Source organism: Ornithorhynchus anatinus, chromosome 5 (assembly GCF_004115215.2).
Source record: "Ornithorhynchus anatinus isolate Pmale09 chromosome 5, mOrnAna1.pri.v4, whole genome shotgun sequence".
Classification (NCBI taxonomy): domain Eukaryota; kingdom Metazoa; phylum Chordata; class Mammalia; order Monotremata; family Ornithorhynchidae; genus Ornithorhynchus; species Ornithorhynchus anatinus.
Genome location: NC_041732.1, coordinates 28738631 through 29304734, shown reverse-complemented (window position 1 = coordinate 29304734; position 566104 = coordinate 28738631). Strand labels below are relative to the sequence as shown.

The window sequence follows — 566104 nt, the reverse complement described above, 5'->3', positions numbered from 1 at the left end:
ACTGAGGCCCAGAGAAGTGAAGTGACTTGCCCAAAGTCACATAGCTGACAAGTGGTGGATTTGGGATTAATAATAATAATAATAATGTTGGTATTTGTTGAGCACTGTTCTAAGCGTTGGGGTAGATACAAGGTTGTCCCATGTGGGGTTCACGTCTTCATTCCCATTTGACAGATGAGGGAACTGAGGCACAAAGAAGTTGAGTGACTTGCCCAAAGATACACAGCTGAACAGCAGCAGAGCTGAGATTAGAAACCATGACCTCTGACTCCTAAGCCCAGGCTCTTTCCACTGAGACACACTGCTTCTCATGTATCTACCCCAGGGCTTATTACAGTGCTTGGCACATAGTAAACGTTTAACAAATACCATCATCATTATTCTTATTGGTGCAATCCTCTGCACACAGCACTCAATAAATACGAATGAATGAATGAATGAATGAATGAATGAATTATAATTAATTAATTAATTAATGTTGGTATTTGTTAAGCACTTACTATATGCCGAGCACTGTTCTAAGTGCTGGGGTAGATACAGGGGAATCAGGTTGTCCCACATGGGGCTCACAGTCTTAATCCCCATTTTACAGATGAGGTAACTGAGGCACTGAGAAGTTAAGTGACTTGCCCAAAGTCACACAGCTGACAAGTGGCCGAGCCGGCATTCGATCCCATGACCTCTGACTCCAAAGCCCGTGCTCTTTCCACTGAGCCAAGCTGCTTCTCTATATATCACTCTTCAGGCGAGGACCGTGGTCAGGGATGTGTCTACCATCTCTGTTTTGTTATAATAATAATTATTATGGCATTTGTTAAGCGCTTACTCTGTGCCAGGCACTGTACTAAGCGCTGGGGTGGATACAAGCAAATCGGATTGGACTCAATTCGTGTCTCACGTGGGGCTCACAGTCGTAATCACCATTTTACAGAAGAGGTAACTGAGGCACAGAGAAGTGAAGTGACTTGCGCAAGGTTATGCTGTAGACATGTGTTGTCATCTCTCAAACGCTTAGTACAGTGCTCTGGACAGTTGATGCTCAATAAATACCAATTCAATCGTGTTTATTGAGCGCTTACTGTGTGCAAAGGACTGTATTAATCACTTGGGAGAGTACAATATAACAATAGACACATTCCTGTCCACAGCAAGCTCACAGTCTAAAGGGGGAGACAGGCAATATAAATAAATAAATTTCAGGTATCACAGATATATACCACTGATTGATTGATTGATCGTAACTGTGCTAACCATTAAGTTACGAAGGTACTAGGAGGGTATCACCATTTCATTTCCGCAGAGAAAGCTCTTGCTATATTAGAAAATGAAAATCCATATTTATTATAGGATGCACTCCAACAAAATCAGAGAATAAATTCTTAGCCTCATAAGAAAGTAGAATTGCCATAATGGTCTCAAAGGCACGTTTTCTCTGGACATGATTTAAAACCATGTCGCTTTAATAAGGTGTTTTATAAAATAATGCCGAGAGAAGAGGGCAGGAAATATTTTAAGAGAAAGATGTGATAAACTGGCCAACATTTTTGAAAGGTAGCCCAAGCTAATATTAAGAAATATTAGGAAGACTTGCTATGAAGAGCTTAGAAAACGTCATGAAACTAGTTAAAGTAACAAGAGCCACAAAAATACAAATTGTCAATTCCATGGTGTTTCCGGTGACAGTGTACAGATCCAAAAACTGGAGAGTGAAAAACTGGGAGAGAATTGAACATCGATTCCTTTGAAATGTGCTGTAGGAGAAGGTTTTTGCAAATACCACGGACTGCCTGAAAAACGAACAAGTGGATTTTGGAGCAAATTGAGCCCAAGTGGTCTTTGGAAGGCCCAAATGGCTCATCTTGGATTAGCATATTTTGGACACATCACCAGGAGGCCTAATTCTCTGGAGAAGACTTTAATGCTAGGAAAAGTCCAGGGAAAAGGTGGAAGAGGCCCTCCAGCAGGTAGATGGATGGAGACCATAACAACGGTAACAGAAGGACCGTTAGGAAGGTTGCGGATTATGGGAGAGGACAGGACGTTCTGGAGAAAGTATATCCTTGGAGTCACTATGATTCAGAAACGACTCGACAGCACTTAATAGTAATAGTCTAAACTAACCTTTTTATTCTCTGAAGAATGTAAAAGATCCATTTTACAGACCCTGAAAACGTTTCATATTCCCATTCTCAGGGGCACACGTGGACCGGTTGTCAACCACAATTTATAGTATTATTATTATTGTTATATAGTATCAATAATGTAATAATGGTATTATTAAGCTATGCTTGTGAAGGTGTACAATCAGAATCAGAAAATCTCGCCTTAAATTCAAAAGATTTAGCTCGTGATTTGGGAGATTTTTGTCTTTTCCCTAGGCAGTGGAAACCTGTCACTTCCAGAGGCCTTGATGTGGGAAATCTTTGAAATACAAGCAAGTCCCTTTCAAAGCTCCCGCCTTCGATTCTCAGGGATTAAGTTATGCTTGTGAACAGGTACAATCAAAATCGGGAAAAATTCGCCCGAAATTTGAAAAATTTAGCTTATGACTTGGGAGACTTTCGTCTTCGCCCTAGGCAACGGCAGCCTGTCATTTCCAGAGGCCGCGATTTTGCTTTAAGGGGAATCTTTGGGAAAACAAACAACTCCCTTTCAAAGTTCCCGCCTTCGATTCTCAGGGATTGGATCGATTGGTATAACGGACGCCCCGGTTCCTTTTCTCTCCGCCTAATTGGTCGATCCGTTCATCAGTCACTTCTGTTGTGAGTTTTGTGGCTGCGGTACTAAGTTGGCCTTGCGAAAAAGATCGTTGGGCCGTCTGGTTCCGTGTGGCAAAAGTTATTTAAAGAAATGCAAACACGATGAAACAATGATTAAGATGACTCGAAAAACGGAAACTGCACTAGATTGAAGAGACTGCTTCCAAAGGAAAAAAGAGAAGCTACTCAGAACCTGTGTAAGTTGATAATGGGATTCAGTCGGAAGTCCACTGCTTTATTTCTGGATTTTTTTTTGGCCTCGTTTCCGATTCATTTCTAAACATAAACAAGTGTTTTTTATAAACACTGTAGCTTTTCCAAAGGTATTAGTTTCTTTTCTCTGCAGCCGGGGACTCATTAAGACTTTTGGGATTCCCTCTGAAACAAAGCTCAACTATCTTCAGTATTTGAGCAAAGTGAAATGAAGTGAAAAGGACAACAAAGACAAATTAATAATGATGAATAATATATTTCCTGACATTCGGTTTGGCTCAACCATAGTCTTCCACCTCTGAGTATTAACAATGAAAAGGGATATTTTTAGTATGGAGCATTAGTATCACATTCTAAGAATAATAAATGCCAAATATATTTGTCAAATACAGAAATGAAAAGTGTAATTCAGAAATTTGTATTAGTTTTATTACCTTTTCCATTACCAGTTTCTTCTGCTTTGCCTATTATATGTGCTTATTATGTGTGAGCGTACATGGTCATTTTAAAACTAGTTAATGTTGATGTTATGCAGAGCTCACTGTACTAAGTACTTGGTAGAGGTCAATAAAATGAGTTTATCTGTGTGTGTATGTATTTATGACCAGGTTTGGGTCGTAACATACCAGTTTTGAAAATGTACTGATTAGTGACCTATGAAAATCCAGGGAGAAATATTTTGTAGAACCCTCCCCCCCCAACAAAAAGTAAAACCAGCATATTAAGATAAAAACATGAATCAACCAATTAATGGTATTTATAGAGTGCTTACTATGTGCAGAGCGCTGTACTAAGCACTTGGGTGAGTACACTACAACAGAGTTCCTGCCCAAAGAAGCTTACAATCTAGACAGGGAAATAGACATAAATATAAGTAAATAATGTATAATATATAATTTAAGTGTATGTACCCAAATGTTATGGGATTGTTATTGGGGTGAATATCAACTGCCCAAAGATCACAGTTCTAGAAATTCGAAGAAAGGCTTAGCCAGTCTGAAGAGGTTGAAATATCACAGGACAGTGCCATCAGAGCACATATTTCTATATGTGCAGAAGTAACTTTTTCCTGTATGAAGCAGCATTAATTTGAAACAGTAGTTATTGCATAGGATCTATCTAACTCCCAGGGATATAATAAAATTTGAATGTGTTTTATCCACTTGTGTCACAAATGGACTAGGGATTGTGAATTCATATGATCTAGAAGCAGATTTGAGCAAACCATATAAACTATATATGACTGAAAATATATATCTTTACAACTGCACCTATAAACTTTCTTAAATTATTTTCTTTAAAAATCATATGTCATGTATATTGATAAATTTGCAATTCAAATACTTTTCTGTAAGGACAGGCTGTTTGAATTAGGTCAACTGTCTTTGTATTTCTATTAATTATACATTTTTTTAACTTTTTGTGCACTAGAAGGGGTGATGTCAGGTGATACTATTTATATTTAATATGTATTCATCTGTTCCATGTTCCATAGTTAGGTTGTTATGGTCCTGTGCAGCTCAAAAAGACCCATGACCCAATTACTAGGGTCTTTTTCTTTCCATTCTTAGTTTTCTCCTCTCCAATAACAGTAGAGTATAGGTTATCCCTTTTTGGGTGGCAAATTGTCAGGAATTCTAAAAATAAAACGAGAACTATATATTTCTAGGATCCCTTTGATAAAAAAGCCTTTATGCAAGAGGACCATTCTTAATTCCAGGTACTTTTCACTTCTTCAAACCCAGAATTTAGAAAATAAATATTGCTCTAACTTTCCACATTTCACCCATAAATTAGAAGTTGGTTCCCAGGGAGTTCTCTCTTTTTGACCTCTTGGGAGCAAGTTCACATGGAAATCCCTAACAAGCAGTTTAAATTAGATCAAAATTGCAAAAAAACTGTTCTCTCTAGGAAGACAGAAAACAGGTTGCTACTTTCTGCATGACTTGATGGTTTTATTTTAAAGCATGCATTAAAACAATTCCTTTTAATAATGATGGTATTTGTTACGCGCTTTCTATGTGTCAAGCACTGTTCTAAGTGCTGGGGGAGATGAAGCTAGTCAGGTTGGACACAGTTCATGATGCGGCTCACAGCATTAATTTCCATTTTAAAGATGAGGTAACAGAGGCACAAAGAAGTTCATTCATTAATTCATTCATTTAATCGTATTTATAAAGTGCTTACTTTGTGCAGAGCACTGTACTACGCACTTGGGAAAGTACAGTACAACAAAACATTGACAATCCCTGCCCACAACAATCTCACAGTTTAGAAGTGGGGAGACAGACATCAATAAAAATAAATAAAATTACAGATATATACATAAGTGCTGAGGGGCTGGGGCGGGGAGAGCTAAGGGAGCCAGTCAGGATGATGCAGAAGGGAGTGGGAGATGAGGAAGGGACTTGCCCAAGGTCACACTGCCAACAAGTGGCAAAGCCAGATTAGAATCCAAGTCCTTCTGACTCCCAACCTCATGCTCTAGCCACAAGAACACTAATACGTTATATCTGTGTGTTAATGGTGCAGATGAAAATGCAAAAGCCTCTAAATTACTTATGATTTAATGAGTTTGAATATTTTTCCATTGCACAATTAGAAGAGGATGCCTACAGGAGTATGCCAGAAACACAGGAAACTCAATCTTCCAGCCACCCAAATGATGCTGCTGCAAAAATTAGCACAAAGACTAGAAAGAAGCTCAAAAATGAAACACCTGAAAATTTATTTGTACAACCTCCTGAGCAGAAACTCCTGGAATGTGAAGAAAGAGCAAAGTTCTATTCCGATAGTCACCATGTAAGAATATTTGTGTTTTCAATGCTTAAATTCTTCTGAAACATCTGTTTTGATGACACATGTGGTATACACCCGGGTCTCATATAACTCAGGGGTTGCGTGCTCCATGTTAAGGAAAACTTACATTGTACTACCCCCTGTGCCCTACACTGCATGCATGGGCAAAAACCATTTAATAATAATAATTATTGTGGTACTTGTTAAGTGCTTACTATGTACCAGGCTCTGTACTAAGTGCAGGGATGGATACAAGCAAATTGGATTAGACACAGTCCCTGCCCACAGTGGGGTTGACAGTCTTAATCCCTGTTTTAGGATGAGGCAATTGAGACACAAAGAAGTGAAATGAATTGCCCAAGGCCACACAGCCCACAAATAGCAGAGCCGAAAATAGAACCCTGATCCTTTTGACTCCCAAGCCCGTGCTCTATCCACTAGGTTACGCTACTTCAAACCATTTCTTCCACCACTGCCGTGTACTCTATCCCAACAGGCTCCCATTTTAGGATGAATGTTCCTTAATTCCCTAATAATTTCTAGTCAAAATATGTTGTGAAGAATGTGCTCTGGCTGATGAGTCTATTCCATAAAGCCATATTATGTAAAGTCACATAGAAATTATATGAGCTGCTGCCCTCTGTCCATGGTACAGGGAAAAGCTGATGCCCCCCGCCCTTTACTCTGTGCCCTGGCATCCTCACCGCACTCCCTGGGCTACACATCCCAAGTCTGCCGTACCTTTTCTCCAGAGCCCAAGCCTCGTCCCCCTCTGGCTTTCTCACATCAGCCCCTCCTCCTCCTCTGATGCCTGTGGGGGGCTCTCCTACAGGCAGGGGGCTGGGTCAGAGTGGGAGGTGACCCCAGGGCTGGATCAGTGTCCTTCTTCATGGAGCTGGCTGAGGAGGATCACCAAATTAGTATTGGTTTGGGTCTCCGTGTCCTGAGCCCTGATAAACCCTTGACCCCTAGACTGTAAGCTTCTTGTGGACAGGGAACGAATCAACCAACTCTGTTGTATTGTACTCTGTACAATACTCTGTACTCTGTATTGTACAAGCTTAGTACAGTGTTTTGCACATAATAAGCACTTAATAAATATAATTGATTGATAGGAATGATTGTATAATTTTCATGGCCAGAAGTGCTGGTAGAGATAGCAACTTCTGAGTGGCCGCTTATATGGTGTCCAGCTTTTTATGATTTTTAAATACCACATTTAAAAAAAATCCTAGTATTAGGGCTCCAAGAATTGGTGTTTGTAGCATTTTTTGATTTGCAGGGAGCAAACAATTTTACCCTCTTTATAAAGCTAATCTTAGTTGTTCACAATTTTTCTTCCCTATTGTGGAGCACTTTTACCAATATAGCTTTCACACACTTGAAAGGTGAACGTTAACTCAAAATTCCCCATTCAAATGCACCTCAATCACAAGTGAATTTCAGGTAACTGAGTAATAAATTAATCTAAAAAGCCAAAAGAAGCACACTAATGGGGGAGAATCCTGGTCTTTCTTGAACTAGGCACATATATATGAAAGCAGACCGATTCTGGGACTAGCTTATATTTTTCTAATGATCATGAGTTGTATCTTTTCCCACCAGTATAAACAGGCCCTAGAAGAGCTTATACGTTGTGTAGCTTTGACAAGAATTTGTTACGGAGACTGTCACTGGAAACAGGCAGAAGCACATGTTAATCTGGCTCAAGGTTACCTCCAGCTGAAAGGTGAGCCAAACATCCATTTCAGGCTATATAGTTGTTTTCTTCTTTGTGAGTTGGATTATTTTAATTAACTTTTAGAGCCTGGGATTTTTAGTCAAATTCTTGTGTGTTCCCTCAACCAAATATTCAAATGGAGAGCCAGTGTAAAATTAATAAACAAACCAGTACTTGTTCAGTACTTTGAAGCCCTTATATAGTCTACTGTTGTCAGACAGTAGTATATTCTGAGCACCTGCCCTGTTCAGAGCATGGCTGATGCAGAGTTCTGAGCTGGTAGCTGGGATAAAACTGAGTGAAAGGAGAGATTAATCAAGGCCTCATATTCGGTGTCACCACATTCTGTCAGCGCCATCTTCACAACATTGCTAAAATCCACCCATCCCTCTCTATCCGAACTGCTACCATGTTGATCCAAACACTTATCCTGTCTTGTCTTGATGCCACATCCACCTCCTTGTTGACCTCCCTGCTTCCTGTCTCTCCCCACTCCAGTCCCTACTTCACTCCGCTGCATGGAATCATTTTTCTAAAAAAACTTCAGTCCATGTCTCCCCTCTCCTCAAGAACCTCCAGTGGTTGCCCATTCACCTCCATATCAAACAGAAATTCCTTACCATCGGATTTGGAATATCATCCCATTACCATTTGGATGACTTCCAAATCTAGCACTCTGGCCCTGACATGGAGTAGTGGATAGAGCATGGCCTGGGAGTCAGAAGGTTGTGGGTTCTAATCCCGGCTCCACTGCTTGTCTGTTGTGGGACCATGGGTAAGTCACTTCACTTCCCTGTGCGTTAGTTCCCTTATCTGTAAAATGGGGATTGAGACTTTGAGCCCCATGTGTGACAGGGATTGGGTCAACCCGATTTGCTTGTATCTACCCAGTTCTTAATACGGTGCCTGGCACACAGTAAGCACTTAATAAATATCACAATTATTATTATTATTACCAGATCTTTCATCTCTCCTCGTCTCAGGACATTTACACTTGGACATTTACTGGCACCTCAAACTCAACATAACTGAAACAGAACTCCTCATCTTTCCCCCTGCACTCACTCCTCCCCATAACTTTCCCACCTCAGTTAACACCACCACCATCCTCCCCTCCCCAGAAGCTCACAACTTTGGTGTCATCCTTGAATTATCACCATTGTTCAACTCTCACATTCAGTCTACTGCCGAATCCTGCTGATTTTTCCTGCATACTATCTACCAGACCTGTCCCTTCTTTGCCACCTAAATTGTGACCACCCTGGTACAAGTTCTGTCCTTGCCACAGTTGGACTATTCATTAACCTCACTGTTCTCCCAGCCTCCAGCCTCTCCTTACTCCAATTTATACTCCAAGATGCTTCATAAATCACCTTCCTACAGCAATCCTTGCCCTCCATCTCTTCTCTCCTCAAAACCCTCCACTGGCTTCTATATCAAAAGAAACTCCTCACAATCAACTTTCAAGACTCTCCAGCAGACCACAGGTCTCACTCTACAAGATTTTTGAGATCCACTTGTCCCTCTCCATCCCAGTGGCCACTACCCTGAACCAGACTGGATTATTACATCAGCCTCCTCTTGGATCTCCCTTCCTCCTGTCTCTCCCCACTTCAGTCTATTCTTCATTCTGCTGCTCGGATCATCTTCCTACAGAAACTCTCTGGGCATGTCACTCCCCTCCTCAAAAACCTCCAGTGGTTACCTATCAACCTCCGCATGAAACAAAAACTCCTCACTCTTAGCTTCAGTGCTCTCCATCACCTTGCCCCCTCCTACCTCACCTTCCTCCTCTCTTTCTATTGCCCACCCCCTACACTCCGCTTCTGCCGCTCACCTCCTCACTGTCCCCCTTTCACGCCTGTCCCACCGTCGACCCCTGGCCCATGTCCTACCGCTGTCCTGGAATGTGCTCTCTCATCACATCCCCCAAACTAACTCTCTTCCCCTCTTCAAAGCCCTACTGAGAGCTCACCTTCTCCAGGAGGCCTTCCCAGACTGAGCCCCCCTGTTCTCTCTATTCCCCCTCCCCCAACTACCCCTCGCCCTCTGCTCTTCCCCCTTCCCTTCCTCTCAGCACTGTTCTCATTTGTATATATTATTTATTACTGTATTTATTTTGTTGATAAGGTGTATATCTCCTTGATTCTATTTATCTTGATGATGTTGTTTTGTTTTTGTTTTGTTCTGTTTTGCTTTGCTGTCTGTCTCCCCCGTTTAGACTGTGAGCCCGTCATTGGGCAGGGATTGTCGCTATCTGTTGCCAAATTGTACATTCCAATCACTTAGTACAGTGCTCTGCACATAGTAAGCGCTCAATAAATACTATTGAATGAATGAATGAACCAGGCACTGTTCATATCCCCACAAAATCCATGAAGCCGTCTCACTGCCTCCAGCCTCTCCCCTCACCATCCATTCGACACACATTTCCTTTCTTCTGCAAAACCTTCAGTAGTTACCCATTTCTCTCCATATCAAGTAGAAACTCCTGATCATTGCATCAGCACTCTTCCTCTTACTTATTCAATGTCTTCTCTCATTATATGCCAGCTCTCTCTTCATCTCTCCCAAAGCTGACCTCATTATGCCCCATTCCCTGCTTTCCCACCTTTGACCCCTTCCTCTTGTGTTTCCTTCTTCTTGGAACACTTACCTCTTTTGAATCCACCCAACCATAGTTTCCCCATCATCAAAGCCCTTCTGAAATTTGCTCTCCCACATGAGACCTTTCTTGATTCATTTTTCTTCATCCCAGGCCTGATCCTTCCAACATGCATCCTCTTAAAATGCACCTCAGCACCTTGCATCACCCGTCCACTTAGGCACTTGTCAACCATCCACAGTACATTTACACACTCCACCATTTAAGAACTTACCTGTTCACATAACCATCTTTCCAGCCTCTTCTTCCTCATAACTGTAAATGATTTTGTATTTATAAGCTCTTGAAGGTGGGGGTCACATTTTCTGTGTCCTTTATGCTTTCCCAACCACATTTAAAATCCTCTGCATTAATTTCAGGAAGATTGACTCCGTTTCCTTTACTCTGTTTTCAGGACTGTCACTACAAGCAAAGCAACATGCAGAAAGAGCCAAGAAAATCCTCTTCACAGACTTAGTTATGCCTTCTCCTGAAGAAAATGTGGACATTCTCAAGTGCTTGGTTAACCTTTTCCATGTTCTGGGAAGAGCACTAATTTCACTTCAGAAGTATCCTTTTCTTTGACTTCTTTGTAAGCTCTAATCATAATTTATTTCCAGAATAGTGGTAGCCAAGTGAGTAGTTGAGAACTGAGGTATTACAAGTAGCGTGATATGAAGTCCAGAATGCTGGGAATGAGGGTGTCAGGAGAATGCAATGAATGAGATGGTATCCTGAACATGACTCAGATTGAAAGACGCCGAGCAAAATTTAACAAAAGCCGAGGGACTTTCTGCAGAACTGTTGCATTGTAAAAGTGTCCTGCAAGAGGAAGGGATGGAAATTCAAGCTAGAATCAAGTTGTCATTTGCACAGTAAGTCTACGATGTGGTTATATTCTTTCTGATGCATAATGCCCCTTAGCTTACAGCCATCCCTATGGTGGGCACCTTCTCTGTGATCATGGGTGAAAGCAAAAAAAAAAATTCCTTTTACTGGGAAAGCAAGTGGGTGTTGGGAAGTGTCGGGGGAGAGGGTGTGAGGACTTTAAAACTGTGGCAGTGAGTAACTGGGTGGACGTTACCTGCTGAGAGGATGGGGGAGGGTAGAGGGAGCTGCTCTAGTTCAAATTGCAACCCGGTGAGAATGACCAGAACCTGACAAATTCCGTGGCCCAGCCAAAAAAACATACAGACCAGTGGGAGTGAGGGCCGGCTTTTATTCATTCATTCAATCGCATTTATTGAGTGCTTATTGTGTGGAGAATACTGTACTAAGCACTTTGGAAAGTACTGTATAACAATGAACAGTGACATTCCGTGCCCATAACGAGCCTACAGTCTAGAGACAACGAACTTTCTGTCCGATCCTTTTCGGATTGGGCTTACTTTCCCCTTCCTCCACCCTGGAGTGGACCCCTTGATCCTACTCTGCCACCGGAACCATGCTGAGCTCTCCAGGTGGGCCAGGGCCAGGGCCAAAAGGGACCAAGTTCACTCCTATGCACCAGTGAGGAACAGCCCTGCCCCCACATCTCTGAGGAGCCTCCCATTCAGACCCCTGATCCAATATACCTGCATCTCCCTGAGCCTGCCTTTTTTATGCTATCTGTTAAACACTTGCTATGTGCCAGGCCCTGTACTAAGCGCTGGAGTAGATACAAGCTAATCAGGTTGGATGCAGTCCTTGTCCCACAAAGGGATCACAATTTTAAAACCCCATTTCACAGATGAGTAACTGAGGTGCTGAGAAGTGAAGTGACTTGTCCAAGGTCACACAGCACTCATGTGGCAGAGCTGGGAATAGAACCCTGGTCCTTCTGACTGCCAGACCTGTGCTCTCTCCACTAGGCCATGCTGCTTCAATGATCTGCAGCTGAAGGAGGCTCAGCACTGGAGAAATAAAAAAAATCCACTCTGAAATAATTCATACAGGAACACCTCAGGCAGTTATTTTTTTACTGGTGGGCCGTTCTGGGAGTTCTGGCTTACTTTCAGTTCTCTCCATAATGAATCCCCACTAAGCTTTTTAAACAGTGTACACCAGTTCTCCTGTCATCCCAGAGTTGCTTTATGCAGAATCCTGCAGTAGGAAAACTGCAACCTAATACTCACCTTGTCCAACACCTTGTTCATGTGTCCCACTCTTTCTTTCTGCTCCCCTGTTGGCTAGATCTAGTCCAGCTCACATTATGGGGTGATTGTTTCCAGATTCTGTCATCGCATTCTAGTCAAGACGTGGTATGTAAACATGCATTCTGGGAGAATTGAGTGTGCCTGTAGTGTAACGCCAACATCATCATACACACAACACACACATATATGCTAGAAGCAGTATGGTCTAGAGGAAAGAGCATGGGCTTGGGAGTCAGAGGACATGGGTTCTAATCCCAACTCTGCCAATTGCTTGCTATGTGACATTGAGTAAGTCACCTAACTTCTCTGTGCCTCAGTTCCCTCAACTGAAAAATGGGGATTCAATATCTGTTCTTCTTCCTACTTTGACTGTGATTCCCAAGTAAGACAGGGACTGGGTCCTACCTGATTGACCTGCATCTACCCCAGCACTTAGAACCAGGGTTTGACATATAGTAAGTGCTTAATAATGCCACACAAAAAGTTACATTTTCAGTTGTTCAGATTTACCTTCATGAGTGCTACAGGATCTTTAAAGATACTTCTGTCTTTCTTGTTTTTTTGTATTCTCCTTCCATCCTCAAAGGATAGGGTGGGAGAATGGTGAGCAGTATGGCCTATTGGATAGAGCTCGGGTTGGGAGTCAGAAGGACCTGGGTTCTAATCCCAGCTCCTCCACCTGTCTGCTTTGTGACCTTGGGCAAGTCACTTCACATCTCTAGGTCTCAGCTACCTCATCTCTACAGTGGGGATTAAGACTGTGAGCTCCACGTGGGACAGGGACTGTGTCCAACCCAATTAGCTTGTATCTACCCCAGCGCTTAATATAGTGCCTGGCATATAGTAAGTGCTTAACAAATACCAGAAAAAAAAGAGAATGACTGTGAACATAGATTGTAATCCACATCCTCAGCAATGAAGCAATACATGCATCTGTAGGGTCAATCCCAGAGTCAACTACTGAATACAACTCCTGTGCCCTTCACCATCACAATTAATTTAGAAACTAGTTCTCTCCCTGAATTGAGTTCATGATGACCCTTCTGAGATCGGTTTCAGAGTTTCATTTGCCATCAAAAATTACCCCATACTCGAACCAAAGTGTGGAATCGGTCCAATCATATCTACTTATCCCAAATTTGAGATCAATAAAAAACTTTGGCAATAATTTCTCCCCTTTCAGCTTCGTATACTGTGGTTTAAGGGGCAAGCACTGGATTTTGAATTGTGCCAGTAGAATATAAATGGACACTGTATTGTATCTTTAGGAAGATGAGTAATCCCATTTGGGGATTAATTCAGTTACATCTGTATTTAGAAACTACACAGTGAATCATCTCCTACTATTTTTATGTCCTCACCAACAATCCCGAAATCTGACAGCAGATGGGGCTGTAATGCCTCTCATCCAGTAAACTTGATTTTTTTATGTAATTTTCTAGAGAGTTCCTTAATTGTGGAGCTCCTGAATTTCCCTTGTGATTACATACAGTGGGATTTTTCTCACCAGAGCACATGAACAGCAGTTTTCCACGTCCCTTCTAGTCCCTGTTTTTCCATTTCTATCTCCCATTCTCTCATTTGGCTTCTTCCATTCCACGTGACCCCAGTGGGCAGCCATTCTATTACTTATTTCTTTTTGTCTGTATGCCTTTGATATTTGGCAACAAACATTATTGGGGTTGGAGAGGGGGGAAACGTAGGCAGAAAGTTATCCAGTGTTAATGACTACCTTCTGGTGTGATATGCTTACTGTGGGCTTACTATGTCCCAAGCTCTGGGGTAAATAATCAGCTGGGTGGGACACAGTATGTTATACTGTTATATAGAAGAAGCAGCGTGGCTCAGTGGAAAGAGCACGGGCTTGGGAGACAGAGGTCATGGGTTCAAATCCTGTTCCTCTGCTTGCCAGCTGTGTGACTTTGGGCAAGTCACTTAACTTCTCTGCACCTCAGTTACCTCATCTGTAAAATGGGGATTAAGACTCTGAGCCAACGTGGAACAACCTGATCACCTTGTATACTCCCGAGCAATTAGAACAGTGCTTTGCAAATAGTAAGCGCTTAACAAATGCCATTATTATTATTATTATTATTATACTGTTAGATGGCACTCTCTCAAGAGATTACGACAGTGCCCTGCACACAGTAAGCACTCAATAGGTACAAGGTAATCAGATCAAGTAAAGTCTCTGACCCAGATGGGGTTTACAATCTAAACAGGAGAGGAAAACAGGTATCAATGATAATAATGATAATAATAGTAATGTGTGGAATTTTCTAAGTGCTTACAATATACCAAGCATTACACTAAATGCTGTGGTAGATCAGCCTAGACACGATCCATTTTCTTTTATCTGCATTTAATTTACAGATGGGAAAAGTGAGGCATAGTATAGTCAAGTGATTTATCCAAGATCACACAGCAGGCAAATGCGGGGAGCTGGGGCTAGAACCCAAGACTCCTGCATTAGGCCATATTGCCTCTGCCACAGATTCTCTCTGCTTTTCCTTTCTGTTCGTTTTGGTTGACCATGATTTTTTAAGTTTATGAAATTGAATAAATGCTAAGAAAAGTGAAATTAAACCAATCCTAAATTTACTGCAAAATTTTTCTGCTCCTTGTACCAAGTTTTCTGTAGAGATCTACAGAATTTTCAGGGTAGGGGCAGGATCACTATCAACCACTAATGCTGCCATAGGCAATACAGTTTAGACAAATAAACATTTTCTTGCTCTTTTCTAAGAATATTAAACTTCAAATACTTTCAGTGGATACATTTTCTACATGTTAAAATCATTTTTCTCCCATTCAGAATCATAATGGAACCATTTCCTGTCTTTTTAGTCATCCAAGTGGCAATCATGTTTTATAGCACCACATTTGTGTCCTATATTTCAGTTTAGTATTTAAAGGCTGTAATAGATATCAATCTGAAATAGATATTAATCTATTTTTATTTGACTTCAGGATGATTTATTTCTTCAGCTCTCTGCTGTCCTGAAGTTCTTCCAGGACAGAAATCTGATAAATCTTTGCTCCAATACGGTTTGGTGTTTTTTTGGCGGGGGGGTGGGGGTGTTGTTTTTTTTTAGTGTGTCTCTGGCTAGCTCTAAATTGTGTTTTAGGGGTTCACCAAGTTTTGACCCCAGCTGTCAGATAGAGTACAGACTTCCCCAAAATAAGCATGGCTCAGTGGAAAGAAACCGGGCTTGGGAGTCAGAGGTCATGGGTTCGAATCCCAGGTCTGCCACTTGTCAGCTGTGTGACTCTGGGCAAGTCTCTTCACTTCTCTGTGCCTCAGTTACCTCATCTGTAAAATGGGGATTAACTGTGAGCCTCACGTGGGACAACCTGATTACCCTGTATCTCCCCCGGCGCTTAGAACAGTGCTCTGCACATAGTAAGTGCTTAACAAATACCAACATTATTATTACTATTATTAATAAAATAACTCCTCTACACCCTGCTACTCCATTCTTATTTCATGTGGCTTCCAAAAATGTTGGTATGGGACAGTCCTTTTACTCAGGTTCAAAGGAAAGGGGTGTTTTACTTTAGAGGGGCTTAAACATAACCCACATTTGTATAAAATTGTGCAGTATAGGTTTCCTTCACAATGCATGGGCTTTTCCTGTATGCATTCAGACTTGCATATTTTTTGATTCAGGAGGTTCAGAAGAGCTTAGTTCTTCTAGTTTTCCCCAAGGTATTGCCAAACTGCACATATTCATCACTCTGCTGCATTGCTTGAGATCCATGTCCCCTGAACTGTGACTAAATGGCAACTCTGCTGTGGCACTTTGAGGCCAAGACTGTCTTTCTTGAGTTCTCTTAAATCATAGCCAAGTGGACTCTTCACATATAGGGCTGGGCATATAAGGTATCTTAAGTTTTTCAGGATATTTTTATGTCAATAAATACTTTCTCTTAACTTAGGGCTTGCAAAATTTGGATGCTAGAGTGTGCTGCAAAGAATGTCTGTACTTCATCTTGCCTATCAATTAGTTTGTATTTGTCCAATAACTTTCTCAATTATCTAATCATAGTACAACTATGATCTAATTAAACTTGATAAAATCCCTGTAATGTAGGTTGATAGTTCTAAGAAGGAGGAGCTAGGAGAAATCTTGCTATTCTAATTTGAGAAAGAGTACAGCACATTTCATGATCTTATGGGGAACCATATCTCCGTAGGAGCAGAGCTATGGAAAATTCCTCTTCTGGAGCAAATTAGTACAGGCAAACCTAATGTTAGACACTTACTGAGAAAAAAACATGTCTTGGTGGAGAGAGCATGGGCCTGAGAGTCAGAGGATCTGAATTCTAATCCCAGCTCCACCATTTGTCTTCTGTGTGATCCTGGGCAAGTCACTTGAATTCTCTCTGCCTCAGTTACCTCATCTGTTAAATGGGGATTAGGTCTGTGGGACAGGGATTTTGTCCTACCCTATTATCTCTTTCCTACCTCAGGACTTAGTACAATGCCTGGCACATAGTAAGCACTTAAGAAACACCATAAAAATTAGTATTAGCTGATTCATTCTATGAAGAAAGGGTTAACACCCTTCTAGTCACATCCATTATCACCAGTTGTCCTTCCAAACCTACCCAGGGAACCTAAAAGTCAGCACATCACAGATATCTGATTAAGAGAGAGAAAACCTTTTTAAATTTTTTTTAAATCTCCTCAACATTGTTCCCATCATCCTACTGCTCTCCTGAAAGTCCTGAACGTCCAGTCCAGGAAAAGGTTTGCTGTAAAGTCCCCAGGACATCTTAACAGTTGATGTTAATTAGGCAGAGTTCTTGGATAAATCAGAAGGCACAAATGCAAAAATTTCATCTATACCATTTGAATCCAACATTTTTGAGTCTTGGTGTGTTGAATGGTGACAGAAATACTAGACTCACAACCTCCTAATTTTAGCCAACGAGCATGAAATATATCATTAAGTTGTGAATAGTATAAACTTTTTTTCAGCCTGCCATTAGAGGCTAGTGGACTTACTTAATGATGGGGTGAGAGGTATAAATCAACTAAATAGATTCATTGCCCAATGCTTTTAAATGCTACTCTCTCTATAAGTATGTAAGCTCGTTGTGGGCAGGGAATGTGTATGTTACATTGTTTGTTGTATTTTCTCAAGTTCTTAGTACAGTGCTCTGTGCACTGTAAGCTCTCGATATAATTTATTGATTGATTAAAACCTAGAAAGGGCTTTTATGTCATTGGTTCTTGTTAAGTTTCTGCTAAGAATCAATGCCTTGTCATGGCAGGAGTTTTTGTGTCTGCTGATGAAGCTTAGAGCTATGCTATATAGGGCTACCCATTATGGAAATGTCTAAGTGAAGCATCAAACAAATTAGTTTCACCTGTGCTGGGCAGCAGCAGCATGCGAAAGAGTCAGAGGCGGATGATCAAGTAATCAAAAGCATGGAAGAAGAGAATGGTAAACCACCTCTGTATCATCTTCACTAAGAAACTCTATGGTTACACATACCAGAACGACTTTGTGACAGAAAATGGGATGTTTTGAAGAGGCTGTGTCCATGGAGTTGCTATGGGTTGGAAACAACTCGATGACATTTGAAGAAGACTTGTTAAGTGCTTACTCTGTGCCAAGCACTTTACTAAAAGCTGGGGTAGATACAAGATAGGTTGGACATGGTTCCTGTACTATATGGGGCTCACAGCCTAAATAGAAGGGAGTAGGATTAAATCACCAATTTAAAAATAAAGTAACTAAAGCACAGAAAGTTTAAGTGACTTGCCCATGGTCTCACAGCAGACAAGTGGCAAAGCTGGGATTAGAAGATTCCTAGGCCCAAGCACTTTCCACTGGTCCATGCTGCTTCCCAATCTAGTCCATTTCATTTTCATTCTTAATACTGTTTTGTCTTACTGTTCACTTTGTTTATATAATTCTGGCAGCGACAGCAAGATGGTGTTGGTTGCATAAGCCTGAATGTTTCACTTGCCCTTTCTAGCAAGCAACTTTAATTCCAGGACCTAGTTACAACGTGACAGCAGTGACTTGCAAAGGGCAGGTGGTAGTCAACTTTTCATTCTTCTTTGTGTATAAATGGTGAAACTGCAGTTACATTTCTGTGGCTTTTTTATTTGTGTGGTGCTACATAAACTATATTTTAGGCCAAGAAATGAAAGTACTTGTTTTTATTTACCTACTTAACAGGAATGACCTAAAATTTAAATGACAAAATATCTAAAAGCATTTCAGAAATATAAAGCTTTTGAAATTGAAAAAGATGAACTGGGAAACTATTTGGGATGTAAATAATAGTGTAATTATGTAGGATCAATAACAGACCCTGTTGTCCTACAGCACGAGGGTTGCATTCTTGTAAAACCCTGTGTTAAGGGCAACCTGCATTTTAGGTGTTACCCACATACGAGCCTGCACACCTATACAAATACGCCTGACTGTTTTTTCTGAGACCATGCTGTGCTGTATCCAAAGTGGGCTCATTTTAGGAGAGGAGAATTCCCTAATTCCCTTACAGTGTTTTAGTCAAAACCAAAAGTGAAAACATGCATTATGACAGAACTGAGTGTGATACCATCCCCTCTAGATGGTAAACTCATTGTGGGCAGAGACCAGGACTACCAACTCTGTTACCCTGTACTCTCCCAAGTACTTAGTTCAGTGCTCTGCACACAGTAATTGCTCAATAAATATGATTGGCTATTTTTCAAATATTCTAATTTAGTCATTACTACACTCAATTTGTACCTAGTGCCTAACTTAACTATTTTGAGGTTAAACTAAAGCGAAAATCTTTATTTTGCATTTAGTAGTAGGCTCCATTATTATGTTGATTTTATTCTGCTGAGACCCAGAGACTTTAAAATAGCAGGAAAAAGGAATTGATCAATCAGTGGTATTTACTGAGTGCTTACTGTGTGCAGACCACGGTACTAAGTGCTTGGAGAGTACAATATAACAGTTGGTAGGCACATTCCTTCCCCATGATGAGCTTAAAGTCTAGAAATTAGAAACAAAATGCAGATTTCCTAAGATGGAGTGTTTATTTCTCCATCTCTTTTGGAAGAATAAAACTCTCTTTCCATCTCTGTTTCATCATGTTGAAGTAAATGCCATATCAGAGAAAACTAAGCTGCCAAACCTAAGTAACATCTGATAATGAAAGGCATGATTCCTTAGTGGTGTATATTTTTAGGTTATGTTCTTTGCTAATGTACCAAATTGCTGGTGTAGCAAGGTATTACAAGAGGAAATATTTGTTTCACCTAAGTACAATTCTTCCACATTATCATATTTTGGCTTTTGTAAAAGTTTCATATTGCACTATCCCTTTAAAAAGTAGCCTAGTTTCTTGACCTCGGAGAAACAATCTAATAAGGGAGATGGGCAAAAATTAAAAAAAAAATAGTGGAAGTGGAAGAAAGATCAAGAGCATAACAGGAAGTAGTCAAATGAATAAGTTTATATACATGTTTATTATTGCTGAACATGGGTAAAAATACATAAGTGTTTAGGGTGTTGATTGGGTTGACACTACTTAGAGTGTAACAGATTAATCCGGGAAGGCATCCTGGAGGAGATGACAGTTTTTGGGTGTGTTTTTTTTTAAGGATGACTGTGAAGGTAGGAAGAGCTGTGGTCTGGCAGATTTGAAGAGGTAGGGGGAACAGGCAGAAGAGTCCTTGCTGTCCTCCCTGCCTCCTTTCTGACCTCCCTGCCCACTGTCTCTCCCCTCTCTCATCCATGCTCCATTCTGCTGCATGGATCATTTTTCTAAAAACTGCTCAATCCATGTCTCCTTTCTCCTCAGAAACCTCCAATCTTTCCCCATCCAACTCTCCATCAATCAATCATATTTAGTGAGTACTTATTGTGTGAAGAGCACTGTACCAAGCACTGTACCAATCCAGTAGAGTTGGTAGATGCATTCCCTGCCCACAGTGAGCTTACAGTTTAGCAGAAATTCCACATTATCAGATTTATAGCACTCAGTCAGCTCCCCATCCTCCTATCCTACCTCACTGTTCTTCTGCAATAACCCATCCTCTAACACCAATCTTCTCAATGTACCTTGATTTCATCTTTCTTGCTGCCGATCCCTTGCCCATGTCTTCCCTTTGAACTCTGTCTCCCCGTCCTGTCGAACAGACCACCTCTCTTCCCATCTTTAAAGCCATCCTAATATCCAGTCTGCTCCAAAAGGCCTTCTCCTTCTAACCAATCAGTCCATTGATCATATTTAATGAACGCTTACTGTGAGGAGGGAGTTAAACATCTGGAACAACTGGTGAGGGGAGTGAGCAAGGGAGTCGATAAGGATGGGGAAAAATTGTTGACTAGCAGAGGAGAGAGCTGAGTTAAAACGTGCAAGGATGACTTTGAGGTGGACAAGTTCTGCCTGATAACTGGATTTCCGTCAATGGCACCCATGGCTCATGTACAGGAGCGAAGGAAGTGGACTGTGGAGATGATCCAGGGCAGTGGGTTAGTGGTACGAAATTAAAGAAGGGAGAGGGGAGGGAGGGAGTTGAGTTCAGCAGAGAGGGTGGTGTTGAGGATGTCAATTTCATCATCAAGAGAAGGTAGTTTGGGTATGGAGACTAAATGGGGCATGATGACTGGAGAAAATTGGATGGGGTCAAAAGATCAGAGGTTTCTGTGGGGGAACAGGACAAATTTGTGGGGAGAGGTGTATAGGAGAGGGCGCAGTTGAGGAAGCTGTGGTCAGATAGAGAGATTTCACAGTTGTTGAGGGGAAAGATTTTACAGTGACTAGAGATGATGAGATTGAGTCTGTGTCCAGATTGGTGAGTGGGTGAGGTGGGGTGGATCAGAGGAATTGAGGAGTGATAGAAAGCAGGGAGCAGAAGGGTTGTAAGGAACATCTTTGTGGCTATTGAAGTTCCCAAGGATCAGTGAAAGAGAGAAGAAATGTGAGAAAGGGATCAAAATGGTTCAAAAAGTTGGAGATGGGTCTTGGGAGGCGGTAGATGGTTATAACTGGTAATTGGAGTAGGTGGTAGATGCTATGGGCTTCAAAGGGAGGGGAAGCGAGGGATGGGGGAGGTGGAATGGTGCAAAAGCAGCACTGGGGAGAGGGAAAGAAGCTGACTCCTCCCCATTTCCCATGGAGTCTGGTGGAATGGGTGAAGATAAAGTTCCCTGTAGGAAGAACAGCAGGCGAGACAGTCTCATCTGGGGAGAACCAAGTTTCAGTGATGGTGAGGAGGTGCAATGTGTCATGAACAGGTCAAGGATGAAGGGATGCTTTCCCATAATGGAGCGGGGGTTTCACAGGCTGCACATGGCTGATGCTGTGGGGGGATATCAGGGGAGGGGATGCCATCTTAGTCCTTCCTTCTAGTAGTAGTAATAGTATTTATGAAGTGCCCGTTGTGTGCAGTGCACTATACTAAGTGCTGGGACAGAGTGCACAAGTAGGAATTAAACATGGGCCCTTTCCCTCAGAGGGCTAACAGTCGAAGAGATTCTGGTTGCTTATGAACTCAGGTCTGTTCTCCTTAGACACTGTGATAATCTCCCCTCCCCCAGGCCCTTCTGTAATTTATTTTACCATCTGTCTCCCCGTTTCATCTATTAGCTCCTTGTGGGCAGGGATCCTCTAGGCCTAGTGGGTAGAGCACCAGTCTGGGAGTCAGAAGGTCATGGGTTCTAATCCCAGCTCCGCCACTCGTCTGCTGTGTGACCTTGGGCAACTCACTTCACTTCTCTGTTCCTCAGTTACCTCATCAGTAAAATGGGGATTGAGACTGTGAGCCCCAAGAGGGATAGGGACTATGTCCCACCAATTTGCTCCTGTCTCCCAGCGCTCAGTACATTGTCTGGCAAATAATGAGTACTTAACAAATAGCATAATTATTATTATTGTTACACTTTGGTATTATACTTTCCTGAGCGCTTAGTTCAGTGCTCTGCATATAGGAAACATTCAATAAATACAATTTATTAGAAGACTGATGGGTAGAATCAAGAGTGCAGCACAGTAAGAAGATTAACTTGGGAGGAGCAAAAATCACCATGGTCACCAACAGCTCATAACCAAGTCCATTCTGTGGCCCAAACCATCTTAAAATGTTGACCTTCACACACTTCCTCAGAAACTTCCAATGACTACCAGTTTTCACCTATTGACTCTAAGCTCCTTGAGGGAAGGGATCACATCTACCAACTCTGTTACATTGTACTTTACCAAGTACTTAGTACAATGCTCTGCACAGAGTAAGCGCTCAATAAATACCATTGATTAATTGATCCACATCAAGCAGAAATTCCTTTCCATCGAATTAAAGGCTCTCCACAACTTTCCCTATCTTACTGCAAGCTCTCTTCATCCTTCACTCCTCTCAAGCGTGCCCTCTAATACACATCATCCACATTCAGCCCCTTGTACTTACTATTTCTTCTTCCTAAAACTCCCTCCCACTTTTCATTCAGTGATATTTATTGAGTGCTTATTGTGTCCAGAGCACTGTACTGAGCGCTTGGAAAGTACAATTCGGCAACAGATAGAAACAATCCCTACCCAACAATGGCCTCACAGTCTAGAAGGGGGAGACAGACAACAAAACAAAACAAGTAAATAAGCATCACTACCATCAAAATAGATAAATAAAACCATAGATAATGCACATCATTAATAAAATAAGTAGAGTAATAAATAGGTACAAATATATACAGGTGCTGTGGGGAGGGGAAAGGGGTAGAGGGAGTAGGGGCAATGGGGAGGGGAGGAGGAGTAGAGGGAAAGGCTCAGTCTGTGAAGACCTCTTGGAGGAGGTGAGCGCTCAGTAGAGCTCTCACTTCAAGTTCACCAGACCATAGATCTCTCCATTTTCAAAGATCTCATAAGAGTCCACCTCCTTCAGAAGCCTTCACTAGATAATTTCCACTGCCCCAAATTGTAGCATCCAACAGCTACCTACAACTGGGAAAGTAGTGTAGTGTAGTAGATAGTGGAAGTCAGAAAGTAATGGGTTCTAATTCTGGCTCCACCACTTATCTGATGTGTAGCCTTGGGCAAGTCATCTCACTATTCTGTGCCTCAGCTATCTCATTTGTAAAATGAGGATTAAGACTGTGAGCCCCATGCAGGACAGGGACTGTGTCCAATCTGATTTGCTTGTATCTACCTCAGTGCTTAGTAAAGTGCCTGGCATATAGCAAGCACTTAACAGATACCATTATTATTATTATTACTATTATTATTAATGATAACTGTATTTGCACATTATCCTCAGCATTTACATATCTCCAACCACTTTGCATTCACAATTATGCATCTACTCCCACTCTCAGCACTTCTAGGAATGTGCATCCCCTTCTATTTTGGAGTAGGGATTGAGGTAGTAAGGTAATGTCTCCCATCCCTGAGGACTGAAAGATTACATGGTATAAAAAATGTTATTATTAACTATAAAAGCTCCTGAATTTTCTTCTCAGTCCATGTTTATCCCACTATGCAAAATTTATAAAAGGGAAGTTTTTTTCTATCTACACATTATCTGAGGTGATTTAAAGGGTAGTTTTTAACATATAATTGTTTAATGTATCTTTTAAAAAATTTAGATCCAAGTTTAGAGAAGCAGCATTGCCTAGTGGATAAGCCTGGGCCTGTGAGTCAGAAGGACCTGGGTTCTAATCCTGGCTCTGCCACTTTTCTGTTGTGTGACCATGGACAAGTCACTTCACTGGACCTCAGTTACCTCATCTGTAAAATGAAAATTGAAACTGTGAGCCCCATGTGGGATAGGACTCTGTCCAACCTGATTATCCGTATCTACCCCAGCACTTAAAACAGTACTTGATGCAAAGTAAGTTCTTAACAAATACCATTGTTGTTATTATTATTATTATTAACATTAATATCATTATTATTATTGTTAACAATAATAATAAATTAACAATGTATGTTTATTTGAAATCAGTTTGAATTAATAGAAATGAGAAGCAGCATGGAATAGTGGATAGAGTCAAAGGGAGTCAAAAGGTCATGGGTTCTAATCCTGATGCTGCCACTTGCCTGCTGTGTGACCTTGACCAGGTCACTTCAATTCTCTGTGCCTCAGTTACCTCATCTGTAAAATGGGGGTTAAGACTGTGAGCCACATGTAGGACAGGGACTGTGTCCAACCCAATTTGCTTGTATCTACTTCAGCACTTAGTACAGTGGCTGGCATATAGTAAACACTTAACAAATACCATAATTATTATTATTACTATTATTATTAAATAGCATACTAGAAATCTCTCACACTAAAAAATGTGGTTTAATAGAGTTGCTGAATTGTATTATTGGTGGAATACCATTGCAAAACCTAAAAATTAGATAAAAGCATTAGCATAAAATTTGGGCCAGTGCTTTAAGAACTGTTAAATTCACTTTTTTACCCTCTTCTGCATAAAAAACAGCACTTATGAGTGACTTTTATGTTGTGACTGAGGAAAATAGCAAAGAAATAAAAGCAATTGTCTATGTTTTCAGTAAATTTACAATCCCATATGGAAAACACCTTAATTAAGAATGGGATACTTGAGGGAATAATCAGACTCAGATAATACATGAATGAAGGGGTGATTGTTGGGATGGCATGACTGGACAGGTAATGGATTGATCCAGGAATTTTTCTGGAGGACGTACGTTGTAAGCAGGTTCTGAAAGGAGGGTTTTGTTTGGTCAAGCTGAGAAGGAAACTGAAGGAACTCGAATATTGGAGAATGGAGTGGCTTCTAAATAAGGATGAACTAAAAAGATTTGCACTCTTCACTGTGGAAAGGTGAAGGTGAAGAGAAGACAACTGATATAATTGGAAGTCTACACCTAAAGGGTATGGACAAAATAAACAGAATTGTTGTTCTCCAGAACTGACAACATCAGTACTAAGGGACCACAACTGAAGCTTGAGAGTGATAGGTTCAAGTAAAAAAAAAAAAAAAAAGGAATCACTCTACACAGCTGATCTTAAGCAGAAGGAATTTGTTAACACAGGAATTTGTGAAGGTTGGAAATATCAAAAGATCCAAGAAAACTTATGATAAAATTATTTTGCGAAGCTACATAAAAGGTTACTGAAGAGAAAAGTTAAACTTGCAAATAGGAAAAGTTAGGAATATTTAAAAAGTACATCCTGAATCCTGCAGTTAGATTGTTAAGGAAGTCAAGGATGACCCCAAGTGTCTCTGACACATCTGTCAGAGACTGAATACTGCGGTGGATGGACCAGTGGTTTAGCTCAGTGAAAGATTTCTTAAGTTCTTACAGTCATCATCCACATGACTGAGCCCTTAGTAGACAGGTTATACTAGTCATTTGGTCCCTGACGCCCCTTTCCCACAGGAGCAGAGCAAACCCCATTGTTCTCCTGTTAGTCCACCATGACTGTTGAAAATGAAAAAGAGAGCAAGCACTCCCCAGTTGGTTTGGGGATGAGGTAACTGGGTACTTCTGTACCCAATAAAACTCAAGGTTAATGAGAGACTTTTTACTATCTCATGGCTGGTTTTTTGTCTTTTAGGTTTTTTTCTGGTATTTGTTAAGTACTTCCTATGTATCAAACACTCTTCTAAGCACTGGGGTAGGTTACACATTAATTAGGTAACACAATCTTCGTTCCACATGGGCCTCACAGTCTAAGTTGGAGGGAAAACAGGTATTTAAACCCCATTTTACAGTTGAGGAAACTGAGGCACAGAGAAGTTAAGTGACTTGCCTGAGGTCATGCAGCAAGCGATTGCAGAGCTGGGGTTAGAAACCAGCTCCTCTGACTCCTAGGCACATGCTCTTTCCACTTGGCCATGCTGCTCTTAAATACCTTAATCGTTTAGCTGGTGATCTGTTGCTACAGTGGTTTGATTGATTAAACACATGTATTGAACTATATTTTCAGGAAATAAAAGGTGAACTCTAGTCGAAAACATAAAATATTGTTCTAAACATACTGTTACTGGATATAATATTAGTGTTTAGACTGTGAGCCCATTGTTGGGCAGGGATTGTCTCTATCTGTTGCCTAATTGTATATTGCAAGTGCTTAGTACAGTGCTCTGCACATAGTAAGCGCTCAATAATTACGATTGAATGAATGACTGAATGATAATCATACTTTAAGAATAAAGTAGAAGAAAATAGCACCACGAATAAATGAGTGAAGGTGTTGGTCAGATACCCACAATTGGTTCTTTTTACTTCATTACCCATTGTCCTCAGGAATTCTAAGACCGCATGGAGCATTCATTCTTTAAAGTACATTTTTTTTGTAGTCACCAATGACTTCAAATAGTGTGCTTTTGAGAATGCTTTAAGAAGAGTACTAATCTGTGACAAATGTTAGTCCAGAACTTTTGTTGTTTTATATTTCAAGTGGTGTTAGAAACTTCATTGGATCCAAGTCTACAAGAGAAGAATTTTTGAGTAACAAAACAGTGTATGGGCTTATGGTAATGAATTTAAAGAAAATTTTTTCCAGTTTTATTGTTCATTTAGCGGTTTATTGGCTATGATTTTTCAAATCCCTGTGGAATTTTTCAGATGAGATCATACTCATGTTTAGTATGTTTCATCCTTCTTCTGTGACTTTTAAAGGAAGCCTAGGAACAAAGGAACTATTCATTTAAGGAGTTACTCCCTTGGCAGAATCTGCATTCCTTATGGACACAGGAAAAGAAGAAAATGAATAGTTTTTTCCTTTACTCAACTATTTAGAAAATTGTCTTAATTCCCTTTTTTTAGTGGTATTTGTTAAGTGCTAGTGCTTACTATGTGCCAGGCACTGTACTAAACACTGGTGTAGGAACAAGATAATCAGGTTGGACACCATGACTATTACCCATGGGGGGCTATTGATGCCTGTCTTCTTGTTTTGTTTTGTTTTCTGTCTCCCCCTTCTAGATTGAGCCGTTGTTGGGTAGGGATTGACTCTATCTGTTGCTGAATTGTACCTTCCAAGCGCTTAGTACAGTGCTCTGCAAAGAGTAAGCACTCAATAAATATGAATGAATGAATGGTTCACGGTATTATAAACCTATTTTACAGATGAGGTAACTGAAACACAGAGAAGTTAAGTGACTTACCCAAGGTTACACAACATATAGATGGTGGAGCTAGGATTAGAACCCAGCTCCTCTGACACCCAGGCCCATGGTCTTTCCACTGGCCCACGCTGCTCCTCATAGCCTCTGGTTAGGATTTGTTCATTGTGGGTAGGGAATGTGTCTGTTATATTGTTATATTGTACTCTCCCAAGCACTTAGTATAGTGCTCTACACATAGTAAGTGCTCAATGAATACAACTGATTGACTGACTGAAGCTATTAGAAAGCTAGGTCACAGCAAAGGCAGTGTGTTATAGAAACCCTTCAGACAAATTTGGTTGATAGGTGGTAAGAAAATTGCAGGGAAGGAAAAGGCAAGGAAAACAACAATCAGTCAATCAGTCATTCATATTTATTGAACAATTTACTGTGTGCTGTGCTAAGCTCTTGGGAGAGTACAATATAACAGAGTTGGTAGACATGTTCTATGCCTACAATAGCCCAGAATGCAAAAGGGGCCTTCTGCCTGCCATCTTAGATGTTATCCATCTCCCCTACCAATAGTGGAAGACTTTCAATCCCTTCTGGGAAGAGCTGAGTTTTCATCAGAGATGACTCTGGGTCAAACATTTTTCTGCACTGCTTTGACTGCTACTGGTGGCTAATTTTCCTCCCCTTGATTTCAATCAATCAATCAATGGCCATGATCGAAGGCTTACTGTGTGCAGTGCATTGTTCTAAGTACAATCTAATAGAGTTGGTAGACATGAGCCTTACCCAGAAGGATTGTTAGATTATGAGCCCCACAAAGGACAGAATTGTGTCTTATTCCTAACTGTGTATTCTAGTGCTTCGTACAGTACAACCAGTACAACTTAGTATAACCCAGCCCGCACACTTCACTCCCCTCATGCTGACTTTCTCATTGTATCTCGAGCTCATCAGTCTTGCCTCCAACCTCTCTCCTACGTCCTGTCTCTGGCCTGGAACACCCTCCCTTCTCTTTACTCTCCACTCCTTCAAAGTCTTATTGAAGGCACATTTCCTTCAAGAGGGCTTCCCTGACTAAGCCCTCTTTTCCTTTTCTTCCACTCCCTTCTGTGTCGCCCTGACGTGCACCCTTTATTCATCCCCGTGCCTAGCCCCACAGCACCTATGTACATATCTGCAGTTTATTTACTTATATTAATATCTGTCTCTCCCTCTACATTTTAAGCTCATTGTGTTCAGGGAATGTGCCTGTTATATTGTTATATTGTATTTTACCAAGTATTTAATACAGTGTTTTGCACACAGTAAGCGCCCAATTGATTGACTACAAATTTATGATTAATCAGCATCTTTTTTAAATCTTAGTTTTGAAAAACCGTATCTGTAAGAAGTGACATATTATTTTGGTTTATAGGTTATACCAAATTCAGAAGAAATTTGGAGATGCCCTAACCTACTACCAAGAGGCCCTGAAATACACTGAGAGCAGTAGAGGTGTAAAATGTCGGGAATGTATCCCAATATTTAGGGAGATGGCAGGTGCAGAACAAGCCCAAGGACATCATGACTCAGCCATCGATCACCTTTTAGAGGTAAACAATATTAAAGAATGGTATAATGCTAAGTATGCAAGTTACTAGAAGTTATCTGAAGAGATGCAAATGGGTCCATTTAAGCATATGCAATTGCAACTTGATTGCAGAGCCAAAATGGGGCATATATTTAACTTGCCCTGAGATTAAATGGCACATAGTAGAGGAGGTACCGCTGACTGCTGAAACAGCAAAGAGTCAGGTTCAGGGTACTGTGACAGCAAAAGATTAGTGTCTGAAGAAGGAAGTTAGTTAAAGGTAAAACAAGATGACAGATTTGCTAGAAGAGACAGCAAAAGGGGCAGGAGAAGCACTAACTAATTTTAGTGCTTCCTATCACTCAGTACATAATAATAACAACAGAATTAATCCTCATCATTAAAATGTGGATTAAACCCTACTCCCTCCTACTTGGACTGTAAGCCCCATGTGGAACAGGGCCTGTGTCTGGCCTGATTATCTTGCATCTCCCCCAGTACTTAGTACAGTGCTTGGCACATTATAAGTGCTTAACAAATACCAGAATTATTATTAGCATTACACCAGTTTGGGGACTGTTTTAATGCTCCAGAATGATCAATCCAGATTTATGACATCCTCATTTGATGCTTTAGAATATATGTGGTATTTGTTTAGTTCTTATTATGTGCCAAGCATTGTACTAAGTGCTGGGGTAGATACAAGATAATCAAGTCCCATATGGAGCTCACAATCTTAATAGGAGGGAGAACAAGAATTGAGTCCCCCTTCTGTAGATGAGGGAACTAAGGTTCAGAGAAGTTAAGTGACTTACCCTAAGTCACACAGCAGGTCCATGGCAAAGATGGAATTAGAACCCAGGTCCTCTGATTTCCAGGCCCATGCTCTTTCTACTAGGCCACTCTGTTTCCTAGAATGGAAAATCATTTTTCCCAGCAAATCTTACTCAGACATTATTCATCATACATTTAAATACTCCCATTAACTCTAAACACCCACTCAGTATTACATATCCATTCACTCCACATCCACTAACTCTCATGCAAGTTACTTTTGTCATTTGCTCCTTTGCCTTTCAAACTCAGCAACAGGTTGGTCACGGAATGATCTGAGCATGCTTGAATCCAATTTGGCATGATCAATCAATCAATAAATGGAATATATTGAGTACTTATTGTGTGCAGCACTAAGTGCATTAAGTGCATGGGAAAGTACAACAGAATTAGCAGAATTAGCAGACATGTTCCTTGACCACATCAAGTTACAGTCTAGAGGGGGAGACAAAAATTTGATTTAAATAAATTATGGACTCCTACATAAGTGCTATGGGACTGAGGGTGGGGTGAATAAAGGGTGCAAATCCAAGTCCAGTGTGGTCTGATGGAAAGAACATGGACCTGGGAGTTAGAAGGACCAGGGTTCCAATTCCACTTCTGCCACTTTTCTGCTGTGTGACTTTGGGCACTTCTCTGGGCCTCAGTTACCTCATCAGTAAAATGGGAATTAAGACTGTGGGCCCCATATGGGACATGGGCTTTGTTCAACCTGATTAGCTATATCCACCCAGTGCTTAGTACAGTGCCTGGCACACAGTAAGCACTTAACAGATACTATTAAAAACTACAAGGGCAGCGCACAAGGAAGTGGGAAAAGAGACAAGAAGAGGTTAGTCAGGGAAGACATCTTGGAGGAGATGGGCTTTAATAAAGCTTTGAAGGTGGGGAGAGTGATCGACTGTTGGCTATAAAGAGGCCAGAAGTAGGGCGTGGATGAGGGATTGGCAGTGAGAAGATGAGTAGGTGGGTGTTAGAGGAGCAGAGTGTGCAGACTAGGTCATAGTAAGGACTCAGAGAGGTGAAATAGGAGGAGACAAGGTGATTGAGAGCTTTAAAGTCAATATAAGGCATTTCTGTTTGATGCAGAAGTGGATGGGCAGTGATTGGAGGTTTCTGAGGAGAAGGAAAACATGGTCCAAACATTTTTGTAGAAAAATGATCCAGATGGCAGAATTAAGTATGGACTGGAGGGGAGAGACAGGAGGCAGGGAGGTCAGCAAGAGGTTGATGCAGTAATCTAGACTGAGTAGGATAAATGCTTGGATGGACATGGTAACAGTTAGGATGGAGAGGAAAGGGTGGATTTTGGTGATATTGTAAAGGTTGAACCAACAGGATTTGGTGATAGATTCATTATGTGGGTTGAATAAGAGAGATGAATCAAGGATTATGCCAAGGTTAGGGGTTTGTGAGACTGGGAGAATGATGGTGGTGCTCTCTGCAGTGATGGAAAAGTCGAGGGTTTGTGTGTTTGGGCACAAGATGAGTTGTCTGGGTACAAGGAACTCTCAGCTAACAGTTAAGTCCATTAACTTCTGTTCATTTATTTAATGAGAAAACTCTCTGTGAGCTTGTAATGTTTCACCATCAGGCCTTTTAAAAAGAATCATTGTAACAAAAGTGAAACTGGAAATATATATCAATTCAAACTGGCAATCTCTGCTGTGTGACAGAGAGGTCTCTCAGAGGCCTCCTCACCCACGGACTCTGGTGCTGCCTGATCGCCTAGCAGTCAATTCATAGGTTACAATGAGGCAAGCTAGGCTGAGGTCAACTATTCCTCTTTTTTACATTAGAGGGCCCACCTTCATATGAATAAGGCCTAAATCCTCTCTCTGCCTCCAGATTTTACCTGTACTGGTTGAGGAAGAGAGAGAGATAGAGGTGTGTGTGAGAGAGAGTGATTTGACCTATCCAGCTGAGATTATTCCTTGCATCTATAGCCAAAGCAAGGGGGGAGAGCAGAAAAGTTGGAAGTGTCTTCCTTGTTTCTTTTTTTTTTCTCTTCCACATCTATATTTTTCTACTGGCTTGATTCAGAAAAGAGGAGTTTGGAGAGGATGAGATCACCAAGTCTCTTATTCTCCAGCTAAACAAATACACCCTCATCAAAAGAATCCTTTTCTTGTTTATTTCTTCTTTCTTGCCCTTCTTTTTAATAATAATGTTGGTATTTGTTAAGCGCTTACTATGTGCCGAGCACTGTTCTAAGCGCTGGGGTAGACAGAGGGGAATCAGGTCGTCCCACGTGGGGCTCACAGTCTTCATCCCCATTTTACAGATGAGGGAACTGAGGCACAGAGAAGTTAAGTGACTTGCCCACAGTCACACAGCCGACAAGTGGCAGAGCTGGGATTCGAACTCATGAGCCCTGACTCCAAAGCCCATGCTCTTTCCACTGAGCCACGCTGCTTCTCACAGCCACGCTGCTTCTCACCTTTTAAGCCTATATCCCTTCATTATTCATTGCCTAAAGTTATTCCATGTGTGAATCACCTCACAAGAAAATACGGCAAGCCAGGAACTGGATACCAGAATACTCTGAGCAGCATGTGGGATAGGGACTGTGTCCACTGTCCAACCTGATTAGCTTGAATCTACCCCAGCACCTCGTACAGTGCCTGGCACCTAGTAAGCATTTACAAGTGCCATTAAAAAAATGCTGATAAGGTTTATGTGGGCGTTGGCCTCATGTGAGAACATTATACTAAAGGAGGAAAATGAAGGATTAACATATTTGGGCTGAATATATCCCAAATAGGGGAATGTGGGCTGATATTCTTCTGTGCTGACCACATACCCTGGTGACCCCAGCACACAGTTTACTTAACACTTTGATTTGTGGCCTTACTCAAAAAGGATTTATCAATCCTGCAGACAGTGAATGACAGGAAGAGATGTTTAACAATTGATAAGCCTTAGAGGCCCAGCTGCCCATGTATGCTGGACAGTTAAATGGTATATAAGACCAACTGTGGAAAGCTCTGGGAAATTGAACCTCAGCCTTGGTTCATGCTGAATCTGACACCAAACAACCAGTGTGAGAGAGAAAGTCCATTTGAGAATTTGGGGCTCCCTCAAGACCGAAGGACACTGTTATAAGTATTATTCCTCCTTTATATCTATTTCTTTATGACATATTCTCCTAACTATGTGTATACAGATTGACTGCAGTTATCCTCACGAATCCCTCTTGCTTCCCTGTAGCAGTACTAATATAAAGTTAAAGGCTTGTTTAACTGTATTGCATCTTCATCTCACATATACAGTACTAAAGAATCCAAGTAACCCAGGGTCTTGCGACCCCTATTTCAAGACAGAAACCATCAGTCCACTGTCATCATGAAACTGTTGAATGGACTGTTAGATAATCCTCAGTGAATTCCCAGCATGGGTTTGTGAGTCAGTTGCCCAAACACATTAGATCTGAAACTTGTTATGACAGAATTTGCCATTTTTCTTCTATTCAAATGACAGTCACAATAAAGTAGTTAAATTATTAATGTGTTTTTAGGGTATGATTAATACTTGATTCATTTAAATGCTTTTTCAATACTTACTACATGAACAACGTATCTGTTTCAGTTCATTTTCTAGTTACTAACTAAAAAAATCACTTTCAATTTGATAAGGACAAGTAAACCCATCCCTTTCACCAATTTTAAGAAGCTATTTTATGTCTTATTTTTTCCATGGCAGGAAGCACCTCAACTTATGGCAAAATGAGTATCTAGATACTTTGTAATATATCGATATCAGCAGTATATTGAACACCTTCTAAGGATAGAGGCTTTACTAGGTGTTTGACAACATAAATTAAAAGGTACAATTCCTGTTCTCAATGAGTTTATAGCCTAATTTATAAGTTACAAGGTGACAAGCTGAGGCCCACTACTCGACTGCTAATCATTACACTGTTCCTTCAAGTAACTTGTTACCAATGTTGAAGTGAGGAAATTTGAGCTGAGTGCTCCATTGGTACGATCAATAATAGCATTTGTTGATGTTCTTATTTTCCAGGAAGTAAGTTTGGCAATTGAAGCGACTCCTTGTCCACAATGGTGATTTCCAACCCTCGGACTCAGTAGGCAGTCATAAATGGGGTGCAGTAAGATTAATTGCCAACAAGTGGGCCTCATGGTTAAATGAAAGAAATAGGCTTACCTCGAGGTTGGATGGGCCTCCGGTATGTGGTAGGAGGAAGGCAGCAGCGGGCTACTGGAACAAGGAGGAGCCAGTGCCAGAGCCTGTTTTAGCTTCCCACCTTTATGCACCTGCTGACTTTCACATTCACACCTTATTTTTAAATGGTATTTGTTAAGTGCTTACTATTTGCCAGGCACTGTACTGAGCACTGGCGTAGATACAAGTTAATCAGGTTGGACACGGTCCTTGTCCCACATGGGGTTTACAGTTTTAATCCTAGTTTTACAGATGTGATAACAGGCACAGATAAATTAAGTGACTTGCTCAAGGTCACACAGCAGACAAGTGGCAGATCTGGGATTAGAACTCAGGTCCTTTTGACTTCTGGGCCTGTGCTTTATCCACTAGGCAAGACTGCTTCTCAAAAAAGAAATAAATAAATAAGATATCTGTTAAGTAATTACAGGCACTGTACACTCAATGTCAGGCACTGAACTAAGCACGGGGGTGGATACACTCAAATTGGGGTGAACACAGTCCCTGTCCCCTGTGGGGCTCACAGTCTCAATCCCCATTTTACATTTTACAGATGAGATAATTTAAGCACAGATAAGCAAATGACATGCCCAAGGTCACACAACTGACAAGTGGTGGAGCTGGGATTAGAACCTATGACCTTCTAACTCTCAGGCCTGTATTCTATCCACTATGCCATGCTGCTTCTCAGGTCTTCCTTCTGCGGTTAGGACCTCAGTGGCTTCAGGCATTTGTGCCTCATTGGTCTCCCATTGATTCCTCAAATATTCTACACACCAGCCTATCATCCTATATCTCCAGTCTTGGGAGGTGAAAAATTCTGGGCTTTCCTTAGGCTAGAGTTCATGGCTGGGAGGGTCTCTAAGGTCAAAGAAGAAATGACCGAGACACCAACTCCCTGATGAGTCTATCAACTCCATTATGTTGTATTTTTCCAAGTGCTCAGCACAGTGCTCTGCATACAGTAGGTGCTCAATAAATATGATTGATTGATTGACTCTCAGCTGTCAGGTGACAGACTTCCTCCCAGTTTTCAGGACTGACTTGTAAGGCCTTCCAAAGGAGCTAGCAGAGGCTTTTCTGGGTTTTTGTCTAGTTTTGGGGTCTTCACAAGGTCCATCTTTGGTCCATCTTCCCCTTTCCTGGTGAGATCATGGTCAGCGCACATGCACACAACTACTAACATATCCATCTTTCATGGAGACAGTCTAGAACAACATTCATAAATAATGTATTAATAATAATAATAATTAGCATGTACTATGTGCTAGACACTGTACTAAGCACTTAGGTGGGTACAAGCAAATTGGGTTGGACACAGTCCCTGTCCCACGTGGGGCTCACAGTCCTGATCCCCATTTTACAGATGAGGTAATTGAGGCAGAAAGAACCCATAACCTTCTGACTCCCAGGCCCGTGCTCTATTCACTATACCATGGTACTTCTCAGTAAAATATTTCTGGTTAATAGTCACATGGTATCTTTCTTTTACAGTAGTACAAATATAAAGCCCAATTCTTTTGGATGTTATGCTGGAATGGATAATTGCAACCCGTGTTCTACAGTTCTTCTAGGTTCGTGCTGCACAGTAAACTTCGTGGCTCACTGGAAAGAGCACGGGCTTTGGAGTCAGAGGTCATGGGTTCAAACCCCGGCTCTGCCATTTGCCAGCTGTGTGACTTTGGGCAAGTCACTTAACTTCTCGGTGCCTCAGTTCCCTCATCTGTAAAATGGGGATTAAGACTGTGAGCCCCACGTGGGACAACCTGATTCCCCTGTGTCTACCCCAGCGCTTAGAACAGTGCTCGGCACATAGTAAGCGCTTAACAAATACCAACATTATTATTATTATTATTAAACTTTTGGCTAGGGATAAAAGGTATTTGAAAAACTTCTCTCCCCCCCCCCCGTAGAAGGGTGTCTTGGGCTTAAAATTTACATTTAGTTCATTATTTCTTCACTATGATCTTCTTGAAGTTCTATTATTTATCTTTCCTATTTTATTGATGGAGAAATTGAAGCCCAGAAAGTTAGCCAGAGCCCCACCACTCTGTAGAAATACAGAAATACTTGGAGGCGGAATCCCCAGATTTGAAAGCTACCTTTTAAATGTGGCTCAGCGTATAACCCTCATAATCAGCAGGTATCCTGCAATTGTAAATGTTAGGTTCTTATCCATAGAACTGTATTCTTTAGTAGTTTTCCTAAAATTATGTCTTTCACATATCTAGTTTGTGGCATCTTGGAATAACCTTTTCAGTATTTCAATTGGTAGCACCAAGAATAGGCTTGACATTGTCAGTTTTGTTATAACTGAAGCAAGATACAACACATTAGATCTGTAGGGAAAAGCCTAAGGAATGCCTACACATGTTAGGCAAGCATTAACTGAGAAAATGAATATTTTTTTGAACCATTTACCCTGAATCCTCTTCAGATTCCTCTTCAGAATCCACCCTGGGAACACTGTTTACCTGATTAATTTATCTGTTGTAGGTGTGTCATCTGGGTTCTGTATAGGAAATATTTTCTTTCTGTTTTTTGAAGCTCCCTTCAAAATGCTAATCAGTCTATTGAGTGAATACCAGGTTCAGAGGCACAGAACTAAGAATGTAGTGCCTTATTTATCCAAAACCTGAAACCAAGTAGGACATTATGATTTCTTTCTTTTTCGAAAGGGAAAATTGGGCAATACATCTATTTTAGATTGTATCTCTTCCGGAGATAGGAAGTTGCCTTCACGTCCCCAAAGAGAAGCTATAATTGAGATCTGGAAAGCTGCCTCCAAGGTCGTCTGTCATATTCTTAAAGGGAACTTGCTTTTGTTTCAGCCCTTTCCTCCTGACCTGCTTTTAAAATGTTCTTCTGCTGCTTTCCTCTTTGGGCTTTCATCAAATCATCTAGGGTTCTGTTTTCAGCTTCCTTTCATTGCTCAGTTAAGCACCAGGCATCTTCATGCCCTGAGGTTCATGTTACATTATAGAAGGCCCCTCCTCAGGGAGAGAGAAAGAGACTGTGAAGCATTGACCTTGGGTAGCCAGATGCCCTTGCTATGCACAGTTTAGCTTGCTCATGGTTGATTACAAAAGTGTCCAAGTAAACTTTAACAAGGCTCTGTTAACAGTGAATACTACCTTATTTAGAGAAGCAGCATGGCTCAGTGGAAAGAGTATGGGCTTGGGAGTCAGAGGTCAGGGGTTTGAATTCCGGCTCTGCCACTTGTCAGCTGTGTGACCATGGGCAAGTCACTTAACTTCTCTGTGCCTCAGTTACCTCATCTGTAAAATGGGGATTAAGACTGTGAGCTTCACGTGGAACAACCTGATTACCCCGTATCTATCCCAGTGCTTAGAACAGTGTTCTGCACATAGTAAGCACTTAACAAATACCACCATTATTATTGTTACAACAGTCATGGATTGAGTTTTATAGGACCCAGGGCCCATAATGACATGTATAATAATTCCCAGAGAAGAAAAAACTTGTGCCTTCAAATTTTGTGAATTAAAACCTTTTATCTGTCATAGCTGTGGGGCTTGTAAGTATTTACAGATACTGCGGACAAGAGTGAATGAATATTATCCTCTCTTGTATCCAGAGGAAGAAAGTCTACACCATAGAGTGAAATACAGTGTTTCCTCCTGAAAGTGAAATAGAGCTATCCTTCTAGGCAGAACTTTCATGATTTCAACTTTACTAGCACACAAAATTTAGCATTGAACATTTAGTATTTTGAACCAAAAAAATTGTGACAAGTAGGGACTCTAACAAGATAGCCCTCTCTCTATCCCTCTATCCTGTGTGTAAATATTTTTTTGTCTTCCATATTAGAGTGTAAATTCCTTGTGGGAAGGGAATGTGGCCCTTCTTTATTTTGTACTTCCCAAGTGTCTAGTACAGTGCACTTATCAAGTGGGTGTTCAGTATATTACTACTACTGCTACTAAGACTACCATTCATTCATTCACTCATTCAATAGTATTTATTGAGCGCTTACTATGTGCAGAGCACTGTACTAAAAGCTTGGAATGTACATTTCAGCAACAGATAGAGACAATCCCTGCCCAGTGACGGACTCACAGTCTAAATGGGGGAGATAGACAGCAAAGCAAAACAGAACAAAACAAAAACAAGACAACATCATCGAGATAAATAGAATCAAGGAGATATACACCTTATCAACAAAATAAATAGGGTAATAAGTAATATATACAAATGAGAACAGTGCTGAGGGGAGGGGAAGGGGGAAGAGCAAAGGGTGGGAAGGGGGGAGGGAGAGCAGAGGGAAAGAGGGGCTCAGTCTGGGAAGGCCTCTTGGAGGAGGTGAGCTCTCAGTAGGGCTTTGAAGAGGGGAAGAGAGTTAGTTTGGTGGATGTGAGGAGGGAGGGCATTCCAGGACAGTGGGAGAACATGGACCAGGGGTCGACGGTGGGATAGGCATGAATGGGGGACCGTGAGGAGGTGAGCGGCAGAAGCGGAGTGTACGGGGTGGGCAGTAGAAAGAGAGAAGGGAGGTGAGGTAGGAGGGGACAAGGTGATGGAGAGCTTTGAAACTCAGAGTGAAGAGTTTTTTTTTCGTGCGGAGGTTGATAGGCAACCACTGTAGGTTTTTGAGGAGGGGAGTGACATGCCCAGAGCGCTTTTGTAGGAAGATGATCCGAGCAGTGGAATGAAGAATAGACTGGAGTGGGAAGAGACAGGAGGAAGGGAGATCTGAGAGAAGGCTGATACAATAATCCAATCAGGATATTGTGAGAGATTGTACCAGCACAATAGCCTTTGGATGGAGAGGAAAGGGCGGTTCTTGGCGATATTGTGAAGGTACCACAACTACTCCTACTGTTTGAAGGCTCCAGGGGCCAAGGATTATAGCTCTGTGACAGTAGGGCTACTGGGGTTATGCAGTGGCTTAGTAGAGAAGCAGCATGGCTTAATGGAAAGAGCACGGGCTTGAGAGTCAGAGGTTGTGGGTTCCAATCCCGGCTCTGCCACTTGTCAGCTTTGTGACCTTGGATGTGAGGAGGGAGGGCATTCCAGGACAGCGGGAGGACGTGGGCCAGGGGTCGACGGCGGGATAGGCGTGAATGGGGGACGGTGAGGAGGATTCACTTCACTTCTCTGTGCCTCAGTTACCTCATCTGTAAAATGGGGATTACAACTGTGAGCCCCACGTGGAACAACCTGATCACCTTGTATCCCCCCCAATGTTTAGAACAGTGCTTTGCACATAGTAAGCATTTAACAAATACCATCATTATTATTATTATATATGCAGTAGAACTTCTGTCCCTGAGCTGTAATCTTTGGCCCTTGGAGATCCCAGACAGTAATAGCAATAGTAATAGTAGTAACAGTAGGTGTTATTAGTAGTAATAGCAGTATAAGAATAGCTCCAGTAGCTTCCCCAAGAACCCTAAGAGCGTGTCTACCTGATTGACAGATAGCATATGTGTTTTTTCCCCACACTTAGTCCTGTGTCTCCTTCCTGTCTCCCAGCCAACTTTGGCCAGGGTGGGTGGAGTACAGATAGGCTGACAGAACCTCCAGCCCAGCAAAGAACTACCGTGAATAGGGTAAGTCTAACCTTTTTCATGATGGAAGGGTGGGCTTTGAGGAGGACAAGGGGTAAGTCATTCCAGACACTGAATCTTGAATGTATGAGCCAGGACCTGCTAATGATAACCTAACACCCATGATTAGGTTTGTTCCATGCAGATTCATACCTAAAAGGGAATTTTCCTTTAAAAGATTCCTTAAATAATACTTAGCACCAGAGAGTTCCAGCTATTAGCTAATGATTAGGAAGAGCCTGGAAGTACAATTATCCTTGTGATCACATTCTGAACAGAATCACTCAGTAACTTTTACTGCACAATTGGTAGAGTCAAAGTAGAGGAAGAAAAGTGATATCAGTGACAGTTGACCACCAGCTATCCCTACATTAACTGTTCTGAGACCTCCAATTTACACTTCTGAAAAGCAAATAATTGTGAGACCCTGATTTTATGGTCCGTAGTCTTAATGAAAATCAAGAACAAGCCACTTTCTTCTCTTCTACTCCCCACATAAAGTTTTTGTTTTCCTTGAGCTTGCTTCAGGACATTTGTGTTGTGGTACAGTAAATGTACTTCCCCATCAAATTCTGTTTCCAGAGCAGCTCACCTGACACATGCATGTGCACCTGACACATGCACATCACAGAAATGACAGCCTCTCAGAGTTACTCTCCCCACTCCCAAATCTAGATTCACAGAGCTGACTCCGAAGCCAGTGGGGAAACATGCATGATAAAATAAAAACACTTTGGGGAATTTTTGACAAAAAGCATTAAAGCAAATCCCCTGACCACTGGCTGCCTAATGAGCCAGATGTAATTTAATTACATTATGTTTGAACCGAAGAACAACTCCAGTGAAGGGATACATCTGTATTATGCAGAAATCGTACAAACTGACATATACACTGTGCAGATTGAGGTAGTAGGCTCTCGTAGCTTGTTTCTCATTGAAAGGAAAGAGATCAGAGTTAAATATTTTGTAAATTATCTTTTCTAAAAGTTTCTCTTGGTAAATTAAACATTAAATTTGATGTTTGATAAATGTTTAAGTTCTTAAAACTGGTTTTTCACTAAAAAAATTGACAATGGCAATTATTGACAGTGCCTTTAATATGATTAAGCTGCCCTAAACCATACATTTTTTAAAAAAATTTGTTGCAGCTGCTGTTGCCATTATTCTACTTCGAGCATTGCCTTATTTAAAATTTTCAGAATACAGTAGCAGAGTCTTCTATTATTCTACTCCTTGTAGACTGTGTATTATACAAGGATGACTAAACATGGATAACTGCATATGATGGTTACTGTTTTCCCTAAACAATTCAAGTACCAGAAAAGATCCATCTTGGCAGTATTTATTTACCCTAGTTCTTTGGAGGGGAAAAATCCCATCACACCAGTAACCAAGAACAATAATTACTACTATCCAACTTACTGCATAGTTCATCTTGGATGATAATTTTCATCCTATTCTCAGTGTAATTTTGATTTCAATCAATCAATAGTTTTGAGCACTTATTGTGTGCAGAGCACTTTACTAAGTACTTCAAAGAGAATGAGAACTTCAGAGAAGCAGCATGGCCTGGTGGATAGAGCATCAGCCTGGAAGTCAGAGGACCTGGGTTCTAATCCCAGATCTGCCACTTGTCTGCTTTATGACCTTGGGGAAGTTACTTCACTTCTCTGTCCTTCTGTTCCCTTGTTGTAAAATAGGGATTCAATACCTGTTCCCCCTCCTACCAGACAGGGATTGTGTGTGAACTAATGATCTTATATCTTCTCCAGTGCTTAGAACAGTGCCTGACACATAGTAAGCCTTTAAAAATGCCATTATTATCATTACTACAACACAATAGAGTGGGTAGATATGATTCCTACCCTCGAGGAACTTACAGTGATACAGGCATTAAAATAAATTATAGGCCAGAAAAAGCAGCAGAGTATAAAGGATGTGTGTGCATAAGTGCTGTGGGGTTGGGAGTGGAGTGTCAAAGCGCATAGAGGGTAAAGACTCAAAGTACATAGGTAACACAGAAGGAGGGAGAATAGGGTGTGGTGAGGGAAGAACCCAAGTCCTTTGACTCCCAAGCCTGTCCTCTTTCCACTAGGCTGTGCTGCTTTCCTTGATCTCTGGCTCCTCATTATTACCTATAGGGCCATCCTTGATCCATAATTCTATAATGATCCCAAAGTTCCAGAAATCAGAATAGACTTCTGATCACCATATGCTTCTTTCTGGGGCTGTGATATTTTTCTGGAGAGTAGAAATGGAGAGGAAGGGAGGGAGGCTTCTTGAAGGAGATGGGGAGAGTGGTAGTCTGATGGATATAAAAGGAGAATTCCAGGAAAGAGTGAGAACATGAGCAAGGGTCTCATGGCAAATGAGGAGAGTTGGAGGCACAGTAAATAGGTTCTTTTTAGAGGAGTTCAGTCTGAATTGTAATGGGAAAGCATGAGGTTAAGTAGGAGGGGAAGAGCAGGTCGTGTTATAGCCGATGGTGAGGAGTTTCTGTTTAATGCTGAGGTGGTTGGGCAGCCATTGGAGGTTTTTGAGGAATGGGGAGATATGGCCTGAACATTTTGTTAAAAAAATGATCTGGGCAGCAGAGCAAAGTGTGGACTCGAGTGGGGAGAGAGTAAGCAGGGAAGTCAGCAAGGAGACTGATGAAGTAGTCAAGGTTGGATAGGATAAGTGCTTCAACCAGTCTTTCAGGTAGTTGGTTAGGGAGGGAGGGGCAGCTATTTAGCAAGTGAGTCTCTCCTAGATGTATCTTACATTCACATGACACTCTGACAGGCATTGTGGAAATAAACAAGCCAGGAAATTGGCTGTAAAGGGAAGAAGACATTTTTGCTGATGGCTTCTGGGAAGAGAGTGTGGAAGGACTTGTCTTCTCAAGAAAGGCATGTATGGGAAGGAAGATGAAGGAAATAGTAGGTCCTCTCCTTTATTATTATTATTATTATTATCAGTCCTCATAATAAGGAATTAGGAATTATTAGTCTTCTCCCTTCCCTTGGAAAAATCAGTGGGGTTGATTTGGGGTTTTAAGGTATAAAATGAGATCTATCTGATGACCAGCATGTTCTTCCCCATTCCTACTCTCCAGAAAAAGATCACAGCCCCAAAAAGAAGCACATGGGGGTCAGAAGTCAATTCTGATCTCTGGAACTTTGGGATCATTGTAGAATTATGGATCAAGGGTGGCTCTGTAGGTAATAATGAGGAGCCAGAGAACAAGGTGAAGCAGCGTAGCCTAGTGGAAAGAGCACAGGTTTGGGAGTCAAAGGACTTAGGTTCTAATCCTAGCTTTTCCACTTGTCTGCTGTGTGACTTTGGTCAAGTCACTCCTTCTTTGTGCCTTAGTTACCTCATCTGGAAGAGGGGGATTAAGACTGTGAGCCCCATGTGGAATGTGGACTGTGTCCAACCTGATGAGCATGTGTCTATCCCAAGTGCTTAGTACAGTGCCTGGCATAGTAAGTGCTTAACAAATACCATTAAAAATAAAACAAATAAAAAAAAGTTTTCCTTCCCAATACTCCTGAAGTTATTTTTACTGTGGTAAATTTTGTTTGCAATTACCAGTTGAAAATTTTTAGTGTTGTCATTTTTATTTGAATTAGCCATATTTTTCCCTGGGTTTGTGCTCTCTGTCCCCTTTTCCACCCTTTAGATTATGAAGTCAGTGTGGACCATAGTCTTTGTCAGAATCATTGTCCTTCTATTTTTTGTACCATTTAATGTAATGCTTCATATTCTATGTCCTTAATGAATGCTTTAATTTGTAGGTGAGCCCACAAATTAAGTTAGTTTATGCAAACTCTCCAGTTAATGATTTCAGTGATTTCAAGTATATGTAATGTACTTGTCAGTTTCTTTAGTGGGTATAGTATACTGGCTTAGTATTTTTCAATACTGAATTACCGGGCACTGGTTTTAGGGAGAAAAAAGCCAAAGAGAAGACCCAGCCACTTGTAAAATTACAATGGCCTGAGAAGCTACTGAGGTCTCACTTGAAACAGACTTCTCCACAGCCACAGATGGCATTTACCACCCTTGCCAACCAACTGTGGCCATATGAAGGACAGAGCAAGAGACAAGAAAAGCAAAACAGAAACAAGTGAATGTTCTGCTAACTGTAGGATTTCCTCCCCTTTCTAAATCCTTTTCCTTCATGTTTGCACCTGTAATCCCTTCGTAACACATAAAGTATATTTTGAAGGCCTAAACTGAAGTCCTTCATAATCTGCAAGCAACACAATTTTGAGCTTTCAGTTAAAAAGGATGTGGGGCAGCAGTTCCATTATTGTTAGAGGCCCCTATTCAGAAAGGCATCTCTCGCGTCAGTTGGACAAGAGGTGAGGAAAAGTGTGAAGGAGACTTGCTTTTCAGATCCACTCACATTCATTGATAAAATCATTTGCTATTATGAAGGACAAATCTCTATATGAATATATACATTATTGTCAATATTCATGAATGTGTTTTTCATTCATCTAAAATAAATGATTAATATGACAGAAGTGAGTTAACTCGAACTTGAACAACATTCTGTTGGCAGCAGGCTCAATATTGTCTAATGTATATGCTATATATTATCACTATAAAGTCTCTCAGTGGGATTTATGGTATGCTTTCTGTGTATAGAGCATCATAATGAGTGATTGGGAGAACAGAATTGGTAGACGTGTTCCCTGCTCACAATGAGCACTTACAGACTAGAGGGGTAGACAGACATTACAATAATTAATAAATTTTGGCTATGTGCATAAGTGCTGTGGGTGGGGTGAATATCAAGTGCTTAAAGGGTACAGAGCCAAGTACATAGATGACGGAGTCAGGGAAAAGAGGGCTTAATCGGGGAAGGCCTCGGAGGAAATGAGGCTGTAATAAGGCTTTGAAGGTGGAGAGAGTGGTGGTCTGACATATATGGAGAGGGAGGGAGTTCCAGGCCAGAGGGAGGATGTGGAAAAGGAGTTGGCAGCAAGATAGATGAGATTGAGGCACAGTCAGCAAATTGGTGACAGAGTAGTGATGTGTACAGGCTGAACTATAATGGATCAGTGAGGTAAGGAAGGAGGGGGCAAGTTGAAGGCAGGAGGAAATGCAAGAATGCAGAGAAGGAGAGAAGTTAGAACTGAAGAAGTAAATTTTGGAATCATCTGTGTAAAGATGGTAGTTGAAGTCATGGAAAGGAGTTCCCCAAAGAAGTAGGGGTAGTTGGAGAATAGAAGTGGACCCAGAACTGAGCCTTGAGGGACCACCCCACACTGTTACAGGGTGGGAGGCAGAGAAAGAGCCCATAATAGGAACTGAGAAGGAGCAGCAGTTATAGAGATGAGAAGAACGAAGAGAGGATAGTGTCAGGGTTGGATAATGATTCCAGAAAGGGGTGATCCACAGTGTCAAAGACAGATGAGAGGTCTAGGAGGATTAGTATGGAGTAGAGGATTTGGCAAGAAGAAGGTCATTGGTGAGTGAAAGGGATGGAGACCAGACTGGGGGGTTAAAGGAGAGAAAATGAAAGAAAATAACTTAAACTTCTGAATCGTTTAAGTTAACAGTGTCATGTTTCCTTAATACTTATCTAGCTCTAAGGTCCTCTTCCTAATAAGTCATTTCTTCCAGCTTTCTAGAAAGCTCTCTGACTTTTCTCTGCAAGAACTGCTAGCTGGGTGCCACTTCAGCGAAGTTATGTCATGTCAACATCATTTTTTTCTCTCTTCATCCCTACAGGCACATTTCATTGCTCGGACTCAGAGTCCATCAGCAGAGGCTGCAGACTCAGCCCACTCAATTGCACAAGCTGCTGTCGCATCTCCGAGACCAGAGCACAATGGTGAGATCCTTAAAGGCATAGTCATACTTCTGTCAATTGCAAATGTGTGCACGCATAAATATATTTCTGCAAAATCAGTAATTTTGATAGTTATTTTTCATGTGCTGCAGTTGAAACGTAAAACTGATCTTAGCCAAGTGCAGAATCCTGAAGCCCTCTTCGTTTGTTTAGTTTTGCATATTTGGCTCATGTCACTGTGTTCTTTCCAACGCTTTCTCAGAGCCTTTGATTTATATTCTTAAGGAGCCTCTTTCGTCTTAATTCTTTTCCTTTTTTAAGCAGGACATTATCCACCAGAAGCATTATGAGGCAGCTCTTAGAGTCACAGGGAAATTGCTTAATCAGAGTTGTACTGAAAGGAGAATTTGCTATTCCTCCCTAAGGAGATTTTAAAATTTAAAAGTTCATTGCAAGGTCATTAATGCAGAAATATATATCATGAAGAGTATGACTGTCTTTCTATCATCATCAACAACATACCTTGTTTTTCCCTGAAATAGTTCTTAAGGATTAATATTTTTCTGAAAAAATAAACAATATTGGCAATCTGGAACCAATCAAGGAGACCAGTGATGAACCAAATTATTTTTCATGGTTTTCTGGGGCCTCTGCCATCCCTTCCCTTGAATCTTTCCTTATCTCTTTCCATCCATCGTACAGTCACCCAAAGTCCTTTCCTCTGAGCTCTCTAAATCGGTTTCTTTCAGAGCATTAATATATTAAAAATAAGACAAAACTGATTAAAATGATGAAGCATTTGTGCAGAACAGAGAGGAATACATTAGATTGAAAAGATTTTGGTGCCCTTGGGAGGCCAGGTGGTAGAGTCTTCCTCAGGCCAGATTAGACCAACACAAAACCATGTTCAAAAGGTCCTCTAACTGGGTAGGGAAACAGGTCTGGTGGCTGGGATGTCATTAGGCCAAAAAGTGCCATGGACCTCCTTTATAGACACCATAGTTTGGGGCAGTAAATAAAGAAGGCCCCATATTGATGACCATTTAGGGCTCATGTAGGGACGTGGAGGTCAGAGGCATGCCCTGTTCACTACAGAGGCCAACCCTGTAAAGTCACCCAATCAATCAATCAATAATATTTATTGAGTGCAGAGCACTGTACTAAGTCCTTGGGAGGGTACTAATGAGGAGGAGATATGGTCTGTACCTTCAAGGAGTTTAAAATCTAGGTAGGGGACTGTCAGATGCCTCCTATTCACAGATAGCTGGAAGAGAAGAAAAACAATCCTCCAGCTGTTCATAGAAGAATGGAAGAATAAGTGAATAGTAAATAAGGCATGTGTATAAGTGCTAAGGGTTGATAAATAAACCAGAATGCTAGGGGCAGTTGTTGGATTGATAAATCTTGGATAGTTGGAGTTTCAGCGAGGAAAGTCTCCTGAAGATGTGAGATTTCAAGGCGGCTTTGAAGATGAGAATATTTGTAGCCTGAGGATTTGAAGGGGCGGGGGCAGCTCCAGTCTGGAAGAAGGATACAAGCAAGGAGTCCGAGACAGGTGAGTTGAGAGGGAGGCACAGTGAGCAGATTAGTTTGGGAGAAAACTCTCATGCCCTCCGAGAATCGAGCTCAGGACCTTCAGGTTTTGAGACTGAAGTACTGCCTATTGTACTACAAGGGCTGGGAAATCCCTTCCAGAGCTGGAATCTGTGCACAGTGTAGCTGTCTCTAATAGAGTAAAGTAAGATTGGTGAGGATAAAACTCTTTTCCTTCCTCAGAGAATTTCAGCATCTGAGAAACCACTGGTCATTTCCAAAATCTTCCCCTGGCACCCAGCTATTGAGACTACTGCACTCGTATTAAGAGATTGCTATAGATTTCAGCTTGAATTCCCTCCTACAGAACAAAACAGGATATATCTCAGAGTAAAACTGGACCACAAAGCCATCTTCCTTTAACCTTAGTCAATTCCACTATGAGTTAACGTCTCAAGAAAAAATGAGTCTGCTTCAAATGTACGTGCTTTTCAGTAACAGATCTTTAGTGAGATAATCACTCATTTTCCATGAGCCGCCTACTAAGTGCCTTTTGAAAGAAAAAAATACCAGAATTTTCAGGCTGTATGCCCAGTTCAATTCCTTTTTACCAAGGCTGATCCGGCATTCCTTATACAGACAAAACTGCTTATAAAAGTCACAAAGCATTTTGATTGCATAAGGTCTGTGCAACAAGCCCAAATCTGGCTTGCAGAACGATATTAACCTGCACCTGACTGACTTTTACCAGAGCAACTATTGTCAGACATTATATTAACATATTTTCCAAAGTATTCAGGACATTTGTCTTGTGTTTATAACTCTGCTCAGGAGGGATTTTAAAATAAAATAGCTTTTAAGGCAAGCATACTCCAGTGTAAACCTTCAAAAGGACAGAGCAAACCAGTACAGCTCTCAGTCGACCTTGTTTGGAAGTGTTTCCCTGGGTGCTTCCAGCCTGAAGAGCATTGGACTGGCTGCAAGTAAGAGCAGGCCTTGAGGTTCTCCGATGTAAATCCTTCAGGATTTTCTTATGGTAGGATTCTCCCTCTAGAAATAATGAATAACTTTCAGACCCGAGAATTCCAAGCTGAGAACCTGAACAGAGGACTCAATACAGTACTAGTAGCACTCCAGTCACATTTTCCTGGGGCAGAAGCAGCATGTCATAGTGGATAGAGCAGGAGCCTGAGAGTCAGAAGGTCATGGGTTCTAATCTCTGGTCTGCCATTTGTCTACTGTGTGACTTTGGGCAAGTCATTTCAATCCTTTGTGCCTCAGTTTCCATATCTGTAAAATGTGGGATTGAGACTGTGAATCCTATGTGGGACTGTGTCCAGTCCAATTTGATTGTATCCACCCTAGTGCTTAGTACAGTGCCTGGCAGACAGGAAGCACTAAACAAATATCATAATTGACTGTTAGCCAGGGGTGCAGCACTTAGCTAGTTTCATGTGTGGTCTTTGTCTGTGTTAAACAACTACAGTTAAAGCCAGGTGGAACCCAGGCTCCTGGTTAAAATGAATGATAGTCAAGCAGTCAATTTATCCATTGTATTTATTAAACACTATGTGCAGAGCATTGTACTACATACTTGGGATTGTATAATACAACAGAATTAGCAGACCTGGATCCCTGCCCATAACAAGCTTACAGTCCAGGAGGGGAAACAGACATTAATATGAATAAGTGATTTATAATGTATAATTTTAATATATGTACATAAGTGCTGTGGGCTATGGGGTGGGGTGAATATCAGATGCCCAAAGATCACAGATAAATAAATGAAATGTTGGTATTTGTTAAGCACTTACTATGTGCAGAGCACTGTTCTAAGCGCTGGGGTAAACACAGGGGAATCAGGTGGTCCCACGTGGGGCTCAGTCTTAATCCCCATTTTACAGATGAGGGAACTGAGGCGCAGAGAAGTGAAGTGACTTGCCCACAGTCACACAGCTGCCAAGTGGCAGAGCTGGGATTCGAACTCAGGAGCCCTGACTCCAAAGCCCGTGCTCTTTCCACTGCGCCACACTGCTTCTCTTGCACAGATCCAAGTGTATAGATGACTCAGAAGGGAGGGTGAGCTGAAGGGGGAAAAGAGACCTTTATCAGGGAAGGCCTCTTGGAGGAGGTGTGACCTTAATAATGCTTTGAATGCCAGGCTAGGGAGAGGATGTGGAAAAGGGGTCAGTGGAGAGACAGCCTAGATTGGGGCCCAATAAGCAAGCTGGATTTAGAGGAGCGAAGTGAGGTGAGGTAGGATGGGGTGAGCTTTAAAGCCAATGGTAAGGAGATTCTGTTCGATGTGGAGCGGGCTGGGCAACCATTATAGATTCTTGAGGAGTGGAGAGACTGGACTGCACATTTTTGTTGAAAAATGATTCATGCAGCAGACTGAGTACAGACTGGAGTGGGGAGAGACAGGAGGCTGGGAGGTCAGCGAGGAGGCAGATGCAGTAGCCAAAATGGGATAAGTGCTTGGATCAGTGTGATAATAGTTTGGATGGAGAGAAAAAGTCCAATTTTAGCAATGTTGTGAAGATAGAAGATAAGCAAAATTATGTTATTGCCCAACATTCCTTAACATTTGTATGTTGCTACAAAGGAACCACCTCTCAGGGTCGCACCTGGAGAGTTTCCAGGACTCTATCAGTCTTGACTATGGGAGGGAGAGTCAAGCAGAGGCATATCCATTCCATTCCTAGTTTAGACAGTGATTAGCGAGTGGCAGGCAATCTGCTACAATTCAAAACTCACCTGTGCTGGACAGCAGTGGCATGTGAGAGAGTCGAGGGAGGAGACTCAGGTTTACTGCGTGGAAGGAGGCAATGGTAAACCGCTTCCGTATTTTTACCAAAAAAACTCTATGGATACACTACCAGCATGATTGCAGATGGATGTGGGGTGTTCTTGGAGAGATGTTTTCCATGGCATCACTATGGGTCGCACCCGACTCGACAGCATAAGACAACCACAACAACAACAGAATGCCAATAAATTCTCACTCAATAAAGTAATGCCTTAGATGAAATTACATTGAATCCTAGCTCCCTGTGAACTAAAACTAGGACACTGTTCTTGATCCCCCAATTTCAATTTGCTGATGATACTGCAGTGGTTGCTGGCTTAGAAGCAAACCTCTTTGATTAATCACTGACATTTTCAGCAAGGCCTAAGTAAAAAGAGGATTATTCTCTAATGAAAAAAATCATCCACCAGAGAGCTGTTACTGATGAAAAAAATATTCACTGGTGTAAGTAAAGGCTTCCAAGACTTAAAGACAAGGAAGATCACACCTTAGACAATGGATCTACTAGATTATGGATTGATATAGTCATCTTCACATTGCTTTATAGACCTGAAAAATAGGCAGCATATAGATGACACCTTTAGGTAAAGGGAAAATATTTTCTGCCCTGCTTTTGGAAGATCTTCTGAGTTCCTTAAGAAAACATGTGACTAACTAAAGCAATCTCTTTCTCAGGAAAGCTCTACACATATCAAGGCATTTATTGTCAAATACCAGTTTTGCTAGACTGGACAGGTTAATGGCATGTCTGAGCCAGTCTGCAAAGCACAGTGGTATATTTCTAATTAAGACAGAGACGCACCTAAAAGGGTAGAGAAAATGTTCTCCTTTAATTTTAAACATACAATATAAGTAGTGTTCTGGGCAAATTATGACCCAGGTTCACTTCATTTGTAAGCAGTATGTTGTGCATAGAGCCTCACTCTGTCAAGGGGAGAAAGACAGGAGAAAAAGCAGTGGAATAAGTGAATTGAGAAACCTGACCCACTCTTCCCTCACAGAAATGTTTGCCTGAATACCAGCAAACCTTGCCAGTCCATTTACATAGAAAACTAACCCTCAAGGAAATAAAAATAAATTCTCATTTGTGACAGATTGCTAACACTACACCCAATATTTAATACCATCCATTACTACGATATAGCACAAACAGGACCATTTCTTTGATCACACATGTTTCATATCAGAAATAAGATGCAAGCTAATCCACTAGACCACATCAAAAATACACATTGAAACTTCTATCAATCAATCGTATTCATTGAGAGTTTACTATGTGTAGAGCACTGTACTAAGTCAGTCAGTCAGTAGTATTTATTGCACGCTTACTCTTTGCAGGGAACTGTACTAAATGCTTTCTGCCTTGATTACTCTACCAGCCTCCTTGCTGACCTCTGTGCCTCCTTTCCCTCTCCACTCCCTCCTTTCCCTCTCCACTCCAGTCCATACTTCACTCTGCTATCTGGATCATTTTTCTACAAAAATGTTTAGGCCATGTTTCCCCATTTCTCAAACAACTCCAGTGGTTGCCCATCCACCTTTGCATCAAACGGAAACTCCTAATCGTTGGCTTCAAAGCACACAGTCACCTCGCCCACACCTACCTCACCTCACTACTCTCCTACTACAACCCAGCCCACACACTTTGCTCCTCTAATGCTAACCACACTGTACTTCGATCTTGTCTATTTCACCACCAACCTCTTGCCCACATCCTGCCTCTGGTCTGGAATGCCCTCCCTCCTCATATCTGACAAATAGTTACTCTCCTCTGCTTCAAAGCCTTATTGATGACCTATAATCTCCTTCAAGACCCCTTCTCTGACTAAACCCTCCTTTCCTCTTGTCCCACTCCCTTCTTCATCTCCCTGACTTGCTCCCTTTAGTCATTCCTTCTCCCAGTGCCACAGCACTTATATACATATCTGTAATTTATTTATGTTTATGAACATTTGTCTCCCCTCTAGATTGCAAGCTCGTTTGGGCAGGGAATATGTCTGTTTATTTTTACATTGTACTCTCCCATGCACTTAGTACAGTGCTTTGCACATAGTAAGCACTCAATAAATACAGTTGATTGACTGACAGAGACTCTGAGACATAGGAGATGAGATATTCCCTGCCCACAATGAGCTTTACAGTCTAGAGGGGAGACAGACATTAATATAAATTACAGATATGTACACAAGTGCTGTGGGGCTGGGAGGAAGGATGAATAAAAGAAACAAGTCAGGGCTCTGAAGAAGGGTGTGGAAGAAGGGGAAAAGAGGGCTTAAACAAGGAAGACCACTTGGAGGAGATGTGCCTTCAGTAAGACTTTGAGGGGTGGAGAGTAACTGTCCGTCGAATATGAATAGGGAAGATGTTCCAGGTCAGAGTCAGTTCATGGGTAAAAGGTCGGTGGCGAGATAGGTGAGATCAAGGTACAGTGAAAAGTTAGCATTAGAGGAGTGAAGTATGGGAGCTTGGTTGTAGTAGGGGAGTAGTGAGGTGAAGTAGGAGGGGCAAGATGATTGATTGAGTGCTTTAAAGCCAATGGTGAGGAGTTTCTGTTTGACACGGAGGTGGATTGACAACCACTGGAAGTTCTTGAAGAGTGGGAAAACATGACCTGAACATTTTTTTTTGAATAGTGATCTGGGCAGCAGAGTGAAGTATCAAGTGGGATGGGAAGAGACAGGAGGCAGTGAGGTCAACAAGGAGGCTGATACAATAATCAAGGTGGAATAGGATGCGTGCTTGGATTAATGTGGCAGCAGTTTGCATGGAGAGGAAAGGGCAGATATTAGCAATGTTGTGAAGGTCACACAGATAGGATTTAGGAATGGATTGGGTATGTGGGTTAAATGAGAGGAGGCAAGGATAATGCCAAGATTAAGGGCTTGTGAGACAGAAAGGATGGTGGTGTTCTCTACAGTGATGGGAGAGTCAAGAGGTGGACAGGGTTTGGGTGGGAAGATAAGGTATTCTGTTTTGGACAGATTAGGTTTGAGGCGATGCCTGGACATTCAAGTAGAGATGTCTTTAAGGAAGGAGGAAATGCGAGACTGCAGAGAGGGAGAAAAATCAGGGCTGGAGCTGTAGATTTGGGAAATATCCACATAGAGGTGGTAGTTGAAGCTGTCTGAGTGAATGAATTCTCCAGGAGAGTGGGTATAGATGGAAAATAAAAGGGGATCCAGAACTGAACCTTGAGGGACACACAAAGTTAGAGAGTGGGAGCAGAGGAGGAGCCCATGAAAGAGACTGAGAATGAGCAGTTAGAGTGCTTGGGAGAGTGCTTAGAAGTGTACGATATAACAGAGTTGGTAGACACATTATTAATTACATTCCCTGCCCACATCTCTAGGAGGCTATTTAAATATGTTACTTAGTAATGGCAGCCTTTATCAATAGCAAGAAATGGAGGGGGTAGGGAGGGTGGAATGGATAGAATTATATAAATGTACACAAAAGATCCTAACATCTGAGCTTTTAGAGTAAGTTTGCAAATGAGCTAGAAAATATGCTGAAATGGTAGATTACTTGAACATTTTGCATTCATAGGAAGCCCGAAAATGTAAATACTGCTAAGGAAGATTCTGGTAATTTTACCTAAAATGTTAGTGACTCTACTTTGGAAATCAAGAACTACTGTGAAGATGTAAAGAATAAATCCCTTTCATCCTGATATTTTTGAGGTGGCAGATTTGGCTCAAATTAAGGTAGCAAGAGGATTTTGCCTTGTGATTTCTCCACATTTGGAATGCCATAAAAATGTATCATCTCAAAATAAAGTAAAAATAAAATGTCATTGCTCATGTCTACATAAGACACACCTTGGCTCCATGTTGGAAAATAAACCATGAATTGTCCCCATTTATTTAAGCAGTAATATGACCTGATTCAGCCAGCAAACTAGAGAGAACTTAGTATTTTTGTCACAGATCAACCATGCAGGTCTAAACACTTGAGGTTAGCTCTAACCAAGCCAGGTGAGATTGGCATGGGGTTGTTTCTTTGCAACTGTTAATTGGCCTGTGACTGTTTTATAACTTATATTTGTTGCTAGGGAGTATTACACAGCCTAAACCTTATTAGAGATTTGGCCACTGTTTTGGTGTTCACCATAGTTTTTTTTGTCCCCTCCTAGTATACTCCCTTACTTGCTAATCTTCAGTACTAGAGTAGTCAAATCTATCTTAGCCAGTGGTTTTGATTCATATCACCTTTCTCTTTTTAACTCTGTAACCACTCCTGGCCACCTTCCTTGCTAAGTCAATCATTTTCCCTTCAGCTTCAAGATCCCCTATCAAGCCATTTTTTATATCGTAGCCCCATTCTTGTTCATTCTTTACAAACACTTTTTTAAAATATGGTATTTGTAAAGCACTTACTATGTGCCAGGAACTGTATATTAGGCAATATGGAAAATGGAAGCTAATCAGGATGGACACAGCCCATGTCCCACTTGGGGCTCATAATTTAAATCTCCATTTTACAGATAAATAGGCACAGAGAAGTTAAATGACTTGCCCAAGGTCATACAGCAGACAAGCACTTAACAAATACCATCATTATTATTATTGTTACTATTATTATTATTTTATTAAGTGGCAGAGCTGGAAAAGTTTTCCCAATTATCTCCACTCTCTTCCTTTTCTCCCAATTCCATCGGTACTTTACTGAATCTATTCCAATTAGCTGTCTGTTAGTCAAACAGGACTGGAACAAAATATAATAATAATAATAATAATGGTGGTATTTGTTAAGCGCTTACTATGTGCTGAGCACTGTTCTAAGCGCTGGGGTAGACATAGGGGAATCAGGTTGTCCCACGTGGGGCTCACAGTCTTAATCCCCATTTTACAGATGAGGGAACTGAGGCACAGAGAAGTTAAGTGACTTGCCCACAGTCACACAGCCGACAAGTGGCAGAGCTGGGATTCGAACTCATGAGCCCTGACTCCAAAGCCCATGCTCTTTCCACTGAGCCACGCTGCTTCTCGTGGCTATATATATAGGTAAATATAGGTAAATATATATATAGGTAAATATAAATATAGGTAAATATATAGGTAAAATCGTGGCTAAATATATAGGTAAAATGGAATGGGAAGAGGTTAAGTTATATTTTCTTCTTGAATTTCCATTACTGCTTACCAACAGTGTTTCCCCAATCAATCACTGGTATTTATTGAGCCCTTAATATGTGAAGAACACTGTACTAAGCACTGGACTGGTACTCTCCTACTCTTTTTCAAATACCTCTTGAAAGCCTATTTTCTCCTCAAAATCTTTTTTATTAATTATAAGAGAGCCTCAGTGGACTTCAATATTCAGGGGCCAAGATCAGTACACCTCCTATAAATCTGCCGACAACATACATTTCATTCTTTTAAGGTATCTAAATGCTAAGTAGTTTTGTATTTTGTATTATGTCTCTCTCTACAATTGGACCTAGTTCTATCCCGCCAGATTTCCATGAGTTTCTTGATTGAACACCTCTCTGTTTAAATCCTTTTATCCTTATTTTTTTGGATGCTTTTACATGTAATACAGGGTGCAGATCATATACGATAGAAAGAGCTGGATGTACCATAAGATTACAAAGGGTAATTGTTAAATTTTACCGAGTGGGTGCTTTATTAATTAAAACTCTTCTTGATGTTCTCTCCCTTCCTGCCTTAGGACTTGATAGAAAGGACACTTTAGTACTGGGCCATATTTTAGTTAAAAATATATTGACCAACCATTTTCCAATTGTGATATCACTTGATTTGTGAATGAAATATTATTTTTCTTTGCCTAAGTCCATGTACACCAGAGACCATTAGCACCAGTAAAGGGTAAGAAACATGCAGTGACCTGAAACTGTCTTCAGAGATATGTCTGAATATGATGATATTGTTACCCTGTAGCAACAGCTATTTCTGCATTATAATTAAAAAGATATCCTGTAGTTAAATTGCTCTTGTCTTGTTTACTCTCTTACACCTGCCAGTTAAAAACATTTCTAAAAATCAAACCATGGGCAGATAAATGGCTTCATGAAGGATATTAAATAGCTGGAACTCCTAGGGCTTAAGGGTCAGGTGTGTGGATTTATTAAGAGTTCTCTTGTTTAGATTGTGACCTAATCTTCTTTGGAGGGCTTGGTGTCAGGTTGCTGATGACTCAAGAGCAGCTTTTAAAGTTAAAAATATCATGTGGACCCTATGTGTAACAAGTACAATATTGTTGATCACTTGTGAACTACAGCAGCTTTCAAGAGGAAGTAACAGTCACAGATAGTTATGGATCTTGTATCCCATTTCCTAACTTGTGGAATGCTGCTGGACATCCAATGTTCAATTATGATATGTATGTAACAAGGTCACTGGACTGTATCAGAGGTAAATCTATCTTGTAGAGCCTTGTGTAGGCCCAGAATATAGAGTATGTTTGCAGCAGCCAGTCAAAGAGTTTTGTCAACAACAAATTGATAGTGGGAGAAATTACAGAAGAATTATAAGACAACATCCCAGCGCTCAAACAGCTTAGAGTCTAGTGGAGGAGACAAACATGCCATGTGAAATTTAAACATGAACTTAAAAATATAAACACGGGTGCTGAAAGGATATTAGTTAATGGAATGACCAGGGTAGCAGAAAAGTTGAAATTTTCACATATAGGTAGGTTTGGAGTAGGTTTCAAAAGACAGAACAGATGTAGTTTGGGAAAGCAGAATGGCCGGAGCATGAGTGATGAATGGTTTGATTGATAGTTCAGGAAGTAGAAGAGTAAAAGGGTGGGCTAAAATGGTTATTTTAAGTAGGGAGATTGTTATATTAATCAGAATGGCAATAAGGCATAGGGTAACACAGGTAGATAGGCCACTGATATCCTTTGTAGCCACTGGATAGACTTATCTGAAATCACACGCATTACATAGCATAACATAATGATGACATACAATGATGACGTAATAATGACATAACATAATGATATGCCAGTCCATCTGAGGCCAACCAAAATGAGGTATGTGTTCAGAGGAACCTCTCTTTCTCTCTGTGCACACACTGCTTCCAGAAATGTTGTGTTCCATTCTCACAGATGAAAATTTTGAACACAGGAGCCACTTGTGAACTGCAGGATTTAGCAGAAGAGGAAGTAGAGGCTGGGGGCTTAAAATAAAAATACTAGCCATAAAGGTGCCCAGTGCTGTATCCATACCAGACAGGGAAGAAGGCCGCTGAAAAAAGCTGTCAGATATAAAGCTAAGTGACTGGTCTCCTTCATTACAGGAAAAGAGGTCAGCCAGTGGTGAACCAATTTGAACTCCATGGTCAGGAGTTTCACTCCAGTGAAGTTGAGGATTGAGAGCCACTGTAGACTTCTGAGAAAGGACCGATGTAATCAATCAATCAATCATATTTATTGAACACTTACAGTGGAGAAGAGGCCATTGGAGAGCAAACAGTTGAAATTGGCAGTCAGAAAGGGAAGCAGGGAGGAGGCAAGTGTTTTGATAAGGTACAAATGGACGGAATGGGGTGCGCAGGTGGAGGAGGTGGATTTTGAGAGAAGGCAGGAGATCTCTTGAGATACTCCTGGGAAGGATGGGAGAGTTGAAGAAGGTACAGGAGGAGGTATGGACTGGAGAAGAGAAAGTTAAATTTTAGGGAAATCATGCCTGATCTAATCCAACTAGCATTTAAGAAAAAGATGAGTTATGGAAGGTCAAGGCTAGAGATATAGATTTGAGGAAAGTATATAAGTAGTTGAGATACCCAAAGTGAGTATAAAGGAAGAAGAGTAAAACCTGTAGGACTGAGCTTTGAAGGAGCCTACAGTTAAGTGGTAAAGAGAGAAAGTTTAGACAGGAAACAAAAAAGAAGAGAAAAGTGATGGAGATGGGATGATTCCTGGAGGAGGAAATAGATTCAAGAGGAGGTTTTATGTTTTGGTTTGGGGTTTGCCTGGTTTGTTTTTTTTCAGGACAAAGGAAACATGCATATTTGAAGGACAGAGTTAAGGAGGATATTCTGGGAGAACCCATTGCAAGCACAGTAGCTCTGGTGCCACCTCGTAGTCACACAAATACACTCTTTTTACATTTAGTGGTTATCTGAGGCACCAGCAGCTTATAAAGTCAATCATGAAAGTGTGAAATATCACACATATATAGTGGGGTTACATAAGTTACATACAATGGGGATTCAGTAACTGTTCTCCATCTTACTTAGACTGTGAGCTCCATGTGGAATAATGATAATAACAATAGTAATAATAATGACACTTGTTAAGTGCTTACTATGTGCCAAGCACTGTTCAAAGCACTGGGGTAGATACAAGTTAATCAGGTTAGACACAGTCCCTGTCCCATATGGGGCTTACACTCTTAATCCCCATTTTACAGATGAGGTAACTGAGGCCCAGAGAAGTTAAGTGACGTGCCCAAGGTCACACAGCAGACAAGTGGCAGAACTGGGAGTAGCAACTGTGTTCAACCCGATTAACTTTTATCAACCCCAGTGCTTAGAGCAGTGTTTGACACAGAGTAAGCACTTAAGTACCATAATAATAATAATATAGAGTTACATATATAATAACCCCTGTAGACTCAGGCCTAATATGTTATAGCCCCCCTACATCTCTGTATCAAAGAGAAAGTGTGGAGAGAGAGGGCAGATTACAGGCTGTCAAGAAGATCTGATTATAGATTTGATGCCCACCCAGCTCATCTCCTTACTTCTTCTGGAAGAAGAATTCAGGAATTTTTCCTGGAATTCAGGAATTTTCCCTGGAATTCAGGAATTCAGGTTGGACTGGCTGAGTTTGCCCTGTATCACCCAGGACCAGTAGAAAGGAGAATTGTTACTCTTGGTACCATTACAAGAACCTATTTTCAATCGATTAGGGTTGGACCTAGTTTGGACCAGTGAAGGATTCTGGCTCATTCAGAGATCTAATTCTTGTTATCCTCTGGGATTTAAATGGACAACACTATGGTTCCACATTGACTTGTATTACTAAGGAGTGTACAGATGAATTCCATTTTAGTAACAACTTTAGAATATTCCATTATTTAACTCTTTTTATATAACATTTGGAGAATTAGCTAAAGGTACCAAAATAACACAACATTTACTACCAAATACAAAAAAAAAAGCACTTGAGTTGATATCAAAGTTTAAAAACTTGTAGGTGCTTTGCCTCTGAAAAAATATGCCAAATTGAGCAATATCATTGAAAAGTACCAACTGGTTTGTTTTGAAATCTAGCTACTAAAGGGATCTGTGCCATTTCAGCCCAAAGTGCTTTTTGTGGCTACATTACAAACTTTTACTATATAGAATGTGGAATGGGGCAGTTGAGGTATAGTACCACCTAGGATAAAGTCTCAGTGTACCCAGTACAAAAAAATACCTTTTTTTAAATCCGAGCATTATTTTTAAGCCTTCATCTAAGCAAAATCCAAAAGGCCCATCAGATTCCTCTGGGCATTCCAGCCCAGGTCAAAAGAACAACAATAACAAAAAACCCCACATAGGAAGGATTCCAGAGATGGGCTCTTATAGGAGTAAGTGACTGAGCAAGTGACTACCCCATGAAATACACCAGTGATCTCAGAGATGTGTACAATCTTTTTCTAACAGCTAAGGGAAAAGCCAGAGATGAATAAGGAAAGAAGAAAGCTGACTACTTCTGAGAAACCCTGTGAGGAAAGTCAGAACAGTTGCCCTTGTCATGTAGATGAAAGACACCATCAGTCTCTCTAGTTTTCCAGTCTGTTTCTCCTCACGAGTATGTTTACTCATTTAAAGTTTGGTTGCTAATCAGTGATGAGAAAAAAACATTCTCTCTGTAGTGTTGTTTATGTAATACATTTCTTTAGATGTAGCAGAACAGTATTTTCAAGAGAGCTTGATGATTCTTAAGAAAGCCGGAGAGGAAAATGCCAAATTCCTTACAGTTCAAGATGATTTTTGCCAGTTTCTTCTAACCACTGGACAGCATGAGGTAAGAGCTTTTTGGAAGATCCAGGATGCATTCATTAGGTTTCAGAACCCAGACTAAAACCACTATGGTCTTTGTTGGTTCTCAGCTTGATATCCAAATAATCATTTGGAAACTAGGAGAGCTACATGTAACAACTCAAATGTAATTTAAGGTCTGTGATCCTGACAACAATCCCAAAGTGCTTATACAATTTTGGAAATTCAGTAGGCTTAGAGGCTCAATGGCCTAATGGAAAAAGTATGGAATTGGCAGTCAGGAGGCTGATTTCTGCCTCCATCTCATTTGTGACCCTGAGCTAGTCACTTCCCTCTCTGTGTCGCGGTTTACATCTTAACTTCTGAGCCTCATGTGGGACACGGATTGTATCTTGTATCTACCTCAGTGCTTAGCTCAGTGCTTGACACGAAGTACCTCAGAAGTGCCACAAGTATTTATTGTAATTATCAAATGGAATCACGGGCTATATCTCAGTGCAGACCTGTCTCTGATGGAACGTGTTATTCAGCAGAACTGCTGCCCAACTGGGAGTCAAAAATCAGTAAAGTGAAATTTGATAGCAAGGACCTTACCAGAGTAGGGGGAGGAATGTCACCTTCTTCCCAGATGGGGCTGTGTCAGTGGACTACAGACTTTAGGAATCTGGACTGAAGAGCCTGGAAGAAGCTGGGCTCAATCTGTCAGTCCCAGAAAACAAATATGTGGGATTGTGTCTCCCAGCACAAAGCCAGGTCCAGTCAAGAGCCCCCACTCCATCTCTTGCTACCAGCCATGGCTTAGTGGAAAGAGCACGGGCCTGGGAGCCAGAAGATATGGGTTCTAATCCTGGCTCTGCCATATGTCTGCTATGTGACCTTGGACAAGTTACTTCACTTCTCTGTGCCTCAGTTACCTCATCTGTAAAATGGGGATTAAGACTGTGAGCCAAATGTGGTAGAGGGACTGTGTCCAACCGAATTATCTGCATCTACCCCAGTGCCTGGCACATAGTAAGCACTTAAGTACCACAATTATTATTATTATTATTACCTGTGTTCCTGTGTACCCTACCTTTTCTAGCAAAACTTTTAGAAAGTGACAGGAAGCAGCACTGTGGAGTGAGGGAAAAGGGGAAGAAGAAAGGGACAGAAAAGAAAATAGAGAGAGAACACTACTCCCTGATAGGCCCCTATTCCCCAGTGATGCTAATTAAGGGAGGAAGTAAGAGAAGACAGAGAACTGCCTCGGTCGGGCACATGAAGTGAAGGGACTGGAGTCCATTGAGGCAGTCCCATCAGCTTTAATGGCAGGACCACACCGGATTAGGCCAAGCAGAATATCACTATCACTAGACTTGGAATGCTTGTTATGCACTTCCTAAATTGTTTCTTGTGAAAAATAACTCCTGAATAAGTCATAGATTCCAGGAAAGTAGTTAGTGGGAATTAGTTTTCCTTAATGTTATCCTAATGCCATAACCATATGGGAAACTTCTATGTGTGTGGGGAATATGATCCTTAACTAAAACGAATGAGTAATTTCACTGCTTACGAAGATTAACTAGTTGAGAGCTGAAAATGGCCTTTCCATTTTTCAAATGACTTGCTTTGGGGGCATGTTATTTCCTGTCTCAGATTTAACTGAGGATGGTTTGCCCAGATCATAAAGCACCTGGTTCAAAACCTCATTCTTCTTCTTTTGGAGTGAAAATAATGAAAGCTGGTTATATAACATTCTTAACCATTGATGTTATTCAGTCTCTCCACCACCCCGATTTGAAACTTTTCCAACATAATAGCCATTCATGACTATTACAGAGAGCAGCCTTAATATTGAAAGGATCACTGGATGCCAAAGTAGCCACTTTTGGAGATGTTAGTCCTGAAGTTGCAGAAACTTACTGGATCCTTGGAGGAACTGACCTGACACTAGGACATCAGCATGAGGCATACAAGGAACTTAAAAAGGTAACATATAATAATAACTGGGGCAAATGATTCCTTTACATCTTGTTGTAAAACATTTCATCATTGTCCTCTGCAGTATGCTTGGAAATATATGAGAAACCACATTGCCTAATGGAAAGAGCACAGGCCTGGGAAACAGACGACCTGGGCTCTAATCACAGCTCTGCCATTTGCTGCTGTATGACTTTGGGCAAGTGATTTAACTTCTTTGGGTCTCAGTTTCCTCATCTGTCAAATGGAGATTCAATACCTGTTCTCTCTCCCCTTAGACTGTTGGACAAGGACTGTGCCCTACCTGATGATTTTAATTATCCTTATTCCCACAGCATATAGTACAGTGCTTGGTAATAACAAGTAATGATAATTATGGTCTTTGTTGAGCACTTTCTAAGTGCCAAACATTGTACATTGTGCTGGAGGAATAAGGATAATTGAGATGATCAGATTGGACACAGTCCCTGCCTACAGGAGACTCACAGTCTAAGTAGGAAGGAGAAGGATTTAATTCCCACTTTACAGATGAGGAAACTAAGACCCAAAGAAGTTAAGTGACTTGTCAAGTTCACACAGCAGGCAACTGGCAGAGTTGCAATTAGAACCCAGATCCTCTGACTCCCAGGCCTATCCCCTTTCCACTAGGCCACACTGCTTCCCCATACATAATATATACTAAGCATGCTACATTTGTATATGTATATGTAAATACTCCAATTATTATTAGTATGCAGTGAAAGAAGACATGACCCCAGCTTTATAATAGTTAAGAAAAGCCCTGGAAAGGTTAATTTGGGAACTTGTTATCCTTTACAAGATGAAATAGCTCCAAGAGAAAGTAATTCTATTTTACAATTTTTTTAAGAATTAATTGTGAGCTGGTGAAACTTAGATTATCTAAAAAAGATGAGTGGTAAGCAGTACTCTCATTGTGTTCTTCGAATTATAGTGAAAGAACCACCTTTGCTCTGTAAGATAGTAATGAGATACCTGGCTCAGTAAGGTGTTAATGACCTCAGACCAGTCTTAGGACCAAGCTGCAAAGACATATACCTCTAGTGCTACCTGTAGTGGTGATTTTTTTCATTTGTGAAAGAACCACCTGAAACATAATTCAAGCATTTCTCTATGCCTCAGTTACCTTATCTAAAAAATGGGGATTAAGATTGTGAGCCCATTGTGGGACAGGGACTGTGAACAACCCAATTGCTTTTTATTCATTCATTCAGTCATATTTATTGAGCACTTACTGTGTGCAGAGCACTGTACTAAACACTTGGAAAGTACAGTTCGTCAACAGATAGAGACAATCCCTACCCAACAATGGGCTCACAGTCAAGAAGGGGGGACAGACAACAAAACAAAAAAAGTAAACAGGCATCAATACCATCAAAATAGAGTCGTAGATATATATATACATTATTAATAAAATAGAGTATATAAATATGTACAAATATACTCGAGTGCTGTGGGGAGGGGAAGGGAGTAGAGCAGAGGGAGGGAGTAGAGGCAATAGGGAGGGGAGGAGGAGCAGAGGGAAAGGGAGGGATCAACCTGGGAAGGTCTCCTGGAGCAGGTGAGCCCTCAGTAGGGCTTTGAAGAGGGGAAGAGAGTCAGTTTGGAGGATGAGAAGAGAAGGTTAGAGGTAGGACATGGGTCAGGGGTCAACGGCAGGACAGGCGATAACAAGGCACAGTGAGGAGGTTAGCGGCAGAGGAGTGGAGTGTATGGGGTGGGCTGTAGAGGGAGAGAAGGGAGGTGAGGTAGGAGGTGGCAAGGTGATGGAGAACTTTGAAGCAGTGCCTGGCCTATAGTATGTGCTTAACAAATACCACAGTTACTACTATTATTATTTTGTGATTAGAATCACTAAGAAGTGAGGCTACCCCTAGCCTGAAGCAAGGAAGCTGTCTTTGGAGTTTGGGGTTCACTGACTGCATTTCTTACAGATGTTTGAAAATGTCTAGTGCCAGAGGGGATAAAGGGCTTTCCAAAGAGATGTCACAACATCTGTCTCTTTCCTAGGAATTGCTCCCCTAACCTGGAAATTTCTCATTTTACAAAAACCCAAGGTGGGTTAATGACTTATCAGTGAACACTCAAGGCAGAGATGATGACGGAAAACCGTCTTCTGCTTCATCTACTGCCAAATAGGAGCAATTTGGAATGTCACATTATTCAGTTTCTCAAAGTAGCCACCATAGTGTTTTCAAAAAAGCAGAAGGACATAAAAGTCCACTTTAGCAACGTGGAATCCATGTAACAGTAACTTTTCAAAATGCAGCCTTCTTGTGCCAAATAGACTGAGACAGGGATTAAGGATTTGAAAAACAGAAAATCAAAACACAAGAAGGATTTAGATTACTAAATAGCATATGGTATTTTAAAATGTCACTAGTGGAAAAAAAATATGTGAAAGCTTTTTGTCTTTAGATGAAAATTTCAGGAAGGAGAGATCCACGTATTATTGCAGCACAGAGCTACAGCTTTTTCGCTAAGTAAAACTGCAGTCTTTTTATGTAGATCATCAGATCAAAAAGGAATCTATGAAGAAAATGATATTGGCAAGTGAATACATTTAGTACATGGATGTATTTCAAGATATTACAGTTTAAATCTAAAGAAATGTTTATGGTGTAGGCTTTGCTGTGTAAGGTTGGTCCAGGCAGTCTTCACAATAGTTTTGCAGTTAAATTCAGCATGCCATCTCACTCTGGGTATCTACTGCCCAGGGTTTTAATAAAAGCCGTAGAGGAAACAAGGAGTAAAGTGGTTGGCATGAGCAGAGGGCATACTGTTTAACACACATTCTTTCCCCTACCTGTGCTGGGCATTCTGCCAGCTAGATGAGCAAAACAGCTGAAGCAAAACACTGGAGGGGAGGAGGAGGATGCACAACAATGGTAATGCCCAAATACTGGTGTCATTCTTATGATTTCAAACAGGTTTCTTCTTTGGAATTGCTAGAACATAAGGTTTCTAAACCTCCAAATCATGTTCTAAATCATATCATATTTTACTCTTATCACATGGTTAAATTCATCTACAACTTCTCTGTTCTATTGCTTCTTCTAAAAATATGCAAAATAATATTTTATCCATAAATTTAGTCCTGAAAAAGTAGGAGCAAGTCAATTCTAGAAAAAGTGCTTTTCAGAAACAAAGCCAGGTATTATTATTTCTATGGAAAACCCTAATCATTAAGTGGTTTACACCTGTATGATGTTTATATGCTTGATGGATTTATGAGGCTACGTAAGATCATTTATTTTTTTAGTGCCTTCAACTTCAGACTCTACTCTATGGCTCTCGGGACAAAAGAACCACTGCCACAAAGGAGACAGTTGACTTGCTAGCAAAGTGAGTTTGAATGATCATTCATGCTGCTTAACCATTCTTTACCTGAATCTCATTTCAGGATTTCAAAAACTGCTGAGTAACTCTGAGGTTCTTTCAGATGAGCTAGTCTTCATAGGAACCTTGAGTTTACACAAGACCTATATAATGTATTTTTCTCCTTCAAATCTTTATCAGAAGAGGATTATCCTTACTGTTGATTGTTGATTGTTCCTTAGACCACACAATAGATTTTCTTCACACAGGAAAACAAGAGTTGGGGAAGAATGATGAAAGCACCTCCATTGACCTAAAAATTAGGTCCTAAAAAAATTAGGAAGATGAACTATTCCAATTCCACAGGGACACTTCCCTCTGTCACAGGGAAAAGTACCAGGACAGGAAAGGGGTTGACATGAAGGTAGCTCTAACAGCATTTGCTTTATCAGGACCTGTCCAGGAACTTCCATTCCTTTCAATTTTTCCCATTGCCAAGGATTGCTGATACTTATACTAAACAATATGTTTTTAGAATATGTCATATGAAAACTATATTCTTAAAATTCATTTTTAAAGTGATAAATCTTGCTGATCAGGCTTTTCTGTTTTGTAGAGTTCCTGAAATTGCAGCTAAACAATCCAGTAAAGAAAGACTGGCCAATAAAGCAAAGCCACCATTCTGTGCTATTATCCCACAACACACCCTACTTGGAGGGGCTAAGGTTAATGTATAAACTGAAACATCTCAGATATTCTACCAGATTTGAACATTCTGGCTTTTAAGTGTCCTTACCTAAGTATCATTTCAGTTGAAAGACTGACCAAGTGGCCCACTTCTAAGAAGGAATGGATACCACAACCACAATACTGTGCTGAATCCCAAAATGTACTGAGTTTTGAATGTTAATAAATGAAGCCATGTCATTCCACTTTAGCATATTTTAACCTTTCTTTTGACTTGCAGTGCTCTCAGAGAAATAAAGTATCAGTTGAATTACAGGGTTGAATTGACAGCTTGGAGGATAAATTCACTTGTTGCTATGAAGCCAACAAAGAGGAATGAATGATTGACACTGAAATTCTAATGCCCCCAGTTCTTCCACTTCACAGGGATTGCATTCATGCAAGACATAGTGGTGGTCATCTTTATCTAACACCCTTTCATGTGCACAACTCTTTCTCATGACACCACACTGCACTTAGTACAGACTCACATTTTTGAATAAACATCCCCTAATTCCCTAACAATGATCTAGCTAAAATAGTGAAAACATGTCTCAGTAAAATTTCAGATGATATGGCAATGTATTTTTAAGGTGGGCTTTGTGTGAATTGAGGCCACAGGAGTTGCAGCAAATGCCTGTTTTATGCTGGGTCACAAAAATCCAGCTTTCAAGTGACTGACACAAAGATGCGCTCAATAAGTTCAGAGGCCTTCCAAGGAATCCCAGGGTATCATCGTTCCAGGCCTCATGGGGTAGAGGTTCAGAGAACCACAGTCAATGCGTCCAGTTGTTAAAGCAACACATATAGCTGGACCCTTCTCTTCCTTTACCGAGGCCCAGATTCAATTCGGGAGAGTGACTGTGAGACTGCCCCAACCCTACTGGCCCAATGCAGCTGTGGACCTCAGCACCAATGAAGAATCCTACCCACTCAGAGAATCTTCACTGAGGAAGCTCTCTATAATTATTTATCTGTCCCTCCCAACCTGCAGAAGGGTACAAAGGCAAAACCTCCCAGGCCTCCTGGGGTTAATACTGCAGGGTGACTCCACTCTCATTCCCTTGAGCTGTGAGACCAGCGAGAATGCTGAGGTAGAAGAGCAGCCTCCATGGAGACGAAAAGCTATTTAGTTTTACAGATGAGCTGAAGTTTAGGTCTGTCAGATGACATGTGGACCCATCCCAAAATGACCCTGCTTTCCCTGGGTGCTATAGAAATCCCTAACCACCCAGGTTTCCGAGGTTGAGGAACTCCATATCCTCAACTAGCCTGGATCAGGTAAAATTTGCCTGGAAAATTTGTCCCCTGGAGGTTATGTGTTACGGCGAAGCATAAATTACTTTAGTGATCCATGATGTGGGAGGTGAGTGATTCAGAAACTCCAAATCAACATTTTAGGCATATGCATCTTAAATTTGCAAATGAAACATTAACAGATAATTTAGAAAGAGAATCTAGCACATTGAAGCATTCATCTTACCTCACTGGAAGCAATATTGTGAACAGAGGGAGAGTCCCACTCTTGAGGCAAATAGTCTAAGTATTCTTTCCTTTTATTTTCATTAAAGAAGCTGCATGGAGAGAGCACAGGCCTGGGTTCCTTCAGACCTGGGTTCTAATCACAGCTCTGCCACTTCTCTGTTGTGTGACCTTGAGCAAGTCTCTTCACTTCCCTGAGCCTCGGTTACCTCGAATGTAACATGGGGATTAAGATTACAAGCCCCATGTGGGACATTGTGTCCAACCTGATTAGCCTGTATCTAGCCCAGTGCTTAGTGCAGTGCTTGGCACACAGTAAGCACTTAAGTACCATTAAAAAAATCGTGGAACCCTGTTGTGCTATTTCTAGCCTGCAGAAGTGCGGTGGCAGCTCTGCTAACCCATAACTTCGATCTCACTGCTCCTTATTTTCACTGGTTACACTCCCTATCATGGGTGGAAGCGGGGCAGGTAAACAGCCAAGGGGGAAAGGGAGAAGGATTCATGGAGCTGTTCACAAAGGTGTGGTTATATTCTATAGTTTTCCAACTATAAACATTCTCATAATCCAAGATTTTGGAGAAGTTGTATACTCTGTAGACTTTCACATTTAGGAAACTGCAAAGGCAGAATACGTTTTACTACCAAGGTAATATGACATGAGCAATTTGCTTAAAGGAGGTAAGGAAGATGTATATGAAAACAAACCTAACAGATTGAATATTTAATTTTGTTCCAAAAGTTTTACAAAGAGAAATAAAAAAACACCCAAGTTGATTTTCATACTTTAATACTGGACAGTGGAAAAAAGTGCAAAAACAAAGCAAACACCAGCTGCATACTGCATCATAAAATGACAAAAATGTAACCTCCATGCAAATCTCCATTCACAAACTGTTTTTCCACATTTCTAGTTTTAAATCCTTCAGTAGTAAACTCCAATCTGTCATTCCCCCACTCCCACACAAAACATTCCTCTCCCACTTTAGTTATTTCAAACTCCATGAAATTTCTATTCTGCAGATCTGTAGAGGGGGATAACAATGCTTCCATTGCACTCATCATCTTACTAAATTCTTTCCAACAAAATGACATCCCCTGTCTACCTAATCAAATTTCATCTTGCATTAAAATGAGCAGTTAAACAATCTTTACTCAGAGTGTTCAAAAAATGCAGCCGTGTTTCCAATATTTCGATACCTCGGCAACTGACCCATTGCCAATCCTAGGAGCATTTAGTGGAGTCACAGCAAAAAGCTATAAAACTGCACACTAGTGATTTTATTTTTCCTATGGAACAGGAGTGTTTACTCAAATAAAAAAGCAAATTTGTACAATGTCATTAACCACATACTGCCCAGACATTGGACGTGGACAAGGATACCAAAATCCATTTGCTCGTACATCAGAAGAGGCATACCAGGTGAATAGATGGTTGGGTGACCAGCCATCTGTTCCACTGATCTCACTATCCATAGTAATGTGGATACATAATAAATCCCTGGGTGTTTAGAAATTTAGATTACCTCCAGTATGGGTGGCTCTCTCAATCTTCACTGGGGCTCAGGGGCCTCTTGGAAGATCTGGAACGCAGCATGTTGCTGGTATGGGTGGCATCTCAACTATAGTCCTGTCCTCATTCTAAGTTAAGACAGGCAAAGGCTGCTACCAACTGGCCATAAACAATCGAGGCAAATCGTCCCAATGACTCAGGCCAAAAGAAAAATAATCAGGTCTTCATTCAAGCTATCTAGATTATTATTATGGAATCTGTTGAGCACTTACTGTGTGACAGGCAGTCCTAAGCACTCATTTGGAGACATATATTCTCCCTCCTCAGACTAAGCCCCATGTGGTGGTGTATCTATACCAATGCTAGGAACAGTGCTTGACATATAATAACAAAATACCATAATTATTACTATTGTGCCTAAGCTATCTGCAAGATCACCTCAACTTTTCATTCAATTCTGGCAGTGGTCCAAAAATCAGAAGAGTGAACTGGGACCGGAAGACCATACCACCAGACATTCCTGATGACAGGAATCAAATTTTGGTAGAAAGCCCTGGAAAATGACAGTTTAATTTTTCTGTTTTGTAGAGTTGTTTTTGGAATATTTATATTTTGTTTTTGTGTTGTTTTCTTTTAATAAAGTTGCTGAAAAATACCCCACCAATGTTGGTTCCCATTCAGAAATTATTTATGAATTTGAAATTCATAAATCACTTTCTTCCTGGACCCTTTAGAAACTAATATCAAGAGAGTTAAACCAAGATTACCTAGTATTGTCTTTAAATCTAGCTTTCATGTTAATGAGATATGAATTTTGATTTTGAGATAGCAGCAGGACCCCGACAAACATGTGGTGCATGATGAGGGAAAGATATCCTGCTTCTGACTCCTCTCTTCCCCACACTAAATCACTCTCCTTCTCTGCCCCTTCTGCTCCTTCTCTGCCCCTTCTCTCAGGAGGGGATTAGGGAACAAGGTTCCAGATCCCCAAGGCATCTCAGCAATGTTAGAAAGGACGATGATATAAATATAGGATGTATTCTCCTTAATGTGCTCAGCATTTCTATTACCTGCCCTGCCTTCACTCTCTACTTAGTTTTAGAAGCTGAGAGAATTGTCAAGTGGCAAAGTTTTGAGAGCTACAGAAAGACCTCAGGGGCTCATACCGCCCATGACAGATGATGATGTTTATCACTTAAAGAACACCCAAAACACTGATTTTTCACTGTAATTATGGGTATTTGTTATGCCTCTTCTGGCCTTTTAAGGGCTTGTACGATGCCCTTCATTCTGATTTTGTTTGAAAAGCTATATATAGTCGCAGAATTTCAGGCTTTTCCAAATTCACTTCTAACATTCTTTGGAGTTCTTAACAGGTAGTTAACGGCATTAACTGAGATAAATTCGAAGCACTAAAGAATTTCCCTTACATGTTATTTACCCAAACACTGAACAATATCGAAAAATATGATAATCCTTAGTACATTATAAGCACATAAATAGCGATATGAAAATCTTTAAAAAGCTTTTTCTTAGGTAACAGCTTATGAAAAAATTCCTTTTTTCTTAGTGTCAATATATACTTCCTCTTACCCTCCCTGCCCTGATCAGGATTTATGCATTCCTACTGCTTTTTCCCTTTCCTGAAACCCTAATCTGATCTAAAGAAGGACTGTTGCTGGAGGGATGAGGAGCCTGAGGACTGTCCCCCACTAATAATTATTCATCTACTTGTTTAATATTATTTTGGACTGTTACATTACTATTATAATTATTTGTAATTATTGTTTTCTCTTACCTTTATTCCCTTAAGAGACTATCTTTTTGATCATCTTGTTCTCACCTCCATGCTTAATATACTGCTTGGCACAAAGTGCTCATTATCATAGTAGTAATAATAAAAATAAGTTTTAAAATGAGGTCTCTTCGTAGAATAGAGCTAAAGACGTTCTACAGGGATTCTACAGAAGCTTTCTGTAGCCTAATATAGAGAAATATAGTCCATGAGTCTTGCTGGGCTTTCCAAACACTTTTAGCAGAGTAATCTAAGAGTCATACGAACTCCAGGTGTCAAGACAGAAGAATCATGAACAGTGAAATTCTGGGTCACAGTCATTCCGAGGCAATGCTTATTACAGCCCAGTAAAAAGCCACAGGCATTGCTGAATGGCGAGCCGAAATGGGATATACCAAGCAGGGGTAAGAAAAAAAACAAAACATCTTTAAAACAGGAAAGCATCACTACCAAACAACTCAGAACTGCAGGAAAAAGATCAGCCTGGCATTTGGCAACTAGAATAAGTCTACTCTCCTCAAGAAGAAATGGGATTCCAAGAGATAAATTTAAAAACAATGAGCGTTGCAAATAGCAAACATATCACCATAGAAAAGGAAAAATCTTGGCATGCAAAGAGAAGAATGAGCTGTTGGTCATACATAGTATTTTTAGTCACACCTACACATGCAAATTTGGATCTCATTGCCGTTGGTATTATCTTCAAAATTGAGGGCCAATGCTGTGTCTCATTCAGTGTCTCTCTGTCTCTGTCCCTCCCAACTAGGCATTAGCTTATCTATAACAAAAATTTACAAATAAAAACTGAGGTTTATATTTTGTACCTATAGGCCACCACTCAGCAGCTAATCTTAAGAGTTTACTTGGAAATTATATATATGTTCAGGTGTAGCAAAACTACACACTCATTTGTTACAATGCTTAGAAAATGTCATTTAGGAAAAAATCCCCTATGGGATTCTGAAAGCGTAAGTATTCTTTGCTTAGCATAGAAATAATTCATTATTTGTTATCTCTCTCTGGAACAAAAGTTAGGCTGGTTAAGTGAGTGCATGTAACATTCTTCTTAATCATGCCCACACCATGATTAGTCAGTAAGGACTAATTTATTAGTACACTCAAGGGGTTAATACACCCCCCCCCACACACACAAGTAAATATGTTAAGAGGCAAAGTTTTTTAAAGTTTCATGGATTCTGAACAGGCAGAAAGATCTCAAGGTCTCATTCATTAGAAATGAAGACCAAAAATCCATAGGAAAAAAAGAGTTTTTATGATTTGACCTAAAATTGTGTCTACTTAATTTATATGCAACACTTAGAGCAATAGAAGTCAAGTTTAAAAATTACTTTTAATCACAATATCTAAGTGGCTCTTGCAAGGTCACAACATCCTGCAATTTCTTAAAACAGTAACATTTTAAAAAAATGTATTTAGCCAAATTTGTTGTGCCTTCAATTGTACTCTTCAAAAAAGAACAAATATTTTTTAGAGGGGTGACTGAATTGCAGGAGATCTTAGAATTATGCAATATATTAGAATGTAAACTTCTCATTCTTTATATAATTTCATATGTTCTTTTGGGATGAACTATTTACTTTTATTGCCCCCAAAACTACTAATTATATTATTTTCCCAAAATGGAAAAATCTTACTATTGTATGATTCAACTGTTCATCTTAAAAAAAAAACCAATTTGGATGACAGAGTGTTGACAAAGGCCTAATTAGAGCTCTTATTTGATTCCTTTAAATGAACAAGCCTCCTTTTTTAAAAAAATATACACTTAAATGAAACTTGTTATGCCAGATTTAAGCCAGAGGTATAAAATTCATATCACCTTTCCCATGACTCATCAGCTCAGCAATGTTATATTAGAGTCATAGGGACACTAGACTCAAAAGGTGATTTTTAGGGGATGAGACTATTATATAATGATATGAAATGAATGCATTTCATGTTAAAGTGCTAAGTAAAAAGTACTCAAGGCAATGAAAATGAACTACATTCCTACCTTTATAGTTTCTTATATCTCTGATGCAGTTATACAGTATGCCACAATAGTAAGACTGATTCTCTCATTTGCACATTTTCAATCCATTAATAGCTTATAAATATTACAATAGCCTATGTAATCAATCTGTTTACATAGACTGTTTTAAAGACACAAATCTATTTCAAGCCTGTTTTCAGGATACTAAACTTTCTCCTGAAAAATCTGAAATGTTAAGAGTTAATCTTTTATATGATAGTTATGAGTGTAAGAAACTTGAAAATAGCTTCAATATTCTTATATAATTTGGTTCTCCAATAATTTGGATGTGACTGTTTAACTTTAGTGTGTGTCACTTAATACTACCTCTTGCAAATGGAATTATTTTTAAATCTAACTATAGTTATTATGGATTATTTAAATTATTATAAAAGCTTTCAAAGTTAGTAAAAATTATGGCATTTGTAGGATCAGGAGGAAAACTGAGAAAAACCAGTTTCCAAACACTGACACCAACTTGAAGATGAGAGTCATTTGTTAAATTCCATTCACAAAATGAAGATCAAACTGTAAAAAAATCCCAAAGACTGAAGTAATCTAGTGCTTAAAGAGAGGGACCTGTGAAGTCCCTTCACTTTGCTGGAACTCTCCTTCTGAAGCAGCTTAAGCAAGAAAAAGAGAGGCTATAACAGTTTAGAACTAGCAATCATCTACCCAAATGATAAGAAGCAGAGTCATAATGACTGAAAAGCGGCTATGCAGGATGTGATTAAAATGTTGTCTTTTTTTCTTTTCAAAACCAACGTCCATCATTATCATCCTCCTCCTCCTCCTGTTCCTTGTCTAGGTAGAGGACAGCAATTTTCTTTTCATCCGAAATCACTGACCTTTGGTCTACCATTCTTTGCAGCTCCACGGTTTTTTCAAACGAAGACTTCTCCACAACACCTTCCCCTGAAGCCCATTTTTTTCCAATAGACTCGTTAAACCCCACACCTTCTTCTACTCCCGACTGACTTTCAATGCCTTTCCAATCATCCGATCCAATGAGCACATTCATTTCCTTCCTTTGAGGAAGGATGATGGTAGCTTCCTGCATACTTCTAGTAGTGGTGGATGGCATCTCCATGTCAGATACATCCATCTGAAAGGTAAATGAAGTTTCTTTGGACCCCAGTTTAATGTTCCTGATAGATCTGTGGCTATCTGTTACCCCTTCTGGCTCAGACACATCATCTGAGCCACCAGATGGAGAAGCCTTAGAAATAGGTCCACAGAAGACAATTTGTTCAGTGCTTCGGGTTTCTGTGGGGCTTAACTTAATGTGCCTGATGGATCTGCTACCATCTGTTGCTTCTCCTGTTTCTGGCATATCCCCTGCATGCCTCTTCCAAGTAGATTCAGAAATGGCCCCCTGGTAGACAATTTGCTCATTTGGGGTAAACGCTTTCTGATTAGGCCCGCCTCTCTGAATGCACCTATTTGTGTCTGATGAGCCCTCTGGTTGAAAAGTGTTTCCGGAGTCACTAAACTCCACATGATGAGAAACAGGCCCATGGAAAATGATTTGTTCAGTCTGAAATTCTCGAGACCCAACTTTGATGTGTCTGATTGCTGTATCGCTATTCAGTGACCCTTCTGTGGAAGAGGTGTTTCCTCTGACACTGAATTCCTTTACATTGGAAAGAGGGCCCCTGAAAATGACTTGCTCTGAATATGTTTCTTTAGGGTCTAGCTTAAAATATCTTCCGGAGGTCTGGGTGTTAACTGACCCTTCACCCTGAGAATAGTCTTCCTCTTGCCCAGACTCAGAAATGGACTCATGAACAATGATTTCTCTGTTGGCAGGAAGCTGTTTGGACCCCAGTGTGATGTGCCTTTTGGAACTCTCTCCCTGTCCCAGGTCTTCACTGCCACCCACTTCCTGGACTGCAGAAGCAGGCCCTCTGAAAATGATCTCTTTGGCCATTTGGCTTGTATTAGGACCCAGCTGAAAATGCCTCAGGGACCTTCCCATACTAACTGAGCCCTCTGTCTGACTGAGGCCTCCTCCTTCCCCACTTACCTCAGCCCCTCCATAGAGGATACGCTCTGGCCTCTGAATTTCAGTGGGGCCTATTTGTATGTGCTTGACAGACTGGTTTACATCTTCCAACACCTGGATTTGTTCAAAACCTCTTGGGCTGCTAACTTCCACCGTTGCAGAAACTGGACCCCGGCAGGCAACTTTTTCAGTGATGTAATGTTCTGCGCCACCATCTCCTTCCTCTCTAGAGGAGCTGAAAATTTCTCGGCTATCCCAGCGCCTGGGTTTACTACTAAAGCTGTAACTGTCATGACCATCTTGATGATCAAAGCTTTCAGATTCCCGGCTATGGTGTGCCCCAAAAGTATCTGTGGAGAGTAATGTTTTCTCTGATTCTCTTACTTCATCTTTCCTGAGCTGTTCAATATTGAGCTGGTCAGCATCCACGATTTGAGACAGATTTACTTCAGCTACAATTGTTACCGAACTGCCTTCGGTGGTTTGTTCAACCTTTTTGATGTCAACTGCAATGTCCCCTTGCCTCTCCTTGGTCAGGACAGACAGCTCCTCTCTTATGCTTTCTGGCAGGCTCCCTTCTAGCTTCTCTATTGCTTCCACCAACTGATGTTTGGGGTCTTTGCTGAGGAGTCCCTTTATTGATGTCTGGAACTCAGGGGATATTTTAATTTCCTTTTCAATGACAATGGACTCGGCCCGTACTGAATCACCTTTCAGGTCTTCCTCTTTTGAGTGATATGAGCCTATGCCTTCCTCTGACCTTGCATAGGTAATATCTGATGAGCTTATAATTTCCTCTCCAGGAAATCTGTCTTTCTTTCTCCTACTCTGTGCACTTTGGGAAAATTCATCTTGCCAAGAATATTTGATGGTTGACTCTTCTTCTATGTGAATCTGCCCATAAACTGAGCCTTCATCTCTCTCGCGAGTCAAAGGGTATTCTTCTGGAGTAGACACAAAATATCTCTGTTCACTCTCGGAGTCGCCTGGCTCAGTTACCTCTTCAACATGTGTTAGGTTCTGATGTTCCGGGGTAGTCTTTTTCAACTTACTAGCCCAAAAGATACCTGCTTCTTCATCACCTTCTTCAACGTCATAATGTCTTTCAATACCTGGAGAAAAATCATCCACTTCCTCTACTTCAAAGGGTGTTAAAAGCTCAGTCTTCTCATCAGAGACATATCCAAGGGGTTCCTCAACAATTTCAACATTAACTATTTTACCCCTCCCTTCTTTCCCTTTTAGGCCCAGACTCATTATCTCTTCTATCATTGTTTCTGTTGACTTCCCTTGAATATCAAGTTCCTTAATATCTTTGCTTAGAAGATGCTCTAGGCTGTCTTCATCGGAAACATCTATATCTTCAAGCACCTTAGATTCCACAATAATCTCAGTCTTTGCCTTGCCTTTACCAGGAAGCTCCTTCCTTTCCACATAAGTAACTTTTGTATCTGGAGATGTTCCTGCTGAAGTTGAGTCAGAAGGCTGTACAAACCTCTGAAGAACACTGGCAACAATATTTTCTGCTATGGTTTCTGTCACTGAGGAATCCATTTTGGAGGTGCTGGAGTCTCTGGTTTCCTCCTTGAATTCCAGATCTTTCTCACCAGCACTGGATTCAAAATAAGCTGAAATCTTGTTAGTGCCAAGATCATTGTACTTTCTTTGAGATGTTGGTGATTTTTGCAGTGATAACTCTGTTTCACTTTCTTCTGACACTTTTTCATGCATCTTCCCTTCAAAGCTTCTGGGTACTTCTATTTCTATGTTTTCTCCATATGTCCCACATTTCTCTTTAGTAGATTCACTTTCTTTACTCTTTTCTTTCCTCTGCATAGTTTCTCTTTCTCTTGTTTCTTTATCTAGTTTAGTCAATTCCTCCCATCTTAAGGTTCTCTCCTCTGAAGGCTTTTCTTTTGATGCAAATCTTTTCTCATCTTGGATTGCTTTATCTTTTATAGTTGTTTCTATTACGGGTTTTTTGTACTCTGTTGATGATTTATCATCAGTATTTTTTCCTAAAACAACACTTCTTTCGTCTCTGGCTTTATCTGCTTTTCTTATGTTTTCTTTCTTGGATGGAATGTCCTGGTCATATTTTTCTTCTAACAAAATCTTCCTTTCCATTTTAATTGACTTTGGCTCCTTTGGCTCCTCTTTTCCTGCCAAATGCATTTCATCAATGCATTTAAGATGTCGTTCAGAAGTTGGAAATTGAGTAGGAAGCATTTTTGAATGAGAATTATCAGAAACCTGAACCCTCGCATCATCTCTGGATTCTCGGTTTGCTTTGAGAGTTAACTCCCTGGCTAAATTTAAGCTCTCAATATTTGTACCGTCTGTCCTCTGTTGTTCAGAAAATGATCTGAGCTGAGATTCAGTTTTTTTCAGGAGATCATAGGTTGGAGAAAATGTTCTGAAAACTGTGTGATCTTCTGAAGTTGAACTTTCCTGTTTGATAGTGGCTGAAGAAGAACCTCCTGAATCAGGCAAATCTTTTCCTAAAACTCCTCTTGTTGATGTATTCTGTGGTCCAAAATATGCTGATTGAGCTGAATACAGCGCTGATCTATTTATATTTGCAGAAGGTATTTTCTGTCCTGGAAGTATGTTTCTTTCATTTTCTTTTTGTAATACCCACTTTGTGTAATCATAAGATCTGTTTCTGAAATCTGCAAAAATTTAACAGAGAATGCATTAAAATTACAAGTGTCCTTATTTTCTTTAAAAAGCCCACTAAAATATAAAAGGATTGTTCTATTATAAATAGAATATTAATGTTATTGAATATGATTGATTTATACAATTTTCACTGAATATTATGTTATTAACATGAGTGCTAAATGCAAAAATACTGGACTAAAAGGACCAAACAAAATATTTTGGGAAAACATTAATGAAAATAGCATACAACATGCAGGGAAGCTTGTGATGACAAGTCTAACAAGGATACAATAGATTATACAGCTATCAACTGATAAAAAGCATTTTAATGATAACATTTTATTTTGCTTGTTTATTCTGATTTTTATTTATCTGTAGAGAACAAATTAAATTCTTGAACTTTGGGTAAATTTTGAAGTCCCTAATTTTTCAAGGACACCAATTGTTGAGCAGTCTAAAAATTGCTGCAGGCATGTTCAATATTTGATCCTCCCTTAACAGAAATTTGGAACTCATTGCAATACTTACTGACTAATAATAATGAATGACAAAGTCTGAGTTCTAAAATACTACACTAGGCTCAGTGGTAAGAGCACGGGCTTTGGAGTCAGAGATCATGGGTTCAAATCCCGGCTCGGCCACTTGTCAGCTGTGTGACTTTGGGCAAGTCACTTAACTTCTCGGTGCCTCAGTTACCTCATCTGTAAAATGGGGATTAAGACTGTGAGCCCCACGTGGGACAACCTGATCCGCCTGTGTCTACCCCAGCGCTTAGAACAGTGCTCGGCACATAGTAAGCGCTTAACAAATACCAGCGTTAGATGCTCATTGGATCCTGAGTGTAATATACTAGCAAGACGTGGCATTGCCTAGTGGAAAGAGCTTGGATCCGGGAACCAGAAGACCTGGTTTCTAATCTCGAGTTCACTACTTCCCTACTCTGCGATCTTGGCCAAGTCACTTAACTTCTCTGTGCCTTAGTTTCCCCATCCATAAAGTAGGGACTGAATACTTGCTCTCATTTCTATTAGAGAGCCCTATGAGGGACACGGACTGTATCTGACCTGATTATCCTATATCTACACCAGCGCTTAGTATAGGGCTTGGCATATAGTAAGCATTTAACAAGTATCACAATTACTATGTTTCACAGTCTCAACCTTGGCCAATCACATTTTTTCTATTTTACCAGGAGATAATGCATCCCAAAACTATTTACCTTTCGAAAGACTATCTACTCTTGTATCTTTACCAGTAACAAATTTCTATGCATCAGAAATGTACTAATGAATAACCATTTCAACATTTGGCAAAGCCAGTACTGTAAAGAATCAGGCAAAGTGTAATAGCTGATAGTATTTATTGAACAGTCACTGTGTGCAGAGTACTGTACTACTTGGGAGAGTAGAATATAGCAGACACATTCTCTGCCCACAACAAGCATGCAGTCTATAGGAGGGAGGCAGATAATAATATAAATAAATTACATGAATGTGCATAAGTGCTATGGGGCTGAGGGAGGAGTAGATAAAGGGTGTAAATCCTAGTGCAAGGGTGATGCAGAGGGAGTGGGAGAGGAGGAAATGAGGCTTAGGCAGGGAAGTCCTCTTGGGATCGACTTTTAATAAGGCTTTGAAGGTGGGGAGAGTGATCATGTATCAGCTATGAAGAGGAAGTTCTTGGCCAGAGTCAGGAAGTAAATGACGGTTTGGCAACAAGATAGACAAAATTGAGGTACAGTGTTATTATATTTATTTTATACTTATATAATCCTTATATATATTGGTTATATTAGAGAAGCTGAATGTGCAGACTGGGTTGTAGGAGGAAATCAGGGAGGTACAGGAGGGGGGCAAGGTGATTGTGTGTTTTAAAGACATGGTAAGGAGCGTCTGTTTGATGTGGAGGTAACAACTGGCGGTTATTAATGACTGAACAGGTTTTGCAGAAAAATGATCCAGGCAGTGGATCCAGGTTAACCACTTAATCCATAACAGTAATATTGACCTATGATGAGCAGGTCTTAGGAAGTAAAAACCTAAATTAATTTATCTCTGAGTACCGGCATTAATTTATTTTCCTGAAGAAGGTACTTAAAAGGTTTCACGTACCACTTGGTTAACCATAAATGTACCAAACAGTAATTTCTTAGCAGCCTTTTATTAATCTTGATGCAGTGCAAGATTGGCCCCATTTTTAATAATTCCATGACCCCCCCCCCATTATCCTTTACCCACAATGCAGAGCAAATAGGGAGGGCAAGGGGTTCCCATAATCACCCAACCCAAAAGAACCATATTACCTTTTACCTAGAGGACAGCCTGAGAGTCAGAGATCCTGGGTTCTAAACCCGGCTCCTCCACTTGCCTACTGTGTGACCTTGGGCAAGTCACATCACTTCACATCTCTGTGCCTCAGTTTCTTAACTTGTAAAATGAGGATTAAATTGTACTCTCTCCTACTTAGATTGTGAGCTCCAAGTGGGACAGGGACTGTGTTTGACTTGATTATCTTGTATCTAACCCAGCGCTTAATACAGAGTAAGTGCTTAAAAAGTACCATTATTATTATTCAAAAGCCTATATTGAAATATTAAAATTGAAGAAATTTTGATACTATTTCAGTGATAGCCCAACTGCTTTCAAAGGGAACAGCTTTGTAGTCATAGCAAATAATTTATTTTAATAATACAGAATGTTCCCTCAAGGAAATATTACACTCATTAATTTGCTCTTCTAATCATTCTTTTAAAAGTTTTGCTATTAACTCTTCTAAACACTAGCTGAATGGGAGCTTTTTAAGCTTCCTGGGGGCTTCCTATTTCTTCATTCACAGTTTTCCATTTTAAAAAGTATTTAATGCAAAAAAACCCAAAAAACTTTCCATTAAGGCTGAAGTCTGTTTTATTTTTACATCCTTGGGGTTATTTGCCAAGAAGTGATAGGCAAGCGAGGGGAATTTAATCCGTATGCACCTAAGCATTTGTCAAGATCACATATAGAGGGCACTCATGCTTATATGTTCCTATTAACTTATGAGTATTTGGTAATAACGACTGTAGTTTGTGATGACAGTTTGTCTCTACAGAGCAAATCTCAGGTCTTATTCAGCCCAAATTTTATCACTCAAAAGAAATGCCTTCATACACCTAACAACAATATCTCTGAATTAGGACCTCGGATGAGTACATAATGGCTAATGCCATTTTTTTCCCTTTTTTTTTATTGTAGCAATTGAGATCAGGAGTGTCCTTCCTTTGAAAGACCTGTGGATGATTCAAGGGAAAAACAAGAGTAGGGACATTTGCCACAGAAACCCATCTTACAGTTTCTTCATGTTCTGATTCCAAGTCCAACGTCAGGCTTAGATCTAGACCTATTAAAGCCAGATACGCTGAAGGAATTCAATAGATATTGACGATGTTCTAAACACCAAAATCCCTACCTATCAACCCACTTCTTGTTCCTGGACTATCCAGATGAAGGTAAATGAATGTGGATGGCAGATCAACCCCTTATAAACAATTCAAGATTTAATTTCTAATGGCTAATACAACATGATCTTGTAATTTGGGATTTATTACATTGTATTAGTTGGGGGACACACACGCACACACACACACGCCCCTACCTCCCCCGCCACCCTCAAAATTAATTATTTTAAGACACTAGATGCATCAAATATAGTAACTTATTTTTACCACTGTGGGCAATATGAATAACTTATGGCAGACAACCATTTCACAGTAAGAAGCTCTAGTTTTCTTCAACTATCAAAGGTTGAAAACCATACCAATTTAAACAGGACTCTCATAGGATGCAGTCAAACTAATCAGAACTCACAGTAATGTGCTAATTAGAATAAATTGACCTGTCACACTTCTAGAAGGCTAATTTATTTCCATTGCCCAACCCATGTGATAAAACAATGTTAATACTGCATTTTAGGAACTATAGGTAAGATCTGACCATAATCCTCATTCAGAGGCCTCCCCCATTCACATAGACTATTATATTGGAAAGTGATTCTGATAGTTGATTGACTGCACTCAACTTTCTGTTTTCTCAAAAACCTGTCTAAAATAATGCCAACTGAAAATCATAAAGTATTACACAAAATTAATGGAAATAATAGCTGACTTTTAGGTTGTTTACCTTGGGGTACATTTTGAATGTGTTCGGTCCATATTAGTATCTCCGGGTTGCTCTCTCCTTCCAGTAAGGCTCTGTCACAAAAAGAAATGTGATTCATTAAAGACAGTCAGCAACACATGTATCTCTGACAAATTTATTATTCATTCACTACATATATGTATATCTAAAACGTGGCCAACTATCACACCCTGTAATGTTTTTCTACGACTAATACCTGAAGGAGTGAATTCAAAGGGCTGTATTTTAGAAAGGCTTTGTAATATGAAATATTAAGACTGATGGCAGTGGATGAACTACCTGTGAAAGTAAATTTTTAAGTCAAAACCTTATTTAAAAAGCAGCTGAGACCGAAATTAATTTTTAAAATCTTGGTTAACAGCAAGTTTCTTCTGTTAAAAGATATTGCTTTAAGATAGTACCAGAGGAAGGCAATTACTAGTACCACATACTTGTTCTGGGAGCCCATCCACCTCTTAGATTTCAGAACTACCCCCAAGAAATAGGTCTTGCATCCAATGTGACCTAGTGGACTTAGTGGAAAAAGAGGCAGGGTGGGGGGGAGAGCCTGGAAGTCAGATTTGGGTTATATTCCCAGCTGTGACACTTCTCTTCTGTGGGATCTTGGGCAAGTCACTTCACTTCTCTGTGCCTCAGTGACCTCATCTGTAAAATAGGGATTAAGAATGTGAGCCCAAGTGGGGTACAGACTGTGTCCACCCTGAATATCTTGCACTTACCCAGACATTTAATAAAGTGCCTTGCACAAAGTAAGCACTTAACCCATACCATTAAAAAAAAATCTATTTTGATTCAAAGAGTGACCTGTCAGTCACCCAGCCCTTGCTTCAAAAGGCTCACTGTTCATCTGAGTATTGTTTTAACCCTGGGATGAATCAACCTCAACCACAGCCCCCAAACTGAAAATTGGCTAGTCATTATGTACCCACATAAGGTGCTGATTAGACTGTAAAATCCTTGAGGGGCGTGACTGGACAATCTACTGTGTATATGTTCCCAAGCATCTAACCCAGCACTAATGCTCCTAATAGGTGCTCAATAAGGACTAATGATGGTCCACATTTTCTGATATTCCTATGGATTTTCAAAGTCAAATTCCTGGGACCATCACTAAACTTTTTCATAATTTTATAGCAAGACCTGTTTCCAGATATCCCTCTTTGTCCATTGTTTTCCAACTAACACAGTTCAACACGAAGGCCCAGATATCATGGAGAGGGTGACGATGATGGGGAGGAATTTACATATAAATAATTTCTTAGATGCCCCTCCTCTTCTCCACCCAAACAGCCACTACCCTGGTTCAAACTCTAGATGGTAAACTCCCTCTAGACTTCAAGCTTCTTGGGGTCAGGAAATGTGTCTACAAATTATGTTGGATTGTACTCTCCCAAGCACTTAGTAGAGTATTCTGCCCCAGTAAGTACTCAATAAATACCATTCATTGATTGATTGAAATAATTGACATATCATGCAATTAGGCTGCTTTCCCCAATTTCAGTCCATAACTCCAGTTTGTTATCAGGATTATCTCTTAATGTCACTCAGCACTACCTTGCCTCACCTCAGAATACTGCCCATCTCCCTCCACATTCAAGAAAAATTACTTATCAGATGAGAACAAGGTTCTCCACAGCCTTCTCATTTTACATATCGGCTCTTCCACAATTCCCCAGCTCATAACCATGGCTCTTTGAAAGCTCATCACAAACTGCACTCTGCTCTACTCCTGCCTGCCTACATTGGAGTTCTTGCTCATGCTGTTCATTTTTTTCTTGGGCTGGAACTCCCTCCCTGTTCAATCTGCAAGACTTCGGTTTTCCCCATCTTCAAAGACCTAAAATCCCTAAATGCCATCCTCCAACAAACCTCCCCATTTAATTCCCATCAACCCATGTTGTTTCAACCCAATAGCCATCTCCAGCACCCATGTACTTATACCCATCCTCAGTCCTTCTGTATTGTATATTCAACTGTACTCAATTATTCTGACTACTCTCTTTATGAATACCTTTTATGTCTACTTCTCCCTGCGAAAAGGGAATGTGTTTTTGTACTTACCCAGGCACACAGAACTGTGCATTACACTCAGCGGATGTTTAATTCCACTGTACTCTCCCAATCACTTAGTACAGTGCCCTGCACCCAGTAAGTGCTCAGTAAAACAGTGCTCCTCTACTCATGCACACCCCCTTCCTCATAGCAGCCATTAACCCAGTACTGGACAGATAAGCGGCATCCAGGGGAGAAAGGAATGGAAGTTTATATCCCTCCCCCATCCCTTCACTTCAGGTGTAGCTTAATCTGCTTCTAAGTTGTGAGCCCTCCTTCTGTAACAGCAGTAAAGATAAGGAAGACGAGATTCATTGTCTCAGCTGTTATCCAGTCAGCTCTGCTCTGAAAATTAATGTTCCCCTTCAGAGTGATCTAAACAACTCTCTTCTTAACCACATTTTCTTTCTTGAGAATATCAAATAATTCAAAAATCCCTCTCATGAAACTTGGTATATGGGCACTTAAAGGCAATAGCTTTTATTGAGTACTACTGTGTGCAGAGCACTATACATATGCATGAGGTCTATGGGAACTAAAATAGAAGTAAAAGACAACGTCTCTGCCCTAATGACAAAGAGAGACAGCTGTATATCATACATATAACAGGTCAGAGTAAGAACACAGATATAAATGATAAAAAATAAGGAATCAAGTAAATAAGATAGCTCTCTTTATGTGTGTGTGTATTTGTATAAACATATTCATACACAGAGCTTCCATACACACACACACACATACACACACGCACATATACATACACACACACACACACGAGAGTACTATGGTATCCGATAGGATTGCTTGACCATGAAGGTGGGAATTAATCAGGGAATGCCCCTGGGAAAAGGTGACTTTGGGAAAGAGCAGGTGAAAAGGAGAGAGTTAATTGCTTAACTGTTACAAACTGCTCTATTATGACTATAGGCTAATAATCCAAATATTTCTAGAGGAACAAATGAGCAAATGGGTTTTTAATGGATGAGGAGTTAAGCTAAGACTGAAATTCAGAGTAACAAACTATCAGTACTGTAGTGCAGCCTCCAATCCAAATGACTTTCTATTATTGCACCATCTCAAAGTTACACAGAAGCACATCCTCTTAATTCCCCTAGGCAACTGTGACATTCCTATTTCAGTCTTTCCCACCAAAGCATAAGCGCTTGTGGGAACAGAAGAATGTTAGGAAAAGAGAAACAGAAACTTCTCACGTAAGCAAAAGCACCTAATTCATGTCAAAAGGATGCTTTTTTAAGATCCTTTAGTATCTGACGCACAAAGTCATATGATAGATGTGACATTAGAGGCTGAAACAGTTAGGTGAGGGAAGGAGGGCAGTTGTAAATGAGAAAAGGGAGAGTTTGACTAAGGAAGTTGGCTGCCATGAAGACAACTGTTGTTCTGTTGCCTCAGCAACATATGAAGTCACTAAAAATAAGTTCCAAGAAATACACTGTACATGGCAAAGGGCAATAGGAACCAGAGCCAACTTGGATCTGAAAACATGACTACTGAAAATGAACTGAGATTGAAAATATAGGCGAAACCACATATTCTACGAATGAACAATGACTCAGTGTTTCTCTGAGATTTGGCACAGATTCTATTTCCATTGACTGAAATCTGACTACAATTACAAACTGATTCCAACCTTTTAGAAGATGGTGAACAAACACCAAGAGGAAGAAAACACCTTTTAGGAAGCCTGTTGAATATGCGTATTTTGTAAAGGTGCATCCTGAAAGGCATATCTAAAAAGCACGAGTGTAACAGCTGTCATACTACAAAAGTCTATCTGAACAACACGGCCTATGCCAAAATATGACTCATAACACAAAAACAAGGAGGTAGAGGAGTTGAAAAATACTCCTGCTCATTTTTATTCATTTTTTTTCCTACCAAAGCACTTCAGGATATATGCCACATTGGTAGTTCCAGAAACAATGGACATTGCTATACCCCTGAGATAATACCATTACAGGATGGGTTATAGATTTAATAAGAGGACAAGCTCTTTAACAATATATTACTTCTGTAGTGTGAGAGCTGCTCAAAATAGATACATGTGGGGCAGTAATGAGGACTTAATGTTACAGGTCAAGTTCTATTTCAGAGTCACTATGGGTCAGTTCATCAGGAAGGGTTAGGAGGTGCATTACAATTAGGTTAGTCAACAGTGGTACGGACAGAACGTCCCTGATTTACATGGTTCCACCATCATCCTTCTGGAGTGTTTGAGACTGGTCTGGAAGAGCTGTGTTTATTCCTCTAGGCTGGAAATTTAAGCCTTAGTCTTTACTCTAGAACTTAGCGAAAGGGATAGATGAAAACCAATAATAATAGGAGTAACACTTGAAATAAGGAACAATTCTGTTCAACTGTAAGAGTCTCAAGGACAGGGGTGCTGTTTAGTGTATTCTCCCAAGTGATTTGTACAGTGTGCCAAATAGAGTAAGTGCTCAGTACAATTGATTGATTTTGGGGAAATCTACCTTAGAGGGTAAAAAAACCTTCTAAATATAAACATACATAAAAACTCAAGGCCATAAGCCTTTTCATACCCATGTATGAAGTCTTCCTTGATTCATTCTCTCCAGTAAGAATTGGAGGTTAATACCAGGATCCTAGGCACATGTACATAAATCTTCTCTAGATTGGTTTTATGCAACTGAAAATAAATTACCCCTAGCAATTTTATTCAGTAGTTCATAATAGCCAATCTCAAATGGGAGAGCAACAAAAATCATTCTGTATCTTGAAGACAGTGAGTCAGAGGTCGTGAGTTCGAATCCCGGCTCTGCCACTTGTCAGCTGTGTGACTGTAGGCAAGTCACTTAACTTCTCTGTGCCTCAGTTACCCCATCTGTAAAATGGGGATTAACTGTAAGCCTCACGTGGGACAACCTGATTACCCTGTATCTACCCCAGCGCTTAGAACAGTACTTGGCACATAGTAAGCGCTTAACAAATACCAACATTATTATTAAATAATTGTTACCTATTTAATCAACTTATCAGTGGTACTTATGAAGCACTTGCTGTGTGCAGAGCACTACACTAAGTGCTTGGGAAAGTACAATAGAATATGTAGACTCAGTTTCTTCTTTCAAAGAGTTCAAAATCTAGTCAGAGTGGACATTACAATAAATTACAGGTCGGGACAGCTACGAAGATATGTACATAAGTGATGCGGGGGTGGGGAGTCAGCGAAGAACAAAAGTACTTAAGACTATTTCATTGCTGATTAGAACACTTAACTTACTCTATAATATCTTTGGAAAATATATATACATATATGTATTAGTAAGAGATGCAGAATGGCCTAGTGGAAAGGAGCATGGGGCTGAGAGTCAGAGGACCTGGGTTCTAATCCCTGTTCTGCCAAATGCTCTGTGACCTTGGGCAAGTCATTTTACTTATCTCTGCCTGTTTTTGCTCAACTATAAAATGGGGATTAAACATCTGTTCTCCCTCCTAAGTAAGAACTAGCCCCATGTGAGACAGGGACTGTGTCCAACCTGATTGTCCCTGTTTATTGTTATACTGCACTTTCCTAAGTTCTTAGTACAGTGCTCTTCACACAGTAAGCACTCAATAAATGATTGAATGAATTAGCTTGTACCAATCCCAGTGCTTAGAACAATGCTTGACACAATCATTCGTATTCACAGAGAGCTTACTGTGTGAAGAGCACTGTACAAAGAGCTTGGAAGAGTACAATATAATGGAATAGGTAGACATGTTCCTTGTCCATAACAAACTTACAGTCTATAATATCCACTTAAGTATAATAATAATAATAAATAAAATGATTTTAAGTATGAATTTTCAAGAAAAGAAATTGAATACCACTTCATTAAACCGACCCTAATAAAATGTCATCCTCTAGAGAAGAGGGATGGAAAGTGGCTAAGTAGTTACAGCCACCTCTAAACTGGAACGAGGAGAGGCATTTCCTAGAATCACAGACTTTTAGTGAACATGTCAAGAAATTACACCCAGGATACAGCAGCATCTTTGACAAGAAAATAAACAAACATTTACTACAGTGCTAATTCTCTTGAGTCACTATGTGTCTTGTCTTGTCACATGAGAACTGAGAATTCTTGCACCCCCCCAAAAGTGCAGGAGGTGAGCTAATGGTCCCACATCTGGCTTCAATAGAACTACATCACTGGCTCTTTTCTGGGCATGCAGAATCACAGACTGGCAATGGAAAACACATTTTGCTGAAGTTCAGGGACAAACAATTCTTCCTAACATAAGGGAATGGAGGATAGTAGGCTTAAATCAACAGCCTACTATTAAAATGTAGTCTGAGAAAAATCTCCATGTTTCTAGGATATCTAAGCCCAAAACATGACTGGGGGAGGGCTCTGAGTGGGCAGTGGGAAGCTCTTGAGAAGAAAAAATCTGGTGGACCAGGCAGATACTTGAAGGGGCAGGGAAAAGAACAACAAGCAGCATTTCTGCCCAGCCAGGAGGCTGCAAAATCCCCCAATTCAAAACAATTGGGAAATTTTTCTATCTTAAGCTTTAGTTAATTCAGAAAGACTAACGATGTGTATCTGATGAAATGTCCTCAGCTCAAGCATGAGGTAACTATGTCTTCTCTTTATTCCTGTTTATCTTCTCGGGAGATGGAAATCAGTTCCAAAATATATACCAGCAAGTACTGGAGATTCAAAGCAGAGACATTAGGAAGAGTAGAGATGAAAAACAACCCCAACGTGTCCTATTGCTGCTCTGGGTTGGCGTCAGACATTCGGCCATCCTGAGGAAGGGAAAATTTCACCACTCTCTCCTGACTCTAGGACCTTCGACAGTCCACTCGACCCCCCCTCACTTAGCACATTTTTTTCTGGGCTGAACTTTCACCTGCTGGTGCTAAGAGCTTTCTCCTCCCAGGGCCATGTTAACACCGATTGTGTTTCTGGCTCTGGCTGGGAAATTGCAGAATGTCACTGCTGCCATATCAGGGGCCCTGCCCGCTCTTGACATTGCATCACAGGTGTCTTGCCCCCTGCTGCCTTAGCCTGCTACCTCCTAAGGTGCCAGAACCTGAGGCTGTGACCTCACTCATGTACCATCAGAAGCTGCCCCTGCTAAAGCAGTGGTTGATGTTTTCTATTTTGAAGTGTTTTTTCCCACTCAACCTGTCATCAATGAAATGCATAGAGTAGCATTCTTTTCGTAATCATCAGCTCTTTGTTCTTGTGAGTTTTTTCCTCTTTCAACTTTTTTTCCTGATTTAACATTTTTCACGTTATTACTCCTCCTACGTTCAGTGCTTAAAACAACCGCTGACTAAATGAACTCATTTTTCTCAGAGTTAAACTAAGCTAGGCTTTTGGAGCTTTAGATCATTTTCCTCATAAATCAGTTTTTTCCCAGGATTGCCTTCAATTTTTCTACATCTAGAAGCCTGACTACTGAAAACTTCTAAGCTGCGTGGCTTAGTGGATAGAGCACGGGCCTGGGAGTCAGAAGGAGCTGGGTTCTAATCCCAGCTCTGCCACATGTTTGCTGTGACCTCGGGCAAGTAGCACCACTTATAGGGTCCTCAGTTACCTCATCTGTAAAATGGGGACTAATAGTGAGAGCCTCATGGGGGACAGGGATTGTGGCCAACCAGATTAATTTGCATCTACCCCAGCACTTAGAACAGGGCTTGGCACAAGTACCATAAAAATGTTAATATTCATCCTCAGTTTAAACAACTAGGTACATAATTTGCTATATGTACATATTTCGGGAACATCTCTGGTGGGTAAGGGGGAAAAAATTTCACGAGTAATTTGTCATTCTATCGTGTGATGCAATGTTTACAAGAAACACATTATCCCATTACAGCACCCCAAGAGAAGAGAGCTCAATGAAGGCAGGGCAGGCTTAGATTAATTTTCAGGAAAGCTTCATCTGCCCACATGGTCACTGGAATTTGGAAGACACTGTCCAGAAAGGGAATGAAAGGAGCATCAAGAGGTCCAGAAGAAATGAACAATTATAACTGGGGGGAAAAACATACTTGATCATTGAGTTCAACTACTGGGAGCTAATGTATGATGGGCAAAGGAAATATTCATTCATTCATTCAATAGTATTTATTGAGCGCTTACTATGTGCCGAGCACTGTACTAAGCGCTTGGAATGAACAAGTCGGCAAAAGATAGAGACGGTCCCTGCTGTTTGATGGGCTTACAGTCTAATCGGGGGAGAAAGACAGACAAGAACAATGGCAATCAATAGAGTCAAGGGGAAGAACATCTCGTAAAAACAATGGCAACTAAATAGAATCAAGGCCCAATTGCGGCTGAAAAAAAGAGTACAGTTTTATTGAACAAATGCAGCAAAATATTCCTTGTATCCAAACAAACCTACAGAAAACCTAGTGGGTGAGTAAGTAGTTCACCCTTGGATAGGAGGGTGGCAAAAAGGAGAATTTTTAAGGTAAAAATTATTTTTCTTTCTGAACATGTAAGGGCTAAAATAGAACCTTTCCCATTCTCTCTAAATTTTCAGGGTTGGTGCTACAAAAAGTATGAGAGGCGAACTTAAATCAAGCCACAGACTCTTCTGGGGGAAAGAGCACTCAGTAAACCAAAAAAAAAAGCTGACAAAAACACAACACAACACAACACAAAAGGAATACTGAATCTTCAATGATCACTGTCATAGTTTTCACATCTAATGCAGTTCAAACAGGGCCTTTCAGTAAAGAAAATTGAACCTATGTTCTGGGCTGAGTGAATGACTGATGACTTATAACAAGAATTTATTTGAAAGCAGAAATGGACTTCGTGCCTCAGAGCTGGGTTGCTCTTCTAGGTTCAAGTCCTCTCAGTGATCTTCAGAATATTAATACTTCCATACCGATAAATCAATCAACAGTATTTACGAGCACTTATGGTGTGCAGAGCACTATGCTAAACTCTCGGGAGAGAATACGACAAAGTCAGTAGACACATTCCCTGCTCACAGTGAGTTTACAGCGGGGAGGCTGAGGGACTCCTTCAGATCAACGGTTCTGGGAGGGGCAGGGCCCCGCAGTGAAAACAAGATCGTTAAAGGATGAGGATTGGAGTATGGCTAACGTCCTCACCAGTAATTGCCAAGGATTGGAAGAGTGACTCCAACAGGAAATGCAAGTCTGCCAGGACTCTCCGAGTTGGGGATTGCAAGAGATTCTTTCACATTCACTCACTCAGCAGGAGACAAAACCAAAGAAAAAACAGTAAACACTGGACTGGATCCAATTCCCCCCTCTTCTATGAGGGAAAAGCTGTGGCAGATTCAAAATCAGGACCGCTTGCCAGTGAGTCAGCCTAAGACTGCCTCCTGCAACTACTAACTGGCATGACTGGACTGTGATATTTTAATGTAATTTGTTTTCATTGTGATTTGCACTGTATTCTCTTGTTTGATGTTTCTGTCCTTATTCAATCATATTGAGGCACACTTTGGGCTAGGAAAGGACTGTGTCTTTATTGCTTATAATTGCCCCAGCATTTGCAGCAATCTTTTTTGCATATGAAAGACACCTCTAGAATAAAAACAATAATACTTCAATGATTCCCATTAAATCCACTATCTCTTTGTTTGCCCAAAATGTAAGTAACGTTTTTGTTCAACCTTTATTCATGTACTTACTTACACTTGGCTTCAACTTTATAATCTCTCAAAAAATTAGCCCTATTTCTGTTTAAACATTGCGTGGCACCTGGAACATGCAGCAAGGTGGTTAATAAAGGTCCATGACAATTTTAAAAGTACAAAGGAGGCTGGGAAGCTTGGTCTTAGAGAAGCAGGGTGCTTTAGTGGAAAGAGCACAGGCTTGGGAGTCAGAGGACGTGGGTTCTAATCCCGGCTCTGCCACTTGTCTGCTGTGTGACCTTGGACGAGTCACTTCACTTCCTCTGTGCCTCCGTTACCTCATCTGTAAAATGGGGATTCAAAGTTTGAGCCCCACGCGGGACAACCTGATGTATCTACCCCAGCACTTAGAACAATGCTTGGCACATAGTAAATGCTTAACAAATACCACAATTATTATTAAAGGGGAAAAAAAGGTCCATCACAGCAAGCAAGAGTAACTGAAAGCTGAGCAGCCAGTTGTTTCAATCATTCATTTCCCCAAAAGTACTGATGGCCTCATGATTTATTTATGAACATGAAAAGCAGAGCTATAATTGAATTATGAAAGATCATCAATAGAAAAGAAAAACAGTGGAAGAGAGGCATAAAGAGAGGCTATCATCTTAATACCTAAGTCACTTTCCAAGAACTCAGGCTGTTCAGAATATTGACTACCAATCTGTATCCCAAAGAGCAAATAGGATAAAATGAATGTAGTCCTTTCTGAAGTTAAACTCAGAATTGCCTAAAAACAGGATCGTGTAATAATTTGTCTAACTCATCGGCCTTGGTCACTTAGGTTTAGATCTTATCCACCAAAAATGTTAAAGTGGACATTTATAATGCACCAAATCTTACGGTTTCAGAAAGTGTATTTCTATGGAGGAAAACAAAATGTATTTTGATGGGAAAAAACTGCATCTTTGGCTGATTAATTTTTCAGCTTGTTATAAGCCAATCAACTCAGAATTTAAATTAGATGAAATATTTAGCTTTTCAACTCCCTCCTCTCTTTTGGGTCAAAACTGAACTAGCGATGAGGCCTTCAGGGTTCAGAGGGAGGCAAGCTGCCCCTGCAATTTCTCTTCCTCCTCCTAGTTTTCTCTGCTCTACATGGAATCCAGTAGTAATTCTATTCAGCCAGTACAACAGGCTGCAGGCTCTCCCAACTGAGAGAAATCATTACACTTAGTTTCCCTCTAAATGGGATTACATACTTGAACAAAGTCCACGTTAAGGAAAGCCCATTTCCCATTTGAGTTTGGTGTTCAAGAAAGCTACACTATTACACCAGTTAAGGCAAGTATATTTGCCTTATCTGGTGTAATAGCGTAGTTTTCTTGATTTCAAACTGAATTAGACAGAGGACAATCAAGGGATGGCTCACAGGCAAAGCAAAGAAGAATATTGAGTAATTATTCAGTGACGTTGAGAAATTCAGGCAGTCAATCTAAATTATTCAGGGTTTTTAAAGAAAACAGACAGGTTGAAACTCCATGGGACAAACAAACATCTCTTTGGAAAAATAATATGACAGAACCCACATGTTTCTTTTTGTCACTTACTGAAGTGGCCTCATATTTGGCTAAAGAAAGAAAAATTTGCTGCAGATCAGCACAGAAAGACCGAGAAGTGTTGCAGTTGCTTAAGCATGGGTTTGGGGAGATGAGATTATATCCTTGGAAGTGGATCCTGATTAGCCAGGGTGACTATCCAATTGTCAACTGCTTCACAGGAGTGGGGAATAGGCCTTTAGCTTCTATGTGTTAAACTATATATTTTGATTTGTGATTTACTTTCCTGGAAAAATGATACAGGAGAATTCATGGGCATATTTTAATCAACAACAAAATATCAGTTTTAGCCAACTGTCCTAGTCTCCCGGAATAACACCTGATCTCTCCCCATGTGAAGATACCACCAATCCAGCTGGACTCGGAGAGAGACAGAGGACTCCCGAATAACAGTGCCGTAAAGCTAGAAATACAGTTTTTTAACACACTGGGGATGGTGACACCAAGAATTTCCCAGGTAGGTTAGGAGACGGGACTAACTTTAGTTCTGCCTGCTCAGGGCGTTCTTGGCACGGAAGGTCAGGTTTGCTCTGTAAAGTTACGTGACAAAAAGGAAAAAATTCCCCTCAAAAACGGCCCATGCAGACTTGGCCATTGAGGAGTTTGCCCGACTCCAACTGGCAGTCTACTGCTCAAAATCACTTTGGCTACCCGGAAATGGTGTTGGGTTTCAAAGAGCTATCTCTGCCTTTCAAATAATTCTAAACAGCCTTTGAAACTGTAATAGTACTGCATTTTGAAATGGAAGTCTTGACTTACTTCACTATGTTGACTTCAGAGGGAGACGAACCGTGGCCTTGGAGAAAGAGCACGGGACTTGGGGTCAGGAGACAGACATACTGGTCCCGGCTCCATCGCTAGCCTACCACTTGAGACCTTGAGCCAGTAAGTTAACCTCTCTGAGCCTCAATTTCCTCACCTATGAAACAGACTGTGAGCACCACGTGGGACAGGGATGATGTCCAATCTCATAACCTTGTATTGATCCCAGGGCTCTATCACATAATAAGTCCCAAATAAATGCTGTAATTCAAGCAATGATTTAACTGGATCTGGCCAACAGTCTAGTATCAGTGGTCCAAAGTGGCCCCAGAGGATGCTTGGAGATGCGTTGCAAGTTGGTTGCCATGATTAAAACCACCTTTAAAATCATCTTTGTTCCACCTGAGATCTTCAAATTTTTCCTCTCATAACTCACGATGGACCTATTAATCTCTCAAATTTTATAAATTCTAAGGTAAAACTGGAAACATCTCATCCTTACCGGTATGTTGCAACTTCAAGGCTCAGGCCCATCTTCACCTGCACTAATTCTTGGTAGTCCTTCAGCCGATCTGTGATGGTCCTGGTCAAGGTCTCCTTTTCATCCTCCAGAAGGTCGATTACTTCCTAAATACAAACAATGCCCTTTAAGTAGGAAATTTGATTCCATGACGCATGTGCTGTAATTTCAAAATCAATACTCCCTAGAACAATCCAGGTTCACTGAAAAGGCACACAATGCAGGCATAGTTTTCAATGTGGCAGATCATCATTTTACTGGGCCAAAATAAAAATTGAAAACTAAACGCATTTCAATTGGCTTCATGATTGCATAGCTATGAAGTAAATGAATGCTTAGGAATCTGTGTCTTCCTAGTACTTGGACAAATATTGCTTTACATAACACCACCCTGAAATAAGTACAGGGTCAAGAAGTGAAGTATTGACTTACATATAAGGTGTTTGAGAGAGCGCTATTTAGCACTACCATTTTGCATTTGATTTCACTGTAGAAAAAAAAAATTTAGACCAAATCTCATTTCATCCATTCATTCAATAGTATTTATTGAGTGCTTACTATGTGCAGAGCATTGCACTAAGCGCTTGAAATGTACAATTCGGCAACAGATAGAGACCATCCCTGCCCAATGATGGGCTCATTTGATGGTCAGTATGCCATCCCACTGAATGATTACATGAATTTTTTAGTTTTAGTTTTAATCCCACTGAATGATTCCATCCCACTGAATGAGTACATGAACCTTTTCTGTTCACAACTTAATTGGTTGTAGAACTTTTCTGGTAAAGGATTTAAAAGGCTGAGAAGAAGACTGCGGTTCTAATTTAAAATGTAAATAAAGTAATTCATTCAATCGTACTTATTGAGCATTTTCTATGTGCAAAGAACTCTATCAAGCGCTTGGGAGAGTACACTAGAACAACAGACACGTTTCTGCCCATAACGAGCTCACAGTCTAGAGGGAGCAATGTCCTAAGAGCAACATAAAATTCCTAAGAACTGAATACACATTGAATTCTATGCCGAAAACTGTCTTGGGATTTCATTTTAAATATTTTTGGCAGATAAAAAATACGGTCTTAGAGAAGGTAGAGTATATTCAGGATTATTCCCATATCCTGAAACCTCATCTACGCCAAACTTTCTATTAGTACAAACCCGGGGCTATTGTTGATGCCACTTGGATGTAATGTAGCAATTAATTTTCTCTCTTTTAAGAAAGTAATTTTGCTTTCCTTGTTCTGTCAGTTGCTTCTACTAACCTGCGGTTCTGAGCGTCTACTAGTGTTGAAAGCTTCAGGTTTTCCCAAATAACCCAGAAGCTATTTCCTCCCCAGTCCTCAATTTTAGCACCAAGGAGGAAGGAACTTCAGATCTGACATCAGATTATGCTGTTAATAAAAAAACCTCTTTGAAGCGATAGGGTAGAGGCGTGCCTACCAAGCATACCACAATGCCCAAGGCCTGCAGAAATGGCTGACTTCCACTTGCTCAGAGGAAGGAAAAGCCTGTGGAATTGAAACTGACTTCAAAAAGCTAGTGGAGCCTTGGGCAATTTTCCAATCATCGCTTAAGAGGCCATTTTCAAATGCTCTCTTTAAGGACAATTATTGTGGACGGTGGCAGAAAATAATGGGGGAATAAAGACTTTTGACAACACTCTACTACTACTACTGCTACTAATATTAATAATAACAATAACGATGGTATTTGTTAAACGCTTATTACGTGCCAAGCCCCTCTCTAAGCCCTGAGGTAGAAACGAGGTAATCAGGTTGCCCCACGTGGGACTCAGGGCCTTAATCTCCATTTTACAGGTGAGGTAACTGAGGCACCGAGAGGTTAAGTGACTTGCCCAAGGTCACACTAAGACATCCAGGGGGATGATGATGCCCTCCCAGAGACCTAAATAGAACCATTATAACCGCCAGCCCCCCCCCCGCACCATCATTTTTAATGGAAGAAAAAGTTTCTGGCACATTGGAATCAGCTGATCCATTCCCCCCACCCCTGCAAAAACAGCTGTTACTCTGTTCCCAGGTGGAAGCACCCAAGGGCGAGCTCGTCGACTAAAAGTCTTTGTTCGTGGGGCGTATGGGCATGAGCGTATCTTCTCCAAAACTAAAAGGATTCACTTTGGTCCCAGTTATCCACAGTGGGGTCTCTGCTGGGAAATCCGACCGTGGGGCTAAAGGGTCCAGATTGCCCGTTATTGGGCAGGGACTGTCTCTATCTGTTACCGAATTGTACACTTCAAGCGCTTAGTACAGTGCTCTGCACATAGTAAGCGCTCAATAAATACTACTGAATGAATGAATGTGGTTATTTTAAGGCTAACAGAGCTGCCGCCTTCAGTAGCCCGGGACCCGGGCTCATCCGCAGATTCTCCCCCTTGTCAGCTCGTTGTGGGCAGGGGATGGGTCTGTTTTTTGTTGTCTCCTACTCTCCCGAGCGCTCAGTACAGTGCTCTACACACGGTAAGCGCTCTAGAAATACGACGGACTGACTCAAAGAGACGGCGTGGCTTGGTGGAAAAAGCCCGGGCTCGGGAGTCGGAGGAGGTGGGTTCTAATCCCGGCTCTGCCACTAGCCTGCTGTGTGACCCGGGGCAAGCTGCTTCACTTCTCTGTGCCTCAGAGATCCCTCACCTGTCAAATGAGGATTAAGACTGTGAGCCCCACGTGGGGCATCCTGATTACCTCGTTTCCACCCCAGCGCTTACAGCAGGCCTTGGCACATAATAAACGCTTCACAAATCCCATCACCATCATGATAACGATGATTACAGTAAACACTTAACCAACACCGTAATGTCCCGGTGCTCGCTGTGGGCAGGGATGGTCTCTCTTTTCTGCTGCCTTGTCCTCTCCCAAGCGCTTCGCCCAGTGCTCCGCACACAGTAGGCGCTCAATAAGTACGACCGAGTGAATGGCATCCAAGAAGAGGGCTCGGCACATAGTAAGCGCTTGATAAGTACCGTTATCATCATCCCTCCCTTGGGCAGGGACGCTCTCTTTTCCTTGCTGGCTTGTCCTCTCCCAAGCACTTCGCCCAGTGCTGTGCACACAGTAGGAGTTCAATAAGTAAGGCCGAGTGAGTGAATGGCATCCAAGAACAGTACTGAGCACATAGTAAGCGCTAAATACCGTTATTATTATCATCATCCCTCCCTTGGGCAGGGACGATTTCTCTTACTGCCTTGTCCTCTCCCAAGCGGTTTGCCCAGTGCATGGCACACAGTAGGCGCTCAGCCAGTAGGACCGAGTTAGTGAGCGAATGGCATCCCAAAAGAGTGCTTGGCACATAGTAAGCGCTAATTACCGTTATTATCATCATCCTCCGTCCTTTGGGCACCTAGTAAGCGCTTGACAAATACCATTATTATTATCATCATCATTAGCCCTCCCTCGGGCAGGGACGGTCTCTCTGTCTTGCTGCCTCGTCCTCTCCCAAGATGTTGGCCCAGTGCACCGCCCACATTGGGCGCTCAGTCAGTAGGACCGAGTGAGTGAATGGCACCCAAGAAGGGTGCTGGGCACATAGGAAGCGCTCAATACCGTTATCATTATCATCCTCCCTCCTTTGAGCACATGGTAAGTGCCTGACAAAAACCGTTATCATCATCCCTCCCTCAGGCAGGGACGGTCTCCCTGTCTTGCTGCCTCGTCCTCTCCCAACATCTTGGCCCAGTGGTCTGCACACAGTGGGCGCTCAGTCAGTAGGGCCGAGTGAGTGAATGGCACCCAAGAAGGGTGCTGGGCACATAGGAAGCGCTCAATACCGTTATCATTATCATCCTCCCTCCTTTGAGCACATGGTAAGTGCCTGACAAAAACCGTTATTATCATCCTCCCTCCCTCCCTCCCTCCCTCAGGCAGGGACGGTCTCCCTGTCTTGCTGCCTCGTCCTCTCCCAACATCTTGGCCCAGTGGTCTGCACACAGTGGGCGCTCAGTCAGTAGGGCCGAGTGAGTGAATGGCACCCCAGAAGGGTGCTGGGCACATAGGAAGCGCTCAATCCCGCTTCTTGTCATATCACCACCTCTCCTCTGGACCCAGAGCGCTGGGCCAACATTGTTCTTCGCCCCCCGCCGCCGCCCCCAGGCCTCCGTCCCCCGGGCCTCCCCCGCCGCGGCCGGGCGCACCTGGAGCTGTCCGATCTCCAGGCCGTAGCGGTCCCGCCTTTGGAGGAGCTGTTCTTCCAGCGCTTGGCGCAGCAGGTCGAGGTCCCGGGCCTGGCGCTGCAGCGCGTCGAGCTCCCGCAGGCTCCGCCGCTGCTCCTCCTCGGCCCGCAGCCGGCCTTCCCGCCCCAGCCGGGCGGCCTCCTCCAGCTCCCGCAGCCGCCCCCGGGACCTCCGGACGGTGTCCTCCCGAGCGCCGTGGGCCAGCAGGGCGCAGGCGGCCCGGAGCTCCCGCAGCGCGGGCGGGGGCGGCGGCCGGACGGGCCGGACGGGCCGGACGGGGCGGACGGCGAGGGGCCGGTCCCGCAGCTCCTCGAGCTCCCGCAGCCGGTCCCGGCGGCCGGCCAGCAGGAGCCTCCGGCCCTCCCGCAGCCGCCGGAGCCGCGCCTCCAGCTCCGGACGGGCGGCCCGCTCCTCCTGCAGGCGGACCAGCTGCTCGCCCAGCTGGGCGTCCAGGCGGCCCCGCGCCTCCCGCACCTCGTCGGCCCGCAGCCGCAGGTCCCGCAGCTCCCGTGCCAGGCCGGCCCGCCCGGCCTCCGCCCGCCGCTGCTCCCGGCCCAGGTGCTCCAGGCGCCGCCGCAGCTCGGACGCCTCCGCCTCCGCCTCCGCCTCCGCCGCCGCCTCGACGGCCGCCCGCTCCGCCTCCCGCCCGCGCCGGGCCGCCAGCTCCCCCGCCAGCTGCTCGTTCTCCGCCTCCAGCTGCCGCACGCGGCACACGTAGTCCTGCAGGCGCACGTTCAGCTCCTGCAGCTGGGACTTTTCGTCCCGCTGCGGACGACCCCAGCGCGGCATCGCGGCCCACGGACGGGACGGGACCGGACGGGACGGGACGGGACGGGATGGGACCGGAGGGACGGGACGGGACCGGAGGGACGGGCGGCTCCCGGCGCCTCGACGGTGGGAGCCCGGCCGCTCCTCCCGCTGACGGCGCCCCGGGGCGGGGAAGCCACGCCCCCCCCCCTCCGGACCAATGAGAGCGCGCCGCCGGCACCGGCCCTCCGCGCTCACACAGCGCCCTCTGCCGGACACCTCCCCCCCTCCGCGCTCACACAGCGCCCTCTGCCGGACACTTTCCCCCCTCCGCGCTCACACAGCGCCCTCTGCCGGACACCACCGCCCCTCCGCGCTCACACAGCGCCCTCTGCCGGACACCACCGCCCCTCCGCGCTCACACAGCGCCCTCTGCCAGACACCTTCCCCCCTCCGCGCTCACACAGCGCCCTCTGCCGGACACCACCGCCCCTCCGCGCTCACACAGCGCCCTCGGCCGGACACCTTCCCCCCTCTGCGCTCACACAGCGCCCTCTGACGGACACCTCCCCCCCTCCGCGCTCACACAGCGCCCTCGGCCGGACCCCTCTCTCCTCTCCGCGCTCCTACAACGCCCTCTGCCCGACGCCCCCCCTCCGCGTTCCTTAACGCCCTCTACCGGACACCCCTTCCGCGTTCATACAACGCCCTCTACCCGACCCCCCCCCCACGCTCTCCTACAACGCCCTCTGGCGGACCCCCGCGTTCCTACAACGCCCTCTACCCGACCCTCCCCACGCTCTCCTACAACGCACTCTGGCGGACCACCCCCCCGCGTTCCTACAACGCCCTCTACCCGAGCCCCCCCCACGCCCTCCTACAACGCCCTCTAGCGGACCCCCGCGTTCCTACAACGCCCTCTGGCAGACCCCCCCCGCGTCCTACAACGCCCTCTGCCCGACCCCCACCCGTGTTCCTACAACGCCCTCTACCCGACCCCCCCCCCGCTCTTTTACAACGCCTTCTGCCCAACGCCCCCGCGTTCCTACAACGCCCTCTACCCGACCCCCCCACCCATGCGCTCCTACAATGCCCTCTGGCGGATTCTTCCCCCCTCTACGTTCCTACAACGCCCTCTGCCCGCCCCCCCCTCCGGGTTCCTACAACGCCCTCTACCCGACCCCCCTCACGCCCTTCTACATCGCCCTCTACCCGACCCCCACGCTCTCCTACAACGCCCTCTGCCCGGCTCCCGCGTTCCTACAACACCCTCTGCCCGACCCCCCCCGCGCTCCTACAACGCCCTCCGGCGGACTCTTCCCCCCTCTGCATTCCTACATCGCCCTCTACCCGACCCTCACGCTCTCCTACAGCACCCTCTGGCGGACCCCCCCCACGCTCTCCTACAACGCCCTCTGGCGGACTCCCCCCCCCCGCGTTCCTACCACGCCCTCTACCCGACCCACCCTCTACCCGACCCACCCACGCGCTCCTACAACGCCCTCTGGTGGACTCTTCCCCCCACGTTCCTACAACGCCCTCTGCCCGCCCCCGTGTTCCTACAACGCCCTCTACCTGACCCCCCCCGCGCTCCTACAACACCCTCTGGCGGACTCTTCCCCCGTGTTCCTACAACGCCCTCTGCCCGCCCCCGTGTTCCTACAACGCCCTCTAACCGACTCCCGCTCTCCTACAACGCCCTCTGCCAGACCCCCCCCACGTTCTCCTACAACGCCCACTGCCCGACCCCCGCATTCCTACAACGCCCTCTGCCCGCCCCCTCTGTCTTCCTACAACGCCCTCTACCGACCCCCTCCCACTCTCCTACAACGCCTTCTGCCTGACCCCCCCCCGCGTTCCTACAACGCCCTCTACCCGACCCCCCACCCATGCGCTCCTACAACGCCCTCTGGCGGACTCTTCCCCCCCTACGTTCCTACAACGCCCTCTGCCCGCCCCCATGTTCCTACAACGCCCTCTACCCGGCCCCCCACCCACGCGCTCCTACAACTCCCTCTGCCCGCTCCCCGTGTTCCTACAACGCCCTCTACCCGACCCCCCCACGATCTCCTACAACGCCCTCTGTCCGACCCCCGCGTTCCTACAACGCCCTCTGCCCGACCCCCCGCGTTCCTACAACGCCCTCTACCCGACCCCCCCACCCATGCGCTCCTACAATGCCCTCTGGCGGATTCTTCCCCACTCTGTGTTCCTACAACGCCTTCTCCCCGACCCCCGCATTCCTACAACGCCCTCTACCCGACCCCCCACCATGCTCTCTTACAACGCCCTCTGCCAGACCCCCCCCACGCTCTCCTACAACGCCCTCTGGCGGACTCTTCCCCCCTCTGCGTTCCTACAACGCTCTCTGCCCAACGCCCCTCCATGTTCCTACAACGCCCTCTACCGGACCCTCCCCCGGCTCTCCTACAACGCCCTCTGCCAGAGCCCCCAACCCTCTCCTACAACGCCCTCTGGCGGACCCCCGCGTTCCTACAACGCCCTCTACCCGAGCCCCCCGCGTTGCTACAGCGCCCTATGCCCGCCCCCATGTTCCTACAACGCCCTCTACCCGGCCCCCCACCCACGCGCTCCTACAACGCCCTCTGGCGGACTCTTCCCCCCTCTGCGTTCCTACATCGCCCTCTACCTGACCCCTCACGCTCTCCTACAGCACCCTCTGGCGGACCCCCCCTACGCTCTCCTACAACGTCCTCTGGCGGACACCCCCCCCCCCCGCGTTCCTACCACGCCCTCTGCTCGCCCATCCCCGTGTTCCTACAACGCCCTCTACCCGACCCACCCACGCGCTCCTACAACGCCCTCTGGTGGACTCTTCCCCCCCTACGTTCCTACAGCGCCCTCTGCCCGCCCCCCCGTGTTCCTACAACGCCCTCTACCCGACCACCCTCCGCGCTCCTACAATGCCCTCTGGCGGACTCTTCCCCCCGTATTCCTACAACGCCCGCTGCCCACCCCCGTGTTCCTACAACGCCCTATAACTGACTCCTGCTCTCCTACAACGCCCTCTGCCAGACCCCCCCACCCACGCTCTCCTACAACGCCCTCTGCCCGGCTCCCGCGTTCCTACAACACCCTCTACCCGACCCCCCCCGCGCTCCTACAACGCCCTCCGGCGGACTCTTCCCCCCCTACATTCCTACATCGCCCTCTACCCGACCCTCACGCTCTCCTACAGCACCCTCTGGCGGACCCCCCCCACGCTCTCCTACAACGCCCTCTGGCGGACTCCCCCCCCCGCGTTCCTACCACGCCCTCTACCCGACCCACCCACGCGCTCCTACAACGTCCTCTGGCGGACTCTTCCCCCACGTTCCTACAACGCCCTCTGCCCGCCCCCGTGTTCCTACAACGCCCTCTACCTGACCCCCGCGCTCCTACAACGCCCTCTGGTGGACTCTTCCCCCACGTTCCTACAACGCCCTCTGCCCGCCCCCGTGTTCCTACAACGCCCTCTACCTGACCCCCCCCGCGCTCCTACAACACCCTCTGGCGGACTCTTCCCCCGTGTTCCTACAACGCCCTCTGCCCGCCCCCGTGTTCCTACAACGCCCTCTAACCGACTCCCGCTCTCCTAAAACGCCCTCTGCCAGACCCCCCCACGTTCTCCTACAACGCCCTCTGCCCGACCCCCGCATTCCTACAACGCCCTCTGCCCGCCCCCTCTGTCTTCCTACAACGCCCTCTACCGACCCCCTCCCACTCTCCTACAACGCCTTCTGCCTGACCCCCCCCGCGTTCCTACAACGCCCTCTACCCGACCCCCCACCCATGCGCTCCTACAACGCCCTCTGGCGGACTCTTCCCCCCCTACGTTCCTACAACGCCCTCTGCCCGCCCCCATGTTCCTACAACGCCCTCTACCCGGCCCCCCACCCACGCGCTCCTACAACTCCCTCTGCCCGCTCCCCGTGTTCCTACAACGCCCTCTACCCGACCCCCCACGATCTCCTACAACGCCCTCTGTCCGACCCCCGCGTTCCTACAACGCCCTCTGCCCGACCCCCCGCGTTCCTACAACGCCCTCTACCCGACCCCCCCACCCATGCGCTCCTACAATGCCCTCTGGCGGATTCTTCCCCACTCTGTGTTCCTACAACGCCTTCTCCCCGACCCCCGCATTCCTACAACGCCCTCTACCCGACCCCCCACCATGCTCTCTTACAACGCCCTCTGCCAGACCCCCCCCACGCTCTCCTACAACGCCCTCTGGCGGACTCTTCCCCCCTCTGCGTTCCTACAACGCTCTCTGCCCAACGCCCCTCCATGTTCCTACAACGCCCTCTACCGGACCCTCCCCCGGCTCTCCTACAACGCCCTCTGCCAGAGCCCCCAACCCTCTCCTACAACGCCCTCTGGCGGACCCCTGCGTTCCTACAACGCCCTCTACCCGACCCCCCCCACGCTCTCCTACAACGCCTACAGTCCGACCCCCGCGTTCCTATCAACGCCCTCTGCCCGACCCCCCCCGCGTTCCTACAACGCCCTCTACCCGACCCCCCCCACCCATGCGCTCCTACAATGCCCTCTGGCGAACTCTTCCCCCCTCTGTGTTCCTACAACGCCCTCTGCCCGCCCCCGTGTTCCTACAACGCCCTCTACCGACCCCCGCTCTCCTACAACGCCTTCTCCCCGACCCCCCGCATTCCTACAACGCCCTCTACCCGACCCCCCACCATGCTCTCTTACAACGCCCTCTGCCAGACCCCCCCCCACGCTCTCCTACAACGCCCTCTGGCGGACTCTTCCCCCCTCTGCGTTCCTACAACGCTCTCTGCCCAACGCCCCTCCGTGTTCCTACAACGCCCTCTACCGGACCCCCCCCCGGCTCTCCTACAACGCCCTCTGCCAGAGCCCCCAACCCTCTCCTACAACGCCCTCTGGCGGACCCCCGCGTTCCTACAACGCCCTCTACCCGAGCCCCCGCGTTGCTACAGCGCCCTATGCCCGCCCCCATGTTCCTACAACGCCCTCTACCCGGCCCCCCACCCACGCGCTCCTACAACGCCCTCTGGCGGACTCTTCCCCCCTCTGCGTTCCTACATCGCCCTCTACCTGACCCCTCACGCTCTCCTACAGCACCCTCTGGCGGACCCCCCCCACGCTCTCCTACAACGTCCTCTGGCGGACACCCCCCCCCCCCGCGTTCCTACCACGCCCTCTGCTCGCCCATCCCCGTGTTCCTACAACGCCCTCTACCCGACCCACCCACGCGCTCCTACAACGCCCTCTGGTGGACTCTTCCCCCCCTACGTTCCTACAGCGCCCTCTGCCCGCCCCCCCGTGTTCCTACAACGCCCTCTACCCGACCACCCTCCGCGCTCCTACAATGCCCTCTGGCGGACTCTTCCCCCCGTATTCCTACAACGCCCGCTGCCCACCCCCGTGTTCCTACAACGCCCTATAACTGACTCCTGCTCTCCTACAACGCCCTCTGCCAGACCCCCCCACCCACGCTCTCCTACAACGCCCTCTGCCCGGCTCCCGCGTTCCTACAACACCCTCTACCCGACCCCCCCCGCGCTCCTACAACGCCCTCCGGCGGACTCTTCCCCCCTCTGCATTCCTACATCGCCCTCTACCCGACCCTCACGCTCTCCTACAGCACCCTCTGGCGGACCCCCCCCACGCTCTCCTACAACGCCCTCTGGCGGACTCCCCCCCCCGCGTTCCTACCACGCCCTCTACCCGACCCACCCACGCGCTCCTACAACGTCCTCTGGCGGACTCTTCCCCCACGTTCCTACAACGCCCTCTGCCCGCCCCCGTGTTCCTACAACGCCCTCTACCTGACCCCCGCGCTCCTACAACGCCCTCTGGTGGACTCTTCCCCCACGTTCCTACAACGCCCTCTGCCCGCCCCCGTGTTCCTACAACGCCCTCTACCTGACCCCCCCGCGCTCCTACAACACCCTCTGGCGGACTCTTCCCCCGTGTTCCTACAACGCCCTCTGCCCGCCCCCGTGTTCCTACAACGCCCTCTAACCGACTCCCGCTCTCCTAAAACGCCCTCTGCCAGACCCCCCCCACGTTCTCCTACAACGCCCTCTGCCCGACCCCCGCATTCCTACAACGCCCTCTGCCCGCCCCCTCTGTCTTCCTACAACGCCCTCTACCGACCCCCTCCCACTCTCCTACAACGCCTTCTGCCTGACCCCCCCCGCGTTCCTACAACGCCCTCTACCCGACCCCCCACCCATGCGCTCCTACAACGCCCTCTGGCGGACTCTTCCCCCCCTACGTTCCTACAACGCCCTCTGCCCGCCCCCATGTTCCTACAACGCCCTCTACCCGGCCCCCCACCCACGCGCTCCTACAACTCCCTCTGCCCGCTCCCCGTGTTCCTACAACGCCCTCTACCCGACCCCCCCACGATCTCCTACAACGCCCTCTGTCCGACCCCCGCGTTCCTACAACGCCCTCTGCCCGACCCCCCGCGTTCCTACAACGCCCTCTACCCGACCCCCCCACCCATGCGCTCCTACAATGCCCTCTGGCGGATTCTTCCCCACTCTGTGTTCCTACAACGCCTTCTCCCCGACCCCCGCATTCCTACAACGCCCTCTACCCGACCCCCCACCATGCTCTCTTACAACGCCCTCTGCCAGACCCCCCCCCCGCTCTCCTACAACGCCCTCTGGCGGACTCTTCCCCCCTCTGCGTTCCTACAACGCTCTCTGCCCAACGCCCCTCCATGTTCCTACAACGCCCTCTACCGGACCCTCCCCCGGCTCTCCTACAACGCCCTCTGCCAGAGCCCCCAACCCTCTCCTACAACGCCCTCTGGCGGACCCCTGCGTTCCTACAACGCCCTCTACCCGACCCCCCCCACGCTCTCCTACAACGCCTACAGTCCGACCCCCGCGTTCCTATCAACGCCCTCTGCCCGACCCCCCCCGCGTTCCTACAACGCCCTCTACCCGACCCCCCCCCCACCCATGCGCTCCTACAATGCCCTCTGGCGAACTCTTCCCCCCTCTGTGTTCCTACAACGCCCTCTGCCCGCCCCCGTGTTCCTACAACGCCCTCTACCGACCCCCGCTCTCCTACAACGCCTTCTCCCCGACCCCCCGCATTCCTACAACGCCCTCTACCCGACCCCCCACCATGCTCTCTTACAACGCCCTCTGCCAGACCCCCCCCCACGCTCTCCTACAACGCCCTCTGGCGGACTCTTCCCCCCTCTGCGTTCCTACAACGCTCTCTGCCCAACGCCCCTCCGTGTTCCTACAACGCCCTCTACCGGACCCCCCCCCCGGCTCTCCTACAACGCCCTCTGCCAGAGCCCCCAACCCTCTCCTACAACGCCCTCTGGCGGACCCCCGCGTTCCTACAACGCCCTCTACCCGAGCCCCCGCGTTGCTACAGCGCCCTATGCCCGCCCCCATGTTCCTACAACGCCCTCTACCCGGCCCCCCACCCACGCGCTCCTACAACGCCCTCTGGCGGACTCTTCCCCCCTCTGCGTTCCTACATCGCCCTCTACCTGACCCCTCACGCTCTCCTACAGCACCCTCTGGCGGACCCCCCCCACGCTCTCCTACAACGTCCTCTGGCGGACACCCCCCCCCCGCGTTCCTACCACGCCCTCTGCTCGCCCATCCCCGTGTTCCTACAATGCCCTCTACCCGACCCACCCACGCGCTCCTACAACGCCCTCTGGTGGACTCTTCCCCCCCTACGTTCCTACAGCGCCCTCTGCCCGCCCCCCCGTGTTCCTACAACGCCCTCTACCCGACCACCCTCCGCGCTCCTACAATGCCCTCTGGCGGACTCTTTCCCCCGTATTCCTACAACGCCCTCTGCCCACCCCCGTGTTCCTACAACGCCCTATAACTGACTCCTGCTCTCCTACAACGCCCTCTGCCAGACCCCCCCACCCACGCTCTCCTACAACGCCCTCTGCCCGACCCCCGCATTCCTACAACGCCCTCTACCCGACCCCCCACCATGCTCTCCTACAATGCCCTCTGCCAGACCACCCCCCCGGTCCTACAACGCCCTCTGCCCGACCCCCCGCTCTCCTACAACGCCCTCTGGCGGACTCTTTGCCCCTCCACGTTCCTACAACGCCCTCTGCCCGCTCCCCGTGTTTCTACAACGCCCTCTGCCCGACCCCCCCACGCTCTCCTACAACGCCCTCTGGCGGACTCTTTGCCCCTCCACATTCCTACAACGCCCTCTGCCCGCTCCCCGTGTTTCTACAACGCCCTCTACCCGACCCCCCCACGCTCTCCTACAACGCCCTCTGTCCGACCCCCGCGTTCCTACAACGCCCTCTGCCCGCCCCTCTCTCTCTTCCTACAACGCCCTCTATCGACCCCCGCTCTCCTACAACGCCTTCTGCCTGACCCCCCGCGTTCCTACAACACCCTCTACCCGACCCTCCCCACGCTCTCCTACAATGCCCTCTGGCGGACCCCCCCCCCGCGTTCCTACAATGCCCTCTGCCCGACCCCCCCACGCTCTCCTACAACGCCCTCTGGCGGACTCTTTGCCCCTCCACGTTCCTACAACGCCCTCTGCCCGCTCCCCGTGTTTCTACAACGCCCTCTGCCCGACCCCCCCACGCTCTCCTACAACGCCCTCTGGCGGACTCTTTGCCCCTCCACATTCCTACAACGCCCTCTGCCCGCTCCCCGTGTTTCTACAACGCCCTCTACCCGACCCCCCCCACGCTCTCCTACAACGCCCTCTGTCCGACCCCCGCGTTCCTACAACGCCCTCTGCCCGCCCCTCTCTCTCTTCCTACAACGCCCTCTATCGACCCCCGCTCTCCTACAACGCCTTCTGCCTGACCCCCCGCGTTCCTACAACACCCTCTACCCGACCCTCCCCACGCTCTCCTACAATGCCCTCTGGCGGACCCCCCCCCGCGTTCCTACAACGCCCTCTGCCCGACCCCCCCCCCACGCTCTCCTACAACGCCCTCTGGCGGACTCTTTGCCCCTCCACGTTCCTACAACGCCCTCTGCCCGCCCCCGTGTTCCTACAACGCCCTCTACCCGACCCCCGCTCTCCTACAACGCCCTCTGCCAGATTCCCCCACCACGTTCTCCTACAACGCCCTCTGGCGGACTCCCGCGTTCCTATAACGCCCTCTACCCGGCCATCCCCCATTCCTACAACGCCCTCTGCCCAACCCCCCACGCTCTCCTACAACGCCCTCTGGCGGACTCTTTGCCCCTCCACGTTCCTACAACACCCTCTGCCCGCCCCCCTCTGTGTTCCTACAACGCCCTCTACCCGACCCCCCCACCCACGCGCTCCTACAACGCCCTCTGGCGGACTCTTCCCCCCTCTATGTTCCTACAACACCCTCTGCCCGCCCCCCTCTGTGTTCCTACAACGCCCTCTACCCGACCCCCGCTCTCCTACAATGCCCTCTGCCCGACCCCCCCACGCTCTCCTATAACGCCCTCTACCCGACCACCCCCCATTCCTACAACGCCCTCTGCCCGACCCCCCCACGCTCTCCTACAACGCCCTCTGGCGGACTCTTTGCCACTCCACGTTCCTACAACGCCCTCTGCCCGCCCCCGTGTTCCTACAACGCCCTCTACCCGACCCCCGCTCTCCTACAACGCCCTCTGCCAGATTCCCCCACCACGTTCTCCTACAACGCCCTCTGGCGGACTCCCGCGTTCCTATAACGCCCTCTACCCGACCATCCCCCATTCCTACAACGCCCTCTGCCCAACCCCCCACGCTCTCCTACAACGCCCTCTGGCGGACTCTTTGCCCCTCCACGTTCCTACAACACCCTCTGCCCGCCCCCCTCTGTGTTCCTACAACGCCCTCTACCCGACCCCCCCACCCACGCGCTCCTACAACGCCTACAGTCCGACCCCCGCGTTCCTACCACGCCCTCTGCCCGCCCCCCTCTTCCTACAACGCCCTCTACCGACCCCCACTCTCCTACAACGCCTTCTGCCCGACCCCCCCCCGCCTTCCTACAACGCCCTTTACTCAACCCCCGCGCTCCTACAACGCCCTCTGGTGGACTCTTCTCCCCTGCGTTCCTACATCGCCCTCTACCCGACCCCTCACGCTCTCCTACAGCACCCTCTGGCGGACCCCCCATGCTCTCCTACAACGCCCTCTGGCGGAACCCCCCTGTTCCTACCACGCCCTCTCCCCGCCCATCCCTGTGTTCCTACAACGCCCTCTACCCGACCCACCCACCCACGCGCTCCTACAACGCCCTCTGGTGGACTCTTCCCCCCCTACGTTCCTACAACGCCTTCTGCCCGCCCCCGTGTTCCTACAACGCCCTCTACCCGACCCCCCCACGCGCTCCTACAACGCCCTCTGGCGGACTCTTCCCCCCTCTGTGTTCCTACAACGCCCTCTGCCCGCCCCCCACGTGTGTTCCTACAGCGCCCTATAACCGACTCCCGCTCTCCTACAACGCCCTCTGCCCGACCCCCCCCACGCTTTCCTACAACGCCCTCTGCCCGACTCCCCGCATTCCTACAACGCCCTCTACCTGAGCCCCCCCGCGTTCCTACAAAGCCCTCTACCCGACCCCCCCACCATGCTCTCCTACAACGCCCTCTGCCCGACGCCTCCCCATGCTCTCCTACAACGCCCTCTGGCGGACTCTTTTCCCCCTCCACGTTCCTACAACGCCCTCTGCCCGCTCCCCGTGTTCCTACAACGCCCTCTACCCGACCCCCCACGCTCTCCTACAACGCCCTCTGTCCGACCCCCGCGTTCCTATAACGCCATCTGCCCGCCCCTCTCTCTCTTCCTACAACGCCCTCTACCGACCCCCGCTCTCCTACAACGCCTTCTGCCCGACCCCCACCCCCGCGTTCCTACCACGCCCTCTACCCGACCCCCGCACCATGCTCTCCTACAACGCCCTCTGCCAGACCCCCCCCACGCTCTCCTACAACGCCCTCTGGCAGACTCTTCCCCCCCTCTGCCTTCCTACAACGCCCTCTGCCCGCCCCCGTGTTCCTACAACGCCCTCTACCCGACCCCCGCTCTCCTACAACGCCCTCTGCCAGACCCCCACTCTCCTACAACACCCTCTAACCGACCCCCCCCCCCCGCGCTCCTACAACACCCTCTGGCGGACTCTTCCCCCCTCTGCGTTCCTACATCGCCCTGTGCCCGCCCCCCGTCTTCCTACAACGCCCTCTACCGACCCCCGCTCTCCTACAACGCCTTCTCCCCGACCCCCGCGTTCCTACAACGCCCTCTACCCGACCCCCCACCATGCTCTCCTACAACACCCTCTGCCCGACCCCCACCACGCTCTCCTACAACGCCCTCTGGCGGACTCTTTGCCCCTCCACGTTCCTACAACGCCCTCTGCCCGCCCCCGTGTTCCTACAACGTCCTCTACCCGACCCCCCCCACGCTCTCCTACAACACCTACAGTCCGACCCCCGCGTTCCTACCACGCCCTCTGCCCGCCCCCCCTCTCTTCCTACAACGCCCTCTACCGACCCCCGCTCTCCTACAACGCCTTCTGCCCGACCCCCCCGCGTTCCTACAACGCCCTCTACCCGACCCACCCCGCGCTCCTACAACGCCCTCTGGCGGACTCTTCCCCCCTCTGCGTTCCTACATCGACCTCTACCCGACCCCTCACGCTCTCCTACAGCACCCTCTGCCGGACCCCCCCATGCTCTCCTACAACGCCCTCTGGCGGACCCCCCCCGCGTTCCTACCACGCCCTCTGCCCGCCCATCCCCGTGTTCCTACAACGCCCTCTACCCAACCCCCCAGCCACGCGCTCCTACAACGCCCTCTGGTGGACTCTTCCCCCCACGTTCCTACAACGCCCTCTGCCCGCCCCCGTGTTCCTACAACGCCCTCTACCCGTTCCCCCGCGCGCTCCTACAACGCCCTCTGGCAGACTCTTCCCCCCTCTGTGTTCCTACAACGCCCTCTGCCCGCCCCCGTGTTCCTACAACGCCGTATAACCGACTCCCGCTCTCCTACAACGCCCTCTGCTCGACCCCCCACGCTCTCCTACAACGCCCTCTGCCCGACTCCCCGCATTCCTACAACGCCTTCTACCTGAGCCCCCGCGTTCCTACAACGCCCTCTACCCGACCCCCTCACCATGCTCTCCTACAATGCCCTCTGCCAGACCACCCCCCGTTCCTACAACGCCCTCTGCCTGACCCCCCCCACGCTCTCCTACAACGCCCTCTGGCGGACTCTTTGCCCCTCCACGTTCCTACAACGCCCTCTGCCCGCCCCCGTGTTCCTACAACGCCCTCTACCCGGCCCCCCACGCTCTCCTACAACGCCTTCTGCCCGACCCCCGCTCTCCTACAACGCCTTCTGCCCCACCCCCGCGTTCCTACAACGCCCTCTACCCGACCCCCCACCATGCTCTCCTACAACGCCCTCTGCCCGACCCCCCCCACTCTCTCCTACAACGCCCTCTGGCGGACTCTTACCCCCCGCCTTCCTACAACGCCCTCTGCCCGCCCCCCCCTCCGTGTTCCTACAACGCCCTCAACCCGACCCCCACTCTCCTACAATGCTCTCTGCCCGACCCCCCCCCCACGCTCCTACAACGCCCTCTGGCGGACTCTTCCCCCCTCTGCGTTCCTACAACGCTCTCTGCCCGACGCCCCTCCGTGTTCCTACAACACCCTCTACCGGACCCCCCGGCTCTCCTACAACACCCTCTACCCGACCCCCGCTCTCCTACAACGCCTTCTGCCCGACCCCCCGACCCCGCATTCCTACAAAGCCTTCTGCCCGACCCCCCCTGCGTTCCTACAAAGCCCTCTACCTGACCCCCCCACGCTCTCCTACAACGCCCTCTGCTGGTCCCCCACGTTCCTACAACGCCCTCTGTCTGACCCCCGCGTTCCTACAATGCCCTCTACCCAACCCTCCCCACCCACGCGCTCCTACAACGCCCTCTGGCGGACTCTTTCCCCCTCTACGTTCCTACAACGCCCTCTGCCCGCCCCCCTCCATGTTCCTACAACGCCCTCTCCCCGACCCCCCCACGCTCTCCTACAACGCCCTCTGGCGGAACCCCCTCCACTTTCCTACAACGCCCTCTCCCCGACGCCCCCCCCCACGCTCTCCTACAACGCCCTCTGTCCGACACCCCCACGTTCCTACATCGCTCTCTACCCGACCCCCCCTCCTACAACGCCTTCTGCCCGACCCCCCTGCATTCCTACAACGCCCTCTACCCAACCCCCCCACCCACGCGCTCCTACAATGCCCTCTGGCGGACTCTTCCCCCCTCTACGTTCCTACAACGCCCTCTGCCCGCCCCCCCCTCCGTGTTCCTACAACGCCCTCTCCCCGAGCCCCCCCACGCTCTCCTGCAACGCCCTCTGGCGGAACCCCCTCCACTTTCCTACAACGCCCTCTACCGGACACCCCCCCCGCGTTCCTACAACGCCCTCTACCGGCCCACCCCCCCCGCGTTCTTACAACACCCTCTACCCGAACCCCCCACTTTCTCCTACAACGCCCTCTGGCGGACTCTTTGCCCCTCCGCATTTCTACAAAGCCCTCTGCCCATCCCCACCTCCCGCGTTCCTACAACGCCCTCTCCCCGACCCCCCCCACGCTCTCCTACAAGGCCCTCTACCCGACCCCCCCCACGCTCTCCTACAACGCCCTCTGGCGGAACCCCCTCCATTTTCCTACAACGCCCTCTACCGGACACCCCCGCGTTCCTACAACGCCCTCTACCGGACCACCCCCCCGCGTTCCTACAACACCCTCTACCCGAACACCCCACTTTCTCCTACAACGCCCTCTGGCGGACTCTTTGCCCCTCCACATTTCTACAAAGCCCTCTGCCCATCCCTACCTCCCGCGTTCCTACAACGCCCTCTGCCCGACCCCCCCCCATGCTTCCTACAAGGCCCTCTACCCGACCCCCCCCCACGCTCTCCTACAACGCCCTCTGCCAGACCCCCCCCACCATGCTCTCCTACAACGCCCTCTGGTGGACTCTTCCCCCCTCTCCCTTCCTACAACGCCCTCTGCCCGCCCCCCCCCCGTGTTCCTCCAACGCCCTATCCCGGACCCCCGCTCTCCTACAACGCCCTCTACCCGACCCCCCCCACCGCGTTCCTACAACGCCCTCTACCCGACCCCCCACGCGCTCCTACAATACCCTCTGGCGGACCCGCCCTCCGCATTCCTCCAACGCCCTCTCCCCAACCCCCACTCTCCTACAACGCCCTCTGCCCGACCCCCTCCCGCGTTCCTACAACGCCCTGTACCCGACCCCCCCATGCTCTCCTACAACGCCCTCTGGCGGACTCTTTGCCCCTCCACGTTCCTACAACGCCCTCTGGCGGACTCTTTGCCCCTCCACGTTCCTACAACGCCCTCTGCCCATCCTCCCCCTCCCGCGTTCCTACAACGCCCTCTACCCGACCCCCCCCACGCTCTCCTACAACGCCCTCTGTCCGACCCCCGCGTTCCTACAACACCCTCTACCCGACCCCCGCTCTCCTACAACGCCTTCTGCCCGACTCCCCCGCGTTCCTACAACCCCCCCCAACTCTCCTACAACGTCTGGCGGGCCCCCGCGTTCCTACAACGCCCTCTGCCCGACCCCCGTGTTCCTACAACGCCCTCTACCCGACCCCCCCCCCCGCGCTCCTACAACGCCCTCTACCCGACCCCCCACCCACGTGCTCCTACAATGCCCTCTGGCGTATTCTTCCCCCCCTCTACGTTCCTACAACGCCCTCTGCCCGCCCCCATGTTCCTACAACGCCCTCTACCCGGCCCCCTCCACGCTCTCCTACAACGCCCTCTGGCGGACTCTTCCCATCTGCGTTCCTACAACGCCCTCTGCCCCCGACCTCCCCCACGCTCTCCTACAACGCCTTCTGCCCGACCCCCCGGCGTTCCTACAACGCCTTCTCCCCTACCTCCGACCACGCTCTCCTACAACGCCCTCTGGCGGACCCGTCCCCCCTCTGCCTTCCTAAAACGCCCTCTGCCCAGCCCCCTCCGTGTTCCTACAACGCCCCTACCCGACCCCCGCTCTCCTACAACGCCCTCTGCCCGACCCCCCGCTCTCCTACAACGCCCTCTACCTGACCCCCGCTCTCCTACAACGCCCTCTTGCGGACCCCCTGCGTTCCTACAGCGCCCTCTACCGACTCCCCCCACACTATCCTACAACGCTCTCTGGCCGACCCCCCGCGTTCCTACACACCCTCTGCCCGACCCCCGCGTTCCTACAACTCCCTCTACCCGACCCCCCATCACACTCTCCTACAACGCCCTCTGGCGGACTCTTCCCCACTCTGCATTGCTACTACGCCCTCTCCCCGAGCCCCCTGCTCTCCTACAACGCCCTCTGCCCGTCCCCCCCTCCGCGTTCCTACAATGCCCTCTACCAGACCCCCTCCCCGCCACGCTCTCCTGCAATACCCTCTGCCCCACCCCTCCCCCCTCCGCGCTCCTACACCGCCCTCTGGCGGACTCTTCCCCTCTCCACGCTCCTACAACACCCTCTCCCCGACCCCTCCCCGTCCGCGCTCCTACACCGCCCTCTGGCGGTCTCTTCCCCCCTCCCCGTTCCTACCCGACCCCCCCCCCCGCGTACCTACAACGCCCTCTGCCAGACCCCCCCCCCGCTCTCTTACAACGCACTCTACCGGAACCCCCCTCCGCGCTCCTATAACGCCCTCTGCCCGACCCCCTCCTCGTTCCTACAACGCCCTCTATCCGACCCCCCCCCACGCGCTCTCCTACAACGCCCTCTGCCCGACCCCTCCCGCGTTCCTACAACGCCCTTTGCCCGACCCCTCCCCCCTCCGCGCGCCTACAATGCCTCCTGCCAGACACCCCCCCCCCCCGGCTCTCCGTGCTCCTACAGCACCTTCTGCCGGACCCCTCCCCTCCACGCTTCTACAACGCCCTCAGCCGCCCCCACGCTCCTATAACGCGCTTTGCCAGATTCCCCCTCCCATCTCCAGCTGTGTGACTTTGGGCAAGTCACTTAACTTCTCTGTGCCTCAGTTCCCTCATCTGTAAAATGGGGATTAAGACTGTGAGCCCCACGTGGGACAACCTGATTCCCCTGTGTCTACCCCAGCGCTTAGAACAGTGCTCAGCACATAGTAAGCGCTTAACAAATACAACATTAACAAATACCAACATCTCCGCGTTCCTACAACAACGCCCTCTGCCCAACCCCCTCCACGCTCCTACAACGCCCTTTGCCCTCCCCCCTCCCCCCTCCGCACTCCTAAAACACCCTCCCTTCCCCACCTCTCATCACTGTGTTCATTTGTATATATTATTTATTACCCTATTTATTTTGTTAATGATGTGTATAGCTCCTTGATCCTATTTATCTTGATGTTGTTTTGTTTTGTTCTGTTTTGCTTTGCTGTCTGTCTCCCCCGTTTAGACTGTGAGCCTGTCATTGGGCAGGGATTGTCTCTCTCTGTTGCCGAATTGTACGTTCCAAACGCTTAGTACAGTGCTCTGCACATAGTAAGCGCTCAATAAATGCTATTGAATGAATGAATGAATCTGTATAAATTTGCTGCTGTATTGCAGTGTGGGAAGATCGTGGCACCCTTGATGGTCGACTCTAGATCTCTTCAGCCAGATATACCCCATGATAGAAGTTGAATAGTGTCATCTTCAAAGCTGAGGGATGATAAAAAAAAGCATATTCAAGAACAAGGATCTTGCCAGCAGTAGCTACTGGTGAGAAACCTTGATCATTTACAATTGCCTTTCTCATCTTTCCTTTTGAAAATGAGCACAAACTACTAGTAAAGTCCAGACTGAAGTCAGGTTTAGGTACAACACTTGCCCCTCCCTGTAGCACTGTGGGTACATTGTGGGGCATAGTCTGTCCTGAGAGTCCTGAGGCACTTTTTATGATGATGATGGTATTTCTTAAGTGCTTACTATGTGCCAAGCACTGTTCTAAGCACTGGGGGGGGGGATTCAAGGTGATCAGGTTGTCCCACATGGGGCTCCCAGTCTTAATTCCCATTTTACAGATGAGGTAACTGAGGCACAGAGAGGTTAAGTGACTTGCCCAAAGTCACACACCTGACCAGTAGCAGAGCTGGGATTCAAACCTCTGACTCCCAAGCCCGGGGTTCTTTCCACTAAGGCACGTTGCTATGGTATTTGTTACGTGCTTACTATATGCCAGCACTATATTAAGTGCTGGGGTAGATACAAGATAATCAGGTTGGACAGAGTCCATATCCCACATGGGGCTCATTCTGATCTCTATTCTGCAGATGAGGTGACTGAGATACAGAGAAGTTAATTGACTTGCCCAAGACCACACAGCAGACCAGTGGCAGAGCCGGGATTAGAACTCAGTTCTTTCTGACTTCCAGGCCCATGCTTTATCTACTAGACCACTCTGCTTCTCTGGCCATGATGTAGGGGCTCTTCTGCATATATACACCACTCAGCTCAGGGGTTAAGTTCTCTAATGAGAACGGGGCATCTACCCCCTAGCCGGAGCTGATGGGGAAATTGGGTCAAACAGTAGTCTGCCTGGCCCATTAGCACTGTCCCCACTGGGATGCTGCGCAGTGAAGCACCATGGCTTAGTGGAAAGAGTTTGGACCTGGCAGAGACCCAGAGAAGTGAAGTGACTTGCCCAGGTCACACAGCAGACAAATGGCAGAGCCGGGATTAGAACCCATGAACTTCTAACTCCCAGGCCCGGGTTCTATCCATTATGCCATGCTGCTCCTTCAAACTGTCATGTTGTTTTATCTGGTTAAAAGATAGAACAAAAGTAAATGCTAATTGTTCACTTTGGTGTGGCGAGGAATGTGATCATTTCAGTCATCCAAATCCCCCCCAAACAAGAAAGATTGTCAAATGATCTGGTGGATTGAAACGCTGTCATCTAAATTACAAACAGAAAATGTAATCAAATAAAGCAGAAGTCACTTTCCAGAGGATGAACCATTCTCTTCTTTTGGCTCCAAAGGATACAGAGGTCTCTTCCATGCTAAAGAATATTCTTACCCCACCTCAGACACGAACCTGGTTGAGCATAGGGCAGCTTCCGCAGAACTAGGAACTCCAGCTACCTCAAAGAGTGAGCATCGAGACTCCTAACAGAATCTTTGGAAGTCCATCTCAGCCACTGGTGGCTTCCATACTTACACTTGGACCATACCAAGGCTTCTGCCCGTACAGAAGACATTATCAAGTCCATACAGAGGCAAGGTAAAAGAAAGAGCAAGTCAGCCCACAGGATACGACTACGTGGCTCTGGGTCTTCTACCACCCATCTTTCCTCTCTTCAAAACTGGACTCCCTGCTTCCTTCTTCATGGAGACAAATTCAGTGAGATCCTAAAAATTGATGATAGAACAAGAGGCACCACATTATTACTTTATCAGGCCTTAATATTTTGTTTAGATCAGTTGTTGTCACAAATACAACTTCATCTTACTCTGGCATTTGATGTTTTCCAAGTGGAGTGGAAACAGGGATCTAGGATGATTTAAATTCTTAGCAGGCTGTAAGCTCATCTCTAGACTGTCAGCTCGTTATGGGTGAGGTGTGTGTCTGTTTATTGTTATAGCGTACTCTCACAAGCTCTCCTCTCAAGGTCACGTGTGGAACGTTTCCAGTACTCTACCAGTCTCGACTATGGGAGGGAGAGTCAAGAAGAGGCCTGTCCATTCCATTCTTAGCTTAGGCAGTGGGTAGGGAGTGAAAGATAATCTCCTACAAGTCAAAACTCACCTGTGCTGGTCAGCAGCAGCATGGGAAAGAGTTGAGGGACGGACACTCAAGTTGACTCAAGACTCAAGAGGCTATGGTAAACCACTTCCAAATTTTGACCAAGAAAACTCTATGGATACACTACCAGAATGATTGCAGATGGAGTTGGGGTGTTCTGGGGAAGTTGTGTCTATGGCTTCACTATATAGGAGATGACTCGATAGCATAAGACAAGACTCTCACAAGCACTTAGTACATTGCTATGCACACAGTAAATACGTTTGAATGAATGAATGATCTCGGCTGCCACCTTCCCATTTGGTTCAACAGGACGACAGAGCCGGCTAGTGTGGTGGGAGTGCGGAAGGTGAGAGATAGAGCTCGGTCCTGCTCTGAGAGAGGACCCACTTTCAAATGTGCAATCAAGAAGGACATCAGGAGAGAAAGCCACTCCTCTGGCTGGAAGGGCAACTCATCCATTGCTGGCCCGCCTTGGAACCTGGGCTCCACGGTTTGATGTCTCAGCCTGAAGCCTAAAGTCCCAGCAATAATCATAATAGTGCACCACTGTATGGGGCAGAGCAGAAGTTGGTGCAGAACCCCATGTTCTTGAAACTCGGACCACAGGCCCCACTCATTCTTGCTGCTCTCCTCACCCCCACTGTTCCTGCTGCTAGTCAGTTATGCTTACTATGTGCCCAACACTGTGCTAAGCACTAGAGTAGATTAGCATGGCAGAGGTTTGGATGAGGAGGAAAGGGGAAAATTTTAGAGACGTTGGGGAGTTAGAACCGTCGGGATTTTGTGACATTGAATGTGTGGGTTGAAATAGAGAGCTAAGGCAGGGATAATGCCACAGTCATGGCCTTGTGAGACAAGGAGGATAGTGGTGGTGTATATAATGATAAGAAAGTTTGGAGAAGGGCAGGGTTTGGGTGGGGAGTTCTGTTTTGCAAAGGATAAGTTTGAGGTGTTGGCAGGACATTCGAGTAGAGATGTCCTAAAGGCAGGAGGAAATACGAGACTGCAGAGGAGTGTCAGAGCTAGGGAGGTAGATTTGGAATCATCTGCATAAAATGATAGCTGAAGCCATGAGAGTGAATGAGTTCTCTCAAGGAGTTGGTGGAAATGGAAAATAACAGCGATCCCAGAACTGAACCTTGAGGGACCTTGAGCGGGTGGGAGGCTGAGGAGGAGCCAGTTAAAGAAACCAAGGAGGAGTGGTCAGAGAGGTAGGAGGAGAACCAGGAGAGGACAGTATCACTGAAGGCAAGGCAAGGTTAGATAAGATTTCCAGGAGAAGGGGATGGTCCACAGTGTTGAAGGCAGTTGAGAGGTCAAGGAAGATTTGAATGCAGTACAGGACACTTTATTCGGCAAGAAAGAGGTCTTTGGTGGTCTTAGAGAGGGCAATTTCTGTGCGGTAAAGGGGTCAGGTTACACAAATGTATCATTATTCGTTTACGAATGCATCTACCAGAATGACTCTATGACCAAAGATGGAACATTCTGAAGAGGGTGTGCCCATGCAGCTGGCTGCTATGGGTTCAGAAATGACTAGATGGCATTTGAAGAAGAAAGGGGTTAGGAGCCAGATTGCAGAGGGTCAAGGATTGAATCGGAGGTGAGAAAGTGGAGGCAGCAGGTCTAGACAACTTTCTCAAGTACTTATATCATTACTGATTGTATCAGCCTCCTCACTGACCTACCTAACTCCTGTCTCTCCCAACTGCAGTCCAAACTTCACTCTCCTGCCTAGACATTACAAAAACCCAAAACATTCAGTCCACCTCTCCCAACTCTTAAAAAAAAACAACTTCCAATCGTTACCCCTTCACCTCTGCACCAAACAGAAACTCCTTACCATTGACTTCAAAGCACTCACCAGCTCTCCCCTCCTACCTTGCCTTGTTGACTTCCTACCACAATGCAGCCCACATACTTTGCTCACTTTGCTAACACCTACTTACTATCCTTTGATTTCATCTATCCTGCTGACCTCATGCCCACATCCTCCTTCTGGTTTGGAACTCCCTACTTCTTCTTATCCAGACCACCGCTCTTCCCACCTTCAAAAAATCACATCTCTTCCAAAAAGCCTTCTTCAACTAAGCCCTCATTCCCCTACTCACCCTCCCTTCTGCATCACTTATGCACTTGGATCTGTATCCTTTAAGCATTTGATTTCCATCCCACCCTCAGCCTCACAGCACTTATGTACATATCCTTATATCCTGCCATTTCCCTATCTGTAATGTATTTCAATTTCTGTCTTCCCTTCTAGACTGTGCAGGGATCATGTATACCAACTCTACCATATTGACCTGTCCTAAGCACTTAGTACAATGGTCTGCCCACAGTAAGCAGTCAATAAATACCACTGATTCATTGTTAGGGTAGATTTAAGATAATCAGCTCATATTCAGACCCTGCTCCACATGGTGTTCACATTCTAGGAGGGAATAATAATAATTGTGGAATTTGTTCAGCGCTTACTATATGCCAGGCACCGTACTAAGCTCTGCGGTAGATACAAGATAATCAGGTTGGACACAGTTCCTGTCCCACGTAGGTTTCACTGTCTTAATCCCCATCTAACTGCTGGGGTAACTGAGGCACAGAGAAGTGAAGTGACTTGCCCAAGATCACACAGCATACAAGTGGCAGAGCCGGCATTAGAACCCAGGTCCTCTGATTCCCAAGCCTGTGCTCTTTCCACTAGGCCATGCCAGTGTCACCTCCAGCTTACAGATGAGGAAATGGAAGCATAGGGAGGTTAAGTGACTTCCCCAGAATCACTTGACTGGCCAGTCCCAGCTTTGCCAATCGAACCATGATCTCCTGATTCCTGGTCCATGCTGTCCCTCAATTGCCATCAATCCCTTTGGCAGGATCTTCCTTTTGCTTCGCATAATCAACTTCCTCTTTTAGCTCCTGGATACAATGGAAGCAGCAGAGGTGGCAGTGACCTAGAGCCAGGTATTTAGGAAAAAGAGTGCCCTGGATTTGTTAACAGAACAAAAAGTCTTCAGGCCAATCCGCCCCCGAAGATTCATTCATTCATTCAACCATATTCATTGAGCACTTACTGTGTGCAGAGCACTGAACTAAGCACTTGCGAGAGTTCAATACAACAGTAAACAGACACATTCCCTGCCCTTAACGAGTTTCCAGTACAGGGGAGGGGGAGACAGACATTAATATAAATAAATAAATTACGGCTATGTACAAAAGTGCTGTGAGGTTGGCGGGTGGGGAGAACAAAGGGAGCAAGGCAGGGAGATCCCGAAGGGAGTGGGAGAAGAGGAAAGGGGGGTATTCAGTCAGGGAAGGCCTCTTGGAGATGTGCCTTCACTATGGCTTTGAAGCTGGGGAAACTAATTGTCAGTTTTGAGGAGAGAGGCCGATCCAGGCCAGAGGCAGGATGTGGGCTACGGGTTGGCAACGAGAGAGATGAAATCAAGGCACAGTGAGAAGGTGAGCATTAGAAGCTCAAAGTGTGTGGGCTGGGTTGTAGCAGGAGAGTAGCAAGGTGAGGTAGGAGGGGGCAGGGTGATGGAGTGCCTTAAAGCCAATGATGAGAAGTCTGCATTTGATGTGGAGGTGGACGGACAACCACTGGAGTTTTTAGAGGAGTGGGATGACCTAAGCAGAGCTGGGACCAAAACATGTGGTTCCAATCCAGTTCAAGTGGGATGTCAAGTCAGTTCAAGTCAGAGCCTTGCATGAACCACATCTGGCTGACTGGTCCAATGAAGTCCAGCCTACAGAGCCCCGTTGGGCCCACACAGAGCTGGATTCATTTGGGCAGACAAGGTACCCTCACCCCAGTACCTCTAGCATGCTGTCTGTCCATTGCTGGCCCCAAAATGGACAGGAGTTAAAGGAAGGTAAACACCTGCTTAACTGGTCTTTGTTTTCATGCTGCACCCAACCAGTTTTTAATGAAAGGTAAAGTCTGAACCAGGGAAAAAATGGAAATACGTGCTCTGTATAGGTATTGTGGTCAATTATTACTACTGTTATTATCATTCATTCAATTATATTTATTGAGCATTTACTGCGTGCACTGCATTATTATGGCATTTGCTAAACACTTCTTATGTTTCAAGGATTGTTCTAAGTGCTGGGGTAGATACAAGTTATTCAGGATGGACTCAGTCCCTATCCCACATGGGGCTCATGATTTTAGGAGGAAGAGGAATACGTATTTAATCCCTAATTTACAGCTGAAGAAACTGAGGCACAGAGAAGTTAAGTTTATATATTTATAAATAATAAATTGGAGATGTGTATATATAAGTGGTGGGAGGCTGAGGGGTGGGGCGGGGTGAATAAAGGGAGCAAATCAGGGTGATGCAAAAGAAGGTCACCACAATAATTTGAAAGTACAATGAACCTTTAATATTAAGCTCTTATAATAACTTAAATTTTACATGGGAGAAAAACAAGGCTGAAGAAATGGCTTGAGTATTAACATGTACCACATTTTAGACAAATGGATGTTATTTCTAAAGGAAAACAAAGGACAGAGTTCTTTCTTTCAAATGGGCATATTCAATCAACCATATTCATTGAGCACTTACTGTTTGCAGAGCACTGTACTAAGCACTTGGGAGAGTACAATATAACAGGTGGTAGACACATTCCCACATTCCTGCCCACAGTTAGCGTACAGTCTAGTGGGGAAACTTAGTCTAATGAAATTTCGATTCCTTAGCTTTTTCTTTATTCATTCTTTCATTCAATCATATTTATTGAATGCTTACTGTGCACAAAGCACTGTACTAAGCACTTGTGAGAGTATAATATAACAACTTGCACTTTCCTGCCCACAACATACAATACTTCAGCCACAAGCTAGGTATTACAGGATGACTATAGAGGTTAGAAAAAACAAAACCATGGGCAAAAGAATAATATTGGAAAGGCAGTCACCTTATTGGACAGCTCTTTTGTCCTCCTTTTGTCTGACTTTAGTCCACAGACTACATCTAATCCCGGAGACTGCTGTTTGAGAGCTTCCCAGGGGAGAAGATTTGGACATGATGAACCCAGAATATTTCCTGGGAGGGAAGCTCCGAATAAAATTTCTTCTCCTCATGTCATCCTCTCTACTACCACCTCAGCACCTTAGCATGACTCCACCACTTCTGCACAATATCAGTCCACACACTCTACTACTTAAGCACTTACTCATGCACATACCTACCTTTCTATTCTCTTCTTCATTCTATCTGCAGTTCATTTTGCGTCTGTAACCCCCACAACATCATAAACTCCTCGAGGGTAGGGATCATGTCTTCTAATTCTTTAGTACTCTCTCAAGGGCTTAGTGTAGTGCTCAACACACAGCAAGTGATCAACACATCCTATTGCTTGATCGATTTGATTGTTTGATTAATACTGAGCCCTTAAAAGTTTGAAGCATCCCCCTTTCCATTTGGAATCATGTTGATGCACTGGTGTACCTTTCTTGGGGAAAAGACTGAGGCCAGTGCAGGAAAAAGGCTGGGAAATAAGGGATGAAAGGAAGCGAGTTGGATGCTAACAACACAAAGGAGAGAGAATCTGAAGAAAGTGGAGTTTGGAGGATGTGGAAAAACAATAGAAAAGATACAGGAATTTGAAGACTATGAAATCACCGAAGAGTAATATGTTATCTGTTAAGCACTTACTATGTATGGAACACTATTTTAAGCACTGGGGTAGATACAAGATAATCAGGTCAAACATAAACAGAGTCCCTGTCCCGCATGGGGCTCACAGTCTTAGAGAACAGGTATTGAGTTGGTACATTATGGAACTGGAAAACTTGTTATTCTGTGATGTTTTCAGCCTGTTCAACTTTCTGGGGAAACAATTTTCATTATGCTGACCACACACTGCGTAAAGAAGGGTTTTCCTTGGTGGGAAACCCCTCTCAGATCAAGTAGGCTCTAAGGCACCCTCTCCTACTTGCATGACTTCCCAAAAGAAACCTTGGGGCCACTGTCTGAGGACCAGAGAGGGTTCACCCAAACTCAATCCTCTCATCTGAGGGGGTGGGTGGCGAGGCAATTAATGGCTCTCTTTGGGCACTGCTGCCTGGTGCTGAACATTCCAGATGCTTGTATGCAGTCTGCCTTTCCCAGTATTAAGCTTTCAGCACCACTGGGGTTTTTCAGCTTTAAAATGCTGAAAAAGCAACTGAACGGGAGTTTTCTGCCAGATGGAGGAATGACAGATCAGCAGTCCAACAGTTAAACAGGAAATGAAGCAGGAAGGTAATGCTACACAATTAAATGTGGAGAGAGAAATTATGGGAACAGTGCTACGAGATACCACAGTCTATAATTACAATAACAAACTACATTTACAAACATCAGTGTAAATATTATGAGAGGCCAGTAGCAAATTGCAGGCTCATAAAATCAACAAGAATAGGGAGAGTACAAGATTGAATGGATGAGTTAATTAGAAGGACTTGGTGAAATGCAGAAACCTTTACAGATGAAGATCAGTGTGAAATTTAGCTAATGACTGTCTGATGAAAGAATAAAATTACTTCACAGAAGAACCCATTCAACCCAGTAAAGTAATATAGAGGAGTTAAAAGTAAATATGAATGTTACAGGAATAATACTCCAAAAAAAGAATAATCATGAAATTAGTATTTTCACAATTACACTGAGCTCTTTCCGATTAGTAGGGAAAATGAATTTGCCTGTTTGCCCTGCAAGATGTTTACAATCAATGATATTTAATGAGCTTTTACTACATACTAGGCGCTTGATCGATCATCTTATTTAGTATGCTCTTTCATAAATAAACCTGGTTAGAAGGATGCAATTTCTAGGTTGAAAGAGGGAGATTTGGCTGCGTGTAGATAAATAATTGAAAAGAAATATCAAGTACTATTTTCATTAAAAATTTTCCTCAACATTTGGCATCTGGAGGTATTTTTGCTAATGCTCTGCTGGCCTCTAGGTGGAGCATTTTACACACAATAGTTTTTCTGTAAGCTTTTTTACATAACTTTTTTGGCACCTAAACCACAGAGGCCTGCAGAAAATATGGTAAAACGGAACAGAACAGATGAATTAAAATCACCAAAGAACCCTTCCTACACACACTGGTTATCAACTCTAAGAATAAATTCTCACCATTTTTTAAACTGTTATAGGAAGAAGGAAAACATACTTCCTCAATTCCTTTCTGGGACAGTTTCTTTTCTTAGATTCAGATTACATCAAGATAATCTCCAAGGAAATGGCCACACCCTCTGTTGTTTCACCTACGGGGGAAAAATTGAATGAGAGAGAAAGATGGAGGGAATAGATCACTGAGGAACAAAAATTCCATCACTGAGATAGGTGGGACTGCTATGGTGTGGAGGATTGTGTGCAGTATTTATACCTCTGACTATTTTTAAACTCATGTTTTTCTGCTGTTAATCGTGAATGTGAAAAGGGAGGTCACAAGGAAAATCTGTTTAGTCAGGAGGATTGTTTTTGCAAGTGTGCAGTTTTCAAAAAAAACAAGAAACTCAGTACTTATACATTTTTTTTCTCTGAACCTAAAATAAAGGCTAATCTCCACATTTTTTGGCCAGGCACTGTTAAATTATAGGGCATGTTTAATAAGCCAAAGATCCATGCGTCACATTGGGGTAGATATGAGGTATTTCATTTGGACACTCATTAAGAACTAACTGCTGATTGCCCACAGATCATTTGATTCAAAATCACAGACACACAATTATAGACAAGTAAAATTAAAGAGTTAGAAAACCAATGCTCAAGATTTTCCTGTTTATCATTTAATGGATCAAATTATCCCATTTGAATTAAACAATTAAAGACACATTCAACCTGTTTCTTGATTATTTTCAAATTTTCCCTACCATGATCAATTTTACTCTAATTTCATTACGCTCATTATAAAGAAATGAATCAAGAATGGTTCTGTTCTAATGCTACTAAAAACTGGATCACAAATTCAAGCCAAGTTATCTCAGGAAGTGGAAACTGGAAAAAGGCCCACATCTACATCCCACATTGCACCACTGTTGTGTTCTTGGAAAATTCTGGGCTTTAGGAAAGCATATCTTATCAGAAAATAGAAGGTCTGGGGTTTTTTTTTTTGTGTGTGTGTTTTTCCATGGTTTTTGTTAAGCGATTACTATGTGCCAGGAATTGCACTAAACCCTGGGGTAGATGCAAGCTAATCAGGTTGGATTAACAATAAGGGGCTCACAATCTTAATCCCCATTTTACAGATGAGGTAACTGAAGCACAGAGAATTTAAGTGACTTACCCCAAATCACACAACAGATAAGCAGGGGAGCCCGGAATAGAACCCAATTCCTCTTGCTACCTGACTACCAGCAGAACATATTTGCTTCTCACATTCTCAATTCCAGCCTCCCACCTGAAAGTCAACAACTTAACCCAGACGTACCCTGGCTTAATTGCAATGCTCAACCCCAGGGTGTTGAGAATTGAGAATTGGGATAGGCCCGAGTGCTGCTTTTGGCTGACTTCATGTCTTTTAAAGATGTACTATAGGAGATTTTGAAGTAATTAGTGATGACATCACTCTGGTTCCCAATGTACCAATGTGTGTTCCTTATTGATTTAAAAAATTTTTATTTCAATGGATATTAATTAAATATCAGCTTTCTGGGGTATTGTTTTCTGTGTTCTGGCGAGAGGTTACAGAGGCTACATTCTTTAACACAACAAAATGGAAAAAACATCCCTAACCCTACTTACTCACTCTGAGTTATCAAGAGGAGGAGGGAAAGGAGTTACATGCAGCTACTGGACATAACATCAGTACTGGGAGTACTTATGCTGAGGTAAATTGGCAAATAGCGCACATTGTAGCCCAGGTGACCCATCACCTGGGGAACACCTGTGTAAATTAACCCTGGGATGTAGGGGAGGGCTTACAAATAGTTTCTGTGGTTGGCTCCCCTTTTATTTTCCTTCCTTCATTAAAAACATTTTAATTGTTGAGAAAGAATCTTCCCAGACATCTGTAATTCCATCAGAATAATAATTATGGTACTTGTTAAGAGCTTACTATGTGCTAAATGCTGGGCTAGGCACTGAGTTAGTCCAAGTTAATCAGGTTGGACACAATCCCCGTCCCACATTGGGCTCACACTCTTAGTCCTATTCTTAATCACACTCTTAATTTTTTACAGATGAGGTAATTGAGGCACAGAGAAGTTAAATGACTTGCCCAAGATCACACAGATGAGATGTTCATTCCCTTGATCCTATTTGTTGCTATTGTTCTTGTCTGTCTGTCTCCCCCGATTAGACTGTAAACCCGTCAAAGGGCAGGGACTGTCTCTATCTGTTACCGATTTGTACATTCCAAGTGCTTAGTACAGTGCTCTGCACATAGTAAGCGCTCAATAAGTACTATTGAATATTGAATGTGGCAGAGTTGGGATTAGAACCCAAGACCTTCTGACTCCCAGCCCCATAATCTATCCACTAGGCCATGCTGCAGCAGCATCTTCTCTAGTTAGAAAATAGAAAATAATAGTAATAATAATGGTATTTTTATGGTACTTGTTAAGTGCTTACTAGGTGCCAGGCATTATACTAAGTGCTGCGGTAGATACAAGCTAATCAGGTTGGGCGCAGTCTATGCTGTATAGTCTCAATCACCAATTTACAGATGAGGTAACTGAAATCCAGAGAAGTTAAATGACTTGCCCAAGGTCACACAGCAGACAAGTGGTGGAACCAGGATTAGAATCCATGAACGTCTGACTCCCAGGCCCGGGCCATGATATGTCTCAAAGTAATTGTTAAGCAGTTCATGGATTGTTAGCAATTACTCTGGACCCCGCACTCTGGGGAAGGGACATTATAATCAGATCAGATGTAGTCCTAATCCCATGAAGACCTCATGGTCTAAGAGGTCCCATTCTCCGCTCAGGTACAGTTGGCCAGAAAGTCTTCATTACACACATTCTAAAACAAAAACATGATCTTGTTTTGTTCAAGGATTCTAGGACATTTTAAATGATGAAATATGAAATTTCTGGCCAATGCTCCAGCTGCTACTATAGTGTCGCCGCTGCCAGAAGTGAGCTGAGGTCCAAACTGTGTTGGGGAAAACTCTGTCCCATCCGCCACTCCCAGGTGGAACCTGTTCTACTATGCCCAGCATTTGCTGTATTTTTCAGAGGGGAAAAAGTGAGTCCGGTGCAGGTGGGTCTGAGCTCCCTACTCCCATGCCACTCCACCCCTTGATCCCCAAAGATTTGGGATGAAAGTAATAATAATATTGGTATTTGTTAAGTGCTTATTATGTGTAGAGCACTGGATCCGGGGAGTATTCTCCAAGACCAGCTGTCATCCCAATCCCAGCCCCAGGTCCACTCTCTGGCCCTGGCTGAAAGGGGGCACTGAGCCTGGAATCTCCTGGTAGGAAGAGATTCCATTATGATCCTAATATTACCCCCAAATCAATTAGTTTTAAAAAGAAAGCCTTCAGTGTCAGCAGCAGAGGACAAGGCTAAAGAAATGTAAAAGCAATTGACATGAAACTCCTGGCAAATGCCTTGTGGAAGGTGATGGTGCTGCTGCCATTTTCTTTCACACCTGACAATCAGGATCCATCTGGGGGAACCAATCTGAAGAAGCAACCCATGAATTTCCCATAAAATAATGGCCTGAAAGTCATCACTTCTTATGGTGGGCCGTAACTTAACAAAGCACAAACTTCTCAAGTACCCCCATCCTTATTCTTTTTAAAAAATCATATTTGTTAATAATAATAATGATGATTTTTTTAGTGCTTACTATGTGCCATGCACCGTTCTAAGCACTGGGGGAGATACAAGGTAATCAGGTTATCCCACGTGGGGCTCACAGTCTTAATCCCTATTTTACAGATGAGGGAACTGAGACCCAAAGAAATTAAGTGATTTGCCCAAAGTCACATAGCTGACAAGTGGCAGAGCTGGGATTAGATCCCAAGACCAAATGACTCCCAAGCCCATGCTCTTTCCACTAAGCCACGCTGCTTCTCAAGCACACTATTAAGTGCTTGCTATGTGCCAGGCAATGTTCTAAGTATGGAGGTACAAATACAATAGTTCAAAATAAGAATAAAAATAATGATAATTAATAATTGTATTTATTGTTTGCTAGATGTCAAGCATATAGTCTAAGCACTGGGGTGGATATAAGGTAATCAGATTGGGCGCAATCCCCATCCCACAGGGGGCTCAAAGTCTAAATAGTGGGGAGAACAGGTACTGAATCCCATTTTGCAGATGAGGAAACTGAGGCCAGGGAAGTTAAATGACTTGCCCAAGGTCACCCAGAAGAACTGAAATTAGAACTCAGGAACTCTGACTCCCTGGCCCATACTCTTTCCACTAGACCATACTGCCTCTTTGTTGCTTCCAAAGGGAGTAATTCTTACACGCATGTGATGTGGATGGAATTGTGAGTTATGCATTGGCCTTATCAACAAACTTAGGTGGGCATTCATCAGATTTTTTTCCAGACAGTGCAGTTTTCAGCTCATCTTTCCCCTGTTAGGTACTAACATGGAACCAGATGCCTTTATGTCTAGTGTTTTTATTTTAAACCTCGAGCTTCCCTCCCTGTGGACTCCTGTCATTGTGTTTCAGTGTTCATGGCTCAGAAACAGTGTCTACGTTCCCAAGGACCTGGGAGGGGAATGAAATGGCTTTGGAGCAAGGGAGGAGGTCATTGTTATCCTGACAACAAGCTCTGCCAATTTCCCTCCCAAATCATTTTTTAAAATCCTTAAGACACTATTATGTTACTTAATCTATGTAATGCGGGTATATCTTATTCATTCATTCAATCATACATTCATTCAATCGTATTTATTGAGTGCTTACTGTGTGCAGAGCACTGTACTAAGCACTTGGGAGAGTACAGTATAACAATAAACAGACACATTCCCTGCCCACAAAGAGTTTATAGTCTCAGGGAGAGACAGACATTATTATAAATAAATTACTATATGTACATAAGCGCTTAGTTCAGTGTCAAGTGCTTAGTACAGTGCTCTGCACATAGTAAGCGCTCAGTAAATACGATTGAATAAATGAATGAAGTGCTTCAGGGCTGGGATGGAGGTGAATAAAGGGAGCAGATCACTGTATTAAGCACTGGGAAATAATACACTGGAAAGAATTACCTGGTCTGGGTCCTCACAATCTAAGAATTAGCAGGGGAAAGGGGAACTGGTGACAGACACATAAGGGAAGTTGAAACAACAAAAATGTAAAAGGCAAGAACAACGATAACTACAAAGAATAAAAGCCAAAGAAGACTAGGCAATGTGGCTAGAGGAGCAAAGCTCCTATCTCCTCCTGAAGTCCATCAATCACAGCCACAGGTCACTGAAGGAGTCAGGAATTCTCTAGGGCTATCAATGGTCACTCCAAGTACACATAAATTCTGATAAAAATTTCTCCAAAATAGCATGATTTTTGACACTGAAGGACAGCATATACACTATGTGCATAGCATTGTTCTTGGTGCTTCGGGAGCACACACACGAATTAGAAAACAAAATCTCTGTCCTAGAGCACTTGACATTTCAGTAGGTGGTGGACACAAATTGATGCGTGTACCATAATGAAGAGTGATAGGCTCTTTATAAGTAAAAGCCACACGGGACACATGGGAATATATCAGTAACATATTAAAAACATGGACATTGAAGCGACTGTGAGATAGCATGACAAGGAAGTAGGGGAATTAGAAATACTTCTGGAGAGAGTGACTTTCTAGGAGGATTTTGATGGAAGGGAGGGTCATGATTTAATCAAGCTAAGGAAATAAGGAATTCCAGAAAAGGAGAAGGGTTGGAGCAATGGGCAATGGGATGGAGGTGGGAGAGTTGATAAGGAGGGACAGAAGTCCCTGTTTTGCCAATGACTTGCTGTGTGACCTTGAGCAAGTCTCGTAACCTCTTTAACCTTGTTGGTTTCCCTTTCTATAAACTAGCCATGAGAATAATAATAGTACCTCCATAGTCATAGGCTAAAATCTAGCTTCCACCCCTTTTATTCTATGGAAACTGCCCTATCTAAGGCCATGCTTAACCTCCTTTTTGTCAAGTCCACAGCCTAATCCTCCTCAACTACCCAGCTGCTTTTAACACAGCGGACCACCCCTTTCTTCAGGAAACACTACCCAACCTTGGCTTCATCGATTCAGTCCTCTCCTGGTTCTCCCCCTCTCTGACAGCTCCTTATCAGCTTTTTTCACAGGTTCCTCCCCTGCTTCAACCCTCAAACTGTGGGGATGTTTCAATTAACCAATCAATCTTATTTATTGAGCTCTTACTGTGTGCAGAGCTCAGTACTAAGCTGTACTAAGCTCTTGGGAAGAATACAATAAAACAGTTGCTAGGAAACATTCCCTGCCTACAAGGAGCTTAAAAATCTAGCGGGGAGACAAACATTAAACTAAATTAAGGATATATACATAAGTGCTGTGGGGCTGACAGCAGTGAGATAGATGAGATCAAGGTACAGTGGGTAGGTTGGTATTAGAGGAATGAAGTGAGCATGCTGGGTTGTAGTAGGAAATCAGAGAGGGAAGGTAGGAGAGGGTAAGATGATTGAGTGCTTTAGAGCTAATAGTAACAAGTTTCTGTTTGATGCAGGGCTATAGGTTCTTGAGCAGTGGGGAAACATGGACTTACTTTTTTTAGAAAAATGATCTGGACAGCAGAGTGAAGACTGGACTGGAGTGGAAAAGTAAGAAGGCAGGGAGCTCAGCAAGAATGCTGATGCAGTCATCAGTAATTGAAGGTTCAGTTCTGGATCCCCTTCTATTGTTCATCTACACCCATTCCTTTGGAGAGCTCATTCATTCCCATGGCTTCACCTACCATCTCTATGCAGGTTACCCTAAATCTACCTCTCCAACTCTGACCGCTCCCCTTCTCTGCAGTCTTGCATTTCCTCCTGCCTTCAATACAACTCTACTTGGATGTTTCCTCTAGACTGTAAGCTCATTGTGGGCAGGGAATGTGTTAGTTTATTGCTGTACTGTATAATCCCAAGGGTTTAGTACTGTGCTCTACACAAAGTAAGTGCTCAATAAATACAATTGAATGAATGTCCCACCTACACCTCATACTCAACCTATCCAAAACATAACTTTTCACCTTTCCACCCAAACCCTGTCTTCCCTCACACTTTCCCATTACTGTAGACATATACTACCTTCCTCCCTGTCTCATAACCTTGCACTCTTCAGCATATCCCCTGCCATAATAATAGTAATTGTGGTATTTTTTAAGCACTTATTATGTGCTAGACACTGTTCTAAGTACTAGGGTAAATACAAGATAATTGGGTTGGCCACATAGGGCTCACAGTCTTAATCCCATTTTACAGATAAGGAAACTGAAGCACAGAGAAGTTAAGTGACATGCCCAAGGTCACACCCAGCGGACAAGTGGCATAGCCAGGACTAGAACCCAGGTCTTCCTGACTACCAGGCTTATGGTCTACACACCAGGCCATGCTGCTTCTCTGCCATTTTCCCTATCTGCAAATGTATTTTTATGTCTGTCTCCCCATCTAGACTGCAAAGTCCTTGTGGGCAGGTGTTGCCTTTACCAACTCTAAGCAGCATGGCTCAATGGAAAGAGCCCGGGCTTGGGAGTCAGAGGTCATGGGTTCGAATCCCAGGTCTGCCACTTGTCAGCTGTGTGACTGTGGGCAAGTCACTTAACTTCTCTGTGCCTCAGTTACCTCATCTGTAAAATGGGGATTAACTGTGAGCCTCACGTGGGACAACCTGATTACCCTGTATCTACCCCAGTGCTTAGAACAGTGCTTGGCACATAGTAAGCACTAAACAAATACCAACATTATTATTATTATTATGGTACTAGAGTTGTATTACTTCAGTGCTCTGCACACAGTAAGATCTTAATCAATACCATTGATTGATTGGTGCTTTGAAGACATATGAAAAAATAGTTGAGAAAGTATTTTAAACAGCAAGATGTTTTTAGCTAAAAATGGTAAGGCACCAAGAATCCTTTTAAGACAATCCTTCGATACCATGTGCACTAATGCCAGAAGGCATTTGCTTTCATTTTAAAAGATGGTACAGAGAACAATAATATTTGTTCAGCTTAACTTGGATAGTTTCATTCAGAGTGCTCTAGGTATGCAGTCAGCAGAAATACTTAGTAGACTGGCAAGGTTTTTCTCTTTCTACTTCAATAAAAATAGCAGTTGTCTTCAATGAACATCTGACATACAATGTTGTATGAATGGTTATTTCTCTGCTGTCCCACTCTAAATAAGTCCAGCTGTTAGATGGCTAAAAGCAGTATGATGTGCCTTTGAATGAAACCTTCTGGATGGACCCCTAAAACACTCAAGCACATAGTGGAATCTTGTGTGACTGCCAATAGAATTCGTGCTTTGATTCCTGATTTGTATGCTGTCTTTCCCTAGTCCTCTTTTCACCCACCACCATTACCAATGAGGAGGAAAATAGGACAGGATTTGAAACAAATGGAGAAACATCTGCTTAAAAGACAACTGTACTCAAAGACCTCAAAATATGGGTGTCTGTTGATTAATTATGGCATATATTAAGCATTTACTATTTACTAAGTCTTGGTTAGATACCAGGTTATCGGATCACACCCAATCATTGACCTACACAAGGTTCATAATCTATCCTATCTCCATTTTATAAATGAGGAAATTGAGTCTCAGGGCAGTTATGAGAGTTGTCCAAAGCCACGCAGCAAGCCAGTAGCAAAGCTGGAGCTATGAGCTTGGCTTACTGGCTCCCAGTTCCATTGCTCTTTCCTCCAGGACATGTGGCCTACTCCAGTTTACCTGACTTTCAGATAAGTTCATTCATTCATTCATTCATTCATTCAATAGTATTTATTGAGCGCTTACTATGTGCCGAGCACTGTACTAAGCGCTTGGAATAGACAAGTCGGCAACAGATAGAGACAGTCCCTGCCATTTGACGGGCTTACAGTCTAATCGGGGGAGACGGACAGATAAGTTGTCATAAGCCCACTGATGGGAAATTGAAAAGCAGTGTGGCCCAGTAGACAGAGCACAGGCCTGGGAGTCAGAAGGACCTGCGTTCTGATCCTGCCTCCATCACTAGTCTGCTGTGTGACCTTGAGAAAGTCACTTAAGTTCTTTGTTCCTCAGTGACCTCATCTGTAAAATGGGTATTAAGGCTGTGAGCCCTGCATAGGACATGGACTATGACCAACCTGATTAACTTGTATCTACTCCAGGGTTTAGTACAGTACCTGGGACTTAGACTGTGCTTCACAAATACAATAAAAAAATCTATAACCCAGTCCTGGGCCTAAATTGGGCAGGTCCCTTTAATTGATGGTTTTGAAGCAGCATGGCTTAGTGGAAAGAACATGGACAGCATGGGAGTCAAAGGAAATGGGTTCTAATCCCAGCTCTGCCGCTTTTCTGCTGTGTGACCTTGGGCAAGTCATTTCACTTCTCTGTACCTCAGTTACCTCATCTGTAAAATGGAGATTAAGACTGAGCCCCACGTGGTACAACTTGATTACCTTGCATCTACCCCAGTGCTTAGAACAGTGCTTGGCAAATAGTAAGTGCTAACAAATACCAGAATTATTATTATTATTTTGCTGGAAAATGGAATAATTCCCAGCAGGTTCTCCAATAGTGATCTCTGAGAATGAATGGTGGCTGTTATGAGGAATAATGAAAGAAAGAGGACCTCTCAGTTTAATATGCAGAAGTACAGATATGGTGAACAAGAAGAATTACCAGAGCAAATGACTGAGAAGCCAAAGTTGACCCATTATTCAGATAATTTCAGCAAAAGAGAAATCCGAATCCTCTGTGTGAACTTGTCAAAATTCATTAAATAATGCTGGAACTTATCCCTCATTTAGTCTCTGTAAGACCCATACCAAGAATTTGATCGATAGTATATTGTAGTCTCCCGAGCGCTTCATACAGTTCTCTGCATATCTCAGTAATTAACATTGATTGATTGACAGATACAATTGTCTGAAATAGTTTAATACCAGGGGCTGAAAGAAAAACAAAATTTAATTGGAATACTGTTGGGGGAAGATAGCAGCTGGGGAAGGGGAAGGTAGCGGGTCAGCCTGCTGCCAGGGGAAGGCTCTGGATTGTCCCCACAGTCTTCATTACCCAAAGTCTTCATTACTGGTCATCATTTACATGATGAGACTTCATCACCATTATCATCATTATAATAGTGGTATTTGTTAAGTGTTTACTGTGTGCCAAGCACTGTAATAATAATAATAATAATAATGTTGGTATTTGTTAAGCAGTTACTATGTTTCCAGGTACTGTACTGAGCCCTGGGATGGATACAAGCAAATCAGGCTGGACACAGTCCCTGCCCCATATGGGGCTCACATTCTCAATCCCCATTTTACAGATGAGGGAACTGAGGCACGGAGAAGTGAAGTGACTTGCCCAAGGTCACACAGATGACAGGTGACTGAGCTGGGATTAGAATTCATGATACTCTGACTCCCTGGCTCATGAGGTCTCCACTATGCCATACTGCTCTCCACTGTACTGAGCCCAGGGGTAGTTACAAGTTAAACAGGTCCCACATGGGGCTAATTGCCTAAGTAGGAAGTAGAATGGGTTTTCAGCAGCATTTTGCAGACGAGGGAACTGAGGCACAGAGAAGTTAAGCGACTTGTGCAAGGTCACACAACGGACAAGTGGCAGAGCCAGGATTAGAACACAGGCCCTCTGACTCCCGGGCCCATGCTCTGGCCGGAAAGTGCCCTTCACAATGTTTTGCACCCCTGCTTGGCTAATCATTGGTTGCATTCTGTCTCTGACTGTTTAATGATGAGAAAGTGCAACTGCCCCTGGGTGAGCCGTTGACACTACACTCAATTCTTCTATGTGGGTTCTTGGCCCTGAATTCTCAGGACCCAAGTTCATCTGCTGTTCCCAGTGGGAGACTCCCTTATCACTGTGCTTCTGTGCAGGCAATGAGCACTCAGTAAATATTTGTTGTTTGTAGTGAAAACAATTAATACAATTTGGATAGGATTTGAAAACAGAAAATCCAAGGCCAGGAAGAAACCTTAAAATGTTTCTTCCATCTCACTTCCTCCTAAAACCACTCAAAACTTGGAAGCAGCATGGTCTGATGAAAAGAGCTTGATCCTGGGAGGCAGGAGGCCTAGGTTCTAATTCCAGTTCCTCTACTTGCCTTAGGCAAATCATTTAGTGTCTCTGGGCCTCAGTTTCCTCATCTGTAAAACAGGATTATCACTCAATAAATTGTATTTATTCACACTTACTGGGCATAGAGCACTGTACTAAGCTCTTCGGAGAGTACAATTTAACAGAGTTGGTAGACACATTTCCTCCACACAAGGAGAGTACAGTTTAGATTAAATTCCTGTCTCCTTCCCTCCTAGACTCTGAGTCTCACAAGGGAAAGGGCTGTGTCCAACCTAATCATTTTGTACCTAACCCAGCAATTAATACAGTGCTCAGCAAATAGTAAGAAATCAACAAACACCACAATCATTATTACTGTTGTTATTGTTAGTATTATTATTATTAATACTCAATAATAATAATGGTATTTGTTAAGTGCTTACTATGTGTCAAGTACTGCTCTAGGTCCTGGGGTAGATTCAAGATAATCAGGTTGAATACAGTCCCTGTTCCACATGGGGCTCACAGTCTTAATCCCCCTTTTACAGATGAGTTAACTGAGACCCAGACACATTAAATGACTTGTCCAAGATCACACAGCAAACAAGTGGTGGAGCCAGAATTGGAATCTAGGTTTTTCTGACTCCCAAGGGTGTGCACTATCTACTAGTAAGCGCTTAACAAATACCATCGTTAAACCAAGCACTTATCCTATCCCACTTTCAATACTGTATCAGCTTCCTGTCTCTCCCCACTCTAATTCTTACTTCACTCTTTTGCCTGGATCATTTTTCTATAAAAACATTCATTCCATGTTTCCCCACTCCTCAAGAACTGCTAGTGGTTGCCCATCCACCTCCTCATCCAACAGTAACTCCTTACCATCTGCTCTGAAGCACTCAATCACCTTGCACCCTCTTACCCCACCTCGCTACTCTCCTACTACAACCCAGCCCATACACTCCGCTCCTCTAATGCCAACCCTACTCACTGTACCTCAATCTTGTCTATCTTGCTGCCGACCTCTTGCCCACATCCTGCCTCTGGCCTGGAACACCCTCCGTCTTCATACCTGACAGACATTTACTCTGCTCCCTGCAAAGCTTTATTAAAGGCACATCTGCTCCAACAGGCCTTCCCTGACTAAGCTCTCTTTTCCTTTTCTTCCACTCCCTTCTGCGTCACCCTGGCTTGCTCCCTTTATTCATCCCCCCTCCCAGCCCCATAGCATTTATGCACATATCTGTAACTCATTTATTTATATTAATGTCTGCCTCCCCCGCTAAACTTTCATTCGTTGTGGTTAGGGAATGTGCTTTTTGTATTGATATGTTGAACTCTCCCAAGCACTTAGTACAGCTGATTGATTGATCGATCATGCTTTCGTCTGTAAACTGTCTGTGTAGTAATTATCTAAATTTTCTTACATCTATCTGCTCCTGTTCTTTGTTTTAAGACTGAGTAGCCATAATAGCAGCATGTCTAACTCCTCTGTCTTTCTGTACCTTTTATTTTCAACAGCAAAAACAACTGTTGGGGGAATGTATATACAGAGACCATCTTTCTCTAGGATCTCTCCTTTCCACTCCAGAGGCCCAGGATCAGGGAGGGGAGATCCCCTTATTTGGTAGTGGAAAGAAAGGGGGAAGGTTATCCTCAGATGCCTGTGGCATTCCGTCATAACAACATGGAGGGAATTGTTTGTTGAAATAACCAAGTTAGCCGCAGTTCGCTTTTAGACCATTAGGTGGCAGTGCATATTAACAACGTGGGAAACAGCACCTGCTTGCTCCAGCAGAAGTGGTAAACACGTACTAAGAGTTAAAACATCTTAAGGATTGATTGAAAAAAAAATAACTAGGGCATAGTTCATTACATTTTTGGGGCCAAACTTTGGAAAAAAATTATAGGAACTTTTGACAGTTTTATTCAATAATCTGGTTTAATCTAAACATTAGTCATCAACCTGACTGAGATACAATGAGCGGATGAGGTTTTAAAGCGATTAAGATTTTTCCTGGATTCCAATTTGTTTTTGATTTTTTAATTTAAATTTGTAACGGAGTGACGTGGAACTAAGAGGCTAGGGAAGAAGAATGAGAATCTAGCAAGGCAGGGATCATGTCTACCAACTCTTTTGTAGTGAACTTTCCCCAGTGCTTAATACAGTGTTCTGCACCCTGTAAGCACTCAATAAATACCATTGATTGATTGAATGTTACTTTTGTGCTATTTTTCTTCTGCCTTTGGCTTCCTGGTGATCCAGGAATTCCTGGATACCACTTGAGTATCCATAATTTTAAAATGGCATCCTGAGTGAGGATTCTGAGGTATCAGTGTTTTAGCTCTTTGTGGGCAGGGAACATATCCACCAACTTTGTTATAGTATACTCTCCCAATATCTTAGTACAGTGCTCTCCACAAGGTAAGCACTCAATAAGTGTGATGAATTAATTATGTGTTTTCAATTTTCAGGGCAGAGTTAAAAAGCCACATTTTAAAAAGTCACAGAAGGAAAAACCTGGGTTCTAATCACAGTTTTTCCACTTATCTGCCGTGTGATGTTGAGCAAGTCACTTAACTACTCTGTGCTTCAGTTGCCTCATCTGAAAAATGGGAATTAAGACCAGATGCTTATTCTTCATGTTCCACAGTATCAGTTACAAGAAATAAATCCTTTGCTCTATCCAAAAGAGCATCTCCCTATTGTGACTTCTTCTAAGGTACCCGTTGTATTGTAAAATGTTCCAAGAATGCCTCTTGGCCAAAATACCATTACTAATATTATTTTCTATCTTCAGCATGTGTTTAAGGCAGCCCCTTTTGTTCAGTTATACAGCCCACACACTGATCTAAATTGTCCTCCACCCTACTCTTACTTTTCTATCTGCTTGCTGGGAGTGCACCAATAATTTTCACACATGAAGACATGTTCCATGTTTCTTCATCTGTAAAGAAATGAGTTTACCAAGCCACACAATTATTGCCAGTTCTTTAAAGAACAGTTACTGGATTGACAGTTTCATACTTACCTCGTGTATAATGATGTCAATCTGTTGAAAACCCCATCTTAATGAAAAAACAAAAAACAAAATAAGAATCATACCAAAAACACCATCTTTTTTTCAGAAATATTCTATAGGAGCATCAGAGGGAAAGTATTTTCTTTTCATCTTTTTGTTGCTATTTGTTTTAGGGATTCCAAGGATTTAATTTGCTAAAATATCTCAGTAAAAATATTTAAAGTAAGACTATCTTCCGGATCACTATTTTTAAGCCACTGCTTTCTCGGCTGCAGTTGATTCCACATTATAAATAATTTGATAATGCTTAACAAAATTCTAAACTAAATACCATTATAAAAGTTCTATTGATCCTATTCCATAGTAATGAATAGGTGTATAACAGAGAAGAGTCTAGAATTGGTATTGTAATATATGAAGGATGAAAGTAGCTATGATATAAGTGAAACCTTCAAATTAGAAATAGTAGTGAGTGATATTGACCCCTAAATAACTCAGGGTGGTGATCAGATGACGATGCTGATGTCTCCCAGAGAGAAAAATGGATGAATCTCAGACTTGAAATTTCATGATTAAGAGCCCGAGTGAATACATTATTGATAATAATTATGTTAACAATTAGCATCCTCATTAGCATGTGATATATCAGGATTCCTGATGGGATCACCAATTTTGTGTCTATGCCACCAGTAATGGTGGAGCCTCAAGCAGGGTTTCACTTACTTGCAAAGTCAGGACTATTCATTCATTCATTCATTCAGTAGTATTTACTGAGCGCTTACTATGTGCATAGCACTGTACTAAGCGCTTGGAATGTACAATTCGACTAGAAAATAGGTCTTCTGACTCCTAGGACTGTGCTCTTTTCACTGGATCACTGTAAGCTTAGTATGGGCAATGGATGTGTTTATTGTTATTTTGTATTCTCCTAAGTGCTTAATACAGTACTCTGCACACCGTAAGCACTCAAATACAATTGAATGAACTTGGGGTACAATACATTACCCTTAAATTAAGTACATTTTTTTAAAAATGGGGGAACAAGGTTTCCCCACCCCACACTTTCACTTAGTTATGGGTGTCCCATTTGGCTTTGGTCTGGGTCCCCTACTTCCATCATTCTATTACATACACTCTCCCCTGAGGAAACTCATAAACTCACGTGGCTTTGGCTCCCTCATTTGCAAAATCTACTTCACCACCTCCCAGATCTATTTCACCAGCCCAGACCTTTTCAGCTGCCTTCAGGACATCTCAATATGGGAAAAGAAAAAATCAACTCCACATCTTTTTTTCTAACTCTACTGCTCCTCCTGACTTTCTCACCATGGTCATCCATACCATGATCCTTCCCGTCACAGACGTGAGCAGGCTTGTTTCTTCTTTACCTCCTCTTTGTCTTTAATCTTCCACATTTAGTCTGACTAAATTCTGCTGGATTTCCCTTGCCAATATTTCCTGGATCTTCCCCTTTCCCCTCCACACAGATGGCCCCTGGACTGATTCAAGCTCACTTTATCTTTGGGCTGAAACTACCCCATCAGCCTCCTAATTGGTTTCCCTCCCTCCAGAGTCTCCTCATTCTAATGATCATGCTGATGGCATTTGTGAATGTTTAGTTGTGAAGTACTAAGCAATGGGGTAGGCAAAGCCCAATCATGTTTTCTAAAATATCACTCAGAATACCCCATCCTCATCACAAAAAGCTCCAAACAGTACACAGTTATCTCCAAACCATCAGGCAGAAACTCCTAATTATTAACTTAAAGCCCTTTCCTTCTATACCTATCCACTCCTTTCACCCTGGGCCAAAATCTTCACTCCTTCTAAGATAACGTTTTTAGTGTAACTCACTTTCAGCTCTCTCATCTCCAGTCAGGTTCTTCTCCCTTCCTGGAACTCCTGTCCTTTTCAAATCCTCCACACTTGCCTCACTCCCCATCTTCAAGTCCTCCAGTAAACACCTCCAGGAGTTCTCCCAGTATCCACCCTCAGCATATTTGCTTAGTCCCTCTGCCACCCCCGCTTTACCTCTCCGCAGCTAAACCCTCTTTTTCCCCTTTTCCCTCTGCTCCTCCACCTCTCCCTTCCCTTCCCCACAGCACTGTACTCGTCCGCTCAACTGTATATATTTCCATTGCCCTATTTATTTTGTTAATGAATTGTACATCACCTTGATTCTATTTAGTTGCCATTGTTTTTACGAGATGTTCTTCCCCTTGACTCTATTTATTGCCATTGTTCTTGTCTGTCCATCTCCCCCGATTAGACTGTAAGCTCATCAAACGGCAGGGACTGCCTCTATCTGTTGCCAACTTGTTCATCCTAAGCGCTTAGTACAGTGCTCTGCACATAGTAAGCGCTCAATAAATACTATTGAATGAATGAATGAATGAATGAGTATTGATTTGTTTATTTTCTCTCCAGACTGTAACTCGTTGTGGGCAGAGAACATATCTACCAACTCTGTTATATTGTATCAATCAATTGACTGTATTTATTGAGTGCTTACTGTGTGTATCGCACTGATTATGTATACTTGGGAGAGTACAATATAACAGGGTTGGTAGACAAATTACCTGCCCACAAAGAGTTTACAGTGTAGCAGGGGAGATAGACATAATATACACAAAAACACTGTGAGACTGAGGGAAGGGTGAATAAAGATTGCAAATCCAAAAGATGACGCAGAAGGGCACAGAATGAAATGAGTGTCTAGTCAGGAAAGGTTTCTTGGAGGAGATGTGCATTCAATAAGGTTTTGAAGGTGGGGAGAGTGATTGCCTGTCAGATATGAAGAGGGAGGAAGTTCCAGGATAGAGGCAGGATGCGGGCAAGAGGTCGGTGGGGAGATAGATGAGATTGAGGTACAGTGAGTGGGTTGGCATTAGAGGAGCAAAGTGTGCATAGCTGTAGTAGGAGAACAGCTAGGTGAGGTATGAAGGGACAAGTTCATTGAGTGCTTTAAAGCCGATGGTAAGGGGTTTCTGTTTGATGAGGAGGTAGATGGGCAACCACTAGGTTCTTGAGGAGTGGAGAAACATGGATTGAATGGTTTTGTACTCTTGTCTTGTGCTTTCCCAAGAGCTTAGTACAGTGCTTTGCATAAATGCTCAATAAATACAGTTGATTGATTTTCTCCCATGCTTTTTCAGTTATCAGTTGAATCTATATTTTTCTCTTCTTCTAACCTCATCTGTATATCATGCATATATTTATAATCTGTAGCTGCCTTTCTGCTTGACTAGACTGTAAACTTTAAGACATGAACCATGTCTTTTTTCACTTTTACTTGATTCCCCCTCAAAAAAAAACTCTGTACACTTTAGGCACTCAATAAATACTAACAAATACATAAATAAAAAACAATGACATGGTGCACTCCAGAGAGGAAAGGAAAGACTACACTGCTGCTGATACACTGAATAGAAAAATCTGTGGATGACCAAGCTGTTTAGAGATACATTAGTGCTACTGCAGTGTATTTCTCCCAATTCAGTATTTCACAAGAGTAGAAAAATACCACCACAATCCTTTCAGAGGTGTATTATACACCCAAAGTATTTCCATATTGAGTCTCTCTTGCCCTGACTTGCTCCCTTTATTCATCCCCTCTCCCAGCCCCACAGCACTTATGTACATATCTATAATTTATTTAATTATATTAATGTCTGTCTTCCCCTCTAGACTGTAAGCTCATTGGAGGCTGGGAATGTGTCTCTTTACTGTTTTGTTGTACTCTCCAAAGTGCTTAGTATGTTGCTCTGCACACAGTATGTGCTCAATAAGTATGACTGAATGAGTATTATTAATAGTTTAATTTCAGAATCATAATACATTCACGAATCTTTTGAACCAGGGACTGTGACAATGGTTTAGGTATAATCTACAAATCTTGTCGCAGTAAAAATAACATTCCTGTGTTAGACATCAACTGGATTTTCAGTGTCTACTTCAGATAGATTGTGAGATCCTCAAGGGACAGGACCACAACTAATTTTCACCTGTGAATTCTCTCCTAGGATTTAATGCAGTGTTCTGCACATGGTTATTAATAGTAGTAGTAATAGCACTAAGTACTTAAATACTCTTACCACCATTAATTTCATTTACTCTATTTTCTCAGCAATACGTCCAATCAATTCATTATTTCCACCAGCAAGTAACTTTGCTGATGATTTCAATATGATTTGCCTATCTTTTAAGAATATTCCTAAAATGCAATGCTATGATTATATGACAAAAACAGTGAAAAAATAGACAAAAATTCGTAATTTTTTGTGGCATAATGATTGTTGTGTACTATATGATTCTCTGAAATAGGAATTGTTAACTGTATATAAAAATCATGGTACTTGTTAAGTGCTTACCATGTGCCAAGCACTGTTCTAAATACTTGGATGGATACAAGTTAATCAGGTTGGACACAGTACCTGTCTCACATGGGGCTCACAGTCTCAATCCCCATTTTCCAGATGAGGGAACTGAGAACCAGAGAAGTAAAGTGACTTGCCCAAGGTCACTTGGAAGACAAATGGTGGAACCAGGATTAGAACCCATGACCTTCTGACTCACAGGCCCATGCTCTATACACTACGCCATGCCGCTTCTCAGTGTTTCTAATGTATAAAAAATAAGCAATTAATGCCGCATGAGAACATAGGTTACTAGCTCTTAAATACTTCCTTAGTTACTAGCAGTCTCATTCATCTATAATGAGCTTTTCTTTATGGTTTTAATTATCAGTGTTAGAATGAAAACCAGGCTGAGTGTTTCTGTATTTTTTAATACAGTCAGATCTTCCATAAAATGTGTTTTCACTATGAATTTTGGCTAGAATGTTATTAGGGAATTAAGGGATGATGATGGTGATGATAATGATGATGACAGGTCAGAACTAGAGAGATAGATTTAGGAGCCACCTGATTACCTGAGAAGCAGTATGGCCCAGTGGAAAAATCATAGGCCTGCGAGCCAGAGGACCTGGTTCTAATCTTAGCTCTGCCAAAGGCTTGTTGTGTGGACTGGGCAAATCACTTAACTTCTCTGTGCTCCCTCCTATTTAGACTGGGAGCCCCATGCAGCACAGGACTGTGTTCAACCTAATTAACTTGCATTTACCCCAGAACTTAGAACAGTGTTTGACACATAATAAATGCTTAACAAATACCATTAAAAAAATTACAGGTGGCCATTGAAACCATGTGAATGAATGATCTTCCAAAGAGAGATCCAGTGTTTGCCTATCAACCTTCGCATGAAACAGAAACTCCTCACTCTTGGCTTCAAAGCTCTCCATCACCTTGACCCCTCTTACCTCACCTCCCTTCTCTCTTGCTACTTCCCAACCACATACACTCCACTCTTCTGCCGCTCACCTCCTCACGGTGCCCTGTTAGCGCCTATCCCGCCATTGACCCCCCAGCCCACGTCCTCCCGCTGTCCTGGAATGCCCTCCCTCCTCCCCTCCGCCAAACTAACTCTCTTCTCCTCTTCAAAGCCCTACTGAGAGCATCCCATCCTGAGCCCCCTTTCCCTCTGCTCCCCCTCCCTTCCCCTTCCCCTCCCTCTGCTCTTCCCCCTTCCCCTACCCTCACACTGTGCTCATCTGAATATATTATTTATTACCCTATTTATTTTGTTAATGAGGTGTATATTCCCTTGATTCTATTTATCTTGATGATGTTGTCTTGTTTTGTTTTGCTTTGTTCTCTTTTGCTTTGCTGTCTGTCTCCCCCATTTAATAATAATAATAATAATGTTGGTATTTGTTAAGCGCTTACTATGTACAGAGCACTGTTCTAAGCACTGGGGTAGATACAGGGTAATCAGATTGTCCCACATGATGGTCACAGTCTTACTCCCCATTTTCCAGATGAGGTAACTATGGCACAGAGAATTTAAGTGACTTGCCCACAGTTTAGACTGTGAGCCCGTCACTGGGCAGGGATTGTCTCTAACTGTTGCTGCATTGTACATGCCAAGTGCTTAGTACAGTGCTCTGCATATAGTAAGTGCTTAATAAATACTAGTCAATGAATGAATAAGGTCACACGGCAATAAGTGGCGGAGTCAGAATTAGAACTCAAGTCTTCGGATTCTCAGAACTATGCTCTTTCCACTAGGCAACACTAATTCTCTACTGATAGATGGATTAGAAGAATTGTGAGCACTGCATATCAGTGTGTGTTTTCCAGGTGCCTTTTGCTATCAGGTGGACTTAACCACTACCAAAGCACCCCAGGTAGCAGTCAAACCTGAAACCCCAGCATACTCTTCTCTTTTATTCATTCATTCATTCATTCAATAGTATTTATTGAGCGCTTACTATGTGCAGAGCACTGTACTAAGCGCTTGGGATGAACAAGTCGGCAACAGATAGAGACAGTCCCTGCCGTTTGACGGGCTTACAGTCTAATCGGGGGAGACGGACAGACAAGAACAATGGCACTAAACAGCGTCAAGGGGAAGAACATCTCGTAAAAACCGATGGCAACTAAATAGAATCAAGGCGATGTACAATTCATTAACAAAATAAATAGGGTAACGAAAATATATACAGTTGAGCGGACGAGTACGGTGCTGTGGGGATGGGAAGGGAGAGGTGGAGGAGCAGAGGGAAAAGGGGAAAATGAGGCTTTAGCTGCGGAGAGGTAAAGGGGGGATGGCAGAGGGAGTAGAGGGGGAAGAGGAGCTCAGTCTGGGAAGGCCTCTTGGAGGAGGTGATTTTTAAGTAATCTCTTTTAGATTGTAAGATCACTGTGGGCAGGGAAAGTGTCTACCAACTCTGTTGAATTATACTCTCCCTAGTGCTTAGTACAATGCTCTCCACGCAGTAAGTGCTCAATAAATACCATTGATTGATTGATACTGCATTACCGATTTGACATGAGCGTGCAGAAAAGGAATGGAAAGGAAAAGAGCCTGTGAAAGTGTTAGCAAGGTTTTTTTGAACTCAAAGTCACCTTTAGCCTGATTTACAATATCCAGACAGTAGGCTCTCTAAATTAACAAATTTTTAGCAAATTAAGAGAGACTTTTTTTTATGTTTTCCCACAACAATCAAACACCGGCCTCTTGGAATTCAAAGTTTTATCTCTAGTCAGTGCAGCTGCCAGCAAATCCTTTTCAATGATTTGGCTAATTAAGCCATGGACATGATTATTAAGCAGATTGGCACTTGATTAGTATGGTGATATTCATTAAGCAAGAGGTAGCCCTGTGGAACACCTTTTGCTAAATTTGCATTGACACACTACATTTAGATAACGGAATTCCTGAAGGAAAATCCTGAAGAAAAAAGATATAATTTAATGGTCTTGAAATCATCTTCTTGTGTAATTATTTGGGTCTGCTGGTGGGATTAATTGTTCTAGGAGGGTTAACCAACCTTCTACTTTTGACATTATTCATTTGTAGGTCTGATATTACACAGATGATTCAATAAAGTAAAATATCTTCAGCCAGGCATGCAAAGATTTGACTCTAGACAAGTGTGCCTATTATCTCCCTCTTTATTTTTTTGCCTTTCCATTTCCAAATGTATTTTTTCTTTGAAGACATTTTTAAATTTACCTTCTCATTTTTAACCCGATTTTTCTTTTTTTCTTATTTCCCAAAGTTCTAGTAATTTCAAATTTATATCTTTGCTCTTTAGTACTGATCTTAGAAAGACCATGAGCTTTCCCTGTAGCATCTGTAGATTAACAAACTAGATCATATATAGTAATTGGTTTTCTCTTCTATTCCTTGAATCACTGTTGTAAATAATCATTTTACAATGATTTAATTCTAGACTACTTGTGGATATTAATTATATGCCAGATGCCAAATAAAGTAAAAGTTACATTGCAATGTGCTAAATGTATCTTCTACTTAGAATATCAAACCAATTTTGAATTAGGTGAAAATACCCTGGGGCAACTGATAATCTGTCCAGAGAAATTAGTTTCTCAATATATTAATCAATGGCTGTTATTTTACTTTTCCTCTCCTCCAACAGTTCAAATTTAGGTTACTATATCAGTCAAAATAACCGAGCTTTTTCGGAACAAGAACACACAATTACAAAATAAGAACAGTGACTACAAACTTTAGCACATAGCAGCAATACAGAAACTTTCTAAGTCAAATGCATTCTGTTTTCCTCTGTTTCACATTCAACAACACACAAATTACTTACCATTGTGGTAAAAACAACTCAGACTTCATTAACATTACCATGCTGATGCTGGTAAACAAGTTTATTTACACTTGAGCACAGCTGAAGAATAAAGTCATAGAGAAAAGTTCATGGTAGGTGGCCCTGTCTTTTTCATTAGGGATAGAGTTTACAAAATCACTAGCAACTCAGTTAGACAAACTGCTATTCAAGCAGACCCTGGGTTAATGAAAGTAGGGTGTGTGCTTGTTAAAAGAAGGACTACAGCACTTGTAATCATGAGTGGTCACATTTTTACCTAATGATAGATGTCTTTTGTGTTTACAACATTCTTTTTTTAACTCCTCGTTACCTTTCCTCTTGTGTATGCAATGAATGATGGAGCTTTACCAAGGGAAATTGAATATTTGGTTAAAAGTTAATTGTTTTTCTGGCTCTCTTTAAATCTAAAGCAGGGAGTTTCTAGCATAGACTAGTGTGGAACATCAGAACATGTTTTCCTTTTCCAAAGTAACAAATGTTTTGTTTTCTACCAGTTGTAAAATTCTTGAAACATTGGAATCTCAAACACAAGCCAATTGTCAAGATTAACATTCATTTGGAATAAGTTCCCATGGCTTGGTGTGTTTTCCCTCCCAACATCAGTGAGATCCTAGCTCTCCCCAACAATATTCAAAGTCCTCCTAAAATCCCACCTCCTGCAATGTGCTTTTCCTGGAAAGATTTCCCAGCATTCTAAACCATATCACCCCTACACCAACGCTAGAATTTTTGAAAATGTTTATATCATCTTTATCAATCATGTATATGTCTGCTCAATTATTTTGCTTTATATTTATTAATTGTAATTAGTGGTATCTGTTAGGCACCTACTATGTGCCGGCACAGTACTAAGCACTGAGGTAGATACAAGCTAATCAGGTTGGACATAGTCCATGTCACATGTGGGGCTCACAGCCATAATCCAATTTTACTGATGAGGTAACTGAGATATAGAGAAATTAAGTAACTTGCCCAAGGTCACACAGAAGACAAGTGGCAGAGCCAAGATTAGAACTCAGGTCCTTTGATTCCCAGGCCTGTACTCTTTCCCCTAAGCCACTCTGTGGATTTGAATGTGGAGGAAGTTCCATGTAGTGAGAAGGGTGGTCAGGGTTGGGACAGTTGAGTGAAAAGATATAGGAAGGAAGATAGTTTTGGAACAGGGAAAATTGTGAGCTAGAATGTAGGGAAAAAAGAGAAACAAAAAATAAGGAGGGAGGTGGGGTGGAGAGTATCCTCATTCAAGCATTCTCATTGACTGGGGAATCTGACAAATAAGAGGCTGCTATCTGGGGGATCCTGATTCTTTCAGAGCTCTCACATTCATTTTCAATTCCAATTTTTAGTCTCCAGATTATCCTCTACATGTGAACGTCAACAACAACAAAATTTGTGGAGGCTTTTTTTTAATAAGTAAAATGTCTCTTCCCGAAACTTTGATATTTTACCAAAGGAGAGCAGAAGCAAAAACATTTGCTATAGGAGCCTCTTGACCCCTCAATAAGTCAATCAATCAAGTAATCATATTTTTTGAGCACCTACTGTGTATTCTAAGCCCTCATGACAGTACAATACAAGAGAATAAGCAGATACGTCCCCTGCCCATAATGAGCTTACAGTCTTATTTACTGAAACTTAGTGCAGAGTACTGGACTAAGTGCTAGAGAAAGTAAAGTAGAGTTGGTAGAGATGATTTTTGTGCTCGAGGAGCTTATCAACATGACCATGTATGTTTGTGTATTTGTGTGTACATATGTGGGGAGAATGAGAGAGAAAAGGAGAAAGTTGTTATATTTTCAAAGACAATATTGACAGTGAGCTCCTATCCATGCTTTGAATGTGGGTGAAATGAGGGGTCAATACACCTCCGGACCTTGTTTACAAGCAAAGATAAATCCTTACTGTTATAACTGATTTGACCTACATAAGTCCTGGCTCCGGTTTTTGACACAGCCTCATTACATCACAATCTTCATCACTGCCTTAATTTAAGGATATCGATCATATTTATTGAGCACCTACTGGGTGTAGAGTATGTACTAAGCACTTGGGAGAGTACAATATAACAGAACTGGTAGAAACATTCCCTTCCCAGAAAGAGCTTAGAGCCTACAGTTCAGTCACCTGCTTCTCCCCAGCAGACTGGCCTATTTGCTCACTGCTACAGTGCACTGTTTGAGACTATGTTTTACTGCTTACCTGGCTAACAATCTGACTAGACTACAGAATTGGCCTAGGAAAGCAGTGGGATAAGAGGAAGTGGATGAGGAAGGGAGGCCCAAAATAATAATAATTATTATTATTACTGCACTAAGCACTGGAATAGATACAAGTTAATCAAGTTGGACACACTCTATGTCCCACATGGGGCTCGCAGTCAATCTCCATTTTACAGATTTGGTAATTGGGAAACAGAGTAGTTAACTCACTTGCCCAAGGTCACACAGCACACAAGTGATGGAGCCAGGATGAGAACCCAGGTCCTTCTGATCCCCAGGTGATTATTCGCTAAGCATGCTTCTTATGAAAACTTGTATCAGAAACAAATATATGCCTTGTGGTTAACTCAGTCACAGTGTTAGTCAGTGTTAGGCAGTCCATATAAATTGAAAAGGAAAAATAAGAGCCATGACATCACTGCATCAATATACTGGGGAAAACAGTACAGTATCTTTTTCACTTGTTTGCTCTGTGACCTTGGGCAAGTCACTTCACTTCTCTGTGCCTCAGTTACCTCATCTGTAAAATAGGGATTGAGGCTGTGAGCCCCATGTGGGACAGGGACTGTGTCCAACCCGATTTGCTTTTATCCACTGCAGCACATAACAAATACCACAATTAACATTATTAATATTATTATTAATAATAAATCATATTTTATTTCAAAACAAAATATTTTTGTGACCCTCATTTGTATAACTGTAACAAAGAAGCAGAGTGGCTTAGTGGATAGATCAGGGGCTTGGGAATCAGAAGGACCTGGATTCTAATACTGGGTCCATCACATGTCTGCTGTGTGACCTTGGACAAGTCACTTAACTTTTCTGTGCCTCAGATACTTCATCTGTAAAATAGGGATTAAGACAGTGAGTTCCATTTAGGACAGGGACTGCATCCAACGTGATTGACTTGTATCTACCCCACACTTAGAACAGTGCTTGGCACATAGTAAGCAGTTATCATGCATCATAATCATTATTATTAACAAAGTCATAAATATCTTGTTGATGACTGCAATACCAATTACTGTCTACACCCTGGGTTCTTTCTCTGAAGAGAAAAAAACAGCTGGAACATTTATACCTGGACACCAAGATAGATGTAGGAATTCAGATCTCTGAATTCTCATAAACATCACTTAGTCTTTTAAGGCTTCAAGTAGCTTGCCTTCACATGGATCCTGCACCTCCTGCTCTCTTCATAGGGCTGTTGCACAACTGAATCATCATCTGAAAAATCATCATGAATAAAACTTATTGAGTGTTTACTGCGTGCACAGCACTGTACTATGTGCTTGGGAGAATATAGTAAAGTGAATATGATCCCTGTCCTCAAGAAGCTAACAATCTAGAGGGAGAATCAAAAACGCGAGAAGAAAAAGTGTTAAATACAGCAAGCAACCCTGGAAACTGATATAAAGTAGTCAATCAACATAAGGTTCAATGCCATGTGGAATTAAATGATAGCCACGGTAAGGGTTACAGTACAGGCAGCAAGCACAGCATGGGTAAGATAAATCCAAAGTGATTCCAAAAACCCTTTTCCAAGCTTGCTGGATTTAGGGGAATAGTTTAAGGACTCTGCTTGGAGATCACTAATGAAGTGTGTTTCATGGCTGCAGAACAATCAGTGAAAAGACACAGATTTTCAGTGAAAAGACACCAAGGGATTCTATGTCTACCAAGGGCAGGAGACAAAATGGATACAGTTGCCCTCCTCTCCTCTCCCCCACCCTCAACAAAGATGGCTCAGCTACAGGCAAATTCCCAGGCAAAGAGGAGATCATCAGGAGAAGCTTTACATAGGGTCGTGTGTGACTCATTAGAGCTCTTTTGAGCTTCCAAGATGACTGAAATAATACGGGGATGATGTCCTGCCACTGGGTATGGCTAATGGAGATTTAAGAGACATTCACAGCCTCCACCCAGGCTATTCATCGTGGAGGGAATGGAAGGGTATGGATTGTAATCAATTCCAGCTGAAAGTGGAGCCAAAGATCTTACCTTCATGAGGCGAAAAGATTTCAGAGAATAGGAAGCAGTGTGAAACACTGCACTTTTCAAAAATGAATAATTCAGTGGCCATTCCAAGGTTGAAATATTTTCCTGTTTTCAGTAAGATGTGTGAAAGGGAAATGCATTTTAATGAAATGTTTTGGTTTACTTTTTCCGAAACACCCAGTTTAGGAGAATTCCCACGCCCCAAACAGATGTCAGCTGTTTCATTCTCTTGACTGTGAAAGACAAGAACAATGAGCATTGGCTGCACAGACTTCCCTTCTTCAACCCAACACACCGATTCATTTAGATGGTCCACTTCGAAAATGCAGATACCTTTGTGAGTACCAGCTCTTCTGAGCGTTGTGAAATCCAAAACAGTAAGGATTAATTTTGGGGTCTCCCTGTTGCCTCTCCAATCAACTAAGCATGTTTCCATACCTGGGAGAAGAACACCTGTTGCAGGTTCCTGAGGTCTTGTATATATCCTTGCCTAGAGTAGTACAACGTGTTCTTTGGCAGGCAGCCGGTAGCTAGTCTGGCTGCAGACTCACATAGAGAGCCTGGATTTAAGGGCTCTGGGTAGTGGTGGGAAATAATATCTGTGGCTCTTCTACAGAAAAAATAACCAGTCAGAGGGGTTATGTCAAACCAAACACTTAAAGGCATGATCTAATTCAAGAGGAATTACTCAGCACCCATTTCACAGATAAGAGTCATCTGATGGATTCTTCATATTGAATTGATTTCTGACTGCCTTTGAAGTCGTGTCAGGTCTTAAAACACGAAGCTGTAGGTGGAACAGGGTGTGGTTTCAGAAGCTCAGAGGCAGCCATCTGAGGCTACTGCGACCCTGTATACCCTAGTTCATGCCTCTATAGTTTTAGTTCCAGGCCAGAATCAAAGAGTGGAAAGACCAGTCTGACAATTCTTAGGTACCGTAGAGAGACTGTGATTTAGGGGCCCAATACAATGAGAGGTGAAATAACAGCAATGGCAATTAGTACTGGTTCTATTCATTAAGCACCTACAGTATACAGAGCACTCTGCTAAGCACTGGGGAAAACCACACAGATGAGAATTTGGTTTCTCCTCTTCTGAACTGTAAGTTCATTGTGGATAGGGAATGTGCCTGCCAACTCTCTGTTATACTGTACTCTTCCAAGCACTTAGTACAGTGCTCTGCTCACAGTAAGTGCTCAATAAATATGATTGATTGATGATTGAGGTATGGCCCCTGACCCTCAAGAGCCTCACAATCCCCAACCCCTGCCCCCAGACTGTAAGCCCCCTGTGGGCAGGCAATGTATCTGTTTATTGTTTGTATTGTAGTCTTCCAAGTGCTTAGTACAGTACTCTGCACACAATAAGTGCTCAATAAATGCGATTTGAATGAATGAATAAAAGAATAAGATGGGGTAGGTGAGCTACAACTATTTAAGGAGAGGTGAAATGACAAAAACAGAAAATAACCAAAATGGACAAGGACAAAATAATAATAACAATAATTATGGTAATTGTTAAGCATTTACAATATACCAGGCACTGTACTAAGCATTGGAGTAGATACAAGGTAATTGGGTTGAACACAGTCCCTGTCACACATAGAGTTCACAGTCTTAATCCCCATTTTACAGATGAGGTAACTCAACTGAGGCACAGAGAATTTAAGTGACTTGCCTAAGGTCACACAGTAGACAAGTGGTGGAGCCAGGATTAGAACCCAGGTCCTAAGTGGGAGCTACAGAAGTTTGAGGCTAAAGGACCAGTTTCACGGTCATCAATGTAAAAGGCAGGGGTGTTTAGGGTCCACCAACCACAGCCATAACCACTCCAACCCCAATGTTCAACTCAGCTCAGAATCCAGGCTCCTGCTCTGACCTCACCCAGGACAGAGGTGGAGAGAAAATGAGGGTGGGGAAGTAGGAGTGAGGCCCTTTATCACAGGGGAATAATGTCTGTAGGGTGTGGCCTAGTGGATAGAGTACAGGCCTGGGAGTCAGAAGCTCATGGGTTCTAATCCCAGTTCCACCATTTGTCTGCTGTGTGACCTTGGGCAAGTCACTTCACTTCTCTATGCTTCGATTACCTTATCTGTAAAATGGAGATTAAGACTGTGAACCCGATGTGGGGCAGGGACTGTGCCCAACCCAATTTGCTTGTATTTCCCCACCCCAGTTCTTAGTACAGTGCCTGGCACATAGTAAGTGCTTAACAAATACCACAGTTATTATCATTATTGTTATTATTATTATCCTGGCAGTGGGTTTTTTCCTCAAACAGTGGGGAAGTGACCAGGCATCATGTTGCCATTTAAGCTCCACAAGTCATGGTGTAGAGAACAGTGAATACCAATATAATAATCTTGATAAAAATTGTGCTATTTATTAAGTGCTTGTTTTCTGTCAAGTTATGTATGAGACATGGGAGTACATACAATACACACAGTCTAAAATATGACTGATGGTTTGGGGAGAGAAATAATCCAGTGTTTAGCAACATGTTCTCAGTTGTAAGAAGGAGCATTAGGGGTTTATGTCAGAAACTGGGTTTAGGTCCCTCACTCTGTGGGCAGGGAGTGTGTCTGTTATATTGTTGTGTTGTACTCTCCCAAGCGCTTAGTAAAGTGCCCTGCATGTAGAAACACTCAATAAATATGATTGGTTGATTGATCACCCATATGATGGAGCACTGAAAGATGGAAGTGTCCACTGAGTGAAGACAAGAAGGACTTTAGAGGTTATTTGACATGAAGGTAACTTTTCTTCCTGACCAGGATTACACTACCCCAGTCCACTTCCATCCATGCAATAAAAACTCATAGGAAAAAAGGGCAATGCAGAGAGTCCCAAAAATTGATTAACTTCCTGAGATCAAGCCACCCACTGTCTAATTCCACAAAAGGGGAATTCATATTATCAGAAACAGGAGAATGAAAGAAAATCCCATTTACTCAAATATTCCTTCAAATGGAAACAAAGACTGACACTGAAATAATGGGCCTTTATTTTTAAAATCTTATTTTCTAGACAATAACAGAGGACAACTACAGAGAAGCAGTGTGGCCTATTGAAAAGACCCCAGATCCGAAAGTCTGAGGACCTGGGTTCTAGTACCAGCTCTTCCACTTACCTGCTGTGTGACACTGGGCAAATCCCTTAACTTTTCTGTGTCTCAGTTTCCTCATCCAGGAAATGGAGATGAAATTCCTGTCCTCTCTTCTACTTAGATGGTGAACTCGATGAGAGACAGGTATTGTGTACGACCTAATTATCTTGCCTCTACCCTGGTGCCTAATAGAGTCCTTGGAACACAGTAAATACCTAACAAACACCACAATTATTATTATTTTGCTATAAAATCAGCACATGAATTTTCTTCAAAGCAATTTATTGCTAGATTGAATTTTCAGCAGCCTGCTGTTCACCTGGATCAAGTTAACCCATGAATGAAGGTCTGCCAACTAGAATTCTTCACTCAGGCATGCAAAATAGTTTTGTGACATTTGTAAAGAAAAAAACAGGTTTTATTTAAAGACAATCGGTAAACTCCTGAAGCTGAAGAAAACAAGTACCTCACTCATTCCCTCTTTTTTCCTTTAAATACCAACTGCCCCATCTAAATTACTTGTGCATTTTAGGACGGGAAGGCCTATGCAGCTTCTTTCTGAGATTAGAGAAGAGTTAATACACTTGGCTATTCTGTTAAAAAAAAACACCCTATGCTTAAGTGTCTCAAAATAGTTATCTTGTGAGAACTTTAATTTTCATTGACTCAGAATGATAATGAGTTATTATTATTTTTACCTCAGTATTATTAATTCTGTATTTGTTAAGCGCTTATTATGGGTCAAGCACTGTTCTAAGTACTGGGTTAGACATAAGTTAATCAGGTTGGCTCACAGTCTAAGTGGAGGGGAAGATGAACACTGAATCCCCATTTTACAGATGAGAAAACTGAGGACAGAGAAGTTAAGTGACTTGCCCAAGATCACACAGCAGGCAAGTGGAAGATTTGGGATTCAAATCCTGGTCCTCTGGCTCCCAGGCCTGTGATATTTCCACTAGGCCACGTAGCCTACAACAAATATCATCATCAGTGGTATTTATTGAGCATTTACTGTGTGCACAGCAGTGTATTAAGCACTTGGAAGAGTACAAAACGACAGCAGTCGTGTTCCCCGCCCATAGTGAGTTTATGCTTACTAAAGAATACATGTCCAATTCTAAACTGGGGGCAAGAGAGGGAGGAAGCTACATTCTGAATTACATTAATAACATCTGTACTCTCTGTTCTCTCTCCTTCCATTTTAAAGCACAAAGGAGTCAAAGTGTAAAAAATCTGAAAGTGACCTTGCCCGATGGGGACTTTTACAGCTAGCTTTAGTGACTCAGCAAAAACTCCAGTCCTAACTAAAATCAAAGGGTCAGGACACATTAGAGTTGACTGCTTTTCATCATTATTCACCTTGCTATTCGTCAGTGTCCTGCTGTTATTTTGTCTCCAATGTCATCTGGGGATGACTAATTGTTGATTTTGATTAGGAGTCCCCAGCATTACTGTAAATGAGATGTGTAAACTTAGTACGCAGTCATAGACATATCACATGGTCCCTTAGTAGAACTACTCACGCCCCCTGCGATATCGTCAATGATTCAGTGTATCATGTAATCTCACTTGAAGGGCATGAGTTATATAAACACCAGTCAGTTCACACTGTACTATCCTGGGAAAGCAAAATGTCTCCATACCAGACAAGTTCTCTTTTAGCTAACAGGCCCTACCGCATGACCTGTGGGGCCCCAAGAGAGAAGGGAGATTTTTCTCTGGGCCAAATAGCAGAGGGGAAATTTACTAATGCTTTCCTGAACCTAGAAACCAAAAGTCCCAAGAGATTGTTTCTAAAGAAGGCTGGCCCTGTGGCTACCATGGATACACACTGATCATATAGCCTGGTTTAGCTGGGACAGTCCCTACTCTTTATATACTGTTCCAGGACATGTTAGAAAAATACACTAATTAAATACACAACATAGCCTAGTGGAAAGAAAACAGGCCTGGGAGTCAAAGGACATGGGTTCTAATTCCAACTCTGCCACATGTCTGCTGTATGACCTTGGGCAAGTCACATAACTTCTCTGTGCCTCAATTACCTCATCTATAAAATGAGGATCAAGACTGTGAGCCCCATGTGGGACAGGGACAGTGTCCAATCTAATTACTTTATATCTACCCCAGGCCTTAGAACAGTGCTTGGCACTTAGTCAGTGGGTAACAAATATCACAATTATTATTATCTGAAAATGGAACTTGCCTGGCTAAACCCAGTGCACTTACTTCCCTCACTTCAAGAGGTTGGACTGCTACAACTGACCTGAAATGGGTTCAGTACTGGTTTTCCAACACTCTGAGACATATCATCAATCAGTGGGGACTGATAGTGAGTCCTATATGGGACTTGGACCATTTCCAATCTGATGAGCTTGTGTCTACCCCAGTGCTATAGTACTATGTGCCTGGCACATAGTAAGCACTTAACAAATACCATATTAAAAATATATGTACATATATATATACATATATTTATACAAGCTAACTGGAGAAGGTAAAGACAACCAAAATGATAAAGAGGATAAAATGAAAAGATTGGAGTACTGAAAAGAATAATCTGAAAAAACCTTGGGCAGACCCAGAGGAATGTTCTGAGTGTGTGGTCTCCCCCTCACAAGCAGGACTGGCACAATAGGGCCCAGGGAGCCAAAATGAAACCATGTGGAGTCAAGTCACGGGTCCATCCCGCCCCTGCCAGCCTTTGGTCTCTCTTTCCAGGCTTCAGGATGGGCAGGGGGTTCCCCTTCTGCTTTTCCTTTCTCTTTTTAGGTTAGGGTCATTACTGAGATCATGGGTAACTTCCCCAAGGGAGTGGGTGGTGATCCAGATAGAATAGAATAGTCTGTGGTCTTCCAATGCAGATGTACCATGGCTTTATGTAGGGTAAAACACAACCTTCTGTTGTCCATTTTTTGTTTCTGCCACACATACACAGTTAATGATGGCTCTGCATCTCTTTCCTATGTCCTGAGTCCTGGCTCCTAAAATACGACCATGTAGTTTAATTTAGATTACTTTTTCTTATATGCCATTTCTTTCCATTTGCTCAAACTGAAGTTCATCTATTTTCCAGCCAACTCAAATCAATTTCATGAATTCTTCCTGACAGTTTATCTTCATCTAACTGTTTCACACAGGAAAGAACTTAATGTCATCTTCAAACTTGGAGAGTTCTCTATTCACTTCCTCTTTCAGGCCATTCATAAAGAAGTTAAACAAATTTGGTCCTAGCACTGATCCCTGAGAGATTCCACTATTTACACTTCTCCCTCTTGAAAAGTAGTCATCGATCCTTGCCCTTTTTTCCCTAACTTTCAGCCAGTTTCCTATCTGTGGCAAAACAAAGAGAGATGAGCCTTTGAAACCCCAAGTCATTCACCCCAGACCCAGATATATCCTCTGTCTGAAGGGACTAAACCCTACCCACAGATTACTAAATTTCTCTAAATACACATGTGCTTTAACAGTGCTAATGATACATTAGCCAGCTAATCTTAAAGAGATCTGAAGTAGGTTCCTTTTTATTGCCATTTAAGCATTGTACTTATGGCTGAAAAGCATCAGTCCAGTGACTGGTAGGAAGATTTTTTTTAGTGTGTGGGATTGTATCCTTGGATATACGTCCCTCTTGATACTGATATCCATGTGATTGACAGCTGCTATTTGGGGGGGTTGGCAGTCCAGAGGTCCCAGTTTCAGATCACTTCCAGTCTTCCTGGGTTTTGTAAAGGCTTCCTCTAAACTATAAACTCACTGTAGGCAGGGAATGTGTCTACCAACTCTGTTCCAATGTTATATTGTGCTCACCAAAGTGCTTAGTACAATGCTCTGCACACAGTAAGTGCTTAATAAATATTATTGACTGATTGATTTGTGGACAACCTGGTGTTTTTGATGCAGTGGGGAAAAGAAGTAAGAGGGAAAGTTGATGGGACAAATCTGGTATGTCAGTCAAACAATTATTTGCGTCACTAATCTAGGATCGGCTGGGAGAGAGAACCAGGCTGGACTAGCCACCCAGGATACCTGGAAAATTGCAGTGGACCAGGGTCTGTGTGAGTTGTGACTGCCTGCAAGTTTTAATTATTTGGAGATCCGAAAAAGCAAAGGTCCATTGAGAGCCAGTGACTATAGTGGATGGAAAGGACTTTGCTCTTTAAATTCCCTCTCCCTCTGCTCCTCCTCCCCTCCCTTTCCCCTCCTCTCCTGCCCTCTGGTCTTCCCCCTTCCCCTCCCCTTAGCAGTGTGCATATTTGTATATATTATTTATTACCCTATTTATTTTGTTAATGATTTCTATGATTCTATTTATCTTGATAATGTTGTTTTGTTTTGCTCTGTTTCCTTTGCTGTCTGTCTCCCCTGTTTAGACTGTGAGCCTGTTATTGGGCAGGGATTCTCTCTATCTGTTGCCAAATTGTACATTCCAAGCACTTAGTACAGTGCTCTGCACATAGTAAGCGCTCAATAAATACTATTGAATGAATGAATGAGTGCATACCAAGATTTCCCAGGAAGGACTTCCAAGCCAATATGGCCCTGGGGGGAACTAGGTGTATATGGCTCAGAAACTGTTAATTATCATCACATAGAATGGCTCCTGCTAATATCAGACTGGAACCTAATATTAGGTTTTCTGTTTACGTATTTGAGCAAAAACATTTCTTCTGTAAAAATATTCTTCACACAATTATCATTATTATGATATTTATTGGGCACTTATATGCCTAACATTGTGTTTAGCCCTGGGGAGTATCAAGATACTCAGATGGGGCAGACATAAGCAATGCAGGCTTGCAGGCAAGAATTCTAACAGAGAAACTGGTTCCAAACCACAGTTACATTTTACATAATGGAAAGGCCAGACAGCCTCCTCCCTTGGGAACCGATCCAATGGACCTATGAGGGAAAATAGTCCATCTTGGTGCAGGGATGATCACTGAGCAAACTAATCATTCTTGTTCTTAACTTTGCTTTGCACTCTGAGGCCTATTGGAGAGATTATGCGCTGGTGAATCAGCAGACCAGGGTTCTCATCCTGGCTCTGACATGGCTGTATGACCATGGATGGGTCACTTGATTTCTCTGTGCCTCAGTTTCCTCATCTGTAAAATGGGGATTAAATGCCTGTTCTCTTTGTCCCATGATGATGAATCCTATGTGGGACAAAGATTTAGCCTAATCTCTCTCCTACTTAGTCTGAGAACCCCACATGGGTCAGGGATGGTGTGCGACCTGATCACGTTATATCCACCCCAACAGTTAGAACAGTATTGACACATAGTAAGCACTTAAGAAATACCATTAAAAAAGGGACACTTTGACCTTGTGAGTCACCTACTGCCCAACTCAATGAATGAATGTCAATAGACTGCTGGCTCTAGTAGACTGAAAATATTTGTTTTGTTGAAAGTGGAACAATTAAACAATTACATATTATTAGAAATAGTGGCATTTTTAAAGTGCTCTGTATCAACCACTGTACTAAACGCTGGGGTAGAAAAGCATTCAAAGCATTACTAAGGTAACATATCCCCCAAGGGGCCTTTCCTGATTAAGCCCTCTTTTCCTCAGCTCCTTTTTCCTTCCGGATTATCTATGAACTTCAATCTGTGACCTTTAGACATTTGATACTCACCCCACCCTTTATGTACATATCTTTAAATTATATATTGTAAATTATTTACTCACTGATTGCTTGATTCATTGATTGATTGCTTGAAAAGCTTGAAGTGTTGCTAGACTCACCTACATTTTAAAACTATTACAGTTGAGAAAGTTGGAAATCATAGTCTAAACATACCCCTGAAAAAGAATGAAAAGAAAATAATAAAAGTAATAATGATGGTATTTGTTAAGCACTTACTATGTGCCAAACACTGTTCTAAGAGCTGGGGTAGATATAAGGTAATCAGGTTGTCCAATGTGGAGTTCACAGTCTTAATCCCCTTTTTACAGATGAGGTAACTGAGGCACAGAGTACAATAATAATAATAATAATGAAGGTATTTGTTAAGCACTTACTATGTGCCAAGCACTGTACTAAGCTCTGGGAGACATACAAGATAATCAGATTGTCCCACGTGGGGCTCAAAGTCTTATTCCCCATTTTACAGTTGAGGGACCTGAGGCACAGAGAAGTTAAGTGTCTTGCCCAAAGTCACACAGCTGATAAGTGGCAGAGCCGGGATTAAGATCCATGACCTCTGACTCCCAAGCCCGTGCTCTTGCCACTAAATCACACTGCTGCTAAGTCAATGGGGATTTATGAAGACAAGGTTGAATGTGAAAGAATGCAGCATCCACTGGTTTCCTCAACCTCAGAAAAATCATTTTTTTTATGGTACATGTTAAGCACTTACTATATGCCAAGTACTGCATAAAGTGCTAGAGTAGATACAAGCTAATCTGGTTGGACATAGTCCCTGTCCTACACAGGAATCAAGGTTTTATTCCCTATTTTACAGATGAGGTAACTGAAGCACAGAGAAGTCCAGTGACTTGACCAAGGTGACACAGTAGACAAGTGATGGAGCTGGAATCAGAACCCAGGTCTTCTGATTTCCTGGCTTGGACTCTTTCCACTCCATAGTCCAGGTTGCTTCTTTATACATATAATCTTACATACAGACTATACTCTCAGACTTGAAAGACAGATTTACACAGGAGTAAGTGAATGCAACATTTCTATGCTGCTTTTCATGAGAGAACCCGAAACTACATTCACAGTACAAGTGAGCCAATGTTTAACCACGGAAGGGCAGCCATCTCAAGAGTAAGAGTCAGGCACAGATTCATGTCATAAGAGCTATAAGCTGCTGAGCACCATTTTTTGGAGTACATATGTATCTTGGGGAAATCTCACCTAAGTTTTCCACACTCTTCCTCACCAGGTAGGAAATAACTGAAAACAAATACTTCTTCCTATAATTATAATAAAGGTATTAATGCCCATTGCAACCGGATGTAAAACAAAATGCTTTCCTCTAGAGTGTAAACTCACTGTGGGCAGAGAATATGTCTTTTTATTGTTGTATTGCACTCTCCTGAGCCCTTAGTACAGTGCTCTGCACACAGTGAGCGCTCAATCAGTACGATTAAATGAATGAATGATGTTTTAAATGTGCCACCATATTGAAGTTCTTTTTTTAAGACACTACAGAATTCTTTCTACCATTCAAGCACATGTCCTGTTGGCAGATGGATATGCCTTTGCTACCTGGATGTCTGAGTAATGCTTCAGTCTCAGTGACAAAGGGCCAGAAAATATCCATACTGCATTTTCTCAGGCAAGAGTGTGCACTAGAGCAACAGACTTTCTCTCAAAGAAATTCACACTGGATGTAGTATCCCAATCAACAACGTCATCTTTGAACTGAAGGGCAAGTCTACTAGGGAGATTTCCTGGCTAGAATGACTAGGCTTTTTTGGGAAATACTCTAGCCTATTTCAGCCTCCAAAAGGAAGATAGGACATATTTAATTTGTGTCCATGCTTGCCGAGACTCAACCCCCAGATTCATCTCTCTCAGTATTACGTGCTCAATATCAGTATCACTGTTCTAAGCACTCAGGGTAGATACAAGGTAACCATTCATTGTCGTATTTATTGGGTGCTTACTGTGTGCATAGCACTGTACTAAGCACTTACTTTAACCTGCACTAATCAGGTTGAACATAGTCTCTATGGGGCTCACAGTCTAAGAAGGAGGGAAAACAGGTTTTGCAAACCCATATCATAGCTGAGGAAACTGAGGCACAGAGAAGTTAAGTGACCAACCCAAGGTCATACAGCAGGCAAGCAGTGAAGTCGGAATGAGAACCCAGGTCCTCTGACTCCCACTCCTGTGATTTTTCTATTAGACCACGCTGCTCCCACAACTTATCCATCCTGATGAGACTTAAATCTTCCTCTTTGAAAGCACTTAATGCAGAGAAGCATAGAAGTATCTGTGGTCTGATCCTAACCCTGATTTTTTTACTTTCTTCAGCTTGCTACATTCCCCAGAAGATTAAGTAATTTATACTGCACTCTCCCAAGTGCTTAGTACAGTGCACTGCACGTAGTAAGTGGTCAATTAATACCACTGATTGATCTCTTCTTCCCTTTTCACTGCTGATTTAGCACAATGGAGGAACAAAGGAAAGCAACCATTTTGCAACTACAGAACTGGAAGTCAAAGCTAATGAGTCATTACTGACCTCATCTTCAGATCCCAGCAAAGTGCTGTTAAGGGTTGAGTATATGAGTCCTCATTTACCAGCAGGATGTTGAAAACTTTACGAAGTACTCAGGCATAAAAGTGGGAACAACACGAAGAAGAGGAAAAGGGGGTTGAAAATCCAACACCACCATTTGCAAGATTTTCCATATGAGTCAAGGACATTTAAATAGAATCCTTGTGCTATCACCTTCTGTTCTAGAACCTCTCTTTATGAGTTTCTCTCAATGTCCTAACCCAGGTCATATGAAAACCTGGAACACTGATTGATTACGGAGGGGGACGGGAGAGAGGGAGAGGGAGGCTAGAAATCCTCAGGTTTAGTCACAAGCATGAGTTAAGGGAATTAACTCTTAATTAACAAGTGGAAATTAAGCCCGAGAGCACCATACTAACTGCTTAGGAGAGTACAATACAAGAGAATTAGCAGAGGCATTCCCTGCCCAAACGAGCTTAGAGAAGCAAGACAGAGTGGCTTCAGTTTTTCAGAAGCCCGGATGGGGGAGAATGATGATGGTTTGGTAGCCCCATGTGGACAGGGACTGCATCCAAACTGATTTCCTGTATCCACCCCAGCGCTTAGTACAGTGCCTGGCACATGGTAAGTGCTTAACAAATACCACAGTTATTATTAGTAGTAGTAGTAGTGGTGCCAGTGGCAGGAGCAGCAGCTCACTGAGCACAGCTGGAACATTCCCAGCTCCTACCACTCCCACAGAGGCCTCTCCATCCCCCTCTGCAGCTCTGCTCCCTGAGGAGCCAGGGTGCTTATGGCATTGGTTTTTCATCCTTCCCCCTCTCTCTATGTGGGGTGGTTGCAGTGGCCTGGACAGGAAGATTGTGACACAGTTACGGCAGTAGTCTCAGTGGCGGCTCGGTTACGGCAGCCCAGACTGGGGTCAACTCTGGGGTGAAACTGTGCTCCAGAAATTCCATCCCCCCTTGCCCCTGGCTTGCCCCGAGGGTCAGCTCTGGGGAAGAGGTCTCACAGCAGGACGAGCACCCTTTTGTCTGATCCCCACCTCTGCATACACGTGCAACCCCCGACTTCTCCATCCTCTATGCCCCCTTCACCAACATCACTCCCTACACTTGCAAGATCGGGTGACTTCATAATTTCAACTATGATGAGTATCAACTGAGACCCGTTAGAAATCACTTATTTTATCGGATCATCTTGAAGGGTTTCACCAGATTAAAAGGTCGCAGCACAAAAATACTCCAAACCACCGTGGAACCCGTTCTGGCAAGAGCTGTTCTTGGCCCAAGGAATTGTTACCCCTTAGCCCAGTTAAGTCCCTGAAATAAAGAGGTTTGTTGCAGTTTTTGGACACAGGATTGTGGGAGAGACCTTGTGTTCAGTCCCACTGCTCTAAGTGGAATTTGAAATCTTCACTTTGTCTATTTAACCTTTGTTCCCAAAATGCTTTCCCATCTTTTCCTTTTAATCTCTCTTTTTTGAACAAGCTACTAATGCAAGTAAATCATTTTGGCCTCACTTGGCCATATCAAAATTCTTAAGTGACCCTGGCAATTTCTTACCCAGAAATTTCCGTGTTTGCATGGAGGCCATACAGAGCTGCATTGGTTTAGAGACAGATTTAGACCTTGGTTCAGACAATAAAAAACAAAAAACAAAAAACCATAGACAGGATGCTTTGTTTCAAATGTATTCAATCATTGATTTATTTTCCCTATAAGTCAGTGTTTTAAAAATATGATATTTCCTCTAAGTGTTGTAATTGAACTAACATGAACTGGTTCTAGAAGTTTTCCTGGTCCCTTCTAACCAAGAAGTACCTAGAGTGGATTTGATCCCTGGGGATTGAGAGTATAAAATGAATTATGCAGCATAAATACATGGAAAAGAATAAACCTATAATCTTGAAAATCCATGCATATGGTCTATAGCTTTCCCACCAGTATGAGATCTATGTCCTGAAAAAAAGTTCATAAATTAAGGATCCAGTGAAAAATGAGAGATAATATTAGTTTAGAAAAAAAAGTTTATTCAAAATGATGTAGTATCTGATTAATTCTTAGAACTACAAAAAAATTTTCCTTTTCTTTGAAGTGACCTTCTCAGAAAATCTGTAAAAGCTACAGATAACCCTATTGCTGTTATGTGATGTTTTCTCATTTTTTCAGGAAATTTTTTACCTTAAAGAGCATCTGTGCTTTGAGACACAAGAATTTTCATTGTTGGTTGTCCAGATTCTGATTCTAAAGGGTATAGCAATTAGGACAGTCCCAGGTGCAAACCATAGCTTTTTAATTTTCCTCTTTGTTTATCTTGTGCATTTCAAAGTTGGTAGATTTCTGCTATTTGCCTCTCTTTTCAGATTCCAAATGTACCCCAGTTCGAAATGACCATACTATGTAAAATACAAAGATGTGTTCTGATTAATTGCTGCCATAGCCCGGGATCCCAAATCCCTTCTGTTGTTATGTCCAATCATGGCAGGGAAGTCAGTTCCCTCCCCTCCCCTTCCTCCCCTAGCCCTGCCTCCACTGCACCACTTCCCAATCTGTGACCTGTGCAGGGCGGATCCCTTGTTTCAGCAGGAGGGAGATAGCTCAGATGGAGTGGGAACTGAAGGGATAGACATACATTCCTGAGTCACCCTGACTCTGTGTTGTCTTCCTCTGAAGTGTAAGAAAAAACATTTAGCCCCTCCTCTACTTCCTATTCCTTAACTGCTTTCAGTGGGGTGAGAGTCTTTACTGTCTGTAAGCAGTTGGAAATGTACTTGGACTAAAGCGATGCCAGGTCACCATGGAAACAAAAGACGCAACTCTTTCACTATGTGGAGCTAACTGAGATTACTAAGAGGGAACGTGGCCCGGTCAACCTGAACTGTTGGATGAAGGAGGAGGGGACCCCAGAACTCAGATGTCAATCAATTAATCAATCAAACATATTTATCAAGCACTTACTGTGTTCTGAGCACCATTCTAAGCTCTAGGGAGATCTGTAGATATTTTTATATATATACAGATATGTAGGTAAGCATATAGCTGTAATTTATTTATTTATCTATTCATATTAATGTCTGACTCCCCCTCTAGACTGTGAGATCACTGTGGGCAGGGAATGAGTCTGTTTATTTTTGTATTTATTGTACTCTCCCAAGGCTTAGAACTGGCTCTGCACACATTAAGTGCTCAGTAAATATGATAGATTGACAGACAATATAACAGATATAGTTGGCATGTTCCCTGCCCACAATGACCCCTAATGTTTTCTGGCTTTCTTCCTATTAGAAATGGTTTGATCAGGAGTCACAAAAGTTGTGCTTTAAAAAAAAATACTAGATATATATAGAGAGAGAGAGAGTGGTAGGGGGCCTGGATAAAAGGTTGGAGAGGTCCATGTTCACGGTATACGACTATTAAGAAAGTCTTTAAGAATATAAAGGAGAAAAGATGAGGAGAGGTAGGCGCTAGGGAGTGATCTACAGAGTTCTTTTTAATTACTTGTAAGGACTCAGTTTTCACAGTCATCATGGAGAATCAGGGAGGACTAATGGATAGAATATGGATTTGGGAGTCAAAAGGACCATCACTTGTCTGCTGTGTTACTTGGGGAAGACTCTTCACATCTGTGAGCCTCAGTTACTTCATCTATAAAATGGGGATTAAGACAGTGAACCCCATGTGGGACAAGGACTGTGTACAACCTGGTTAACCTGTATCTATGCCAGTGCTTAGAACCGTGCCTGGCACACAGTAAGTGCTTAACAAATACTGTCAAAAAAGAAAAAATTCTGGATCAGGAAAAGGACACTAACAAAGTACATTTAGGTCTATGGGAAACCATATTCCCCAATACAATGGCCCAGTGTAACGGCTCACAATACAGCCACCCTACCACAACCTAGAGTAAGCCTATATATCAAACTCAAAGTCTATAGTCAATCAGTGGTATTGATTGAACACTTGATGTGTAAAGAGCACTGTATTAATCGCTTCAGAGAGTATTATACAATAATAGAATTTGTAGGCACAGTTCTTGCCCACAAGGAGCTTACTAACTAGAGGGGGAGACAGGCATTAAAATAAATTACAAAGGGAAAATGGCAGAGGATAAGCATATGTACCTATGTTCTGGGGGGCTTAAAGGGTAAAGACCCAATTGCATAGGCAATTTGAGAAGGGACGGTGAATAGGAGAAGTGAAAAGAAGGCCTTTTGGAGGAGAAATGATTTTAGTAGGGCATTGAAGATGGGTAGAATGGTGGCCTGCAGGACTTAAATGGGGAGAAAGTTCCAGGTCAGAACTTCTGCGGACAAACAGTAATAAGAAAATCAAAACAGTATACAGACAGGTAATAAACAACTTTTTGAAGTGTTACTGGAACTGTTTTGTGCAAAAAGAGAAGCAACTGGGGAAAGTAATTTTTTTCTAAGGTATTTTTTAAGTGCTAAGTGCTAGGGACTGTGCTAAGCACTACAGTAAATAGAAGCTAATTAGGTTGGACATAGTTCATTCTCCAAGTGGCATGGACCTTAATCCCCATTTTACAGATGAGGTAACTGAAGCACAGAGAAGTGAAGTGATTTGCCCAACGTCACACAACAGAGAAGTGGCAGATCAGGATTAAAACTTGGGTCCTTCTGACTCCCAAGCCCATGTTCTAGGCATTAGTTCACACTGCTTCTCTGGGCCATGCTGTTTTGTCTTTATATTATCTTAATATAATCTGTGGAAGTGTTAGTTGAGGGTTTGAGAGTAAAAGACAATTTTTGTTAAAATGATCAGAAAATGTGGGATTCTGAGTAAAGAAAACAGAGGAAATATTAAAAATAAGGAGAATTAATTTAAGCTTCAGGGGGTTTAGTGAAATTTGAACTCTGCTATAATAGAAGACTTTGGGGGTCCAAACATACCCACCACCATTAAGGGGGAGGCAAATGGTACACCATAGCCCTCTAATCTGAACAAGATGGGGAAAAGAATAAATAGAATCTACAATAAACATAATTACCTAACTAAACCAATGACTCATCCATCTCAGTGAACCAAAAAAACTATGGATCAGGCTAAGATTATGCCCCACCCAACTCACTAGAGGTTCATGTGCTGTATTCCATTTCAAAACACTGGTGTTTTATCATACTCTGGCCCAAATTTATTAATTTAATTTACAGATTAATAAAACAAATGGAACAGTGTGATCAAAAAACTGTAGTTGGAAACAAATCTTTGTGGAAAAATCAGGTGGACAACGGGCAGGGTGGACATATTGCATGCAGTTGGATAATCAAATTCACTGCTATTAGAGATCCAACTAAAACTGGGATTTCCACTTACACTGGGTTCCAGGTGTAATACCATACTGTCTTCAGCTATACCCCTTCAGGTAGGTAGCAGAAGAGCCCAGGAAAGCTTATATTCCTCATAGTAACAAGGGCAGAAGAGAAAGTTTCTCATATGTAGAAAATATGAGAGCTGAAAATTCCAAATGGCGCTCCATAAAGACCCAACCAACAAATGGAAATGTTATATAAAGTGGAAACTGAACCAACTTATTAAAAAGAAATTCAAGAAAATAGTGCTCAAAGAGCTAAAATCAGATCAGTAAAAGCAAAATATGTGAGAAAAGATTGAACAAGGAAAATATGTTTAGCCTTAGGTGGAAGATACATACAAAGAAAAGTATTGCCCCTTACTTGTTTGGAAGAGAAAGCTCTGAATAGAAGGGCAAAGGCTTTTTTTAAAATCTCTTCAAAAAAAAGATCAGCTATAATATGTCTCCTGAAACAGGAATCCTTGGAATGGAAGGGCAGAAAACCATACTAAAATAAGGACGATTTTTTTTTAATCATCATCTTCACAAATATGGCTATGAGCATCCTCATTGTGCAGAGCTCTGTCCTAGGTGCTGGGAAAATAGACATGGCTTCTTCTAGAGTAGTTCCCAATATAAGTAGAAGATAAGCCTCTAGAAAATAGATCAGCTTTCAGAAACAATGAAAAGCCTAAAATGAATAGTAGAATAAAAAGAAAAATTTGAACATTCTCCCTAATCAGGCTCAGGGTCTCAGAGATTTACACAGCCTAAAAAATTTCAAATTCAGTGTGAAGATATACTACCATTCAGCATGAACCAGGGGAATAAACAAAAAGGGTTTGAGGAACAGGTAAGTAGGTCCTTTCACTTGCCTGCTGCTCTTCTAAGCGGGTGCAGTTTACATGCTTTAAGCTTTGAGCAGGTAAGAAACCAACTGGAGTCTGAAGAAACCCAAAGCTATGCAGATCAGTCAGAATGGTCTATAACACCATGTTGGGCACTGGCCAACTGGGATTTTTCCAGTAACCAGTGGGCCAATACAACCCTGGGCCTGCTATTTTCAGGAATGAACTCTCTAATGACAGTTGGGCTCAAGGGGTTCTGAAATCCCGGAGTTTCTTATGTCTCATCTTTTAAATAATAGGTAAACTTTCAATCTGATTACCTTGTATCTACCCCAGTGCTTAGAATAGGCTTGGCACATAGTAAGAGCTTAACAAATATCATCATCATCATCATAGCCAGGACCACTTAAGACAGTAAGCAAGGTAAGATGTGACAAGCAGCATGATGTATTGGAAAATGCACAGGCCCGGGAGTCAGAGGACCAGGGTTCTAATCCTGGTTGCACCACTTGCCTCTTGTGTAACACTGGACAGGTCACTTAAACTTCTCTGTGCCTAGTTATCTCATCTGTAAAAGGAGGATAAAGACTATGAGCTCCACATGGGACATGCACTGTGCCCAACCTGATTAGCTTGTATCTACCCCAGGGCTTAATACAGTTTCTGGCACATAGTAAGGGCTCAACAGATACCATTTTTTTAAAAGCAAAGTTTCCTGCTCAACAGAACTGATTGTGTGGAATCTCCCCATGCTAGCATTGGGTGAATGTTAGGGTCTTGAAGATAAGCTTCCAAGTGGCTGGGTTGAGGGGTGGCGGCAATATAGCAGTGGAGAACTGCTTTTCTGCAAAATATTGAATGTCATGTCATTACATTTTTCTGCTTATGTGCACAGAGTAACATAGTGACCAACTTTCCCGATCTCAAGCCACTGAATGTTAGAAACTGACATTGCCCATAGCCTTGGGGGTCCAAGATTTGCATAGGGATCCTTTCTAATGGGTCTTTTTGCACAACTGATGCTCATCCCAAGAACACATGATCACCTTTTTTGCCAATGAATTCTGTTACCTGGGAAGTACACCCTTCAACAATGCACAGAGAGACAAAAAAGGAAAAATAAATGAAGAAATCTAGTAAGCAACTGAGATTAACAGATATGGATTGATAAAAATTAGACTGTAAGCTTCTTTAGTGCAGGGGAAACATGTCTTGTTTTTGTTGTACTCTCCCAAGCCTTGGTAAAGTTCCTTCACACTCATTCACTCATTCATTCAATCATATTTATTGAGTGCTTACTATTTGCAGAGCACTGTATTTAGTGCTTGGGAGAGTATAATATAACAATAAACAGGCACATTCCCTGCCCACAATGAGCTTATAGCCTAGAAGAAAAAAAGTCTTGCTCTCCCCATCAGAGAATCGAACCTTGATCTCCTGTGTGACTGTCGGGGACAATAGCCACTATACTAATGAGGAACAATCATATTTACTGAGTGCTTACTAGGCATAGAGTACTGAAATAAGTGCTTGGGAGAATACAAAATAACAGAGTTGGTACACTCATTCCCTGCCTACAACAAGCTCACACTGCATAGGAATTCAGTACTACTGATTAAGACAATAAGCTTCATATCAAACTAAAAAGTCTACAAAACTGTAGAGTTCCTTCTAAATCTATCCTTCTAAATGGCTATGAGACCTAGACCTATCTCAAAAGGCAGATCCAGCTTCACAAGTGACTTTCTCAGGAATTCATACAAGCCAATTCATTATCAAGTGACAAGAGAGTACCATCAATTATGAACTTCACTCCTTAAAATAAAGCTTTTGTGGATGGGGCCAGGTGTGGAGAATGGACGATGGTGAGACACCCAAGCAGTGGAGACTGATCTTTGAGACAAGTTGGGAGACTGTTCACTGGTAGCATGCTCAAGACTTCTCTTTAAAAATTTCCTCTAATTATCTTTCCTAGCCTACATATATGCTCTACTGTCCATTGATTTAACACCTATTGCATGAATGCAAGGCTGGTTACTGTCAGCTGCTATGGATCCCAGATGCAAAAATGCATGTGATATTGCATGTGTTATATTGGACACAAACTGTAGAAGTCTGTATGAAGCAAGCAGAGCTGAGACTGGAAGAAAACTTTAAAAACACGACTCGAAACCTCAAACGATGTGGCATTCCAATGAGTATTTGAAACATCATATAAAATATAATAACTGTGGTACTTGTTAGTACTTACTCTGTGCCAAGCACTGCAGTAATCGCTGGGAGAAATGCCCGCTTATGTGATCAGAACTCCCATAAGCAGAGACATCATGTGGAAAATTATCCCTAAATAATTTTTTTTATTATATCTATTAGGTGTTTACTATGTGCCAGGCACTGTACTAAGCACTGGAATAAATACAAGCTAATCAAGTTAGACACAGTCTATGTCCCACATGGGGCTCACAGCTTTTATTCCCATTTTACAGATGAGGTAATGGGGCACAGAGAAGCAAAGTAATTTACCCAAGGCCACACAGCAGACAAGTGCCTGAGCAGCGATTAAAAAGCAGGTCCTTCTGACTCCAAGACCCATGCTCTATCCACTAAGCAACCCTGCCTCCCCTAGGCCACACTGCTGATTCTCTGTGCCTGTGCCTCTATCATACCTGAATTCTCAAACCGGCCCTTAGAGGAAGATAAAACTGTAATCTAATCACCAGCTGATGAGAGCTTGAATCTGAGTGGTGACCACTCAGTTTGTCTGAGAAATATTGTGGAGGAAGATCCAGCAGAATTTTGTGACAAACTGAAAGAGAAGCTTTTTCAATCAGTCAATCAATCTTATTTATTGAGTACTTACTGTGTGCAGAGCACTGTACTAAGCACTTGGACAATACATTATGACAAGGTTGATAGACATGTTTCCTGCCCACAATGAGTTTATATATTAGAGACAAGATGGTGAGGCATTAAAGATGATGCACTGAAGATGATGCAGGCCTTTGGGACAAGGAGAGTGATTGCAAACATTTACGTCAATCTGGTCATATGATAAGTACCACAAGTCAACCCAGACATACTAGTTCACCCCAGAAATACTATTTCATGAACCTTCCATTGTTTTCTGAGAACCACTACCCTTTATTGGTAAGCACAGTCAATTTGGCTCAAAAGTGAAGGAAGCTGTGACACTTTCCATTTAAAGTTTAAGGATTCTTTCTGTAAGGCATATGCTTTTGATCTTATTTCTAAGAAGAGAATCACACCTCTTATCTTATCTAACGTTGTTCATAATAATTTCCCATCATGTCATAACCTCAACACAGCCTGATTTACTGATCTGGATTTTTCCTACATTTCAGGTAGAAATACTGCTCTTGTGTTATTAAAAAAAAAAACCCTTCCTGGTCCTGATCCTACAGTCCTTTTAAAGATACAATTAACACTTAGAATTAAAAATATAATCTCAGCAATAACAAGCATTTTTCACCTGCCCTATGATTTTCCCCTAATTCACCAAATTATGAACAACTTTTAACAATATGAGATGGTGGTTTCCCTTTCTAGAACAATTGACAATGTCAATATAAATAGATGATATATTTTTAAACCTAAAGCAGATTGTCATGGCAATAAATAATTGTATCATGCTGTTGTCGTGGCAACTTAAACTGGGTAATAGAGACAAGCTATAGGAAATTCCACTAAATTTAGCTGTGCAAAAAGTATTAAAATATTTAATGTTTTTGTGAATTTACTTTATTGTTCGTGAGAAAAAATCCTTAGTATTCAAGGACATGTTCAAATTGCATTTATATCCTTGAAATAAAATAGCATTACAATATAGTATAATAGTAATTAAATATATTTTAGTCAGTTTAAATTTGAAATTCTGATTCTCATTTCAGTTTAGTATTTCCTTCCATCAGAAGACTAATTTTTTTCACAATTGCTCATATATTTTATTATACATTTTGACAAAGTGAACAGATTAGGCATAGGCATGTTTTTAAAACCTAAAAGCAAATTATTCCAATTTGCAGAACAGTGTATCTCAAATCTTTTTCTGTTCAAGAGAAACAAATGACATAATGTTGAAGGTGTAACAACTTGCTACCATGCAGTTTTTCTAATGTAACCTAAGTGACAGATTCTGTTCTGAAGCTTTCATCATTTAAAAAGCATTTTTAAAGCGAGATAACCAATTCATCATTAAGAAATCCAAACCACCAAAGCAAACTATTATTATCCTCTGACATGGTAAAGTTTTTCCACTGACTCCAACAAATTGCTCTGCTAAAGAGAAATAAGTGACATTGCAAAGAAAATTATTTTTTAAAAGATCTATAATTACAGTGTCACTAGCTGAATCTGTAAATCCAAAATAATTGCACGATTTAGGTGAAGAGAACCATGTCTTATTACTGTAGCTAAGATACGGGAAAAGATACAAGGAAAAAACACTCGTTAGCTTCACTGGAAATAAAAATTTCTCTTTTTAATTCAGATGTTAGAGATTCTCCACTAAAATTTCTTTAATTAAATAATTCATCTTGATAAATTTGTTTGAGAAAATAGGTTTGTCGTGATGAGCATTTAAAATGTATAATGGCTGCTGGAAAACTGAAAAAAATTTCAAACTGAGGCCAAGCTCAATATTCAGTTGCCTCTGACATTTACATTATTTACTATAAAATTTTCAATCTTATGCATGGTTTTGCATTTACAAATTAGCAGCTCCATCCAAAAAGAACATTCCACCTTTTGAATCCTTTGAAATAAATGGAAAGGCAAGTGTTTCACATCTTTGTTGACTGGCAGATGTATACACGCAGCCACAAGAATTACACTGAGTCACTTGGTGGGAGAAAGAAAGTATAATTCCTAGGGTGTGGTTGCTGCTTTTTATGTTTCTTTTTAACTGTGGATATTATAATTTGGCAAAGGATTTGCCTTTCTTTTCTTTGAGGAGCAAAAAAAAAAGTCATGTGGCATCCTAGTACACGATTTCCTACATGCCAACATTCCAAACCATGAAGGCCTGTCCTGTAAACGAAATTTAAAGAAAGTTCCTATAACTGTAAACACCTGAAAAAAAAAACTGTAACTAACTATAAATGTCTTTCTTCATTTATTGCCATGCAATATTGAAATGTCAGTAATATATATAAATCATTTTGTATATTATCTATATACAAATATAAATCAGAATTACATTTTCATATATTGAAAATTACTGTAATCTTCCACAAGAGGAGCAAATTATATTTTATTTCATCACATTCTGAATTTCATTTTAAAACTAAGTCTGTGATAGGTGGAACCCAGACACATTGAGATTATGTGTTCATTTAGATTTAAAAGTACAGAGCCTGAAAGTGGCAGTTTGTGGTATATTGATGTTAAGCTATATTAATAATTACTTTGAGATACTGAGTTTAAATTAGGTTTTCAAAATGAAAAAAAATTGAAAATTTTTGGAGCTAAAACTTCTAGCACACATTTGGCCTCTGTGTTGGAATCTAAGCATAAATTTGCTGGGGCTACATGTTTGGACAAAATTTTAATTCACTCAACAGGTAAAAGTGCTTTCACAAAGAGTTGATAAAGGAACTGAAATTGCTTTTCCAAATCAGTTTATGTGAATACTTCCAAAATCGGGTGCTTCATCAAAACTTATCCAAAGGCAGTGAACTTTTGGAACCAGAAAAAATTGGATAGGAAATCTTAGTTAACACATTGAATTTGCATAGGGCTTTAATTTTTCAAAATATAAGATATTTTATTGTATCCTCAGAACTTTCCTGTGAGGGAGGGAGAGGTAGGTAGTATTAATGTCAGTTAAAGAAACTGGGACACAGAAAGATTAAGTGACTTGCTCAAGATTATAGAGCAGCTAAGTGGCTGAACTGGAATTAGAATTCAGGTCTCCACACCCTCAGTCCTGTGCTCTTTCCATTACACTGCATCCATCACAACACTGCATTCCATTACAACACAATACAGATTTTCTTATGTGCCTCTAGTTCTTCATGACTTTGGCTGTTATTCAATGGCTTTCAAACCATTCTCCCACAGTTGGGATACTTTTCAAACATGACCAATTTTACATTACCCATACCAGAAAGCAGATGTATTGCAAGATATGGAGATTAAAGTTTCTAATTTTCAGAAAGAAAGTATCTGTTTAGGGTGAAGAATCAAGTGGACTTACCTTTGAGTAACTGATACTTTGCCAGCTCTGAAAGTGGAAAAAAAGACAATAAATTTTCCTCGTGTTTTCTTTTATTTAATTATTTGAAATTCATAGGAATATGAAATCAGACTAATAGACAGGACCAAATAGAGAAAAAATATAAAAAACACTAATTCAGTGAAAATAGAAAATAGTGGAGAATCTTTTTTTTGACCAAGAAATGGCACATTTAAAGGCACTGCTATATTGATGAATGCTTAAAACTCTTGAAATTATGAATATTAAAGTTAAAATGGTCATTTTGAGGAAAAATAGGGCAAATAAATGCATTATTAAAAGAAGACAAAATGTATATAGTCACAAAAATACCAAGAAAATCCCCAATTACTGGAAGATTCTGATATTCTTTTCAGTAATATTAGTTGAAAACTTTCAATTACATCAATCATTTTCTTTAGTAGTACTCCATATTTGCATAGCCAATGTTTCTGTGGCAAAATAGGTAGGATTAGTAGAACAAAATGCCTGTTGTAATATATTTTTAAACTTTTTGGTGGTAAGTCAATATCTTGGTTAGAAATTAATTGTACTCAATTGCATTTCACAATCAAAAGGCAGGAAGAAAAACAAATCTTTCCATGTGACACTCCATTATCTCCATCATTTTCCTTCTACTCTGTCCATTCTCTCCTCTTACTATACCACAGTTCTTACTCTCCATTCTTCTCCAAACTCAACTCACCATGCTTCATTCTCTATTCAGTTTTCCCTTCACTCAATCAGTCAATTGGTAAATGATATTTATAAAGCACCTACTGAGTGTGAAGTGTTGCACTAAGGGTGTTGGAGAATGTCACATGTCCTGCTCCCAAGGAGTTCACGATCTGTATGGGAGTATAGGAAAAACTATGGATGGTTGTTCAGTTGAAGCAACTGGATTTCATTAATTACTTGGGGAAGGCTTCCTGAAGGGGGAAGGATTTTATGAGGGCTTTAAAAATTGGGGGAGCTGTAGTCTAACAGACCTGGAGGTGAGGGAATCTGCCAGACCTCAGCACACATCTTTGGAGTCCTTCTGAAATCCCACCTCCTTCAGGAGTCTTTCCCCAGTTACTTTCTTATTCCCAGATCACATCCTCTCAGCTATCATCTCAGAACTATTGCGCCACCTCAGCATTTAAGTACTCACAACCTTCCATAGCACTTCGGTATATATATCAATTAAATTACTATTTATGAATATCTTCCTCCCAACTGTAAATTATTTTGCGTCTTTCTTCCCCATTATATTGTAAGCTCCTTGATGAGAGGGATCTATCTTCTACCCTAATGAATTCTCCCAAGAGTTTAGTTTAGAGCTTAGCATGACATAAATATGATTAATTGAAAAACAAGTAAAAAATGGAATACTTCCCCTTTTTATGATGTTTGTTAAGCACTTGCTATGTGCTAGACACTGCATTAGCACTGAGGTAGATACAAGCTAATCAGATTGGACACAGTCCATGTCCCATATGAGCTAAACAGTCTTCATCCTCATTTTACAGATGAGGTAACTGAAGCACAGAGAAGTTAAGTGACTTGCCCAAGGTCACACAGCAGTCAAGTAGCAGAGCTGGGATTTGAAACCAGGTCTTTCTGACCCCCAAATCCGTGCTCTCTCTATTCACTAGGCTTTAGTCAAGGTGACTAAGCTGCTCTAATTTCTAACCAATATTCAAGTAAACATTTCCAAGAAGAGGATTCTTGGAAAAAGCCTTGGATACATTTAAACTAACTATTAAACTCTAAGAAATGCTGATATCTTTCTAAACCAGTTTAACTCCCACCTACAAAGATCAGGGTCAGAAGATCCTCTTCCCGTGGTAGGAGGCATAAAATTGTCTATTCACACCTACTGTTTCCTTTGAGGAAATCAAGATATGCAGCAACTTTAACTGCCACACATAATACCTTATTTTTTATTGTACTTGTTAAGTACTTACTATGTGCCAGGCTGTACTAAGAACTGGGGTAGATACAAGTCAATCAGGTTGAAAACAGTCCGGTCCCACATGGGGCTCAAGTCTTAATTCCCATTTTACAGTTGAGATGACTGAGGCACAGAGAATTAAAGGGACTTGTCCAACATCATACAACAGTGAGCAACTGCATAATTCCACTGCGTAATTTCTTTTGTTGGCCATTTGGACCACTTAAGGTCTATTTTAACCTAGAGAACTTTTTCCTTATTTGTTTATGGCCTTTAGTCTCAGCTTTCCTCCCACAGGTTTCCCCAAATGCACTACTCAACAAGAGAGGTTTTTCAGGCATTCGATTCACAGTTTCACAGAAGAGAGAATTTCAGTTCCAGTTTATCATACCAACTGGCTTTACTTATATTTTCCCTTTCCTTCTATTCAGTAGAATAGGACTAAGTTTGGATTTACCGATTTGTACATTCCAAGGACTTAGTACAATGTTCTGCACATAGTAAGTGCTCAATAAATACTATTGAATGAATGAATGAATGAATGGATAATCTTTTCACTTAGTTCCCCACAGATATTGTATTTGGCATATCATACATGGAGCACTGCTCTATTTATTGGTATGGTTACAATACAGTACAGGTATATCCCAGATTCTGAGTACCTCACAATACTCGTCTATTTTCTGATTTTCTCCAGGATTATTTAACTCCACCCCAAATTTTTTTCCAATTGCTACAAGTTATTATGGAATTTATTATTATGGTATTTGTTAAGCTCTTATTATGTGTCAAGCACTATTCTAAGAGCTGGTGTAGATGTGAGCTAAACAGGTTAGATAGAGTCCCTGTCCCACTTGGGGTTAACAGTTTAGGTAGGAGGAAGAACAAGCATTGACTTCCCATTTTACAGATGAGGAAACTGTGACAGCCAAAATTTAGTTGACTTCCTCAGGTCAGTCAGGCAGTCAATTGTATTTACTGAGCACTTACTGTATGCAGAGCACTGTACTAAGCAGTTGAGAGAATACAGTATAACAATAAACAGATATATTCCCTGCTCATATGAGTTTACAGTCTAGAGGGGGAGACAGACATTAATAGAAATAAATTACAGATATGTACATCTGGGAGAGGGGATGAATAAAGGGAGCAAGTCAGGATGGTGCAGGGAGATAAGAAGGGCTAAGTCAGAGAAGGTGTTTTGGAGGAAATGTGCCTTCAGTAAGGCTTTGAAATGGAGGGAGAATAATTGTGGTCATTCAGCAAACAGAATGAGATTAGAACCCAGGTCCCATGACTCCTAGTCCCATGGTCTTTCCGCTAGCCCACACAGTATTCTAGTGAGTCAACGTCCTCCTTGCTCCCTTGTCCCACTCCTACTCTGCCTTCATCTATTCCTGTCAATGCTAACTACTCTTTCCTTGTTTTGAACTGCAAGTGCGTGGTAAAATCTTTTGGTTATTTTGGTTTTGGTCTTGGTTGCTGTCACAGCAACAGCGACTACCCCTTGTAGACTGTGAGTTCGTTGTGGGGAGGGAATATGTCTGTTTGTTGTTGTATTGTATTCTCCTAAATTCTTAGTACAGTGATTTTCACACAGTAAACACTACTTCCTTCACTCTGACACTGCTATTACCAATTCACTGATTTGCAGCGCCCCTCCTGTGTCCATTTTCATTTTTTATATTTCCTTTTGTTGTCAATCTTTAAAAGTGATTTACATGTGCATCTGTTTGGAATGTTTTAAAAGTTCATTCCTTCTTGGAGGTGAACTAGATAGCTTCTCAAGTTTTCCTCCCAGCTCTTAGACTACGATCCTCAGGGCTCTAAAATGTAGGTGGGTTTTCTTTTGAAAGACAGAAAGATTTTTCTCTCCCATTACTAGGATGCATTTCCCAGTTCTACTTTCCACTCCAAGGCCTCCTCCAGAGAAAGGATATTGAGTTTGAATTCCCTGACATTTCCACATAGAGATTTTAGTGGATTGAGTGCTTGTTTAGTAATGGTTTACTGTTTTTTAAGAGCAAGCACTAAATGAAGGTCATTAATAAAATTTCATCAGAAGAAATTCAAAATAGAAGCCACTGAGAAATATAATTATTTTTCCCCATTTCTAAGGATAAATTCACATTTTAGATCACATTTATTAAATAATTTGCATGATCAAATTCACCAGGATAAAGTTAATTTAATTTGGAATTAGAAACTGATAAGCAAGAAAAAGAAATACAAAGAGCCAGGTTGATTTCTGAAAAATATGGCACCCAAGGAAAGTCAGATAATCGTTGGTATCAAATATAAAGTACTGGGAGTTTTAACTCTTTCCCAATAATGCATATTTTAACTTTTTCACAGTAACACTTATCTTTAATGATAAAAAATGACATTTATAAAGTGCTCACTGTGTGCCAAGTTCTGTGCTAAAAACAAGATAATCACATTGTATAGAGTTGCTGTCCCTCATGGGCTAACAATCTAACAGGGAAAGTCAAAAGACAAGCGTTCTAATCCCGGCTCCACCATTTATCTGCTGTGTGACCTTGGACAAATCACTTCACTTCTCTGTGCCTCAATTACTTCATCTATAAAATTGGGATTAAGACTGTGAGCCCCATCCAGGTGGTACAGGGAATGTGTACAACCTGGCTAGCTTGTATCTACCCCAACACTTATAGTACAGTGCCTGGCACAAAGTAAGTGCTTAACAAGTATCCTTTAAAAAGAGGAAACTGAGGCAAAGATGTTAACTGACTTGCCCAAGGTTACATGTTCTTACACATTATTCACGGGTTCTCTGATTTCCCAAACCAATGCTCTTCCCCCTAGACCTCACAGCCTTCCTCATTTTGGCAATGAGAAGGTTGTGAAAGTTCAAAGCAGAATGTAAAAGTAATGTTAATGTTTTGGGGGGTTTTCCCACATTATGAAGTAACAGGATCTTTTTTCTTCCACTCCTACAAATATCCATCACATATATTGAGGAGGAGGAAGAAAACAATTTATCACTGTGTAACAACTACAGAAAAAGACCTGATAGTATTACTTTTAGAATCTTGTATTGGTTTTCATAAATTATAGGAATATGCCAATGGAATGGAAAACTCTGTGGTTTTTCTGGGATTAGGAGCCAGGGCATTTGCCCCATTACCAAAGGTCAGATCTACATATGCCACTAATTGTCAGTTGTAACAGAAATTTGTTCTTCCTCCAGAGTATTTCAGGGACAAAAGTGAACTTTCTTTGAGATAGACAACACTATTCATGAAAAAAACAAATAAAATGGTGACTTGAATGGGTTAAAATATCTCCAAGATAACTATTCTGTTACCAGTCAAACAATCATATTTATTGAGTGCTTACTGTGTGCTGGGTACTGTACTAAGCTTTTGGCAGAGTACATACAACAATATAACAGACACATTCTCTGCCCACAATTAGCATATTTTTAAGAAGTCTAGAGAGGGAGACCGACATTAATATAAATGAATAAATTAGAGATATGTATATAAGTGCTATGGGGTGATGAATAAAGAGAGCAAAGCAAGGTGATGCAGAAGGGAGTGGGAAAAGAGCAAATGAGGATTTAGGGAAGGCCGCTTGGAGGAGATGTGCCTTCAAAAAGGCTTTGAGGTGGGGAGAGTAATTGTGTCAGAGAGGGAAAGGGAAGGTTCCAGGCCAGAGACATAAAGTGGGCCAAGAGATCAGTGGCGAGATAGACGAGATTGAAGTACAGTGAGTAGATTGGCATTAGAGGAGCAAAGTGTGCTGGCTGTGTTATAGAAGGAGAGTAGCAAGGTGAGGTAGGAGGGGGCAAGGTGATTGAGTGCTTAATTAGTATAATTTCCCAACTCTATAATCTAGTTAAATATGTTGCATTAAGTGAAATTAACATAACTATTATCATTTTAACATTTCCTGTGCAATGATCAATGAAAAGTATTTATTGAATGTCGACTGTGTACTTAGTGCTTGAGAGAGTTCACTGGAGTAAACAGACATATCTGTCCTCAAAGACAACCATATTTTAAAGAAATATTAGCTGATTGTTATCTTGGAGAATGTTTACACCTAAGCTTTCATGGAATAAATTAGAATCCATTCCAGAACCTCTGAAAAGTAATAGAATCCTCTTAAATGGCAGGGATAAACTTTTGCACTAAAACAAATTCCTTCACAATTTGGCCTTCCCAAAATCTTTATGACAGGACTGAGACTCCATTTTTTACAATAAAAAACTCCACACTCCAGCTATAATTATAAAAAACACTAAATTATTGTTTAATCTTTATTAAATAATGAATAATGAGTATAATATGATTATAAATCTTTGCAGAAGGCTGCATTAATAGGTTTGCTCTGATGATTGTGGTCATAATTTTTCATCTTTAGTAAAGAATTCATCTAAATTAGGTCAAATGCAACTTTTTATTTATTTATTAAAGCATTTACTGCCTAAGTCTAAGTACATTTAAACTACTCTCTCCATTTGGGTCTTCATCTTCCACCATAGAAATTCAACCACTTGCAGGAAAATTGCAAGATTCCAAAATTTCTAAATTTTAAGTGGTGGAGAAACTATAATTTCTACTTTATTTTGGCAACTCCTTACTGTCTCTTCCATAATAATAATAATAATAATAATAGTAAATGTGGTATTTGTTAAGCACTTACTATATGCCAGGCACTGTTTCAAGTAAACAATGGGGTGGGTACAAGCAAATTGGGTTGGACACAGTCCCTGCCCTATGTGGGGCTCACAGTCTCAATCCCCATTTTACAGATAAGGTAACTGAGGCACAGAGAAGTGAAGTGACTTGCCCAAGGTCACACAGCAGACAAGTAGAGGAGCTGGGATTAGAACCCATGACCTTTTGACTCCCAGGCCTGTGCTCTATCCACCATGTCAAGTTGCACATTTGGTCCCTCCTCCAAGCACTTGGTCCCACAACTCCAGGGAATTTATGACATATCCTTGTACTCTGCTGCTTCCCTCACCTTCTAGAAGCAGCATGGCCTCAGGGAAAAAACATTGGCCTGGGAGTCAGAAGTTCTGGGTTGTATTCCTGGCTCCACTACTCATCTACTGTTTGACTTTGGGCAAGTCACTTAACTTCTCTGTGCCTCAGTTTCCTTATCTGTAAATGATTGATCAACTGCAAAATGGGGATTAAATCCTATTCCTTCTTAGTCTGTGAGCCCCACGTGGGGCAGGCCCTGTAACCAACCTCATTATCTTGTGTCTACCCCAGTGCTTAATACTGTGCTTGCCATCTAATAAGTGCTAAGCTAATATTAAAATAATTAATATTTTAAATGTCTGTCTTTCCCATTACACTAACCTTTTTGAGGGCAAGGATTATGTCTGCCAACTGCCCTATACTCTCTCAACTTCTTAGTGCAATGCTTTGCACAAAGTAAATGCTTAATAATTACTATTTCTTAATCTTGCTATGATCATATTTATTGAGTGCCTACTTTGTGCAGAAATCTGTATTAAATGCATGGGAGAATACAGTATAACAGAGTTCACTGACACATTTCCTGCCCACAACGAGTTTATAGTCTAGCCATGCATTGGATTTTAAAAATTCAATTCCTCTGAATGTGATACAGTAATGCAGTAAGCACAGTGTTCAGGGCCCTCAGAGAATAGAATAGAGTTGGTAGATATGATTCTTGTCCTCAAGGAGTTTACAATCTATTGGAGGAAATAGACATTAAAATAAATTATAGGTAAGAAAAGCAACAGTGAAAAGGATATGTGCATAAATGTTATGAGGGTGGAGTGAATATCAAAAGTGCTTAGGGGATGCAGAAGGGAGGGAGAACAATGTGGGGAAATGAGAGGTAGTCAGGAAAGGTTTACTGTAGTAGATATGAGATGGAGAGAGTGGTGGCTCATAGACTATGAAGGGGAAGGGTATTACTGCAGTAAGGGTCAAAAGCAAGAGGGATGAAATCACGGCGGTGTAAATAAGTTGGTGTTAGAGGTGCAAAGTGTGTGGACTGGTTTGCAGTGGGAGAGGAGTCAGCATAGGTAAGACAGTGTGCTGATTGGGGGCCTTAAAGTTGATGGTGAAGAGTTTCTGATTGATATGGAGTTGGATAGGCAACCACTGAAGGTTTTTGAGGAGTGGAGTGATGTGCCCTGTGAAATGAGGACTAGTGAGAGAAGTTGGAGACCAGGAGATCAGAAAGGAGGCTGATGCAATACTCAAAGGTGAGATATGACGAGTGCTTCGACCAGTGTGGTAGCAGTTTGGATGCAGAGGAAAGGGGAGACTAAGAGAGTGTGTGAAGAAAAACTGGCAAGTTTTGGTGAAAGTGGGTTGACTGCTCGTCCTTCTAGACTGTAAGCTCACTGTGGGCAGGGTATGTGTCTGTTTAATGTTGTGTTGTATTCTCACGAGTGCTTAGTACAGTGCTCTGCACACAGAAAGTGCTCAATAAATACGATTGAATGAATGAATGAGTGAATGGAGAGAGATGAGTTAAAGGATATTACCAAGACTGAAGGCTTGTGAAACGGGGAGATTAATGGTGCTGTCAATAGTGAAGGAAAAGTCAGTTGGAGAGGAGGGTTTGGGTGATGATGATGATGATGGCAATAATATGTGGTAAGCTTCCTATGTGCCAAGCTCTGAATTAAGCCCTGGGGTAGCTGGCTCTGTTAATTGCCTGCTGTGTGATCTTGGACAAGTTACTTAACTTGTCTGTGCCTCAGCTTCCTCAGCTGTAGACTATAAATACCTGTTATTGCTACTAAGTAGACTGTGAGCCCGATGCTGGAAAGGGACTGTTGTCCAACCTAATTAACCTGTACCTACCCCAACACTTAGAACAATGTTTGACACATAGTAAGTGCTTAACAAACACTAGAAAAGAACAAACAACAAACATCAGAAGCCTGGGTCAAAGCACAAAGCTTGGAACATTAGGTTATTTACCTCCTTAAGGGTGGAGAATGTGCATTTTGCTTTTGTGTATTCACACAAATGCTTAGTATAATGCTCTGCACACAATAGATGCTCAGTAAATACTATTTTTTGAAGCTGTGTAGGTTGTATCCCTAGGTTGATTGTATCATAGGGTGGTTGTAATTTAGGGATAGGCATCAAATACCTGTTGTAACCTTCGTGGGGAGTTGTAACCTATGAAATTTCTGCATGACAGTCCCTTATCAGATGAACATGATATAAAAAAGATCTAAGGTCAGAAAAAATAGAAACAATAAAGAAAAGTATCAAAAATTCATTCAATAGTATTTTCAATAGTATTTATTGAGCACTTACTATGTGCAGAGCACTGCACTAAGCGTTTGGAATGTACAAATCGGCAACAGATAGGGACAGTCCCTGCCCATTGATGGGTGCATATCTTGTAAAATTAGAAAAATAGGTTGTGTTGCCTAAAATACGATAAAGCACCACATAGGGAATCAAGAGATCTAGGTCCCTCTATCAGTCAATCAATGGTGATTTGATTCATTCATTCAATAGTATTTATTGAGCGCTCACTATGTGCAGAGCACTGGACTAGGCGATTGGAATGTACAGTTTGGCAACAGATAGAGACTATCCCTGCCCAATGACAGACTCACAGTTTATTTAGCTCTTATTATGTGCAGAGCACTGTTCTAAGCACTTGGGAGAGTAAAATACAGCAGAATTAGCAGACATGGTCCCTGCCCATAATGAGCTTACAGTTTAGAGGGTGAACTTATAGTCTAGAGGAGCAAGGCTTTCAAAATGGGAAGACTCAACCATCTTCTTGAGCAGTTTTCCCAGCAATACCTACCAACCAAATTCACCATAAAAAAAGCAAGGCGCATTAACCACCAAAGCTGTACTGAATCATAATCACTTCAGCATTACGTAGGGTATATCACCAAATTGTTATAATGCCCATTAGACTGTAAGCTACCTGAAGGAATTCATTCATTCATTCATTGTTCAATCATATTTACTGAGCACTTACTCTGGGCAAAGCACTGAACTAAGCACTTGAAGACTTAAACTCGTTATGGGCAGGGAATGTGTCCACTCATTCTGTTGTATTGTTCTCTTCCAAGTGCTTATTGCAGTGTTCAGCACATAGTAAGCACTCAATACATACCACTGACTGATTGATTCTAGTCCCAGTTCTGCTTGTAGGTGGCTAACATGGGCAAAGACTACACACGCACTTTGCAATGTGCTGCACCAATGCCCGCCTAATCGCTCGTTGTATTCTGTGACCCGTGGGAGCAAAACTGGCAAGATGAGAGAGGGTAAGTGGTCTGTGCAAGTCACTAACACTAGAGCAATTCTTCTACACACACTCCCAGTACTGTCCTGTTCTTCCAGTGTTATAACTAAAGCACATAAAGGAAGCATATATTATAACTAAATGAGCTGTATCTTCTATACTCTTTGAACTTTGGGAGTGTTAATTAGAAACGTTTTACAAGGAATTGAAATAGCAGGGGTTTTGCAAATTGCTAAAGCATAAGGAAAAGCCCATCTATCTCCATATTCATTTGTTCATTCATTCAATCGTATTTATTGAGCGCTTACTAAGTACTTGGGAGGGTACATTGCAACAGTAGTTACATTCACTGTCCACAACAAGCTTAGAGTCTAAAGTGGGGAGTCAGATTTCAATACAAAGAAATAAAATAAAATTGCAGATATGTATATGTAAGTGCTGTGGGGCTGGGAGAGGGGAAGAGCAAAGGGAGCAAGTCAGGGCAATGCAGAAGGGAGAGAGAAATGAGGGAAAGTGGGACTTAGTCTGGGAAGCCCTCTTGGAGGAGATGTGCCTTTAATAAGGCCTTGAAAGCAGGTAGAGTATTTGTCTGTTGGAATTGAGGAGGGCAGGTGTTCCAAGCCAGAGGCAGGACATGGGGTAGGGGTCCATGTTGAGACAGGCAAGATACAGGCACAGTGAGCAGGTTAGCATTAGAGGAGTGAAGTGTGGGGGCTGGGTTTTAGGAGAGTAGAGAGGTGAGGTAAGAGGGAGCAAGGTGATTGAGTGCTTCAAAGCCAGTGGTGAGAAATTTTGTTTGATGTAGATGATGATGATGTGAATTACTGCATCAGCCTCCTTGCTGACCTCCCAGCCTCCTGTCTCTCCCCACTCCAGTCTATACTTCACTCTCCTGCCCAAATCATATTTCTACAAAAACATTCAGGGCATATCACTCCACTTCTCAAAAAAGCTCCAGTGGTTGTGTACCCACCTCCTCATCAAACAAAAATTCCTCACCGTTGGCTTTAAAGCATTCCACCAATTGCTCTCCTCACTATCAAAGCCTTATTGAATACGCATCTTCTCCAAGAAGCCTCCCCTAACTAAGCCCTACTCATCTCTTCTCCCACTCCCTTCTGCATTACCCTGACTTGCTTCCTTCCTTCATCTCCCCTTCCAGACCCACGGAACTTATGTACATATCTGTTATGCCTTTATTTATTTATTTATTTATTTATTTATTTATTTATTTATTTATTTATTTATTTATTTATTTATTTAATGTCTGACTCCCCCTCTAGACTGTGAGCTCATTGTGGGCAGGGAATGTGTCCGTTTATTGTTATAGTGTACTCTCCCAAATGCTTAGTATAGTGCATTGCACAGAGTAGGTGCTCAATAAATATAATTGAATGAATGAAGAATAAACTCTTCCCCTTTTTAAAATCTTAATTTATTTTTAAGTTAAATTTTAATTTTCTTTACGAGTTTTGATACCATGATGTTCAAGAAGTATGTTTCTTTTTTCTTGTTTATATTTTTTAAATGTATCAAATAATTGCATTTGTAAAAAAACTAATATAATAGCAAACACATTATCATAAAGTGAGATAGCAAGAGTCTAACAGCATAGATGGTGAAAAATTAGTTGTGATTAAGTGGTATAACACTGTGCCTATTTATAGTTCAAATTAGCCTGCAGGCATCGTAATTATGTTTTTCTCTTGCTGCTCTAGATGAATGGGAATTTTCAATCAAAGTACCAAATCTTTATATGGAAATCCACTCCAAGTTTTTATATTTACCATTTAGATGAACCATATGTCATGACTAAAGTATGTACCACTCTAAAAACTGGAATGGCATTCAATTTCTTTAGGGATCTGGACTTTTAGCAACTGCGTTCCTTGGTAAGAAGTACATGAGTACATATATACATAGTACAAAAAGACTCTGTAAAGCTGAATCCGATCAAGAGGTTGGTTTGAAATGGTAAATAAAATAAGTGGAACAGGCTGGCATTTGGATGACCCCACAAAATCTCCGACTGTTAGAACTGGCTATGCAGCTATGTTTACAAAGGCAGGATCACTAAAGACTTTTTTTAAATGACCGAAAATAAACCTAGATCAGTACTCATCTCAGGATAAGATGACTGTTTGAGGCACAGACATATTCAAGCTTCAGCAGAAACGATTTCCATGTCTTTAAAGCTGTTTTCAGATGTGGGTGGTCACTCCAAATGGAATGTGCGTATTCAGGCTCCTTCTCACTCTCAAGGGAGTAAAACGACATTGAAGTCTTCAAGTGATTTTTTTCAGACAAACTGATCCAGTCTGCCCGGGGCAAAGCAAACATCTATTTAAAATGAAAATTGCTAATCCATGTGTTGCTTAATGGCGGAAATATTTGCTGTCTTTTTGTTTCAATGCAACAAAAGGGGGATTTATGACAGTACTATGTACCATAGTTAGGAGAATCAGCTGAAAGCCACTTGAGAAAGCAAAAATAGCTTTTTACTATCAATCAATGGGGTTTATTGAGCCCTTATCATGTGCAAAGCCCTATACTAAGCTCTTGGGAGAGTACAGTATAACGGAGTTGGTAGACACATTACCTGCCCACATGGAACTTAGATGAGATTCAGTCCTCAAAGGTGGCTCAGGAATTTTCATTATTGACACCTGTTACTCAAGGATGCTATCAGATTGTCCAAATGCCACAAACAAAATAAGGGGGAAAAATGTATGGCCACTCTCGGAAGAAGGTGTTGTGAAGATCAAAAACATTTACTTTGTTCTTTCTATATATAGAATTTCCTCCTCAGGTAATTTTTGGATAGTCTCAATGCAACCTAAATAGGGTTGTTGAATTGTAGTAATTGTATCATTTCAAGTTAATCCCTATTGATGAATTGTTGAGGAAAGGTGGAAAAGAAGTTTTAGAAATAGAAAATGGAAATTGGAATGTATTAATTTCATTTGCATTTTAAATATCTTCCTTGGAGAACACCTTATTAGTCTTACCACATCATCTTTTCCTGTGGGGTCTATTTCTCTTCACACTTTATGTTTCCTTTTTCTCCTCCTACCTACTCCTTTCCTATATTTACCTTCCAAATTCCCAAGAAGTAGCTATGCTTTGGTGAAGAGAGAGCCCAAACAAAAAGCCAAAGCCATGATGCTCTCTAATTAGAGCCAGGCAGGAGAGTATGGCACTGAGAAAATAAAGGAACTTCCGCTTCTTAAGCCTCCCTTCCCCCTTAAAGGCCCCCAGTCTGATCCTGCTCTGGACTCTGGCCCCCTCAATCCAGGAAAATGACCACAAGTAGGTACAATCTGTCAATCAAGTGGGCCTGCTTACATCAAGGATCCTGGGATAGGGTTACCAATCCCATTTTAAAAAACCAACAACTTTCTTTTATGTACTTTGGGGAGTCCTTACAGGGCCGTGCAGATGCAAGTTGAAATATTTCCAGTGTAAAAGCCCTCTCAAAAATATGACTCCAAGGATATTTGCCTGCCACAGTTCAGACCATTAGTCTGACCAAGTAATTTCATCTTTTTGGCTCTCCCTCATCATGTACAGACTCGATCATTCAGGACAAAGAGTTCTGCTAAGGTCACTCTTCTCTCTATCCCTGAATTTCAGACCTGGTTATGGGGAAAATGGATTATGGAAAATTGAAATGGACCTAGCCATGTTTCCATTTCCCCTGCTCCCTTTCCCTTCTACATCACCCTTGCACTTGGATTTGTACACTTTATTCATCCTGTCTTCAGCCCCACAGCACTTAAATATATACCGGTAATTCATTTTAATGTCTGTCTCTCCATCTAGGGTGTAAGTTCCTTGTGGTCAGGGAACATGTCTACCAACTTTGCTATATTTTACTCTCCCAAGTGTTTAGTCCAGTGATCTGCGCACAGTAAGTGCTCAATATGATTGAATGATTGACTAAAAATTCTCAAGTAAAAATAAATATTTCCTTCCCATCTGATTCCACTCCCAGCTTGCCTGGACTCCAAGGGCTCAGCTGGAAGCTCACCAAGGTGGCATCAGAGAGACCAGACAAACTCTTGAGGTGTGAAAAAGGCTGAAATACAATCTATTAAAGTCCAGGGAAAATGTGGAAGAGGCAGACCAGCAACTAGATGGATAGAAACCATAGCAACGATAACATAAGAACTTATAGCAAGGTTATGGATTATGGCAGAAGATAGGACGCTCTGGAGAAAATATATCCATAGAATCACGTGAATTGGAAACGACTCAATGGCATTTGATAAAAATAACAGTCTGTTTTCTGACAGAGGTATTGAGACTGGCTAGGTGGCAAATGCCCTCAAAACTCATCTTTATTACCAGTTTAGATTAGGTTGGCATTAAAGGTGCCTTGCTCTACATATATATTCAACCCCGAAAGGATATTTATTGCCTGAAAAAAGTATCTTTATAAAGCTTGCTTACCCATGAAGACACACCATTGCAACATTTTCACTAGACAGTAGTTTGGAAGACACATGACCTAGTGGATAGAGCATGGACCTGGGAGTCAGAGGGACCTGGGTTCTAATCCTGACCCTACCATTTGTCTGTTGTGTGACCTTGGGCAAGTCACTTCACTTCCTCCATGCCTCAGTTACCTCATCTGAAAAATGGGGATTAAGATTGTGAACTCCAAGTGGGACAATATGTCCTACTTGATTAGTTTGAATCAACACCGGCACTCAGTACAGCACCCGACAGACACATAGCAAGCATTTAATAAATACTATAAAAAGAAGTCTGGTTTAATAAATTTATTCTTAATCCTTATGGTATGGCCCTTTTCAGCAGGAAGGGTTAAGTCCATTAGAGGTTCCAGTTCTCACCCGGAAACTAAGACACTGAATAGTGCCTGGACTTCTCAAATGGCACATTTTCTTACAAACATGAGGTAAGGATAGTTTACTGTATTTACCGAACAGCCTAGCCCAGGGCCTCCAGCAACACTTCAGACAAGATAACACAATTCCAAATACCTTTCAAGTCCCCGACTGGGAAACTTACCACTGAAGATGGTCCAAATATGCCTGTCCCAAGCCTGAATGCCCTCAAACAGGGGGCCCAGATCTTCATTCTATTCCCTCGTGGTATGCAGGGAATGTGTCAGTAAATGTTATTTCGTATTCTCCCAAGTGCTTAGTACAGTGCTCTCCACACAGTAAGTGCTCAATAAATATGATTGAATGAGTGAATGAATTCCCAGTCTCCACTAGGTCTCCCTCAGTTGGTACTATCCACCTCCATATGAAAGGAAAACTCCTCACCATTGGTTTTAGGTGAGCAATCCATCACCTCACCCCCTCCTTCCTCACCTTGCTTCTCTCCTTCTACAACCCAGTCCAAGATTTGCTCCTCTGCTGCTAACTTTCTCATTGTGCCTTGATTCTCACCTGACTCGCCTTGCCACTGACTCTTGGTCCACGTCCTATCTCTGGCCTGGAATGCGCTGCCCTTTCTCCTCAAATCCTCCAGGCAATTATTCTCCCTCCCTTCAAAGCCTTACTGAGGCACATCTCCTCCAAGAGGCCTTCCCTGACTAAGTCTCACTTTTCCTCATCTCCCACTCCTTTCTACATCACTCTGTCTTGCTCCCTTTGCTTTCCCCACCCCATGGCACTTAAGCATACATTTGAAGTTTTATTTATTCATATTGATGTCTATTTATATTGATGTCTGTCTCACCACCTCTAGATTGTGAACTCATTTTGGGCAGGGATTGTCACTCTTTATTGCTATATTATACTTTCCCAAGGGCTTAGTATAGTGCTCTGCACACAGTAAGCATTTAATAAATATAGTCAAATGAATGAATGAATGAATGACTTGTATTTGTTTGGAGATGAAGAGGTAAATCCTCTTTACTGGAAGACCATTCAAGATCATAAATTCAGGAACTCTCCAGATGGTGCTTATTCAGGGTTGCAGATGCCTGAACTTAGCATTGGTTCAACTAATGGTATTTATTGAGCCCTTATTGGGTGCAGAGCACTGGACTAAGTGGTTGGGAGAGCAAAATACAATAATGTAGGTGGACATGATCCCTACCCACAAGGAGCTTACAGACAGAAGAGGGGGCAGACAAGATAAAATACAGATGAATACTTATGCAAGTGCTGTGGGGCTGGGAGTAAGGTGAATATCAAAGTGCTTAAGGGGTACAGATCAAAATGCACAAGTTAGAAAAGAGGGCAAATAAAGGAAGTGGGAGTTTAGTGACGAAAGGTCTCTTGAAAGAGATATGATAAGAGTAAGGTTTTGAGTGTGGGGAGAGTGGTGATCTGTCAGATATGGGCCAGAGGGAGGATACAGGCAAGAGATAGTAGGGAGAAAGATGAGAGTGAAGTACAGTGAGTAGGTTGGTGTTGGAGCAAAGTGTGTGGATTGGGTTGTTGTAAGAGATCAGCAAGGTAAGGTAGGAGGGGAGAGCTGGTTGAGTGCCTTGAAGCTGATGGAGTTTCCGTTTGATCCAGAGAAAGATGGGCAACTATTAGAGGTTTTTGAGAGGAGTGAAAGAGGGGGGCTGAATTTTTTTTTTTTAGAAAAATGATCCGGGCAGCAGAGTAAAGTATAGTATGAATAAGGGAGAAAGAGACAGGAGGGAGGAAGGTCAGCAAGTAGCTTGATGCAGTAGTCAAGGTGGGATATGATATTACTTGGATCAGTATGGGAGCAGTTTGGGTGGTGAGGAAAGGGCAGATTCTAGAGATGTTTTGAAGGTAAAACCAACAGGATTTGGTGGCAGGATTTGGAGGACACGTTCTAAAGTATTAAGCCAGTTTTCTGTGTGTTGGTCCTTTTGTTCAATTAAACGGAGTGATATCCATATCACAAGTTTCCCATACACAACAGAAATTCAAATCTCTTTGGACTTCCTAGTGAGACTACTGCCCCTCCAATCAGTTCCCTCTATCCAATCCCAAATCTTATGCTGACATCCTTTCTCATCTTTAGTCTCTCTTTTCTTGAGTCCATCTTCTGGTCCAGGAGACCCACCTTGTTTGCCCCACTGACTCCCAACTTAATCCATTGTCCCCAACTCTGTTACAAAGAAACACTAATGAGTGGGTGAAATGCCAGTCGGTTGATATGTATGCAAATTAAATCAAGGTTCTGCAAATCCAAGGCACTTTGAGTCAAGGAAGCAATTATTCAATTCAGCAGTAGGAGTTAATATCTCACCCCTTCCCTATAAAAATCCCACCTATACATAATTCTACTATTCAATTCCACCTTCTGACTGGAAGCATTATTTCTTATCATTTAGATACAAAATGAGGAAAGTGTTTAATTTCCACACATTTTGTCAATCAGTTAAAGTGGCTCGATCAAGTAAAATGCTTCACAGTGGAATTTGTATGTTAGTGTGAAACCTCAGCAGGAGCACATATACTATGTTTCTGGGGTAGTCCCATGAAAAAAAGATATTTCAGCTGGGTCCCCAGCCATAAAGAATGCATTCCTCCAGAAGTCTCCACTGAGGAGGTTAGAGATAATTTTGGCACTACTTTCTCCACTTTTTCTCATACCTCCTTTCTTCTCTCTAATGAGAAACCGACAGGATACTGGATTCCTGTTTCATTTTTGCAAAGAAATCCTTGGAGTTTTCTGCAAGATGTGGGAGATAGAAATATTGCAGGGTTGATTCCAAGTGTTAATCAAGTGGGAAGAAGGTAGAAGTAGGACTGAGCCCAAAAATATTCTGTGCAGAAGGACAGAATAAGGACATTGTGGTGCACTGTCTTTGCACCACAGTGGAAAATTCTGAAAATTTCCAGTAGATTCTAGTCCTTTGCCCTTTCCTCTACCTTTCATAAAGAGAATATTGTTCCCTTTCAACCTTCAAGAAGAAAACTCTCAAGGGTCTACCTGGCTCTCAGGGAGCATTGGTGAGAACTCCTGGCCAGATGAACCCATGCTTTCAGAGTTAAGATTAATTCAGAAACTGGACTTCCTTTCCTTTTCTTATAAAAAAAATGTCCTATGGTTTTGAGCAATTCTATCTGGCCACAACTCAGCTTTTCAATCTCGCATGAGAAATGTATGAATCAAAACACTCATTTCCATTGCAGACTGGTGTGCCTGAATGACTCAGTTCAGTTCATGTCAGGGAAGGTTATGGAATTTCGCCTCACTAGGTTCTTACAAATTTGTGAAAGGTTCCTGGGATGAATTACAAATCTGAATTGCACATATGAATGGAATTAAGAGAGTGAAGCAAGTTCATATTGCATCAGAGGACCCTGTTGTGAAAACAATGACATAGGCCTCTTAGTTCAAGCCGCAGAACTTGTGCAGCCCAAGATTAATCTTGCAAACAGACTAACACTGTGCCATATATTTAAGGGGCTCTATAAAGTTCATTCAGTCATAATCATTTCGGGGATTAAAACACCGATTTCCTCATGAACCCTGAAATATATTTACCTCCTCCTGTGTGTCTCTACCATTTCAAAAGGAGGTTGCAATAGCCACAGCATGGCTTATTGGAAAGAGCACAGGCCTAGGAGTCAGAGGTCTTGAGTTCTAATCCTGACTCTGCCTCTTGTCTGCTGTGTGGCCTTGGGTATGTCCCAACTTCCTTGTGCCTCAGTCACCTCATCTGTAAAATAGGGATTCAATCTGTAATCCCCACAAAGGACATGGGTAGTGTCCAGCCTGATTAGATTGTGTCTACTTCAGCACTTAGTAGAGTGTCTGGCATAAAATAAGTGGTTAAGAAATACCATAAAAAAGGAATTTCTTTAACACCTAACTTGATTTTTATAGAAAACACCATTATTCACTGGAGCTCAAGAAATGGTGAACCACTTTACAATTCCTTGTGGTTAATCTATCAGCAGTATTTATTGAACACTTTCTCTGTGCAACATACTGTACTAAGTGCTTGAGAGAGTATGATACAGAAAAATTAGGAGATAGGTTCCCTGCCCACAACAAGTTTATGGTCCAGCGGGAAACACTCTGGGTTTCTCAACAAGAGTGGTGAGAGGCTATGTGGTATGCCTGAGCATAAATGGATACCTCCTCACTTGTGTCCAGCTCCTCCTCCACCTCCAACCCACAGTCAGGGCTCAAATGGGTTTCAGGAATGCCAGGAACTGCTACCAGAAATCCCATTGCATTTAGGGAAAAAATGGGAGACTAGATAAGCATTGGGCCAAATAGGTTCCACATTGTTATTTTTTTTTTTGCAATGGCATTTGTTAAGCTCTTACTATGTGCTAGGCACTGTACTAAGCACTGGGGTAGATAAAAGTTAATCAGGTTGGATACAGTCCCTGTTCCACACAGGACTCACAGTCTTAATTCACATTTTACAGATGAGGTAACTGAGGCACAGGGAAGTTAAGTGACTTGCCCGAGGTCACACAGCAAACAGTAGAGACAAGATTAAACCCAGGTCCTTCTGACTCCCAGGCCCATGCTCTATCCACTAGGCCATGCTACTTCCCTATCTGTCCCAGCCACACTGGCTGCTTTTGTGGCTGGTTGTCTCTGCCTTGAGGACTACATGGTCAAGTCTCCAAGAGCAAACCAATGTGAGATGGAGGAAAACACAGTAGTGGTGATGGAAGTAAGGCAGGGAAAGTGCCGCGGTCTGAGACTAACTTGCCCACAGCCTGCTCTTTCCTCATTCTGCTCTGGTCTGGCCCTGGTGTCCTGACCTTTTAGCCCTGGAAGGCAGGGCTGCAGAAGCAACCAGGGTGGCCAGGGAAATGGCAGCAGCAGGAAGAGGAGTGTCCCCAGTGGAGCCCATTGGACTTGGATAAGAAATAGAGAGGAGGTGAGGGTGGAAGGAGGGGACTAGGGAAGTTCAAGTGCCTAAAGACAGGAGAGGAAAACTACTATCTTGCCCCATCACTTACCTGCTGTGTGACCTGGGGCAAATCACTTAACTTCTCCTGTCTCAGTTCCCTAATCTGCAAAATGGGGATTCAATACCTATTAGTTAGACTGCAAACTCTATATGTAATCTAAATATCTTTATCTACCCTAATGCTTAGTACAGTGATTGGCACATGATAAGCACTCATCAAATATTATTATTATTATTATTATTGATTCATTCAATCATATTTTTTGAGCTCTTACCATGTGCAGAGCACTGTACTTAACTGCTTGGGAGAGTACAATATAACAATAAACAGTCACATTCCCTGCCCACAAATGTACAGTCGAGATAATTATTATCATCATTATCATTATTATTACATGCCACTGAAAACCTAGCAAGGGAAGAAAGGCCTGGGTTTATCTCAACCTATTAATCAATAAATCAGTGACATTTACTGAGTACTTACTGTGTACAGCGCACTGTACTAAATGCTTACAACAGTACAACAGAGTTGGTAGACAAGATCCCTCCCAGTTCACAAGGAGCATATACACTAAAGGACGAGGCAGACAATAAAACAAGTTACAGATATAGGAAAAGGCAGAATATAAGTATATATATTTAAATGCTTGGGCCTGGAGATGGGATGAATATCACAGTCCTTAAGGAGTATGGAACTAAGTGCTTGGGTTTCGAAGATTTGGTCTGTAAGATATGAAGGAAGTGAATTCCAGGCCAAAGAGAGAACAGAGATGATGGCTAGGCAGGGGACAGATGAGATCGAGGAACAATGATTAGGGTGGTGTTAGAGGAGTGGAATGTGTAAGGTTGGTTTGCAGTGGATCAGCGAGGTAAGGTAGGAAGGGAAAGCTGATTGAGTGCTTTAAAGCCAATGGCAAAGACTTACCATTTGATGCAGAGATGGAGGGGCACACATTAGAGGTTTTTGAGGAGTGGTGTTATTTGGACTGAACATATTTTTAGACAGTGATCCAAGCAGCTTGTAGGCAGAAAACATATCTTGCAAATTCTGTTGTACTGTACTCTCTCAAGCGCTTAGTACAGTGATCTGTGAGTCCGTTGTTGGGCAGGGATTGTCTCTATCTGTTGACAAATTATACATTCCAAGCAGTTAGTACAGTGCTCTGCACATAGTAAGCGCTTAATAAATACGATTGAATGAATGAATCTGCATATAGTAAGTGCTCAATAAGTACCACTGATTGATTGATTGATTGACTGAAATAAGAACTAGAGAGGGGAGAGACAGGAGCAGGGAGGCTGAGGAGCAAGGACCTTGATGCAATAGTCAAGCACTTAGAACAGTGTTTGCCACATAATAAACGCTTAACGAATACCATAAAAAAGCGCTTAGGTTAGTGTGGTAATAACAGTGGATGGGGCTTCTCACTGTGCCTCCACTGGGTCTATCTCGCCAACGACTCCTCGCCCAAATTCTGTTAAACCACCTCTATAATAATTGCAATAATTATGGTATATGTTAAGTGCTTACTATGTTCCAAGCATTGTACAAAGCACTTGGTGGATACAAGCATATTGGGCTGAACACAGTCCCTATCCCACATGGGGTTCCCAGTCTCAATCCCCATTTTACAGATCAGGTAACTGAGGCACAGAGAAGTGAAGTGACTTGCTCAAGGTCACACATGAGGCAAGTGACAGAGTGGGGATTAGAACCTATGATCTTCTGACTCTCAGGTTTGTACTCTATCCACAACACCATGCTGCTTCTAGACTGTAAGCTCACTGTGGGCAGGGAACGTGACTGCTAACTCTGTTGCATTGTACTCTCCCAAGCTCCTAGTACAGTGCTCTGCACACAATAACAGCTAAATAAATGCCAATAAAAAATAAAGCACACCCACTATCTCCACTATGGGCAAATAATTTACCTGCATGTCCTTAGACACCCTCCCCTTCCCTTCCAGAAAGGCAGGAACACTTTCATAAAACCCTGGATTTTTGATCAGTCTAATTTAGGAATGCAATGTTTACTTCAAAACAGGCAGAGGACTGGAAATAGGAGGCCTAAAATTTGTCTACCTCACTCATTCTAATCAGGATCTCCAAACAATGACAACTAATGGGCCTTAATCTTTTAATACCTAAATAAAATGAGCAGTGTTTACAGGCGGCACCAGTACTAAAAGGATTATTGGAAATGCACTGTTGTCTTCAACCACACCTAGATCAAATAACGTCAGAGACGACAAGGCAATACATGTATGTGAAGGATAAGTATGAGTATATGAATCTTGACCTATATATTTAGGAATGCTTTATAATCTAGTTATTTTATAATCTCCCTCCTCTAAAACTTTCACAAATTGCCCTCTCATCACCATATCAAGCAAAAACTTCTCAATATCTGCTTTAAGGCCCTCAGTCAGCTCTCTCCCTACTACCTATTCTCATTTCTCTGCCACTACAACTCAGCCCACACACTTTGCTCCTCTAGAACCAATTTACTCAGCGTGCTTCCATCTCATCTCTTTTTACCATCAACCCCTTGCTCATGTCCTCCATCCTTCCAGGAATCCCATCTCCCTTCAAATATAGCAGATGATCACTATCCCCATCTTCAAAGCCCTACTTAAAGCCTGCCCTGGCTAATCCCTCATCGCTCCATCCTATTTTCTCTCCTTACTGCATCCATTGTGCATTTAGTCCTACCCCCTAAGTATTAAAGTACTAACCTCAACCACAGTTTTATGTACATATCCTTATACTCAGTTGCTTCCCTGTAATTTGTTTTTATGTCTGTCTTTCCGACTAGACCGTAAACTCCTTGGTAAGGTCTTACCACAGGATTCTGCATACAGCAAGCCCTCAAACACTATTGATTGAGTAATTGATCTATCATTAACTTTAATGTAAAAAAGGAAACTGAAAATTGAAATAGGGGAGAAAGCCTGAATTACAATTCCACACAGTTAACAAGTGCTTTTTAAGCACACACAGAGTGCATAATGCTGTTCTGTACCTCAAGAGATGTCACTTCCTTAAATTGTTCCTTGCACCATTTGGCACGGTGAAATATTTCAGTGCTGTCCAGATGAGGGAGATACCCTGTCCAAATTTGGTGGGGAGGGGTTCTGGAAAACCCGTGGCCTCCAGGGCAGTTTTACTAGTTCAGAAAGAGGCTCTCAACCCTTCTGGGAGATATAATCCAACCTGGGCTCACTGCTGGATTATGTCTTTTCTTGAAGACAGGACGACAGCAATTTTCTAGGTGCTCCAACCTGTATCAGGGAATCTCATAGGGACATTTTTTTCAAGCAATATGGCCTACTGGAAAGAGCCAGGAGTCAGAGCAATTTTATTTAATGGTGTTCATTAAACACGTACTATTTGCCAGGGGTACTAAGCAAGTTTATCAGGTTGGAAAAGTCCTTGTCCCACATGGGGTTCACAGACTTAATTCCCATTTTACAGATGATGTAACTGAGGCCCAGAGAAGTTAATTATAATAATAATAATAATGGTACTTGATAAGTGCTTACTATGTGTAAAGCACTGTTCTAAGTGCTGGGGTAGATATAAGTAAACCAGGTTGGACACAATCCCTGTCCCACCTGGAGCTCACAACTTAATCCCCATTTTACAGGTGAGGTAACTGAGGCCCAGAGAAGTTAAGTGACCCAACATCACACAGCAGACAGGTGGTGGAGATGAAATTAGAACCTAAGTGTTTCTGAATCCTAGGACCATACTCTATCCACTAGGCTGCATGGACTCTAAACCCAGTGCTGTATGACCTCAGGTAAGCCACTTAACTTCTCTGTGTTTCAGTTTCTTTCTTTAGAAAATGGGCACTAAATACCTGCTCTCTCTCCTCATCTGGGACAGGGACTGTGTCCAACTTACTTTCTTTATCTTGTACCGACACCAGTATTTAGTACAGTGCTTGGTACAAAGTGAGCACTTAGGAGATACCACAATTTGGGCTCTTTAAAGTGAGAAGGACTGGACTATACCATAGTCAGAAGGAAGCCGTTAGACTTGTGCCTATCTAAATTCCCTGGGTGTCTCATTCATTGATTCATTCATTCAATCAAATTCATTGAGTGCTTACTTAGTGCAGAGCACTGTACCAAGCACTTGGGAGAATACAAAATAACAGTAAACAGACACATTCTCTGCCCACAGTGAGTTTCTAGTCTGGGGGGGAGGCAGATATTAATATAAATAAATTACAGATATTTTTATGGTATTTGTTAAATGCTTACTAAGTGTCAAACACTGTTCTAAGCACTGCGTAGGTACAGGTCAATTAAGTCGGACAGGGTCTCTGTGCCGCATGAGGCTTACAATCTAAGAGGAGAGGTATGTGTGGGAATGGGAGGGAGGATAAATAAAAGGAGCAAGTCAGAGCAACGGAGAAGGGATTGGGAGAAGAGGAAAGGAGGGCTTAATCAGGGAAAGCCTTTTGGAGGACATGTGTCTTCAATAAGGCTTTGAAGCGGGGAAGAGTAATTGTTGGATTTGAGCACTCCAGAAAGAGACCAGACAGGATGGATTTTCTTGGTCTGACCCAACCTGGTCCTGGTTCTCCAGTCCATGCACCTATCTAACATGGGAAGCATCATGGACTACTGGCAAGAGCACGGGTTTGGGAGTTAGAGGATGTGGGTTCAAATTCTGGCTCAGCCACTTCTCTGCTGTGTCACCTTGGGCACATCACTTAACTTCCTTGTGCCTCAGTTCCTTTATCTGTAAAATGGGGATTAAGACTGTGAGTCCAATGTGGGACAGGGACTGTTCCAACCTGATTACTTTGTATCTACCCCAGGTCTTAGAACAGAGATTGACTAACATATATCATCATTATTATATCATTATTAGCTCCAGTTCCATTCCCAACCCCTACTGTACCTGAGGACCCCTGCATCTGAGTCTGATCCCAATCTGGATGGGCCTTGGTAATATTTCCTTGAAGATGCTACCTCTCAACTGCAGGGGATTGGTGCATACGGCTCCCAGGTGCTCAAAGGGATGATTGTGCAGGTGTACACTCAGTGTGCATATGTGGGAATGCCCTAGCTGGCTCCCTACTAATCAGGCACTGAACTTTCCAGCAATATAGCAGCTTCAATTTCTGGGTGTTGGATGGCTGAGAACTTCTAGAGGCCCTCTGAAAGTGGAATGCTGTCAAGTCTACAGAAGTACATCTACCCACTGATAACCTGCAAACTGATAAATGAAACATTTCTATATTACATGAATTATTTTAAGATAATTCTGGGATCTGCAGAAGTGAGAAAAAAAATTTTTAAAAATTGAAAAAAAATTTCAGTATTTTGCAGACTTCCTTTGGGATTTTCCACACATGTATAACAGTTTGTTATGAAGAGTCAGGTTTCCTGAAAGAATCTTGCATTGTGTAACCCTGGGTGTATTCCACTGGTTCATTTATTACCAAGACTACAGTTCCATTTGCAGAATTTTCTTTGTGAGAGAGAGACATCTCATTTTTAACAAATGAAGGACAGATTGCATTTCTGATGTTTTCTTTTAAAATTATACTTGCAGTATAGATATATTAAATTTTAAAAATCATTTTTTTCATTGCAGTAGTAATATCATTAAAATTGAAGATATTATTTGGGCAAGACCTCTGTCTGGCCTGTGGGTGTATGTGTGCATGTGTATATGTGTTTGTGTATGAATATATATGCATAGGAAAAAAGTTTACAGAAATCAAATGAGTTCTGGTCTGTGGTCTTTGTTGTCTCTCCTCTCCCCAGATAGACTTCTCTGTGAAGAGGTAAAGAGGAAACCTCCAATTAAAGCTATCCTAGTTGTAGTGAAGAAAAGGTGCAGATGCATTTTTCAAAAATATTATGTTTTTATAGAAATTGAAAGAGGTTATTTTATGCAAAGGGTGGCTTTCACTTAAGAGAAGCAGCATGTCTAAATGAAAGGACACAGAACAGGGAATCACAGGACCTGGGTTTTAAGCCTGGCCCTGCCTTGTCTGTTGTCTGACCTTGGGCAACTCAACTAACTTCTCTGTGTCTCAATTTCCTGATCTGTAAAATGAATCCTATGCATTCATTCATTCGTTCAGCCGTATTCATTGAGCACTTAGTGTACAGAGCTATGTACTAAGTGCTTGGGAGAGTACGATACTGCAGTAATCAGTCACATTCCCTGCCCACAATGAGCTTACAGTCTAGAGAGGGGAAGGCGGACAACAATACAAATAAATAAAATTACAGATATGTACATAAGTGCTGTGGGTCTGGGAGAGGGGAAGAGCAAAAGGAGCAAGTCAGGGTGATGCAAAAAGGAGTGGGAGACGAAAAAAAGTGGGGCTTAGTCTGGGAAGGCCTCTTGGATGAGATGTGCCTTCAATAAGCCTTTGAAGGGAGAAGGGGGGAGTAATTTTCTGTCAGATTAGAGGAAGGAGGGCATTCCAGGTCAGAGGCAGGATGTGAGCCTGGTCAGTGGGGAGACAGGCTAGCTTGAGGCACTGTAAGAAGGTAAGCAGTAGAGGAGCGAAGTGTATGGGCTGGGTTGAAGAAGGAGAAAAACAAGGTGAGCTAGGGGGCAAGGTGGTGGAGTGCTTTAAAGCCATTGGTGAGGAGTTTTTGTTTGATGCAGAGGTGAATGGGCAGCCCCTGGAGTTTTTTGAGGAGTGGGTGACATGTCCTGAACATTTCTGTAGAAAAAAGATCTGGGCAGTAAAGTATGGACTGGAGTGGGGAGACATGTGAGACTGGGAAGTCAGCAAGGAGGCTGATGTAGTAATCCAGGTGGGTAAGAGTGAGTGATTGTAACCTACTTCCTCTTGGTTAGATTTTGAACCCCCCTGTAGGACAGAGACTATATCCAAAGTGATTATCTTGTAGCTACCCCAGTACTTAGTACAGGGATTGACATGTACCAAGTACTTAATAAAGACTCTTTTGGCATCAATTCATTTTTAATTTAAGTGCTTCCTATGTGGCAGGTGCTGTTCTAAACAGTGGGGTAGATACAAGCTAATCAACTTTGCATCCATTAATTCAGTTCTAGCCCTGAAATAGTTGGATGTTGGATAAGGTTGGATGCTAGTAAAAAGCAGCATGGCCTAATGGATAGAGCATGGGGCTAGGAGTCAGAAGAACCAGAATTCTCATCCCCATTCTGCCACTTGTCTGCTGTGTGACCTTGGACAAGTTGCTTCACTTCTCTAGGCCTCATCTGTAAAATGAGGATTAAGACTGTGAGCCCCATGTGGGACAGGGACTGTGTCTAACCAGATTGCCTTGTATCTACCCCAGTGTTTAGAATAGTGCCTGGCATGTAGTAAGTGCTTATGAAATATTTATCATTACTATTAATATTATTATTATTAATAATAATAAAACCATGGACAGACAACCTGCACTGAAGAATCCTTTACCTTTTCACAAGAAGTTTGAGTTTTATTTTATTTTTCCCCCAAGGGCCTAGAGAAAGCATTTATTTCCCCAGAAAAGCTTATCTGCTATGAGAAGATCTTGATGTTTCACAATTTACTAAGTGGCTTAGGGCTTTTATTTATTTTGGAGCCCACTGGAAGTAGTCCCAGAATCTCTGGTGATGGGAAAGGTAGCTATATCTGCCCTGGGCAAAAGGTATTTTGGCAGAATATTTTTCTAGTGGGAAACTTCTGTCTTACAAATCTCTAAGAGGCAAATCTCTTGTTCAGGATCAATAGAATACTTGCTGATACAGCAACAGGGGAAATGTTTCAGGAGTCATGGACCATGTATTGGGTCTACTCCATCCCCCTACTCACTCATAGCGCACCACACCAAGAACATCTAATCATCTAATCCCAGCTCTTCCACTTGTCTGCTGTGTGACCTTGGGCAAGTCACTTTACTTCTCTGTGCCTCAGTTAGCTCATCTGTAAAATAATACTAATGGTGGCATTTGTTAAGCACTTACTATGTGTCAAGCACAGTTCTAAGCTCTGGAGTAGATGCAAGATCACTGGGTTGGACAGAGTCCCTGTCCCACATGGGGCTCACAGTCTTAATCCCCATTTTACACATGAGGTAACTGAAGCACAAAGAAGTTAAGTTACTTGCCCAAGGTCATTCAGCAGACAAGTGGCGGAGCTGGGATTAGAATCCAGGTCCTTCTGACTCCCAGACTAGGCCAATATGCTTCCCATGTAGCTTCTCTGTAACTCAGTTACCTCAACAGTAAAATGGGGATTAAGATTGTGAGCCCCAAGTCAGAGATGGACTGAGTCCAACCTGCTCATCTTGTATTTACCCAAGCACTTAGCACAGTTCCTGTCATATAGTAACTGCTTAAAAGATACCAGAGTTTAGTACAGTGCCTGGCACATAGTAAGCACTTAACAAATATCATGATTATTATTAAATAACAACCTGGCAGCCTAAGAGATATGAATAGCAACACACTAGCACTACAATTCATTCCCTTGTACAGCTTCTTGTGTCCAAAGTCCTTTCAGATGGAGCAGACCTTGGCCATCTTTTATGATAGGAGGACCTTATCAATCAATCAGTCAACTAATCAAACAATAGTATTTATTCAGTGTCAACTGTGTGCAGAACATGGTACTAAGTGCTTGGGACACTACATTCAAATTAGTTTTCTCGATCCCTGCCCTCAGGGATCTTACAGTCCTAAAGGTGAGAGGGACACTAAAGTACATTTCAGAAGAACTAACAGAAGATATGGGATACGTGTATAAGGGATAGAAACGGTTGTGAATATCTGAGGGCTTAGGTGGTATGGAGGTGTTGAGGTGGCTTTGGAGGACTTACAGTGAGATTAGAAATTAAGAGGGGAAGGCCTCTTGGAGGAGATGTGATTTCAAAAGGGTTTTGAAAATAGAGAGAGGTGTAATAATAATAATATTTGTGGTAACTGTTAAGGGCTTACTATATGCCAGTACTATATGTACTAAGCACTGGGATAGATACGAGATAATCAGGTTGGACACAGTCCATGTTCCACCTGGGACTCACAGTCTTAATGCCCATTTTACAGATGAGGTAACTGAGGCCCAGAGAAGTTAAATGACTCGCCCAAGGTCACACAGCAGACAAGTAGTGGAGCTGGGATTAACACAGCCAGGCACTGAGTTAAATCCTGGGGCAGATACCACACCCTCAGATCAGATACAGACTCTTATCCATTTGGGGTTCACAGATTCAGGGAGAGGGAGAACTAGTCAGACAATCAATCAATTGCATTTATTGAGTGCTTATGGTGTGCAGAACATTGTATTAAGACCCTAGGATAGCACATTTGAGTTACTGAATGGGTATTCATTACTATTTTGCAGATGAGGAATCTGAGACAGAGAGAAGTTAATCGAGTTTCCCAAGATCACAATGTGACAAGAGATGGAGCTGGGATTAGAACCCACTCCTTACTCCCAATCAATTAGTCAATCAATCATAAATTATTGACTACTTACTGTGTACTCCCTCAGGGTCACACGTGGTGAGTTTTCAGTACTCTCCCACTCTCAACTATGGGAGGGACAGTCAAGTAAAGGCCTAACCATTCCATTCTTAGGTTGGGCAGTAGCTAGTGAGTGGAAGGCACTCTGCTACAAGCCAAAACTCACCTGTGCTGGGCAGCAGCAGCATGGAAGAGAGTCGAGGGTGGAGATTCAAGGTTACTGTGCAGAAAAGGAATGGTAAACCACTTCCACATTTTTACCAAGAAAGCTCTATGGACCTACTTCCAGAGCGATTGCAGATGGAGGTGGGGCATTCTGGGAGAAATGTGTCTATGGAGTCGCTATGGGTCGGAGATAACTCAACAGCGTAAGGCAAGACAAGACTTACTGTGTGCAGAGCACTATATTAAGTGTTTGGGAGAGTACAATACAACAAGAGTTTATAGACATGTTCCCTGCCCACAAGGAGCCTGCAGTCTAAAATGGGAGACAGATATTAAGATCCCTGAGGGCAGTGAAGGAGAAAACTAATTAAACTGTACTCTCCCAAGCCCTTGATATCATGTTCTACACAGTCAACACTCAGTATGTACATAAATGCTGTGGGTCCAAGGGCGGGGTGAATAAAAGCTACAAATCCAAATACAAGGGTGATGCAGTAAGTACAGGGAATAGGAAAAATGAGGACTTAGTCAGGGAAGACCTCTTGGAGGAGTCCTATGCTCTTTTCACAAGATCAGGGCCAGTGGGGGGAGGTGTTTTCAAGAGGGCATGAGCATGAGGTCAATGAAAGGAAAGATTATCTGGGGCACAGGGAGGAAGTTAGCAGGGCTCTTCATTCTTCACAACCTAGTACAAGTTGGGGTATAGTAGAAGAAGAAAAGGGATCTTTATGAGCAGGGAACATATTTGTTAATTTTCTTATATTGTACTCTCTCAAGCACTTAGAACAGTGATCTGTACATAGAAAGTGCTCAATAAATACCACTGATGGATCGACTAATTGATAGGAGGGCGAGAGCCAATTGAATGTCTTAAAGTCAATGTTCAGGAATTTCTACTTGAGGGGAATGGGCAACCATTGGGAGTTTTTGAGGACTGAGGAGACATGAAAAATGGCAACTTAGAAAAATGATCCAGGCAGTTGGCCTGGAGAGGGAGAGAATAGATGCAGGAAGATAAAGTAAGGAGAATGTAGTAAAGTAAATGTAATGTAATGTAATAATGTAATGTAATAATGTAATAAATGTAATAAATGTAATGTAATGTAAAGTAATGTAGTAAAGTAGTCAAGCCAGGTTGTGGCAAGTGCCAGGATCCATGTGGTGATCATTTGGATGCAGACTAAGTGGCAGTCACTGGAAATGAAGTGGAGGAAGCACTTGCACAGGATGTGGCACCAGACCGAATATGGGGTTTGACAGAGAGGTATGATTCTAGGACTTTGCCAAGGCTTGAGAGACCAGCAAGATACTGGTGATTTCAGTCATCATCACCAGGTATACTTTACCTAACCCAAAGGTTTTGACACAGTCACTTCTGCCTGATTAGTGGAGAGTTTTGTGTGCTTTTTCCATCCACTAGACAACTATCTCCATGCTGTTCTGGAGGGGGAAAGTGAGGAAGATTTCATGGCTGTTCCCAAAGTCCAAGGATGCTGGCAGAAGATCAGGAAACACAGGGAAGTACCTCCTCCACCCTTGGGCAGCATCTGTCAAACAGGCCAAATCCTGAGAAACTCAGAAGCACACGACAGGACATAGTTCTGCCAAAAATCCATGTTTTCAAAGTCTCGAACATTCAAGCAGAGGGCCTATATTCTAAGCCTAGCTCTGCCACATGTCTGCTTGTGTGATATTGAGCAAGACACTTCACTTCTCTGTGCCTCAGTTACCTCATCTGTAAAGTGGAGATTAAAACTGTGAGCCTTATGTGGGACATGCTCTGTGTCACACCAGATGATCTTGTAGCTACCCCAGTGCTTAATACAGTGCTTGGCACATAGTAAGTGCTTAACAAATGCTACTGAGTGCCTGGACATAGTAAGTGCTTAACAAGTACTATTAAGAAAAAATCTGAAATGATCCCAAACGTTACATAAATATGATGGTTTTCCCATTCTATTTTGCAATGAAGAGACAGCAAGACTTATTTACACTCATTGAGGGTTGGACTCTTTTTTGGAAATTAACATTGATTTTACCACACAGAGAAACAACCAGTAAATGCTTAGTGTCTGACAGCAATGAGAGATTAAATACTTAGGTTAGGAAAAGTTAAGTCTGGTGATATTTGTTTCTGCCAGCATCAAAGAGCAGTTCAGAGAATCCTAGACTGAGCCTTTGGGATCAACTCTATTGAGGAATCTTAACCACAACCCACTAGTCTCATAGACTTTTTTTTTAAATGGTATTTGATCAAGCAATGGTATTTATTGAACACTTAACTATGTGCACAGCACTCTACTAAACACTTGGGAGAATACAATGTAACAGAATTAGTGGACACATTCCTTGCCTATAACAAACTTGCAGTTTAGAACTTTTTACGCACCAGGCACTCTGCTTGTGTTAAGCACTGGGGTAGGTACAAGATAATCAGGGTTGGTCATAGTTCATGTCCCACATGGGGATCACAGTCTTAATCCCCATTTTACAGATGAGATAACTGAGGCACAGAGAATTTGGGTGACTTGCCCAAAGTCAAGTGTAGAGCCTGTATTAGAACTTTCACATTAGTACAATCACTCATTCTATCCCCACTGAATTACTGCATCAGCCTTCTTTCTGACCTCCCAACCTCCTGTCTCTCCCCTCTTCGGTCCATACTTCACTCTGCTGCCCAAATTATCTTTCTACAGAAACGTTCTGGGCATGTCACTGCCTTCCTCAAAAATCTCCAGTGGTTGCCTCTCAACCTCCTTATCAAACAAAAACTCCTCACTATTGGCTTCAAAGCTCTCCATCACCTTGCCCCGTCTTACCTCACCTCCCTTCTCTCCTCCTACATCCCAGCCCACACAATTCACTCCTCTGGTGCTAAACTTCTCACTGTGGCTCATTCTTGCCTGTCCCGCCGTGTCCTGGCCCACGTCCTACCTCTGGCTTGAAATGCTCTCCTTCCTCAAATCTGCCAATCAAACTTTCCCCCTTAAAAGCCCTACCGAGGGCTCACCTCCTCCAAGAGGCCTTCCCAGACTATAACTCCATTTTCCTCAGCTCCCCTTCCCCTCCGCGTCACCCCAACTCACTCCGTTTGCTGTATCCCCTTGTCCCTGCCTCACAGCACTTGTGTATACATATATACATATTTATAATTCTATTTATATTGATGCCTATTTACTTGTTTTGATATGTGTATATCTATAATTCCATTTATTTATATTGATGCCTGTTTACTTGCTTTGATGCATATATATCTATAATCCTATTTATTTATATTGTTGCCTGTTAACTTGTTTCGATGTCTGTCTTCCCTCTTCTAGCCTGTAAGCCTATTGTGGATAGGAATTGTCTCTCTTTATTGCTGAATTCTACTTTTCAAGTGCTTAGTACAGTGCTCTACATACAGTAAGTGCTCAGTAAATATGATTGAATGAATGAATGAATGAACTCAGATCCTTGGAGTCCCAGGCCCAGGCTCTTTCCTCTAGGCCATTCTGCTTCTTGGACCTATAGACTTGGATGTATAGCTCAGGCTTGTTTTTTTGTTTTGTTTTGGAAAATATTAATTTGTAGAATCTACATGTCATAGATGTTCACTATATTCACCAAGGTATATATCTGATGAAATAGGAGCTTATAATTTGTCTATGTCTGGGTGAATGTATGGAGAAGAGGATATGCTCCCTTACAGGGCACTGAGAGAATCTTACCTCAAAATAAACTGCATGATAAAAAATACGAAACAATGCAATTCACAATCAAAACAATAACAACCCAAGTATATCTATACAAAATGACTTTAGTTATAAATTGTTTTAAGATTAATGAAATGTGTTTGTGCCCAATACTACATTAAATGGATCTCCTAGAATGTAAAACATAATATAAAAATAAATCAACTCAGCTGAAGACTAATTGAGAATGCCATATATTTATGTACTGCAAGTGTTCACCAGTTGTATGCCTCTACTTTCTGAAGTTAATGCCGAATACCTTTAAAACAAAAATTAATTCTCCTTGGAAGTCTATTACTCTTCACTTTGAACTATAGGAAGAAAAGAAACAGAAGCTGTCACAGGAAATGTACTGACAATTTTAAAACCTTCAAAGAGAAAACTTTAGGTTTGAAGGAAGAAATCATCATGGTTGGAAAGAGAAAAGAATGCATTAATTTATTTTCAAAATAAAAACGTTGCTTAATTATTAACTGATGGAAAGGGAAAGGAAGGGGAAAGAAGAGAAGGAATAAAAGCCTTACTTCAAATCTCAGACTCTAATTCTTATACTCAATATGAAAAGCATGCTATTTTCAGGTAATCTATGCAATCACTGACCAGATTCTGGCAATAAGAAATACATACACTGTTTGGTTGACACAGCACCAAATGGTACGCTTCCCAAAAGAAATACATATAAGAACCCTGGAAATAGCTTATTTTCTTGTTATGCCACTAATAGCAATTTACTCTGTAAACCATCATCAGATTTGGTTGGGAAATGGATTTTAGGTTTCTAGGCCTGTTTTGATGTTTGAATCGAGTCACCAATATAATTTGAGTGGCTGAATAGGTGCTTATTTAATGTGCTTAGTGGATAAATGTATAATGTAGCTATATGAGAAAGATTTCAGAACTGTAGTTATATACCAGCCTACACTTGGTAACTTGTCTCAGGATCACACCTGGAGTTTCCTGCACTCAGCACTTAGAACAGTGCTTTGCACATAGTAGGCGCTTAGCAAATGCTATTATTATTATCATTCTCTACTTTGGGAGGGAGAGTAGTGCCTACTGAGTGGAAAGCAATCTGCTACATGTCAAAACTCACCTGTGCTGAGCAGCAGCGGCATGGGAGAGAGTCAAGGGCAGGGACTCACGTTGACTGTGCGGCAGGAGGCAGGGGTAAACCACTTCCTATTTTTACCAAGAAAACTCTATGGATCCATTACCAGAACGATTGCAGGTGGAAGTGGGGCTTTCTGGGAGAGATGTGTCTATAGAGTCACTATGAGTCGGAGACGACCCTATAGCATAAGACAAGACATCTGGGAAACCCTAAACATAACCCAAGATTTTCACTGGCAACATAGAATTTAATGCTATTATCTAATGCCACTACCTAGGCAGTACCTCAATAGATGAAAAGGCAGAAAACAGTAAAAAAGATCAGCATGGCTTTCCAGAGCGTGCAATACAGTTACAGTGGGGACATCAGACTTCATAAAAAGTTAAATGTCAAAAGGCTTTTATCCAAATTTATATTAGGGGTCCACAATTTATTTGTACAGAAAAGCCAAACAAAATGAAACCTTTGAGCTGTTGGCTTGCAAAGAGCCATTGTTTAAATGTTTAAACACACACTAATGTAACTTACTTCAGTGTGAAAATAATGGTTTGAAATGCCTCATCCCCAACCCAGAACAACATCCACTTGGTGGTGACTGAATCAAATTAATCCCCACCTACTTCCTTGGGGCTCATGGGATCACATGACAACGTGATTTCATCCTGCACATAACACAGTGTGATGCCATTAGTGTGCTATGTGTCTATTTCGTATCAGCAGCAGTTGCTTCCAATGGGGAAGGGGAAGAGATGGGAGGGAAGAGAAAGAGAAGGAAGGGGAGGGGAAGAGAGTGGAAGGGAAGGTAAAGGGATGGAAGAGAGTGAAGTAAGAGATGGGAGGGCAGGGCAGGAGGAAGGAAGGTAAAGGGAAGGGAGGAAGTGGAAGAGGAATACAAGTATGGGAGAAAGAAGGAGGGCACAGAAAGAAAAGGGCAGGGAGGTGAGGAAGAGGAGGAGATGTGGAAGAGGTAGGCAAGCCCTACAAGGGGTTAGTCAGTCTCTTTCTCCTTTCTTCTTCTCCCATTCCCTCCCTTCACCCAGGTACACAAGAGTCAGTGCTGTTGTGGCCCCTCCCTTGTCACCTGGACCCACCTATGGAGGGGGTGGTTAGGAGTCTCTCCCCTACCCTTCCCCACAGATGGTTTTTGGGCACAGGCAGGTGTGATGGAAAATTTGATTGTAACATAGGTAGGTTAGCTAAGCTTTTTGCTTCTGTAAAGACTGCCATACCATTATTGGGCAGAAAGCCTAATGCAAAGAGTTTATAAAGTCTTGTTCAAAAAATATCTTCTCCTTTCCTTAATACCAGTGTTTTGCTCTGCCATGGAGACAGTTGATTCTGTGAAGAGTGGTGATTATATGCATTACCCTAAAATGACCAGTCAGCATAGTTGAAGAATTTAAAGTGTCTTGTATATCCCTTCATTTTCCTGGAAGAACTGTAGCCTTAGGGATTGGTGAACAGGGACTCTAAATCAAGAAAAGAGAAAACACAATTACTTTATGGGAGAAATGTTTCCTGAGGTTAAAGTAAGTATTTGTGGTAATGCACTAATGTTAGCATCTATGCTATGTTTTAAGATGCTTTGAAGTTATCCAGACACATAGATGATTTATTTATAGACCCTAGGGTTGAAAAGAAGAAGTAGTTGGAAATGCTATGCCTGCTCAGACTTACTGTAACAGTGTTAATTGCACAGATCCAAGTAGTAACGGAAACAATATTTTGCAGCATTTTCCAAAATTGTTCCTGAAGAAGCATGATTCTTTGAATGGTACTTGAAAAACATTAAATATTTCTCCCTTCAAAGTTCAGAATTTTTTGGAACCTTTGTTTTAAGGCTTCACCTGAAATATATTTGACGGTAAGCTCATTGTGGGAAAGGAATGTGTATGCCAATTCTATTGTATTTTACTCTCCCAAGTTCTGAGTGCAGTGGCCTAGTGAATAAAGCATGGGCTTGGGAGCCAGAGGACCTGGGTTTAAATCCCATCTCAGCCACTAACCTGCTGTGACCTTGGGAACATCACTTAACTTCTCTATGCCTCAATTTTCTTATCTGTAAAATGGGCATTTAATACCTGTGCTCCCTTCTTCTTAGACTGTGAGAACCATGTGGGACCCAATGAACTTGTATTCATTCATTCACTCAATCGTATTTTTGAGCTCTTACTGTGTGGAGAGCAGTGTACTAAGCGCTTGGAAAGTACAATTCAGCAACAGATAGGGACAATTCCTACCCAAAAATGGGCTCACAGTCTAGAAGGAGAAGACAGACAACAAAACAAAACAAGTAGACACGCACCAATAGTATCTATCCCAGGACTTAGTGTTTGACATATAAGTGCTGAACAAATACCATTTAAAACAATAGTAAGCATTCAATAGATACCATTTATCATGATGCTATGCTTGTCAAACATTTGATCACCAAGGACACCAATTAGGGAAAACCTCCATGTGCTTTTTATAAGAAAGATATTGTCACCTGGCTATTCATACAGGAAAAAATCATTTGTAGTGTATCTGGGATTCAAAATTTGTGATACAGAAGAAGACAAGTCAGCATATTCTAGTTAGCCAAATTGTTTGTTTATGAGAAGACTTTTCTATGCCATCATTGTGGTGGGATTGATCTTTCAAGACAAATAGGAATCTTAGAAAATTAGGGTTCATATTTTTCCATGCTCATCGCAGTTTAGAAGTCTTGAGTTATGGAATTATGCAACTCTATCAGCTACTTCTGATGGTCAAAATGATGATTTTTTTGACAGACTGACACTTTTTGACATTATCTCTCCCATTTCTCCTTTCCCTAGAAAATGTAAATGCTAAAAATAAAGAAACATTTTGACATTCCTCTAGTCATATCAAATTGTTACCCCGAATGTGCTAATTTTTGTCACTTTTTCTTGATAGTTCAGTTCAGCAGTATTTTTAAGTAAAAGATCTTTTTTATCATACTTCATGAAGCAGTCGGAAGAAAAGTACTTGTATGGAAAAAAAGTGGGATTATTGCAATCACCTAAATAGGCTAAAAGAAATATATCAGCATTATGCTTCTTATAACAGTATTTATGTCCCAGAAAGCATTTGAATCTTTCTGTCAGCATGAATGCCCCTTTTGGTTCTTCCAGTGTTTTCATTCAGCAAAAACATACTTTTTGAGAATTCACTAAATGCTTTGGAGCATACAATAAAAGACACATGGGTCTTGCCCTCAAGTGCTTTGCAGTTTGTATATATATATAACATTGCAAGAATAAAAATGCAGTTTAGGTAGTGAAAACAAAAGCAAAATATGAGCAACTAAATGAGTAAATACATGGAATAAACAGATAATACAGAGTGCAATGTCTGGTTGATGAGATAATGCGATCTGGGAGGTGGGGGATTCATTGTCTAGAGCAGGTGAACTTTTAGGAAGGCTTTGAGAGACTAGGAGACTTATTATAGCATAGGCCTGGGAGTAAGGAGCACCTGGGTTATAATTCTGTTCCTGCTACTTGTCTGCTGTGTGACCCTGTGTAAGTCACTTCAGTTCCCTGTACCTCAGTTACCTCATCTGTAAAATGGGGATTAAGACTGTGAGCCCCATGTGGGACATAGATTGCGTCCAACCTGAATAGCTTGTATCTATCCCAGTACTTAGTACATGTCTGGCACATAATAAGTGCTTAACAAATGCCACAAAAAAAAGTGCATGGTTATCCACCAGCAGCTCCTACTTGACCCGGAGTCAGTTGCCAACATACTCTTTATTCTCACATGTTCTGCAGTTCTCAGGGATGAAGAGAGCTGGTAAATTGCTCATTGTACCTGCAGCTGCTAGGTAGAAGCCATCACAATAGCACCTGATAGAAACAGTTTGCTTGAAGCCAAGCTGGATCTGGCTTGGAAACTGTTTTTCCCACCTCTGTTCTAAAACAATGTGAATATTACAAAGGACATTTTTTCAAGACTTATGCTTCCTGATATTCTCTGAATTTCAGGTGTTGATCCATGATCAAGAATGTCTACTCTTTTCAGAGATGTTGTACCTCTGGCTAAAAGTCATGTGATAAGGGCTAATAAAGGGAAGGAAAATGACAAAGAAAAACTCATCATAGGTCATAAGACAATATTTAAAATGACTGTCAGAGTATGAAAGTGGTCCTGAATAGTGTTCCTTTTTAAATAGCATCACACTTCTGTATTTAGCTTTCGAATCATGCTGATTTTCACTATGAGGAATGAGACATCTTTAGAAAGGGAATTTTTTTTTCTACAGCTCTTTGCGGAGATGATACAGTCAAAGCACATCGGTTCCTCTCCTTCTAAATCAACTGCCTCTTCACTTGTCCATGTTCTAGTTAGCTCTTGACTAAATAAATCCAATGCTCTCCTTGCTGAACTCTCTCCTCATAACCCTTGTTCAGGGTGCCATGAATGTTTCAAGTAACATTCCATGTCCATCGCTTATCAATTACTTTCTCAAAACCTTCCAATGTTTTATCACTTATTATTACAAACAAAATAGCCTAACTTGTCCTAAAAAGACCTACATTAACCCTCCAGCAACCTTCAATTTCTCTCCACCTGTTCTCTTCTTCACCAACTGCAGTCAGTCTTCTTCACTGAGATGGCAAAAATCATCAGTGACCTCCTCATAGCACATCTAATAGACTACATTCTGTTCTCATCCTCCTAAACCGCTCGGGCACCTTCATTACTGTGGATCACTTTTACCCAAAAACGCTATTTGTTCTTGGCTGGCTGACAATAATCACTTGGTTCTCCTCCATCCCATCCTCTTGACCTCTCCTTCTCTGTCTCCTTTTCTGGCTCCTCTTCAACCTCTCATCCTCAAACCTTGGGCATCCTACAAGGCTCTGTTCTAGGTCCCTTGCTCTTATCCCGCTAACTCACTCTTATAGGAAACTCGTCCTCTCATATGACTTCAGCTACTATCTCTTTTTGGATGACTCACAAATCAACCTCTCTAGACTCTGATCTCTCCCCTGGTACTCAATCGCACAATTCCCTTCCTCTTTCTTAGGCTATGAGCTTGATGTGGGACAGGGACTGTAACCAACCTGATTAATTTGTATCTCCCCCAGTGCTTAGAACAGTGCTTGACACACGGTAAGTGCTTTAAAAATATAATAATAGTAATAATAATCATCTCCTCTTGACTCCAGGATGTTTCCATTTGGATGGTCAACAAATACCTCAAATTCAAACATGTTTACATCTGACCTTCTCATCTCCCCTCCTAATAATAATAATAATAATAACGATAGTATTTGTTAAGTGCTTACTCTGTGCCAAGCACTGTTCTAAGTGCTGGGGTAGATACAAGGTAATCAGGTTGTCCCACATGGGGCTCACAGTTTTATTCCCCAATTACAGAAGAAATCACTGAGGCACAGAGAAGTTAAGTGACTTGCCCAAGGTCTCAGAGCAGACAAGTGATAGAGTTAGTATTAAAACCCATGTCCTTCGATTCCCAAGCCCGTACTCTTGCCACCATGCCATGCTGCAATTAAGAAATGGGCAGTTCTTTTGAGCAGCAGCTTCATAAGGCCTTCTCACAGACTTCCCTGTCTCCACTCTCTCCCCTCTCCAGTCCAAACTGTTCTCTGCTGCCCAGATCTTTTTTTCTAAAAGAGATTCGGTCCATGTTTCCCCACTCCTCAAAAACTTTCAGTGGATGCCTGTCCACCTCTGCAAACAAAAAATTATTGGCTTTAACGGATTTAATCATTTTCTGCCCCTTATTTATCCTCTCCTTTCATACTATATTCTTACTCTCAGACTATGCTCATCACAAGCCAACCAACTCACTGTTCATCATTTCATTTCCCTCATTGCAAATGCTATTCCTCCTGCTTGAAACCCCTTCCTCCCTCACACCCAGCAGATTACTGCTTTCCCCAACTTATTTTGAAATCACATCTCCTCCAGGAAGCCATCCCTGATTTGTTTCTCATCACCTCATACTTTGTTTCCTCTTCTGCAACTTCAGTACCTAAGCACTTTGGTACCCATCCCTGCAGTAGGTCTTATGCAAATATTTTCAAACTCGTTTTTTTCCTTCTATCTGTATTTATTTCAGTGTCTGTCTCCCCCATGAGATTAAAAACCTTTAGAGGGCAGGGATTGTGTCTACATACTCTATCGTACTCTCCAAAGTGCTTAGTACAGTACTCTGCACAGAGTAAGCACTCAATAAACACTAATAATAATAATTGTGGTATTTGTTAAGCACTTACTATGTGCTGGGCACTATACTAAATGCTGGACTGGTTAATTACTTGCTGCCTTGTTTCCAAAAATCAACCTGAGACTCCTGCCGCCAATTGTGATGTAAACACTCACCCTGAAAATTAGACTCAGACTGTCACTGCCATTAAGCAACAGATGTAGACTGTTCAAGTATTTATTTCAAAATGCCATGCAGTTCTCATGTTGTATATATCGATATGAATCGTGGTGCTGCCAATGCCCTCTGCCACCACAAATTGAAGTCGATGGGGTACAAAAGGACACGGAGACATTCAACTACCGGTTCTTCTCATAGGATAACTCCAGTTGTACTCTCTCAAGCACTAGGTAGAGTGCTCTGCAAGGAGTAAGAGCTCACTAAATGACTGATTGACTGACAGAGGAAAGACAAGCTCCAGTCTACCTAGTCGTGCATAGGATCAACTATGGCTTTTTGTTGTTGTTGCTATTGTTTGATGCTTCTTTCTTGTTTGCCATCCACTTTTCCTTTGGGTTTTGCAATCACGTTGAATAAATCCCCTACCCTTACTAAATCATTCTGAGCATCATACCTAACTAAGGCTTATCAAATAGATGGCGGCAGTGGGATCTGCTACTGTTGAGATTTTGGAGTTTTTCTGCTGTAGCTTCACAGGTTGCCCCTGCGTTCCCTAGCAGCTATCAGACAAGTGCTGCTAGGCGCAGATGGAGCGGGCAAGGGGCCAGATCCTTCTCCATTCTATAGTAGTAGATGTTATTGTTGTAATAGTAATTCCATTTAATAAATCTTGGTATTTGTTAAGCGCTTACTATGTGCCAAGCACTGTTCTAAGCACTGAGGTAGATACAAAGTCATCAGGTTGTCCCACGTGGGGCTCACGGTCTTCACCCCCATTTTACAGATCAGGTAACTGAGGCACAGAGAAGTTAAGTGATTTCTCACAGTCACACAGCTGACATGCTTACTCTCTTTAGAGAACTGAATTAAGTGCAGCAAGCTCTTTGAGGATAGGGGTTGTATCTTCTAAATCTTCTCCACTTAGTACATTGCTCTGCAAACAGTAGGCACTCAGTAAATATGTTTGAGAAAATGTGGATGGTTCAGCGCAAATTAGCACTGCTACTGCTAAAATCCATGTGCATGTTTGGTTAGGGATAGGACTACTTTTCCCCTCTTAAGAACCAGCAGGGTTTGAGCAGGGCTCACAAACAAGTTTACTATCGGATTTTCATAGACAAAAAGTGAAAATGTGCAAGAATTTGGCCCTGAAACGCTCATGGATGCCGTCTATCATTAAAAAAGGAATTTTGCATTTTATTTAGTACTAAAAGAGAAAAGGAAATCTTTAAAGTTAGGATCGCCTATTCAAGTGTGATTTGACTATTGCAAATGTTTATAGGTTTAAATGGGTTTTGAATTATTAGCTTTTTATCTCTAAGATAGATATTTAAGGTTTATTTAATTTAAATTATTTGACGTCAGGGGATGTGTATATCCCCCCCATCTCCCAACCCTCCCCATTCATTTATGACTTTAGTAGTTTTTGTTTTCCTCTTATTCCATGCTGATTTTCATATCATTGTTACATTATCACCGAAATGTCATAATCATATGATACAGTACTGAGTGAGAGAAAAATTCAGGACATCTTTCAAAGTTTTAAATTGAATACCCAAATATATTCCAAACTGTGTTACTGTTGTTAAATTTCCACACCACTTGGAATCCTGTTGCTTTTATTTGGACATTCGTGCGTCCAAGACAATTCAGTTCAAAAGTTTGAGAAGCTATGATCAAACCTTAGTTTGATTATAATTTTCTTTAGTTACTTTAAGAATCATCTCTGAGTTAGTAATATCATTTTAGTTTTTTGCTAATGCTGAACTAAGAGTCTCATAAACTGTTTTCAATTTTTAATTCCCAATTTTTTTTTAGTATTTAAAGCACCTAATCTATTTTTAGAACCAAGATACCATTTTTTAAATCTACCTAGAAGTTAATATTGTTTCCTTAAATAACGTTAAAGATAACTTGTTAGTAATGGATTATTGATTGCTCTTGAGGAATGAAAAAAATGAATGTTTTAATAAAGTACTATTGTTTTCTCTTTGGTTTATAACGACTACAAAGGATCTAATTCAAATAAAACATTAAATCTGCCCAGATTATTCCACAGAAGTCCTCTTCACCATCAATTAAATAAGTAAATGGGGATTACAAAATCTTCAGAATCAAAGTGGTTGTCTTTTTTATGCCTGCTTTAAAGTGATAGCAATGCACGTCATGTCTTCTGTTGTACTTTCCCAAGTGCTTAGTAGAGTGCACTGCACCCAGTGGGCAGGTACTCCATAAATAACTTTACTACCACTATTATCTAACTAATACCATATAATATGGCAAAGTTAAGAATACAATTGTTCTCAAAACATAAAGATAAGCTAGTTGCTCAATCTAACAACAGGAACACTGGAATACAATTCAGGTGTTTAAAAAATAAATCATATTAAAAGGAGGTGGATTTAAAAATGGGATTTACACAGGGATAATGATATATGTGAATGTCTGCAAAGTACCTAGATGTTCATAGAATATATTTGTGTCCCTTGGTAGCTCATTCATTAATCAGTTATTGAGAGGCTGGTTTCCAATTGGTACATTTTTTGTAGTAAATTAAAGCTAAAAAATAATAGGAAAGGGATGTATGGAAATAAGAGTGTGGTCTTGGGCATTAATTTTACTTGTCTAGTTTACCTGATTGACAGCTGTAATCTGGGATTGCTGAGACCTTGCTTACTGGGGGGAATGGGGGAGGACCATCAATTGCCCCCCAACTACAAGATCTAAATTCAGCCTGGGAAAAGGGAATAGGGTCTTGAGGAGGAAAAACCTGAAATGCTTTCTCTCTCTCCCGCTATCAGATGGATAGGGACTATGTCCAACCTGATTATCTTGTATTTATTTCAGTGCTTAATACAGTGCTTGGCATATAGTAGATGCTTAACAAATATGATCATTCTTATTATTATTGGTTTCCTGGGGTGAGCTCTAGTGGTAACTCTGTGATATGTGGTTCAAAATATTGATCTTCTCTGCTTGAGTTCACATTAGATCTGACCGTACAATTAGGATTGTTACATGAGAGATTCAGGCCAAAAATGCATTTTTCTACCACCAACATTTTATTTGTTTTAAAATCAGACCACACTCCCCCCCCCCGGAAGAAAGAAAATTAATTAAAATTAGTAATAGTCAATATACATGGCTACTCATCCTGGGAAAGTGGGAGAGTTATTTGCAAGGCACCCCTATTAATTAGCACTTCCTCCTACCTCTTTCAAAGCTTATGTTAATGTTTTAATTTAGCTACCTCTTGTTATATTTCCACAGCAACAGAATGGGCAGAGAACAAAATCAAAAGTGGATTTTTTTTAATATGGAAATTTACCTATCCTTATTTTCAATATAAATTATTCATTTAAAATACTGAAATGCACTTACACTGGCACGAAATATAGAATTCAAAGAAGGTATTAGCTAGTCTCAGGATATATCGGATAAATGAGAGGAGACTACCAAACTGGATGGTCTTTTTAGTTCTCCTTGGAACCACAACAAATATTCACATTTCCCCTAAATATCTGACAGTAAAGGGGCTTTGGTAACTATATGCAAGTTTCAATCCTACAAGCTAGAATTTAAATGATGAAATTAAATTGAAATTTGAACTGAAATTTAACTTTGAGTATTGCTACATCACCATTTATATTGGACTGTTACTTCTCCTCTGGTTCTGTTTGTTTTACCAATTCTTACACCAGCGAAAGATATTTAATGAATTTAAGAAACTTGTTTATCCTTTTTAGAAGTTTTGAGTAAATAGAACTACTGCATAGAACAGTGAGAAGAATAAGTCCAATACGTTTTCTTCATATTTCAAAAAAACATGATCACCATCATTAATGTGCATTTACTGAATGCCCATGAAGTATTAAGAGTTATATAGAATGCAACAAAGAAATCAGTCACCATTCTCCGGAAAATAGGAAGCTAATTATTCTGAGGGCCCAAGGAAGTATACATGGTAATTTATAAGTAAAACCCCAAATCGAACCTAGGTTGAGAATGTAAAACAAAAAGTAAAAATATTCGGGAAAAACGATCTCACACCAATGTTGACTATTAACAGTATCATCTATTTCTCTATCCGTTAATAGTCCAACCTTATATCAGGACTTGTAATAATAGTAGTAGTTGCATTTGAGCATCCACTTGGTATAGTGCTCTGAACACGGTGCTTAGGAAGAATAGGATAAAGAAGTGATACGTTCTTTGCTCACAATGAGTTGATACTAATGACTCCTCTTAAATAATAGGTACTACATTTCACAGTTATTTAACGACAAATAGAGATAAAATAGAGCTACGTTTTGGAAATCTTTATAACATACTTCAAAATTTCGATTTTATTTTTACATTTTAATAAATTCCTGGGTCTCTTCTAATTATGCATTGTCTCGTATAAACCACAAAGCTGTTACTCTTGAATAAGGGCTGTGGTTTATTTAAATGAAAAATAATTTCAGCTATGCCACTACTGTATGAAAAAAATCCACAATTCACACCAGCTTTTCTTCCGTCCGCAAACCTACATCTAAACATCGACAATTTAAAAATTATTTCCAAAGGAAGTCATGTGTTTAATTTGAAAAACTAATTTGCAAATTAAACTTTCTTCTGCTGCAGATATGATTAAAGGATACACAAAGAGAACTACAGATTCAACGAGCAAATTGGGCCATGAAGCAAGATCTGAAAAAATTCTTTTAACATTTACACACAACACACACCCGTAATTTATATGAACCATTTGCATTTATATGAGATTTAGTGTCTTTAAGTTAGCAAACACTGGGAATCATTTCCAGGTTCAATTTTAAATAGATAGTTCTTCAAAAAGAAGAAAATGCAATGGCTGGAATTACTGCATCAATATTTTTACTCCCCTTGTCTTTTTATTTAATGAAAAAGGAAATTCTTGTGTGTTATATCAATCAGTGGTATTTATGGAGGACTAGGTATGTGCGAAGAATTGTCCTAAGTACTTGGAAGAGTACAACATAACAACAGAACAGACATATTCCCTGCCTACAACAAGCTGTATTTACACCTAAATGGGAAGAAATGCCCTCGACTTGAATTAATTTGATTTTACCATGCTCAATTCCTAATTTTGAAATATTAATCAATATTAAGTTCCTCTAAATTTGTTCCTATGTAAAGGGGAATTCTTATTAGGGGCGTGAAACTTGAGCATCATAAAATATCTCAATAAACATGCAGATTTTACATTTCCCGTATGTGAAAGTAGCTGATATAGTTTAACTTTATTTTTTTCCCCAAATTAAGGAAAAGACAATGGGGGATGGTGAAAACAAATGCGGAAAAAGTGTAAAGTGTAAACATACAAGACTCTGAAGCTCACAGATGAACATGAGGTTAATTGTCCCTTTGTGAGTAATAGAAAATAGGGAATGATGTGTTCTGCATCCCTTATTTAGCCAGTTCCTTTCTATCCATAGAAATCCCATTCCCAAGATGATTTAGCCCAGTTCCTTCCTATGCATAGAAACACCATTCCCAAGATTATTTAGCCCAGTTCCTTCCTATGTGTCGAAATCCCATTTCCAAGATTATTTAGCCCAGTTCCTTCCTATGCAAAGACATCCCATTCCCAAGATTATTTAGCCCAGTTCCTTCCTATGCAAAGACATCCCATTCCCAAGATGATTTAGCCCAGTTCCTTCCCATCCAAAGACATCCCATTCCCAAGATGATTTAGCCCAGTTCCTTCCCATCCAAAGACATCCCATTCCCAAGATGATTTAGCCCAGTTCCTTCCCATCCAAAGACATCCCATTCCCAAGATGATTTAGCCCAGTTCCTTCCTATGCATAGAAATCCCATTCCCAAGATTATTCAGCCCAGTTCCTTCTTATGCAAAGCCATCCCATTCCCAAGAAATGGTTTCAAGGTTAGGTCTGCCATTCCTGTTAGCTCCCCATCCTCTGACAGGCTTCACTGTGTCTGTAAATATTTTGGACTCAGACCGACGTAGGCAGAGGGAGAGCTGCAAAAAATGAAGATGATAAAGACTGAGGACCATCAAGGAATAGTAATAAAAGGATCAAGACCGAGGACAGGTGGAAGGAAGCCTCCCCCCCGCCGAGGACCGGCTATCCCCAAGGGGGATCGATCGGCCCCGCTATCAGTGTGCAAACAGATAAAAGAAAACCGATCGATAAAGCAGGCTGCTATCCTGCCCCAATACCACGGATCGTTCGTGCTTTTTAAGGCACCACCGTCTGCCCTCTCCGAGGCGACGGGAGCCAAAACAGAGACCGGGAATGATGATCCCCGGCGGAGGAGAGGCCTTGATTCCCCGGGCTCTTCCCAGAACACGACAGGGGCGTCCTAGGAAAGCTCGCTCTAAAGGAGGTGTGGGCTTGAAGCTGTAGGAGGAGAAAACGCGGCTTGCAGGGGACGGGTCCGCGCATTCTGCTGAGCCGAGCGCGTTGCTCCGCGCCTAGTCGGCGCTCAATAAATAGCCCCCTTTGCTGGATTCGCCTCTACGCTGCCCCCTCCGTGCAAAGCGCGTTAAACGAGGCGTGCGGGGGGGCGCCCTCTACCGGCCGACTGCGGAACGACTCACGCAGGAGGGCGGTGAGTGTGTGTGTGTGTGTGTGTGTGTGTGTGTGTTTGCGTCTCCTGCCGCTCTCCTCCCTCCTTTCTGGTCTCGGGCGGGCAAAAGAAAAAAATCGAAAAAAAATCAAACTAACTCCGCCGAGCTCCCCGTTTAACGCCCCTCCACCCCTCCCCCGTCCCGATCTCCCAAACCTTAGCTAGGTCGAGCTCCCTTCCCCGGCCAGTCCTGACCATGCCCATCCGTTGCTCCCCCCCTCCAAAATCAAAAAAGATCTAGAAGGGAAATTCCGAACGGAGCCAATCGTGGACCCCCTTCCAGGTGTGGGTTCCCCCGTGCCTGGAGTTTTTTCGTCCGCCGCGGGGGGAATAAAATGCGGCATGCCTTTTTTTTTTTTGGCAACAGCTGCAAACGACAACGAGGCTCTTTAAGAAAGGGGGCAAGGCGCTTTCCGCTTGTTGTTTTTTTTGCAGCCCGCCTCTCCCTTCCCCGTCCTCTCCCCGCGGGCGGGAACGAGATGGAGGGGAGGGGGGGGGGGACGACATTGTTTGAGCGGCGGGGGAGGGAGGAAGGGGAGGGTGAGCGCCAACGCTTTGCAGAGCCGAGGCTCAGGCTGGAACTCCGGTCCCGGGAATCCGCGTGCCGCCTTTTGGCGCGCGCCTGTCTGGGCCGGGGCGCGCGCGCGCGCTGCGGCGGGAGAGCGAGTGTGTGTGTGTGTGTGTGCATATGTATGTGTGTGTGTTTGTGTGCAGGGGAGCGCGTGCGCCAGGCCCCAGTGTGTAGCAGCAGCAGCACCAAAGTGAAGCTGAGGCTCTTGTTTACCAGCATTAACTCCACTGAGCAAAAAAAAAAAAAAAGGGGGGGGGAGGCAGAAGGAGCGCACCAGGAGAGCTGGAAAAAGAGGGGTGGGAAGGGGAGGAAATAGCAGCAAAGCTGCAGGCCCAAGGAGCCTCATCTGCCGCCGCAATTCAGCCCCCCATCCCGGCCCTCTTATCCCCCCCTCTTCCCTCCCCCTTCGAGGGGAATTACAAACCCTTGCAACACCTCTTCGGCTTTGACCTTCAGCAAACCGGATTCCCCCCCCCCCCCCCCGTTCCGGAGAGAGGAAGGGGGGGGAGGGAAAGGAAAAGGGGGTGGGAGGGGGGAGAAGCGGCGGGGTGTGTGTGTGTGTGTGCGCGCAAAAAAGGGAATTACAAACGTTTGCAAAGGGAAAACAGCCGCCGCGAGGGAGGATGCAACGCGGAGCTAGAGCGCAGCAGCAGCTTCGGCTTTGCTGCTGAGGCTTTGTGTGTGTCCTGGATTTTTTTGGGAAGGAGCCTGTAGCAGCAGCCCGGAGAGAGAGAGGAGAGAGAGGAGGAGGCGGAGGAGGAGGAGGAGGGAAAGGAGGAGGAGGAGGAGGGAGAAGCCTCTTCATTCATTTTTATTCCGCATTTTTACCCATTTCCAGCCTCCAGCAACCTGGACTTTGGGGGATATTTAAACTGCGTCGCATCTTTCCGACGTGGAGACTTCACAGCATTTTGGAACCTTTTTCCTCTGTTTTTGTTGGGGTTTTTTGGGGGGCTAGTAAAGACTGACTTGGGTTTTTTTTTTTCTTTCTTTGCAGTTTTTTTCCTCCAGCTGCCTTTCTGTGTGTTTGAAAATGGAGGTTGAAGATGCAGACTGCCAGCCTCAATGTGCTTCATGTTTGCTACTTCTGTGTCCATTGTATCGCTGCAGCCAGCGCTGAGAGAGGATTCTTTACCTTTCCTGGAGCAGACAGCACAAATACCTTTATTTTCGAAGCATCATAATAGTGTTGTTGGGGTTTTTTTTTTTTGTGTGTGTGTCAGCATCAACAGCAACGACAACAAACCGAGGGAAGGAATAAAATATTAACTAGGGTTCCCCCCCCCCTTTTGAATCCTAAGGATCTTTCATCCGGATTATTTTCTTCTCCCTGATTCTGGAGCGGGTGGGGGTGTGAGTTTTGGACTTTTTTTTTTTTAAGGAATTTCGTCTTAAGTAAAAGGAATGAAGTCTGGTGCCGGAAGAGGGTCCCTGACCTTACTTTGGGGGGTTCTTTTTGCCACACTTTGCCTTTGGCCAACAAATGGAGAAAGTGAGTATCTTTTTCATCAGTGCTTCGCAGGAAGGCGAATTGTGTTTTGCATTGCGGTAACTTTTAGTTTAAGGTGTTACTCCTCTCTTTTCTGTGATTAAATCTGCATCTTTAAGGCCAATTAAAATTTGGATTTCAAGGTTGATCTCTTTGGCTTCTCATTTGGCAGCGAAGGGTCTATGTTTGTGTATGTTTCAGGGTGGGAGGGGAGAGGTGGAAAAAAGCGGGGAGGAATGTGAGGTCTTGCTTTCTAATATGTCTGTATCCTTACCCTGAATTGGCTACACTTGTATTTTCCATTATTTTAAAAAAAAAATCCTTGCCCAGAATAGTTTATATTTGCAAAAACCGTCTCGAGGTTTTCCCAAGTCTAGTCCTCTTTCTCGGTAGACTCGAGACTGCAGACTCTGTAGTAAACAACAGTCAAAGGCCACTTTTCTTCTCCAGAAGTACCTGCTTACCCGGCGAAGAACAAACGCCTCCCCATTTGTTTGGGGCACTTGAAGCAGCCCGAGCTGAATGTTTTCAAAACAATTTGATAGAATCCTGTGTCTCCGGAACCACCTTGAAGCAGTTTGCTGAGCTGTTTGTTACGGTTGATTAGGTTTTACTGTGTTTGGGACCACTTTAGGAAGGAGAATGTATTTTCCTGGGTGCACTTTAGGCCCCTTGACAGGTTAAAGTCACCAAAGATGTTTTTTCCTACTTCCTCTAAAATGCATCTTTCCAATTTGCATAACTGCCTAGATCATCCAAATCGCAAAAAGTCGCGCCGTGGAGGCACGGGGTGAAGAAGGATGTCTGGAGGCAGGGGGCTAGCCTGCATGACCTTTGGAGGTCTCACCCCTGCAGCCCAATTGTTCGGGGAGCCGAATTAGTAATCGGTTTGAGTCGTTGACCCATCAGGCGCAGCTGCCCCGAATTGAGATTCCGCAGCTTGCGGACACGTTTCAAAACATCCTTTTCCTTTGTGCGTGGGGTAGGAGGAAGCTTTCTCCTTCGTGCATTGTGAAAACGTGGTTTCGCTTTATGTTTTGATCCCGCAGACAGGGTAAAATGTCTGCTGGATTTCTCTGGTTTGCACATCCCCCCCGCCCCCCAAATCCCGTGTTTATCTCTGCGGGATCGGCTTCTGTTTGTTCGTAGGTTGCAAAAGCTCCCGTTTGTTTATTTATTTTCCATCTCGAAGCTTGAATTATTTTCCTGCGTTGTTCCACACTCCCCCTTCCTCTTTCACTCTGCTCCTCCCCTCCTTCCCTTGAACCCCCGCCCCTTCTTTCTGTGCCTGAAGAAGTGGCGGGGCCCACCGAAACGTTGGAGAAAAGATTGTTATCAACGCCGGCTGAGAGAATCCTATTTCCTTGGAATTTTTTTAAAATTTAATTTCCAACCTTTTAGGAAACATCTACCCAATTTTTGGGTCATGCAGCGTTAGCTCCCTTTTTCACACCCACACCCCCCACACACCCACACCCTCCTTTTGTCCTTCGCCCCAGGTTTCTGTGCATGCATATTAGGAAGTGGGGTGTTGGTGTCCTTGTGCATTACACGTAAACAAGTGTGTGTTGGTATGAATTTGGCCCCGGAGTCCAAAGCCCCCCAAAAGATGCGAGAAGATCCTTTATCCCCATATCATTCATTCTTTACTTTTTCTGGTGGTGATGGTCGCAGTTGTGGCACTACTGCGGGGCATCCTTCATAAGCAGTGTATCTGGACAAATTCTGTCATTTGCAGTCTGATAGGATTTTGTTTGCCCCCTGATGGAAGAAGGAATGAAATGAGAGTGGGTTTAGGTCCATTTCTGGAGGACTAGAAACTTTCTCAAACTGGAGGCTTAATAGTAAACACATCCCGGAGAAGGTTTGCAGACTTGGGAAAGTTTAAATGAAGTAGTAGTAAGTAGTGTGGACTGCAAGAGGCGGGGAGGAGAGGATTTGTGTGCTTGGAATATGCAGCCGGTGCCAGTTAACTCTTTGGAAATCAGAGCATAGTTTTGACTCTTAACATTGTTGGCATTGTGGATGCCAACACGGGCCAGAAGTTTCCCTGTTCATGACTTGCTTGAGTTAATCATCTTGCTTGGAATTGTAGGGGGCAGAGGAGAGACAGCTCAGAGAGTGGGACAAAAGCATTTAGGCTTGGGTTAACTGTTCTGATAATTCTTAGACGTTATTTAGAGGAATACTCCAAAGGCATTCCTACGTGTTTTTCGAAGCAAATTTTCAGGGCAGCCGTATGAAAACCATTAGAGAACCAGAATAATTGCTTTCCTAGGCAAAGGCAGTAACAATTTTGTGATCAGTGCCTGGACTCTGCTGTGCTATGTACACTTTTTTGGTTGTTTGAGGGAATCACTTGAAGTTTAGAAAACAGCCCCTTTTTAGCTGATGATTCTATTTTGGGTACATTATAGAGGTTTAGTAGTATGTATAGTAGCAAGGGAAGCATCACTCCATTTAGTTACTGATACAGTTGAATTGTGTAGTTTTCCAATTTTTAAGGCTTGTTGAAAGTGTGAAAATTCCATATAGAAAACCCTCATAGGTAGAGAGCATTGTTATGATCACATTTCTCCATTAAAAAAGTAGATTAAATCTTGTGTTTTTTTCCAGAAACTATATAAAGACATAGACTTTCTCCCAGAAGAGAATAAAATAGAAGAAAGCATAATTTGAAGTACTTGCTTAGGATTTCTTAGATGTGAAAGAACATTTTTCCAAGGATCCCGAAAACAGGCTATTATTTAAGGGACGATACCTGATTTACTAAGTATTATCTCAGTTTGCAGTTCTAGTTGGTTCTCTTTACCTCATTTAACTTGTCAATCAGTCTGGTGTATTGAGGGCTTACCGTTTGCTTACAGTACTAAGTGCCTGGGAGAGTAAAGTAAAACAGCTACATTCCTTACCCACAAGGACCTTACAGTCTATAGGGGGAAGCAGTCATTAATGTAAATAAAAATACATCAAATTACAGATAGGTACATAAGTGGTGTGGGGCTGGATGGTGGTGGGGGTGGGGGGAGTTGAATAAAGGGAGCAAATCAGGGTGAAGCAGAGGGAGTGGGAGAAGAAGAAAGGAGGGCTTTAATTAGGGAAGAAAGACCTCTTGGTGGAAATGTGCCTTCAATGAGGGTTTGAAGGTGGTTCAGTTTCTTCAGCTATAAAATGGAGACTTAATACTTGTTCTCCCTTATGCCTAGATTGTGAACCCCATGTGGGACATGGACAGTATGCAACCTGATTATCTTGCATCGACTTCATTTCCCCTATCCCTAATCTACTTTAATTCTGTCTCTTCCCTTACCCCCCTTTGGCTGGGTTTGCGTCTACTTGTACTTTCCCAAGTGTTTAGTACAGTGCTGTGCTCACAGTAAGTGCTCAATAATTGATAGTTTTTTTTAAAATGGTACTTGTTAAGCACTTACAGTGTGCCAGATACTATACTAAACATGGGGGTAGATGCAAGTCAGTCGTATTGAACACAGTCCGTATCCCTCAAGTGGCTCACAGTCTTAATTCCCATTTTACAGATGAGATAACTGAGGCACAGAGAAGTTAAGTGACTTGCTCAAAGTCACATAGAAGACAAGTGGCAGTTCTGGGATTAGAACTCAGGTCCTCCATCACCCATGCCTGTGCTCTTTCAACAAGGCCACTCTGCTTCTAGATTTTACCTACCCCAGTGCTTAGTATAGTGCTTCACTTGGTCAACGCTCGACAAATACCATTAATATTATCGTCTCACAAGGATATTTTGAAAATAAAGAGTTGTGAAAGCACAATAAGTTATGATTGACACCAGTGATAATTAAATTAGCTCATTGTGGGCAGGGAACGTGATATATTGTATTCTCCCAAGTGCTTAGTACAGTGCTCTGCACGTGGTAAGCATTCAGTAAATGCAATTAATTGAAGTTAAAATAAATCAGGATGTTAGACTGGGTCATTCATTGAAGTGTTTTGGGATCAGGCAATGTTTGGGACATACATCATGCCTATCCTCATTTTAGAGTTTGGGACAGTGCATAGCAAAATATTTTTTTTTAACCAACCTAAGATAAAGTACATTTAAATGGAAAAAGAGTGTAAAGTTCTAAATAGCATATTAAAATAATTGTGGATTTGTGTTTATTTTAGATCCATTTCTTGCCAGGAGTCCTTTTAAACGGAATGAGCCACAACCCAGTATCCTGAATATTGTAGTTTGTCAATGTGCACGTTAATATTGTGGAACACTTAATGTTTCTTGAAGTGTGTTAGGTATAATCTCATCTTCAGCTTTTAGCTACAAAAATATGTTTGGACAGGTTTAGGCATGGGAAAAGGTGCAAAAGAATCAGTGTAATAATCTAGAGTGAGGAAAGTTAAGATATTTAGACTCCTTGGGAAGCAGTAGCAAGCAAACAGTCCTTTTGGAGAGAAATGGTGACCATAATTAGAAATTTAAAGGGTCATATGTTTAATGTGCCAAAAGAGTGAAAAATATCCATGAATATTAAAGTTGAAGCGATTGCATTCTGCTACGTGGACTACAATAGGGCTATTGTAAAAAGTAATAAACTTCATATGATAGATGGGCTTGGTACTTCCGTGTTTGAGGAAAGCTTTAAGCAAAATATCCAAGGGCCCTTATAAATATCCCATAAGTTAAGGGTAGAAATAAGGAAAGTTGAGGATGCAGAATGAAAGTAAGTTTGTGGGGTTTTTTTTATGGTATTTAAGCACTTATGTGCCAGTCACTGTTCTAAGCACTGGGGTAGATGCAAGGTAACAAGGTTGAACACAGTCCCTGTCCCACATGGGGTTCACAGTCTTAATCCCCATTTTACAGGTGAGGTAACTGAGGCACAGAGAAGTTGTGACTTGCTGTTAAGCAACTTGCTGTTAAGTCACACAGTAAGGAGCGGTTGGAGAAAGGATCAGAACCAGGTCCTTCTGACTTCCGTGCTGTTGATGATAATAATAATAATAATGTAGGTATTTTTTAAGCACTTACTGTGTTCCAAGCACTGTTCTAAGTGTGGGGTAGATACAAGGTAATCAGTTTGTCCCACGTAAGGCTCACAGTCTTCGTCCCCATTTTGCAGATGAGGTAACTGAGGCACGGAGAAGTTAAGTGACTTGCCCAAGGTGACAGCTGACAAGTGGCGGAGCTGGGATTAGAACCCATGACCTCTGACTCCCAAGCCCCGGGCTCTTTCCACTGAGACACACTGCTTCTCATGCTGTTGATCAGTGTGGAGGAAAGTGGGCAAGAAATGAAATCTTTGATTAGTACCAATTATAGTTAAAATGGTGGAAGTGAGAGTAGATTTGAAGTTTAAAAACTGTTAATTACAAAGTTCAAACTCAACTATCATCTACGTGGAGAACAAAATTGACTTGACATTGCCACCACAGCCATGACGTTGCATGCTGGCTGGCTGGTGACTGGCCGTAAAACACTTTCAAATATTTTAAGCAAGTATTTGGGTCAGACATTTTCAACAAAGAATGTAATCTTAGAGATGCTAGCACTTTTTAAGAGTTTTGTTTTCAAGATTCAGTGTACTATTTTAGTTTCAGCCTGGAAAAGATTGAGGATGAACAAAAAAAATTAACAGGGAGGAACTATCATTTCAAATTATATTGATCAGGTTTTTAAAATTGCGCCTTGCAAATTCAACTATTGTAAACACCTCTGCTGGATTTAATGCGTCCATTAAACGTGTAACTTGAAAACCCATGTTTTAAAAGTGAATAGTCGGAATAGATATATTCAGTGTAAACTTTTTTTTTCTAAGTGCCAGGATAGATATGAGGTTATCTCGTTAGACACGGTGCCTGACCGACATGGGGCTGATAGTCTAGGTAAGAGAGATTAGGATTTAATCCCCACTTTGCAGATGAGTAAACCAAGGCACAGAGAAGTTAAGTGACTTGCACAAGGTCACACAACAGTTAAGCGGCAGAGCTGGGATCAGAACTCAAGTCCTCTGATTCCCAAGCCCTCACTTTTCCCATTAGACCACGCTGCTTCTCGTGGTTATAGATTGGTTTTGAATCTATCAATCAATCACTTTAATTGAGCACTTACCATGTGCAGAACACTGTATTAAGCCCTTGGGAGACTGCAGTATAATAGAATTGGTAGACATATTATCTGCACACAGTGAGCTTAGTCTAGAGTGGGGGACAGACATTAAAGTAAATTATGGATATGTACATAAATGCTGTGAATGGAGGGTGGGGTGAAGAAAGGGAACGAATCCAAGTGCAAGTGCAATGCAGTAGGAGTAGGATGAAGTAGGGAGAATAGAGGTTTAGTCATTCATTCATTGTCGTATTTATTGAGTGCTTACTGTATGCAGAGCACTGTACTAAGCACTTGGAAAGTACAGTTCAGCAACAGATAGAGACAGTCCCTACCCAACAACAGGCTCATAGTCTAGAAGAGGGAGACAGGCCACAAAACTAGTAGATAGGCATCACTACCATCAAAATAGATAAATAGAACCATACATAAATGCACATCATTAATAAAATGAATAGAGCTATAAATATGTACAAATATATACAAGTTCCATGGGGAAGGGAAGGGGGTAGAGCAGAGGGAGAGAGTAGGGGCAATGGGGAGGAGGAGCAGAGGGAAAGGGGGGACTCAGTCTGGAAAGGCCTCCTGGAGGAGGTGAGCTCTCAGGGCTTTAAAGAGGGGCAGAGAGTTAGTTTGGCGGATGTGAGGAGAGAGGGCATTCCAGGTCAGAGGTAGGATGTGGGCCAGGGGTCTACGGTGGGACAGGCAGGAATGAGGCACGGTGAGGAGGTTAGCGGCAGAGGAGCAGAGTGCGCAGGCTGGGCTGAAGGAGAAGAGAAGGGAGGTGAGGTAGGAGGGGACAAGGTGATGGAGAGCTTTGAAGCCAATAGTGAGGAGTTTTTGCTTCATGCGAAGGTTGATAGGCAACCACTGGAGATATTTGAGGAAGGTAGTGACATACCCAGAGCGTTTCTGCATGAAGATAATCCGGGCAGCAGAGTGAAGTATAGACCGAAGCGGGGAGAGACAGGAGGATGGGAGAAGCGGGAAAGGCCTCTTGGAGGAAATGTGATTTTTTAGTATGGCTTTGAAGGTGGGAAGAGTGATGGTCAGATATGAAGGGGGATGGAGTTCCAGGCCATCCACAGGAATGGGTGAGGGGTTGAGGTGAAATAGATGAGATCGAAGTAGAGTGAAAAGGTTGGTGTTAGAGGAATGAAGTTAGCCTGCTGGGTTTTACGAGATCAATCAATCATTTATTGAGCACTTACTGTATGCAGAGTACTTTACTGACCGCTGGGTAAAGTACAGTGTAACAGACACATTCCCTGCCCAGAACGAGTTTACAGTCTAGTGGGGGAGACAGCCAGTAATATAAATAAATCAATTACAGATATGCACTTAAGTGCTATGGGGCTGGGAGGGGGAATGAATATAAGGATCCAGTCAGGGCAATGCAGAAGGGAGTGGAAGAAAGGGCTTAGTCAGGGAAGACCTTTTGGTGGTGTGCCTTCATTAAGGTTTGGAGCAGGGGAGAATAATTTTATGTCGGCTAGAGGGAACGTTGGTTGAGTGCTTTCAAGCTAATGATAAGGAGTTTCTGTTTGATGTTGAGGCAGGAGTGCAATCCCAGGAGGTTCTTGAGAAGTTTACATTAATGTCTCTCTCCCCTTCTAGACTAAACTAGTTGTGGGCAGGGAATGTGTCTGCTTATTATTATGTTGTATTCTCCCAAGTACTTAGTACAATGCTTTCACACAGTAAGCACTCAGTAAATACTACTGAATGAATGAGTTGGGAAACATGTATTACATGGTTTTTAGAAAAAGATTACCTGGGCAGCAGCATCAAATATGGACTAGAGTAGGGAAAGGCAGGAGGCAGGGAGGTCAGTGAAGAGGCTGATGTCGTAGTCAAGGTGGGTTAGGATGAGTGCTTAGATTAGCATAGTAGCAGTTTGGATGGAGAAGGAAGGGCAGATTTAGTGATGCGAAAGTTGAATATGTTTTGTCGGCATTTTTAGCTATTTGGTGAATAATTGGAGACCAGTTTTCTTGTATGTATTTAAGTCTGTTTTGGCTTTTGAATCTCTACTACTAAAGCGTTTCCTGTTTTTTTTAATTTGAAGATCAACATAAATATGTAAAAATCAGCTGAATAATTTTCACTGGATAAATATTATTTTTTATTGCTAGGATAGGTGTTTTTAGGGAAAACATTTTCTTTTGTAAAATCTGTCCAATTCAATAAAAGCATCATATGTGAAGAAAACATTATTTATAATGTCAAGGGTAGGAAACATGACCTTATTATGGGTCAGATTAGAACATAATATTTATATTGTAATTTTCAAACATTTCAGAAACAGGATGTTAACTATTTCCAGATATCTTTTGTAAGCCCCATGTGGGACAAGGATTGTGCCTGATCTCTGTTGTTTTTTATCTATCCCAGTACTTAGGACAGAGTAAATACTTAAGAAATATCATGACTGACTTTAATATCCCTCCTTTTTTAGACTTGACGCTTTTGGGGAAAAACCTGAAAGCCATCTATGCCACTTATTTTTAAAACTTTTCTTTGCAGGAATTCTGATGTATGAGATGGCCTGGCATATGGATAGAGCATGGGCCTGGGAGTCAGAAGGTCATGGGTTATAATCCTGACTCCACCACTTATCTGCTGTGACCTTGCGCAAGTCATTTCATTTCTCTCTGCCTGTTACCTCATCTGTAAAATGGAGATTTAGGCAGTGAGGTCCCACATGGGACAGGGACTGTGTCCAACTTGATTTGCTTCTATCCATCCCAGTGCTTAGTACAGTTCCTGGCACATAGTAAGCACTTAACAAATACCACTATTATTATTATGTAGGCCATGACTATGAAACATTTGTTGATCATGATTAGTAACACTGGTTACAGGGCTTGGCCAAGACAATTGCGATTCAAAGTATATGCTACTGTACTTTATTTCCAGTTCTTGGAGAGTTGCAGGTGCATGTGAATATTTTACCAGCATGCTTTGATATACAAGAAAGTTGGACTCTTTTTCAAAAGCTTTCAGAACTTTATGTAATAAATTAGGTTTCATGATTTTTGAAAGAGATTCCAAAAGTACTTTTGAGGATTCAACTTCAAATTAAGGTTTTTTTTAAGTTTGGGGTAAAAAATAGTTTTGACTACAATGCAGTAGTAAAATAATCTAAATTCAAATCTTAACCTTTGTAACTTCTTATAAGCAACTGTTCTTCCAATGTTGATTTCTTGTTTTCAAAATTAAAATATGAATGTAAAACAAATCAACCAAACATAGTTTATGCAAGAGGCCTCTTGTGTGGTGTGGAACCACTTCACTTGGATACTGCTTTTTCTAGCCAAATCATGATCAATCACTCATATTTATCGAGTGCTTAGTGTGTGCAGGGCACTGTTCTAAGTACTTGGGAAAGTACAACCCAACAATAGGAAAAACACATTCCATGTCCCTAATAAACTTACAGTCAAGAGGAGGCGGCAGATATTAATGTAAATAAATTATGAATATATACATAAGTGCTATGGGGCTGGGCAGTGCAGAAAGGAGTGGGAAATAAGGAACTGAAGGCTTAGTCAGGGATGGCCTCTTGGAGGAGTTCTGCCTTAAATAAGGCTTTGAAGGTGGGGAGAGTATTTGTCAAATATGAAAAGGGAGGGCATTCCAGACCATAGGCAGGACGTGGGCGAAAGGTCGGCAGCTAGATAGACAAGATCTGAGATAGAGTGAGTAGGTTAGCATTAGATGAGCAAGTATGTGGGCTGGGTTGTAGTAAGAGAGTAGTGCGGTGGGGTAGGAGGGAGCAAGGTGATTGAGTGCTTTAAAGCCTGTGGTAAGGGTTTCAGTTTGTGGAGCTGGGTGGGCAAGCACGGGAGGTTCTGGAGGAGTGGGGAAACATGAGATTGAACATTTTTCTAGAAAAATGATTTGGAAAGTAGAGTGGTGTGGTCTAGAGTGGGGAGAGATAGTAGGCAGGGAGATCAGTAAAAGGCTGATACAATAATTAAGGCAGTGTAAGATAAGTGGTTGGATTAATGTAGCAGTTTGGATGAAGCGGAAAGGATGGATTTTAGCGATGCTGTGAAGGTTGAACCGACAGGATTTAGTGATAGATTGAAAATATAGGTTGAATGAGAGAGAGGAGTTGAGGATAACACCAAGATTACAGGCTTGGGAGAGAGGAAGGGTGGTGGTGCTGCCTCCAGTGATGGAAAAGTCAGGAGGAGGACAGGGTTTGGGTATGAAGATAAGGACTTCTGTTTTGGACATATTAATTTTGAGGTAATGGCAGAAAAAAATGCGAGACTGCAGAGCAGGAGAGAGTTCAGGGCTGTAACTGTAGATTTGGCTATCATTCGCATAGAGGTTGTAGTTGAAGCTATGGCATTCAATGAGGTCTCATAGGGAGTGGGTGTAGATGGAGAATAGAAGGGAACCCAGAACTGAATCTTGAAGGATGCCCAAGTTAGGTGTTGGGAGGCAGAGGAGAGGTCCGTCAAAGAGACATAATAAGCGGCCAGAGAGGAAGAGAACCTGGAGAAGACAGTGTCAGTGAAACCAAGGTTGGATAGTATTTCCAGGATTAGGGGTTGATAGTGTTGAAGACAGCTCAGAGATCAAGAAGGATTAAGATGGAGAGGAGGCTGTTGGATTTGGCAAGAAAGAGATCATGGGTGACCTGCAAGGGTGTGGTTTCTGTGGATATCGGGTGTAGGCAACTTGTCCAAGGATTTTGGAGAGGAATCATAGGAGAGGGATGGGGCGATAACTGGAGGGAGCTGAGGGGTCAAGGGAGGGCTTTTTTAGGACAGGGTAGACGTGAGCATGTTTGAAAGCAGTGGGGAAGAAGCCATTGGAGAGCAAACAGTTGCAGATGCTAGTCAGGGAGGGAATAAAGGAGGAGGCAAGTGTTTTGATAAAGTTTGAAGGGATGGCATCGAATGCAGAGGTGGAGGGTGTGGATTGTGAGAGAAGGCAGAAGATCTCCTCGAGATATTTCTGGGAAGGATGAGAGATTTGAAGAAGGGGTAGGAGGAGGGAGGGACTGGAGAGGAGCAGGGTAGATTTTAGGGAGATCACACCTGATAGTTTCAATTTTCTCAGTAAAATAAGTAGCCAGGCCCTTAAGGGCAAGGGATGAGGGAGGTGGGGGGGCAGGAGGTTTGACGAGGTGATTAAATGTTTGCAACAACTGGCTAGATCAAGGGACATGGGTACCAAGGATGGAGAAATAATTTTGCAAGGCTTTAAAGTATATTAAGATGAACTTGAGGTGGTCGAGGTTGGCCTGATACCTAGATTTCTGCCTCTGGTTCGTGCACAGGAGTGAAGGAAACAGACTGTGGAGGTGACTGTGGTGATGATCCAGGGCTGTGGGTTAGTGGTACGAGATTGATGAAGCGATAGGGAAGGGAGTTGAATTCATTAGAGAAGGTGGTTTGAGACTGTCAATTTGGTCATCAAGGAAAGGTAGTTTGGGCATGGAAAGTAAATTGGACATGAAGAGTTGAGAAAATTGGATGGGTCAGAAGATCTGCAATCTGGGTGGGGAAACAGGGCAAATTTGCAGGGAGGGTATGTGTGGGGGAGAAGGCTGGTGAGGAGGTTGGCATTAGAGTTGGTGAGAGTAGAGATTGTACAGTGACTAGAAATGATGAGATCGGATGTATGTCCAAGTATGTAGGTGGGAGAGCTGGGGTGGAGCAGGAGGTTAGTGGAGTTGAGGAGTGATAGAAAAACATGCTTTCTATCATAGGTGTTTTTTAGGTTTGCCTTAAGCTCACTTAAGTTTTGTTATTCCTTCTCCCTCACTTTGGCCTTTTTCCCCTTCTCTTATCTCTCTCCACCTCCATGGCCCTTCTGTCCCATGAAATGAAAGGCAAAATGAGTAATCTTCCTCTTGCACCCTTGTCTCTTTCCCAGTCCCCCCTCCTCATTTCTAGAGTATATAATATACTGTATTAAGCACTTGGGAAGTAAAAAACAAGCAAATAGCATGAGACCTCCTCACAAGAGTTTACATCTAATGAAGATTGTTTTGGGTTATGTTTGGGGGAAGAGTTCAGGTAATAGTACTAGAGCACCTGTTAGGGTTCTATTCTATATACTAAAGAATAGAGGAAGAGCAAGCAAAGGGAATTCATTACCCTAGGAAGCTATGAAAGTGAAAATATCACTAGGTTCAAGGAGGCTATGGATAAATGCATGAGGCAGTCTATAGTGAGTTATGGAGGAAAAGTTAAGCCTGTTGAAGAAAAGATAAGGAGGCTAGACAGTGTCTGTCTAATCACTTCCCTGGATGTAAAGCAAGGCAATTATTATAGATCTCTCTTCAAGGATCCCATTGCTACTTTAGGAGACACAATCCTGGGCTTGCTGGATAGTTGGACTGATCCCATCAGAGTGTTTCTGATATATGTCTATATTATTGAGCATATTTTAGCAGTGATCCCTGTCCTTGATTGAACTCTGTTGTATTATAGTCTCCCAAGTGCTAAGTACAGTGCTCTGCACATAGTAAACAATCAGTAAACGCTGATGATGATGATGAATGTATGTTCATTTTTTTGGAAGGGTCCCTGTACACTTTGATCATGAAAACTTGGGCATTTTTGAGCAATGGATGTTTGTGTTGATAGTTGAAGGAATATTTTCAAGTTAATAAAATTTCAGTCTATATGTGAAATCCAAAGTGTCACCATGTGGATTCCCTTGCTGAGTGCTTTTTTTGAAGATGGTCCCATGTAGCAATTGGTTAAGGGGGGAGGACAGTTAGCATATGATGGTCGTGTGCCCCTTTTGTAATTAAACATAATTTCTTCCTTGGCCATAGCCTTTCTTTGTGGAGGAGAAGCACCAGAGCTAAAAGTAGGATTGGGTCGGTCACTGCAGAAAGGGAGAGCCAGGGGAGGGTCAGTTGCCTTCTTTCCCCTCCTTTTCAGCAGCCACCAATCCAGTCTCACTCAGAAACATAGTCCTTTCTCATCATTGAAAGCATTTGAGTGCCTGCAGTATGTCGATCCTAGTGCTGTAGAGTGAGAATTAAGTACCTTTTCTCCTATCCATTAGTCTGTGAACTACTTGAGAGACAGGGCCATGTCTGACCTCATTATCTACCCCAGTGCTTAATGCAGTGCTTGACACATACCCCTCTTGCCCCACCTCAAAATACTGGGTGCTTGGGTTATACAGAAGTGTGAAGCTTACATACACAGGACCTGTCATTCGCAAGCACACTCAGGAAGCTCTTAGGGGCAGGGAACATGTCTACCAACTCTGTTGTATTGTTTTCTCAGCCAGCTGTTGAGAAGCAGCGTGGCTCAGTGGAAAGAGCACGGGCTTTGGAGTCAGAGGTCATGGGTTCAAATCCTGGCTCGGCCATTTGTCAGCTGTGTGACTTTGGGCAAGTCACTTAACTTCTCGGTGCCTCAGTTACCTCATCTGTAAAATGGGGATTAAGACTGTGAGCCCCATGTGGGACAACCTGATTGCCTTGTGTCTACCCCAGCGCTTAGAACAGTGCTCGGCACATAGTAAGCGCTTAACAAATACCAACATTAATACCAACATTTTCTCTCCAGCGTTTAATACAGTATCTGCACACAGTAAGCACTCAATACCCTTGATTGATAGGCATTCCTGCTGAGGAGCTTTGGCAGCCACAGTAGCAGGTGGTAATCTGTTTATTGTTATATTATACCCTCCCAAGAGCCTAGTACAGTGCTCGGCACACACTAAGTGCTCAGTAACCACGATTGAATGAATGAAGTGAAATAGCTGCTCTCCCCACTGCCATGATGCCACTTGCTGGTGGGCTGGTAGAAATGCTAGAAGAGGAGCCTGTCAGAGCAGGCAAATTGGAAACAGGCCTGCTAACAGAATAGTGATGATGAACCCTCCTCACCTAGCAGCTGCTCTGATCCCTCTGCAGAGAGGACATCTATGAGGGTAAATATACATATATCAGTATCAGAGTTTAGGTGTCCTTGTGCTTCTTACACAGGTCTTTCTAACTCCATCATACCCTTCTCCTTCATTCTTCTAAAACCTCTGGTATATGTTTTTCTCTGTCACCCATCTCCACCTCCCTTCTTCCTCCTTCCCTCCCACTTTAATAATCAATAATCATTGTGGTATTTAAGCACTTTCTACATGACAAGCACGGGACTAAGTGCTGGGTGGCTCCAAACTAATTAGGTTGGACACAGTCCCTGTCCCACATGGAACTGCAAGAGAATAGAATTGAATCCCCCATTTAAAGAGGAGGAAACTGAGGTACAGAGAGGTGAACTGACTTGCCCAGGGTCACACAGCAGGCAGCTGTATGAACTGGGATTAAAACTGAGGTCCTCTGACTCCTAGGCCTGTGTTCTTTCTACTAATATATGAAGCTTCTCTTTGCACCTCAATATTTCTCATATTGCCATGAAACATAGATTTTTGATGGAGCGTTTAATAGGTATTTGGCAAATCTAGCTTTAAATATTAATAATTAGCAAGTTCTTATTACTGGTCTACACAGGTTTAATTTTAAAATACTTGTGGAGTCCTTAAAGCAGGGCTTGGCTCATAGCACTTAAGTGCTCATTACTTCACATTGAGATTTTGGATGTTTTTCAGGTAAATCTACATGAATAATGGCATTTTAAAAATAGGATTGTGCAGCGTATTATAATATCTGTAAAATAAGTTGATGTAATTGTACATTTCATAGGTGAAAAGCATAAGTGGGAAAGTCTGGAACATTTTTAAATTTTCATTTTCTACTGTAGGGGTTAATGAGGTTACAGATGTTTAGTTTGTAAAGACATATGTTTTTCAGTGAGTCCGATGGAACCCAATGACTTCATCTCCCATGTGGAAGCAGTGATGCACGTTTTTGTATTGTAATAGTGCTTTGACTGACCAGGGAGAGAGCCGTTACCATGTGTGAAGTTGTATTGGTGTCACTATATAGTGTAAATATAGGCTGAACTTAAACTTATGAATTTTTGTAATTGGATTTTCAGTGTTTTTTGATAATCTTTTAAGGATTCTAGGGAATTGTAGTACTATAGAAATGCCAAGGAGTTAAACAGAGTAGGTTGTGTAGGGTGCATGAGTGACATAATTCAAAAAACCAAAACTATGGGAGTTGGACGTTCATTTCCCTTAAATTATGCTCAGAGTCATTTTTTTTTCCAGTTTCATAACCCCCCAAACTGGATTTACTAAAGTTGTATTAAATGCACTTTTTTATTAAAGATCCAACATATTAAAGGGGGAGACTTTATTTGATGGCAAACCTTTTTATTCCAGTTAATGATTTTAATAGTAATAATACGCAGCTGTTATGTGCTAAGCTCTGGTGTAAATACACAATACAAATATAAGTAGGTCTTAGTTTTCAGTGTAAAAAATTTGGTGGTAATTATTGGGCCTTATAATTTGGATAAATATGGAGGCAGCATGGCCTACTGGGAGGAACAGGGGCCTGGGAGTTCCTGGAACCCTGGTTCTAATCCATGGTCTGCCACTTTCCTGCTATGTGACCTTGGGCAAGTTGCTTAAATTCAATGTGCCTTTGTTTCCTCATCTGTGTAATGGGGATTACATTCCTCTTCTCCCTTCTACTTAGACTCTCAGCCTAAAACAAGGACAGGGATTGTGTCTGAACTGATTGTCTTGCATCGACCCCAACACTTAGTGCCGTGCTTAGTACATAGCATTTAACAAAAGCCATGGGTTTATATGGGTTTAAAAGAAACATGAAATTTTAATAAATGAAATTTGAGACTTTAAGTAATAATTCGTCCAGGCAAGAAGATCCCTGCAGAGGGATCTGGGGATAGTAGAGGTATGAGTTTCTGAATCTGGGACTATGCCACTGATTAGAAGTTTAGGTAGAGCTGGGAAACCAATCAATGGCATTTATCGAGCATGTATTGTATGCAGAGCACTGAACTATGCACTTGGGGAAGCACAGTATAACAAAGTCGATTGACATGTTCCCTGCCCACAAGGATCTTACAATCTAGAGGGAGAGATCAACATTTAAAATACATTTCTGGACATGTACATATGTGTTATGAGGCAGAGGGTGGGGTGACTATCAAGTGCTTAAAAAGTACAGATCTAAGAGCATCGGCATAGCAGAAGGGAGATGGCAAAGGGGAATGAGACCTTAGAAGGAGAAGCCCTCTTGGAGGAAATATGATTTTAGTAAGTCTCTGAAGGTGGGAGAGGTGGTGGCTTGTCATATAAGGGGAGGGTGTTCCAGGCCAGAGGGAGGTCACAGGGAAGAGGTCAGCAGTGAGGTGTATGGGAGTGAAGTACAGTGAGAAGGTGGCATTTGAGGAGCAATGTGTGAAGGCTGGTTTGGGATTAGGAAATCAGGAAAGTTAAGAGAAGGGGTTGAGCTACATTGAGTGCTTTAAAGCTGATGGTAAGGCATTTCTGTTTGATGCAGAGGTGGGCAACCATTGGAGTTTTTTGAGGAGTGGGGAGAAGTGAACTGAATAACTTTCTTTAGAAAATGATCCAAACAGCAGAGTGAAGTAGGGACTGGAGTGGGCTCATCACTTTGCAGCAAAAGTACTCTTGTGACTTCTATCGATTGCACCTCTGAAGTGAGAGAAAGAGAAAGGGAGAGAAAAGGGGCAAGAGCTACAGAGAGCTTAGCAGCCCGACAAACAAAATGGGCATCTGAGGGGCCCGTTCTGAAGTTTGAATAACTGGGGTAGCTAGTGGGATAAAATTGGGTAACACCAGAAGAATTTATACTCCATTTCTAAAATGTTAGCTTACTAAATAGGTGTATGCAAATTTAATTTTTTAAATTATTCATGAAAGTAGTACAAAAATATAGAGAAGTTGACAGTCTTAGCATAGAAATGATTTTGGGTAAATTGAAGTTTTGCTTAGCTTCATTTTGTTTGGACATAACATGCAGTAGAGTAGCTATTTTGTTTAAGTGTTGGCAGAACCTTGTTTAGGGCGGTGTTCAGGTTCCTTATGGGGGTGGAGCTGAGGTCAGTCAGCTCTCCCTCTCCTACCTTACCTTGTTCATTTCTTACTGAAACTCAACCTGCATACTTCACTTCTCCAATGCCAACTTAGTCTCTGTACCTTGATCTTGTCTATATTTTTTAATGGTGTATAAGTGCTTATTATGTGCCAAACAGTATCTAAATGCTGGGGTAGATACTATTTAATTAGGTTGGATACAGGCCCTGTCCCAAAAAGGGCTCACCAGTTTAAGTAGGAGGGAGAACAGGAATGCAATTCCCATTTTACAGTTCAGGAAATGGCATTCAGAGAAGTTAAGTGACTTGCCCCAAGGTCACAAAGCAGGCAGCTGGCAGAGCTAGGATTAGAATCCTAATTAGAATTAGGATTAGATCCTCTGACTCCCAGTCACGTGGTCTTTCCATTAGGCCAAGCTGCTTCTTGCCACCAACCCCTTGCCTCTGGCCTGGGATTCTTCCTCCTCCATATTTGACAGATCATCCCTCTCCCCATCTTCAAAGCCTTTTTAAAATCACATCTCCTCCAAAAGGCCTTCCCTGACTAAGTCTTCACTTTCCCTATAAACCCTTCCTTCTGCCATCTGTGTACTTGGGTCTATATCTGCTAAGCACTTGGCTATTCTCCCGGGCCCTCATACTCCTTATGCACATCATTACACTCTCTCATTTCCCCTCTCTAATTTATTTTAAGGTGTGTCTCCTGCTCCAGACTGTAAAATTCTTGTAGGCAGGGATTATCTTTGCCAACTTAAAGTATTGTATTCTCCCAAGCGCTTAGTACAGTGCTCAGCATACAGTAAGTGCTCAATAAAATACCACTGATTGTGAATTAAGGAACATGTTTTTTCAGCAACCACTGCATGGAGACTGTATTTTCCAGAAGACAAAGATCTACACATTACATTGCCAGCAGGGAATTAGTCAAGCTGGGCAGAGCCTTTTCAATTCAGGAAAATTTATCTCTTGTTTCCTTTCACTCTTCCCTTTCCCTTATCCCATTCCTCCTGCCTGTTGGAACTCACCTGGTTAGTCTTGTTAAAGATCTTGCCCATATGATGTTTATGAATACACATGCTCAGAACCTGGTGTTATCTAAGGAACTTGTGTTTGTGTATTTATAATAGTTTGTGTGTGTATCTAAGGGTGTGTAAGCATTTGGATCTAGTTTAGCTTTCCCCTCTTTCTCTTTCCTGTGCATTAAACTAAACGTCTGTGTCTGAGTCCTTAGTGTTTGGAAACTGTCTGGAGGTATCATGGAATTTTTTCTTATGTCTTTTCCTAATTACCCTGACAGACCACTTCTCGTTAAATATTGTATAAAGAGTGAGTTTTGTGGCATGGAATCATGATGGGAATTTGTAGTAAAATCAGTTACTGGAAATTATGGAGGATAATTTTGGTATTTAAGTGCTATCTATTTGCCAAGCACTGTGGTAGCTACAGCATATTCAGGATCAGGATAATGTTTTTTTTAAAAAAACAACAATTTTTGGATAAGTATAGGATGTGACCAACTTTAATTCACTCAATTCTAAAAATTGAATGCTAAAAATTCATAAAAATTCATGCTAAAAATGTTTATGCAGTACTGAGTTCACACCTGGCTCAGCCACCTATCTGCTGTGTGATCTTGGCAAATCACTTCTTCTCTGGGCCTTAGTTCCCTCATCTGTAAAATGGGGATTGAGACTGTGAGCCCCATGTGAGACAGGGACTGTTGTTCTTCCCCATCACTTAGAACAGTGCTTGGCATATAGTAAGCGCTTAACAAATACCACAATGAGTATGTGATGACAGGTTAAAGTCAAATATGCATTTAATAGTAACAATAATACTGTTACTGTATTAAACACTTACTATGTGATGGGGTAGATACTCATTAATCAGGTTGGACACAGTTCCTGTCCCACATAGTGCTTTCTAAGGAGAGAAAACAGGTATTTAATGGCCATTTTACGTATGAGGTACAGTGCCTCAGCCCTTAAGTATAGTGTACTCAACAAATACCAATATTATTATGATCATACTAAGTGTTTGAGAAGTATTCAGTGATAAAGTGATACATTTCCTGCCCATAAGGAGCTTGTAATGGGAGACAAACATAAATTTTCAGATAGAGTGGTCAAAAAAGATTGAGTGAACATGTACACAACTTGAGCATATTAGTCAGTCTGTCCAAAAATTATCAATAGGAGCAGACTTGCAGAATTTCTAGTTGATGACCACACAGTGAGTGACTCACACTGATCACTTGAACTTCCTTTGCCTCTGACTACTTTAATGTTTTACTAATCAAAACACAAATACCTTTTTGTATTTTATGCAACACAGTAATTCCTATGGAAGCAAAGCTGGAAAGAACAAGTGGAGAGTGAATTATTCTGCTTTCAGGCTTCCGGCCTAATATGGATAGGCTTATTTTCTTAAGCTCATCATGATTTCTTTAGGCTCTGGGCATAGAAGTGTGCATATTCATGACTAGTATGTCACAGAGAAGCAGTGGGGCTTAGTGGAAAGAGCATGGACTTGGAGTCAGAGGTTGTGGGTTCTAATCTCCGCTCTGCCACTTGTCACTATGTGACTTTGGGCATGTCACTTAACTTCTCTGTGCCTTAGTTACCTCATCTGTAAAATGGGGATTAAGACTGTGAGCCCCACATGGGACAACATGATAATCTTGTATCTATCCCAGCGCTTAGAGCAGTGCTTGACACATAGTAAGTGCTTAACAAATATCATTATTTTAGTTTAAATATAAAATACTGTGTTGAAATCCTTAAGGGAATCAAAGTGGATTTTACCTAAATGCAACTGTATTTGGCACTTTTTCCTAATTCCTGTCTGTGAGCCCTCCCAGATTCTTGATGCTCTGGTTATTACCCTTTGAAAATGCTTGCAGATCTGGTCAGATGTGTCTGCTCCAATACATTCTTCTGTTCCCCAGAGGTGATGAAACACCACTTCAAATCAGCAATTATGATGACCTCTCTTTTAGGCAGCCTGGAGCCATGGAACCTGATTGCTAGAAACATCCAGAGATCTTGATTCTTGGTAGGGGTGCTTCTGACCTGCTTCTTCGTTGTCCCTAAAAACTCTTTCCCTGCCAAATTTTGGGGGCCTCCTGTGACTCAGAACCACTTGTTCCCTTCCACTTAAAGATGATACAGCATGGCTTAGTGGATAGAGCACAGGCCTGGAGTCAGAAGGACCTGGGTTCTAATCCTGTCTCCGTCACCTTTTCTGCTGTGTGACTTTGGCAAGTCAGTTAACTTCTCTGTGCCTCCGTTACCTCATCTGTAAAATGGGGGTGAAGACTGTGGGCATGGGGCTCCATGTGAGATATGGATTGTGTCCAGCCTGATTAGCTTGTATCTACTTCTACCCCAGCACTTAGTACAATGCTTGGCTCATAGTAAGTGCTTAAAAAAACCATAAAAAAGTTGTTAATGTTACAGCAGATCTATTACAAGACAAACCATCCTTTATCTGAGTTGATTATATTTAATTTGCCCTTAAACATTTGAGATATTTTGAGGACTCTTTGTAATGTTGCTTCTGACGCAGAGCTCCCTTAAATTAAAAAAAAACAACAATGTGAAAGCCATCAGGCTTTGTTTGTTAAATATGTGCTTAATATACAGTAGTATTTTAGCTAGTATTATTGCAACATGTCTATTCTGCCTTTCAGAAATCTAAGAATTAAATATTCATTAGTATAGTAGTAATGGCATTTATTCAGCATTTACTGGTGGCATGCCCTGAAGCAAGCATTTGGAAAGGTACAACAGAAGCAAAACACACATTCCCTGCCCACTGGGGGGGTTACACTCTAATAGGGGAGACAGATATAAACTTATAAGTGAGATGAGAATAAATAATTGTGCAATAGAGTATGTAGATGTATGTAAGTGCTAAGGATTATATATATATATATATATAAAATTGTAAATTTAGAAATCCTTTATGAAACAAAACATATTAAATGCTGTACAGATGAAAAAAGCATTTATAAAAAGCATTGTTCCTCCCTCTTCACATTCTGTAACCAAGTAAACCTCTGTCTTTCCTGAGGTTAAAGATGGAGTTTATGCATAGTCACATCCTGTTACTGCTTTATAAGACATCAGTTTTATGGGTGGATGGAGCATAGGGTTATTTGTGGCAGGAAGATATGAACAATGTCTCTCTACACTAAAATGAAGGTAGATGTTTTATACTAGACTGCTGGTCTTTAGTGGAATAATTCTCAAGCGATGAATAGTGGCTTGGAGTAGCTAAGTCTATCAGGTGGAGACAGCTCTCTAGAGGAAACAGCTCTCCTCTTGAAGGAGGCTTAGTGGCTTAGTGGATAGAGCATGGGCCTGGAAATCAAATGACCTGGGTCCTAATCCCGGTTTGCCACTTGTCTGTGAGACCTTGGGCAAGTCATTTAATTTCTCTGTGCCTCAGTTAACTAATCTGTAAAATGGGAATTAAAAATGTGAGCCTTATGTAGGACAGGGACTTTGTCCAACCCGATTAGCCTGTATCTACCCTAGTACTTAGTAAAGTGCCTGGAACATAATAAGAACTTAAATACCATTATTTTTATTATTATTATTGAAGAGCTCAAAGGTGGGAAGAGTGGTGGTCTGTTGTTTATGAAGAGGGAGGGAGTTCTAGACCAGAATGAGGGCATGGGGAAGAGGTCAGTGGTGAGATAGATGAGAATGAGGTACAGTGCTTAGGTTGGCATTAGAGAAGTGAAGTGAGCGGGCTGGGTGGCATTAGGAAATTAACGAGGTAAAATAGGAAGGGTCGAGCGGATTGAGTGCCCTCATGTGGCTCACATTGATGAAATGTTTAGTTTTGCCTTTAGAATGTTGGACGGATTGTTACATCAGGCATAGTATTTGAGCACTTACTGTATGTCAATAAAAACCGACATCATGTTGCTGGTTTTATGTTTTTAGACTTCTGATGTCTAATATTGGATCATTTTTTTTCAACTTTACTTTTAGATCTTGCAATTTCCTTGGTTAATGTTTTTGGAGTGTAAAGGGGTTCACAAAAGGCAATAAATAAAAACTGTTGATTGTATAGTAGGTGCTGGCCTACTTTAATTAGGAGCCATTGGGGAATTTGCTATCTGTTTTTGGGTTTTAGTGAATTGATAGTCTGCTGTTACTTTTGATATGCGAAGCATCATCAGTATGAATCATTTGTCCTTGGGCCCTGTGGTTATTAAAACTAGAGTATTTTTTTTCCTTCAGTTTAGGAAATCTTTTTGATTTTTTCCTGTCAAATTAACCCCCGCCCTCTCCCCCCCCATTCCCTTTAGAACTAACCAGGATCTTTTTTTTTTTAAAAAAATAGACTAACTCTGCTTGCCACCACAACACTTTTTGTTAGATCAAATTGAGTCTGGAAGTGGCGTCAGAGAGGGTTTTCAGGAGGTGTCAAATCTGATCCAAATATTTTTTGACTCACCTAATGGCTTCATGGTGGTTGGGCATCTCCTACAGGATTTATTATAGATTGCAAGATCCTCAAGGGTAGAAACCCTGCCAAAGGCCAACTCCTGGTCCAGACTTCTGCAGTACTTGCAATTCAAATGAAAGACTTTCCACCAGTCTACTTTGAGATAGTTATCATCCCATTACTCTGGTAATCCAGTTACATCATATCCCACTGTACCTGCCTCCTGTCGCTTTCCACTCCAGTCCTTATTTCATTCTGCTGCCCAGATCACTTTTCAAAACAGTTTGATCCACATCTCGTCACTCATCAACAACCTTCAGTGTCTGCCCATCCACTTCTGCATCAAACAGCAACTCCTTAACATTGACTTTAAAACAATCAGCTCTCTCCTCCCACCTTACCTTGCGGATTTCCTACTGCAACTACTCTGAGACCTTCCCTACCTAAGCCCTCATTGCCCCTACTTTCCCTCCCTTCTGCACTGCCTGTGAACTTGGGTCTGAACCTTTTGGGCACTTGATTTTCATCCCACCCTCAGCCACACCACACTTATGGACATATCCATGATTTGTTTTAATGTTTGCATCCACTTCTATGCTATAAGCTTCCTGTAAGTTCCCTGTGAACAGGGACCGTGTCTGCAGATTTGTTTGTGTGGAGCAATAGTGTCTCCTCCCTCTTACGAAAAGGAAATTCATTTGTATATGATTGAGTAGAGAAAACTCAAACTGGATTTTTTTTGTAATTAATTATTTCAAGTTATCATACCCCTAGGGGGCTTTTGTAGTATAATATTTTGTAGAAAAAGAAAATATAAGCATTTGAATTTAGCTGTGTTTCAAGAGATCCTTATAGAAGTTGATCTTGTAAAATCCATGGATGTTCTCAATGATGGTTGCAAATTCACTCATCTGAATGAACTAATGTATAGATTGTATTAATCTTAATGGAATATGCATATGTTTATAATGTGCTTACTTGAACATATTAAGCTTTTTAATTAACTACATTTAAGACTCATAGGGAATAAAAGTTGGTAAGTTAAAATGACTTTTTAATCAAAATTTTACTTTTACAAATATGCATATGCCTTTTAATTTATGAAATTTTTTAGTGGTGTTTTAAGATCTTACTATGTACCACGTGGGGTAGATACAAACTAATCAGGTTGTCACAGTCCATGTCCCACATGGGGGTCAGTGTCTTAATCCCCATTTAAAGATGAAATAATTGTTGTACAGAGGAGTAAATTGACTTGTCCAGGTCACACCGCAAACAAGTGGCAGAGCTGGGTTTAGAACCAAGGTCCTGACTCCCAGTTCCATGCTCTATCCACTAGGCCACACTTCTTCTGGTTTTCTGTAGCACTTCTATTCTTAAAGTGCTCTCACATTAATTAGTTCATTTCAGCTCTCACAGCAACCCTGTGAGGAAGACAGAAAAGGCATGTATTATTATCCCCATTTTACCAATGAGGAAATTGAGGTACAGATATGTTAAGTGACTTGCCCAAGATCACACGGCAGTTCAGTGGAGCAGTTCAAACTTGTACCCGGGGCCTCCGACTCCTAGACCAACATTCTGCCACTTCGCCATGCCGCTTACCTTAAACTTTTCCTTTCATTCCTGACCTTCCAGGGAACACATTTGTGTTTTTCAGGCCTGACTGAATTTGGGTATTCCTTTTTGTGTGTCAAATTCCCCCTTTCAATCTGCTAGGTTTATGTAAGTAATAAAACAAAGCCATTTTCCGCTGACAAAGTAGAGGATGGGATTAGGTCATCTTTGGATACATGGTTATTCTGGATTTGTAAAATTTTCTATTTTACTGAAATATTTACATGCTATGCTTAGTACATAGTAAGCATTTAAATAACACAGTGATAATAATTAGTTACACATGCATTTGGTTGGAGGAGAAATATCCAGTAGATGATATTTGATTTATGACCATTATTAAGCTCTGCTGGTAGAGCACTCCTCTCTTTCCTTATATGTTTATATTTTCAAATTATTAGTGACAGTATCTAGTAGGCCCTGTGACTTTTTCATAAATTTTTACACATGCATAAAACTACAGCAGCATCTGAAACCCCAGACTTCCTGGGCAAAGATTGGTGGCTTGGAAAAGAATTGGTAACTGAGCTATTGCAAATTAGTCTTGATGGGAGAGTTTTGCTGTAGTCTAGTCTTGGCTTTTTTATAGACTTCTTTTAATACCTTAGTCCAGTTCCGGTGCCTACAATTGTATCCTGAGAGTAAATTAAACAGTTCTTGAAGAACGTTAACTCTTTCCGACCACTAGGGAATCTCTGAAGCTTATTGCTTATTTCAGACCTTAAATAGTTAATGGCCTTCATAGGACCTAACTATACTAATAAGATGTAGATTTAGCCACTGGGAGCTCACTATGACCAGATTTATGCATAAGAAAAGTGATAATGGTAATACTTGCCACAGATATTGATTGGTAACTCTAGGATTATCATTTATTCATACCATGGTATTTATTGTGTGCTTGTGTGCAAAGCACTGGGCTAAACACTGGGAGGCTTCTAAGAATATATATCTCTGATCCTGTATTCTATTTCACCCCCTATGTTGAAAATGAAAAAGGAGAAAATAATTTCAAAGGATAAGAAGGCTCCATCATCTAATGAAAGCAAAGCTGAGGTAAAGTATTTCTCAGTGCCTGTAAAGCATCCCTAGTGTTGGGGTTGCTTTGTCTTCAAGAAGGAAAGAACTGCTAGTGGGATTGCAGTGCATTAATTATGGTATCTCTTTAAACCACTTTCAATGAAGGCATTACAATAGGGAAAGCTTAGAGAAGACTGAAGCATGTAAAATTTTAAATATGCAGTTCAAATCAGTGGTATTTACTGAGTGCTTACTTGGAGCAGTGCTTACTGTTTGAAGTACAGTATAACAAAGTTGGTAGATACAAGTCCCTTCCCACAAGGAACTTGCATTTTCAGGGGGGAAAGACATTATAATAAATTACAGATAGGGGAAATAGTATATAACAATAAGAATACTAAAATATTTACAAAATATTGTGGGGAAGATCGGTATCAAAGTGCTCAGGGGACATACAGCCAAGTGCATAGTTAAGGCAGATGGGAAAATATAAGGCCAGATGTGGAAAATAAAGGGCTTAGTCTGGGAAGGCCTCTTGGAGGAGATGTGATTTTAAGATGATTTTGAAGATGGGGAGAGTGATGAACTGTTGGATAGAGGCAGGAGGGAGTTCTGGACCAAAGTGAAAACGTGGGCAAGGAGGTCAGTTGCGGGATAGATGAGTTGGAAGTGCAGAAAGTAGGTTGGTGTTAGAGGAGTGGATTGTGTGGGTTGGGTTGTGGTAGGGGGTCAGGGAGGTAAGGTAGGAAGGAGAGAACTGATTGAGTGCCTTAAAGCCAATGTTAAGGAGTTTCTACTTGATGTGGAGATGAATGGACAACCATTGGAGGCTTTTGAAGTCTTTTTCATAAAAATGACTCAGGCAGCATAGTGAAGTAAGGACTGGAAATAGGAGAGCTAGATTGCAGGGAGATCAACGAGGAGACTGATGCAGTAGTAAAGGTGGGAAATAAGTGTTTGGACCAGCAAGGTAGCAGTTTGAATGGAGAGAAAAGGGAGGATTCTAAAGTTGTGAAGGTAGAGCCATCAGAATTTCATGGCAGGTTGAATATGTGGGTTGTATGAGAGATGAGTCAAGGATAATGCCAAGGTTACAGGTTTATGAGACAGGGAGGCTAGTGGTCATGTCTGTGATGGTGGGAAAGGTAAAGGAAGGACAGGGTTTGAGTAGAAAGATGAGTAGTTGGGTTTCGGGAATGTTAAGTTTCAGGTGTTGATGGCATATTCAAGAAGAGTTGTCCTGATGACAGGTGGAAATGCAAGACTGCAGAGGAATATAGAGGCAGGGCTGAAGATGTAAATTTGGGACTTGTCTGCTGGTCGAAGCCATGGAAGCAAATGAGTTCTCCTAGGAAGTGTGTTGATGTTGATTGCTGAATACGATTGGAAAGAGAAGTTACTTTTAAGTTGTTAGAAAACTGCATAGGTACCAAATTTTGCACCCATACCCAACTTACACAACAGACTCTTCTCTTGTACCCCAAAAGGAAGTCTCCATGTGCCTGATAATAAGCTAACACTAATGATTAGAACCGGGATCTTGTAGTGGGGATCTGTGAATTGAATACATTTAAATACCTTGTCCTAGTCAGTATGTGATTTTATAGCTGAATTTGCCAGTTGAATTACATTCAGAATTAAATAGCCAAGTGCTAGCCATTAGTTTGTTATAATCCATGTAAATAATATTTATAAATATATTTTCTGCTGTCAAGATTTTTTAAAATGGAATTTAAGTGCTTATTATGTGCCAGACGCTTTACTAAGCACTGGGATAGATGAAATATCAGTTGGACACAGTCTACGTCCCACATGGAGTTCACAGTATTAATCCCCGTTTTACAGATGAGGTACCTGAGACCCAGAGAAGTGAAGTGACTTGTCCAGGATCACACAGCAGACAAGTGGAAGAGCCGATATTAGAACCCTGGTCCTTCTGACTCCCAAACTCATGGTTGTCCACTAGACCACACTGCTTCTCTAGGAAGTTTCTAGAGAGTTTTAGGTAATTGGTTCCCAAATCATCAGAACCCACAGTACCCCATCCCTTCCTATGGATGCTTTCCTGTTGGTGTTAAAATGAGGCTTTATGAATGGTTACAATGGCTTGTATTAGTATTTATTAAACACTTGCTATGTGCAGAGAATTTTACTAAGTCCCGGAAAAGAGTACACCAGTGGGAATTAGACATGGTCCCTGTCCTTTGAGAGGCTCACAGTCTTGGATTGCAAATTGAATTTATGGAGTCCCTGTTCTATTCTCATCCTTCAGGATTTTGAATGACTTAGCTAATAACAAGAGCCTATGGTCATACTGAAAGATGGTGTCCATGTAGTAGCCAGAAGGCAGGATCCCCAAGTAACATATAAGGGGAAGTCAGTCTTTTCAAGAGTAATTGAAAATGGCTTTTATATTTTTCGGGTAGCAGTTGTCTCTGGAAAATCCACTATGTAAATTAATGAATTGTTATTAAAAATGTAAATTCAATCTTTTTTCTAAGTTTTTATCTTTGGAAATTAAAAAAAAATTCTGGATTTAATGTACTTATGTCATTTTAGGATGTCATGAGGCTAATTCCTGGTTTATTTAATTGGTACTTTTAATCAGGTTATATAAATTCCTTGTTTACTTCTGAGAAGGAATAAGAGTAAATATGTCTATATCAGTGTTCTAGCTGCCTTTTTACTCTTTTTGAATGGATTTATATTTTAGTTTGGAATTTTTAAAGAGTAACAAATAAAGTCCAGTGTTAGCCTGACAGAAATATTTCCAACTTTTAAATAAATGAAAACAATAATTCATTTCAGAGTGAGCCAACATTGTCTGAGGTTTTTTAAAACTGGTGCATTTTAATTTTATTGCATCTATTTTTAAATTCTCCAGAGCATATTGTAGTACTTGATGGAAAAAAAAATAGGGAATGTTTGTAACAGACAATGTTGGAATGCTAAGTAGGGATGCGAATGGTTATTTTAATTTCTTGGCCTGGTATTATATATAATTACATTTTCATACCTATAATTTATTTTAAACAAATAGATTTTGGAGTGGGATGTTGCAATCATGGGCCTATTGACCTAGTTATTACCTTCTGTGGAATGGCAAACCATTGACTTTTTAACCCATTTTTATCTTAGAATAACTGAAAGACTTAGGATTTCCTATCAGAAAAGGCCTACTCTGATTTGAATCTTTGGATATATTGTCTTGTGCATTTTTGATTACTATATTATAGACTTTTTCATCTTAAAAAACATGTATGGATTCTTCCAACCTAAATCTACTTAAGGGTATTCACAAGGTCAGTAATTGAGTGCATACTCATGCAAACTCTATAAATTCTGAATATATATGAGTGTATGCCAGGATTTGGAAAAGTATCAGAAAAACTGTCCATTTCCTGTTTTTTTGGAGATATTGTAACTTCATCTACACACTTGTGAATTTGGGGATTTATCTGCTTATGTTAGGTTCATTGTCTGGCATTTTCACTCTGGCTCCTTTTTAATTTTAAGGCTCCTGAGAACTCCACAAAGGCTCTTATTAAGATTTTTTTCCCCCACTATGGAGAATAACTGACTTGTAAAGCATTGGCTCTATTTTCCCTTTTGTTTTGTCCCCTTCCGGATTTAGGAGTGTAAAAGTCCTTAAATCGTGCTTTTCTTTGAGAAAGGAGTCAATGGGGGGAAAAAAATCTTTCCCTAGTCCCCAAAATATGATTGGTCTAGCTTTTTATGTTCAACACTTTGTAATAATAAAGGAAACTTTAGCCTGTAGCATGAATTTGCAGTGACAATGCCTAGTCTTCTCTGGACATTGGTGCACAATGAAATAGAGTCCAATATAATAATAATAATAATAATAATGTTGGTATTTGTTAAGCACTTACTATGTGCCGAGCACTGTTCTAAGCGCTGGGGTAGACATAGGGGAATCAGGTTGTCCCACGTGGGGCTCACAGTCTTAATCCCCATTTTACAGATGAGGGAACTGAGGCACAGAGAAGTTAAGTGACTTGCCCACAGTCACACAGCCGACAAGTGGCAGAGCTGGGATTCGAACTCACGAGCCCTGACTCCATAGCCCGTGCTCTTTCCACTGAGCCACGCTGCTTCTCAATACTGACTTAAGAATCAGAAGATCTGTGTTGTAATGATCCAGTAAAATATTGGATTGGGCATCTATACTCTTGCGAAGTGGACCACCCTTATATTGGTAGGATAAAACCTGATTATGAAATGTTCCAAAATTTCTGGGTGAAGCATTTCTTTACTTTTGCTGAAGCCATTAAATCCTGGATATGCCTCCTGTTCACCCCTCCCTCAGCCCCAGGCGTATGTACATATCTGTAACATATTAATGACTGTCTCCCCCACAATCTCCATTGTCTACCAACACTGTTATATTGAACTTTCCCCAAGCGCTTAGTGGAGTGCTCTGCACTCAGTAGGTGCTCAGTAAATACGATTGATTGATACCGCTCTTTGGTATCCCGAATCCCTTTCCAGTGACCACTTCATCTTGTGGGGCTCATCACTGGAATGCGCTGTTGCGTTTATGCACTGCATTTTTCATTACCGATATGTGCAGTTGTCACAGCCATTGGTAGGCCATTTGTATATTGCCCTGTGAAAGGAAGAGTCAGCAGAACTGATCAGATCCCTTAATTGTATAATGTAGAAATGATTTTTATATCATTGAGGACCATCTGCTAATGACTTAATTTGTGTTTGTACCATTTGTGCATTTGGATCTATATAGATTGCATTGCATATAGAATGTCCTGGAGGTTGTTGATTATGAGTGCTGCTTTGGAATAGGGAACGGTAATGCTACATTTATTTGTAGGCTGAAAAATGGAATTAATTGGGTTCAAAACTGTTATCAAGCACTCTACCCTGAACGCAAAGTGGAATTGGACAGGTATAACTGAATAACTTGAAAAGGAACTACTGAATTCCATAACTGAGTAAAAAGTAAACAATTGAGTAAAATTATAGCTGAAATTTTGGCAAAGTGGGGCTCTTGTGGGACAGAAAGGAAAAGGAGCTAATAAGTGAGTGATGGAATAACCAATTTTTGTGCTTGCCAACCTTGTGCTTCCTCACCCCTAGCATACTTGGCTCAGAGGTGAAGGAAGAGGTACTGATGCTAACACTGTTACATGTCTTCCTGGAGATTGCACACTGCCCTATCTACTCAATCAAGAGTATTGAGCTTTCTGCAGGAAGGGAGTGGTAGGAACTTGGGCAATCTCGCTTTCAGCCGACCTGTCTTCGGTCTCGTGTAACTATGGCCCAAGACACCTTTGTGTCCAGTATTTTCCTTCACCTCCCCTCCTGTTGGTGAATTCTGGGGTTTGGAAGCAGTGTCCATTTTCATAAGGATGCGGGAGGGGATTGCAAGGCCAAGGGTGTGGTCAAGGGTTCCCTATGGAGAATTGCTTCCCTTTTGGGTAGCCCCAGGCACACTTCTGTAAAATGCCCTATAAAATGGGATGAAGGGACACATGTGACATCATAGGCATAATGCATAATTCCTGTGATGTTGCATGTGTCCCCTCATCCCAGTATTTGCTAGGGTCATCAATTATCAACTGAGTTTTCCCTGGCACAGTTTCCACCCCTCTATGCATCCCTCTCCCTGGCCTGTGATGCTCCTTGCTGGGTTCTGCCTTATAGCAGTTAGTGGGGAGAGATCAAAGAAGATGATTTTGGGCACACAGTCCACTTCTTAAGCCTGGAGCATGTTCTTTTTTGGCTTTTTCTTACCTCTCCTCCCAGTCATCCTCCCATTTAGCATCAGCCTCAGCCCTATTGAGGATATGGATATGCAGGGGTGGCCATCTTAGAGACTAAAGGGTGTGCTTCCCTGGGTCGATTCATTCATTCATTCATTTGGTCATATTTATTGAGTGCTTACTGTGTGCAGAGCACTGTACTAAGTGCTTGGAATGTACAATTCGGTAACAGATATAGACAATCCCTGCCCAACAATGGGCTCATAGTCTAAACGGGGGAGACAGATGACAAAACAAGTAGTCAGACGTCAATACCATCAAGATCAATAGAATCATAGATATATACACATCAGTAACAAAATAGAGTAATAATATATACAGATATGCTCAAGTGTCGTGGGAAGGGGAAGGGGGAAGAGTAGAGGGAGGGAGTAGGGGGAATGGGGAGGGGAGGAGGAGCAGAGGGAAAAGGAGGGCTTAGTCTGGGAAGGCCTCCTGGAAGAGGTGAGCTCTCAGTAGGGCTCTGAAGGGGAGAAGAGTCCCACAGATTCCTAAATAATAATGGTTGTGCTATCTGTTAAATGCTTACTATGTATGTGCCAAGCACTGTACTAAGTGCAAGGACAGATACAAGATAATTGGGTTGGAAACAGCCCTTATCCCTCATGGCACTTGCAGTCTAAGAAGAGGGGAGAAAAGGCATCAGGGTTAGATGAGGAAATTTAGGCACAGAGAAGGTAAGTGACTTGCCCAAGGTCACACAGCAGGCAAGAGGCAGAACTGGGATTAGAATCCTGGTCCCCTGACTTCCAGGTCTGTGCTCTTTCCACTAGGCAACACTGCTGCTCTAAATATGAGGTGGGGAATGGAACATTATTCTGTATTCCCTGTGTGTCTTCAGCAGTTATTCACCTGCTCCCACACTTGCACTGGCATTAAAAAGGCATAGCCCACTAGTCAGCGAGGTTATGCTCTGAAAATGTGGTTGCATTTAGAATGGTTGTACAAGCATACCTCTGGTCCCTAATGACCACAAGAAGTAAAATCCAGAGATGTCATACACTAACTGCTCATGTAGCTCAAGACCCATAAGGCTCACCCAATGTTTCATCCATTGGCTGTTGGAAATGCAGTTTCCTCCACCCCTTCCTTCCCTCCACCTCTGCTGTGATGCTTCCAATCAATAATTGGCAGACTGACCTCTTTGCTTCAGCAGGGGCTCAGGAGGTATGCAGCTAGGATGAGACAGCAGTGGAGAGGCTAGAGATATCTTCTCTCCTGCCCTGATTTGATTCTACTTTCTGCCAAAGTGAAAGAAAAATATGAAATGCTTTCTTCTGTAATGTTGCACATCATAAACTATTTTTAGTCTGGAAATAATCTAAAACCTAATGTCTCAGTTTAGGTAAGAGGAGTTATGATTGTATGTTTGCAAAAGGCTACAGAAGTAGAAGCTTGGTTAATGATTGTAGTATTTGATAAGCGCTTACTCTGTGTCGGGCACCATACTAAATGCTGGGAAAGATACAAGGTAATTTGGTTGGATACAGTCCCTTTCCCACATAGGGCTCACAGTCTTAATACCCATTGTCCAGATGAGGTAAGTGAGGCCCAGAGAAGTGAAGTGACTTGCCCAGAGTCACACAGAAGACGTGGCAGGGCTGGGATAAGAACCCAGGTCCTCCTTACTCTCAGGCCTGTGCTTTATAATAAGCCAGGCTGCTTCTGCTCTCTGAAATGTTTTTTCAACTAAAGAATTCAGTTTAGATTTAACAGCAACTTTTTTGATAAAACTCCTTATAGCAGGATAATGCCCTTTGAACACCTCTATGCATCTTTGAAGTCTCCCATTAGAATCTTCTTTAAACATAAGTTTTTGCACTTTTTTTTGAAAATTGAAACAATTATGTCAAAGTTTGATGGGACTTTCATATAAACCCTATTTTAAGACGAAGTCTTTGTCCCACCCAATTATCTAGAATCTACTCCAGTGTTTGGGATGTGGTCTTTGTCCCACCCAATTATATAGAATCTATTCCAGTGGTTGGCACATAGCACGTAACTATCTCATTCAGAGGACTTGTTTTACAATAATAATTGTATTTTTTAACTCTTCAACACCAATCAATCCATACTATTTATTAAGCATTTACTCTTTGAAGAGTACTGGACTAAGCACTTGAGAGAGTACAATAGAGTTAGTAGACATTATCCTCACCCTCAAGGAGCTTAAAAAATAGCAGGAAAGGCAGACACTAACAAAAACTTTTAGGTTGCAATAAAGCATAAAGATGTAATGCACAAGTACAGTGGGGTTTAGTGTGAATACCAAAGTACTTGGGTGTCACAAAAGTGCTGAAATGGCAGATGAGAGACTAGACAGGGAGATCTTGAAAATGGGAGAACAATTGTCTGCCAAATGGGAAGGGGGAGAAAGTACCAGATAAAAGGGAGTGCATGAGTAAGGGGCAAGAGAGGAGAATGGCACACAATGACTAGGTTGGCATTAAAGAAACGGAAATGAGGGAGCTGAGAGGAAGTGAGTGAGTAATGAAGATAAAAAGTGGGGAGAGAACTGATTGCCTGAAATCAGTGGTCAGGTGTTTTTGCTTGATGTGGATAGGAATGGGCAACCAGTGGAGGTTTATGAGGTATGGCACGTTGTAAGGTAGGACAGTGTTTTAAGAAAATGATCCAGGCAGAAAGTGAAGTATGGATTAGAGTAGGAAGAGATTATAGTCAAGAAGCTTTTTGAGGAGACAGATACAGCAATTGAGTCAGCATATGAAAAGCGCCTTGACCAATATGGTGGCAGTTTGGTTAGGGAGGGATGGATTTTGGAGAGGTTGTGGAGGAAGAACCCATTGTATTTGATGACAGACAGAATTTGGAGACTTAAAGAGAGAGGTGAGTCCAAATATCAAAATTAAGGGCTAGAAAGACATGGAGGATGGTGGTATTGTTAGCTGTTCTGGGAAAGCTAGATGGAGAGTATTTGGGAGGTAAGAGGAGGGTTAAGTTTTGGACATACTGAATTTGAGGTGATGGTGGGGCAACCATGTAGAGATGTTGGCAGGAGGGGAAATATGAGATAGCATTGAGGGAAAAGAGATTAGGACTAGTTGAGGTAGATTTGGGAGTCATCTATTTAGATGTGTAGTAGTTGAAACAATGGGAACAGTTAAGCTCCCCATGGGAATGAGTGTAAACATAGAAGGGAACCCAGATCAGAGCCCTTAGAGAGGGGTTGGGAGGCAGAGGAAGAGTTGGTGAAAGAGAATGAGAAGAATTGATCAGAGGGGTAGCAAGAGATCCAAGAGAAGACAATATCTGAAAAGTCAAGGTTAGATAGTATTTCCAGGAGAAAGTTGCTCACGATATCAAAGGCGCTAGAGAACGCAAGAAGGATTAGGATTAGGACATTCAGGAGGTCATTGGTGACCTTTTGAGAGTGCAGTCTCAGTGGAGGGGTAGAAACAAGATTGTAGTGGGTCAAGAAGCAGGTTGGAGGAGAGAAGGTGGAGGTAGTGGATACATTTAACCCTGTTGAGAAGCTTGATCAGAAATGGGTACAGGAAGGTAGTTGGAAGATTCAGGGCTTTGTTGTTGCCATCGGAGAAAGGGTGGAAATGTGGTTGTTAATTGTTTATAGGCATTAGTTGCTTACAAGTCATACTTGCCATTTTAAAGTGGACCTTGTAGTTACGTTGTCTCCATTTGCAGCTGAATTTTAAGATGGTTAGAATTTAATGGTGACTCACCGTGATGATAGTAAAATCATTATTGATCACAACATCCCGTTCATCCTAAAACAATTATGAAAGCCAGGGCAGCTGGCATAAGGTTTCTGCTGATGTCTAGTAGAACTTGCTGTGAGCTAGACATCATTAATATTGTATTTATTTAAACATTGTTTATCTGAACATCTCCAACCCCTTTTAAGCAAAGCCAATTATGATTCTCGAGCTCTCCCCTACTGTCTGAAAATTGTGACTGTTCAGTTTTAGGGACAAATGCATCCAGGCATAATTTCCTGTTCTCTTTCCCAGCTTTCTCCTTCAAGACCCACCCTCTGTTATAGTATGTTGAATGCTGGAAGAGTTTAGTGTTACATTTGTGAATAAGCAAGCATGATCCTTGCCTTTCCATGCCTAGCTCAGAATTGAAAGGCAGTTTCCAGCATTTCTCTTCTTTCTTAGATGGTTGCCATTGCGGTGCTGTGTAAGTCGCCTCAGATATGTGCTCTGGGATGGTGCCAGTGGTGGGCACAGGGAGAGTCACACACTTGAGGCCCATCAGGCTAGGGTGGGTGGGGGAATTGCCAAGCCACTCTGCTGTCTTAACCTTTCTTCCTGTTTTACAATTCTTTAATGTCTTCCTGCTTTTCTTACAGTATGGCTGCCTTAAACCCTTCTGATTTCTTGGGTGTCCTCAGTCAAACATTTCTCTGGCTTCATACTTGTGTATCTTGTGTGTGTGTGTTTGTGTTTTCCCAAGTTAAATGACTCTGACGTGGATGTGCTTTTAATAACCTTAGAGACTTGCCTGGCTACACTACTGGGAACTTGTAACTACTATAACAAAAGGCTTTTCTTAAGTGACAGCAACAGGAATTGAATGATATGAGATGGTATTTATTAAATTAGAGGCTACTATTAGCAAATTCATTGATGGTACCTGCAAAGAACAGTGAACTTATGAATATTGTGTGTGACCAAGGCATATTGATGCTACTTGCCTGAATACTTTAGTTATTGAAAACTTAAAAGAATTTAATTATTTAAGCTACCTTTGTTAATTAAATTGGTTCGATGTTTTGGTCACTCAGAAAGGAAAATAAAATCTGAGCCCCAATGGTTTTTGAGTGGTAGCTTTACCTGGTTGTGTGCTTGAACTCTTAATTGGAAGTTATAATCAAAAGTGTGTGTACATATGATTCCTTTCCTTTTTCATTCCTTGCTTCCTGTCTCTCCTCCTCTGCAGTTCAAGATAATGAGAATCTTGCAAAATAATTAAATACATGTGTAAAATATGTATGTGTCAGATGTATGGGAACTCATGGAAAACTGATATCTCTTTAATTGTTAGAATGCTGGGGATAGAGTTTTATAGTACAGTTCTAAAATAAGACTATTACATATAGGCATACACTTCCTTGTTTTGAAGTTTTATTTGTCTTCCATTGCAAATGTTTTGAGGCATCTTAAGGGTAAACCGCAACAGGTACCTTTTTGTTTACAGCCCTGTCAAAGGTACAAGGCAGGTTTTTTCATTGCAGATCACACAGATGCAATATGAAAGTAGTAATGAATATCTGTATCCCCCAAGAATGATTGGGCTGTTTAATTTTGATACAGGATTTCACTGTCTTCCAACTCAGAATAATTGTATCAGTTGGTGATAGTGTTTTAATAAAACCCAAGTGACTCTATTTTAAAATAACATGTTCTATGAAATTGAAAGTCTTAAGATATAAAGGGGAAAAAACTAGAATGGAACACTGAAAAATGTTTTCTATATAATGAAATTTTTGTAGATATCAATCTTTAGGGACTTTAAAAATATATTTGTATGACTGTTTAGGCTTGTAGTCTTAGACTTTCTTAAGTGTGCATGGGGAGGAGTCAGGAACAGGCAAAGGGAAGATGAGGAGCTAAAGAGTGGTGAACATTCCTTGCAGTTTAGGGGTTAAATTTATCTGCTTTATTCCTCCTCAGAGCGTGGTTAAGTTTCAGAAAATAATGAAAAATGCCTAAGATTTTTGAAATTCCTGAGTTGAGAGTCTTCACTAAAATAAAGGAGCCAAGCTTTTCAGACTGATCAACTCCCTCCCACTTCCGGATTTTTAGCTTACAGAGTTTGTAATGCATCCCGTGCTGATGACTTTTTTTTCTCATTTAAAAGAAGCCATTGAAGAAAATCTGTATTTCCTGTTGTTGCAGTGTTGGTCTATACAGAATAGATCTTAAAGTTTGGAAGCTTGTTTGAGTTACTCAAAAGAATTCCTAAGGAGATGTTTTCCTTTTGATATACAGAAGGAAAGGCATCAAATAAAGAAACTTCATTATAGTCAGTGTAGCAGGGAGGGAATTGATTACTGCATGAGCTAAATTCCATTCTGTGGTTTTGAATTGTTTTTCTTAGCTTTTTTTTTAAAAAAAAGACCAGGAGGCAGAACTTGAATCCTTGGGCAGCATGAAAGCCATTTTGAATGGTGTCAGCCCCTCCTCTGCTTACAAATCTAAATGCTTCCTAAATAAGAGTTCTTAAAATCTTCATTTTGTGGATTTGTAAGCACGTGAAATGTTGATTAAATCTCCAGCATCATAACAAGAACAGCACAGAAAATGCACAATGAGTGGATTAGTAAAGTTTCAAAATTCCTACTTGTTTATAAATCATCTTTAGATTCACTTTATTAAAAGAGATGGTGAATCTTAGTACTGCAATAATCTAACTATATGTTCTAGTATTTCAAGTGATATTTTTTATTTGAAGACAGATTTAGTGAAAAAAGTTAGATTTACTCTGAAAATCTATAGATGCTTTGACTTTGGTAAAATGGCTTTGTGGCTAAGGTAATTGTGGTTGAGAATGCCCGTTAAGGTTCCAGAACCATTTGATTGATGGTAAATTATTAAAAAAAAATATTTAATTCAGTTGCTTAAACCAGAAATATCACTATCTTGGGATGATGATGTGGGCAGGGATCATCTCTACCAACTTTATTGTATGAGAAGCAGTGGATAGAGCACAAGCCTGGGAGTCAGAAGGTCATGGGTTCTAATCCTGACCCTGCCACTTGTTGACAGTGTGACCTTGGGCAAGTCATTTAACTTTTCTGGGCTTCAGTTCCCTCATCTGTAAAATGGGGATTAAGACTGTGAGCTCTATGTGGGACAGGACTGCATCCAACCTGATTATCTTATATCTACCCCAGCGCTTAGAAAAGTGCCTGGCACATAGTAAGCGCTTAACAAATACCATTACTTTATAATTGCAAATGCTTAGTACAGTGTGCCCAGTTGGCACTCAGTACAAACCACTGATTGTGAACTAGAATCATTGTACATTTTGGTTAGGGTGACTAGGAGGGAGGTATCCTTTCTGGGAATTTCTTATATGGGTCTATTATTTTCAGCATTCATCTCAGTGTCCATTCATTAATTTGAGCAATTGTGGCTGCAGTGTGAGCTGAAAATAATTTTTAATATGGTGTTTGATCCAAGCTGCATGGCCTGGTGGAGTGTGCAGTAGCCAGTGAGGTAGAAGACATCAGTTCTGTCCTGGCTCTGTCACTGGTTTGCTTTGTGATTGTGGACAGTCAGTCAGTAAATCAGTGGTATTTATGGAGCGATTACTCTCTGCAGAGCACTGTTCTAAGCGCTTGGCGGAGTATAATGCAACAGAGTTAGTAGAGACGTTCCTTGTCCACAAGGAGCTTACAGCCTGGTGGGGAGACAGGCATTAAGATAAATTAAGATAAATTATGGGTATGTACTTATGTGCTATGGGGCTGCGGGTGGGGTGGTTATCAAGTGCTTACAGAGTACAGATCAATTGCATAGGTGACACAAAAAGGAGAGGGAGTAGGGGAAATGAGGGCAGAGTCAGGAAAGGCCTCTTGGAGGGGATGTGATTTCAGTAAGGCTTTGAAGTTTGGGAGCATGGTCATAACCTTCCTGTGCCTTAGGTTTTTTTCATCTGTATGCTGGGGATAAGATACCTTCTCTATCTTTGTGATCCCTGACTGTGACCATATAATATCATATATTTGATCTAGGGGTTTGGTACCTTGCCTAATAAATACTGTCATCATTATTATTGTTATAGACTTCTAGAAATTTTAGAATAGAATTCTTAGAATAGAGTTCTTGTGGTCTGCAGTGGAAAAGCAACTGCTTACTCATTGATAGGTCAAATTGTGTCTGAGGTGAGGATAAATGTTGTGGCTACTTGAATGTGCCTATTTTTCATATTCTCTGTGCACACCAAAGAGAAGTAATCTCACAGTGTATCAATCATATTGAGCACTTACTATGTGCAGAGCACTGTGCTAATTCTTGGGAGAGTACAATATAAGAGAGTTGGTAGATACATTCCCTGCCCAAAATGAGCTTACAGTCTAGAGGGGGAGACAGGCATTAATGTAAAGTATGTATTTATGTTAAATTTAGGACAATTTTCAGATTTGACACAATTGTTCTTAAGTTGAAGCATTGTATGTTGAAACCAAATTTCTCATAGAAACAATGATATAAATAGGGGAACTCGTTCCTGAACCAAGGTTGGACACACTATTTTTTCCAAAATTACACAGTATTGGAAATTTAATCAATTAGAGATGAGAAATTTGTCTGTATTAATATATTTAAATTATTAGATTGAACCATAGGGTAGCACCCTTGTACTTCATTGGAAAGAAAATAATAATAATGATAACTGTGGTATTTAAGTGCTTACTATGTGCTAAGCATTGTACTCTGCTGGAGTAGATAATCAGGTGCCTCATGGAGCTTACAGTCTAAGAAGGAGGGAGAGCAGGTATTGAATCCCCATTTTGCAGGTGAGAGAACTGAGGCACCAAGATGTTATGACTTGCCCAAGGTCACATGGCAGGTGAGTGGTGGAGCCAGGATGCTTTGTCTCCCAGTTCCTTGCTTTTTCCATTAGAACATGTTGCTTCCCAATAGACAAATAGATATCTTAAGCCATTCTGATAGCTCTTCCTGGTGATTGGGTAATTTACCTCCATATCCTCTCCACCTATCTTTTAAACTCTCCATTTTCTCGTACCCTATGTACTCTAGTACCGTAGAGGAGACTGATATACTAAACATGAAGCCAGGTGTGAATTTAGAACATAAGTGCCATTCCTCTTAATTTGAAACATCTTAAATTGAAAACTGCCCATTCATTCAGTCCTATTTATTGAGAGTTTACTGTGTGCAGAGCACTGTACTAAGCACTTGGGAAGTATAGTTCAGCAACAAATAGAAACAATCCCTGCCTTAAAGTGGGTTCACATATTGTTTGACAGTCATGGAACTTCTATAGAAAACAGAAAAACCATTTCCTCTAACATTGGTAATAGATCAGGTAAGATACCATCCTTCTCCACTTGATGGATTTGTACATTTCCCAGACCTAAAAGTAGTGATTCTTTTCTCAGTAATTCAGCTGTCCCTTTACTCCACCCCACCCACTGTTGTCCTTTCTAGTCTTTATCTCTTCTCTCCTGTCCTCTCCTGTCCTGTCCTCTCCTGTCCTGTCCTCTCCTGTCCTGTCCTGTCCTGTCCTGTCCTGTCCTGTCCTGTCCTGTCCTGTCCTGTCCTGTCCTGTCCTGTCCTGTCCTCTCCTCTCCTCTCCTCTCCTCTCCTCTCCTCTCCTCTCCTCTCCTCTCCTCTCCTCTCCTCTCCTCTCCTCTCCTCTCCTCTCCTCTCCTCTCCTCTCCTCTCCTCTCCTCTCCTCTCCTCTCCTCTCCTCTCCTCTCCTCTCCTCTCTCTCCCTCTCTCTCCCTCTCTCTCCCTCTCTCTCCCTCTCTCTCCCTCTCTCTCCCTCTCTCTCCTTCTCTGTATGTCTGCTCCCAAACACAGGATTTGTTTCTTTAAAGCTACCTCCTAAGTGTGGAAGCAGAATACCACTGGTGAAGGTGTTAGCCTGTTGCATTCTTTTGCAGCAGTGGTTGGATCTGGAAATTCAAAGGAAGATATCCTGGCCTTAGAACAAAATTTTCCTTTTAGGCAAATTTCTTGTAAGCTGTAAGCACAGCGTTAAGGATGCCGTGATTTCCTAGGTACTTAGGAGATTTATTGTGTAAGTATGTAGTGGATGGCAAGATGGAGATAGAGTTTAAAAGTTTAAGAACCCAGATGTTTCCTCCATGCAGCTGTTTATGTATACTATTGACATGATGATCAAGAGGCTGACAAGGTTGGCTATATGTGTGTGATGACTCAAACTCACTCAACTGCTACTAGTGCCTGAGCTCACAGCTGTTTTTAGTAGATCCAGCTTGTGACATTACACCATCCTCAGCTAAGAGCGTGTATCACTGGTAAAGGTCAATCTAGTTCAATTAATAGATTTAACTATGTGACCAGTTCACGACTTCACTCTAAAAGTAGGAGTGCGTTAGGCCACTGATTCATTCCATGTCTCCAAAGTTACTCGTTTGCTCCTTTTATGTATATGGTCATAGTGAATTTTCTTTAGAAAAGCTGACCCTTCTGGGATTTATTAAATCCTGAATTTTAGTGAAATCCTAATTCACTGGATTCTCTGCTGTGATTTTTTTTTCTGGTGGAAAATAAGTAAGTGGCTTGAATAAGCACCGTATATTATGGATATTATGGACCATGTGACTAAGCACCCATTGTGATCTAGAGAGGTGTCTTACAGTGAGAAAAACAGCAGCTTGCTGAAAAGACAGATTAATCCAACTCTAGAATTAGTTGAATCTTACAAAAGGCATCATGAGATCATGTGGTTTAGCCTACAGAAGAACTACCTATGTGTTGACTGCCCTATTGCTAAGCCTTTAAGAATAAGAAGCTCTTAGTGTGGGCTTAGTGGAAAGAGCATAGGCCTGGGTGTCAGAAGATTGGGTTCTAATCCAGGCTCTGCCATTTTTCTCCTGTGTGACCTTGGATAAATTGCCTCACTTTTTTGTGCTTTAAGCTCCTTGTCTGTAAAATGGGTATTAAATCCTACTCTCCCCTAGTTAGACTGTGAGCCCCATATGGGACAGGGCCCATGTCTGACCTGATTATCCTGTATCTACCCCAGTTCAGTGCTTGGCACCCAGTAAGCACTCAATAAATACTATTGATAATGATAATAATGAAAGACATTTACTGTGTACTTGTTTTCAAGTTGCATAGAACTGTATGAAGTTATAAAGTTGTCTTTACCTTATACTTTTAAGTATGAAGCTAGTCTACCCAAAGTCTTTTATGTTTGGATTCCCAGTTTTGTGATTCTTAAGTGATGAATTATGGGACATAAAATTTTTCCTCCATCTACTACCCCTTTCTGTTCAACTCTCATCTCATGCTTTCCACTGGATTTTCTCTTATTGGAAACCAGGGCACATAGGAAGTAGCAATTGAACTGGGTTTTGGTGATGATGATGATGATTATTGTAGTGTTTATGCACTTACTATATGCCAGCACTATACTGTGCTGTGGTGGATACAAGATAATTGGGTTAGATGCAGTCCCTGTCCCACGGGCAGCTCCCATTCTTAATCCCCACTTTACGGATGAAGACACTGAGACACAGAGAAGTGAATGAAGTGACTTGTCCAAGATCACACAGCAGACAAGGGGCAGAACAGGGATTAGAACCTAGATCTTTCTTATTCCCAGGCCCATGTTTTATCCGGTAGACCACACTGCTTTTCTTCTTCTTTTTTTTTTTTTTAAGGTCAAATCTAGTCTTCCATTTTTAGAGCATCTTTGAGGCTAATGATTTAGAGATCTTCTTATGTAGTTGTCTGTTAGGCTGAACGTGTTAGCAGCCAGCTTGAAGCCAGAGATGAACCCTGGGCAAAAGCACCCACACTTAACAGATATTATAATATTATTAAGTGCTTACTGTGCACCCGGCACTGTTCTAAATGCTGGGGTAGATACAAGCTAATTGGGTTGGACAGACTCCCTGTCCCACATAGGGCTCACAGTCTTAATACCCATTTTACAGGTGAGGGAATTGTGGCCCAGAGAAGTTAAGTGACTTGCCCAAGGTCACACAGCAGACAGGTGGTAGAGGCAGGATTAGAACCCATGACTTTCTGACTTCCAGGCCCATGCTCTATCCACTAGGCCATGCTGCTTCCACACTAGGCCATGCACTACATCCATGTCAACTTCCCTCTCAGCCAGAAAGAGGAGATACTGGTTGTAGCCTTTCCCACACTTGGGAAATTGCTTAGTGGCCTCCTTGACAAAATAACACTTGTCTCATTAACAAAAATAATAGTGATGTTTAGTTGCTTACCATGTGCCAAAAACTATACTAAAAGATGGAGTAGATATAAGATAATTGGGTCACATAGTCCCTTCCCCACTTGGGGCTCACATTGTAAGGGGGAGGGAGAGCAAGAATTGAATCCCCATTTTACAGGTGAGGAAACTGAGGCACAGAGATGTTAAAGTAATTTCCCTGAAGTCACACAGGTAAATGAAAGTCCAGTTTTCAAGGAGGAATATTTGTGAAGAACAGGACAATATGATGTTCCCTATGTGTTTCTATCTCAGTAGAGTTTTGATATTTTGGGGTTCAAAAAATAAATTGGAAGATAATGAAGCTAACATTTTTCATTGCTACTTGGATAAAAATTTGGCATTAAATTTCACAAATACTAGTTGTATAGCATAAGTTTTTGATACATGTTCAGCATCTCATGCATAGCAAGTGTGTCTTTCACACTTTTTTCTGGCTTTTGCAGATGGCAAAAATGGATAAATGAACACTTTTTAAAGATGGTATTTAAGTGCTTACTCTGGGCCAGGCACTTTGTTAAACACTGGGGTAGAAAAAGATAAATTGAATACAGTCCCTGTCACTGTCTTAATTCCCATTTTACAGATGAGGTGACTGAGGCACAGAGAAGTAATGTGAGCTGCCCAGTGTCACACAGCAAAGTGGGTTGAGCTGAGCCAGGCCTGACTTCTTTCCACTAGGCCATGCTGCTTATTAGCTTAGGGTATTGGACTTTGGAACCACTCCTAAACTTAAAAATACTCTAGTTTCTTCTAAGATTTTTGTTTTGGACACTGTGCTGCTATCTGGACTTTGAAATGACTGTAAACTCTTTGAGGACAGGCATCATGTTTTTATTTATTCATATGTATTTATTTTATTGTACTCTCCCAAGTACTTAGTATTCATTCATTCAATAGTATTTATTGAGCGCTTACTATGTGCAGAGCACTGTACTAAGCGCTTGGGATGAACAAGTCGGCAACAGATAGACAGTCCCTGCCGTTTGACGGGCTTACAGTCTAATCGGTAGTCTGCACAGAGTAAATACTCAAATGCCATTGATTGACTAATAATAACTGTGTGTGGTCTCTGATAATAGTTGCAGTGGTTTTTAAATGCTTGCTATGTGCCAAGCACTATACAAAACATGGAGGGAGATACAAGTCAATCAGGTTGGATCCAGTTGCTGACCCACATGGGGCTCAATCTTAAGGGAGAGGTCTTGAATCCCCAGTTTACAGGTTAGGAAGCATAGTCTTACGTAGCAGAGACAGGATGAAAACATAGGTCCTCTGACTTTCATGCTCTGCATACAGTAAGCACTCAATGAATACCAATGATTGATAATCTCAGCTCTGGCATTTTCTTGCTGGTATGACCTTGGGTAAAAGATTGAATTTATTTGTTAATTTCCTTATCTACAAAATGGGGATTAAATACCTCTTCTCCCTATCTTCTAGACTTATGAGCCACTGGTAAGGACTGCTTGTATCTACCCCAGTGGTTAGCACACAGTAAGCCCTTATCAAATAGTACATAATTATTATGGTTTGATCACTGAGATACTTATAAATAGCTTGGAAACTGAATTAATAGGGTAGGACCATGCTCCATCTTGGTGAAAATATTTTTCTTCAAAAAAATGTATTGAGCTCTGTCTCAGACTCGATCTCTGGGAAATACAATCTCTTTACTGGCTGGACCAAATGAGATGGGATTTTTCCTGCCCAGGAAAGTGGCCCCTTCCCTAATCTGCCAGATTTTATCCCAGCCCACCTTCAGGACCCTCCTAAAATCTCACCTCCTTAACAAGCTTTGCTCAAATAATTCACAACAGCATTGTATCTATCCAACAGTTACTTCTTCCACTTATGGACTTAGTTATACTCATCCTCAAACACTTGAGTATATACATGTATTCAGTCTGATTCCACTGCTTGAAAAGTTGTCTGTCCCCCCAGTTAATGTAAACTTTTTGTTGGCTGGTAGTCCTTTGTGCTTTTTAATTTTTTTAAAAAAATTTTGATGGTCTCTATTTAGCATGTACTGTGTACCAGGCACTGTACTAAGTGCTGGGGCAAATGCAAGATAATCAGGTTGGACGCAGTCCATGTCACACATGGGGTGCACAGCTTCAGCCCCATTTTACAGATGAGGTATCTGAGGCACAGAGAAGTTGAGACTTGCCCAAGATCACACAGCAGCTTCTTTTGTTTTTCCCAAGTGTTTAGAACAGTGCTTTTGTAATCGATAGATACCATTATTAATAGTTCTCCACTTCCACCAGATATCATACCCCCCCAGAAAAAAAAAGGTTCACCATACAAATATATAACAAAGTGCATCATAGATCATGGCGAGGGGCTATTCTATAGGACCAGACTTTTCGGGATCCCATATTTGCACATACTCTATATTGACTTAAGCACAGTTTTACCTCAGTGACTATCTATGAATCTAGTATGATAAATAATTATAGGGTTTAGACTCACAAAGTGTAAAAGCTAATAACAGAATTTCAGTTTACTGCCTCTATTAATGTCACTAAATTCATGTGTCACTTGGATTTGGTATGGGTACAATTATCCATCTTTCTGCATCATCAGGTACATTGATGTTAATTTTAAACTGTGGTGTTGAGAGAGGATTGTTACAGATTTCTTTGGACTTTGAGCAGTTGCTTCCTGCATATATTAAATGTTTTCCAGAGTTGCACCAATGTCTTTCTGCCACCCACCTTTAATATGGTTATCTCTCACATCACAGGTCTTTTTTTTTTATAACTAACCTATCACTGAATTTTTTTGAATCTGTCCTATCCCTATATTTGTCATTCAATCAGTGACATTCATCAATAATAATTTAAAGTCCCCAATTTCCTTGTGCACAGTGAGATCAGGTCCAGTCATGCAGGAATGTAATAAAGTCTTCATGAATGTGGGTTGATGTACTGGCCACATGATATTTTTTCCTTTTGAAGCTCTCCTGCTTATTCAGGCAACCTTAGGTTGCTCTTAACCACTTGCTGATTCACTTTGGATGTGTCGACAGCTCTAAAGCATTGATAATTTGTTTTGAAAGAAACTAAGAAAGGGATCTCCTGGTGAGGGAACCTCTGCTTATTTATTTATTTATTTTTAAAAACCCATGAGTTATCACAGATTAGGGTTTCAACGCTACAGTACGAACAGTTAATAATTTTCATAGTTTTCCATTTCTTCTTCAGCTGGCATTGTAGTTACTATCATAAATCTTAAATATGATTATCACAGCTGGAAAAACTGCTACAGAGTCATCGTTTGTCATAATATGCCACCTACTTGTATTGTGCTTTGTATTTCAGGCAGATTTCTTTTTGGGCAAGAGGGGTATAATTCTGGCATTTTTAAGAATTCTAGAAATGTAAGCATTCCAAGAATGATTTCAGAGCATAGGTGCCAACTTTTCAATTTAAATGAGGGGGCAAAAGCAGGCAGGGATTCAGACATGCTGGGAATTGGGAATGAGCTGACATGCCAGGAAGCCACCATTTTGGCCCTTCCTGACTGAAAACTGTCAGGTCTTGTCAGAGATCTGGGATGAGGAAGACTAGGAGCCTAGCTAAAAAACCATAGGGGATGTTCAATTGTGATTTGAAGGGCAACCCAGACTTCTGCAATTCTCCAAAAGCTGGTAATCAATACTTCAGAGACTATAAGATAAGCCCTATCAATTGATAGTGTTCATTGAGCACTTACTGTGTTCAGATCATTGTGCTAAGAGCTTGGGAAAGTGCAGTGTAATAGAATTGGTGGATACCATTCCTGTCCACTGGGAGCTTACAGTCTCTAAGGGGAAACAAACATTAAAATAAAGTACAGACATGGGAAATAGTCTTATGCTTTTGAGTCATCTCCAACCCATAGCGAGTGACTCCATGGACACAGCTCTCGCAGAACGCGCCACCTCCATCTGCAGTTGTTCTGGTACTGGATCCATAGAGTTTTCTTGGTAAAAATATGGAAGTGGTTTACCATTGCCTTCTTCCACACAGTAAGCTTGAGTCTCTATTTTTGAAAATTTCCCATGCTGCTGCTGCCCAGCATTGGGTAGTTTTGACTTGTAGCATTTGGCTTCTACTCACTAGCCACTGGCCTAGCTAGGAATGGAATGCATATTCCTCAGCTTGATTCTCCCTCCAGTAGTCAAGATGGTAGAGTACTGGAAACTCTCCAGGTGTGACTGTGAGAGGGGGTGGGAAATATTGAAGTGTAAGAATATGCACATAAGTCTTGTGGGGCTGGGGTATCAGAGTGCTTAAGGGGTACATAGCCAAGTGCATAGGTGATACAGAGGGGAGGATAGCTGGGGAAGTGAGGGCTTAATCAGGGAAGTCCTCTTGGAGGACTTGTAATTTTAGAAGAGTTGCAACCCCGGGGGAGAACTTGGGCAAGGGATTACCGGTGGGATAGATAAGATTGAGGTCCTGAGAGTAGGTTGGTGTTAGAGGATACAGTGTGTGGTTTGGGCCATAGTAAGAAATCAGTGAGATAAAGTAGGAAGGAGAGAGCTGATCGAGTGACTTAAAGCTGATGTTAAGGAATTTTTATTTGATGTGAAAGTGATGGGCAACCATTGGAGCTTTTTCAGGAGTGAGGAGATAGAGGCTGAATGTTTTTTCAGCCCTAGTCCATATGATGTGCAATTTCAGGTACTATCACTCCATCACTAAGAAGCAGCATGGCTCAGTGGTAAGAGCATGGGCTTGGGAGTCAGAGGTCATGGGTTCTAATCCCAGCTTCTCTGCTTGTCAGCTATATGACTTCAGGCAAGTCATCTAACTTCTGTGTGCCGCAGTTACCTCATCTGTAAAATGGGGATTGACTGAGCCCCACGAGGGACAACCTGATCACTTTGTACTTCCCCAGTGCTTAGAACAGTGCTTTGCACATAGTAAGCGCTTAACAAATGCCACCATTATTATTATTACCTCCCTCTTATCATTGCTCTCCAAACGCCTTGAGCAAGTTACCCTCACCCACTGCCTCCACTTCCTCTTCTCCAGTTTTCTCCAATTCAGTCTGCCTCCCCCCCCCCCCGCCGACCCCCAACCCTTCACTGCACAAAAACTGCCCTCTCTAAGGTCACCAGAGGCCTTCTGGCCAAGTCCAGTAGCCTGTACTCCAATCTAATGCTTGTCAACCTATCATCTGCCTTCAACATTAGGGACCACCTCCTTCTACTGGAAATGTTATCCAACCTTAGCTTCACTAACACTGTCCTCTCCTGGTTCTCCTCCTCCTCTCGGAGTGCTTGTACTCTGGTTCTCTCCCTTTGACAGTCAGAGTCCCTCAAGGCTCCGTTCTGCATCCCCTTCTGTTTTCCATTTACACCCCCTGTCCTTCACTCCTTCACTCCCACAGTTTCAACTACCATCTCTACATGGATGATTTTCAAATTTACCTCTCCAGCCCTGACCACTCTCCTCTGCGGTCTTGCATTTCCTCCTACCTTCAGGACATCTCTACATGAATGTGTGACTGGCACCTCAAATTAAACACCTAAACCCTGTCTTCCCCTTGCTTTTCCCATCACTGTAGACAACACCACTATCCTTCCTATCTCATATGCCTGTGTTCTTGACATCATATTTGACTCATTTCTCTCATTTAGCCTATATATTCAGTGTTTCCAAATTGTCAGCTTTATCTTCACAACATTACCAAAACTTACCCTTTCCTCTCCATCCAAATTGCTACTACACTGATCCAAGCAGTTGCTATACGTTGCCTTGAGTACTGCACCAGCCTCCTTACTGATCTCCGTGTCCTCCTCTCCTCACTTCAGTCCTCATACTTCACTCAAATCACTTTCTGTAAAAAAAAAAAAACAACCACAAAAAAAACCATTCAGTCCACATGATGATGATGATGAGACAATGATGTTGTTAAGCGCTTACTGTGTGCCAAGCACTGTTCCAAGCACTGGGGTAGATAAAAGGCAATCAGGTTTTCCCATGTGGGGTTCACAATCTTAATCCCTATTTAATAGATGTGGTAATTGAGGCCCAGAGAAGTGAAGTGACTTGCCTAAAGTCACACAGCTGACGAGTGGTCAAATTAGAACCTGCGACCTCTGACTCCCAAGCCTAGGCTCTTCCCACTAGGCCACGCTGTTTCTCTAAGCATCTCCCCATTCCTCAAGAACCTTCAGTAGTTGGCCAGATGTCATCACATCAAACAGAAACTCCTTATTATTCAATCAGCTTGCCACTCTCTACTGTACTCACTGATTTCCTTCTACAACTTAGTCTGCACACTTTGCTTCTCTAGCTCCAGCTTGATCACTATGGCTCGATTTTGTCTATCTCACCATTGATCCCTTGTTCACATCCTCCTTTGTCCTGGAACTCCCTTCCCCATTATATACATAGGATCAATGTTCTCCCCACCCTCACAGCCTTATTAAAATCACAATTCCTCAAAGAGGCCTTCCCTGATTAAGCCCTGACTTCTCCTTCTCTCCTCAGTTGTGCATTGCTTATGCTTTTAGTTCTGTGCCCTTTAAACACTTGACATTCACCCCTCCCTCCCCAGCACTTATGTGCATAATTAAACTCATTTATGTCTGTCTCACCCTCTAGACTGTAAACTCTTTGTAGGCAGGGAATGTGTGTTGTACTGTCTCAAGCGATTAGTACAGTGTTTTGTGCATGGTGAGTGTTCAGTAAATACCATTGATCCATTAACTATAATTTATAGTTAAATTGTGGTTATTGACCACAACTTATTTATTTTCACTGTTATTAACTGAAATGAGATCATTGATATGGATATGGTGCAGGAGCAATGAAGCATATGGTGCATATGAGTGGAGCAGGGTAAGAAAGAACACAACCCAGAGACAGTATTTTCAGTATCCAGGCACAGGTGCTTGCTACCAATGGAAATTTCCCAGAATTTTTTGTTTGTTAGCTTTATGAAAAACAATGACTTAGTAAGAATTCCAGGAATCCAGTTTGGCTTCCATGAAATGCTGAGCAGTGAAGGAGCCCAACTTCAAGAGAAAGAGAAGTGATCAAATTGCATGAACACAACATTCTGGGAAGCAGATAGACTGAATTTCTAACTACAAAACTGACTTTCTATTCACCTTGTTGGCAAGTTGCATTTACCCTAAGTATATCACCTGTCAAATGGAACTAAAGATGCCAGCTTTGCCCCTCTTTCTTGAAATAAAGAATGGTATCATTTTCGAGCAATGTGTAACTTTAAAAGTCTCTGTGGTGGTCAGGGTTTAAAGTTTTAAGCATTAGAATAACACTGAAAATAAATAAGTTGTGGTCAATAACCACAATTTACCTATAAATTATAGTGTAGCCTTGAGTAAGCCATGTAAGCTGTTGGGGCCTCACATTCCCCAGCTGTAAAATGGCCATAATAATAGTAGCTCTTCCTAACCCTTAACTTGTGAGCTCTGTCTGATCTGATTATATTGTGTCCACCTCAGTGCATAGCTTAATGTAGTACTTGGCGCATAGTAAGCACTTAGTAGCTACTAAGTGTTATTTTTATCTGCATAAGAGGAATCCTGAACTTGCTGGAACACACAGAATCTCACATGCCTGTTTCTGAAAATACCTCCCTTCTTTTAAAAGGACTTTTATTACAGAACCCATAACAGTGTAATGCTGAAAAACCTCTAGAGGCCAAGAGAAGCAGTGTGGTTTACTGAGAAGCAGTGTGTCCAACCTGATTTGCTTGTATCCACCCCAGCATTTAGTATAGTGCCTGGTGCATAGTAAATGCTTAACAAATGCCATCATTATTGTCATTATTACTAGTGGCTGGATCATGGATCTAGGAGCTAGAATGACCCATGTTCTAATCCCAGCTTCCTCACTCATCTGCTGGGTGACCTTAGACAAGTCACTTAACCTCTCTGTGCCTCAGTTACATCATCTGTAAAATGGGAATTAAGACTGAGTCTCATGTGGGACATGGGTTGTGTCCAACCTGATTAGCCTTTATCTAATATATAACTCTTTATAACTCAACTGTTTATATCTTCATCACCCTATTTATTTTATTTTGTTTAATGAGATGTACATTAGCCTGATTCTATTTATTTGCCAATGTTTTTATGAAATGTTCTTCCCCTTGACTCTGTTTATTGCCATTGTTCTTGTCTGCCTGTCTCCCCCAATTAGACTGTAAGCCTGTCAAAGGGCAGGGACTGTCTCTATCTGTTGCCGACTTGTACATTCCAAGCGCTTAGTACAGTGCTCTGCACATAGGAAGCGCTCAATAAATACTATTGAATGAATGAATACTCTAGCATTTAGTGTAGTGCCTGGAACATAGCGCAAACAAAAACCTTTAAAAAAAAAACAAAATAAAAAACTTGATTTGGCCACTGTCTTCTAGTATAGCATCCGGACTTAGATTTTGCATTCGGTCTCCAATTGAACTATTATTAGACAGTGACCGCTCAGTATGGGAAACAGGTCATTCTGATTTGGTGTTTTCGTACTCCAAGAGACTGTCTAATACAGTGGATAGCCTGTGTGTCAGGTGGGTGAAACTGTCAAAATTGCTGCTTGTTTAGGTTCTCAAGAAGGGTTATAAAGCCTTAAGAATTTTGTTTCTGCTTGATAACATTAATCTTGAGTTACCGAAACTTTCACAATCATTATAATTGATCCCCTCCAGGATGTGTGTACTGAAAGTGGTTAACCCCACTGAAAATACAATAGAAAAAAGCAGCTTTTTTAATTTTTGGTTTGGTTGATACACAGGTGAGGCATGAGTAATAATCCTTGTATATTTTAGTGCTTACTATATGTTAAACTATAAGGGTAGGTGTAATCGGAGGGGACACAATCCCTGACCCACATGGAACTCTGATTTCATTTCCTAACCTTGTGTTGAGAGTGGGTTAGAGAAGAAAGGAAAGATCATACATCCACAAAGTGTTGTGGAAGTGAAATAACATTTTTTAGGCACTAGCAATTTGTTACCACAACAGTCCAGTGCTGATTTGGAGGGGCAGTGTTGAATTGAAGGCCAATTAGAAGACAAGAAAAAGGGAGCCTGCATTTTAAAAATATATGTTCCTTTGTTTCTCTGTTGTCATTTAAAACTAAGGGGTTGGGAAAAGAAGGAATGAGAAAAGTGCATTTATCTGTGGCAAAACAATCTGTCATATAATGATTATAGACAGTGAAGGCTTTCCGGACATGTAATATGTCTGGCGGCTCTGTTGTGCTGTACTCTCCCAAGTACTTAAATACTGTGCTAAGCACACAGTAATCGCTTAGTAAATACCATCGACTGATACCAGAGCCAACCATGCATGCTGTATACTGAACTTGAGGTCGTGGCAGTGAAATTGATTGGTTTTACTCCCTTACGATGTAGGAATCAGGCAGTGGAGGAACTTAGAGAAGTGGTCAGTGAATTTAGAGAATAGAAAAAGTTAAAGTGCACATTTGTTTCTGTCTACATTTAAAGAACAAAAAGAAAATAGGTATAATAGAGGTATGGGGGAAGGAGGTAGGAAGTCAGAGGAGTTGAAATAGAAGTGAATTGGAGATGGAGTCTTTTAGGGATTAAAAAAAAACAAACTTGTTGATTTCATGGAATATTTCACAGTTTACATGATTTAAGTTTAGCGTGGGCTAGAGGATAGAGCAGAGGCCTGGGAGCCAGAGGACCTGGGTTCTAATCCCTTCCTTGATACTTGTTTGCTGTGTGACCTTGGGCAAGTCACTTAAATTCTATGCTTCAGTTACTTCATCTGTAAAATAGTAATTACAACTATGAGCCCCATGTAGGACATAGATTGGGTCCAAGTTTCTATCTACCCCAGTGCTTAGTACAAAGTCTGGTGCATAGTCAGTGCTTAACAAATACAATTATTAACCCCCCCCAACAGATTCTGTTCTATTTTGTGGTCATTTAATAATCTTTGTCACTGAATTAAATGGGGAAACACATTTTCTTTCTGGCCTACCATTACCATTTCAAGATGGCTTTGTAAAGGTATACTCTGTAGTATCACAAGTTCAAGGTATGCCTCTTTTTTATGGTATTTGTTAAGCCCTTACTATGTGACCGTCTCTGTAGTAAATGCTGGGGTGGATACAAGCTAATCAAGTTGGACATAGTCCCTATCCCTCAAGGAGCTCACAGTATTAATTCCCATTTTGCAGATGCGGTAATTGAGGCACAGAGAAGTTGTCACTTGCCAGAAGTCACACAGCAAAGAAGCTGGGATTAAAACTCATGTCCTTAGGACTCCCAGTCCCTTGCTTTATCTGCTTCTTATCCCTCCACATGAAAGATGAGAGGATATGCTATGCAGTGTTGTGTGATTCTGTGTTTTGTTTTGATATTTATCCCCTACAGAGTTACTCATTTTAATCATGTGTTTTCAGCTTTGTTCCATGGCAAGTCCTTATGGAAGAATTTGGTCCAAAGTAGCTACTGAATATGGCTGCTGTCCAGCAGTGTCTGTCTTGGATCTGCAGCATGCAGTGCACTTTATAAACAACAGTTGGTTGTTCTCTGGCGTCCTGTTTCTTTTCCCAATGCAGTAACAACAAAGGATGATTACCTTGTAAGACCATCAAAGAGGTGCAGGTCTCCACCTACTGAAGACTGATCTGTTCACTAATCGAATGAGGATTACTTCGTTGGATTGCATATTGTTGGCCACATTCGTGCCCTCCCAGATTTTAGAGGGCGAGAAGACCTCTTCCTTCTCCTGCAAGGCCATTTTGGAATTGCTCCTCATAGATTCTTCATTCCTTTTCCAATCCCATTTCTGAAGTCTCACTCTTGAGAAACTGGTCCCAGAGCAGTGTGGGATTACTCTTCCTAATTGCTCTTCTTTTTATATTACATTATACAGTAACAGTGGGTCACTGGCAGGGAGTGAAAGGGTGTTTAAGGAGAGCTGATGACTTTTGTGATGTGAGAGATTGTCAACTCCTTGAGAGTAGGAGTCATGTATTTTATTTATGCCTCCAAATTCTTAGTCTAGTGTTATGCACATATTAGGAGCTCAATCAGGACTTCTCACAAAGGATTCTGTGAGGCCCTTTGTCATTGTGTATTCCACTTGTGCCTTTGGCTTCGGGGAGAATTTCCTTCTCTCACAACCCCATATTTTCCCCACCTAGCACACACATCTGCTTCTTGGGTAGCACATAGGGCAGTGGTTTCCCCATAGCACCCCGTAAGTACAATTGACTGCTGAGGAAGTGGAGAGGTTGGAGAAAGTTGGCCTCCTGGCCTACATCCCAATCTTTCTCTCGACTCCTCATCACAGACTAGTGGCAGTTCAGATCACTTGGCCATCTAGCCACAGTAGGCCACCACTCCCTACTCCATGATGCATCTTCTGACCACCTTTCCCTTGGTGCCACAGGAAACAGCGTACCAGGTTCACTCTAAAGCCCGCTATTATTGTACACAACATCTTGGCCCTGGGATCCTTATATTAGAGCCATATGGGCTGAGATATTGTCAGCTTCCGTGCCCAAAGGCCTTCTCTAATTTCTTCTCCTAACTCCTGCTTCCCTTTGTGCCTTCTTCCCCACCCCGGCTTCTTATGACAAAATTAGGAATTGATTGGGGTAGAGACTACCTAGGACCAAACTTCGACTTTACCCAATCACATGACACTGAGAGAATCAGTGCTAGGAGTGGGGAAGAGTAGGGGGAAGGAGCTCGGAAAGGATTGGTAAACCCAGCAGCTCTGAACTATGAAATTATGGCATTATTTTCCAGGATACTAGTCTGTTTAGTCATCCTTTGAGTTAGTACAAAGGTGTTCCATTTTCCTTTGGCTTTTTGTCTTCTGCAATTTCCCCCCATGATTTTTAGTTCTATAGGATTTATTAAGCCAACAATGATTCAGTTTTTTAGCAATATCTGTTAATATCCTGGGTTGTGTCTAATTCAAACCTTCTGATTTGCATAATCTTTTATTCAGCCTTTCCATGAGCAAGACTTATTTCCCCAAACTTTCATGCTTTGTCTACCTGCTTTAGAATTAAAGGAGTTTTTTATCAGGCATATACAGAGGATATTTCACCTTTCATTTGAATTGTAATTTCTCAAGTACCTGCAATACTTAAAGTAATTTGATAGTCTTTGCAATGTTAGTTCTTTAAAGATTACTAAGGGTATGTGTTTTTGCCTTAGTCCTCTCATGATCGAAATATCTCTCGTAGGTATGAGTTCACACATTGTTGGCATATTTTGAAATGTGTGTGTGTATATATGTGTGTGTGTGTGTGCATATATATATTTCCCACCTAAATTATTGTAAACCCCATGGAGCCCCATATATGGTGTAATGTACACGTCATATTCATTTAATTTTCATGATGAGGATGAAATCACAAATACACACCCTCCTTTCCATTATCTCTGCCATCTCTTGTGTTTTGTATTTTACAAGTGAATTCTCGGACAGTCATGCTATTTGGCATCTTCTGTATTAGCCCACTCAAGTTGTATTTCTCTTCCTAGTTCAACTTCATTAACTTTTCTTAAGGTCAGTGCCATAGCTAAAGACCATTACAGTTATACCCCTCCCAGGCAGTCAGAGGTTTCGTTACAGTAGGCATTGAAGAATTTTCTTGCTTGCGGGACTACGAATTTACTACTGAGTCAAAGTAACTTCTGGGTTTCCACCTCCATGGGAAGAGATTCTCTTCCTTTCAGTTTTCCTCTTTTTTGTGGTTTCTACTGACTTTTGAGACATCACTGGATTTCATTGTCGACAGATGAATTTAGATTATAAGCTTTTTGAGGGAAGGGATCGTGGTCAGATTAAGACAACTATCTTTACTGCATTTCAAGATATACTGAAAATCTTAGATTTTAAGCTCCTTGAGAGAAAGGAGCTTGTCTATTAATTCCATTGTATCCTCCCAACACTTTCGTACTAAATCCTCTGGACTTGCTAGTAGATGGCTACCTCCTTTTGTTAGGTGAAGCCGGTTTTTACTATGCATTCGTTAATATAAACCATTTATCCTAATCATATTGCAGAAAAATAGCCCCAAAGCTTAATAACTTAATTAGGCACACAGTAGTTTTAATTTCCTTCTAATTGCACATTTACTGTACTAATTTTACACTGGGTAAAATATTTTGTGAATTTACCAATGGATGATTTTATATACTAATAATTTTAGAGGGGCATTGCTAAGTAGGTAGATTCCTTTCCCTGAAAGTAATAGGACTAGATACAGGCCATATCGTACAGCTCATTTTTCAACTGGGCACTTCTTCCCTTTCTGGTGGAGAGAATGTAAACTGAACCCATTTCACTTCTACAACTGCTGTTGAAGGTTCAGTCCTTATTTTCCATTCCCTTCTTTTTCATGTTGCTTGAGAAGACTGAAGGAATGTGACATAACTTCCTGTTCTCAAAATCTGCTGTAATTGATTACTTCTGCAAAGAAAAATACTGATTCTAACCCTTTTTCTGAATGTCTTTCATTCTAAGAATTGTAAAATGAGCTCTGTGTGTGGTTTCTAATTTTACAAACTGCACAATGTTTGCACACCCATGTTGGGTTGGGTCTTTTCTGTTTCCAAGGCTGGAAAATCTGGGTGGGCCCAGAAGGAGAGATTATAAATTATATTTTGAAAGAAATTGAAACTATAAAAAGGGTTGAATAAAATACATTGTATTTAAAATGTAATCATCTTTTATCAGGTTGTCTTGAGAGACAGACAATATGTATTTTAAATTCTAGTTTTACTTTGGCATTCAGATATTGGAAGAAATGTTTTGTCTACCAGTAGCACAGTTCATATTGCTTTCCCCTCATCAGCCCTCTAGAAAATTCAAGCCAAATTCAAAATGATCATCTAGAGATAAAAACAAAGATACATAGACATTTCATTCCAAAGGGTAACCTGCAGCTGTATTTATAAATTTTAAATGGGCCCAGAATAGGTTTATTAAAGTAAATTACTCTTTCAGTGATGAATTGTCTTTGTAAAAATGGCATAATTGCAAGTTTGGTTATGTGTAAGTCTCAACTGATTAGGTCTTATAAGGGAGTGCGTGAGTTAGGGATATTGTATTAAATTTAACTGATTCTGAGAGCATCCTGAGTATTGGTTTAGTACTGTGTGAACTTTATGAATGTAAGGAACACTGGATAATGGGGAGTAGAGATGACAACAATCCAGTATTTCATGTAATGGAAACTCTACAGAAATATTACTGATACATTTTCAAGTTGTGAGCATGTCATGCTTAGCCATGTCCCAAGAGCATATTTTGGACAGTAGCAGCTTTTATACTGTACTCAGTAATTTTTATTCAGATAATCTTTTTAATGAATATTATAGTGCTGACTGTGGCAGGCACTGTTTTGAGCACTAGATATTTAATCCCCATTTCACATATGAGAAAACTGAGGCAGAGATAATTTAAGTGACTTGTCCAAGGACACAAAGCAGATAAATACCTTATTCACTGTGCCCCAATCTCATCTATCTCACTACTGACCACTTTCCCACATCCTCTCCCTAGCCTGGAACTCCCTTTCCCTCCATATATGCCAGACTACCACTCTCTCCACCTTCAAAGTGCAATTAAGGTCACATCTTCTCTACCAAGCCTTCCCTGATTAAGCCTTTTTTTCCTCAGCCTACTCTCCCTTCTGTGTGGTCTGTGCACTTGTTCCTTTGACCTTTGGACATTTGATATCCACCCCAACCCCACAGCACTTATGTACATATCTTTAAAGTATTTATTATAAATTATTTATTCATATTGTTTGTCTCCCTCTCTAGATTGTAAGGTCATTTTGGGCAGGGAACATGTCTGCTTATACTCTTGTATTGTACCCTCCTAAGCTCCAGAGAACAGTGCCTTGCATATAGTAAGGGCTCAGTAAGTACCATTGATTGACTGATTGGAAAATAAAATAGAGCCATAAATAGAGCCCAGGTCACCTGACTCCCAGACCCGTATTCTTTCTTCCAAGTCATGCTTCTTCTCATCTACTTGGAAGTTTCAGATGATAAGTCATTATCTTTCTGCCTCCTTTTCTGCCTCCCTTCTGTTGTTCATAAATTACCTCCACTCCCTCTATTGGATCCATCCTTCCTCTCCCCCATTGTTTATCCTCATCCTTTCTTTACCCTCTCTCCTCTCTTAACCCAGTTTCTTTTACCCTGTATTGCTTCCCTTTCACCACCTCTGATTTAAAAAAACAAAATTCCAAAGCCAAACAGGATGTCAGAGTCTTCCCTAGTGCTCCTGGGCTAGGGACACTCACTAATGCAAGGTGATTGTTGTATCATGTTCTCCGGAAGGAGCATGGCCTAGGGGAAGAAGCAAGGGCCTGGGAGTCAGAGGACCTGCATTCTAATTCCCAATCTGCCAGTTTTCTGCTCCATGATCTTGGGCAAGGCAGTTGACTTCTCTGTGCCTCAGTTTGCTCATCTGTAAAATGGGGATTAAATCCTACTCCTACTTAGGCTGTGGGACCTGATTATCTTTTATCTACCTCAGCGGTTAGTGTAGTGCTTGGCATACAGTAAGCACTTAACAAATGCTATTGTTATTATCTCCCCCTTATCCTTAAATTGTGAGCCCATGAGGGACCTGATTATTTTGTATCTACCCCAGCACCTAGTACAGTGCATGGCATATAGTAAGTTCATTACAAATAACCATTATCATTTTTATTGTTACTTCATCCTATTTAGACTGTGTGCCCCATGTGGGACAGGGACTGTGTGAACTGATTAACTTGTATCTACCTCAGCACGCTTGGTACAGTGCTTGGCACATAATAAGTGTTTGAGTGCCAGCATATAGGGATGGGTGAGTTTTAAAGGACAGAAGTTTCTCTCAAATCTTACCACCCAGTAGCATCCAGTGGCAGGGAGGCTCACCAAAGACATGCCTTGCCTCTCCCTTGAGGATCCCATCACTAAGGGGTCTCCTTGACCTAAAGCACCATAGTGGAGGGTACATAGAGAGAAGACAAAGTCCTAGTCTTTCTTGCTTCCCACTGATTCCGTAGCTACCCTTTTTGACCACCTGTCATTTTCTGGAACCAACCCCCAATGCATTTGTTAAAAGCAGACTATGTGCAGAACACTGTACTAAGACCTGGGAAAGAAGACCCGGTTGGGAATTAGACATGGTTCTTGTCCCGCTGAGGACTCATGATCAAAAAATGCTGTTTGCTGCTCTGCCAGAGTACTTGGAATCAAAGAGGAAGAGGTGTGTATTTTTATATGTGGGCTTCCTTCTCCTCCATCTGCCTCTTTATGTAGCCGTGTCTACCCCCTTCACTTTTCCATCACCGTGGCTGTGGAGTGGTGGCTTAGCTGGCACTTCACCTCTCTCCGTGGATCTTGGCAGGCACACGAGACATAGTAAATTGTTCTAACTGTGTGTGCCCAGACTTGCAGATTTTAGTGTTAATATCATTTTCGCTTCATATCCTTACTCAAGTGAAACCTGCTTGAGGAGCCAGTGGACAAAATATGGCTTGGGCCTTAGATCTGGGCTGCCAGTCTATTCACCCTTTTCACAGTCATTAGACTGTGAGCTTGTTTTGGGCAAGGAATGTGTCAGTTGTTATACTGTATTCTTCCAAATGCATAGTACACTGCTTTGTATGCAGGAAGCACTAAATACGATCGAATGAATGCATGAATTCACTCCATTTCTCAGTGTTTAGCTCTGCAGTCCCATCATGCCTAAGGCTCTAGGGACTGGAATCAATCGTATTTATTGAGCACCTAACTGGATGCACAGCACTGTACTAAGCACTTGGGTGAGTTCAGTGTTAAATAATATGGCAGCGACGGTTTCTACAGTGTGTAAATGGAGCTGCTAACACAATCAGTGTAGGCCATGGTGAGTGAAAGTACAACCATCTCTGTCTCTCAAACATTCCCATTTAGAACATGGCATTTGATAAAGTAGGTGAGCAAACTCAGAAAGTCATTCCTGGCTGAAATAATTGCCTACCCCTGAAGTATGGTCAATGTTAACGTGAATCCAGGGATTCACTAAGACTGTAGTGAATACATAAATACATTCTCCGACTTGAGTTTTTCTCATTTGGTGTAGCTATTTTTAAAGTATGGAAATGTAATTTATTAATTTGAATAGTAAATGTTGGGTTAGGGGATTTTGGGACTTTCCTTTTTATTTATAGCTCTTATGGTAGCGTTATTCTCTTTTGAATATGTTCTTACTCTCCTAAGATCTATTTTCTGCATGGACCCATGTAAAAGATCTGCCATTTTACTTCCTCTTTCCTCTTTCCTTATAATGCCTTATGCAAGTAGTGGTATATTGGTCAGGATTTCCTTTTTTCTTTCACAGAAATACCTCAAAACACCAACATGTTACAGAATCCAAAAACAACTGATTTTGGGCCCTGTTCCTTGCACTTTGTGGTTTGGGGCTTTTGCTCACTTCTGGGAGGGAAGGAGGAAAGAAAGGAGGGAGTTTTCACTTGGGGAAAAAAAGAAAAATCTTAGATTCAGAAGCTGGCTGTTAACATCATTCTTAGTAGTTCACAATTGAGTCACTTAAACAATGAATCAGTTGCTCTTGTTTGTCCTAATATGGGGGGGAGGGAGTGGGTGGAGGTGGCAGGGAAGAGAGAGAGAGAGAAAGTGTGTGTGTGTGTGTGTGTGTGTGTGAGAGTGACCCTAGTCATAGTTCCCCCCCCCTTTTTATTTTTGGTAAGTCATATGGACAAAGAAGTAATATACATGGTCCAAGAAGTTAGGAGAGAGGGATACTAGTCAGGGAGAGAAATGTTGGATCCAAGGTTATTATTATTATTGTTAAACTAGATTAGCATATTTAGACACATAATCAGGAGAACTAATTCTCTGGAGAAGACACTAATGCTAGGAAAAATCCAGGGAAATGAAGAAGACGCAGACCAGCAACTAGATGGATAATGACCATAACAACGATAACAGAAGAACCGTTAGAAAGCTTGCAGATTATGGCAGAGAACAGGACATTCTGGAGAAAGTATATCCATGGAGTCGCTCTGAATTGGAAATGAATCGATGGCGCATAATAATAATAATAATATTGTGTGCCAAGCACTGTTGTAAATGCTGGGGTAGGTACACGCCAATCAAATTGGACACAGTCCATGTCCTACATGGGACTCACAGTCTTAGTCTTCATTTTACAGATGAGGTGCTGAGGCCCAGAGAACTGAAGTGACTTGTCCAAGGTCACACAGCAGAGAAGTAGCAGAGCTGGAATTAAAACCCTGGTCCTTCTGACCAAGGCCCCTTGCTCTATCTACTGAGCCCCTGTGTAGGTAGAAGTAGATTTAAGCAGATAAGAAGGGGGTCAATAGGATTCAGCCAACATCAGGAAAAGGAGGGGCCTCTAGGGAGCTGTACCCAGAGAAAGGAAAGGAGTAAAATGGAGGCACTTTCCCTGTTATTTACATTTTATTTAAGATGTAAAAGATCAGATAAGATTCACTTTTAAAACTCTCTTTCCCTAGATCGTGCATATTGTCATGTGTTTTTGTTTTTGATTTTTTTTTTTGATAATTCATTGGCTTTTTGGGTATCTAGTGTCTTGAAGCAAGACTCAGCATGAACTGTTATAGTAAAAAAATAAATGCAAGTGCCCTGGTATAAATAATACAGTGTATTTCAGAACAGAGTTATTACTAATGTTGTGCTAGAGGAAGTGAGATTTTGGTGACTAGCTACACTAAAATTATTTTAACCTGCTAAATAGTGGCTTCAGATGCTCTTTGGTTTTGTCAGGAATTCTAGATTGCACACTCCACTGCAGGATAGACTCGATTGATTCTGAATAGTAATTTGTATCTTTTTTTATGGCACTTAAGCACTTAGTATGTGTACTGCACTGTACTAAGCACTAGGGTAGATACAAGTGAATCAGGTTGAACCCGGTCCATGTCCCACATACTAATAGTGGTGTTTAAGCACTTACTATGTACCAAGCACTGTTCTAAGTGCTGAGGTAAATACAAGGTAATCGGGTTGTCCCACAAGAGGCTCATAGTCTTAACCTCCATTTTGTAGTTGAGGTAACTGAGGCACAGAGAAGTTAAGAGGCTTGCCCAAGGTCATATAGCAGACAAGTAGCGGAGCTAGGATTAGAACCCAAGTCCTTTTGACTCCCAGGTAAAAATGATGGCATTTGTTAAGCTCTTACTATGTTCCAAGCACTGTTCTAAGCAGGTCCATGCTCTATCCATGAGGCTGTGTTGCCATCCAGCTCTACTTCAGGAGTAACCTGTAAGGATTATTCTTCTGACCAGTCAGGTTGGTATCAAGAACCAATGTGCTGCAGCCTTTACGAGAAACATATTTATTCATCTCGTCCATTTAAACAAGCCTTTATAGACTAAACTTGGTCAGGTGTGTGTCTTTTTTTTTCTACTCTCCTTAGTCAGATAGGTACATTACTCCACAGTGTACATTGCTGCAATGGGTTTGGTCAAGATTTTTGAATTGATTGTTCACGAAAATTCTGCCCTGCAGTTTTGCTTCTTCGCCCCTCATTTGTTCCTCTCTTCCCTTGCAGTCTGTGGGCCGAGCATTGATATTCGCAATGACATCCATGAGCTGAAGCGCCTGGAAAACTGCACAGTGATTGAGGGCTACCTCCAAATTCTGCTCATCTCCAAAGCAGAAGATTACCGCAACTTCCGTTTTCCAAAGCTCACGGTTATCACCGACTACTTGCTGCTTTTTCGCGTGGCGGGTTTGGAGAGCCTCAGTGACCTCTTCCCCAACCTCACAGTCATTCGGGGGAGAAACCTCTTCTACAACTATGCTCTGGTGATCTTTGAGATGACTAACCTCAAGGAGATCGGATTGTACAACCTGAGAAACATCACCCGGGGGGCCATTCGGATCGAGAAAAACTCAGACCTCTGTTATCTCTCCACCGTGGACTGGTCATTGATACTGGATGCTGTGTCTAACAACTACATAGTTGGGAATAAGCCTCCAAAGGAGTGTGGGGACTTATGTCCAGGGACCATGGAGGAAAATCCAACATGTGAGAAGACCACCATTAACAACGAGTATAATTTCCGCTGCTGGACCACAAACCACTGCCAGAAAAGTAAGATGTAGCTTTCCTTCCTGTCCATCTGTTACCTTTCCTTTAAAAAAAATCCAAAAGCTAATTATTCCTGTTTATCTATGAGGATGTACTCCAATTAGATTGTGAGAAAGGAGCTAAGAATATCTTGGTTCTCTCCTTGGGGCAGACTTGAAGAGTCTCTTCCCTTCTCAGATGTGATGGAGTTGGAAAATGTTATCAGTTAATGAATGCAATTATTAAACTTAAGTAAAAATTAAAGTGGAAAATCTTATGCTAGATATGTTGACACAGATAATTGGTAAAGTTTGTTATAAATTGCAGGAAAAGAAAATAAATTTCTATCATTTGAAAGGATTGAAAGATTCTTGGAGGCTGAATATCAAAGATTTCTAAGTATTTCCAGACGCTGGCACAATTATCAGTCTAAGGGGAAGACCATTGATGTTCTAGCATGCAGAATTGATAGTGCTGGTGTGAGGTTGTAGAGAAATGATGATGAGGTTAATCCAAGTCCCTAAAAGTCTTTTTCCTAAACATCATTATAGTATAAGGAAGATTATTGACTGTAGAGATAATACAACATGGGGTAGACTGCCAAGAAGGGTTTGGCGTTTTCATCTTTTAAACTTAAAGAAAAGAAAACACTGGACAACCAACTGCCCTAATAGGCAGACATCTGAACTTGACCTATTACAGTTTGCCAAAACCAAGAAACAAAAATCTGGGCAGTTAGTTTCATGTTGAAGACTGAAATTGGATACGATTTAGATAATTGAAAAGCATGGATGGGTAAAACGAAAGGACGAGGAAAGCAATTGAACCACGGGGGGAGAAGCAGAAGTTGGAAGAAAAGAGGCTTCTTTAAGCTGAACAGCACCCAAGACAACTGCTTATATATCTGTTTGATAGAGCTGGACCCAAATCTGTGTAATTGAGAGGCTCACTTATTTAAACAGGTCCCAGTACTGTATATGTTAAACTCAGCAGCCTGGAGTCATTGAGTCACCAGAGTCCTAAAGGCTTTTGAGAACCTGCAAAAGGCAGCACAGTTTTTAATGATAATAATAATAATGGTATTTGTTAAGTGCTTACTATATGCCAGGCACTGTGCTAAAAGCTGGGGGGGATACAAGCAAATTGGTTTGGACACAGTCCCTGTCCCATGTGGGTGCCACAGTCTCCCCATTTGACAGAGGAAGGAACTGAGGCCTAGAGAAGTGAAGTGACATGCCCAAGGTCACACAGCAGGCAAGAGGTGAAGCAGGGATTAGAATCCATGACCTTCTGACTACCAGGCCCGAGTTCTATCCACTTACACCATGCTGCTTCTCAGCAGTTTTGGGAACCAAAGTCTAGGTTTCGTTATGGTTGCTGGAGATAGCCATGCTGCATTTTGCAGACCATCTTACTAGCACCTGAGAACTGTCGGGGAAGGTGCAGTGAGGTGTAAAGCTGCCTGTTTCTTTGTAAAGTGATGCTGAACCACGCACCTGCTGAATTAGAAATGTCCCAGATTAACCAGAAATCCCAGGTAATTGAGGTTCTACAGTAGTCTCAGGTGTTCTCTTGTTTCTATAGCTATGTATAATTGATAATTGCTTTCTAAATGCATACACACAGAGCTCATTTAGTTAATAAAAAGGGACTAACCTGTAAAGAAATGGAAGGAGCTAGAAATCCTGGAAAGAGGCATACAGCTGAACTTGTGTGATAAGGTGAATGACTGTATAGGCTCTGTAACCCTTAGAGAGTCCTGATTATCCTTTGGATATCATATTTTGTCACTTCTGAAACTTGATTATCCTTTTAATTGCAAGATCTGTCACTTCCACTGTGCTTGATTAAATTAGAAAGAAGCACCACCAAAGTTGACTTTAAAATATAACTTTCAAGTGATGGAAGGGAACTGAGATTTCCCTATCGATCAGTCAAATGTATACGCTGAGTTCATACTTTGTGCAGAGCACTGTAATAAGCACTTGAGAGAGTACAGTACAGCAATAAACAGACACATTCCCTGCCCACAATGAGCTTACATTGTAGAGAATCTCAAGAATTAGAAGTGAGCAATATAAAGACAAAGTTCTGTGAAGTTTTTAAAGATATTCTGAATGGAATATGGTCATTAGGAGCTATGTTTATCCAATTGACAGGACTGTGTATTTTCATCCTTATTTAAAGAAATATATTTTTCTGTCCTTTGTGGCATGAAAGCTTTCTCTGTTAGTGACTCTTGTCGTGGGTTTCTTACCACGTACTACTTGGGTAGCTTTCATTGTCATTTTTCTCACTGCTTACTTTCTCACTCTTTCCACACCCCAACTACTGCCTCATCTCTCTTATGACTTAGCACTGGAGAGTTCCAGAAAAGTTTGTGAACTACTGTATTAGGTGAATGGAAGCAACACTCAATTTATGTTTGGGTTGAGAATTATGGTGGTATTTCTTGAGATAAGGAAAAAGTCAAATAATTCTCTTGGGATAGTTCTAAGGGGCCAGTGTTAAAGAAGTGAAAAAAAGAGGGAAAAATTCTTAAGAAGTGGAAAACTGTAAAAGAAACTCTGAATGTAACCAATAAAAAAAAATCCATGAAATATAACATAAAAAAGGTTTTATGTTGTACAGGCATTCATTCTTAATTACTTTTCAAAATTGACTCTAGTCTTGACAGATATGGCTTCAAACTATCCAAGAGAGGAAACCACCACTTTATGGTCCATTTCCACACTTGCATCATTTCCAAAGAGTGACATTCAGTTAGGTTTGGAAGGGAGAACATTGCTCAAAATTTCAGCTATTAGCCAGTAAGGGGCCATTAGTCATTGTTTCTCAGCTTCTTTTGGCCTGTCTTGTGTTTTAAACAGCCTAACTGCTACTCCTTTTTTTCAGTAAGATTAAAACCAATTTTAGTAGTATTTCTGTGAACTCGTGGATACATTTATTTTCCTTCTCTGAAGCAAACAGCAGCACACAGGGATTCTAAGTGGTCCCAGGGTTCCAAGTTCATGAAATATTAATATAGCTTTGAGTTTTTATGATCATTGGTTAATGAGAAGGAGAGATTTCTATATTAAAGTGTGTGCTTCTAAGCTTGAAAACACTCTGAGACCTTCTGAAAGCGAGGGTGCAAGTGCAGGCTTAATCTCCATGAAATTTTTCCAAATAGTAGTGGTAATAGTATTTATTGAGCAAGTATTTATTGAGCAAGCAATACTATGTGCAGAGCACTGTTCTAAGTGCTAGGAAAGAGTACACAGGTAGGAATTAAATGTAGTCTCTGTCCCTTGGGATGCTTATCTCCTATAGAAAATAGCCTGGTTGTTATAGAAAACAGAAAACATACTGGATAGACCATGGGCCTGGGAGTCAGAAGGGCCAGGGTTCTAATCTTGGGTCAGCCACTTGTCTGCTCTGTGATCTTGGTCAAGTCACTTAACATCTCTGTGCCTTAGTTACCTCAGCTGTAAAATGAAATTTAAGACTGCGAGCCCCATGTTGGACAGGGACTGTGTCCAACCGGATTAGCCTGTATCTACCCCAGTGATTAGAATAGTGCTTGACACATAGTAAGCACTTAAATACTATTACCATTATTATTATAATTTTGTTATACATTTCCCCAAAATTTAGTTATTAGAGGGCAAATATATGGCCCAAAGCTTCTTTTCGGTCAGATAAATTAGAAAATTGTGTTGAACTCTAGCTTGATTTAGATGACTTTTGTACTTGTTTTGCATGATATATGTGATTCCTAAATGGCACTGTGTTCCAATTCTTAATAGCAAATAAGGAAAAAAAAGTCAACTGCTAAACTTAGTTTCCAAGCACTTTTAAAACAACACATGTGGCTTCTGCAAATCACTGATTGCAGTATGAGAACTTTTAGTTTTTTTCAGGAAAGAGGTGGTGAGCCCAGGCTGTGTTGAGGGATAACTAGTGTAATGGTTTAGGTTTGAGTGAAATAATACCGATGGGGACCTGCAGTTCCAAAGTGGATTGAAGTGGATTGTTTTGCACATTGATTCTGAACATAGTATTCTGTATTACTGCATCAGCCTCCTTTCTGACCTCCCAACCTCCTGTTTCTCCCCACTTCAGTTAATATTTCACTCTGCTGCCCAAATTGTCTTTCTATAGAAACGTTCTGGGCATGTCACCCCCCTCCTCAAAACCTCCAGTGGCCACCTCTCAACCTCCTTAGCAAACAAAAACTCACTCTTGGCTTCAGAGCTCTCCATCCCCTTGCCTCCTTTTACCTCATCTCCCTTCTCTCTTTCTACATCCCAGCCTGCACACTCCGCTCCTCCAGTGCGAACCTTCTCACTGTGCCTCATTCCTGCCTGTCCCACCATTGACGCCTGGCCCATGTCCTACCTCTGGCCTGGAACGTCCTCCCTCCTCAAATACGCCAAACAATCACTCTTCCCCCTTCAAAGCCCTACTAAAGGCTCACCTCCTCCAAGAGGCCTTTGCAAACTATCTCCCTTTTCCTCAGCTCCCCTTCTCCTCCATGTCACCTCAACCTGCTTCCTTTGCTCTACCTCCCTCTCCCCGCCCCACAACACTTGTGTATATATGTACATATCTATAATTCCATTTGTTTATACTGATGCCTATTTACTTAACTCCAATTCTCTCCTGGACCCCCTCCAATCTGGCTTCCGTCCCCTCCACTCTTCCAAGACTGCTCTCTCAAAGGTCACCCATGACCTCCTCCTTGCCAAATACAATGGCTCCTACTCTATCCTAATCCTCCTTGACCTCTCAGCTGCCTTTGACACTGTCGACCATCCCCTTCTCCTCCACACCTTATCTCACCTTTGCTTCATGGACTCTGTCCTCTCCTGGTTCTCCTCTAATTTTTCTGGCCGTTCATTCTTGGTCTCCTTCGCAGGCTCCTCCTCCACCTCCCATCCTCTAACTGTTGGAGTTCCTCAAGGGTCAGTTCTTGGCCCTCTTCTGTTCTCCATCTGCACTCACTCCCATTGGTGAACTCATTCGCTGTCATGGCTTCAACTCTCATCTCTATGCAGATGACACATAAATCTACATCTCTGCCCCTGTCCTCTCCCCCTCCCTTCAGGCTCATATCTCCTGCCTCCAGGATGTCTCTACCTGGATGTCTGCCCGCTACCTAAAACTCAACATGTCCCAAACCAAGCTCCTTATCTTCCCTCCCAAGCCCTGTCCTCTTCCTGACTTCCCTATCACTGTGGATGGTACGACCACCCTTCCCGTCTCTCAAGCCCGCAACCTAGGGCTCGGCTCTCTCATTCACCCCACACATCCAATCCTTCACAGACCTGCCGGTCTCACCTTTATAATATCGCCAAGATGCGTCCTTTCCTCTCCACCCAAATGGCTATCTTACTGGTACAGGCTCTCATGATATCCCGGCTGGATTATTGTGTCAGCCTTCTCTCTGATCTCCCTTCCTCCTGTTTCTCCCCGCTCCAGTCTATTCTTCATTCCCCTGCCCGGCTCATCTTCCTGCAGAAACGCTCTGGGCATGTCACCCCCTTCCCCAAAACATCGATTGCCTATCAACCTGCGCACGAAACAAAAACTTCTCACTCTAGGCTACAAGAATCTCCATCACCTTGCCCCCTCCTACCTCTCCTCCCTTCTCTCTTTCTAGTGCCCACCCCGTAGGCTCCGCTCCTCTGCCGCCCACCTCCTCACCGTCCCCCCGTCCTCGCCTATCCCACCGTCGACCCCTGGGCCACGTCCTCCTGTTATCCTGGAATGCCCTCCCTCCTCACCTCCACCAAACTAATTCTCTTCCCCTCTTCAAAGCCCTACTGAGAGCTCACCTCCTCCAAGAGGCCTTCCCAGACTGAGCTTCCCCTTTTCCCTCTGCTCCCTCTGCTGCCTCTCTACCACCCCCCTTCACCTCCCCTCAACTAAGCCCCCTTCCCCCCCCCCGCTCCTCCCCCCTCCCTTCCCCTCCCTTCAGCACTGTGCTCGTCCCCTCATTTGTATATATTTTTATTACCCTATTCATTTGGTTAATGAGATGTACATCCCCTTGATTCTATTTATTGTTATTGTTTTAATGAGATGTACATCCCCTTGATTCTGTTTATTGCTATTGTTTTTGTCTGTCTCCCCCGATTAGACTGTAAGCCCATCAGTGGGCGGGGACTGTCTCTATTGCCGATTTGTACATTCCAAGCGCTTAGTACAGTGCTCTGCACATAGTAAGCGCTCAGTAAATACTATTGAATGAATGAATGAATACTTGTTTTGATGACTGTCTCCCCCATTCTAGACTGTAAGCCTGATGTGGACAGGGATTTTTTTCTCTTTATTGCTGAATTGTATTTTCCAAGCACTTAGTGTAGTACTCTGCATATAGTAAGTATTCAGTAAGTACAATTGAATGAATGGAGGGTAAAAACTGAGGGTAGAACTGAGCCTGCCTCCAAGAAGAGAGAAACCTGCCTTTCAAAAATGAGCCATCTGTTTGCTGTAACTTGTATTTTAAAATGGAGATAATGCTAAAAGCAGTATACCATTTTCTTCAGGTTCCACCTGGAAACTACTAAGTAAATTTGGCTCTCCTGTCAAAACCCTGGGATTTCTCCACAGTGATATTGCGGATCATGTTGAGGGTAGTGTATCTGAACCATTCCTCATCACAAAAGAAAAAGCAGGACTCTGTGCTAATCCTATGCCGTTATGCTAGAAAATGCAACAAGACCAGGATTTTGGTTTAGATCCCTGGGAAAACTCTTCCACTAAGCAGACAATGAGTCTGCTGAATGAACACCCTTGAGTTTGTCAACCAGTGGTATTTTTTTGAGTGCCTAGTGTGTGAAGAGCAGTGTACTAAGCACTTTGGAGAATACAATACAATAGCATAGGTTGTCACAATCCCTGTCCACATAGAGAAACAGTGGCTTTCTTGGAAAGAACATGGGCCTGGAAGTCAGAAGTCCTGGATTCTAATTCCAGTTGTACCGTTTGCTTTTTGTGTGATCTTGGGCCAGTCACTTAATTTCTCTGTGCTTGTTTCTTCAGCAGCAAAATAGGGGGTGCAGTACCTGTTCTCTCTCATCCTTAGACTGCAAGTCCTTTGTGAGACAGGGACTCTGTCCAACCTGTTTTGTATCGACCTCAGCTATTAATGCAGTACTTCTTCTATAGTAAGTGCTCAACAAATATTGTTATTACAGTCGTTATTACCTGTGTCAAGGAAACACATTACCATCGGCAGGTCTTCATAGGCAACAGTGAATTAAGTGTTGTCATAGAATCCTGCTATTTAGGCAGCAAGCTCTTTAACAATGCCCAGATGGAAAAGAAGAAAACCAGTTCAAGAAGGCTGAGTAGGCTTCTGAGAGGTTGAGGTTGTTACGGTGTGGCAACCTGACACCAAGGTTTGAACTAAGCTAATAATGCTAGATGAGAAGGTTTTTGCACAAAGCTGTTCTGCTGGCCAACCATACCACAGTTGTCACATTAACTTCTTGAGCAGGTCCCTTGGCCAGTGTAACATTAGCTCTATCAATCATATTTATTAAACACTAACTATATGCAGAGCACTATACTAGCGCTTGGGAAAGTACAATACAATAGAGTTAGTAGACCCTATCCTTGCCCAAAAGGGGCTTATACCCTAGACATGGCATGAAATAATCACAGGCAACAAAGTCCTGAAACAAAGTCTGCTGATTGGTGTTGACACAATTTCACTGCCACTCAGCTTTTCTTGGTAGGTCATATGCCCAGTGAGATGCCCTGAAAGTTGTTGTATGGCTAACTGAATGTGAGCTATATTAGCTTGGATGGGGTAGAAGAACCACCTCAGAAAATGGTGGAGCTGAATTTTTTGTTACAGGTGTGACAGAAAACCAGAGAGATTTCAATTAAATTAGGAAGAGATTGTCTTTGAACGGAAGAGAAAGGAGGACTGAGAGAGTCAAGCCAATCAAAAACAGCACCAGATGCTCCAAAAACAAACCTCTCTTGTCTGAGTGTAAGCATGTTTCTATTTGCCCCCGAATAAGTGTATGCAGCCAGTTGTGTCATACCATTTATTTTCTCTAGGCATTTTAGATAAAATGTTGTTAGGGATTAGGGGAATGCAGATTCCCTAATCTGATCATGCAGATTTGGGTAGAAGAGTCATAGGAAATCATAGTGCACGTAATATGTGGCATCGATCAAGGCAAGTATACTATAAGGTGGGTTACTTCATTGAGAATGTAACCCTTGCAGTATGAGGGTAATAAGGGGCCCACTTTTTCATTTAAGGACAGGAATTTCAAAACAGTGCCTTGGGGTTAGGGGACTATTGAGGTGAGGCTTCAGGGATTCTGCTGAGGAAAAGACAAAGTGTAGGATGGCAGAGAAGGTGGGGAGCAGCTGCAGCTTGGCTGGGTTTCTTTGGCAGACAGACTTGGTAGCGAAGTGTGAGGCCTTGAAATCTCTCACTTTAGTTGCCCATAAACTGATTGCGTTGATGGTTTTTACAGCACTTCCTTACCTGAACAGCCAGGGCCCCAGTCCACAGTCCAGGTTGATGTGCTCCAGTGCTTGGGGCAGGAGTTTCAGCTTAACTAGCTGAGACAGTAACCTGAGAGAGGACAACAGTTTCAAGTGCTCAGATCTCATGAGACTGGGATCTAGTGTCTGGAATAGTTAGCTACTTTAGAGGAGGATGAAACAATTCAAGGAGAAGCGAGAATAGGTGCTGAATGTACCTACCTGTTCCCTTCCAGGAAAGGTGCCAAGTTTGTAGTTTTAGTCTACCCCATTCCCATTTTCCATGAGTTTTTAATCATTGATGGGAAGGTTAAGTTCAATGATCAGGGAAGGTGTCTTCCCACTTGGTTATATTGTACTCTCCCAGTTGCTTAGTACAGAGCTCTGCACACAGTTAACACTTAATAAATGCCACTGACTGATAAGGAGGCTGGTGATACTATTCAACATCAGGAACTTTGTAGTTGCCCAGAAATCTAAAATTTCAATCAGTGGTATTTATTGACCACTTACTGTGTGTAAAGAACTCTACTAAGTACTTTGGAGAGTGTGCCATAAAATAGAATTGGTAGATATAATCCCTCCCCTTATTCATTGTGTGTCTAATACTGTGCTTCTTTAAGAAAACTGTTTTTTCAGATTGGTGGATGGGGGAGCTGCAGCACTGGAATGATGTATATCCCATAGGTCAGTGACAATAAAGATGTGATTTTTATGCATCCCACTCTAAGCTAAGGCTGAAATCTGTGATATGTAGTAGACCATCTGCTACCAAAAGTAGGGTTCTAAGAAAATTGTGTCCACTGACACCATTAACTGAATGTTTAGAGCACCATTATTTGATTTCCAGGGTTACATGAGGATACCTTCTTTGGATGGGGAGGCAGATGGGTAACAGTGCAGTTTTGGGGGCGAGAGACTGTCTTTCCATCTGTGACACAGGCAACAGTGAATAGAGGCCATTTGCTGGCAGGACACTTAAATATCATTTGGAGATAAAACTCTGAAGAATTCAAGCAGATCTGTCCGAAGCAGAGCTGTCCAAAATAACAGGGTGAATTTTTTTTTTAAATTATGGTATTTTTTAATCGCTAAGTGCCAGGAATTTACTAAGCACTGGGGTAGATATAAGCTAATCAGGTTGGCCTAGCCTATGTCTTTCATGGGGCTCACAGTACTAACCCTCATTTTACAGATGAAGTAATTGAGGCACAAAGAAGTTAAATGACTTGCCCAAGGTCACAAAGAAGACACTTGGTGGAGCTAGGATTAGAATCCAAGTCCTTCTTCTAGGTTCTTATTTCAGCTATATGCCCTGCTCAGGAAGAAATCTGAGGTGTTCTGGAGTTAAACTAGGGCAGGTGAATCTGATTACTTCGAGGATATTGAGACTCTCCATCCGTCGATTTAAAAATTTGTATTGAACACATCTTATGGGCAGAGCACTCTACTAAGCCCACAGAAGGGTATATGATCCCTGTCTTCAAGGAGTTTACAAACTGATGGGTTTGACAGACACTAAAGTAAATTACAGATAGGAAGATGTAACAGAATATAGAGGTTTGTACATAAATTCTCTAGAGGGGTGTAAATACCCAGGTGCTTGGGTGATATGGAGGTACTGAAATGATAGATGGGAAATTAAAATTGGGGTTCATTCAGTCATATTTATTGAATGCTTACTGTGTGCTAAATACTGTACTAAGCACTGGGCAGAGTACTATTACAGATGAGAAATTAATCCAGACAGACCTGCCAGAGATGTTAATTTCAGAAGGGCTTTGAAAATGAGGAGAGCAGTTGTCTGACAGATGTTAATTGGTAGGGGTTTCTAGGCAGGGGTTATGGTGTGAGCAAGAGGATTGTGACAATCAGTGGTAAATTTGAGTGCTTATCATGTGCAGAACTATGTGCAGAATTAGCAGGCACATTCCTTACCCCTAAACTTGCAGTCTAGAGGGAGGGGCAGATATTGATATGAATAAATAAGAAATTATACATAATTTAAACATACGATTATAAGTGCTGTAGGGTTGGGAGTGAGGTGAATATCAAATGTCCAAAAGTCACAAATCCAAGTGCATAGACTATGCAGAAGGGAGGGAGAGTCAAGGAAAAGAGGGCTTAATTAGTGAAGGCCTCTTGTAGAAGATGTAGCCTTAATAATGCTTTGAAGGTAGAGTGGTGGTCTGGCATATTCATTCATTCATTCATTCAATAGTATTTATTGAGCGCTTACTATGTGCAGAGCACTGTACTAAGCGCTTGGGATGAACAAGTCGGCAACAGATAGAGACAGTCCCTGCCGTTTGACGGGCTTACAGTCTAATCGGGGGAGACGGACAGACAAGAACAATGGCACTAAACAGCGTCAAGGGGAAGAACATCTCGTAAAAACAATGGCAACTAAATAGAATCAAGGCGATGTACAATTCATTAACAAAATAAATAGGGTAACGAAAATATATACAGTTGAGCGGACGAGTACAGTGCTGTGGGGATGGGAAGGGAGAGGTGGAGGAGCAGAGGGAAAAGGGGAAAATGAGGGTTTAGCTGCGGAGAGGTAAAGGGGGGATGGCAGAGGGAGAAGAGGAGCTCAGTCTGGGAACGCCTCTTGGAGGAGGTGAGTTTTAAGTAGGGTTTTGAAGAGGGAAAGAGAATCAGTTTGGCGGAGGTGAGGAGGGAGGGCGTTCCAGGACCGCGGGAGGACGTGACCCAGGGGTCGACGGCGGGATAGGCGAGACCGAGGGACGGTGAGGAGGTGGGTGGCGGAGGAGCGGAGCGTGCGGGTTGGGCGGTAGAAAGAGAGAAGGAAGGAGAGATAGGAAGGGGCAAGGTGATGGAGAGCCTTGAAGCCTAGAGTGAGGAGTTTTTGTTTGGAGCAGAGGTCGATAGGCAACCACTGGAGGTGTTTAAGAAGGGGAGTGACATGCCCAGATCGTTTCTGCGGGAAGATGAGCCGGGCAGCGGAGTGAAGAATAGACTGGAGCGGGGAGAGAGAGGAGGAAGGGAGATCAGAGAGAAGGCTGACACAGTAGTCTAGCCGGGATATAATGAGAGCCTGTAACAGTAAGGTAGCCGTTTGGGTGGAGAGGAAAGGGCGGATCTTGGCGATATTGTAGAGGTGAAACCGTCAGGTCTTGGTAACGGATAGGATGTGTGGGGTGAATGAGAGAGACGAGTCAAGGATGACACCGAGATTGCGGTCCCGAGAGGAAGGATGGTCGTGCCATCAACGGTGATAGAGAAGTCTGGGAGAGGACCGGGTTTGGGAGGGAAGATGAGGAGCTCAGTCTTGCTCATGTTGAGTTTTAGGTGGCGGGCCGACATCCAGGTGGAGACGTCCCGGAGGCAGGAGGAGATGCGAGCCTGAAGGGAGGGGGAGAGGACAGGGGCGGAGATGTAGATCTGCGTGGCATCTGCGTAGAGATGGTAGTCAAAGCCGTGAGAGCGGATGAGTTCACCGAGGGAGTGAGTGTAAATGGAGAACAGAAGAGGGCCAAGAACTGACCCTTGAGGAACTCCAACAGTTAAAGGATGGGAGGGGGAGGAGGCTCCAGCGAAGGAGATCGAGAATGACCGGCCAGAGAGGTAAGAGGAGAACCAGGAGAGGACGGAGTCCGTGAAGCCAAGGTGAGATAAGGTATGGAGGAGAAGGGGATGGTCGACAGTGTCAAAGGCAGCAGAGAGGTCAAGGAGGATCAGAATGGAGTAGGAGCCATTGGATTTGGCAAGAAGGAGGTCATGGGTGACCTTAGAGAGAGCAGTCTCGGTAGAGTGGAGGGGACGGAAGCCAGATTGGAGGGGGTCTAGGAGAGAATGTGAGTTAAGGAATTCTAAGCATCGATTGTAGACGACTCGTTCTAGGATTTTGGAAAGGAAGGGTAGTAGGGAGATAGGGCGATAACTGGAGGGGGAAGTGGGGTCAAGAGCGTGGCATATATGGAGGGGAAGGAGTTCATATATGGAGGGGAAGGAGTTCCAAGCTCAGGGGAAGACATGGGAATTGAGTCGGGGACAAGAAAGATATGAGTGGGAACAATGAGTAAATGAAGTTGAGAGGAATGAAGCATGCAAGCTAAGGTATAGTGGGAAAAGGGTGGATAAATAGGATGGGTAGATTTAAATGCCTTAAAACTGATGGTCAGAAGTTTCTGTCTGATTCAGAAAGTAAAGGTCAACTTCTGGAGGTTTTTGAAGAATGAAGAGATGTGTGCAGAATGATATTTTATAAAAATGATCCAAGCAGTATAGCAAAATATGGAGAGGGAGGAGACTGGAGGAGGTAAGTTTGTTAGTAAGGAGACTGATTCAGTAGACATGCCACTATCTGACAAATTACTGAAGCAGCATGGTGGCTGTTTAGATGGAGAGGAAGGGTTTGATTTTGGAAATGTTGTGGGGCAAGAACCACCAGGATTTAGCAACAAAATGGATTTTGGGGTGAAAGAGGAAGCATTTGAAAATAATTCCAAGCTGTGGGTTTGAAAGACGAGGAGGGTGATTTTTTTTTTTCTGTCAACTGTGGTAGGAAAGTTAGATGTGGAGAATTTGGGAGGGAAGTTGAAGAGTTCCATTTTGGAGATATCGAGCTTGAGATGCTAGTGGGACATCCATGAGGGGGTGCAGGAGGAGATGCCAGAGATCAGAGAAGGAGAGATGGCAAGGGGGGCAGTGAGGTAGATGAGGGAAGTCATTCTTATAGAGGCAGTAGGTGAAGGTATGGCAGTGGATGTGGCAGTACCCTAACCCTGTAGGAGTGACTGTACAATGAGAGAAGGAGTCCAGAACAGAGTCTCAAAGACACCCAAAGGTCAGAAGTGGGAAGAGCAGAGGGATGAGTCTTGATGAGCATCACCTATAGGTGGGGCCATTTAGGAAATTAATATAATGCTATTTGGTCCAAGGGCAAGGAAGAGTAGATTTGAAAGCTGTAAAACCATAGTGGAGATCTGGTATATCTGCCTTGGCTTGTAGACAGTAACATTGTTGAAACTGGTGTATCCGTACTCATGGTACATGTTTCCCAGTTCGTGGTTAAGGGATTACTATGCTTTCTGTAAGTAGGCAGTGAGAGAGAGAACAGTAAAAGTATTAGGGTTAAAAGACAGGACAATAACATTTGTTTTCCTTCATTTGATTTGGGAAAGTTATTTCTTGAATTATCTGAAGATAGTGGTAAGAGAGTATTAATCCTTCTAATTTAAATCTTGCTAACACTATCCAGTTTTAGAGTACTACTGGCCTTAAGGCCATTCATATCTTTATTTTGAACAACTTCAGCTTTGTGTATATCAATAGGTACTTTGTAGCTATAATTTAGTTATGTAAATTCTGGTATAATATAGTTTATTGATGCACACTGAACAGTAATTGAAAGCAAGAAAAAAAGGGGTCTGGATAAATATTGGTCTAATTCTACCTCCAACTCTAAGCCTATTTTCATTTTTTTCCATAAAGAGGGGAAAAAAGCATCAAATGTATTGGGTGAAATGAATATTGTCTGCTCAAACATACAAAGATTTTTTTTTAACAACATGCACATGTAGATCCATATATATTGCCTTCTTAGAAGGAGTATTAAGTAATGGTATTTAGCAAGTACACATTCAGTAGACCATGCTGTTCTGCATTTCCTGTCTTGGCGGGAAAGAGAAGACCAGTCACAGCTTGGCTTTGAGCCTCCCTCACCATTCAGCTAGCAGAGATGCCTCCCTGGGAACTGGTACTGGCTCTCCTCTGTGCCATCGAAGAGACTCCATCCCATCTGCCTTCCTCCACCCCGGTGTAGTATGAGGCCTCTACAAAATCCTGGATAGACTGAGAGCTGCAGCAGTGGTCGCTGTGGCTAAGGGTGTGCCTTTGACTCTGAGCCACAAGAAGTCAGGAATTTGTCTCCTCTAGCCTCAGCACCCTGCTGATTTTTGTTTCCATTTTGTGAATTTGTGTTGTTTTAATATTTCATCATTCCTATTGTGTCTCCTCTCCAGTCCCTTCTCCTTACTTATAATCTTTTATTGTGAGCATGGTCCCCACCGGCCCCCATCCTCAGGGCCAGGGATTATGTTTAATTCCTACCTTGGTATTCTCTCTCTGGACTTAGTACAGTGTTTCATATGTTGTAAGTGCTTAATAAATACTATTACTGCTATTAGTTTGTGCTTGGAAAAGTGCACCAGTAGCTACTTTCTGGTGGATTTACGTTGGGGAGGATGTGTGTGGCTGTTGCAACAAAGTGAACAAAGGAGGGAGAGGAGGATTAGATAGAGATCAGGGTAAAGCGAGGGGCAGTTTCTGGGAGAAGGGAAGAGTACAAGTTGAGAAGTGTTGTCTACTGGAAAGATCATGGACACTGAAGTCGAGAACTTGTGATCTAATCCTGGCTGTGCTATGTGTTTGCTATGTGACTCTGGGCAAATCACTTAACTTCTCCTCAATACCTGTTTCTCCTCCTAGACACCCATGTGGGACAGGATTTTGTTTGACTTTATTATCTTGTACCTACCTCAAAGCTTAAGACAGTGCTTAGCATATAAGAGCTTACGTGCCACGATTACTATTGTTATTAATGATATATAATAATAAAATGGAGCAAATTGGTAGAGATCCTTGAAGACAGTGGTGAGGAGATTTTGTTTGAAGCAGATTGAGATGTACTGTCATTGGAAGATTCTGAAGAGCAGAGAGATAATAGCATTTTAAGTAAATGCTCCAGCAAGCCATGTAAGGAAGATTTAGAGACTAGGAGACCAGTAAGGAGACTATTACTGTAATTTTGAACTAGATTAGGGGTGTTTCGTGGGGATAGGAAGTGGTAGATCCAGAAAATGTGGAAAAAGAATCTGCAAGATTTAGCAGGTATTTGAATGTGTGAGCTGAAAATCAGTGAAGAGTCCTGGAATATACTAAGATTGTGGGCTTCTGGCACAAGCAAGATGGTGATGTTTTAGACAGAGATAGGGAAGTCAAAGGGAGGGGAAGCTTTAATATGACAGATGAAGAGTACAGCTTGGGGCATGTTGAGTTGGAATTTCAGGCGGGCCATGCAAGTGGAGATGTTTTAGAGGCAAAAGAAAATGCGAGTTTGAATAGCAGGAGAAAGGTTGACGCAGAGAGCTTCCTGCTTTCTTTATTTCCCTTCTCTTTTGTTGTTTCAGTCTTATAACAGGAAAGTGCATTGGATCATTCTGTCCTTGCCTAGATCTTTCATTAAAGGATATCAGGTGGGTGGGAAAATGCAGTGTGGGGGAACATGAATTCCCTTCAGTAGCCAGGCTATTTAATTTTGTCACTGAGCAGAAATCAGTATTTGTTTCCTCATCTTGCTCATAAACAAAGACCTCTGCTTCTTCCAATATAACTTTCATAGACATGTTGCTTTTCAATGGATTTTTTGGTTCTTTCTGAATAATATGCTAATTACACAGAGGTGTAATTTCCCTGCTATTAGAGTTCTAATAAGAAGCTTTTGTTAGTAAAAAGCACATGGCCCCAACTTTTTTTGTTGTTGGTTTTTTTTTTAGTTGAAGGGTATTCTGGTGCCTTTTCCACTTATTCTTGAATTATTGGCTGTACTACACAGGGTGAAATGGACTAGTTTGAGAGCCATGTATTGTTGCAAGAGTCCTTTATATAGGCCTCTGGTGGGAAGATTCCAGTTGCACTGCGCTTAAATCTGTCCTTGGCAACAGATCTGTTGAAGAGGCTTGCCGTTGTGACTCTGGAAATGAGCGAAGTGTTTGGATGTTTCTGAGCAGCAGCTGGGTCTGGAGAACTGAGCTTCAAAATGTGAGAGAAAGAAATAGAGAGAATAAAAGCCAATAATTAAAAAACAGAAATGCTATTGTGGGTACAAATACTTACATTTTTTTGAACATCACCATAATTTATGATTGGAATAAAAAAAGACATTAGTTATGACAAATAGAGTGAAAATTACTTGTGGCTTTCAGTACCAATAATAATATTTATTAAGCACTCAAAGCATGTAAAGCAGGATACTGAGTCCTAGAAACAGTACATGGACTGCTATTCAGATACAGTACTTACAGGCCTACAAAGAGGTCCTAATTTAAAGCAGGGAAGATATACATCCAAGGGGAAAAATAAGCTTCATTCCAACTGTTCAGAGACTAACAAGGTATAAATAAGAGTTTATTCCTCAGATCTCAACAGACTGCTTCCTGTAAACTGTAAACTCATTGTGGGCAGGAAATGTATCTGTCAAATGTGTTATATTGTGCTGTCTCAAGTGCTTAGTACAGTGCTCTGCACACAGTAAGCACTCAATAAGTATGATTGATTCTTACCACTCCACTGTAGGCCTTTTGGGTCAAATTGTCAAACCATCTCAGTATTGGAGTAGAACTTTGTCTCCCTGATGGCCGAGCAGGAGGATGGGGATGGCCTCTGTGAAGTATGTTTTGGCTAGTGAAGAGTTGCTTTGAGTGATTACAAATCTGTTTTCTGCTTTTGTTTAATTTTCAGTTCCTTAGTTAAGTATATCCTAGCACACCCTAATGTTCTGGGTTTTGTACTGATTTTCAGAAGTTAAGGATTCCTTTCTACCTCAGAGTCCTTCAGTTAGGTGTTGAGGAGTAAGCTATTTCATATTTTTTTCCTTGCTTGCTGTAACTGTGAGAGAAATATGAATACTGATGTTCTGAAAAAGTTTGTGGCAACCTGTTTATTGTAACCATGGATACATACCTCATGGATGTGTATATCCTAAAGTGACATTGGCTCTTGAAAGCAGAGGGATATGCCTCTTGTTTTGCATTTGGGTTGTAGCTTTCTTCTGGATCACTTGAAAATTAGTCTGTTTTCTCCATCTTCTGTAGTTTTACTGCTGTTGTGGCTATTGCAACTGAAGAGGACCTTGAATTAAGTTAGCATTTGCCAGTCTCATAAATCTAATCTTGAGAATGCAAACCTCGATCAGGAGACATAGATTCTCTTATGGAACAGATATTGGTTTGAAAGATTCAGTTGGGAGGGTCATTTAGACCTAAAGTAAAAATTTAGGAGTTGAAAGAGGTCATGTGTCCTAATTAAACAGTTTATACTAATATGAAATTGTTGATATTGGGCAAATACTACAGGGTGTAATCCTTAATACCTCTTAGACTCTTGGGAAGACATAAAAGTTCTGTCAGAGAGGTAATTTGTAAATTTGTAAATTTGAAAACAAATCTGGCTGTTTTCAATTTGTATTTTATTGATCAAATTGTCCAACTCAAGTTGATATCCTTCTGAAATCTGAGCTTAAGTACTCACAACCACTGGTAACACGTTTATACTATTTTACATACTCTTAGGTACGTACTCATTTATCCATCTTTCTATTGTGTTTTTCATTGTAGGGTAGCTTAGTGAATTCCTTGAGGTCAGGGATCATTAGTCTTGCCCTCTGTTGTACTCTACAAAGCCCTCAATACAGTGCTTTGTGCACAGTAGGTGCTCAGTGTATGGTTCTGCCACTTGTCTGGTGTGTGGCTTTGGGCAAGTCACTTCACTTCTCTGCGCCTCAGTTAACTCATCTGTAAAATGGCAATTAATAATGTTGGTATTTGTTAAGCGCTTACTATGTGCAGAGCACTGTTCTAAGCGCTAGGGGAGATACAGGGTCATCAGGTTGTCCCACTTGAGGCTCACAATTAATCCCCATTTTACAGATGAGGTAACTGAGGCACAGAGAAGTTAAGTAACTTGCCCACAGTCACACAGCTTACAAGTGGCAGGATTCGAACCCAAGACCTCTGACTCCCAAGCCCAGGCTCTTTCCACTGAGCCACGCTGCTTCTTACAATTATTACTGTGAGCTCCATGTGGGACAGAGACTGTGTCCAATCTGATTTGCTTGTGTCTACTCCAGCGCTTAGTGCAGTGCCTGGCACACTGTAAGTGCTTAACAAATACGATAATTATTGTTACTCCTGATAGATTCACTGTGGGGGAGTTGGAGTTGTATCCATTTTGCCCATGCCAAAAAAATAAAACGGGGGCATCATTGCACTGGGGTTAATAGTCAATCCATCAGTAATGTGGAGTATTCATTCATTCAATCATATTTATTGAGTGCTTACTGTGTGCAGAGCACTGTACTAAGCACTTGGAATGTACAATTTGGCAGCAGATAAAGACAATCACTGCCCAACAACGAGCTCACAGTCTAAAAAGGAGAGACAGATAAACAAAACAAGTAGTTAGGCATCAATGCTATCAAGATAAATAGAATCACAGATATATACACATCATTAATAAAATTACTAGAGTAATAAATAATATATACAACTATACACAAGTGCTGTGGGGAAGGGAAGGGGGTAGAGCAGATGGAGGGAGTAGGTGGAATGGGGAGGGGAGGAAGGGGGGAGGGAAAGGGAGGGCTCAGTCTGGGAAGGCCTCCTGGAGGAGGTGAGCTCTCAGTAGGACTTTGAAGAGGGGACCTACTGTATGTGAAGTATTGTACTAAGCTCTGGGAAAATGCAGCAGGAAGGATATATGTCCTGCCCTCAAGGACCTTGCGCTCTAATGGAGCTGATAAAAATAATTTACAAATAGAAAATGGCTGGAAAGAGTATGTAAATATACCAAAGTTCATGTATGCAAAACTTGTGAGATAATATTTGGGAGGATGTGAGTTGGTGAGAAGAAAAAATCAGGGAAAGCTTCCTGGAGAAAGTGTAACTTCAGAAGGATTTTGAAGATGGGGAGAGCTGCAGGTTGGCAGAGGAAGTTCAAGGCAATAGGCAGGTGCATGAGCTAAGGATTCGAGGTGGGGAAGTTGAGACAGGCAAGGTGAGTAAGTGAGTTTGGAAGAGATGGAGAGTGCAAGCTGGAATATTGTAAGGAAAGAGCGGGTAAGAGTGAGAGAACTGTTGAAGCGCCTTAAAGCCAATGGTTAGGTTGATGTGAAGTTGAATAGGTTTTTCAAGGCTTTTGAGTCTTAGATTCTAACTGTCCAGAACAGTCAAGTGCATAATGGAATGTGGATAGTATTTTTCTTAGTTTTTGAGTACAACATGTGTACAATACTAAGAAGTTCTAGTGGTTGCAAGGAGGAAAAGAATAGTAGTTACTCTTAGAAATCAGTCTTGTTTATTCATGGACAAAGCTTTCTTTCCTATCTGTGGGAGATATGGCAAAATGCGTGGTTTCATCACCATCATTGGTATTTATTGGGTGCTTACTATGTGCAGAGCGCTGTACTAAGCGCTTGGTACGGTACAGTACAAAAGAGTTGGTAGACACTGTCCCTGCCCATGAACGTGTGTTCACTTTTCTCTGTAAAATGTAATTGGTTAATAATATAAACATTTTACTCCTAGCTTTCCTTTTTACAAGTGTCAAATGTAATTGGGGTAAAGGGTTTTTTTTAAATATAAATTGGCAGATTAATCTAAAATTTCTAAAGCTGCTAGAGCCTTGAGAAGGTCAAGAATGAGTTCCCTGAGTCATTTCCTATCCTCTAGTCTGAGGAAAATTCATTGTGTTCCTTGTTCTTTTAAAGTATTGAATCTATGCTAACTATGCATTCATGAATGGGCGAGGAATGGATTTGTGGGGAGTTGGAGTTGCTGAAACAAACAACATAAATAGGCAAAGAGAAACAGTAAATAGATTGCATCTTTCCATCCAATGTAGAACAATCCTTGTGGGTTAAGCCCATTGATAAAAGTTTGGCCTAAGGATTTTGATTTTTAAATAGTGGAATGTTAAAGTTTTAAAATGAGTTCATATTTCACTCCCCTCAAAATATCAATTGGATTGCATAATCTTAAAGTATGAGCTTTAGTTAACTACAGACAATCTGATTGTGTTTTGGGACAAATTCCTTCTGCTAAACTTTAAAGTGTGAATATGGTCATGAAATTCAAAATATTGGTAGATATTGAGTAACAGCTAATTATACTTTGGTGTGTCAGGATCATTCATTCAGAAAATGTAGGAAGACTTGCAAACCTTCATTCAGAAGCTCCTTAGTCTTCTTTTTACATTTCGATAGCATTTGTTTTAATGATATAGTAAAGGAGGTCTGAAAACCTTTCCTTTCTGTTAACCTGTGGAGTGTGCTCTACAGTCAAAGTTTTCCCCAAATTTTTATCATGTTTGTGAGAGCAGATGTGTTAGGAGGTTGGACTAGCTTTGGAACAGTTTAGGCCAAAGGGCAGTTAATTGTTTTAGGAGTGATTTATATTTTGATAAAATTGACAAAATTGAATTAATTTACATTCTGCTCCCTCTTCAAACTAGAATTTGGAAGTGACAGATGGTATTGCTGAAAAAAAATCTGTATACTACAGTTTCTCTTTATATCATTGAAATAAGGTAAGTAAGAGTGAGATGACTCTTCTGAACTTGTAACTTTGGGACAGGGAAAAATATTTTTATTAAGGAAGCTTGTTTTCCTATAGCTGCATGAAATGTCATTTATTGTCTCTGAGATCAGAATCGGTAATTCTCAATAAAAGATTACTCTTGGGAAACAGGCTTTTACTTGTGGTGGGCAAAACACAGCTTAATCTCCACTGTCAATCATTTAATTCCAGTGACAACCAGGAACCAACCAATGATAATGTGGAACAAGAAAACTATGTATGGAATGTTCTGGTGTTAGATTGTGTTTGAATTTATCTAACATACCCCAAAGGGAATTCAAAAACAAAGTTGGAGATATCTTTCACTTTCACAAACTATTTCTCCTTCATGAAGTATAAGCAGTCATCTCCCCACTCTTCTAAAACCTTCTCCAGTGGTTAGCCATTTGCCTCTGTGAAAAGCACAAACTCCTGAGTATGGTTTTTAGTCCTTGATCAACTCTGTCCCTCCTTCTTATCCACTCTTCTCCCACTACACCCGAGTTTGTACTCCTAGTTCCTCTGTAGCTCACACCTTCTCACAGTTCCTCTTACTAATTTGCCCTGCATGGACCTCCCATTGTGCTTCCTACCTTCTAAAATCATATCTCGTAGGTTAATTTTTAATCACCTCATTTTATAGCCTCCAAAACCTTTATGCCATCCAAGCACTTAGTGATTCACTATTCCTCCTTGCACTTATGTACGTATGCTTACCTTTTGTTACTTCTTATTTGAAATTTTTTTGTGTATCTGTGTCCCCTAGTAGATTAACTCCTTGAAGGCAGGGATCACATATACTAATTCAGTTTTACTCTCCCAAATGCTCAGTACAGTGATGTGCACATAGAGGTGCTCAGTAAGTTCTTTTGAGTGATATGCTAAAACTGAATCTGTAAGCAGCCATTAATGGTAGACAATAGAATTTTCAAGTTAAGCTTCTGCATAAATTTTTCTGTTTACCCACAATTCCAGAAGTGTTGGAGATTGAGAAGTATATGAGCATCAATCAGTGGTATTTAAGTGCTTTCTGTGTGCAGAGCACTGTACTAGGCACCAAGGAAAGCCTGATTAGGAAACACAGTACCTGACATCTCTAAAAGATAATTGACCTTGGAGGACATAAACCACTGGATAGCATAAATGGGATTTTCTTTAGTTGATGTAATAGCACATGAGTCGATGCAGTGAAAGAAAGAGCTTCAGCTCTGGCAGGCCAGCTTTTCAGTGGCAGGCTCCACTTCTTAATTGGGAAATTTAACTGTTTGAGTTGACATTAACTAGAGAGCAAACCCAAAAAAGGAATTTTCTTATTGTTTTATTGGGATTTAATTGCAGATATTTCAGGACACCAGGCCATAAGGTTTTAATGGTGTTTTCAACCGGAATTTTAGACTTAGGACTATATCTGCTTAGTGGTAAAGAAAATAATAATTTGTAATAACGAAGATTTTAATTTTCCTGTCAACTGTCAAAATAACTAGAAATAGGGATGGCCATGAAGATTTAGGTAAAAATATCAGTGAAATACTGAAAAATATCAGTAAGCCCAGAAGAGAAGCCATAGTTTACAAATGCTGTACGAAAGTCACAGGCCAATCTCTGGATTTTTTTTGCTAGCGTCTCATTAATTAAAAATTAATAAAATAAAGCCATGACACACAGACCTAAAAAAACACTCAGATCACATGATATTTGAGCCAAAGTGCTTGATGATTTTGATTGGTACTGTTTAGTTCTGGACAGAGTGTTTGTTGTCTTATGTAGTTATATATACACTCTTGCATTTATAAACTGTATTTATGGTAAATTTAACTTAACTGTTACTAAAATGCTCAATTGTTAATCTTCATCTTTGCTATCATGTTTTTCTCTTAAGCCTGTTTACAGCAGAAAGAGTATTTTTAAGGGGTGAATGATTCATTAACATTGTTACTTAAGATTTATTGATCTGAATTAGACCTCAGAGATACGAATTTGTTTTTTACTTTGTTAAAAAGTGTCTCTTTTTAAAGAGACTTAAAATATTTTATGATAATTTACTGGAATAAGATTTGTGGCTGCTGAGAGCATAAAGAGGTGTATAACAGTTTTTAGCTATGTAGCTTTATTTTTCTTCATTTTTTCTTTCCTTTGTCAGGAAACTAAACTTGTGGTTGCCTGCCCAAAACTTAATTCTTCTCGCCTCAAGCAAACAATTAACATGTTTGTAGCAGTCTTGACAAAGTAGATAAAGGTTCATGCTGTAACTTTGCTTGATAATAGTTTCAGAAATTTTTGCATTTCCGAGTTTAATTTTCAAAAGCCTGGAATCTCCTTTAAAAAGGTGACATTAAGTACCTTGGGAGAGTTTGGCGAATGTTATGCTGATTGTACTTTAAAGGTGTAATATGATCATTAAAGTTGGCAGGTGAACTGCCTCACTCCGTCCTGCCTCAGAAACTGGTATTTAAGTCCTTATTTGTCCTTATTTTTACTGGTATTTAAGTCATTACTCTGTTATAGACTCTTTTCTAAGCCCTGGGGTAGGTACCAGCTAATGAGGTTGGACACAGTCCATTTCCCACGTGAAACTCACAAGTCTTAATTCCCATTTTACAGGTGAGGTAACTGGGGCACAGAGAAGTAGTGACTTGAATTTAACTTGAACGTTTATCCCATTTTAAAAGCAGAAATGGCCTCCTCTCTCCTTACCCACCCACCCTCAACCTACACTCATACCGCTTACAGGGCAAACAAAGTGCATCGGTGTTCAGGGGCAGTCATGTGTGTGTTCGTTTTCATAAAAAGGTATTATGTGCACAGACATGTCCCTCTATCTCTTTCTGTCGCTTCCTCCACTCCCCCTCTCTCTCCCTCCTCTCCTCCATTATCTGTCCCATTCTCACTTATCTCTCCTTTCTCCCACTGGGAATGCCAAACAGGATTAGATTAAAGGTTATGGTTTCTCTAATGATGCAGCCTAATAAGTCTATGGCGGTGTCTGTTTATTTAAAGGTTCCTTCATAATTTATGAAGGATAGGTTTTCTTCATCTATCAAAATTAAGTCCTGTGTAGAGCTGGCAAGAGGAGGATTGGGGAGGGGCAGTGGGGAGATTTGCCTTTTTTTTTTTTTTAAGTGGGTTTATAATTGGCTAGGAATATTTGTCGGCTTAGTCACTGCAGTATTGAACGGATGAGAGGGGGAAAAACCCACAGGCCCCAACCGTTACCGGCCCCGTGGATTGACTCTGTCATCCCAAAGGAATTCATGTGAACAAAACACTTTGTGCGGTACAACCATTCACTTAAACAGTGTTGCATTCTTAGCACAGAGCCTGAGTCACATGAAACAGATGGATTGTTTCAGTAAAATGGAAGTTATGTATCACTGAAAAGTCAGATCAAGCTTTTAAGTATATTGTAGTTCAGATAGGTCAGAATATGGGTGTGGTGGTTGTGATGAAGTTTTAAAAAAATCTGCTTGAGTTCCTATTGTTAAATCAGCCTGGAATGGTCACAAAGTAGAAAGGATTTTCACATTAATAAATCCTAGTAAAAAAGAGTTATTTTTAAAAAAAAGATCTATTTGAAATCTTTATTGCAGATGATTTCTCAAGTTTTTTGTTAAAAATGTTTTGTGGTGGTGTTGGAAGATGTTTATAACTGCATTGACTCCTTAATTCTCAAAGGTCTTAGATGGGCAATCTGATTTTGAGGTATTAATCAATAAGTTGTATTGAACACTTAAGGTGTGCCGAGCACTGTACCGAACGCTTAGGAGTGTACAACAGACCTGGTAAACACATTCCCTGCTTCCTTTCCTTTCCTGTTTTCTTTCTCTCTTCCCGCCTACCTTCCCTGCCCCCCCCCCCACCCCCAACCACCTTCCTCCTCTTTCTTATTTTGGATTCTAGTTATTTGGCAGAACTTTAATTCAGTCCATCAAAATCAATCATATTTATTGAGCCCATACCATGTGCACAGCACGGTACTAAACGTTTGGAGGAGTACAGTGTAGCGGAGTTGGTAGACATGTTCCCTTCCCACACTGTGTCAGCCTGGAAATTCTCAGGGATGTTTTCAAACAGCTAGCCCTGGTCTCAGGACTGCTGGCTGTGGGCACCTTGGAGGTGTTTTTGAATTGGAATATGTGTGCATTGAATGAGTAATACATTCTTTAAAAGGATGTTTGCTTCAGAAAACCTGGTTACTTTTCTCTATCAGTTGATCTGGGCAATCTAGCCCATCTTAAACTGGATTCTGGGGGTTCCTAACTTGACTCAGCAACTAGTCATTCGATAAACTCTGGATAGATGCCCCTCGCCCTTGCGCCTCTCCTACCCCACAAGCTGGGACTTTTGAACCTAGTCTTTCTTTGACTACATGGCTTGTCCTTGTATCCCCCCCAGTGCTTAGAACAGTGCTTTGCACATAGAAGCACTTAACAAATACTATCATTATTTTTATTCACAGGAGACAATCGGCAGAACCAAGTTTAGAACCCAGGTCCTCTGATTTCCAGGCCTGTGCTCTTTCCATTAGGCCACACTTCTTCTCTTTTTTGTGTGTCTTCTCAGATATTAAGCCTTAATGAGAATTTGGGTTTTGATTTATTTGAGGCTTAATTTTATCCTATTTGAAATGGAGTTTACATTTTTCATTACTCTAGACTGTTATCTTGTTGTGGATCGGGAATGGATCTGTTTGTTGTTATATTGTACTCTTCCAAGCACTTACTACAATGCTGTGCACATAGTAAGGGCTCAATAAATAGGATTGACTGATTAATAAAAATAATTTTATTACAATCTTAGTCTTTGCCTTATTTTGTCTTCCAAAAAGAAAACATTAAGGTTGATGTAGCTTTAGAAATTTCAGTGCACCTCTACCAGATTAGAATCTCATCAACAGTATGTGAATTAATTTATTCTCTTTTACCACTCATTCTGTAGAGTTGATGAAGTTCCTTCCAGGGCTTCCAACATCCTAGAGTTTACTCATTTTATATCTTCTGGGTTTCATGGCTGGCATATCAGGTGTCAGAATTTAGAGAGAAGTTAGCAGACTTTACTTCGGGAATTACCTTACTAGATATTTGTCATCCCTCCATCTGATAGAGAAAAGCGGCTTAGTAATGTTATTTAAAATACTGGGGTGAGAATGTTTTGCCTTAAACTGAAAATGTTTGGGAGATGCTTTGGAAGAAGTTACAAATTGTAAATGGGTGGTTCTTGAGGTAAAAAAGACTCACTAGACCACAAAACTTTTTTTTTTTTAAAAGAAAATATTTACATTATTTACCAGGACATGTCTGTCTGAAGGCTCCACGCCTTGTTTCAATCAGAGTTAATTCAATGGAAACTCAGCTACCAGGAGGAAAAATGAAGATGTTGTTATTTTTTGTTGTGCTGGAAAAGAGAGCCTTTTCATTCTTGTGTATATATGTGTGTGTGTGCCTTAACTACTTTTTGCGGTGGTTCACTACATGCTTATCAAGGGAAGAAAAGTTGCCCCCTTTAGATCCTAAAACAGTCTTGGTTCTGTTGAGAAAAAACTCAGTGACCTTTTTAGTAATTTGGGAAACCCAATTTGATATTATTTACTTTCAGTGGCCTAAAAAACAGTATTTGGGCCAAAAGATGGCTCATGGAGTTTTCCACTCCTTCCAGTTCAGTTTTTCTGAGCCCCAGCTCCTTCAAACATTCCCAGCCTGAAAACTTTGGGTGTGATCAATTCAATGTTGAAACCGGTGCAGACCCTCCTGCAGCAGTCCTTTGTCAAAAATAAGAATGAGTTTGGTCAACCTCATTTAATAGCCACTCCAAGTGTTTCTTGCAGTTTGCTAATGGAGCCGGAGAGAAAGTGAGGAACCTTTAGTGGCAGGTAGGATTTTAACCTGTGGGATTAGAACACATATTTTGCTAAACATGGCCCAGTAGATTGTAAAATTATCAACTGTGACTTTAGATGTGACTGTGACTGAGTGTAGGAGTTTCGCCTATGGTCTTGCCAAGAAAGGAGAAGATGGACTCTTGGATGGACCCTGTGGAGTCCCCGAAACCGGACACCAACGCCAAGAAAAGACCCTGCTGATGCCTGGTGGAGAAGCCCTGATAGGATAGTCCTGAATGCTGGGAGGAGTCAGAGCTGAGAGTGAGCAGGGGGGCTAAAAACCAACTCAGTCTCTTCTAGCTTCTCCCCAAGAACTCAGTATTCATCTCCAGGAGTGAAGATACAGGGCCTGAAAGACTGGTGTGGAAAATCCCTGAGTCAGTAGGGGGCCAAGGCCAAAGCCTGAAGCCACTTGAGACCCTACATGGAGAAAGAAGACTTGAGACTACAGATGGGCAGAGTTGCAAGATGTGAATATGAAGTGTATCAAAAGCATCCAGAGGCTACTGCCTACAGCCCACAGCCTATGGTCCATCTGAGGGGGGGAATGTAAATGGTAAGCCCTCTTCTCTCATTTATCAAGCATTTATTGAGCACTTACTGTGTGCAGAGCAGTGTATCAAGCACTTGGGAGAGTACAGTATAACAGAGTTGGGAGACACATTCCCCACCCACAATGAGCTTGCAGTCTAGAGTCATTTAACCCTGAGGCCCACTCTCAGCCAGATCGACCTCACTACAACCCATCTGTGACTGTCTGCCGAGGTAGAGAGTTGGGGAATCTCAGCTGTGGACAGTAGTCCTTACACTCTACAACAATATCATTAACTTCTCCAGTAGTGCTTTGGACACATTAGCTGCTCACAGTCATATTTCCTCAAACTTAAACTTTGGATGGAGTGAACAAAGATGACAAGCCTTCTGGAGGCTTTTTTTAATAATAAAAATTGAGTAATGACTTGAGAATATATATTTTGAGAGTTTTTGGCTCAAGAACTTTAAGAACAATGCTTAAAATGATGCATTATTTTCCCAAAAGAACATGTATGAATACTGCATATGATTCTAAGAGGGGTCATTTGTTGTTTTTGGTAAGCAGCTCACATCTGTAAACAGTACATTTAACTTCTTTGTTTAAAGATGGATGTAAGGCAATTCAAGCTTCACTACTGATGTAGAATTACCAAATGTCATCTTCTTCATTATCACCATTTATTAAGTGTATTATGTGTGCAAAGCATTGTTAAAACTTAGAACCTAGAAGTGAACAACATGGTCCCCCATTGTCAAGGAGCTTCCAGCCTACTGGGGATCACAAATGGATTTAGGAAATAGCTAAATTTGTCCCAAACCATTTTTCTGCATGTATTAGCCATTGTAAACATTGCTTGGTTTACAATGACCACTGTTTTGAAACATTAACATAGTGATTATTATACTGGGATCAAGGAGGCATGAAAAATGACCTGCCTCTAAGCATGTCATCTTAATATAAAGATAGGTGTTTTCAAGATGTGTGAATACGTTCTCCCGAAGTTCCAAAGAACACTTTGGAAAAATGATCAGTTCTGAGTGTATAAAGTTTTTGTTTTTTTAGGTCCTTTAAGTAAATTGGTCATCAGAGAAACAACATGACCAAGTGAAAAGGACATGGGCTTGGGAATCAGGGGATCTTTGTTCTAATCCTGGCTGTGCCGGCGTCTGCTGTGTGATCTTGGGCAAGTCACTTCTCTGTGTCTGTTAACTCATCTGTAAAATGGTCTCTGAGGTAGACTGTAAACCCCATGTGAGACAGGGACTTTTTCCAACTGATTAACCTGTATTTAGTCCTGTCCTTAGAATAGTGTTTGGTATATAGTAACTGCTTAACAAGTATTATTATTAGTAGTAGTAATAGAAATAATGATGATGAAAAACATTTTCCCTTAAGAATGAAAGCTTTTAGAAAGGTAAAGTGTTTTACCCATTTGGCTTCAATTCTTTTGCCCTGTATTTCATTCATTTTACTTTGGTAAGGATTTGAATACAAATTAAATCCACTTATTACATCAGTTCATTAAAAAACAATTGGTGAATGACATATTCTTCTGTTCTTTGCGATCACAATTTTACAAGAGTTCACTAATGGTTGTAGATTTCTTTTTTTTCAAGGAGCAGGAGAAAATTGCCTACTGTAATTGTAGTGCAAGCATAGTGGTAGCCATTTTATATTTTACATTTGCAGCTAAGCAGTCAGATCTCTGACTTTTACTTTTTACCCCATGGTTCTAATCAGTTAAATAGTTTGCATTACCATGTTATGATAGTAGTTTCCTTTTCAACTCATGAGAAATTGGTAGATAACTCTGTTTAGACCAGAACATGGGAAACTGGGGACTAGAAATGTGTCACTTGTTTGTGACTTTGGAAGAAAAAGTTTGACATGACTAATTTCAGAGAGACAAATGTGATTTTTTTTTTTGGTTTTGTTTCCATTTTTTTAATGGTAGTCATTAACTGCTTACTCGGTGCCAGGCACTGAATTAAGCACTGGGGTAGATACAAGCCAATCAGGTTGGGACACAGTCCATGTCTCAAGAAGGGCTCACAGTCTTAATCTCCATCATTATGGGCAGGGAATGTGTCTATTATTGTATTGTACTTTCCCAAGTGCTTAGTACAGTGTTCTACACACAGTAAGCACTCAATACATGTGATTGAATGAATCAATTTTACAAATGAGGGAATTGAGGCACAGAAAAGTTAAGTGACCTGCCCAAGGTCACACATTTCCCTAAGAAGATTTTTCTGCTGAGGGGGTGATTTCAGAAATGCAATCACCCCCTCAGCGGAAAAGGCTTCTTAGGGAAATTTCTGAACTAGTAATGAAAGACAGTGGCAAATGTTTAGAACAATATTTGTGACCTGAGTCGCTAAGCAGATGACTTGTCCTATAAAATGTAAACAAATGTAGCAGTGAATAATAATAATAGAACAGTATTTACTGAGCTGGATTCAATACACTATTTTAAATCCTTTGGAAAGTTCATGATTCCTGTCCTCTAGGAGTTTACACTCTAATGGGAGAGCCTGGTATGAAAATACTTACAAATATGGGAATTAGATTTGATATACTCTACAGTCAATTACACATATGCATAAGTTCAAGGGGAGGGTATAAATAAGTGTCAGAGATGGCTAATGGGTAAATGTGAGTTGGCCAATGGGTTAATGTGACTTGGAAACAATCCAGAGAAGGCTTGCTGGGGGAGATGGGATTTTCTGAGGGTTTATGAGTTGGGGAGACCTATGGTCTGTTGTATTAGTGAGGGAGGGAGTTTCATATTGGTGGGAACACCATGAGTGAGGGCAAGGAGATGAAAGAGTCAATCGAGATAGAGGTAGCAGGTTAGCTTGGGAGGAAGAAAAAGGGGTTGACATGTATGGCATAGTGGATAGAGCACAGGTCTGGGAGTCAGAAGGTCATGGGTTCTATTACTGGCTCTGCCACATGTCTGCTGTGTGGCCTGGGTCAAGTCACTTGACATCTCTTTGACATCTGCCTGTTACCTCATCTGTAAAATGGGGCTTGAGACTGTGAGCTCCATGTGAGACAAGGGACTGTGTCCAACCTGATTTGCTTGTATCCACCCCAGCACTTAGTATAGTGCCTGTCACATAGTACTTAACAGATACCATCATTCTTATTATTATGTAAGATGGGAGGAGTTGATAGAGAGCCTTGAAGCTGATCTTTGATGCAGAGAGAAATAGGAAGCCATTGGAGCTGTGAGAAGATATGAGGAGCAGTATGGCCTAGTGGATAGAATACAAGCCTGGGAGTCAAAAGGACCTAGTTTCTAATTCCCGCTCCCTCATCTGTTCTCTGTGTGACTTTGGGTAAGTCACTTCATTTCCGTATGCCTCAGTTATCTCATCTGTAACATGGGGATTTAAGACTGTGAGCCCCAAGTGGGACATGGACTGTATCCTACCTGATAGCCTGGTATCTACCCTAGTGTTTATTACAGTGTCGGACACAAAGTAGGTGCTTAACAAATACCATAAAAAAAGAAGAAAGACACTTAAAGTAGAGTATTTGTGCTGCAGCATGTACTGCAGAGTGGAGGCACAGGGGGTCTGGAGGACAGACAAGTGTATCTTTCGATGCCTTTGCAGCCGTTATTGGATTGGAATTGGGGTTTTTTTAAGTGCCCTAGGTTGTTTTGAACCATCCAGCTTTAATACTTATTGCATTTTGAAATGTTTATACATTTTATAGCTTGTTTACATGTCAAAATAAATGAATAATATGGATTATAGGTAAAGAAAGGAAATGTCAAAGATAATACATAATCTTTTGGAGACCTTTCTTATTATGTATTTAAGTGTAGGTTAAATATTCAATCATAAGAAGGATCCCGGAAAGATTATCCGATTTGGAACCTTGCCCTGAATCCTATGTCCAGAACTAAATACTGGTAGTTTCAAACGTAGCTCAGTGAGTAAAAGCAAAAGTTGGGAGTCAAAACCTCACATTTTTCATGTCACAGTAGCCTTCCCCATCTCCTCTCCCTCTCTCCTTTCTAACCTTTGTGTCTAGATAATTCAGTACATCTGATCCTCTGGCAGACGGTCCCATAACCCTGGGTGATATTACATACCCTGTATAGGTTCTTCACAAATTGATTGTAATTCTGTTTCCAGCTACATACTTGGCCAATAGTGGCAGAATAGTTTCCTCAATGATATGTAACATTACCCTGTTTTGCGGGACCCTCTCATAAGTCATATCTGTTGCAATTGCTTAGACATAAAAGAGCTTGATTTGAATTAATGTAAATTACACAAGAATTTCCTTTTGGAGCCTATATGTTGCACAGTTCTTCTGGCGCTGAACTCTCTACACAATAATAATAATAATGGTATTTGTTAAACATGTTCTGTGTACTAGGCATTGTAAGAAACCATTTTGGTTTTTTAGTAGGACTAAACAGGTTTTAATCCCTGTCATGATGAGGACATCAAGAAAACATAAGTTTGGTATCATTTTCTCTTGAAAAATGATTTAGAAACTAACTTTTTTCATCTCAAAGCAAGTCAGCTATGTTCTTAAAATTTAGGTTGATGGGAAGAAAATACTGTCTGATGAAATTAACACAGAATTTTGGAAGAAAAGGCTCATTTCTATACTTAGATTAAGCTTGATGCTACATGAAATGGTTGAGAAATTTAATTTCCTTAACAAAAGCTTTATAACAGTTGCAGTAAAAAGTGTCTGTCTTTACCTGTGTCACCTCCAGTGTATTCAACCTCGAACAGAGCAACATAGGACTTAAACAGGGCAGGAGCTCAAAATAAGAACATGTTTTGAACTAATTGGTGACTACTAACCTGAACATTAACCGTTATGTGGATTTTAATGTTGATGCCAAAGAATTGATGGTGTAACTTTTGATGTTGACTAAATTTGGAAAAGCATTTTTTTATACCTTGCATATCTGTGAAATCGTGTCCTTATAAAACAAAAGGTGAAACTTTTAAGACTTTTTTCTTGTTTCATGTGTGAGGTATTGAGTTGGGTGGACACCTGCTCTTTTCGGAGTTGAGATCATTTTAATGGCAAGACTATTTTTGTCAGTTGCATAACCAGTATGTTAAAAGTACAAATCAAAAAACGTTTGGCTGAAAGAGCAATACTCATATATATTTTCTATGTATTCTGGTTTGTTGGTAGCAGTGGTTGTGCATTTTACCACCCCTTCTTTTTCTGTTTATGAAATTATTGAATGACATAAGGGTTTCTCTACCATTGATCCACTTATGTATTCTTTTGTCTCTTTCCTCCTTTTCTGATTTTTAGCTAGTTTTGTGTGAAACAAAAACTCCTCACTCTTGGCTTCAAAGATCTCCATCACCTTGTCCCCTCCTACCTCACCTCCCTTCTCACCGCCTACTGCCCACCACATACACTTCACTCCTCTGCCACTCAACTCCTCACGGTCCCTCGTTCACATCTGTTCTGCCATAGATCCCCGGCCCACATCCTACTGCTGTCCTGGAATGCCCCACCCTTCTCACGTCCATCAAACTAACTCTCTTCCCCTCTTCGAAGCACTACTGAGACCTCACCTCTTTCAGGAGGTCTTTCCAGATTGAGCCTCCCTTTCCCTCTGCTTCTCTTCCCCTCAGCACTGTGCTTATTTGTATATATTATTTATTACCCTATTTATTTTGTTAATGAGGTGTATATCTCTTTGAATCTATTTTGATGATGTTGTCTTTTGTTTTGTTCTGTTTTGCTTTGATGCCTCCCCCATTTAGGCCGTGAGCCCCTTATTGGGCAGGGATTGTCTCTATTGCCGGATTGTACATTCCAAGCTCTTAGCACAGTGCTCTGCACATAGTAAGCACTCAGTAGATACTATTGAATGAATGAACTCTCCATTTTTCTTCTGAATTGTAAATAATTCTTATCTGCTTTTCTTCTGTGCTTGATTTAGAAGTCTTTATGAGCAGGGATCAAGCTTTTACTCCCATTGAATTCTCCTAACTCTCATATAGTAAGCACTCACCAAAAACTATTGCTTGATTAAGGGGTAATAAGATAGAAACGAATGGCCTTAGATTTTTTTTTTATTAGTTCCAAAATTAAAGGAAAGGTGAAAGAAAAATCTGGCATAATCTGGGATTGATGGGCTTTTCAGCAGTGGTTATAGCCTGGAAGCACATTTCTTTCAGAAGGGAAAAGATAATTATTTTCCTAAATGTTTTCCATAGGGATCATTCTATGATACAATTAATTTCTAAAGATTGTCAGTCAAAAGGAGAGTGAGGAATGAAGTGAGAATGAAGTCCCCTAAAGATGAGTGAAGGGACACAGCCTTGGCAGGTGCTTTCTAGTGACCCCAGGCTCCATCCCTACCAAAGCCAAAGCAGGTGCCCACTGGGAAATAAAGGAAATCTTTCCTCTGAAGAGCTCAAACTCTGCCCCATGCCCGATCAGTCTTTTTCTGACTTGGAAGAGAGAAGAACTCTGGGATTCCTCTACTAGGACTTTGAGAATCAAGGTAAAAAGCTTGGCTTGGGGACAGAGGGAGAATGAGACTTCTGATAAAAAGTAATTATAGTATTTGCAGTGTTAAGAGCTTATTATGTACCACAGCACTTAAAATCTGGCATAGATACAAGATCATCTGATCAGACCCAGTACCGGAGCCTCATGAATTTCAGAGTTTGAGGGGTTGGGGGACAGGTATCTTATTCCCATTTTGCAGATGGAAAATTGGGAGCCAGAGGTTAAATGACCTACCCAGGGTCACACAGCAAGACAGTGACAGGTTTGAGATTAGATCCTGGGTCTCTTGATTCCTAATCCTGCACTCTTTTCATTGCCACCCTGTCTTATGATCTCCCTCAAGTAGCACAGTTAATTTGTGTGACTTGCTATCTCCATATCTCCTGCTCCTGCTCCTATACTTCCTTCAGTTCCATTGCCTGCAGGAGACATGGATTTAGCTTTGCGGAGGAAAAACTGTTCTCTTGTTTTTGAGTTCAGTCAAGTCCATGATGCATATGTGCAGAATCCACATAACGTTACTGGAGAATCTGTAAGCTTCTTCTGGACAAGGATTGACTATACCTACTCATTTGTATAATACTTTGCCAAGCACTTAATACAGTGCTCTGCACTCTGTAAACCCTCAATATGTACCATTGATTGCCTTAATATTGTCAAGGTATGATAGTGTACATATTTTAAATTATTTTTGTTTTGCCAAGGGAGGTCATCTGATTTATTAATATTAATTTTTACTAAAATGCAAAAAGCATAGGGCCTATTAAGTAATTGGAGAGAGAGGAAAAGATTTGAGAAAATCACTAAGATTTTTCACCCTAGACTGATTATTTCCTGGCAGGAATATTCACAAATTTAGCACATATACTTTTTATTGGCATGTGAAAGCATCAGTCCTTAAGCATTGGAGGAAAGAAACAGATATTCAGTGTTTATGTTGAAGAGAAAACAGCATCCAATAGCCTAATCTGTTCTTAGCAGCCTTTTTTTTTCAGGGCTTTTGATAGTGAGAATATGTTTGAATCTGCATGGGGCAAACAAACCTCTAGAATACAATTCTGGAGGAATAGCATTGTTTGTGCCTTTGGATCCTGATGTCACTTGATTGTTTCAAGTGTAGCTGGTTTTCTGGACTTTTTGTTTTATAACTTCGGGTTTGGGTGACTGAACTTTTTATTTATTTTTGGTTGTAATAATGGTACTTTATATGTGCAAAACACTGTACTAAGTGCTGGGCCAGAAATGCATTGAGAAGCTACAGAAAACATTCAATGTAGAAGGATGAAACTTGCCGCCCTCTTGATTTTTCCTGTTATTGTAGCCCAGCCATTGCTCAGTGTTTTGGTGGGCAGAGAAAGAGGAAGGGACTTGAGGGAAATTGTAAGTTCAATCAATCAGTGGTATTTATTGAGCACCTACTTTTTGCAGAGCACTGTATCCAACATCTGGGACAGTATAATTGAATAGATTGGGTTATACAGTCCCTACCCACAAGAAGCTTATGGTCTGAAAAGGGAGAGAGACACATTAAAATAAGTTACGGAGAGGGGGAGTGGGAGAATGTAAGGATATGTACATAGGGTGCCGGGGTCATGGGTGAGGTAAATATCAAGTGCTTAGGCAGTGCAGAATGGAAGAGTGAATAGGGGAAATGAAGATGTAGTCAGTGTAAGCCTCTTTTAATAGATATGATTTTAATAGGGCTTTGAAAGTGTGGAGACTGCTGGTCTCTCAGATGTAAAGAGTGAGTTCCAGACCAGAGGAATGATATGGGCGAAAGGTCAGTGGTGAGACAGACGAGATGGAGGGTCAATGAGTTGGTTGGCTTCAGAGGAGTGAAATGTGTGCGTTGGGTTGTAGTTTATCAGTGAGGTAAGGTAGTAGGGGAAGAAGTGATTGCTTTGAAGCTGTTGGTAAGGATTTTGAGGTGGTTGGGCAGCTCTTAGAGGGTTTTAAGTGGGGAGATGATTGGATAGTTCTGTTTTTAGAAAAATTAACTAGGAAGCAGAGTGAAGTGTGGCCTGGAGAAAGGGCAGGATGCTGGGAGGTAAGTGAGAAGGTTAATACAAGAGTTGAGGCAGATAATGTGAGTGCTTGGATCAGCTTGTAGTTTTGGATGGAGAAGAGATTCTAGAGATGTTGTGAAGGTAGAACTGATGGGTTTTGGTGACAGACTGAATGTGCAGGGGAGAGAAAAGGGAGAGAGACACATTAAAATAAGTTATGGAGAGGGGGAGTGGGAGAATATAAGGATATGTACATAGGGCTCCGGGGTCATGGGTGAGGTAAATATCAAGTGCTTAGGCAGTGCAGAGTGGAAGAGTGAATAGGGGAAATGAAGATGTTCAGTGTAAGCGTATCAAGAAGAATGCCAAGGTTATGGTCTTGTGAGACAGGGAGAATGGTGGTGCTGTCAACAGTGATGGGAAAGTCAGGAGGAGGATAGGGTTTGGATGGGAAGATGAGGAGTTTTGTTTGGGTATATTAAGATTGAAGTGTCAGTGGGATATCCAAGTAAACATCAGGAAGACAGGAGAAAATGCGAGATCTTAGGGAAGGAGAGAAGTCAGGCTGGAGAGGTAGGTTTGGGAATCATCTGCGTAGAGGTGGTAGTTGACTCAAGGGACAGGATTGTAGATAGAGAATAGAAAGGGGCTCAGAACTCTAACTGAGTACAGCGATACTGTCTACTTTGTTTATCAAAGTCTCCCAAAGCCATAGTACAGTGCTCTTCACACAGGTAGTACTCAAGAAAAGTTGAAATGGGAGGAAATTTTAAAGTCATCTTTCAAGATAAGGTCAGCGTGAAGCACCACAGGATGGAGAAATTTGGATCAGATTCAGGGCAACAAACTGCCTTATTCTCAATGGAATTTGGATTTAATGTTTTAAGGCAACAAAGTTAGAAGAACCAAAAAAAGGGGAAAGACAAAAATGTTTTTCTTAGGAGTAGTCTCACAAGAAAGGGGCCCAGCATCTTCCATTGCTCCTCTACTGGCAACCTACTCAATGTAGCTCTGTCTCCTCTGTCTCACCGCAGACACCTTGCCGTTGTTCTCCCAGCCCAGCATCTTCCAGTGCTCTTCTACTGGCAACCTACTCAATGTAGCTCTGTCTCCTCTGTCTCACCGCAGACACCTTGCCGTTGTTCTCCCGGCCCAGCATCTTCCAGTGCTCTTCTACTGGCAACCTACTCAATGTAGCTCTGTCTCGTCTGTCTCACCGCAGACACCTTGCCGTGGTTCTTCCTCTGGCCTGGAATTCTCACCCACTTCATATGCAACAGACCATCACTCTCCTCACCTTAAAATATCTTCTTCAAGAGGCTTCCCTGCCTAGCCCCCCATGTGGAAAGAGCATGGGCTTTGGAGTCAGAGGTCATGAGTTCGAATCCCAGCTCTGCCACTTAATAATGTTGGTATTTGTTAAGCGCTTACTATGTGCCGAGCACTGTTCTAAGCACTGGGGTAGACATAGGGGAATCAGGTTGTCCCACGTGGGGCTCACAGTCTTAATCCCCATTTTACAGGTGAGGTAACTGAGACACAGAGAAGTCACACAGCTGACAATGACTGTGGGCAAGTCACTTAACTTCTCTGTGTCTGTTACCTCACCTGTAAAATGGGGATTAAGACTGTGAGCCCCACGTGGGACAACCTGATTCCCCTGTGTCTACCCCAGTGCTTAGAACAGTGCTCGGCACATAGTAAGCGCTTAACAAATACCAACATTATTATTATTTCCTACTGTATTTGCCCTCTCCTCTGCATCACTTTTAATACTCACTGCAAACCACTAAAGTATATATCCTATGCTCTCTCATTTCTCCTCTCTGTAATTTCTTTTAATGTCTCTCACCACCTCTAGACTGTAACCTCCTGTGTTGACCAACTCTTTTGTACTATAGTCTCCCAAAGTAAGCATTCAATAAGGGAAGCAGCGTTGCCTGGTGAAAAGAAAAGCACAGTCCTGGGAGTCAGAGGACCTGTGTTTTAATCCCGCTTCTGCCACTTGTCTGCTGTGTGACTTTGGGCAAGCCACCTAACTTGTCTGTGCCTGTTTCCTCATTTGTAAAATGGGGATTAAGATTGTGAGCCACATGTAGGATAAGAACTATATCCAATTTGACTAGTTTATATACCAGTGCCTGTGTCTCCTGGGCCATCACAGATAATGGGTTTTCATCTTATGTATCTTTTTATTTTTGCCAGAAAGACATGAAAAGAGAGTAAGAAGGTGCATCTGTATTTTGAGTAGCACAGATGACTATAAAGATGTAATACTTCAGTTAGATGAAATTTTGATTACATTAATCCACATTCTGTTCGTTCACTTAGCTTCTGTCACTTGCTGGTGAGGAAACCAATGTCAACTAATTACATTGGCTTAGAGAAATCAGAATTTTAATGGATTTCAGCAAGAAAGGTTAATATCAATTTAGCCGAATGAATGAAACATTGTATGGATTGAACTATAACCACTCTCAAAGGTTGATTGTAAAAAAAAACAATGTCTTTATAATTCAGTAAGAAATAGCTATTTGATAAAATAAGAATTCTTTTTTCTTTCATTGTTTAAATCTGAGTGGTTGGTAGGTAGATGACAAATATGAATTTACAGATTAAATGCACAAGTTAAAGGCACAGGAAACTAATGTGGTAAAGGGACCAATTTTAAAAGTAAAACAGTGGATTGTTAAAAAGCTTTGAAAATGTACTTTGTGTGTCTTTAATGAGCATTTAATTTTTTTAAAGTGCAAGTAAAATAAGCTACTTTGCCTAGAGATCATGTTTACAGAGCTTTCTGAATTCCTAAGATGTTTTATAAGCTTGCCTGAAAGCTATGGAGCTTCTCACTGACCTGACCATACCCTGCTAAAGCACTCATTAAATAGTTCTTTGTTTGCCAAGTTGGGAAAGTGCAGTCATATGGGAAAGAATACATTTCCTGAAGTGGTAGTTTAGTGACCAAGACACCTACCACACCTTCATGATGAAAGTCTGCTTCCATTTAATTATTTCCTGTATATGGGGAGTAGTGCTCTGGTTTATTTAGTGAGGAAACTGTGAAAAACTCAAAGTCCTATGGGAATGTGCCTCTTTCCATCCAGACTTCACTGTTGACTGGGTTTTTCAGTCAACATTAAGAATGTTGGAGCAGGGCCATAAAGCCTAAAGTTGCTGATTAATTGTAAAAATGCCTTCGATTTATAGCCTTCCTAAGAATTCAAAAATACCTATTATCTTACTTTCCTAAGAGGGTCCAATCTGGAGAAAGACATTTAGAAAAGGTTTGGATAAAATGTACCTTGCCCAGATACTTGTGCTGTGAATTGGAGGTGAGGAAGGTTGTGTAATAATTATGTGAATAGCCATTTAAAGCCTAGAGAGGTATAGCTATTTGCCATTTGCTTAAAGTAAAATAGTGAGAATTGACTCTTGAAATCCCCAGTCTGGGCTCCTAAGTCGTCAAGCAGCTCACTAGATCTGGGCAGGGCCAATTCTGACCATGAGAGTGTGGCTTTTAAGGGGGTAGGTAGGGCTGTCCGGGGTGCATAGCTTCCAGAGAAGTTATTCCTTCCTAGAGTCCTATGGAGATCCAAAACGTCCCGCTGGTCTCAAAACCCTGACCCAGCCCAGAGAGCAGTGGGGCTACTAAGACTGGAGTCCATGCGACAAAAAGAGTCCTACTTGGGCTCCAGAGTGCCCTGGAACTGAGAGGAGCCCCTTGCTGACCTCAGGACCTGTGTTGAGCTTCAGATCCAGTCTCTTGGAAAGGATGTTTGGCTTATCCCCTTGGGAATTTGCCTGGCTAGACTAGAGTGAGAACAATGACTTTGGTTTCCTGAGGCCTTAAGTGGATGGGGGACAAAGGAGAGTGAGTCAGGGAAAACAGGGAGAAAAAGGGCAGAAGATGCAGGAAATTAGCCGTGACACCTGGTGGTCTTCAGCTGCTATTCCAGCTAAGCTTCTGGGTCTGTAGTATCCATACAGGGTGGGCCTGCTTAGCTGGTGCCACGGCTGCCTAAGCAGATGAAGCCCTGGCTCTGGCAATTTGACTTTGCAAGATTTGCAGGGCTGCTACAGAGCTTCCAAGATGGGACACCCTCCTGTTTTCCAGAGAATTTGCCAAGTTCTGGGACCAGGTTAGAGTGAGGTGAGAGCTCCTGCCTGGAGCCCAGATGGGGTTGAAAGAAATCCTGCAGGATTTAATCATTCAATGAGTAGCATTCATTTAAATGCTTTCAGTATGCAGAGCACTGTACTAAGCGCCTAAGTACAGTACCTTAGAGTTGGTAGACCCAATCTCTGCCCACAAGGAGTTTACAGTCTAGGTGGGGAGACAGATGTTAAAATAACAAAGAGGTGAAACAGAAAAGAATAGGGATGTACATAAAAGCTGTGAGCAGGGTGAATATTGAGTGCTTAAGAGGTACAGATGTGAGTGCAGAGGGGAGGACATGTAGGGGAAATGAGGCTTAGTCAGGGAGGGCTTCTTGAAGGAGTTGTGATTTGGGGACGGATTTGAAGATTGAGACCCCCTAGGAACCAACACCTGCTGTCATGAAACAAAAATGGAATGACTATCTTACCTCCCCTCCTAGAACCCATCAGAGCTGCAAGGAATGGAAGGTACAAGCTGTGCAGTATCCCTCACCTCCATTGAGTTTGCCCCTCTGAACTGAAGTGGACTTAGAATTTCAGCTCTAGAGATTCAACAGAATAAATCCCAATCCACTCTCAGGTGAATTTCCTAACTGAAATTGCAAAAAGGAAATTCTTGTCCTTTGATTTAAAGTCAAAATCAACCTCTCCCACTCAGGATGCACCCAAAAGAGAACCAAACCAAAAAGCCCTAAGGAAAAGAAAAACAAGTAATTGAAAATCATTTCTCCTAAAGTTGCATGGAGAAATATCTTGGGCTGTAGTCTGCTGAAAGACCAAGGTGGGAATGAATAGGGAGAGCTCCAAGGAAAAGAAATGGAAAGTAAGGAAAGTAAGGCAGCCTTTTAACTCCAAGGAAGCTTAGAGACTTTCAATCAAATTCCAGATGATTCTGCTGTTTATGCTCTGCTGTCAAGGAAAGATTGACTTGATCAGTTTACATTTTGTAAGTGTTTCCTAGTCATAATTCATAATGCCTTGTTTATGGAGGGCAACATTAGAGTAATTTGTATAGATCACTCTAAGCAGCTCGTTTCCTCTATCTGGAGTCTTTTCTGTAGGTCTTTCACCAAGGTAGGTAACTTTAGTTTGCCAGGTTTCAAATTCCCTTGTTTGAATCTCATCTCTCAGGATATTGAAGAAAGCCTGACTTCAGTCGTACAACAGTTGGTCAGGTCAACATATTTGAGATGGTTGTGAGGAAAATGAATGAGAATTGTGAGTTGATGGATAGAAAGCAATACCGCTTGGAAAGAAACAAAGGAGAAATTAAGCTTCATATAAGAAATGAGGGAGCTCTGCTTGGATTGTTGTTTTCATTAGCTTTGTCTATAGTTGTTACACTAACTGGGGATTTTTACCTTCCCCTTCCTCAAGCAAGATTAAGTAGATGGGCACATCAGCATTTACTTAAGCGAAATTTGGGCCAGTGGAAAGAGTACAGTACTGAAATCGGGAGGCCTGGGTTCTAATCCTCACTTGACAACTAACATGTTGAACAGATCACTTAACTTTTCTGTACCTCAGTAAAATGCTTGTTGTTATGCCCCCTTAGACTCCAAGTCCAATATGGGACTGAATTTTGTCTGATCTGATTAGTTATGGGTCTCCTATCCTCCATGTACACGCTCTACCTTGTAGAATTCACTTGCTCCCATAACTTCAACTATGCGAATGATCCCCAAATCTGCATCCCAAACCCTGATCTTTCTCCTTCTCTTTTATTTTGACATCTTGTATTTTCTCCTGTCCTCAGGACATCTCTACTTGGTTGTGCCGTTGACACCTCAAACTTAACATGTCTAATACAGAACTCCTCATTTCCCTACCCAAAACCTGGCCTCCCCTTTATTTTTCTCATCACTGTAGACAAACCACCATCCTCTTGTCTCACAAGCCAACCTTGGCGTTATCTTCGAGTCGTCTCTGTCATTCAACCCACACATTCAGCGTCATGAAAGCCTGGCAGTTCTACCATCAGAATATCTCTTGAATCCTCTCTTTCCTCTCCATCCAAACATCTATCCATGCTGATCCAAGCACTCATTTCCCATTTTGATTACTGCATCAATCTCTTCATTGAGCTCCTTGACTCTTGTCTCTGCTGCTCGGATAATTTCTACAAAATATTTTATGCCATGTTTCCCCTCTCTTCAAGAACCTCCAGTGGTTGCCCATCATTCCGCCCATCAAGCAGAAATTCCTTGCTATAGGTGTAAAAGAACTGTCACCTTTTTATGGTATTTAAGCGCTCACTGTATGCTAGGCACTGTTCTAAGCACTGGGGTAGATACATGCTTAGCAAGTTGGACACAGTTCCTGTACCACATTGGGCTTACAGTGTTAAACCTCAATCTACAGATGAGGTAACTGAGAAGTTGTGACTTGCCCAAAGTCACACAGCAGACAAGTGGCAAAGCTGGGATCAGAACACAGGTCCTTGTGACATCTAGGACTATGCTTTATCCACTAGGCCTCACTGCTTCTCATCCTGCCTCTCCTTACCTTCACCTCTCTGATTTCTTACTACAACCCAGCCTATGCACTTCAGTCCTGTAATGGCAACCTGCTCACTACTGCAAGCTTGCCTATCATACTGCTGACCTCTTACCCACATTCTGCCTCTGACCTGGAATGTCCTCCCTCTTCATGTCCTACAGATCAATCTCCCCACCTTCAAAGCTTTATTAAAATCACATCTCCTCCAAGAGACGTTTGATGACTAAGCCCTCAAATCATCTTCTTCCACTTCCGTCTGCATCACCCTTGTATTGGGATTTGTACTTTTTTTTAACCCCCCCATTAGCCCCCTAGCACTTAGGTATATATCTGTAATTTGATGTATGTTAATGCTTGTTTCCCCCTTAAGCTCCCTGTGGGCAGAAAATATGTCTACCAACTCTGTTATACTGTACTCTCCCAAGTGCTTAGTATAGTCCTTCGCAAACAGTAAGCTCTCAATAAATATAATGGATTATATCTTGGCTTTTAGAGCAGTTCTTGACAGAAAATAAATGCGTATAAATGCCATTATTATTATTAGTTTGTGAATCTGTATCAGCACTAGCCTGAAAAGTTGTCCATTCAAGTCTGCTTTTTTTAAATTAAATCACCAGTATTTGAGTACACATTATGTGTGTACAGCAGAACTTTAAGAACTTGGTAATGGACAGTGGTAGGAAAAGAGTCAACAGCCAAGCAACTTTTCAGTCTAATCAATGAGAAATAACTGATTAGTGAGAAAAAGGGGTGTTGATTTTTCTTCAGATCTTTCTAACCCATCTTAAATGAATGTCATATATTGAAGTAAAGTTTGAGCTATTGAAAGTCCTATAAGTAAGCAGCATTTAGAAATACAAACTGATGCTTTGGATAGAGCTCAAAAAAGTGTCATTTGGTGATTGGGACTAACTAAATTTGTCTGCCCTACATGTCAAAATTGCCCAATGGTTCAAAAGTTACATTTCTTTTTTTAAAAATAAGAGCTATAATTTATGTTGTGGGAGAAACTCATGTTTTCTAGTTTTACTCAGTAGTCATGCCAATTTAAACTATAATCTCACAAACTAGGCAGACTTGGATTAAGTTAGTACCTGTTTTAAAAGCATCAGTAGAAAATGCAGGAAATTGTTGATTTGATTGCTCTTGATTTGAAATCCTTGCTTGTTAGTGAATTCCTTCCTTTGCTCATTGATTTGATATTTCAATTAATGGTATGTTAATATCCAGTGGGCCCTGGGTGCCCAAGGGAAGTAAGGTGGAGAAAACAAGACACAGTCCCTGTACTCAAGGAATTTCTTATTTAATGGGGCATTACATAAATTTCAAAACAGAAGCATTCGGCATAAGAGATATTAACAACATTTACAAAGAGCTGGATCATAGCTATTGTAATCAATTGTAGCTGAAAAAATTGGAATGCTCAAGGAGAACTTACTTAAGAGGGGATCCTTTTATCAGCATTTTAAAGAGAGTAATGTGGTCAGTACTCAAGGAGGACCTCATTCCATCCAGGGGAGATGCAGCACTAGTAACAGCAGTGACTTAATAATGTTGGTATTTGTTAAGCGCTTACTATGTGCCGAGCACTGTTCTAAGCGCTGGGGTAGACATAGGGGAATCAGGTTGTCCCACGTGGGGCTCACAGTCTTAATCCCCATTTTACAGATGAGGGAACTGAGGCACAGAGAAGTTAAGTGACTTGCCCACAGTCACACAGCTGACAAGTGGCAGAGCTGGGATTCGAACTCATGAACCCTGACTCCAAAGCCCACGCTCTTTCCACTGAGCCACGCTGCTTCTCCTGACTTGTAGGGGAGATTGGAGGACTTGGGAAGCTGAGCATGTTGGGTTGGTCAGACTAGACAACATAAAATAGGTAGTGGGTAGAGATGAGGTAGCATGATTTTTGACACCCTTGAAGCCTACGTTTTTTATTTGAAGTCTGAGGCAGTGGGAGGAGACTATGAAGGCCTTGGAAGAGGGAGGTGGCATGGTCTGACAAAGTTGCTGCAGTGTGATGGAATAGACTGAAGTTGGGAGGGGCTAAGAGCAAGGACACTTGAGATTGTCTACCATCTCTATTATAGTCTCCCTCTCCAGACTTTAAGCTCGATGTGGGCAAGGAATGTGTTTATTATTAAATTATACTCTCCCAAGTGCTTAGTACAGTGCTGTTCACACAGAAAGCACTCAATAAATGCAATTCATTGAGACCATCTTGAAGGCTGTTGCCACAAGCAGAGATGGATTAGGATGTGGAGCTGTTGCCACAAGCAGAGATGGATTAGGATGTGGATATGGGAACTCAAATGGGCATTTCAATCAGTAGTATTTATTGAGCACTTAACTGTGCATAGAGGACTGTAATTAATGTTTGAGAGTTTATAGTCTACCGGGGGGCAGACACTGTAACTACTGATGAAGGGAAATAATGGGTATAAAAGTATTTTCATAAGTGCTTGTGGAGGTGGAGTGAGTACCAAACAGGTAGCGGAGATACTTATTTAGCCACACCCCTCTACATCCTAAATCATCATCAAAAGCATTTCAGAGCTTTATCAACAGTCTGGTTTCCGGATTTGGTGGCAAGCCAAGAGACAACAGAGCCTGGGGACTGACGTTGCAAACTTTCCCCTGTCCGTGGACACCTACGCCACAGCTGAAAGGGCCACCATCACTGAAAAATTTTCATACCTGGAGCAACTCTTCTGGGTCTTTTCCTTATATTAGATCTGACTCCTGGCCCATCACAGCTTCCAGCACTGCCCTCACCCAATCAATAGTATTTGTTGCATGCTTGACACCATTCTAAGCACTTGGGAGAATGTAATACAGTTAGTAGCCACTAGTTCTTTACCCACAAGGAGCTTTCATCTAGTGACACAGATATACCGTGAAGTAAATTATAGATAGCTGGAAGCAATAGAGAATGAAGATGTGAATACATGTGCTAACAGGGGAATGTAGGTGCTTAGGTAAGTGCAGAAATTGGGAAGTGACCATTAGGGGATAGAAAGTAGTCTCCTGGATGGGAAGGGGTAGGGGTCATTACAGTTCTAGACAAGAGGGAGAGCAGGAGTAAGAGACCAGGGCCTGGAAATAGGAAAACGAGGCACAGTAAGTAGGTTGGCTTGAGTTACTATAGGCTTAGCCTGAGGTAAGTGGGGAATGTGTAGGGAATGGCAAAGGAAAAGAGAAGGGTGGTGGAGCACTGGCCAGTGCTCGCAGTTGTCTACCTTAACCTTCTTGTCCCCATTCCCATGGCTTGGGGAAGAGCATGCAGGTGGGGTGCAATCTGGGAAGGGGGTGCTCCAGTAGTGTTAACTAAATCTGGAAGTGGGAAACGAGAATGGGAGGGGTGAGTTTGTGGGAGTGGGGAGGCTGCATTGTCAGGATAATCGCTTAGAACTGCCTGTGAATGGGGGAAAGAAGAAAATTGACTTAGGTGTGGGGCTTGGATATAGAACTGATGATAGGGCTTGTGGATACAGGGTTAGTGAACAACCAGTGCAGGATGTATCCTAGGTTGCACTTACTGTGGGCCAGCTGTTACCCGGGGAAAGCCTACAAAAAGGACTACCATATTGTTAGAAAGCTATGCATTAGAGAATGTTGACCCTGCTTTTAAGGTGATTAGGGGGATGAAGTGCAAGACATGCAAATATCTCAAATTAATTGTAAAACAGGGTGGAAACAGATTTTCCCTTTACATTATTTTTACTATGTCCATTCAAGAGCAATATGTAGCAGGGAGGTGAAGCCCTGATATATTGACCACACCTACATAATCCAACAATGAGTTTGAATGATGGTGCTCCTTGAAAAAATCCCTTCTGCAGGAAGTGAAAAAGATGTATTTATTCAAAATTTCATCTAGGGCACCCAAAAGTGTGTATTCTTGCATCATTTTTTCATAGGGCATTCTCAAAATGAGCTACAAGTTAATAAACATGGCTGCAGTATCTCTGCCTATGTTTACTCATATTGTTGACAGTAACTTCAGCACCATTGCCTTCACAGTTCTGTTGCTTTAGATAGAATTTATTCCTCTTATTCCATACGATGTAAGCACTCAAACTTAGTTTCAGTGTCAACTTGAATCTTGGTTGGTCATGAAATCAATGTACTTATTATACAATGACCCTGAGTGGGTTTTTTATTTTCACTATTTACTGTCAAGTATTTGTTTCAGGATTGTTCATTATTTAACTTATTTCTGCCCTTTCCATTTATACTCTCAAGATGTATTGCAGAGTCACTTGCTTGGAATGACAGAGTTGTCTTTCCTTGGGTCCTCTTCCCTTTGGTTAAACAAGTAAACAGAATTCTGAGAGGTTAGTTTCACCACCTGCCCTCTCCCCCACTCTGTTTTATCCCCATGCTAGGCTGCCCTGCCCTCTTCTGGCATGGGCAGTGAGCTGGGAAGGTGGCAGGCAGATCAGCTTGCGTTACCCAGTTCCACTCTTGCTCTAAAATGAAAAACTTGTTTTGGGAGAATGCCTAATTTAACAGACTAACTGTTTTCTACAGCCCTTTATTTTTCAGGCTGTTCAGTGTACTCTTCAAGTAAACTATTCAACAGGGAGAAAGTTTTAAAAATGTGATTTTTTTTAAAAAGAAATAATTATATTCCTGAACATCTCACATGTACAGAAACCGTCTTGGGCTCATTTCAAAATAACTTCATTTCAGCTGTGGGTTGATCACTTTTGGTGATTGAGTGTAACAAATTTAGAGTACCATGTGGTCTCTTCAGGTGTACTTTGCTGTTTTGAATCATTTAAAGTTCATGGTACTCTTTGCAGAGTTTTTATTTTTTATTCATTGCATTAAAATCATATTAAAAGCCATTAACCCAGTGTATGACCATCAACCTTTTATTGATTAATCCAAGAACAGCATTTTCGTTGATGACGGGGTTGCTATTTTGGTATAATAAGAACTCTCATGCAAATTAAGAAACTTATAAAAGATAAATTCTATAAGCATAAAGGAAAAAAGCATCACAGTTTGTTCCTATAAACCCTCCCAGAACCATGGAACTACAGGATGGTGGTTGCTGTGGCTTTAGGTTGTACTCACATTGACTAGTTATTTAACACAGGATATGATGCACAGGTGCTGATATGGGGCAAATTAGTAGTCCCCTTGGTGATTCTCAAATTTGAAGAGATTCTAAAGTGCAAATGTGCACAACTGTGTTAGTATATTTCTTTTCTTCTAAAGAGTCATTTGATAGTAAATCTTTTCATTTCTCTATTTTTATATAGTTACAACAGATTATGGGAACCAGTATGGAGTTCTTGTCTTTTTATTTTTCTTAGAGTATTTCACTAGCTGTATATGTTATATCAGGGTTGTGTGAATTGAGAAGGATTCCCAATATGGAAAGTTTGGCAAGGAAATGTGAAAACATACCAGACATTGCAAGGTTTCTTCAGGGAGACTGATTTAGGAAATAATTTTCCCTACCCTTCAAATAACACACCCCTCCTTATGGGTCTGATTTGACTTTTTAAAGGGATGAGAGACATCTCATCCTGAGGGAAGCCCCATGTAGATATCAATGCAGTGTTGAGTGAAAGTGCCCTTTCTAGCCAATAAAATTTAACTGAGTTTATTTTTCCACTGAAAAGGTTTTGCAGAGTAAGTTCTCAAAAATAATATGTAAAGTTCCCTGCCTCTATTAAAATAATCTTATGGTGCTCTGTAAACGTCAAGCAAGCTTTAAGCTTTTAAATCTCCTGTCTTAAGATGTATTGGTAATATTTTAGCAGAAATTAATTTTTCTTCTCTTGCCTTTACCACTAATCCAATTTACCCTCCATTGATGTTTCATATGGCTTAGAGATATGTTATGTGCCCTAAACCTTTGGGTCAGTGTGAAATCTTGCTCTGATGAACTGTTCTTCTCTTCTGACCACAGACTCTTTTAGCACAGTGTCATGGTAACTGTACAGATACACATTTGTGTGGATTCCTGACAAATTGTCACCAAGGTTATGGCAAATGCCACTCTTACTTTGGTCAGGCAATCAGTGGTATTTATTGAACACTTAGTGTGTGCAGAGGATTGTATTATGTGCTTCGTAAAGTACAATAACAGAGTTGGTAGACTCGATCCCTGCCCACGAGGAGCCTGCAGTCTATAAGAGGAGATAGATATTAAAATAAATTAGGGCTAGGGAAAAATTGTATAAAAAGTAAGACCTGGGGGTGAGTCAGAACTGGAGCTTTCTGTATGTTTTTCCAAGTTGTATGTTGATTTTTGGAACTGCACACCTCCCCATTCCTCATAAATAACCAATGGTCATCTATTTCTTTCCACATCAATTAGCTTTTGACTACTGGCTTTAAAGCAGTCAATTTGCTCTCTTTTGCCTTCTCATACCAATTTCTTCTTCCATTTCACCCTAGTTTGTAGTCTGTTCCATTCAAGCTACCATATTCACTGTGCCTTGTTTTCCTGCCTCTCACCATGGAACATCCTGCCCAAGCCCTCATCCCCTGTTTGGAGCTTCCCCCCTCTTTTACATTTTACCGGCCACAACTCTCCCTATCTTAAAAGCCCTTGTGAGATCACATCTCCTGCAGGGACCTTCCTGCCTAATCTCTATCTCCTCTTCGCACACCCGCCCCCCCCCCCCCCCCCCCCCCCATTACCAATTTAGTTTTTTCATTCAATTTGAGTACTTGGGTTAGTACAACCCCTGTAGCACTTATGTACTTTATTCATCCTCAATTGCTCCCACTATCTGTTGTTTGTTTATGTTTACCTGCTAGAGTGTAAACTCCTTGAGGGCAGAGATTGTGCATAAGGCCTGTGCTTATTACAGTGTTTTACACACAATATGTGCTCAATAATTGCTATAGATTAATTGAATTTTTCCTGAGGAACTATTGCTTCTGGGAGAAATCTCCTTGAATTAGCTTTTATTTTTTTTTTAAAAAAAGGGAACACACATGGGAAGTCAATCCCTTCTACCTGCCCAAAGATGACATTCTCCCTTGGTGGTAATATACTGTGGTCACAATGGGAATTGGTCGAGGACACCTTGTATAATAGGCAACAACGTCCTGCAGTGTAACCAAAGGCAACCGGTGCTGCTTCTGGCAGACTTACTTAGCTTTTAATACATTTTTCTTTGTGTTATTCAGCAGGCTAGCTTAGGAAATGGAAGGCACTTTGCATAGACGTCCTCTCAGCTGAGACTAAAATACTGAGCCCTTTCCAGTCCCCAGATGGCAGCTGCTGATTTCACTGTGTCACATTTTGGAAAGGATATGTGTGCACACATGCCCACCAACTGTTCGGCGAGACTTGTTGCTTTATCCTCTTTCTCCATTTCTTCATCTTCTCTAAGGCATCTCTTCAGACTGGTGTACTCTACAAGTTGCAGGGTCTTTCCCATCTGTGACCTTTCTGAATGATAAAAATGGTGCTCAATAAGAAGATCACCAAGCTTAAAATAGCATATTTTAATCAGTTAGGTCTGCTCTCCTAGCACATGGAAACTTAAGGCAGTTTTGTATCAGCTGGTCTTTCCAGAATGTTTATAGGCAAGTCTACAACTGGTGGAACCCTTTCACCAGTTTAACATGAGTGATAGATGAACGTACCAAGACGACTAGACACACTATTCTTGGAGAAACCATCATACCCTGTAACCACCATTCATCTGAAGCCTGGTGTAGGTCAAATGAAACCCTTCTTTTTGGTGGAATAGCAGTAGCAACATAGCCCAGTGGAAAACACATGGACCTGAGGGTCAGAGGATCTGGGTTCTAATTCACTTGACATCTCTGTGCCTCACTTTCTCCTTCTGTAAAATGCAGATCCAATACCTGTTTCTCCCCTCCATTTAGCCTGTGAACCCCATATGGGACAGAAACTGTGTCCGATCTGATTATCTTGTGTCCGATCTGATTATCTTGTGGCCATCTCAGTGCTTAGTTCAGAGCTTGACTCATAGAAAACACTTATGAAATACCACAGTTACTATGTATTATCATTTTTATTAATATTAGAACTCTACCAACAACCTAAGGCATAGTGGAGTATTTTTTTCAGGAAGAGCTAAGATACCAAAATGGATAGTGGCAGACGCTGACCGTTCTGACTTCTGAGACCACTCTACTGTTTCCCATCTCTGTTGTTCCCAGAGAAGTGCTGCCAACTGGCTCTGTGTGCACTTTTTGTGTGTCAAAGGATCAGAATTCTTGGGGCTGAGTGGGTAACAAAGATATATTCAGGTAGTGGGGTCAATCTGGTGGTTGGGGTGGAGGTCGAGGCAGAAACAGTGAGATACAAGCAGAGAGGAGGAGATGCATATCCTCAAAGAGCTGTATTTGTCACAGAACCAAGCAACCACCATAGCAGCGAGAGGTAAGATAAACAGCTGCAGCTGCTGTCTGGATATCTTGAGAGCTCAAAGGTAGCTGTCTTTGAGGCCTGTGGAAGCAAGAGTCTTGTGCAACCTTTCAAGAAGGCTGTGCACGCATAGCTGGTTCTTTACTTCCCACCATTTCAACTTGCTAGGTTCCCTGCCACCTTTATGAAAGCTGGACTTCTAATTTGTCCCACAAGTCTTTTGTTAGGTGAGGGCACCAGAAAGACAAAATTTGGAACAGTTCCAAATTATTAAGGCATGATAGATGATCTTGTTCATCTCTCTGTGGGAATGTAGACACTTCCCTTTCCTGCCCTTTTCTGCCTCTGCTTCCACTCTTCCAAGCATGATTGGACTATTAGTCCTACCTTGTGGAAGTCCCATCCAGGTACCTTGTTTAACTCCAGAAAATGATGAGCCAGGGGGATACTGACTCCATAGATACTTAATCCCTAGATCTTGAAGGTGGAGAACGAGTCCTGAAATGTTGCTGCATTAACTGGGAGTGGAGGCATATTGATGTGTGCAAAATGTGTTGATACTGTTGCATTTTCAGAGCCATAGCCTGTCAGGCTTTCTAGTCTAAAAAGTGAGAAGACAGTGTGAAGTCTGCCTGACTTTAAATGTTAAAATTATCATCAACTCTTGTTTCAGGGGTACTGATTATTTATCTTACCCGTGTTTTCTTCCTGCTCCAACTTGCAAATAGTTTTTCTCTGTCTCTCATCTTTTCTTACTCTCCTAAAGCACACTGAAAAGTACTTTGCACTTAGTATTCAACAAATGCCATTGATTGATTAATTTGGTGGACTATCTAAGTCCTTTACTTCCACTGCCTTCCTATTACCCACTTTCAGCCATTTCACAAACTTATTTACAATTCCAGATGTTATTTGTTAGCAGTTCTCATAGATGATTTAGTAGAAGCATAAACAAATTGCTAAAATGGAGTTGCTGACTAATTTGTATGTTTCAGTTCTCTTTACTATCCTTGGTCCCATATCTTTGGTATGGATTGCAGTAATCTTTAACATTTACTAAATCCAAAAATAGGCATCTGAACTTAACTTTAAGGGTATTTTCATCCATGTTCAAGTTTGTATCCCACTTTTAGAGTGTCAGTACCAAAGACAAAAAACAATGGGTGTTTTTATCCAAATTCCTTGTTAACCTGGTAACTTGTTTTGTACAAATCATGTCGTAGATGCCATTCAGGTGATGTCAGTGTTATTAGTTTGCATGTAGATTAACAGAGGCCAAGGGCCTGACAGATATTAGACCAAAAGAAAAAAGAAACCAGTCTTTGGGAGTAAAATAAATATTTGATTAATAATAGAAAATGTGCACAGGCCGCTAGTCTTCAAGCCCTTGCTGATGTGTAGTGCCTTGGGTTGTATTTCATAATGATACTAGCAAATATGAAAATAGGTGGTGTTGCAGATAATTTTCATCTCAAAGCATTCAAATCTCTTCTGATCCTAGCAAAGTTGGTTTGTCAATCAATCATTTATTTTTGAGTGCTTACTGTGTGCAAAGCATTTTACTAAGATCTTTGGAGACTGCAATACAACAGAGTTGGTAGACATGTTCCCTGCCCACAAGGAGCTTATAGGGTTGAGGGGGAAACAGGCATTAAAATAAATTATGGCCGTTTATTTAAATGCATTGGAAATGAGAGTGGGGTGAATATCAAGGGCTTAAAGGGTGGAAATCCAAGTGCATAAACACAGAAGGGAAAGAGAGTAGATTTCATCAGGGAAAGCCTCTTGGAGGAGATGTGATTTTAATAAGAGCTTGAAGGTGGGTAGAGTGAACATCTGTTAGACATGAAGGGGAAAGGAATTCCACATCAGAGGGAGGACATGGACAAAGGGTTGGGTCAGTGACTGACTGACTGAGATCGAGGTTCAGGGAGTAAGTTGGCATTAAAGGGCTGAACTCTACCGGCTGGGTTGTAGTGGGAAATCAGTGAGGTAAGGTAGGATGGGGAGAGCTGATTAAGTGCTTAAAACTGATTTGGTTTGATTTGAACTTGAGGTAAACCACCCCTATTTGGATTCTTTTAGTTTCCCACTTTTTCAGGCCTTGAATCTTACTATAATTTAACATTTTCTAGTTTGGGTAAGCTTCTAAATGTCATTTTCCCTCATGTAACAAAAGTTGGCAATCCCATTCAAAGTTCCACACAAAAAGAATTGCTGCTATTGGCAGGAGTTAAATATTAAGAACATGTGTTAAGGTAATCATGTTTTACAAGGGCAAATTTATCCCCTTTCCTGGAAAACTCAAATCGTTGTTTTAAAACCAATTCGCTTTTCACACTTAGAACCTATCGGCATTGGATAAACCACTGCCTCATTGCTTCACCTTTTTGAAAATTAACACAAAACCAGTTTTTATAACTGGCATGAAAATAAAGGACAGATTTTTCTAGATCTCATGGCTTAAAATTAAGGGAGTAGAATGTTTTAAGGTCTTTCTAGCCTCCTGTTGATAAGACTTAAAGCAATGAGTAAATCAGTGGTATATATTGAACACTTATTGTTGCCGAACATTGCGCTAAGTGCTTAGAAGAGTGCAACATAATTGGTAGGGCATGATCCCTGCCCACACGGAGTTTGCAATAAACTGGAGAAAAGTTAACCCCACAATATCTGTGTTCCTCTAAATAATGAGCATCTAGCACATGAAGTACTTTACCAGTAGGGTAGCAGCAAATCCTCTCAAGGCTTAGAAAGTAGGCTATTTTCAGGGTAAAGTTGGGGGCCAATGAATCACATAAGTATCTATCATCAATCAATTATATGTATTGCCCCCTTACTGTATGCAGAGCACTGTACTAAGCACTCAGGACACTACAATATAACAGACACATTCCCTGCCCACTCTTTATTGTCCAAAGCCATAGAAATCAGCAAGTGAACTGGGATTTTAGATAAAACAGTCTGGCCGAGAGTCCTATGTTGAGCTTCTTTTTTTGGCTTAGTGAAATGTAACCTTTGTTTGAAGGTTGTTTGTTTGAAGCATTTGTTGAAAATTTTGTCATAGACTTCGAAAGTGTGTCTTTTGATGTTGTGGTAGTAATGGTGTTTATTGAGTTCCCATTGAGTGCCATGCGCTGAACCAACAGTTGTGTTACTTTTTGTCCTTTAGTAAAGACTTTTTTTGTGTATACATTTGCTTACCAATTATATATTTTTACCCAGGTACAAGAGTTAACTACTCAATAATAATTGAGTAGTTTGGCTCAATTGCTTGGCTCAAATGCTTGGCTGGGTAATGGATTTTTCTTGGAGTTCTAGGTTGCTTCGTTACAATAAAATGAAAATGATAGTATACTAAGAATTCTATTTCAAGATGAGTAGACTTAGGGGTACTTAGAGTAGTCCAAGAAATAGGAGCAGGGCCAAAAGTTCAGGGAAGACCTAAGATAGAGAGGTTCAGAGGCAAGGAAAGAATGATGGGAATTCAGAAAAAAAGGCATGGGTTGTCACTGCCAACTCTATTGCATTGTACTATCCCATTGCTTAGTGAAGTACTCAGCTTGCATTACCAATACCAATGATTGAAGAGGGAAAGGAGTTGAAAACAAGGAAAGGAGAGGAAGAAGGAGATAGGGGACAGAGAGAGATGGGCATACATCTTTACATGGGTGTCTATCATCCTTCATAAGAGTGCATACACACTTCAAATGTGCAGCCACACACACAACCCCCTGCAGCTACAGATAATATACACAGGTGCTGGGGACTTGCCACGTACCTAGGGCTCCTTCTGCCATCTCAGCGCCTTTCTTCTCAATAGGTTTTTTCTTTTGCCAGGAAAACCACTTTGCAACATGGTAGCATCAAAAAAAGACCATAAAACCCATGCCAACTATCTGGTTTTACTGAGGGTTAAATGCAGACGCACCCAGTTCTTTTAAAGGAGGACTAGTGTTTTTTTCCCTCTTCACACCCATCTTCCTCCTAGAATATAAAAGTTTCTGTTCTCCTGCTTAAGCAGCAGCTTGCACCCAATATTGCGGAGGTGAATACAGTCACAAATGCCAGTGAATTGAGATTTTCTAACTCAAGAAAAACACCCCCCAAAATCCCAATACTTATTGAGGAAATCAGAGTGGTTTTTTTTTTTTCAATGGGGGGGTTGTAACTTGGTTAGGTTTCCTTTTTAGGTAGCTAATATCACATCTTCTCAACTGTTGCCCTAGGATATGCCTCTTAAGAGTACAAATTAACTCAGGAAAATAACCATAGCAACCCTTGCATTTACAGGACACACACAGTGCAGCACCCTTCAATACTCTCACTTAAAGAGGTGAAACTGTTGTTTCCTTTCTAGATTTTGAAATAAAGCATGATTCTAGCAACACATGCCTCTTTCTCTAAGACCCTATCCCTACTCCAGTGTTGAGAGTCTGAATGTTGTATTCAAGTTCTTGCCTTTGTTTTTCATTTCAAATTTGAAAGTTGAGTGCTTCTGACGGAAGTGATGAGTAAGGAATTCATAAGGGCTAAAAGGGTGTGCCTTATTAGGCATGCCTTTGAACTTTTTTTCCCTCTGGAAATGTGTCAAAGGCATTTGTACTAATTAGTGTTGGTGAATAAAACTTCTCAACATCCGTTTTGGAACTCTGTGATCCTTGCATAATCTTTTCATTTGGACCCCTTGCTCTCCTGGGAGGAGGTTAACCTGTGATTCACTAGGTTCATAGGTAATATGTATAGTTTTTTTTTTGAATGACCAATCCCATAACCCTTTCATTTCTAAAATTCAACTTGGTCTCTAAAAAAAAAAAAAAAGTTTCCCATTTAGATTTCAATTTGTGTCATCATTTCTCGTACCACTAAACACACCCCATTGATATAGCTCCAGCATGCTGGCTCTAAGCTTTCCTGGGACTCCCTGATCCACATCTCTGCAACACCCTTGCATTTGGCATGATGCTAACAAGGGAGGGGCTCCAAACGATACTTCTTCCCCATGGTCCACATGGGAGTTGTTCCACTATTTGAACAAAGCCAGTGATTTCTCAATTTTTTTCATGGTTCATATAGAATGAGCTAACAATGAAACTAGTATTCATTTTGAAACAAAATCCTTCGGTAACAACTTTTTTCGATAGTTGCAAATTTAGAAATTTTTTTTAGCAAAATAAAGGCTGTCCAGAATTTGTATCAGGGAAATTTTTTATAATGAAACTGCCTTGGTCTGTTTTAGAAAAAATGTAAAATCAGTTTTCATGTCTGACCTCTGTGTCTTCATGGTATGTGCACTTGTTTATGCTTTTGTGAATGTAATAATACTAATGGTATTTAAGTGTTTACTATGTTCCAGGCACTGGTCTAAATCCTGAGATAGATACAAGATCTTCAGGTTGGACACAGGCCCTGGGGTCTTAATCCCCATTTTTTCAGATGAGATAACTGAGGCACAGAGAAGTGAAGTGACTTGCCCAAGGTCACACAGCAGACAAGTGGTGAACTTGGGATTAGAACCCAGGCTCTTCTGACTTCCAGGCCCGTGCTCTAAAACGTAGGCCACATGGGAGGCAGTCTCTGTATTGGCAGTCATGTTTGAACCAGAGGACAACTCAACTGTTAAAAATATATGCATATGCTACTTAGGTAAATGTGAAGAAAAAATTAGATATTTTTACTTAAGCTTGTTGTTGAAATGACTTCGTTGTTAGTGAAACTGATGTTGGAAATACTGCAGTTTTTCTGAGCTCCACTGGCAGTATTTTATGCAGGAATCACATGTGTGTTTGTGTCACTTCTCTAAGGCACTCCTTCAGTGTTTGTATGATTTCGTATAGATTGGACCTTATTAGACCTGCTAAATTTTGAAAGTTTTTCCAGTAGTATATACAATCTCAGTTTTTCACTAGCATTCTGTGTTAAGCAGGTGATTTGTGTGCTATATAGGTTCTGTCTTTATAATAATAATAATGATGATGATGGCATTTAAGTGCTTACTATGAGCAAAGCACTGTTCGAAGCACTGGGGGATACAAGGTGGTGATCCGGTTGTCCCACATGGGGCTCACTGTCTTAATCCCAGTTTTACAGATGAGGTAACTCAGGCACAGAGAAGTGAAGTGACTTGCCCAAAGTCACACAGCTGACAAGTGGAGGAGCCGGGATTCAAACACATGACTTCTGACTCCCAAGCCTGTGCTTTTTCTGATGAGCCACGCTGCTTTTCCCTAATTGGTAAAGCAGGTCCTATTATTTCTCTGTTATTCAGTTGAATCAAATAATGCTGTATGTTCTTGGACTTGAAATCTTTTGGCTTTACCGCTTCATTATCACACATTTAAACATGGAAAGCGGTAAGTATTGCATTTGTTACTATGTGCCAAGTACTGGGCTAAGTGCTCAAAGAGAAGATACTCAGGTTGGACGCAGTGGACTCTTCAGGAACATAATTTGGGCAACAATGTGGAGTGTGGTTTGGAGTCAAGAGAAGAGAAACCAATCACGAGATGGACACCATAGACTAACTGTGATTTGATGAAGGCTTGAATACGGGCGGTGGTTGTTTGGGTGGAGAGGAGAGCACAGGGGAGAGCTCAGAGGAAGAGTTGGCAGGATTTAGCACCTGATTGGATGTGAGAGCTGCCATGATTGTTGATATTTTAAAACCTAGACATTCAATCAGACATATTTATTCAGTGCTTACTCTGTGCAGAGCTCTGTACTTTTCACTTGGAAGAGTACAGTCTAACAGTTAGTGGATATGTTTCCTGCCCACAATGAGCTTACAACGTAGGGGTGCTTAGTCTAGAGCTTTCAGTCTGCACTCTTTGGTTTTTCCAAACTGAAGCATGCTTTAGCTTCCAAAATGATATTTTTGGCCTCTATAGATTTGAACTTTGTGGAAATTTTAAAATATTTCATCTTGGACCAAAAAAACCTTTCATTTCATTTCTCAAGATGGACTAATTTGTAATTTAGTTCTCTGCAATTTAGACAGTTACTCCCCCTCATCCCCACAAAGCCTTATTGAAGGCACATCTCCTCCAAGAGGCCTTCTCAGACTAAGCCCCCCTTTCCTCATCTCCCACTCCCTCTTGGGTCTCCCTGACTTGCTCCCTTGCTCTTCCCCACTCCCTGCCCTACAGCACTTATGTACATATCTGAAATTTATTTGTATTGATGTCGGTCCTCAACTCTAGACTATAAACTCATTGTGGGGAGGGATTGTGTCTGTTTATTGTTGTATTGTACTCTCCCAAGCCTTAGTACAGTGTTTTGTACACAGTAAGTGGCCAGTAAATTCAGTCAAAGGATTGACTCAAGTGGCATGGCCTAGTGGAATGAGCATGGGACTGGGAGTCAGAGGATTTGGGTTCTAGTCCCAGCTCTGCCACTTGCCTAGTATGTGACCTTGGGCTAATAGCTTGTTTTCTTTGCTCGTTTCCTCATCTGTAAGATTGAGATTCTTTATCTGTTGTCCCTCCCACTTCAGCTGTGAGACTCAGGGGGTACGGGGGGCCTTGTATTTCACCTGATTATCTTGTTCCCTAATTCTTAGTATAGTGCTTGGCACAGAGTAAGCACTTAACAGATGCCACCATTATCATTACCAGTAGTAGCATTAAATATTACTCTGAGCTCTCATTTTAAGATTTTACATGCAATTTGTTTTCTCTGATAGTATGGTATGTAGTCTCTCGTGGTGCAGGCTGTGATGTCTGCAATGTAGGAAATGAATTCTGAACCAGATCGTATCCGCCTCTGAATGGGTTAGGCACGTGAACTTTGATTGGGTTAGCTGTGGACTTTGATCAGATAGGTTATGATCTCTGCTACTGTGGGACATGAGTCTGGAAAGTTGCTTCTCTGCTTTTTCATCCTTCAGCTTAATGACCCTTAGGAAATAATATGCTTTAGTCAGCATGGAAGTAGTTACTGTGTAACTTCAGGATTTTGAATACTTGTCATCCTGCTGCTGCTTTCTTCAGTTTCAAATAAAGAACTGTCAGGCCTGGTTGAGAGCCTCAAGACTCCCTGAATGTAAAGGGCCTCACAGACTGTCCCCTCTCCCACCCACTCTTGTACACATTTATAGATGGCTGAAATTTCTTGCTAGCCATAGCTTGTGTTCAATATTTTGAGTTAACAAGTAAATCGCCATTTGATGTCATGTAAAATGGCAAAGTCACCCCAAGTCTTGCCTATGTCTTGGGAACAGATAATAATAATAATGTTGGTATTTGTTAAGTGCTTACCATGTGCAGAGCACTTTTCTAAGCGCTGGGGTAGACACAAGGGAATCAGGTTGTCCCACGTGGGGCTCACAGTCTTAATCCCCATTTTACAGATGAGGGAACTGAGGCACAGAGAAGTTAAGTGACTTGCCCAAAGTCACCCAGCTGACAAGTGGCAGAGCTGGAATTCGAACCCATGATCTCTGACTCCAAAGCCCATGCTCTTTCCACTGAGCCACGCTGCTTCTCTATGACTTACTATTAGCACTTAATATTATGCATTTGGGTCTTTGAAAAAAACTGGTCTTTTAAAAAGTGTAATTCTGGATGTGGAAAACTGATAGGGTATTTTCAATCAATGGTATTTATTGAGCAGTTGCTATGTGCAATCTGTGTGTGGGTATCTATCTAGTAACACTTGAAAAATTAATGATGGCTGTAGCGAATTTATGCTAAACTCAGAATACCTTTGGTATTTGGTATTTGATGGATAACTTTAGGGAGAAATGCAGTTGTTCATGTCAATGCATGATATGTATACTAACAATGGATATGCGCAGTGAAGTAATTGTGCAATTTTGTTGCCCTCTTGATAGAACTGCAGTTGTTGGGTTATGAAGGGCTTTATTATTGCAGATATTTGTTGTCATTTCTTTTTTTTCCCCAAATAATTGTGCAAGAGCATAAAGTGTGAAAAGGGAACCATTCATTGCATCTATAGTAAAGTTTTCTGTAACCTAGCTTTTTGAAGTTTCCATGTTGATGGCTCTTGATATTTCCCAAGTTATTCACCTTTTCACAGCTGGGAAAATTGAGGCAGAAAAGTTACTTGACTTGGCCGGAACCTAATGCTCTGTCTGTGATTACAACGCAGGGATTCCTAAACTTTTTGTGTTTAAAGTTCTAATCTAAAGCAGTGTGGCCTGGAAACGGAATTAGCTAAATGTGTATGTCTCTTTTGCAGGAGAATAATATAATGGATAATTTTCTTTGAGCAGCTCAGTCAATAGAGTGCATCACAATACAAGCTGCAAAACATCTTGAATGTCTGATTCCATGTGGACAAATGATGCCGTGGATTTTATCTTGGGGAAAAAACTCTGGTGGTCTGTTTGACTCAGACCATATGTATTATAGCAGTTTAGCTATGTAGAAGTAGTTTTGTGTCCCTAGAAAATTGCCGACCGAAATAAACACTAGGAACTTGCGGTTGTTTATTTGTCAGAAGATTTCTTAACCCATTTTAAGCTGCATCCTGTGGTGTTTTTCTTTATTTTAAAGTGGTATTTGTTTTTGCTATTGCAACTCAAGGTGCATTGGGACCAGGTGACCCATGTAAATAATCCTTCGGACTTTAACTTCTCCAGTTTTTAAAGTAGTTCCATCAATTCTCCCTCTCTGTAAATGTGGTATTAAAATGAATTCCACCAGTAATGATTTCTGCTGGTTAAATGACATGGAAAATTCTACTTACATCTGTCTCATGGGTTTTTAAAGACATTTTTCTTTATCAAGCAGTTCATTTTTGGTCCAGCAGAACTATGTTTTATTTGTATCTTCCCATCCAAACCTGGTCCCCTGCCCATCTTTCCCATCACTGTAGACAACATCACTATTCTCCCTACCTCACAAGCGTTGGTATTGTCCTCGACTCATCTCTCTCATTCCACCCACATATTCACTCTGTCACCAAATCCTGTTTTACCTTCACAACATTGCTAAAGTTCACCCTTTCCTTTCCATCCAAACTGTTACCATGCTGATCCAAGCACTTATCCTAGCCCACCTTGACTACTGCATCTGGCTCCTGGCTGTCCTCCTAGCCTTCTGTCTCTCCCCCTCCACCCTGCTGCACTTATCATTTATTCATTCACTCTTCTTTATTGAGCACTTATTGTGTGCCAAGCACTTTATTAAACACTTGGGAGAGCACAATAGAACAATAAATAGACACTCAGTGACCTTACAGTCTAGAGATGAGCTTACAGTCTCAACAACGTTCAGTTCATGTCTCTCCACTTCTCAAGAACCTCTAGTGGTTACCCATCCACCTCTGCATAAAGCAGAAATTCCTTAGCATTGGCTTTAAAGCACTCACTCAGCTTGCCCCACCCTACCTCACTTCACTGATCTCCTGCTAGAGCTCAGCCAGCTCAGCTCCTCTAGGACCAGCTTATCCACTGTGCCCCCATCTCATCTGTCTCATCACTGACCCCCTTTCTAAATGCTTCTCCTAGACTGGTACTCCCTCCTGCTCCATATATATATGCCAGACCACCACTCTTCCAACCTTCAGAGCATTACTAAGATCACATCTCCAAGTGGCTTTCTCATTTGATTGAAGAACTTATTTCTTTTAGTGGCATTTTTGGGCTCTTAATGCTAAATTAACACAGATGCCAAATGATGGCTTAACAGTTGTCTGCAAGGTCCTGTATTCACTGTGGCTCCAGGAAGGATCTTGCTCTGGTGGTTACTGAGCATGCTAATGGCTGGTGCAATGAATAAATTCATGTTAATGACAAATGGATTGTTTGCTGTATGACCTTGCGCAGTTCATTTCACTTCTCTGTGCCTCAGTTACCTTATTTGTAAAATGGAGGTTGAGACTGTGAGCCCCATTTGGGATAGGGAGTGTGTCCAACTCAATTTGCTTGTATCTACCCCAGTGCTTACTGCAGTGCCTGGCACACAGTAAGCGCTTAATAAATACCACAATAATTAAATGGATTAGAATATGAGAAACAGAGTGGAATGAGCATGGGTTTGGGATTTAGAGGTCATGGGTTCTAATCCTGGTTCCACCACTTGCAACTCTGTGACTCTGGGCAAGTCATGTAACTTCTCTGTGCCTCTGTTACCTCATCTGTAAAATGGGGATTAAGACTGCGAGCCCCACGTGGGACAACCTGATCACCTTGTAGCCCCCCCAGCGCTTAGAACAGTGCTTCGCACATAGTAAGCGCATAACAAATACCATTATTATTATTATTATTATTATTAATGGTGAGAGCAAAGTGGGCAGGTGCATGCACATGGCAACCAAGCCTAAAAAACACAGTACCCAAGAGGCTGTCTGGGGCATGTAGATTATACTGCATTGGAGTGTTTTATAGTCTGGACCTGTGGGATAGGATGGCTGTCTTAATCAATCCTTCCCACCTGGGCTTGGGAGAGTGGGGCTAGGAGAAGCTCCTCACTGGACACCTCTCTTAATTGACCAATCAGTGGTATTTATTGAGCACTTAGTGGGAAAGCACAGTAGCACAGAGTTGGTAGACTGGATCCCTGCCCATAAGGAGCTTATAGTCTACAGGGGGAGACTGATATGAAAATAAGTTCTGGATGGGGGAAATAGAGAATAAGGATATTTACAAAAGTGCTCCAGGGCTGGGGTGAGTATCAGAGTGCTTTAAGGGTACACAACCAAGTGTGTAATTGCTATAAGGGGAATTGAGGGCTTAGTCAGAGAAGGTCTCTTGGAGGAGATGTGATATTTTTATCAACTGCATGATCTTTACTCTGACTTTTAAAATAACGAAAGAGGCACAAACAAGTAAATTGTGGATAATAAACACAGGATCCTAAGCATTTGTGGTCAAATCAGTTGGTCCATCCAGTCCAGTATTTGGTCTTGGGCAGTGATATCAAATTAAGAGGATCATCATGGTTGGTTGCCCTTCTTAAAATCCATTCTCGTGGTAAGGGAAGACCCACTAATATTCTCTAATCTTTGTCTCTATTAAGCATCTATGAATCTTCCACCAATGGATTTCTCCAAACTCTTCTTTTTATCCAACTGATATTTTCTGCCTGCACAACTTCATACAGTAAAGAATTCCATATGCTTACCACCTGCTGGATGAAGAATATTTCCTTTTGTAGTAAATTTACAGCAGCATTCAGCTTTTATTGAGTGCCTGTTGTTGTGGGATTTGGTGAACAACAATTCCTTGTTCCATTTACATACCCTTAAGGACTTTGCAGACTTCAATCATGTCCCTTGCAGCCTTCCTCTTTTTATTCTGAAGAATCCTAATCTTTTCCTGATGGGAGTGCTGGCAGTTACCCTTATCATTTCAAATGCCCTTGTCTGTTTTCTCTCCAGAATTCTGTTCGCTTTTTATTCTTAAAAAGCATTCTTTCAGAAGCTGTGTCTCCTTTTGTTTGCTTCAGGTAGTAGTGCATATTTTACCTATCTCTTTCTTATGAGAAAAATAAATTGTGTGGATGAGGATACTTGGCAGTAAATCTCATTTTGTTTTTATGTGTGCTGTTAGCCATAAGTAGGTATTCTATTTGCATGTTTAACACTCTTCCCTTTCCAACCAACCTTTTTTAACTACAAGATTAGCTGTTCATTAGTTAAGCTTTAAATTGTACAATTCTTTCATTTTTTTATTATCAGGATGCAACTCTCTTAAAAAAGAAAAAGCAGCATGGCCTAGTGGAAAGAGCACAGGCCTGGGAGTCAGAGGACATGGGTCCTAATTCCTGTTCTGCCTCTTGCCTGCTGTGTGACTTTGGGCAAGTCACAACTTCTCTGTGCCTCAGTTTTCTCTACTGTGAAATGAGGATTTAATACCTGTTCTCCCTGCTAGGTAGACTGTGAGCCCCATGTGGGACATGGGACTATGTCCAACCTAACTTGTACCTGCACTATGTAGAACGGTGCTTGACACGTAGTAAGCGCTGAGCAAATACCATTTTTTTAAAGACATATTGGCACTGCTTAATTTTGTTTGTAATAGTATCCAAGAGCCTTCATCAATAAGCAGAGAATGCAAGAAGTTTAATAACTAGGTGAAATACTTGAACTCAGGACAAAAAGAAGGGGCTTATATCAAAGTTTAAACTTATAAACATTTGGAGAAAACAGATGGTACCAAACTAGACTTAAGTATTTGCTACATTGATCTGAAAGTGTCTTTTGTGGAAGAAGGAAACCATTGTTGATAATGTAATGGAGTCATTTACCTTCAGAGAACTAAAGATGCTACTAAGTAATGCCAGTATTTATCTGCTAAGACCATATATGGATTGTAGAAATTTCCAAACTTGTACCCATTTTTGGTGTCAGTTTTGTTTCAGAATTTAAGCTCACTATGGTCTAGGAATGTGTATACCTACTCTCCTAAGCGCTTGGTACATTGCTCTGTGCACAGCAAATGCTCAATGAATATGATTGATTAAAACTCTCTCAATAGAATAAGAACTGTTTTTCCTAAACTTTCAATCCAGATATTAAACACTGTGTGCATGTTTGTGTTTGTATGTATGAGTTTTCTTTAATCCCAAAGATGTTTTGGAAGAATAGAAATTCCTGGGATTCCTGGAATTTAAATCTCCAATTAACTTAATTATAATTAGTTGATATTGGGTGAATAGACCACCCAGTAATGGGTTGAAATTCTTAAAGGAAAATTTAGATTAATAATAGGAAACTTTCACTGTTAATGATACAGTAGACAAAATGTTGAGCGGTCCTCCTTGGATTCATCTTTCATAAATGGCAAATCTAAATTGTGTGTCTAATCTTAATTCTCCCAGAAAACTGGGCTAGAATTTTGTAGATTTCAAGTTAACTTTAAATTATATTAGAATTGTCATAATTTGTTCTTTCTGAAGTGCTGTCATTGTTTCCAACTGCAACCAGTCATACATTAAGGGAAGTTTGCAACAATAATTTGACAATCCTGAATCCACTCATGAGTTTAGAAATTTAAGCCAACATTATTGACTCAAATAGCATTTAAGAAGGGTGTCAGCCAAAGTGAATCCTATTCATTTGGTTCTTTACAACAATAACTAAAGTTATGTGCATTAATCCTAGAAAATGTGCAAAGGGACTATGCAGAATCTTCCTTAGTTGTTTGATCTGCCTGCAGCATTATGAGAACTCTGCATTACAAAGGATAGTATTGTCACATATCCATATTATTTTTCTTAGATGGATTCTAGACTGTGATCTTAGTGTGGACAAGAATTGTCACACTCTATGGTTGTATTGTACTTTCCCAAGTGCTTAGTACAGTACTCTGCAAACAGTAAGCACTTAATAAATATGATCGAAAAAATAATTTCAAAAATGATATTACCATTTTATTTGGAGATTTACTATTGAACTGGGTAATTTAAATGTGGAATACTTTATCTGCTTATTGCAGAAACCCTTTTTGTACCACAAGACAGTTAGATAATGAAAAATAATGGTATTTAGTGCTTCCACTGTGCAAAGTACTGTGCTAAGTGCTTTGTAGAAACAAGACATTGAGGCTCAAAGTCTGTGAGGTGTGGAGAGCCAGTATTTTAACCCTATTTTATCCCCATTTTACAGCTGAGGGAATGGGGGAACAGGACTTGCATGAGTTCACACAGCAACCCTGGGACAAAACTAGGACTACAACATGGGTATATTGACTCAATTCCATGCTGCTTCTACTATGCCACACGACCATTGATATAGCATTAAACATAGATAAATTGTCATATATGGACAGCAAATAACCAACAAGTAATTAAGGATGTTTCTAATGACTAAGATATGGTTTATGCCTTGATGCAAGTAACACATTTGTTATATTCATTATCCTTATGCTGAATTTGATATTTGTGCCTGTTGAGTATCCTGATAGGCTTAATGATTCTGTTTTGTTTTATTTCTTTGGTAGCCTATTTACCAAATCAGCCTATTCACACAAAAATATAAAAGCAGTAGGAAAGGGGATTTATGCTTGATAGCTCATATAAAAACAGAAAAGTTAGGTGTTTTTATTTTTTTTTAAAGCAAAATATACTTCAGTTTGTTTTTTTAAGAGCAGATTGGCTAGAGTACAGCTTCATATTGGGACAGAATATAAAGGTTGTTAATTTGGACCTTAAAGGGCATTAACACAAAAATAATAAAAGGATACCACAGAATTTCTTTGGAAACAATGCTACTGTGTGGGGAAATTGATTTTCCTTTATTGTTTGTGTGGTGTTATTGTTTTTGCTATCATTCTTATTAGAGAAGCAGCTTTGACTTAGTGGAAAGAGCCTGGGCTTGGGAGTCAGAGGACATAGGTTCTAATCCTGGCTCCGCCACTTGTCTGCTGTGTGACTGTGGGCAAGTCACTTAACTTCTCTGTGCCTCGGTTCCCTCATCTGTAAAATGGGGATTAAGACTCTGCATCCCGCATGAGACAACATGATTACCTTGTATCTACCCCAGCGCTTAGAACAGTGCTTGGCACATAGTAAGCACTTAATAAATACCATCATTATTATTATTATGATAGAATTATCCCAATTTGTATCGACCCCCAGAGCTTAGAAAAGTGCTAGCATATAGTAAGTGCTTAACAAGAACCTTAATTATTATTAATTATACATGTTTAACTTTTCTGTCCAAATTTAAATGTAAAGATAAATGGAAAACTTTCCCAAAACTAGTTTCTGGTGATTCATTAGTGTTAATGTGTTTACATATACACACTCATACACCTGTGATACAGCACAAGTATAGAGCAAGAAGAATGGGAGTTTATTGTTTTGTTTCAACATGCAGTCAGCTCTTGATTGTATGAAGGGAGCAGTGGTCTGGATAATTTCAAGTAATAATAAAAAACAAGGAAGAAGCTTTGAACTTCTCTGCAGAATTAGGATGTGACCATTAGTGCCATCTGGATCTGTCAGAATGATGGTAAGAAAGCCTCGTTACAAACTGTGTAGAGTGAGATGAGGGGGAAGGTTGCCTTACAGCTGGATAGGTTTTTGAAAATATGCTCCAGATAATCAAGGGTTGGCCATATTGTTGTCCATTAAGAACCTGTCTTGTGGTGTACTCTTAGAAGTCATGAGAGGATCCTGGATTAACATTTGCCATTTTGAATCTACTGTGATCATGGAATATCTGTAATTTTATTTATCCCTTTGCTCTCCTCCCCTCCTAACCTCAAGCCACTTTTGTACATATCTGTAAATTTATTTACTTGTACTGATGTCTGTCTCCCCCACTCTAGACAAATCTATTGATTTTCCCACAGTGGGGTGGAAAATTTAACTCAGAGAGATTGTTGTGGGCTGGGAATGTTACTGTTTATTGTTGTAGTGTACTTTCCTAAGTGCCTAGAACAGTGCTCTTCACACAGTAAGCACTGAGTAAATACAGTTAAATGAATGGATGAATGAATTGGTCAATCAATAAATAGTATTTAGCACTTAAAGTGTGCAGAGCACTGCGCTAAGTGCTTGGAAGAGTACAATACAATACACAACCAAAGATGTTCATTGGCAGCAGGGACCCAAGTCCAAATTTAGCCTTCGGGACAGCCACCAATTAAGAAATAGAGATTAGAATCAAGAAGGCTAGTTTGTCTTTTGTCAGCTGGCTGGTATACTGATTGCTAGACAGATTTGAGGTATTCAGAATGCTGGTATTACTGTCCAGCCCAACAGATATCCTATCTGGCTCTGGAGAAGTCTCAACAGTACCACCTAAGCTGTAAAGAGCTGTTTAAGTGCTCAGTAAATTCCTTGGGTGGATGGATTGATTTGTTTCCATTAGCCTTGTAAATAGCCACTGAATAACAGTTTATGCAGGCTGAATAAAGAAGATAGTCAATTTCATTGTATCTGTATGTCTTCTGGGAATGGAGTTTGTAAATACTGGTTCTCATTTATTCGACTGGTATTGATGTCAGCTTCTGTATTCTGATGTTCTTTGGCAAATGGAATGTGATCCCTTTGAAGAATGTGTGGATGAATTGATACTCAAGATGACACTGTTCACGAGACTTCCTCTTTTGTTGGGAGAATTGAAGCTACAGTTCACTAGAGTCTATGAAACTAGGATTACTCTGGCTGAACACTTTTTGAATTTGAGAAGATAATGCTCAACTTACAGATAACTGTAATGTCCCTGAAAATTGCTACTCTATTGTGGCAGAGTACAGTCAGCTTTTGATTATTTGTATTTATATAAGAATCCATTCCAGTGGTGTGGATATTAGAAAAGAATGCACAGAATGAGGGCATTTGGCCTTGTTGGTTAGTGGGATGAAATAGAATTAGAGAATGTCATTAATGCATTCTACAGGTGTCATTGTAGTAGAGAAAGTTAGAAATCTGAAGCACAATATATCTTTAAAATTGCTTTTAATCTCCACAAAGTGAATACTTTGCATACAGGTAAATGAGTTGACCATACTCAAGAGGAGTTAAGATTAATCTTTTCCAAAGTAATTTTCTTTCTAATTTATCATTTAGGAAGTAAGCTGCCTGTAAGTGAAATCATTGCTTCAAGTGGGGCTTATTTAAAAATAATGTGCCTGATTCAACCACGGGGAAGCAGCGAGGCTTAGTGGAAAGAGCAAGGGCTTGGGAGTGAGAGGTCACGGGTTCTAATCCCGACTCTGCCACTTATCAACTGTGTCACTTTGGGCAAATCACTTAACTTCTCTGTGCCTCAGTTACCTCATCTGTAAAACAGTGAGTCCCACCATGGGACAAGCTCATTACCTGGCATCTACCCAGCACTTAGAACAGTGTGTGGCACATAGTAAGTGCTTAACAAATACCATTATCATTATTATTATTATTCAACTAGGAGAGAAAGGTGTTTAAGCCGCTAACATTTATTTTTTGCAAAAGCTCCAATGAGTGTGGTGCTTGTTACTTAGCTGTGTTTTTCCATCTCGTCTTATACGCCCCTAAAGCAGAATAGCTTTCAATTTTTTTTGGAGGTGGGGAGGGGGATTGGAATTTTAAAAATGGTTTTGCTTTCCTAGCTTGTAAGTTTCCTAAATAATATTCTTCAGGGTTACACTTCATAGCAGTTTAGTCATAGAGAAGGGAGGCAGCATTGTTGACTAGTAAAATATGGGTATTCTTCACTTGCTTTACTGGAGGGTTGAAGTACTTTTCTCCCAAATGTCCTCACTTCTGAAATTGAAAAATGAGTAGTAATTTTTAAAATCTGACCTGCGGCTTCCAATGCAGAATAATTTGAGATAGAGAAGGCAAGGTGTTAATTCATAATGGAATCTGTAGTCCTGAAAACTTATGTAAAATAAGCCTCTATCTTGAGTACATATACTTACATTTTATATTTTTCATTTGGATCATTTTTCACAGTTGTTCTATCAAAGCAAGATTTTTGGCTTTTGTTTTTGAAGTTCTTTTACCGTTAATCTATTGATTTTTCCCACAGTGGGGTGGAAAATTTAACTCAGAGAGATTGTAGGTTAGGCAGCTCTCCATTTTGAAAGTTTACTCAAATTGAACCCAGCTTCTAACTGAAGCAAATGTTATGATCCAGAATTAGAAGAGACTTAGAAAAGTTATTCCTGGGAAATAGAGCAGTTGCTTTTGTTAGTTCACCTGGGTGTAAAGGATGACAGGTAAGTGTTGAATATGCCCTTACAACAGTAGAATTTTTTTATATTGCATTTTCTTCTATGAAACCAATCATATTGTAGTACAGTATCTCACTCAAAGGATAAATTGGGAAAAGAACATGGTAGAAAGAATGAAACAGCATCAAGTGAAAACCAGTGTAGTGTAATGGCCTGGGGATCAGAAGGACCTGGATTCTAATTCCAGCTCTGTCACATGTCAGCTGTGTAACCTTGGACAAGTCACTTAACTTCTCTGTGCTTCAGTTAGCTCATCTGTAAAATGGGGATGAAGACTGTGGGGCCCATGTGGGACTGTGTCCAACCTGATTGTTTTGTTTCTATTCCAGTGCTTAATACAGTGGCAGACACATAATAAATGCTTAATGAATAACAGAAAAAAATGTAACCTCTAAAACAGAATAAGAAGGTGCAGCATTACTGGGGCTTTATGATTACTAGTATGTTGGAGAACATAATAAGCTGACCTTTATATAGATTGGTTTACATTTAAACACAGAGGTGTGTTAGCATCTCCGTTATTTACACATCTTCCTCTTCTTTTTCCAAAACTTAACAAGTCTTTCATCAGAAATTAAATTTTTCACCTTGGTTCTCTTGTTCTAATTTTGTCATCTATCACATTATGGCAGACAAAATAATTTGGAAATTCTTTCCAATGGAATCATTTTATCAGGTGTTTGTTTTTTTTAGGTACTGTTCCCTGATAAGTTTGCTTTGTTGTAATAGATGTTTATCACAGTTCACAGTAGCCAAGAAATATTTTCCCATGACAAGGGCAGGGATATCTTAAAACACCCTAGCTCTAGACCTTCAGTGAAGCAGCAAGGCCTACTGGAAAAAGTGTAAGTCTGGACATCAGAGGACCTAGCTTCTAATACCGACTCTGTCACTTGCCTGCTATGTGACTTTGGGCAAGTAACTGCATTTCTCTGTAACTCAGTTCCCTCCTTCCTTTTGACTTCCAAGCCAGTGTTCCCTCTAGTAGGCCATGTTGCTTCTCTAAGTACTTGCTGATTATTCAGCACAGTTTCTAATTATTATTTTTTTTTCAGAGCCTCTCAACTACCTGGATAGGTGTTTTATCCTACAATTTCTAAATCCTTCTAAAGTTAGCCTAGTTGTTTTGAGAGGATATTTGATAAGCATAAATATTCATTCATTCATTCAATAGTATTTATTGAGCGCTTACTATGTGCAGAGCACTGTACTAAGCACTTGGGATGAACAAGTTGGCAACAGATAGAGACAGTCCCTGCCGTTTGACGGGCTTACAGTCTAATCGGGGGAGATGGACAGACAAGAACAATGGCAATAAATAGAGTCAAGGGGAAGAACATCTCGTAAAAACAATGGCAACTAAAAAATTACTGCCATTGTTTCAGCCCTACTAAACCACCTCCATTCATTCAGAACTAACCTCAATGAAGCATCTGGCTTAAGCACGTTTTCAACACAAGCATCTGGGGAGGTGAGGGCAGTTATTATATAGGTAATCCTTAAAGGAGCTACACTCAGTTCTCCTGTAACACTGAAGTTACATTCTTGATGAACCTCACATTAATAGAAACCCGTATTTTACAGCACAAGACTTGACTAGTGCCGTGCTCTAATGTCTTAATGGTTTTCCAAGTCATGTAGAGAAAACATGATTTACAGTGGAATAGAGTGTATTTACCATTTGATGTAGTAAAGCTCTAATTGGCTATGTCTGTGTGTGTTAATACATCAGTAATATTATTCTAAGGTTCCATGCATATAAAGACCTGATCATTGTTTCATCAATATGAACAGCTACTTATGAAAATTATTTATCGACCGACTCTCGAGCTTTAAGGTTTCCTGCTATTCTTGTGCCTTATGTGGGTGTTGCAAAAAGCCTTTTTAGTGTTCGTGTAATAACCTGGACCTGTTTCTCTTGTGTAATAACCTGGACCTGTGAAAAGCTTCGGTTTGTTTACTTAAGTGTGCCAGATGCCATTTCAAAACACATTTGTTAAAGCAGCAGCTGGAGGCAAGGGTGGCTAGTGTTATAAAAGCATAGCAGATTGCTAATCACAGGACTCATTTTAATTTTACACTTTCTCCAAGTACAGAAACATTTTAGATACTTTTCACTGAGGCCTCTGCTATATTTCTCTTCTCTACACTCTTCCTCATATAACCTGTAAGGGGATTCCTCCTTTCTCATTTACCGTTTTTGTTAAAGAATTAAGAGTTTCCCATAATTATGGATTGTATTTATGAAAAATAGGAAAAGAAACTCTGAGAGCAGTGAATAGATTATAAACTCTTTCAGGGCAGGAATGCCTACCAACACTCATATTAACCTCTTTCCAGCACTTAATACTTAGTACAGTGCTCTGTCCCTAGTAAGTGCTCAATAATTACCAATGATTGATATCAAATATTGAAGTTTATGCTTTTGATTACATGTAGAGCAGCAGTATGCTCTCTGAAGCTTCAAAGGAGTGACTCTCTTACATATTCTTGAACCAAGTTTTTGCTTAGAGTACTCAAAGAAAGAAGACTTCAGTCATGCAGTGAGTGGGATTAATTGAGCACTTATCAATGTAAGAGCACTGTACTAAGCTCTTGGAAAAGTATATTTCAACAGAAATGATAGATAAATTCCCTGCCCATAATGAGCTTACAGCTGAGATGACAATAATAAATGATTTCTTACAGGTGCATCATGGATTTTGTGTTGAGAAATGACTGCAGCCCCAAAGGCAAAGTTTTCTGGACTAGAACCAGAATGTGGACAGGCTGGTGTTCGGGGCAGAAGGCAAGGCTGTAACTGAAATCCAGAAATATCAGGGCATAACTCTAGAAACAGCTTGAAAAATATTAACATTTTATCTTGATCTTTTCCAGTAACACTCATTTTCTCCTCAGCTTTTTCTAATCTCTTATAATATAATAATAATAATAATATTAGAGTCTATTAAATAGCAGAAGAAAATCATATCAGACACAGTTTCTGCCCCAATAATAATAATAGTTATGGTGTTAATTAATCGCTTACTTCGTGCCAGGCACTGTACATAGCACTGGGATGGTTGCAGGCAAATTAGGTTGGACACAGTCCCTGTCCCACATGCGCACCCAGTCTTAACCCCCACTTTATAGATGAGGTAGCTGACGCACAGAGAAGTAAGTGAATTGGCCAAGGTCACACTAAAGGCAGGTGACAGGGCCGGGATTAGAGCCCGGTTCCTTCTTACCCAAGGCCCATTCTCTATCTACTAGGCCATGCTTCTTCCCATATTACTTTCCAACTAGTGGGTTGGGAGAAAAAGAATCATATCCCCATTTAATATTTGAAGAAATGGAGGCACAAGAAGGTTGTGCCTTACCCAGTGTTATACAGTAAGCCTGAACCTGGGTCTTCTGACTTCGAATCTGATACCTTTTCTCCTAGGCCAGTCTGCCTCCCTAATTTCTCTAAACCCTTTGTAAAGCAATATTTTCTGCCTCTAAAACTTCTTATTCTTAATAGGCAAGTTCATATTGTGAAGTAGAAACATCAATGTTTTGTCTAAAACCTCATTGTGCAATTTGGTGAACAACACATCTATTTTTATGGTCATATCTTTCATCAGCCAATCACTGGTATTAAGTGATTACTGTGTGCAGAGTACTGTACTAAGTGCTTGGGAGAGTATAACAGAGTTGGTAGTAGTAAAAGCATATAATAAGTTCATACTGTGTGCACGGCACTGTTTTAAGCACTGGAAGAAAATACACAGGTGGGAATTTTATACAGACCCTGTTTCCCAAAAAGAGCTTAGGTCTAGAGGGGGACGTTGCTGCCATTATCTTATGCTGTGGAGTTGTGTCTGACCCATAGTGATGCTGTCGACACATCTCTCCTAGAATGCCCCACTTCCATCCACAGTCGTTCTGGTAGTGTATCCATAGAGTGGTTTTTTTGTAGAAATACGGACGTGGTTTACCATTGCCTCCTTCTGAGTGGAGACCCTTAACTCACTCCCATGCCGTTGCTGCCAGCACAGGTGAGTTTGGACTTGTAGCAGAATGCCTTCTACTTACTAGCCACTCCCCAAGCTAGGAATGGAATGGATATGCTTCTGCTTGACTCTCCCTCCCATAGTTGAGGCTGGTAGAGTACTGGAAACTCTCCAGGTGCGACCCTGAGATGGGGAGAAAGGGAAGGCAGACACTAAAACACATTGTCAGGGGTTTGGAATTGAGAGTGGGGAGACTATCAAGTGCTTAAAGCGTACAGATCCAAGTGAATATAGGAAATGCAGAATGAGGAAGGGGTAGGGGGAAAGAGAGCTTAATTAAAGAAGGCCACTTCGAGAAGATGTGATTTTTAGTAAGGCTTTGAAGTTGGGAAGAATGGTGGTCTGTCATACATGAAGGGGGAGAGGGTCACAGTCCCAGATGGAAGACCTGGGCAAGGGGTCAATGTCAAGATGGACAAGATTGAGATACAGTTAATAGGTTGGTGTTAGAGGAATGAAGTGTGTGGGCTGGGTTATATAGTAGGAGATCAGCCAGTTAAGGTAGGATGGGGAGAGCTTTTGCCTTAAAACTGATGGTAAGGTGTTTCTGTATGATTTGGACATGAATGGACAACTTCATGAATTCATAGAAAGAAAACCCCCTTTCAGTCGCTGTGTCTCTGATCAGAGTCCTTAATTTTCTCTCAGACCGTCTCCTAGTTGACTTCCTATGTATGTCACTCTGCTGGGACCTTCCTAAAATGAGGTGATAGGAACAGGCATTCTGTGGTAAATCTATACTCTCAGTCCTTTTCCTGGTTTGGTGGTCTTTCTATAGTTGCCATTATGCACTGGTTCAATGGTTTGTGAGAATAATAATTGTAGAATTTGTTAAGCACTTACTTTGTGCCAGGCACTGAACTAAGTGCTGAAATGGATAAAAACAAATTGGGTTGGTCCCAGTGCCTGTCCCACTTGGGGCTCACAGTCTTAGTCTCCATTTACAGATGAGGTAACTGAGGCCTAGAGAAGTGAAATGACTTGCCCAAGATCACAAAGCAGACAATAGGTAGAGCTGGAATTAGAACTCAGATCCTTTTGACTCCTGGGTCACTGCTCGATCCACTAGGCCACCCTGAGAAGAGTCAACAGTCTCTCCAAGATCCTATTACCATTAGCTCAGATGTCATAAAATTAGTAAGTACATTTCAGACTTTGCAGCTTTAAAGAAAGGACAATACAAATATGAAATAGCATATATTCATGTGGAAGCCTTCCCTCTCTATCCCCCACATGCAGAGGTCAGGATCAGGTATTTGCCATTAAATCCTTCAGAATGTGTTAATACTGCTGACTGTAGTCTAGGAATAATCCACCCATCCATGAAGGGGTATGCTTTGGGGTGAAATCTGGACAAGCTGTTTTTGCTTGACCTGATGAGAAGTATTAATTTTGCCCCATACCATCACTTAGATCACAAGTGATGTCATCACTTAGGTCTTAAGTGACTGCTGGGAATGTCATATAATTAGCATTTTTTTAAGTATTTCAGTCTTTAGAGGAGCTTTTTAACACTGGATTTTTTTTAGCTAACAGATATATATGTCCTTAGGTTTTTCCTGAGTATTTTCACAGGTAATCTGAGATCACTGTAATTGAAATAGTTCTGAACTAAAAATGCAGTTTAGCTTAAAGATGGAATTCTAAATTTAGGCTATAAAAATTATTAATCTTTTTGGAGCTGGGCTTCCTGATGAAGTGCTAATGCATGTGTTGATAGTGAACATCTGGGTTCTCTAAATCAGGAAGTTGATTAGAATCGAGAGAAGTTATAAAGCTGTGTGTCCACTGCTGGGTGACAGCAAGACTCTTTTAGGGTATGTAATTTTTGGACTGATTAAGACTTTTTCTTAAGTACTTTTTGGTTTGAGTGTAGCATTAAACAACCCTTCATATACAGGGAAAATGTACACCCAAGTTATAGTGTTTTTTTCTTTCAAAAACACTTACATTGGGGAAATATTACTCTTTCTTGGATTCACATGCTGTAAGTTTTCCATGTTTTCATTTTGGTAAACTAACAGTTGCTGGTATTTGCAGAGAATTCAAGAGGATGTTCAGGCAAGTTATTATTGCTTTTGTTAGCTAGACATTCACACAAATAATAAGAAAGATACTTTGTTTTAAGATTCTAGAGATATTGTGGAAGTTTTTTTCATGTCATGGTCATTAAACACACAAAACGTTTAGAGATGCTAAATATCTACATTGGCATATCCTCCTAAAATCTCTCATAACAACAATAGACTTTAAATGCTTAGAATTTTCCAAATCAGTTTGTCTCATTAAAATTGGTATAAATCAATAGGTCCTTTTGCAGATTTTATGATTAGAGGATATGGCAGTACCCCCTTCCATTAAAATTGTAGCTATGCTATTATTTTCCAACACCAAATAGGTTTATTCTGGAATACATTATGACTTCAGTTGTATTCTGATATATAATTATTGCTATCTGCTATATTGGAATACAGTAGTATAATAAAGGATGGAATCCTATCTTCCTTTTCCAGGAACAGTCAAAGGAATGTAAGCGTATACTATAAACAGTCTGGTTATGTTCCTTACAAATGTGGTTTTGTCGTGAATGATTGTATCTTGGGGGTATGTTTTCCTATAGATTTACGTGTTATAAATTGATTCTTTCCAGAAGCAGTCTTAACTTAATGGCTGAGCTGCTACAGATAAGTACTAATTCTGCTGTAAATTCCTCTTCACTGTTTCCCAACCTACACTTTCTCCTCTTTCCCAGCAAATTAATTATACCCAAATTTGCACCCTTTTCCCTGACCTCTCCCAACATCTTATCCCCCAAAACTCCCAACAACTTTCTCTCCCTAGAGTTTTTATACTACAGTATTTTTTTTTAATGTACTACCTCAGTCACTGACCTTCCCACCGCCATCCTTCCAATGGCTTGTTGCCCCTGACTACCAACCCTAGAGAAAGGCATGGGGTAATGGGTGAGTGGAGCAAGTGTAGGAAGTGGAAAGGGGGTAGGGTGAATGGAAGAAGGGCATGGAAGAATATTTCCATATCTACTGCAATAGACCAAAATATAAAGGAAGGGGGAAGTCACTGAGCCTGACAGGTCTGTTATCTAAACCTTGAGGAACAGTTTTCTCACACTCTTGCCCCAGAGGTGTCTTGATCCACTGAGCATATGATCTCTATACTACACTATTGACCCAAGTGGCCTTGAGTATAGGTTGCTGCTTTCTGAGAACTTGAGTTGAAAAGCATTCTTGATTGTGTGGTACTTTGACATCAGACACCATTATGGGTGTGCAAAGGTCTGCATGAGCGAGGCTAATTAAGACTTAATTAGCTACTGAGTCAACCAAGCAATATTATTTATTCATTCATTCAATCATATTTATTGAGGGTTTATCCTGAGTAGAGTGTTGTAATATGCGCTTGGGAGAGTAAATGTTAGTAGACACCACTCCTGTCCACAGTGAATTTGTAATCTGGTGGAATAATTTTGGTAAATTTGGTAAGTCCACTTAGTCGTATTTATTGAGCACTTACTGTGTGCAAAGCACTGTACTAGGCATTTAAGTGTTTATTATGTGCCAAGCACTGAGGTTAACACAGTCAGATGAAATTTCCTGTCTCACCTGACTGAAGCTCACAGTTTAAATGGGAGAGAGAATAAGTATTTGGTTCCCATTTTCTGATGAGGAAATTGAGGCCCAGAGAAGGTGAGTTGCCCCAGGTGGTACTAGTAGTAGTAATAAAAATAATTGTCATTAAGCACTGACTATGCGCCAAGCACAATACTAATTACTGCTCTAGATACAGGATGATCAGGTTAGACTCAATCCCTGTCCCACATGAGGTTCACAGTCTAAGGGGGAAAGAGAACTGGTATTTTATTTCCATTTTATAGATGATGAAACTGAGGAAAAGAAAAGTTTAGTGAATTGCCCCAGGTTAACCAGCAGGAAAGTTGCAGAGGTGAGGTTAGAACCCAGGTCTCCTGACTCACAGTCCCGGGCTCATTCCTAGGCAAAGCTGTTTCTTGCAGTCCAAATTTGTTAGCTATTTAAGGTAAGTGTGTATTTAGAAATACTTTATAACACTATACGCACGAAGTTTATTGTCAGCTTCTTTTTTTCACCTCATAAATTTTTCTGAAAATAAATTACTGAGAGATCATAAATATTTGGGACAAATCCTTGGTGAAAAGCACATGACATACTAAGCACTAACTATGTGCCAAGCACAATACTAATTACTGTACCATGTTGCTATATTAGCAATTTCGCTTGTTATTGTTTATTGTCGTCAGTGCTGCCACCCACCTCTCTGGCCTCACCAGCCACCTGACTTTGAGTTTGATCAGGTCGCCCCTTAATCGAGCCTACCCCCGACCCTGGTCATCGCCCGCTTATTAACACTACTATATTGTATCATACTGTATCATGTTGCTATATTAGCACTACTGTATTGTATCATACTGTATCATGTTGCTATATTACCGATTTCGTTTGTTACTGTTTACTGTTGTCAGTGCTGCCACCCACCTCTCTGGCCTCGCCATGTGCCTCCTACCCCCTCCTCCCTCCCGCCCCTTCCTATCCTCCCCTTCCCCTTCCCCTCTCTCGCTCAGCTCTTTCCCGCTCTCTCCTCTGTCTCCTCCCCCCCCCCCAGAACCCCACTTTACCAGCGCTACCCCTCTTCCCCCTCCCCCTACTCTTCCCCCCACCAAACCCCCTCCTCACCCCCTCACCCCTTCTCTCTTCCCCACCCATGCCCCATTCCAGTCCTCTTGTCCCACCGCTACCCCTCATCCCCCTCTCCCCGTCCAGGGCCCCGCCACCTCCTTCCCATCCAAACCCTCCCCTCCCCCCGCCCTTCCCCCCCCGCCTTGCACCCACAGCTACTTTCAAGTGTGGCCTCTGGAACCCCCGCTCTATTACAGGTAAGCTACCTTTCGTCCATGACCTTTTCCTCTCCCGCTCTCTCCTCCTCCTCGCCCTTTCGGAAACGTGGCTCTCTCCCGAAGACACGGTCTCCACCGCCGCTCTCTCCAGCGGAGGCCTCTCCTTCTCCCACTCCCCCAGACTCACCGGTAAGGGAGGAGGCGTCGGCTTCCTCCTCTCACCCCGTTGCCGCTTCCGCACTATCCCTCCTCCCCCCACCCTCTCCTTCCCCTCCTTCGAAGCCCATATCATTCACCTCTACCACCCCCTCCAGATACTTGTCGCTGTCATCTACCGCCCTCCCGGTCCCACCTCCGACTTCTTCAACCACCTTGACCCCTTTCTCACCTTCCTTCTCTCCTTCTCTCTGCCCACTCTGATCCTCGGAGACTTCAACATCCATATGGATGTACCTGACGACTCCTCTGCCGCCCGCCTGCTATCCCTCCTCGACTCTGCCGACCTCCTCCTCCACCATACCGCGCCCACTCACCAACTCGGTCACACCCTCGATCTCGTCATCTCCTACCGCTGCACTGTCTCCTCCCTCACCAACTCTGAAATCCCTCACTCTGACCATAACCTTCTCACCTGCCTCATCTCTCACACTCCCTCCCCCTTCAAATCTTCATTACTGCCCCACAGAGACCTCTGCTCTCTCGATCCCAACCGTCTTTACAAAAGCATCTCTCCTCACCTTGCCGCCCTGTCCTCACTTCCCACTCTCGATGATCAGGTCTCCGCTCTCAACTCCACCCTCTCTACTCATCTTGACTCTCTCGCCCCCCTTTCCCTCCACCGCTCTCGCTCCACTGACCCACAGCCCTGGATCACCTCCTCTGTTCTCCTCCTACGCTCCTATGCTCGAGCTGCTGAGCGCTGCTGGCGAAAGTCCAAACACCAAGCTGACCTCACACACTTCAAATTTATCCTTTCCTGCCTTAACTTTGCCCTCTCCTCCACCAGGCAAAACTTCTTCTCCTCCCTCATCGACACCCATGCCCGTCACCCCCGCCGATTGTTCCGGACCTTTAACTCTCTCCTTAGGCCCCCTGTTCCTCCCCCTCCCCCATCTCTCATCCCCAATGATCTGGCCACCTATTTCCTCACAAAAATCAACACAATCAGGTCTCAGCTCCCCAAAGTCACCCCTCCGCCTCTCCCCTCCCCCCCACCAACCCTCTCCCCTACTTTCCCATTCTTCTCTGCAGTATCCTCAAAGGATCTCCTCGCAAGTGCCACCCCCTCCACCTGCGCCTTGGACCCCATTCCCTCTCACCTTATTAAAACCATCGCCCCTGCCCTCCTCCCTTCCTTAACTTCTATTTTTAACCACTCAATCTCCAATGGCTCCTTCCCCGTTGCCTTCAAACATGCCCACGTCTCCCCATCCTAAAAAAACCCGCTCTTGACCCCACTTCCCCCTCCAGTTATCGCCCTATCTCCCTACTATCCTTCCTTTCCAAAATCCTAGAACGAGTGGTCTACAATCGCTGCTTAGAATTCCTTAACTCCCATTCTCTCCTAGACCCCCTCCAATCTGGCTTCCATCCCCTCCACTCTACCGAGACTGCTCTCTCTAAGGTCACCCATGACCTCCTTCTTGCCAAATCCAATGGCTCCTACTCCATTCTGATCCTCCTTGACCTCTCTGCTGCCTTTGACACTGTCGACCATCCCCTCCTCCTCCATACCTTATCTCACCTTGGCTTCACGGACTCCGTCCTCTCCTGGTTCTCCTCTTACCTCTCTGGCCGGTCCTTCTCGGTCTCCTTCGCTGGCGCCTCCTCCCCCTCCCATCCTTTAACTGTTGGAGTTCCTCAAGGGTCAGTTCTTGGCCCTCTTCTGTTCTCCATTTACACTCACTCCCTCGGTGAACTCATCCGCTCTCCCGGCTTTGATTACCATCTGTACGCAGATGACACGCAGATCTACATCTCCGCCCCTGTCCTCTCCCCCTTCCTTCAGGCTCGCATCTCCTCCTGCCTCCGGGACGTCTCCACCTGGATGTCGGCCCGCCACCTAAAACTCAACATGAGCAAGACTGAGCTCCTCATCTTCCCTCCCAAACCCGGTCCTCTCCCAGACTTCTCTATCACCGTGGATGGCACGACCATCCTTCCCGTCCCGCAGGCCCGCAATCTCGGTGTCATCCTTGACTCGTCTCTCTCGTTCACCCCACGCATCCTATCCGTTACCGAGACCTGCCGGTTTCACCTCTACAATATCGCCAAGATCCGCCCTTTCCTCTCCACCCAAACGGCTACCTTACTGCTACAGGCTCTCGTTATATCCCGGCTAGACTACTGTGTCAGCCTTCTCTCTGATCTCCCTTCCTCCTCTCTCGCCCCGCTCCAGTCTATTCTTCACTCCGCTGCCCGGCTCATCTTCCTGCAGAAACGATCTGGGCATGTCACTCCCCTTCTTAAACACCTCCAGTGGTTGCCTATCGACCTCCGCTCCAAACAAAAACTCCTCACTCTAGGCTTCAAGGCTCTACATCACCTTGCCCCTTCCTACCTCTCCTCTCTTCTCTCTTTCTACCGCCCACCCCGCACGCTCTGCTTCTCCGCCGCCCACCTCCTCACCGTCCCTCGGTCTCGCCTATCCCGCCGTCGACCCCTGGGCCGCGTCCTCCCGCGGTCCTGGAGCGCCCTCCCTCCTCCCCTCCGCCAAACTGATTCTCTTTCCCTCTTCAAAACCCTACTTAAAACTCACCTCCTCCAAGAGGCGTTCCCAGACTGAGCTCCTCTTCTCCCTCTACTCCCTCTGTCACCCCCCCCTTTACCTCTCCGCAGCTAAACCCTCTTTTCCCCCTTTCCCTCTGCTCCTCCACCTCTCCCTTCCCATCCCCACAGCACTGTACTCATCCGCTCAACTTTATATATTTCCATTACCCTATTTATTTTGTTAATGAATTGTACATTGCCTTGATTCTATTTAGTTGCCATTGTTTTTACGAGATGTTCTTCCCCTTGACTCTATTTATTGCCATTGTTCTTGTCTGTCCATTTCCCCCGATTAGACTGTAACCCCGTCAAACGGCAGGGACTGTTTCTATCTGTTGCTGACTTGTTCATTCCAAGCGCTTAGTACAGTGCTCTGCACATAGTAAGCGCTCAATAAATACTATTGAATGAATGAATGACATCATTGATGTACATGCAAGTGTATATAGAAGAAAGTTGAGTGAGGTGTTCATAAAGTCTTGAAAAAGTACTTGGTTGTCACAGTTTACATGGAGGTTTGCAAGGGAAGAATGACTTGGTTTGTCTATAATCTAAAATTCAGGCACATAAATTCATCTTGAATTTGTGAAAGTATTGTGCAATCATCGGTAAAATATGTATGTGGCTTATTTCTTATAATTTTATTTCCTGTCTTTGAAAATCATTGTGGTCGCAAATATAGCAAGTACAGTATTTAACTGAATAGTAAGGAAATTGAAATTCATGATGGGAGAGCACCCTCTGTTATCAGAGTATTAGGCAGTTATATACCTTAGATGGTGATTTAGCTCTTCATTATTATCGTCATTTTGAAGTCCTCACTCTGTTCCCAGTATTGGTTCTCTGCTTTCTTCCATTCTCATGATGCTTGATTCCAGAAATCACAGGCAGCTAGGTGCTTGTATTGTTATTTTCTACTCTCCCAAGTAACTACTACGCATAGTAAGTGCTCAATAAATATGATTATATGAATGAATGAATGTATGCTTGACCAAATATTTTTATTTTAGTCACCAAAATCCAGGACAAGTTTCTAAAGTTTATAAGCAAAAATTTCATTTTTCTAAAAAGTGTCGCTCCTGATCTTTTTAGGCAATTGCTTTTTCTATGTAATAATAATAATGTTGGTATTTGTTAAGCACTTACTATGTGCAGAGCACTGTACTAAGCACTTGGAATGTACAAATTGGCAATAGATAGAGACAGTCCCCGCCCATTGATGGGCTTACAGTCTAATCGGGGGAGACAGACAAAAACAATAGCAATAAATAGAATCAAGGCGATGAACATCTAATTAAAACAATAGCAAATAAATAGAATCAAGGTGATGTACATCTCATTAACAAAATAAATAGGGTAATGAAAATATGTAAGTTGAGCGACAAGTACAGTGCTGAGGGGAGGGGAAGGGAGAGGGGGAGGAGCAGAGGGAAAGGAGGGAAAAGAAGGCTTAGCTGAGGAGAGGTGAATGGGGGTATAAAGGAGGAGCAGAGGGAGCAGAGGGAAAAGGGGGAGCTTAGTCTGGGAAGGCGTCTTGGAGGAGGTGAGCTTTAAGTAGGGTTTTGAAGAGGGGAAGAGAATTAGTTTGGCGGAGGTGAGGAGGGAGGGTATTCCAGGACAGCGGGAGGACGTGGCCCAGGGGTTGACGGCGGGATAGGCGAGAATGGGGGACGGTGAGGAGCGGAACGTGCAGGGTGGGCAGTAGAAAGAGAGAGGGAGGAGAGGTAGGAGGGGGCAAGGTGGTGTAGAGCCTTGAAGCCTAGAGTGAGAAGTTTTTGTTTCATACGCAGGTTGATAGGCAACCACTGGAGGTTTTTAAGAAGGGGAGTGACATCCCCAGAGTGTTTCTGCAGGAAGATGAGCCGGGCAGCGGAGTGAAGAATAGACTGGAGTGGGGAGAGACAGGAGGAAGGGAGATCAGAGAGAAGGCTGACACAGTAATCCAGCCGGGATATTACGAGAGCCTGTAACAGTAAGATAGCTGTTTGGGTGGAGAGGACAGGGCGGATCTTGGTGATATTATAAAGGTGAGACTGGCAGGTTTTGGTGACGGATTGGATGTGTGGGGTGAATGAGAGAACCGAGTTAAAGATGACACCGAGGTTGCGGGCTTGAGAGATGGGAAGGATGGTCGTACCATCCACAGTGATAGGGAAGTCAGGAAGAGGACAGGGCTTGGGAGGGAAGATGAGGAGCTCAGTTTTGGCCATGTTGAGTTTTAGGTAGTGGGAAGACATCCAAGTAGAGACGTCTTGGAGGCAGGAGGAGATACGAACCTGAAGGGAGGGGGAGAGGACGGGGCAGAGATGTAGATCTGTGTGTCATCTGCATAGAGATGATAGTTGAAACCGTGAGAGCGAATGAGTTCACCGAGGGAGTGAGTGTAGCTACAGAACAGAAGAGGGCCAAGAACTGACCCTTGAGGAACCCCAACAGTTAGAGGATGGGAGGGGGAGGAGGAGCCTGTGAAGGAGACCGAAAATGACCAGCCAGAGAGATGAGGAGAGGACGGAGTCTCTAAGTGCTGGGGTAGATACAGGGTAATCAGGTTTTCCCATGTGGGGCTCACAGTCTTAATCCCCATTTTACAGATGAGGGAACTGAGGCACAGAGAAGTTAAGTGTTTTGCCCACAGTCACACAACTGACAAGTGGCAGAGCTGAGAGTCCAACCCATGACCTCTGACTCCCAAGCCCGTGTTCTTTCCCCTGAGCCATCCTGCTTCCCAATTTGTATTTGAAGTAGTTTTGGGAAAGGTGGGAGGGAAGTATATTTACATGTTTTCTTTGTTCCCTTTTGTAAGAAAAATTTCTGAAGACTCTGATTCCCCAAAGAAAGTAGGCTCCCTAAATTTGTCAATCCAGATGAAATGCTCTTGTGACTCTTGACATATTTTTAATTCCTGAAAACAGGCTCGTTCAAGAAGGAAGGAAAATTTCACTTAAACCAAAATAATCCAGTGATTCTCTTGACACTTCATCTCACTTAATCAGTTGCATTTGAGTGCTTATTATGTACAGAGCAATGTATTAAGCACTTGGGAAAATACAACACAACAGAATTAGCAGATATGTGCCCTTTCTATAATGGGCTAACAGCCTATTTACCTTAACCTGATTCTGCTACTATGATTTTTATTATTATTATTATTATTAACAACAATGATAATGACAATAAGTGGTATTTAAGTGCTTACTAAGTGCCAAACACTGTACTAAATGCTGGGGTAGATATAAGATAACCAGGTCCCACATGGGGCTTACATCCTAAGTAGGAGAGAAAACAGGTATTTCCATATGAATCCTCATTTTACAAATGAGGGAATTTAGTCACAGAGAAGTGACTTTCCCTAGGTCAGCAGCAGTGAGAAGCAGGTGAGAAGCAGCGTGAGAAGCAGCGTGGCTCAGTGGAAGGAGCCTGGGCTTTGGAGTCAGAGCTCATGGGTTCGAACCCCAGCTCTGCCGCTTGTCAGCTGTGTGACTGTGGGCGAGTCACTTCACTTCTCTGTGCCTCAGTTCCCTCATCTGTAAAATGGGGATTAAGCCTGTGAGCCCCACGTGGGACAACCTGATTCCCCTGTGTCTACACCAGCGCTTAGAACAGTGCTCTGCACGTAGTAAGCGCTTAACAAATACCAACATTATTATTATTATTAGGTGTCACAGAAGAAAAGTGATGAGCTGGGATTATAATCTAGGACCTTCTGACTCCCAGGAGTATGATCTTTCCACTAGACCAATGCTACTTCCTGCTGCTTCCACACTGTTTTAGTGCCTAGACACAGTGTACAGGGTGGATGAGTTGTGGGATTGGAATTAGCTAGTCATTTTCTGATATTCAGTAAATCTCTCTCCCCTCTGCCTCTCTCTCAATGATTCAAATATTAGGAGAAAAAAGAGCTGAGAAGTGACTTGTGGTAAAAATCAACAATGCATATATGATGATTTGGGTTTTTCAGAATGTAGATGAATTATAAATTTGTTACCTGATTGTAACTGTTTAGGGTCCTCTCTAGTGACTGAGAGGCTCCTGTCATGATATAGCTTGAGAGGTGGTGTTACTCAAGAGTTGAAGGTCTAGATAGAAGAAGTTCCAACAGGACATGTACAGGATAAGGCATTAGACAAAAGTGTAGTACCTTAGAATTCTTAGGATGACCAGCATAGCAGGAAGGGTTATAGATGCCGAAAATATTTATGCAATTGATCTTTTTTTTAATGGTATTTGTTTAGCACTTACTAAGTGCCAGGCACTGTACTAAGCACTGGGGTAGTTACAAGATAATTTCATTGGACATAGTCCGTGTCCCACATGGGGCTCACAGTCTTAATCTCCATTTTATAGATGAGGTAACTGAACATAGTCTTCATGGATGGTGATGGTTTCCTTGACCTGTAGTGGGGAAGATAGCAGTGGACCCCCTTAGGATATCAAGATGGCTTGGGCATCCTGAAATAAGTAGTATCTCCCCATCTAGACTGTAAGCTTCTCGTGAGCAAGGAATGTGTCTGCCAAGTCCGTTGTATTGTCCTCTCCCAGTTGTGTAGTTCGGTGCTTTGCATACAGTAAGCACTCAATAATAATAATTGTGGTATTAAAGTACTTACTAGGTGCCAAGCACTGTACTTAGCACTAGAGTAGACACAAGATAATCAGATCTCACATGGGGCTCACAATCTTAATAGGAGAAGGAACAATTATTGAATCCCCATTTTGCAGATGAGGGAACTGAGGCACAGAGAAGTTAAGTGACTTGCCCAAGGTCACACAGCAGACAGGTGGTGGAGCTGGGACGAGAACCAGGTTCTCTGCCTCCCAGGTCCATGTTCTTTCCTCTAGGCCACACTGCTTCCCTATTGATTAATTGCTTGCTGCTCATAGGCAATGAATCTACCAACTCTGTTATATTGTCCTCACCCAAGCGCATAGTACAATGCTGTGCACACAGTAAGCGTTCAATAAATACAGTTGATTGTTGGGCTTGCCAGTGACCATCTCCCTGCTTTGACTTTTATTTTTAGGTTATTGAAAAACTGTTCCTATATAATCTACCTCTTTTTACTTCGCCCAGCTAAATGGTTCCAAGCCAGGGATCATAGCTGAAACTATACTATTTTTGACTGTTGGTAACCTTTCTTGAGAAATGAGGTCAGGTCCTCAGAAACAGATATAGATCTGTCAGTAGTTGTCTTTGTAGTTGGTTCCGAAGCTTGAGGTCACTGACTGACTGGGATGGAGAAGTTGCTCTTGTTTTTCCTCCCACCTGCAGTGTTGGTTCCTGTCTTTCCAGAGTCATGATAAGTGTTGAACAAAAGACCCAAATTGGCTGGATTTCAAATTCCTGAAATAGAGGTTTGAAGCAGTATTTCAGAACCAAATTTTGAGTCCAATATAGAAGAGTGTTATAAACGTTTTGAAACTGGTTTGTTGTCACAGGACATTCTTAGATTAGTTGTTTTGAAGTTGTTCTGACTTTCTGGAAAAATCACTACATCCCTATATCACCCCAAACCGAAAAATAAATCCATGCCATTGAGGATGGTGTGATCTTATCCTTGTATGGCCCATTCCAGAAGTGATCTGAAATATTTTTCACTTAATGGTAGTGTATTAAATAAGGAAGAATCTGGCTAGAGGGGGATAGGGGGTTGATGCATGGGGAGAAAGCCGAGTATGAAGATAAATGGACAAGGAGATCCTTAGCCAATTATACAAGTGAAAGGGCCAAGTGATATGGCTCAGAAGGGAGTCTGAGGACGAAGGCAGGAATTCAAAGGCAATAATAAGAATAATGGTTTTTGTTAAGCACTTACTACGATCACAGTGGTGTCATCAGAGGTATTCAATACACTGTCCTAGATCTATCAGAATAATAATAATACTGGTATGTGTTGAGTGCTTGTCACATAGTATTGGAGTAGATATAAGATTATTAGGGTAGACCCCACTCCCCGACCAACATGGGGCTCACAGTGGGAGGGAGAAATAGGTATCGAATCCCTGCTTTATGGATGAGGCACAGAGAAGTTAAGAAAGATTGCTATACTCTGTGGCCATTTTGGAGCGTGGCTCAGTGGAAAGAGCATGGGCTTTGGAGTCAGAGGTCATGAGTTTGAATCCCAGCTCTGCCACTTGTCAGCTGTGTGACTGTGGGCAAGTCACTTAACTTCTCTGTGCCTCAGTTACCTCATCTGTAAAATGGGGATTAAGACTGTGAGCCCCACGTGGGACATCCTGATTCTCCTGTGTCTACCCCAGGGCTTAGAACAGTGCTTGGCACATAGTAAGCGCTTAACAGATAACAACATTATTAAATGGAAATCTAAAAATAAGTTTCCAGAGGAGACTAGTGACATAAAAGAGAAAAACATGCATAAATTCAGAAAATGGAAACAAAAGAGCAGTAGAGAAGTAGTGTGGCTTAGTGGAAAGAGCTCGGACTTGGGAGTCCGAGGATGAGGGTTCTGACCCCAGCTCTGCCACTTGTTGCTGTGTGACCTTGGGCAAACCGCTTAACCTCTCTGTGCCTCAGTTACCTCATCTGTAAAATGGGGATTAAGACTGTAAACCCCATGTGGGACAACCTGCGTACCTTGTGTCTACCCCAATGCTTAGAATAGTGCCTGGCACATAGTGATTGCTTAACAAATACCATAATTATTATTATCATTATTACCAAGGTGAGAGGAGCAGGGTGTCAGACACCTTACAGGTCTGACCGACAGTCCCAAGCATAGCCACAGTAACCGCTATCTACCACCCATAGTTCCCCACTGTGTAGCAATATGGTGAGGCTGCTAGGGTCCTTTCTACCACTTTAATACAAAGTTGGTCAGTATCAAAGCCCCAGGATGATGCTGTGGCAAACATGACTGTAAACTAGTATCTTGGGATGTGAATTTCTTCAAAGGTTAGTGATCTCAGATGCAGTATGGCCTAGTGGATAGAACACAAGTCTGGGAGAAGGAAGGACCTGGGTTCTAGTACCGGTTCTTCCACTTGTCTGCTGTGTGAACTTGGGTGAGTCACTTAATTTCTCTGTGCCCCAGTTACCTCATCTGTAAAATAGGGATAAAGACTATTAGCCCCATGTAGGACCTGTACTATGTCCAACCTGATTAACTTGTATCTACCCCAGCACTCAGTACAGTGCTTGGCACATAGTAATGCTTAGCAAATATCATTAAATAATTATTATATAGGAATGTTAAAAAAAAAAAGTGGAGGATAACAGCAGTAGCAAAGTGGGGAATAAAAAAAAAAGCAGGCACGAAGGTAAATCCAAGGCAGGAATCATGTCTCCAAGTTCTATTGTACTCTCCAAAGTGCTTAGTCCTGTGTTGGGCACTCAGTGCAGACTCAGTAATTATTGTTGATGGATTGATAATGTCCTAGGTAGGTTACGGACAGTTATTCAAAATTGCATGTGTGGTTGACAGTGGAATTTTTGGATTTATGTATCAGTCATAGTGACTCAGGTTCCTCTTGCTCTGTTGATTGTACCTTCTTGCTATATACTTTTAGGTGAGCTAGTAATGCCTGCAGCACTTAAAAAAAAATCACTCATTTGTCTTTAAGCGTGGTTACCTGTGCGTGCAAGTGTGTACACATTGAGGCTTTTGACGAAGAACATTTTTTAGCAGATGCATTTAATACCACTTGGCTAACAGCAGGTATCAGTAATAAGGGAATAAATGGTTTATAATGGAAATGTCGGTGATTTGTTAATGAGTTACTAGTGCAGTTTGACATGAAAGAAATTTCGTAAATACATTTGTTTGCTTGGATGTCTACTTGGGCAACCAAGGCTTTTGTTCAAATGTCATTTTCTGACATTTTACAGTTTTCTTCATTTTCTAATTTTTAAAATAATTTAACAATTCTTGTAACTATGCATGAAAGTATCTTTGCCCAAATGAGGCCCTATCATACCTGATACCATATTTTATTGTCACATCACATGGTGGTTTGAACAATTATCCATCAATTTCAGTACTTCTCATCTGCTTTCTGCATTCTAAAAATATGGATCCAAATCTTGTTCTGACTAATGATAATGTGTGTTCTCAAAAGCTGTCTCGAGCTGAGATCTCTTGGGTGTAGGAGGGTATTTTGGAGTGAGATGTGTACTTATTGTTCACAGTGGTGACAAAGAAGTTATCAATAAGTTGTATTTATTGAGCCCTTAGTGAGTGCAGAACACCGTAGTTAGTGCTTCGAAGAGAACAATATAACAGATTTGCTCGATACATTCTGAGGTCTGGGAGCACAGGTCCCAGGTCTGGGACAGGTCTGGGAGTTAGAACCTGGGTTCTAATCCCAGCCATGCCACTTGCCTGCTATGTGACCTTGGGCAAATCACTTGGCTGAGCCCCAAGTGGGATAGGGACTGTGTCTAACTTGAAATGCTTGTGTCCACTCCAGAGCTTAGTACAGTACCTGGCACGTAGTAAGCACTTACCTAATACCATAGTAATAATTATTATCATCATTATCCAAAAGCCTTTGGGTGTAGGATGATATTTTTGGTCCAGTTGTGTGCATATCTTTCACAGTGGAGACATAGAAATTATAAATCAATGAGTGGTATTTACTGAGCACTTACTGTGTGTAGAAAACTGTGCTAAACCCTTGGGAGAGTATAACAGATTTGGTAAACATGCTTCCTGCCCTGAAGGAGTTTACAGTGTAGAGGGGGAGACAGACATTAAAATGAATTATGGATGTGCATAAGTTCTGTGGGCTTGAGGATGGGCTAGATGAATGGTACAAATTCCAGTGCAAGGGTGATGCAAAAGGGAGAGGGAGTAGATTTATGTGGCTTGATTTTGTGTTAAGAGCCAGCAGCAGAATATAACATGTTAGAGAATTTGGATTCAAGCATTTCTAGTCCAAAATTTATTAAGAACTTTTGGGAATCCAAATCTTACGCTGTCAAAAATGAAGTCTTGTCACCTGGCTTGACTGCAGACATTAGGTTGCCTTGAGTTAGGGAAAAAAAAAATATTTGGCCTTTCCCCTCCCCGCTCCAACACACAAACAGTTATTTTCTGAAACCAGCCCTATTGTCATCACAAAGAGGAGAATTCAAGAGGAGAGTCCAGATGATGAGGAAGATTGGATCACCACTTTGGTAGAGCTCATATTATTTTGTTGATATCACCCAGATGATGATTTGGAGAGTCACAGGTGTGGTCTATATAGTCCCGTGGTTGGGAAGCAGCTTGGCCTATTGGAAAGTGCACCATCTTTGGGAGGCATAGGACATGGGTTCTAATCCCAGCTCTGCCATTTGTCTGCTGTGTGACCTTGGATAGGTTACCTTGTGTTCCTCACTTTCCTCATCTGTAAAATGAAGATTAAATCTTACTCCCTCCTACCTAGATTGTGAGCCCTATGCAGAACAGGGACTGTGTCCAACCGGATAAACTTGTCTCTACCCTAGTATTTTGAAGAGTGTTTGGAACACAGAAAGTGCTTAACAAATACTATAATTATTATTATTGTTATTAGTAGTAGTAGTAGTAACTCCTTTTTGAGAAGCAGTGTGTTGAGAAGCAGTGTGCCTAATGGCAAGAGCACTGGGAGTCAGAAGGACTTGGATTCTAATACTGGTTCTGCTACTTGTTTTTGTGACCTTGAGCAAGTCATTTAACTTCTGTGCCTCAGTTTCCTCATCTGTAAAATGGGAATTAAGACTATGAGCCCCATGTGGGACATGGACTGTGTCCAGCCTGTTTGGCTTGTATCTACTCCAGTACTTGGTACAGTACCTGGCACATAGTATGTGCTGACAAATACCATTTAAAAACAAAAAAAAAACTAAACATAAATATGCTATAATCAGGTTATAAACAGTCCCAATTCCACAAGGGACCCACAGTTTAGTTGGGAGGGAGAAAAAGTAATCACTATTTTACAGATAAGGAAATTGAGGCACAGATAAATTAAATGACTTAAGGTCATATAGCAGACAAGTAGTGGAGTAGGGATTAGAACCCAGGTCCTCTGCTCTGTTTTCAAGGCTGTGTTGCTTCTACGTGGGTTTGCTTCAAATTGCAAAGTCCAAGATTATAAAATTAAGTACTCAGTGTATTAAGGAGTATATCTTAATGTGATCTTTCTGCTGTCATCCCAAATTATGATTTTCACTAAAACCTCGGTAATATGTTTATCTTCCTCAGAATTGTTAGTTGTAGTTTCTGCTTTAAGGGACTGACAGAATCGTCTTTCCCCTTTCACTCTGCAAGCTTTCTAATGAGAGTTGGGTACTTATATCTGAATTTTGAGAATGCTTGAATGTCTTGTACCTTAGTGGATGTTCTGTCTCAGATGTGATTATGTGGAACAGTAGCTTCTGAAGTCAACCTTTGAAGTCATGCAGTTGAGCTGCTTTGAAAACCAAAGTTTTTAAATTGTTATGCTCCTATTGCTGAATCCTTAGGAAAAACAGCCGGGAATTCAGGGCATATATTCTCACAATGTGAATCTAGGGGAGGTTATCCGATACAACTTTCTTTCCCTAATAAATTTCTTCCCACAAGGGAAGCTTTGTCTGTAGAAACCTTTTAGCAAGGCTCATATCCTAAGAAGGAAGTAGTGACTATCATTGCCTTTTGGCCTATAGCATAGGGTTTTTTTTTCCCACTTTCTTAGATTTGTGAGCCCCCTGAGAGACAGGTCCACTGTCTAATTCCCAACTGTGTAGTTTCTCATAGCTTTTAGAATAGTGCTTTGCACCCACTAAGTGCTTAATAATACTGTTACTACTCTCTTTAGCTCAATAAACCATAGGATTACACCTCCATCTGCAAAATGGGGAATTAAGACTACAGCCATCCCACTGTGAGATATGGACTGTGTCCAACCTGATTATCTTGTATCTATCCCAGCACATGAGAGAGAATGATGAGAGATGAACGGGAAACACACACACACACATGAAAACAAACAGGTGGTTGGCTAAAGCCCAGATTAGAACATCCCCTATATCCTGAACTAGGCATTTCATCACTTCTGGCAGCACCTGGGACAGAAATATACTCAGTTCTACTCCCAATTCCTCCTTCTCTGCCCAACTTTTACCAGTAAACACACAAAGTTATGAGGAGCTATGCCCAGCCTATCAATCAATAGTATGCACATAGTAAGCGCTTAAATACCAACATTATTATTTATTGGGCCCTTACTATGTGCAGAGCTCTGTACTAAGCACTTGGCAGAGTACACTACAAAAGAATTGGCAGACAGGTTCCTACATAATGAGTTTACAGTCTTAGAGGGCTACCTTCTAAACTGCCAGTTTAGTTTGTGTCATTTCAGTGACAGTTTATCATTCAACTTCTCCCACTTAATCTAGTTAATTCCTTTGGCCCAGTCTAAGAAAATACAAATTCATTGGGGAAATTGTGTTGATATATTTTGATTTTCAGAGCTCTTCTCCAAGTGAGGAAAGAAAGCTGTAACAGAGTCAGTCTTTAATGGTTGCAAGTTTTTGTTCAATTTCTCCATCAACTGAGTGTTTACACTCTTGTTTTGATGTTTGGATCTGAGATTGACCAAGATAAGTCTGATTTCAAGGAAAGTAAGCAGAGTTTTCTGATATAAATTCTTCCTTTGCCCTGGTCAATTACCTATTTACAAGGAAACTATAAAGTAGGAAACTAAAATAAGAGTAAGCTTATATGCACTGGTAATGCATTTAAGTGTGTCTAACCAACTCTATTTTATGCTCTCCCACATAAAATGCAGTGCTCTGTGTAGAGTAAATGCTGAAATACCATTAATTGACTGATTTAACCTACCATTGTTTGACTGATCTGAGCTATATACATTTAAAGATGAACCAATAAATTGGTTTTACTTTCACCGTTTCCTAAATAAATATGTATATTTCTCCCAAAAGGAGCTTTTAGGACTTGTATTTACCTCTGAAATTTTCTCTTCCTCAATCAGATTCTTAAACTGACAATATCGTTACATTTTCAGGTTTATATGAACTGTGCCACTTCCTTAAAATATTTTCTTTACTCAATACTTCTTGTTGTCTTTGGCAATGATATTTGGGGAATTTTCAAAATGAAGTACCTACTGCAAAAATCCCCACTGGAAAAAGAGAAGTTTCATTTTATTTCTCGCAAGTCAGTAAGTAATGGACTTGTGAGTTTCCTAAAGTTCCTAAAATAAAAATTGGGGCCTTTTGAATGCCTCAGTGATTTGGTGGCCATCTTCCCTGGTATCTTTTTCAAATTTCTAGAATTAACATCTGTTAGGACTTCAGCCTGTTCTTTGAAGCACAAGTGCAAGTTTCTTCAACTTCTTCCTCATATTATGTAATAATAATAATTTTTGTAGAAAGTAATTAAAAAACCAAATAGGTACCCCATAAACTATAACCACCGGATTGAATTGACTCTTACACTGCTTTATTGGTATTGTGGCAGTTAAGATTAAAATATATATATATATATATGTCACTAATATCTTGTTAAATATTTATAACCAAGAATGTGTGCTTTGCTCCACCATATTTTTACTACAGAAATGTTCTTTGCTTCAAAGCTGATTCACAATTCTAACATCAGCCTGTAATTTACATCTGAAGTTCTAGAGGGAAAAGAACCTGTTAACACCCATTTATTCCAGTATAGCGGGAAACCTCTTACAACTAAGCAGGGTGCCAACTTTTTATTTTGAGTGTATGGCTGGATGGGATGGTGTTTGTAGCTGCTTTTTGAACTTGACACCACTCCTGACAGCAGGTTTCATCTCTGAATGCATGTGTGAGTGAAAAAGCCAGTCGGGACTCCCAGTCCTGTCTGCATTGTGCACACAGAAAAGTTTAGTACTAGAGAAGCACATGGCCTAGTGGACAGAGTATGGGTCTGGGAGTCAGAAAGATAAGGGTTCTAATCCTGGTTCTGCCACTTGTGTGCTCTGTGACCTTGGGTAAGTCACTTGGCTTCTCTATGGGGATTAAGACCATGGAGCAGGGGACATGTGGGACAGGGACTGTAATCCAACCCGATTTGCTTTGCATCCAACCCAGAGTTTAGTACAGTGCCTGGTACATAGTAAGTGCTTCCCAAATACCATTATTATCAGTATTATACTGTGATGTTTGATGTTGGCCGCTACTGGTGACTTTTTTGCTTTGGGTTTTTGCTCTCGATCCTTACAAACCTATGCTCAAAAACTCTGCTCCTTTCTTAATAGCAGTGAATCTGGCTAGACTACCTGCAACAGTTGATTTCATTCCAGCTCATCTGCAATGTAACACTCTCTGAAGTTCTTATTAACCATATTCATAAAATATCCATATCCCAATTTCACTTCACTTTACAGCAGCTTTTGCGGTATCCTGCTGTTGTTCATTCTCAGTATGTGTCCCAACCGGTGTAGCTGTGTTGCAGTGAGCATACCTTCAATGTATAGGAGACTTTTTTTGTTTATGATTATTTCTTGACATTTGAGTCTGGCCTGTAAATGGTGCTGAGGGAGCTGCCCGAGGTGTTGGATGTGGTGTTTTGTAGGATCCAAGTCTTTCAGTTGGCAGAGAAGATGAGATAACACAACAGCTTTTTAGAACTTTAGTTTGATCTGGAACCTTATGCTGCCTGCTACCACATCTGACTATCTTCCATAGGGCCTGTTAGCCTTTAATTTGTCAGTCAGTCGTATTTGAGGGTTTACTGTGTGCAGAGCACTTGAGCCCGTCATTGGGCAGCAATTGTCTCTAACTGTTGCCGAATTGTACATTCCAAGCACTTAGTACAGTGCTCTGCACATAGTAAGCACTCAATAAATACTGTTGAATGAATTAATTAGCCTGGGTACTAGTGTAGCCATAATTGAGAGGCTGTCTGTAGGGTGTAGGATAATGTTGGAAGGCCAGTGAGTTGGAAGAATAATCATAGAATTTTTAATTTGATAGTTTAGTAGTTATTTGTAAAACACTTGGAAAATTAGACAGGGTGAGAATTAGACAGGGTCCCTGGCCCAGAAGTGGCTCATAGTCTAAGAACAGTGGGAGAGTTGGTAACGGACACGTAAGGACCGATGAACTGATAAGAACATAAAAAAAAACAAGAAAATAAATCACTCAACAAGAATAATAGAGTACTGTGCCTACGGGGACACCATTCCAGGCTCCTCAGGGCTCAGTGTCCAGCCATCACAGCTGCAGCTAAAGCTGTATTGCAGTTCACCACTGATGACTCTGTAGGATAGGATTGTTGTTTGAGGTGTCAGTGCACTGATGTGGTCTTCAGCATTTGTGGTAGTCTAAGCCCTTCCTCACACATCATTGTACAACAATTTGCCATTATTGTTCCCATATCTAGATAGGTGGAAAGAAATGAGCATTGCGAATTTGGATAGTTACACCGTGTGTTAACTTTTAAATGGTGTCTATTCATATTCATGTGAGGAACAGGTGAAAATAGTCTTCTACCCTGATGACTAGTTATAGAAGTTATAGAAATCTACCATTAAAGTTAGTACTTTTGTTTATGCTTCAAGCAAACCTATCATATATCTCAGCTCCATTTCTGCATCCTGTGTCCTACTGACACAGCACAAATTTTTCTGCCCCAAGATGACCAAGGTGTTCCTCCCCCTTAGGACAGTGCCTCAACACTTAGTGCAGTGCCTGGCAAATAGTAAGTGCTTAACAAATGCCACAATTATTGTTGTTGTTATTCTCCAGCTACTGGTAATGCTTTTCCCTTTCCTTATTGTTCCCTGTAGATGGCCATATTCCAGAGAGGTATAGTACACGATCCTAATCCAATTAATTTTCCCTTATGAAGTCGAGGATCATTAGGAGTGAATCTCCTCTTCTAGTAGCTTCTTAGGTGTGTCTCTCCCCATCCCCCTTCTCCAATCAAATGACTGCAATAGCTAGCCTTCATTCTAGGGGTAAAGTTTGCTTGATTTTTCTGTCCTCTTCTGTTGTAATCACTGTCTTAAAAGCAGCCAGGTAAACTAATTAGCACAAACCCATGTGTTCAGGACCCCTTAAAAATAGTTTCCTAGGGATTTCTCTGAGTAGGGATTCACACATGTGCAATTTGAAGACTGAAACTAAGGGTCACAGAGATGTGCAGTACTATCCTCTAGGTAAAGGATTATATTTCATTGGATAGAGTGCTTTTGATGGCCACTATGCCCATTTTCAGAGCCTTACCAAAATCATACCTCCTCCATGAGAAGCAGCGTGGCTCAGTGGAAAGAGCCCGGGCTTGGGAGCCAGAGGTCATGGGTTTGAATCCCGGCTTTGCCATTTGTCAGCTGTGTGACTGTGAGCAAGTCACTTAACTACTCTATGCCTCAGTTACCTCATCTGTAAAATGGGGATTAACTGTGAGCCTCACGTGGGACAACCTGATTACCCTGTATCTACCCCAGTGCTTAGAACAGTGCTGTGCACATAGTAAGCGCTTAACAAATACCAACATTATTATTATTATTATGAGGTCTTCCCTGAGCAGCCCTTCATTTCCCTTCTGTGCACTTGGATTTGTGCCCCTTGGGTACATCAATTCTCTCCACACCCCAGCCCCACAGCACTTAGGGACAATCCTTTATTTTAATGTCTGTTTCCCCTACTACAATATAAAGCCTTTTAGGGCAGAATCATATCAAAGTGTGTGTGTGCACATGGTGCTTTTCCTCCCTCATAACCTCCTGGCCCCTACCCCCCCGCCCCCCAAAACTTCCCTCCTTTCTCTGCAGCTGTAACTCTAGAGCAACGTTTTATGAATGAGGCACCAGAAAGGGGGAGGAGAGGGTTTATGTTACAATAACAGTCTGGTTGCTACTAGATTTCATTCACTCCTAGTCATCTAATTGATGCTTTATTTCAAATAGTATCATGGCTTACATTCTTCCTCTTAGGTTACAGCAGTTGAAAAGCACAGGTATTTTCCAAATTAGAGATTTGGTTTTTTAGTTGGAGGGGAGGGGGCCTGGAAGGTGTGTGAGTAGGGAAATCTGGCCTTTACTTCTCAGTTGATTGAATTTTATTGGCACACAGTAGCCGCCCCCCCCCCCCCCCCCATACACACCTACACTCATAAACACACACACATACACTGAAACAGAGTTCAGTGGGCAAAGTGCTCCGCCATGCCTGCATCCACATTATTCTGAGATGATGTGCAAACAATGCTTTAAACTAGCTCAGTGTCATAATTAACTGTGGCTTTACATTTGTTCCCTGTTGCGTAATTTTGGTTAAAGAAATACTGATCTAATCTGAGACCCAGGTTCAGAGCACACTCTTTCTCTTTCCTGTCCTTTTACAACTACTTGAGGTAGCCATTATTTGAAGTAGCTCAGACCCCTTTGTTGTTCTGATTTTGAATGGGTACTGTGTGACAGTGGCACCCATCCTTCCTGTTCCCAGCAAAATTGAGACACAGGGTATTGTCTTGAGCAGAATTAAACATCTCTGTAAACAAAAATGCAGAAAGATAGGCAACCTACTTAAAAAGTCTGGTTTGAGTTCCAGCAATGATGACTGAATTAGGATTAGAAGCCTGATTACCAACAATAAAACTGTTTAAAATCAATATTGCATCCACTTCCTTGCTGGAGCACATGTGAGTTGTAGAAACACTTGGAATGTATTGAATATTTTTGCTTCATGTGTTTACTGGAATTATGTTTCTAATTTAGTGAAAACATGCCTCATTTAATATGTATGTTTTCAAAGAGACAATTTGATGGTCAAGATAGCTAATGAACATCTTATAATCATGTCTGCATGAGCTGAGTACGTTCTGTAGAAAGGTTTCCTGTTGAAAATTCTATTTCTGTCCCATATTAGCCCAGATCAAGCATAGCATTAAAGGAAATATTCAGTGATATTTATTGAACACTTACTGTGTTCAAGGCACTGTTCTAAGCACTTGGGAGAATACAACAGAATTGGTATAAATTGTCTCTGCCCGCAAAGAGCTTACATTCTACTGGGGGAGATAGACATTAAAGTAATTTACAGCTAATTACGGACAGAACACAAGACTAATGTTTTTGAAACTCTCTACAACTTAACCTGACAGGAAAAAAGAAATAGTATTGTTTAAGCACTTACTATGTGCCAGGCACTGTTCTAAGCACTGGGGTAGACACGAGGTAATCAGTTTGCCCCATGTGGGGCTCCCAGTCCTAATCCCCATTTTGCAGATGAGGTAACTGAGGCTCAGAGAAGTTAAGTAGCTTGCCCAAAGTCACACAGCAGACAAGCGACAGAGCCGGAATTAGAAGCCACATCCTCTGACTCTCAAGCCCCTGCTCTTTTCACTAAGCCATGCTGCTTCTCTGCTAGAAACTCTGAAATATTGGGACATTCGTCAAATTGCTAGTGAGGTTTTAGAGGTTTTCCACATATAGGTTCTTGAATTTTCATTCTGTCCCTGGCCTGTCTGGCTTTAGGATAATCTGGGGAGATCCAGAAACCCTGCAAATGGAATGGGGGCTATAGTGACTATGGATCAGTCAGGCAGATCTCTAAGCCAATTACACAACACACATACAGGGGCAATCCCCTTGGCAAAGTACAGACTCTTTCTAGCTTCAGACTGCCACCTACCAAGACTCTTTCTGCATTTTATAGAATGAAGTTACCTTCAAATGGACTGGCCTGCGTGTCAAATATTTATGGGATATTCTGAGAAGGTTTTCAAATTACATGTGCAAATGTGGCCTGGAAGTTGACTATCTTGTTTAAAAAACAAGGAAAATGACCACCTAGTGACCACCCTGCTTTTTTATTCATGTTTGTGTACATACACACACACACACAGTTTCCCTCTACCTCTTTATCCTTCTCGCTCTCCTTTCCCCTTCCAATACACCTCCTGTTTCTGCAGCTGGAATTCCAAAGCAGCCAAAGCAAAGCACATGTATAGTACAGATGCACTCCTAACATTCAGTCTCTAGATATATTTAAAGAGTCTTCCGTGGACAGTAAAATTTTCCTACAGGTATGTGAGTCCAGTGCAGTACAGTTAGCCCTGACCACACTGTGCATGCACATGAAGTCTGTTTTTCTTTGTGTGTGTGTGTGTGTGAGGTTCCCCCTCCCCCACGCATGTTTGCTTCAGATACTTGTATAGAATTTTAGAATAAGGTGAAGGTACCCTATCATCAGGATGAGATCTTGAATTCTTTTTCACTCCCTGGTTTACTACTCTCCCAAGAGCTTAGTACAGTGCACCACACATAGTAGAGTGTTCAATAAATGCCACTGATTGATAGTGGTAATGGGATGTGTTGAACTATGCATAGTGTTTCCCAGCCCAGTTGGTTCAGATGCAACTGCAGTCTGAGATACAGTCTCTCTCTGCTCTCTTCAGCATTAAGTTCTGCCTGAACTTTAGCAGTAAGACTGAAGAGTAATATGTCACAATGCTCACAGTCACTTATTGGTCCAAGGTGACTAACAGTATTCCAAATGTGGAAATATCTTGAATGACTCCTGGATTATGCTGGAATGGAAGACTTTGAGGAATGGTTACAACCTGAATAACTTTAAAAAAAAATATGGTATTTGTTAAGCACTTTTACTATGTGCCAGGCACAATTTTAAGACCTGGGTAGGGCTCACAGTCTCAATCCCCATTTTACAGATGAAGTAACCCAGGCACAAAGAAGTTAAGTGACTTGTCCAAGGTTATTCAGTCAGCATATTTATTGAGCACTTATTGTGTGCAGGGCACCATACTAAGTGCTTGGGAGAGTACAATATAAGAATAAACAGACTCATTCTCTGCCCACAGTGATCTTACAGTCTAGAAGGAGAGACAGGTAGGTAAGTGGTGGAGCCTGGATTAGAACCCTGGTCCTTCTGACTCCAGGCTTCTAGTGAGTGTTTTCACACTGCTTAGTATATGGCCAGTAAGTGAATGAGTTTTCCTCCAAGTGGTTCCTCCAAGTGGTTTATTGTACACTCTCATTACTTTACCTCAATATTTTTCTTTTTATATATATGAATCTTGATAAATAAATTTAACTGACCTGCCCAGATTTGTATAAGTCTCATGCAGTAGCATAATGTTTCTCTCCTTCCCTTCCATCAAGTGACAGTTTTGGTTCACAAAGTTTGCTGTGCAGTCTATGGGGCACTTCCCCCTACACCTCCTGGAGGAGCCTATTTAAAATTCAGGTACAAATATTTCTTCCAAAAGATGGTGAAAATTAACCTTTCAGTATTTGTAAACTGTTTATTTGAAATGGTGTGGATAATTACTTTATTAAAATCTGAGCTACCCTTAGAGCTATTTTTAACAATATTGCAGTGTCTGTAGGTAAAAATCCATTAGGGAGATTATATCTATACTGAGACTAGTAATCAGTTAATAGTATTGAATCCCTTAGGTGTACAGAGAAGCAGCATGGTGTAGTGAATAAAGTATGGGCCTGGGAATCAAAAGGCCCTGGGTTCTAATCCTGTCTCTGCCACTTGTCTGCTCTGTGACCTTGGGTAAGTCACTTCACTTCTCCATGCCCCAGATACCTCATCTGTAAAATGGGGATTGAGACTGTGAGCCCCACGTGGGATGGGGACTGTGTCCAACCCAATTATCATGTATCTACCTCAGCGCCTAATACAGTGCTTGACACATAGTGAGTTCTTAATAAATTTAGTCATTATAATCATAATCAAAATAGTTATTATTATTATTATTAGGATTTTGCTTAGCTCTGTGTTGGGGTTATGTCTTCATGGCTTCTGTGCTTCCCATTCAGTCATTAAGTGGTATATATCAAGCACTTATTTTGTAAGCAGTTGACCTCTTCCCATTAAATATTGCTCTGCAGAGGGCAAGCGTTGATAGGAAGAGAAAATAAATCCTGACTTCGTGCTCAGTTGTAGGAAGTAACAAGGGTGGAAGAGAGGTCTTTATGGTACTCTCACTCTTTAATACACTGCCAGTAGACCCTGACTACTGAATAGCTTATGTGGGTGGCTACTAAGTGGCTATACTTCACATGGCCCTGCCTGTCAGGGAGGCCTGTTTCAGGGATAAAGCTTCTTCTTTGGGATCTCCTGCTCACAGCTGTTTTCATTTCCAATTGGATGAGCATTCCTGGAAATAATAACCACCCCCCAGCTCAATGTCACTGGAATGTGCAGTGGCCAAGAAGGAAAATGAGGGTGGAGAGGGACGAGGGACAGGTGAAAATAAGTAGCAATCCCTGCAGAAGTAGTAAAGAGTTTTCTGGGACAAAGGATTTGACCTAAAGTGGTCAGTCAGTATCCTAAACTCATTCAGAGACCCCTGGAGTACTTGATAAAAATGTAAACTGTGTGACTCAGACCTAATGGGGGTTTGGGCAGCTGTTACAACTTAATCACTGTGGCACAAAAGCTAGGTTTGAAGGTGCAAGAACTCCTGAAATCTTACCTGCTCAGCACATCCTTCCAATAGAGTGAGAGCGGAATAAGAAATTTCAGCGAAAGGTGGCCCACTCTCATATGATTTTTTTTTACTTCCCCTCTCTGTAATCTATTTTAATAACTGTATCTCCCCATAGACTATAAGCTACTTGTGGGCTAGTATCATATCTACCAACTCTGTTGTACTTTACCAAGTACTTAGTACAAGTGCTCTGCAAATAGTAAGTGTTCAGTAAATGCAGTTGATTGAATAGGGGCATTTACCTGTAATTTCAAATGAATTGTGTGCTGACTTTTCTAATGGCATGTATTACTTCATCTCTCACCCAGGAAATCCCTTTTTTATGGTATTTAAGTATGGAATTAAATCCCAGATCCCCTGATCTTCAGGCCCATGATCTTTCCACTAGGCCACACTGCTTCTCTTTTTCCCAGTGCTTAGAACAGTGCCTGGCACCTAGTAAGCACCCAAGTACTGTAATTATTATTTTTATTGTTGTTCTTTTGGCTCATCTTACTTGAGACCAAATAAAACATCAGAATACAGCTTCAGGGTCAAAGATTCAGAAGTAGCATGCTTATTTAGGTACTCCAGGTTCCAGTACGTTCTGGGTGTCTTGCAAGAGTTCTGAAGAGAGTGCACCCATACCTTTATCTAGTTCAGTTTGTCATTGAGCAAGATTGCAGGGAACAACTGGCCCATTACAGTGAGCTCCAACAGTGGAAGAATGTTTAAACCTTGGCTGTGAGGCACCAAGCTATTTGAAAAGAATTGAGCAGATCTAGTCTAAATTCTCTGAAAACAGTCCTGTAGTTTCTGGATTCTGTCCCAGAGATGACTTGAATTTAATATTTTGTGGAATAATAAAGAAAAATGTTAATTTCTCTTCAAAAATGGTCTACATAACTGCTTCCCAAGAACAGTAAGAAATGACCGTTTCCAAACGCGGCATGGGTTCTTTGATAGAAGAGTCCAGTATTTAGATCAATATTGCTCTATGTCCTTCCCTGCTGCTGTCATTGAGTAAGAAATGCAGATGAATCCTAAAGCTATTTAGTCGTTAGAAGCCTTTCAGTTCCATCTCCATTTCTTTGGTTAGGCAAATTTTCAACCAATCATGATGTTCTGCCAAGTAATATAGTAAAACAGATTGTAATCCATGGAGTTAAATTGCTTTGAGGTAATTAATTGTTACAAAACATGCTACTGTTGAATGCTCTGGTTAGGCTTTACATCAGTCAAGAACTACAGAATCTCAGACACAGAACCTTTTTTTGGATGGGTGTTATGGAGTGAAGGTGGGAATTGCATTTATGAAAGCTGTGGGGGAGGATGGTCTGAAGGGAATCCTCTTCCCCATTCTCTTTCTTCCTTGTTCTCCAACATCTGAAGTATTGATTCTGGCACAGTGTAGTGGCACATCTGCAGAGAGCTCCTTTTCTGTGATGGAATCTGCATTTCTGACTGACCTTGTGTCAGAGACAGATATGTTTTAGTTTTCTGGGTAGAAGTCCTAGAAAATTACTGAACCAGTATTCACTGTAAACACTCCAAAATGCATTGTAAACACTCTGAAAAAAGTATGGAAGATGGTGCATAAAACAAATGTCTCCTATTCATGCCTCATAACACCCGAGGCATAATTTGATGTAGTATTGCTTGCCTCATTGAGCCCTGTCATCAAATGAGGATTTAATTAATAAATGCATTTTCAGTTTAGACATTTCTTAATGGAACAGTAAATAAATCACTTTAGACTACTGCTTCATTTGGGGAAAGGTTTATTTGAAAATTGGATGAGTTTTTTAACCTCCCTAAATGGTAGACTCTGAAGTTCACGATGGCTATCTTTGATTCTCATCTTAATAATAATAACATAATAGCAATCTTCCCAATACTTGCCCATCTAAGTAAAGGTTGAAGGAGCATGTTTGGTCTATAAGGCTGCTTTCTGGAGCTATACAGGTACCTTGATCACTTGACAACAACTTCAATTCTTAAAGATGACACTCTTTCGAAGACCAAGCTCTGATTAGGTGAAAGACCTTCCTAGGAGAAATATTTTACCTTAGTGCCTAAGATAACTGGTAATTGTTATTAAAGAGAATGTTGAAGTTTTCTGTAGCATTAAAAGAAACACAGAATTTCTTAAAAGACTGTTTATAGGTAAACATCAGTGGATGTTTGATATTGTGGTGAGCTCCAGCCCGTTCCCAATGTAACCCGTTTTATCCTCTAACCAATTAGCCTTGAAGATGGAAGGCAGGTTATCCAAGTAAATTTCAGGTTTTGTAGGTTCAGAACAAATTTGTGATTTTGCTTATGAACACCTGAAGAAAGAAATTTGTTTTGCAGCTGTGTTTTATAAACAGTAGCCTGAAAGTGAGAGTTTCTAACTTAGTATCCTTCTGATGGAAAATAGCTTTTTATTTGAAAAATTAGTAATCTAAATGTGAGGCACTAACTTTAGCACTAATTATTTAATTCAGCAACTAGTATGGGGCTATGGACTATAAAAGCAGGAACATTTTGAAAAGATAATTATTACAATTTAAATCACCATTGTAAAATTGAATAACTTAGGGTTTTTTTTTTTGCTTTTTTTTTTTTTTTTGAGCTAAAGGCCCTCTTCTGGTGAGAAAAGAAATTTTTAACTGTGAAGTCTAAAACCCGAGAAGATGAGGAAATAAAAGCCATTTTTTAAATATGAGTTTTTCTTTTTTCCCCTGATAGCTGGAGATACCAGTTTGCTTCTTTTTAACTTATGTTCCAGCCCAGAGAGGGTGGCAAAGCTAATGATGAAAGAATATAGGGAGGGAAAAAAAGCCCACAGCTTAGTAAAAAGCTTCAAATTCTGAAAGCAGGTCTTTGTATCCTCTGGGCTATGTGTCCTATGGCAAACATTACACAATCAGGCTATTGTTTGTTTGGGAAAGCTACAGCATCCTATGGTAATTATTTATGGAAGAAAATATTTCATGTTTGTGGAGGAGGATGGAAGGGGGGGTGGGGGAGTGAGGAAAGGGTAGTCAAGCTGGACTTCTTAAGTTTTTTCCAAACTTCTAGATCAATATTAGGCCCATTGACTATCTGATCCAGAATTATACCCAGTGCATGTATCTGAATAGCTTAATATAAACCTTTAAAACTCAGTCTGAGAAACAGAAGAGATCATGCCTTGAACCATAGGTAGTGTTTAGTAGTACTCCCAGTCACTGATTTTTTGTTTTTGATTATTTTTTTTTAAGTTGACATCAATTTCTTTTATTTATCTGTCTTTCCCATTCCTTCATTCATTCATTCAATAGTATTTATTGAGCACTTACTATGTGCAGAGCACTATACTAAGCGCTTGGAATGTACAAATCGGTAGCAGATAGAGACAGTCCCTGCCCTTTGACGGGCTTACCTTCTAATCGGGGGAGACAGACAAACAAGAACAATAGCAATAAATAGAATCAAGGGGATGAACATCTCATTAAAACAATAGCAAATAAATAGAATTAAGAGCAAATAAATAGAATCAACAGCAAATAAACAGAATCAAGAATTTCATTTTCTCCCATTGGGTGAGCCTGTGGTGGAAATTCCAGTGTTCTTCAAAAAATATATTGCATTTCCCATTGTATTGGCTATCTCCTAGCCTATGTCTAGACAGTAAGACTTTAAGAATATTGTTCCCTTTCCCTCCTGAAGGTGTTCCCTCATTGAATACTTTGGGCAGTTGTTCAGTGAAAGTTATCTTCCTTCCCCTAGAAAGAGCAACTCTCTTACTGGGTGAAACTCAGACTTCCAAAGTTAGATTTCTAATCTAACAGTGTTTGACATGATAATACTTTAGAATTTTCTTTCTAAGGAGTTCAGAAGGCTTTACACGTATTAGCACATTCATCCTCACCACACCACTGTAAGGGGGGTGGAAAATGTTATTTTATATTCCACCAGTTAGTAGGTGAAGCTGAGACACAGAGTGGTCTAGGGTGTATATTGTGTCTATGCCATGAGCATATTGTAGTGCGATTTGTGAGCAACTTAGATGTAGTGGGTGAAGTGTCCTAATGTACTTACCTTCTCCCCAAGTGACTAGGTTCCAGTTTGCTTTTTAGGGAAACAGAAAAAATGCTTTTCCAGTTTTGCAAACAGATAATCCCCATTGATTCATAGCAACAAGGCCCAGTATAAGACAGTGGAGAGCAGTAGGCAATTTGTCACAACCTTCTATATCCCTTGGAACAGTGTCCATTTTTGGATTCTAATTTATTTTGCTATTTGTGTAGTTTAGAATACATAACTGGCATTGAAGAGGGGCTGAGAAGTTTTGGTAGGAGACAAATGTTTGTGTAGATATTCAAACAAAATTTCCCCAAAAGTGGACAGCCATGTGTTTATAAACACATACAGTATAAACACTTTGTTTTTTATTTCCCTGGGCATTTGCTTTAGTGTCATTGGGTATATATATAGAAAAATCAAATACAGGTTATGGTTATTGAATAAATGGTGCTTCACAATGGTCCATAAAATTTTGTAAAACTCACTTTTCAAATAAAGACTTCATAGTCTATCATTATCTAATACCAGCCAACTAGCCATGTTCCATATTCTAAGAATACTCTAATCCTTCCTTTCATTTTCTCCCATTGGCTGAGCCTGTGGGGGAAATTCCAGTGTTCACTTAACAAGAAAGTTAAGAAAAGTCTCGAGCTCATGTGTTTCTATCCATTTCTGTTCTAATAAGAGAAAGTTTTGCTACTGCTCTCTTTCATCGGAATATTTGACTTAGTCTGAAAGCTGTTTGATTCCAGACAACTTGGCAAATTATTTTCCTTTCCCACAACCAAAGTGAAACTTTTTTGCAGGGGAGGGTGAAGTGAGTGGGGAGGTTTATTCTTTTCTTATCAATTTCAAAAATGAGGCTACACAAAGCCATTCAATTTGGCACTCTAGCATCCTCAGCTGCTTTTGTGGTGGCACACCATTTTCTGCCAGGACCAGATGCCTTTGTTTATCCCATTATGGTTTGTTTTGTATGCAAGGCAAATGGCGGGACTGCGTTGTAGGTCAGGTTTGAGACATGATGCCCCTTGGGGTAAAAGAAGTTAACTGGTGATTCTCAGGCAGCACTAGCTGCATTTCATTAGCCTTCTTTCTCTCTCCGAACCCCTGCCCGAGGACTTTGGATAGATCTTCAATAAGTTTATCTTACGCTGGGTTGTCGCTTGGAGATATTAAAATGGAAGCAATAGTTGCAGCAGCATTTATTCATTACCTATTTGATACTGTGGACTGCATTAGGTGTTTGGAAAGTGCAGAATAAGGGCACAATGGCTGTTGACAAGAAGCTAATATTAAGTTAGAGGGACTAATGTAATTTACAACTTGAGCGGTTGAAATGGAGTACACTGCTATACATGAATTCTAAGGAGATGGTAAATAAGATCATATGTGGTAGGGTTGGATGAGTGAATGATGTGGACTGTTTGTAAGGGAAAGATTGTTGGTGGAGGTGAGATTATAGGATAGATATAGACTGTAAGGTCATTGTGGGCAGGGAACTACCTACTCTATTATATTGTACTTTCCCAAGGGCTTAATGCACTGTTCTGTACCGTGTAAGTGCTCAGTAAATACCATTGATTGATTGATCTGAATTTGGGGAGCTGTGGTCTGTCTGTGGGGAGAAAGATAGTTCCAAGCCTGGGAATCAGTGCCAATAAGGAGACGGAGATGATAGAGTCTGGAAGGAGGCATGGCTTGGGATGAACAAAGATACCAAGTTTGGAATTAGGCAGTGAAGAGCATAGGTAGGTACAGAAGGGTCAGTTGGTGGAGAGCGTTGAAGCCAACTGTGAAGAGTTTTGGTTTGCTGTGAAAAGACACAGGAAGCCAGTGGAAGGTTTTAAGAAAGGGAGAGATCAATCAGTCGATGATATTTATTGGGTGCTTACTATGTGCAGAGCCCTGTCTTAAGTGTTTGGGAGAGAGCACTACCACAGACGTGGTAGATATGTTCCTTGCCCACAATGAGTTTACAGTCTCGAGATGTGGATGGAGAGCTGTTTCAGCAAGACGATCCATGTGGCACCATGTAGTTTAGAAAAAGGGGTTCACAATGGACCCAGATATAAAAGACTTACAGAAAATTGTAAGAAGTTTTGCATTTCTGTAAGATGAATAAAAAACGGACCCAATTAGATTGCAGTTTCACTCTTTTGATGGGAGCCAGTGACTTTAATCTTGGGTCACAGAAGGCTGTTCCCAGTTGGAACCACTTTAGGGCATAAGCATATTTAGTTTATTTTACTTGAACCCAAGGGTCTCATCAAATGACAGGGAGTCATGGCTGAGGCTGTGGGAGAAGCAGTCAGAGGGAGCTAGTCTGGGGAGCTTAAAAGTGAAAAAATAACCGAAGTACCCAGACCCAGAGACCCTGGCCGTGCCTACTCTCTAGCGCCTTATCAGGACGTTTTCTGGCACACTTTCGGCTCCCTTCCCTCTTTAATACTCCCCTGAGCTGCTTCTCTCCTTTGCCCATTTCTCACTCCTCAGTTGGGTGTGGCTGGTCAGATAGTCACCATTTGTCAGAAACTCCTTAGGTATGGCCAGAATTTTCTGTTACCCAAACACTTTCCTGCCTGCATTAATATGGTAGATGAAAGGAATGTATTAAAGGTGGCTGTGACAGTTTTGACAACATAGCAGAGGGTTTTAGATCATGTAAAGACTACCGTCACCCCTTAGACCTCCACCCCAACCCCGGGCAACTGTGTAAATCTCTTGTGCTTTAAAATGCCTAATAAAGTCTGGGATTTTCCATAAGGTTAGAAAAAAGACTTAGGGTGTCAGTCAACGGGGCACATCTGGTGACCGATGAGGCTTCTTTATGTGACAGTGGAAGGCAGGTGTCTGAAGCCCCAGGGAAAAGTGTAAGCAGCGAGGAATGGCAGAAGAAGGGAGAGTAAGGCAAGGCCGAGGCATGTCCCAGGTTGCTCATGAGTTGTGATTTAACTAGGCAAAGTCACTTGACAGTCTAAACCACTGTTGCATCATGAAGATGGAAGAATTATAAATGTTTGTAAAGTGCTTTGCAAACAGGAGCTACTATATAAATGCTAAATAGTAATCAAATGACAAGTCTGGGCAGAGTGAAGCAATGAGATTAAGAGGAGAAACATGTTGATCTTGGGGAATTTCCTTATTGCCAAGGTTAGGTTGTTCCCCACTAATCAAACCATCCTCAAAGTGACAATCTATCCCAGCTCTACAACCCGGGGTTGCTTTCTTGCAAAAGCCCTCATTACTGAAAACTCATGGGAAAATTTGTTCCCGTCAGGCACTGTGCACATACACCCGCAGTTTCTTCCCTACTGCCTCACCTGGTACCCAGACAAAGTGGCATTGTAGGATGACTTTTCCCTGGTTTCCTATCAGCATTCTAGCCAAAATGTGTAGTGAAGAGTGTGCTTAACTGGGAGTACTGAGCTTTCAGGAGACCATACAAACAACACTCCAGGCACTCAGTGTGCTACAAAAGGTATGCTGCTCTTGATGGAGAACATGTTCAACAGCTGGGAGTCTTCCCACCTCCTGGTTGCTCAGCCTGTAGTCCTCCCACCATCATCAGCTACCATCTGGAAGGAGGGATGGCTTGCTTAGCTGTGAACCTGAACAGGTGTTCCTTCTTCAGCATTGGTCCCCTGTGTGGGGTATCACTTTACACCCATCCTTCTGCATTTTATTCAGACCTTCTGAAAGACATTTGTAGTTACCGATATGGGGGGGTGGTGCTTGGATTCTGAACTGGCTTTATATGTTTGGCCAGTCTCGCTATGGGCAATAGAAATCAGAGTCAATGAAGGTCATAGGGAAAAGGGATGATCCTGAGAAATATCTCTCTTGTTGGTGTCAAACTTATAACCTTCCACTCTTTTTGGTATTTTGCACACCTACATTTTGGCATACATCTCTGATAGTAAATAAATTGCAAATATCTTTTTTTTCCCCAAGAGAGAATCTAAACCATATCTATGTTGTGACCATCAGCCTATAAGTGTTGTCTTTTACTCATCCTTTGGAAGCAGAAACAATCAGACTAGATTCATTCATTCAGTCATATTTATTGAGCACTTACTGTGTGCAGAGCACTGTACTAAGCACTTGGGAGAGTACAGTGCAACAATAAACAGAAATATGCCCTGACCACAACGAGTTTATAATCTAGAGGGTTCTCTCCCGAAGACCCCTTTCAGCCCAGCAGGTGTTGAGAGCATCTATGGGAGTTGGGAGCTGGGACAATGTCCCACACTCCCTGACAAGAGGAAAACTGGGGAAAGGGCACCCCAGGGGCCTGCCCGCCTTCCTGATCACTCCCACTTCGCACTTCCCTTGGCACTTCACTCTATGATATTGATAATCACATTTCTGGATACCTCATTGGTGAGTGTCAAACAGATGAGTAGAATTAAACATAGTTGGACAGAGTGGGTGTAGTTTTGTAAGAACTGTTGTCAGCAGATGTGTGAACGATTTTTATTAACGGAGTCTCTATTGTTATTCTGCATCTGGTTTCCATTTTGTTGTCTTCAGGTTTTTTAAAATCAAACCTTTTAGTTTTTAACCCTTTCTCTCCTCTGCCAGTCAATTCCTTAGCAGCTGCTTTGTTCTTTTGCATCTGTAGAATGTGAAAGGAGTCCGACATTGGTCCGAAGTCATTAGAACTTGTGTTTTACCAGCTTTTAAAGTGCAGAGTGTGTTATGGAAAACTAAAGAAGTTTGGCACTAATATTCTGTTATGGCTGGTGGCATTGAGTTTTGAGTCATGTTGCTTCCTTTTCATCCTCCAAAGTGCGTTGGCTGTGTGAGGTCCTGAGGTCCCTCAAAGGGGCAAGCAGAATTACCAACCAAAGGCTGAATAATAAAGTGATGTCATTGCCAGCCAATTGGAAGAGTTGATGTCATTCATCGGGCAGCCACTTCAGATGCCCAAAGAACAAGAGTAAGGCCCAAGCTGTCCTTTTCTCTCCACCAATCATGTCAGCTGCTGAAGATCAGATGTCTGAAAGTTTGCTACAAGGCTCATTTGGATATAGAAAGGAAGCCTTCCTTTTCCTCCTAGCACGTTTAGTGTTTGAAAGTGATTATTGTTCAAACCGTTTTTAGGAATTTTATGCTCAGTCTGATTTTCATTGTTTTAGTTTAGTGCCAGTTGATGTAACGTCTGAGAAATTAGTGATAGGCTGTCATGGTCTGTGTTTATCAGCTTTGATGTGACATCATGGAGTCACTGTAGTATATGTTCTAGGAAAATTTCAGGTAGTCACTTGCAGCAACCCCCTCACCCTCACATTAGACTGCAAACACTTTGAGGGCAGTGTTAGTGTCTGGCAACTCTACTGCACTGTACTCTCCCAAGTTCTCCAACTCCTCAGAGCAGTGATCAATCGATCAGTGGTATTTTAGCGCTTACAATGTGCAGAGCACTATACAAACCGCTTGGGATAGTACAATGCAATATAATTAGCACTATGTTCACTGCCCATAATGACCTTACAGTCTAAATATGTACTTCTGTACCTATCTGTAATTTATATTAATGCCCATCTCTCCCCCCGACTGTAAGCCCACTGTGGGCAGGGAATGTGTCTGTTATATTCATTCATTCAATAGTATTTATTGAGTGCTTACTATGTGCAGAGCACTGTACTAAGCGCTTGAAATGTACAATTGGGCAACAGAGAGAGACAATCTCTGCCCAACAATGGGCTTACAGTCTAAACGGGGGAGACAGACAGCAAAGCAAAGCAGAACAAAACAAGACAACATCATCAAGAGAAATAGAATCATGGAGATATACACCTCATTAACAAAGTAATTCAATAGTATTTATTGAGGGCTTTCTATGTGCAGAGCACTGTACTAAGCACTTGGAAAGTACAATTCGGCAACAGATAGAGACAATCCCTGCCCAACAACGGGCTCACGGTTTAAAAAGGGGGAGACAGACAGCAAAACAAGTGGTCAGGCAGGCACACACACGTCTTTCCCCATCTCGTGGTGGCCACTTTGCCCGGCTGCGGTCTTGTGCATCTCATAAGCACTGACACCCACCCATAGTATGGCAGAGCCACACAGACATGGACACTGCAGCCCCTCCCCACACCTCTGCAGCCCCTGGACAGCTGCACGGCCATTGGGCTGCTGCACGACCGTTCTCCCAACTGCTTAGTATAGTGCCCTGCACACAGTAAGCACTCAAATATGATTAACAGTACTCTACATACAGTAAGTATTCAATGAATATGTTGATAACTAGTAACCAGGATACATCTGTCCAAGAGGCCCAGCCTCCATCACTCTCTCTCTTTTTCTTTTTTTTTGAAATCCATTTAGTCAGGTAGAACAGGTTTGTCTATTTTTCAGAATTGTTCTTCATATGATCTTGTTAAAATGTAGTTGGCCCAGTATTTGATGTTGATCCTAGTGTAAATTTATAGACCTAAGTTAGCCATTTGTACACTGTGAACATGCAATGTGTACTTTTTGAGTGACTGGGTAGGGCAGGGCCTCAAATTTTAGTACCTTGCCTCCCAAGAGCTCAGGTGCCAGAGAACATGTTAGTTTTTCATAATTGATCTTCTAAGCTTACTATACTGAGAAGCCTTATGAAGCCTTATAAGCTTAGGAGGCCTTAGTCAGAAACCTGGCTTAGTTCTATAGCATTAGGAGTTTCTTACAGTCAACAGCATCATTTCTGAATAAGGAAGACCATCTATATACATTAAATATTGTACTCTGAATATTTTTGAGACGCCGCATGGCAAGGTGGAGAAAGAGCATGGACCTGGGAGTCAGAGGACCTGGGTTTTGATCCCAACTTTGTCACTGATTTGCTCTATGATCTTGGGCAAGTCACAGCTTCTTTGTGCCGACTACCTCATATATAAAATGGAGATTGAGACTGACCCCCATATGGGACATAGAATGTGATCTTTTATCTACCCCCAACATTTAGTACAGTACGTCTGAGGTTGTGGGTCCTAATCCCAGCTCTGCCACCTATCAGCTGTGTGACTTTGGGCAAGTCAGTTAACTTCTTGGTGCCTCAGTTATCTCATCTGTAAAATGAGGATTAAGACTCTGAGTCCCATGTGGGGCAACCTAATTACCTTGTATATACCCCAGTGCTTAGAACAGTGCTTGGCACATAATAAGCACTTAACAAATACCATTATTATTATATAAAGCTTAACAAGGGCCATTAAAATATTACATATTGATTTACCTAATATTTTAGAATCATTAAAGACCCTGATCTGAGGCTGAATTTTTGTTGGAATTCGATCCTACTTCAGGATTACTGAAATAAAGCTAAATAATAAAATATGTAACCTCTCTGATCCCTGTGACTGAAGAAGCCATGTAGAGCAGAACTCAATCCCCCAATCTGTAGTATTCATTGAATACCTACTGTGTGCAAAGCAAGTTACTTAGCGATTGGGAGAACATAATAGATATTGAAGACATGGTCCCTGCCCTCAAAGAGCCTTCAGTCTTACAGGGACAATAGGCCAAATAATTGGCTGATTGGAGGAAGTGCTTAAATAGAGTATTTAAAACAATATATACCAATTTGTATCAAGAAGGCTGCTGGTGGTTATGATTTGGTAGTTGGGAGACAATGACCTGAAGAGAGACATTAATTGGGATAAGTCTTTCGAATGAGGTGTTATTTGACAAAGGCTTAGAATATGGTAAAGATGTGTGCCTTGGAGCAAGAGAACCTCGGTTCTAAACCTGACTCTGACCTTTGCCTCATGTGTGATCTTGGGCCAGCCAATTAATATCTCTGTGCCTCAGTTTTCTCATCTGTAAAATGGGGATCTAATACCTGTTTGCCCTCTAGACTATGAACTCCATGTGGGACAGGGATTCTGTCTGACCTGATTGTCCACCCAACATCTAGTACAGTGATTTTTTTCACACAGTAAGTGCTTAAATACCACGGGTATTGTCATTATTAGTTCTAATAGCACTGTTAAAATGGGTGAGAGTTGGTGTCTAGCAGATTTAGAGCTGCAGGGAGTTCCAGGCAGAAGGAAGATTGTTAGCCGGGGCAACAATTGAGGATGTTGAGAAAAGTCACAGTAAAAGGCTGAGCTTAAAGGATGGAGAGAGTGAGCTGAGGTATGGTGGGAAAAGAGGGAGAAAACTGATCGTGCCTTAAACCCATTATCTGCTTGATGTAGGGAGGAGTGGTTGAACCATTGAAGTTTACTCAAATGAAATATTTTTAAAAGCAATATAGGTGATTCAGTGCTCTCTAAATGGATTCTAGAAAGAAGGAAATTATGAGAAGCAGTGAAAGTTACAACTACTGTAATTTTTTTTTAAATAGTTTCAACATGTATGAAGTGACAAACAGTGGCTCTTTTCAAATTTTGGAGATTGATCTGTTTGAGCTATGTATTGTAATTGTAATAATTCTGTTATTTGAAAAGGGTAGGGCCCAAGTCCCCTGACCCTGTCCATCTTGAGTCTGACCATTTTTTCCCGAGAACTTGGTTTAGCCTAATCCATGGCTCTCCTGGGCGAGTAGAGCTAGAGCCATGGAAGTTTGGAGCAGCTCCTCTTAGGGGTCCTCTGCCTTCAATTCCCACATGCTGTTTTGGGAAGGTGTGTGACATTAGTTGTATTTGTTCAACTTCCCTTCACTAATCATCGTCATCATCGTAATAATAATTGTCGTATTTGTTAAGCACTTACTCTGTGACAAGCACTGCAATAAGCACTTAAGTAAATATAGCATAAACAGATTAGGTTTCACACAGTCTTAAAGACATGGAGAGGAGGTATTCCACCTCCATTTTACAGATTAGGAAATTGAAGCACTGAAAAGTTAAATGTCATGTCCAGGGGAGCACAGCATGTAAGAGGCAGAGTTGGAATTAGAACCCTGGTTCTCTGATTCCTGGGCCTGGCTCTTTCCACTAGTCCATGCTGATTCCCAAAAAACTATAGCCTTTTGATTTTGCTTTTCTTCTGTCCTGCCTGGTAAATGCAGCTATTAAGTAATTAGGCTCTTAGTAGGAGTATTTGAAGTTCCAGTAATGTACTTATTTCATTTTTTTTAAACTTGCTTTTATTTATCAATGACACATGAAAATGTTTTATGGAATTGTTTACTGTCACATTATCCTCTTATGGGCTTATCAGTTGTCTGGAAACCTGTGTGATAAAGTCAGAAGGAAGTAAGCTTATTTTGTAACTGGCAAATAATAATTCAAAAGTGTTTGAACACCTGAATGTACAATAAAACATTTAGAGGTGTTTTGACTGGGAAAGTTTACAGTTTTACAAAATCAATATTTGTATTGCTTCAATACAAGCCATATATTGTATACTCAAAGCCTGAAACTCCACTACTCTTCTTTTCCATTACATAGAGAGGTAATTTTATATTTGAAAAAAATACATAAGTTCCCAGAATGTGCATTACGTTTTTGTTTTTGAGAACCACTAGACTATGATATTCCCACTGTAGAAACTGCTCAGAACTTTTGGCCTGACATGACAGTGATCTTCAAGAGAAGCAAAGTAATGAAGGAATATTATGACCCAACGTGAGTTTTCTCTAGTCTACTTTTTTAACTTTAGAAAGAACTAAATTAGAGAAACCATGGATTTCTCAGCTGTTGTGATGTTGGTCCAATATGCTGTTTTTGTGAATTCAGAAGTCAACCAAAATACTCTTCAGTTTTCTTTATTTTGTAAAGTCACCTTCCGAAACTAAAGCATGAAATTTAAATTTTGTGCCTGTATTACTTTCCCAAGAGTTTAATACAGTCACTCAGAGGTGCTCAGTAAAATTAATTACTAACACTAGTGCTATGACCAATAGAGGCAGTGTCGCCTAGTGGAAAGAGCACAGTACTATAATCAATCAGTCAATCAGTGGTATTTATTGGACACTTACTATGTACAGAGCATGTACGTATTTGGGAGAGTACAATACAAGAGAATTAGCAGACAAGTTCCCCGTCCATAACAAGCTTAAAATCTAGAGGGAGAGAGAGAGAGACATATGAATAAATAATTTTTAATAAACAATTTAAAGACAGGTGCTGTGGGGTTGGGGGTGGGGTGAATATCAAATAATCAAAGGTCACAGATCCAAGTGCAAAGATGACACAGAAGGGGGCATTAGCTGGGGAAAAGAGGGCTAATCAAAGAAGGCCTCCTGGGGAAGATGTGTTCTCAGTAATGCTTTGAAGGTGGAGAGAGTGGTAGTCTGGCGTATATGGAGTGGGAAGTATTTCCTGGCCAGGAGGAAGATTTAGGAAAGGGGTCAGAGATGAGATTGGGGCACAGTGAGTAAGCTGGCTCTAGAGAAACAGAATGTGCAGGTTGAGCTGTCGTAGGTGATTAGTGAGGTGAGATAGAATGGAGCAAGATGAGTGAATGCTTTGAAGCCAATGGTAAGGAGTTTCTGTTTGACGTGGAGGTGGATTGGCAGCCATTGGAGGTTCTTGAGGAGTGGGGAGATATGGACTGAACATTTTTGTTGGTAAATGATCCTTGCAGCAGAGTGAAGTAGGAATTGGAATGGGAACAGACAGGAGGCCAATAGATCAATGAGGAGGCAGATGCAGTAGTCAAGGTGGGTTAGGATAAGTGCTTAGATCAGCTCGGTAGCAGTTTGGTTGGAGAGGAAGGGACAGATTTGAGCAATGTTGTGAAGGTAGAACTGAAAGGATTTGGTGACAGATTGAATATGTGGGTGGAATGAGGGAGATCAGCCAAGGACAATGCCAAGGTTATGGGCTTGAGATAGGATGGATAGTGCTGTTGTCTACAGTGATGGGATACTCGGGAAAGGACAGGTTGGTTGGGAAGATAAGTAGTTCAGTTAGGGACATCTTTAATTTGAGGTGTTGGCAGGATATCCAGGTAGATATGTCTTGAAGGGAGGGGGAAATGTGAGATTGCAGGGAAGGGAAAGATCAGGGCTGGAGATGTAGATTTGGGAATCATCTGCATAGAGATGGTAATTGAAGCCATGAAAGTGATTGACTTCTCCAAGGGAGTGGGAATAGAGGGAGAATAGAAGGGAACCTAGAACAGAGACTTGAGGGGCCCCTACTATGAGAGGGTAGGAGGCAGAGGAGGAGCCAGCAAAAGAGACTGAGAGGAGTGGCCAGAGAAACAGGAGGAGAACGAAGAGAGGACTGTGTCACTGAATCAAAGGTTGGATAAAATTTCAAGGCAAAGCGGGGTTGGGGGGTGGGGTCTACAATGCCACAGGTGGCTGAAAGGTTTAGAAAGTTAGGATGGGGTAGAGGCTATCAGATATGCTGAGAAGTTGATCTTTGGTTACTTTAGAGGTCAAGAGCCCTGGGTTCTACTCATGACATAATTTGCCTGCTGTGTGACCTTGGACAAAACACCATTTCTGAGCCTCAGTTTCCTCATCTATACAATGGAGATAATATACCTGTTCTCTCTCCCTCTTAAACTTGAGTACCATGTGAGACAGGAACTGTGTCTGATCTGCTATCTTCTGTATACCCCAGGGTTTGGCAAATGGTATGAGCTTAATAAATACCAACACCATAAATACCAACACCATTAGTATTTTTAAGTGAATAATAAACAATTGGTTTGCCCATCAAATGTGAGTTTGGGAATTTTGGCCGTTTCAGAGCTTTTAACCTTTTCCCAGCTTTCTAGAAAATGCAAAAAAGACCAGAAAGAAGGGATTCAAAAGCCTCACAATTAATTAACCAATACTATTTTGAGGTTGTGGTGTTCTTGGTAAATTGCCTTTTAAAAATGAACTCGAGCTTTTGAGATTAAATGTTATCTTTTTAGCTGCTAGTGACAACTAAAAGGGATAAATGGATCTTTGCTTATTGCCACGAAAAGTTCAAGCTGAGAAGTGTTTCTGCCTTTTAATTGAGTACATCAATTAATCTGAACTCAGGTGGTTTCCTATCTGTCTCCCCAAATTGACAGAGAATGTTTTAGAGAAAGTTGGTGGGTAGTTGGTGGTAAATAATGGTATTTATTGAGCACTGATTGCATGAACAGCACTGTATTAAGTGCTTGCGAGAGTACAGAGAAGCGGCATGGCTTAGTGACAAGAGCCTAAGCTTGGGAGTCAGAGGATGTGGGTTTTACTCCCGGCCCCGCCACCTGTCTGCTTTGACCTTGGGCAAGTCACTTCACTTCTCTGTGCCTTAATTCCCTCATCTGTAAAATAAGGATGAAGATGGTGAGCTCCACATGGGACAAGAAGATTATCTTGTATCTACCCCAGTGCTTAGAACAGTTCTTGGCACATAGTAAGGGTTTAACAAATACCATTTTTATCATTATTATTGTTACAATATAATAGAGGTGGTAGACACATTCCCTGCTCACAACAACTTTGCAGCCTAGAGAAATTATCTCAATAGTATTTATAATGCCATGTTCCTGTATTTCTTCTGATGCTCTAATTTAATGAGTTAATTCCCAACAAAAAAATGGTGACTGTGGCAATGCTTGGTATCTGGTTAAACCTGTAACCTGAGCTCACCTCTAGTGAGTTCTCCCCAACTCTCTACTTCTACAAGATAAGTTCATTCAAAGATAGAGGAGCAAGATAGGTTTTTAAGTCTGCTTCTGATCAATTAATGGTATTTATTGAGCACTTAATCTGAAGAGAATTGTACTAAGCACTTCAGAGAGTATAGTAGAGTAAGTAGATACAATCCCTCCTCTCAGAGAACTTAGTCAATCAGTTGTATTTATTGAATGCTTACTGTGTGCAGAACAAAGTACTAAGCACTTGGGAGAATACAGTATGAGTTAGTAGACATGTTCCCTGCCCACAACAAGCTCAAAGTCCAGAAGGGGAGACTAATATAAAATTTTGGATATGTATTTAGATGCTGTGGGCTGAACATAAGCACTGTGGGAGATTGATTTTAAAATATATTACTTGTAAGGAAAGCAACCTAGGGTAAGGCAGTACACCTAAGTGCACTAGGGGTGGGACCCTGGATTATGGGCAGGGTCTGTGTCTGTTGCCAATTTGTACATTCCAAGCACTTAGTACAGTGCTCTGCACATAGTAAGCGCTCAATAAATACTATTGAATGAATGAATGAATGATTAGGGTGGCCTTTCTCCCCATACCATTACAAAACCAAATGCTTTTAAGTTTCTTTTTTACATTGTTCAGCTCCTGATGCAGAATTTGGAGACTTGGACATGGTGCCAGCATTCACAAGGACCTGGGTGGAACTTGGAAAGGCCCTGGAGCAAATTTGGAATTCAGGGGTTCCCCAGAGAAGCATGCTGGAATTGTGCAAACTTGAAGTTCTCTGATAAAATTGTGACATCTACGGCATAGTCACGTCATGCTGGGCACCCAGTGCATTGCTTGCCGTGTCACGTATGCCTCCTTGTCCAGTGTCTGTGAGGGCCTTCAGAACTCACAGTGTCGGTTTTAAGATGCTGAAGGATATTGTGCAGTCCTTTTGAGGAATCGTTGCAAATTAATAATGATTATAATGATAATTGCATTTGTTAAGCACTTACTAATGTCCCAGGCACTGTACTAAACCCTGGGGTGGACACATGCAAATCAGGTTGGACACAGTCCTTGTTCCAACATTGGGCTCAAAGTCTTAATCCCCATTTTATAATTTAAGAGCTCAAATAACTGTGGCTCTGTTTTGCATATTTCAGGTTACTTGATGTATTGCTTTACAATGCAGTTCTAGTATGAAGTTGGAAAAATTCAATTTTCATCTTTGTAATAGTGATTTCATCCTACCAGAACTGACATTTGGATTAAATTTGTTTTCAGAATGTGCTTGGGTGCTTTAAAGGTACTACTTGTTGATGAGTGATTATGGAAGGGAATATTTTTTTTTCATTCAGACTGAGTGATATTTCCTTTGTATGCAAACAGTCAATGGTATTTCCTGAGCACTATACTAAACGCTTGGGGAGTTCTATATAATAGGTAGAAGTAGTGTGGCCTAGTGGAAAGAGTTCAGACCTGGGAGTCAGAGGATCTGGGTTCCAATTCCAGCTCTGCTACTTGCCTGCTGTATAACCTTAGGCAAGTCACTTAACTTCTTGGTGCCTCAGTTGCCTCATCTGCAGAATGGGGATTCATTACCTGTTGTCCCTCCTTCTTAGACTTTGAGCATATGTAGGACCTGATGATCTTGTATCTACCTCACTGGTTAGTACAGTGCTTGGCACATAACATGTAACAGATACCACAATTAATTATTATGATTAGACATGATCCCTGCCCTCAAAACATTTGCATCCAGGGTATTTTGCTCTTCTGATTTAAATGAGTGTGGTTCCAACTCTTCTTCAGCTATATGGAATCATCCTCTTTAAGTCCATAAAAATTGTTAGGGGCATCAATATAGCATTTGTTGGAATTGTTCTTGCATTGCTGTGGTGTACCAAAAAACAATCTTTTATCCAGGTATTATGCAAATGTATGATTAAAGCTTGTTCCTAACTGCAAATGACAAATAAGTAGTCTGCTTTGAAAGATGCATTTGGGAACTGAAATTTGAGGGGTGAATCACTTCAGGGTGTTGGTCTACTTCATTTCATGTAATGTTTTAACATTTCTGTTTAGCATTCATGTTCCCCTAAATAGGATCTAAAGAATATTGTAATTGTTGAATCTCGGGAGAGTGGAATTTTGATGGCTCCCTGCTGTTTTGGAACATTCTGAGGTTTTAAATCTTTTTATATGTACCAATTATGACCTTGAAAAATGGGTGGCATTAGCCCACTAGGAATTTTTTTTTCTTGAATGTGCCAGAAACCAAAATAATTTCTGAAGGACCAGAGCTGGCCACCGCTGTGTTATGAGCTAAAAGTGGTTTGGAGAAACTTAATGCCCATGCTTTTACTCTTTACACCTTTTGTGAAATATGATTTACCTTTAAAAATTCTACAAGTTGAAAGGAAAATATTTAACTTTGGGTGAAAGCAAATTTAATGTAGAGGAAGTGCCAAATACATTCCCTCCTCATGACAAATGATGCATCTCTCTCTGCCATGCTTAATCATATTAAATATTACTTTTCAATGTAGTGTGGAAGGCAGAGATTTTCCTGAGAGAAGCCTTCCATGATTGAATTCAGTTCATTTTAAGTTGGTAATTTAGGGCCCCAGTTAAAAAGACAGCTTTTTACTAGACTTCTCTGTAATAATAATAATAATGATGGTATTTGTTAAGTGCTTACTATGTGCCAAGCACAGGGGTAGATACCAGGTAATCAGGTTGTCCCATGTGGGGCTCACAGTCTTTAATCCCCATTTTACAAATGAGAGAACTGAGGCACAGAGAAGTTAAGTAACTTGCCCAAGGTCACACAGCAGACAGATGGCAGAGCTGGGATTAGAACACATATCCTCTGATTCCCAAGCCCATGCTCTTTCCTCTAAGCCACACTGCTTCTCAGTATATAACATATGCACACACACTCACATACATATATAGATTCATCCTTTGTATTCGCAGTAATAGTATTCATTAAGAGCTGACTGTGTGCAGAGCACTTGGATAGGTGACCTTTGGGCATTTGATATTCACCCCATCAATCAATCAATTGTGTTTGAGTGCTTACTTTGTATGGATCACTTTACTAACCACCTGGGAGAGTACAGTATATCAGAGTTGGGAGGCACGTTCCGTACCCTCAATGAGACCCACCCTCCAATCCACAGTAGTTATTTACATATCTTTAAATTATATTTTACAAATTATATCAATGTCTGTGTTCCCCTCAAGCCTGTAAGAGTGGGCAGGGAACATATCTGCTAAGTCTTGCATTTTCCAAGTCTTTAGTACAGTGCTCCACTCATAGTGATCAATAAATACTATTGTTGGATTGAGCACTATACTAAATGCTGGGAAAGTTTTTTAAAAATGAGCACCTGATAGCCCCTCCTATTCATGTACCTGTAAACACTGTCCATTGCACATTGGGTTTTGCATACAAGGTGAAAGCCTGCAGAGAAATATTTCTTAGCTTTATTTAATAATAATGATGATGGTATCTGTTAAGTACTAACTATGTGCCAAGCACTGTTCTAAGCACTGAAGTAGATACAAGGTAATCAGGTTGTCCCACGTGGGCCTCGCAGACTTAATCCCCATTTTACAGATGAGGTAACTGACACACAGAGAAGTTAAGTGATTTGCTCAAGGTCACACAGAAAGCAAGTGGTGGAGCTTGGGTTAGAACCCACATCCTCTGACTCCCAAGCCCATGCTCTTCCCACTAGGTCATGCTGCTTCTCTAGTACAGTGATCTACTTAGCCATCCAGGTTCCAGTGTCTTAATAGAGCCTCTAAATCTCTTTTAACCCTGTCTACTCTGTCTCAGTAACTCAAAGATGATGATTGCAGGCAGGGATTGTTGTATTGTGCTCTCCCAAACAGTGCAGTGGTTTACACACAGTGAGTGGCCAGTAAATGTCACTGATGAGGATTAGAAGTTAGACAAGAAATGAAGATGAAGGTAGTATCCTGTTCAGACACAAGGCACTTCTGCCACCTAATAGGAATAGTAATTGTGGTGTTCATTCAGTGCTATGTGCCGAACACTGTACTCAGCACTGGGGTAGCTACAAGATAAATAGGTCGCACATAGGGCTTACAATTCTAGTCGAAGGGAGATTGAGTAAGGGAGCTCTCTCATTCACCCCACACATCCAATCCGTCACCAAGACCTGCCAGTCTCACCTTTATATTGCCAAGATCCTCCCTTTCCTCTCCACCCAAACGGCTATCTTACTGGTACAGGCTCTCATAATAGACCGGCTGGATTATTGTGTCAGCCTTCTCTCTATACTCCCTTCCTCCTGTCTCTCCCCGCTCCAGTCTATTCTTCATTCCGCTGTCCGGCTCATCTTCCCAAAGAAACGCTCTGGGCATGTCACTCTCCTTCTCAAAAACCTCCAGTGGTTGCCTGTCAACCGCCGCATGAACCAAAAACTTCTCACTCTAGGCTTCAAGGCTCTCCATCACCTTGCCCCCTCCTACCTCTCCTCCCTTCTCTCTTGCTACTGCCCACCCCGTAGGCTCCGCTCCTCTGCCGCCCACCTCCTCACCGTCCCCTGTTCTCGCTTATCCCGCCATCGACCCCTGGGCCACATCCTTCCGCTGTCCTGGAATGCCCTCCCTCCTCACCTCCGCCAAACTAACTCTCTTCCCCTCTTCAAAGCCCTACTGAGAGCTCACCTCCTCCAAGAGGCCTTCCCAGACTGAGCTTCCCCTTTTCCCTCTGCTCCCTCTGCTGCCTCTCTGCCCCCCCTTCACCTCCCCTCAGCTAAGCCCCCTTTCCCGCCATTTCTTTCTGCTTCTCCCCCTCTTCCTTCTCCTCCCCTCAGCACTGTGCTCATCTGCTCATTTGTATGTATTTTTATTACCGTATTCATTTTGTTAAAGAGATGCACATCCCCTTGATTCTATTTATTGCTATTGTTTTTGTCTGTCTGTCTCCCCTGATTAGACTGTAAGCCCATCAGTGGGCAGGGATTGTCTCTATCTGTTGCCGAATTGTACATTCCAAGTGCTTAGTAGTGCTCTGCACATAGTAAGCGCTCAATAAATACTATTGAATGAATGAATGAATGAATGAATATTGAATCCCTATTTTGCAGAAGGTGGAACTGAGGCACAGAGAAGGTATGAGACTTGCCCAGTGTCACCCAGCCGGTATGTGATGGAGGTGGAATTAGAACCCAGGCCCTCTGGCTCCCAGGCCTGTGCTTTTTCCACCAAGCTGTACTGCTTCTCAGCATGGCTTCTGTTGGACAATTTGTTCAGGAAAACAAATACCCTGCTTCCTTGTGTGAACAGTGAAGTAGTGCTCTACCTGTTCTAGCTGAGCAGGGTTGATGACTGAGGAGAAACACTTCATACATTTCAAACCCAAGAATGGAGATTAAATGGAGCAACACTACGGTTTGTTGATCTCAGGTCTGAGTTTTTCTACCCGGCCCTCATGAGTTAGCCCCTGGATCTGGGGACTCTGAGTAGCGATGGTGTGAGAGTTAGAACTCACCTCCAGTTCTTTCTTCCGTATGTAGATTAACTTCATCTCTCTTTCTCCCCGACTCTGAGCAGGGCTAGTATTTAATTAAGGAAATCTCAGGAGTTCCTGCTGAGTGATATTCTTGTGCAGCTAAACTAACCCTTCTGACCAGATGAGTTGCACGGGACAGGAAAGTGCCAGCTCTGGGGAAATCCTCATTGTCCCCTTATCCCAGAAAACAGGGCGAATCTGTTGAGGGGCCACCACCATTTATAAGAGTGAAAGTATAAACGCACACATATGCATTTAACTATTTAACCTTCCTTAGTGTCTGCCTCTGTGTAGTGTGAGGGGGCAAAGATGGCCAGTCAGTGAGTGGTATTTATTGGAGTAGTAGAGAAGCAGTGGAAAGACCATGGGCCTGGGAGTCAGATGACCTGGGTTTCTAATCCTGGCTCTGCTACTTGTCTGCTTTGTGACCTTGGGCAAGTCACTTAACTTCTCTGTGCCTCAGTTTTGTCATCTGTAAAATGGGGATTCAAACCTTGTTCTCACTCCTACTTAGACTGTGAGCCTCATGTGGCACACTGTATCTGACTTGAACTTGCATCAACTGCAGCACTTAAAACAGTGCTTGACCCATAAGTGTTTAGCGAATACCATCATCATCATCATAATATAGTGATAATTATTGAGTGTTTACTGTGTGCAGGCACCGTACTAAGCTCTTGGGAGAGTACTAACAACAGAGTTGGTATACATGTTCTCAACAACTCCATTTGTTTCTCATTCACCCTATTTTATTCATCAGGGTGTAGCTCTTGAACACCTCCTGGTAGTGATTGGTATCTTGTAGATAAAACAGTTTAGGGACATTTCAGTGATAAAAATGGCATACTTGCAAAACATGCCAAAGTGGTGAATATTTTTTTTCTCTCTCCTGATTGTGTTTCGACTATTTAAATGAATCATCTGCTTGTACATTTTAAAAATCAGATCTAGGTATAATGACTTGGGATCACTTCTTGGAAGCAAGCCTTTTGTCCATCATTGAACATGGGATTTTTGCATAAGTCTTGAATTTGAATTTTAGGTAGAAAAAGATAAAAGGCTTTCTTGGGATAGTAATAATAATAATTATGGAATTTAAGCACTTACTAAGTGCCAAACACTGTACTAGGCACTGGGATAGGTACAAGATAATCAGGTTGGATAAAGCCCTTGTTTCATGTAAGGATCACAGTCAAAGGGATGGGAAGAATTTGACATAAGGGAAACTCTTGTTCCTTCGGTCACAGTGATGTTAAGGAAAAATCTGGTTTCCAAGATTTTGTTGAAGATTAATGATTGAGATTAGGTGCTTGGAATCACGTGGTTACTTTAATCTGGATAAAAATTCAGTAGTTCCTTTACGGGGTAATTTTAGATCTTCATGTGGACTGTGGCCATGAGGAGAGAGGATGACATAAAAAGTTCTGAGTGAGAGCATAACAAAATGAAATATAAACATCCTAGACAGTCTTAATGTTAAGCAAAGGTCTTGCATGGTGGTTGCTTGCATCAGGATAATATTTAGGCAAAGCTATAAACTGCTGAGAAAATGGTTTATTTATAGGAAGAGCAAAACCTGTAACTATAGTGGTACAACTGCCAGCGATGAAATGCACCTCTGCCGGGAAGATTCAGAGCTTGAAGGTAGAAAAACACTTTAAAAAAAGAAAAGGGCACTATTTCAAAGGTTGAGGTTTTTTTAAAAAAATGAATTTGAAGCCAGAAACTTAACATGTTTTTCATAAACATGGTAGCTAATGGCAGCCAAACACACACACACACACACACACACACACACACACTCTCTCTCTCTCTCTTTCTCTCGCTCTCTCTCTCCCTCTCTCTCGGGGTCCTTAAATGAACCTGGGTAAAATCATAGTTTCTTAGTAGACTGCTTAAAACCACAATTCCCTTTGAGCAGCACCGTGAAAGCCAAGAGCCAATGAATGGGGTTTTCTGTACATCCTATTGATGATTTCACCAAGAGGTGTTCAAATGTTGTAATGTTGTAGTTGCCATTTGGGTTTAGTAAAGTCTTGCTGTTAATGAAATTGAAATTATTCTGCTGGGACCTTGGGGATGCTCTATCCTCAACAGTAGTTTGTACATTTGCTGGTTATTTCAGTTAAGTGTCCAGCTTCTGCTGAATTGGTCTTGTCCCGTTCCTTCACCAGTATGCCTTTTGGTCAAAAATCAGTAGAATGCAGTGAACCCCATGTGGGACAGGGAAAATGTCCAAGCTGATTTTCTTGTTTCTACTCCAGCACCTAATACAGTGTTTGGTATATAGTAAGCACTTAACCAACACCACAATTATGATTAAGACAGTGGTGTCACCAGGGAGAGGGGAGTGTGCTGATGATCAAATTCTTGAGTTGTTTACCCTGTGGATGTGGGGCTCTAGGAAGGGAGCAGGCAACAGTATAAAAATCCAGTTTGTCTGATCCCATCATGGTCTTTTTTTTTTTCCAAGCGTATGTGGGGAGCTAGGTCCTGTGGAAATAAAAGTGACTCAGAACTCACATCTGGGGGACATTGTGGCGTTCAGTGGTTGCTCTAAGGGTTCGTAGGCCCATGAGGCAACTGCACGTGAATGACAGTGTTCTCCGGCCATTTCCCATTTGGCCCTGATTATTTCCAGTTCTAATGGATCTTACAGTAGACTTGCTCAGGTAGGGGGCAGACTGGCCTGGGAATGGGTCAGGAGCTGGATGGCAAGGGGTATGCCAGGCCCAAGATTTCTGATCCATGCACAACTCTCACCATAGGCATGTCATTGTGACCTGGAGATTCTTCTCCTGGAACAAGTGGTTGATGAGTAGATCTTGCCCTCATCAGAAACCAGCATATTTGAGGGAAGTGTGCCCGCAGATTGCCGGTCCTTGGTGGGCTGCGTCCCAAACAAAATTGGGTAGAAGTCATGGAACCTTTGTCAGCTCTATCCAGTCTTAAGATTTTATGGTTCCTTGAAATTGAAGTTAGTACATTGCAGCCCATTTTAATCAAAGTTTATCTAATTGAATTTAGCATTTGAAAATTTCTCAATGGTTGAGTCAACTCCCATCCCATGAATCTTCTTTCCCTCTCCCTCTTCCCCTGCACATGGCTGAGTCTGAGCTTCACAAATCCACTGCTACACAATTAGACATAAAGGAAGATGGGAATTCCCAGAACTGGTTGAAAGACATTTTTGTAGGAACAAAATAAGGTATGATTTGGTCAAGATGACCCATCATTAAGATCAGCATTATATGTTTGTAAGAGTTAAGAAAGCATTCACATAATTTTTTTTGCACTCTGTTTATTGTGCCTTCCTCCATGCAATTTTCCAGAATTCTGAGCTGAGAGGGAAAGGGGAACAATATCTTTTAAGTGTTGAATGGAAGGCAAAGGCCTAATGCAATCCCAACCTCTTTATCTGGCATATTGACACTTGGAACCTAGCATTGACTGATGCTCTGATTTGAAATCCAGCACATTGCTAGCTTCCAGTTGTAAATTTCTCAAAAGGGTTTTTGATGGTAATTAGTCATTTTGATAACTTCTTTATTGTCTGTTATGGGAAGGGACCATACCTGCTAATTCTGTTGGATTGTCCTCTCCCAAGTGTGTAGCAAAGTGCTCTGCTTGTACTAAGCATTCAGTAAATACCATTGATTATTGTTGTCATATATGAATGTAGTTTTTATGTGGGGGAAATAGATCTAGGGATATTAGTTGATCTTTGGGCCTTTAATTACCTTACTAGAATGAGGTTGGATTTCAGGTAAGTTAATTTGTTTAGAGGATTTTCATTTGTGTATTACAGGGCACACGTGTGCACACACTCACACTTGCTCTCACCTTTCCCCTCCCCTCCCCACTATTGCTGCCTGTTTTTTGTCAGTTTTAGAGAAACAGTGTTGTCCAGTGGAAAGAGCATAGGTCTAGAAGCCAGAGGACATAGATTCTAATCCTGTATCTACCATTGCCTGCTGTATGACCTTGGGCACATTACTTAAATTCTCTCAGCTTCAGTTTCCTCAGCTGCAAAATGAGGATTCAATACTTGCTGTCCCTCCTACTTAGACTGGGAGCCCCATGTGGGACAGGGACTGTCTGATCTTATATCTACTCCAACACTTAGAACAATGGCTGACACATAGTAAGCACTTAAATATTATGTTGTTTTTTTTAAAATAATTAATTTACTCTTTGATACCTTTGATACCTCCACCAGAAGGTGCCTGGATGAAGTGAGAGAAGACTTAAACCAGAATTGGTGGTGTAGTTACTTGTTAGCATTGTAAGACTTTGGAAGAAGAGATAGAAATGATAAGGATCTCATATGGATTTCAATTTAGTAAGCTCCTTGATGGTAGGGATTGTTATATCTCTTTATTTTCCCTTGCATTTAATACAGTGTTCCTCATAGAGCAGGTGCAAATAATTGATCTATTTACTCTGCTGTTCCTTGACTCCAATGCACAGATAATCCAAAGTTGGCCAAATGGTGAAGGAATAAGAAATTATTGGCCATTTCTTTGGTATGAGAAACCTTTTTTTTTTTGTGGTGATCTAGTGCAGTATCAAAGAGTGGGTACAAAATTTCCATTCATGGGAATTAATTTGTGGTCATAGTTCAGATTTCTTTAGTGCCATTCCTTAACATGACATTCAATTGAGCAGCCTTGTACATTTTCTATAACAGTCTTCCATTTTTATAGTAGGGGAAAAGAACTGATACCTAACAAAGGTATGATGTGGGGTTAGTTAAATGGTTTGCTCCAGAACACGGTATTGCTGTTAGGTCTTAGGAAACTGATCATCTGCAAGTAGAACAGCTTGGGACTGTAGACCTTACGCTCCTTGTGGGTAGGGATCCCATCTATCAACTCTACCATGATAGTTTCCCAAGCACTTAGGGTAGCGCTCTGCCCAGAGTAAGTACTTAATAAATGCCATTGCTGGGAACATACAGCTTGAAATTTATTCATTTTTGTGTGTATCTTAAACGTGCTTGAGCAAAAGCAAAGAACTCTATGAACAGCCCTGGATTACTGAGATGTAGTCAAAATTGATGGAATTGTAGCTTCAGTTGTTCGTTAGTTATCAATTTTTTCTTCCACCATTTCCTACTAGGAGTGCTGCATCTGTGCTTCCAAAATGAGGGATGCTACAATTTAATCACCCAGTTTCTCAGTTTTGCAGTCTTTTGTTTATTACCTGGAAGTGGAGATGGATTCTTAGCCCATTGCCTGCATCTCTGTCCCTTCCGTCTAACTGGCTGCTCCATTCTTGTGACTGTTCAGTGGGCACTGGAAAAATACAAGAATCTGTTCTCCAGAGTGCAGAAAGAAAGAAAGAACAACTCACAGTGGAAACTTTGTTAAGCGTCTGTTATCTGAATCTTATTTTTAACCAAAACTCTCATCTTGTTCCTATGCTACTCCCCACTTAGGCAAACCTGGGTGAGGTGAAGGAAGGAATCACTAAGTGCTCTGGGCATACAGGCACTCTGACCTTGGCTACAGACACTTCTCCCCTTTTAGCCACAAGGCCAATTTGGGAGAATTATTTTAAGTAGATAGGCTGCTGCAGTAATGTGTAGGATACTTGGTTTCCATTTAGTTGGATGTATTTCAAGTGTATATACCATTTCATTGTGCTTACCTAGGGGAGGGGAGGTTTAAGAGAGCAGAAAGAAGGTCGGGGCCAGGGGCAGAAGGAAGAGACGCGATCATGGCTAGACCATCCTTCAAACCAGGAATGACACTTTCCTTGGAGCAGGGCAGCTACAGCACCTGTTTCACCTTCAATCAATCAGTTGTGTCTGCTAATTCCGACATACTCTCCCAAATGCTTAGCACAGTGCCCTGCACATAGTAAGCGCTCAATGAATACAATTGATTGATAATCGATAGCATTTTCCTCTCTAGACTGAAAACTCGTTGTGGGCAGGGAACATGTCTACCAACTCTGGTATACTGTACTCTCCCAAGTTCAGTGCTCTGCACAGGTAAGCACTCAATAAATATGTGATTCAATATGATTGTTAGAGCACTGTGGTAAACATATGGGAGAGGAAAATGAGGGGCTGGAAAGGGAGGGAGGGGACCATAGCAAGCTGGTCAGGGAACAGGTTTTTTCTCAAAAAAAAAAAGGCTGCCAAGTGCCATCGTTGCTGCCGCCAACACTGGTTTCTCTGAGCAGCCGGCCCGCCAAAGGGATCAGGAGCCAGAGACCGTAGCTGGCCCGCCTGCCCTGAGCCATTCCCAGGGTGGGAGGGAGGGGGGAGGGTACCAGGAGATACCTCTCTTTCCACAAAGAGCCATAAGTGCTCAACTTCCTTCTTGGATGATTCGCTGGATATGTAAGCTCTAAAGCCTGGAAAATGAAAGATAATATGAAATATATAGTATGTGAAGTTCTCCAACCCATTGTGACAGCAAAATAACATGACAGTAACCGTTGTAGTGTTCTGTTGTGGTATCATGTGAACCAGTCAAAACAGTGATTTAAGAAGTTGTGAGTAGAAAATATATCCGTGGAACTGTATTTACCAGTAAGATTATTTTCAACTGTTTTTCTTTCATTTAACTTCGGCCATTATGAAATTACCTAGTCAATCTCCACAGGCTACCCAATGAGCCATTTCCTGATTCTTCCTTGGAACTTAAAAACAAGAGAGATGCAGTGGATAATACTGGGACTAAGGCTGTATTGAGATGAATTTTCTATGGTTCGAAGGAGCACTGTTATTTATTGTAAAAATAATGAGTTACCAGCAGTCCATTCGACATTGTCCCAAACATAAAGATGTGATCCTTGTCTGATTGGCTGTACAGCCTTACATCCTAATGGTCTTGTAGTTTTAGTAGAGTTCATACAAGATAGAATATTTTCTTGCCACAACATGAATGGAGAAATTGGGGTAGGTTTGGTGTACCATCTGAACTGCTCATTTTCCTTTAACAAGCACCCTCTGTGTTGAATGATGTATTAAAAGAAACAAACAACTAAGGGGAACATTTAAAGAGGGAATGTGAGAAACAAGCTGCTTAACTGTGGAATGGCGTTCCCGCTTTCCTATGTCGTTGTTATGGTAATGTGTTTCTCGGGGTGAGAGTTATCGAGAGTTTCTCTCCTTTGGCATGTGGAGCCTCCTTTCCACAGTGTGTGTGTACATTTTAAAAAGGTTCATCTGGACCATGAAGGATTTTAAGCAAGGATCCTTCTCTCTCTCTCACATGCACGTGCGCGTGTGCGCACACACACAGGCACACATATATCTTTTCTCCAACTATTGCTTGTTTAGTAAGCTAGATTGTTAAAGCTCTTAGTTACAGAACTTTTGAGGATGTATGAATAGTCATCCTATATGTTCACCTCCCTGGTAGATGTATTACAGCAGCTGCCTGTTTTTCTCATTTGCTTAGTTGAGATAGGAATAAGCCCTCTGCATCAACTAAAATGGCCACATAGGGGAAATTCCAGAACAGATCCCCTTATGTGTTTCCTTGGAGAGAAACAGCAGCAAATTTTTCTGGGAAGACAAGCAAAAATCCTTTAGGACAATGAAAGCTTAGAAATCTATGGTACATAAACAAGTTACTATTTTTTTTCTTTGCTCTGTAATCAGAGGAGACTTCCTTATTAATACTAATTTTACTTTGAGGGGTAAGAGGAGAAGGACCTATTGTTCAATAGAGGTCAAGGCCTTGGTCAACAATCAGACCATTGTTGGTGCTGGAATTCCGGTTTTGGGGGGAAATGTTTATGAAAACAAACTTTAAACATGGAACAATATAATTCTTTGTTTACCTGAAGTTCTGCAGTTTAAGGTGCTTGTTTGCCTGAAGAATAATGAAATGCAGTGTTATAATTACAAAAGGCTGATGTAATTTGTGTGTTAACAGTATTTGTTTCTGCTTTTTGAGCTTAGGGTAGACATCCAGCTTATTTTTCTGAAGCCAAAATCAGAACTGTCAGTTGAAGGCAAAAGCAAGCCTCAGGAAATGCAGTCTCCTTTGGCATTGGGAAACAAAGATCCTTGTTCTTTAGGCCAGTTCATTATGTGTGCGAATTTGTTAAGAAAGCTTTTGAGAGGTATCCTTGGAGTATGAGCCACTGTTACCCTATCATTTTAACTAAGGACTTCTGTGACCATTTTGTTATAAACCTCTCCATTTGGAACAGGAAAATCAGGGTCTGTGCATGAACATTAAGGGAAAATTGGAAAAGATTCAGTTGATGAGGATTTTAGGACAGAGTATTCCACTGATCAATAGTATTGATTGAGTGCTTGCTCTGTGCAGAGCAAGTTCTAAGCGCTTGGGAGAAGAAAGATAGATTTAGAAGATTTCATTCAATAGTATTTATTGAGCACTTACTGTGTGCAGAACACTGTACTCCCTGGCCTCAAGGATCTTACCATTTAGCGGGGCAATTGCATTTAGAGGGAAGCAACTATATTTCAAGATATGTACCTAATGGGTGAGAGGAATAGTACCTACATGCTTAGGGAGTGAGGATACAAGCATATAATGGGTGATGCCTAAGAGAGCGAGAAAAAGATGGAGAGATGAGAAATTGGTCAGGTAACATTTCCTGGAGGAGATGTGATTTTAGTAGGGCTTGAAGATGGGAGAGCAGTGAACAGCTGGATGTGAAGCGGGAGGGATTTGTAGGAAGAAGGGCGGGTCTGAGCCAGAAGTCAACACTGAGATGAGTGAGGGACAGTGAGTAGATTGGCATTAGAGGAGCGAAGGTTTTAGATATATCTTCTTCCCCCCCTCTGGTTTCTTTGTAGTGAGGCTTAAGATGAATTTATTTGCTTTGGAAAATGGTGTTCTGAAAAAAGAAGCACATTCAATCCAAAGAAAGTCATAAAGAAGATCATGGTAGAACTTCAGTACTTATTTGTTGTTTGTGAAATACATGACCACTCTTTGCCTCTTTATCATTCTTATCATTTTCCCTAAACAGCAAAGCTTCAGGGGATGTATTTTTTCACTTGGGATTTCTCCTGCTCCCAATCACGCTATTACAAGGAAACCCAATTAGATGAAAAGGAAGAAATTTATTATTGGTTACAGGTTTTGTGAGCTGCAGAGAGAGTTATATTTACTCTTTTTCTGCATGATAGAATCTATTATTATTTCAGAGTAAATGATCTTATTCTAAATTAATGGTTCCAGAGAAAATGAAGTCTGGCTGTAAAGTGATCTTGTCAACAAGACTGCATTGTCGTTATAACAGGGAAAGAAAGTCTGTTATTATCATCATGCACAACTAAAAAGCTAACATTGAATGTACTCCCATGAACTACGGATGTCCTCAAAAGTATTTACACCAGATGGCCTTATTTGTTTTTTTGCTTAAACATTAATCACAATTAATTAACGAAGTGGCATTAGATGTCTCATTCTGAAATTGGTAAATATCTTTTCAGTTCGATAAGCCTAAATGGTGACATGTAGACCAAATTAATGAGAACCTCCTTGTGTTTTATAAATGAAAGCACTTGTGAAAATGTGAAGGGGGCATAATTTGTCATAAGAATATCACAAAGTTAAAGGTCTAGGTAAATCCCTTTCTTCATCCTAGATTGATCTCTGAAGAGCTAATAGGTATCTAATGGAAATATACTCAGTCTACTGAATGATGGATGTGAGCCACTGTTCAAAGGTACTGTTGCCATATTTATCTCCCTTCAGAAAAATTTGGAAGATCATGTTGGGTAAGGAAATTTAGTTTTTGAGGGAGTTATTACTGAACATATGCATTTGTAATCATCACACTTTTTTGTTTTAATTCTGAATTATTTAAATACAGCTCATGACAGCAACTACAAATTTAGAAAATAGAAGAGTAAAATAATACACTCTGAATGCTGTTTATATATTCTAAGATTATTATAATTATGGCGCCCTATTCTACCAGTCCCTAAAGTACCCTAAATTGCTTCCTGGTCATGGTAGGCTCTGTGAAATTAATATTAACTCTTTTTAGGGCATCGATGCAGTCAATGTGCAGTAAGGAATAATAATAATAATGTTGGTATTTGTTAAGCGCTTACTATGTGCTGAGCACTGTTCTAAGCGCTGGGGTAGACACAGGGGAATCAGGTTGTCCCACGTGGGGCTCACAGTCTTAATCCCCATTTACAGATGAGGGAACTGAGGCACCAAGAAGTTAAGTGACTTGCCCAAAGTCACACAGCTGGCAAGTGGCTGAGCTGGGGTTCGAACCCATGACCTCTGACTCCAAAACCCGTGCTCTTTCCAGTGAGCCACGCTGCTTCTCTAAGCAAAATACCAAACACACACTCTCCTTCTCCCCTTGAATATTTTCTTGACTTATGCTGTCGAGTCGTCTCCAACCCATAGCAACGCCATGGATGCATCTCTCCCAGAAAGCCCCACCTCCATCTGCAGTCATTCTGGTAGTGTATCCATAGAGTTTTCATGGTAAAAATGCGGTAGTGGTTTATCATTGTCTCCTTCCGCTCAGTTAAACTTGAGTCTCTGCCCTCGGAATTTTGATAATGCCAAGGTTTTGGGCTGGTGAGACAGGGATGATAGTGACGCTGTCTGCAGAGATGGGAATGATAAGAAAGAACAGGGTTTGGATGGGAAGATGAGATCCAAATAGAGATGTCCTTAAGTCAGGAGGAAATATAAAACTGCAGAGAAGGAAGAGTGGGGCTGGAGAGGTTGATTTAGGAATCATTCATGTAGTTGAAGCCATAAGAGCAAATTATTCTCAAAGTAAGTGTGCAGTTGGAGAATAGAAGGGGACCCAGAAATGTGCCTTGAGGGACTTGAGCACTTAAGGGATGGGAGGGAGAGAAAGTGTCTATAAAGCAGACTAAGAAGGAGCAGCCAGAGACGTAGGAGAAGAACCAGGAGAGGGGAAATGTCAGTCAAGGCAAGGTTAGGTAATGTTTCTAAGAGGAGGTGGTCCAAAGTTTCAAAGGCAGCTGTAAAGTCTAAAACGATTAGGGTGGAGAAGAGATCATTGGATTTGGCAAGAAGGATACTGGTAACAGGAGAGGGCGTTCCGTCGCTTGAAAGAGGTGGAAAACCAGAATGCAGGGGGTCAATGAAGAGAACTGAAGGAGAGGAAAAGGGAGGCCAGCAGATGTTAACAAATTGTTAGAGGAGTATGGAAGAAATGTAAGGAAGGAGATGAGTGATAGGTGTTCTGAGGCTCAAGGGAGCATGTTTTTATGATGGCGGGATATATGGCACAATTTGAAGCAGTGGGGAAGGAGCCACTGAAGATGGCAAGAGGGAAGATAGGGGATAAATGTGCTAATAAAATGAGGAGGAATGGAAATTGGGGGAGTAGATTTCAAGATAAGGTGGGAAAGTTGCACTCGAGAAACGCTGGAAAGAATGGAGAGTGGAGAGAGAGCAAAAGAAGGGCAGGACTGGAGAAGGGCAGGATTGGAGAAGTGCAGGGGGATTTAGGGAGATTACACCTGGTGATTTCTAGGTCATTAGGGGTAAGAGATATTGGGGATATTGCATCTGAGTGCAGTGGTCTGTCCTCTTTAATAATAATAATAATAATGTTGGTATTTGTTAAGCGCTTACTATGTGCTGAGCACTGTTCTAAGCGCTGGGGTAGACACAAGGGAATCAGGTTGTCCCACGTGGGGCTACAGTCTTAATCCCCATTTTTAACAGATGAAGGTTACTGAGGCACCGAGAAAGTTAAGTGACTTGCCCAAAAGTCACACAGCTGACAGGTGGCAGAGCTGGGATTCGAAGCCCATGAACCTCTGACTCCAAAGCCCATGCTTTTCCCACTAGAGCCACGCTGCATCACCTTTAAAGGTGATGGTAATTGGTCAGTCGCATTCACGTATGTGAATGTGGCTGAAATGACCTCGTGGGATTGACAGTCCTCCCATATTCGTAAACACAGAGAGATCCTTGTAGCAATAGTATTATTAACCGTTTACTATGTGCAGAGCTCTGTATATTAAGGCCCTTGGAAAGCATACACAGATGGGCATTAAACATGGTCCCTGTCCCTCGGGGGGACTCACAATCTGTACTGCGATCTTAAAGTTTGGTTTTGAGCCAGTTTTGAATTTGATGAAGCAGGCAATGCTTTGGGCAAAAGGGACTTGATTGTCCAACCGCTTCTTTCAAGTGTGTGTGTGTGTGTGTGTGTGTGTGTGTACATACCCATAGTCCAACAATTTCATCTCATACGTAATTTACATTTCACAAGTTCTGTGACTTTCAGTTCTGCCGTATTCTAGGTAGAAGTTAAAAGTTGGAACTCAATTCCCTGTTTTTCACAGTTTCTTAAGATGTGTGCCTTTATTAAACTGATTCTTAAATTCTGGATGGAGGAATTTCTTTCTGCAGGAGCTCCAAACACTCATATGCCTATTCAATTTCACTCTTTCATGAATGACCAGGAATACCTAGTCTGAGCTCGTCTTGCCCTAAACTATATTTTAACTTTAAAATATGGTAGAGTTTGGGAAGGGAACATGTTTACCACCTCTATAGTATTCTACTCTCCTAAAATTTAGTTCAGTGCTGTGCACACAGTAAGTGCTCAATAAATGCCATTGATTTAGTGGGTTTTTTTAATAGTAGAGCTTGTGTTGCTGTAATTTTGTTTTTGTGTGTGGTTTCGTATTTGCACTTACATGTAAGGTAGCATGAATTTCATAACAAGTTTTGGAAACAGGAGGGCTTTCTGGAGGTAGGTAGAGATTATGGCTTTGGGCAAAGGCAACTGCACCCATTTTTTATTGATCTTAATTTCAAACTGGTTTATGTTCTTGGATTTTCAGTGAATAAATACCAGCTGAATAAATATATGTTTTACAAGATTAAGCATATATGCCACTTAATTTGGAAGTTATTTATGGATAGGCCTTTAAACAGGTTGGGAACTAGGACTCCTAGCTTTTAAAGCTTCTACTTCTGTGTCACTATTACATGACAGTACTAGTGTATGTTTATGGCCTCTCACTTGTATAAAAACCTGTAGCTACCTTTATATGCATATAGATATCTATATACCTTGAATTGAAAAGGGTGGAGACCAGATTGCAAGGGGGCCTAGGAGTGAATTGGAAGAAAGGAAGGGGAGGCAGTAAGTATAAATAAAACGATAGAAGAATTTGGAAAGAACCGGAAGAAAGGAGTTAGCAGTAATGGTAAGATGCTCTGGGATCAAGGGAGTGTATATAGGTGTAGATATATGTATGTGTATAACATTTTTAATTACTTAAAAATCTAGATGTTAAGGCTTTTGATAATAATCTGGGCTACAGCAATTCTTTACAGTGTTATTGCTTAGTATAATCAGTTGCTGCAGGTTTTTATGCATTTTTAGATAATAATAATTGGTATTTGTTAAGCGCCTTCTAATCACTGGGTGAATACAAGAAAATTGGGTGGGACACAGTCCCTGTCCCACATGGTGCTCACGGTCTCAATCCCCATTTTATAGATGAAGTAACTGAGGCACAGATTAGTGAAATGACTTGCCCAAGGCCACACAGCAGACAAGCGGCAGGGATGGGATTAGAATCCAGGACCTTCTGACTCCTGAGCCTGTGCTCTATGCCATGCTGCTTCCATGCAACATGAAAATGTTGTGCAGTAGTAAACAGTGATTTGCATTTAGTTCGATGGAGTTGAGTTTTCTCTAAAGAGATTCTATTCATTCAATAGTATTTATTGAGCGCTTACTGTGTGCAGAGCACTGTACTAAGCGCTTGGAATGTACAAATCGGTAACAGAGACAGTCCCTGCCCTTTGACGGGTTTACAGGTTTTATGCCAGAAAATATCCTGGGTCTTCAAATCAAAATCACTATTTTCAGGAATTGAGTTTATTTCCTGTAGCCTGAGGTCTCTAAATAGGGCTAAATGTACCAAATGATTACTTTTGGAAGAAGATACCATGTGATGTTGGGATGCATCCGTTTAGGCACCTTGAAGACCCAATATTATACAGCAGGAATGTTTGCTTTCCTTCTTTTTCCAGAAGTGAATTTTATTTTAAGGGAGATGTGATGACAGGAGAGACAAAAATCTGAAAGACAACTTCTTTTATGCTTGGGTAGAGGCAAGATGTTTTTCCTCCATTAAAAACATCAAGACTTTTTTTCTTTTTTGAATACTAGCATAATGATCTTACTTTTAAAGTTCAGAGTTGACATGACTTGACTAAATTTTAGAATAATAATTGTTTGACAGTATCTAATATTAAAATAATTTTAATTCAGTTCCTCACACTTTGTGCCAATCTTAAAATGCAGTGTCTAAATCATCAGAAGGCGGTAGCCTTCTGATATGGCTACAAATGGCAGAAATGAGTTTGGACATGAAGTGGCTTACTTCAAAAGGCTGGCTAGTCCTGTTCTACTTCATCCTTGCACCCCTAAAACAGCCCCACTCTGGGCACCTCTTCAAGGGTGTGTCATTTGAATTCTCTGTGAACAATAACTTGAAATTCACAGATTTGTTGTTGGATTAAACTCTCTCACTTAATTTGGCATTAACAGTATTTAGACAGATTTTTTAGCCCATTGTATTCTTCTAGGGGTATAGAACAGAACGTCCTCTCTCAAGAGATACTGTAAACAGAGTTGTCAGAATATAAACCTGGATATGTGGTTGGTTCAAAGCAGAGCTATTATTCCATTGTTGAAAGGAATATAATATCAACACTATGGTACCAATCACTTTGACTCTTTGTTTGTGTGGAGATTTTCTCCTAAATACGATCCAGCAATACACAGACCATAGTTGCAAGGTAGATTGAGCGACCTCAGTCTTTCCTACTGAGTGTAACGAATGATTGGTCTCTTAGTTCATCTGTAATGAAATGGGTCTCCTTTAGGATTACTTGTTAAGCATTAGTTTAATGTTATCCCCTTTTATTCCCTTATTCCCTTTTAAGATATTTCTTGATTGCCATGTCAAGTGCATGAATCTCCCTTCTGACTTAAATGGAGGTTGGATATAAATGAATACATAAGTGCTGGTGGTGTTGGGCTACTGATACAACTCATAGCTTTGGGAATTAAGTCCTTTGAAGGTGGGGAGGAATAAAATCAGAAACATTTGTGCCCTGGGAGAGGAATTCCACCTGGGGAAATAGCAAGGAATCAGGTGTGCAAGGGAAGAATGGGATTCATTGTGATAATAATAATTGTGGTATTAAGTGCCTGTATGCCAGGCACTGTTCTAAGCACTGGGGTGGATTCTAACAAGTTGATGGGACACAGTTCCTGTCCCATGTGGGGCTCAGAGTCTCAATCCCCATTTTACAAATGAGGTAACTGAGGCACAGAGGAAGTGAAATGACTTGCCCAGGGTCACACAGCCGACAAGTGGCAGAGCCAGGATTAGAACCCATGACTTTCTGATTCCCAGGCCCATGTTCCATCCACCACAGCATGCTGCTTCTCATGCTGTGATGAGTTTGGTAAGAGTGAAGTGTTACGCCCATCTGGGTAGTAAGAGGTGAAGAGAGTGGGCATGTGAAATGGAGAAAGCAGGTAGAGAGTCTTGAAGCTACTAATTTAGTGTGGACAGAGATGGGCAGCCATTAGAGGCTCTCTAGGAGTGGAGAGATGAGCCGAATGATGTTTCAGGAAGGTAATCCCGGCAGCAGCATGGAGTATGGCCTGGATTGGGACTGGAGGCGAGACGATTGCTGAGGCAGCTGATAAGAGTGATATAACCATAGTATGACCAGTGTTTGGACCAGGATGGTAGCTGTTTGGATGGAGAAAAAGGGGCAGATGTGGGAAATTATGTGGGTGGAATTTCCTGGTCCCTGTTGTACACCCCCTAAGTACCTTGCTCCTAGTAGTGCTTGGGTCTAAAGGGACCAGTGCTGTGGCCCCTTGGGTAGAATTTTACCCTGGATCCAGCTGGCCCATCCAGAAACCATGGGGCAGTAGAGTCCTGTAAACTTGGTGTCCTGGGGGGCCTTATTTCTTGATATTAAAGAGATTTCATTGCCTTCCCCTGGGCTGCAGTGAAAGATCGAACTGTCCTCGGAAAGGATCTGTTGTAGCCCAGAATTGCCTCAGGTGGCATCTGTTTTGGTGGAGTTCTGTCATACTCCTGGAGGGGCGATAAAATCCAAACTAGGACCTTCCTGTCTCTTTCCTGAGTCCATTGGAACACCACAACCATTTTGATCTAGGTGGTAAGCCTTGGATTTTGCAGTTTAAGAATGTGAAAGATGGTCAGATTCATGGTCAGATTTATGATCTGGCCACCTATTTCCTCATGAAAATCAACACAATCAGGTCTGAGCTCCCCAAAGTCACCCCTCCGCCTCTCCCCTCCCCCCCACCAACCCTCTCCCCTACTTTCCCATCCTTCCCTGCAGTATCCTCAGAGAAGATCTCCTCCCTCCTTGCAAGTGCCACCCCCTCCACCTGCGCCTCAGACCCCATTCCCTCTCACCTTATTAAAACCATCCCCCCTGCCCTCCTCCCTTCCTTAACTTCTATTTTTAACCACTCAATCTCCAATGGCTCCTTCCCTTCTGCCTTCAAACATGCCCACGTCTCCCCCATCCTAAAAAAACCCGCCCTTGACCCCACTTCCCCCTCCAGTTATCGCCCTATCTCCCTACTACCCTTCCTTTCCAAAATCCTAGAACGAATCGTCTACAATAGATGCTTAGAATTCCTTAACTCCCATTCTCTCCTAGACCCCCTCCAATCTGGCTTCCGTCCCCTCCACTCTACCGAGACTGCTCTATCTAAGGTCACCCATGACCTCCTTCTTGCCAAATCCAATGGCTCCTACTCCATTCTGATCCTCCTTGACCTCTCTGCTGCCTTTGACACTGTCGACCATCCCCTCCTCCTCCATACCTTATCTCACCTTGGCTTCACGGACTCCGTCCTCTCCTGGTTCTCCTCTTACCTCTCTGGCCGGTCCTTCTCGGTCTCCTTCGCTGGCACCTCCTCCCCCTCCCATCCTTTAACTGTTGGAGTTCCTCAAGGGTCAGTTCTTGACCCTCTTCTGTTCTCCATTTACATTCACTCCCTTGGTGAACTCATCCGCTCTCACGGCTTTGACTACCATCTCTACGCAGATGACACGCAGATCTACATCTCTGCCCCATCCTCTCCCCATTCCTTCAGGCTCGCATCTCCTCCTGCCTCCAGGACGTCTCCACCTGGATGTCGACCCGCCACCTAAAACTCAACATGAGCAAGACTGAGCTCCTCATTTTCCTTCCCAAGCCCGGTCTTCGCCCAGACTTCCCTATCACCGTGGATGGCACGACCATCCTTCCCGTCTCTCAGGCCCGCAATTTCGGTGTCATCCTTGACTCGTCTCTCCTTTACAATATCGCCAAGATCCGCCCTTTCCTCTCCACCCAAATGGCTACCTTACTGCTACGGGCTCTCGTTATATCCCGGCTAGACTACTGTGTCAGCCTTCTCTCTGAGCTCCCTTCCTCCTCTCTCGCCCCGCTCCAGTCTATTCTTCACTCCGCTGCCCGGCTCATCTTCCTGCAGAAACGATCTGGGCATGTCACTCCCCTTCTTAAACAACTCCAGTGGTTGCCTATCGACCTCCGTTCCAAACAAAAACTGCTCACTCTAGGCTTCAAGGCTCTCCATCACCTTGCCCCTTCCTACCTCTCCTCCCTTCTTTCTACCGCCCACCCCGCACGCTCCGCTCCTTTGCCGCCCACCTCCTCACCGTCCCTCGATCTCGCCTATCCCGGCATCGACCCCTGGGCCACGTCCTCCCGTGGTCCTGGAATGCCCTCCCTCCTCACCTCCGCCAAACTGATTCTCTTCCCCTCTTCAAAATCCTACTTAAAACTCACCTCCTCCTCCAAGAGGCCTTCCCAGACTGAGCTCCTCTTCTCCCTCTACTCCCTCTACCACCCCCCCTCACCTCTCCGCAGCTTAACCCTCTTTTCCCCCCATTTCCCTCTGCTCCTCCCCCTCTCCCTTCCCATCCCCTCAGCACTGTACTCGTCCGCTCAACTGTATAAATTTTCATTACCCTATTTATTTTGTTAATGAAATGTACATCGCCTTGATTCTATTTAGTTGCCATTGTTTTTACGAGATGTTCTTCCCCTTCACTCTATTTATTGCCATTGTTCTTGTCTGTCCGTCTCCCCCGATTATACTGTAAGCCCGTCAAACGGCAGGGACTGTCTCTATCTGTTGCTGACTTGTTCATTCCAAGTGCTTAGTACAGTGCTCTGCACATAGTAAGCGCTCAATAAATACTATTGAATGGTATTGCACTGAATCTTCAACTTAAACAATGGCTTCACGTTTAAACATGAAGGGGTCATCTTGTAAGACTGCCAGAAAAATGTGCAGTACGGTTTGCAGGTGGAGGACACAGCACATTGGATGGCTTCCAGGCGAAGCAGGCAGCTGTTCAGTACATAGTTGTTGGTCACTCGGCCCATTTCTTGCCTGTGGGATGACATTGGGTAAGTCACAACTTCTCTGGGCTTCAGTTTCCTCATCTGTAAAATGGGGATTGAGTACCTGTCTTCCCTCCTCTTTAGACTCTGAGCCCCATTGGGCCAGGGGCCAGGGTCTAGTCTCTTCCAGCACTTTGCATACTGCTTGCCACATAGCACTTAAATATCACAATTATTATTAGAGAAGCTGTATGGCTTAGTGGAAAGAGCATGGACCTGGGAGTCAGAAGGTCTTAGGTTCTAAACCAGACTCTGCCATATGTCTGCTGGGTGACTTTGTGCCAATCACTTAACTTCTCTGGGCCTCAGTTACCTCATCTGTAAAATGGGGATTAAGAGTGTGAGCCCCATGTGGGTCAGAGACTGTGTCCAGAGACTGTGACTTTTATCTACCCCAGCTCTTGGAACAATGCTTGGTACCTAGTAAATGCTCAAGTACCATATTTATTCATTGTAATTTATTATTGTTGTACTCTCCTTTAAAACTAATTACTCCATTAGTAAACTAATATTTTTGGTTTATGTGAAATATCTTGATGTTAGTTGTCATGGGAACATTGGGAACCAAAAAAAAAAGCAACTAGTAAATCATTACATTTGTCAAAGGGCAGCAACTCAAAACTAGGTAGATGTTAGCTGAGAATGCTATTGGGAGGTGGTTAAAGAACATTTAGAAAGCCAAACCTAATTTCAAATCCTCTCTGAATTTTTTTTCTTGGTAACGTCCACTAGTCTAAAACTTTTCACCATTGAATTGTAATAATCTTCTTGCTGACCTTTCTGCTTCTTGTCTCTCTCTACTCAGGCTCAAACTTCATTCATTCATTCAGTAGTATTTATTGAGTGCTTACTGTGTGCAGAGCACTGTACTAGTCACTTGGAAAATGTAATACAGCGATATAGACATTCCTGCCCACAGTTATTCACTCTGCTCCCCAGATCATTTTTCTTCAAAACCGTTCAGTCTGTTTTCCCACTCCTCAAGAACCCCCAGTCGTTACCCATACACCTCCGTATCAAATAGAAACTCCTTACTATGGGTTTGCCCTCTCCTACTTTACCTCCCTGACTTTCTACCAGTACCCAGCCCACATAATAATGCCAATCTCCTCACTGTACCTTGATCTCATCTATCTTACCGCTGGCCACTCGTCCACATCCTGCTTCCCGCCTAGAACGCCATCCGTCTTCATATTCAACTGAATCGCTCTCCCTAAAAACAAAACCTTTTTGAAGGCACATCTCCTCCAAGAGGCCTTCCCTGACTAAGCCCTCATTACTTCTTCTCCCACTCCCTTCTATATCACCCTTGCACTTGGACTTGCATGCTTATTCACCCCTCCTTTTGCCCTACCGCACATATATATATCCATAATTTACTTATATTATTGTCTGTCTCCTCTGGACTGTAAGCTCAGTGTGGGTAGAGAATGTCTACCACCTCTGTTATATTGTATTATCCCAAGTGCTTAGTACTGTGCTCAGTACAGTGCTCTGCACTGTAAATGCTTAATAAATCACTCAGAAGGTGATGTCTATCTCACGGAAGATGGGTTCTCCTTCCGCTGCCTAAATTTTTCACTACTTCCAAAAAACCTTTATGGTCAGAGCCTTTGCCCTTCTCTCCTCGTACCTTTTAGGTGTTAACCACATCAAAAACAGGCTGGAAAAGATCGTATCTAGAATAGTTTAATTCAGAGACATTCAAAGTTACTTTTTCCCCGAAATGCACACATATCTGTATTTGCCAAAAACAGTCACCTGAATTGAAATGCAGAAGATGAAATTGAGTTGCTGTTTCAATAAACCCTGCTTGGATTTTGACCAATTGCGGCCTTCCTTTCCCTACCCCTTAGCTCAGGGGCAGGGCCTTTTTGAAAGCAGGCTTTCAGGCTCTTGAAGCTACATTGTGTAAACATCTTAAGCAATAATTTATCCTCCAGGAGGCTGCCAAATGAATAGTCCCAACGTGGTTAAGATTGTCTTAAACCTCAAAGCAACATGTTTTTATGAAGATAATCAGAGATGATGTTCTATTATATTAGTGAATCCAGGAGTACAATGCAATCAGAAACAAAATTTACGAAAAATTGACTATTTACTACTTTACCTGAAGTGAACTGGACATTGCGTGGGACAGGAAAATTAAAGATGCCCTTGGCCCAGTGAGCCTGCAAATCACCTTACTCTTGCAGATGAACTGCACAATTTATTTTCATCTCTATTTTCAGCCTAGAAGACTTTATTAGTGAGCTTATTGCGGGCGGGGAACGTGCCTACCAATTCCATTGTAATATACTCTCTCCTGAGTGCTTAGCACAATGCTTTGCAGAGTAAGCTCTTAATAAATTCCATCAATGAAGATTAGCTGTTTATCGGACTAGAAATGAGGATGCAGAGGGCACCCACTTCACCTCTTTGCTGGTGAAATGTTTTGCTGGACCTCTTTCAGATTTTCATAAAAACACATCAAGCTGTTTTCAATACAAGCTTGAATTTAGTAAGGAAAATTGATACTGCTGAGCTTTAAGTTAAATGAACTTAATATTCCCTCCAACTTGCATAAACTGGGGCCACAAATTGAAGTTAGTGCTAAAATGCCCTCGCCAGATTTACAAGGAGTTGGTTACTTTGGTAGGTTAAAACCATCACAGAATGAGCCATTGATTTTTATGTCACACCCACTCATGTTTGTTATACCATGTAATTTTTTCGTCATTTCCTGACTCTCCTCTTTGTATTTCTTTGGTATTAAATCTCACCTTCCCCTCAGAGAGTAAGGCGAGGAACGTGCCATCTTTTCTGAGTTTACCTTCATTATTCAGTCTTCAGGATTCAAAGGTTGTTTACTACTTTCTACTCTGAATAGCATGCCAATCATGTGTGACCTCATCACACCGTCCAATGGGCTTTGGGAAATTCCATCTCTGTGTCGGTCCTTGCTTTGTGACTGGCTTAAAGGCTTGTCAATCTCTTGGGCATCCACAAAGATGCAGTAGTATTATAAGGCACCAGAGCTGCAGAGAAGTGATCCTTTCAGTAAAACATGAATTTGGAATTTCTGGTTTCTAAAAAAGAAAGGAAAAGGGAAAAAAGAAAACTGTAGACAACCCAAACCTAACCCAGTGGTGTGTTTCTGTGTCCATTCTGATCTAAAAAGAGAAATCCACAGAAACCTATCCTGAGTTATTTATTTGTAAAGTCTCATTTTTCACATAGCTAGATCCTGTCCCCACATACTGCACTGCATTTAATTTATTCTGTAGACTGAAGGCATTAATATTCAGCATTTGGCAAAAGCACATAGGATAGGATTTTTCCTTCTCTCTCTCATCTTACTGTTCTAGCTAGCATTCATTCTTCTGGGTTGGCAATGTGAAGATGGGAAAGGGCTTGTTTTTCCTTGTTTTTGGAATGGGGGAGTTAATGCTTTGCCAATAGATTGGATTTGCTATCGCATATTCCTCCTTCCAAATGTACAGACCAAAAATGTGCTTGACCATGATCGAGTAAATTTAGTAATAACACATTTGCAATAGAAATGGCTGTTGTGGAGCTTCTAAAGCCTGCTTTTCCAGCTTAAGTACATTGCGTTAATGTTTTTTCCCCTCAAAGATTAGGTCTCAGGCTCTTCCTCACAGAAATTACAGGTTTGAGAATTTATTTAAAGGGGCAGCATTGTCCCTTTTTTCTACCTTTTTCTGTTATCTGAATCAGGTTTCTTATTTCCAGTAGTACAATGTGGTTGTATTCAGTGTGGTAGAGAGTAGTGGACATGAATTATTTGTGACCAAGCTGCCTAAAAGACATGGAACGGAGTTTGCACAGAGTGGAGCTGCTGTAATGCCAGAGTCTTCTCTAGCAATAGATGCTAAAATGACACAGCACTGTGCATACTTGTAATGCTTTTTTAGTGATATGATTTTGGGGTTTTTAGTGGCCCAAATCCCAGTGTACTTTAAAGAAAAACTCTTAAAAATATTATCATGCACAATCAGATTTTTAGTAAAAGAGGGATATTTGTGTCTGAACAGCCAAATTGAGGAAATCATGAAGGGAAGAGAACTAGGACCTTAAAACTTTTGGGGAATGTTCACTCTAGTTAGGCATCCTAATTCTTCCAGCCTCCCTAAAGAGCCTCCTGGGTATGCAACTTTGATTCATAGCTGAAAAGAAATTGAGTTGCCTGGCCAGAATTGGCTGCAGGCTCCAAAACTGCTGCCCAGGATTGCAGGGATTGATTGAACAACACATAGCAAACCAAACTGTGAACATTCAGATGTTACTGTCATTATTTAGTGACCGAAAACTCGAGAGTAGAAATAAGATGACCTCTCTACGATTTTAGGAAGAAAGGCTCCATGTAAATCCAGAGAAATAGCTATTACTTCTGCTTTGCTTCCTAAAAGCCCACGCAGTGTATTAGGTTTGAATTCCTTCTTGAATGGGTTACTCCTCTCTTCTGGGTAAGTTAACTATTTATCTTCCTTAGCCCTTTCCCCATAACAATAGGTATGCACAACTTCATTCGTTGCACTTTCTTTTCTCTATTTTGTTTTCAAATGAATTCAGGTGTGTTTTTCCTTCAAGTAGTTGAAGGTGCCATACATATGACTAAACATATTGGACATTGAAGTGGAGTCATAAAAATGGCTAGGAGAAGCAGCAGGCTTAGTGGAAAGAGCACGGGTTTAGGAGTCACTGGATGTGGGTTCTAATCCCAGGTCCCCCACTTGTTGCTGTGTGACTTTGGGCATGCTGCTTAACTTCTCTGTGCTTAAATTACCTCATCTGTAAAATGGGGATTAAGACTATGAGCCCCAAGTGGGACAACCTGATCACCTTGTATCTTTCCCAGTCTGTAGAACAGTGCTTGGCATGTAGTAAGTGCTTAACAAATACCATTATTATTATTATTATTGTTAAGTAAAGGAAATATTGAGGTGTAAAAATCAACCCAGAGTGGGAACAAACCACCCTGGGAAGTCCAACTCTGTGTACTGGATTCTAGAATTGATTTAAGCTGATGATTCACTGGGGGCTATAGAGAGTTTTCTGGGCCCTATCCGCACTAGCAGGTGGTGTGTGTGTGGACCCATATCCTCCCTGATTTGTTGCTCTTTTGAGTGTACCTGCCCAAATTCCTCTTAACTCTTGGAGCCCATTGAGATTGTCCATCAGGAGTCCACATAAGATATTTGCCTTCCCTCACTGTGCCTTGATCTCACTGCTGCCCCCTAGCCCACGTCCTCCTCTGGCCTGGAACACCTTCAAATCTGACAATTTACCCCCGCGCCCCCCCCCCCCCCCCCCCCCCCCCCCCCCCCCCCCCCCCCCCCCCCCCCCCCCCCCCCCCCCCCCCCCCCCCCCCCCCCCCCCCCCCCCCCCCCCCCGCCAAGAGCCTTATTGAAGGCACATCTCCTCCAAGAGGCCTCCCCAGACCTAGCCCCACCTTTCCTCTTCTCCCACTCCCTTTTGTGTTGCCCTGACTTACTTTCTTTATTCTTCCCCCCTCCCAGACCTGCAGCACTTATGTACATATCTGCAATTTATTTGTATTGCAGGGAATGTCTGTTTATTGTTGTATTCTCCCAAGTGCTTAGTATGGTGCTCCCCACATGGTAAGTGCTCAATATATATGATTGAATGAATGAATGAATAGCAAAGAATCAGGCATGCCCAAATGCACTTGGCAGCCCATCCATTTTGAACCCCATGTCCTACATGGGGCTACTTAGACAGGGAGCCCCATGTGGGACAGGGACTGTGTCCAGCCTGATTAACTTGTATTTCTCGAGTGCTTAGAGCAGTGCTTGATACATAGCAAACGCTTAGGAATTACCACAAAAACAGAGTATATGCAAGTTCAATCCATCCTAAATCCATAAGTAATAAGCCTAAGGAGGCCTGATAAAGGAAGGACACAGGCCACCTGACCCTGCCCAGCTTTCTTTTCAGGGACTTGGTCTAGGCTCATTCCATTGCTCTCCTGGGCAAGTAGATCCAGAGCCATGAAAGCATGGAGCAGCTCCTCTGCCTTCGTTTCCAAACGGCCGTTTAGGGAAGATGTGTAACATTAGTAATATTTTCTCCCACCTAATAATAATAATAATAATGATTATTATTAGGCTCACAGTTTAATGGGAGGTAGAACTAGTATTGAATCCCCATTTTACAAATGAGGCACGGTGAAGCTAAGTGACTTTCCCAAGGTCATGCAGCACACCCAGGCTACAACCTGTGCCCTTATCACTAGGCCTCCCTACTTCACTAATACTGATGACAGGGGAGAGGCTAGCAGAGGATGCAAAATGAGGGTTGCCAACTGTCCAGAAATTCACAAAATGTCTCTTAAATGAGTTAAAATGGTTGCATCCAAAAGTTCATGCAAAAATGTCAATGTCTGGCAACTGCCACATCAAACCAATAGCAGGAAGAGCCCTGGGGTCACTGCCACTGCTTTGTGGGCACCTCCTCACTTTAAGTGGCCTTGTGCCCAGATATGGAATTTGTTAATCTGGCCAGCTGCTCCTTTGAGACAAACCACAGGCATCCCCTGCCTGTTGAGATTGTCTTCTTGTCTGCTTTATCTGTTAAGAAGTTGTTCAAACATCAGTCCCTCTTGTTTGTCCTGTTGGCAACTCGGGTATATTGGAAATTGCAGTCCTATTTGTTTCCTGTGAAATAATGAAGTCAGCAAATTCTATTTGGTTGTCAGTTCATTTGTGACTCAAATTTTTTTTTTCATAGGTTCAAGGTTATCAGGAACCATTGAATATGCACTATAAGCCTGAGGAAAGTGATCTACTTATGTGCTACTTGAATATAAATTCTCTAAGAAAAGTCCTGTTTTTCAGTTATGTGGGAACCCTTTAATTCCTGCTGCAAGGTGACCTAATATACAGATAGCTTGAAATAGATTTGTGTGGCTTTTTAAAACCTCCTCAAAATATAAAGTGTTCCATCTTCATTACTCATTCATTCAGTCATATTTATTGATCCCTCACTGTTTGCAGAGCACTATACTAAGCAATTGGAAGAGTACCATACAACAATAAACAGACACATTACCTGCCCATAACGAGTTTACAGTCTAGAAGAAGGGAGACAGAAATAAATACAAATATATACAATTACAGATAAGTACATAAGTGCTGTGGAGCTAAGAGGGGGGAAGAGCAAAGGGAGCAAGTAAGGGTGATACACAAGGGAGTTGGAGATGAGGAAAGGTGGGCTTAGTTTGGGAAGGCCTTTTGTAGGACATGTGCCTTCAATAAGGCTTTGAAGTGGAGGGGAGTTATTTACTGTCAGATTTGAGGAAGGAGGGTGATCGAGGGCAGAGGCAGGACATGGGCTAGGTGTCAGCAGTGAAATAGGTGAGATCAAGGTACCATGAGGAAGTTAGCATTAGAAGAGCAAACTGTGCAGGCTGGGTTGTAGAAGGAGAGAAGCAAGGTGAGGGAGGAGGGGGTAAGGTGGTGGAATGCTTTAAAACCAATGATGAGGAGCTTTTCTTTGATGAAGAGGTAAATGGGCAACCACTGAAGTATTTTGAAGAGTGGGGCGACATGTCTTGAGCATTTTTCTACAAAACAATCTGGTCAGCAGAATGAAGTGTGCACCGGAGTGGGGAGAAACAGGAAGCTGGGAGGTCAGCTACGAGTCTGATGCAGTAATCTGGCGGCATAGAACGAGTGATTATAGTAGACAAGCTGACTTAGTCGTTGCCTTCTGCATTGAATGTTTTTATTTTGCCAACATTGATGAACTTCTGTGAGAGTGTATATATTTATAACTCTCCTGTCTGTTTAGGGTGAAAAAGAAAGGAGCCTTTAAAAACAACAACAAAAAGATCCTGAGCTTCTGAATATACAGATGTAATGGAAGTCTTTATAAGAAAGCACCATTTTCCCAGATGCTTTTAAAGATAATCATTGCTTTTTAACAATCATTAAATGCCCCCAGGGAAGGGGTGGGTGGGTAGGAGATTCCATTTATGAAATGGTTCTGAAGGCATATATTGTATCTCAAGCTGGAACAAAGGCAAGTTGAAGGAAAGCAGCCAACCTAGCTGTTAGAACATTTAAGAAGGTTGTAGCAATTCTGACCCAGAATACTGAAGAGCCTGAGGAGTATATCCTCACAGATGTGTTATACTAGCCCTCCATTTTTTCTTACTAAGGTTTTGTGGCATACTGAGTATAACCTGTTATAGTCTTTGCTTTTGTATCAGCCTGTCCTCTAGATTGTAAGCCCCCTGTGAACTAGAAACTATTTGAGAACCTTTCCACAGTGTCTAGTGCAGTGGACTGCTCACTGTGCTTACTAACTGTTCAAGTGAGCCCCCAAAACATTCACCGTTTATCTTGGGAGCTTACTGTTGCTAATGATAACCATTAGAAGGCCCTTGTTTAATCGAAATTGTGCTAAAATAAAAAAATGAACTCTCTTTTGGTTTCAAAAATCTAGTTTATTTTTGAACTATGTGTTTATCTTTCCCTGGGCAGTTTTTTCAGCAGGGTTTGAGAATGAAACTTGAGTGGTCGGTTTGGATTATATGTCTAGCTTTTATTAATTTTCTATTGTGGTTGCACTAGTTTCAGACTACTTCAGTTAAACCTTTAAATCAAAAATATTTTCATGAAAACATTTCCATTTATATTTAATAGCCCTTCTCCATAGAAAAATATTATCAATTTAAGCCCTTCTCTTTTTTAATGAATTGAATACTTTAGAAATAACATTAGCGTAGCTGCTTAATTTAGGTCTAAATACACAGAAAACTATATTTTGAAGGCATCTACCCTATCTTTTAAATTGTTTTAATAAATGCTGAGAGTGCTTTAGACTGGGATTTCTGTTCCCTGGCCAATAGTATGTAGAATCTAGTATATCAAATTAAATTCTACTTACAATTTATTTTGAGTAGAACCAGGGTTCTAATTAAAAAGATTCTTTTGAAAGTGATGATCCTTGTACTTCATTTTACTCAGTCTCTTCTGCCTCCCATGGATTAATCCAATCCAGGATCTCCTTCACTCCATTTTCTTTGACGTAGGTAGAAATCCATGTGTTAGAAGGAGATGCATGGGTACCTGTACTAGCCATATCCAGCTATATCCAGCTCCTCAACTCAAGTTGAACTCATCAAATAGCAAAGTTTTAAAATTTTTATTCTTCTTCTAAAGCAGGTTGTTTTTATCCCTCCTAGCCAATTTCCAATTTACTTGCAACCTTCTCTAGAAAATCACATGAAAGGCAAAAAATTGGGGGAGGGAAGAGAGAAAGAGGAGGTTCTTGTTCCATGGACGGAGGGGTTTAACTGGCTGTAGACACCCCTGGGTTCCACCCACATTTTAATAGAAGTCTATTTTAAGTGTTGGCTTACATTAAGATAAAGGAGGTAGGTAGGTTCACCAGGGAAGGGACTAGGTTAAAGTGATATCTCCCCAGCATGCTTCCTGCCAGATTGTCTATAACCTCTTTCCTTTTCTCTCACTTCTCTCCGGAGTCTCTGCCTTCTCTAGCTGTCTCTGTCTCTCCCTAGCTAGAGCTCATACCAGGGTGTCCAGGAGGGCCATAATGAAATTGTTCCGCCCTGTTTCAGTTCAGTCAGATTTGTTGTACTTGCACATTGCACAGTCAGATAAAATGGGAGCTTTGGCTTGCTGATGGATTTTGTTCTATCCTTGCAACTCTTCTCTGTCTTACCATGTTTAATGAAGAATGAATTGAATTGAGCATGTCTCAATGTGATTGTCCTCTAACTTGAAGGAAGAGTAGATTGGTACACCTGGGACTCCGTGAGACAGAAAGTGATGATCTAGAACGTTGTGGTTAAGCATGTCTTTAAAGCACTTTGGGCTTACATTATTTCACAGAGTTGAATTTACGCAGTCTCAAAATATGGGAAACTAGGCTCAGAAATTTTCTGACCTTTCCCTCTTGTAGTCCTTCAAGAAGCATGAAACCTAAAGATTTCAAAAAGATGGCTGTAATTTTTTTTTCCTGAAATGTAATCGTAAATGGAGCAGAAGAAACCCACCAACTGCATATAGCAAGGACTAATGTCACATGAAGTAGAATTGAATTTTATTGTGGTAGATAAACATGGTGCAGAAGGTCAAGTTTGCTGTGGCATTGCTATGGTTTGCTCCATGCAGTTGAGAAAATGCCCAAACCGGAAAAACAAATATTTTAACAGAGACTGTCACATTTTAAATCTGAAAACCCAATGGACATTAAATAAATTACTGATGGTGGAAGTTATGACAAGAATGAATTAATTTACTGTTGGTTTTTTACTCTGAGCTGTTTGAACCTTTACTCCAAAAAATCCAAATGGGCTGCATCTTGGGTTTTTTGGTTTTATTTTTAAAATACAGATTTAAACATATTACAAATAGTGCAGAAATGAACTTTTTCCCCAAATTAAATTTTTACCGGCCCCAAGAAATCTTGTAAATCTTGAAAGTTTGAAGATCCACTGGCTTCCCATAGCAGAAAGGTGGGAGAGGAAAATACAGAAAATCATTTATCTAGTTTAATATAGCTTTGCCCTGATTTGGATCAAGGTATTATAACAGTAATAATTGTTGGTATTTAAGTTTTGGTAATTTATCCTAAGCAATGGGGTAAATGCAATACGATCATGTCAGACACAGTACCTGTCTCACAGGGAACTCACAGAGCCCATTCTACTGATAAGAATACTGAAGCACAGAGAAAGTGACCTGTCCAAGGTCCAAGGTCGCATGGCTGAATAGTGTCACATAGTTTTTTTTAATTGTATACCTAAATCATTTACTTGTTCCTCTGTTTCAGAATGTACTTTCACTCTTTTTGAACAAAAATGTCTTCCCAAAGTTTTAATGTAAATTTAATTCTTCATGAATATTGTTATATGTGATAACCCCTACTAGGTATTTAGAACAAAACAACAAAGAAAATCAATGGACAAGTCCTTACATACGGAATCCATTAATCAATCAATAATATTTACCAAGTTTTTTACTCTCTGCAGAGCATAGTACTTGAGTGCTTGGAAAGGTACATGGAGTTAATAGACATAGATCCTAATTGTCAAATTTACAATCTAGCAGGGGAGACATGCATTAAAATAAATTACAACAGGGGAAAGCAATAGAGTTTAAAGATTATACCTAAGTGCTAGGGCGGAAGACAGTAGAATAAGTAACCAATCAATGGTTATTTATTGAGTGCCTGTGTATTAGAGTACTGTACTAAGTGTCTGGGAGAGTAAAACAGATTGGTGGGCACATTCCCTGACACATGGAATTTACACAGGGGGAGGCAGTCATTAAAATAAATTATGAATATGTGTTGCGTGCTATGAGGCTGAAGGTGGGAGGAATTGCAGTTTTCTTAAAGGATACGGATACAAATGCATAGGTGATGCAGAAGTTGAAAGTAGGGCAAATGAGGCTTTGTTAGGGAAAGCCTTCTTGGAGATGTGATTTTAATAAGGCTTTGAAGGTGGGGGAGAGTGGTGTCTCTCTCATGATGTGGAAAGGGGAGGTTCCAGTCGATAGAGGGAGGACATGGGCCAGGGATATGGTGGCAGATAGATACGATATAGACGGTTATCCAGGAGGTTAGGTTGGTGTTACAGTAGCCAACTCAGTACTCTCCCAAGTGCTCAATAAACACCATTGATTGATTAAAAATAGAATTCAGTTTGTTCAGTTTAACAGAGCAAGCCAATAAGCATAACCTTATTTTTTTTTCTGTATTGTTTTCAGGAGAGGGACAGTCCATATTTAGTATAGGTGTCTCTTCACTTTCTCTTCTGTAGATCTATTCAGTACAGGATATTAAATATGGAGTAAATCTCTTTTTAAGCAGAATCCTTTCATTAAGAGAACCTCAGTCAAACATTGGAATTATGACCATTTGTATTTATCACTTGAAGGAAGTAGTCATGATTTGAAAAGTATCACATGTGCATAACGTGTGGGATTTATATTTTTTAGAAGTTATCCCATAAATAAGTCTTTCCCATACCCCAGTTGCTCCAGCAGAGTCTGATTTGGGATGTGTTGTTTATGCATTTATTCAAGCTCCAGTGATAGGAGAAGGACTGGAAGGTAATGGAGGCAGGATATCTGACTTCATTCCAGTCTCATTAACAACTGTCATGTGATCTCAGAGCGCTTCATTGACTAGCAGTATTATCCCCTTAGAATTGCAGTTTTTCACCAAGGACTAAGAGTATTCTCTTTAAATATGCCCAGGATAATTTCTTGACAGTATTCTTTTCTCTCAAAGAGACTGATTTAGCTTGACAGTATGAAATCTATTGGAGAGAAAATAGTCTGCTTTTTGAGAGCGCTCACTTGTTAAGCTACTAAGCCCATACTTCTTAGGTTTTACTTTTAAATAAGTTTATTTCTTTGTGAAAATTTAAGGTACTTCATGCAAAACCTTTACTACTACATTAGGAAGTAGTTCATTCTTTAGATTAGCATCTAATTATTGGGAATAAAAAGTAGGTTGCTGTTGGAATTTCTCCCAAGGTGGGAATATAGGCTAGAAACCACAAGATGACTTTGGAATCTGCTCCCAGATATCCTCAGGACTGGCTCCTGTTAAACTGAAGGTCATCCTACTAGGAAGTTGGAAAAGGTGTTTCAGAGTGGGATCATAGTTGCCCCTTCTTCTGGGGCCCTGGCTAGGGGAGCTTGTACCTTGTAATGGGTCATAACCTCAAAATCTTCCCCTGGAACATCTCCCTTCATTGCATCTATTCAAAAGCCAGTAAAGAAGTCAATCAATCAATGGTATTGATTAAGTGCTTACTATGTGCAGAGCATTTTACTAAGCACTTGGGAGAGTACAATACAATAGAATTAATAGGCATGTTCCCTGCTTAAAATCAGCTTACAGTCCAAAGGAGGAGACAGGCACTAATATAAATAATTTTTAATATATAATTTAAAGAGAAGTCTGCTCGCTTTTCAGAAATAAGATTCACACTTAGTTTATGTACATGAACAATCTGAATAATGGTTTTCCCCATTTGCTCAATAGACTGTAACTCCTTGCTAGACTTTAAACTCCTCGTGGTCAGGGATCTCAGATCTACCAACTCCATTGTATTGTACTCCCCCAAGCACTGGCTTCAGTGCTCTGCACACAGTAAAGGCTCAATAAATACCATGAATTGATGATTGACTGAATCACTCCCTTAATACTTTTATTTGGGAACATTAGGGGCTTAAACTATTTCTCTTCCTGATAGTTGAAAAGCACTGTGACCTAGTGGAAGGAGCATGGGCCTGGGAGTCAGAGGACCTGAGTTCTAATTCCAGCTCTGCCACTTGTCTGCTATATGACCTTGGGCAAGTCACTTAACTTCTCTTTGCCTCGGTTACCTCATCTGTAAAATAGGGATTAAGACTGTGAGTCCTTTGTGGAACATGAACGGTGTCCTACTGATTAACTCATGTTCCCCAGTGCTTAGTTCAATGCCTGGCACAATGTAAGCCTTTAACAAACACCATTTAAAAAAAAGTTTGATGTTATGTTGGATAAACAGAATGAACCCAAAATAAGTGGATAAACAACTTCCACTTTGTTGTCATTCTAAGAAATGTGGGCTGATTTGGGGTATTATTAGATACCAATATGGGGCTGCTTGGGTTTTAATTGCAGAAAGAGAAGGGGTTGCATTATGAAGTTGGGAGAGGTTTTCAGTCCTGAGACCAGACTAAGTGCTGGAAGTTATCAGCACAAAGTGTTTCTTCTTTGGTGTAAATACTGTTTTACAAGAGTGGCAATATGAATTAATCTGTGGTTCAAATTGTATGATGCCAGATTGGTGACTTGGAAGTAAATAAGAGCACAGCAAGTTTTGCTGTGCTTCTGGGGAAAGCATGTTTTCACAAAGTACTACTTTTTTATTGGTATTTTCCAAATGCTTACTATTATGCCAGGCACAGTACTAAGGTCTGGAGTAAATACAAACTAATCGGATTGGCCCCAATCCCATGTCCTACTTGGGGCTCACAGTTTTAATCCCTATTTTACAAATGAGGTACCTGAGGGACAGAGAAGTTAAGTGACTTGCCCAGAGTCACACAGCAGATAAGTGGGCTGAGCTGGGATTAGAACCCAGTTCCTCCTGACTCCCAGGCCTGTGCTCTATCCACTAGGCCATGCTGCTTGTTAAACCGTGCTACCTATGAATTCAAATACTGATGCTCCTTATCCCCTCCTTGGTGTCGTGTCTGCAATCCAGACTCACTCTCCTACCCCAGCTCCCAGTTCACTGTACTCTCCCTCAACATTAATTTTTATTTCCCTAATGTTAAAAATATGAAACATTTCATGACCACCTGGTGCTCTGACCCAATCCCTAATAAAAATAGTAAGAAGTGTGGTATTTAAATGCTTATTATGATCCAAGCACTGACCTAAGTGCTGGAGTGCTGGAGTAAATACAATATAAGCATATATTAACCAGAAAGAATAGTTATCAGGCCAGCACTTTTCTTCTGTAGTATTTGGATTTTTACCTTCTGCTGCCAATCTCTTCTCCTCCTCCCCCAGCTGCCAAACCCCACATCGGCCCCCAGTCTGGGTGCTTCCTCCAACTGTGGATCCCAGGGGAACTCCAAGCCGGAAAGTGTAAGGGTGGGGGAAGCAGTGGCATAAGAGGAGGTGACACTTCAAAGTTGAAATTGAAATAGATGAAAAGGAAAATGCTGGGCTGCTTTTGGGGCCTGGGCTGGCCTGGTTAGGGATGAGGTTGCACTAGGCTTAAATAGAAAAATCAAAAATAAGTACAGAGGCTGTCAATGAGGGCAGAGTGTGGTCGAACAAGTGAAAGAGTGGTGCAGGGAATGGGGGACAGCCAGCCAGAACTGACCATGCCCGTACCAGACGGGCTAGGGTGGGTGTGATATGAGGAAGAGATCACTTTACCTGCCAATCTGCTTGTACAGAAAACTGAGCAGAAATCACTTCTAAGGGAAATGATTTCTGCCAGGCTGTTTGGGTGACCAAGGCAGGTACACAGTTAAGACAGCAGTGACCCAGGTGGACAGTTAGCCTGACTTCCAAAAGTAGACAGACTGGTTAATTTCATCCTCGTGTTTTTGAGGAGGAAGTAGGAAATATCAATAGAAACCCCTTACCATCAACTTCAAAGCATGCAGTTGTCTTGCTTCCTCCTACTACTCCTCCCTCACTGCTTTGCTACTACAGCCCAACCCGCACACTTCACCCCTCTATTGCCAACTGACTCATTGTACCTTGATCCTGTCTATTTCCCTGCTAACCTCTCGCCCACATCCTGCCTCTGGCTCTGGAACACCCTCCCCTCTTCATATCTGACAATCACTCTTCCCACCTTCATATCCTTACTAAAAGGCTTATCTCTTTCAAGAGGTCTTCTCAGGACTAAGCCCTCATTTCCTCTTCTCGCACTTCCCTTCTGCATTGCCCTTGCTCTTGGTTCATTAACACTGTACTCACCCTCCCTCCACCCATAAGCACTTTTATAGCTATCTATAAATTATTTATTTACGTTAGCTGTCTGTCTCCCCTCTAGGCTGCAGGCTCATTGTGGCAGGGACATGTCTACCAACTCTGTTTACAGTGAACTCTTCCCAAGCTGCTTAGAACAGTGTACTCTACACTGTAGGCGCCCAAAATATAATGATTGAAGCAGTAGGAGGGAGAGATGAGCAGGGCAAGGCTTCTTCAGGTCCAATTTACAATCCTCAGATGACCCCAGGAGTTTGGATTATTATCAGTATTGCTATAACTATTATTATAAATAATAATACCGTGGCATTTGTTAAGGGCTTAACTCTGTTCCAGGAACTGTTTAAGTGCTAGAAATAGTTTCAAGCAAATTGGGGTGGACACACTCCCTGTCCATATAGGACTCTCACAATCTTAATCCCCATTTTACAAATGATGAACTGAGGTCCAAGGAAGTGAAGGGACTTTCCCAACGTCACACAGTGGACAAGTGGCAGGGCTGCGATTAGAACCCAGGTCCTTCTGACTCCCAGCCCTTTGCTCTATCCACTAGGCTACTCGCTTCTTCGGTGGCTTGAAAAAACTGCACTGGCATTTTGTCTTTCTTTGACAAACCTCAGCCTGCCACCCCAGATCTTCACTGAGGGTGGAATCGGGAATTCTGGTTGCCCTTGGAAGGCTGTAGTGGCAATTGCCCATTTGCATGGCTTAGTGGATAGAGCCCTGGGCTGGCAGTCAAAAGGTCGTGGGCTCTAATCCCACTTTGCCACTTGCCTGGTCACACAGCAAGATACTGTGTGACCTTGAACAAGTGGTTTCATTTCTCTGGGCCTCAGTTACCTCATCTGCAAAGTGAGGATTGAGATTGTGAGCCCCTGATGTGTGACCTAGACTTTGTGCAACCCGATTTGCTTCTATCCATCCTGGTGCTTAGTACGGTGGCTGGCACACAGTAAGCGTTTAATAGATACTAGGATTATTATTTGGATTTCACTGTTATGTGTACCTTCTCGCCAGTTTAGGAGCTTGGTAGACATCTGGAAGGGCTCTGAGAGGAACTCAAGACCTTAAGTCAGGATTAATTTTCACTGAAAAAGTGACTTAGCGGCAATTCTGCTAAGGGGGAATTTGATGAAATATTAAAAATTCCCTTCCTCAGTTTTGCAAGTTCCTTGGGCCCCATTGGGATCTCACTTTGAAGGCCCCAGTTCTGAAGAAACATAGTTTGAATCGCGTATTCATTCAGTAATGGCTGTTCTCATTGCTTTTTCCCATGATCGGTGGAATGTTATCTTGAATCATGTTGCTTTGTAGTGCCAGTAGAATTGCACCATAGCAATGGATTATTGGGAGACAACTGTGCTAAACAGACCTGCCTGGTGTGCAAAGATAAGGATTGGACTGGCTCTATTCAAACAAGAGTATTGGGAAGATTGCGATAATAAGGCTAGCATCCAAATAGCACATGTAGCCCCACAGCAAAGAATAGTTTTTACATGGACAAATGCAGAAAGGGCTGTTCATCATGAATTGACCTTGTCGGCAGCATGTGGGTAAACGATAATTGGCAATCATCTTCTAACTTATAGGGCAGATCTGGAATGTTCTGCTTATTAGGCATATAGATCTAAGTCCCTGTGGGGGTCACTCCAACTAGCCTGCATACTCAGGAGGGAGAAATATACTTCTAAGTTCCCCTTTCCTGAGGGAAGTTCAAGCAAATACTCATGCCTTACATGGTATTAACCTGAAAACCCTGGCAATCAAAGGGGGAGAGTTGGGAAGACTCTCAATATGGGGTTGCAGGTAGTTTGGGAAGCAGCTTGGCCTATAGAGAAGCAGTGTTGCCCAGTGGAAAGACCAAGGGCCTGGACATCAGAGGACTTGAGTTCTAATCCCGACTGCCACATCTCTGCTGTGTGACCTTCGGCAAGTCATTTAACTTTTCTGTGTCTCAGTTTCCTCATCTGCAAAATGATGATTAAGTCTGTGAACTCCATGGAGGACAGGAACTGTGTCCAACATGATTACGTTGTATCTATCTACCCCAGCCCTTATACAGTGCTTGGCAAATAATAAGCATTAACAAATACTATAAATTAATTATCAGGTAATACCTCTTCTCTGAGCATTATCAATTAATCTTGGCAATAGTTTTTATTGAGCACTTGCTGTGTAAGTAGAACCCTATCTTTGCTTCAAGAGCTTGCCAGTTTTAGCAGGGTAGGTGAACACTAGTATTTGTTTCTTGTTCTCCCTCCCAGAGAAACAGAAAACTGTGCACCAGCACAACTCCATGGCCATAGTAGAGTGTTGACCTAAGTATCGGGGATTGAAATGAATACCATTTTCCTGGTTGCCATGAGACTAATGAGATGAGGATTTAGACATTAGGCAGCAGCATCAAATCACTGCCTCCATCGCCTTGTTGAATTTCGCCTCCCACAGCTACCTTAACGTCAACTTTGTACATAACGACATAGAGGCCATCAGCTGACACTTCTCCGCTACCCCACAGCAGACGTTGAGCCTGGAAATTTCTTGTGAAACTAACGCAACCTAGTTACTGAATTACCGAAAATGAAATTGATTCCTGAAGCATAAAAGTTAGGCAGGGAAGGAATAAGAAAGCTTTTAAATCACTGTTAACATCAGAGAGTATGTCAAAATGGTTGAGTTTACATTTAAGGGGTTTCAGGCCATGTATAAAATGGATGCACACCGGGATATGGTTTGGAAATTGCTTTGGGAGTGAAGAAATTTAACCAGAATGCCCCCTTGCTGTGACTTTATTTAATGCTACAAATCCTTTGCAGCTGAAGGGGTATAGTTTTGTCAGTTTTGGGTCTTGTCAATTCTAATGGATTAACAAGCTATAGGAACAATATTTTGTCACTGTCTCATTCCAAGGCCCGAAAAAGTGTTCTTTCGCAATAACAGTAGAAAAAATATATTTATAAAAGGGGAAAATTATGACTTTCTTTGCAAAGGGACATAGTCACTTGAAAACATGGGGATTCACAGAATACAGTGCAAGATGTCTTTTTTGTGGAAAGTCCTAAATTTTCCATTATTTTCTTCATCATGTGGGCATTTGCTTTCTCTTGAATATGATTCCATTCTTTCAGAATTTCCCTACTTCACATTGAACTCTGACTTGAAATTAATCCATGCCCTTCCTTTTTTCTTTCCTTTTAATCTATCATAACCAAAATGTTTATTTTGAAAAATTGATTTTTGCCAATTAAAGAGCAGTACATTTCAGGATAACTTCAATTTTTTTGACTAACAGTAAAATCCCTAATTTTATTTTTGTTAAATATAAATTACCCTCTATGATGAACTTGGCTTAAAAGGTGAAACCAAATCCATTCTTTGCCTTTTAATCTCAAATCTGGGCCAAAGATAGACCTAGAAAACCACAACTTGCCATTATTCCTTTAATTTATTAGTCCCATTGAATTCCCATAAAAGATAGTGACTTCTTCAAAATGGAAATCACAATCTATGAAGTGGATATTTTGAAAGATATTGTTAGGTGGCGAACTCATCAGTACAAATCAGATAGACTTCTCATCATGAATTCAAGAATTGGAACAAGTTGGTTCAGGTAATTCTTATTCTGCAGTAATGTTCTAGAAGGCTAGAAATAATGATTCATCATTGTTGTCAATAACATCATCAGCTTTTACATGATCAGTAGATGAAACCTCTTCTAACTCCCTATCTTGCCCCCTCTATCCTTAAGACATTGTTATCCTTATGACATTGTTTTAACTTAGAACAATGGTTTTTTTCATTGGAGTTTGGTAATACAGCCAGTTCTCATACAACAAGGGAGTTTTGGTTTTTCAAAAACACATTAAGTAAAATCATTCCATAGCATTCACCCTTTGCTATGTGCACACAGTGTATCCAAACAGACCAGCTTATTTAGGGACTCACTGTGCCATTCACTGTACAGTGCACCAGGGTAGAGACAAGATATTCAGGTTGGACACAGTCCCTGTTCCACATGGGACACAAAGTCTAGGGAAGAAGGGAACAGAAAATCAACTCCATTTTCCAGATGAGGAAACTGAGACCCAGAGAAGTTAAGTGACTTAACTAGGGTTATATAGTAGGCAAGTGGCAGAATCTGGGTTAGAACCCATGGCTTTTGACTCCTAGGCCCATGCTCTTTCCACTCGGCCACACTGCCGCTCTAGCAAACCGATGTCTTAACCAAAGATATTAATCGGAGGATGGGAGCTTTGATAGAATAGAGTAAGGTCAGAAGTCTTGAAAAACTAGAAAAATAATGTGACTTAGAACCAGAGAACTGTAAGTGACCTAGATTGTAAAATCTTAAATGCTGAAATGGCCTCAGTCTATATCCCCTGCCTTCTAATGTCATGCACTGTAGTTAACAGGTAAATTTGACTTAAATTTGAGTGCATCCTGGGTTCTGGAATGGTAATGAATGTGGAGTTAATGTGTCAAAATGGTGGCCAACATCGGAGCTAGTTAGAAAGGAACGGTGTTATTTCTGTCAGTCCCAAAATTGTGACCTGATCCAATCTCTGGCCACCAGCCCACTGACACAGGGGTCCCAGAGCACAATACTCAGGTCCATATCATCTTAGAAGATCTTTCTGACCCTGGGTTGTCTCTGAATATAATGAATCCCCAGGTGATTAGAGCAGTAAGGAAATAGTGCTATAGCTTGTCAGTATCTGGGAGCTTGCTGCACATAGTACAGTCACTCATCCTATCTCACCTAGATTCCTGCATTTGCCTCCTACCTGACCTCCCCAACTCTTGCCTCTCCCCACTCTGGTCCATACTTCACTCCGCTGCCCGGATCATCTTTCTACAGAAATGTTCAGGACATGTTCCCCCCGGATTCTCAAAAATCTCCAACTGTTGGCTACCCACCTCTGTATCAAACAAAAACTCCTCATCATTGGCTTTAAAGCACTCCATCATCTTGCCCCTCCTACCTCACCTCACTTCTCTTCTTGTATAACCCAGCCGGCATACTTCGCTGTTCTGGTGCTAACCTTCTCAGTGTGTCTTGATCTCACTTGTCTCATCTCTGACCCCTGGCCCACATCCTGCTTCTGGCCTAGAATGCTCTCCCTCCTCAAATCTGCCAGACAATTACTCCCCCACCCTTCAAAGCCTTACTGAAGGCACATCTCCTCCAAGAGGCCTTCCCAGGCTAACCCCCACTTTTCCTCATCTTCCACTCCCTTCTGCATTACCCTGACTTGCTCCCTTTGCTCTTCTCTCCACTCCCCTCAGTTCCACAGCACTTATTTATATACCTGTAATTTTATTTATTTGTTTTGTTGTCTGTTTATTAGTATCGTTCTCTGTATCCCCTCATCTAGACTGTGAGCTCATTGTGGGCAGGGATTGTGTCTCTTTATTGTTGTACTTTCCCAAGCACTTAGTACAGTGTTGTGGTACAGTAAGCAATTGAATGAATGCCTGAATGAAATTGGAATTGTGGAGTCCAACAGTTAGGAAACCATTTAAATAAAATCAGATGGTAAATAGAAATGCCATCATTTCTGCAATATTTTCACAGTTCACTTTCCTCATAATAACTGGCTTTCCAGCAGCTTGCAGATACCTTAGGGAATAGAAGTCATGGTGGAATATAGCTTCAAGCACTTAGTACAGTGCTCTACCTACAGTAAGCACTCAGTAAATACAATTGATTGAACTGAAGCACAGAAAAGTTAAGTGACTTAACTAAGGTCACATAGCAGACATGTGTTAGAGCTGGCACTGGAACCCAGAGCCTCTGAATCACAGGCCCTTGCTCTTCCCACTTGGCCCACGCTACTCTCTCGTTTGGGAAAAAAAAGTTTCCTTTTTTTATATGTGAATAATAGCAATCTAATAGATACCTTTTTAAGTGAAACTGCAACTCATTTTCTCTGGCAATAGCCATGTTGTGTAGGTGGCTAAGGTTTTCCTGTATGTTTTGCAATTTTCAAGGCCAGAAAAGGTATGGGTGAACACTGCCTATGATCTGAATAATAATATAGCCTACATTTATCTAATTCAGTGATTTCTTTCAACATACTTGACAGTATTCCTTCTTTCAAGGCCCCATTTTCATCCTGTATGTTGAAAGTCAAGTCGCTCAATAAATATGATTGAATGAATGAAAGTCCCTGAAGTATTCACTTGTGAGTTAATGAAAATTAACAAATGTATAGCAAGAGTAAGAACTTAATTTCCATACATTACTGGAATCCAAAGTATTAAGTCGCTCAGTGGAAAGAGCACGGGCTTTGGAGTCAGGGCTCATGAGTTCGAATCCCAGCTCTGCCACTTGTCAGCTGTGTGACTGTGGGCAAGTCACTTAACTTCTCTGTGCCTCAGTTCCCTCATCTGTAAAATGGGGATTAAGACTGTGAACCCCACGTGGGACAACCTGATTCCCCTGTGTCTACCCCAGTGCTTAGAACAGTGCTCAGCACATAGTAAGCGCTTAACAAATACCAACATTATTATTATTATTATTAAGTACTGCATCATTATCTTATTTTTCTTTTCAGGTAAGCTCATACATAAAGCTGTGCATTTCCTTAGTGATTTTCATGGGTTCTGACGTTATTAGGGGGTGGAGGACAGGACAGTCAGTTTTAACACATATTTCCCTGACTCCAACAATATGAATTGAACTCTACCCATGTGGTTTTTCTTTTTCGTGAACTGGGAAACAATAACTTTGGGAAGTTTTTTCTCAACGTTTACTTGTCTTGAATGTAGCCATGTGCAAAACAGAATTAAGGCAGATTTTCTCAACTTAAAATGGAAGAGACCAAACTATCACTCTTGCCTTTGAACATTTTTATTATTATGAAGATGGTTCCCAGTTCAATTGCTAAGTAAAACAAAATAATAAAACAGGCTGGAAAAAGTGTATGGGAAACTGGGCCCCTGCTCTTGTGAAACTAAGTGTCCCTAATCCTGGGATGAAAAGGAGGACAGGATGGGAGTTTCCAGCCGTAGTTTTCATGATGAGATCTGAATTTAACAAGCATTGTAGAAACAGTCAGAATGTGGCAGTAATTAACAGATGCTGACTTCAGCTCTTAGCCTTTGTTTCAGGTTGTCTTAATTGTTTGCAAAACATGTTCTTTTTTTTGTCACTTGCCAGTACTTGTTCTCTGGATACATAAAACAAATAAATCAAGAGAGTTTTTCCGTGCCAGTTAAAAATGTTGCTTCTTACGTCATTCCATGTTTCAAAGACAGGTTTAAGGATGAGGATGCTCTGTTGAACTATGAAGAAGAGTTGTTTTGGATATGAATCAAAATTTCAGCAAGGTGGCTTTGAGGCTTTGTTTTTTGAAAGAAGGGAATGCTTGAAGTTTCTAGGTTCCAGTTTTCAGTGTACTTAATTCTTGGTTTTTGGTTAAGGTTTTTGTGGTAAAGATTTATGTTCACTTAGAGTTTAAAATTGCTTGGCCAATTTCTTGTTTTATCTTGTTGGATGCAACTGGTCATGAAGTTGATTTTGAATTGGAAGGATTTGGGGTGCGGGGGGATGGTATGTCCTGAAGGCTGAAGTTTCCAATCCCCTCTTTAGCAACCGAAAGTTACACATGGGCATGGTATGTAAAACATCTTGACTCATGGATAAAATTGTTGGAACTTGAATGTAATTGGACTTCTTTACATTTAAGGACTTCTTGTGGATAGTGCCTCAACTTTAATGCCAAGGATTGCTTGCCAGACTGACTGTTCTTCAGAAAAGAAGAGATTTCTATACTGTTTGTATATTATCCACATCTCAACCAGTCATTCAATTAATAGTCTATTGAGCACCTGCTATGTGGAGAGCAATTTACAAGGCACTTGGGAAAGTACAAAATAGAAAACATAAACCCCACCCTCAAAGAGGTTACAGTCAAGTGGAAATTACAGAAACCCTCTAAATTGCTGATAGGAGAGGTAATAGAGTATAAAGTAAATGTTCATAAGTGCTAAGGGGGTTGAGGTAATTTAAATGCATAGGTAAACTCTAAGGGCTTGTGTGGGCAATTGGGCAATGTAAAGTGGGGAGATCAGTGTTGGCCTCCTGGATGAGATGCGATCTCAAAAGAACATTGAAGAGTGGAAGAGCAGTTAGTTTTCTGTTGGACATTTGCTTTGGTGTTTCCCACCTTTCTAGACCAGATAATTGCAGAGGTGAAGTGCAGTGGTACATATTGAGCTATTATATTGTGAATCCATCTCTTTTTGGCCTAGGAAGCATATTTGGATAAATACAGAGCAAATATTTTCCAAATAATTGGGAACTGAAACTATATTTGTCATGTATTAAAGTGATCCTGAATATTTGATATGAATCTATTTTGAATGATTTCCTAATGAATGTGAAGTAATTGAGGATTTTTTTCCCTAGTTGTTAAGAAAAGCAATGATCTGCCTCCATATTACCAGAAAATTTTGAATCTTAAAATATGTGTAACATTGTGGAAGCATAAGATATACAGCAGAAACTTGAAATCAAAAGTTTTGAATGTCTGACTTAAGCAGTGGCCCAATTTACTAGCACAAGAAGCATCCCAAGATCATTGTTAGAATAGGTCAACCCTGGATCTGTCTCTTTGGGGCCTCCCTTCCTCCTGACAGTTACTCTCAAAACTCCCAGATTTGGGGTTTTTTAAAAATTGTAAACCCTTAGAATGAATCGGAGCAGAGCTAGTTTGGAAGAAGGAAATGCATGGTGATCATGGCTGGGAGGTCTTGTGGTCAGACTAAGCTTCAGCGTGGAGCCAGCAGCACCTAGTGAGGGGATTGATTGCTTGCTTGATTGAGAGCTGCTCAGAGACCGTCCTCCGAGAACCAGACACTCTTTGACTTCAAAAGAGCCACAGTTGGGCTTTTGTGGCTTTAGAAGTCTGAAGTAAAACCAAGTTTGTCGTATGACTCATATTTAGCTTATGGAGAAAGGGAACAGTCAAACATGATACTGGAAGAAAAGAATAATATGGCAATTCTCATCAGTGTCAATTCAGCAAGATGAGAAGGAGTTTTAGTAAGTCCAACACTGTTATTTGTATTAGAGAATCATGAAGCTGGGAGAAAATTACAAATGTTCTGTGCAACTCTGATACTGAAGCAGATCTATAGCCTTGAAGAAGACATTTTTTAAGGCAGATGAAAGAGTTCACAGTATACCGTATTTGTGGTAAAATAATAAAATGACTATAAAATCTTATGGCGTACAAGGGCTACCTGTGTAGTTTATAGAGGAGCTCTTAATTCCCATCTGAGGGTATCAATTGGATACCTGTGATGATAATTTCTTAGTGGCTTAGAATATATTGGTGGTTTTTCTGTTTTGGGGTCTTATTTTGCCAATGATGGAAGGGTGGGAATTCCCGAAATTGAAACCAAACTTTACAACGTACTTTTTTAAAACAGTTTTCTCTTTGTTCTGCAAGTCACTTTTAATAATATCCGTGTTCTGTTGATGTGCTCTAAGTTTATTTTGATATAAATAACACTAGTGTTTGTGTAGTAGCTTTTTTTTTGGAGGGTGTTGTAATTCATTCAACGAAAAAAGCCCGTTAATTGAGCCTTTTTGACCAGCAAGTCCATCTAAAATAAATATGAAAACGTGAAATGTGTATCAACAGCTGTACAATAGTGGGTATTTAATGTGGACGTACAGTAGGACGATGTATCAGTAGCATTGATTCTCGGTCCAACACCAGTTAGGCATGTAATTGCCCAGAAATGGTCCCTAACACCAGTTTTAAGAGGTGCTGCCAAAACCACAAAGCTCGGGGCCTCTCCCTCTGAATTTGGCCTTCACTTGGACGAAACAGCTCCTAGTTTGTTCCTCCGGGACACAGGCCTGCCTTGTTAGGAAATCAGTGAAGTTTGGGAACCCACAATACCTCACATAGCTCTGTGTACAGTACAGAGACTGGAAATCGGGCCATAAGCATGAGCAACCAGACAAGTTACAAATATAGAATACTCCCTCAATTCCACGTTCGTTAGTCATGGAGGAACAGTGTGAGTTCTATAAACTTATAAGGAATATGCAAACAGTTCTGAATTTAAAATAACTCTGTGAAAAAAATTTTAGTGTGTGAAAAGAATATGTTTTCTAACCTGTCATTTAATCCTCTGTACTAGAGGCAATATCAAGGACTGATTTTTTAAAATATATTTTGAACCATCAATATAAGGAGACATGACAGAAATCAAAACAAAAATTCCATATGCAGATGCACCATAGCACTTAGAATATCTGTCACCCTTTCTCCTGCTTCCCATTTAGTGGTTTTTTCTTTTTAGTGGTTTTTTCTTTGGCGGGTGGGGGAACAGAGGTAGGAGGCTGGGGAAGAGAGACATCAACAATGTTTTATGTCTTTTGATCCTGAATTATGCAATATAAGATTGCCATCTCTTTTGCATGCACACATGTAGTAAGCACTCAATAAATACCATTGACTGATACACAGACCCACAGCTCCAGTAAAGTCTTGTAATAGCATCCCCAATTCTCTTTGATTATTCATTAAACATTCAATCTGTTTCTACCTGAATTTTTGGCAAATCCTAAAAATCAGCAAAAAGCAAACAGATAAGGATAAATTTTTATAAAAGACAGAATAGTTTTAATGTTTTTCTTTTCCTTTTTCTAGGCAGTCCTTATAAGAATAGTCTTGATATTTGGAGAGTGAGAGGAAATTCAAATTCCTACTAACATTCCTTAACACCTAAATTTATTCCTTTCCTTTTCCCTAACCTCCGTCCAAGGAAATCCCTCGCTATGATTCAGTATCAGACTCTATTGGTGTGTCAGATGGTTGTTATACAGATTTAAGTCCATTCCACTCCCTTCAGCAGGCAAGTGAGCATGCTAAAGCTGCAGCGGATGAGTGTTTCAAACCAAGTGACCTTTCCTCTACAGATTCAATTTCCGTTATGTTTTCCTAGTATCAAAAGGACCGAGTAATTTAGGTCAGTTTGATGAAGTTATCAAGTCCTCTTCTTCCTTTAGAATAAATCTGGAATGTGTTTAGTGTCTGGAGTCCAGCTGGGTTCCCGCCAACTCTGACTGATTTACATGCTGTTCAGTCACTATATATTCATGGAAAAGTGTGCAGTTGCCTGTTCTACCACCTGCAGCATTTGAAAGACATTTTTTTTTAAGAAAATGAAAAGTGTAAATGCATGTCACCTACAAATAGCAGCAGCCCCTCTAGCTTTCTTCTTGTTTCATGGTTGGGTTATAGCTTTGCAGGAATAATTCTGAGTGTTGGTGTGTGTTTTGTTTTTGTTGTTGTTTTTTTTTTTACTTTCAATAATTCAGTGTTTTCTGATTTCATACGCTGTTTTAAAGTATGAGCAATTTGTAATGGTTATCTAACAGAACATGTTAAATTTGCTTTCTTCCAACAAGCCTGTGCTCAGTTTTTGTTCTTGCCTCTGCCTGGGAAGCAGCTATTGTTCTGAACTATGACTTTGGAAGGAGAGGTCTCTTAAACTTGTAAGTGAAATGTTTATAGAACAGAATAGGAGCAAATGTGAAACCTTCCTGATCAACTTGTTTGTAGATAAGGGTAGAGTACGTGTGTGGGTGTTGGAAGAGAGGTGTGCCTCAGTTATGTTTGTTTGCGTACCAAATTCATACCATGGGAAGGCAAAATGGACTGTGTTTTTGCCTGTCGCTTTCAACCTATCTCTTTCGAATGCCAGCTACAGCATCCTGAGTCCTGCTGGGCAATGTAAACTGCATTGCAAGAGAATAAAATTCATGTTGTTTGGTCTCATTATTAAGGCATGTTTGCTTTACCTAGGTGGTCATTGGGTGTAATGTGTTTTGCGAGAAATTAAGCCGCACAACATCTATTGGTCTGGTTTCCGGACAGTTGAACCACTTTTGCCACAAAACATGAGCTGTAACTGGACCCCACATATTAAATGGATTATTTTTTTTCCATTTAGAGCGTAGCGAGGAGTCAGTACCTCAGACTTTAAGTAGTATCCTTGAGTGTTCTGGCTGCTGAAAGTAAACAAGAGGCTTATTGGGTGTACGTCATCTCCTTAAAGCAACCAGGAAGTCCGGTGCCTTTAATAAGTGCCTAGTTTGATGTGGTTTTGTGGTGAGGAACTATCTCATATACCAGTCCAGAGAATAAATATGTAATCAAGACTCTTGCAATTGGAATTAGTTTAGAAATGTTCGGCCATGTGTGCAAGTGCCCTGTCACCCTTCCCCTCCCCCTCCTCCCCAAAACTCTTCTTTTTCTTCTCTTGTATGATCAGGAAACTGTCATTTACTTTTAAATAACCAAGAAAGACAAGCGATAATGACTGCAGATAGATCTGGAGACCATAAAGTAGCCAGATTAACGTCCTCAGATTCTCCCAGAGCACAACTGTCTGAAAATTAAAAATTTTAAAAATAATCTTGACCATAGGGAGTGTAGACTGACAAATATTTATTTTCATCATGACTATGAAGGACAGAGTGGTTAACTTCTTAATCCTTCTGTGGGTGGTGCAGATGTCACTATACTTCCGAACGGAAGAGCCAGTTTGGATGTCGGGTACACTATTCACAGTAGTTATCGTCTAAGTAATGCCCAGCTCTTTTCCCAGCATTAGCCCCAATGCATTACTGTGGTCACCTTTATGACTTAGGCCTGAATTGGATGCAACAGAAGACGGCCTTTTTTTTTGCTGTAAAATCATGAATCATTTCCCCCGGCATCTCACATAGCAGCTGAAAGCTTTGCCATTTGTCCAAGCCTAGTTTTCCCCTCAATTGATACAAAACTATTTGTTTGCATTAAACCTCTGGGTTTGGGTTAAATTCCTTTGCATTTATTCAATCTGTTTTGGAATATCAATATACTGATTTAAATTATATCATGATCTGGGATTGATTAGAGTTTCAGTAATTTTACCATAGTTGCATGAGTCTCTATTTGCAATATCCTGCAATGATATCGTGTGTGTGTGTGAGAGAGGGAGAGAGAGAGAGAGGCAGAGAGAGAGAGAGGGAGGCACAAGCTTAAAATCCTCTTATTGATCATGTATCAGTGTATTGTCAGTCAGCTCTTATGCAACATCAACAAATAAATCCAAATTGAGTTTAGGACGGTAAAAGGGACACTGTCCATTTTAAACTTAAACCTAAACATTTTTTTTAAGTTCAAGCAATTTGTCAGTCACAATTTATTTTGCTTCCTGCTCCCATTGAGGACAGCTAACATACTGTAAAATCAAAGTGGATTCATCATTCTTTTCAATCCACCCAGTATCAACTGGGCAAAAAAGAGAACTGTTTTAGTTATTTCCAAGTAGTCTCTTTGAGATATTGACATACAGTATCCTTATGTTTTTAATGATCTCTAAGAAAATTGAAACCATTACATATTTGTAAACTAGTCATATGTTCATCAATTTCCTTTTTGAATCTTAATTTGAAATTCCTTTATACCCCCTTTCCTCCCCCTACTGTTATAGTTAACATAAGCAAAGCCATTACTGGTTCAGGCCAGTGGTATTTCCAGCCCAATATTCTGCTGCTGACCATGGCAACATGATAGTTTGAGAAACTTTGTAATGGTTCCTCTACTTGACATCCCATTGTGATGAATTATCTAACATATTTGACTTTCCCTCTAGTCATCCATGTATGTACCACTCTGAGCTATACTCTAAGCTCCTTGAGAGTAGAAATTGTGTCTGCAGGTAGAATTGGACTTTCCCAAGTATGGTGCTCTGCACAAAGTAAGCACTCAATACATACCATTGATTGATTACATTTATCCAAACTCTTCTTGACGTTATTGATATTTTCAACCTGCCCAATTCATGTAGTAAGGAATTCCTCACATATCTCAACTGCTCTCTGAGGAAGTTACCTTTCTTTTGAAACTATCTCCTTTATGTTTCAGTGAGCACCTAACTTTTTATCCTATGTGGTGGCGTTTGGTGAGTCACAATTCTGATTTCCCCTTGTACATGCCTATCTTAATTATGTAGATTTCACTCCTCTCAGGCATCATCTTTCCAAACTGAAGAATCCTAGTCATCACAGTCAGAAGCTTTCCCATCCCGCTAGTAATTTGTTACCTTTCTCTGTACTTTGAATAGCTCTATTATGTCCATCCCAAGTAGGCTTAACAGCTGCAAGTGCATTTTTCCAAACATTTTATGACTTTCAAACTTGTTTACTGACAATTTCACGTAGTATGGGGTGGCCATTGGGCATTAGTTGTAGCACCTCTTTGGCCTATACACAGGTGAAACCAAGTGCCCATTCTTTAGGGGCAAGGGTTCTGCAAGGCTTACAAACCTAGGCACACAGGGTAAGGAGGGAGCGAGGGAGGGAGGAAAGGAGAAAGGAACATAGGTGGCACTAGAAATAGTTTTTGGAACCATATTTCCCTTCTCACTTCTTCCCTCTATCACTAGGTTCAACCTTCACAGCATTCCATCCAAACTGCTACCATATAAATCCAAGCACTTATCCATCCTACTTATCCTATCCTGCCTTGATTACTGTATCAGCCTTCTTCCTGACCTCCCTGCCTCCTGTCTCTCCCCACTCCAGTCCATACTTCACTCTGCTGCCTGGATCATTTTTTCTACAAAAGCATTTAGTTCATGCTTCCCCACTACTCAGGAACCTCCAGTGGTTCATTCATTTAATTCAATCGTATTTATTGAGTGCTTACTGTGTGCAGAGAACTGTATTAAGCCTATACAAGAGAGTTGTACAACAGAGTTGGTAGACACGTTCCCTTCCCACAACTAGCTTACAATCGAGACCTTTCCCAACTCCTCTATCCCCATATTTCTTTTCCCATTTCCTCTTTTCCCCCACCGTTTAGTCATACTAGTGAACAGCCCTGGGTGCACTGTTTGAAGAATAGGATTAATCAATAGTATTTATTGAGTGCTTACTGTGTGCAGAGCACTGTACTGAGCACTTGGGAGAGTACAATATAGCAAACACACTCTAGTAAATTGTGGATATGTACCTAAGGGTTGTGAGGCTGGGAGTAAGGGATTAATAAAAGGAGCAAGTCAGGGTGAGGCAGAAGGGAGTTGAAGAAAAGGGAAAGAAGGCTTAGTCTGGGAAGGCCTCTTGGAAGAGACATGCCTTCATTAAGGCTTTTAAAGTGGGGAGAGTAATTGTTGGGTTTGAGTAGGGAGGGTGTTCCAGCCCAGAGGCAGGAGGTGGGTGACAGGTAGGTAGCAAGATAGATGAGACGCATTAGAAGAGCAAAGTGCGTGGGCTGGGATGTAGTAAGAGAGTAGCAAGTTGAAGTGGGAGGGGGGACAAGGTGATTAAGAGCTCTAAAAGCTGGGGAATGGAACCATGACCCCCACAAGATGAGGAGATGATAGGACACTTGACCCATGTGGGGGAACATGATGGCCCATGGAAACTTTTAGTTGGCACCCAGGGCCCAGGATCCAAGGAGGGGGTGTATTGCTGTATTGTACTTTCCAAGCGCTTAGTACAGTGCTCTGCACACACTAACTACTCAATAAATGCAATTGAATGAATGAAGTGACAACAGCTGATGGCTCACCTGTCATGCTTACAGCCACTGCTTCAAGTGAGTTATTCCCTCACCGTCTGGGAGACACACTGGCTCAAGTTCCAGGCTACAGTGCCATCCCCTGTCCTTCCAGGAATGGGTGATCTTAGTTTGCTACCGTTGCCCCAGCAACCGTGACTGCCACTGTGCGGCAGTGCAGAGAGCCAGGACACTACCCGTGTGCTGGCTGCTCATGGATATGCATGTTGAGATCTTTTTATGGGCTTTAAGACAAGACCAATCAATCAATCAGTGACATTTTTTGAGTGCTTACTGTGTTCAGAACACTGTACTAAGTGGGTGGGAGAGCAGAATTGGTAGCTATTTTCCTTGCCCACAAGAATTTACAGTCTAGAGAGATTGATCAAGTAAACAAATGACTAATTTGAGTTCATTTTTAACGGACTGTACCTGAGTTTATGGACAGAGTTGCCCTAAGGTGAGAAAGCCAAAAGTGCCATACAGGTGCAGATGTATCACAGTTTAATATAGAGGCAAAAATGTGCTCCTCTTTTAGCTTCTGGATTAAGAAGAGATTACTAAAGGTTTTTTGGTGTTTTTTTCCTCAAAATGAAGATGGGAGATGGATGCTTTCTTCCATTTTTGTGGGGTATCTACAGTATCTTTGTACATTGGAGCATAGCTTAGTGGTAAGAGCCTGAGCTTGGGAGTCAGAGGTCATGGGTTCTAATTCTGGCTCTGCCACTTGTCAGCTGTGTGACTTTGCGTAAATCACTTAACTTCTCTGTGCCTCCCTTACCTCATCTATAAAATGGAGATTAAGATTGTGAGCCCCACCTGGGGCAACCTAATGATCTTGTATCTACCCCTGCACTTAGAACAGTGTTTGGCATATAGTAAATGCTTAAAAAATGCCATCATTATTATTATTATTATTATTATTGGCAGGACACACAGTTGAACCAATTCTACCTGTGTAAAAGCTTCATTGGAGCTTGTTTTGACCCTGGCCTGGGCTTACTTAGAAACTGCATTTCTGGGTAATTTCTCAGTGGGATTTCCCTGAAGCTCTTACTTTGGCAGATAGATAAAGGCAGCAGTTCTCATCTAAGTGTTGCAGCTATGCATTTCTTTATGTGGATTTTTTTCTGAACCCTTCACAGCTGCAGAATTTTTAATTTTATTCTATCATGTAAGGATTGTACTTAACTTCACAGTAATGAGCTGGAATGAAGTACCGGTCTTCTCCAGGAGCCCAGAATTTTTTGTTCTTCACGCCACTTTGTTTCACATGATAAATGACTTTGATAAAAACAAAAAAATAGTGGGGGTGGGAGATTTGATGGTGGAAAAGTGTGTATGAGAGAAAAGGAAGGAAGGATTGGATGTCATTTTACAGGGAGAAGGAGAATCTTTAAAAAATATTTATCCCATGCTTGGCAACCTCTAGCTTGTCAGCGTGTGACTGGACTCTTGCCAGCATTTGCGGAGGCTAGTGCTTGGCTTTGCCAGGAGTCTGTATTTTCACTCCCCATGACTGAATGTTTATTCACCTTATTGCTGCACTCTATTCTTTGCTGAAGTCATGGCGTCCTGAAGATAAGGACGCTCCATCTGTCCAACTGTAAAAGCAGTCAGGTTATGATGTCAAGGTACCCAGAATATACACCTCCCCATCTCTACCTCCCAACACCACCTTGTCTTTCTTTCTCAGCAAAACTGGGCGTGTGTGAAGAGAAATGATAGGGCACATTGTGGTGCAGGCAACTCTGCAGGGTAGGGTGTGACATTGTACATGTGTGTGTGTTCTCCCCCTTCCCTCTTCCAGGTAGATTCAAAGATCTCAAAGTGAGTTGCCATGGTAACTTACTGTATCAAAGCATTTCAAGTTCCAGTTTTGAGACTTACATAATAATTTTAAAAATAATTACTTGCTTTATTAAAATGCTTTCAAAGTTACCTGGTTTTGACTTTGTAATGAATGAGCAAAGTGGAAACCTGTAGTTGAATTCACTTCAACATCACAGATTTATTGGCTCATCAAAGGAGCAAGCAACTAAAGTTACTCTTCCTGGTGATCTACTGGCGCTTGTCAGTGTTTGTAGGAGTACTAAATTTGAAAAAGTTATCAGAAAGGAGAATAGTCATGTCGACCCATTTCCCCCATAATATCAGGGTGTCTGATGCAGGGCACAGGCACACACTTGTCTCGTCGCACTGCTTCCAAATAGATTTGCAACTCTGTTGCTTCTGCCTACCTGTAATTTATTTTAGTCTCTGACTCTTCTGTTAGAGTCTAAGCTTTTTGAGGGCAGGAATCATCTCTACTAACTCTACTATGCTTTTCCAAGACCTTAATACAGTGCTGTGCACACAATATGCCCTCAAATATTATTGCTTGACTGGAAATGCCTGACTACTTTTAGCCCCTTGAATTGTGGCTTCAGCAGAAGTAAGAATCAGCTGGATTTGGTTAGTCAGGGAAGCAGGGAGAAGGAGGGTATTGTAGGATTTGCTTGGATTGTAAGGGGCAAAACCACTCCCAACTGCACTAAAATGATGTTTTTATTTTCATTTCTATAACATGTCATGCTTTGGGGAAAGAGAGTAGTTGCATCTTCAGTTTACATAGGTTGTTAACCTCCGCACAAAACAAAAACTTCTCACTCTAGGCTTCAAGGCTTTCCATCACCTTGCCCCCTCCTACCTCTCCTCCCTTATCTCTTTCCACTGCCCACCCCACACGCTCCGCTCCTCTGCTGCCCACCTGCTCACCGACCCCCGTACTTGCCTATCCCGCCATCAACCCCTGGGCCACGTCCTCCCGCGGTCCTGGAATGCCCTCCCTCCTCACCTCTGCCAAGCTAATTCTCTTCCCCTCTTCAAATCTCTACTTAAAGCTCACCTCCTCCAAGAAGCCTTCCCATACTAAGCTCCCCTTTTCCCTCTACTCCCTCTACCCCCCCCCTTCACCCCTCCGCAGCTAAACCCTCTTTTCCCCCCGTTTCCCTTTGCTCCTCCCCCTCTCACTTCCCATCCCCTCAGCACTGTACTCATCCCCTCAACTGTATATATCTTCATTACCCTATTTATTTTGTTAATGAGATGTACATCACCTTGATTCTATTTATTTGCTATTGTTTTTATGAGATGTTCATCCCCTTGATTCTGTTTATTGCTATTGTTCTTGTCTGTCTCCCCCAGTTAGACTGTAAGCCCGTCAAAGGGCAGGGACTGTCTCTATCTGTCACCAATTTGTACATTCCAAGCGCTTAGTACAGCGCTCTGCACATAGCGCTCAATAAATACTATTGAATGAATGAATGAAGGAAGGACAAGCATGTTGCAACTAAATAATCCTTTGTGTTTTTGTTGTTTGTGAGTACAATTTTGTTTCTCTTCTTTCCCATCCCTTGCTACATAAGCATTTCTATGTCAGGATTACTTTAGTCTCCATATAAGAGATTAATAGTATTACATGGTTTAACAAAAATATTGTTAGAAATGCTCACTAAAGAAAAAATGCAAGTGTTTCATGTGCCTGGAATCAAATCGAAAACTGGCTTCCCCATATCATTTTTTCATCTGTCCCTGAAAAATAAGTAAATTACTTTAAAAGGTGAAGCTTTCCAAAGATAGTCTTTACCCAAAATGTGCTGGAGTGCTTACAATTTTAAGACTTTCTGTATCCTTTTGTATTGGGCCCTGAGTACACACTGGATTGCCGAAAATGCTAAAAAGCAAGGATACCTCAGATTGTTCTTTGATTGCAAAGGGATTAGTCTAATTTTTCCTTAAGGCAAAGTTACTTTTTTCATTTTCTTATTCATCTGCATCATTTATGCAGCAGTTTGGGCCTATTAAAATAATCTATATAGCCTTAACTATGACCTTTGTTCCTGGAAGAATGGGGCATTTTTTTACCCCTCTTTTGTTTCTTGGGGTTGTGAACTGGAAATCTTGTTACCGAACTAAATCTAAGTTTTGGCACTCAAACGGAGCAGCAATCCATCTGTTGGCGAGACACCCGGCCCGGGGTTTTTCAAGAAATCCCTTAATAGTCCTGAACACTAATAACATTTATATACATTAAGATGAGACAGGCATTTTATAGCAGTCTGCCGAGGTTGTCATACAGGAATCTGAGTAGTGCTGGACATGCTATTCCACCTTCAATCAACCAGTCATTTACTGAGCACTTACTGTGTGCAGACCACTGTACTAAGCTCTTGGGAGAGTATAACAGACACTTTCCTGCCCATGATGAGCTTACAGCCTAGAAGGGGGTTTACAGTCTAGCTCTTTGCTCCAATTAAGACTTGCACCTCAGAAGGAGGCAATAGATATTGCACATGAACACATGCAACATCTTCTAGCTTATGAAATGTGTGTATAGTTTTTTGTACCGTGAGCATTATTTAGAATAATGTAATAATAATAATAATAATAATGTTGGTATTTGTTAAGTGCTTACTATGTGCCGAGCACTGTTCTAAGTGCTGGGGTAGACACAGGGGAATCAGGTTGTCCCACATGGGGCTCACAGTCTTCATCCCCATTTTACAGATGAGGTAACTGAGGCACCGAGAAGTTAAGTGACTTGCCCAAAGTCACACAGCTGACAAATGGCCGAGCTGGGATTTGAACCCATGACCTCTGACTCCAAAGCCCGTGCTCTTTCCACTGAGCCACTGCCCGTTTCTTTTAAGAGGAATCTGCAAGCATTGTGATACTACCTTATAATAAGTACCACTGTGGTGAAGGACTTCAACAATGTTGTTGTAAGCACCTGTTTTGCTGAATTTCTTATTAAAGCCATGCATAAAAATTATATCCTGGATTCATTCATTCAATCATATTTATTGAGTGCTTACTATGTGCAAAGAACTGGACCATGTGTATTTCCACCTGTGTATTCTCCCTCATCACTTAGTACAGTACTCTGCATACAGTAAGCACTTAGTAAATGCTATTAATACTACTTATATATTGCATAAATAGACATTAATTTAAGGGAGAAAAAAACAAAGTACATTCAGGGCTGGTCCAAGCAGTTTGGCAAAATGTTCATGTTGGAATACCATGACCTGAGTATTTGATTTGAGGAGTGGTACTAACTGCTGGTCTCTCCTTAACTACCCTATGTCTTATTTGCCTCATTTGTAAAATGGGATTAAATACCTCATCTCCCTCATACTTTAGTTGTGAGCCCCATGTAGGACAGGGACTGTGTTGACCTGACTGTCTCATATCTACACCAGAACTTAGCACAATGTTTCGTACGTAGTATGTGCATTCAAATGCCACAATTCTTGTTGTTTCTGTTGTTGTCATTGTTATCATTTCTATCATTATACCCCAACCCCTTATGTGCTTGCACCCAGGAGACTTGTTCTAGGATCAGAAACTGGAGAAGCAGCATGGCCTAGTGGAAGGAGCATGGGCCTGGGAGTCAGAGGACTTGGGTTCTAATCCTAACTCTGCTAATTGCTTTCTGTGTGACCTTGGGCAAGTCACTTAACTTGTTGGTACCTCAGTTTCCTCAAATGTAAATGGGGATTCAATACTGCTTATCCCTCCCACTCATACTGTGAGCTAAGAATATATGTTATATGCTATCCCCTGTTTTTTAATGTGTGGCTGTATACCTAGAATCAAGTTAGCAATGTCTTTTTAGTTCTGGACCTTGAATGACCTTTGCTTAAATTTAAACATTGGTATAACCCTACATTCCTAAGGTATTTTTGAAAATCTTCCTGTCATTTAAAAAGCTGAAAATTGTTATGGTTAATTGTGGTACTTATGAAGTGTGTATTTTCTGTCAGTCGTTATACTAAGCACTGGGACAAAGAGAAACAAAATAGATCAGACATGATCCCTGTCTCAAATGGGAATCACAGTCTGGATGGGGATAGACAGAGACAATGGTAAAACTGGATTGCAAGTAACCAGCAAAGATGCCAATTCAGTACAGTGCTCTGCACACAGTAAGTGCTTAATAAATACGAGTGAATGAAAAAACAAACTAAGATGGCAGTGCTAAAACCAATAAGAGATTCCCACTGCTCCAGAAAATCAGTCCTTGAGGATAAAACATTTCACCCTCTTTAGGGTTGTAAAGGTTATTAAGGTAGTTTTGTGCTCTTCTGCAGTGCTGTGGTAGGCCATCCAGCCTAATTTGAAGCCCTACCCATCCCTTGCTTTATTGAGGATGGGTCTTCCAGTTTCCTATGACCTGGAGCACTGATGGAAGCTCGTGGCTGCTTGAAGCCTCATATCCATTAGATCACAAGTTCCAGGGATGGGTGTTGGGGGGGGGGGGCAGTGGGGGGGGTGGAAATAATCATATTCCTTCCGTTCTACCTTCACCCCCTTGCCCCAAGCATCTAGGGCAGTGTGTAAATCCCAGTAGGCACTCAACAAATACCATTTTTAATCGCTTGACTTAGAAAAAATTGAAACGGTTTTCGTTTTTATTTTTTTTCAAATCCTAGCCCTTGTTTTGCTGTGGTTACTATTCCAGCCTAGCAAAACCCATGGACATTTCCAAGAGGGACCAATAAGTGAGAGTTTGGTTCCTTTGTCTTTTTATTGTACCTGAATGATGTTAATTAACAGAATGCCATCAATGCAGTAAAAAAAACTCCAAAACTATACAAAATAAAATCCATATTTCATATCTGTGGGTCCAGCTAATATGGTTGTAAATTTCAATTTTTAAATAAGTGTTAACTCATCTTTTGAGGCAATAATCGTGAATTTGTATGTGCTAAAGGTAATGTTTTCACATAGTTTTAAAATATGCATACACATGCCTACCCACCCACACTTTTCAATGTTAACATTATAATCAGTTGTGCATGAATCTCTTAATATCAGTAAGTTACTGTGTGCTAGGAAGGGGAAGTTGCCTTTTTCTCATTAGGCGGAATACTTCATTTTTACAGGATTTGGGGTGCAACTTTGAAAACGTAAGAAGCAGCATTCTGCACAGTGTAGAAGCAGCGAGGCCTAGTGGAAAGAATCAGTCAATCTATCATATTTATTGAGTGCTTACTGTGTGCAGAGCACTATATTAAACATTTGGGGGAGGGACTGGCATTCAAGGGACTGAGTTCTAATTCTATTCTGAAGCCCGGGCTTAGTCATAGGTTTGAATTCCGGCTCTGCCACTTGTCAGCTGTGTGACTGTGGGCAAGTCACTTCACGTCTCTGGGCCTCAGTCACCTCAACTGTAAAATGGGGATGAAGCCTGTGAGCCTCACGTGGAACAAACTGATTACCCTGTATCTACCCCAGTGCTTAGAACAGTGCTCTGTACATAGTAAGTGCTTAACAAATACCAACATTATTATTATTTGCCTGCTGTGTGATCTTGGGCAAATCACTTTACTTTTCTGTGCTATTTCCCTCATCTATCAAATGGGGATTCAGAACATTTCTCCTTTCCACTTACTCTGTGAGTCCCATTTGGGACAGGAATTGTGTCTGACTTAATTATCTTGTACCTTTCCCATGCTTAGTACAGTGCTTGGACCTAGTAAGTGCTTAACAAATATCACAGTCAGTAGTAGTAGTACTGCCTCCTTGCGGTCACCTAGATCATGAGTTCAAGTTTATTGCATTATTTTCTGAAGTTTTTATCACTTTTTTTTTGTCAACTCTATAAAAGACTCACCCAAAACACAGTGTGGAAAGAAAATACCCTATTGAAATAAAGTCAAAACAACAGTACCAAGGCTAACAAATACAATGCAGGACATAGTTAATAATTGGGGTATTTGTTAAAGGCTCACCATGTGCCAGGCACTGTACTAAGCGTGGGGTGGATGCAAGTAAATCAGGTTGGATGCAGCCTATGTCCTACATGGAGCTCACATTCTTAATCCACATTTTACAAATGAGGTAACTGAAGCACCAAGAAGGCCAAGGCCACCCAGCAGACAAATGGTGGAGCCGAGATTAGAACCCATGACCTCCTGACTCCCAGGCCCCTGCCCCATCCACTGTTCCATGCTGCATCGTTTTGGTTGATCTTGCTCTCCAAAGATTTCTTTGCCCCTCTCTGTTTGTGTCCTATACTAGAGAGAAATTTCCCCATTTTGCCCCAGAAACTGTCTCAGAAGTCAGGGGATGAAGAGGTCGATGTTGAGTCTTGCACAGGTCCTTTCATGTTGTTTTCACAAGAACTCAGTGATTTTCTTTTTCTTTCCACAGTGTGTCCTAGTGTGTGTGGGAAGCGAGCCTGCACGGATCAGAATGAGTGCTGCCATCCTGAATGTTTGGGGAGCTGCAGTGCACCAGACAACAGCACCGCCTGTGTGGCATGTCGTCATTACTACTACGAGGGAACCTGTGTGCCCACCTGCCCTCCAAATACCTATAAGTTTGAGGGCTGGCGCTGCGTCAACAGAGACTTCTGCTCCAAAGTGCCTGGTCCCGACATCAACGAGTTTGAAAAGTTTGTGATCCACAATGACGAATGCATGCAGGAGTGTCCCTCTGGGTTCATACGAAATGGGAGCCAAAGGTAAGCCAGCCCCTGGACTCAGAAAGAAAAATGATTATTTTGCCATTTCCAAATGGGTTGCGAAAAGCATAGGGTGGGTGCAATGTTTGTGTGAAATCGACTTCCTGATTTCTAAATTTTAATCCTCTTGGTTTTTTCCTTGAACACTGTTTATTGTCAGCAAGAGGCTGTAAGGGTGGGCTGAAATTGTAATCAATCAATGGTTTTTATTAAGTGCTTACTTTGTACTGAGCACTGTACTAAGTGCTTGGGAGAGTATAGTACAACAGAGTTGATAGGCATGTTCCCTGACCACAATGAGCGTACAGTATACAAGATTTCACTCCTTAAACTGCAACTTGTAAAGCTACCAAATAGCACCAACAGATGGTTTTAGAAGATATATGTATATATATATAGCTATACCCACAAATATAAACACATTTATAGGTATATATGTACCAATTTTAACTAAATATCAGAAATATAACTGTATTTGTCTCTCCGCTGCTTCCCAGGTGCGCTTTTACAAGCTGTTTTAACTGTTTTACCCTGATTTATTATTTCTTCCTAACTGCTTCTGGTTCAGAAATTCTGGGAATTTTCAATATAATAATAATAATTGTGGCAATTGTTCAGTGCTTGGCACATAGTAAACACTTAACTGAGGGCTGGGGTAATGCAACATCTTTGGGTCCTCCCACATGGGACCAACACCCTAAGTAGGGTGGGTATGGATATTGAATCCCTATTTTTTTGTGGATAGGGGAATTGAGGCACAGAGAAGTTAAGCTGCTTGCCTAAGGTCACACAGCAGACAAGTGGCAGAGCTGGTATTAGTACTCAGGTCCTCTGACTACCAGGCTCATACTCTTTCCCTAGACCATGTAGCTTCCCTATTATCAGTCTAGAAGGCCAAATTCCCACTTGTCTGATGGAAAATTGAACTGTCCCAAGCAATTTTAAGCCCTGCTGTATGCTATCCTGCCAGAACAAAATATACAGTTGACTCTAATACAAAATGGTTCCGTCTCATGCATACTTAAAGCTCTTTATGGTCTTTTATGAAATAAGTTTGATAAGCATTTAACTACATTAATATAAAATATCTTAGTCATTGGATCCGCATTCATCTGTAGAAACTGAAGGAATCATACTTTAAGATCAGTATGCATGTGTGTTTTGGTTTCTAGGACTTGGTGTTAGCCAATAGCAAGGAGTGAGATACTTTCAGTACTCAATCTGCTGAATGTGAATGCCTCTCTCCCAACTCTCTGACTCTTTGTGGTTTGTGGTATATTGTACCTAAGCGTTTGAAATTGGAGCCCACTACTAAGTAATAGAAACTCCTTATTTTTATTGTCCGCACAGAGAAAGCAACTGTTGTCTTGATTTACAGGTTTCTGCGAACTGTGGAAGAAACAAGTTCAGACTCCCTTTATTGTGTAAAGGACGAGTCTGTGCTTGCTAGACAGCTTTCTCTGCCACCTTTAGAAGCAAAAATACCTGCCATTTAAGATCCTTTACCAGGTTTTACTAGGGTTGTGATTGCAAAACCTGACTTTTTGGTAATTTCAGAGTCAGTGGAGTCACTTTACCATCATCATTTTTGAAAAGTTTGCTGACTTTCGTACACACTTGAGTGGCACGTCACCCTCATTCTAAGGCTGTGCAATCGGAGTGCATCTAGTATTTCATTTTCCACAAAGTTGTTGTTTCTAATGGGAGTAGCTGACTTGTCCACCAGTCTTAATTCACACAGGTCTTATGGAGTTATCATGGTTTTTGCCGGAAAACTAACAGGGTACTTTGCTGCTTGCATGAGGATTTTTCCCTCCTCCCCTGCTGCTCATGATTGGAGTTCACAGTTACCCTGCGCTGAAGCAGAGTGCATATCTAATGGAGTAGCAATCAAGCAATCAGTCATATCCACGGAAGCTCTTACTGTGATCAGAGAACTGTAGTAAGCTCTTGGGAGAGAACAGTACAACAGATTTGGTAGACGTGTTCCCTGCACACAATGATAGCAAAAGTCATGTATAATAATTTTGAAATACCAGTACCTTATTTTTGGGGGTATGTTTTCCCTCCAACAGCATGTTCTGCAGCCCATGTGAAGGCCCATGTCCCAAAATCTGTGAAGAGGAGAAGAAAACCAAGACCATTGATTCTGTAACATCAGCACAAATGCTGCAAGGATGCACCGTCTTCAAGGGCAATTTACTCATTAACATTCGGAGGGGCAGTAAGTAATCTCTCCTGACCAAAGCATTTTGCCCAGGAATCATTTGGTTGTGGTACTTGTTCCTTTGGTGAATAACTACCAGTAGAGTGCCCTAGGAAAGTAAAATGCCCATTGGAATATTTGTCCATTGCCTTCTTTCTGGCTGAACTCTCACTGTTGAATTCTGAAAAACTTGGCATTTTTCCTAATTGAGGTATTTGCAAGCACATAAGTAGATCAGGTATTTTGCCGTTGGCACAGGTTTTCTCTGTGCATGGGGGTACTGAAGAAATCTCCCAGGATTCCTTATTATTGTGATGGGCACATCTTGTGCAGCGGGTACGTGTCCTAACATAGACAGCTCTTTGGCTGGGATGTGTCATAGGTGTGACTCATAAAATGGGAACATTCCAACAGACACTGAGCTCAGAAAACCTTCCTAAAATTATTTTTTTCCTATTCAGTTTGGGCTCTACCTGTGAGTTAAGTGGCGGAAAAGATTGACTTTGAGCACCCAGATGTATGGAGAGTCAACAGAGTTGATGTTCCCAGAATATGCTTCTAGTCAAATCAATGTATTTTGTATTCTTAGTTACAGAAGGGTATATGCCATTTTGATTTGGTAATCTCTAGCTCATGGATGTGAGCTTTGGTGATCCCAGAGATATTTGTTCCTTAACAACAAGATCTAGGGGTGTCATATACTCACCAGTAATTACTTCAAGGTAGGCACAGGCACAATCTCTCTTGAACAGCACCTGTAACTTTTTCAACAAACTGGTTGAAGACTTCCAGAAGAGTGACAGGAACTCTTCAAATACAGACAATATAAATTTTAAGACAGCACTATGCCATCTAGATTCTCTACTAATTTTATCTGGTCAACTGTCAAGGCATCAACCAGATAAATTTATTACTTGGCCACTGAAATGAGAACATTAAAAGTGAGATATAGAGTACAGGCCACTGAAGAACAGAAGTTTTACCCGATTTAGGAACTGAACTCTGCTCCTGTGATCCTGCATTTAGAAAATACTGTGCATTTGCATAATATCATAATGCAAATCCTTCAGATTTGTTAATCTTGAGAATTTGGTAGTATTTTGTCACTTCAGCAAATACAAACTATTAAGAGCCTTACCTCCATCAGCACAAGAAACTACAATATACATGTCCTTATAAATTCTCGAGTACACATGCAACATCCCTAGTTCTTGCCAAAAGAGTGGCTGTTGAAAGCTCAGAATTTGTTACTGGCACAAGTAAAGAACTTTAGGAGGGGGGCCCATCGGGAGAAAAGCTATGAATGGAGTCTTAACAATATCTCATTCTTCATCACTCATTATGTCACTAGTATCGCTTAATTATTCTCAGCATAAAAATATTAACTAAGCATGTCAGCCCTGCAACCAGTGAATTGATAAGTAAAACTTTTTTCATCTTTTAATTTAGATAATATAGCTTCAGAGCTGGAGAATTTTATGGGCCTAATTGAAACAGTAACAGGATATGTGAAGATTCGACATTCTCATGCCTTAGTCTCCCTGTCTTTTTTAAAGAGTCTGCGATATATCCTTGGAGAGGAGCAACTGGAAGGGTGAGTGCTGAATTGATTATCGGCTTGCCATTTTCTACTGTTACAAAGCAAAAAACTATTGTTCTCACTAAAAGCTTAATGTCCTGGAGTTCTTAGTATTTTAAAAATATTCTCCTGCTTAGGTAGGGTCTCCTTATATTATTGTATTTTTTTCATCTCACAATATGATGATCCCTGTGTGACCCAGCGGTGGAACACACTACGTGACCCTCTGGCGGATCCAAGTCCCAAATGACTTCACCTAAATTTGTGTTTTTGGGGACAGCCAAAAGGTTTAAACTCCAGTCACTAAAATAGTTGGCACTAAGATTTTAGATTCTGCTACCTATCTAAAATCATTTCACTGCTGATAAATTTCTGAGAGTGGAGAATAGTCTACCCCACAAACAGTTTGGCTTTATGTTTTATGCTCCTGTGTCCTCCAAAAAAAATGAACATTTTCAGCAATGATGGCCTTTGGCTACTGCCTAAACTTGTGTTATGTCTAGAACAGAAATCTTTGAAATAACAACCCGAAGTGCAGTCTTTGAGACCAGCAAATTGACAGCTTTGAAGTACAGTAAAATAATTTCCCAGTGGAAGTTGTAATTTTGACCATCCTTTCATTCCCTTGATATTGTATTAAAATCATGGTTTCTTTACCTTTGAACAACTAGTTTAGAAGGGAGGGCTATTCTATTTGGTTCTTTAACTAAGATTAACTGAGTATTTTTGTTGATGAACTTGGCTGGAATACTGCTGTCTAGATGCTTCTAGTGATATCATTTATTAGGTGTTTTAAAATATCTGCTCATTTGTTTTGTACAGAAATCTCTGGTACTTGACCACATCACTGGCTGACTTGGGCCAACATCACTCTGTGTGTGTGTGTGTGTGTCTTTGTCTCTTGTTTCCTGTCTCTTTTCATCCCTGATTTTAAATAGAGCAATTGCATGGGATAAACTAGAACTTTGAAAAAAGCAGAGACTTATCTATTAATGAGGGAAACTTTCAAATGAGAATTTGGGGAAATAATTTCTCAAAGAGGTGAGAAGGTCATGGGAAAGGTTGCTTCTCCCTGATTTATCTGCCCCAACTGGATAAAGTTACACCATAAGGGATTCTTCACAACCTCCCTTTTTTTTCTCAGGCTGGTCTTTGGTCAGTCTGAAATTCTTAAAATTCCATCATCTGACACAGCTGAAGTTAAAGGGCACTTCTTTCTATCCTTGAAAAGAACACTGTCCTCTTCAATGGGAACATAGGTTCTTTGGGAAAACTAGTTTCTGATTGCAGAAACCATGAGGGTTGTTACTTTCCCTAGCACAGTGCTGACAGTTCACTGGAAATTTACAAATGAGACATTCTGCCATTTTTACATTATATAAATGAAATTTCACTCCCTGAGCAAGTAGGGATTTTTCTTCTAGAATCTTGTGCATCTGTAAACTTATTTGATTTGACAGACTGAGGTATGAAATCTTAAGAATGGTAAAACAAGAATTGGGAAATGGATTTGGGCCTTGTCATTGGGAAATTAACTTTGGTAGAGCCATTGAATTTTTCCCAATCCTATTACTTGGCTGTGGAGTACCTGCTAGTTTGTGTTTCACCTTTTAAGCAGTAGGAAAAGAATTTGCTTTGGTTCCATTCAATGAATTTTTACCAATTAATTTAGTAGTCATGAACACAGCAGTAAACAAAAGTTATGACTAGTGATGTTTCATTCTGAGCCTATTAAAGTTTTTAGAGTAAATATTATTGCCAGGATGTTCTAGAAGACTTGAGGTCCTGCTTCGCTTACTGGGTTTTGCCAGTCAGTAGCTTGAATACTTGGACAGCATTAAATAAAATAAATTTGAAATCAGTGATATTTCTCACACCCTGCCACAGAAATGGTTCCAGAAAAGGTTATTTCTAGACAGAACTCTTTTTTTAACCCACCTCTTCCTCTCATTGAATTCATTTGGACTCACCTCTTCCTTTCAGTGACTTCCCAATCCAGACCTGGGAACCATGCTGAGGCTGGTGGCTGGTACCTCAATCTTCATTTCCTTTCCTCACCCTCTTTCCTTTTCCCCACCTCCCACCCCAGGCAGAGGGACTGCTTCTACATGAACCATCCAGAATCACTGAGTGAGAGTAGGGGCCTGGGGACATGGTATGGGGTGATTTGGAAACCCCCAGCCCGAGAAACCTATACTATCCTGCCCTGCCCTGCCCTGCCCCGTCCCACCACCCCCATCACCATTTAAGAGGTGAGAGAGTTGGAAGTCATTAAAACTAGTCCCTTCCCCTTGTGACTCCCCATTCACAACCAGCAGACCTCTGCTCTCACCATCTTCAAAACCCTTCTGAAATCACATCTCCACCAGGAGGCATCCCCTGCCTAATTTTCCATCTCCCTGCTGTTCGTTACCCCCAACGCACACTTTGTCACTTCCAGATCCCTTAAGAACTTAGGCACCCACCTCCTTGACACCCCTCTCTACCACTTCCCCCTATCTGTAATCTCTTTTATTATCTGCTTCTCTGTCTAATGTAAACTCCTTGAGGGCAGGATTCATGTCTGCTAATTTTGTTGTACTCTCCTGAGCACTTGGTATAGTGCTCTGCTCACAGCAAGCACTTAGTAATTACTTTTGATGGACTGATTGCTGGGAAATGAATTGGGAAAAAAAACATTGAAGGAAAGCACTGCCCTTTATCCAGAAACAGATCTGGCCAGGTGGGCAAGGTTATTTCCCCAGGGAAAATGGCAGCCCATAGGAGCCTTCTTCTAAATGACAAGGCCCAGCAATGGTATTGAGTTCCTCCTGCCTGCTACCCTAGTATGGTGGCTACCCTTTTCAGCAGGCATCCAAATATTCGTACGGACTTTATGAGCATGACTGATCTTTAGTTTGCTTTAGCTTGTTTTACTGTTTTGTCAGTAAATTTATGGGCAGTTGACAACCCTTGGTAGCACGACAGACCACTTTGGGTAATGTTATTGTGGGTTCAGCTGAGTTGTGTAGGGAGAAAAAACATTTTCAAAGGAATATAGTACAGGATGACGAAATCATGCCACCCAAATGCACAGTCTGTAGTCTTGTGAGTAGTACCAAACCTTAGGCAAGTGACCGATATTTTTCCTGAATGTGTTAGGCAGGTTCATCTTCCTTCCATCTTTCTTTAGCTGTTACACCACAGCTGAAGCTGCAGTCTTTGTCAGCCCAATCTCCACCAGCATTCTTTGGGTGCCATATCATGGTGTAAAGGTATGCCAATCAATGCTTTTTATTGAGCGCTTACTATGTGCAGGATACTGTACTAATCACTTGGGAGAGTACAGTACAACAGAGTTGGTAGATGCGTTCCCTGTCCACAAGGAGCTTACAGTCAAGGGGAAGACAGATATTCACATAATTAATACAATATAGTCTTCCAATATAATACCAAAGGTAAGCCTCGGGATAAGTCTTCAATACTGCTTTTTCCCCTGTTGTCTTTTCTCATAGGGGAGTTTGGGTGCTTAGCCTTTAATAGAGACTACTGCTCTAGAGAATAGTCCTAAATTATGTCTTCTCCATGATGGGTGGCTCTCTCTTTTTTGGCCACTGCAACTCTCTTCTCTCAAGGAGAAAATAGTCTTGCTTCTCAGCTAAAAATTCACACTTTCTGCAGCAAAGATTTGAATAATATTTCAGCATCTTCTAGTGTTTGCAGTATTGTCAGTAAAAGAAATTAATATTACAATATTATTAGAGGAGAAACAACACGGCCTAGAGGATAGAGCAAGGACCTGGGAGTCAGAAGGACTTGGGTTCTAATCCCAGCTCTGCAACCTGTCCGCTCTGTCACCTTGCGCATGTCACTTAGCAGCGTGAGAAGCAGCGTGGCTCAGTGGAAAGAACACGGGCTTTGGAGTCAGAGGTCATGGGTTCGAATCCTGGTTCTGCCACTTGTCAGCTGTGTGACTGTGGGCAAGTCACTTCACTTCTCTGGGCCTCAGTTACCTCATCTGTAAAATGGGGATTAAGACTGTGATCCCCACGTGGGACAACCCAATTCCCCTGTGTCTACCCCAGTGCTTAGAACAGTGCTCTGCACATAGTAAGCACTTAAATATCAACATTATTATTATTATTATTACTTAGCTTCTCTGTGCCTCACTTAGTGACTGATGTTAGTAATAGTATATGTAGTGAACCTCAGTTACCTCATCGGTAAAAGGATTAAGACTGTGAGCCCTACATGGGACAGAGACTGTGGCCAATCTGATTAGCTCGTGTCTACCCCAACACTTAGCATAATGCCCGGCATATAAATGCCGTAAAAAATAATAATAATACTGACCCGTCATCCAGATTGTAAGATCCTTGAGGGCAGGGCACATTTCTACCAATTCTGTTGTATTGTACTCTTCCAAGCACTTCACACAGTGCTCTGGACAAAGTACGCGCTCAATGAATGCAGTTGATTGATAGAGGTCCAATAAACTCATTGGCTTCCCACCAATTTCACTGTGTAGTGGTCCTTAATCATGTTGCTGCTTTTGCTGATAGTGGTTTTAAATTCTTACCATTGTTCATGCTCTAGTTATGTTCACTATTGCTATGGGAAATATATCCTAGAGCAGATGCATTGAAGAGTTCCAGTTTTGAGGATTAACAAGGGAAATGTATATGCTCATTCATTTTTGTTTATACACTTTTAGGAATTACTCTTTCTACGTCCTTGATAACCAGAATTTGCAGCAGCTCTGGGACTGGAACCATCGTAACCTGACCATCAAAGAGGGAAAAATGTACTTTGCTTTTAATCCCAAGTTGTGTGTTTCTGAAATTTATCGAATGGAGGAGGTGTCAGGAACTAAAGGGCGTCAGACCAAAGGGGACATAAATACTAGGAACAATGGAGAAAGAGCTTCTTGTAAGTTTGCCATTCTTTCACAACATTGCAATATCGTACATCTTTATTTAAAATGCTCACACGAATCTGCCTCTCACTTGTGTGTAATAGATGAGCTGTATGCACTTGGGCTTTGTAAGAGTTGGTTTAAATGCCCCACAGAATTGTTTGGAGTAACCGTCAAAATCACTGGTGGGGCGGGGGGGGGGGGTGGTATTCTAATTTCTGTGTTTAACATGGGTGTGTGGGTGTTAAAAAACAATCTTATAAATGGTTTCCTTGTGCTCAACAGAGATTTCAAAACAGTGTTTACCAAATATCCCCAGCTCAATGAGTCTTTAGATGAGATCCCTAAATAGAAACTAGCATAGATATTTCTTGTTGTATATAGGGACAGTACTCTTCAAGGCCATTGCTACTAGCTAACTAGAGCCTTTCTATCCTGAGGGAATTACAGATGGGCAGTCAGTGAATTTGTACATCCACAGCCAGTGTCAGTCACTGACTGTTCCTTCAGACTATCACAGCAAGTTTTCCTGTTCCCCTTAAACACAGAAGAGAGAAAGAAAAGTGAGAAATTGTAGCAGCAATGTAGTGCCACTCATTGTAAAAATGTACTCTAAATGGGCACTTTGCTCCACTGGGTGAATTTCAAGGCAGTGATTTTTTTTTTTACTTCCTAAGTTTTGTGGGAAATGTTTTTATGTACCTCATTATTAGTGTTAGACATTTTGTAGTTTTTGCACTCCTGGAACTCTCAAAGGGGTTATGTACGTTACTATTATTTTTCTGTACATTAGTTGTAAATTGGGAAAATTGTGGGGAGAGTGGTGATAAAAGAGATTTGTAAAATAACTAGTGTGGTTCCTTTCAGGGGTTGTGGAAACTCTGTAGAAGACATTTTAAAATAACAGGTTTGGTTTGCTTGTTAGGAGACTGGATTAACATGTCACTGTCTCTTTGGTAAATCATTTCTGAGCAAAGATAGGCTTACCTGAAAAGCTGCAGCGTTTCATCAGAAATTTAGCCCCCAAGCCCTTGTTTCTTTCCACCTTCCAATAGTAACTAAAACATCTGAAACACCGGGCAGATTTAAAAATACGTATTTTTTCTAGTATGCTAAGCTAGTCTGACTAGTCAGCACATTAACAATGAAAGCCATTTTCTTTTTGGAAAATAAATTTTGAATCTTTTTGCCCTGAGAGTGCCATTTTTATCGGATTGAGTGCATTTTAGGAGGCAGATCTTCGCCAGCCATTTGATGAATTACCAATCTTTGAGCCAGGTGCTCAATGGGGGTAAATTAGCTGTCAAGGGAGATATGCCTATATAGTCCTTCGTTGGCCTGAAAGAGTGAATGTGCTTACTTGGGCACCTAAATGATTTCCAGGGAACAGTTTGAGCTTCGAAGAATTTAGAATGTAAGGTAAAGATTTTACCTCTTTCTAGATGGAGGAAATTCTATATGGTTATATTTTGGGAAGCAGCGTGGCCTAGAGGAAAGAGTCAGAGGACCTGTGTTCTACTTCTGGCTCAGCCACTTACTTCTGTGTGGCCTTGGGCAAGTCACATAACTTCTCTGTGCCTCAACTCCTTCATCTGCAGAATGTGGATTCAATACCCTTTCTCTCTCCTCATTAGACTCTTGTATCTGATTATCTTGTATTGACTTCAGCATCTAATGCAGTGCTTGGTACCTAGTAAGCACCTAACAAATATTTATTATTACTATCATTATTGTTAATAATACTTTGACAGTATTAATATTTTGATATTATCAATAATAATATCATTATTTTGGGCCTTGCAGTGAAGCAAGCAATAATCTAAAAATCAAAAAAAAAAATGCTAGATGGTAGAATAATTGCAATACCCAGGGTAATGTAATACTTTGCTCACAACTAAACCCCTTTGGGAAGAGTCTTAGTGGGAATTGAGTGGAAAAATAAGGAATCTTCTCTTTCATTGAATCAGCCCCACTGTTTCTATGAAGACAGTGAGTGAAGGCACTGTTTGAGTGAGTCACTGGTAACTGATTCCCTGACTATTACTAGTGCATTTACGCTGCACTAGCAAAAAATGCATCAAGTTACTAACACATTTAAAAGTTGTGTCCCTGAGAATAACAAACAAAACTGAATTACTGGAATAAAAACTGGAGAGTTGTGGCGGGCCATAAAGGAAATAGGGTTACCTCGTGTAATTTACAGAAACAATGCTTTAGCCCTGTGAATAATAATTACACACTTTCTATGTGTTAAGCAATAGGACTGATACAAGGTTGTCAGTTTGGAAGAAATCCCCGTCTCATACTGGACTTGCAATATATTTTATCTACCCATTTCACAAAATGAACTGAGGCTTGGAGGGATCTATTACATTGTACTCTCTCAAGAGCTTAGTACGGTACTCTACACACAGTAAGCACTCAATAAAAATGATTGACCAATTGATTGATTATGTGAATTTCCCAATACCACCTAGCAGGCCAGTGGGAGAGTTGGGTTTAGAATTCAGGTTTCCCATTTGGACCACTAGACCCCATTGCTTCCTAACCCAACAATGTGTCACTACTTGACATTCCTTTGTGCTTCAGGTGAAAGCGACATTTTGCATTTCATCTCCAACACTACAATGAAGAACCGGATTAAGCTAACATGGCAGCGATATCGTCCTCCTGATTACAGAGATCTTATTAGCTTCACTGTTTACTACAAAGAAGCGTGAGTATCCATGTTCAGGGACTAATGATGTCATTCGGGACTTAAGTCCAAGTGAGGATATGGTTTCTCTTTTGATTGTTGTGTTTATCAGCCAAATGAAAAATAAAGTGATTCAGCCAACCTCCCTGAGAACATTTTTCCTATGTTCAGTGTCCTCTTTTCATCCTCAAGTGCCTTTCCTTAAAAGGTTTATTTGCATGTGGTGTGGTACTGATACAGGGTGAAAAATGGAATTGGGAGGTATATGAGGCCTCACTTGGTTTAGTGGGGATTTTAGAGAACATAAAAGGAACAAAGGTGAAAAGCTTATTTTTGAGGGTATTTTCCACCCAGTTTCAAAACTGCATGGATAATACCCTTGGACCCCTCTTTCTGATCCTCTATTCCCCTGCCTCAGTGTACTGATTTCTGTGTTTCATGAGATAGATGATTAGAAGCAGCATGAGGTCCGGAAAGGGAAATGTATGAAGCATGGATGGGAAAAAGTGGCTCAGGATAAACCAATAGATGCTAGATAAGTGTCTACTTTTTACTGTAAGCTTCTTGCGGACAGGGAATGTGTCTGCCAAATCTGTTATATTGTATACTCCCAATTACTTAGAACAGTACTCTGCACTCTCTAAGCACTTAATAAATATGATTGATTGAAGGTATGACCAGTCATCTACACTGGCTCTTGATTTACTACTACTAAAGATTTACAATTGAAATTTCACAAAAAAATTCCATTCCTATCAGTCTTCCAGTGAACATCTTTACACTCTAGACTATAGAGCCAATAAATCTTTTCTGAAATACATAACCTAGGTGGAATAATTCACCAGATTTTTTCCCATTCCTGATATTGGTTGAGTTAATCTCCATGGAGCATGATTCCGATGCTCACTTTCACCAATTAGTTTCCCCTCTCTCTTCATCTTTCACCTTCCCACCAAATCTTTGCCAAGCTAACAACTTTTATCATGAAGCAGTAGTATAATTGACAGATTTGTGTTTCATTTCTTCTCTGTTTAGAAAGGAAAACCTTCAGGAAAGAGGTAAGAACTCCCATGACATAGCCAAATGGAAGGAGTGGGAGGAGGGAAGGAAAGTAGAGTATGATTACCAGCCTCTGAATAACTAGCAGTTGGTAGTATAACTGATTGAGCCATTTGAGTTAAGAGCACTCTTTTTTTTATCTCATTGTTATATCTAACTGCTGCTTGGAAGGATGCCTAGAGGAAAATGTGTACATTTTATTTGTTTTCAGTTGATCACTTTGGCTTAAAGTTTGGTGGTTCTGGGTATAGACAGAAGTTGAAAATCAGTTATTCAGCATCTTTTCAAATTGAGATAAATTTTCAGAGAGGAACCAAAATCTTGGGCTAATGAACCTTGGGCTCCAAAGGTGAGTAAATACCAGATCAGAATGTGGCTTGAGTGCTTCCTCAGACTTAATTTTTAGTTCCTTCCCAGCCTCTAAGGGAGCTATTGAGTCAAGATTTTCTTGTTCAGGACTAAAATGAATGAAAAAAAAAATTATAGAGGGAAAGGGACAGGGATGGCAGTAAAGACCAAATGAAAAGCAAGTATTCAAACCCAAACCTCTGGTAGTATTGGTGATTCTATTGAACGCTGATGAAAGAAATGTGAAGAGCAATTATGTCTATATACAAGTTCCTGTTTGAACAGAATGTTTTGTTTTTGTTAAAAATTGGAATGCCAAGTCATCATGACATGCTTGCATAGCTTCCCATTGTCTCTCAGAGAATCCAAGAAAAGAGGAGGTGAAGAAATCAGGGTGGGATGTCAACACATTCTGAGATGCATGTACAAGAACCTAAACTTAGCTGGTACCTGAGCATGTTCCAGGCCCCGACATGAAATTATTCAAGTGAACAAGAACAGCTAGACTTCATAGACTGTAGAATGAAAGCTACTTGTGGGAAGGGGTCATGTCTACCAATTCTATTATGTTGTACTTTCATACGCATCTTAATACAGTCCTCTGCCCATGATAAGCTCTGAATAAAACATATCAGTTTGATATGTTTAAACTGCCCACTGCCAATTTAACAGTGGTACGTTTTTCTAAAATTGCCCTTGAAACCTCTAATATCTGGAGCTCTTCCAACTAAGCTGGGAAATATAGCCAACAAAATAGAAGTTGTATAGTCATGGATCAGTCTGCCATATTTGGCATCTGTGTCAAGACCAGTAGAAGTAATAAGCGTATTTATTAACTACCTACTGAAGAATCCACCATACTGAGCTCCTGAAGAGATACAACCAAAGCAGAAGACACAGTCCTTGCCCTTAAGGAGCTTACAAACAGTGAAATCAGAAAACTAAGCTTCAAAGCCAATCATAACCTAGGCTTGAATGTGTGAAAACATCCTACCACTGACTCATTCCTGGTGCACCATCAAAATTACTTTGATTACCCTTTCACCTCCTGTGCTTATTTAGTTCATCTGGGTGTTTTTTTTTTGAGGGAGTTTTTTTATGGTATTTATTAAGCACTTACTATGTGACTGACACTGTAATAAGCGCTGAGATAGATACAAGGTAATCGAGTTGGACACAGTCTATGTACCGCATGGGGCTCACAGTCTTAAACCCTATTTTCTAGATGAGGTAACTGAGTTGCAGAAGTTAAGTCAGTTGCCCAAGGTCACATAGCAGATTGGTGGAGGAGCTGAGTTTAGAACCCAGATCTTTCTGATTCCCTGGCCCATGTTCTATCTACTAGGTCTTGCTGCTTCTCTTTAGAATTAAATGAAAGCTTTTGGTTGAAGGACTTCTGTTAGTAAGCATTGCCTCCTTTAGAAGTTGCTAAGCTTCCATCTAGTACCTTTGAACATATTTCACAGCATTGCTTCACTGTGAGAGTGTGAGAAGAGGTAAGAGGAGTGACTACAGCCCAGGCTTTAAACAGTTTCCAGAAAAAAATGAAATTGTTTTTCTAAAAATAACCAGTCAACTGGATTGCAAATCCACTCTGGGAGGGGAAGTATATGAAAGGATAAAGAAAGAAGAGAGGGTCAAGCCAGGGCCAAGGAGGGGCAGAACTGAACAGCTTGCTGTGAACTGGGAGAGATAGAACCAAAGGTTTTAATAATACCTCAGTGTTACCTAATTGAATTAATGGCTACATCACAGACACATAGTATTGCCTAAAACACTGGCACGCTTCCTGAATACTAAATGTGGGTGTTATAATGCAATTAAATAGAGAATTGTCTTTCAGTAATAAAACTAAAAATGAAATATTGTGATAGGATTTTCTCAAGTTGGACATGTTGCTGCTATTAACAGCTTACATATACAGTTTCTTAGGGATAATGCATTGGAATGAGAATTGCACCAATTAGTTGCAAAATGCTGGCCTCTGTTTACACTGTTCCTGAATGTCTCTGTCCAGATGTCTGGCAATTTTTATGCTAGAAACACTTGACTAATTTCTTATGAAGATTTGCAGACCAAATAACCTTGCTAGGTACATGATGTCCTTAAAGCAGTGGGCTGTTTTTCCAATGTTATCCAGCTACGTAGTAAAACAGTAAGAATTAATGTAATTAATGTGCTCCTTTTGCTTCAACGATCCTACTTAGGCATTTTGGGGTTTTAGAAATCTAGGTATGTGTTTTGGAAGTAAATGCTAGAATGGCTACATATTGGTTACATTGGCAATTCACCCAGTAGTTGGGAACACTAGTGACATGGGGAAAACTATCTGTTGAAAACATTCACTCTTTTCCTTTCCTTTTTTTCTTGATGCTTGGGCTAAATCAGTCTTTGGTTTTATTTAATTTCCTTAATTTGAGATGTTCCCTGTCCATAATTTGAGATGGCCCTGTAATCTAGCTTTTTGCTCCTCTTCACTACAGAGACCGTGGTCTTCAGCTTACATAAAATGGGCTTTACTCTTCAACTTGCACTAAATGATATCTATTCTCTCCTAATTCTCCCTAATGTCTCAGCTGTCTTCCTAACTATTGATAGCAGAATGGTCTAGTGGATAGAGCACAGGCCTGGGAGTCAGGTGGTCATGGGTTCTAATTTAGGCTCTGCCACTTGTCTGCTGTGTGATCTCGGGCAAGTCATTTCACTCCTCTGGGCCTCAGTGACCTCCTCTGTAAAATGGGGATTGAGAGTGAGAGCCCCATATGAGACAGAGATTGTGTCCAACCTGATTACCTTGTATCTACCCCAAAACTTAGAACAGTGCTTGGCACATAGTAAATGCTTAACAAATACCACAATTATAAGTATATATCCCTCTGGTATGTGAGCTACTTGGGAGCTGGGATCATGACCATCTACTCTATTTTACTGTATTCTCCTAAGTGGTTAGAACAATGCTCTGCAGAGAGTAAGTATTCAATAAATACACTTGATTGATTGATTGATACCCACCCCTTCTTAGAAACTCTTTCTAGTCCGGAGTTTTTTGACACTTTACTCCTTAACTGCTCCTTAAGTTTTTTTTCAGCTCAGTTAATTCCTTACCTGGTTTCAGTTCTCATCTCCAGCATCAACTTTTCCAGGCATACCATCTCACCTGCTTTGCAACCTTATGTTTTCTGGACTTGGACACACATACTTGACCTCATCATCTCTAGTCATTGTACAATCTCCACTCTCACCAACTCTGAAATTCTTCTATCCAACCACAAGCTCCTCATCTGCTTTCTCTCCATCTGTCTCTTTGGCAACTCATTCTCAATCTCTTTCACAGGTTCCTCTTCTGTTCCTGACTTCCTAAATGTGAGTGTCCCTTAGGGCACAATTCTGGGTCCCCTTCTATTCTCCATCTACATGCACTCCCTTGAAGAACTCCTTTGCTCTCATGGCTTCAATTACCATCTCTATGTGGGTGATTCCCAAATTTACATCCTCAGCCCTGATCTGCCTTCTTCTCTGCACTCTCGTATTTTCTCCTGCCTTCAGGACATCTATACCTGGATGTCCCACTGACAGCTCAACTTAACATATCCAAAACAGAACTCCCAAGTGCTTTGTAACATTAGCTCAGTGCTCCATCAGCACCAAAGGCTCCATAGAGTCATTTTTGTTATAGTCAATCAATGATATCCACAAATCTACATCTATCTCAAAATCCATAATGATAATAATTGTGGTATTTATTAAGCATCTACTTTGTGCCAGACAGTTCCTATCCCACATAGGGCTCACAATCTTAATCCCCATTTTACAGATGAGGTAGCTGAGGCAAAGAGAAACTAAGTGACTTGCCCCAGGTCACAGAGCAGACAGGTGGACGAGCTGGGATTAGAACTCAGTTCCTTCTGACGCCCAGGCTTGTGCCTTAAACGTTAAGCCATGCTACTTCCACTCATTCAGTCATTCAATTCATTAATTCAATCAAATTTATTGAATGATTACTCTGTGCAAAGCACTGTACTGAGCACTTGGGAGAGTACAGTATAACAATGAACAGACATATTCTTGCCCACAGCGAGCTCACAGTCTAGAGGGGAAGAGAGACATTAATATAAATACTCCTTCATAAAATAAATAGGTAGATAAATACTCCTGCATAAAATGATCACTTCTTCCAAGACGCATTCCCCTTTAGCCACCCAAATGCTAATTTTTTTCTTTTTGCAATCTATTTTGTGTTAGTTTATTTCAATGCTCTTACTCTTTTGCCTATTGTGCTTTGGCAAGTACATGAATGTGCGACTCCCCTGTAGGTTGTAAGCTTCTTATGCCAGGAAATAGTTTACTTCTATTGAAGGTTCTACGATAGCTCACTCAGTGCTCTTACTTCTAGGAGCCGTTCAATAAATACTATTATCATCAATGCTTTTGGACCCATTAGCCATAAGACTAGGTACCAATCAAATTGAAAGTGATGTTTTATATTTTTCCAATGGAATCAAGATTGTTGGCTTCTTTAAGAACTTATCCCCAAAGTTGCCTTGATCCTTTCATACAAAATCATTTAGTCCATGTTTCCACACTCCTCAAGAACCTCCAGTAGTTGTCCATTCACTTCTGCATCAAACAGAAACTGTTTACGATAGACTTCAAAGCATTCAATCATCTTGCACCATCCTACCATACCTCCCTAATTTCCTACTATAACCCAGCCTTCATACTTCAGTCTTCTAATGCTGACCTACTCGCTATACCTCGGTCTCACCTATTTTGATGCCAGCCTCTCACCCATGTCCTGCCTATGGATTGGAACTGCTTCCCTCCTCATATCTGACGGAGAATCACTCTCCCCACCTTCAAAATGTTAATAAAAGCACACCTCTTCCAGAGGCCTGCCCTAATTAAGCCCTCATTTCCTCTTCTGCCACTCCCTCCCAAGGTGTCAACCTTGCATTTAGGTTTGCACCCACTATTGACCTCTCCCTCAGCCCCACAGCACATATGCAACATATCCATAATTTATTTAGATGAAGGTCTTTGTTCTCCTCTAGAAGGTAAACTCATTGTGGGCAGGGAATGTGTTAAATTCTGTTAAATTATACTCTCCTAAATGCATGGTACAGTGTTGTGCACCCAGCAAGTGCTCAATAAATATGGTTGACTGAGTACTAGCATCAGGTGTTCTTCTAGTCAAATCATCTTCTAGCAGAAAATGACTTCTGAATGCTGGAAATGGATTTTCATGGGGAGAGGAAATAATTAGAAATGTTTGTACTCCTTTGACTTTTGATTGTCCTGGGATTTATGGACACTAAATCTCCTCTTTAAATAGGAAAGTTCATTTCCCTAGTAATAATTGTGATATTCATTAAATGCTTAATATTCATTAAACATTTACTGGGTTCCAAGCCTTGAGATAAATACAAGAGAATCAATCAGACACAGTCCGTATCCAGTAATATCAGATTGAGGGAGATCAGGTGTCTCATCTCCATTTTACAAATGAGGGAACCTGAGGTCAAGAGATGTAACATGACTCACCCAAGGTCTCACAGCAGGTCAATGGCAGAGGCAGGATTAGAACCCAGGTCTCCTGATTCCTTGATCCTGTGCTCTTTCCACTGAACCACCTAGCTTGAATCTACTATGTGGTGTTCTATGTTGTACTCATTTAAAAATCATTGATTCAATAGTATTTATTGAGCGCTTACTATGTGCAGAGCACTGTACTAAGCACTTGGAATGTACAAGTCGGCAACAGATAGAGACAGTCCCTGCCGTTTGACGGGCTTAAAGTCTAATCGGGGGAGACAGGCAGATAAGAACAATGGCAATAAATAGAGTCAAGGGAAAGAACATCTCATAAAAACAATGGCAACTAAATAGAATCAGGGTGATGTACATCTCATTAAACAAAATAAACAAAATAAATAGGGTGATAAAGATATATACAGTTGAGCAGACGAGTACAGTGCTGAGGGGGTGGGACAGGAGAGGGAAAGTGGGGAGAAAAGGGTTTAGCTGTGGAGAGGTGAAGGGGGGGTAGAGGGAGCAGAGGGAAAAAGGGGGGAGCTCAATCTGGGAATGCCTCTTGGAGGAGGTGAGCTTTAAGTAGGGATTTGAAGAGGGGAAGAGAATTACATTGTCAGAGGTGAGGAGAGAGGGCATTCCAGGACCGTGGGAAGACGTGGCCCAGGGGTCAACGGCGGGATAGGCGAGACTGAGGGACAGTGAGGAGGTGGGCGGCAGAGGAGCGGAGCGTGCCGGGTGGGCAGTAGAAAGAGAGAAGGGAGGAGAGGTAGGAAGGGGCAAGGTGATGGAGAGCCTCGAAGCCTAGAGTGAGGAGTTTTTGTTTGGAGTGGAGGTTGATAGGCAACCACTGGAGGTGTTTAAGAAGGGGAGTGACATGCCCAGATAGTTTCTGCAGGAAGAGGAGCCGGGCAGCGGAGTGAAGAATAGACTGGAGAGGGGCGAGAGAGGAGGAAGGGAGATCAGAGAGAAGGCTGACACAGTAGTCTAGCCGGGATGTAACAAGAGCCTGTAGCAGTAAGGTAGCCGTTTGGGTGGAGAGGAAAGGGCGGATCTTGGCGATATTGTAAAGGTGAGACCGGCAGATCTTGGTCGGCAGATCGGATGTGTGGGGTGAACGAGAGAGACGAGTCAAAGATGACACCGAGGTTGCGGGCCTGAGAGACGGAAAGGATGGTCATACCATCCACGGTGATAGGGAAGTCTGGGAGGGGACCGGGCTTGGGAGGGAAGATGAGGAGCTCAGTCTTGCTCATGTTGAGTTTTAGGTGGCGGGCAGACATCCAGGTGGAGACATCCCGGAGGCAGGAGGAGATGAGAGCCTTAAGGGAGGGGGAGAGGACAGGGGCAGAGATGTAGACCTGCATGTCATCTGTGTAGAGATGGTAGTCAAAGATGTGAGAGTGAATAAGTTCACCAAGGGAGTGAGTGTAAATGGAGAACAGAAGAGGGCCAAGAACTAACCCTTGAGGAACTCCAACAGTTACAGGATGGGAGGGTGAGGCATTGCCTGCGAAGGAGACCAAGAATGACCGGCCAGAGAGATAAGAGGAGAACCAGGAGCGGACGGAGTCCGTGAAGCCAAGGCGAGATAAGATGTGGAGGAGGAGGGGATGGTCGACAGTGTCAAAGGCAACTGAGAGGTCAAGGAGGATTAGAATGGAGTAGGAGCCATTGGCTTTGGCAAGAAGGAGGTCATGAGTGACCTTAGAGAGAGCAGTCTCGGTAGAGTGGAGGGGATGGAAGCCAGATTGGAGGGGGTCCAGGAGAGAATGGGAGTTAAGGAATTCTAAGCAGCGAGTGTAGATGACTCATTCTAGGATTTTGGAAAGGAAGGGTAGTAGGAAGATAGGGCAATAACTGGAAGGGGAAGTGGGGTTGAGAGCGGGTTTTTTTTAAGGATGGGGGAGACGTGGGCATGTTTGAAGGCAGAGGGGAAGGAGCCATTGGAGATTGAGTGGTTAAAAATAAAAGTTAAGGAAGGGAGGAGGGCAGGGGCGTTGGTGGGCGATGGTTTTTGTAAGGTGAGCGGGAATGGGGTCCGAGGTGCAGGTGGAGGGGGTGGCACTTGCGAGGAGGGAGGAGATCTCCTTTGAGGATACTGTAGGGAAGGATGGGAAAGTAGGGGAGAAGGTTGGTGTGGTGGAGGGGAGGGGAGGGGAGGAGGGGTGACTTTGGGGAGTTCAGACCTGATTGTGATGATTTTTGTGATGAAGTAGGTGGCCAGATCATTGGGGGTGAGTGATGGGGGAGGGGAAGGAACAGGGGGCCTAAGGAGAGAGTTAAAGGTCTGGAACAATTGGCGGGGGTGACGGGCATGGATGTCAATGAGGGAGGAGAAGAGGTTTTGCCTGGCGGAGGAGAGGGCAGAGTTAAGGCAGCAAAGGATAAATTTGAAATGTATGAGGTCAGCTTAGTGCTTGGACTTCCACCAGCAGCTCTCAGCAGCTCAAGCATAGGAGCGTAGGAGGCGGACAGAGGAGGTGATCCAGGGCTGTGGGTTAGTGGAGCGAGAGCGGCGGAGGGAAAGGGGTGCGAGAGAGTTGAGATGAGTAGAGAGGGTGGAGTTGAGAACGGAGACCTGATCATCGAGAGTGGGAAGTGAGGATAGGGCAGCAAGGTGGGGAGAGATGCTTTTGGAAAGACGGATGGGATCAAGAGAGCGGAGGTCTCTGGGGGGGAGTAGCAAAGATTTGCAGGGGGAGGGAGTGTGAGAGATGAGGCAGGTGAGAAGGTTATGGTTAGAAGGAGGGATTTCAGAGTTGGTGAGGGAGGAGATAGTGCAGCGGTAGGAGATGACGAGATCGAGGGTGTGACCGAGTCGGTAATTGGGAGTAATATCGTGGAGCAGGAGGTCGGCAGAGTCGAGGAGGGATAGCAGGCAGAGGAGTCATCGGGTACATCCATGTGGATGTTGAAGTCTCCGAGAATCAGAGTGGGTAAAGAGAAGGAGAGAAGGAAGGTGAGGAAGGGGTCTAGGTGGTTGAAGAAGTCGGAGGTGGGATCAGGAGGGTGGTAGATGACAGCAACAAGTATCTGGAGGGGGTGGTAGAGGCGAATGATATGGGCTTCGAAGGAGGGGAAGGAGAGGGAAGGGGGAGAAGGGATAGTGCGGAAGCGGCAATGGGGTGAGAGGAGGAAGCCGACGCCTCCTCCCTTTCCGGTGAGTCTGGGGGAGTGGGAGAAGGAGAGACCTCTGCTGGAGAGAGCAGCGGCGGAGACCGTGTCTTCAGGAGTGAGCCACGTTTCCGAAAGGGCGAGGAGGAGAGAGCGGGAAAGAAAAAGGTCATGGATGAAAGGTAGTTTACTTGTAATGGAGCGGGGGTTCCAGAGGCCACACTTGAAAGTAGCTGTGGGTGCAAGGGGGGGAGAAGAGAGGGAGTGGGGGGAGGGGAGGGTTTGGATGGGAAGGAGATGGCGGGGCCCTGGACGGGGAGAGGGGGATGAGGGGTGGTGGTGGGACAGGAGGACTGGGATGGGGCATGGGTGGGGAAGGGGGGGGGAAGGGGGTGAGGAGGGGGTTTGGTGGGGGGGAGAGTAGGGGGAAGGGGAAGAGGGGTAGCTCTGGTAAAGCGGGGTTCTAGGGCGGGGGAGAGGAGGGGAGGAGGAGGCAGAGGAGAGAGTGGGAAAGAGCTGAGCGAGAGAGGGGAAGGGGAAGGGGAGGATAGGAAGGGACGGGAGGGAGGAGGGGGGCTGGAGGGACATGGTGAGGCCAGAGAGGTGGGTGGCAGCACTGACAACAATAAACAATAACAAGCGAAATCGGTAATATAGCAATATGATACAGTATGATACAATACAATAGTGTTAATAAGTGGGCAATGACCAGGGTCGGGGGTCGACCCGATCAAACTCAAAGTCAAGCGGCTAGCGGCTGGGAGATTCCCAGAGCTCATGACCAAATGTCTCTGAGGCGGCGGCGGAGGCCCTGAGTTTGTCCGAATAACCTCTAATATTTTGTGCCATTATCATTCTAGAAAATATGGTGTGGTAGTTCCCTGTAAAATTATTGGGAACTTTGTTTTCAGAGGAGAATAATGATCTCCTTTTTTTTTTTTTTTCCAGACCTTTCAAAAATGTCACTGAGTATGATGGTCAAGATGCATGTGGCTCTAACAGCTGGAATATGGTGGATGTGGACCTTCCCCCCAATAAGGAACTCAAGCCTGGAATTCTCCTCCAGGGACTGAAACCTTGGACACAGTATGCAATTTATGTCAAAGCAGTTACCCTCACAATGGCAGAGAATGACCACATCCGTGGAGCAAAAAGTGAAATTGTCTATATCCGTACCAATGCCTCAGGTATATAGACCCATTGAAAAAGAATAATTATTAGAATGTACAGCGAAATTGTGGTCCGATCAACTCGCATTTCTCGTACTTGCGTATTCACTGTAAAGCAATGGGTGAATGATGAAATTGGATATTAGATTAGATGAGAGAGGGAAATGGCTGAACCGCATTTGGAGTCTAGTGGAAACTGTGGGATAGATGCGGCTTCCAATTCCGCATCCGAATCTAAGGTGCTCCTAGGAGTCCCACACCACTATCTTTGCCTCCCTAGAGTGGCCTGCTTCCTCTGGTAGAAGAGGACGTAGGAAGTTGACCCCTTGCCCACATCCACCTTCTGGCCTGAAATGCCCTCCCTCCTCAAATCTGACAGATAGTTGCTCTTCTCCCCTTCAAAGGCTTTTTGAAGAGGCCTTCCCTGACTAAGCCCTCATTTCCTCTTCTTCTATTCCCTTCTGCATCACCCTGACTTGCTCCCTTTATTCATCTCCCCCTCCAGCCCCACAGCACTTATGTACCTATCTGAAAAATTATTTATATTAGTGTCTGTCTCCCCCTCTATCTGTAAGCTCTTTGTGGTCAGGAAATATGCCTGGTGTCTGTTTATTATTATAATATACTCTCCCAAGTGCTTAGTACAGTGCTCTGCACAGAGTAAGCGCTCAGTGAATATGATTAAATAAATGAAAACCTGAGAATTGCTAGGAAATTTTTCACGTAGTTGAGACCCAGAGTGGTTCTCGTGATCGGATAAACCAGGGAAGAGATGCTCAGACCCAAAAATGATGTCAGAAGGTGGGGTGACAGCCAAACTTAGCTTGGCAGATGAGGAGGTATTAGTAGTTGTGGAGATAATAGTAATGGTATTTATTGCTCCCCTACAGAGTTTAAGGCACTGTACTAAGGGGCTTGGAAAAGTATGACAGAAGCAGAAAGTCATTATTTTTTGCCCAAGAGGAGTGCATTCTGTGAGTGCCGGGGTTCCCACTGTCGGCTTTACAAATTTGGGTCCCTGTCTCTGATATGGCTCGGGATTAGAGAATTTGGTCACAATTTCACCAGCCCACAAAATCAATCAATGGTATTTATTGAGAACTTACTATGTGCAGAGCACTGTACTAAGCTCTTGAGAGACTGTAGTACAGAGGTGGCAGTCACATTACCTGCTCACAGGAAGCTCACACAATTCACTGATTACCTTAGCAGTCATTTGGGATACTCATTTTTTATGGTGTTTGTTGAGTGCCTACTGTGTGCAAGGCACTGTTCTAAATGCCGGCGTAGATACAAAGTAATCAGTTTGGACACAGTCCATGTCCCACATGGGGTTCACGGTCTTAATCCTCATTTTACAGATGAGGTAACTGAGGCACAGAGAAGTTAAGTGACTTGCCCAAGGTCACACAGCAAATAACAGAGTTGAGATTACAACCCAGGTTCTTCACTCTCACAGGACTTTCCGTCTCCTACAGAGCCCTCCCTGAAAAGATGGACTATTAGTCAAGTCTTCCAGTGAAAGGGACGCACATCTTAAAAGGACTTGAAAGCCTTTGGCCATTTATCATTTCAAAATATTAGGGAGTAGTAATAATAATAGTAATGAATATGGAATTTGTTAAGCACTTACTGTGTGCCAAGCACTATACTAAGCACAGGATAGATACAAGTTAATCAGGTAGGACACAGTCCCTGTTTCCCATTGAGCTCTCAGGCTAAGGGAGAGGGAGAGCAGGTATTTTATCCCCATAGTACAGATGAGGAAATTGAGGCACAGAGAAGTTATTTTGCCCAAGGTCACACAGCAGGCAAGTGGTGGAGTCCGGGTAAGAACCTAAGTTTTCTGACTCCCAGCCCCGGGGTCTTCCTACTAGACCATGCCACCTGGCTGTTTGCTTGACTTAAGTATCTTCTTTTTCGTACCCAGTATTTGAAATCTATATGGTTAACTTATTTGTTTTGAAGTACTTGATTTTGGAAACTTAATGTGGCTGGTAATCAACTTGTCCTGATTACTTTTGAAAATTCTAGTATTAGTGATATCCTTTTCCAAAGTTGTAATGCCTGTGTACAGAAGGTGTACAGAAGCTCATGTTTCTTTAAAAAGTATTCTGGAACTGGTCATTTCTATCTATTTTTTAAATGGATTGAGTTAAAACTTTGCCTCTGGATCATGGATAAGCAAGGCTGTTGCATTAGGAAGAAGTTTCCAAATAGGAAACACTTTTCTTAGCTAAAATCAAAATAGTGTCCTTTGTTTTAAAAGTCATGCATCTTTCTGTTTCTGTGCAGGTAATCTGGGATTTGGGCTAGAAGGAAAATAAGGTGAAAACAGATATATAAAAAACTGTACTACATCACCTTGGATTTCCTTCTAATTCATTATGTCTTTTTGGAGACATTCTTTTCTCAAATCCATGAGTTGCTACAGTCAACTTGGACACTGATTCAGGCTATAATTCAGGCCCTGATTATCCAATTTGTGGGTTGCCCATGCTCTTTGCTTCATCTCCTTTTTTATAAAATGTTATTTGTTAAGCACTTACTATGTCACAGGCACTGTACTAAGCACTGGGCTGGATCCAAGTTAATCAGATTGGACACAGTCCATGTCACATATGAGGCTCACAGTCTTAATCCCCACTTTACAGATGAGATAATTTAAGCACAGAAAAATGAAGTGACTTGTCCAAGGTCATACAGCAGATAAGTGGCAGAGTCAGGATTAGAACCCAGGTCCTTCTGACTCCCAGGCCTGTACTCTATCCATTAGGTCACACGGCTTCCTAACTCCTTGCTTCCTGTTGTCTGCCCCAGAGGGTAAGCAGGGGATATATATGGTAATGAAAATATAAGCCTGATTTTTGGCCTTGAGAGACATTTGGATTATCCACAGATTTCAATGTTTTTTCCCTTCTTAACATGGACAATCAACTGGGAGATAGCTGTATTTCACTTGTACATGAGGTAATTGAGAATGAAACACGTTGCTTATACTTCTAAATTTTTTATATCTGTAGAACTATTAATTGTGATTATGAATATGTGAACTTTTCTGATTTACAGAGAAACTCCCAAATCCATGCAAAATGTGTTCATTGGAGTTTTTAAATGAAATAAGGGATTGTGACATAAGCATCCTAATGATTTATCTCTTGTTCCCAAAGTAACCATTTAAAAAGAAGCTTTATAGTAAACAGAAACCTACATACATAATGGTAGAACATGCAAACCAGGTTTTTCTCTACCTTATAATTCAGGTGGACATATTTTGGTATAAGAAAACTAATTGATTTTAATTTTGGCACCACTCTTTAGAATGAAATTGTTTTTTCAAAATATTAATTATAAGAACTTGTTAGTTTTTTTTGACATTTGTATTCTGCATGGGAAGATAGCTGTCTAAAGCAAGGTTTGTGTTAATTAGATTCATTTACAACTTTATTCCGTCACATTTCAGTCCATACAAGTGTATTTTTTCCCTTTTCATTTTTAGTGCCCTCTATACCCCTGGATGTTATTTCAGCATCCAACTCATCCTCTCAGCTCATTGTGAAATGGAATCCTCCTTCTCTTCCAAATGGTAACCTGTCCTACTACATAGTAAGATGGCAGCGACAGCCTCAGGATAGTTACCTTTACCGACACAATTACTGCTCCAAAGGTAAGGATGCTTATGACAGCTCATAGTAAAGTTGTTGAGACACGTACCAGTTAATTGCTATTGTTTGAAAATGCCAGGATCCTGATACCACAGGTATCAAATAATTACTTGGGCCTTTTGTCAACAGAAACATGCCAAGTTCTTGAACAAAGCTTAGGACATTTATTTCACTACATCCAGTATGTCACTAGTTGCCTTATCCATCCATTCCATTTTTCTTCTTTTTTTAAACTTTCCTTTTCTGTAAAAGACAAAATTCCTATGCGAAAGTACGCTGATGGCACCATTGATGTTGAAGAAGTTACCGAAAACCCCAAAACTGAAGTCTGTGGAGGAGAGAAAGGGCCTTGTTGTGCTTGTCCTAAAACTGAAGCTGAGAAACAAGCAGAAAAGGAGGAGGCTGAATACCGGAAAGTCTTTGAGAACTTCCTCCACAACTCCATCTTTGTACCGAGGTAAGGTAACTGAAAATTTCACTTAGATTCACTGATTACCCTCGAAAGCCGGGGGCTATATAAAGAGAAATACAACTGAGATTTTTGGGATGCTGAAGGGAAAACAATAGTGGTTACAGGGAATGTGAAGTAATGGGGCCATGCAGACGGGATTGCCAAATTTTGCTCGATGCTAAAAGGAAGCTCTGGCAGTTAATTTGGGAACTGTAGTAGAGGACCAGCTTTCCAAATAAAAACAACTACCATTATTCTACTCTACCCACCAGAGAGATCATTCATAGTGACCCAGGGTGGTGGGTCAGTGTTTCCTGCAAGGCAGTGAAACACAGCCTGAGTGGGGAAATCTGGAGATCTACTCAGGGATCCTAATATACAGCAACTATTCCAAAGAATCTCCCAGTGCCACCCAGAGTAATAACCCCTGGGCACACTGGCAGATGATAAGCTCTCATTAGTGCTCTTTTATGGACCTTCCACTGTGGCAGATGTGTAGATAATAATGACAATGGTATTTGTTAAGTGCTTACTATGTGCCAAGCACTATTCTAAGCACTGGGGTAGATACAAGATAATGAGGTTGTCCCATGTGGGGCTCACAGTTTTTATGCCTATTTTGCAGATGAGGTAACTGAGGCACAGAGATGTTACTTGCCCAAAGTCACACAGCTGACAAGTGATGGATTCAGGATTAGAACCCATTACCTCTGACTCCCAAGTCCGTGCTCTTTCCACTAAGCCGTGCTGCTTCTCAACAACTCAGTGATAGTAGGTGTCACTTACTATCTTATTTAATCAGAGAAGCAGTGTGGCCTAGAGGATGGAGCTTGGACCTGGGAGTCAGAAGGGCCTGGGTTCTAATCCCGGCTCTACCACTTGTCTACTGTGTGACCTTGGGCAAGTCACTTAGCTTCTCCGTGCCTCAGTTACCTCATCTGTAAAATAGGGATTAATACCTTAAGTCCCATGTGGGACATGGACTGTGTCCAACCTGATTAGCTTGTATCTATCCCAGTGCTCAGTGTATTGCCTGGCATGAAGTAGGCCCTAAGCCAATACCATTAAATAATAATAGTAATAATATTAATAGTAGTAGTTCTGGATAGGGCTTTTTCAGTGGCCGTTTCTCCTTTTAAAGCCTTAAAGGAGAAGGAAGACCTGATATCTGTGTAAGAAGAAAAAGAAAAGAGGTTTAAATGCTTCATTTTATTTTTCTTTCTGGGAAGCGCCCTTGCCAATGTTTGTAGATATGGTAGCGGATCTTGATCTGATTTAGGAAAACCAAGAACTAGAGACTTTATTCACTCTTAAGGCCAAATCTCTTTACAATCTTTAAAGAGGCAAAATTGTAACTCCCAAGTGTTTGATACTCCTCCTGGTGCTCTTCTCTTGCCTAACTCCAATATTTTAGGATTCTGAAAACTGTTCAAACTCTTCTGAAAAGAATTAGATCTTACGAAACATTTTGTGAGGTACGATAGAGCAGATAGTATTGAACTCATCCTTGGCTTTGATTCTTGAGCCGCCAATTTAATGTGGTTGCTGGTAAGCTGTTTTTACTTACAATAATTGGATTATGGGGCCAGTGTGCAATCAGGGCCTAGTAAAGGCACACTGTACAAACAATATCATTCTTTCTCTTTGAGATTCCATTGTTGTAGGAGTACATTGTGCTTCTAATCAGAGTCTAAATTCCTGGTAAATTTGAAAAAAAGGGAAGGAATATTGTAGGTGGAGTATGGTACTTGAGAAAGTAATCAGTCACCAACCCATGGCTCCCTCCAATTATCAATCCATCTGCCTCCTACCATTCCTCTCCAGACTCCTTGAGTGAATTGTCTACAGCTACTGTCTCAATTTCTTCTCCAGTTCTCTCCTTGACCCCCTCCAGTCTGGCTTCCATCCCCTTCGCTCCACAGAAACCACCCTCTAAAAGGTCACAAATGATCTCTTTCTTGCCAAATCCAACAGCCTCTACTCCATCCTAATCTTCCTTAACCTTTCATCGCTTTCGACACTGTGAACCACCCCTTTCTCCTGAAAAGGTTATTCAACCTCAGCTTTACTGACATTGTCCTCTCCTGGCTCTCCTCCTATCTCTCTGGCTGCTCATTTTTAGTCCCTTTTGTGGGCTTCTCTGCTTCCGACCCCTAACTGTGGGTGTCCCTCAAGTTTCAGTTCTGGGTCGTCTTCTATTTTTCGTCTACAAACACTCCCTTGGAGAACTCACTCGCCCCCATGGCTTCAATAACTATCTCTATTTAGTTGATTCCCAAATCTACATCTCCAGCCCTGATCTCTCTCCTTCCCCGCAATCTCACCTTCCCTCCTGCTTTCAAGATTTATCAAAGTGGATGTCCTGCCATCACCTCAGACTTAAGAAGACCAAAACAAAATTCCTTATCTTCCCACCCAAACCCTGTCCTCCCGCTAACTTTACCATCATTGTAGGCAGCACTACCATCCTTCATATCTCACAAGCTCATAACCGTGCCATTATCCTTGCTTCTTCTCTCTCATTCAACCCACATTTTCAGTCTATCAGTATCCTGTCAGTTCAAACTTCAAGACCTCATTAAAATCCATCCTTTCCTCTCCATCCAAGCTCCTACTATGTTAATGCAAACATTTTATCCTATCCAGCTTTGATTACTGTATCAGCCTCCTTCCTGACCTCCCAGTGTCCTGTCTCTTCCCTCTCCATGCTTCTCTCTGATGCCCAGATCACTTTTCTACAAAAATGTTCAGTGCCTGTTTCCCCTCTCCTCAAGAAACTCAAGCATCAAACACATGTCCATCCACTCCACTCAAACTGAAGCTCCTCATTCATCGGCTTTAAAGCACTCAGTCACCTCATGTGTCCCCCACACACCTCATCTTGCTACTCTTCTACTACTATCTAGCCTTCTATCTTCTCTCCTCTAATACCACCCCACTGTCTGTTGCACGATCTCGTCTGTTGCACTGCTGAGCCAACCTCTCCACCCATGTTCTGCCTCTGTCCTGGAACGTCTTCCCTTTTCATATCCGACAGACAATTACTCTCCCCACCTTCAAAGCCTTCTTGAAGGTAAGAGGTCTTCCCCGATTAAGCCCTCATTTCCTCTTTTCCCACTCCTTTCAGTATTGCCCTGACTTTCTCCCTTTAATGACCATCCCCAGCCCCACAGTACTTATATACATATCCGTAATTTATTTATTTATGTTAATGTCTGTCTCCCCCTCTGGACTCTAAGTCACAGTGGGCAGGGAATATGACATATTGATGTGTTGTACTCTCCCAAGTACCTAGTACAGTGCCCTGTGCACTGTAAATGTTCAATAGATATGATGGACTGATTGATTTGATCCATATTGGGAGTCTTAGAACCTGGAGAAATGTCAAGATGTCTACAAACTCACTGCTTTTTCTCAACCTGTTGACATCTTTATGTCGGGTACGTTACATCTTGCCAAGTGATATAATCTGGTGTACCAAGAAAACTTCGAACCAGTTGCTTCTGCCCTTGATGGCATCTTCCTCAACTGGGAGTGTATGTAACAACCTCCAAGCACACCGTAGCCCTGAGACTAGTGGTGTGTAAGGCTTCTAATTATATCCACAGTTGCTTGGAGTCTTTAATTCGAAATTCAAAACAGACAGTCCCTTCCCACCCTACCTCTTTCCCATTCCACTGTCTTCTATCTGTGGCTGTGGGCCAGCCCAGAGGAAAATAAAAAGCCAATATGGAGGCCACGGGCCAGTATTCACTCAGTTCTGCCAAAATACAAGTTTTTCAGCATATATGTTTTAGTTATGCGAGTCAAAGAAACTGCTCTGTGTATTTACAGGAGTGCACAGGTGCATCTTTAGAACGAGTGCTTCTGCAAAATGAGTTTTCCTTAACACTGGGCTTTTTAGAAAGCCACTCTCCCATTAAGCCGGTATGGGCAGGGATTGTCTTTATTGCTGAATTGTACTTTCCAAATGCTTAGTACAGTGCAGCGCTCAATAAATATGATTGAATGAATTAGTTATAGAGAAGCACCATGGTATAGTGGAGAGAGCATGGCCCTGGGAATCAGACGGTCATGGTTTCTAATCCTGGCTGCACCACTTATCTGCTCTGTGATCTTGGGCAAGTCACCTCACTTCTCTGGGCCTCAGTTACCTCATCTGTAAATGGGGATTGAGACTGCGCCCCACGTGTTACAGGGACTGTGTCCAACCCAATTTGCTTTTATCCACCCTAGCACTTAGTACAGTGCCTGTCACATAGTAAGCCCTTAATAACTACCTTAATTTTTTTTATATCATAGAGATTTTAGGTTTTAGATGGGATTTGTATAAGTGCCCCTTTGTGCAGTTTCTGTGGTGCGCGCGCACACACACACACGTGTCAGTTTGCCATAGCTATTGTCAGTAATGTCAGAGATGTCAGTCATGGCAATTTCCAGCCATATTGGTGGGCTCCCTAATGTTATACAGTTTCTTTCTCCTTAAGGCTAACTAGACCCAAGCTCACTCAGTGAAAAGCCTGACTCCTTCATTGCCTGGGAGTGGAGTAAGCTAATAAATGTGTGCTAGGGTCTATAATCTTTGTCACAAATCGAATTATATTTGGCAAGGAATTAGCAAATTATATCATTACATATTATATAAATGTGTCAAGTGCTTATTTTTTGCAAAGCACTTTTGTAAGAGCCCAGTAAATGCAAACAGATCAAATCTAAGATGAGGACCCCAGCTCAACATTGGACTGACTATCTGATAGGGGGAAGATGATGAGTGTAGCAAGAATATAAATGCTGAGAGTAATAAATAGGTCATCTAAGCAGTACTCAGAAGAGGTAGGTCCTGGGAGTCTCACTGTTCCAAGAAACAGTCCTTGAGGAAAACCTGCCCCAATCATTACAACATGCACAAATCTGGAAAATCAGGCTCTGCTTACCCTCCACCCTTGTGGAATATGAAACTTTCTTGCCATGATTGTGGAGAGGAAGGAGACCTGGTGCAGTGTTGTACTCTGTCGTAGAAATGGGAATGCAAAAGGAGGAAAAAAAAAGTCCATCTCTAATTTGTGTTTTATAATCTAAAGAGTATACAACTTGTAGCATTGTGGAAGTAAGGTGTGGGCCTAATGACCAAATGGAATTGAATCATAAAAGGAAACTTTCTGTTTTCCGACTTACACCTTCTGGAGTAGGATGTTGGCCTTTTTAAACATTTAACTTTGCCTTCAGAAATGTTCCCAAATTTTGTGAAATAAACCATTTCCCACAGGGAAAATGGAAGATTAGCAAAAATTTTTACTATAGGTAGCACCATTTGGAAATAGAGCATGACAAGCTTGTTAAAAATAATATGAAAGTTGTACAGTTTTTCTCCATTCTGCTTCCTTTCACAATAAATGTTTTCCCTCTTGATGTTTTATCAAGAGTAGCAGATACATAGTACACAAAGAGAGCAGACTTAAAAACAATTGAACTGCTAAGTGACTTTAAGAATTCTGGGAGTGTCAAATAAATGTGAGTTTATATCCTAGTGAGATTTCTCCATGGGATAAATCTAAGCAGTTTGTAACTTGTAGATAATTATCCATTTTTTGTGTTGTTTTTCTGAAGAGAGTTAGGTGGGAAATCATTTCGTTTTCCAACACAAGCCTCATTAGTAATATATTATGTTTCTGTTTTGCCACTGGAGTTCTTTTTTTTGGTGGGTTTTAGAAAAAAATGGAAAGAGAATGAAGTACATAAAACTTTGACCATGCCTTCCCCCACACCCAGTAGAAGTGAGCACATCTGTATTGTGACATCATTCTGCCCTGGCCTATTTGTGATTTCTGAGGGGGCCTAGTATTTCACTGCACAAAGGCAGGGAACGAAAACACTTTCTGCTGCTGAATCTGTATGGACAGCAGAATGGTGAATCATCCTCTCCTCTTTCCCATTCCCCCCTTTTTTTCCAAACGGCCAGATGAGCCTCGACGAGACGCAGGCTTATTGTCAGTTGGACAAATAAATAAATAACTCTCCAGGGATTTCCTCCTCCTCTCTCATTTTAAAATTCTCTTTCCTTGGTCGGCTGCTTTTTATTTCCTCTCCTGCTTTCCCTGCCCGGAAAGTTGATGGATTTCATGTGTTGCCCCATTTTCTTTGGCTGTTAACTTTGTTTCCCAGGTACAATTTCCTTCCACCTCTCAACCCTCATTGGTTGTTCCAACACTGCCAGAAACCACCCAATAGAAATAATTGATTTTTGAAACAGCCCCTCGGTTTTTTTTTTACTTCCCTTTTGATTAACCTCTCTCTTTCTCTCTTTGTGTCTGTCTCTTCCCCCTGCAACCCTCTCCCCTTCTGTGGAAATAAAAAGGTCTATTTCACCCTAACTTGTTGTGTGTGTTTTATTTGTTTTAGGTCATTTTCATCCTTCCTCTCCCCAGCCCCCTTTTTTTCCAATATTTTGGAGCCAAAGGTAAACTTTTACAAACCCCAAAAAAAGCGATGATGAGTTGGTTCCATCTTTCAGCCTTTTAATGTCCACTCTTAACTTAGCAGCTTATCCTGTTGTAGTTGGATGTGCTTTTTATTTGGGGGATTTTTTTTCTTTTCCCTCACCTGTTTTTGACAAAAATCCAGGAGGATGTTTTCTAGTTTTGTAGTTGGCCTTTATAATTGGATCAGATATTGACTGTCTATAACCCAGTTGCAAATAATTTGATTGTTGCCTAAGGATTTGACTTCTGTCTTATTTCAAACCTACTCCATTTGGGGGCTTGATCTCCTCTTACTAAGGTACTTCTGCGTTTCCTCTTGTTTATTTCCTCATCTGATGGAATTTTCAAGCCTTGAATCAGGTGGCAATGGTGCTCAAATTCAAATGAAGTTAAAATTGATGTATTGGGTATTGATTTGTTCAGTCAATCATTAGTATTTATTGAGCATTTACTACGTGCAGAGCACTGTACTAAGCTCTTGGTAGATTACAGTACAACAATTAGCATACATACACATTCCCTGCCCATAACGAGCTTACAGTCTAGAGGGGGAGACAGATATTGATATGAATAAATAATTTACAGATTGTAATTTGAAGATATATACATAAGTGCCTTGGTGGAGCAAATATCAAATGTCTAGTGGTCACTGATTTTAGGAGTAGAGTTGACCTTCAGCTGTTGTTTGGTTGTCTTAGTGCCAGCAGAATGTATGTTGGTGGACAACGGTGAAATTATTTGTGTCCACAATTTGTAAGTTTAAGAATAGAAAGATCTGTTTATTGTTCTGTTGGTTTGCAGGGGTTGTATTCATCCTATTAAAAGTACATCTCCTCCAAGGGGGCTTCACCAACTTGAGCCCTCATTTCCTCTTCTTCCACTCACTTCTATTTCGACCTTGCACTTGAATTTGCTGCTTTTTATTCACTCCTCCCTCGGCCCCACAGCACTTACGTATATAACTTCAATTTATTTATTCATGTTTTTTGTCTCCCCCTCTAGACTGTAAGCTCACTGTGGGCAGGGAGCACTTCTAACAACTCTCCCAAGCTCTTAGTACTGTGCCATGCACACAGTAAGCACTCAGTAAATATGATCAATTGATTCATTCACTGATGAAAATTGTTTGCCACCTTCACCATGGGACGATTAGTTTCTTGGAAACAGAGATTGACCGTTTCCTACTATGTTGTGTTCCTACGGTGCTTAGTGTCGCCTAGTGTTGTGCTCTGGATAGAGTAGACACCCACTAATACTGTTGATATGGACACAGCAATAACATTCTTCATCTTTGTCCTAATGGAAAAGTTTTCCTTCATTTCAGCTTCTTCTTTTCACGTGTCCTTTCAAAACTATATTTTCTACATCTTTTCTGGGAAAAAAAATAAACCAAGGAGTAGAAGTCGTTGTCTAAGACTGGCCTTCTGTTTTTTTCGGCAGACCTCCAGAACGGAAGCGGAGAGACGTCTTTCAGATTGCAAACGCCACTCTTCCCAGTAGGAACAGAAACGCCACAGCAGTAGATCATTTCACAAATGTATCAGACACGGAGGAGAATGAGTCAGAGTACCCGTTCTATGAGAGCAAAGTGGACAATAGAGAGAGGACTTTGATCTCCCACCTGAGGCCTTTCACTTTATACCGCATCGACATCCATAGCTGCAACCACGAAGCTGAAAGTCTGGGCTGCAGTGCTTCCAACTTTGTCTTTGCAAGAACCATGCCTGCAGGTATGAACAGTCTCCCTGATCTAGCTCTCCTTTATGTATCTTACTTGTTTCTCCAACTGTTACTCGTGCAAGCATCGGACGATATTAACAAAACTCATTTTCCCATCACTCTTTCCTTATAGCTAAGAAATATGACATGCGAGGTTGAGGAAGCGATCTGTCCTCATGACCAAATCTTTTTAGTATATTCACTTTTGCTCACCACACTTTTAAATGAGGCAGACAATTGGACAGGGTCATGGAGAGAATGACAAAAGTGATTAAATCATATGAGGACAGGGCAAAGAAATTGGGGTGGCCTGGGGGAAAGAACATGGGCCTGGTAATCAGGAAACCTGGATTCTAATCCTGGCTCTTCCACTTTCCTGCTGAGTGGCCTCGGGCAAGTCACTTAACTTCTCTGCCTCAGTTTCACCATCTGTAAAATGGGGATTAATTACCAAGTCTCTATCTTGTTTGGACTGGAAGCCCTGTGTGGGTCAGGGATTCTGACCAACTTGATTAACTTGTACCTACTTGAATAATAATAATGGTATTTAAGTGCTTACTATGTGTCAAGCACTGTTCTAAGCGTAGGGGTAGATACAAGATAATCAGGTTGTCCCATGTGGGGCTTATAGTCTTAGTTCCCATTTTACAGATGAGGTAACTGAGGCACAGAGAGGTTAAGTGGCTTGCCCAAGGTCACACAACAGATAAGTGGTGGAACTGGGATTAGAACCCATGTCCTCTGACTCCCAAGCCCATGCTCTTGCCACTAAGCCACGCTGCTTAGTACAGTGTTTGACATATATCAAGAGCTTAACATATGCAACAGTTGTATTAGTATTATTATTGGAAGGGTAAGTGGTGGTGTCATCAAGGAGAGATTATTGTTTTTCGAGATGACACTGACAGGTTGTGCTCTGTATCCAATGAGAGCCAAAGGAGCCCAAAACAATCTTAAATTGAAGCAGTGATGGACATAAGACAATAAGGGGGAGAATACTTGTATAGGCAGCCAAGGAAGATTAAGATACTCCATTCCTTAAGGAAAGAATAAGCAGCCATCTCTTCTGGATGGTTTAATTATTCCTCCTTGACCCCCTGGCTCTCTCCAGTTATCGCCCCATCTACCTCCTACCATTTCTCTCCAGACTTCTTAAGAGAGTTGTTTACAATTGATGTCTCCACTTCCTCTCCTTCAATTTTTTCTTAGATTCCCTCAAATCTGGCTTCTACCCCCTTCACTCCACAAAAACAGCCTTTTCTAAAGTAACCAATGACCTTCTTCTTGCCAATTCTTATGACCTGTACTCCATCCTCATCCTCCTAGACCTCTCAACTGCCTTTTACACCGAAACTATCCAAACTTGGATTCACTGACACTGTCCTCTCTTGGTTCTCCTTGTATCTCTCTGACTGCTCCTTCTCAGTCTCTTTTTCTGGCTCTTCCTCTGCCTCTCACTCACTGACAGTAGGGGGTCCCTCAAGGTTCAGTTCCAGGTCCCCTTTTATTCTCCCTCTACACCCACTCCCTTGGAGAACTCATTCGAGCCCACGACTTCAGTTACCATCTCTATGTAGATGATTTCCAAATTTACATCTCCAGCCCTGATCTCTCTCTTTTACTGCAATCTCTCATTTCCTCCTGCCTTAAAGATATATCTACTCGGATGTCCTGCCAAAACCTCAAATTAAATATGTCCAAAATTGAATTTGTCTCCCCATCCAAACCCTGTCCTCCCCTTGTCTTTCCCATTACTGTAGATAGCACCACCATCCTCTCTGTCTCACAAGCTTGTAACCAAGGTATTGTCCTTGTCCCATCTCTCTTATTCCATCCACATATTCATTCTGTCACCAAATCCTGTCAGTTCTACCTTCGTAACATTGCTAAAATCCCTCCTTTCCTCTCCAAAGATACTGCTACTGCTGATCAAATACTTATCCATATCTCACCTTGACTGCTGCATCTGCCTCCTTTTTGATCTCCCGCTTCCTGTCTCTCCCCACTCCAATCCATACGTCACTCTGCTGCACAGATCATTTATCAGTGAAAACGTTCAGTTTATGTCTCCCCACTCCTCAAGATCCTCCAGTGGCTGCCCATGCACCAATACATCAAACAGAAACTCCTTACCCTAGGCTCTAAAGGACTCAAGCAACTCACTCCATTCTACCTCATCTCATTAATCTCCTTCTACAGCCCAGTGTGCACACTCTGCTCCTTTAGTGCCAACTTACTCACTGTGCCCCAGTCTCATCGCTGTAGCTGTTGACCCCTTTCACACGTCCTCCCCCATAGCCTGGAACCCCCTCCCCATCCATATATGCCAGACCACCACTCTCTCCACCTTCGAAGCATTACTAAGATCACATCTCCTCCAAGAGACCTTTCCTCAATTAAGCCCTCTCTCTTTTCCATCGCTCAATCTCCTTTCTGTGTCATCTATGCATTTGGATCTGTGACTTCTGGACATTTGATATTCACCCTGCCCCCAACCCCACAGCACTTTTGAACATATCTTTAAATTATATATTATAAATTATATATTCATATTAATGTCTGTCTCCCCCTCTGGACTGTAAACTCCTCATAAGCAGGGAACGTTTCTGCTAATTCAGTTGTATCATTCTCTCCCAAGCACTTAGTACTGTACAATCCTGGTGCTATTATTCTCTGCTTCTGTCCTGTGACTCCAACGGCTTATATCAAGGAAATGTTTCTGCCTTTTTAAGACAGATGAACAGCAGGTCATGCCTTTTGTAAGCTTTTGGGATTCCATTTAACTCTGCCAAAAGGATCCCCTAAATGACTGGAGATTTAGGTCTCATGAACGACTGCAAGACACTGATCCCCAAATCAGTCAATCAGTGATATTTATTGAGCACTTACTGTGTGCAGAGGACTGTGCTTAGGAAAGTACTACTGTACAGATGCTTGAGAAACAGCATGGCCTAGTGGAAAGAGCACAGGCCCAGAAATCAGAAGACCTGGGTTCTAATTCCGGCTCTGCCAGTTGCTTGCTCTGTGACCTCAGGCAAGTCACTTAACTTCTCTATGCCTCAGTTTCCTTAATTGTAAAATAGGGATTCAAAGTCTGTTCTCCCTCCTACTTAAGACTGTGAAGCCCCTTCAGGACAGAGATTGTTTCCGACCTTATTAACCTGAACCTATTTCAGTGCTTAGCACAGTGTTTAACACATAGTAAGCCCATAAGAAGTACCATAAAACAAACAAACAAAACAATACAACCAAATTGGTAGACATGTTCCCTGCCCTCAACAACCTTACAGTCTAGAGGGTGAGAGGGCTTAATAAGGCTTTTCAGGGGAACAGCTTCAGGATCCAGTATACTGCAACCATCCCTTCCTAAGTAGCAGGCAAAATTTTCAATTCTTCCAGATCTGAGTTACACAACTACTAGTCACTGTACCTCGATTTCATCTATCTTGTCACCAAACTTTTGTTCACATCCTGCCTCTGGTCTGGACCACCCTCCCTTTTCTTATCGGACAGACAATTACTCTCCCCACCTTCAAAGCCTTCTTGAAGGTACATCCCCTCCAAGAGGCCTTCCCTGACTAAGCCCTCATTTCTCACTCCCTTCTATGTCACCCTGACTTACTCCCTTTATTCACCATCCCAGCCCCACAGCACTTATGTTCATATCTATAATTATTATATTAATGTCCGTCTTCCCCTCCAGACTGTAACCTCACTGTGGGCAGGGGAATTTGTCTGTTGTGTTGTGCTCTCTCAAGCACTTAGTATAATGCCCTGAACACAGTAAGCACTCAATAAATATGATTGACTGAAAAAGGATCCAACTGATTAACTATTGAACACCAAAGAATAACACCACACCCGATTCTTGGAATCTGTCACTGGGAGTCAGAACTGGAAAAAGCCAAGAGCATCAATCTGCAAGGCCCTCTAGACTGTTAAGTATATTGTGGGCTGAGAATATGCCTACAAACCAAGTTACATTTTACTCTCCCAAGTGCATAGTACAGTGAGCTGCGCGAAGTAAATGCTTGATAATTACCATTGATGATGATGAGAATTACCCCTATAAAGTCTTTCTGTAAAGTCATCAGCCAGTCGTATTTATTGAGTGCTTGATGTTTGCGTAACACTATACTAAGTGCTTGGAATAGTACAAAATAGCAATAAATGGACCCATTCTCTGCCCACTGAGTCACACTGCAAAGCTTGGGATATTCTCAACAGGAAAGTGAAGGGACAAGGATTGTTGCATTGCTAAACAGTAAGTTCACCAAACTGGGTTGGGGTATATAACTGGCCTGTGGTCAGATCTCGAGGAACAAGTTTCAGTGAGAAGAATGTCACTTTCTCTGTACATGGGCAAAATTTGTACCTGTTGTAATTTGCTCTTAGAGCCCGCTGTTGCTCTATACCATTTCTGCAGCTGTTCTGTCTGATGGCTTTCACTTACTGTGCTCCTCTCAGAGACTATAATTCAGTGGGAAAAGCAGTAACTTTAGCTACCAAGATTTTCAAGCTGAACTTTACATTAGTTGGTTTTTGGTAACTATGACATCAGTAGTGGCTCATTTCTGAAACCCTGGATACCAGTGCAGTATCAGCCATTATTACTCTGTGGGATTTTGGAAGAAACTATTAGGGATTCTCCCTTATTTCACCTTCCCACCTTGGCCTACTGTTTACCCCAGTTTAGGCTAGCTGGAATTGAGTTTTCTTTATTTCTTCTTGTACTGTCTTGCAGAAGGAGCAGATAACATTCCAGGGCCAGTAACATGGGAAGGCAGAAAGGAAGATAATACCATTTACCTGAAATGGATGGAACCCGAAAACCCTAATGGCCTTATTCTAATGTATGAAATTAAATATGGACAGCATATGGAGGTGAGAGTGAACCAGATATATTTTCTTATTTTGCCTTTGCATTGGTATTGTCACCCCCGGCAATTATATCTCTCTCTTATTTGCACTTTCTCACTTCAAGATAAAGTTGTGAAGTTTAAATAGGTTTAAGCACCCCTCATCTCATACCCTTAAAGTATTTTGACTGACTTGAATATGATGATTAAAACATTTTTCAAGTTATCATTGACATCTATTTAACATAGATAATGGGTCTTTATTATGCCTTTTTGCTGAATAAGATTGTAAAGATAATTTTTTGAAAAATAAGCATGGTTTTTATACATGTTCACAAAATAATTCTATTTTATACATGTTCACAAAATAATTCTTTACAGTTATATTTACATTTTATCTCATCATTGTGTTTTTAATTACTTCAAAAAAATGTAATAATAGTTTTGGTCAGTATTGTAAGTTTTGGAAATATTGTGGAACTTTACATAATTACTTATGGGCAACTACTTCATTTAATGCTATTTCTCTTAGCACTCTTCATACTAATTAATACCATAAAGGGGGATCATAATAGTAATATCATTTAGGCTGGAAGCAAAAAGACAGACAACTTGAAGTTGCAGGGGATTATGTAAATTTTCCTTCTGATTTGAGATGTTGATTCTTTCATTAAGTAAAAAAAAAGTGCTTCCTTGAAATTGCCTCAGAGGGTGGCGGGGCGGTTCTGTTCTGTTAATGGTTTAGGGTGCTGAGGGAGACCTTGTCCCCCTCATTTTTGGGGATTTAGTTTCAGTTCTTATTTCCAAAGCCAAGTTTACTGGGTATCACTCCGTTGGGCCAAAACAACCGTGAGGTGAGAAGCAAGGGGTCTAGCAGTGTGCTGGAGAATTACAAATATTTCCAGGAAGCGAAAACTTCTAATTTTTGTTTCCTTCAGGACCAGCGGGAATGTATTTCCAGACAAGAATATCGAAAATATGGAGGGGCCAGGCTTACCCGATTAGCCCCTGGAAACTATTCTGCCCGTGTTCAAGCCACCTCTCTTTCTGGAAATGGATCTTGGACAGAACCAGTGTCCTTCTATGTGCAGGCCAAAGGTAAAGATTGAATTGTCAACATGGGTTTGTGTTTGGATTCAGTTTATGTGGTAGACAATTTCACAGTTTGACTTGTCCTCTTCTATGCTGATGTGTCTTTGGGTTTTAGTCTGCTCTACAGCTAGAACTGATTAAGGATAATTAATCCCCATTTTACTGCTGAGAAAACTGAAGCAAGAGGTTAAGTGATTTGCCCAAGGTCACACAGCAAGCAGTTAGCAGAGCTAGGATTAGAACCCAGATCCTCTGATTTCCAAGCCCATGCTTTAAGCTGTTGCATGTCAATCCATAATTCTTTGAGATGGACCTCCAGCCCTACTTACTGTTTCACCAAGGCAGCTGAACCTGGAAAACCCCTCAGCATTTCACAGAAATGTTCCCCTTTAGTCATTAGATTCCTAACAGTGTCTGGCCCTGGCTTGCCTCTACATGAGATTGTAAATTTGAGAGTCAAGGACCAATAGGAGAGGCATTGTACAGTAAAGAGTATACAGAAGACAGTTTCAAAGAAGACTGTATGAACGACAGACATGGCTAGAATTTTAGGCAAATTTTCATAGAGTCCTAAATAGAAATGGAAAGAGAGGGCAAGCATGTTTCAGTTTAATCTCATGAGTGCACAAATGGCACTAAGGATAACACACACACATATAGAGACACAGACACACACACACTTAATTTTCATATATTAGCCCCTCTTTACGCAAATTGAATCTCTGCATTTGTCTTAATGTCAAAAATCTTCCCCTCTTGCCAGATCAAATCTCACTTCCTGCTGTTTAAGCTCTTTCCATCTTGATGTCCTTCAGAAGAGATGGAAGCTGGTTGAAAGCCATTCCCCTTTTTAGAAACTCTTTATATAGTTGCATGTAATTAAATTAATAACCAAATATTTTCTTTTTCCAGACAAATATTTTATAATTTTATTGCATTTTCATGAATATGTCTCTCTATTTTCCTCCTATAACGTGACGTCAGGAGAGAACGCAGTAGAGCTAAAACAGGACTAAACACAACAGTGCAGGAGAATAAAGAATTCAGATAACTAAAATACTATCTATAAAAGACAAAAAAAAAAGTTAGTGTCCTAATTGCAGATATGTTTAGGCATTTGTAAATGAAAAAGCCAATCCCTGTGATTTTAATTTTGAGCTGTCTATTTGTAATTTACTGTCTTGCTTGGGTCAAAATCACCATTATTGGATAGCCTGCAAAGTATAAATCTTATAGCAAGAATAGGAGTTTGAACCTTGAGTTGAAGTTGAATTGCAGGGAACCTTTTAGAACTTCCTTATGCAGTTTGGTTTTGGATTTGTCTTCCTGTTGTATAACTTCTATTTTAAGACAGCAAAAAGCCAGAATAACCCTAAGGAGCAAGAGATTCATAATATATAATTTTTTAAGCTCCAAATGTTTTACATTAATGGGTTGGTTAATTGCAAGCACAAGTTCCGTCTCCTGCTTAAACATTTAAACCTCTTGAATTACTTCTTCACTCCTAGTTTTGGTTCAGTCCAACTACCCAGCAGTTGAAATTCCCATTTTGTAAATAACATTTTTTCTATTGACTCCTGTCATATTTTAGTGCTGTTTTCCTGATGAAATTCCTAATTTGTAGTCATTTTATGATTTTTGTGGGGGTTTTTCCAGTATAAAAATTGAATCCATCAATCAGTATCATTTATTAAACATCTATTTTTTGCTGAACACTGTGCTTAGTGCTTGGGAAAATATAATACAACAGAGTTAGTAGACAAGAGCCCTGCTCACAAGAGATTAGAGTCTACAGGGGTGATGGACACTTAACTAGATTTAGGATAAGGAAAGTAGATATAGAACATTTATATAAATATTTGGGGGCTGGGGTGAGTATAAAAGTGCTTAAAGTATACACAATCAAGTTGATACTCAACACAGAAAGGAAGGCCAATATAGAGGAAGGCCTCTTGGAGAAAATGTGATTTTAGGAGAGTTTTGAAGGTGGGGGGAGTGGCAGTCTGTCACATAGGAAAGGGAAGGGAGTTCCAGACCTAGTAGAGACTAGGCAAGATGGTGGGATTGATGAAATTGAGCTATATAGAGTGAGTTGGCGTTAGAGGAGTGAAACATGCAGGTTGGATTGTAGTAGATTAGTAGGATTTAGGTAGGAGGGAGAGAGCTGATTGAGTACCTAAAAGCTGAGGGAAAGGAGTTTCTGTTTGATGTGGAGGTGGATAAGCAACCACTGGAGCTTTTTCAGGAGTGGGGTGATATGGACTGTACATTTTTTTTTTTTTCAGAAAAATTGATCTGGACAGGAGACTGAAGCTTAGCCTGGAGAGGGCAGAGATAAAATGCAGGGGGGTCACTGAGGAGGTTGATACAGTAGTCAATGTAGTGTTTCCTACAGAAACACTCTGGACATCTCACTACCCTCCTCAAAAACCTCCAGTGGTTGCCTTTTAACCTTCACACGAAACAAACACTCCTCACTCTTGGCTTCAAAGCTGTCCATCACCTGGCCCCCTCCTACTTCACCTCCCTTCTCTCTTTCTACTGTCCACCCCGTACACTCCACTCCTCTGCCGCTCACCTCCTCACGGTCCCCCGTTTGCGCCTGTCCCTCCGTCGACCCCTGGCCTACGTCCTACCGCTGTCCTGTATTGCCCTCCCTCCTCACATCTGCCAAACTAACTCTCTTCCCGTCTTCAAAGCCCTCATGAGAGATCACCTCCTCCAGGAGGCCTTCCCAGACTGATCTCCCCTTTCCCTCTGCTCCCCCTCCCTCCCCCATTCCTCCCTCTCCTGCCCTCTGCTCTTCCCCCTTCCCCTCCCCTCAGCACTGTGCATATTTGTATATATTATTACCCTATTTATTTTGTTAATGACGTGTATATCTCTATGATTCTATTTATCTTGATGATGTTGTTTTGTTTTGTTTGGTTTTGCTTTGCTGTCTGTCTCCCCCATTTAGACTGCAAGCCCATTATTGGGCAGGGATTGTCTCTATCTGTTGCCGAATTATACATTCCAAGTGCTTAGTACAGTCCTCTGCACATAGCACTCAATAAATACTATTGAATGAACGAATGTGGGAAATGATGAGTGCTTGGATCCGCATGGTAGCAGTTTGGATGGAGAGGAGAGAATGGATTCTATGGTTGTTGTGAAGGTAGAATTGACAGGATTTTGTGACAGATTGAATGAAAAAGATTCAGCATGAAGCAGCATGGCTCAGTGGAAAGAGCACGGGCTTTGGAGTCTGAGGTCATGAGTTCAAATCCCAGCTCTGCCACTTGTCAGCTGTATGACTATGGGCAAGTCACTTAACTTCTCTGTGCCTCAGTTACCTCATCTGTAAAATGGGGATTAAGACTGTGAGCCCCACGTGGGACTTCCTGATTCCCCTGTGTCTGCCCCAGCACTTAGAACAGTGCTCGGCACATAGTAAGCGCTTAACAAATACCAACATTATTATTATTATTATTATTATTATTATTATTATTAAAAGATTAGTTGAGGATAATGCCAGAGCGTGGTTGTTCTGTCTATAGTAATAGGAAGGTCAGGGACAGAACAGGTTTTGCGTGGGAAGATAGATCCAGTTAATAAAATTCCATGAACTGATCAAATCATTGAAGCCATTTAACAAACATTCTTTCCTCGTTTTTCACAGCACCAGATTATGAAAATTTCCTCCATTTGATGATTGCTCTCCCCATTGCAGTATTGCTGATTGTTGGAGGGTTGCTTATAATGCTATATGTTTTTAACAAAAAAAGGTAAGAGCGTTCATGAAAAGTAATGTATTGTTAGAATTTCAGCATTTAAACTCAGCAACTAGGTAGCTGAGTACTCTTTGAAGAGGAATAGAGGGCAAGGGAAGATTTCAGAAATATTTTAGAGGACTTGACTAAGTGCCTATAAAGAGGGAATATATTCTCCTTGATTTTTAAAACAATCTCTTCATATATACTGTCCTTCAAATGAAAAAAATAATGAATCATCTGCTAATTTCCCATGATATCATTGAGAAAGCATTCCAGCTCCATGTTCGGAAGAAGCCCCACCCTTTCTAGATAGTGCCCAGTGCATTCAAGTGATCGGACAATTTTTTCCCACCTGACATTTCTGCCCTCCTTTAGAATGGAGGGCAGTTTAAATTGAAATAAAGAAACAAATGGGGTTTTGTTTTTGTTTTATTCTTGGAAAGCCTAGACCAATTAAGTGTCTTCAGAAATGCATCTGGTCTTCATAAGATTGGGAAATTTAGGAGCTCTGAAGTTATTGCTAAATCTCACCATTCCTTAATCCCCCCATGTAAAACTTTTATAAAAAGAAGAGGGGAATATCCTTCCTGAAACCCTTATAAATTTTGTTTGAGCATTTCAAATTTCCCCTTTTCTAACTTCTCCCCTCCCATTCTGCCCCAATTTGGCAATCACACTATGTTACCTCCAATTCTGGGGATTTACTGAAGTGATTTTTGAGCAAGCTTGTTTGATGTAAAGTCTATAACTGGAGCTTTTCTAAGTCACCTGCTGTTCTTGCCTCATTAAATCCCTCTTCCCTGTCCCTGGCCAATGAATTCAAATAAAACAAATCAAAAGTTTAATTGAAAATGGTGTGAAAATTGTTGGAATTTTTAAAAAATGCATTTTTCCCTTTTTACAGAAACAGTGACAGATTAGGGAATGGTGTATTGTATGCATCTGTAAATCCAGAGTACTTCAGTGCTGCTGATGGTAAGTAGTGAATAAATACATTCCCACATGTATGAAAATGGAATGTCTCGATCTTTGGATGAAACAATTCATAGCTCCTAGTACACTTAGTTTCATATGGTGTGAAGCAAACTCCTCACTACCTACCCCAGGTTAAGGAAAGAGTGTGATTTAATATGAAAGCCTTGACCAGTTCTGTGCTTGTTCTCTACTTATAGGGAAGTGTTCTTCCAATGACAGTTATGGTCAGTTGTGGTACTTTTATCAAGGGCTCACTATGTGTCAAACACTGTACTAATCGCTGGGGTGAATACAAGTTAATCAGGTTGGACATAGTCCCTTTCGCACATGGGGCTCACAGTCTTAGAGGGAGTCATGTGTCTAATTGCATTCAGATGATAGAGATCCTTGAAGATTAAGGTTGTTTCAATATTATCTTTGAAGTAACTGGGATCTACTATAAACCACGGTAGATGAGCAGCATAAGCCAATTAACACTTGAAATTTGTGCTAACTGCCAGAATGCAAATATCTTATATGAAAATTGTTTGGATTAGTTTTAGCTGGATGTGTATTTCACTAAATACTTGATCTCTTCATATTTCCCATCTTCCTTTATGTAATAGCTTCTTGCAGATGAGCAGATTGGTTAAGTGTGAAGTGTGAGGCTCAAACAGTGGATCAGGGCACAATGTCTATCTGTTCTGAGAATTCCAAAGAGCAATTCTAAAGGTGGACTTGATGCCCTGCCGGATATAGAAAATTGAACAAAATAAATGGAAGATGGGTCCCAAGTCAAATGGATTCCATTTTCGCCCCTGGAGGGCTAGCTAATTGCACTAGATAATAATTGTGGTATTTGTTAAGTGCTTACTACGTGCCAGGCAAGAGCACACTTAAATGATGTGAGGCAGAGGAGAAGCTAGTCTATTGGGAGTATAACTTCTAGAATCATTTATTTGGGAGAGATTGCAAGTGTTCCTGTAGCTTATCCTGCTATATATATGCAAGACCACACTTGAATGATGTGAGGAAGAAGAGAAGCCAGTCTTTTGGGGAGTAAAACAAAGCCCAGAAGATGGAATTTGATACTTTTAGGCTATGGAGGTGTGGAGCATGTTTTGGGGCATCTCAATAAAATGAGGAAGTTTACCATTGATGATTTGATTTCACTATAGAAGGAAAAGAATCAGTGTGGCTTAGTGGATAGAGAATGAATCTGGGAGCCAGAGGACCTGGGTTCCAGTTCCAGCTCCATCATTGTCTGCTGCATGACCTAGGGCAAGTCATTTATCTTTTCTGTGCCTCAGTTACCTCAACTGTAAAATGGGGATTAAGACTGTGGGCCCCATCAGGACATGGACTATGTCCTACCTGATTAGCTTGTATCTACCACAAATCTTAGTATAGCGCCTGGCACATAGTAAGCACTTAATAAATGCCATAAAAAAGTATGAATTTTATTAGCAAGGGTTGAATTTCATTGTACCCTAAATGGTACTTGACAGCAAGTGTGTAGTAAGGCTGATGTTAAAATGTGTCTGGGCCGAATTTGAAGATCTTACAACTGGTTGGAATGCAGTCAGCTTCGTGATTTACTTATTTACATAATGTCTGTATCCACCTATAGACTTAAACTCATTATGGGTAGGGAACATATCTACCAACTCTCTAGCAGCATGGCATAGTGGGTAGAGCAGGGCCTGAGAATCAGAAACCCATGGATTCTTGTCCCATCTCTGCCACTTGTTTACCATGTGGCCTTGGGCAAGTCGCTTCACTTCTCTGTGTTTCAGTTACCTAATCGGTATAATGGGGATGAGCCCCATGTGGGACAGGGACTGGGTCCAACTCAATTTGCTTGTAATCACCCCAGTGATTAGTACAATGTCTGGTACATAGTAAGCACTCAGCAAATACCACAGTTATTATTATTACTCTCCTAAATGCTTGCTGCAGTTCTCTGCACACACTAAGCACTCAATAAATGATTGATTGATTTGATTTGAACCTAGCTCATTACATTCTTTGCCAAGCTTGGTAAGCAAAATCAGCCTGCCTCAGGAAATGCTAAATGAGGTTGCTGTTCAAAAGTTTTTATAAAGTTGCCTTCACTACAAACTGTTCAGCAAATGAGCTGTTGTCCAGAACACCCTGTATTTCTTCAATGGGAAAATGCTGATGACATGGTGTACCTCATTGCTACTGGTTAAATTTTACAGAGTTTTCACATAAAAGTTGTTTTCACGTCAAATAATTAAATTCAGAAATATTGGGGTGGTTGGGAACACAGGAATGGGATTGTCGGTTTCAGAGTTTACCTTTTAAATGAGTTTTAACACCAGGTTTTATGGCCAATTAAAAACATATTAAATATAAAACAGATTTTTGAGATAAGCAGTGCAAGACTATAATTTCTTGTGGCCCTTTCCAAATGTGGTTTTGAGAATACACACTAAATTTTCTTAATATCATTCTGGCTACCAAGGAATACAGCTTGAATAACTAAGATTTTCCACCACTGTGAATAGCCCTCCCTGTCATTTTAAACCTGCTGATCTTGGCCACTTAGGACACATAGTGTTTCTCCATTAATCAGTGTGCCATTAACATCAAAGGGGAACTTCTTTGTAACCATTTAAAGTTGACTGTTACGTTAAATTTACTGACAAAACATTTTCTGTATTTTATATTACAAAAGTCAAACATTGTGACTCCTCAGAAGTACCAAATGAGTGCACAGCCTATTTGAAATAGTCCTGAAACATAAGGTGGTTTTTTTTTTCATTTCCACAAATCTTCTTGAATCAAATGATCAATGGTATTTATTGAGTGCTTATTGTGTGCAGAGCACTGTACTAATCACTTGGAAAAGAACAATACAACAGATTTAGTAGACACAATCTCTACCCACAAGGATCTTATTTCACCAATGTGAAATTACCCCTTTCTTTGAGAAGTCTTTTGCTTTACCAACCATAGTTTTTGCCACCCATGGGTACTTTCAGGACCTTAACCCCTGGTTTGACAAGGGAAACCTATACTTTTTTTATCATGAGTTATTGTAGAGTTCTTATTATGGTATGTAAGACTCAGTGTGCATTTTTATCCTGAATTGTATAAAAAGTAATTGTGAAATTTCTAATTTTCTGTATATTACTTAGTTGAATTTATGCATAGGAAAATTTGAGATTAAGATGTGTAAATAAATTCAGTCAGGTTTTTGGTCACTAAGATATATCTCTAGCTGCAACTAAAATGTAAATATAGTACTTAGGACTGTGATGCGCTCAGTTGATTTTTTTCTAGCAAGATAGTTATCCTAGCAATTAATTTCTAAATGTGGAAAACCTGGGCTTTGCTTACTCACTTGGGCATTCAGTTTTCTTATAATTTGAGGTTAAACATTGTTACCAACCCCTGCTTTAAGGAAAATGTGCTTTTTTGTTATAGTATATGTTAAGTGTTTACTATGTGCCATGCACTATTCTAAGCACTGGGGTAGATACAAGATATTCAGGTTGGCCACAGTCCCGGTCCCATATAGGGTTTACAGTCTTAATCCCCATTTTAGAGCTGAGGGAACTGGAGCACAGAGAAATTAAGTGACTTGCCCAAGGTCAAAAGCAGTTAAGTGTGAAGCCCACTAGAACCCAGGTCATCTGAATCCAGCCCGTTCTCTTTCCAGTAGGTCACACTGTGTCAGTAGCTCACTGTGCTATAGTTCTTAGTTAATGAACACCATGCCTGTGCACAGAATTGTTCACTCTGTTATTGCATTGTGCCCTATCCAAATAGATCTGTGTTTTGGGGAAGATGCCCCTTAATTCCCTGACAATGATCTCTCCAAAGCACTGGGAAAATGCACATCTTCAAAAAACTCATTGTAGTCTCCTGATATAACCCTACATGAGCCTTTACTTAGCCTAATGGCTTTGGCCTAGACATAACAAAGGCAGCTCAGATTGAAATGATCCAACGTAAGGTGCAGCCATCCAGACTCCATCCCCCATCATTTTTTCAACCTCTGAGTCCCCTCTTAAGAAGATTCAGATTAGGAAGAATGGAACTCTGGGTTAGCACGATGGCTGTAATTTACTGGACGATTTGTCAACTAACTTCCTAAAAGTTAGGTTGGCATCATCTGACCCCCAAAAAGGTAAGTATTGGGTCAAGTTGTCCTGATCAGCTCAAGGTGCCAAATAGTAGCCTAGTCAGAACTGTGTCTACTAGTCCTTTATCTCTCTCTCTTTCTCTCTCTCTCTCCCTGTCTCCCTCCCTCCCAGTTTTGTAGTGGTTGGGTTCAGTTAGTCATCTCTGTATGCTCCCTTTGTAATCTCTTGTGCTACCACTGGGATCTGGTTTGGGAGCTATAATTAGGTTGATTAATTCAGTAATGGGTAAGTGCTCAGTGCTTAGAACAGTGCTTGGCACATAGTAAACACTTAACAAATGCCATCATTATTATTTCAGTGACTGTCTTGTGGCCGAAACATCTTCTGAATATCTGTCATAGCTATTTGCCCATTGTTGATTCTCCTTCAATCTTTTCTGTTTTTATGGGAGACTTGTGGGGTTGTAAGAGGAGAAAGCAGTCTAGTACTTTTCCACCATTTTGGATTTCATCCATGTGGAAGAAGGCTGGATATGCCATTTGGTGATTCTCTCTCCTTGCTATAGTTGTTCTGTGTGAAGAAAGGAAAAATACATCTCAAGAGGACCTAATGCTTCTGGCCTCTGATTGAGGGGGTTTATAGATATTCTTACAGTGATGGTTAGCATGCACATAAGGAGTAATTATTTGAGAAATGTGGAGGTCTGCTGACCCAGTGGAGAGTAGTAATAATGCTCTATTTAAGAAATTATTCTTCTTTTTGCCCTGCCCCTCAAGATCATCTGGTTTAGGTTTTCTGGCAGAATAACAGTATTTCTTCTGACATTACTATGCCCCCTAGATTGCAATAAATACAACAATCCTGGTCAAATTACAGTACCTTATTCTCATTGCAAGTTGTGATACCATGCAAAATGTCAATGCCTTCCTTATCTCCATCTCTAGTGTACGTTCCAGATGAGTGGGAAGTCCCTCGAGAGAAGATCACCATGTGTCGAGAACTAGGACAGGGTTCATTTGGGATGGTGTATGAAGGAATTGCTAAGGGTGTGGTGAAGGATGAACCTGAAACTAGAGTGGCCATCAAAACAGTCAACGAGTCTGCCAGCATGAGGGAAAGAATTGAATTTCTCAATGAGGCTTCGGTGATGAAGGAGTTCAATTGTCACCATGTGGTAAGAAGAAAATATTTTGTAGCTTGTTGATATTGTGACCTAAAACAGGGAAAAAATTGTCTGTGGCAGTCACCTCCCCAAACTCTTCTTCACCCATATGTTTTGGTTTGATGCACCATCTTCATGTTTTTCCATAATCTTCATGTATTCATTTCTCATCATCAGTAAACATTCAACTGCCCATGGTGTTTACCAGAGTCGGTTAAACAGACCTAGTCCTTGCCTTCCAAAGGCTAGTGAGCTAACACCTTTAACCTTGTCATTTGGAAGTCAAGAGGTAATTTGAGCAGAGGATATGGATACTTTGTGACCTTTAGATTTTAAATGTCATTGTCCCCTTCTCCCCTTCAAGGTACGGTTGCTTGGAGTTGTGTCCCAAGGTCAACCCACATTGGTTATTATGGAATTGATGACACGTGGAGATCTCAAAAGTTATCTCAGATCTCTGAGGCCGGATACTGAGGTCAGTTTTTATAATACTGTTTTGTCATCCCTTCTTCAGAAATCTCCTGTAGCAAAAAAATGGTGTTTTTCCACCCAGAAACAAGCTGGAAAGTATTTTCATGAAGTCTTACCTATTTCCTTGCAAAAACATGCTCTTGGGTTGTTTCACCAGTACATTTTTTTTTCTAGGCAAGTGGTGTTATTTATCTCATGATGTCCTTATAATAATAGGACAGGTCCCTATTACCATATGGTTAGATTGACCAATTTTCTCTTAGAGGGCTCCAATCAAGTCTGATTTTTTGCTTAGATTTTATTTTGCTTGTGGTTTGAGGTAGAAAACAGAACTCTGCCCCATTAAATGATACCCTTTTCTCACATGTTTTCATTGAACTAGCGTGGTTCAGGAGTAGCAAGTGCAGACTAGTAAATTCAAGTGCAAAAAGTCCTAGGTATCAGGTCTGCTACTGGCTGAAGCTGAAAAATTGGAAAATTATACCAGTCAACCTTTCTGGATATATGGATATAGTGGGGGACAACTGATAATAGAAAATATTAGGTAAATGCTTGTTAGTGATATCACAGTGACATTTGGGCTGTTGACTGCCAACTCTGTTGGACTGTACTCTCCCAAGCGCTTAGTACAGTGCTTCATTCAGTCGTATTTATTGAGCACTTACTGTGTTCAGAGCACTAGACTAAGCGCTTGGCAAAGTACAATATCACAATAAACAGACACATTCCTTGCCCTTAACAAGTTTACCGTCTAGAGCACAGTAAGCGCTCAGTAAATATCACTGATCAGAAGTGGCACATTAGCTTTTTAATTTGGTTGGACTGGGCTTTGGATATACCTACCATCCTGATTCTATTTAAAACTTCCTGCTTCTTAAAATGTTTTATGCCCTATGCCAGCTGCCAAGCAGTGCCTTTATGGCAGCTTATGCCAGTGTCTCTTCTAGGCTAACTCTGTTCCCTCTGACTTTGATGGCATTTCCCTGTTTGCCACTTCAAAAGAAAATGTAAAAGCCTACCACTCCCTTGAATTTAGCACCAAAGGATTGTTCATTGTGGTTTCACTATATTTATACCAGACTGTGTGTGTGCAATGCCTGGGAGGCTTGGGTGGGGGTGAACATACACAGGCTTTGGTCTTAAAATGTGCATCTGCTGGCCAGGACAAACAACCCAGTGGGCAGCAGCCTGTAACCAAGCCCACCCTGGGGTGATAGCTTACAACCTGAGAATGTCAGTGTTAAAAATGGGTCTGCACCCACCCCCGAAGGGTGCCAAGCCCCTGCTGCTGGAGGCATCTTCACATTTCTACCCAAACCACTCTGAACCGGATGATTGTTAGTGATGGATGGTGCCTTGCTTTTAATTACCCTGACTGGTTCGATCCAGGAATGTTCCCAGTATCACCATCATTAACTGTACTTACTGAGCACCTTTCTAAGGGTAGAAAACTATATTAAAATCTTGATGGACATACTGAAGGAAGTGAAAGAAGTGATCTTTGCCCTCATTTCCCATACTCCCTCTGCTTTCTGCATGCCTATAAGTTTGGTTCTCTATCCTTTAAGCACTTGATATTCACCCCTCCCTCAGTCCCACAGCACTTATGTGATATACATAGTTAATTGTAATATCTCTCTTCCCCTCTGTGCTCTGAGCTCCCTTTGGGCACGGTGTGGTATTATACTCTCCCAAGCTCTGTGTGTTCTTCCCACAGAAACATTCAATAAATACCACTGATTGATTGTTTCAAGGAGGAATAAGAAGCAATCCCTGCCCTAAGCCCTAAGATCACTTACAATCTAATGGGAAAAATGTACATAAAGAGCTAAAGTCAACTCCTCAGTCTCTGGTTCCTTCACTCTTAGTGGTCTTGAGTTGCCAGAGAGAAGCACTGCTATTAGGCTGAAGGCAGAATTGGTGCTGAAACCAGGCTTTCCAGCCTTCCCCTAGTCAAGCCCAGCCCTCGAAGTATTCTGTCTACTTTCCCCCATTCCCTCTTCTTCTCTCTATCCTCTCTCTTAGTTCTCTCTCTCTCTCTCTCATACACTCACACACAGACACACACACCCCTTCTCCCCCGCCCCATGGACTGCGACAGCTCACACTCCTGCTATGCAGGAAGGAGTCAGTGCAAATAAAGATAGTGAAGGGTTATCCATTTGAATCACAAGAATTTGTGACCTTGTAAAGGGAGAGTTTGTAAGGAGAACATTCTCTTCCATGTTCTCTCCACATACTTCTTTAATATCTGGGCTAAAAATGCAGGGCCTATTTGCTAACATTTCAGAGCCCCTGTTTTACTTTCCCCTCATTTTGGTTGTAACCCATTTGCCATGTGTAATGTTCACTAGAGTTGTCACTGAAACAGTTTGTCCAAGAGGTTCTTTCTGCCTTGAATAATATCTCTCTTTTTTCCAGGAGGTCTGAAAGAGAACAGCAATTCACCCCAATAAGTTCACCCAGTGTTTCCACCCAATGGTTACTTAAATCAGATCCCATATAATGTCTTTTCTATTTGTGATATCAATTACGATTTACCATTCTTCATTAAATACTACTACTAATACTCTGGGTTTAAGCTAAATGTTAGTCTCTCAGGTGTTCAGGCATGTACTTACATGTTTAGTCATGCCCAAAAGCTAAAAAAAAGTATCATGAAATAAGAGAAAAATAATATAAGGATCTTATAAAAACAATGGAATTGAGGGTTTTTAAGACCCCAGGTTTTTGATTTGGCATTTCTGATTGAAGTAATAAAAAAAAAATTGGAACTACGATGACTTTCTATGAAAAGTAGATGTGAGTCGAGAGTGTTAAATTCCCCTTACCCCTCCGGGGGGCAGTTGGAGAATTGATTCTCAAGTCCCTTCAATGCTAAACTTGGGCAGAATCTCACAGACTTTCCAATCTGGCACCACTTTTGGCGGACTGCAAGGAAACAGTGCAGGGAAACATGACCTAAATTGTTTTAGGGGCATGGGATCCTTTCCCTCATTATATATAACATTGAAGCCATCTGAGCCCTTTTCACTAGAGTTGCAGAGTACATGTTACTAGGCAATATTTGGACCTGGGAACTTTAATATTTGCGGTGGGCAATTCGGACCCAACAGTGACCCTTGACTAAAAAGAAATATCAACAGATTTACTTGATTATTTGTGTGTTTTTCCTTTTCTGAACCAAAACAGTTTTTTTAACTTTGATCCACAAAGTGAAAGCATTTGGGTAGCATAAGTAGTAGTCTTGCTTGGTAAAAATGGGATTCCCCTTCCCTCCCCATTTTCAGTGGCCTTGAATGGGTGCTTTGCTTTAGGACAGAATAATAATCTAACATCGCATGTTTGATAAGAGAAACTGAATTTAAAGCAACTGTACAAAATATCAATTTCTGCACAGGAGCAAAAATACAGTAGTATCAGAAGCCCAGGTATAAGTGGGTGTGTAGAGAATGGCTAATCACATAAAAGTATGTCTATCGGTCTGAATGGATAATTAAATGTATTTGATAGTTGAATGTGTGTGAGATTTGTCTGGGACATCCATGGGGTTTTCCCAAATGCAGTTACAGAGATATAACAAATGTTTCAACCCATCTGTAGAGTCATCTCGCCTGTTGTAGTTTGAAAGTGGTAAACCTTTGGATTAAAATAGACATGCATTTCTGGGAACCTGAGTAAAATAGAATTCTGAATACCAAAAATGACTTGTTTCACTTTAAACATTTTGGTATCTCCCCAAAATAGAAAGTGCTAGAATAAAGGAGTGCTAATTGGTGTTTCTCTTTGTAGCTGATATTGATGTGGTGAGAGAGAATGCGCACATGATTTTTACCACTAAGCAGATGCTATGGTCTACATAATAATATATTACTTTCATAGTAGCCCTGATTTCCTAGTAGACTGGCTTGTGGCAGTCAGATTGAGAAAAATCATATTGCTTGCGCTGAAGACTTCGGGTGGGTACAAATCCCTAATTTCTCACATTCAGATGTTATTAATATCAATCAGAATAATCCAGGCCAGGCCCCTCCAACTTTAAAGAAGATGATTCAGATGGCTGGAGAGATTGCCGATGGTATGGCTTACCTCAATGCCAATAAGTTTGTCCACCGAGACCTTGCCGCAAGGAATTGCATGGTGGCTGAAGATTTCACTGTCAAAATTGGAGGTGTGTGTCCCCTTTGCCTTTCCCACTTCAAACAAATGGGTTTTCAAAAGCAGCTTTTTAATTCATTCTTGTTTGTTTGTTGTTCTCCCTTTAATCTGATCACTGAGTATGTTTAAGTATGTCACGTTTAATTGCTGCTTATGTAGTAATTCTTTTCAGTATCTCTGTATGCAGAGTATCACAAAATGGTACTTGGGGTAGCCCTAGTAGCTCGGAGATGTTAGTGCACAAGTTGATGTTTTAATTAAGTGAATTTTACGTACACAGTAGATATAAATCCTGCTAATGTTTGGATGATTTTCCCAGTCTAAAATCCAACTTTTAATCATCTTTTTCTCTTCTGAGGCATTTTACTAGAACAATGCTCATGGTCATCTTTAAGATATCTTTAAATTTTTCAACTTGGATAGAAAATCTGAGTCTTGAAAAATGGATATTAAAGGCAAATCTGCACACATTATCTTGATGGCATTTAAAGGGCTGAGAAGCAGTGTGGCTTACTGGATAGAGCACAGGCCTGGGGTCAGAAGGACCTAGCTTCTAATCCTAGCTTCACCATTAGTCTGCCCTTGGGCAAGTCATTTAACAGCTTCACCACTAGTCTGCCCTTGGGCAAGTCATTTAACCTCTCTGTTCCTCAGTTACCTCATCTGTAAAATAGGTATTAAGACTGAGCCCCAAGTAGCACATGGCCTTTGTCAAGCCTGATTATCTTGTATCTACCCCAGCACTTAGAACAGTGCCTGGCACATAGTCAGCACTTAACAAATACCATAAAAAATGCCCCAAACTGGTTTCACCAACCTTTAGCAGCAACTTGAGATAGTAAAACTATCTCTTTCCTCTTCATTACCCTATTCCAGGCAAAACCTTTTTTTTGTTTGTTTGCCGTCTAATTAAAATGCCTCGGGTAATCTAGACCATTTTTTGTTTTCTTTTTAAATGTGTATAATAAAGCATGTAAGAAGCTTTTTTTTTAAGCCAAGGCAGTCACTTTGATATGCTTCATATGTTCATAAAAATATATGTATTCTGGAATATAAAACCTTTTTTTTGGAAAGATTTGCATTTCACTTTAAAATAATGAATTAGGAAATAGTCTCTCAATCTATTGCTTTCCTTTATACTGGAAGAAAACAAAATTTTATATTCTTTTTACAATAGCTCTGGTTTGTAAATGTTTTGTTTTCCTAATAGGCCATAATGATCTCCTAAATAATTACACCCCTAAGCAATGTTTCCACTTTAATTTTTTTTGTTGTAGTACAAATATTTCAAATTGAATTAGTGAGCTAACACAAAATTATGTAGATGAATGGATTCCAAAAATTATGAAGTAAAAGTTTTGGTGCACCTATCCTTTTAAGACCAGTCTCTAACAGGCTAGAGAGTAGGTAATGGAGTGACATTACTTGCTATATGATTTTGTTGTTTCCTGAAGAATTCTTGTACGGAGTATGGAGGTAGAAGGCTTAAGATGCCTTGGGAGAAAATATTGGCGAGACTAATAGAAGTGAATGTTGTCTCAGTTGACTCCCAGGAGCATTGGATCCAGTGGCATCAATCCCAGTTTTACTCCTTGTCAGTCAGTCATATTTATTGAGCTCTTACTGTGTGCAGAGCACTGTACTAAGCTCTTGGGAGTGTTCAATAAAACAATAAAAGGACACATGCCCTGCCCACAACAATCTTACAGAGTAGACTCCTTGGTCACCTTCATCTGCTAGTTTCATTCACTTCTCTCATTATTTCCTGGCTCCACCTAAGTTTTCTCCCTCTCCCCTGGAATTCTGACTGTTTCACAGATAATTTATTCTTGTTGAAGGAGATGCCCTTCCACTGATGTCTTTCATTCTGAAAAGCCTGGTCATATAGGAGATGAATCATGGATTGATTCCATAAAAATTTAAGCCCAAACCATCTAGAATATGATTCACTATTAATGTTTAGAGAACATGTTAAATATAAACTTTAATTTTATTTTCCCTATGGAAGGAGATTCCTTTCAACTGACTGCCTTTTATTTTGAAAATACTGGTCATAAAGGCGATGGACCGTGGATTTATTCCATAGGTTTAAGCCCTAACCATCTAGGTTATGATTTACTATTAGTGTTTAAAGAACACATTAAATATAAACTTTTACTTTATTTTCCTCTATATTTTCAGCAAAAGGTGCTTTTTTTCTGTAAGCAAGTCTGATTCCTAGTAAAGGGAGCTGTTTTATATTTTTGTTGCAGTTGAAACTAATAACATTCTCTTTCATTTGCTTAACTTTTGGATTAATTTACAGGCCACAGACTTTTTTGACTTAATTTAATTTTTAGCTGGCTTTCTGTTTTCTCCTGATCCTCAATATTTTTATCCTCTTAGAGTGTGAGCTCCTTTTGGATAGGGAACATGTCTACCAACCCTGTTCATTCAATAGTATTTATTGAGCACTTACTATGTGCAGAACACTGTACTAAGCGCTTGGAATGTACAATTTGGCAACAGATAGAGATAATCCCTGCCCAATGATGGGCTCACAGTCTAAACGGGGAAGACAGACAGCAGAGCACAACAGAACAAAACAAAAAAACAATATTATTAAGATAAATAGAATCAAGAGGATGTACACCTCAACTCTGTTGTATTGTTCTCTCCCAAACACTTAGTACAGTGCTCTGCACACAGTAAGCAATTAATAAATACCACTGATTAAGTGACTAATAGTGATTTCCAATTACAAAAATGATTAAGTGTTTTGCAAGTACACGTCAAACTCCAGTCCCCTAAGCCAGGCTTTGAAACTATCTTTCCCACCTGCCAGATGATGATGATAATCTCTCTTCTGGCCTCCCAACAGTACTAGAAGAATTGTTGGTCATGTTCAATAGGGGAGATAATAGCCATGTGTTCTACCAATCATATTTTTTGAAGGCTTACTGTGTGACTGTTCTAAGTGCTTAGGAGAGTACAATACAGCAGTATAACTGAGTTGGTAGACAAGTTCACTGTCCACAACAAGCATGCTATGTAAATCAATCAATTATATTTATTGAGCGCTTACTGTGTGCAGAACACTATACCAAGTGCTTGGAAGAGTACAATATATAACAAAGGTGATGGACATGCTCCCTACCCAGAGTGAGACTCATTTCTCTCTGGGGACATTTGGTAAACCTTATGTCTAGATTTTCCCTTCTTACCTTACAGATTTTGGCATGACAAGAGACATCTATGAGACAGATTACTACCGAAAGGGAGGTAAAGGCTTGCTGCCCGTCCGCTGGATGTCCCCTGAATCCCTTAAGGATGGAGTCTTCACAACACACTCCGACGTCTGGTAATGAAAAATGTCTTGAACGAACTATAACTCTCCAGCAATTATTTTTGACATAAAGATCATTAAGGGAAATAAGAAAGTTTATTCAATCCCAGATTTCCCTGTTTTCCAAGATTTCCTCTCCCTCTTTTGCTCTGTCCTAAACCCATTTCTACTTGTGAAGGATTCCCTTTCGGGCCAGATTCCCTATGGGGGCTACCTTTTGAAGGGCTCTTATTAGAGATACATCCAGCCCAAGGAAGAATGTTAGGTTTGCAACCTTAAATAAAGCTTGGGGGAATGCGAGAATTCTTTAAAGCAGCAGCTATAAAGCAGCAGCCATTTTACCAGATGTCACACACAAATCCACACCAGGTGGCTTGGTTTCCATGGAAAAAACCGAGACATCCTTCTCAGAAGTCCTGGGCGGTGCCAGAAACACAAAAGAACTCATATCTCGGACCTTACTTATAAAGAATGATTCCATAGCTTGAACTGCCTTTTTAAAAGTTGACATAGAAAGCGTATGTCTCTTGATTAACATATTTTCCTTTCACCCCAGTCTGTTTATATTGCTTTTTTTCCCTCCTCCATCTTGGTATTCTCTGTTGCTGACTCACTAATAGTATAGGATGGAATTTTTCTTCTTTAATAATGAAGAACCCCATGGGGTATAGAAAGAAGTTCATCACTTGGGTGACTACAGAGAATTCCAAATGGCACCTTCTTTTTTTTTTTTAACCCCTGTCTCACCAGTGTGTGGTGAAGTGTTTAGGTTCTGCAGTGTAATTGACAGTCTTGGCCAAAGGTTCACTATGCTGGCACTCAGACCTTCTGAAGTATCACATGGTTTCTTGGCTCTCCTGACAAGGGATCATATTGCTGGTGTGTTACGGAAATTGCAGTTGTTTACTTCCAACTGTCTAGATGACAGCAGAGAAAAACTATTTAAATAGTAACCTGGGAGATTTTTTTTTTTAACCTCATGAGCCTTTTGCAGACCACAGACTGTAGTCTTAGTTTGAGAGACAGGTGCCTATCCGAAATACCATTTGAATATGACACAGCAAAACATCATTACTTCACTACAAAGCCAAGCTGTAGAACGGGTGTGAAATAACCCTGTCCAAGTGGGTGACCCCTATACCTGCCAAAATATGCTATATTGTTTTTTGTGGATAGAAATGAGAGTAAGAGAGATCCTGTAAATAGTGCAGAAGCTGGTTCCAGCGACATTCTTTTTAACTCTTGTTGAACGGGGCCAAAGAAAGATTTATATTAGACAGCATTTCTACTCCCCTGTGCAGTTGCATAGGACTGATAAGAAAAAATATGTTCAAATAGTAGGGTACCATTAATAATTCATCACATTCCAAATGTCTAGAATGTTTGAATACTACAGCAATGGAGATGCTCTTTTGCAGTGTTTGAGACTAGGCAAAGACAATGTTAGAGAGTTATTAAAAGAGATGAGAGATCTCTTCCCTTCCTCTTCTGACCCTCCTTTGAAGTGCCCTTTTTGTCCCCTCTTTGGACTTCTCTCGGTATTTCCAGTCATCTTTCCATTCCTCAAAAACCTCCGTTAGTCACCAGTGCAATACACAAGAACTCCTTATAATTGTCTTCAGGGTTCTCCACCAGCTCTCCCTGTTTTACATTTTGGCTTGCATTACCCCACTATTCCCTAGTTTGTCCTCATTCTGCTTCTTGAGCTCACCTTCTATCACTATACTGTTCCTGGCTCCACCACCTCTGACTCCTTGCTCATACTGTTCACCAGGTGTGAAACTCACTTCGCCTCTCCACCCCATTTCCCCCACGCACGCATGCATATCTGGTGGAACAGAGTCCTTGGAGCCCTCCTAAGTCATCACTTCCCCCAGGAAATCTCCTTTGATTGATCCTATTAGAAAGAGATTGGAACTGCGAGTCAGGAGACCTGGGTTTGAATCCTAGCTCCTCCACTGCCTTACCGTTTGACCCTGAGCAAGTCTGTCACTCACCCTCTCTGGACTTCAGTTTCCTCATCTGTAAAATAGGGATGTGTTAGATTGTGAGTCCTTTGTGGGACAGTGATTGTGTCCAGTCGTAGAACTGTAGAACCATGTATTTACCCCAGTAGCACATAGGAAGGGCCTTTATTATTATAATTATTGTTATCATTATTATTATTAACACCCTAGTTGCATCAGTCACCCTTAGCCCTTCTGCACTTCCTATCCTCAGCACTTACGTACAGATGTAGTATTTATATATTCAATCACTTATTCAGCTGTTTCATCATGAACACATTTGTACTAGTTCCTGCTAAATCTTAGTTCTTCCTCATGCTCTCTCTATGTGTGAATACTTCTTGTCTGTCAGATTCCCTCGATATTTTGCTGATGGGAAAGTCTTTGTATGTGCATAATGTGGTTGGAACTTTGGGTCCTGCAAGGGCCTTTTCATCAACAGACCCACCCATAGAGGAAATTCACCTTCAGTAATATCTTTGTGTTTAAAAGACAATATATATCAAATTGCAAACTCCTTGACATCAGGGGACATGGTTCTTGTTTCTGTTATGGTCTCCCAAGCCCTCAGTACAGTGTTTTTCACTCAAGTACTCAGCAAATACCATTAATCAATTGATTTCCCCTTCTAATTCTCATTCACTCCTTCCCCCTCCAAATTGAAGTTTTTTCATTCATTCATTCAATTTGAAGCAGCATCCTCTTTGATGAAAATTTTGGATATTTTGAAATACCAAACTTGTACTTTATAAAAATGTATTTACATTAGGAAATGAATTTCTTTAAACTTATTTGGAGCAGAAGCTAATTGACCTATATAAAACCTGTAGGCAAAGTGGGGCCCAAGTTCTGCAGCCCCCCAGTCTATCCTGTGATTCTTTTGACTCTCCGGTGGCCATTGAATAGTCTTGAGGGAGCACAAGAGTCCCAAAAAGGTTTATGTTCTTGATTTCCAAAACATAAAACATCTCTTTAAAAATAATGAGAAAAGGAAGCAGCCATTTCTCCGATTAACTCTGGAACGGAATCTCTGCATTCTGAAACATGCAAGTTCACATAAGCAGCATGCCTCCATGGCTGGAAGTTCTCTAAGGTTTCCCCATGTTTGAAATGTGGTACAGTACAACAAATGACATGATTTCTATTTTTACTGTTTTGAGGCTTGGTCAAAGAATAACCTCAGGACATTTTAGAAGTGATTGGTTCTCATTCTTATGTCTTTGCACCACGCCACTTTGTGCATTACACAATGGTTATGCCACTTTTCAGGGACAATATTGTTCCTTTAACCAGTGCTCTAAATCAGGTGGTCATCTTTCACTTATAGATTAGTTCCCCTTATGTCTTATGCCGTCGCGTCATCTTCACTCTATGGACACATCCCTCCCAGAATGCCCCACTTATGTACATATCTATTTTATATTTTCATAGTCATCATCAGTGAATGCTTACTAGTTGCACAGCACTGTACCAAGTGCTTTGGAGAGTACAGCACAACAGTGTAGCACAATAGAGAAGCAGAGTGGCTTAGTGGAAAGAGCACGGGCTTGGGAGTCAGAGGTCATGGGTTCTCTTCCCAGCCAGCTGTGTGACTTTGGGCAAGTCACTTAACTTTTCTGGGCCTTAGTTACCTCATCTTGAAAATGGGATGAAGATTGTGAGCCCCACGTGGGACAACCTGATTACCTTGCATCTACCCCAGGGCTTAGAATAGTGCTTGGCACATAGTAAGCACTTAGCAAATGCCATCATCATCATTATTATTATTGAGTTGGCAGACACAGTCCCTGTCCACAGCCAGCCTGCATTCTAGAGAGGAAGACAAGACATAAATATAAATATATCTTTATCTGGACTATGAACCCCGTGTGGGACAGATTGTGTCCAGATGGACTAACCTGTATCTACCCCAATGCTTAGACCAGTGCTTGACATATAGTAAGTGCTTAACAAATACTCTGAGATGAAGAAGAAATTGTTGGAGAGCATTGTTACGAAACCATGACTGCTTTATACCTATAAGAACTAAATATTATTAGCATTTCATATGTCTTTTCTGTGTCCTTTTAGGTCGTTTGGAGTTGTCCTATGGGAGATTGCGACACTAGCAGAGCAGCCATATCAGGGCATGTCTAATGAACAAGTTCTTCGCTTCGTAATGGAGGGCGGCCTTCTGGAGAAACCAGACAATTGCCCCGATATGTTGTATGTATTATCCAGGCTTCTCTTCTTTTTTTCCACTTCAGTTCATCTGTGGGTTTTTCACCTCTCAATTGTCTCTTCTAAGGGGTTGTTAAAACTAAGATTGTAGTCTCCTTGTGTCCAGGAATCGTGTCTACCAGTTCTATTATATGGTACTTTCCCAAGTGCTTTGTATAGCAAATCAAGAACCATAGAGTGTGGTAAAATAAGTCTTACCCTTGGTGCTGTTGGAATTTCCTTTGCTTGATGTCTCAGATCTCTAGTTCCATTTGGCTCATTTGGGGGGCAGACACACGGTTGGAACAACAGTCCCAGGTCTTGGTGTTTTCGGCAGTGGTTATGCATCTGCCCAATCCACTTGTCCCAGGCCCCTAAAAGAGCACTGCAAAGGCCCAAGTTTAATTACCCAGAGGCTTCAGTTAAGAACATATAAATGACTATTAGGAACTCCATTTAAGAGCCCTTTTATTCACTTAAAACTATTAGCAAATAGAAAAACAGTGGGTCAGGATTTCTTGTGTCTCATGTAGATAAAAAGTACATCATTTTCTTTTACTTTAAATTCTGTTTATTACCACAGTCATGGTGATTCTCTGAGATAAATATTTTCGCCCTCTTTGCTTAAGAGCATAAAAAGAGCATGAGGCATATGACTAATATTAACGGCATTCACTTAAGCCTCATTTTAGCCAACTGATTGGAACATGCTTTCGTCAGCTTTTCATTGTTTAGAACCTTCTCTTCCCAGGCTTAGTTCTCTGAGCATTTATGAAGCTGTATCGCTCAAACTCACTTTGTCACAAAAACCCTACGGCTTTCAGATTCTAAAATTTGAAAGTGACCGATCTAGGTATGTGATTCTCCATAGATTACAGTGAATTAGTGTGCTATTGAAAACAATTTTGAGGACCCGGCTCATGCTAGGTTTTAGTTGAATATATTGCACTGTGGCTCCAGAAAAGGAGGAGCAGCTCATATAAGAAGGCACCATGTAACTGAGAGGCTTTGCCACTTCATGTGGTGCTCCCTTGATTATTATTGAGAGAGAGCGAGAGTAGTCCTGCAGGTCTGCAGTTCTCTGGGGCTAGTGTCCAAGGTAAGAGTAACACATCTGTTACTTGTGCCTTCAAGAGGCAGCAGGTTATTTTTTCAAGAAGCTTCCCAAATTCGTGAAAGGTAACTGAATGCTTCAGGCATTGCCTGTCGACTTGGAGATAAGACAAATCTGTGAATGCAGCAAGCTCTCCTGTAATGCAGATTTTCATTTCATGTTTTGGATAGAATGATATGGTGAAATTGAGGACTGTTCTTCTACAATTTGCAGTTACATTGCAACAGAATGAAATGTAATGTTGAAAGAGTGGGATGCTATAACACCAATTATTCTTAAGACAAAATTTTTCAAGAATGATGTCAAAAAAGCTGACTATACATATCGGAAAAGGGTGTTGGCTTGTTAGTCAGAAATTGTTTTCCTGCTTTAATGACCCGCTGGGAAGACTGCATTTTGGATTAATACTAAACCTCTGTACTTTGAAGAAAAACTAAGTTTTTAGGACCTAGACATTATTTCTGCTGAGCTGATGACCCATCTATTTTTCCCAGATCTCCACTGGGTTGGGTCTGAAGGTAAAGATTCCTACTAATGAGAGGAATCCGACGCAGAGGTTACGTGACAGTCTTTAAGCAGGTCTCAACAAGCCTGTGTGTTCAAGAATAGCACTTGGTTCCTACAGGATTTTTGTCTATAAGATTAAGACATTCCTCAGTAGTAGTAATAGTATTTATTAAATATTTATTGCATATGGAGCTAAACTTATCAGTGCACTAGATGCCTTTATGTATTTGGTTCAATCCCAGATATTTGTATCAGACAAAATTACACTGAAATGTTTTTTTGTTTGGGTTTTTTTTGTTAAAGGAAAAGATGAGGAGATGGAATAAGGTTATTAGATATTAAGCAGACACTCCCCTCATACTACTTGTATTCCAAAAAAATAAATTACAGACCTGTCAACCAAAACGAATAGGTTTTTTGTTGGATTATATTTGGCATTATTCTTGAGCTGAACAGGTAGAATAACAGTAGAGTCTTAAGGAAGACTGGAAGGAATGAAAGGAGCTCCTCTTTCTGCTCAGCATAGAGGTACAAAATGAAGATAGATTATTGAGGATATACTTGCCAACCAAGCTGAATATTGTATAAGTGCCACCATTAAAGGCTAATGCTTATCCCAGAATATGTGCAGGTTGGAGAGAACTGGTAAAGAGCCGGAGGATCCAGAGATTAGATTGTTTCCCATGGGAACCGAGACACAACAGGGAGTGTGAGATCAATGCAGGCTTTATCTCTTTGTGGAGTTTCTCTCTTGCCTCCCATAAATTTATTTTTCTCTCTCAAAGTATTTTTGGGAACTCAAAGTGATTTACCACAAAAAAGAAATCTTAAAACACACCTGCAAGGGAGGAAAGACAAGACAATTTCTGTTTACAGCTCAAAGTAAAGACAGAATTTAGTGGGGAGATAGCCGAATGGTAGAAAATGTCCTTGCTGCTCAAACTCCTGGGAGAATTGTTCACTCTTGCAATAACTGAAAGACAGAAAAGGAAGTTAATTGAGTCTTTGGGTGAGGGCACCTGTTCTCTCCTTCCTCTTCACTATTGATGAATATTGTTATTGGGGTCTTGTAGAAGAGGAGCCTGAACAGATAGGAGTATTCAGAAATTAACTCAAAATGGAGGCTGAAACTCTTGAAAATCCAGATCTAAGACTTTCAGAGGCCTGTTGGACATTTGGGTGCCAGAATTGCCCCATTCTGCTGCTCCTCACAAACATGGAGACTCTTTTTCCTCACTCCTGAGCACTCTCATAATTGAGAGACTTTTAATGTGCAATCCCTTTCTAATGATGCAGCAGTTAGGTAGGCAACAAGGAAAATGATACTCTGCTGAACTCACCTTGACCGTACAAGGATCAGCAGCAGAAAAACTCTGAAGAATGGTTGCCACTTAATTTTTCAATTTCCCAATCACTGTGTGCTGTTTTTTTGTGTGGCTGACTAGAAGACATATATTGTTCGAGGTTCTGGCCCAGAATTTGGAGCACACGAAGAGCAATCAAACTTAAAGAAATCAGTGTTTCCAGATTGTTTGGCAGTTAAATGAAATATGTAGTAGTAAGTAATCCTTTCAAATGCCATAATTTGTTTATCCTGTCGCTGCTCCACACAACAGAGAGCAGATAGAAGTCAAACCCGAGTCGAAATTCAGCTCAGCAAATGTATGACTTGGGAGGTAATGTTTCACCCCCTCTCAAAACTTTGCTTAGTTGCCCTCATTATGTATGCCCTAGCCACAGTCCCCACCATGGATTTTGCCCTCTGGTAAACTTTGTAACGTAGGAACAGCTACAGTCACAGTGACACCGGTGGTATGTTGGAATCCAAAATGCTTTCGATTCCTGGGTTTTGTGTAGGGATCTGTTCTGCTTACCCAGTTTCTCTTTTTGGCTAGCCCCCCTTTAACAAAGCCTAAGGGCCATTAGGTCCACAGGCAAACCAGTGTCTGCAGAAGGTACTCTGACCCAGCCTGGTTGTAAAGTAAGGATCATTCATTTTGTCCTGAATCACAATTGTTTCAAGTTAATTATGGTTTCTGCTAGGTGCAGAATATATTAAAAGTCAATGAGACTTCACAAGGAATTTTTTTCCTTTCATCCTTTTAATGCCACACTTCTCTTTCTATGTAGTTTGCTGTCGTTTGCAAAAGGCAAAGACAGAATAGTCAATTGAGGTACCCAGTGTTCTTGTGGCCCTGAAGGCCAAAAATGTCACAGGTGGGTCAAGTCCTGAAAAATGTATAGACATCATAAAAGAAAGAGTTAGTTTTATCAGCTCATAAACCCTTTCAGAGTCTACTGGAAAGTTTTCTTGTTTGAGATAGTGTAAACAGGGTCTTGAATCCCACAGAGGAAAAAAAAACTTCCTTTTATGGGAAGCCTTGGAAGGTTTTTGAATCTGGAATGGTTTAAAAGAAGCATCACATGTCCTTGTTTGTGCTGATGTCACATGCATTACTCCACTGCTTGTGGTATCTCCTCAGCATTGCCCCTAGGCCACAGAACTCCGAGCCAGGGAATATCGAGTGTTCTTGGCTCCAGCTGATGCTTCTATTCAGGGACATACCAGTCAGCTAGAGAGGAAAGAGCAGTGAAGTAACAGAAATGGATTTCATGTATTTATGTCACATGTTTTGTTTTGTTTTTTTCTCTTGGTGGGAAGTGAGGGTATTGGTGACAAAACAGTTTTCTTGAAGTGTCTGTTTGCTCAGAGAAAGATGAAGGAAACTAATGCCAGTGACCTGATTTTAAAGGCCAAATGTCCCATTGTTTGGCACTGCAGCTGGGGGCTCAGAGGGCAGGGGTTGGAAAACCTTTCAGCACTCTGTTTGAGGTGAAACTCTCTATCAGGCTTGGCTTGTAAAGGAGGGTGGGTGAATAGTATTTACATATGACTGGACATCACCATTCCCTCTCTCCTCCACTAGCTGAGAGGCACAGCCAGATTCGTTGAACAGGGTAAAAAGTGTCAGTCCTCCCTCCCTCTCGAGCTTATTTTGCCTCCAGTGAACATGGACTTGAAGCCCTTAACTAAGAAACTATTATATGGAACAGAGAACTTGGTGGATTAATCTTAATATTGTCTTTTTTCATGCTCAGGAAAACCATGGGAAATAATTATTTTCTGGTTCCCATCTGAATTTCTTTGGGTTGTGTTTTAAACAATTTGCCAACCAGTGTTAGGTGGTCCCCATCTATACAAGGAAACTGGCTGGGTTGGGTAGAATTTCTTCTTTTCACCCAATAAAGGTTTACCAGAAGCTGTCATCTTTGGGAGGGAACACAATATCCAGAACTTCTGTAGTAGCTTTATTTTTAGAAATGAAAATACTCTTGGCTTTCAGAAAGATCCCACCAGGAAATATCATAAAAAATTTGCCTACTTCCTCACTCCCCACACCCAGTTATGTAATTAGGACTGACAGTTTTCTTATTAATTTTCTTTAGGTATTAGGATCATTTAGCTGATTTTTCTCTAACCCATATTAATAAAAGACACCCTCCATCTCCAGCATACACTGCCCTATTATTCAGCAACCTTGTTGCGTCGCCTACTCCCCAAGGAACATCATCATTGCAACATCATCATCAACAGTAGTGTTCTTTTTCATTGTTTGTTGTTTCACATTATGGTGATTTTGTTTAACCACTGTGCAACTTTTTCCTTGCAAATACACCATTAAGAAAGGGTTTAAGCCAGTGGATGACTTATGCTTTAAAAGCCTACGGCCATAATAGAACTAGAAAATGAGCACAGGATTATTGTTTTTCCCCTCAAAAAGCAGCAGTCCAGCACAGTTTTGCCTTTCTGATTTTTGCAGATTCCTAAATTGGTTGTGATTATCAGAAATTGTAATTCTATTAAAACTTGGCAGAAGGACCACCCCTCTTTTTCATACACCATCAGCTAATGGGGAAGCAGCGTGGCTCAGTGGAAAGAGCCTGGGCTTCGGAGTCAGAGGTCATGGGTTCGAATGCTGGCTCTGCCACTTGTCAGCTGTGTGACTGTGGGAGAGTCACTTAACTTCTCCGGGCCTCAGTTACCTCATCTGTAAAATGGGGATTAACTGTGAGCCTCACGTGGGATGACCTGATTACCCTGTATCTCTCCCAGCGCTTAGAACAGTGCTCTGCACATAGTAAGCACTTAACGAATACCAACATTATTATTAATGCAGACTTTTGCCATCCAACTAGCCATTCACATCTACAGTTGGGTAAACTGTGAAGCCTCTCTGGCTTTTCTTACAAGTGCCCTTTTTGGAAGGACAGTGACAGAATAATCCCTTGGTCAACCAAGATTGGGAAACTCAGTCTTTTGGATGGAGGTTGGGTAAAACTAGTAGCTTTCACGTGACTTAAAAAATAAAAAAAGCAAAGCCTCCCACAAATCACAAGGGGGAGGGCATATGGGTGTCTTTTTCTCCCTGAGACAGTTGTGTCTCTGCTTCAATTTCAGGTTTGAATTGATGCGCATGTGCTGGCAGTACAACCCCAAAATGCGTCCTTCTTTCCTGGAGATCATTGGCAGCATCAAAGATGAGCTGGATCCAGCCTTCAAGGAGGTATCCTTCTTCTATAGTGAAGAGAACAAGCCTCCAGACACAGAAGAGCTTGATCTGGAGACTGAGAACATGGAGAGCATTCCCTTAGACCCCTCCTCCACCCTTCAGCCCTCCGAGAAACACTCAGGACACAAAGCCGAGAATGGGCCCGGGGTGGTGGTCCTCCGGGCCAGTTTTGATGAGAGGCAGCCCTACGCGCACATGAATGGAGGACGCAAAAACGAAAGGGCCTTACCTTTGCCCCAGTCTTCGGCCTGCTGATCCTAGGCACCAGAATCTCGTGCAAACAGTCTCTTTCTCTTCTTCTATCTCCCTCTCCCTCCCTCACTTCTTCTCTTATATCTCTTTCTCTCTCTCTCAGACATACACACACACACACACACACACACACGTGGCAGTGGGGAGGAAGAAAGGAATTTAATGATATGGTCAAAAGCCTACTGTACCTCAGTGGATCTTCAGAACTGCCATTGCTGCACTAAGGAGAACCCACTTTTCAGTCAACACATTGATGATTTTTCTTTTTTCAATATGCAGCCAGATGTTTGTTTCAGTTAACAACTCCAAACGTGGGGCATGAAGTGGGCCTTTTAAAAAACTTTAATAATACTAGCATCAGAAAACTAGTGATCCTATTTTTACTCTCTCTCTTTCTCCCTTTCTTTCTCACTCTCTCTTTTTCTCCTCTCATTGATCTCCCCTTCTATGCTTCCTTTCTGTACCCCCTTTTTTCTGTCCCTCTGCCACCTCTGCTTCAAAAGGAAAAATCTGTCTGCGTGCAAGTCTAACCAGAAAGCACTTTTTTCAGATCAAAGAAATGGCTGGCCAATTGACTCCCCGTTATCCCATGCAAGCACCTGCCTAACACTATAGGTCTTTATAAAAGAACTAAGAGACTGGATTTTTAACATTGCTGTCTAACCTTTTTAGGAACACCTGAATTTAAAAAGGCCATCATTTGTCCAAGATTATTACCATTTTCAGCGCTGCCAAATTTTGCCAAAAAACCCGAACTTTCCTTTTTTCCTCTCTTTCTTTTTTTTTTGTAGGCGTGGAAGGAGCACTGTAATCAATTGCTCCATTTCAAAGAAATACTGATCAATACACTCCAATCATACACTGGTATTCTTTTTACATTTCACTTTAAGGAGAAATCAAATTGCTTTTGTCTCAATTATTGTTATTTTGGGGAACTAGACAAAAGCATGACTTTCTGGTGATGAAGACAGGGGAAGAAGGAAGGAAGGCCTCCCTGCCCCCAAGGATTCTGGAGAAAACTGGCAGTGGTGAGCCAAAATCACACAGTCGCGCAAAAATTCAACCATACGCCAAAAAACAAAACAAAAATAGAAGCAACCATCCATGAAACAAGCCGGAAGGGATCTCCAGTACTGCAGCCTGCCCCCTGTGGCAGGTTTGTATGGGGAAAAATTAAAGCTTAACAATTGAGAAGAAAAAGCAGTAAATGGATTCAAGCATATTACGCTTTGTTGACATTTTCTCTCTGTTATTGACTTCTTGAAGGGTCTTACAGTTCTATGTTAGACCGTGGATCATTTGCATACACATTGTCTTTCGTGTCACTTTTATAACTTTTTTACGGTTCAGATACTCATCTATATGTCTGTACAGAAAAAGCTGCTATTTTTTTTGTTCTTTATCTTTGTGGATTTAATCTATGAAAACCTTCAGGTCTACCCCCTCTCCTTCTCCCCTCACCTTCCCCCACTCCAACAAACTTCTTATGCTTTGTACTATAGTACTATAGTGTGTAACTTTGTTCCTCCTCTCCCAGTAATTGATACTTGTATAACATGATTTGCCATGAACTGTTTGATGCCTTTTTATAAATACATTTCCTCCTTTTTTTTTCCATTAGTTCTTTTACAACATGGTGGCTGTGTGGGTGCCAGGCTCATGGGAGAACCGGGCAGAGGACTCCAGGTGACCTAGCACACTTAAGTGTGTCTTGCGGTTCCGTGTCCTCCTCCCCCTCCACCCACACAGTGCTCGAGTCTGTTACAGTGCAAGGCATGATACAAACTCAGGTCAGAAAAAAGGTTAAATGTTTAATACATTCTTGTTCAATGTTCATATTCATCATTGTTCAAGAGTTTCACCTTCTTTTTCCCTTGCCTTTATTTTGGTTATCTCTCTCTCTCTCTCTCTCTCTCTCACACACGCACACACACACACACACACACTTTTTTAATTGTTGAGTATAACAGTGGTTTAACTGCAAACACCACGCTTTTGGGTCACTATTTAAAATGAAAAAACCAACAACAAACACTCCCCCCAACACCCCAATATTTTAACCCTTCTATCCCGTGAACAGCAAGCTGCCCGATCAAGCAGTGGAGAGTGTAGAGCAATGGAAATGGTCATTGTCATGCATTGCCCTATTTCCAATTGGTGATTTTTGAAGCAAGGGATCTCCAGGCTGCCCCTTGTCAATTGGTGGCCACTTGCAAAGCCTTAGAATGCAATCTCTAAGGACAACTGGGTGGGCTAACTTGGCGAGCAGCTTTTAAGGGCTGCCTTCCAGACCAAGAGCGCATGTCAGAACTGAGCTCTAAGTAGCTTGCACTTAATTCATTTGCAACAACCTCAATGTATGGGGTAGGGCAGGAAAACCAAGGAGCCATAGCTATTACCCATCTTAAGCATCCATAGCACCAGTCCCCTGAGTGCTGGCAGCTAAAGGGGTTGTTCTGGGATGGAAAATGTACATTTTTGAGTTAGAACAAAGAAATCAAATATAATGATAGTTGTGACTGGAGAATACAAAAGAAAAACAATGTTTGTAGTGCTTTTGCTTGTGTAGTTAAGTCCCACTATCTTCTCTAGCTCTGTCCCATAGTTATTTTTCCTGTTTCAAAAAAAGGAAAAAGTTAATTTAGAAGGTATTCTATGTAGGACTTTTTTATTTATTTTTGTGATATCAGTTTAAATCACTGTAGAAATGCCCCATAATAAATTTAAATACTGAGACAAGAGTTTTGTGTATGACAGGGGGACAGTTTTTGATTTTTTTCAAACATTTATCTACCTCACTCTTATTTTTTATATGTATATATAAAAAAAAAGAATACATCTCACATTTCTCAGCACCTGACAATATGCCGTTGATACTGGTAACCTCATTCACACTACAGACCACATACACTAGGTTCTGGAGAGGAGTGGCCAGTACTTTAAGGGGTCCCAGCATTATTATATCTCTTCTGTCTTCTAACATTTCCAAGCAGCTTGCCTTTCGATCATGTTTTTATTGAGGGAGAGGGGAGGCAGAGCGCCAAGAATTGTATGTGGCTGCAAACAATCCTTTGAGGAGGGTTTCCAGATTGCCCCTGCATTGTTTGTGTATGTCACCTCCAGGGCTGCTGTGGCAGCCCAGAATAAAATGTCTGCGTGTCTGTTCTGAGTCAGATGATAGCTGTCCCCAAAAGGGACTGCTCTGTGAGGATTAAATGGTGAATAATTTATTCATTACAAGGGCCTGTTGTTTACAAGGTTGGAAGGATGTGTTAGGGGGAGGAGAGGCAGGCTGCGGGTAAGTGAGGGAAACAATCAACAATTCTGGTAAAATCCCATAGATGCGAATAAGTGTTTTTTGCTGTTGCCTCTCACCCCAAGTGACATTAAGAGATTTAGCCAGAATCAAGGCCCAGGAAATCCACAGTAGGGAGCAATGCTGCTACTGCCTGTTAAATTGATCAGGAAGATGTTGCTTCTTTGAGACTTTCTCTTTGCCACTTCTTTAGTAAAGAGCAGCAGAGTCTTCAAAGGTAATGCTGATCCCAACCAAATAAAATGTTCCAAATAGAAACTTAGGCTCCCTTTCCCTCACCCTGCTGTCATGCGTGTTTTACCCTCTAGAAAAGGAAAGTGCTCAGCAACCCTATGGATTCTGAGGGACCAGCTAGTCCAGGCTAACCCCCATCCAGGAACGTCTAACTGCTCTTACTGTGTACTTCCCAGAGCGCAGTTCCGCCATTTGCGTGATATAGTGTGTGTCTCCTGAATGCTGGCAGGTTCCCTTGTGGGAACCAGGCATGTATCTAAATGATGTGGTAGTGGGTGAATATGGCCTCTTAAAAAATACAGCACTGCAGTGATGGCTTTAGAGGGTACTCGCTCTCGGAGAGAGCACTGGTCTCTGAAGGCCTCTGGCCTTCCCCGTGTCAATAAAGAAATGTAGCTTTATCAGGGCTTTATTCTAATGCACAGGTGACCCCATGATGTAGTGACCCCTCCTCTCTTTTGCACATACTGATTTCCACAACTGGAGATCTGCAGATCATTCAGCTGGCTATGAGGGTTTCGTTAAAACTGTCCAAGTTTTTTTTGTTTGTTTGTTTTGTGGGTGGTTTAAAAAATAGTAGGAAAAAACACTAACAAGATAGAGCCCATCATAATAAACATTTCAGAAGCACTTAAATGAAAGAGAACATCCATGTATTCGATGGTGCAGTCATCTTTCCTGGACCAAACCACCTTAACTCTACCATGGCATTTTATAAATCACAAGCCTAATTTCATGTAGATTTCCCCTGCTGCTTTTGATTTTCTTTTTGTGCGTTTCAAATAGCTTTATGAACCTGAGTTGTGGCACTGTCCATACCATCTTTTTGAGGGTAAATCACACTGCTTTAGTAATGTGAACCACTGAGAATTAACATCAGCTTGGAATTGACTTTAAAATCATCGTTTATGCCACCCTTTCTGACACCTACCACCAGATAATTAGTTTTTGAGAGTTTGAGCTTCAACAGGATTAAACAAAAAAGTATATATATTGCTGATGTTCTCGTTCGTGAGGTGGGGGAAGGGGGAAGTGAACGATGATGAAAAGCTGTACTGAAAGATTTCACAGTGGTGAAACACAGTGGCCGCTATGGAGGGAACAAACACTTAGGTTTGGCACCAGACTCCTCTTAAGTTGGTATAGTGGTACAGAAGGTGGTTTGGTAAAAAGGAAGGTGGCTATTGTGGAACTACAGACATGTGTCATGCTTGGTATTCAATACAAAGTTCCCTTTTTCACTTCTGTGGAGACAATAGAAACAGAAGCCAAGTAGGATACTACATATGAGGCCAGTTCGTTCCACCAAAGTCTCTTTCTCAGTGTGGCACCTCTGTTCTTGAAGCTTGTTTTAAGTGATGTACGCCTCTGCTGTGGCTGGTTCGCACTGAAGCTCCTGTAAGTGTGCAAGCCCAGGGTGCCCTGGTTGCCAGATGGAATTGCCGGCAGGTCCCCTGGCCACAACTGAGAATTGTTTCGTCCAATTCCGGTTGAGAACCATGGTGCACTCTTTTCAGTGGTAAAGCTCCACAAAATGCCCCACTCATTCCAGTAGTATCAGTGATGTATTTGGGTTTTGTCGGGTTTTTTTCTCTGTTACTCTTTCTGTTTGTCAATTGTATATTATTTCCTGGGCAAAGCAACAAGGGAGGACAAGTACAAAAGATCCACTCCTGATAACCAGTGGTGAAAGTCAAGCATGTAACTCCACTCCTAACTAGTCGGAGGTGATGTAGATGAAAATTTCAGAGAGGCTATTGAGAATAAGAACTTATTGCCAGAGATGCTGAAGATACAGACCTAGGAAGGCAGGGGGATTTTTGTTTTATTTTTTGGGGGGGGGAGGGGGGAGGGAAGAGGGGAGGGAGTGCAACACAGATGAATGGTCCATTTTGAGTAAAGATGCCTGGATGATCTTGGATGTTTTCAGGGATGTTCCAGGCAGGAGGATGTGATGGTGGGCTGTGGTGATGAAAAGGAATGAAAAGATGATGGAATTGATAACGCATATTTACAAGGGTACAGGGCTTGGTGAAAGTTTGAGGTAGTGCCTGAGCCTTGATGGTTTCTGAGGGTGGCAGACTATAACAGGCCTCAGAAATCATATTGGATCATTTGGTTCTTGTAAATAAACATTGTTAATGTACCAGTTGAAAAAACCTTAACAAGAAATTTTTTATTTGAATTGGTCAGTGACAAATTGTGCCAGTTTCAGCACTCCTGTTTTTTTGCAAGTACCTAATTATGATCATTCATTTCTTTTGTGTGTGTTTGTGTGTGTGTGTGCACATGTGTATGTGTGTGTGTGTGGGTGCGTGTATATGTTCTAGCATCTTTTTTGTAAACGTTATCTTAATTAGTAATTCATTAGCATTTTCAAAAGGGCTCTTAAGTCCAGTAGATTACGGGTAGTCAGTTGACAAAGATCTGGTTTACAAGAACTAATTAAATGTTTCATTGCATTTTTGTAAGTACATAGAATAATTTTATAAGATGTTTGTAGTTTCTAAATGCCTAAAATAATTTAACAGGCACCTTTTTCTGTGTGTGTGTGTGTCTGTGTGCATGTGTTTGTCTGTGTGTGTATGTAACGTATGTATGTGATGTGTGGATGTGGTCAATTTTTTGAGGGTTGCAGTTTACTAGCTAGCTTTACAATATGCCAAAAAGGATTTTTAAGGTGTCCAAGCCGTAATTCATCCCTTTTTCCCAAGCTTTGTGCCCTGGCATATAGTGGATGAATGATGATGGAAGAAAAAGTTCTGTATCTTCAGTATCTTGGTCTTCTAGAACACTCTGGCTGGTGTGGTCATTTCACTTTACAGAGCAGTGAATTGAAAAGATTGAAAGAACCTCATTGGTTGTGGAAACAGAATAGGTGTTGCTGCTAAACAGTCTTAGTTCCTGGTTTTATTGGTTACTGTAGTTGTCATCTAATGCCAGAGAAGCTGAAGGATTTGACTACCCAACAGATGCAGCACAACAAAACAGTTTTCAAAATGGTCACCACATACAGAATAATTACAAAACTACAAATTCTGAAGGCAAAACATACAATTTTGATAGATTCATAGTACCATGATTGAAGCTTTGTTGAAACTAACAAGAAAGGGTCCTTATTTATTTGTATTTAAAGGAGAATATGGAAGTTACATTTTCCCTCCCCCTCCCATCCTTTTTGTAGTACAAGAAAAATTGGTTTCTTGCTTTTTCTCTCCCCCTTTTCCCTACCCCATCATAGCCATCCCCCAACCCTTCCTTTCTGTCCTCTCCCCATCCTGAGCCCTATTCAGTTTCTGAACAGTTATGGACAGTGTATATGCCTTGAGAAAACACCTTTCTGTTTTCTAAACCAGTGAGGTTTTGAGATGAAAGGATTGGCCAGAGTTTGTCTACCTCTGGGACAAAAACTAAACCAGAAAGCGCTATGGAACTGATGCATTGCAAATACAACATTTTCCAAGTTTTCTTGTTTAAAAAAAGTTTTTTAAAAAAATGAAAAAAGTAATAACATGGCCAATTTGTTACATAAAATGACTTTCTGTGTATAAATTATTCCTAAAGAAATTCCTGTGTTTATATTAAAATGAATCAGTAGATGAAAAAAATTTCAAAATGTTTTTGTATATTCTGTTGTAAGAATTTATTCCTGTTATTGCGATATACTCTGGATTCTTTACATTATGAAAAAAAGAAACTTTGTCTATTTTGAATGGCTGAAGCGAAGGCTACTTTAGTTTCTCTTACTCTGCTTTTTTCTAGTAGTTACAGTACTACATGATTTAAGTTAAATAAAAGAATTCTGTATGCATTTTGCTGTCAACCTCTGATTTTGTTCACTTCATCGGATAGAATGGAGGGAGAATAGTTGATGGTGTGTAGACGGTAGGCTGGGGTGGGAGAGGGGGCGCTGTCACCGGTGTCATTTAATAATGTTAGTATTTGTTAAGCGCTTACTATGTGCAGAGCACTGTTCTAAGCGCTGGGGTAGATACAGGGTAATCAGGTTGTCCCACATGAGGCTCACAGTTAATCCCCATTTTACAGATGAGGTAACTGAGGCCCAGAGAAGTTGTGACTTAACCACAGTCACACAGCTGACAAGTGGCAGAGCCGTGATTTGAACCCATGACTTCTGACTCCAAAGCCCAGGCTCTTTCCACTGAGCCACGCTGCTTCTCATTTGAAACAGTTAACTACAAAGTTCTCAGCAAAATGAATCCCTAGCCATCAAGAAGTCAAGTTGTAAATCATCAGGGAAGCCCTGAGGGTTACCCGTTCCATAGTTTGCCGAATCAACTGAAAGAAAATGAGAATGTGCAAAGTACCTCCCTGACTGGGATTGCACCTAGTGTGGAGAAGCACAGACTTGTGACTCAAAGACCAGTTGGCCCTGAGCAGCCCTGTTTCCTGGGATGTAGGCAGGTTAGTTGGCTAGCACAGGATTCTGGACTTCCAAGTTTCTGTAACAAAGGTTTAATCTTCTTCCCTGGCTACCTTTTCCCTTTTACAGGTCATTCTCTCCCTAGTGGCCATTTCAGCACTCCAGGGCTCTGGAAAACTCCTTAGCCCTTCACTACCTGAGTGGGTCTCCGCTGTTCTCAGCTCCATTACCTTGGGGTGAGTAGTGTTAGTGTACTTTTCTGGCAAACTCTGTGGGCTTGTGATCTTTTCTCTCCTCTTTTAGTGACCTAGGGTCTCCTGCAGCAAGCAGTACCTGACTAACCCCTTATCCCCCCTCCCTCTTCTCCTTACCTCCCTGCAGAAGCCTCCCCCTTATACTTGGGCCAATTCCTATTAGCATTTTGATATTCACCTCACCACCACACTTATTTTTCATATCCTCACACTTTCGGGCTCTCTTCTCTGTTACTTATTTTATCCCTCTTCCCGACTAGATTGTAAGCTCCTTGAAAAGCAGGGATCACAAACACTGAACTATATTATACTCTCCCCAGCACTTAGTTCAGTACTCTGCACATGGTTAAGTGCTCAAATACCACTGAATAATTAATCAGGTACAGAGGGCAATCCATCTTGGCCTTACTAGTTTCTCTGGTCTCATAGATTGTTGTACAGAAGCAGCGTGGTTCAGTGGAAAGAGCACAGGCTTGGGAGTCAGACGTCATGGGTTCTAGTCCCCACTCTGCCACTTGTCAGCTGTGTAACTTTGGGCAAGTCACTTAACTTCTCTGTGCCTCAGTTCCCTCATCTGTAAAATGGGGATTAAGACTGAGAACCCCATTTGGGACAAACTGATCACCTGTATCTCCCCCAGTGCTTAGAACAGTGCTTTGCACATAGTAAGTACTTAACAAATACCATCATTAGTATTATTATTGAACAGGTATAAAGCTGGTATAGTTTGGCACCTTACCCCAGGTTTCAGCCACCCAGGGAAATGGCAGTTATTGACACCTCAAAAGTCCAGTGTAGTTACAGTCTTAACACTACCAGCCAAGATTTGGTGATTAAGAAGCCTTGCATCCATTATAAAGCAAGCAAAAATATAAAAATAAGAAGACCCTGTTGGGGTGATGAGTTCAGCAACATAAAGAATTGTACAGAAGAAATTGGTCTGCTACAAGGTATTTTATGAAGACAAGGAGATTACTCCTTAATCCAAGATGGACACATTCTTAACTGAAGTTGAAAAGCTACTACCACAATCAGCAGAACAAGTTTTTACCTCTGCATTCTCCTGCAAAGATTCAAAATCATCCTATAACTCCTCGTTAGATTAAAGTTATAATATTCTTTGAGTTTCTTTAAAAATGATTGAACAAAGAGTTATGTGAGGCATAATACTTTTTAGTACAATACCAATACCATTGAGTGATTGCTTAATGTAATAGTATATATCCCACAAACGATTTGTATATGCTTTTACCAGAAATTTAGGGAACCCATCCCAATTTCTCCCATGTTAACCTAAGAGAAAAACAAAACCCATGAAACAGACATTCACCATAACAGCTACACTTGTGAGCTTTGCCTGCTTTGGAATGTGGAAAGACAAGGGGGGTTCCAAGTTAGCAGCATGGGGGAGCAGGAAAAACTCTAGGATCGAGGGAGTAGAACAGTCCTAGTGCGGATATGGCAAGGAGTTAAGGATACTTTTCCTTACCTATGAAGCCAAGTCTTCCACTCCCTTCTGCATCACCCTTGCATTTAGATTTGCTCCTTTTTTTCACCCATTCATCAGTCCCCAGCACTTATGAAAATAGCCATTTATATTATATTTATATTATTGCCTCTAGACTGACTGTAAGCTCATTGTGGGAAGGGAATGTATCTACCAACTCTGTCATTGTACTTTCCCAAGCGCTTAGTACAGTGCCCTATATGCAGTAAGTGCTCAATAAGTGATTGATTGATTGAGGATTGATAATGAAATGAAACCCAACCAATTGCAGGTTAGACTATGGGAAAATATTCCCCAGGATTCAGTAGTTTACAAGAAATCCATGTTTTCAAGGAACACGTCACGGATGGATTGGGGACACTCCTGTATAGACATCAAATCCCTTTGCATGCCTTGTACCCCACATCTCTCACCCTCCTGGATAATAATAATAGTATTTCTTAAGCGCTTACTATGTGCCAAGCACTGTTCTAAGCTCTGCGCACTGTTCTAATGTCCACTATGCCTAGTAGGAGCCATTATCCACTCTTCAATCCTGTGCTTCCTCTCTTCTGTATACACGCCTATGTTCTTTCTCCTTGCTCTTTCTCCCCCAAGTCTCAGACCCTCTCATCTCTTCCCTGCAAGCTTTTCAGTCCACTTCCACGTGGCCCTTTCTGATCTGGCAGGGACTCTTCTTGCTTGGTTCCCCTGTTCTTTTCCACTGTCCCCACTTGAAGTCCTTTTTGCAATCCATTACTCCCCTGTTACAATTATTTACATTTGTTCTTCTCTTCAATCATATTTATTGAGCACTTACTGTGTGCAGAGCACTGTAATAGGTGCTTGGGGGAGAGTACAATATAATAGAGTTGGTAGACACTTTCCAAGCCCACAGTAAGTTTACAGTCTGGAGGGGGGAGACAGACATTAATTCAATAAATTATGGATATGTACGGTTAGGTGCTGTGGGGCTTAGGGAAGGGTGTGTAAAGAATGCAAATTCAAGTGCAAGAGCAGCACAGAAGAGAGTGGGAGAAGAGGAAATAAGAGCTTAGTAGGGAAAGGTTTCTTGAAGGAGATGTGTTTTTAATAAGACTTGGAAGGTGGGGAGAGTGAATATCCCTAAGAGGGAGGGAGTTCCAGGCCAGAGGCAGGATGTGGGTGAGAGGTTGGTGGAGAGATAGACAAGATCGAGGTACAGGGACATTAGAGGAGCAAAGTGTGCAGTCTGGGATGTAGGAGGAAGCAAGATGATTAAGTGCTTTAAAGCCTACGTTAAGGAGTTTCTGTTTGGGGAGATGGGTGGGCAACCACTGAAGGTTCTGGAGAAGTGGGGAAATGTGGACTGAATGGTTTTGTAGAAAAATGATGCAAGCAGCAGAGTGAAGTTTGGGCTAGAGTGGGGAGAGACAGAAAGCAGAGTAATCAGCAAGGAGGCTGATGCAGTAATCAAGGCAGGATAGGATTAATGTGATAGCAGTTTGAATGGTGAGGAAAGGGCAGATTTTAGTGATGTTGTGAAGATTGAACTGACAGGATTTGGTGACAGACTGAATATGTGGGTTGAACGAGAGAAGAGTCAAAGGAGAGAACCAAGCCTATGGGCTTGTGAAACAGGGAGGATGGTGGTGCTTTCTACAGTAACGGGAAAGTCAGTTGGAGAATAGGGTTTGGGTGAGAATATGAATTCTGTTTTGAAAATGCTAAATTCGAGGCATCGATGAGACATCCAGTTAGATGTCCTTCACTCTCAGTTCTTGAGAAACTCCTCCTCTGAACTGTCCCTTTCAGTGCCCCCTCCCCTTTCTCATCGTGTGCAGCCATCTCATCCATTCCCCCTCAACCATCATCAATAATATTTGCAGCATGTCCTAGTGTATAGAGCACAGGGCTTGGAGTCAGAAGGATCTGGGTTCTAATCCTACTCTGCTGGGTGACCTTAGTTAGGTCACTTCTCTTCTCTGGGCCTCAGTTACCTCACCTATAAAATGGGGATTGAGACTATGAGCCCCATGTGGTACAGGGACTGTGTACAACCTTATTATCTTGTATCTACCTCAGCACTTAGAACAGTGCTTGGCACGTAGGAAGCGCTTAGCAAATACCAATATTGTCATTATTAATTTACTTTTATGGTATTTAAGCACTTACTATTTGCCAAGTACTGTTCTATGTGCTGGAGTAGATACAAGATAATCAGATTGTACACAGTCCATGTCCCATATGGGACTCAGTCTCAACCCCATTTTACAGCTGAGGTAGCTGAGGCCCAGAAAAGTGAAGTAACTTGCCCAAGGTCACACAGCAGACAAGTCAGGGAGACAGAGTTAGAACCCAGGTCCTTCTACCCACTAGGTCAAGTGCTTACTGTATGCAGAGCACTGAATTTAGCTTTTGAGAGGGAACAACACAACAATATCAACAGTGTCAATTGAGTACCTGCTGTGTGCACAGCACTGTATTTGAGGTAACTGGATGACAAAGATAGGTCTACCAAACTATCATTTTGTATTCTAGTAAGCACTTAGTTACAATGCTCAGCTCACAGTAAGGACTCAATAAATACCATTGATTGATTGACCAGGAGGTATAAATTCTTAAATTTAACTTGTCTAAAGGCAGTTTAGAACCACTGGGCTTGTGAAACAGGCATTGGACAGGCATTACAAAGTACCATAAACATTTGCCTGGCAAAATATAATTTCATGCATGAGGTGTGTAATGGAAACTAAGTTGCATAAGGGGAATAATATAGAGAGAGAGTGAGACAGACAGCATGGGCCTGGGACTCAAAAGGACCTCGGTTCTAATCCCTGCTTTGCCATTTGTCTACTGTGTGACCTTGGGCAAGTCACTTCACTTCTCTGTGCCTCTGGTCCTTCATCTTTAAAAAGCATGACTGGGAGCCTTGTGTGAGACAGGGATTATGTCCAGGTTGATTACACTGTATCTACCCCAGCACTTAGAACAGTATCTGGAACATAGTAAACCCTTAAAAACCACAATTATTATTAGTAGTATTATATGGTTGATGTTCAATAACATATACTCTGCTATGGGCATGTGTTAATCCTTTTAAAAATAGTTCTCTGGAAATGAGACATTCTCAGATATAGTCTACAATGGGAAGGAGCATGGCCTAGTGGATAGAACACGGGCCTGGGAGTCAGAAGGTCATGGGTTCTAATCCCAGTTCTGCCACTTGTCTGCTGCCTGACCTTGGGCAATTGACTTCACTTTGCCTTAGTTATCTCATCTGTAAAATGGGGATTGAGACTGTGAGTCCCACGTGGGACAGGGACTGTGTCCAACCCAATTTGCTTTTATCCACCCCAGTGCTTAGTATGGTGCCTGGAACATAGCAAACACTTAACAAATATCATTATTATTTATTTATTACAATGAAAGATGGACAGAGGATAAGATGCTGCTTTTGATAACACAAGAGCTTGTCATTAAATTGTATAAGTGAAAGACTAAGGGGAATATACCAGATGTATTATTAAGGAGGATAAAGTATATAGCATTAAATGAATCTTGGTTTGAAGACTAGTGGGAAGATTCAGATGAAAAGGAGAAGAGAGGAAGTAGAAAATATTGGTCAAAAATGGAGGGATAATATAAAGTTGGAAGAGAAAAATTCAAGAAGAATAGTAAAGATAGTAAATAGTTAAATAGAGAAGCAGTGTGGCTCAGTGGAAAGAGCACGGGCTTTGGAGTCAGAGGTCATGGGTTCGAATCCTGGCTCTGCCACTTGTCAGCTGTGTGACTGTGGGCAAGTCACTTAACTTCTGTGTCTCAGTTACCTCATCTGTAAAATGGGGATTGACTGTGAGCCCCACGTGGGACAACCTGATTCCCCTGTGTCTACCCTAGCGCTTAGAACAGTGCTCTGCACATAGTAAGTGCTTAACAAATTCCAGCATTATTATTATTATTATTAAAGAGGCATTTCAGCTAAATGAAAACATTTATTTAAGGAACAGTAAAGAAACTCCAATATAGAATTCGATGAGAAGAAAAGAAAAGAATTTTTAAGCAATTTTAAACAAAATGAGATTAAGAAGGAAGTGCAAAGATGTTAGAGGATTGGCATTGGAAAGCGAGGGGCAGTGAATCCATAAAAAGCGGGGGGAGAGATAAGGATAAAAATATCTCAAAGGAAGGTTGGGAGAAAAATCAAATTTGATTTCAGAATGAAAAGTAGCCAAGAGTTTTTGATGTCCTGCACAAAAGAGGAAAGGGACACATTTATGAAAATTTGAAAAACACAAGGAGGGATTCAGTGAAATCTTCAGAGAAAAATCCCCCATGTCCCACAGTGAGGATAGTGAAATTATTCAGAATAAGGACAAATATGAACAGCTCTTGCTTAGGAGTTTATTGGGTGAATGCAAAAGGAGCACTAACAGAAGCAACATTGACGGAAACATGGAAATTAGGACATGATAAGGCAAAGAGCAGTTTTTTCCTCATGGGCTAGACAAATGGCCATAAAATAAACTCCTAATCTCAAGGGATTATTGGATCCACAGTGTGAATAACCATCATTCTGGGGTTTTCCATATTGCCCACTGCTCTATCAAATCCAGCTGAATCAGCCCCTGAGGTTAAACCTTTTGAAACGGCTATGTCTTCATTGACAAGCACACTTTCAGGTTTGCATTCTACCACTTTGCTAATGTAAGTTCTGGGTGTCTAGGAACAGGGTCGAGTTTTCAGTATTCTCTTTTGAAAATAATTATTTGAATTCCCATTTTATTGTTTGAAATATTTTTCATAGCTGGTTAATGTCCAGTGAATTTTTATGCTTCAATTTGTCTTTTCCTCCTAGTGAACTATTCCTTTTATGTTGCTTGGATGTTTTTGGAATTTTGTCTGCTGGTGTAAACACTGTTTTATTAGCGATGCTTTTCTTCTGAAGAAAACCCTGGAAAGCATACTGGGTTTTTAACAGGATTTCAACATTTAATTTTCTCCAAAGAATTCTTTTCTACATTAGGTTTCCCTTTGCATAAAGTGATTACCTCAAGTTTTCTGCAAATAACGCTGTATTCTCTTGACTTGCCGTGCTGTCGTACCATCCCTCAGATAAAAATTTGCAGTGCTTTCCCTAAGAGTTCTGCTGATAGCAAATTGGATAATGGAGTGATGTGAATGAAACTGTTCTGCCATTTCCACAGTGCAAAGAGATATTAATAGGTGTAAGCACAGATACCCCTCTGAGGGTGACACCTGGAGAGTTTCCAGTGCTCTACCAGTCTTGACTATGGGAGGGACAGTCAAGCAGAGGCATACCCATTCTATTTCTAGCTTGGCCAGTGGCTAATGAGTGGAAGACAATCTGCTACAAGTCAAAACTCACCTGTGCTGGGCAGCAGCGGCATGGGAGAAAGTCAAGGGCGGAGACTCAAGCTTACTGCAAGGAAGGAAGCAGTGGTAAACTCTTCTGCATTTTTTACCAAGAAACCCCTATGGATACACTACCAGAACGATTGCAGATGGAGGAAGGATATTCTGGGTGAGCTGTTTCCTTGGCATCACTATGGGTCAGACATGACTCGACAGCATAAAACAAGAAAAGCACAGACATACCTGTAATGATGTCAAAAAGCAATATTTAAAATAAAACTAAACTTTAATTATGTAACTGTAGACTTCAAACAAAAACTCTTCATGTTTGGCTTTAAAGAATATAATCACCTTGTCCCCTTCTACCTCACCTCGCTACTCTCCTACTATAACCCAGCCTGCACACATTGTTCCTCTAATGCTAAACTTCTCACTGTACCTCACTCTCATCTATCTCACTGCCAATCTCTCGCCCACAATCTACCTCTGGCCTAGAATGACCTCCTTCCTCATATTAGACAGATAATTGCTCTCCCCTACTTCAAAGCCTTACTGAAGGCATATCTCTTCCCAGAAGCCTTCTCTGACTAAGCCCACCTCTCCTCTTCTCCCACTCCTTGGCACCCTGACTTACTCCCTTCATTCACCCTCCTTCCCATTTCTATAGCATATATGAAAATATTGATTATTTATTTATTTATGTATATTATTGTCTGTCTCCCCCTCTAGACTTTGAGTTCGCTGTGGGCAGAGATTGTGTCTGTTATTATAATGTACTCTTCCAAGTGCTTAGTACAATGCTTTACACATAGTAACTGCTCAATAAATACAATTAAATGAATGAATAAATTTAATCATTTCTGAGCCATTGATCAAAGCACCACAATCTTCTGGTGCAAAACCCTAAGTATTCAATTATTGGTAACCTCTGTTCTTCCCACCCTGCTCCAGGATGAATGTTGGGAACTATGAAGAAACTTTTAGGTGGATTCTGAACTGATTTTTCTCAATGAAAACAACAGAAACTCAAAGCTCAGATCTAGTTTCATAAATATTGCAAAATGATTTATCTTGGGAAATTGAGGTAACCACTCAAAGGTATGATACTTCTAGAGCACACCCATTCAAGACAAGGTCAAGTTTAAGATGAGAAGCAGTGTGACTGAGTGGATAGAGCATGGGCTTGGGAGTCAGAAGGACATGGATTCTAATCCCAACATGGCCACATGTCTGTTATTTGACCTTGGGCCATTCACTTAACTTCTCTGTGTCTCAGTTACCTCATCTGTAAAATGGGGATTAAAACTGTGAGCCCCATGTAGGACATGGTCAGTGTCTGACCTGATTAGTTTTTATCTGGCTAGTGCTTAGTACAGTGCCTGGCACATAGTGCTTAACAAAATCCCATAAAAAAATGAATCAACCTAATGTTATGATATATTTTACCCCATGGCTAATTAGGCCATTATTTTTCAACAATGTGTAATGAATTTCCAGGGTAGAACTGAAATTTTAAAATTCATATTTAAATATTATCTCAACTTTCTATGGATGTACCATATTGGTTTGAAAGAAATCCTGTGGCATACCACTAAAGTTTAGCATTTCTGTGGGATCATAAGGATTTTTTGAAGCTTTATTGAAAGAAGTTATAAAAGCTTTGAAGAAAATCCAAGCTGATTATTTTCCCCTTCTTGCAATGTAACAGTTGTTCATTATTTTTGAAAGCACTGTGGGTGGCAAGTGCAACAAAAAAATGCAGCAAGAAGCAATCCGTATCTGCACCCAAAGTGGGACTGCTTGTCAGTCACGTATCAGTCATTCCCTCTCTCTCTCTCTCTCTCTCTCACACTCTCTCACACACACACACACACATACGATATCCCTTTCAATAGTGTCATTCTTGAACCTGAAGGCTGCTATGTAGATTGAACAAAAGCTATGTTGGTGGTGTATTAATCTACATTTTCTTTTATCATCTCATTTATAATTTTTTCTTCAGTTGATGGAAATGTTTTCTCTACCAGAAGGGGCCCAGCTGGTGAGCAAACACACTGCAAGAGGCTTCCAACAGCCACTTCCTGCCACTGCTCCTCCTGCTCTGGAGCTCACACCTAGGAACCAGAAGACAGATAATTCATAGCCATGTTGCCAGTCAATGATGAGAAGGGGAATGTAACATCTCCTGTCACTTGAACCAGAAGAGGAAAGGAGATGAGATTATCAGAATGAAGGAAAGGGTGGTGGAGTGGAGAAGACAGAGAAAAGAGAAAAAAAGAGGTAAGAGTATTTAAGATTCCATTTACAAAGCATTGTTTTCCACACTGCAACTTGGCTGTGTGAATCCATCCAAACTCTCCCATGGTCCCCTTTTTTTGTTTATGGTTTTTAAGTGGTTACCCTGTGGGACATTGTACTAAATGCTGGGCTAGATAAGAGATAATCATTCATTCATTCAATAGTATTTATTGAGCGCTTACTATGTGCAGAGCACTGTACTAAGCGCTTGGAATGAACAAGTCGGCAACAGATAGAGACAGTCCCTGCCATTTGACAGGCTTACAGTCTAATCGGGGGAGACAGACAGACAAGAACAATGGCAATAAATAGAGTCAAGGGGAAGAACATCTCGTAAAAACAATGGCAACTAAAAAGAATCAAGGCGATGTACATTTCATTAACAAAATAAATAGGGTAATGAAAATATATACAGTTGAGCAGACGAGTACAGTGCTGAGGGGATGGGAGGGGGAAGAGCAGAGGGAAATGGGGGGAAAAGAGGGTTAAGCTGCGGAGAGGTGAAGGGAGGGTGGTAGAGGGAGTAGAGGGAGAAGGGGAGCTCAGTCTGGGAAGGCTTCTTGGAGGAGGTGAGTTTTAAGTAGGGTTTTGAAGAGAGAAGAGAATCAGTTTGGCGGAGAGGAGGAGGGAGGGCGTTCCAGGACCGCGGGAGGACGTGGCCCAGGGGTCGACGGCGGGATAGGCGAGACCGAGGGACGGTGAGGAGGTGGGCGGCAGAGGAGCGGAGCGTGCAGGGTGGGCAGTAGAAAGAGAGAAGGGAGGAGAGGTAGGAAGGGGCAAGGTGATGGAGAGCCTTGAAGCCTAGAGTGAGGAGTTTTTGTTTGGAGTGGAGGTTGATAGGCAACCACTGGAGGTGTTGGAGAAGGGGAGTGACATGCCCAGATCGTTTCTGCAGGAAGATGAGCCAGGCAGCGGAGTGAAGAATAGACTGGAGAGGGGCGAGAGAGGAGGAAGGGAGATCAGAGAGAAGGCTGATACAGTAGTCTAGCCGGGATATAACGAGAGCCCGTAGCAGTAAGGTAGCCGTTTGGGTGGAGAGGAAAGGGCAGATCTTGGCGATATTGTAAAGGTGAAACCGGCAGGTCTAGGTAACGGATAGGATGTGTGGGGTGAACGAGAGAGATGAGTCAAGGATGACACCGAGATTGCGGACCTGAGAGATGGGAACAATGGTCGTGCCATCCACGGTGATAGGGAAGTCTGGGAGAGGACCAGGTTTGGGAGGGAAGATGAGGAGCTCAGTCTTGCTCATGTTGAGTTTTAGGTGGCGGGCCGACATCCAGGTGGAGACATCCTGGAGGCAGGAGGAGATGCGAGCCTGAAAGGAGGGGGAGAGGACAGGGGCGGAGATGTAGATCTGCATGTCATCTGCGTAGAGATGGTAGTCAAAGCCGTGAGAGCGAATGAGTTCACCAAGGGAGTGAGTGTAAATGGAGAACAGAAGAGGGCCAAGAACTGACCCTTGAGAAACTCCAACAGTTAAAGGATGGGAGGGGGAGGAGGCGCCAGCGAAGGAGACCGAGAAGGACCGGCCAGAGAGATGAGAGGAGAACCAGGAGAGGACGGAGTCCGTGAAGCCAAGGTGAGATAAGGTATGGAGGAGGAGGAGGGGATGGTCGACAGTGTCAAAGGCAGCAGAGAGGTCAAGGAGGATTAGAATGGAGTAGGAGCCATTGGATTTGGCAAGAAGGAGGTCATGGGTGACCTTAGAGAGAGCAGTCTTGGTAGAGTGGAGGAGACGGAAGCCAGATCGGAGGGGGTCCAGGAGAGAATGGGAGTTAAGGAATTCTAAGCAGCGATTGTAGACCACTCGTTCTAGGATTTTGGAAAGGAAGGGTAGTAGGGAGATAGGGCGATAACTGGAGGGGGAAGTGGGGTCAAGAGCGGGTTTTTTTAGGATGGGGGAGATGTGGGCATGTTTGAAGGCAGAGGGGAAGGAGCCATTGGAGATTGAGTGGTTAAAAATAGAAGTTAAGGAAGGGAGGAGGGCAGGGGCGATGCTTTTAATAAGGTGAGAGGGAATGGGGTCCAAGGTGCAGGTGGAGGGGGTGGCACTTGCGAGGAGGGAGGAGATCTCCTCTGAGGATACTGCAGGGAAGGATGGAAAAGTAGGAGAGAGGGTTGGTGGGGGGCAGGGGAGAGGCAGAGGGGTGACTTTGGGGAGCTCAGACCTGATTGTGTTGATTTTTGTGAATCCAATTGGACGTAATCCATGTCCCACATGGGGCTCACAGTGTCAATCCCCATTTTATAGATGGGGTAACTGAGGCCCAGAGGAGTAAGTGACTTACCCAAGATCACACAGCAGACAAGTGGCAGAGCCAGAATTAGAAGCCAGGTCCTTCTGACTCTCAGCCCCGTACTCTTTCCAATAGACCACACTACTACTCTGACATTCTTTTAACGAAACATTGTCCCTAACCTGATGAACATGGCAGGCCCATATTTTTCTTCAGAGTACTGTCAGTATTCTGTTCAATACTGATTTTGTTAATTTTACATTAGGGAGGGAAACCTACCTTTGACCTATAAAAATAATCATTTTCTTGAAGCTGGCAGAATTCTCCAAATATTGGTGACTTGCTGTTTTGTCCTTCGATAATCCACAGAGTTGCTTCATCTTGAATTCCACATATCTATCCAGTCATAACTTGAAGAGGCCTGAGGGGAAAGCAGCAACTTGGTATTTCTAAGCGAGGTAGGCCACTCTGGAGAACAGATTGAACACACTGAATAAAAGACCTTTTCCCTCCACTAGACTGCTTAAACTAGAAACTGTCCATGAAAAAGGGAGTACTTCTCCCATTCCCTGAGGTGCTGGCTTTCTAGAGCCAGGAATGTGTTAGTGTGGTCATGTATAATTAATTTTAGCGTCTACCTCTCCCAGTAGACTGTAAGCTACTTGAGAGTAGGAATCACACCTGATAATTCCATTGCTTATTACAGTGTTCTGCAAAGAGTAAGAGCACATTAATTATAATTGTATGCTCCCATTTCCCCTATGAGCTCAGTTTCTGGGTTCCAACCACACCAGGAATGGGGAATCCAATTTTGTCCATCAGCTGTCTTTGAGGCCCCACTTACTGAAGAACAGTCTACCAGGTACCTCCTTGCCCCATGGTAAAGTAAAAGTCATTTTTCATCCCAGGTTCAAGTCTGGGTTTCTCAAATGTGTGATGTAGAAGATGCCCAAGACTTTGTAAACATTCATTTAGAGAAGTGACACTTAATGGATAGATCTTGGGCCTGGGAGTCAAAAGGACCTGAGTTCTAATACCAGTTCTGCCACTAGTCTGTGTGACCTTGGGCAAGTCACTTAAATTCTCTGTGCCTGAGATACATCATCTGTAAAATGGGGATTAAAAATGTGAGCCCCCTGTGGGTCAGAGACTGTGTCCAACCTGATTAGCATGTATATACCTCAGTGCTTACAACAGTGTTTGGCACAAGTAAGCACTTAACAAGTACCATAATTATATTCTTATTATTATTCAATCACTTGGACCTGGCAAATCCACTTGCATCCTGTGAGGCAGTTGTTTTTAGAAGCAAGTTGATGTTTAAAATTGTCATCGTCTGGTCGCACATTTCCGAAAGAATGGTTTTGATCCTTGCTCTGAGAGCGCTCTTCTCCCAACTCTAAACTGAGACAACATGAAGGGGAGCATGTGACCTAAGCCACAATACCCTTGGAGTCTGTGCCTACAGCTTCCCATGATGGTACTGTCGGCTGTTCCAGTTGGACTGGGTGGGTCTTCAGCTGTTTCTTTGACCAGCAGTTTGGCTCAGTGGAAAGAGCCTGGGCTTCGGAGTCAGAGGTCATGGGTTTGACTCCCGGCTCTGCCACTTGTCAGCTGGGTGACGGTGGACAAGTCACTTAACTTCTCTGTGCCTCAGTGACCTCATCTGTAAAATGAGGATTAACTGTGAGCCTCACGTGGGACAACCTGATTACCCTGTATCTACCCCAGTGCTTAGAACAGTGCTCTGCACATAGTAAGCACTTAACAAATACCATCATTATTATTATTACTTTCTAGAAACATTTCCTCTTAGTATTCGCATCCGCTACTCCAGGAGAACACATTTCCATTAGAAAGGTTTGGATCGCCAACCTAATCAGTTGACTCTTTGATGTTCAAAATCCTAAGAAACCTTGCAAAGTAATGGTTCTTTCCCAACTACACTCTCAAGTTGCAATTCAATCCACTCAATGCATGGACCTGGAGTTATATCTCAAGTTATGAAGCCCTGGAGGCCCACAGTATGCCAAGCTTTCTCTTGGCACTGGAATGAGTTTTTTTCAGTTCATCTCGCTCAACAATGGCTTGCATTCATAAAGTAGCCAAGATGCTACCAAGGTTGCCATGCCTTTGCTGTTGCTAAACTTTTTTACTGCTTAAAAGGAAAAGGAAGTCTGAGAGAAGAAGGGGATGAGCAAACACCTTGAGCAGAAACATAAAATAGTCATGATAACAGGAAAGCACCTTTCTTTACATCAACCAATGCTGGGGTGAGGTCCATCAAGCTTCTGGTAATTCTAAGCAGCAAGAGCTGGGAAAACCTTTCGTGGGACATACAATAACAGGTTGGACCACCATGGGGATTTTAACTTTTGTTCTGAATAGCTCATGTGATTGGGTGACCTAAGTGGCTATGAAAGTTGCCAAGGTTAGAAATTGCATCTTAATCCTCACCAGGGGATCCTTTCACTTGGATGGAACAAGTAGAAATTCAAGACCAAAACATAGCACCATAACCTAAAGACAATGGAGTCTCTGGAATTAAAAAAAATCCATCTTGGGATTAATGGAAGCAAAGAGCTTTTTAAAATAAGCAACATGGGCCTGAGTTCTCGAGGCAACACATTTTTTTAAACAACACATTGTCTGAGTCCTGTCTTGGCCCTGAAAACTTAGAGCTAGGTGAGGAGTGACATTGCTTATTTTCAGAACCTCTTACTAGCATTCCTACTTTGAGAAGATAATTCTTTGCGACAAACCGGTATTGACCAGCCTTTGGGTAGTTTGGCCCATTTTTCCCTAAATTTTCCAGCAGTTGTCCCTGGGCAAGACAGTTTTCCTCTGGGAAATCGGCCCTTGAACACTCCTTCCTGAATACAGCTCCAATTTCCTTGTCAGCGGAAACATTGATTAGCTGTGTTCAATAATCTAACACAAGCAAGAAAACACTATCCATGGGGAAGTAAACAAAGGCAGAGAACACTGCCAGCCTTTCCCTGCCTGAGCACTGTCCAGCTTTGATTGATCATTGCATCATTTTTCCTTACGAATTCAATTCTGTTTCTCTGTTTGGCAAGTACAAGCAAACCAAGGCTGATTTACAATCAACATTTTTGTCCCTATCACAGTTTTTGTTGGAAATTTGTAAAAGTGTGCCTCGTCGGAAACACAAGATGCCAGCATCTCTACTGATAAATTTGATTTTGGAATTGGATGCTGTCTTCTATTGGAATGATATTCTAGTGGATCTAGTGTCCATAGTGGACCACAAGCTAAACATAGCAATGAAGATAACATTCAATGGGTGTGTACAAATTGAGAGAAACATGTAGAAACCATGAGATCATCCACCCATCACATTCAATACTGATCAGACTCTTTATTAATAGTGTACTGAATCCAGTTCTGGACTTCACAATTTAAGAAGCATGTGGAGAACTTGGAAAGCGTTCAGAGAAGAGTAATGGAGATGATCAAAAGGCTGGAAAATAGGACTGATGAGTTAAGTGAAAGGAATTGGAAATGTTTAGCTAGGAGAAGAACTAGCTAACAGGTGATCCAAACATTATCTTCAAGTATATGAAGGATACTATGACAAATTTTGGATTTTCAGCACTGGCAGGGCTCATTGAGAGTCATCGAGTTTATGCCTTTGCCTTCAGGTATGGCCACACCTTGATTAGATGGATAGAAATCTGTCCAGTTTTTACAGACCACCGAGAAGGGGAAGAAATGCTGTAGACTCTCCCAACACCAATCAGTGGCTGCCTGTGTTCATACCACTGAACTAAACACTTGGGAAAACACTGAACTATAGAGTTGGTAGATGCCATTCTTGCCCACAAGAAGCCCACAGACTATATGGAAAAAGCGATATTGAAATAGATTCGGGAGGAAGGAAATAGAGTAAAAGAATATTTTCATATTTTCGCTATGCATTTGGATAATAATAATCATAATTATAATGGTATTTGTTAATTGCTTACTGTGTGCCAGGCACCATACTAAGCCTTGGGATGGATACAAGCAAATCAGGTTAGATATAGTCCCTGTTCCGCACTGGGGCTCACAGTCTAAATCCCCATTTTACAGATGAGGTAACTGAGGCACAGAGAAGTGAAGCGACTGGCCCAAGGCCACACAGTAGATAGAGAACTCATTACCTTCTGATTCCCAGGCCCATGCTCTATCACTACGCCATTCTGGAACCTCCCATGGAGCACTGGTTCTTATGGAGACCTTACTGATAGAGTTGGTAAAGACGATCTCTGCCCACAAGGAGAAGCAGCATGGCTTTATGGATAGAGTGTAGAAGAAGCACTTTAACTTAGTGGATAGAGCATGGATTTGGGAGTCAGACAGACCTGCATTCTAATCCCTGCACCTCTACATGTCTGCTGTATAACCTTGGGCAAATCACTGAACTTCTCTGGACCTTAGTTACCTCATCTATAAAATGGGGATTTTTTAAAAAGCGTGAGCCCCAAGGGGGATAGGGACTGTGTTCAACCTGATTCACTCTTTTATTCAATCATATTTATTGAGCATGTACTGTGTGCAGAACACTGTACTAAGTGCTTGGGAGAGTATGATACAGTAAACAGGCACATTCCCTGCCCACAGTGAGTTTAAAGTCTAGGCGATGGGATACAGACAGTGATATAAATAAATTAATTATAGATATGTACATAGGTGCTGTGGGGCTAGGAGGGGGGAAGAACAAAGGGAGCAAGTCAGGGCAACACAGAAGAGGGAAGAGGAAAGGGGGGTTTAGTCAGGGAAGGCCTCTTGGAGGAGCTGTGCCTTCTATATTGCTTTGAAGCAGGGGAGGGCAACTATCTGTCGGATTTGAAGAGGGAGGGTGTTCCGAGCCAGAGGCAGAACGTGGGCAAGAGGTTAGCAGTGAGATAGATGAGATGGAGGCAGTGAGAAGGTTAGCATTAGAGGAGGATAACCTATCTACCCCAACGCTCAGAACAGTGCTTAGCATATACTAAGCATTTAACAAGTACCATTATTATTATTAAGGAACTTACCATCTAGTGCTCTATCTGAATGGAACACAACACATTGATATGAGTATGCAAAGGGGGTTAGTAGAGGCTGGTTTTCTGCTACTTGAGTTTTCCATAGCTTGAGGTTTCTCAACAATTCATTCAATAGTATTTATTGAGCGCTTACTATGTGCAGAGCACTGTACTAAGTACTTGAAATGTACCATTCGGCAATAGATAGAGACAATCCCTGCCCAATGACGGGCTCACAGTCTAATCATGTAACTCGTAATGTGAGGATTTTTCTTTTAATGGTATTTAAATGCATACTGTGTGCCAGGTATTATAGTAAGTGCAGGGGCAGATACAAGCTAATTGAGGACACAGTCCATGTCCCATGTGGGGCTCACAGTCTTAATCCCCATTTCACAGATGAGGTAACAGGCACAGAGAAGTTAAGTGACTTGCCCAAGATCACACAGCAGGCAAGTGGCAGATCTGGTTAGAACCCAGGTCCTTCTGACTCCCAGGCCCATGCTCTACCCACTAGGCAACACTGTTTCTCATTGAGTTTAATAGAAAATGACTTAAATTATAACAGTTGTGACAGGTTTAATATGAGGAACAACTTTTGGGCATTAACATTTCTTAAATTGGAAGAGTTACCTACAGGTTGTGAAATCTCCTCTCCTCCAGCTGTTGTTTAAGTAAGAATCCATTTGTCTCAAGTGTTAGATCTTCCTCATACAGGCTCTGTTACCTCATGAAGAGCTGTTACATTTTCCCCATTTTTCCACAATCCCATAATGGAATTGGAAAGCTGAAGGCTTCTGTCCTCAGCTCCAGCCTGGAGCCATGATTGGGAACAGAGGTGGCAGTTCCTCCGGGATCCAAAGGACACAGTCACAGTCCAAGCTGGGAGGCCCTTCTTTCATCCTTCTCTGTGTCCAAGATCTTCCGACTCACCTCCTGGATGTTTTCACTGTACTTCGATTGGGGGATGGTGGGCAAATCAAGTTTCTTTCCAGTGGGAGATAATATCCTTTATAGCCTCTGAAATGTTCTTTTCATTTGGGGGACACAACTAACTGCAGGCCACAACACAACAGACTATGAATCACAAGCTGAGAAATGCATGTTCAGGTGATCCAAGAGCCCATTCTAATTTGAGGTCTGTAGGGGATGAAGATGGGGAGATCACTGAGCCCCCAGTTTAGATCTTTGGTCATCGCCCGCTTATTAACACTACTGTATTGTATCTTACTGTATCATGTTGCTATATTACCGATTTCGTTTGTTACTGTTTATCGCTGTCAGTGCTGCCACCCACCTCTCTGGCCTCACCATGTCCCTCCTCCCCCCCTCCTCCCTCCCGCCCCTTCCTATCCTCCCCTTCCCCTTCCCCTCTCTAGCTCAGCTCTTTCCCGCTCTCTCCTCTGTCTCCTCCTCCCCTCCCCTCCCCCGCCCTAGAACCCCACTTTACCAGCGCTACCCCACTTCCCCCTCCCCCTACTCTCCCCCCAACCAAACCCCCTCCTCACCCCCTCACCCCTACTCTCTTCCCCACCCACGCCCCATCCCAGTCCTCCTGTCCCACCGCTACCCCTCATCCCCCTCTCCCCGTCCAGGGCCCCGCCACCTCCTTCCCATCCAAACCTTCCCCTCCCCCCGCCCTTTCCCCCTTCCCCCTTACACCCACAGCTACTTTCAAGTGTGGTCTCTGGAACCCCCGCTCTATTACAGGTAAGCTACCTTTCGTCCATGACCTTTTAATCTCCCGCTCTCTCCTCCTCTTCGCCCTTTCAGAAACGTGGCTCACTGCCGAAGACACGGTCTCCGCCGCTGCTCTCTCCAGCAGAGGCATCTCCTCCCACTCCCCCAGACTCACTGGTAAGGGAGGAGGCGTAGGCTTCCTCCTCTCACTCCGTTGCCCCTTCTGCACTAACCCTCCTCCCCCCTCCCTCTCCTTCCCCTCCTTCGAAGCCCATATCATTCGCCTCTACCACCCCCTCCAGATACTTGTCGCTGTCATCTACCGCTCTCCTGGTCCCACCTCCGACTTCTTCAACCACCTTGACCCCTTTCTCACCTTCCTTCTCTCCTTCTCTCTGCCCACTCTGATCCTCGGAGACTTCAACATCCATATGGATGTACCCGGTGACTCCTCTGCCGCACGCCTGCTATTCCTCCTCGACTCTGCCGACCTCCTCCTCCACCATACCGCGCCCACTCACTGACTCGGTCACACCCTCGATCTCGTCATCTCCTACGGCTGCACTATCTCCTCCCTCACCAACTCTGAAATCCCTCTCTCTGACCATAACCTTCTCACCTGCCTCATCTCTCACACTCCCTCCCCCTGCAAATCTTCGCTACTGCCCCACGGAGACCTCCGCTCTCTTGATCCCATCCGTCTTTCCAAAAGCATCTCTCCTCACCTTGCCGCCCTGCCCTCACTTCCCACTCTCAATGATCAGGTCTCCGTTCTCAACTCCACCCTCTCTACTCATCTCAACTCTCTCGCACCCCTTTCCCTCCGCCTCTCTCGCTCCACTAACCCACAGCCCTGGATCACCTCCTCTGTTCGCCTCCTACGCTCCTATGCTCGAGCTGCTGAGCGCTGCTGGCGAAAGTCCAAGCACCAAGCCGACCTCACACACTTCAAATTTATCCTTTCCTGCCTTAACTCTGCCCCCTCCTCCGCCAGGCAAAACTTCTTCTCCTCCCTCATTGACACCCATGCCCGTCACCCCCGCCAATTGTTCCGGACCTTTAACTCTCTCCTTAGGCCCCCTGTTCCTCCCCCTCCCCCATCTCTCACCCCCAATGATCTGGCCACCTATTTCCTCACAAAAATCAACACAATCAGGTCTGAGCTCCCCAAAGTCACCCCTCCGCCTCTCCCCTGCCCCCCACCAACCCTCTCTCCTACTTTTCCATCCTTCCCTGCAGTATCCTCAGAGGAGATCTCCTCCCTCCTCGCAAGTGCCACCCCCTCCACCTGCGCCTCGGACCCCA

The 566104-nt window shown here is 41.8% G+C and overlaps 3 protein-coding genes, 1 long non-coding RNA gene and 3 other non-coding genes across 8 annotated transcripts; 4 read left to right on the top strand and 3 right to left on the bottom strand.

Moving 5' to 3' along the window:
- Nucleotides 1-2394: 2394 nt before the first annotated feature.
- On the top strand, nt 2395-65874 carry TTC23 (tetratricopeptide repeat domain 23). Of its 2 annotated transcripts, XM_029065878.2 has the most exons (11): nt 2396-2956; nt 5575-5774; nt 7377-7500; nt 10551-10704; nt 10885-11010; nt 28732-28909; nt 45204-45306; nt 59466-59590; nt 61384-61533; nt 64805-64887; nt 65477-65874. In XM_029065878.2, exons 2-11 carry the CDS (start codon nt 5595-5597, stop codon nt 65595-65597), a joined length of 1344 nt encoding a protein of 447 aa, XP_028921711.1. In that variant the 5' UTR covers nt 2396-2956; nt 5575-5594; the 3' UTR covers nt 65598-65874. The 2 variants fall into 2 exon arrangements, with proteins under 2 accessions (XP_028921712.1, XP_028921711.1); XM_029065879.2 differs by lacking the exon at nt 64805-64887 and having other exon boundaries at nt 2395-2956; nt 65477-65568.
- Nucleotides 49407-49544, top strand: LOC114812413. The gene has a single exon (XR_003760066.1). It is a non-coding gene; the product is annotated as a small nucleolar RNA SNORA7 (small nucleolar RNA).
- Nucleotides 65875-67841: 1967 nt separating the features above from the next.
- SYNM (synemin) lies at nt 67842-98814 on the bottom strand. Its single transcript, XM_029065014.2, has 4 exons — nt 97937-98814; nt 93775-93899; nt 81232-81302; nt 67842-77085 (listed from the first exon to the last, which is right to left on the bottom strand). The coding sequence occupies exons 1-4, from the start codon at nt 98762-98764 to the stop codon at nt 73163-73165; spliced, it is 4947 nt and encodes a 1648-aa protein (XP_028920847.1). The 5' UTR covers nt 98765-98814; the 3' UTR covers nt 67842-73162.
- Nucleotides 98815-116610: 17796 nt separating this feature from the next.
- On the bottom strand, nt 116611-140145 carry LOC114812262. The gene is made up of 3 exons (XR_003759923.2): nt 140021-140145; nt 138689-138725; nt 116611-117063 (listed from the first exon to the last, which is right to left on the bottom strand). It is a non-coding gene; the product is annotated as an uncharacterized LOC114812262 (long non-coding RNA).
- Nucleotides 140146-223627: 83482 nt separating this feature from the next.
- On the top strand, nt 223628-545883 carry IGF1R (insulin like growth factor 1 receptor). Its single transcript, XM_029066648.2, has 21 exons — nt 223628-224348; nt 286821-287366; nt 468760-469072; nt 471148-471296; nt 472728-472872; nt 477551-477765; nt 480341-480467; nt 491448-491686; nt 495168-495335; nt 495586-495790; nt 503704-503993; nt 508727-508866; nt 509780-509939; nt 513595-513700; nt 514593-514663; nt 519702-519931; nt 520284-520394; nt 524402-524561; nt 527759-527888; nt 531950-532084; nt 538159-545883. Exons 1-21 carry the CDS (start codon nt 224261-224263, stop codon nt 538523-538525), a joined length of 4095 nt encoding a protein of 1364 aa, XP_028922481.1. The 5' UTR covers nt 223628-224260; the 3' UTR covers nt 538526-545883.
- On the bottom strand, nt 360827-360964 carry LOC114812484. Its single transcript, XR_003760137.1, has one exon. It is a non-coding gene; the product is annotated as a small nucleolar RNA SNORA7 (small nucleolar RNA).
- A 7533-nt stretch (nt 545884-553416) lies between the features above and the next one.
- Nucleotides 553417-553554, top strand: LOC114812483. The gene has a single exon (XR_003760136.1). It is a non-coding gene; the product is annotated as a small nucleolar RNA SNORA7 (small nucleolar RNA).
- The last annotated feature ends 12550 nt before the right edge of the window (nt 553555-566104 follow it).

Excerpts from the sequence above, each read along its gene's own strand:
- IGF1R (XM_029066648.2), top strand. The coding sequence starts at position 224,261 with ATGAAGTCTGGTGCCGGAAGAGGGTCCCTGACCTTACTTTGGGGGGTT. Across the intron at positions 520,395-524,401 it reads CTCTGAGGCCGGATACTGAG|AATAATCCAGGCCAGGCCCC; the intron begins GTCAGTTTTTAT and ends AATATCAATCAG. Across the intron at positions 527,889-531,949 it reads ACAACACACTCCGACGTCTG|GTCGTTTGGAGTTGTCCTAT; the intron begins GTAATGAAAAAT and ends GTGTCCTTTTAG.
- SYNM (XM_029065014.2), bottom strand. The coding sequence starts at position 98,764 with ATGCCGCGCTGGGGTCGTCCGCAGCGGGACGAAAAGTCCCAGCTGCAG. Across the intron at positions 93,900-97,936 it reads TGGAGATCGGACAGCTCCAG|GAAGTAATCGACCTTCTGGA; the intron begins GTGCGCCCGGCC and ends GTTTGTATTTAG. Across the intron at positions 81,303-93,774 it reads CTTGAAGTTGCAACATACCG|AGCCTTACTGGAAGGAGAGA; the intron begins GTAAGGATGAGA and ends TTTTTGTGACAG.
- TTC23 (XM_029065878.2), top strand. The coding sequence starts at position 5,595 with ATGCCAGAAACACAGGAAACTCAATCTTCCAGCCACCCAAATGATGCT. Across the intron at positions 11,011-28,731 it reads ATCAAGTTGTCATTTGCACA|GTTATACCAAATTCAGAAGA; the intron begins GTAAGTCTACGA and ends TTTGGTTTATAG. Across the intron at positions 45,307-59,465 it reads TCCGAGACCAGAGCACAATG|ATGTAGCAGAACAGTATTTT; the intron begins GTGAGATCCTTA and ends ACATTTCTTTAG.